The 576,716-nt window shown below is 43.8% G+C and overlaps 4 protein-coding genes and 1 pseudogene across 4 annotated transcripts; 2 read left to right on the top strand and 3 right to left on the bottom strand.

The window, feature by feature from the left end:
- The first annotated feature begins 74,174 nt into the window (after nt 1–74,174).
- Nucleotides 74,175–235,215, top strand: CTTNBP2 (cortactin binding protein 2). Its single transcript, XM_075558598.1, has 23 exons — nt 74,175–74,323; nt 88,443–88,550; nt 144,927–145,151; nt 157,599–159,261; nt 166,065–166,268; nt 168,051–168,150; nt 170,090–170,240; nt 172,851–173,105; nt 183,834–183,951; nt 187,896–188,171; nt 190,869–190,964; nt 192,668–192,747; nt 202,533–202,619; nt 202,701–202,800; nt 210,009–210,161; nt 210,332–210,519; nt 214,496–214,674; nt 219,903–220,108; nt 220,859–221,044; nt 223,764–223,827; nt 225,054–225,186; nt 226,152–226,253; nt 234,268–235,215. Exons 1-23 carry the CDS (start codon nt 74,243–74,245, stop codon nt 234,508–234,510), a joined length of 4,998 nt encoding a protein of 1,665 aa, XP_075414713.1. The 5' UTR covers nt 74,175–74,242; the 3' UTR covers nt 234,511–235,215.
- Nucleotides 235,216–235,903: 688 nt separating this feature from the next.
- LOC142456160 (KATNB1-like protein 1 pseudogene) lies at nt 235,904–263,165 on the bottom strand (annotated as a pseudogene).
- A 22,975-nt stretch (nt 263,166–286,140) lies between these two features.
- Nucleotides 286,141–463,315, bottom strand: CFTR (CF transmembrane conductance regulator). Its single transcript, XM_075557370.1, has 27 exons — nt 463,302–463,315; nt 433,886–433,996; nt 426,916–427,024; nt 407,411–407,626; nt 402,940–403,029; nt 401,779–401,942; nt 400,721–400,846; nt 394,686–394,932; nt 393,414–393,506; nt 390,785–390,967; nt 381,977–382,168; nt 359,538–359,632; nt 356,084–356,170; nt 352,226–352,952; nt 350,198–350,326; nt 343,245–343,282; nt 342,553–342,812; nt 336,713–336,792; nt 331,170–331,320; nt 329,113–329,340; nt 327,420–327,520; nt 309,995–310,246; nt 303,748–303,903; nt 294,952–295,041; nt 289,159–289,331; nt 288,456–288,561; nt 286,141–287,273 (listed from the first exon to the last, which is right to left on the bottom strand). The coding sequence occupies exons 1-27, from the start codon at nt 463,313–463,315 to the stop codon at nt 287,073–287,075; spliced, it is 4,419 nt and encodes a 1,472-aa protein (XP_075413485.1). The 3' UTR covers nt 286,141–287,072.
- A 41,044-nt stretch (nt 463,316–504,359) lies between these two features.
- Nucleotides 504,360–574,551, top strand: ASZ1 (ankyrin repeat, SAM and basic leucine zipper domain containing 1). The gene is made up of 13 exons (XM_075557687.1): nt 504,360–504,464; nt 505,189–505,288; nt 508,466–508,588; nt 510,573–510,684; nt 534,711–534,822; nt 535,567–535,701; nt 537,712–537,836; nt 538,559–538,634; nt 540,094–540,150; nt 541,245–541,354; nt 570,417–570,522; nt 571,253–571,366; nt 574,393–574,551. The coding sequence occupies exons 1-13, from the start codon at nt 504,360–504,362 to the stop codon at nt 574,549–574,551; spliced, it is 1,434 nt and encodes a 477-aa protein (XP_075413802.1).
- Nucleotides 507,048–507,412, bottom strand: LOC142456545 (small EDRK-rich factor 2-like). The gene has a single exon (XM_075557685.1). It carries the CDS (start codon nt 507,410–507,412, stop codon nt 507,236–507,238), a length of 177 nt encoding a protein of 58 aa, XP_075413800.1. The 3' UTR covers nt 507,048–507,235.
- Nucleotides 574,552–576,716: the final 2,165 nt, after the last annotated feature.

The following is a 576,716-nucleotide window of genomic DNA, read 5'->3' as shown; positions in this document are numbered from 1 at the left end:
CTGTTCCAGCCAGGCCCCTTTTCCCTGGTAATGCTGATAAGATTTGGGGAAAGAACGTACTGAGGTTTCTCATCCGTGGAACACTTTTGACTCTCTCGTAGAAAGGAGTCCTGGGGGAAGAGTGGGTTATGCATTAGGCTGCTGATCACAGGACCAGTGGTACCAACCCCCAGCTGCACTACTCCCTTCAATATTGACAGCCACGGAAACCCACAGAGGTGATTGTACTCCATCCCAGAGGTTTACTCTGAGTTAGAATCAACTTGATGGCAATGAGTTTTGAGGGTAGAACTATAACCCAGATTTGCAAATAATATATTAAATACCCTTTAATCTATTTCTATTATTGGCTTCCTATGATTTCTGTTTGAATGACAGGAACACAGAGGATAGGCACAGTTCGGAGCAGGGTTGTCAAGCATTAGCAATTTCACTACAACTTTCAGACTTGTGAATTAGCTAAAAGCTGATTAAGGGGTTTTATATTTGGGTCAAGGCTTTTTAATGGTCTTTAAAACAAATGAGACTATGGTTACCCACAACTGGAAAATAGGAATCTCATGCAGTTTATGGATCTGAACTGATAACTGAAGAGCTTTGGGAATTGAAACACCAGGCTGCTAAAGTTAAAATCCCTTCTCCAAAATGTACTGTGTGGCCAACTTTTGTGTTCCTCATCTATAAAATAAGGATCGATAGCATACCTACCTCAGAGTACCAGCAGTTCGAAGCCCCCAGGTGCTCAGAGGGAGGAAGTCTACTCTCACAAAAAGTACCTCTCTGAAATTCACAGGGCAGTCCTCCTCTGCTCTTCGAGGGCCTTCTGAGTCTGAATTGATCTAGGGGTTGTTGTGAGGCAAACAATGGTGAACGTACCATGCACTCCCACGGGGACAAAGAAATCCGTTTCAGAAGAAGCATGCACAGAGGCAAGGATGGCGGAACTTGTCTCACCTACTTTGGATGCGTTGTCACGAGAGACCAGTCCCTGGAGAAGGACATCATGCGTGGTAAAGTAGAAGGGCTGTGAAAAGGGGGGAGGACATCGACAAGATGGATGGACACAACGGCTGCAACAATGGCCTCAAACACAGGCACCGTTGTGAGGATGGTGCAGGACCAGGCAGGAACAATTTGGGTCAAAACCAACTCAAGGGCACAGAGCAGCAACATATGTAAACGTGTATATGTAAAATGTTGCCAATTTACCAATCATTTGCTTTAATTCAGTGCTTCTCAACCTTCCTAACACCACAACGCTTTCATACCGTTCCTCATGTTGTGGTGACCCCAACCATAAAATTCTTTTCGTTGCTACTTCTTCACTGTAATTTTGTTACTGTTAAGAATCAGGCAACCCTTGTGAAAGGTCGTTTGACCCCCAAAGGGGTCGCAACCCACAGGTTAAGAACTGCTGTTTTAATTGCTACTCATAGTGAACACATGTATATCCAAATAGAACTGTGCTCCAAATGGCTTTACTGGCTGAATTTTTGGAAGTTGATTTGCTTCCAAGGAACTTCTGGGTGGAATGCAAGTAGCAACCTCTCAGTTCACATCAGAAATATCCTAACCATTCACACTAAAGGAGAGGAAGCAGTGGGGGAAACAGGCAAGAGGGAGGCCAGGGGGGAGAAGGAAGCCATTGACTTCACTCAGAGGAAAATAAACATTCCTGGTGTGTAATCAGACAACTGGGTCTAAAGGGATCACTTTATTCTTTTACAATGAATGGGCTGCAAGTGTACTGCATTACTTGAATTATGTCCCCCGGGGCCAGCGTCAACCAAGTAATCGAAGCCACTGGAAGCAAACAGTTCAGAATACCTCCCGAAGCCACTGGGTTTCCTGTGTTTGCATTAGGTTAGTATTTCAATGACGAGCTGTTTCCCCATTAAAGTTTCAACTTAATTAGAAGTTTTGAAGGTTTTGGAGGAAAAGGAAGGAAGGACAGAAGGAAGGAAGGAAAGGTTTTGATTTTTTATGTCTTTTCCCTCTGAGCTCGAAGGAACAGAACACCTCCATTGTGCTCAAGGAAATGGTCAGGTGGGTGGAAGGGTTTTAACCCAGTCATAGGTGAGGAAATTTATCTTTTCTTGGATATTTCTGCTCATTTTTATATCAGCATTTGCTGGATTCCAACAGCAAGCATAGCTTTTATTAATATGGAACACGTCATTGCTCTTTCCTCCTTGAGGTTTTTAACTCACGTAAAATGAACAGGAAGTGGAAACAGCTTATTACAATGAAAACATAATTTCATTGTTCTTGTTCTTAACTTGGGTCATCTTTACCTAATTCATTTCTGGAGTCAGTGGGTGGCGGTTGTAGGCATCTGACGCATGTGAAGTTTAGGGTCCGAAATTAACAGTTTCATCCCAAGTGTTACTATGAATGTGGCCTTGTATCGTCCACTAAAGTTCTTGCAAATAATGATGTCTACCGCCTAGGATTATTGTGAAAATCAGTCAGCTGACTAGAGGAAATAATGAATTTGAAATTCGTGGAACATAATGAGCAGTCAGCAATTATCTCTGCCCAATTCCTGCCATTTCTTAAGAGACTGAGTTTTAATGAGGACACAATTTAATTTTTTTAGATAGACACGATTTACTGTATTCAATAGCAGTCAGACCACACATGGTCCAAGAATCGTCCAACAGTAGACCAAATGTTATCAGATATTAAAGACTGGTTCTCCAAGATCAGAGCCAATGATGGATACGACGCTTGCCTATGTTCTCGCCAATACAAAACTACATCCTTACCTCAGTGGCCACCAAGCCATTCGGCAGAGCTTCCTTAACCGTGAGTTGTTTGAAGAAAGAGTTGCCTGTTTTGACGTGCTTCCAATCCATGTACAGCTCTCTGCAGGGGTTGGCGGGACCGGCTCAATCCCAGGATGGAGGATGCAACTTAATTTTAATATGATACAGTCACTTCTTCCTAACCATTTCATTTGAAATCAAAAGCTGGCACAGAACTCAGTTTCCTTTTTAGGTGTTCAGTTTAGGAGAGAAGATGGTTTTTGTTAGGTGCCATCAAGCTGATGCCAACTTATAGCACTTGTACTCTATGTACAACAGAACAAACACCACGGGGCCTGTACCATTCTAGCAATTGTTGTGTTTGAGCCCATTGTTTCAGCCAGCGGCTCCATCCCTCTCGTTGAGAGTGCTTCTCTGCTTACCCAGCATGGGGTCTGTTTTGGTCTCCCCTGATAATATAGACAATGTCAGGGAGACAAAGTCTCTCCCTCCTTACTTGTAAGAACCAAACCGGCTATTCATCTTCCAAGACCGATTGTGTTGTTGTTGTTGTTGTTGTTGTTGTTCTAGCAGTCTCTGGCTCTTAAATATGTTTCACCAGCATCATAATTCAAAGGTATAGAGTCTTCTTTGGTCCAACTTGTACTGTGTACGAGGCAATTGAAAATACCATGATTTGGGGTCAGGTGCACTTCAGTTAGTCCTCAAAGTGACATCTCCTTTTGTTCCTCAAAATCTAGGCTTCTCTGACTTTCTCCGAGCTTCCATTGCTTGGAAAAATCCTTGTTTCTGACTTTAAAGGTCTCTATTTTCACTTTCAGTGGGACTTGCTATACCCACCTCATAGCACCTTGCCCATTGATGCCTCCTATGTCCATAAAGTTGGCTGGCCTGTGTGGTCCAAATAGTAGGCCATTGGCCTCTCCCAGCTGCAGAGCTCTGGACTGCTCCGAGACCCATTCACCTGATGTCTAAGTCAGAGAGTACTCCAGGGCTGATACTGCCTCTACCCTGAAGAGATTGTTAGGTTCCTCTGGTTAGAAATAATTCCTTGGTCCTTGGCGTCACACAAGATAGAATTCATTCCAAAGTCTGGTTTGTGATCCAAGTGAGTTTTTTATAAGGATAGAAGTTTCAGGTTTTACACAGGCCCCTCAGGGCACTTCACACCCACACGGGGAAACCTGAGACCAAGGAAACCCGCAACAGGCCTGCCTTTGGATTCTGGCTTTTTCAGGGCCTCCACTGGGAGGCATAGTCAACGGTACTGGTTGACCCCATTGGCTGGATTAAGCCCACCTGGCCCAGATTGGGGCCCACCCAGGTGTACTGGTCTTTCCTTGCTTGGAGCTGTATTTGGAGTATGGCCAGTAGACAGTCTGGTCCCTGTTTTGGCTACCTAACAAGATCAATAGGCACAGTACTTTATTTTCACATGAGGAAGGTAAAAGATAGAACCATTTCTGTTTCCTTTAGTGGGAATGTCTTATCCCACTGGACCTCCAAATAATCCCCAATATGTCAGCCCCTTGAATGTCTTTAGGGCTTATCTCCTACCTGCAGGGGCACATGGGTTTGATCAGAGGCTCCAGTACTCTTACCACACCTTGATTTTCTACTTCAATCAGATGATGTCCCCAACAGAATGAAGTAGTGTAGTATTCTGCAGGATGCTCAGATCATATAGGCCCTTTGGGATTTTATTATAACAGAGGACAGGAGAGTAATATATCCCTGGTATAAATAAAATGTAGATATTTTTGTTTGCAAGTTGAGATCTCCAGGAAGCAGACGCTGACAAAGAGATAAACACAAAGGACGCTTTGCCAGGGATGCTTTGCAGAAGGGTTGGAAAGCGAGCAGTTTTTGTGGAGATGAACCACAGCCAAGGCCGCAGCTGACCTAACCCCCACCCCACCCCCCACGGCCAGGGAACTCCAGAGTGGAGCTGACTCCTCCGACTCACTTGTCCTGACTCCCAAAGTCCCTTGTTCCAGTCTACCCCTGTTGAGTAGTTCTCTGATAAGGGTCTTATATCAAGACCCTTAGGAACATCCTTTCCATAGCTTTCATTGAGCTACAGAGGCAGATGTTTTGTTGTTGTTATTGTTGTTTTGTTGTTGCAATGCACTTACATCTATCTAAGGACTCCATGATGGCAAGGCAAACCCTATGTTATATACTTATATCTTTGTAAAGTTTTGCTCATTGCAAGGGAAATGAGCAAAGGCGAAGAGGAAGTCAGGGCTCAGACCTCGATTAATCATTGTGAGCGGAGTCAAGGTCTTCAGTTTTAGAATTCTCACACTTGACTACACCAATCAACATACATAATAATGTCTGATTTTTCTAGCACCACAAGTTTGTTAGGCTGGGTTCTCAAAGAAGCAAAACCAATGTAATTAATACGTGGATATACATAGATGCATATCAAGGAACTGGTAGTATAGGCTGGTATGTCTCAATTCCATGGTCAGATATCAGACTGGAGGCTTCTCCTGACTCAAGTGGCTGCAGAGATGGGCAAACTCACAATCAACAAATCTGACGGAGAACTGTAAGCTCACGGGCTACGGAAGTTGACAAGTGTGAAATCAGCAGACTGATGTGAGTTGGACAGATCACAGGCTGCAGAGGCTAATAAATTCCAGGATCAGCAGGTAATCAAGCAGGCCACTGGTTCAAGTCCCAAGAATCAGTGGTCAGATACTAAAAACTAGATGCAGGATCTAGAAAACAAAAATCTAAAATGCTGCCCGACCTTCATATATATTTGATGAAGACCGTGTCTATTAGGAAGTTTTCTTTAAACAGGTTGGCTTCTCATCAGGGAAGTCACAATTACACTCTATCTGCCGAACCAGAAAAGCATGGCCTAGTAAAGTTGACACAAAACCTTGATCACCACGTGAAGGGTCTGACAGAACAGAATGCAGGTTAGAGGGCTTTGTAAATCACCCAGGATGCCTATTAACAACCTGAGGAAATGAAGTGGACGCCATGTCTAACCTCCTCCTGCTTCACAAGGGGAGCGGAGACTCCTACTCCACACCAGGCTAAGGCAGATTCCTACGAGGCAGAGGTGAAATATTCCATCCTTCAACCTCTTTTATTCCATTCAGATTCCAGCCCTTCCTCCCATGGCGCTCCGTTTCTCTGCGAGATTCAATAATCTATTGCCATGCTCACAGAGAACCCACAGACAACACTCACGTTGTTGGAGTTCATCCGGGAATTTAACAGACTGCAAATGAGGATCAGAAAACAAAAGTCAGTTCTTTTGGCCGAAGCACCTCTTCTTAGACATTCTGACAGGCGTCTCTTGGCCTCTCAGCCACACAGCTCCCTGGCCTCTGCTCTGCTTGAGTCAGTGTTACAAAGTCATCCCTTCCACACTGATAAATGCCCAAAGGGCACCCCACTCCGCAATCCAGTCACCTACCCATGGGCTGGGTAGTCCATTGCTCAGTCTCAAACTTCCATGGGTGCTCTGGGGCTGATGTCACCATGGCAGCTTGACCTTCTCCATGCAGGGACCTCAGATACCCATCACAGCTGGTGTCTACCCTTACACCAACTCTTACCCTTTCTCAAGAAAACATGTTCAAGGAGCATTAATATGGCCCACGCACAGTTACACATGAGATTTCCTTGTGCTTGGATCTGCCATCAATGTTCATGGAAGCAGCAGTCAAGAGACTGAGTAAATCTACACGTGAGCTTTTCAAAATATCGTCTGAAAAGCAAGGATGCTACTTTGAGAACTAAAGTGCCCCTGGCCCAAACCATGGTATTTCCCATCACCTCGTAGGCACGTGAAAGTCAGACATTGAATAAAGGGGACAGAAAAATAATTAATGCATTTGAATGATCATGCTGACAAAGAATCTTGAGAGTACCATGGATTGCCCAAAGAACAAACTGATCTGTCTTGGGAGAAGTACAGCCAGAGTGCTCCTTAGAAGCAAGTATAGCAAGACTTCTCTCACGTACTTCAGACATGTCAGTAGAGACCAGTCTCTGGAGAAGGACAGCATGCTTGGTAAAGGAGAGGAAGAGGAAAAAGAGGGAGACCTTCAATAAGATGGATCGACATAGTAGCTGTATTGATGGGTCAAACATGAGAACAATTGTGAGGATGGCACAGGACCAGATGGAATTCGTTCTGTCGTACATAAGGTCACTATGAGTTGGAACCAACTTGATGGGACCTAACAACAACGTGCACAGTGACGTACCCTGCATTCAAGTTCACCCAGAGGTGCCGTGGAAGAAAAAGCACATGAAAACACCCACCTGTGACAACTGAAGGAGCCCAGTTCTACTTTGGCACCCACGTGGTCACCGTGAGTTGGAGTCAATGCCAATTGTTTGTTTATTGTTTTGTTTATTTGTTTGATGACACAGAGTCCCATGAAAATTTGATATTTAGAATACCAGTAAGGGACAGTTCAAACATGGCTCTGGTCCCTGGTGGAATTCCTGATGCTCCACCATGGAGGAGTAAAGTCTTTGAGGCTTTTTGGCCTTGTAGTAAGAGCAATGGAGTCATAGCATTGCCCAACTCCAGCCCATAGCCATTTGAGCTTCTAAATTGGGTTTTTGGGGGGTTATATGATGCGGCCCCCTCATTGATAAATAGCTGAGAGCAAGAAAGACCATTCTGTTTAGAGAGGAAAGTAGAATGGAACGAGGGACCTTGGGAGTCAGGACAATGACAAGAAGAATGGAAAGAGGACATGAGGGAAAGTATTTTACCTGCTTATTGAATTAAAATGTGACCCAGTTAAATCTGTTAGTCTACTATGCCTCCATCAGGACCATAACACCACCAGTAAGCACGGCCCAGGATCTCCATCAGTAGAGCTGTTTCCTCCCTGCTCTTCACCACTTTTCTTTCTCCTTCCTGTGCCTCCCTGCAAAATCATCAATGGGCCCTCCCAGTGAGGTTTGTGTGAGTCGCTCTTTTGACCTATGTATGAGAAGATGACACTCTTAATTATTAGATTATTTTAAGCCCCTTAAGTTGAGCCTTACAATTAAAACAACTTCCATTCTGACTGAGCATGGAAAATTAGAACATGACCCACTCTTGTCTAATTAAATCCCTCTTTTTTCGGGCCAGCATTTAATTCTGTGAGCCTTTTGAAATGAAGCATATCAGAAATAAAGTAATACAGTGCTCTGGGGGAAATTGAGATAAAGCATGTTTTTTAAAAAGCAGGAAGATAATGAAAGGAAACATCTCTGACATATGGAAATGAAACCATATTCTGTGGCAATGAGCTATTTGTGGTCACTCTGGCTGAATGGGAAGATCCTCCCTCCCCTTCCTTTTGAAGATTAGACTGAGCTAGCCACCCCTTGGGGTCTCTGGGGCCTCATTCCCTCTGACCCAAGGCATCTGCGTGGTTGTCATGTCCCTCCATTTCTGTCACTGAGCCTGCCTCCAATCCAACATCAGTTACTACTAGAACGCCAGACCCTGACCTACTTTCTAGATTCATAAATCAGGAAAGCTATTTGAATGCTCTCTTTTCCAAATGCCTGGATTCACTGACTTTTCTAACCTATCATTGCTAGCCACCCTGGGCCCAAGGCATCATTGCATGATCCCTTTGCAGTTTCTACTCTGACTGACCGTTTGCATAGAGAACGACAGTGGTGCTACTGCAGAGTATACCTCCTTGGCTCCAGACATTCACTCTGAAATGAGGTATGTGTACATGGGACCAGAATGCCATTATTAAGCCACCAATTGAAGGCAATGGCAAGATGCCAAGGAGCCAAGCCTGAGGCTTCTCTGTGCCAGGCCAAGTAGGTCAACTAGAAGTCTACTGGCAGGAGCATGCAGCATAATTTTTAGCAGAAAGACATCTTTAAAAGGGGGCCGGAGAGAGGGGGTCACAGTGATATGTCAGTAAAGCTCAGAAGTGAGGGGAGGCTGCATCCTGGTATTATAAGCACAGCGTATAATCACTTAGCTTTTGCCCAGATTCCATCTCCAAGGATTCACTGTCGGAAGCTAGTGACAAACACAGAGATCTGGCTGAATTCAAGCAACACCTGCCAGATATGTGTTACTCAGAGTTGTATGAGAATTTGAGAAGTCAACAAGACCATTTTGACACTGTTTAACTCCAAGGTCACGCCAGAAGAAAGAGGTAGGAGGCGCTGTCCAATGTTGATTGTGAGCACGATGAGTCTTCTGGACGTCCCACGAAACTGAGGTTACTTTTTCTAGGGTTGGTGCCCTGTATTAGCCAAGAGAGAAAGGATCAGAAACGCTCGACTTCTCCATACAGTATGTGTTGTGTACATTGGTCATGAATGACTTTCTAGTGTCTTTTGAATTCTCTATCATTCGTGGCTATTTCCCTTATGATATGTCACCTCCTTCGAGTTATTAAGTCAGATTCTTTTTCACAAGCTCTTTTGCAGTAAGATGCCAGGAGTCAGATATGCCAGCATGCAACTTCTAAATAGAAGGAAGTCAATGTGAAGAAGCCCCTTACAAGGAGAACCCTTTGTTTGACTAGGAAGACTACAGGCCGGTCTAGCTCGCAAGAGCACCAGTGATAGAGACCTGGTATTGAGCGTCAGGCAGCAGTGCTGTAACTTTGTGTTTGTACCAAGGAGGGGTAGCTTCACATTCTCTGCTGAACTGCCCTCTGAGTGTGCTTTGGGGAGTGTTCCGGCTTCTATTTTCTCCAAGGCTCCGTCTCTAGAGCTCCTAGGAAGTCTGTGACCTTCCGCCTGCTCTTTAATAAAGTCCCTCACTCTCGCTGTGAACTAGCCTGAAGAGGGTCAGTTGTTTTCCTAATGAGCCCAGCGGATTCAGCCTCTATTTTGTTCTTTATTTTCACCGTCATAACCAGCACCTCCCCAGCATTCCACCACCCTCCCCTTCCCTGGAGGGCTAACCTTTCAGGATTCTCATTTTGCGGATGATCCTCGGGCGTCAACTAGTGAAGAAAACATTCTCCCTGCTGTGTTCCTGTCAGGGTTCTACAGAGCCATGGAAGTAAATCCCTTCCTTAAGACCTCAAATTGGCAACATTTTAATATCTTTCAAGGGGCAACAGAGGAATGTTGTATAAAAATTAACATTATTCAGACATACCCTTATGGATCAGATAGTTATTTCTTCTCCTTAATAGAAAAAAGACCTGGGGTGGGAATTGTATGGTTCTCTTGTATAGCTGCAGAAGCCCAGGTGGCATAGTGTTACGTTACGAGTTGAGCCACTAACCTCAAGGTTGGCAGTTCAAACACCCTAAGGGAGAAAGATGGGGTTTTCTGCTCTCATAAAGAGTTACAGGCTTGGAAACTAATAGGAAATTAACTACCCTGTCTTGTAAGGATTTCTAGGGGTCAGAATTGATTCTGCAACAGTGAGTTTGGGGTGTGTGCGGGGGGGGGGGGGGGGGGGGGGCGGAATTGTAGAGCCAGGATGCCTGGTTAAAACACCCCCCTCCTGCCAAAACTACCTAGAACATTGGATGTTTAGTCATATAAAACGTAATGATTATTTTTATAATTCACAAAAAAGAGAACTGTTACAGAAATAGGAAGAAATCTAAAGCCTGCAGTGTATGGCTACGAAGGAATTTTGAACAATCAAGTAGCTGTACTGAAAGAAATGAGCAAGTTTATGATGTCCGTTAAAATGTTCCTCTCTTTGTAGAAATGCAAAGGGAGGTCTTGAAGCAGCAGGCTCTCCCTACAACATTTAAATTAAGTATATAATTGATAAGGGAATTCCTATGAGTATTAGGCATAATTTGGGGACAGAAATAATGTCACCGTGTAAGACTTCACCTCCTGGACATCCCCTGGAATTGTGTCTCTGTGATCCTTCCCCAGCTTGTGACTGTCTCTCTCCTCATCCCTTCCTCTCTCTTGTCCTGCCAGGAGAGGAAACTGTGCAGTCAGGCGTGGGCATACATGGTGACTGGTAATGAATGCTCACCCACTCCTTTTCTGAACCACGTGAGCATTTCGCCTTTAAAGCAGCAGGATGGGTTGATAGCAGACTGCCCATGGCTTTCTTGTCACGTCTGAATCTATCTTTCTGGTGAAGCTGCCAAGCATCCGCAGCCGGTATGTAAGAGGATAATATCAGCTGACCCTGCCTCTGGAGGTGGCTGTACATGTCCAGCTATTCTTCAGCAGAGCAGCTGGGATTCTCTTGAGTAAGAATGTGTATAAGACGTGCTAATGTTTTGTTAAATGAAAAAGCTTTGAAAAGTCACAGTGATGCTCATGTGACTGCCGTTCCTGAGAGCCAGGACCCACCAGTGGTGTGATGCTGACTCCTGTAAGTAGCGTGTTTGCCTTCCTCCATGATCTGTTAGGCAAGGCCTGAGGGGCACCTGGCGTGCACTAAGACTCGCCATCAGCCACCAGAGTACCGCCATGTGACTAGTCCTGAATCCACGCTTGGGGTTACCGTCACTTCATGTTTGGTATATCGCCTAATAGTTTACATAAACCTACTTTCATAGACAGCAACTTTGGAAAGGCAGCAGAAAAGGCACTGCGCCTACTTTGTGGATGAGTCTCAGATGTGTCTGGAGCGACTGTCAAGGAATGCTAAATTGGGAATCTAAATTGATTATAAGCCGAGTACACATCCCACTCTTTCTAATGCATCTCTCCTAGGAGACACACACACACACACACACACACTATAGAAGACTGAAGAATATTGAAATAGGCCTTGGACACGTATTATGTTTATAAGGATGTAAAGCATCATGATAGGAGGACTCAGTACTTCAGTCCAAGACATGTATTGGACACTGGATTAGAAACTGGGGAATAGCAGTATGGAGGGCATCCGGGTCCCTGTCCTACTGGAGCAAATCGACATATTAAGATAGTGAGAAGCACTGATAATTCGATCAATAGTTGGATCATTAGATCATCCAGCCTCTCAGCTTTCAGCTCCTGTTTGTTCAGGACTAGAGCTGACAATGAATGACCTTTGTTATTCATCCGTCACCCATCCCTTTTGCCTTATGTTCCAATTCTCTCGTTTCATGTCTCATATCTAATTGGAAAAATTCCTAGAGGGCAAAGTTTGTACATTTTTATACCCACCATGTCACAGGTCATAGGAGGAGGTGGGAGGAGAGTGTGTAAAGAATTCCGCGCATAGCTTCCTGTAAAGGGAGTGATGGCCACTGGATGCAGTGTTACCTTTGACCTCCTTCAATCACTCCAACAGCCTCACCCGGGTCATGGGTTATATTTAGGTTAAAAGGCTAAGGACAAACATTGTGGGACAATTGAATATTCAAACATGAATTTTTGTCTATCAAAACTATCGGAATAAAATATTGGAGGCACACATTTTAAATTGACAAGGACATAAATAGCTAGCAGCTACTACCTACAGGTGCTGTCTGCTTCACTGTGGCCAGACATGGCTTCAAGCCCCTCTGGGCAGTGTCCTTCTCTCCTTGAGCAGGTGGTACCGGCGTCCTGGTGCTCAGCAGCGAGGCACAGAGAGCTTCCCTCCTGCATCTTTATCTCTCCCCCAGCTTTGGCATCTACCACATTTATGCTTTATAACAAAAGACAATACAGTTTAGTATTTAAATCCAACAAATAGTTAAGCATATCTGTAACATGGCAGCCACTATGATACTGGACACTTTCCACGAGTTGCTTCTGGTCGGAAAGCGATCCACAGCTGCAAGGTCACTAACAAAGTCATTCAGAAGCTCGTAGAAAGAGGATGAGAAGGACTACCAGAGGCAACTCATTGAGCAATTAGTAGCTAAATGGTGGATTCATTTTTCCACCGAAATATATTTATCAATATGTTTTAGAAATTCTGAATGTCTGAAACATATTATAAATATATTTTGAGGTGCTGGGCATACTGAAGAATATTTTATCCTCGCCATGCTAGAACCTACATCCTCGGGGAGACATCGACAGTTAATGTGACACAGTATACATTAAGGCTTGTAATAAAGTAAATGTTGTCATGTTACACTTCATTTCCCAAGCAGCTCTCCTGTGCTTGCTATGCTAGATGATTAGAACTGCCCGTCATTCTACACAGAAAAACTTATTCCACATTTCTTTTACATGGCTTAGCTATTGTTTCCTTAGTTGGGAAAAAAAAAAAAAAAGGTCTACCACTTCAAGTCTGACTTATAAATCCATCTCATCCTTTGAAATTCAACTCAAAATTCATCTCTTCTTCTGAGCCTTTCCTGGTAAGTCAAGGCTCCCCCCTCCTCTATCAGTGGACCTTAATCTCCGCATGCACAGCAATGAGGCACAATGACTTGTTTGTACGCCTTTTCCCTCATTACGTGAAGAACTTCTCAAGAGCAGGAATCATGACTGATCTATGGTTCCCATGCCTTATGTCTAGGAGCCCAGCCAGCATAGGAGTCAGCCAACTGATATGATCCACAACAATAGCAACGGCATGGGCTAACAATGCCAGTAATATGCCAGGCACCCTGCTAAATGAGTGAATGAATTCCAAGAACTCATACATGTTATATAGTACTTTATTTTCATAAATAAGAAAACTGGGACTCATAGACATGTCATGATTTGCCCAACCAAGGTCAGGAGGTTGAAAAATACAACAAAAAATCAAACCCACTGCTAACTGAATCTATTCCAACTCTTCTTGTACTGGTCACATGGGGTTTCTGAGGCTGTAAGTCTCTATGGGTGAAGATAGCCTCCTCGTTCTACCTTTGAGTAGTTGCTGGGTTTGAACTGCTGACCTTGGGATTATCCTCCCAATGATGAATGAATGAACAAGTAAGTAAATAGGTGTTTTACTGCATTGCAGCAATGAATTCTGTTCACATGTGCTCATCATTAAAATTTAGCAATTCATAAATTATAAGCATGTGTTCCCAACTGTTTTAAAATTTTGAGATATTATTATCATCATTGTAGCTGCAAGGTCCAGTTAGATATCAAATTTCATGAGTCCCATCAATGGATTAATATATGAAGGAGCTCTGATATATATACAGATCCCAGAAAAGCAGCAGACCAAAGCCATTCTGTGGAGTTGATTCCAGTTCCTAGTGGTCCCGTAGGACAGAGAAGAACTGCCTCATTGGACAGTGCAACCTCACAGAGGCGGACGGCCTCCTCTTTCACCAGCAGAGCAGCTGCTAAATTCAAAGCACCAGTCTTTCAGCTCACAGTCACACACAAGCAGCACCGGGCCTCCTCAGTTTCCAGAAGAGCAATTGAGAATGCCGCTCTTCATTTGCTCCTGGACACACATTTTCTCCAACATGGAAGACAGCCATTAGAGGAAACTTTATCAGACTTAGAATAGCCAATTGCTTTTTTTTTCATCGTGCAATATCATTTTTCCTTCCCTAGCATAGTTTACTATGTATGGAACATATATAGGGTGCCAGTCCAGGGAGACTATAGAAACAAAACCAGGGAGACTCATATATGGATAAGAAAGATCTGTATATAAAAAGTAATTGAATATTGAGAAAACATCCCTTCCCAGTCCAGATCAAGTCCATAAATCCTATATGGCCCATATGTCTGATAGCAATCTACAAATTCCTCTTCAGACACACAAAACACATTCAATGACACCTAATGCAGGAAAATCACAGGCCAGTGGGTGGGAAGTCTTGTGGACCCAGTGGTGGTGGAAGCATCTCAGTTCTGCCAGAGTCTCCATGTGGCTTCTCCAGCTCCAGGACTCTAGCATAGCTCCATGTGTCTTATAGGCATGAATGTCTCACAGGGAGTGAGCCTATGTCCCACCCCTGCAAGCTGTTGATCTCCTTAGTGCCTCCAAATGAGGTCATCAAGCTGACAGGCTAAACTCCACCCTTTCACTCATATGTCTCAAATTGACAGCAGAGCATGCAACTAGCCCACATAGTATACCGAGTATGTTATGTATGGGACCATATAGCTGACATCTTTAGGACCTTGGATAATCATCAGAGACACAGAAATACATTTTCATAGTTAACACAGAAAAGCTGGATCCAAAATATTCATGTGTGGCAGACTTATTCAATGTTTTCTGTGTCACAAAAATCCCGGACTCCTCAGCTTCTTGTGCGTTTCTTTGCTTGATGAGCTGGAATGGGATCTATAAAAAAGAAGAAATTTGAGACCCTGACCAATGAAGAGACAGAGGACATGAGCACTTCTGTATTTTTTTTAGTAGGGTCTTTCTGACATACACTTCTTTGTAACAAATTATCTTTATTGATATAGAGATTAGGAATGAGGTGGATTTTAGTCATTCACTCTAGGGTCATTTTAATCAGCCCGCTGCCTTCAAATTCATGATGGCAACAATATTCATTTTAGAAAGATCCTTTCAGTCATACTAAATAAATGAACCGTTAGAAGCGCAATCACTGGTGATGAGCTTGTGTATGATAAGCAGTCATGCTTTGAATCCTGATTTTGAAAGTAGCTCTTTGCTTTGCTGCACACAAGCAAAGTACTGCTTATTAGCAATATTAAGCTGGTGATCATTTAAATTCTATATAATTCTACTTTTCAGATAAAAATATGTGTAAAAATACATAGGAACCCAGTCATCCCTGCTTCTGTTCAAGCTTCAAGAGAAGGGTGTTTGGTGAGAACCCCCCAATGTTCCTGTTTCTGGTCTCAGACAGACCCAGGAACTCTAAATCAAGGACTAAGACTCTTCAGATTTTGCAAGATGCTGGGAATGCTTGCAAAATCCCAGTGTTGGTGACACTTGTTATCCTGTTTGTATGTGTATTTGAGAGCTAAGTAAACGCTTAAAACTAGATGGAGGCAAAAAAGAAGGGAGGCGGCAAGTGGCAGCAGCTGCTAGGATGGGGAGGAAGGGAAGTGAAAGGCGGTAGAGGAAGCAAGAAGACAGGAGATGGTAATCACCCAGCAGGGGTTGAACAGCCATCAGGGATCCCCTGGTGTAATCATTCAGCAATGGGCCAGAATCTGCACAAAATAGTGAGCTCCTCAAACTAGACATGTGCCCAACACGCTGCATGCTCCCATTCATATGCCATTTGGAGTAAACCAAATCTGTGGAGACAGAACCTCAGTGAGTGGTTGTCAGGGGAGAGGATCATCCACAGGAGGCATCGGGTCTTCTGAAAAATAATAGACACCAGGCGAGTGTGGGGGGAATAACAACAATAATAATATTTAACACAATACCAAGGGGTTTTGAGGGACAGGATGGGGTAGGGCAGGGATAAAGGGGAGCGGATATCAAATAGTACAAGAAGAAAGAAAATGTTTTGAAAATGATGGTGGCAACAATTGTCTAATCGTGCTTGATCTAATTGAACTATGGATTGTTATGATAGCTGTAGAGCTCCCAATGAAAAGAGAGAGAGAAAGATAGATGTATGCTGAGCCAGAAGCTACATGTTAGCAAGATCCCTAAGCAGTTATTTTTTTAAAGTCATTTTATTGGGGACTCATACAACTCTTATCATAATCCATATATACATCCATTGCATCAAGCACATTTGTACATTTTTTTCCCTCGTCATTTCTCAAAATATTTGCTTTCCACTTGGGCTCTTGGAAACAGCTCCTCATATTTTCCCTACCTCCCCACTCCCCTTTCTCTCATGAGCCCTTGATAATTTATAAATTATTATTATTTTATCATATCTTACACTGCCTGAAGTCTCCCTTCACCCACTTAACTGTTGTCCATCCCCCAGGGAGGAGGTTTTATGTAGATACTAAAGATCCTCAGATCTATAAGATCTATAGAATATATACAGAATCAAAAAAAATGTAGATTCTGTTACAATAGTCCTGAATTGGAAATGCAAATTCTTGGCAGGGGCCAAACTAGAATGACTCTGTTGGAAGTCCTATTTATATTTAAATGTGATCAGAGTGGAAAATTAGAAAAAGAGATAGAATCTGTGAGCTAGAGTAGGTTTCCTGAAAGTGTGGGCCATATTAGAATCGTGTGTAGCGGGTATAGCATCTCCACATACCTCATTCCCAGCCCAGGCACAGTCAGATTCTAGTGGTGGGACAAGGTACATTTTGGATCAGCACCAGTCCTTATGATGCGCACTGCACTTGGAAGACTGCTGGTCGAGTGAGGAAGCAGATGCCATGGTGAACATTCGCTGCTTTTGACATCACAGAACTTCATAGAATAATTAAGGATTAAAAATAATATAACAGGTAGTTTTCAGCTCCATCACTTCTAAGGCATTTGTTGCGATCAATACAAATTTATACCATGCACTGGAGCGTCTTTACTTAGATTGTATTAGACAAGACCACGTTTGCCCTAGAGAAAGCTCATTCCTTTAGTCAGAGCATTTAAGAGGAACATGAGCATCATCTAGCCATGGTGGTGAAAGCAACTGATGGGTCCCAGCAAATTAATATATAAGAGTCACCATCCTTAGCCGCAACTTGGTCACCTGCCAGAGCAGCTTTTGTTCTGTGTCTTGGTTTGAAAAGAATCCAAGATTTCACTTACGTATCAATCAATCTCTCCAGGGAAGATTTTTCAAAATGATGGTAATTGGCCAAGTTCTAGAATCAGTAGAATCTGTTGCCTATCATATTTTCATAGGAGTCTGTTATCTTTTTTTTTAATAATCTCCATGACACTTCTTTTCCAAAATGCTACTGATCCATAACATTTTTAAATATTCAGACATTCCACACATTTATTTCTAGTGAAGAAAGCCTGTCCTGATTTAATATTATACTGCCCAATCAATGTATTACAATTTCTGATTATTGTTTAACAAAGGAATAAAAATAAATGTGAATAGCTGGTTGGTTAAACAGTGAGCTGTTAAGTGAATCTGGCATGCTCCGGCTCCTGACGTGCCAGCCCTGCCCACTGACCATAGGAAGCACAATCATTGGTGCTACAATCTATACTTAGATGTTCAGTTCATCCAAAAACGAATGTTCATATTTCCTATCTTCTTTAGCTAGGATAAGAATGCTTCACCTTCTTAGCACTTCTTGTCCTCCTTCTGTTTACGGCTGCCCCTCTTCCTTGAGAGAGTTCTTCCCGCTTCACTCTATTCGTAAGGCTGGATTGGGTAATGCCAACCACAGAACTCCACTTCCTATCCCAGATTATACCAATTACAGTGCCTTGACTCCTCCCCAATTCATCTGATATGTCTGGAAATAAGGGGATCAGATTTTTTCAACCCAAGTTGAGGTCATTCGGAAACCGCCGGTGGTTAATGGAAGTGGTAAAGCTGTCAGCACAAGAGTACAGGGAAGGGGGAGCCATGGGCCAGACATGGAAAGAAAGCAAATCAGATGACTGAGAAAGGAAAGCCGCCGTACAGAAGCAGAGTTGGTTGTCAAGTAACAACTTCAATTCTAAGAGCCCCTGTATTGCACTTTAATGCTGTGCTAGGAGTCAGTGTTATGGAAGGCACTGGCTGGCTTCATGTGGCCTCGTGTGACTTGAAATGCGGCTTGAATGAATTGTAAAGAATCCATACCCCAAAAGTAAAAGTATCTAATCAATCATTTGAGGAGTCATTGCTACATGTTGAAATGATAATATTTTGGACTTGTAAGGTTAAATTAAAACACTTAAAAATAAAAGTCACCGATTCCTATTCACTAAGGTGGTTTCTAGAAAATTTTAAATTACACAGGCATCTCAAGTTGCATTGCTGTCTTACTACACTCAGTACTGCTCTTCAGTACGGAGTCCTGGTGGCTTAGTGGTCATGTGCTGGCGTACTAACCGCGAGGCCAGCAGTTTGAAGCCACTGAAGGAAAGGGTGGCTTTCCACTCCAGAATAACTACAGTCTTGGAACCCCACAGGAGCAGCGTTGCCTTGTCCTTTGAAGTCACTATGGGCCAGAATTGACTCAATGACAGTGAGCTTTAAGGGTCTGGGTTCCTTAGTAAGCTTGTCTTCTTTTATGTCTGCCTTCGTTTCGCTGCCTTGGGTTGTGTTATGCAACTTGCAAGCTCCATTTGCTCCACGATTGGTAACGGGAGTCGGGGCACAGCAAGAAAAAGGCTTACAATGCGGAACAGGCTGGGGCCAGGTGCAAAATCACAGGGCCGTGCTGCGAATTCCGAGTAAGAAACCTCAGTGGCTATGGAGTGGATTCCAGTTCATGGCCAACCCCAGCAAGTTCATCGTTACAGGTTGTTTATCATTATTCAGATCACATGTCTATCCCCACTGAGATTAGGGCTTTACAAGAGGTAGTTTAAAAAAATCACCCGAAGTTAGTAGGTATTGGCAGCATGTTGCAGACTTCAATAAGATCAAGGGAAAGAAAGAAAAACGGAAGGAAGGAAGGACAGGACAGAAAAAGGACGCCATCTGAAAGTGGAGCAGCAGCAGCAGCGATGCTCAGCCTCAGGAACAAGTCAGTCTTCATCCCGAATGGAGAAGCTCTATCTCCCCCAATCCCGCCCCACCCCACCCCACCCCTGCAAAAGCAAAGAACAAAATCTTAATGCCACTGAGTCAATTGCATAGTGATCCTGTAGATCTCCCAGAGATCTCCAAATCACTCCCATCTGGCAGAGATAATTCTTAAGATTTCTATTAGGACTTCCTGGGGTCGAAGAAGACTAACTCCTGCCTTATCACTCACACTCACTGTGTAAAGACACCGATCAGAGCAAACTCAGAGAAGTCACAGGAAGACGGTTAGTGGCCCAGGACAGTCAACAGTCACAGCCTGTGCCAGGAGAGGTTTCAGACCCAAAGATTCTGATGTGACAAGAGGAGACGTGACTGGCATTAGTTATTAGCTAAAAGCGTTCCTAAAGACATCTATCTGACAGAGACATAGTTCACAAAAAGAATTTTGACAGAAATTCAGAAAAGGTATGTGTCAGGGTCATAGCCTTTTTGAAAGGAAGAAGATAGTTGACAGTCTATTAGGGTTTTAGAAATGTTCTACCATCCCCTAACCTCAAACAAAGAAATGAAACACAAAAACCAGCCTGATTTAAAAGGAATTGAATACTGCTCACTGCCCTTCAATACTACATAATAATAATCCTTTTTAAATGGAAGTGTGTGTGTGTGTGTGTAACCTTTTCTGTACATATAAAGCAACATAACAGCATAGAGCTCATGAAGCTTTATCAAGACATGACTGCGAACAAGTGATATTAGCCAACAACCATGGCCCAGGGATGGCTGCACTCACTGGGAAGAACTCATTGATATGTCCCACTAGGGAGAGGGAGAGTATGAACGAACTGGGAGGTGGGATCTTTAGAATGTGCCTAAAGAGGAAGGTTGGCCATTATTTATGGATGTAGAAGAGTATGTGGAGCTCATATGTACACGTAGTCCCAGTCCCTGGGACAGGACATCATGCGTGGTAAAGTCGAGGGCCCAGGAAAAAGAGGAAGGCCCTCGGCAAGCTGGATTGCCACCAGGGCTGCAACAGTGGGCTTCAACAGGAGAGGTTTGAGGCTGGTGCAGGACCGTGCAGTGTTTCAGTCTGTGCTACAGAGGGTCGCCATGAATCAGACCCAACTCTACGGCTCCAGTAAGCTACACAGAGTCCAATCTCAAGTAGCAGGGCTTGGGTCAAGATCCATGCAAATTTCTAGGTATCATTCAATAGCTAGACATATAGAAAACATGTAAAAGCTGATCAACGTTGAAAATGAATATTTTAACCAAATACCAATTTTTAATAGCCTGAGTGTAATATATGTATCAACACTATGGTATTGATACATCTGCCTTTCAGATGTCACAGTACCTGATAAATTCGTGCCCAGCAAAAAGTGTACCTGAACTGCTCCTCTCAAATTACTGTATTCCCCCTCTTTTTGTATAAAAATCACATCATTTAATTGTCAGGAGGAATCAATTTCTATCTATTTAATAAAACCATGTTTCCTTTGCTTTGGAATTAAATTAAAATTTAAAGAAAAGGGTAATATATCATTTCATTTAAAATAGGTTTTAACATAATTATCATCAGTGATAGTAGAAATCTATCTTCTGAAAAAATGAAAAGACTTAAGGGATGCAGATTTTAATTTGAACAAAACCTTCAAAAAAATTAAACCTTTCTTCTCTCTAAGCAAATCCAGTACCTTTCCCTGGTTGATGTTTAAGAATCAAAGCTGGTCTCTGTTTATCTAAGTCTGTTTTTCTCTAAGTCTTTGGTGTCTTGGATATAATTATCAAGAGTGATGAACCAAGGAACTCTTTTTTGAGAGAAATTGACCAAACAGAAAAGACAATACCTTTTTGAGGTCAAGCATCTCCAAAGCTTCTAAACTAAGATGTTCGACCGGCTTTAAAAAGGCATCAACACAAGTTACCAATGCCAGGAAATGCCAGTCTATCACCCTCAGCTTGACATCTCCAGATCTAGCCATCGGATGCAATTCCTCATGGTGATAGGTTGCTTTATTGTGCCAGCCTGGCCAAGAGAACATGTGGGAATAATCAGGACACAGTTTGATAGAAGGACAAAGAGATAAATGGCACAGAAAGGCCCGCCATTCACTCTCTTGCTCTCTCGTGATCAGACCAGAGTGTGGCAACTTTAGCTAGTTCTCTGCCTCAATTTGTGAGCTACAATACCTGTGGGACAGCCAACTGTGAATTGTGTTACTAGAGCTTGAGATTCCTTCGAGAACTGCTTCACCATGTTGCTGGTGGGTACATCGTTTGGGTTTGAAGCTGGTGGATCCTGTCGTCTTGTATTGCTTGAGTTTAATATCCCATCTGGGCCTGCTTTGCTAAGCTCCTGAGCTGCTGACTGCTGGTGACCTGCCCTGCTGTTTGCTGACTGTGTTTGGACTCTGTCTACATGGACAGAGGGAAGACTCAGCTGTCTGCTGACCTTGAACCCAGCAGCCCTCTCGTGAGTTGACGGACTTCCAGTATATTGATTGTTCTACAAAAGCGAGTTGAACTGAGCCCTCTGTACTGCTTTATGGACTAATGAGCTATTAAATTCCTTCATGCTGTATAAATCTTTCTAGATATAAATATATAAACTTAAGTGTCCTGCTTTTGTTTTTCTAGAAAACCCTGCCTAACGTACTCATTGACCATCCTGAATGCAACCTAGTAGAATAGCTCTGATCCTACCCTGAATAAGTTCACTAATTCTGTGAGCTCATCTCCTCTTTTCAGAAAATAATGAGTGTTTTACTCATTAAACTATTCAGTTGAGCTAGTTGCTCTATAAATGTGGAATCTCTTATAAGATAAAGGAAATTCTTTACATTTTACAATTTGATAATATATATATATATTATGAAAAACGCATTAAAACAGTTGGCAATACAACATGAAATAGAAACCACGGGCTCTGTTTCTGGCAATTTGAGAGAATAAGTGTCCTGCCAACCATCCTATTTAAGATAACTAAAATAATTCTGTATAAAATATAAACAATAAACATCTTTAAAATTCATTTTTTAGCTGGCAAAAAAGAAAAATTTTCAAAGAGAAAAACTGTAGTGGAAATTACTGCATTGACATGTTGTTGTTGTTGTTGAGTCAGTTCAGACTCATATCGACTGTAGGTACAACAGAGCTAAACACCGCCTGTGCCACTTCACCATTGCTTGGTTTCAGCCCAATGCTAAAGCCGCCATGTCAATCATCTTGTCAAGAGTCTCTCTCTTTGTTGCTATCCCTCTGCTTTAGGGAACATACTGCCCTTCTCTGAGGACTGGTCTCTCCTGATAACACGTGCTAGGTACTTGACACGAACTCTCGCCAACCTTGCCTTTAAGGAACATTCTGGCTATACTTCCTCCAAAACATATTTGTTTGGTCTTTTGGTATTCCATGGTACTTTCAATATTCTTTCCTGGCAACATAATTCAAATGCACCAATTCTTCTTTGGTCTTTCGTATTCAATGTCCAACTTTCACGTGCATACGTGATTGAAAACATCATGAAAACATCATTGAAAGCACCATGCACATGTGATTGAAAATACCAAGGCAATTGACAACACCATGCCTTGAGTCAGGAATGCCTTAGTCCTCAAAGTAAACCTCCTCGCTTTTCAGCATTTTAAAGAGGTCTTGTACAACACATTGACCCGGTGCAATGCATCATTCGATCTCTTCACCGCTGCTTCCATGAGAATTGATCGTGGATCCAAGCAAGATGATGTTCTCGACACTTCCATCTTCTTTGTTTATCCTGATGGTACCTATTGGTCCAGTTCTTGGGAATTTTGTTTGCTTTACATTGAGTTGTAATCCAAACTGATGGCCGAAATCTTTCATTTTTACCAGCAAGTGCTTCAAGTCCTCCTCACTTTCAGCAGGCAGGTATACTATATATAAATGGTTGAAACACACCAACTAAGAGACAGAGAATGCCTCAATGAATTTTTTTAAACCAACTATATATTGTTTACAAGACCTCTCCTTTAAATATAATTGATATGCATAAGTTAAAAATAAAATGGTAGAAAAAATGTACCCTATAGCACTTTAAAAATGAGAGGGGGGCTGAACTGGTTGTATTACTATCAAACAAAAGAGATATCAGAACAAGAACATTTCTAAGGAATAAAGTGGGGAATTACATCATGATTAAAAGACAAAGAAGCAACTATTTTAAATATGTATTCATTTAATAATAGAGTTGCTAAATATTGAAACAATGGAAAGGAGATCTAGGGACATATAAGGAGCTCTGTTGACAGAGTGGCTTATGCATTGAACTGCCAATCACAGGTCAGCAGGTTGACATCCCCAGCCACCGTGAGGAAGAAAGATGAGGTTTTCTACTCCAATAAAGATTTAACGCACAGTGGCCATTTTACCCTGTCCTATAGGGTCACTACGGGTCAGAATCAACTCAGTGACAGGGAGGTTTGTTTTTGCTTTTGCTTTAATAGGTAAATATGAAGGAATGCTGGGTGCACAGTGTACTGTGTTTTAGGCTGCTAACCACAAGATCGGCAGTTCGAAACCACCAGCTACACTGTGGGAAGAGGATGAAGCTTTTTGCTCCCATAAACATTTACAGCCTCAGAAACACAGAAAACCTGTTTTACTGTTCCCTATAGGGTTGCTCCAGGAGCCCTGGTTGCTTAGAGGTTACAAGTCGAGCTGCAACCCAAAAGGTTGGCAGTTTGAAATTACTGTGCATTCCTCTGGTAAGCAATCTCAGAAACTCCTAGACGCAGTTCTACCCTGTCCTACAGGGTCACTGTGAGTCAGCATTGACTCAATTGGTAGTGAGTTTTATGTGGTTGCTCTGAGTGAGAATTGATTCTATGACAGAGGTTTTGATTTGAATAGATAACAATACAACTGTATTTGTGAACTTCTACACTCATCTCTAAAAAATGATAGAACAGAAAACTATAAAGAATATAGAAGACCTGACCAGTATTATCAACCTACTTGACCTAATTGATATTTAAATAGCACTTGGGTCAAAAACAGCGAGTATGTTTTATTTTCAAATGCACGATAATACAACCTTGACAAATTTAAAATAATTAAGCTAAAATTAATTACACAGAGTTATTTGGGGGGAAAAAATCTTCAAACATGAGTTAACACAACTATAAATAGTCCATGGGTGAAAAAGGAAGTCATAGGGGAAAGTTAAAAAATATGTAAAATGTAATGAAAATGAATCACATCAAAATATGTTGTGGCAGTCACCTAATCTGGTGTCAATTTAAGGATTAAGAGTGTAGGGATGGAGTCTAGGCTGTCAATATGGAGATAGCCAATGAGACTTCTGTGTGGGCATGGCCTTCTCCAGAGAATTCTGGGAAATCTGGTACTTCCTCCTTGGAGGCGGAAAACACTTCTCTCTCTCTGCTACCCCTGGGGAGACATTGCAGAAGACAAGCCACATGCATGCAACCAGACCTCGGAAGCTGGAGAAGCCACAGAGAGACCCCTGCCAGCGCTGAGATGTTTCCAATGACACTGGATCCAAAGACTTTCTACCCACTGACCTGTGATCTTCTGCATTTGTCATCATTGCATGCGTTTTGTGAGTCTGAAGAGGATTTTATGGATTGGCATCGGACATGTGGGCTAGTATCAGACTTATGGACCTGATCTGGACTGGGCTGGGATGTTTTCTCAATGTTCAATTGTTCTTGTATATAAATCTTTTTCTCGTGCACATGTGTGTGCCCATGGATTTGTTTCTGTAGTCTACTCAGACTAACACATATGTGAATACAATTAAATTGGTATGTACAGGCATACTTTGGAAATAATCAAACAAAACAAACTCACTGCCATCAAGTGTTTGGTTGCTGATTCATCGAGACCTAAGACAGGGTAGAACTGCACCTGTAAGTTTCCAAGACACTTAACTCTTTACGGGAGGCGGGGGAGGGGGGGCAGGTAGATCTTTCTCCCACTGATAGGCTGGTGGCTACAAACAAATGACCTTGCAGTGGAGCACAATCCTAAACCATTAAGCCACCAGGGCCCCTAAGAAATGCTGTGGGTTTAAGTCCAGACCAACACAGTAAAGCAAGTCACACACATTTCTGGTTTCCCCGTGCATATAAATGTTAGTATGAGACAACACTGTAGTTTATTAAGTGTGAGACTTTGCGAAATTTCCCAGTATGTGACACGGAGACACAAAGTGAGCAAGTGCTGATGGGGTAAACAGCGCTGGAACACTTGTTCCTCTCGGGCTCGCCACAAACCTTCAGCTGGTACCACATAGGTGAAGTGCAATACAGCTAAGGATGATAAAACAAGGCGTGCTCCTCTCTCTTTGGACTTCCAATCACTCTCACTGACTGAACTCAACCAGAAACAGCCCAAGAAACAAGGAGATTAGATTGGGGTAGATGTGGCTAATAGAAAATAACAAATCCAATACCTATTATATTCCCCAGTCTATTTCTTGGGGGTGGGAGTGTGGTAGGAGAGGCCTTTTACTACCATGAAGAGTTACTCTCTCAGGAGACACCCGAGGGGAAGTTCTACCCTGTCCTTTATGGTCACTGTGAGTCGGAATCAAGTCAATGGCAGTGAATTTGGTAGGTTCTGTGTCTGGAACAATCCTTTCATATCCTGTAATCGCCAGTTAATGTAGTTGCTTAATTTTCAATCTCTCTCTCTCTCTCTCTCTCTCTCTGTCTGTCTTTCAACCTTATGGGATTTAGAGTTGAGTTGAGGTATAAAGGTTTGAGAACTTCTTCCTTCAGTCCTGAGGCAGAAACAAAGTGAGAAGGAGTGTTTGGGCCCTGGTACCGGTACGATGACATTGTCTTCTCCAGACAGGTCAGTAAAGTGGGTGGAGAGGACGGTCACCTTGATTCTCTTCATCCTTGCTTCTGCAGCGTCTCACACACGCCGGCACACACAAACAGGAAGGCACTACATTTCCTTTCGACAGATGTCAAATGCATACGGCATGGTGGTTTCCATGCAAGTCATTTTTTAATAATACCTAAAACCCTAAGGAAGGAATTTCACTTGCCATCTTAAAATAACACAGAACCAAGAAATTAAGACCTTACTGTGTAAGGTTTTCCTTGATTCTCATCTTTGTAGAGAGTCAAAAAAGGTAAATTTTCAAGTTCAACAACAAAATTGCTGTATATGCCCAATTGTGCCGCGTGGTTTCCTGGCAAAGACTTAAAGTGCCCATTGTTTATGTGACCTCTATTTAATTCTGAATCCACATCCTCCCAAGATTGAAGCTCCAAAGTGCATGATAACCCATCCCAACAGCTCTCTAAAGCTTGTCTAAGTCTCCACAGTTTGATGCCATGAATCGCCAGACAGCCTGTTTTTTGCAGCTAAATAGATCACTTGCTTTTGAACACTGAGAGATCATGAGGCTATGCCACAGAAAAATAACCTATCTAGAACTAAAATCCAAGCAGTCTTTCTTAGATCGTCTCCATCCTGCTAAACACCCAGGTGTTTCCAAACATCTGAATTGAAAACACAATGCAGGGAATCTACGTGGATGCTTTAAAGCAGAGGTCAGAATCTATGGTCCATTACAAAAAACAAATGATCCTTGGTCTCCACCAACCTGGTTTTGTAAATGAAGTTTAGAGGCACCCCGCCATCCCCACTCATTTACACAGTACCTAAGGCTGCACCAGGTTGCAACAACAGAGTTAAGTAGCTACAAGAGAGACTGGACGGCCCGAGTTGTGGATTTTTACTATCTGGTCTTTCAGGCGGAAACTCGGTGGTGCTGTGGGCAAGGCGTTGGACTGAGAAGCAGATGTAAGAGGCATTGTGTAAATAGTAGAATATGTGTCATTCTTGAGGCGCAAAGTGTGATGTGGGTCAAATGAGACTGGAATGATTTTTATCAAGACAATTCAAGTGTGTTTGAGATATGGTAGACCAGAAAGGGCAAAAGGCAAGAGTTTTCATTAAAATTTTGGTTCAGGCCCCAGCTGTATGGACTGGGGACAATTCCTTTTCTGTTGCATGGAGATAGTGACGATAGTATCTCTCTTATTGAGGGGGGAAGAGGATCCGGCTCTGTGGGAGAAAAGGCCTGGAGACAAGCTTCCGTGGGGATCTCAGGCTAAGGCCACGGGGCCGATACTCTACCTTCAGGATCCCTGGGAGTCAGAATGGATTCAAAGGCACACAGCAGCAACCGCCATGGAGTAAATGCCAACAGTGTGATCCAGTTCCTAGCATGGAGACTTTACAGAACCTACACTAGGAAACTAAGGCTGAAATTTTAACTACCGATCATTTTGATGTAGTCAATGAAAAAGGTGTGCTAATGCCAAGCCGGATGAAAACACAGATCTTCATATTGAAAAGAAGAATGCATATATTTAAAGATATTGTTTTTGAGCTTAATATTTCTGTTAGTTAATATCGACAACACCAGACACATTCTATTTGTCACTTCAAAAACAATTCACCAGAAATAATGGAATCTGCTTTTATTTTAAATCAAGGTGAATCAATATTTTCTAGCAACATGCTTTAAAATGTATCTTTATTCATGGGAGATTCAATAGAGCTTACGGAAAAAACTTCCAAATTGCCACCTACTTGATGTTGTACTTCATGAAAGGTTAAAATAAATTGTTACAGGAGGAAAAATAGAAAAATATCAACCAATGTCAAGAGCTGCTGCTTTGTTTTTAAGCCTGATGGGATTCTATTTTTAAAAATTGAATTCAAGGATATGATGAGACTATGGAAAATCTTTAGATGATATGGCTGGGTCCCAAGCAATATGAGAATCTAATTTATAGTCTGGTTGTATATTTTCATAGGGGATGACAGCATATATAATTTCAGAAACTAGAGATGCAGGAACAACAAAAATGACAACCCTGGTTTCTGTTTTTTTTAAAAAAAAATCATTTTATTGGGGGCTCACACAACTCTCAAGCACATATGTTGCCACCATCGTTTTCAAAGCATTTTCTTTCCACTTGAGCTCTTGCTATCAGCTCCTCATTTTTCCCCTCCCATCTTCTTCCTCCCTCATGAACTCTTGATAATTAAAAAAAAATTTTTCATGTCTTGCACTGTCTGATGTCTCCCCCAACCCCATTGTCTGTTGTCCACCCCCCTGGGAAGGGGTTATAGTAGGTCATTGTGATCAGTTCCCCCTTTCTCCCTCCACCTTCCCCTTACCCTCTTGGTATGGCTACTCTCAATATTGGTCCTGAGGCGTTTATCTGTCCTGGATTTCCTGTGTTTCCAGTTCTTATCTGTACCCATGTACATGCTCTGGTCTAGCCAGATTGGTAAGGTAGAATTAGGGTCATGATAGTGGGCGGGGGGGTGGAGGAAGCATTAAATAACCAGAGGAAAGCTGTATGTTTCATCGGTGCTACACTGCACCCTTACAGGCCCATCTTCTCCCCACAGCCCTACTATAAAGGGATGTCTAATTGCTTACAGATTGGCTTTGTACCTCCACTCCACACTCCCCACTTCATTCACATTAAGATTTTTTTTCTCTGGGTCTTTGATGCCTGATACCTGATCTCATTGACACCTCATGACCACCCAGGCTGGCGTGCTTCTTCCACGTGGACTTTGTTTCCACTTTGTGTCCTGAGATTAAGCTACTCTTAATCTTAGGGAAACGAATCTGCATTGTTCACATCTAGTTTTCTGAAAACATGGCCATATAACTTAAAAATGACCAAAGGTCTTTGCTACCTACTTCTGACCATTCCGTGCTGCTGCAATAAATCATATCATGAAAACATTGCTCTTATTCATACTCTGACGACTTGAGCATGTGGAGAAAATCACTGTAATTAATGAGAAAGCTCAGTGAGTCACAATTCTGTTAAGGGTAAAGATGTAGGTTACATATGCTTCTGTCTTTTTATGGATTTGCCAGGCGAACAAGGCAAAATGAAAAATATTCCATTAAGGCCGTGCAAAGCATTGTGATTCTCCCCAAAGGTCACTGAATCAATTTACAATGCCAGCATATCTGTTTGCCAGATTACGGTGGACATATTTCCACGATGTTAAACACGTTTCCTGTCCTCGCTTAGACAACTGGGAGTCTGTTGAATTACTGACTCTGATTGCCTCATTTTTTTTCTTGACATTATTGTTTGCTCTTTTCTCCAAACATGTCTGCATGAAACTCTCCCTCTGCATAACATGCCCTGGTGGCATGACGGTTACTCGTTGGGTTGTGATCTGCACGGTTGGCAGTTTGAAACCACTAGCAGCTCTGAGGGAAAAAGACCAGACTTTCTACTCCTGTAAAGAGTTAAAGTTTTAGAAACCCACAGGGAGTCGCTATGAGTCAGCATTTACTGTGTGGCAGCAAGTTTTGTTGGAGATTAGGATTTTTTTTTCTAAAACATATCCAACACATGTTTAATTATTGTTAAATTTGACAATAAAAATAGTCATTTATTTTTAAATTGACCTTATAATACAGGAACAAAAGTTTCTAGCCTTTTGGATTTTTCATTTGCTATGCAATTATACTATTTAAGCTAAATAGAGACATGGTTTGTTTTGTGTTGTTTTGAATTGAGGGCAGAGGGGTGAAAGGATATTTTTGAATGCCATATTTCCCTAATATTTTCTTCAAGCTAGGATTTTAAGAGCCAGGGTCTCAACCCTGATATACCTGATACACTGTCCACTTGACTAAATGCAATGAATTTCAAATATTTTATGGTCTTAGAAATACAAAGAGTTGAGAAGAGACCAAGAGAGTGAAGGAAGAAAGAAATGAGAAGATAGAAAAAGGTACATGCAGAAAGAAAACGTGGAGAGCAATGTCCACGTCGCAAAGCGAATATTGAAATAACGAAATGAACAGTCTGCAGACCTACAAGTATCATTGCACCACATAAAACATTTTAAAATGAGCTTATTACTCATGCCATGTGCCATATTTTGTGCTACAGTTCAATCTTGATTAGAATTACATGGTTGCCTTGTAATTCTAAGAACACTTAGCTTCAATTCGTTGTCAGAAAGGCCTCAGCTCAACCTTATTTGCCCATCTCCCTCAATCCAAAAAAAAAACACCATCATTTTAAAATCTCACATTTTTATAGCAGTTTCAAATAGGATTTCTCTAGATGCGGAGAACAAAGAAGTTAGATGGACACCTGGCAGTGCCTTGATTTTGGTTTTCCCATTATTAATATTGATTTCATGCATCTGTCTGTGAGATATGATCCATTAATAATGGCCCTTGGAGCCGTAATTCCATATATGATGTTTTATAATTGCGGACGCCATGCCTGTGGCTGTAACCCCACTTTGGAGAGAGTTCTCTGTTGTCAGATTAGGGTAGCTATACCTTTAAGACTACTTTACCACAGAGAGCGGCATAGGCAACACCGTCTTTCATTTTCTTCGGGGATGTGGCCAGCTAAAAACCAAAACCCACGCCTCCATCTAAGCCATTCCTCTGTGTATACCAGCCAGCTCAGACAGAAGAAATCCCAGGACCATTGGAAGTGCATGTTCCAAACCCTTCTCTGACTTGGTGGCGGCCAAGACCAGAGGCACGAGAGACGGAGACACGGACACTCAGAGCATGGGGCACCTCTCCTCTACTGGCCTGAGACGCACCTGGGAGACAAGCGACAGGCAAGCTGGGGGCACAGGGCTGAGGACCAGACGGACACTTGACTGCTGGCTGATCAGAGGTGTTGGGGACCGAGGACTGATCCTGACCTGGGGAAACTTAAGAACTCACTAAGAACCCCCCAGAATTATGAGTCTAGTCTGTGACTTCTGTGCCGCCATTGGAATGAATTCTTGAACCTGGCATTGAAGTAGAGTGCCTGCGGAGAATGATCGGGGTCAGCATCGGAAAAGAAGGATGGAGAGGGGAGGCATGCCTAACCATGCCCCATGGGAATTGAGATGCCAGAGTCGGTCAGAGATGGACTCCCTTGCCACTTCTTGCAGGAAAGCACCTTCCCCTGATAAAGGCTGCTCTCCCAGGTGCACAGCCGGTCAGAGAACCATGATGACATCCAGGTGTCTTCCGCATTTCTAGCTGGAGATACGGATTCATCATAAGGGATTGACTGAGTATCTTGAGATGGGGGGGGGCATGGTTTAATTCGGTTGTCTTTCAGCTTTCATGCAAGGCTCTTTTTTCTTGGCCTCTCCCAGTAGGGTCTGTGGCCCACTGGGCAGATCACTGAGGTGGCTCCCTGGCAACATGTTCCTGGAGAACTCGTCCTTGCCCATTCCTCCTTTCCCCGGCTGCTCACGCATGTGGTTCCTTGTTGGTGGGGCTGTGATCCCAAATACAAACGCCTGGGACAGGATGGGAAAGTGGGATGACATGATGTGCAAGGGAGCATCCCAAGGCAGGGCTGCAGTCCCCCTTTTCCCAGGATTCTATCACACAGGAGGTAGACATCTTTGTCCACCAATGTCCTGTCCCACTGGAGATAGACATCTTTCCCCCATGGCCTTATCACCTGTGAACAACGAGACTCCTTTTTGGAAACACCCTGACCCAGGCCGTGAGGACCTCCTTCCTCCACAGTGCCTGTGAAGCAACATCGGGGAGGTGGCGGAGGCCCAGCCTGGCAGAGCAGGGAGCTGGGCTACAGACCACCTTAAGGAAGATATGTTGTGATCTCTGAAAGGGCTCTGGTAGCATAGTGGTTATGCACTAGGCTATTCACACAAGGTCAGCAATTTGACGCCACCAGCCAGCTCTATGGGAGCGAGATGGGGCTTTCTACTTCTGTAAGGAGTTAGAGTCTTGGAAAGCCACCAAGACGGTTCTGTCCTGTCCTGTGGGGTCACTATGAGTCCTCCTTGATTTGTGAGAGTTGTTTTGTGGCTTCGACAGTTGTGTGTGTGCGTTATTTCTGCAGCTCCCTTGGAGGTACACACTCTGCTACACAGACAGTGCAAGTCCCTCGGGGAGGGAGCCGTGACTTCCCAGATGCAGCCATCGGGGCTCGTTTTTCCCCTTAATGCATATCATTTAACGTTTGTAATTTGACTCCTGTAAGGAGCTGCTTGGAAGTGGATTTTCAAAGCTGTGAGTGGGAGCTGTGAATCCCCGGATCCACAAAATCAAAGCACATACTTAACAATTCTCTTCTCAACAGCACAGAAGGCGTTTGGAAAAGAACACCTAGCTCTGCTTTGAAGCTGGCTGGCTTTCTATAAACACACAATTTTCTTAATTGTCCAAACGGCCAGACCATTCTAGCGACAATGCCCCCGCACTGTGTCTGACTCTCCCCTCGGAACACTCTGTCCTCCCTGGGCACTGGGCCCAAGGACTGAGCAGAAACGCTTCTCTGCGAATAAGGAGCCTACGGAAACCTTGTTCTCCCCCGGCATCGACCCTCAGCCACACAACAGGCAAAATTCCAAACCATCCCAAGACCGCTTCTTACTTCTTACCAGGGAGTGTGGCAAAACGGCTCAACTGGAGCACAGAGCTAATCTGCAGGTGCCACGTGGAGGAAGCACTTCCGATAAACTTGCTGGCACCCGCACACACCAGAGAAACAGGATTCTAAGAAAGCCAGCAGCATCTTCTGCTAATCCCTGGGTTTTCTACTGGCACAAAGAAAGCCCATTCTTCAGTATTCAAATGCATGCTCATCTGAATCACTTTGTCTTTCTCCCCCTCCCTTTTCAATAGCAAGGCACATTTGCAACTTTTGACTCCAATTTTACAGATAGTTGGCTGGAGAAGCAAACCACCTACCTGGTTTAACTTTAATCACCTCGTGGCTGTTACAGCCCTGAGCTTCATGGTCATGTAAATCCGTCGGAGGGAGCTGTTTGGCTATGCTCCTTGTGCTTGTATCCATGTGGCTTCTGAGTGACAATTTCCATGCCTCTCTTAAGGGCACTGGTGCCTTCTCCAGATTGGGGGCCCTTTGTTCACTTCTCAGATGAGAACTGTCAAATCTCACTCAATGGCCATTCTGCATGTTTCAGAACATGACGATGGTGTTTGACGGCTTTTGAATCTCACCCGCTGACTCCCATGGAAACTGTAGAGCCTTGAGCTGGTTATACCTCATGTTTCCGGGCCCTTCTTTCTGAAGCTTACTGCTACTCATGACCATCAAGTCAATTCTGACTCCATGAGATCCTATGAGGAAGGAGACCCAATAGAACTGCCTCTCTGGGTTTCAAGGCTGTCAATCTTCACGGGAGCAGAAAGCCTCCTCTTCTTCCCAATGGGACAGCTGGTGGGCTCAACCCACTGCTGACCTCTCAGTGAACAACCCAACAGTAACCTCCTTGAGCAGGTTATTGGATGAATTATCTAGAATTCTCTAACAGCAGCTTCACCATCAGCCTGGAAGTTTGCTTCAGTAAATTGTGGGAATAAGCATCCCTGGTTTGTAGAGCTGTCTGTGATTTTCTAAAGTGAAAGAAGACGAAAAAAATTCAATCTTTGATTGAGCTGGTTGGTGTGGTCCATACATGGTCTACTAGATCTTACAACATGCCCTGCTAACACTTTGATCTTTTCTCTCAGCATAACTCCTCCCTCCCACTCCAATCCTGCATATGAGTCTCTGGTGTTCCTTAAGTATGCCAACTCCCCTCCCACCACAGGGCCTGTGCACTTGCTGTTCTCTGTGTAGCCATCTTCTTCTGGTGCCTACATGGCTCTTACCACGCCTCCTTTGGGTCATGACTCAAATGTCATCTTACCAGACAATGGCCCCACAGACATAATTGCCAGATGGGTCTTGGCTCAAAGCAGAGAATATCAGAAAGATGTTTACTTGTGTTTCATTGACTATGCAAAGGCATCCGTCTGTGTGGATAACCTTGAGAAGAATGGGAATTCGGAAAACCTTCATTGTGCTCAATCAGTACTTGTACATAGATCACGAGGGAGCTGTGCAAACAGACCAAGGGACTGATGCCTGGTTTAAAATCAGGGAACGTGTACGTAGGGTTGCGTCCTCTCACCATACTTGGTTCCATCTGTATGCTAAACAAAGCATCTGAGTAGCTGGGTTGTATGAAGAGGAGAGGAGGAAGGCTTACCAACAACCTACCATATGCAGGTGCTTGCTGGAAGTGTAGAGGATATGAAACATTTGTTGATGAAGATCAATGATGGCAGCCTTCAATATGAACTACAACTCAATGTAAAGAAGACCCAAATCCTCACAACTGGACCAATAGGTCACATCATGATAAAAGGAGAAAATCTTGTAGTTGTGAAGGATTTTGTCTTACCAACCAATTCTCATTGAAGCAGCTGTCAGGAGATCAAAAGACACATTGCATTGGGTACATCTGCTGCTGAGGATCTCTTTAGAGTACTGAAAAGCAAGGGTGTTACTTTAAGGACTAAGGTGCGCCAGATCCAACCATGGTATTCTCAATTGCCTCATATGCATGTAAAAGTTGGCCATTAAGTAAGACCATAAAATGCTCAATGCATTTGAATTTTGGTGCTAGAGAAGAATATTGAAAGCACCATGGACTGTTGAAAAGAAAAACTGACCTAGATTTGAAGAAGTAAGGCCAGAGTGCTCCTTAGATGCAAGGATGGCACGACTTCATCTGACATACTTTGGATGTATTGTTAGGAGAGACCAGACCCCCGAGAAAGACATCATGTTTGGTAAAGTGGAAGGGAGGCGAAAAGGAGGAAGGCCCTCATGGAGAAGGATTGATACAGTGGCCGCATCGATAGGGTCAGGCATAGGAACAATCGTGAAGATGCAGTAGGACCGGGCACTGTTTTGTTGTGTTGTGCATGAGATGGCTGTGGGTGGGAAACAGCTTGCTGGCACACACCAAGAGCAACAACAGTCATTCCTGGGGCCTGTGGACCCTTACTCTGAGTAAACTTCACTTGGTGGCAATGAGTTGATCTTGCATTTTCCCCTTGTTTTAGGGGTCTTTTCTTTTAGCGAGTATCTTACCTTCCACAGCAAAAGGAACTTTGCAAATGCAGTTAAGTAAGGGACTGCGATGGGGAGATTTTCCTAGATTTTGCAGCCCTGTGGATTCAGTACAATCACAGAGTCCTTATGAAAAGGACAGAGAAGCGTCGGAGTAAGAGAAGTGGCGGGTGAGAGTTAAAGGTGCTGCGCTGGTGGCTCTGAGGGTGAAGAGGGTGGAGGGAGGGGCTACGACCACAGCAAAGGCAAAGAAATGGATCTCCCTTCCCCCCAGAGCCTCGGGGGGGATAAACCATTTTAGACTTTTGACTTTCATAACTGGAAGATAATACATGCTGGTTGTTTTGAGTCACTAGGTTTGTAGAAATTTGTTACAGCAGCGAGAAAAAGCGAATATGCCTTCTGTGACCTTCCTAGGTGTGGTAGTTACATAATCTTACAAAGGGGTGGAGTCTAGCCTGTCAATCAGGTCGCAGTTTGATGACCTCATGTGGAGGCACCACAGAGATCAATAGTTCACTGGAGGCCAGATACACCCAGACTCTCTGATTAACATTCCTGATGACAAGTCACATGGAGCTTCACTGATGCAGCCAGGGCCCTGAAGGAGCCACATGAAAACCCATGCCAGTGACAAGATGCTTCTACCACCACTGGATCCACAAGACTTTCTATCTGCTGGCCTGTGATCCTGCATTCAGCATCATGCATGGCTGCATGAATCTAAAGAGGAATTTATGGATGAGAATTGACATATAGGGTAATATCACACTTATGGACTTGATCTGGACTGGGCTGGGATGTTTTCTTAATGTACATTTGCTCTTTTATATAAAGTTCTTACACACATGTAAGTGGCTCTGGATTTGCTTTGCTAATCTACCCGGACTAACATATTGGGTAACATTGTCGACATCTCTACCACCAAAACCATCACTTTGTATTCTGCCTGCCCTGTCATATTCGTTAGCACAGCACTTTATTATCACTTGATGTTGCAATATTTGTTTACTTTCTGACATACCTTATTAGCATGTAACCCTCATGAGAGCGGTGTGGCGGGGGAGGCTTTGTTCTATTCACTGTTTTGATTCCTGCTTCGAGAAGTGTCTGGTACATACTAGTTGGTCAATAAACATTTCTTAAGTGCATAGAAAACTTAGCATACAATAAGCTCTCCATACATGTTGGAAATGTATCATGTTGCCAGTACACCTCTTCATGCAAAGCACCTTGATTAGATAGTGATTGCTAGCTGCAGGCTCGATGCTACATCTCAGAGGGTTACAGGCCTGCTTAGCATAGTGCCCTCTGCCCTCGAGTTGGCAGGTGGAGAAGCCGTGTCTATTTAGCCAAGGATATCGTGTGATTATTGTCCTTTCTACATGTGCCATAAAAGCTAAACCAAACAAAATCAAAGACCCAATTCTAACTCAGAAGAACCCATGTAAGCCAGAGTGGAAGTGGCTCATAGGCTGTAGAGTGGTGGCGTGGATTTGAATCGAAGACCTCTTGGTTAGCAGCGAGGTGCTTTAACCACTAGGACCACTAGGACTCACAAGTGGCACAGCGAGGGGGATAGTGTGTGAGAGAGAGTTCCTCGGGCATTTGAATGTCTAACTTACAAAAATCAAGACTGCTTTTGAGAGATCCCCTCGGCATTGCAGTTACACATCGGGCTGCTAACTTCAAGGTTACCAGTTCAAAACCACCAGGTGCACTGAGGGAGAAAGACAAGGCTTTTTACTACTGGAAAAGGTGGGTGTCTTGGACTCCCACAGGGTGTGGGGGCCAGTTCTATTCTAGGGTTGCTATCAGTTGCAAGTAACTTGATGGCAGTGAGTTTGCATTTGTTTTGTCTCTTCTCCTCCCACACCCAGTTGTCTGCTGAACATGAAACAGGTTTGAGACTTCAGGTGGTCCTTTCAGGGCTGGGGTGGTGGTGGTTGGACACCATCAGTCAATTCTGATGGAATAGAATTGTCCCAGGGGTCGTTCTTGGGTTTGCTCCTCTGGAGCTGGTTGAATTGACAAATTCCCAGCCAAATACTTCCTTGTTATGGCAACAAGCCTTCTAGGGAGATCAACAGTTACCACCATTCAAATCTGGAACGCCCCCTTTGGGTGGGAGACACATCTGAGAGCAGAGTGCCTAACTGACAATATTAGACAAACCAGAATGCTAGGATAGGCCTGTGGGTCCCCTTGTCCCTCAGTCGTGCCAAGGGCTCGTGGACTCAGCTGCTAACCAGATAGTTGCAGGTTTGAGTCCACCTAGAGGTTTCTTGGAAGAAAGCCTTTGACAGGCTTCACCAAATCAGCCATGGAAACCCCACTTCTTCCCAGACACACACAGGGTCACCATCTTTGGGAGCTGACTGGACGGGAGCTGGTGTTTTGTGTTCCGTTGCCTCAGGGGACTCATTCTATTACCTTAGATGGGGCTCCCCATTTCTGTTATCTCCTTACCAACTGCTCCCATTTCCTGGCTTATGAAGCCGTAGGTCCACGCGTATGTGTGCTATTTCAGATAGGCTCTGGAGCCTGTGAACGGTGTCACAAGGAGTCAGTGATGTATTGATGTATCGGTTTTCCCCTCTTTGATGCCTCTGATTTCAAGTGTTGGAGGATTACTGCCCATTAGTCACTTAATTCGTGCCTGCCTTGCTGCGTCTCCCGAAAGGTTGAGTGCTACTCGTTCCAAGAGTTTACTGAAGCAAACTTCTGTGCGGATGGTGGGTCTGTTATTAGAGAAATGGGACTCGTGAGATTCACACAGTTTAATGCGGGCCTTCTCTTTTGATTCACATAGTCATTTAGTCATCCACTGATTCAATAAACATTTATTAAGCACTTGTTACATGCTAGACAGAGTGAATAAATAGAGAACCAGAAAGGCACCATCTCTCCTCTGATGAATGTTACAGGCAAGTCAGACGTTGAACAAGTGACAGTGAGCATATGGCATCCAGAGAAAACCAGGATCCTAGAACATATAACCTCTCCACATAGCCAGCTGTCCTTCACATAGCCCACGAGGATATGGGCACCGTTCCGGGTGATCCAAATGATACGTGCTCAATGGCTAGCTGAGAGGTTACCTTGAAATGACAGGGCCGCCATCGATTTAAAATAGGTTTTCTGCACCGCCTGCAACTGCTTTTCATTTTCTCATTAACACTCTCTAAGAGTTTGCTGGGTTTCTTCATGCCCACACACTAATCCGAGTAATTCAACTTCTACAAAGATCCATAGGATACATCATTAAAAAAAAATTAACAGCTGTTAGACAAACGTGGGAAAGTTAATTCTGGAAAAATATTTAAGAATTAATTCTGGGTATGTGGGGGCTCAAATGAGATGCAAGATGGGAAATCTACTCTTGCCAAGTTCTTCTCATGCCCACTTATGGATAATACCTGGATTCTGGAACCATTCTTGAAAGTAGAGCATCCTGAGGAGTAAATGGTGGACTTGGGAGTGATCAAAGACGAGACATTTATTGAACACCTACTATGTGCATGGCTAGAGACTCTCACAGAAACCAAAACAAACACATCTCACTGCCATTGAGTCATTCTGGACACACAGTGATCCTGTAAGACATGCTAGATCTGCCCTTGTGAATGTCTAAGACTCTAACTCTTTAGGGGAGTAGAAAGCCCTATCTTTCTCCCTCAGAGAGACTGGTGGTTGCAAACCGCTGACCTTGCAATTAGCAGTCCAGCTCAGAACCACTACTCTATCTTGGTGATAGGCTAGGGAGTGATAAACTAAGACTAAGAGACGTTTTCTCCCATTGCTTTTTTCTGGTTTGGAATGCACACATAACCTACCATATATACTCGTGTATAAGCTGAGTTTTTCAGCACAAAAAAGTGCTGAAAACCAGGGGTTCACCTTATACACGGGTCAGTGGTACCCCAGTGAGGTGTAACACCTCGCTGCTCCCCCCTACCCCCTTGAGGTAACAGGCCGAGCGCCCATTATCTCGCAGGTGATTGCTGTTTCTCCACTGTTCATTCAAAGCCCCGCTGACACTGCAGGGTTTTGAATGTTTGTTTACTCACATCTAACCAATCAGAGCCATCCTATGATGTGTATCTTTGAATAAGCCTTTTAAAGACCCTGTGCAAAGGATATGGCATGAATGAATGTCATCTGGTCAAGTCCAACTAACAAAAGGAGGAAATTTCATGAAGCCTGACATAGAGTTAATAGCAAAGTGGGTTCGAGATGCATGGGAAGACATTCCAGAAGACATGGTGCAATGTGCCTTCCAGAAATGTAGCATTAGTAATGCTATGGATGGCAGGGAAGACTGCACTCTGTATGAAAATGACAGCAGTGATGGTGATGACGGCGATCTCAGTGAGGACAGGGTCTGTGATGACCTCACACCAGCTGAAGCTCTGCATTGGGAAACGGATGATGAGGAAACCAGTTTTGAAGGATTTTAACTCTTTACATTTTAGCTTGGTTGCTGATTGAGCTCAGGGAATAGTACTCTTAAGGTATCATTGTGGATACCATATTGTTTCTGTTTTATCTATTTTCCACTTACTGTGCTGGTTTACTTGTGTTAAATGACTTGTTGTCCTTTTATTTATGTTTTTAATTTAAAATAAATATTTAAATACATTACCCCCCTGATGTCTCAATTTTTAGTAATTTTATTTTCATTTGTTTTGATTATTGAAACTCACCAATAGCTCTACATTTTCCAGCCTAGGCTTATCCTCGAGTCAATCCGTTTTTCTGATTTCCCAGGTAATAATTAGGTACCTCGGCTTACACTCGGGTGGGCATATATTCGATTATATACGGTAATCCCCTCGGTTACTCCTAGCCACGCTCCTGACTTAAAATCAGATATACCAACTCTTACATATCCTCTTCTCTGATCTGGGCCTCCCCAACCAAAATAATACTAATTATTCCCTCTTGTGTGCTCAATTCCAGGATTGGAATTGTTGCTCTTACCAACAAGAATTATAACGATTTGAGTTCACATTTCTTTGAAGGGAGAAGCTGTGTTTTATTCATCTGTGATTCCCCAGGCCTGACCCAGTTCCCCAAACATCCCTGAAATAAGAATGATTTTTTAACATCCTGCTTAAAAGCTGGAGTATCCAACATCTCCTTGTAAATTCAGATTCTGTACTTTGGGATGGGGGTATTGAGGTCTGTGACTTTACTAAGCAACCCAGGGAACTTTGGGCACCCGGCAAGATTGGGCCATACCAGCCCAGCACACAGTGGCACAAGCCAACAAACCAGTGGTCATGGAGTCAGCTCCAACTCTCTGGGACCATAGAGAACGGAATAGAATTGCCCCAGAGGGGTTTCTACGGTTGTAATCATTACCAAACCTGACTGCCACAGGTTTCTCTGCCGAGAAGTTGATGAGTTCAAACCACCCGCCTTTTGGTTATCAGCCTATTGTTTCCATCATCAGAGTTCCACAGGAGCACCACTGAAGAAATGTAAGTGAATGAATTTTACAACTCCACCAGGGTCTCCGTGAGTCCGGGGCCCATGGCCAGCAGCTAGCCACAGGCACAGGACTTTCTTCTTCTTTAGATTAGATAGGAAATAAATAAAGCCCGATTTCCAAACATGTTTGTCAAGCCTAATTGCTGATGCAATCAGCAAACCGCAAATGTCAGGGATTGTTCCGCCCGTCTAGATACGAGTGCAATCAACTCAAAGAGAAGGACTCAGTTGACAGTTGCTGCCAATTCAGTGGGTGATTATCAGTGGTTCTCCGTGTGAGCTGTATGTTCGAGGAGTGGTTCTATTGCTCCCACGGAAATATTGGGCAATGTCTGGAGACAGCTGGCCCTCCCAACTGGGAAGGTGCAAATGACTTCGAGAAGGTAGAAACTAGAGATGCTGTTGAACATCCTACAATGCACAAGACAGCCCACAGCAAGCATTCTCTGCCCCCCATGTCGATAATGCTGAGATCGAAAACCCCAGCATTACAATCACCTGGAAGATGTCAGTACTCCCTATGCCCAAACCAGGCAGGCCCCAGACCAGTTAGGTCAGCTTCTCTTGGGATGGGGTGCAAGCATCAGCACTTTAAAAATTCTCTAGGTGACCCCAAAGTAAAATCCAGGGCTCCCAGCCCTTGTAAAGCAAGCTGAAAAGAGAACTCTAAGCTTGAGCGCCTGGTGTTAGCTCCCAGGTTTGTCACCTGTGAGCTGGGAAAACAGGCACATCACCTCCCAGTTTCTGTTTCTTCATCTGTAAAATAAGAATAACATCTACACCGGGCGTGGGGGGGTGGTTATTATAAGGATTAAAGTGATAATGCCACTTCAGAGCTTTGTAAGTACATACACAAAAGTAGGGTGTCATTATTGTTCCCCTTTGGGGCACCTGTCCAGGTAGCAGAACTGGGCAGGTTACTTGCTTGACACCATCAATGTGATCCTGTATGCAAATCCATTCTTTTGTTTTTACCTTTTTATTGTGAGTTGGGTGAAAGCTTACCAAGAAGTTTCATTTTCCATCCAATAATACACAACCCTTTTGTTACATTGCAATGCCACGTGGGGGTTCCTTTTGCAGTGTTCCATTTTCTCTCGGTGTTCCTACTGCTGTCCCTCTTCTTTCCCAACCCTCCTTCACTTTGTCCTTGGCTAAAGCCTTCATTTTCCAAAAATCTCAAATGGTGCTCATATTTCCTGAGTGCTTCCCTGTGGTTGTCAGAGTAGACTAGAGAAACAGATTCACGGACACACATAAGTGTATAAGAAAGACGTTGATATACGAGAGTAGTTGAATATTGAGAAAATATCCCAGCCCACTCCCGATCAAGTCCATAAGTCTGATATTAGCCCATATGTCTGATACAAGTCTATGAAGCGCTCTTCAGACTCACGGAACACACTCAGTGATGCTGAATGCAGGAAGATCACAAGCCAATGGGTGCAAAGCCAGTGGTGGTAGAGCATCTCAGAGCTGGCAGAAGTCTCCATGTGACTCCTCCAGTTCCCAGGGCTGCATCAGGGTAGGTCCATGTGGCTTCTCCTTAGGGATGTCCCCCAGGAAGTGAGCAAAGACAGTAGTGTCTCCCACCTCCAAGGAGGAAATACCAGAGTTCCCAGAATTCTTAGAAGACCATGCCCACACAGGGGCCTCATTGGCCATGATCCAATTGACAGATTAGACTCCACCCCTTCACTCTTAATCCTTTCAAGTCCCAAACTGACAAAAGATTATGTAACTACCACATCACCTTAGAGACATGTCTATTGTATGAAAATTGAGCCAGCAGGGTGAGTTCATGTTCAAATACAAAAGGTGACTAAAGGCCTTGTCCTCCAGGTCCCACCTGTCTCTCAAGGACCAGTAAGCTTGGTATTTTTTTATTTTTATGTACAAATCCATTCTGAATTGTTGCTTAAAGTATGTTCTATATATGCCAAGCCAAAACCAAACCAAACTCACCGCCATGGGGTCAGTTCTGACTCATAGTGACCTATAGGACAGGGTAGAACTGGCTCTGTCATTCCCAAGATTGTAACTGTTAGCACAAGTAGAAAGCTCCATCTTTCTCCCATCTATGCCCAAGATGTCAGAAAACTCGGGCTTAGGTGAAATATTTTATGTAATGAAAGTTTCTCAGTCTTTCTAGTTTTTCTGTTTGATGTACTTGAGTTGATAAGAAGTTTTATTATCTCTGAGTGGTGCAAATGGTTAGGCAAATAGCTATAACCCCAAAGGTTAACAGTTTGGTTCCCCCCAGAGGTGCCTTGAAAAAGTAAGGCCTGCCAATCTACTTCCAAAAAATCAGTCATCGAAAACCCCATGGAGCACAATTTCATCCTCACATATTGGTTTGCCAAAAAGCAGTCAGTTCAATGGTAATTGGTTTGGTTTGTGCTTTATGTGGTTTGGAAATACTTAACATTGCGTGTAAGCTGGTGACGGACCACACCTGGAAAGGCTACTACTAATTCCTTAAAGGACTAAGAATAGGAGAGGTAGTAGAAGTGGAGAGATTCCACAAGGAAAATAAGATCACAACATTGCTTTGGAACATAAGTAATGACTGATAGGTGAAAGCGAAGAATCCTGTTGCATCTTGTACTTCAGGCTGTGGTCCATAGATCAGTTGCATCAACACCAACTGAGGACTTGTTAGAAATCCAGAATGGCAAGACATTCAGACTTACCAAGTCAGGATCAGTATTTTACCAAGATCGCCACAGGGTATGTTGGCAGATTAAAGTTATAGAATCCTCGTACCAGCCAATCCTTCAAGCGAAATCAGACCGATACCTTGATTCTTGCAAACATTAAGTCTGTGTCAGTCCTCTGTGAAGTTATGTTTATTTTGGTTCCTCGCACACCCCACACAGAGTCAGATGGTCACTGACGGCACTCTTAGTTCAAAATGCTGTCACTTTGCTAATTCTGCAACCTATCCCATCGCTGTGCTTTTTAGCAGCCACTTGGGATTATTAGGGAATGATGATATTGTTCCCAGTGCAAGTTTAGCCTTAAGGTAGCCTACTGACTGTTGCCATCAATTCACATGAAGCCTGTAATTTCTGTGTTCTCCCTGTCCTATAAAACAGTTTACCTGGTAGTAGAAGGGTTAATTCATGAGCTGCAAAACTGGTTTCTTGTGTTCTGAGCAAGCTCATCCTTCTTGCTGAGAGGCAGTGAATCAGTACATAAAGGTCTGTGATTGATGTGCCTAACTTCAAAAGGCACAATGTTTATTTCTCAATGCCAGAGCCTATTCCCTGAGAAGCAGGCCACTGGAGGGCTAGGGCTGGGCTCTGTGAAGCTGGATCCTCTCATCTCTTCTGAAGGCTCTTCTGGTTCTTTGTAAGGGAAATCACCTGTACTTCTGCTTCGGCTTCTCAGTAGGCTTTGAAGAGCATGTTTGTATCAGTGTGACAGCGTGTTCTAAGATGACCCTGATATCCAGTACTTACAACCAGACCAGTTGCAGTCCATTCTGACTGGTGAGTCCCCCCATGGGTGGCAGAGTAGAACCGTGCTCCATAAATTTCCACAGCTGCTTGGTTAGAAATAGATCACCAGTCCTTTCCTTCAAAGTGCCTCTCTTTGGGTGCAGTCAAATTACTAGCCTGTCATTTTTCCAGCAGCCAAGGAGCACGGTTGCTATTTGCACCATGCAGGGCCTCCACCCAATACTTAATGCACATAAAATCAGCTAGAGATGCCTTTCATTAGTGCAGTAGCCTTTTTTAAAGGTGTCCCTATATTTCTTATCGCTCGAGTTACTGTAAATTATAGGCAGTTTTTGAATCTCCACCCAAGCAATGGCAATGATTGCCATGTTGTTTGGTTCCTGCTTGGATGAGTGAAAGACATACCTTTCACACGAAAAGGCGAATGTGAAAATGCTTGGTTCAGCAAAGAAAACTGAAAGCCAAAAAGAAGAGAGGAGAGAACATACTTTTTTTTGGAAGTGAGTGCTAAAAGCCAGAGAGAACTTTTCAAAACTAGTATTGGGGCCTGGAAAAGAGTTTTTAAAGAATATGCTTTTCCAAGCATATATATATATATATATGTGTGTGTGTGTGTGTGTGTATGTGTATATGTCTATTACATATATATATATATATCCCAACTGCTTGTGTTAATTATGAACCCAAGTTAATGCTTATTAATGAATTCATATTTACAGAAGATAACTGCTAATAGTAAGCTCCTACTCACACATGTGAATTCAGTGTTCTTGGCCAGACTTCTAAATAGTCAAATCAATTAATGCTCAATGTATTGTGTGAGTCCATTGCATTTAAAGGCCAATGTCTTCCCTTTTATGAACAATGGTAATTGTATCAGTGTGTACCAGGGAGCTCCCAAAAGTTCATGGGGAAACTCCCTTGTCTTTTAATTCCATTTGTATGCTCACTGCAAAAGCAGCGACCCTGAAGTTACACCCTGCTTCATTTTAGGGATCAATTTCAATCTAATAAAGTCAGAATGCATATAACAGAGATTTTTAAAAGTCGATGATCAATAAATTCAAGATGGTCCTTTAAAATGTGATTACTCTAAATGGTTAAATAAAAAGTTTATCGTTTCAAGATGACCTACTTTTATTTAAGAGAAGGCATCTTTTCTAAAAGACGCTGAAGGCGGCATTGCCATCAAAAACTGAAAGATCCTTAATTAGAAAGACAACAAACACACCTGCTATAATTAGGACATTGGTTGATTTCTTTTGTTAAAAACCTGCTATTGTCTGTGTGTGTGCATAAAAACATTCAAGGAAAAACAGATCATTGTGCGGGAAGTTTCTGGGCAAGTTCCATGAAGGAGAAATGTAAGCTTGTGGTATTTGTTTTTTAGAAGAGTTAGTACTAGACACTTCCAAGGAGTGTGGAGATTAAAGATATCCCAAATGCCCAAATCAAGTGGCTTCTTCGCAAGTTATTCCCAAGAACTCCGCCATTTGGGCAGAGTCTGGGTTTTTGCTGGATTTATTAACTAGCCTTTGTTGGTCATGTGAACCACCGCTGTTTCCAAATCTGCCCGAGCCTGTTCTTCTGTGTTTGATATTAACATAATATCATCAATGTAATGTATCACTATGCTTGAGATCTGCACCAAGTCCATGCCTCTTCTAAGCAAACTCTGCTGGAAAAGCTTGGAGAACTTAAAAAAACTGAGGTAATGTTCTTAAAGTAGGGTGTGAGCCGTGGAAGCAAACTGACTGACAGTTTTCTGCCATGAGGATGGAGAAAGGGGCGTGTTCAAGACAAATCCCTGAGTCTCCTTTAGTCCGCACTTAGTTCTGCACTGTTGACGTCATGTCTGGAACAGCTGTAGCCACAGGTGTGTGTGTGTGTGTGTGTGTGTGTGTGTGTATACCTCGAAAATCTGTCAATCTCCAGCAGCCATCTGTCTTTTTCATGAGCCATACTGGATTGTGATGCGGAGAATTTGTTGGCACCAACACTCCGGACTTTGGCAAATCTTTAATGAAAGTTGTAATTTTGTGTCCTCCAGGTAGCCTTATAGTGTTCCAGATTAACAATTTGAGTGGGTTCGTGCAATTGTATGCTTCCCATTTAGCATATCAAATCAGTACCTGCCTAAGAGCAGACTCGCACTCCTTCAGTTTTACAATATCTGGTAAAGGAAGTGTTCCCCAATTAGATACAGGATCCACACGAATAATACATTCAGGTAAGGGACAGGCAACGCCTTCATATAAGTTCTGTTTAAATCCTCCAATTTTCATCCAAAATTTCACCTTGGTCAGTTGTTGCATCTCTATATCCTCTAAAGGTAACCTTAGACCCCTTCGATATTTTGTTGGCAGGTTTATGGATCAAGTACATTGAGAGTTTGTGGTAGTCTCTTTTAGAAGAAGGTCTTTTCCCTATCCCCTATTACCCACATATCTGCATATGACAGGCCCTTTAGCAACTAGTTGAGTGCCTGCTTCATGTGGTCCCCAAAATTCCCATCATTAAACGCTTCCTGGCCGGGATGCATAGAACACACATGTTTAGGACTCCGTAACATTGAGGAGACCAGCAGAAGTTTCCATTGGTCCACCCCACTTCCTGCAGTGCTGTATTCAAACCTTTGTATCAACTCCATCAATGTCTGCTCAATTCATACTATTTCTTAGTCATATAAATATCTCTTGCCTACTGAGATAAGTTCTATCCCAATTGCCCCTCCCACTCTTCTGTTAATTACCATTATTTTCTTGCATCTGTAAACCCATGCAGGGAAGCTATGTCAACAACTATGACACTGTTTCTCAAAGTATTGTTTTGTTTCACAGTAGCAAAGTTACATGGGATGGCCATGTAGAACAGTGGTTCTCAACCTGTGGGTCATGACCCCTTTGGGAGTCAAACAACCCTTTCACAGGGTCACCCAATTCATAACAGTAGCAAAATTACAGTGATGAAGTAGTATCAAAAGTAATTTTATGGTTGGGGGTGGTCACCACAGCATGAGGAACTGTATTAAAGGGCTGAGACATTAGGAAGGTTGAGAACCACTGATGTGGAAGGAAATCCCTTGAGCAGCATATTTGTCATGACCTGTCTAAAGGGAAAACTCGTGGGATAAATATCCTGATTACCATATTGCCACTCTGGTGTTGCTTCTATAAGCAATACATCAGCAGCTTCTTCTGGAAGAAGGACGTGGCTCTCCACTTTGGAGGAAGTAGCTGCTGAAAACCTTAGGCGTAGCTGCAGAACATTGTCAGACGCTGAAGGCCGAATGAATGGCAGCTTGAATGGAAGCTAATGAATGGAAGCAAAACCTTGTCAGAGACGTTGCAGGAGGGTGGGCCCTCCAGTCCAGGGGCACTCAGAATGTGACTGAGGAGGAGCTGATTTCTCTGAGTGGAGTCTACCATGGTAATGGAAGTGGGTGAAACTTGTGGGCATGGTGTCCTCAGGGTCTTCATTTGCTGATGGGGTGTAAGGAGAAACACCCGCAAAAATCTACTAATGATCAGAATGTGGAACGTGCCATGTATGGGTCTAAAACATTGGAAGTGGTCAAAATGAAATGGAACCCATTTCATTGAAAAAATTGTAAGTGGTCAAAAATGAAATGGAACCATCCCTATCCTAGGCATTCATGAACTGAAATGGACCGGTACTGGCAAATCTGAATCAGAAAATCCTATGATTTACTATGCTGAGGATAAAGAAACCAAGTGGGATGGTGATGCATTCACTGTCCAAAAGGACATCGCAAAATCAATTGTGAAGGACAATGCTGTCTGTGGTAGTATTATATCTACGTGCCTTCAAAGAAATCCGATCAACACAGCTACTATTCACATTTGTGCTCCAGCCACAAAATCCAGCGATGAGGAAATTGAAGTATTCTACCAAGGACTTCAGTCTGAAATGGATAGAAATGCAATCAAGGTATATTTATAATTATCGATGATTGGAATGCAAAAGTTGGAAACAAAGAGGAAGGAACGGCAGTTGGAGAATAAGGCCTTGGTGATAGAAATGAAGCTGGAGATCACACGATGCCAACAGGCAACTGTGCACATTGATTTCTCCAGATGGAAATCAAATGGGCTAAATCTGTGGGAAGCGATGGTGGAGAAGCTCAATAGCAGCAGCTAAAATGAGACTGAGGAGAAGATCATCAATTGCTCATATGTACGTTCAGATTAAAGCTGAAGAAAATTAGAACAAGTCCATGAGAACAAAAATACATCCTTGAGCCTATCCCAGCTGAATTTCTAGAAATGTCAAGAACAGGTTTGACAGTGAGTTCTAGTGATGGAATACTTGATGAGCCATGTTGGAAGACATCAAGAACATCATTCCTAAAGAAAGCAGAAAGTCATTAAAAAGACAAGAAAGAAATAAAAGATCAAATAGATGTCCGAAGAGACTGAAAACTGCTCTAATCGAAGCATAGGTAAGAAGACAGAAGGAAGGGTGAAGTCAGAGGGAACAGAATAAAAAATTTCAAAGATGATGGCAAATATTATAATGATATGTGCAGACCTAGAGTTAGGAAACCAAAAGGAAAAAACATGCTCAGCATATCTTAAAATTTAAAAACTCAAGAAAAAATTCTAGCCTCAAATTGCAATATTGAAAGCTTCCATAGGCAAAATATTGCGTGATGCAGGAAAAATTAAAAGAAGATGGGGAAAAAAATATCTCGTCAACATTCCACTATTCCAGGAGGCAGCATATAATCAAGAACCAATGGTGTCAAAAGAAGAAGTTCAAGGTACACTGAAATCATTAGCCAAAAACAAGCTCCAGAAATTGATGGAATATGGATTGAAATGTTTCAACAAGCCGATGAAGCACCGGAAGCACTCACTTGTCTGTGCCAGGACATTTAGAAGGCAGCTACCTGGCCAACTGGATGGAAGAGACCATGTGTGTACCCATTCCAAAGAAAGGTGGCCCAAAGGAAGCTCAAACTATAGAACAATATCACTGATATCGCATGCCAGTAAAGTTTTGCTGAAGATCATCCAACAATGGTTGCAGCAATATATCGACGGGAGCTGCCAGAGGATCAGGCCAGATTCACGAGAGGATGTGGAACAAGGGTTGTCATTGTTGATGTCAGATGGACAGCGAGTAAAAGCAAAGAATACCAGAAAGATGCTTACTTGTGTCCATTGAATATGCCAAGGTCTTTCCCTGGGTGGATCATCACAATCTATGGATAACCTTGAGAAGAATGGGAATCCCAGAACACGTCAGAGGCAGTTATCTGAACAAAACAAGGGGATACTACATGGTTTAAAATCATGGTTTAAAAAAAAATCAGGAAATGTATGTGACAGATTTGTATCCTCTCACTACACTTATTCAATATATGTGCTGAGCAAATCATCAGAGAAGCTGGCCTATATGAAGAAAGATGTAGCATCAAGATTGGAAGAAGGTTTATTAATAACATGTAATATGCACATGCCACAATCTTCTTGCTGAGAGCAAGGAGGACTTGAAGCACTTGCCGATTAAAATCAAGGGCTGCAGCCTTCAGTCAGTATGAATTACAACACAATGTAAAGACCAAAATCCTCACAACCAGACCAACAGGTAACATCATGAGAAATCGAGAAAAGGTTGGAGTTGTCAAGAATTGTGTCTTGCTTAGCTCCACAATCATTGTTCATAGAAGCAACAGGCAAGACAAAAGACAAGCTGCAGTAGGTAAATCTGCTGTACAAGACCTCTTTAAAGGATTGACAAGCAAGGATGTTACTTCGAGGACAAAGGTATGCCTGACCCAAGCCATGGTATTTTTAATTGTCTCACGTACTTGTGCAAATTGGACATTGAATAAAGATGATCAAAGAAGAATGGATGCATTTGAATTGTGGTGCTGGAGAAGAGTATTGAAAGTACCAGGGACTGTTAAGAGGAGAAACCAATCTAGCTTGGACGAGGTAAGATCAGTGTGTTCCTTAGAGGCCATGATTGTAAGACTCCACCTTACATAGTTCAGACAAGTTGTCAGGAGAGACCAGTCTCCGAAGAAGGACATGGTGTTTGATAAAGTAGGAGGGCAGTGAAGAAGAGGCAGGCCCTTACACAGATGCAACAGTGAGCTCAGGTCCAGGGACAATTGTGAAGATGAAGTAGGACAAGTCAGTTGGCCAAGAAGCTGTCTTCCTGCTGTCGTTCCTATGAACCCTAGTAATGCTTACGCTTGTAGATCGAAGATAACCCTGATATACAGTCAAACAAACTAATCTTTTCAACTCTGCTTTAGACTTTGAGATGGCCAGACCAGGCATTTTGAGTATGATTTCTTATCCATTGCATGAGTCTGAAGTCATTGTGTTAACATGGAAATCGCACATAATTAAAAATACCACAGAAGTCTCTTTATTATCCCAAACCTAAAACTCCTTGCATTTTTAGTGTGGTCTCCCTTTTCCTACAGTGGAGGTCAACAAACATTTTCTGAAAATATATAGTTTAGGTTATTAGGGCAGTATAGTTTCTGTTGCAATTACTCAGGTCTGCTGTTATAAAGTAAAACCAGTCAATGACAATATGTGGATTAATGAGTGTACATTTTTTCCAATAAAGCTGATTTACAAAAACAGGGCAGAACCGATTTGACCCACAAATTATACCTGAAATTTCTAGTAGATTGGGATCTAAAATCTTCTTTGAAAATGGGAAGGATCATTACATGAATAAAGGATGCTGTCGTTAGGTGTTGCTGAGTCAGTTTCTACCCATAGTGACCTCATTTACAACATAGCGAAGCCGTGCCTCGTACTGCACCATCCTCACAATTGTCATATTGATACCATCACTGTAGCCATTGTCAGCGCATCTCTTTGGGGGTCTTTTCTTTCTCAATTGCATAATTTAAATATAAGTGAGGATCTCCCCTATGCTTATAATGCAAACATTTTTGTGTCCTCTGGAAATTTTAGGGTCTTACTGATGAATAAAATAAATTTCATCTAGCATCAGTAGCTATTTTTAAAACGCAAAGCCATAAATCTTAAGGATTCCTTACACTCAATTTCAAGTCCTAGAAATTTATTGGTTGGAAACTTTTCATGGAACACCATCATTGTGATTTTTCATGTGCCTTCAATTCATTCCCATAGGTAATATGTATCACAAAATGTCATTAAATAGCACTCTTTAGCATGTATTCTCCAATTCAAACTTTTATATATGAACTTTTGTTTTATAATTTTTCTGAGTAACTTAAGTATCATTGCAATGTATTTCTTTGGAATATCATTCTTCCCATTAGACAGGAGAGGCTAGGTGATGCCGTCGTAACACATCACTGCAAATTGTGGTGGCATCCCTCAATGACCTTGATGGGTTCTCCAGGTGCTGATTCAAAGATTCATCTTACAGCTATGCCATTGACATTTGGTGGATTCTAGGTCCCCCTGAGCAAGGGTCAAGAAATGAGGAGAAACATACAGCCATGCTTTTGTGACTTGACCTGGAAGTTACAGAAATCATTTCTGCCTACAGACTACTAGCCAGAACCCCAGTGATGCAAATAGTTAAGCTCTCAGCTGTTAACCAGAAGGTTGACGGTTCAAACTCATTCAGTCATTGTATGGCAAAAAGACCTGGAAATCTGTTTCCAAAGAGATTTCGATCAAGAGCATCTTGTGGGACACTTCTGTCACATGGGGAAGCCATAAGTTGGACTCCACTTCACCCCACCTAATAATAATCACAACTAGTCACTTGTCCTGAAAGGAGAGGAGGGCTGAGAAACACCCTCTTGCCGTGATCTCCAACAGGAGTTGTGAATGTGCAGTGCTGCCTCCCCCAGACGTCCACTGTGTTGTCTAAACAGCATTCACGGTGTGTCCGCTGGAGTTGAAATGTGATAGAGGGTAACCATCCAGCGCAATGGGTAGCCGTGCATGTAGGCAGAACACAACCTGCTGAACGGTTCCAAGAGGCCCTGGTTGATGCAAACAGTTAACACACTCAGCTGGTAACCAAAAACCTGAGGTTTGTGCTCACCCCGTGATGCTTTGGCCATTTACTTCCCAAAGCAGCCATTGGAGCACAGGTCTACACATATGTATGGTGGGGCCATAAGTCTGAGTCGAACCAACTCAACCACAGGGGGTGGTGGTGGTGGTGGTGGTGGTGGTGGTGGTGTGTGTTAGAAAGTCAGAGTATGGCCCAGTTTAATAACCCAGTGTAGAGAGCTATCATGCGAGGATGGCATATCCAAAGGACTAATTGAGAATTAGGGAACACTCAAAATGGAATGAGAATTCTATTCTGATATTATATTAATTGACAACCACAAATGATATTTGGTTGGGATCATGGTATTTGCTCTCCTATCCTAGCTGATGCCCTGTGAGGATTTCAGGGTCATCCCTAGCCAGGCACACTGAAGGCAATACCCTTTGTTGTGGGCTTTTGAGTTACCAGCTCCCCCCACCCCACCACAGCTCCTTGAATGCACTTTGAAATCACACATCGCCCTTGCTCTCACCCATCTGCCTTGTGCTGTTTCTTTCGATAAAAGCCAGGATTACTATTTGCTAGATGTTGGAAGTCTTGACACTGGGCATCAGCTGAAGTCACTTTAAGCATCAATTCTTTATCAGTAGGGGTGCTAAGGGCACTTTACCTCCCTCTGATGAAGTATGTAAAGTTGGCTGCCTGCTTTGTGTAAGACCCAGAAGTAGCAGGGTGTTACCATAACCTCCTCCATTCTTTCTCATCGAAACCTGCACTCCGGACATTTGCTCCGGTTAACTGCCAGGGTTGCAGCCACATTCACAGCCTGGGCGGGCAGTGATTCTCACTAGGGAAGCATGGATTTCTGCGCTTGGAAGTGCGAATTAGAATCTCTAAGGGTATATACAGTGTGTGTAGGCTGTTTGTAGTACGAAAAGGCAGATTCAGTATACTAATGCAAATGTATATTTTGTAATGCAGTTGCTTTTAGAATTCAAAATCCCGAAGGTAAAATTGAACCTACAGAAACATACACATTTGGAGATATTTGGCAGAGTTGGATGGATGCATTTCGGAATCAGTAAAGGGTAATTTTTTTAAGTTCATGAAAAGGGGAATTTAAATTGGAATGTGCAGAGTTTGTTGTTGTTTGCTTACTTGTTTAAAGAAAGAGCTGAGAAAAGATCCTGCACTGGACAGATTAATAATTGTTTTTAACATTTTATTAGGGGCTCATACAACTCATCACAATCCATACATATACATACATCAATTGTATAAAGCACATCCGCACATTCCCTGCCCCAATCATTCTCAAAGCATTTGCTCTCCACTTAAGCCCTTTGCATCAGGTCCTCTTTTTTTCCCCCTTCCTCCCCGCTCTCCCCTCCCTCATGTGCCCTTGGTAATTTATACATTGTTACTCTGTCATATCTAGCCCTATCCGGAGTCTCCCTTCCCCCCTTTCTCTGTCGTCCATCTCCCAGGGAGGAGGTCACTTGTGGATCCTTGTAATCAGTTCCCCATTTCCAACCCACTCACCCTCCACTCTCCCAGCATTGCCCTTGGTCCTGAAGGTATCATCCACCCTGGATTCTCTGTGCCTCCAGCCCCCGTATGCACCAGTGTACAACCTCTTCCCTATCCAGTCCTGCAAGGTAGAATTCGGATCATGGTAGTTGGGGGGAGGAAGCATCCAGGATCTGGGGGAAAGCTGTGTTCTTCATAGGTACTACCTCGCACCCTGACTGACCCATCTCCTCTCCTAAACCCTCTATGAGGGGATCTCCAGTGGCTGACACTTGAGCCTTGGATCTCCACTCTGCTCATCCCCCTTCATTCAATATGGTATATATATATATATATATATATATATATATATATATATATATATATATATATATGGTATATACAATATGGTACATATACAATATGGTATATATATATATACACACATATCTTTTTTTTTTGCATGATGCCTTATAACTGGTCCCTTTGGCACCTCGTGATCGCACTGGCTGGTGTGCTTCTTCCATGTGGGCTTTGTTGCTTCTGAGCTAGATGGCCGCTTGTTTATCTTCAAGCCTTTAAGACCCCAGTCACTATCTCTTTTGATAGCCGGGCACCATCAGCTTTCTTCACCGCATTTACTTGTTCACCCGCTTTGGCTTCAGCAGTGGTGTCGGGAGAGTGAGCATCATAGAGTGCCAATTTAATAAAAGAAAGTATTCATGCATTGAGGGAGTGCTTGGGTAGAGGCCCAAGGTCCTTCTGCCACCTTAATACTAAACCTATAAATGTAGACACTTAGATCTACTTCCCCCTCCTCATATATATGTTTGCATGTACATGTCTTTGTCTAGACCTCCATAAATGCCCCTAGACTCCCAGCTCCTTCCTCCATCTCCGTTGACTTTCCTCCTGCCCCACTACCATGCTCTGGCCCCACCTGGGCTACAGCTATACCTCTTCTCTACGCAACCTTACCCTTGATCATTCCCATGGGACCCAAAATGGTAGTGAGGGGGGAGTGGCAGGCCTGGTGGGGAAAGATTACTAATTTTAAGTGACACTTTGACCCACTTGCTGTGTCAATTCATCCCCTTTTCTGGTGGTGTTGTAGGTTACTTGTTGGGCGGCTCACCGAAAGGTCAGCAGTTTGAATTCACCAGGCCTCTGGGCAGGAAAAGGAGGATGCTTTCTGCTCTTGGAAAGATTTACAGTCCGAGAAACCCAATAAGGTGGTCCTATCAACTCTTGGGCAACAATTTTGGTTTTTATGAGTTGATCGTAATTGCCAAGGCCATTAAAATTACCATTTTATGCTGAAGAATAAAAGGGTGTCTGTGTTGTTAGGTCAGTGGGACCCAGGATATGTTACCCTGAAAGAAAAGGGGCTGGACTGATGGATTCCGTGTCCATCTTTCTATTTAACAGAGAGATAGTTATCTGCTCAATGTCAGGGTCCCTGTTAGACTGTGACTGACTAGCTGTGTGTCCCTTTTGGTTGTTGTTCTTATCTATACCAGATAGGCAGGATAACCAATCTTAATGCGACAGTGATGGACCAGTGATTCCTGCGGAACATGGGAGGGGCAGGGGCAGGGGCAGGGGAAGATGAGCAGTGAGCCAATTGAGACTGGTATGGGGGAACAGTAAGGGTTCTAAAATTAATGGCAAAGAAGGTGTGGCTTTTCTGGTCATGGTTGATCAACTGAATATCCTGAAGGAATTACTGAGAGGTGAACAATGGGAAAACATGTTAGTGGGGTTTTTGTTTCGAGTCTTCTGATGCCTGTTACTCAGTCCTGAGGACATCTCATGATCTCATAGTCTGGTGTGCTTCTTCCATGTGGACTTGTTGCTTCTCTGCTAGATGACCACTTGTTTAACTTCAAACCTTTAAGACTCTAGATGCTACATCTTGTGATAGCCGGGTAACATCCGCTTGCTTCGCCACATTTGCTTATGCACCCACTTTGTCTTCAGCGATTGTGCCAGAAGGGTGAGCATCACAGAATGCCAATTTGTTAGAACAAAGTGTTGTTGCATTGAGGGAAGGTAGGAGCAGAGGCCCGAAGTCCATCCACTACCTCAGTGTATTGCCATATAAATATATATACATAGGCCAGTACATCTATTTTTATGAATTAATGTGTTTACATATGTACTCAACTTGTACCTCTATCCATAGCTTTGCTTTCCAAATTGTTCCTCTGGTTCCTTTTAGCTTTCTCCATCTATTTGAAAACAAGAGGGTTCAGAGCAGAGACCCAAAACCCATCAGTAAGCAATAGGACGTCCCCTCACAGAGGGGTCACAGGAAAGGGATGAGTCAACCAGGGCATGGAAAAGCACCAATAAAACACACAATACCCCTCTGGTTCCTTAAGCGTTCCTCACCCCCCACTATCATGACCCCAGTGCTGCCTTTCACTACAGGCTAGACTGGAGCATGGACAGAGGTACAATAAAAGAGAAGAGCTCATGACACCTGGAATCCTTGAGCAGGAATGGGAATTATGATACCAGAAGGGGAGGGGGAAAGTGAGGAGAGGAGGAGAGGAAGGGGAACTGATGACTATGATGGACACATAGCCACACACACCCCTTCCAGGAGGCCAAACAACAGAAAACATGGGGTAAAGGAGACAGTGGTTCGTGTGAGATAAGAAAATAATAATATATTTATAATTTATCAAGGGGTCATGGGGTGGGAGGAGCTGATCCTAAGGGCTCAATAGAAAGTAAATGTCTAAAAATGAATGATGGCAACATATGTACAAATATGCTTGATATAATTGATGTATGGATTGTTATAAGAGTTGTGAGAATCCCCAATAAAATCATCTTTTAATTAAAAAAAACATGGTACTGGGGCAGGAGGTAAAAAAGAAGAAAAATGGGAAAGAAGAAGATAATTAAAAGCATATATATGTAAATATATAAGTATAAGTCTCATATATATATATATATATATATATATATATATATATATATGCAAATGCAGCAAGGAAGCATATGGACTTTTGGCCTCTACTTAAATCTTATCTCAGTACAAGAACAGTTTGTTCTAATAATGTGCCATCATATGATACCTTCCTGACGCAATCACTGAAGACAAAATGGGTGCACAAGTAAATGTGGCAAAGAAAGCTGATGATGCCCAGCTATCAAAAGATATAGCATCTGGGGTCTGAAGGGCTTGAATTTAAATGAACGGCCAATAAAGCAGGGAAGCAACAATGTCCACATGGGAGAAGCACACCAGCATGCGTGATCATGAGGTGTCAATTGGAATAGGCATCAGAAGTTCAAAAGCTAGCAACCAAACTATTGTGAAGGGGAGTGGATGTAGTGGAAACCCAAAACCCACCTGTAAGGTAATTGGACAGTCCCTCACAGAAGGACCACATGAAAGGGATGTAAATCCAGGGTGCAGTATAGCATTGATGAAACATATAACTATACTCTAATTCTTTCATATTTCCTTCCCTTACTATTATGGTTTTTATTTGTTTTACCTCATTAATCATGTTAGACTTATGTATGTCATTTGATACATGAAAAAACCCACATAGATAACCCTTTAGAAACAGTAACAAGAGGAACGGTGCCCTGAGAGCACGGGAAGAAAGTGGTAGGGAGCTGATAGCATCGATGACTGTAGAGATCATCCAACTGCAACAGAATTGTGTGCATCAATATAGTGGATGGTGTAAGCTATGGCAAAATAAACAAATAAGGGTTCCTGGGGTTGGGGGGTGGGAAGAAGGGAGAATAAAGGAGAGGCTGATATCAAGGAGCTCAAGAAGAAAGTAAATGTTGTGATAGGACTTGTGCAACACTGCTTGATGTAATTGAACTATGGAATGTTATGATACCTGTAAGAGCTCCCAATAAAATGATTTTTTAAATTATTATGCTATAACTAACACATTGTAAATCTGGATTTCCCCCCAGCTTTTGTTTGTTTGTTTGAGTAGTGTTGGTTGTTGCTTTTTAAAAAATTTCTGTCTAGAGTGGCCCATGCAACAAATGTATAAATGTGTTTGACACAATGGATGTATGTATGGATTGTGATACGAGTTGTACGAGCCCACAATAAAATGATTAAATAAAAAAGACCATTATCTTATTATAATGGATCATTATCCAAAAATTGTAACGAAATGAAAAAACCTAGAGTTAGAAAGCCAAAAGGAAAGAACACACTCAGCATATCTTAAATTGAGAGAACTCAAGAAAAAATTCAAGTCCCAAGTTGCAATATTGAAGATTCTGTAGGTAAAATATTGAATTATGCAGGAAACATCCAAAGAAGATGCAAATAATGTATAGAGTCACTGTACCCCCCCAAAAAAAACTACTCAGCATTCCACCATTTCAGGAGGCAGCATATAATCAAGAACCAATGGTGCCAAAGGAAGAAGTTCAAGGTTCACTGAAATCATTAGCCAAAAACAAGCTCCAGGAATTGATGGAATACGGATTGAAATGTTCCAACAAGCCGATGAAGCACCGGAAGCACTCACTTCTCTATGCCAGGACATTTAGAAGGCAGCTACCTGGCCAACTGGATGGAAGAGACCATGTGTGTACCCATTCCAAAGAAAGATGGCCCAATGAAAGCTCAAACTATAGAACAATATCACTGATATCGCATGCCAGTAAAGTTTTCCTGAAAATTATCCAAGAATGGTTGCAGCAATACATCAACAGAGAGCTGCCAGAGGTTCAGGCCAGATTCACAAGAGGGTATCATTGTTGATGTCAGATGGATAGCAAGTAAAAGCAAAGAATACCAGAAAGATGCTTACTTGTGTCCATTGAATATGCCAAGGTCTTTCCCTGGGTGGATCACAACAAACTATGAATAACTTTGAGAAGAATGGGAATTCCAGAACACTTCTTGGGCCCGTTGGGAACTTATACACGGATCAAGAGGCAGTTGTGCAAAGACAGCAAGGGAATACTGCATGGTTTAAAATCAGGAGAGGTGTGTGACAAGCTGTATCCTCTCCCCATACTTTTGCATTCTGTATGCTAGATTATATGAAGAGAAGCTGGCTTATATGAAGAAGAATGTGGTATCAGGATCAGAGGAAGGCTTCTCAACTACCTTCCATATACAAATGTTTGCTCAAAGAGTGGAGGACGTGAAGGACTTGCTGATGAAGACCAAATATTGCAGCTTTCAATATGAATTACAACTCTATGTAAGAAGACCCAAGTCCTCACAACTGGACCAATAGGTAACAGCATGATAAATGGGGGGCAAAGTCTTGTTCGGATCCATAGTCCATGCTCGTGGAAGCAGTAGTCAAGACATGAAGACATGCTGCGTCAGGTAAATCTGTTGCACGGACCTCTTCAGAGTTTGGCAAAGCAAGGATATTATTTCGAGGACCAAGGTGTGCCTGACCCAAGCCATGGTATTTTCCATTGCCTCATGTTCATGTGCTAGTTGGGCATTGAATAGGAAGACCAAAGAAGAATCAATGCATTTGAATTGTGATCCAAGGAAAGAATATTTAAAGTGCCACGGACTGGGAAAAGGACACACAGATCTGTCTTGGAAGAAGCCAGAGTGCTACTTAGAGGCAAGGATGAGGAGACTTCTTACATACTTGGTACATATTTTCAGGAGCGACCAGTCCCTGGAGAAGGACATTATACTTGGTAAAATAGAGGGGCAGCAAAAAAGAGGAGGGCCATCTAGGAGATGAACTGATCCAGTGGCTGCCACACTGGCCTCAGGCAAACCACAAAGCATGAGTATGGAGCCGGACTGAGCACCGTTTTGCTCTGCTGTGCAAAGGCTGCTGTAGTTGGGCACTGAGTCCATGGGAGCTGACGACAGCAACAACACTTTACCCTGGAGTCTGGGCTATAGGGCAACAACATTTCATTGCCAGAAGGACATTGAGCCGAATTGTCGTTGTTGAAAAGGGAGTAGTATGCTAAATAAGTTTGGAAACCTCTGCTGTTTGTCATTCAAAGTATTTAAAAAAACATGTTAAGGCACTGGGGGAAATATAAGTATGATTTACTTTACGTGGATGACAAAAGTGGTAAAACTATCAGAGGGGACCTGCGGACCTTGCCTGTGAAAGCTTTCAGGGGTCCCTGAAGCTGGGCACCCCCCCCCCCAAACAGAATGAGTATCAGCAAGTGAATCTATCATTTGTGAGAAACCGCTGACAACAATTACACTTTGCTCTTAGTGTGTTCCTGCGTTCTGTTTACCAGGCTCCCCTCAAAATAGCGTATGTGGAAATGTCCGATTCTTTTCAATATTGTTCACAATGTGGTTCCAAAATCCCCACTGATCCGTCTCCATCCTTTCACTCATAACGAAACAGGAATGATTGCTGCATAGATATTTTTAATAATTGAAGATACGTGATTCACTCTGAGGATAATTAGAAGAATATATGAATGCATTACAAGAGAAATTAAGATAGGATAATCTAAGCTGAAAATTCAATATTTATTATATTTCAATGGAGGGACTTCTAATGCTATTTGTCCTCATTTCATAAATGTATTTTATTAACCACAGTGATTTTGACAAATGAAAAGATTTGAAGGCAAACAACAATTATATTTTTCACTGTGTGAAGCTCTGGGGTTGTGTTGAAGCAGTAGTCTGTATTTTGGGTATCCTTACATGCTTGTCAGTGCCTGGGGCCCTAGAGAAACCACGAGGTCCCTCTTGGTAGGCTACTCACCCTGTTCTGTCCTCCCCCCAAATGCCCTGTGTTCCCCAATTTCCTTGCTCTTCTCCAAGGTTACTTTCCTGTATTTTCTTAATATCCTGCTAGCTGCTTGAAGACAATTTATGAAACGGGTTAATGAAACTTTTACTAAATAAAGGCTGCTGTTATGATCTAGCACTGAGATAAGGAGGTATTCAGTCACTCTTAACACATTCTATGCCTGATAATGGGCTGGGCCCAAGGGCAGGAGGATGGATGTCAGCTTGGGGGCGGCTGACTGTTTTCAACAGTGTGTCTTAACGGTGGTCCCTGAGCGACTGACATCAGACTCTCTTAGGTTGGTTATTAAATAACAGGTAACAGTTCAGCCTGGAGAGGGGCTGGGAAGTCACTTGGAATCTACATTTTTGAAAGCTTCTAGATATTTTTCTGTACATCAAAATAAGCTGAAAAGAAAAATCACAAAGCAGGTACATGAGGTTGTCTCCAATTCATGATGATTTCCTGTGCCGCAGAGCAGAGCTGTGCTCGGGGAACCTTTTCATGGCCAGGATCCTGTGGAGGGACATCGCTTTTCTGAGTCACCTCTGGGGGTTTGTCCATCTCTCACAACAGGAAAACCTAGTTGTCAGGTTGGTTCGGAGTCCTGGGTGTCCGAGCAGAACTGTGCTTTCCGGGGACTGCAAAGTTGTGACCTTCCAGAAGCAACCACCTTCCTTCCAAGCGCTCTGGGGGATGGGTGCAAACCATCAACCTTTGCCTCAGTAGTGAAGTGCTGAAGCATTTGTACGTCCGAGGACTTCACGAGATTCGAGATTTGGGAGTTATCTCCCTCAATCAGAAGTTGAAAACTGGCAGCCGTGATAAATTTTTATATGCACCTGTTTTTAAACCTGGGAAAATTTCCCACTCACATAACCTTTTCTTCCTTTTATTGAAAAATTAGAAGTTCTGTCAGCTCCACACCTGTGTTTCTCAATTCAAAAAGATAGTTTGCTTCCCTGAGGTTGAAATGGGACTTGTGGTTTCCTGTCAGCTCAATGGTTTCAATTTCCAATGGTCTTCAAGCCTTTCTGGAGATTCTACCTGCAGGCTCTTGTAACTATTGGTTTCACGACTAGATTCTAGATTCAAGTAGATAATCGCATTAAAATAAAAGGATTATTAAAATAAAAGCAAAATCACAAATGGAAGCAGCAACTCTGCTAATGTAACCAGGGCCTCCAGTAGTATTAGGCTGGGTCCTAATTTCATGCCTGACTTTTGAAAGATTTTAGGAGATGGAAGTTTTAGCTTCTGGGCAGGGAGTGATCCAGCTATTTTGGGCGGGGGTCGCTTTAAGTGTTCTGGTTTGTGTAGGTGTGCTTAGATTAGGCTGTTAGAATACAGAAAACAGAAAAATAGAATTGATATCACCTTTAAGTCTTTTCATACTAAATCTGGAATTTCTATAGCAATTGTCACCATGGTATCTTGATGTGTTCTGACAGGGGAAATTTTACTTTTAAAAAACGCCTGGCAATGAGGGGAAGAGACACTGCTTCCGTGCCTTAACTCCGGAGGCATTTGCTCAAGAATATCTGTGTCTACGCAGGACCGAAGCTGTAACTTAGTCTGACTGACTGGACTCAGGACTGTCAGTGACCCTTAACGATGAGGCTGATGATAGCCAACTGAAAGAATCCTCCCCTCTGAGTGCCAGAAGGCAATGCAGGTTCACAATACTATTTACATCACTCATTTTAGCTTTGCAAGCCCTGTGTATATTAATCCCATTTACTCCTCACAGCAAACCCGTGAGAGAAGTATTGAAATGATCATTTCTATTATATCAGGATGAAAGATGAGGGACTGGCTTCTGGTGTCAAGGAACTCTGGCTCCAATTTGAGTAGGTCTTTCCATACCACAGTCCCTGCACTTCAAACTACATCCCTGTTTTTAACTCTTGTGCCGCTCTTCTAACAGACAGCGGAGGATGCTCTTTTCATAGACCTCCAAGTGAGTTGTGCCCCCTGAAGTTGTGCCCTGTGGGTGGTCCTGGGCCCTCTTACCAATGGAAAATGTTCACCTGTGGGATATTCTATGGACATAAGATCTGTAGCAAGCTTTGTGCAAATCACAGTGGGCAAGTTAAAAAAAAAATCCCCTTTTCTCAAACTCATTATTAGCATATTCAAAGTCGAGTGAATGAGATGGTAGAGAAACGACCTTGAATCGGATCTCATTTTCAGTGTCAAGAAAGAAAACAGAGCATACTTTTTATTATTATTTTATTCTGATGATGATGCCAATTACTAGTGACAAATTGCCTTGGACAAACTTCAGAACTGATTAGAACAAACCACTATGCAGGATCGTTGAGAAGCAAAGCGCTGGTACACCCACCCCACCCCCCACACACTGCCTTGAATGATCTGTGACTTCTTTTTGCCCTCGAGAGATGAGCACTTGCCCTTGAGGTGAGCTGGTTGATCTACTAGTCAGCTGGTGAGCAGAGGAAGAATGAGCTCTTGGAGACCAGATGCGACGGCCCAGCAGTTGTTAGAGGATTGGGAAGTTGCTGGTGTGCATCTGGGAGTCTGGGTGGTGTAAATGGTTATGTGCTGAGTCGATAGCGGAAAGTTTGGAAATGAGTCTGCTCAGACGTAACTCCAGTGAAAGGGCTGGTTATCTACTTCTGGGAAAAGACCTGGAGATCCTACTGCCAAATGTCCAGGCATTGAACCTCCATGGCACGCACACGAGCTCCTGGGCTTCTATTTGAAGTCAGCTGTGTTTTCCACAGGTGCGATAATGAAGACCTAGGATTTGCTCAAGGTCACACAGCCAGAACCAGAGTCTTAATCATCCAACTGTCATTTAATTACTACTCTTCAGCATGCAAGCTCTTTTGTTTGCTTTGTTCTGGGGAGGAGGAGCATGCGGTGATCTTTCAATTCTCTCCTCAGGAAGACCTTAGTTACTCTAGAAAACCCAAATTTCAATTCCTAAAAATAAAAGATTATATATCTATATCACTTAATGCCTCAAATTGGTCACATAGTTCACATTAAGAAATATGGTCCCTCTCAACTAGCTATGGTGAGGTACTTAAACCATGAATTCTATGGTAGAGGGTTGGGAATATGTACATATGTATGCATGTATAAAGTCATGCACTGCATAGCAACATTTGGGCAACATCCTACCACATATACATCTACGGTCCCATAGGTGAGAACAGAGTTCAGAAATCTGGATCAGAGAAAGCGACATAGCCAGTACCACAGCTTCCCACATACTGCATGCAATCTCATGGACCTTGTATGCAAGGTGGTTGTACTCCCAGGCACATAATCCATAACACATATAATCTGTAATACATGTGTCTTGATGATGTTGTTGTTGTTACATGCCATTGAGTGGTTACGACTCATGGTAACTCTACGTACAACGGAACAAAGAACAGCCTAACCTTGTGCCATCCTCAAAATTGTTGTTAGGCTTGAGCCCATTATTGCAGCCGCTGTGTCAATCTGTCTTATGGAGGATCTTCCTCTCTTTCCCCGACCTTCTACTTTGCCATGCATGGTGTCCTTTCAAGGACGGGTCTCTGCTGACAGCAAGCTCAAAGTCGGAAATGAAGTCTCCCATCCTCGCTTCTAGGGGGCGCTCTGACGGGTCGCATTCCAAGGCAGCCTTGTTTGGTCTTCTGGCAGTCCCAGGGCTTGCAATATTCGCCAACACCAGAACTCAAATGAGGCGATTGGAAATACCTTGGTGGAGTCAGGGCGTCCTAATCCTCAACGTTCCCTGTTTGCTCTTCAGCAGGAAGTCTTGTGCGGCAGATCTAACCAGTGCAGCATGTTGCTTTACGTTGACTCCTCCTTCCCGGAGCATGCATTGTAGATACCAGCAAGATGTCCACCTCCCAACAGTTGGTTCCACTCCATTAATTTGAATAAATATGTATGGACTGTTTTTAGGTTCCGGGCATGGTGCCAAGTATTGCAGACTAGAATCAATGAGCTCATCGACCCACTATTCTACCCCAAGTCCAGAATTTCTGAAAGTTCTAGAATCTTTAGTACTAGTATCTTGGACCTCGAGATGCATTTGTTCATTGAAACATCTATTTAATCATCATTGACGTTTAACTGAGGGGAATTTAAGACACTTTCACTCTTCTCTCTTCCTTACTACAATCTCTAAATATTCTCTTTTTCTGAAACTTAAAAAGGCATGCTACTCTCTGAATATAAGAATAACTTTGCTGCATTCTGAACAGTTGGTAGGAGTGAAGGCTTCTATAGTGATCTCTTTTATTGCGATACAATAATTCATGTCTCACTATAGACTGGGTCTATAATTTGCATTGATAATGCTTAATCAATTCAGGAGGTAATATATGATCAAGAAGCAATGTTATTGGAGGAAGAAGTCCAAGCTACCCTACAGGCATTAGAGTAACAAACAAGGCTCCAGGGATTGACTGGAATTCCTACCAATGGAAATGTTTCCACAAGCTGAAGCAGCACTGGAAACACCGGGCCAAGAAATCTGGAAGCCCTAACTAACGGACCAGAAGGGATCCACATCTGTGCTCATGGCACATAAGGATGTGAGGTCTACAGAACAATAGCATTACAATCCCATGAAAGTGAAGTTTTGCTGAAGGTAATTACAGGAGGGCTGCAGAAACAGCCACACATTCCACCATTTGGATTCAGAAGAGGATGTGTGGCAAGGGATATCACTAATGATATCAAACAGATCTTGGACCAATGCAGAGAGTTCCACGAAGATGTTTGCTGGTGTTGTATTGACAATACAAAGGCATTCAACTGTGTGGGCCATAACAAATTATGGATAACATTGCAAAAAATAGGCATTCCAGAACAGTTCATTGTGCTCATGCAAAACCTGTACAGAGACCAAATCTGGAAACAGGGGGATGGTATGGTTTTATCAGGAAAGATGTATGCCAAGGTTGTATCCTTCTATCAGACTTATTCACCCTGTACATGGGGAAAACAATTTTTAAAACTGGACTATTTGAAGATGAACGCAGCATCAAAACCAGAGGAAGCGTCTGTGAAGTGTAGTGAGCACAACGTTGCTTCCTGAAAGTGGAGACGGCTTGAAGTACTTCCTGGTGAAGATCAACAACCACAGCCTTCAGTACAGACTTCAACTCCATGAAAACAAAAAGCCTCACTACAACTGGATCGAGAAGCGACACCAAACAAAACCAAAGTTTCACTGCCATCAAATCCCGCCCCCCCCCCATTCATCTAGCCCTCCTGGACAGGGCGGAAGTGCCCTGATGGGTGTCTGAGTCGGTAGATCTGTATGGGAGTACAAAAGCTCTTTCTCCCGAGGAGCTGCCAGCGGTTTCCAGCTGCTGTTCTTGCAGGTAGCAGCCCGGTGCTCAAGGAGCACCACCACAATAAACGGGAAGATGGAACTTGCCAAGGGCTTCCTTCTGCTTGGATCTAGTCCATGCCCATGGAATCAGCCGACAACAAAATCAAATGATATCTTATGCTGGAAAAAAAAAACCTTTAAAATCATTTTATTGGGGGCTCATACTACTCTTATCTTAAACCATCCATCCATCCATCCATGGTGTCATGCACATTTGAACATTTGTTGCCCTCATCATTCTCAAAACATTTTCTTTCTACTTGAGCCCTTGGCATCAGCTCGTTTCCCCCCCATCCCTCCCTCCCTCCCAAAGCCTTGATAATTTATACATTTTTTTCATGTCTTACACTGTCTGATGTCTACCTTCACCCATTTTCTGTTGTCCACCCCCCAGGGAGGGGATTATAGGTAGATCATTGTGATTGATTGCCGTCTTTCTACCCCCAACTTTCCCTTTCCCTCCTGGTATCACTACTCTCATTATTGGTCCCGAGGAGTTTATTTGTCCTGGATTCCATGTTTCCAGCTCTTATATTTACCAGTGTACATCCTCTGGTTCAGCCTGATTTGTAAGGTATAATTGGGGCCATGATAGTGGGGGTGGGGGGAAAGCATTAAAAAACTAGAGGAAAGTTGTATGTTTCATTGGTGCTATACTGCACTCTGACTGACTTGTGTCGTCCTCCCTGAGACCCTTCTGTAAGGGATGTCCAGTTGTCTACAATGGGCTTTGGATCTTCACTCTGAACCCCCCCATCATTCACAATGATAGGATTCCTTTTGTTCTTTGATGCCTGATAACTGATCCCATTGACATCTCATGATCGCACTGGCTGGTGTGTTTCTCCCATGTGGGCTTTGTTGCTCCTCAGCTAGATGGCCGCTTGTTTATCTTCAAGATTTTAAGACTCCAGATGCTATATTTTTTGATAGTTGGGCACCATCAACTTTCTTCACCACATTTGCTTATACACCCGCTTTGTTTTCAGCAATCATGTTGGGAAGGTGAGCTCATGGGATGCCAGGTTAATAGAACAAAGTGTTCTTGGATTAATGGAGTACTTTAATAGCGGCCCAATGTCCATCTGCTACCATAATACTAAACTGATAAATCTATGCACATAGATCTATTTCCACATCATCATATATAAATATATTTATATAGGTTCATGTCTGTACTTAGAGCTCTACAAATGCCCTTGACCTCCTAGTTCTGTCCTCTATTTCCTTTTACTTTCTTCTTGTCCCACTATCATGTTCAGCCTTCATTTGGGATTTAGTAATTCCTCTTGGTTACATTGTCTTTGATCAAGCCCTACCAGGCCGCCTATATGCTCCTTGCCATTGATTTTGGATCACTTGTTTTTCCCTTGTCCCTGGGTTTGTTAACAACCACAAAAACCTTCTTTGAGGTGTGAAAGATAATATGTTGAAGACTGAGGTTCACCTTCCTCAAGTGATAACATTTTCTATCGTGTCATAATCCGGACAATGAATGCTGTTGTTGTTGTTGTTGTTTTTAGGTGTCATCGAGTCAGTTCTCACCCATAGCAATGATTATACACAACAGGACAAAACACTGCCCAGACCTGTACCATTCTCACAATTGTTCCTTTGCTTAAGCTCATTGATAATGAGTAGGTAAGAGCAAAGAATTGATGTTGAATTACAGTGTTAACCTCTGGACAACCAAATAATAAACAAATTGGTCTTGAAATAATTAGAGTTGGAATGCTTCTTAGAAGCAAGGATGGTGATATTCCCACTTACCTACTTTGATGACGTTTTCAGGAATGACCGCTTTCTGAAGAATAACATCATGTTTGGTAAAGTACTGCAACAGCTCAAAATAGGAAGACACTCAAGATGGGCTGACGTAATGGATGTAAGAGTGGCCTCAGACACAGCAGGGACTGAGTGAATGGCTCAGGACCAGGTGTGTTGGCCTTAGTACCACGAAGGTAGTAAAGGACTAACAACACTAGGCACCAGTTAGTACTTGGTCCTACTAAGGTACTAACAACACACACTGATAGGTACATGTTCAGATCCTGGATTCTATTTGTCAATGGCAACTAAAGATTCCAAGTGGGGTTCACCCCTCCCCCAGGATAAAATAACACCATTCCTGACAGGACCGAACCAACCAAGGAGACATTAGGAAGTTCTGTTAGTTATAAACTCTTTCTCCAGAAATGCGGACACCGTGTTTCAGTCCCTAGTATTGCACCGACACTCCCACTGAAAAGAACAGAGACGGCGGAGCAACATATAATACAAAACAATGGTAGACGGCACGGCATTGGTAAGCTGCAGTCCCAGGCAGGTCTCCAGGGGCTCTGATTGGTGAGCAAAGGCCTGTGATGGGATAGAGGGTTAGCTGGGGCCTAGACACCAGCCTTACGGGGCTCGGGAGCTAGAGGTCAGATTGTGGGGAGTGGCAGAAGTGTCTGAGACTGGAAGGACAAAGCCCCAGAGAGGAAGAAACTGTAGAGATGGAGCCCAGAAAATCTGCAGACCATTTCTCCTCAAATCTTGGGCAAACTCCTAAGCTGGGTGCCTGTGAGATGAGACTCCAAGAAAGCTTGTCGAAAACAACATCTGGGAAGCAGAAGAGCAGAGCAAAGATGTCTTCAAGAGACACCCAAATCACAGACAACACAAGAAAAAGACCAAGACATCAGATGTCATTACAATTGAGGACTTATATTCTGATTTCTATGTTCATGAAGATATTGTCCTTTTAGAAACTAACAGGATATTTTAGCCCGGGATCTGTTTTTGGTTGCTTGGTTGGATTGCATAGCTCTCAAAAAATGGTTTCCTTTAAGAAATAACACCAGACAACGTGTATTTGGCAGTGGCATGGTTTCTACCACTGTGCTCTGATTCAGAAGGTCTTATGTAGATTCTGTTCAACTCCAGCACGATGCCCCTTTAATTTCCAGGAGCCAGGTTTCCACTCACCATCCCAGGGGACATCTGGGAGCCAGATGACATCATGCATTTTGGGCAGTCTATGGCAAGGATGTAAAGGGTCTTAGCAGATGTGGAAGAGAGAAAAATGCAGTGATAAAATACATACCAACCAAATTAATTCCTGACAAAAAAGATATTGGTGTTGAAAGTTATAAATGAAGTGCATTAAAGGATGATGTCATGGTAAAGGGCATGTTGATCCGTTTCATTTTTTCTATAGCTATGAAACATTGTATTGCTAGCATGAAACTGTTTCAGTGGGTATATGTCCCTTGAGTTGCCAGAGTAAAGTATTCTAGAATGAGGAAACTTCATGCTGATTTCTCAAAAATATTGCTCTTAATGTATTGTTCTACAAATGAGCTTACCATCTCAGGAAGGAAAAATTGCAGGCCCAGTGCTTTATTCCCTTTCAGTTCTTGAGTCATAAACACATAAAGCTTCCAAGTCCAAACATGGCATGCCTTTACAAATACTGCAAATAATATTTTATCTGCTTAATTCCTTCAATTACTGCTGTGATATATGCACACATTTATATACACACATATACGTATATCTGCATTATTTTCTCTCAAATACTAGCGTCATGTTTCCAGGAGATTTTAAATGGATTCACTGGATTTGAAGTAATGTAAAAGACTGTTTTGATGTGTCAGAAAAACACTATTGTCACAAAATGAGAGTTGGGGGCAGTGTAGTGTAAGGTAAAATGTAGGTCTCAAATATTCCCAACGTGTTTGAAACGTCACTAACTTGACATTTACGGTCGTCTGGGAAAGGTGGACATACTGGTTCATTTCACGATGGTATGTGGGAGAACTATGCGCTTATGGCTTTTTGAATCCTAAGTAAATCACAAGTGCCATCTGAATATTTATTAAACTTGAAGAGCTTCACCTTAAGTCCCCTTAAGAACTCTCTGCATTTCATTTTGTATTCAACAATGTATGTCCCATAGTGAAAGGAATTTCTCAGCTTTGTTTGGTAACCTCTCTCTCTTCTTTCTCTCCTCTCTCTCTTCTTCCTCTCTCCTCTCCCCTCTCCCATCTCCTCTCTCTCTCTCTCTCTGTCAAAGGCTGCAAGTCCTAATCTGGGGGCAAAGGGGGCCTGATCGCACAACCTATTTATATAGTTTTAAAACTTTCTAAGAAAAATCAAGCGCTGCTATAATTAATACCTAATGGGATAAATACCCTGTGTTAGTGGTTGCCTAGTAACTACACATGCAGGCTGTGGGGTTTTTAAAGAGGTGGAATAAAGGGAAATATTCAGATCTGTTTCCAGTTCAGGGGGATGAGGGGCAGCAGAAGGCCACATTCCTTTGTGAGAATTGTTTTTCCATCACCGGTTTGCACTAACGCCTCTTTGGGCACTTGAACTTCCTCCTGCAAATGACTTCTGCAGATAAGAGCCCAGTAAGGCACTCACTAGGATTGCACCAACATGGCTTCATCATTTGGTGTGAGCCCTCATTTGGGTTTAGCGTGACTGGGCTGGAGAAGACTGCCCTTTACTCGGTCTGTAACCCCTCCCCAAGATCTTGCCCATGGGCACAGCTCTCCCAAAGGAATGTGCAAACACAGTCCCTAGTTAAAAGTGGTATCAAAGGGGGCTGGGAGTGATTACCGTCATATATTTATGTTTCGCTTTGGCTTCCTTCCTACACGACAGGTTTAATTTCCTAATGATGTTTTGCTTTCGCGTCGGTAAAATTAGCTGGCATTCCCTTGGCACACACCAACCGCCGTTGGTGGAGGTGGCCTTCCCAAACCGTAGCTTGTTGACGAGAGTGACTAACTAGATGAGGATCAGGCCTACTGAGTACAAGCCATGAGTTGAGCTCACTTGCAAATTGTGAGAAGCTACGGGGGATGTAGTTAAGTCCTGTGACAACTCACTTCTGGCAATGTCGCGGTTTCAAAGCTACGCGAGAAGCTCTAGGACTCATCTACACTCTGCTGGCGGCAGTGATGCCAAGAGGTGAGGTCTCCGAGGTTGGTTGCCACAGTGTAGACAGGGAGAAGCCTGGTCTGGGATATTTAAATTGGATAAGTATAGCCTTGTGGATCTAGTCAGAAAAGATCGGATACACAGTAATTTTGTTATTTGGCAACACTAAGACACGGTAACATATGGCCGGCCTTTTGGACTGAACATGCGTGCTGTCATTTGACTGAAATAAAGGGTTCACTTATCCCACAAGAGCAACTGCCTTAGGCTGTATGTATGTTCCTTTGTCTTTTCTCATGGAAGGAAGTGCCCTAATGCATCATTAGCCATCTCTTTGGAGTTGGGGTTTAGTGGCTTGAAGGATGTGGCTGATGAGGTTAAGGCTATGGTTGAATCAGAAAACCACTTGGCTCCCCAACCACACACAGTCTGCGTTCCTGGCTCCAGCCACTCCTGCCGTGGTAGCTGGGCACAAACACCTCCATTCCAGGCTCAGGAGCGAATCCAAAGCTCAGCTGTTTCTATCCGTGGGGCATCAACATCATCATTTGATTCAAAGAAAAAGACAATGCAACTAACAGTTTCCTCTCTCTGCAATACATTCCAGTATCCCCCCTTCCATCGTAGTGTTAAAAGGGATCTGCTGATTCAGAAACATGATTCATTTTTGTTCCAAGCATTTCTGTTCTTCTTGACCGCATTGCCATCTCTCGTCTTTTACCCCATGGGTCACAAATTTTCCCTCTAGCCCTGGTTTCTCCCCCCTCCCTTATTTATTTAGTTGTTTAATGAAGCTTCAAAAGATTTAATTTCTGCAGCCATCAAGTCCATCCCCTTGCAGCTCTATTTGGTTTGACTCTAATAGAGCGTGTCTTTGTGCAAAGAGAGTCCTTCATAAAGAGTTAATTTGCAATCTCAACAAATGAATTCTCTGGAGGGAATTTAAACCAGGAGTGTCCTGGTGGAAAGGCAGCTTCCCAGAGTTAACTCTTTGTGTGCTGCTTCTAAGCAGCAGGGTGGACCTCTCATTAAACCTGCAGCAGTTCTGGATTTTTGCAGTTAGAAAATTTGCCACCCTGCATGTGTGTATATTTGTATGTGTCAATCTATTTATTTTTCATTTCACAATAACAGAAAATGGGGGAGAAAGAATCCACTTGGGAATCCACTCACTTGGGACTTGATTCAACTTTGATGATATTTAAAAGACTAATGTTATTGACGCACATTGGTCTGCCCCATTGAGCTTTCTAGACTGTAATCTTTGCTGTGGACCATCTCCAGGTCTAACCTCCTGCAGAGCAGCCAGTGGGTTCACACCATTGACCTTTCCTTTTGGGAACAGCCAAGTGTTTAACCATGTGCCCTCAAGACTCCTTTTGATTAGTCTCTGTACACACATACACATATAGGTGTGTGTGTGTGTGCGTGTCTATTGCAGCTGGGTTGTGTGTATCAGATAAATGGAATGTGCTTCCCAAATTTTGACCTACTCCTAGTGCTTAACCTCCACCCCAGTTTTAATTTATTCTTTTCTCCCCAGAAGTGAGCTACTAAAGATCTTAATGTAATACTAATATCCAGGAAACCCATTGCCTTGTGATCCAAAATTGCATTTTGTAAAGAACAAGGAATGCTTTGGGTTCCAGCTTTAAATGGTCACTTATGGATTCAGCAACTAACTTTGACTTTCAAGTGCTTATAAGCAGCCCAGTTATTCTAATACTGAGCAACAGGGAGACCAAAATATTAAAAAAAAAAAAAAAGGAGTAGGGGTGGGAGGATTTGCTGCCAGAATCAAGCCAAAGAAAATAAGTCAGTGAGCACCTTTGCTTACCAGACAACCCAGACGTGATTTCCAGACACCTCTCCCGCGCCTAAACCAAGGACCCTTGGCAATACAGTGATTAAGCACTCAGCAGCTTAACATGGGAAGTTCACTGGTTTGAAACCACTCCCAGGGAGCAAGATGTGGGACTCACCTTCTGTGAAGATTCAACTTTCTCTGTGCCATCGAGTCCATGCTGACTCAAAGGCATCCTATAGGACAGGGTAGGTTTTGAAGGAGACTGATTCTTTATGGAAATGGAAAGCCTCTTCTTTCTCAGGGGAGCAGCGGGTGGTTTCAGAGAACAGCCTTGTTCAGCTCTGTCCTAGGGGCTCACCTCACTGCTTAATGGCAATTGTTTGAACCCTTAACTCCAGGACGCTACATCAAAGTTCTCTCTTACTGTGGGCGTCTTCCAATCTGGAACTTTCTGCAATTGATTTAAATCAATTTATGCAATTGATTTAAAGGGAAGTTAGGTAGAGGTATGATATTTATCCTTATAACTGCTCTTTACCTAATGATTTGAAAAACACCCCTATGCAGGTCCTTTAATAGACAGATTTTTCTCTACCCTGATATGTGTCACATATAGATCTAGCTTGGAAAGTGAAGCAATTAAAGTGCCAAAACCTTTCAGTGGGATTTTTTTTTAATGAGCTCTTGTCTATAAAACTTGGATTGAACATCCCAAGCTATTTGTCTTTCAGAATTTCAAGACTATGGTTTGATTTTATATCTTTGAGACACAGCTTGGATGCCTCATTTATATTCTATGCCTTCAAGACAGTTTTAGGGATCTGGTGATTTGAGAGGGGCTGGGACCATATGGTCTTGATAAGGTGATAGATTTTCACATTCTGAGAATTGGCAGGAAGGAGGAGGAGCTGAATCAGATGTGGGAAAGGGAAAGACTTAGCGGCCAATTCATCTCATGAAGTCTCTAAACCCCAAAGACAACTTTTAGAGAGATGTGTGCACATATGTGTGCGCGCCTCCCCCTCCCCAACCTCTCATGCTATCTTCTATTTAATAATGATGCCCTTTAAAGCTTCTGGGTTAGCCCTTAGGGCAGAACTCACGCTTGGGGTCAAAGCAGTCAACCAGCGTCCTTGAAAGGAGAAGGTCCTGAGAGATGCAATCTAAAAGGCTGTAATGAAAGGCTGTAATGTACCTGCAGTGTAATGAAAGACAGGGCACATTCATTTGGATTTTGGAAGTCCTGGGTTTTCAGAGCTGGAAGGAGTAAAAACGCCCAGGCGGCAGGGTTGAAAAATCAAAAGAAAAAATAAAGACACCTCGAAATTTGACCACCAGAGAAATGATGTCTTCTAAACCTCCCCACGGCGCCAAGAACCAGGGTGGAGCGAAGGGTGTCCTCGAACTCATGGCATTCACATTCGCGGGTCCTGACGTTTCATGGGGTCTCGGCGGGCTGGGCCAGTTCCCACCTCCTGGGCCCTTTCTCCACCCCCCGCCCCTCTACCGCCGCCATCGTCGAAGGGGCCCCCCACCTGCGGGCGGGGCGGGTCCCCAGCCTGGGCCGGGCTCCCCGCTGGCAGCCGGCCGCGCCGGGCGTTGGCGGCGGCGCGGGCGCAGCGGCGGGCTCCGGGGGGCGGGGGGCGGGCGGGGCGCGGGCTCCGGCGCGCAGCGGGTTAAGGCGGCGGCGGGCGGGGGGCGGAGCGCGGCCGGGCCCCAGCGCCGGGCAGCCGCCGGGGAAGCGCCGCCCGCGCCGAGAGGGCTGAGCCGGGCGCCGCCGCCCCGAGCTCGCATTCGGATCCGCTAGCGCAGGAAGATGGCGACAGACGGCGCGAGCTGCGAGCCCGACTTCGCCCGCGCGCAGGAGGACGCCGCGGGGACCCCGGCGGAGGCGGCGGTAACCGAGCTCAGCGGGCGGGCGCGGGGCGAGTGGAAATGCGGGGCGTCTGGCAGCCCGGGCCCCTCAGGGTGCCCCCTACTCCCGCTGCCCCCGGGCTGGGGGCCGCCCCCTGCCCGCGCGGCAACACCCCCACCCCCACCCCCGAGAAGCGCTCTTGGGCCCCTCTCTCCCATGCCGGCGTCCTCCGCGAAACCCCGACGCCCACCCCGCGGCGGTCGGGTTGGCCCGGGGTGCGGGCGCGGGCTCCGGGCGGTGTTAGCAGGGGAACTTGACCCCCCATTGTTCGCCTCCTGCTGTGCGCTGGGCTGTGAGCGTGCGTCCCCGGGTGCTCGGCACCTCTCTAGAAACCAGGGGACAGCGGGGGCATAGTGAGCAGGTGTGGGGATGCCTATTGTGCGCGCTTGCTTGCGCCTTTGGGGACCCCTGGGGAGGAACCCCGTGTGCAAAGGTGTGTGCTGCTGCTACCCAGTGCCCCCACTTGGATCCTACCTGCTGGTTCAAGGAGTGGGAGTGAGGCGGGAGAGCTCGAGGGGGAGGGCTTCAGGGGTTGGCGCTTTCTCCAGAGGCAGTACAGGGCCATCACCTGATTTCCACGTTTGCCTTCGCTGGGTGCTCCCAACCCTCATCCCTTGCTAGCCTACACTTTAAGCCCCCGAATACCGAATACCTCCACACCAGGAGATCCGCTAGTGGGGATCCAGGCCTTGCTTGGGGGGAAGGCTTGTCCCCCATCATGGGTGGTAAAAGCCCTGTGGGTTTGAGAAGCAGCTTTGATGGAGCTAGGATCCGCCAAGAAAGGCGGTTTCCAGAGCGCCTCCCACGCTTGGCTCACCCGCTCCAAGGACCCTGGGGTGGGGGGTGGAGTGAGCCAGGCATGCACGCCCCTTCCTCAGCCCGGGTCAGGACCATAGCAGCGGAGTCTGAACTGAAGTAGCAGAGCGCAGGTCCAGGCGTCCACTGCCAGGGCGGCTCACTGACCTCCCCTCCTTCTAAGCCGGGGAGTGGAGGGTGGGTGGAGTTGGGCTTTTTGGAGAGCTAGAGGTGTGGAGGAAGGTATTTGGGGGTCCAGGGAGCTGAGGCTGGGAAGGAAAGAGAAAGGAGAGGGAGAGGAAAAGTGGAGGAGGAAGGCTGTCAGTTTCCACTTGTGAAACTGGCAAGTTTTGATATGCAACTTCCAGGAAAAATGTTCCTCCACCCACCCCCCCTCTCATTTCTTGCTTGGAAATGAGAACTTTCCTTAGGATTTCAAATGGAACCAGCTCAATCGCTCTGTCTTGCTGTGAATTCGTTCCCCTCCATAAGGTGGCTGGGAGGAAGCTGGCAAAGGCAGGTCTCTCTGGGAACTTTAAAACGCTGGTGTCTGCATCCCCAAGACATGGCGAGGGAGGGGCTTCCTGGGAGGAGAAATAAGAGGGGTGTGTATGTGTGTGTTTCTTGTTTCCCAAGCAGGTTACATCTGTACCTTTAATCTATTTACAATGGACTTTTCTTCTACCCACTGGACCTGGCATTGCAATCACCTCCAGACAATTGCACCAAGCACAAACATCTGATGTATAGTTTCATTGGGTTAGACTGTAAACAGAACATTGGTCATGGGCAGATCTTTGTGCGTACAATGTCAGATCCCTCTCTGCATGTTGAACATTTCAGAGGTCTCTTTTTCCCTGCTAGTGGGGTGTGGGCTGGGGCGGGGGATCATTTCCCCCATGGAGAGGGTCACGGGAATACTCATGGGGAATGTGAAAGTGGAGCTCCTTTGTTACTGCCCTCGGTTCCTTTAGGCTTTTACGAGGGAAAAAAGCATCCTTAATTTGATAACTTTTTTTATACATTTTGACTTTTCATTAAAATATGACTGTAGCCCCTGACACGTAGGTGCTTTATTTTACTTTTCCGGAGTTTGCTGACTTTGGTAGGTATGGTCTGTCAGCCACATGGAACTACAGACTGGTGATTATTATTTTTTTTAAAAAGTGAGGGGGAGGAATATTTGTTGACATAACTATTGCTCCTTTTACCTTATGATTGAAAAAGCAAAGGCATTTTTATGCACTTTGAGTTCTTGACAACTGAGGACCTGATACAATCTGGGGGTATTTTTAGTGCACGGTTCTTTTGGAGGGGATTGCAATGATTTTGATTCCTGTCAAGTCAGTATAAATAATTATTTTCACATATGCATTTGGCAATCATGCGACAGTAGAGCCTCCAGAGCAGTAGGCTATTTCTGAAAGTGAGTGTTTTCACTAAGTTTGGACTGTTTAGATTGTTGCTTAGGAACGGGTTTAATTTATAGTTTCAGTTTAATATGATTTTCTGTGGCGTGTTTTAAATTTCATTTGTGAGCCTCGATCTTAGCCGTTTAATCTCTGGGAGGCTCCCCAGTGTCAAGCTGGTAACAGCTCCCCTGTTCACTGGAATCGTGTCAGTCCTCTGGGCTGTGAGCCGTGCCGGGAGACCTGCGCTATTTCCAGCCCCTTCGCCGAGCGCGATGACTTTGATCGGCCATATTGCTGTTTCGACTCTGAAAATAGCTCCTGGTGGATACGGAAGGATGGAACACAGAACTCTTCCTGCTTTCTATCGTCACCAAGGAATTTTGGCGTTAAAGGAAGATGGAGGTGTTTTGAGAGCTGTGTTTGGGAAGCCAACCAACCATCTTGCCATCCTCGCTAGCTTTTCTGGAGCAGTTAATATGCAAAAAACAAACACACACACACACACACACAAAACCCCGAAGAAATATGTTGTCATGGTGATGGTGACAAGGAAAAACTTGGACAATGTGTTTGGTCAAAAATGCACAACCGTGAGGTTCAACACTATAACAGCTGGCACTTTGAATGGTGTTTTCCAGGTGCCTGTGTGGAATGCAAATGCAATGCAAAGGGAGGGTCTAGACTTAAGGGACATTTCGTGAGCACTCACTAGCTGGAGGCACAGAGAGTAACGTGGTTGCAGCCTTAAGTAGCACATGGCAGTAGTGGAAACTGATACCCAGGAGGAAATCAAATCAGAGGAGGAGAGAGTGTCAGGAGGGGCACGCATCTGAGTTGCATTAGGAGTCTTGGGGAGGGAGAGTTGTGCAGTTGGCATGAAAGTATCTGAAAACATCCCCAGAAGGGTAGCATATAGATCAGGCTTTGAGAGCTAAGCAGCATTTGGATAGGGAGATGGGCAAGTGTGGCTGTTTCCTAAGGCTGCCAGATGCTAGAGGACCTGGGGGTCCTGTAAAGGGATTTAGTAGCTGCGTCTGGAAGTGTCCATTTCAAGCTCACGTGTGTGCTTTAGAAGTTGGAGGAAATGGATTGAAACCATCCCCAAAGATTCCAGTGTAACTGTTTCACTGTTTGTTTCTCTTTTATTCTTGACCCTTTCTTCCTTAAATAGTATGTTTTCTAGTTTTCCGTGTCAAGGAGACCCTAGGTAGCATAAATGAAAGGATGCCTGGTGGGGTAAGAGATTATAGAGGTGCTTGAAACCAAGGTCAGCAGTTTGAAACCGCCAGCAGCTCCTTGGGAGAAAGATGAGGCTCTACTTCTCAGCCAACCCCAGGGGCGGTTCTACCTGGTCTTGGAGAGGTACTGTGAGTCCCTCAATGGCTGTGGACGTGAGAGGGTCATTGAAAGGTTGGTGAATAAAATGGCAAGAAAGGCTTGATAATCCAATTTTGCAAAATCAACCAGTAATTTTGGGGGGAGTTTTTCTTCATCAGTCTCAAACCCAGAGCTTTGCCTTTGGAATTTGTTGTTAGATGCCCTGTAGGAGCAGTTTTGTTTGGAGGAAATCATTTTGGCTTCTGTGATAGAAGCCACGCAAGGCTAGGTTGCCCATTTGTTCCATCCTAGTGTGTTTCACTTAGCTTTATGAGGTGAGAAACGATCTCACAGGCTCAGTCCCTCATCAGCTATTTGTAAGTATATGCTGGTGATCACGTGGACAGCAAGATTGTGACTAGGAGTAAAAACACCTTCTTCAAAAAGGTCTAGGAGCTCTGGAGGGGTCGTGGCTTACGTGCTGGGCGGGCTACCCATTAAGAGGGTGGTTCAAACCCACCCGCCACGCTGTGGGAGAAATAGGAGGCTTTCTGTTTCCGTAAAGATTCACAAGATAGGAAATCCACAGGGGCAGTTGAGCTGTGAGTCCTAATGACTCCATGGTAGTGAGTTCAATTCCTGGTCAAGAAGGGAAGTGTCCTTTCCGTTCTTAAGAGAAAGCCAAGGTTGGTTCTCCGGAGCCCAGGCCCACAGGAGGCAGTTCACAAATAATGAATGAGTGAATGAAAGTGAATGGCCACTGAGAACTTGTGTCCAAAGAAGGTTGATTGGCCAATGGAAAATTCCCTTTGTATGTGATGAGATTATAGTGATAAAATTGCCCTGTGGTTTGCAACAGGTAACATTGTAGGCACATCAGACCTTTTCTTACTTAGGAGGAAGATTCTGATTCTCAGCCCTGCCCCACACCCCCATTTTTAATATTCCCTTTGTGCCTGGCTTTCCACAGTATCTCATACTTTGTGGAGTTTTGTTGGTCTGTTTTTCTTTTTTTAAAACACAATTAGGCTCCACATTAGATTCTCTTCAAAACAGTGGTTGAGGCATCTCACATTCCTCATTAGTATGGGGGGTGGGAGAAGGAAGAAGGAATGGGAGAGAGATACCTGAACAGAAAGGAGGGAGGAGGGGAGGGAGGGAAGGAGGAAGAAATGGTGGACTGGAGGCTGGGCATGCAGAGAAGCGGGTTAGGCAAGACTTGGAAACATTCTGTCCTGTCCAGAAGGGTGGACATGGAATTTAGGAGGAGGTGGGGAAGACTTCAGGTTGCACATGTGGTCAAGTGCAAGCTGATAGGTTGGTGTTTGGAACTCACCTAGATGCTCCACAAAGAAAGAGGAGGCTTTCCACTCCCCTAAAGAGGTACAGACTTGGAAATCCACAGGGGCAGCTCTGCCCTGTCCCTGAGCAGGGAGGGGGCGGGGCTACGAGGAGGAGGAGTCTGAATTGACTCTGGCAAGGAATTTGGTTTTTAGGTCAGATGGTCTGACCATGAAAGGCCACAGCAGGGAACCCCCTGGGGTGCGGGTCAGCTGTTCACTGGGTGGCAGGTAACAGCAAGAAAGATGGTTTCTCTTCCCCACTGGAGCTTGAGTCTATCTCTGGAAGGAAACTTTCCTCATGCTGTGTGTTGTTCTCAGTCAGGGGCCCTGCCAGGCTTCTCTCACCTGGAGAAGGCGACTCCTCTTTTCCCTTCGGTGGTTTAGGGACAGAAATGGAGAGCCGTGGCTACGAGAGAAATGGCAATGTTGTTGAAGTGATTGCAAAGGATTTTACCATTCTGAAATAATCTACAAAATCCTTGGGATCGTGTTATTCATACTGTGCAGAGCATGATGTTATTGATAGAGAAATCATGATTTTTAGACATAAGAATCTCCTATAAATAAATGGATAGAAAACAATGCTTTAAGAGACCTTCGAAAAGATCGTTGGTCGTGTAGTACAGGCCCTCACTGTGCTGCAGGGAACAGATAGATAGATGCTTGCCGATGACTTGGTTCGGCGTGCTCATATGTTCAAAGGCAGCGAGAAGATGGCGAAGACTGGAGTTCTTCCACCAAAGGGCTTGTTAGCTCAAACACTGTCACCTAGCCCTCTTTGTGGCCGTCCCTTCTCATGACGTCTTTGCCCCCAAGAGAATTAAATCAAACTGATCATCCTGAAGACCCCTGGCCGCTCACGTGGTACATGGAGGAAGGGTTGGTCTAACCTTGAAAAGTTGAGTGCACCTGGAAGTGGGGTCCTTTAGTGAAGCGTGGGAGGAGATCTTAGAGGACGACAAGGAGATAGCAGGCTTCACTGTCAGAGGCCGCCTTCTGACCGAGCCATGTTTTTTCTACTTTCCATTTCCTCTGTCCCTTCATTAATATTAGGCCCTGTCCTCGGTTTCCTTCCTAGCATTTTGTTTCCTTGTCGATTTACCCTCCTAGTGCACTGAGTTGCCTGGCTGTCACCCGCATCAAGACTGGACTGGGATTGGTGTGGGCTTCACAGCCATGCAGAGCTGACACCAAGCAGACACCCAGCCCTCTCTGTGTGTGGTTTTACAGGCACGGCCCCATGCGTTCCTAGGTTGGACTGTCCGGTCACAGTGATGCTCCAAGCACTGGAGTGATTGGCTACTTCCTTGCCCTGGAGCAGGCTGAAACATTGTTGTACTTGAGACATCCTGTGAATGGTTTCTGAGTTAAATGGATACATTATATCAAAGGGTGAGGGCCAGGCACTTGTTAGATGAAACAAAGTGGAGTGGTAATAACCTTTGCTGCTCGGACAGTCTAGAGAGGTGAGAAAGGAAGTCTTGGGGGAGATGTTTGTTTACTCTTACGTAGAGACCCACCAGGCACCGGATAGGGTGAGTGTCAGGTGAAGGAACAGGACAGAACGCTCATACTGAAATGAGAGCTGGGGCGGCAGTGGAGTCTGGAAAGGCGGAGGAGTGGGATTTGAGCGCCCTGCTGCAGAAAGGGGAGCATCGTGTGAATGAGAAGAAAAAGGAGGACTCGAAGAGCAAACCAGTTCCCTCCTTGTAGAGACATCCAAGCAGTAAACGCAATCATTGCAAAGCAGGATGTCATTCAAGAGATTTGAAATCCTTTGTGGGGGTACGAATGGTAAATTCTTAGATTTTCCATGGACATTCTTGGTGAAAACCCTTTAACTTGGTGAAGTGTGCGTTTTCTTAATGTAGAAAAAATTCTAGCAACCGGGGAAGGTTGATTTAATTTTCTTAATGTCAATGGAAATTCGCTCTTATTTTTTTTTAATTCCAAGAGGTGCTCCATTGCTTTCCAGCCCTTCGGAGATCCCCGAAGCACAAACCTTGCTTCCATTGCCAGTCCTAAATGCATTAATGATTAGCCTGCACGACTGAACTCGAGGGGAATGAAGTTTCTGTTACTTCTGAGCAAAGAGCCTAAATCCATTTCCCTCAGGTATTTCTCAGAGGCTTTTAGGCTCCAGGAATGACCTACATTTTCCTCAGCCCTCTAATCTAGTTACTCTGATGGCAGAGGGAATCAGGACGCATGGGGATTTAGCGATCACTTGGTTCAGCATACTCATTTTACTGATGAGAAACTCGAGACCCCAAGAGCTGAAATGATTTTGCCCTACATGGCCGGTCTTTGGTCAACCGCACCCCTCCTGGGCTGGCCTCCCAGCCTGTGTGCTCTCCTAATGCCCCCCTTCCTCCCTCCCACGTGAAATACGTTCATCAAATGTAAACAGCCCACTGGATTTCAAACTAGAGATGTTTGGGGGAACAAATACTTTGAGAACCAGTCTGGCTCTACATTTAGTTACCCTGGGTTTACTGTGCAGCCATGGTAAACTTGAGCCTTTATCAAGCTAAGACAGGACACACTGCTGGCTCACACTGTCTTCAAAGGGCTTCTGACAGCCCTGGTGTGCTGACTCCATGGATTCTGAGGATCTACTGACCCTGTTTAGCTGTGATTGCCAATTCTCTCTCCCACAAACAATCCGGTGTTTTAGTTAGGTTTTTTTGTTTTGTTTTGTTTCCCAGGTAGAACAATACACTATTGGCCTGTGTTCCCTTCTGGCAATTAAAGAAGACTTAATTCAGCCAGCTTCTGTTTCCTCTGCTCTCTCACTGGACTTGTACGATAACAGCCTAAAGAACGCCCTTTTCACCCCCAAGCAATTCAAAACCCTAGGAAATGCCTGTGCTGAACGGTAATGGTTTCAGATTGTAGCTTGTCTTTCCTATACCTCGATTCCAACTCATAGCAGCCCTATAGGACATGGGAGAAGTGCCCCTTTGGGTTTCTAAGGCTCTGATGGTTTATAGGAGTAGGTTAAGCCAGAAAAACCGAACTCATAGCCATTGAGTCAAATCCTGCTGATGAGAGAACCACCTCATTGGTTTTCTAAGACTCATCTTTCTACCTCAGAACAATTGGTGGGTTCAAACTCCTGACCTTGTGGTTAGCAGCCCAATGCTGTAGCCCACTACACCACCAGGGCTCAGAAATAGATAACCTCATGTTTCTCCTGCAGAGCAGCTAGTGGTTTAGAACTGCTGACCTTTCAGTTAGCAGCGCAACCATACCACCATATCTGCCAGTGTCTCTACATATTGTTTATGATTGATGTTATCTTCCAAAGAAGGCGCTCTCTCCATTTAGTGATTAGACTGTAGATTCACTGGGTGGATTTTCAGAACAAGGTGCTTTTTAAAAAGTGCCTATTCATTGGGTACTTCTGGGTGTGTGAGAGGCTCATGCCATTAACGATCAAGCAGCTTGGGTTTTATTGTTTATTTTGTCTTTACTTTTTTATTCTTTATAATTGCCTTTCCATCACTGAAAATGAGATCTGGGGGTTTGTTTTTGTTTGTTTGTTTGGTGTGTGTGTGTGTGTGTGTGTGTGTGTATGTAATTAGGAAACCCAAGTACTATAATGATAAAGTTTAGTCTGAAAGTTTTTGCTGTGACTTTTTGTTTGACAAGAATTTGGGGAACCATGGATACCTTAATGGAAAATTTCATTTTCTTATGTGAATGGCACTGTTGTTACCTGGTCTTTTATCTTTGTTTTGAAAAGTAGAGTCCGAGTTAGTGTTTTTGAAACCTAGACTTAGAACAACTCTTTATGCTCTTAAACCGAGAAGCTAGAATGACTTTATGCCCTCCTGTATCTAAGTCCTTCCATGTGAGTGTTAAGATAATTTAGTCGGGTAGATGTGCACCTCATACAAAAATTTTAAAAACTATATTGTTTTGATTTGGATTATAAGGGTTTTTTGTTTTTGCTTCTGGGTTTGTTTATTTTTCCCAAAATACCCAGACCAGCTTTATTTATAAAGTACCTTTTAAAAGCCCAGCATGTTTTCCTGTGTGTTCTTTTTCATCCTGTTTTGTCAGAATTGGGCATGGGACTATGGAGGTATTAGAGAATGGCAATTTATACATACAAGTGTCGTCCCTGTGTCCTTGAAGACCAGGAACTGGTAGTGTTTGTCTGGAGGGTGGCGGAGGGATAAAGGAGAGAGACAGACCTATAGGCAGGTAGACACACTATGTTTTAAGAAGATGCATCACTTAATGTAAGGTGATGGGAAACTTTTCTTTCTCTGTCTTTCCTTTCCTTTTCTTTCTTTGTTTCAATGTGTTATGGAACAATCTGTGGCTGGGTGAGAACCCCTGAAACAATGATTTTTATTTTAGAGAATTTCCCTTTGTATGGATGGCATTAACAGGAACAACAAAAGAGTGGGTTGCAGGTCTCACTGTGTGTTGCTGATGGCAGTGGACCCAGAGCCAACTCTCTGGACTTCAATACAAATCAGGGGCCTGGCTGTGCCTTTCATAATTTATTACTTTTTAAAATGGAGTGCTTTGCTTATGAAGCTTCAGGGAAGCAGGTACAATAAAATACACGATTAATTAAAATATTTAGAGCAACCAGCAGCAACATTAATAAAGCATCACCGTCTACAGCATAGGAGTAGAATTTCAGCAGACTCTCCCATGTCAGTGGGAAACAGCAGGCTGAAAGGGTCTGTCTGCCTTTCATCATCATCACTGGACTTGGGCTGGTAGCTTCTCAAAGAAGCAGACTCATGGCCAACATCCCATTCCTCCCCACGTAAACATCTGGGTGCTCTCAGCTTTAATAAAAACAGACAGCTGCCTTTATTTAGCACTGGCTTCATCCCTGAGCCCTTGTTTAATCCTCACAAGAACTCTGCAGGGTAGACGTGAAGGTTTCCACTATGCAGGTGAGAAAATGGACTTGGATAGCTTATACCAGCGCTTCTCAAAGGCTAATAGATAGCGTCAGCATCGTTGGGGAAATTCAGATGGTCAATCTCAGGACAAACACAGGCGCTCCCTGAATTAGACCCAAAGGTGGGGGTCCCCGGCATTGATAATATAACATGATCTCCAGGTGATTGGCAAGACCCCTCAAGCTTGAGAACAGGTGGGTTGTAAGCATTTCCTGGGCACTGCTGCACAATATGGGGGTTAGAATTTGAAGAATCGTATATTGGACTTGGGTTATACATAAGGAGCTATGATAAAGTAACATGTTAAGGAGGGGTCCCCTAAGGCTATGCATCCTTTATGCTTGCTGTAGGTTCCCCACGCCCCTTCTATCATTAGCTCCTGTCTCTTCAAATAACTGCTTCAAAAACAACCCCCTCCCAAACACCAAACTCACTTCCATCCAGTTGATTCTGAGTGACCCAGTAACACAGTAGAATTTCCGTTGTTTCAAACGCTGTTCCTCTTCACACGAGCAGAAAGCCACCTCTGTTTCCCAGGGAGCAGCTGTGGGGTTAGCACCCCAACAGTATGCCCCAGAGATCCTAAGTAACTCTTTCAAGCAGGGGGTGGCAAACTGCAGCTCTCTGAGTACATTCATGTGGCTCTGGGGTAAAATTGAAGATGAAAATAAAACTATCATAGTTTGCTTTATAAAATTTTCAAAGGACATTGTGTTAGTCCAGGTTGACTAGAGAGGCAAACCCAGAGACACTCATGTGTACAAGAAAGAGCTTTATATCAAAAAGCAATTGTTTATTGAGAAAACATCCTATCCCAGCCCACATCAAGTCCTTAAGTCTGATATTAGCCCATATGTCCAATACTAGTCCATACATTCCTCTTCAGACTCACACAGCACATGCAATGATGCTAAATGCAGGAAGATCACAGGCTGGTGGGTGGATCACAGTCTTGTGGATCCACTGTTGATGGAAGCATTTCAGTGCTGGCTCCTCCAGCTCTCTGTAGCTCTTCAACTTGAAGGTGAAAACACATACATACACACACACACACAGAGAGAGAGAGACAGAGAGAGAGAGAGAGACAGAGAGAGAGAGAGTTCCCAGAATCCTCCTGAGAAGGCCTTGCCCCCACAAGGAGGCATCGTCAGGCTGTGACCTGATTGATAGGCTAGACTCCACCCCTGCCCTCTTATCCTCAAGTTGACATGAGATTATGTAACTATCACAGAACATGATTCTGAATGGTGATTTCCTTTGCTTGTAAAAATATATTTAAGGCTCGCAAATAATTTTTAAATTATTGGGAAGGACGGGATTGGCTCTTCCATCTAAACAATTTGCTGCCCCTAGTCTAGTGCATATGAAAATTTGTTTTACTAATTTCAGGATAATAACGCTTTCACAAACGTTGTTCAGAGATCCACCAAGCTGTAGTCCCCCTTTCCTTTTATGCCATTACTTTGAAACTGACAAATGACCAGTTCAGGAACCTGCTGTGTGAAAGCCCCAGGAGTCGGTTTTGGGCTTTGCTTTGTTGCCATCTGTATCTGCAGGGGGCAAAACACAGGTACTAAAGGAGCTCTTCCTCACTTCTTGATAGAACAGCGCCCTTTCCATCTCAGTTGAAGGAACTTCGATGGTCGATACAGTGCTGAGGAAGTGCGACAAATTAAAGCATGCAGTTCCTACCCTGGTTCTGCCACAAGCTTCCTGGTATGCTGTCTGGCTTCTCTGAATGTGCTTCTAGCTAAAACAGAGCCACAATGGTATTGATTAGATTAGAAGCGAAGCATTCAAAATACAGTGATACCTCAGTAGTGGAACTCAATTCATTCCAAATTCATGTTCAAACACCCACGGAAAAGTTTGAGAACCGACCATCGTATTCCCACAAATAAAAACAATCGAAAACCAAATAATTGGTCTGAGGCTCCAAAATTACGCTTTAAAATTTATATTCCCCAGATTTTAAATCAGTATGGAAGCATTTGGCCTTCTCCCATATCACTGTCTCAGATACTCATTCCATGGAGTTGTCTCTGATTTATCCAAATTAACAGTCCCTTTCAACCTCCCCGCTGGTCTGGGCACTTTGTTTCATGGTGAACGGTTCCACACCTTTCACCGCATTAGCTGCTTTAATCACATTGCCCTCCCCACGATGTGGATAATGTTTCTTACCATGTTACCGCTGCCAAATCAGACACACAGCGACCTAATTCAAATTTTGCAATGACTTCTTTCTTTAACACTATAATGCATCTCAGTTTTTCTCTTACCTTTACTGGGATATCACTGATTTTCTTTAGCGCGATGATTATGATATTTTACACAAGGAAATCGCAAAAATCCCAACAAGCATAATGACGAATGTTTTCATGCACTCCCACAAGCATTATATGTTGTCCAGGCAAGAACGGCTCTTACACCGAAGGCTCACCCTCTGCGTCTGTGGCGAGAGGCGGCACGTGACTCACTCTTGGCGGGGACAGACTTTCTCGTAGAGTTTTGGTTTGATTATACAGCAAAGGGACAAACAATTGATCATCTTTTTCTCAAAGTTTTTGCTGCTGAGTCGTGGAAAGTTCGAACTTGGACGCATTCAGTAACTGAGGTCTGACTGTGCAGACCATCGGGTGCTGCCCATACATCCTGTTCTAGACATCTGAGGTTGCGCGGTGGTCGTTGGGTGCCAGGGGTCGGTTCAGACGCGCAGTGACTGTGTGTACAGCCGAACAAAGCACTGCACCATCCTCACCATTGTTCTCAGGGTTGAGCGCATTGTCGCAGCCACTGCACCAGTCCACTGTGTGTACTCTTCCTCTTTGTCATTGCCCCTGTCGGCTCCCAAGCATGATGGATGACCTTTCCAGGCCTCCTCTCTCCAAAACACGTCCAAAGTACTTGAGGCCAAGTCTCACCATCCTTACTTTTAAGACGCTCTTGCTGTACCTCTTTTGTGACAAGACGTGTGGTGTGGAAGGAATCACCAGAGTCCAGGTTTAAACCCAATCACTCAGTGGTTCTCAACCGGTGGGTCGCGACCCCTTTGGGAGTAGTCCAATGACCCTTGCACAGGGTTCGCCCGATTCATAACAGGAGCAAAATGACAGTGAGGAAGTAGCAACGACAATAGTTTCATGGTTGGGGGGGCAGGGGGGAGTGTGTGAAAGGGTCGCAGCATTAGGAAGGTTGAGAACCACTGCCCTAACCAGCCCTCTTTCTGCTGTAAGGCAGGGGTCAGAAGACCTACTTGTACTGTGTATCAGGAAAGAGGTCAGGCTTGAAGCCAGAGGAGTTGAGAGTCAATGGCTTCTAAGCAGTGGCATTTGAAGCTGTGAGATTGGCCAAGGTCATCCTGGGAAGGGGTGTCAGGAGAAGAGGGTGAGGCAGGGGAACACTGGGTGAGCCCCAGGACCTCAAGTTCAGTGTCAACCTCATGCATTCTAGGCCTGGCTCCCTCTCTGTATAACAACCGCTGATAACCAGATAGTGGGCTTCCAAATTCCGCTCACCACAGGACTCAGCTGACGGGACATGGGTGGTGGTCCAGACGTGGGGGTGTGTGTCCATGTGTTTGGCGGGGGTGGCGGAGGGGTGGGGGCACACCTTGGCAGAATGAAAGGCCTATACCTTCTAAAGGGTGCAGCTGCTGCTTGACTCTTGGCTCTGCGGGGATGTGAATCTGGGGTTACGCAGCCATCAGGGTTTACACGAGAAATCAGGGACCTGGACTCTCTGTGTGATGTCTTCAGACTCTTTCCAAATGGCCAAGTTAAACAAACTGCATCGCGATGTGGCTCAGGCAACCCACATCTGTGGACCAGATTTTGGCCTGCGGGCTGCCAGCCCATGGCCTCTGCTGTCAATTGTTCTGTAAACATGACCTACTATTATTGCATGTCCTGGAATTCGTTCGTAATGACCTCCCAGGAGGCTGAGCGCTGGGGCCCTTCGAGGAACACATCGGGGTTTCCTTGGCCATCCTTGCAACGGTTCCCCAACATACACTGGGACTGCTTAGAGGTGGACACCCCTCTGTTGTGGAATTTGGTTAGATTTCAAATCTAGATGTACAAGCTGGGAAAACATCTCTCCGTCAATGAGTGAGTGATTTGGGAGACAGACTGTCAGGTCTTAGTCTTCCTTCCTAGAAGGTCAGATTGAACCTGACCTGTCCCCCAGGGTATCTTAGATTGAGCAACAGGGATAAAAAACCATCCCTCCGGGACCCGTAGGACCTGGCCCTGGTTCCTGGGAGTAGCTTTCAATATGGCTTTCTTTGTTTGTTTTACAGAGAAAAGAGTTTGATGTGGACACGCTCAGTAAGTCTGAGCTGCGCATGCTCCTCAGCGTGATGGAAGGAGAGCTGGAGGCCAGAGATCTCGTCATCGAGGCCCTGCGGGTAAGACGGGGTCTCACAAGGCGGGGACAGTGTTATTCAAACCCTCTGGATCAGTCTCTTTTTACAAAGGGTCAACAATGCAGATCCTTATCTATTGATGTTTAGTGTGGTATGTTTAAAATGCTAACCTCAAATGTGCTTTTCTCTCCACATCCCATACCAACCTCAACCCCTAACTTTATAACACTCCTGCCCCCCCCAAGAATCGGGAATTGGAAGATCATTGACACGGTAGGGACTGAGTCTGAAGTGTTTAATGTGGAGAAGTAAATGGAAAATGCTCACATATCCTGTTATACTTCATGTGTTTATTTGATTCAAGACGTGTTTCAGGATATTGGTAGGTTGGTATCGTACAAATATGTGATGATAGTGAGGAAAAATTAAGAGCATCATATCCATAAGTGATACTGCTGATGAAAGATCGCTTTTCTTCCAATATAGATTACGATTTATTATTTTTCAAATATCATAGTTAAAAATATATATCTGTGTACCTATGTGTCCATACATATATGTATGTAGGAGTGTTTTTAAATATGCTTTCATCTCATCTCACTGTAATTTTTGAAGCATTTCTATAAGAGGTTGCCAAGGATTATCATCCTGTGTATTAATTAAAATGCCTCACTACAGGTTTTTTGTTTTTAAATAACTGATTTAATTTCCGTGATACAGAGTATGCTCATTGGGAAAGTTTGCACTTATTCTGGTATGTGAATCAAATTAATATTTTGCCATCGACTTTAACATTTGTTTACATGTAATTGGGAATTTTCTGACTTTTAGCCATTTGAGCAAGTACCAGATATATACTATACATGACACGTGGGTTTAGCTTATTTTACCAGGTGGCACTACCTCAAAAATTTTAGAGGCCATTTATTGTGACTCATGAAAGAAATCTAAGAAATGACAAGAAAGCTCGTCTTGGAGCTCCTTGTCCCCATCGAGTCCTCTTCAATCCACAGTGCGCCCACAGGGCAGGCCAGAACTGCCTTCTTGGGTTTCCAAGACTTGAAACCCAATTTTACAAGCGCAGACAGCCTCATCTTTCTCTTGTAGAGCAGCTGCCGGATGCAAACCATTGACCTTGAGTCCAGGAGCTCCTAGGGTGCTGGAAATAGGCGATGATGGACAAGCTTAGACATGATGGAAAAGGTAGACTTGGTAAGAAGACAATTTGTGGGGTAGGGAGAGCTAATTCCTGAAATTAGGTCTTTGGGGGCATTTAATGTTGGAACAGAGGGAATACTGTCAGCCCCTGGATTTGAGGAGAAAGAACAATCGCAGCCACTCCGTGGGAGAGAGATGAGGCTTTCTGAGAGTTGCAGACTCAGAAATCCACAGGGCAGTTCTGCTCTGTCCTCTGAGGTCGCCACAAGTCGGAGCTGACCCCACAGCAGTGAGGCACAGCACCTGCAAGCCACTATTGTGGGGCAGACGTTTCCTTTTTAATGACAAGTTGTACTCAGGAGATTTTGCATTTTCGTTATGAGAGATGATCCTCTTGTTCCACATTTGGAGCATTTGCCTTGCTGGCTCATAGATATTTTCTGGGGTGAACTTTCTTGGAGAAATGCTAAGGCCAGATTGGCACCAACATATGTGACCGCCCACCTGAGGAGAGTACCAGGGCACAGCCACAGCTGAGGTCGCATTGTAGCCCTTTGAGATCACACCCAGGTGGAGGGCTGCAGCTCCACAGTAGGTGTTTTCTGGTCCCTCTCTGTTGACGTGTGAAAGGCATCGATGTGGTGGAATTTTCCATTGCTCAGTGTTTGTGTGTTTACTAAAGTGTGTGTGTTTCCACATATTTTCCTTAACAACTCTGTGTATTTCTCTTCTTCACTGAAATGTAGTGTTTTTAAATGCAAGAGTAAAAGTAAAGGCTTGCAAATGATCAAGGCTTGCCAACGGAAAGTTGTTCAGAGACTTGCAGAATGCTAGGATTACAAGGAGCCCTCTGTGGTACTCCAGTCCAGTGGTCAGGTCTAGAGCCCTCTGTGGTAGCCCAGTCCAGTGGTCAGGTCTAGAGCCCTCTGTGGTAGCCCAGTCCAGTGGTCAGGTCTAGAGCCCTCTGTGGTACTACAGTCCAGTGGTCAGGTCTAGAGCCCTCTGTGGTAGCCCAGTACAGTGGTCAGGTCTAGAGTCCTCTGTGGTAGCCCAGTCTAGTGGTCAGGTCTAGAGCCCTCTGTGGTAGCCCAGTCCAGTGGTCAGGTCTAGAGCCTTCTGTGGTAGCCCAGTCCAGTGGTCAGGTCTAGTGTTTTAGTTCATGAAAATATTCTGTGACCTTTTAAATAATCCTGTAATGAAGTATATAGATAGTTGCATGTGTATTTAAGTTATATTAAAATTAAAAAAAAATGCGTTACTCTCATTGTGATCTAATGGAGAAAGAGCAGGAACGCAATGACCCTATAATGAAACTTGTCTTTAATCAGTGATTCTCAACCTGTGGGTCGTGACCCCTAGGGGGTCAAACGACTTTTTCACAGGGGTTACCTGATTCAGAACAATAACAAAATGACAGTGATGAAGTAGCAATGAAAATAATGTTATGGTTGGGGGTCTCCACAACATGAGGAAATGTATGAAATGGTCACGACACTAGAAAGGTTGAGAACCACCAATTTAGATGAATAAATGCGTAGCGCTGACCATCCTGGAAGACGTGCTAAAGCAGTTGACTGTTGTACCTGTTGGAAGCATCACCGTAAATGCAATGGCAGCAGAAGTGTGCTGGCCCTGCCTGTGCCCTTGCAGACTCTACGGCGGGGAGTGGATTCGTCACGAAAGAGGTGGTTTTTGAAACGGCAAGTGCCCCTTACTAACGTCCCACACAGAAGTGGGTATTTTGGCGATAGTTGCAGCCTTGAGAAAAACCAGTGTGTGTGTTTGTTACCACTGACAAAAACACGTGCCTGTGTAACAAGGAGTTATAACCTAGGCTCAGGCAGTTGTAATGGAGGTTCTCATGAATGGAACGAACAGCAGAAAAAGTGGAAGTTGGATACAGCAGTTCTTGCGTGTGTGTGTGAACCCCCAGTCTCCGAGAAAGCTATTAACCTCCCATATTTCCCAAATGCCTCCTCAGGCACAGCTTCTGTGGAGATACAGTGGCCCACACTCAACTCCTTTGATGATGGGTTAAGAACACACAAACAAAAAGGAGACCCACAATAATTATGACTTATCTGAGACCCCAAAGATGGCTTCACCAGAGGGTTAGTGGAAACTCAGTCAACATTTCCCAATCCATGCCATCCTGCCTCCCAGGCGAAACAGTGTATTTGGGGATTCTTTTTTTTTCCCTTCCAGTATAGTTTCTTTCTTTCTTTCTTTCTTTCTTTCTTTCTTTCTTTCTTTCTTTCTTTCTTTCTTTCTTTCTTTCTTTCTTTAACATTTTATTAGGGGCTCATACAACTCTTATCACAATCCATACATATACATACATCAATTGTATAAAGCACATTTGCACATTCCCTGCCCCAATCATTCTCAAAGCATTTGCTCTCCACTTAAGCCCTTTGCATCAGGTCCTCTTTTTTTTTCCCCCTCCCTCATGTGCCCTTGGTAATTTATGCATTGTTATTTTGTCATATCTTGCCCTATCCGGAGTCTCCCTTCCCCCCTTCTCTGCTGTCCCTCTACCAGGGAAGAGGTCACATGTGGATCCTTGTAATCAGTTCCCCCCTTCCAACCCACTCACCCTCCACTCTCCCAGCATCGTCCCTCACACCCTTGGTCCTGAAGGTATCATCCACCCTGGATTCCCTGTGCCTCCAGCCCCCATATGTACCAGTGTACAACCTCTGCCCTATCCAGCTCTGCAAGGTAGAATTCGGATCATGGTAGTTGGGGGGAGTTGGAGATTCTTAAAGCTTTATGCTAACTTTATTATAAGTAGAGCATTGTGTTCATTTGCTTCTCTCTCTGATTATGTTTAAGAGTAGATAATAATATTCTTTTCAACACCTGTGGGAACCGGCAGTTAACAGTGTAGGGGTGGCCATACTGACCTCTGGCTTCTGTGTTGCCACAAGGCAAGGGTCAGACATGCCTCCACTCTCCATCCTTCTGTCCCTCCTCTGACACCAACCTTTCCTTCCACAGCAGACGACTTCTGTGCTGGGTTCACTGCTTGCTTGCGATGGCTCCACAGATCTCACAGACAGCACTCATGATGAAGGTGGAAGGGCGGTTACTTAGGAAGCTCACAGGCCCAGATCAGAAAATGTGAAGGACACAGCGGTTGGGTCACAGCAGCACCTCTCTGCAGCCAACAGCCAAGCCTTTCTCTCACCCTCAGCTGCTCAGCCATGTAGCCCCTAGACCCTCTCCATGGCCCAGGAAGCCCACCTATTGCTCCGTCTCACAGTCCTGTGGTCATGACAGGGCTCTTCTGTCTCATGGTTCTCTTGCCTCGGCCTCTGCTCTTAGCCTGGCACCCCTGCTCTGCCCATAGTCTCTGGTGCCTCTGCTCTCAGCTTCTCACATTTCAGACCGAGATCTCCAACTGGCTGCTCTTCCAGTGCTCCTGGACTCTCTCTGCCTGAGCTGTGTCTTAGGTGCAAGGGAAGGGCTTGGATGGAGGTGCAGCTTTTGTCTTTCAGCAGACCGTGTGCTCCGGTCCATTAGCCTAGCCCCCAGCATTATACATCACCTACGGAGTTATGGCTCAAAGGCCTGTATTAACTGACTGCATTCAGGAGCTGTCGTGAACTCACTGAAACCTCCCCTGTGGAAAATCCTGCTTTAAAGTAATCCAGGTCAAGGAAAAGTATGTTGACAAATTATCTGCTAAAATTAATATTTTGTTTATTATTCACATCCATTTAATTATACATAAAACATTTATGTAGACATTAGCATATCAATTATTGCATGCTATCGAGTTGATTCCAATAAGTAGCAAACTCGTGTTCACTCAGAGTAGACGCGCCCCTGAGGGATTCCTAGCTGACATCGTCACAGAAGTAGATCCCCGTCTTGCTCACGTAGACCCTGTGAGTTTGAACTGCCGACCTTTCAGGTAGCAGCCGAGTGCCTAACCCTTGTCCCATCAGGGCTCCTTTAACAACGGCTATAAGGACTCGGAGTACAATGGTTTTCTTAAGAAATATTGTCCCCACATCAGACTTCCAAATGGAAAATGTGCATTTCGAAGCAATTTTGTAATGCTTCGAAAATGCCCCACATGGTTCACTTTAAATCTGCATGCCAAGTTTTAGGCAGCATTTAGTTGCCTGGTTTTTTCGATGGAAAAAGACCTTCAGGGCTGTTCCACTCAGCGCTGGCATCTTTATGTAGAACAAAGGCAATTTCTCTTGATTGAAAATGCTTCCACTCTGGTTCTGGTGTACTAAGAGTACGGTAAGAGCTTTCCTCTATGACATGTCTGCTAAATAGTGATAAAGGGGTCATATCCTGGGTTTTCCCAAGTGAAACGGGCAGCCTTTCGTGTTTCAGAATCCACCCATGATTGCCGGCAGTTAATTGAGGAACACATGATTTTTTGTGTGTGTGCCGTTCATTTTAATGAATGAATGAATGAACTTGCTGAGCAGAGCTGAATCCATGAAAACAAATTAACTGAAGGTCCTTTCCTGACTGCCGAGATAATGCCTTTGTTCCCTGGATAGAGAAAGGACGGCAGCGGAGAGCAGGCATTGTATTGTTTCTGCAAGCAAATCATCATCTTCCAATGCAAACGGCCGCTGATTTTTAAAGAGCATTGCAGTTTGCCCAGCAAGGTTCTCGTTTCAACATGGGAAATAACCATTTTGATTCCACTTCACCTCTGAGCATTTTAATTTCCCTCGATGAACATTAACCATTAGGGAAGAAAGAGAAAAAGGATACCAGGCACAAGCGATGCTCTTGTACATACACGGATTCAGAAATGGAGGCGTTACTGCTGGGAAATGGCTGCGTTGATTGATGTGGTCGTAGGCTCATCTAATAAGCCGCTGAGGAGTCCCTGGACAGTGAATGGTTAAAAGTGCTTTCCTGTCAACTGAAAAGGTCAGCAGTTCAAGCCCCAGAGGTGCCTTAGAAGAAGGATCTGGTGATCTTCTTTTAAAAGTAGCCATTTGACAACTGGACATCCCCTTACAGAAGGGGCGCGGGGAGGAGACGAGCCCATCAGGGTGCAGTGTAGCAACGATGAAACATATAACTTGCCTCTAGTTCTTAAATGTTTCCTCCCCACCAACTATCATGATCCCAATTCTACCTTACAAATCTGGCTAGGCCAGAGGAAGTACACTGGTACGGATGGGAATTGGAAATCCAGGGAATCCAGGGAAGATGATCCCTTCAGGACCAGTGGTTAGAGTGGTGATACCGGGAGGGTGGAGGGAGGATGGGGTGGAAAGGGGGAACCGATTACAAGGATCTACATATAACCTCCTCCCTGGGGGACGGTCAACAGAAAAGTGGGTGAAGGGAGACATCATACAGTGTAAGATATGACAAAATAATTTTAAGTTATCAAGGGTTCATGAAGGGGGGTGGGAAGGGAGGGAGAAAAATAAGGAGCTGATGCCAGGGGCTTACGTGGAGAGCAATTGTTTTGAGAATGATGAGGGCAATGAATGTACACATATGCTTTATACTATTGATGTATGTATGGTTTGTGATAAGCATTGTATGAGCCCCCAGTAAAATGACTAAAAAAAAAGATAGGAATCGCCAGAAGGTAGAGAGCAGGGGAGAAAATGGCACAAGGTCAGATGCAGAAATGCAAAACCAGACAGACCGTGCTGGCTGGTGAAGTTCATGGTGAGGTTGGATGTCATATGACATCCAATGAGTGGCCATTGAAGTGTTTATGCTGGAGAACACCAGAAACCTGATGTGTGTTTCATTAAAAGATCTCTCGAATAACAATCATTTTATTTTTCATTAAAAGTTTTAATGTATCCAATGCAAACTTTTTCAAAGGAGTAAAATACCACAAAGACTCCCTAGCTGCTTGGTGGATGGTGGACAAGGGGATCGTAGGAGAGCGAGGTTGGAAGCCGAATGCCCTCAGTTGGTTATTGCATAGATGTGAGAACATTTCAGCTGCTCCTGGCTCTACCCTGCTACCCTGTCAGGAGACATCAACGCCGATGCTCTCTCATCGCTGTGTTACATTGAAGTGAATTGTGTTTGTCTTCAAACCATTGGGATTAGCTTGTTATAGTTTTTAGTTAAGGTGTCGGGTGATTAACATTGATAAAGTGAGAGTGGCGATACTGGGAGGGTAGAGGGAAGGTGTGGGAGAAAGGGGGAACAGATTACAAGGATCTACATATAACTTCCTCCCTGGGGGGATGGACAGCGGAGAAGTGGGTAAGCGGCGGCTCTGGATGGTACAAGATATGACAAAATAATAATTTATAAATTATCAAGGGTTCATGGAGGGGGGAGCAGGAAGGAGGGAAAAAATTAGGAGCTGATACCAAGGGCTCAAGTAGAAAGCCAATGTTTTGAGAATGAGGGAAACATGTACACAAGTGCTTGAAACAATGGCTGGATGGATGGATTGTGATGAGTTTTATGAGCCCCCAATAGAATGATTAAAAACAAACAAAAAAACATTGATAAGGTAAATTCTCTTCCTGATGTTTTTGGAAAGGCAAAAATCTACCTTCCATTGTTTCCACCCCCCTCCCTAGTTATTCTTAAAAGCCTTCTCCATTCAGATCTGAATGTTCCCATATATTTCTAAAAGCATTCATGCTATTAAGTTCCTTTTGAACTTTTGCTTAAAAAAAAAAATAAGTAGCAGAAGATTGCCTTCATGCTGAAAGTGACCTGGCAAGAAAGCCACATATATTTCAACACTGTCTGAATTGATTTTGCTCTAATACCACCATGTTCACTTCTTGTATAAGTGGACAATTTCAGTGCTTATGTTCACCCAGTTGCCCCGTAGAGCCCAAACAAAAATAAAATGCAAGTGCTGATAAGCATTTCAGCAGCCCTGATCCCTTTAGATCAGTGGTTCTCAATGTTCCTAATGCCGCAACCCTTTAATACAGTTCATGTGGTGACCCCCAACCATAAAATTATTTTTGCTGCTACTTCATAACTGTAATTTTGCTACTATTACAAATAGGACAGGCCTGGCATGGGTCTCAACATGGTTCCTGCAGCTCCAGGGCTCTGGCTCCATTGGTGTGTCTCCATGTGGCTGGTCAACAGGAAGGTCTCACAGGGAGATAAAGTAGAGAGAGTGTGTCTGGCTTCTCGTGAGCTATTGATCTCCTTCAGCACCTCCAAATGAGGTCATCAAGCTGCACCTGATTGACAGACTAGACTGTACCCCTTCATGCTTAATAGTCTCAAGTTGATATTAGATTATGTAACTACCTCAGCAAGTAGTTTACATATCATATAATTCAATGGTTTAATCCTATCATGAGAATTGGACAATCACCCCCACATCTACTTTAGAGCTTTCCCCCTATCGCATGGTTAAATTGCCTTTAAGATGATTTATACAATCATAATCCGTTCTAGTGCTCCTTCCCCCCTCTTGTCCTCATTAGTTACTCTTGAAACCTCCTTTCCTTCCCCATCTCTCACCCTGTTCCCCCTGCCCCCCACCCACCCCCGTTCCCTAGATCCCTTTGTATCCTTAATTATCATTATACATCCTTGTGGATTTCTGAGGCTGTAAATCTATGTAGGAGCAGAAAGCTTCCTCTGTTTCCCGAGGAGTGGATGGTGAGTTTGAACAGCTAACCTTGCAGTCATAGCCTAACTAAAAACCCATTATGCCACCAGGGCACCTACCTCCCCCCCCCCCATATTCTCTGAAAAATACCTAAAGCTCTTGATTATCTGGTGCCATTTGCTTCCCAGACTAGTCCCACCCCTTCCTGTTCTCCCTAGGTCCCCTCACCCTCCAGCTTCACAAGATTACTCACTCTGCCTGCGCCCCGGGCACACCCCCAAGCACCTGTGTAAGCCGCGCTGGTTTCAGTAAGTTAGGCAGGTAATTATCTCTCCTTAATGCCAGTCACAAGTGATTTTGTGTATCCCTGGCTGTGCCGTGAGGGTTATGGACAGAGAGTTATGAACTGAGGCTCACCCAGTCACTCTGTTCATGTGCTCCTGTCTGCTCAGTGAAGCCGTTCTGCCTTTAAGGTCACCGTTAAACCTCTAAGTAAATGAGGTTTTACTATCAAACAACTCTAGTCTTAATGAACGGCCATGGCTTTGTCTGTACTGGGCATTGACGTTGGGTGAATTCCGATTCATAGGAACCTGGTATAAGACTTCTAAGACTGTAAATCATTAGGGGAGCAGACAGCTTCAGCTGTTACTTGCAGTCACTGGTGGGCTTGACCTTCCGACTATGCTGTTAGCAGGTCAGTGCCTCTAAAGTACATTGGGAATAGAACAATATGAGGGTCAGTGAAAACGTCTGGCTCCGAAGGTTCCAGTTCATGCGTGCCCTGGCTCGTTCCACACATGTTCAAACCTGTCACTGGGATGAGCGGATGGTTGCAAAAATGTTCTGTAGGGAGCCCCCACCCCCCCCAAAAAAGATTCTACTCAAAGCTGCGCCTTCTGAGGGGTCTGCTGGGCCAGTTAAGGCAGAAAGGGGGCAGACAGCTATGTGGACAGGTTGACAAATTGTTCATCATGATAGATATTCTCAGAGGATGCAAGATCACTGTGGGTTTATGATGAAGGGGTTTTAAGAAAATAGAAAACTACATTGGTTGAGAAAAAAGGGCTGGAAAGTTGTACTAAGCATTTTTTCCCCATTATGAAAATGTACTCACTCTTTCTTGGAAGATAGAAAGAGCTGCCCTATGAGAGTTTCAATGGGGCATCTTGCTCCATTTGCTCGACACTCTGATCCTACCCCTCACACTTCATTCGTTTTACTACCTTGACCCAAAGAACATGGAAAGGGAACACAGTGTGAGTCACTACTGCCCATACAGACATTTTCACTGGGTCTAAATCAAAGCACCCAGAATTCTTCTGGGAAGGGTGAGTGAGATGGAGAGAGTGTGTAGCCCTACATGAAGGGTATGTTGAGAAACAATAGCTTCACATTTTGATATTTGTTTAATAGGGGTTTTTGTGATTTTGTAGCAGTTTTTGTTTGCTTGTTTGACTTTTGTAACTTTTTACTTTATAAAAGTGATTTTTTTTTAAATTATAGGAGTGGTCTGATGATAACAAGACCCACGGATCATTTAAAACAACGATGCCCCTCCTTAACCAGTCTGTCCCTCATGTGCCATGTCAGTATTTCGACAGTGCATCCTTTACGACGTTAAACCTTACTTCCTAGTTTCAGTGGTGGGATTTTGAGCTTTGCAGGGACAGTTCTGGTTCTGGCCCAGTCATGGAGAGCCATTGGAGTGGAAAAGCAGGTTAGTAGGCCTGTCCTTTGAAATGGAAGCGCTTTCTTTCTCGGCTCCCTCCTCCCTTCACCCATGATGGCAGGTGAGACAGGCAGCGAGCAAACTGAAATGGCTAGCAGGGGCTGTGGCATGTGGGTCCTTGTTCACAGGGTTTAGGGTTCCCTACTGTTAGCAGTAGGCTGGCGCCAGAGCAGGAGATGGACATGGAGATGGGGTGGTGGTTGGTGGTCAGCTGGTAATGCTGCGTTAGGCACTTCACGGGCAGCCTTTTCTGTCCACCCCCTGAAATCCTTGGAGGCCAGCGGCAGCTCCCCGACCACAGGAAGGGAGAACCTGGCCCAGGGAAGGAACAGCACCCCAGTGATTCACTTGACAGAGTTCCCTGTTGCACCCCTCACTCGCTTCCTTTCCATGGACTGCAGGTGATTACACACAGAAGCCGAGGCTCCCAGGCCTCAGGGTCGGAATGAATGTCAGTTACAATCACGGAGAAGAGCATCGCTGATTTTGATGTTTTTCATCTCACTAATTGCCCTACCAAAATGTGTACTTTTCTGTCCTGAGCCACTCTCGGTTCTGGATGAGAGCCTGCTGCTGCAGGACCTGCCCCTGATGCCCTGGCCTTGGCCGGACAGGTCCGTCGTTATTAGCTCAGCCTCCTGTAAGTTACAGTGCATGGAAATAGGTTCTTTTCCCTCCCTTTTCTTATTTGAACTTTTTAAAAATCTTTTTTTATGTACATATTAAGAGAAACGGATGGGGTCAATGGCGTCACGCAGCTCTGGTTCCCAGGGCAGGCTGTTATAACCACTCCCTTAGGTTGAGGCTCTCTTGTTTCTCCCAGTCGGGGAACATCGCTGTGAATCTGTGAGGGTGGCTTTGGTAGCGTGGGTAATGTAATGATAGATCCACTCCCAAAGAAACCTTCGATATTTTTAATAATTACCATCTTTGGATGCAGAGGTTGGAAAGCGCACATTTCCTTATTCCCAAGCTGCACTGACAAGGCCTAAAGACCCTGCGATTAGAAGGTTCGTCAAGGAGGAGTCATGGTCCATCAGCTCAGCTGTCTCAAGCCAGCCAAAGAGATGGGGGGTCTGAAGCCACTCGGTGGCTTTGCTGGAGGGAGACCCGGAGATCCAAGTCACTTAAAAACTACAGCCTGTAGCCCCACAGCGGGAAGCTCTATTCCTTGGAGTCAACCTAGCAGCTCCTGGTGACACAGTCAGCTTCATATGGCTCCTGAGCCTGTCAGGAGGAGATTTTAATACACCTCTGAATAACCCCTTATGGAGATGACAGTGGTGTCCTATGGAAGAGTCTATTTCCGTGGGCGACTGGGAAATCTATCTTGTGTGACATTCGCAGAAGTGTTCGGGCCTTCTCTCTGGAATGGCGTGGGCAAAATAATGAGGACTGGCTGATATCATGGAGAAGGAACCATGCATCACTCTGCTTTAGTCGATCTCGGGTGTCAAGAGTTTTTTTCTGACTATTCCGGGCTTAGTAAAGAAGCCGGTTACCAACTCCAAGGTCAGCAGTTCGAAATTACCAGCAGCTCCTTGGGAGAACGATGGGGCTTCCTATTCCCGTAAACAGTTGCAGTCTCAGAAACCCACAGGGGCAATTCTAGCCTGCCCTACAGGGTCACCGTGAGTCAGCATCGACTTTGATGGCATGCGTTTTTGAGTAACAAGATATGGGCTTGGACCGAGATGATCGTAGGTAGAGAAATTAATGCGAAGGGTGTGGGAAACTCACTAAGAGTTTAGATGTCAAAAATAGGGATTTTGCTGAAGGCTCTGAGGTAGGAAAAGGGGTGTATGATTAAAAACAGCCATTGAAGGAAATTACATTAACCGCACTTGGAAGGAAACGGACTGGGAATAGGAGGGAAGAGATCAGGGAAGCCGAGTTCACGGTTGTTGAAGTGTGGTCCAGTACAGCTGAGTCACAGGTGATGAGTCTGGATGCAGAGGGTGGGCTCTTGGAGGGCGTGGTTATCAACAGTACTTGACTGCCTGGAAGAGAGGTTGTTAATAACAATAACTCCTCTGTGCTAAAGGTACATTGCCCCCCTGCCCCTCCCAACCCCCTAACTTCTGCCAACAATCAGTGATTTCTAAAGCAATTTCAGTGTCAGAATAGACTTTTTAAAAAAGGACCTTGTGTTTATGTTCATGCAGTTCAGGCATCGGCTCCAGTTCTCTGGGAGTCCTTTCAGCTCTGCTCATTTAGCATTTGCCCAACAAATCCTTGCTGAATGTATTTGATAACGCCAGGTGTCCTGCTGGGCAAACACGCCCTATACGCAAAGGGCTCACTGTCTAGTAATGGAGACAGGCCATAATCCACCGATTCCATTCAAGGTAAGTTCAAAGGAAGGAAACCAGGAAGAAAGTGATGGTGCCTGGCTATCAAAAGATATAGCGTCTGGGGTCTTATGGGCTTGAAGTTAAACAAGCAGCCATCTAGCTGAGAAGCAACCAGCCCATATGGAAGAAGCACACCAGCCTGTGTGATCACCAGGTGATGGGATCGGGTTACAGGGATCAGAAGACCAAACAAAAACCATATTGTTGAGAACAGGTGGGTTGGAGCGGAAACCCCAAACCCATCTATAGACAATGGGACATCCCCTCACAGAACGGCCACAAAGAAAGGATGAGCCAACCAGGGTGCAGCATAGCACTGGTGAAACACAGAGTGCCTTTGGTTCACTGAGGTTTCCTCACCCCTCACTCTCATGACCCCATGCTGCCTTTCACTGCAGGTTAGACTGGAGCCTGTGCACAGGTACAGATAAGAGATAAGAAAGAGCTCACCAGACACACAGGCTCCAGGAATAGTGATACCAGAAGTGTCGGGGGAAGGTAGAGAGAGGAGGGGGAGGAAGGGGGAACAGATTGCAGTGATCTACACATAACCACCCAACACCCCAGAGATGCGAACAACAGAAACCATGGGGGAAGGGAGACAGTGGTTAGTGTAAGATATGAAAATAATAATATATAATTTATCAAGGGGCCATGGGAGGAGGAGGGATAAAAGAGGAATAATACCAAAAAAAACACCCCAAATCCAAAATATCTTCGTAGTATTGTACACCTACTGCTCCGCCTCCCTTACCTCTTGACACATGCAGACAGTTGCTTTGTGGATGTCTGGCTCGTTAGAGGGGATGGTCATTCTCCCTCTGTTCTCTCGCTCTCTCACTTGTAATTGCAAAGCAGCGGGGCTGTTTTTTTAATAACGGTTTTATTGGCATATAACTCACATCATACAATTTAGTAGTTCGGTGATATTAAGAGAGAGTTGTACAGTCATCACCGCCATTAATTTTAGAACATTTTCTTCACCGGTGCTGCTTTTGTACCAGTGATTTTATAGAGTATTTTTGGGGAGTGGGGGTGGGAGTCATAACAGTTCCGTCTTGCCTTAAAGTGATTTTTCTTGTAGGAATTTATGTGTTTACTGACAAAAATCCCCTGGAAGGCCCCTCGCTTAGAAAATGTCCGAACGCAGTGGAAAACACAGGTCAGGATCCTATCTGTTGTTGCCTGTGCTAGGGAGAAGAAAGCATGCAAAGAAAGATAGGACTTGCTATGTCATAAACCAGCCCCAGTTGTAATGGTTCCAAACATCAGCCATTTCTTCTGCTGCTGAAGCTGCAGTTTAAGCTGGGCTTGGAGCGGGCCGGTCCCCTCTGCTCAGCGTGGAGAAGAACTTTCAAGGTGGTTTTCTTCTTCGATCGGCTCTACCAGGAGCCCCTTGGGGGTTGTAGACTGGGCCTTGGGCTCCTCTCCCTGCGCTGCTCGCGATTCTTGTCTCAGGTGGCTGGGATCGAACTGAGTGTTCTAAGAGCCAGGAAGTAGAACGTGCTGGCTCATAAAGCCTGGGTTAGGAAACTGACCCCATGTCACTTTCCGCCGCATTCTATTTGTCAAGTCGTCACGGAGCTTGGATTCACAGGGACGAGGCGTGGTCCTGACCCTATGAGAGGATTGTCCAAGAATTGAGGGATTATATTTTAAAACCTCCAGAAAACTAATAACCATCTACTGAGTCTGTGGTATCAGTGGTTGCTGCTAACCAAAAGGTTGCTGGTGTGAGCATACCCCGAGGTGTGTCGGAATAAGGGAGAGAAAGGGGACTGGGTCGCAGGTTGGTGCATGCTGGAGTACAGGGAGCTGGTGGTAGGGTGCGGCTCTGTCTCCCCACCGAGGAACCAACCCGACTTGCTGCCCCGAGTGGGCTGACTCAGAGGCACCCTGCACAGCAGGGCAGAACTGCACCTGGGAGTTTCTGAGACTGTAATTCTTTAAAGGAGTAGAAAGCCTCTCCCCCCCCCCCCCAGCCCTTGGAGCAGCTGCTAGGGGGTTCGAACTGCTGACTTTGCGGTGAGCTGCCCGTGTGTAACCCACTATGGCAGCAGATCTCCTGCGTCTCTCGGATAATTTAAATGCTTAGCTGAAGCTTCTATACCCTTACTAGGATAGGCAAGGTGTGGCTGATTTGTTTTAATCATGAAGGTAGCATCATCTGAAGTAATGGTTCTCCAAGTGTGCTTTCCAGGCTGGGACTCTGTTAGCACAGGTTGGCAGTTCCCCCCACCCCCACCCCCACCCCCGTTTGCCCTCCTAACGGGCAGCTTCAGAAATGCTGTGGGCTGCCTGCATTCATACACCCTCCGGGTTTTGTTGCTGGGAGCTCGAATTTGGGCACCGCTGAAGGAAGGGCCATTCCTTTATTGCAAGGCTGGTATGGTTGATATAATGGACCTCAGGGCAAGCCAGAGGTCCTTGGTGCGGAGATGGTGTCAGGCCTGGAAAAGCTTGTACTCAGTAAACAGAATGACCAGCCAGTCGGTGCTGATGCTGCTTTGGGAGGGAAAGATCCTGCAGTGAGAAAAGGAGCCAAGCAAAGGGCTGTTCTTAGGGCTGCATCTCCATCACGTGTTTCTGAGGGACTCAGCCCAGATGTGGCCTCAGAGCAGCCAGGGAAATGGCACTAAAGGAGCATTCTCGACTTGCTGGCTTAAAATAAAACATGGACTTTTGAGGCATTAACTAAGTGCCGTAATCTGATACTCTTCCTACAGTTGATCATCGTTTATATTTGCTTCCTTACATACGGGATTGTTCCACAGAGGACTTGCAGTGGCTTACAGGAATTAATAAACAACACAATGGAAACGTATAAATATGTAAAATTCAAGACTAGGGACTGCAAGAGTGGCTTGTGATCTTCTTAGTCATGGGACCTTTATTTTAATAATAGAGCCAGGCGTGAGACGGAGGAGCTCCCAGGAACTGGACTTCTCAATTAAAGCTAGGTTGACAGTCTTGTAACATTGTATTTATTTTGCTGAGGATTTCCGCTAATCAACTTATTTCCGTTTGAAAGTTCATTCCTTTGAAAGCTTAGCAGATTTTGATGTGCTTGGTTTTGGACCATTCAACTCCCTTTATGGTTTTGTTTTTTTCTGTTTTCCCTTTTCACTGGTTTTAAAGCCAGTTTGGACTGCAGTCAGTCTCCCTGGTGTGTTAGTCTGGCATGACTAGAGAAACAAACTCATTGACACTTATACGTGTATAAGAAAGAGCTTTAGATAAAAGAGCAAGTGAATATAGAGAAAACAACCCAGCCCCGTCCAGATCAAGTCCCTAAGTCTGATATTTGCCCATATTCCAATGACAATCTATAAAGTCCTCATCAGACTCACGAAGCACATGCAATGGTGCGAATGCAGAAAGATCACAGGCCAATGGGTGGAAAGTCTTGTGAACCCAGTGACAGTAGAGGCATCTCAGCACTGGCACGGGTCTCTACATGGCGCCTCAGTTCCAGGGCTTTGGCGTAGCTCCATGTGTCCTTTTATCAGGAATACTAAATGACCTCCGGACGAGGTCATCAAGCAGCAACCTGATGGACAGGCCAAACTCCACCCCTAAAGTCTTAATATTCCCGAGTTGGCACCAGATTATGTAAGGACCACACTTGGTATATCTCAAGTCTCCTTTACTTTGGACATGTTCTCAGTAGAGACCTTGGAAACTGCTTGGCCAAGTGGAGGGTCATTGAAAGAGAAGAAGTCCCTCAATGAGATGGGTTGACACAGTGGCCGTGAACATGGGCTCACACACCACAGCGCTGGTGGGCTGGTGCAGGACCTGGCAGTGTTCCACCTTTGAACCTAGGGTCCCTATGAGTCAGAGGTAACTCAATGGCACCTAACAACAACAACAACAATAACAAGCATCTTGGTCAATCTATAACTTAAAATGTTGCTCTCCATCTCTTTCTTACTACCCATGAACAGTATCTTGATTTTTGTTTGGCTGTGGCTACTTTTTGGTGATTTAATTTTTAAATTCCAAACTGCGTATAACTGTTGGTGACCATTCACTACCATTTTTGCTTCTTAACAACCCAGCCACGCATTTGAAATGAATCTTTCTAGTTATGGTACAATATTAAGTTATGTAAATATCTGATTAAGAAAAATTGGCTCGGTGTTCGAAAACCCAACTTGTAAAGCACAATCCGTTAGCTAAGGGGTGACGATTATGAGCTAGCGATAATAACAGAGTGTTTTTCACATTTTTATTAGCAGAAGTAACAACTTCCGAGAATGAAAAGTTTACGAAAGCAGCTTTGTAACCTGAGCTAGCTTGCCCCGCGGTCTGTTTAAACGTTATTCATTATTACCTTTATTTAAATGTTACTCATTTTTATCTTGGTATTAGCTTGGTTACTGATGGCTGTGGGTTTGGTTTCTCCCTGGAACTGGGATTGCACTCTACTTAGTAATTAGTGCAGCCTGCTTGGTTTCTCCATAGATCGTGAATGTGTCTGTAGTTGTCTACTTACTGACCCCTGGCCATTCCGTAGGGAAGGGGATCGTCAGACCTCACGGTGTCTATCTTAGATCCCCTGAGCGCTTGTTTGAATTCTTCCCTTACCGGGACCCCTAAATCTGCATCCTCTCCATGTGTCCTCCCTCTGTAGTCAGAACTCTGATGATGGCAGAATTCATCTCTCTGTGTAGGTCCAACCTATACTCAGTGGCCACCATTGAGTCCATACCGACTCATCTGGATCCGATTGGACAGGCTAGAACTGCCCCTGTGAGTTTCTGAGACAGTTTTAACTGTCGACAGAAGGAGAAAGCCCCTTTTCTCCCAAGGAGTGGCAGGGTGATTTCATACTGCTCACCTTGAGGATTGCAGCCCCAAGCCCAACCACTATGCCACCAGAGCTCCCCAAGCTGGATGAAAAAGTGACTATGCTGATTGGCCTTTCTTTAAAGGGATGGCCTAGTTGCCCGTTGGCCCTTTGTGCTCCCTGGTTGTTGGACCACGTTCTCCCAGGGCTTTTACTCACTGGCTTGCCTGGATACCTTGGTACCTCTCTTTTCCCCAAACTTCAACCCCTCGTTCCTTTACTTCACTCTCAGCTGCTTTCAGTTGCACCGAGAGCCTGTCCAGAGGAACCAGAGACAACGTCCCTGCTCCTCTACCCTCCCACCAGCCTTCTCCTGGCACCTGCATCCACATCTTCTCACTGCTGGCGGTCTGTCCAGCTCAGGTTCGGGCTCATCTGGTACTCAGGTGCTTGGCTCTGCGCCCATTGCTATGTTCAGGGACATCGCTCCGGCAGTTATCCTGCCATCATGGGTCATCCTACCGCTACTGAGGCTAATGCCCCTTAGCTTTTCAACCTATTGTAGCAAACATTTGGAAATCATTGGCTGACTCCAATTCCCTTTCTTCTGTTGTCTCCTGACACCCTTTCCCCCTGTTAATTGCTATCGATTTGGTTCTGACCCATCGTGACCCTGTGCACACCAGAACAAAACCCCGCCCGGCCCTGTGCCGTCCTCACCGTTTTTTTAGGTTTGAGTCCAGTGTGGTAGCCACTGGCTCAGTCCATCCCATGAGGCCTTCATCTTTCCCGCTGCCCCTCTGCTGCTCCAGGGACCGGGGTCTCCTGACAACATGTCCAACGTATGTAAGACAAGTCTAGCTATCCGTGCCTCCAAGGAGCTCCCTGGCCGTGCTTGGAAGCCAGATTGGTTTGTCCTTTTGTCCGTCTGTGTTATCAGCCCCGCAGACCTCCCCTCACGTAACAGTGCTGCAGTCCTGCTGGTCTCTGCCTCTTCCAGCCGCCGAGCTTTTCCCCTTGTGTTTTTCTGCCTGGACAATTCTTCCAAATGCCTTTGTGGTTTATCTCTTTAGGTCTTTGCTGAAGTGTCATTTTAGTGAAAATTTCTATGTCACTTTAAACCACCTCCCCCCACCACCCATCAGCCCCCTCGTGCACTCCCCTCTCCCTTACTTCCTTTATTTAATTCTATTATACTAATCATGATCTATGATACTATATCTATTATTATACATTCCATACATTACTGTATAGCTTCAAGATCTGAAATACCATGTCTATTATTGTATTTGTACATACTCTGCTTATTTTTAGCTTCCCCTCCTAGAATGTCCACTCCAGAAGCCAGCGTTATGTTTTGTTCACTGTGACCTCACAACCGGGTCAGTAAATATTAGTTGAATAAATGGATTTAAGTTGACTAATTTTCCTGTTAGATACAGATGCATCTTTTAAAAATTGTTTTATTGGCACACATTTCACATATATACCATTCAATCATCCGATCGCATTAAGAAGAGTCGTACAGTCATCACCACAATCAATTTCAGAACATTGTCTTTTCCTACTCCTTGCTAGCACACCCTTCCCCCGGCCTCCCCTGCCGTGCCCCTCCGTGTCAGTGCCACTGATGGTACTCTGTGCCGTCCAGCCATGACTGACATCCTTTTCCAATTATTCTACCACCATTGACATGAACTCAATGGCCCATACAGACAACCCTTTCCCCTTCACCCTGGTAACCATTGGTCGAGTTTGGTTCTTTCCCCTTTTTTCTCTCCTGGTTTTCCTGACATAGTGTTCACATATTATATACTTCCGTGGTTAATTCACTTTAAAATGATTTGTGTAATCACAATTGGTTCTAATGCTTCCTCCCCAGTCCCACATCATTGTTGGCTCCTCCAGTTCCCTCAACCTCCCTATTTCCCACCCCGTAACCTCTCTCTCTCCTAAACCCTTACATCAGTTCTTATCTCTGTGCATCTCCTCCTTCTGTGATACACAAACTGGGAAACCCAACAGAAATCATAAAAAACAAAATAAAGTGGTAGGGATAAAATAATAATAATAATATAAAGATAAACATACAAATAATGAGTAAGAAAGAAAAAAGGCAGGGAAGAAATTTTTGTCATTGAACTATCTAGACATATTTGCATGGAGAAGAATTTCAGGTTGGGACAAAAAGGAGGTCAACTGACCAAGTTATCAAGTTCGATCCAGGATAATCAGGATTACAATAATCCCTATCTGATAGTAAAGCTGTTTCAGAGCCTTGCCTGTGGCTAGTGGGGATCTGCCAGCAGCTTAATCTGACTAGAAACTCTGAAGAATGCTACCCCCATAGCCTTCTACAAATTATATGTTCATAATTTTAGCTCTGATATTTTTCTCATCACCATATTTGAATTTTGTTATTGTCATCTTTGGATCACACAAGCTGGTGTGCTTCTTCCATGTGGACTTAGTTGACTCCTCCCTTAGATAGCTGCTTGTTTGAATACAAGCTTTGAAGCTCCCAGACACTATTCTGATTCATAGCCCGGCACCATCTGCTCTCTTCACCACACTTTGCTATAGCACCCTTATCTTCAGTGATCATTTAATGAAGGTCAGTATCGAGCAGGGCCATGTTATTAGAACTAAGTATTTTTGGATTGGGTCTAGAGTTAAGTGGGAACCCAGGATCCATCTGATTGTCCATGGAATATGCACAACTCAGGTTTACTTTGGCCGTATGATGACAAAATCAAAACCCCATTAGATCAACTACACCAACTACAGCAATAAACCAACCAGCAAACAAGCAAACTAGTGACAGGAAAGCAAAGGCCAATAGAAGCACAAAAGTAAAACATTGTCAGTCAGCCCCTGGGTTACAAGGCCATTGCCCTGATGACATCAGCCATTTTTCCGATGGCACGGCACTCCGGACCCTGTTGGTTTGAGGGGTCTATGCAAGTGATACCGGAGCATCTTTATGCAACATTAAAATTGTGTGCATGGCAATAATTTCCTCTTTTTTACTATTTTCGTGTTTCTCAGAAATGTTTATTTTCTCATTTTACATGAATCCATTTTCCCCTTTCTCTTTCATCTTCGCCTGTCCTCTTTGAGAACCATTGGGAGGACAGTTTTGATTTTTGTCGCCCTAGTTCAGTTGTACGATTGGAGTGTGCCCCTCTGTGAAGACGAGTGTGCTGTTCTATACTTTATCGAAACACTTTTCTCTAACTCTGCCACGCCGAGAGCGATTGCAGTGGTGTCTGGAGAAACTGGGGTATAACCCAGGCACCTCTTGGCTCCCCTGTCCTCCACCCGAGCTGGCGGACTGTCCGTCCTTCTTTCTTTGGGTTCTAGTGTTCTCTGCTAGCAGGTAGCCCTCCTGCTGTTGCTGTCTTGGTTATGGCTTCTAATGGCAACTACTTCAAGTGTTTCCTCTTACAGGCTTTGACTCACTGTTCGCTTCAGGACCCCATCATCTTCATTCAGCACAAGAAAAGAAAGTGTGACCCTTCAGCTGACGAGTGTCACTATCATGTGCATGTGGCAGTGTGGTACATCAGAATGTACCCAGGTGCTCATGATGCCTTCGCTTTTAGGGGGTGGTTTGTTGGCTGTTTGTATTCAGATGCATGCAAACTTGAAGGAGGGTTTCCACCAATGACCATAACTGTCCTGGAGACTTGCTTTGCTCCTGGAGAAAGCTGAGGCAGACTCTTCCTAGGACCCGAGGTTCCTACCACATCGACCACTTGATGCCTGGGGCTTGCTGTTCTCTCATTGACCTTCTGGCCTAAGCGTGTAAAGAAGTCTTCTTTTTTCTTTGTAGCAAAACTGATATAAGGCTGAAATGTTCCCAAAGACAGTGAAGGGGAGGGATGAAAGCAAAATACAGATGACGTACTAACTAGATCCGCTGGTCTCAGAAGGGGTGGCCCAGAGTCCCCAGAACACCCAGGAACCTTCTAACTAGTCTCTGAGGTCAAAGCAACAATGATCTCTCTTTCTCTCTCTCTCCTTCACCAGCTCCTCTTTATTAAGTAAAGCATCTTATAGACTTACAGCGCGTCACATCGCTGTGCGGCAACATGCCGTGGTATCTCAGCAACTGAGACTTCATGAATGTTCCATTGCCCCACCTGATCTTTACCCTTATACTTAAGCAACATTCTTCATTACAGTAAGCCATTATTTGCCCATTTCATTCTTATTTTGTTACTAGTGTACATTGGGGGTTTCAAGAGGCTGTGTGACATTTGATTTTGCAACAGATTAAATGAAAAAGCCATTATGAAAATCCTGTGGTCTCCTGTTAAATCAGACACTAAAGAAATTCAGAGAAATAGAAAACAGCGTTGTTGCTCTCACCATGTATATGTGTCTGTGTGTCTATATGCGGGTATAGTTATACACACATATCTTTATGTTGGGACTTAAAAATTTTATCTTTCATTCCATTTTAACCCAAACTTTAGCAATTCCTGTATATAATATATATGAATCCTTTTATTTATAAATTCAAAGAGTAGAATTATTTTAATTTTGTTGCCATAATCTTTATACCACCATAGAAAATATTTATATTTTTACCAGGAGAGTATGTAGCTGTTCTTTAATCCACGTCTCTACCAGCCATATGTGATATAATTATCTTTACATTGTGTGATTAAATTAACTTGAAAATCTTAGCTACTTGTGCGTTTAAAAAGGGGTCACCCTTATTAGATAATTGGATTTTCTCTTATGTAAATTGCATATTGATAGCCTTGTCCATTTTCTGCTAGGTTACTCATCTGTTTTTATCTGGTTTGTGTTGACATGTAATGTGTTTATAAGTTGTAAGAATGGCATGTGGCCATGTCTGACCTGTTCTGACTTCACAAAGGGAGAGGAGAATTAAACCCATCAGCTGAAAACCAGTTCCTTTGAGGTGAGGTTGGACATGCCTCCACCCTTCAACCTTTTTTTTTTTTAAAATAATTTTATTAGGGGCTCATACAACTCTTATCACAATCCATGCATACATCAATTATGTAAAGCACATTTTTACATTCATTGCCCTCATCATTCTCAAAACATTTGCTCTCCACTTATGCCCATGGCATCAGGTCTTCATTTTTCCCCTTCCTCCCTGCTCCACCCTCCCTCATGAACCCTTGATAATTTATAAATTATTATTTTGTCATATCTTGCCCTGTCCAACGCCTCCCTTCACCCCCTTTTCTGTTGTCTGTCCCCCAGAGGAGGTCATATGTAGATCCTTGTAGTCGGTTCCCCCTTTCCAACCCACCCTCCCTCTACATTCCCAGTATCGCCACTTACACCACTTGTCCTGAAGGGATCATCCGCCCTGGATTCCCTGTGTTTCTGCTTCCTATCTGTACCAGTGTACATCCTCTGGTCTAGGCAGACTTGCAAGGTAGAATTGGGATCATGATAGTGGTTGGAGGTGGGCAGCATTTAGGAACTAGAAGAAAGTTGTATTTTTCATCATTGCTACTTTGCACCCTGTCTGGCTCATCTCCTCCCTAAGACCCCTCTGCAAGGGGATCTCCAGTGGCCTACAAATGGGCTTTGGGTCTCTACTCCGCACTCCCCGCTCATTCACTATGGTAAGATTTTTGTTCTGATGATGCCTGATACCTGATCCCTTGACACCTTGTGATGGTAGCACAGGCTGGTGTGCTTCTTCCATGTGGGCTTTTTTGCTTCTGAGCCAGATGGCTGCTTGTTCACCTTCAAGCTTTTAAGACCCCAGACGCTATGTCTTTTGATAGCCAGGCACTGATAGCCGGGCACCATCAGCTTTCTTCAACACGTTTGCTTATGAACCCATTTGTCTTCAGCGATCATATCATGGAGGTGAGCACCCAATGATATGATTTTCTGTTCTTTGATGCCTGATAACTGATCCCTTTGGCACCTCGTGATCACACAAGCTGGTGTGCTTCTTCCATGTGAGCTTTGTTGCTTCTGAGCTAGATGGCCGCTTGTTTACCTCCAAGTCTTTAGGACCCCAGATGCTATATCTTTTGAGAGCAAGCACCATCAGTTTTCTTCACCACATTAGTTTATTCACCCGCTTTGTCTTCAGCGGTTGTGTCGGGAAGGTGAGTATCATAGAATGCCAATTTAATAGAAAAAAGTATTCTTGCATTGAGGGAGTACTTGAGTGGAGGCCCAATATCTTTCTGCTACCTTAATATTAAACCTATAAATATATGCACATAGATCTACTTCCCCATCCTCATATATAAATATGTTTGCCTATGTACATGTCTTTATCTAGACCTCTATAAACGCCCTTTGCCTCCCAGCTCTTTTCTCTATTTCCCTTGACTTTCCTCCTGTCCCACTATCATGCTCAGTCCCCACCTGGGTTTCAGCCATTTCTCTTTGTTATTAATTCTGTCACCAACCATCAGTCCCATCATTGCAGTGGCCACATAGAATATTCATGCGTATGAGGCTTATTGGAGATTAACAGGTTACAAGCCAGGATCAGAAATGCTCAGGACACAGTTATTCTGTCAGGACAGCCTCTTTCCATCCATACCTGCAGACAGCCTCTTCCTGGTCCTCAGCCTCTCCGCCAGATGTCCACTTGGTCTCTGCCCTGCTCAGGCAATGTTACAAAGTCCATTTAGTCCTGCTTATAAATCCCAAAAAGGCAATGCCACTTTGCTCTGAGCCTCAGCTGCAAGGCACTTGACTCTAGGCCCCTTGGGTCAGCAACTCCAGTTTTCCCATGAAGTGCCTGGGACACCCTATTTCACCAGTGAGCTGCTGCCCAATGGTACTGAGCTGTGCTTGCTCATTGCCCGGGAGCTCCCCTCTCTGTCTCCTGCTCTGGGTTCTGCTGCGGCTTCTCCGCTGTCACAGCTTTCTGTCCCTGGATTGAAGCGGTTCAATGCCCAGTGATCTCAAGGCACAAAGAGAATGTCCCACTCCTGCTTCTTCATGCAAAGATCCTGTTGTCCAGCTTCCGGCCATGGCTTATTGCATATCTAGCAGGAAGGCCAAACTGGCCAAATTCTGTGTTAAGACTTCTAAGTTTTCACAACCATAATTGACCCTGTGAACAGTCACTCACAGCTGAACCATATGATCCTATCAGCATATGTCCCCACCTTGTCTTACCCCCGACCCATCCAGGAGAGAAGCAGCACACCCAATCAGCTTGATTCTACACAGTCGTTCTGTTGAGAGTGAAAGGGTGTAAATCTTTGTCCGCCATGCTTCAGAGTGGTCAGTATTAAAAGTGGTCAGATGGAGTAAATCGCTCCAATCTTGTATACTATTTTATTCATAACTTCTGTGCACATTTTAAAAATAATGTATAATCAACATACTTATTTTTTCTGTAAATTCTAGGGGCTTGCTCAGCTATTCTTGATTTGGAAAATACAGAGACTGACTTCATTTTTTCCACGAAAACCAGTTTGGGTTGACATGTCGTGGACTTAGCTATTCTAAAATAATCAGTTTTAAATTTTATCAACTTTTATGTTTAATAACATAAATAATAACAACTAGATGCCATTGAATTAGAAACTCTTTGAGGTCATTGAGTGGATGCTGATGCATAACCCCCCTAGACAGGCTGTCTGACACTGTCAGCCTCATCCTTTTACAAGCCAAGCAGCTGGTGAGTTTGAGCCTCAGATACTGCAGTTTAGCAGGGTAACCAGGCCTCCTCTTCTGCAGTGTGCCAGACCAGACTCACTGCCACAGCCCAATAGAGCGGTTCCGAGGCTGTGCACGTTCACGGGAGGCAATAGCCTGGTGGGTTTGAGTCTCGGACTTTGTATTGGTAGGCCAGTCCTTACTTCACAGTGCCACGAGAGCACCTCCACTTTTAATCCACAGGGGCAGAATGTTGAAGAGCCACAGGTCTCAAGCATGCGGCTTCCTCATATTCAGCTGGGTCCCACCTCCTAGTCCCAGTCGGCTTACAGAGCCCACGCTGGGCTATTTCAGTCCCTCAGTGAGGAGGTGAGCAGCCCAGCCCCTCCTGATGACTCTGGGCTTGTCCTCACGGTCCCGGTTTCCTGCCTGAGCACATACCATCGGATGATACTAGAAATAATCGCCCATGGGAGAGACTCAGCCCCCTTTCCAAAGAGAGCAGCAGCCTGTTTGCAGCTCCGGGAAACTGTGGAAGAGCACAGCGCAGCGCCCCCAGCGGGGGCCTGTCGCTGACATCCCTGTGTGGCAGTGGTGTGCACGTGCATCTTGTGGCGTGGCTGACACCACCTTGGTGCTGGAGAGGCTGATGGGACTCAGCAACCTCTCCTGCCTCTTGGCCCTTTTCCGACGGCGGGCTTGGCGGTTGCAGCCTACCGCAAACGTTTCTCCCCAGCGATCAGAGTATTTTCTTCTTGTAGCTGTCTCTGGGACTCACAGCAGCCCCAGGGCAATCGGCAGCGTCAGCAAAGCCGTGATGTGTATAGTTTCCTCCTTTCAACTCTGTCGCGCTTTCACCTGTCCCCTAAGTACTCACGGATTGTATTAGGAGCGTGAATATTTGTGTGTGCATATGTAGACAAGTCCCTATGTAAGTGTTTGCGTCTAGGCCTGTGCATTCAGTTTTATAGCTCCAAGTAAATTTGAAGTAGCGAATCTTTCAAAGCCTGGAAACAATCTAATTCGAGGTATCGCCTTTGGGTCGTCGTTCGTCATATTTATTTATCTGGTGTATGATCATCGTCCTCTTACAACTACCGCATCTGCTACCACCGCCAGCACTACGGGTACCGTGGAAGAGAGGCGCTAATGCTCATAGATCACTTGGCAGGCAAGGCCTCGCTTGAAAAGCATTTTAGGGAAATATTGTAGAAGTAAAGAGACTATTTCCAGGGACCCTGAGGTCATTAAGACAGGTGGCAGCTGAAGAGTAGGCTCGGGAAGCACTGTGGGCCAGCATCACATGGAACCACGCTCCTGCCTCTCTCCTGGGGGGTCCCGGAGGCAGATATCTCAACCTGTTTTCTCTTTCAACGGAATTGGCATTTTAATTAAATTAACCACATCATTAACGTGTTCAGAAACACACAGAAATAAGAATAAAGAGCGTGGGTCCCACTGGAAGGAATCATCTGCTAGCATATAACTGACGGATCTGAGTAACCTGCTAGCAAATATAGTGGTGTGTTGTGGCAGGGACCTGCAGTGAACTTTCCCACTTACTGTGACCCCTTCAGCCAGTAGCAGGGAGTTTCATGAACTAGATGCACCGGAGACCCTGGGTGGTGCCAATCGGTACGTGTTGAGCTGCTAACTGCAAGGTGGGCAATGTGGGTCCACCCAGAGGAAACTTGGTCTTGGCAATGGCCTTGTGAAAAATCACCCGTTGAAAACCCGACAGAGCCCAGTTCTGCTGTGCCACAGCGGTGCCATCCAGAGTTGGAATCAACTTGATGGCAACTCTTGACCCACCTCCTCCACCCCCACCCCCGTTTAGTTTTTGTTGTTTTTCACTAGATGAACAATTAAAGACACTCCTTTGAATTTTATTGTAGGACTCAGGACTAAACTCTGCCTTGTTTCTTATGAGTGGTGTGACGTTAGTCAGGTCTGTTTCCATTCCTTACATTTCACTTTGCTTCTCTGGTCAGTGGGGATCTAAATAGGGAACTTGATTGTTAGGTTTCCATGAGACCATGGCTAAACTTTGAGGGTCATAGCTCGTACCTACCCAGTGCTTATGAAGTGCCCCCCGGGGGGGAGGGGGGAGTAAGAGAGAGCGAAAGTGGAGATCGATTTTGACAAGAATTGGAACTATGAGAATAACAAGAAGGCCCCTGTTTTAACAGGTGGTTAACGAAGACCTTACCATGCGTATGAATGCATTCATGTGGGAAATGACAGTCAACCCATGGAAATGACATCTTGGGAGGTTTTTTAAAAGCTCCCACTTGGAACGCTTATGTACATTATGAAGCAAAAAGGTGGAAAGCACTTTACAAAAGGAAGAAATTCTAAATAATAAAGAAGTGCAAGGATGCCCAGCTGCTACGTAGATTCCAACTATAAAAACCATTTATAAGTAGAAACTCAGGTAGGCCGCAGTAAATCTTGCGATCGTTATTCTAGTGTGGTTGTTAGGTGCCATCAGGTGGGTTCCAACTCCTGACCCTCTGAACAACAGACCCAAGCGCTGCCTGGCCCTGTGCCTCCGCACCAGTGCTGTGGAGCCACTGTTTCAGTCACGGTGTGAGTGCATCTCCTCAAGGGGCTTCCTCTTGCTCACGGACCCTCATCTTCCGCCCAGTGTGGGTTTCTTTAAGCATCTTCTGTGCGGGTTGATGTCACTAACATTTCTTCATAGATATATAAAAATTGAACCCCGTACGTGAAATAATAGGTTTTGTGATATTTCTTTCTCAATTCCTTTAAGCTGGATAAATAATTGATCACTTTTTAGAGGCTGACTTTGGTCTATAAATATTTTAAATTTGTGTGATGGTTTTCAAAGATGGAGCTTATGATTAAAGGTGACACTTCTCTTAATGAATCATTAATTCTTTCTGTAGTGGTTGAACCATACCTGAAGAGAAGAATTGTCTGTTGTTTTTCTAAACCATGCCTCTAAACAATTGCTAGCTAGTCACTTCTGATTCGTGGTGACCCTATCAGACAGAATAGTACTACTCCCCAGAGTGTCCGAGGCTGCACATTTTTATAGGCGGACACGATCTCATCTTTCTCCAGGGGAGTGACTGCTGGAGTCAAACTGTTGACCTTGTGTATAGCAAGGATCACAGTGGACTCTTCAACAACAGTAGCATGCATTGTTTGTCCTGATTTCACTACGTAGAGACCGATGGCTGTGCTTTGTGCTATGTTGTATTTCAAAAGGCCCTAAGTTGCTCCATGGAACCTATAGCTCAGTACAGTATAGGATAGGGTTGCAAAAAGTGGGGCTAACAAGATGAGCAGAGGCCAGATAATGAAGCACCTCACAGACCAGAGCTTTCAAGTGCTTGTACCTTTCTCAGCCTCCCAGGTTACCCTTGAGATATCAGGTATGTGGTATTTTCTCAAGTGGGAAAGTGTGTTTGAGAACAAATGACAGGTCAAGTTTTAGAGCAGAGAAGTGTATAGAGCAAGGACAACTAAAGGGGATGCTGTCCAAAGGTTAATGTTGGTGAGCAAAGCAGTTAACGTTTATTAGACTCATAGGTGCTGATATTATAAAAGTTGTGGAATTCAGTGCCTTATTATTAAGAATCCTTTGGCTTGCAAATGAAAGAAACCAAACACCTGAAAGAATATATTGGCTGATGTAGCCAAGCTAACTTTCAGCTTTCAGTTTCACTCTGTCACATGGAAAGGAGCCCTGTTGGTGTAGTGGTTACAAATTGGGCTGCCATCTTCCTGGTTAGCAGTTCAAAAACCACCAGCAGCTCCATGGGGAAAAGACTGGGCTTGCTACTCCCCTGAACAGTTTCAGTCTCAGAAACCCCAGGGGGCTGCTATGAGTCAGGTTGACTTGATGGCAGTGAGAACTCAGTCTCCCCTTCTCCATCTAGCAAGTCTTACTTCTGCAGCTGATCGCTCCTCACCAAACGTTGCCCCAGGTTTCTCTGAAAGGTACAACATCGATAGAACTGGAGGCTTGGGGCGGGGGTTGCTTCCACAACAATGATGTGTGCATTAACCCTCTCAATCAGTATTCCACTCTTTGTAATGAAGCTCCATATAACCTTCCAGCTCGGACCTAGTCTGAGTAGTGTATAAGCGGTCTGTTAACTGTCCTATCCTCTCTTCCTGAGAGAGACCCGCTACACATCCTTCATGGTGCCAGGCAAACATGAGAGGAAACGGACAGTAATGCTCTCTTTAAGTTCTACAGCAACTCTTTATCTATGGTATTATGAGAAACTGAGACTTACCCTGGTGAACAATTTGGTGAAGCTTGTAGAGCTAATAAACTACAGGTAGACCTTCAATCGGGGCAGCTGCAAACGAGAACCTCCATTCTGTACCTAAGTCCCCCATCCAGTCTCTTTCCATACCCTCTAGTTCAGGGGTGCTCAGTACACCGATCGCAAATGTAGTGTGGGTAGATCGCATGGCATTAAAAAAAATAGATGTAAGCCTATCATCAATCCTGTCACTTAATTGATAAACAGCGCAGCCAATCAGATGCGATCTTAGGTGTTACACGCACGCACAAACAACTGCGCTAAGGGCGGCAAAACTGACAAGCTGAGTTATCGCCAATTGTTTAGACCTTGTTTTTTTTTCTCTTAAACGAAAGAAAGGGTATTAAATGAGTGGGGAACTGGACCAAGTAAGAAGACAAAAACGTATCACTTTCATACAGAATGGGAAATTTTGAACACTACAAGCCAACATTCAACTGAAGTCCAGAGCCATGAACAGTTCTGGAACTTACTCTCAGAGGGAAAGTACCCAAACATGAGAAAACATGCTGTCTCCTTGACTGTATGATTCAGCTCTACTTATTCATGTGAGTCAGCCAGCCTTTTCCCACATAAAGATCATAAAGTCCAAGTGCCGTTCCACCATGACTGATGATCATTTGGAAGTGTGCTTGAGGCTGGCTGTCAGCAGCTACTGTCCGGACTATGCATCCCTGGCTCATTCCATTCCGTGCAAGTCATCAGAGTAAACTCAGGCAATGACAAAAAATGTACATAGTTAATTGTGTTGCGTTGTGCAATATGGACTCATGCGGCTATGCAAGGTACATAAACATGCATTGTAAAGACTTGAAGGTAAACAAGCGGCCATCTAGCTCAGAAGCAACAAAGCCCACATGGATGAAGCACACCAGCCTGTGCGATCACGAGGTGTTGAAGGCATCATCAGAACAAAAAAATCTTACCATAGTGAATGAAGGGGGAAGTGCAGAGTGTAGACCCAAAGCCCATTTGTCGGCAACTGGAGATCCCCTCACAGAGGGGACTAGGAGAGGAGATGAGTCAGTCAGGGTGCAATGTAGCACCGATGAAGAATACAGCTTTCCTCTAGTTCCTAAATGCTTCCTCCTACCCCCCACCTGCCACTATCATGATCCAATTTCTACCTTGCAAGTCTGGATAGAGCAGAGGATGTACACTGGTTCAGGTAGGAGCTGGAGACACAGGGAATCCAGGGCAGATTATACCTTCAGGACCAGGGGTGTGAGTGGTGATACTGGGCGCGTAGAGGGAGAGTGGGTTGGAACGAGGGAACCGATTATAAGGATCTACATGTGACCTCCTCCCTGGGGGACGGACAACAGAAAAGTGGGTGAAGGGAGACGTCGAAGAGGTCAAGATATGACAAAATAATAATTTAGAAATTATCAAGGGTTCATGAGGGAGGGTGGAGAGGGGATGGAGGGGGAAAAATGAGGTGCTGAAGCCAGGGGCTTAGGTGGAGAGCAAATATTTTGAGAATGATGAGGGCAGAGAATGTACAGATGTGCTTTACACAATTGATGTATGTATGGATTGTGGTAAGAGTTGTATGAGCCCCTAATAAAACGTTTTTTAAAAATTCTCATGCATTTATGAATAAATGTAATAAATAAAAGTCTGTGTTTTGCATTTTGAGTTGGTAGATCATTTGACTTGATCGTTTTATAAGAAGCCCGCATGCTGCCCCAGCTCTCAGAGAGACCCACTTTGGAGTTAATGTGCGCCAGACGCAGCGGTTATGCAATCTGCTGCTCTTAGTGCCTAGAGAGAGTCTCATCCTGCCAACGCTTTAGAGATGCTTATTCAGCCTGTCCCGAGGGGAGGCTGGGTGACCTGCCCGACAGCTGACCTGTTCAGGTTAGGATGGAACAAAGGTTGTGAATGTTGTGAGCTATTTTTCTTTCTATCGATGCCGGTGATTCTCTGCAGAGAAAAAGAAACTTGCAACATTACCTTGAGTATGTATTTCTTTTCCTCAAACTATGTATTTAGCTAGAATTCTAAGAACTTACTATGAAGTCTTAAACTTGCTATTTCAGTCTTTCGTGTGAGAGAGAAGAGAGAGACCTGCCTGTACAGATCTGGGTATAGATTATTTGGATGCATGTCATATCTAGAGATGTGGAGACCAAGCAGGAGACCGCTACTTAAAGAAACAAACAAACAAACAAACAAACAAGCAAACAGCTTATGGAAGACTTGCTAAGGGTGGGCAGGATGGAGAAGAGGGCACAGGTGTGAACTTTATTGACGACGTGGCATTGCTAGCCTTGACTGGTAACTGTGGCCAAAAGAGGAGTGAAGGTGGTCAGGTTTCCAACCTCTGTGAGTTATTGGGCAGGGGTCCCACAGCCAGGGCGGGGATACAGGAAGAAAGGGGGTTTGGTGAGGCAGATTAAGAAGTTAACCTTGTACAGGAGTTTTAGAGGTTTATGGAAGCATCCAGGGCAAGATGTTGAGTGAACAATCAAATGCAAGGGTCTGGAGGAAATAGTTTTGGACACAGAGTACTGTGTCTGGACCACTGTTTCTAGAAATTTATGAGGTCAAAAGACGTGCCAGAGGGTGTCAAAAATCTAGAGTAGAGTATTTCCACAAACTATTTGAAGCCTGCTCGTTGAAAAGGAAGGCACATTGGAGGGTTGAACCATCCACATGGAAACCGGGGACACACCGGAGGGTAGGCCCCCTAGCCAGTACCATTCTTCGGTCCTTTTGTTCTTGTTGCTTGGGCGCAAGTGAGTTTGGAGACCTAACTGTGTGTTGGCATCACCGTGTTTGCGTTAGGACGGTGCAGCATCGTGAATGAGCATCCGCGGCAGATTCCGGAAGTACTCAGGTTTTTGAGAAATAATGGCTTGAAGAAACTGACATCTAGAGAAACATGACGGAGTCTGTCCTCTACTGGTTGGAGAGGCAATGAAAGATTTGAGGTCTTGCAGTGGTCTTGATGAGTCTCTGGACATAACAGATGTTGAGGTAGCGCCCGAGTGAAGGTGGTTGGAGGCACAGATATCAGGACGGTCTACGTTCTATTTCATTTGCTTATCTGCGTGCTTCAGGGCCTCCTGGATAATAACACGGGTCTTAGTGAATCCCCAGGAATTCTGTCGCCGTTCAGTTCTTTCCACTCCTGTGCCCACTCATGGGTGTGTCAGAGTGGAACTCTGTTCCAGAGAGTTTTGAAGGTTTTAGAGTTCTCTGTGTGTGTTTACATTGTACATATAAGAACCAATAAATGTTCTGTCCACAGTGAGAATGAAACCGTTCTTCACCCTGAGATTCTTTGACTAAAAACAAAGGAACAAAAACTTACACTGGCATTTTCTTAAGCAGTAAGTGCTCTTTGGCCATTTATGGGTGCTTTTGGTTGTTTGCTTGTTTTTAACTATTCGTTCCCAAAGGGTGGTTTGAATATGCATTCCTGTATGACTTGGGGAACAAACCAGTCATTACTTGAATTAACTTGGAATGAGAGGTGTTTATTTCCTGTGAGGAGCTGTGGCCTCAGAGCCAGAGCAGAGTGGTGTTCATTCCACTGGGGAGGCATAGAGGTGCACACGCTGCTACAAATCCATCAGCTAGTTACTGATTTTCATGCCCTCCCGGGCTCGTTCATCTTGCAAATAGCAGCTTTGAGAACATTTCTGGCCAAACCTAGTCTCTCCATTTCTGACTTTCATATTCTTCCCTCCGATTTCCAAATCTAGTTTTTGGAATCAAAGGGAGCGAGTAGAAAAGGCGGGTACATAATATGTTCCAATATGGCCCTGCTGGGTTTTACTCGGATGAGAGCTAATGTGTTTATGAATCCTGGACTAGAGTCTTAAATGTTTTTATGGTGCCAGTGAGTGTCTGGACCTTAGAGAATCACCATGAGTCCTTGCCTTTGGCTCTGCAGTGTGACCTGTGTTCAGTAAGATGGGAACCAAAGCCCTGTCCCACAGTTAGCCTTTCGAGGTCTGGTTCTGCCACTAATGTCCTCTTAGACTTAAAAGGAATTTGATTGCTTCTGAAACATTGTAAAAATGTCCATGCATGTAGGTTACAAGTCTGTTGTCTGCATCATTAAGACTCACACATAGTAATAAAATTAAGACTGTTACTAATCAATTTAAGGATGATTTTCTCGGAAAAGGATCTATTAATTTTTGCATGCTTTTTAATGTCACTTTGGTGGACTCCTCGGTTGAGACTGCTCATGCGCTGGGGTGGAGTGGGAATAGTTGCTTTATGTGCCAGCTACCTTCTCAACTACCCACGAGCCTTCACTTCTGAAGCACAGCTGCAGGTCTCGGGTGCCTGGTGCCAGTGGTTAGCCATATCGCACAATGGCAAAACGATAGGTGCAGTCGCTGGCAAGTGTGATAATACTTGAGAAGGATAATCTGAGTTCCGACCGTGGCCAGGACTCTTGATTTGTGTCCAAGAGCTCTTCTTTCGTGCATTCTGATGTCCACTCTGGCCAGTCAGTTTGGGCATGGGTCTTTGTAACCAGGCCTGTGGTTGATTGCGCTGGGACCGTTTATACCAAACAGCACCAAACCAGAACCCAGCTGCCCTTGAGTACAGAGTGGCTCATAACAGCCACATGTGTATCAGAGTGGAACTATGCTGTTACCACAGAATTGACATGTAAGCTAATAGAACTTGATGGACGTTCATTTAATATATGTGTGTAAATCGTGGGAGCGTTTTCACTGTTGTTGCTGCTGCTGCTCGCTGCTGACAAGTTGCCTCCAACTCAGAGAGACATGAGCAAGGCGCAGCAGAGTGACACACTGCTCACCTTTACTATCAGGACTGTGGGTGAGCCCCTGTGACAGCCAGTCTCACTGAGGGTCAGCCACCATCCAAGCCTGATATCCTTTTACAAAGATCAAAGAACTTCCGAAAGAGCACACTAGCCTGTGTGATCACATGGTGTTGACAGGATCAGGCATCAGAAAACCCCAAAGAAATAATTATACCGATGTGAATGAGTGGGTGCAGAGGGGAGACCTAAAGCCCGCCTGTAGACAGTTGAACATCCCCTCACAGAAGGGTCACAAGGAAGGGAAGAGCCAGCCAGTGTGCACTATAGGACCAACGCAACATACAACATTCCTCTAGTTTTTTAATGCTTCCCCCGCCCCCGCTATCATGACCCCAGTTCTACCTTAGAAATCCGGCTAGACAAGAGCATGTACACTGGTAAAGATAAGAGCTCTTGACACACAGAATCCAGGAAAGATAACCCCTCAGGAACTCTAGTGGGAGTAGCGATACCATGAGAGTGGGGGGAAAGCATGGGAAGAAAAGGGGAACCGATTGTATTGATCGACATATAAGCCCTCCCGCCCTCCCCACACCCCCCCCCCCCCAGGGTGACAAACAACAGAAACGTGGGTAAAGGGAGACAGTGGATGGTGTAAGATATGAAGATAATAATAATTTATAATTTATCAGGGGTTCATGAGGGTGGGAGAATGGGGGAATTGGAGGGGGGGGGGCGGAGTGAGAAAATGAACTGATACCAAGTAGAAAGAACATGTACTGCAAAGGATGATGGCGACATCTGTATAAATGTGGTTGACCCAGTGGATGTGTGGATTGTGATAAGAGTTGTAAGAGCCCCCAATAAAATGATTTTTTAAAGGACTTATGAAAGACCCACGGAGATGGGCCAGAAGAGTGTCTTTAGCATAATAGTTTACCCTAAAATATAGCTTTGACTCTGACCTTGACCCTTTTGTTCCTCAAAACTAACTATATAGAGAACATTCTTTAAAAGGGCCCAATGCCCAAGGCAAAATGGTCTTATTAATCTACTTTCTAGGCAACCGTTTGACTTCAAGGTGACTTCAAGTCACCTTGAAGAAACTCAGTTCAGAGGATCTCAGGGCAGTGGCCGGAGTGGGCCAAGCCAGTTCCATGAACCCAGAAATCTGGACTAGGAGGCTTAAACTCCATTCAGCAGTGTACCTTAGGAATTTCAAGGGCTTACTATTATTTTTTGGAGGTAAATCACCAAGCCTTTCTCCCAATGTGCCTCTAGCTGGATTTAAACTTTCAGTCTTTCAGTAAAAAGACAGATCGTTAACTGTGTGCTCCACTCAGGGAGAGCCAAGTGCTGGTTCAGTTATCCGTGTGTCCTTTCCCACTGGCGAGTGAGCCGAGGAGACAGTCATTAGCAGGACTGGAGGAAGGAGCAAGTGTGGATGCATGCCTGATCGCGAGACCCTTTGCTCCCAGCGATGTGCCATCTTCCACTCTACAGAGCAGAAGGGTTCAGAAGAGAAGGAGGTAATTGCCATTAGTCTCAAGTGTTAGTGTTGGCTTCTTTGTCAGAGGGACTGTGACCAAGCTTTCTGTTCCACTCAGTGACACTTCTATAGAACTGACTGCAGTCTTAAGAATGAGGGGTTTTCAGCTGAGCGTGAGGACCTGAGTCCCAGCCTGAGTAACCTTGCTATTTTTACTGTCTCTGCATTCTCCAAAAATATTAATAGGAGACTAAAGATATAAAAGGACAGAAACAGATGTCCTCAGTGACTGCTCCTGGAGAGAGGGGGTGGGAGTGGCAGAGCTTGATCTCCTTCCTGGAGCAAATTCCAGCCAGCCCTGTCATGACTGTGCCTCCCACACAAGGCTCGTGTCATCTGGTCTGAGGCCACCAAGATGCTCAGGCTCGTGTTCCACTTTCAGATAGAGAGTGGGTGGCACTGCCTGGAAAAGAGAAAACAGATTCTTATAAGAATAGACTTTCAAAATAGAGTTCAGGGTTAGTCTCTTTAGAAATTGATCCCAGCCAGTCATAAATCACGTAGGAGACTCAGGAAATGATTACCATTCATCTTATTCTAAACTCCTTTGGAGGAGAGGCCCGATTTAACTGTTTCATAATGTGTAGCATATGTTTCTAGTCTTCTATAATTTATTCTATATTCTAGCACTATTTAAAACATCTACCAACTCCCCATCCTGACCACAACTCCCCATCCTGGCACGGAATAAGGGAAGGATGAGGGAAGGCGGCATTGAGTGAATGGTTTAATGTCGAATGAAACGACTAATACTTGAGCATTTTTCACCCATGTTAGCCAATCCGAATAGGGCATGGCCAAATGGCCTATTCAGTATTTTTATATTAACAATACCAACTACCCTGTGCGTTTGCATTTGAATTATGGTGCTGGTAAAGAACATTGGAAGAACCAAGGGCAAACGCATGTGTATTAGAAGGACAGTGAGTGTGCTCCCTAGAGGCTGGAATGACAAGACTTTGTCATACCGCCTTTGGACATGTTGTCAGGGGAGACCAGTCCCCGGAGAAGGACCTCTTGCTTGGCGATGTAGGGGAAGGCCCTCAAAGAGATGGATTGCCTCGGTGGCTACAACCAGGGGTGAGGATGTGAGGATGGCATGGGGCCAAGCAGTGTTTTTCCTATTGTGCCCAGGGTCACTGTGGATCAGACCTGACGCGATGGCACCTAACAACAACAACAACAACAATGTATTTGGTCTCCTTGATTGATTTCGTGAAGCATTGCTTTCCACACCTGTGAGTTGCTTCGAAGGCCATGAGATGCTTACTTACCGCTAGTTCCGCCAAGAGACACTCGTCTTCCCTTCCCATGAGCATGGGCTCTTTCTCTGTCTCTTGCTTACAACCCTGTGCCCACAGGGCAGCCAGAGCAGTCCCTGACTCCTCCTCCATAGCTTGTACATTTGCCACCGATCCCAGGGGCAAACCCCTTCATTCCAGACTCAGGATGACCTGATCACCGAAGGCTCTGCTTTCTCCCAGGGTTACCCCGTGGCGCATGCTCACTCCTGGCAGAGGTTTTCTGACTCGCCCTAGTGAGGAGCAGGAGGGATGCAGTCTTTCAAGGCCTGGGGACCATGTCCTGGCGGTGAAATTACTGGCAGGGTTTGAATAAAGGCTGCTTTGAAGCCGTTAGTGTTCCTTTCCCCGCGATTGTGTTTGATATGGAGCGAGTCGGCTTCAGCTGGTAGGTGGGGAGACTGTGAAGATCTTGCTGTTGAGTTTTTCCAGATGCACAGCCGCCTTGCACTGCGTGAGCCCCCCTTAGTGGCCCCGTCAGACTGTTTCAGCAGGGAGCCGGGGGGCTGCAAGCCCCGCAGCGCCGTCTGTACCCCACGCTCTTTATCTCCCGGAGAATTTCATTTTTAACTGGGCCAACTTCTATGCTATATAAAAGGCTACAGGCTGTACATTTTTAGTCACAACTTCTGCCCACAGAAGTGATCTGCTGTATGATCTCTCCCCAGTGGACCAGACACTGCCATAATTTCTTCGTTTCCCACTTTTCAATGTGTAGAGAGATGCTTATGTGAACATTGTTTCCCACACCCACGGCTATTTCCACATTTCTCCCCTCACATCACAAATAAGTGGGCACTTCCCAGATTATTCTATGAAATGACCTGATCCCCCCAGTTCTAGAACATGTCAAGGAAGCCGCCTTAATGCTCTTTAGTGGGTTTGTGGTTGTTTTGTTTTGTGCTTTATTTGGCTACCTGCTTTTATGTTCATTTGAGCCAAAACAGTTTCATGCTGTTTTTTTTTTCCTTTTTCTGCCATGAGTCAAATGGTGTTCTAGAAGGTAAACACGTGATTAAAGCCAGATTAGAAGCGCTGCTATGTCGTTGTGATGATATGAACAACAGGCCAATTGGGGTACAGACTGGGAATTTTCCAGACAGGGACTTGGTCCAAGAGACACAAATGGTTATTTGCCAACTCCCATCCTAGCGCCTGGTGCAGGAGACAGCCTCACCACGTGTCTATTGTGACAGCTTTGGGCAATACCAAACCACTCCCAAAGCTCTTTTTCCAAACACTAAAAAAAAAAAAAAATCAATGGGCAAATAAAAATTTAACTTTTTTTTTAATTGGAGGCTCTGATGTTTATTTTTAAATGAATGTTTTAAGTCATCTCTTTCCCGGGAGCAATTATGTTGCTGTTTCATTATTATTCAACAAACTTTGAGGAATCTTATCATTAGTTGATCTGTTTGTTAGGAAGCTTGCCAGCTGAAATATCTAGACATGGCAGAAGGCTTGATATAAAGAATATAACTTGGAACTTAAGTGGGTGACTCTTGTCCCTCTATTATTTTAGGACAACAAACAGAATTGAATTCTTAAAAATTATTTCACTTCCAAATTAACACTAAGGTTAAAAAAAATCTATTAACTAAATGAAGGCCCGGCTTATCAAGTTAATGACATACGAGTATTACCTCTCTCTAATGGCTGCCATACTTTGAAATATCATTTGACATACATTCCACAGTTTCATATGTACAAAGGAGGTACTGGTCAGGGTTGTGTTGTACTTTGCTTTAAGCCAGCAGTTCTCAACCTGTGGGTCGCGACCCCCTTGGGGATCAAACGACCCTTTCATAGTGGTCGTCCAATTTCATAACAGTAGCAAAACGATAGTGATGAAGTAGCAAGGAAAATAATTTTCTGATTTTGGGGGTCACCACCACATGAACTATATTAAAAGGGTCGTGGCATTAGGAAGGTTGAGAACCACTGCTCCAAGTCTTTGTTTGCTTTTGCTCTGTAATTCTTTAAAATCATCTTTAAAAATAAAGCCCTATGTTCATTTTCTCTCTGCATGGCATATCATTTTTCCCTGTTTGTGGGTGTGCCCACAGTCTTGGACGTGGATGAGTTCGTGTCCGAGCACAGGTGTGCTGCTGCTTCTACCTGACTTCGTGTGCATTGTTTCATGCGTGTCCCTTCAGTCCTGAGACTCTCACACACACTGAGGTGGCTGCAGACTGATGGACAGTGAGGAAGGAGGACTTCACTGGGAAAAGAGTAGAACCTGGTGGAAGAGGCAGAGAGTTGTAGATCTGTGCACACATGAAACCCCAGCACCTAGCAGAGCAGATGATGTTTCTGCGGAGAGTCCTAAATGATGTGGAGACCTTGACTGTGTCATCTGACGCTCAACCTCCCCTATTATTAGTCTAAGGGTATAAAAGTAGAGGGGAAACCCCACACGAACAATGGAAATGAGTGTCATCCTGATGGTAATGGTAGCTGCTATTGCGTGCATGCTTCCCCAGACACCCTGCGATTGCTTTATATGTATTATTATTTGGAGCCTAAAAATATTTTAAAACATCTATCCTGGGATGAGGTACTGTATTATATTATCCTCTTTTAGCGGATGAAGACCTAGGTGAGTGGAGTAACCGGCCCATGGCTACATCACTTGTACGTTTGTTAGGCGCTTAGAATGGTTCCCAATGTACAGCAGCCCTGTGGGCAGCAGAGGGGACTGCGACCAGATCCTGCGCTATCTGCTGACTGGTCTGCGAGAGCCCATTGGTACAGCCGCCTGCTAGTCTAGCTCCTGGCGGCCTTCCTCTTCCTTCACTGACCTGCTTTACCAAGCACGATGACGGTTTCCAGGAGCCAGTGTCTCCTGACAGCATAGTCAAAGCATGTGAGACAAAGCCTCTACCGCCCCACTTCTAAGGAGCATTCGGGCGGTACGTCTTCCAGGACAGACGTGTTTGTCCTTCTGGGAGCACGAGGCACTTTCCATATGCTTTTGCAGCACCGTAATCTGAGGACCCTTCCACTTCGTTGGTCTGTCTTATTCCGTGTCCTGGCTTGAGACTGTTGCACCTCAGTCCTCGAAGGGTTAGCCTTTCTCGTCATTATTTTAAAGTGGTCTTGGGCAGCAGATTTGCCCAATGCAATACATTGTTCGATTTCTTAACTGTCGCTTCAGTGAGCATTGAATGTGGTTCCAAACAAGATGAAGTCCTTGACAATTTCCCTCTTCTCTCCATTGATCATGATCTTGTCCATTCGTCCAGTTCTGAGCATTTTTTTGTTTTCGCATTGTGTTGCAATCCATCCTGAAGGCGGTCCTCTTTGATCTTCATTAGCCAGGACTCTGTGCCCACCTTACTTTCAGCAAACTAAGCTGTGAAAGTAGTAGTAGAGTCGAATTCCAAGCCAGTTGGCCTAGTTTCTGAGCCCACTATCCGATGCCCTAGAGAAAGAAAGGAAAACCTAGATGCAGTGTGATGTCCCTTTGCCCAGAAGAGGGAAGTAACACCTCAATTCCCTGTGGTGCTCTCAGGAGGGGTACCTTTAACAAGAAAGGAAAGCCCCTGGAATACAGCATTACAAGGACCACATGACTGGCAGAAGCTACAACTGCCACAGAGCTATCTGGCCATCCGGGACATTCCCGGGTAATCTGTAGCATCTACTCTCATGTCCCTCCAGAGCCCTATCTATCCCTGCCTCTAGCTCCCTCCCAATCTTCTCTGTTGGATTAACTGGCACTTGGCTGTTGATACTGGAAAGGGCTCACGGTGTACCTGTCTAATAGGGCTACAAGGTCAATAGTTCAAATCCATGAAATGTTCCTTGGGAGAAAGATGTGGCTATCAGGTCTCCTAAGACTCACAGTGTCAGGGACCTTCGGGAGAAGTCCTACTCTGTGATTTCAGTTCTCTTTCTTTAAACAGAGTCAATGACAGAAAAAGAAATTGCTATCAAGTCTATTCTGAATCACAGAGATGCTATAAGACTGTGAAACGTAGGTTTTTTTGGTGCCAACATGGCACCTGTAAGGAGATATGAGTGGAGTTCAGCCTGTCAAACAGTTTGTAGCTTGATGACCTTCTTTGGAAGCATGGCCCAGATAAATGACTCTGGGGAGGCTCGCCCCTCTCTCGCTGCCTTCACCTTACTGCTATTAAGTCATTTGGAGATCTTCCAGAGCCACTGCCATTGGATCTGCAGGAGTTTGCACTACCACCTGCCGATAATGTTCCCGCATTCTGCTTCGCGAATCTGAAGAGGGACGTATGGGACAGTGGTGGACTGATGGACTTAAGTTGGACTGGGCTGGGATGTTTACTTCTTGAGACTAAGCTCTTTCTTACACATGTGAGTGTCACTGGATTTGTTTCTCTAGTTGAACCGGCCTTACAGAAGGACACAGTAGAACTTTCCCTATGGGTGTCCAAGACAGTAAATCTTGACAGGAGTGGAAAGCCTCATCTTGCTCCCACAGAGTGCCCGTGAGTTTAGACTTCTGGTCTTGCAGTTAGCCGCTCAACTCCTATAACCCGCTCTCCTGCCGGGGCTCCTTAGACTTAATGATGATGGGTTTTCACTGAGGTTAGAGAAACATTCTAAGGGCAGCCAGGTGGCAAGTCAAGATACTCACGGTAAGTGTCTGCCCGGCGTCTGGCCGAACAGTCAGTGTCATCATTTAGGAGGAGCTGGCTCGATACCTCCTGGTCCGAGGATGGAGTAAACAGGGGGGGAAAGATGGAAACATAGACCTATGGGAGCTTTTGTAGCAGCAAACAGGGAAGAGACTATAGGACTTCAAATGCAAAGGAGCAGCCCGTTTCTGAGACAGTCTTAAAGAGACAAGTCCATTTCAGAAGGTATGCTTTAGAGAGCATCTGCTTTGTGTCTTGGAACTCAAGGAAGGATAGGCTTGGAAGCGAGAATGATGGAGTGAGGTGAAGCCAACTCTGAAGAGCAGGCCCTGGCTGATGAGCTGGAGAGGGAAACACAGAGAGAGAGTTGGACTCTGGAGGCAAATTGAAGGAGTAAGTCCTGACGCCATCACTTTCAGCCACCGTGGACCCCACTGCTGGCCCACTTGGTGCTTCCCTACCTGTAAAATGAGAAATATGGTAACTAACTGTATGAGACAGCTGGTGGATTCAAACCACCAACCTTGTGATTAGCAGCTCAGTACGTAGCCCATTACACCCAGGGCCCCTTCCAACTCAGAGTGACTCTGGGTAGGGTTTGTCAGACTCTGTATGTCTTTACTAGAACAGACAGCCTCATCTTTCTCCCGAGCACTTGTTGGTGGATTTGAACTTCTAACCTTTGGATTAGTTGTGTAACCCTTACCAGACAGTGTCTTTTTAGGGGACATAAGTCAACCTATACGTAACCTTACCTCATGTGGTTATTCATGAGAAATTAAGATATTTTGGCAGAATTGAAGCTTATATTAAGATAACAGAAACAATCAACACTATAAAAAATTAAATCGACATAGGACAAGGTTAAGAGCACCACAGAAAGGTATCAACATGGAAAGGAAAATACATCCTGGGGAGGGAGGAATAAAGCCCAGCAGGGAAAACAGCGGCAGCATTTCTCTGAAGTGAAATTTAGGTGTGGATTCCAAAAGCCTTAAAGATAAGCTTATTTTCTAATCTAGTTATTAGATTAGAAAATTCTGCTATTTTGTCCCAATAAATAAAAATTCCCACAGGTTGCTGTTCATTATAGAGAACACTTTAAAACAAACTAAATGTACATAGAATTTTAAAATGTTAGTTTTCATGTGTCGAGTACTATTGAAACTGTTGAAATCTGAAACACAGAGCTACTTCAGCTGTGAAACTCAACTCATTCCAAATTCGTGTTCGAATACCCACCAAAAAGTTTGAGAACTGAACGTATTTTTCCCATAGAAATAATAGAGAACCAAATAATCGGTTCTGAGGCTCAAAGATTATTCTTATAAATTCCTTTTTCCAGGTCTTTAATTCACTGTGGAGACCTTTAGCCTTTTTTGCATATCACTATCTTGGATACTCCTTAGAGTTGTTTCTGATTTATCTAAATTAGCAGTAACTTTCAACCTCTTTGATGCTTTGGATTCTTTGTTTCATGCTTAACGATTTTACCCCTTTGGCTACATTAGTCTCTTTAATTACTTGTTTTTTGTTTTTCCTTTGAAACATGTTGACAGTGTCAACCTAGGTGTGTTGTAATCAGCTGCCAAACCAGATAAGCAGCGACCCCATTCAAATTTCCCAGTGATTCCTTTCTTTACCTCTATGGTGGTTCTCAAGGGTTTTCTCTTTGCTGCTGGCCCCACTCATGCTCCTTGGAACCGTGGATAGGAGAGTTCACACAGATACAAGGCTAAAGAGCGCAGAGGGCTGCAGTCTCGGTGCACTGACACAGGCACTGAGCAGGGTGGTGCTTAGTGCCACCCCTTTGTGTCCTCAGCAGGTGACTCACTCGTGGCTTGGGCAGGTTGGTTCAGGTTGGATTTTCGGTTCGACTGTCGAGCAAAGTGACAAACACTGAGCAGATTTCTTTCCCCCAAACGCTGCTATTTTGAGTTGGAGCCATTCCACCACCGAGGTATCTCAGCCCTCAGTCAGTCACATGGGAAAACCCACGGTCACAGATTTCCATGGAGCCTTGATAGCGGTGAGAGTGGCGACACTGGGAGGGAAGGGGGTGTAGAAAGGGGGAATCGATCTCGGGGATCTACATGTAACCTCCTCTCTGGGGGAGGGGCAACAGGAAAGTTGGTGAGGGGAGACACCGGGCAGTGTAAGATCACATAAAATAATAATTTATAAATTATTAAGGGTTCATGAGGGAGGGGGAGCGAGGAGGGAGGGGGAGGGAAAAAGGAAAATGAGCTGATTCCAGGAACCCAAGTGGAAGGCGAATTTTGAGAATGATGAGGGCAACGAATGTATAAGGGTGCTTTACTCAATTGATGCATATATGGATTGTCATAAGAGTTGTATGAGCTCCAATAAAATGATTTATTAAAAAAAGAAAGTAAAAAATAAAGAAAGAAAAAGGAAGTAACATGAGGAATACATGTGAAGCTTGATACTGTCTGCATCCTGGTGATTGAATTATGGAATTTTTGCTTCTCGTCATTTCCTCATGTTGAGTAGTGAATGTGTGTTATTTTGAATAAAAACAACAATTTAACTGGTGGGAAATGATCAAGGGTAAGGTTGCTTAGAGAAGAGGTATACTCTAGCCCAGGTGGCGATGAAGCATGGTAGTAGGGCAGGAGGAAAGTCAAGGGAGATGGAGGAAAGAGCTAGGAGTCAAAGGGCATTCATGGAGGTCTAGACAAAGACTTGTACATGCAAATATATATAGGAGGATGGGGAAATAGATCTATGTGTCTATATTTATAGGTCAAGTATTAAGGTGGCGGAAGGACCTTGGGCCTCTACTCAAACACTCCCTCAATGCATGAATACCTTCTTTTATTAAATTGGAACTCTATGATGCTCACTCTCCCGACACAACGGCTGGAGCCAAAGTGGGTGAACAAGTAAATGTGGTGAAGAAAGCTGATGGTGCCCGGCTATCAAAAGAGATAGTGACTGGGGTCTTAAAGGCTTGAAGATAAACAAGCGGCCATCTAGCTCAGAAGCAACAAAGTCCACATGGAAGAACACACCAGCCTGTGTGATCGAGTGGTCCCAAAGGGATCAGTTACCAGGCATCAAAGAACAAAAAATCATATCATTGACTGCACACCTCCATGATAGGATCGCTGAAGACAAATGGGTGCATAAGCAAATGTGGTGAAGAAAGCTGATGGTGCCCGGCTATCAAAAGATAGTGTCTGGGGTCTTAAAGGCTTGAAGGTGAACAAGCGGCCATCTAGCTCAGAAGCAAATAAGCCCACATGGAAGAAGCACACCGGCCAGTGCGATCACGAGGTACCCAAGGGACCAGGTATAAGGCATCATGCAAAAAAAAAAAGATATAAGTGTGTGTATGTATGCGTATATATGTGTATATGTATATATGTATGTGTATATATGTATATATATATATCATATTAAATGAAGGGGGAAGTGCAGAGTGGAGACCCAAGGCCCAAGTGTCGGCCAATGGAGATCCCCTCATAGAAGGGTTTAGGAGAGGAGATGGGTTAATTAGGATGTGAGGTAGTATCGATGAAGAACACAGCTTTCCCCCAGATCCTGGATGCTCCCTCCCCCCAACTACCATGATCCGAATTCTACCTTGCAGGGCTGGATAGGACAGAGGCTGTACACTGGTACATATGAGGGTTGGAGGTACAGGGAATCCAGGGTGGATGATACCTTCAGGACCAGGGGTGTGAGGGACGATGCTGGGAGAGTGGAGGGTGAGTGGGTTGGAAAGGGGGAACTGATTACAAGGATCCACATGTGACCTCTTCCCTGGGAGAGGGACAGCAGAGAAGGGGGGAAGGGAGACTCCGGATAGGGCAAGATATGACAAAATAACGATGTATAAATTACCAAGGGCATATGAGGGAGGGGGGAATGGGGAGGGAGGGGGAAAAAAAAGAGGACCTGATGCAAGGGGCTTAAGTGGAGAGCAAATGCCTTGAGAATGATTGGGGCAGGGAATGTATGGATGTGCTTTATACAATTGATGTATGTATATGCATGGATTGAGGTAAGAGTTGTATGAGTCCCTAATAAAATGTAAAAGAAGAAAAGAGAAAAAAATGATTAGGGCAAAGACTGTACAGATGTGCTTTATACAAATGATGTATGTATATGTATGAACTGTGAAAAGAATTGTATCAGCCCCAATAAATTGTTAAAATAAAAAAAAACAATTTAAATTAAGCTAATAGATTTAATATTTTACTAATATGGGATAATATGACCTTTATGAAATTTAACGTTATTTTGGTCTTTAATATGAAATGTTCATTTATTCATAATTCATGTCAGGAGGAATGAATAATCTCAGTAGTGGAAAGCTTCTACCAACCCTAAGGTCACTCAGTAGCTCTGCAAGTCACAAAGATGAAAGCATGGCTTGAACTGCCTACTAGAGGATGCTCTCAGAACTCATAGTAGCAGAGGGAGGGAGGGGCAGGTAAATGTCCTGTGTATTACACTGCTGGCCCTCTAGAGTGATGGATGTATTAAGACAAGTTTTGGGGCTGCTACTGGTTTTCGCCTTTAAATGCTCTGATCATCGTATGTACTCTGGACAGGAGAGTGGAACCTTGTGGGACTTGCGTGCCACTTTTAACTTAGTTGGGGGAATAAAAGTAATCTTCTTTTCACAGATGAGCCTGAGCTTACTTTGCTTGCCGAGATGAGCTCTGATGGATGGATCGGTGACATACAAGGTCAGCCTCCAGTGCTAGGAGATTCCAGCGAGGAGCACAATTACTATTGGCTCCGACTTCTGGGAAAGCAAGTCGTTTCATCAGCTGTGTTACAGTGGTCTACGTTTCTGGGAGAAAATGCAGGGCTTATTGAAGTATGACTTCCAGATTTAGCCCCACAGACCAAATACATCCTAGTCTTCATCCATGATTCAGACTGTTCGTATATATTCCCAGCATAACAATTTCGACATATCCAGACTCATAGGTCTACAAGGCATTGAGAGCGGCAGACTGGTGAGGCCACTAAAGTGGGAGGGGAGAATTTGCCGACATGCTGCTCCATTACTGCATGGCGACCTTGTGGCACTGTGACCACTAGGCCAGAGGATTGATTCAAGTTTCATGTGGGCCGTGTAGACCCGTCTACATGCTTTCTGTCCCTCTGAGTGTTGAATCGTGGCATTTCAGGGTTGGAAGGAGGCGTGACAGCCGAGCCCCATCTTCATTTCTGCATGTGCTTTCTTCAGCACACGTTTGGAACACAAGGCAGAGCCAGAGACTCCCTTGCAACCCGAAGCAGCCCGTTCGTGGTAGCTGTGGAGCAGCGTTGGCCCCTACGTACCCATGTAATAGTCCTAACTTTGGGAGTTATGTCAAATTCCCAAATAGCTCTTCCACAAGCAATGCCTTCCCGCACTCAAAGAGCAGACGAGACGTGGCCCCTCTGAGTACTCCTTCGTTCCTTCTGTGCTTTCTCGTCGGTCCTGCCTTCAGATCTCTTTTAATTAATCATTCTTTAAATACTTCTCTCAAAAGGGAGCCCCATAATTCTGGATTCTCTACTCCTGGCACCTCATTTCAGTTAATGAAGTCAAGAGTTGAGTTATTGGGGGAAGGATGTTGGGAGGTGGCAATTTCTATTACATTGTTCGCTTTTTGAGTCTATTACCTATTGGAGCCCAAACGGTTTGCTGTACTTGCTTATGTAATTGTCCACAAGAACGGACTGATGTTTATTCCTGTGAAAGTCTGTCAGATTGAACTCATCCTTTGATCCCAAATTTGCCTTCCCTTGTGGCTTGTGTGTCATTGGCATTCTAGACAGTGACAGCTGTGTTGAGGAGGGGAGCGCGAAGGGCAGACTTCCCCAGCGGCCTTGCCAATGCCCCAGACCAGCAAGGCTCTCTGTGGGAATGCCCTTCCAGCGTTCTGAATGTTTAAAGTATCAGGAGTTTGAAAGAAGCATACGTGGAAACTTTTTAAAAGCGGAGCTTTATTGGCACTGGAATGTTAAAAGCCTCTGGAAAAGATTGAGCCTAAAGCCTATTTAAGCCCGATGAAACTCTATCAGTGTATAGGTAATGATGGAATGACAAGGAGGACGTATGGAAAATTAACCTTTTTGTCTTTCTTTTGAACATAATTTCTTTCTTCTGATCCTGGCTAATGTGAAAGAAATATTTATTTTTGAAGCTTTGCCTTATGTGCCAAAAAGCTCTAGTTATAGTTGGTAGAAATAGTTTAAAACTGTAGGCTTTGGAGTAAGGCTGCCTGGGAAGACTTTTTAAAAATGTTGCCCTGAGACCAGATCAAATCCTGGGATGCACATGGTAGACAACTCGGGAGGAGGTGGGGAAAGGAAAAAAAAAAAAAAGGAAAAAATGTTGCCTTTGGAATAAGCCTGTTCAGGTGAACTTTCTGCTCCTGTTGAAGTAGCTTTGAGGAAGTACCTGGATCATTCTAAGTCTCAATCTACTTTTGAATTAAAATAATGACTCTCCCTTTGGCTTATTAGTAGGAGAAAGTGAATCTCAGGTACCTAGCAATAAATAATAAGCTCTCCATAAGGTTTTTTTTACTAGTATTATTTTTTAAATGTTACCGACGTACTCCATATTTTTATGATTTAAAATTAGTTTAGCTATAAGTTTTCAATACATTTTTAAAGGATTGGCATTATATTTGATATGTGATTAAAATTGGACCAACTAACATCAGTCCACAATGTCACGAGCCCCTCCCCTTTTCTTTCTTTCTCTCCTCCCACCATCATTAGCTTGACTCCAACTCACAGTGCTGCTATTCAGGGTTTCTGCGACTGTCATATTTATAGAAGTAGATGGCCTCATTTTCCTCCTCTAGGGAGTCTAGTGGGTTTGAACCGTTGACCTTGTAGTTAGCAGTCTAATACCTGTCTGATGGTGCCACGAGGGCGCCTTTTGGAGTCCGTGGATTGTACAAAGCAGGAAGCCCTGGTGGTGTCGTGGTCCCCGCAAGGTTCGTCGCTGTAGCCTATGGAGTCATAATAACTTGACATAATATTATGACTTGTGTCATAATAACTTGACACAAGAGGTATGGCAGGCATTCTGTGTAATGTTCTTGATCGTGTTCAAGCTACCTGTGTTGAGTTTCTCAAGCAGTGGAAACCAAAGGCGGACGCTCTGTCAGCTCTCCTAAATGATGCTGCATTTCACGCCTTGCCTTGGACTCGGTAAGATTGACGATGCTGATGAAATTCTGTTTTTACTTATCAGGGTGCTTAGTTTTGAAAAGCCAGTTAGTACCAGTCTGGTTTTATAATTATCATCTGTGTCTTCATAATGATTCATTTCCCTGAAATGCATCTCATGTTGAAGTCACTGTGCTCCGTGACATAGGACTTCATCTGCACACGCAGGCCTTCCTTCTGTAGGGCAAGGCCCCTTTCCACCGAGGATCAGAACCAGCTCACCCACGTTTTGTTCCATGGTCCTCTTATGTACGTAAGCATAGCTGAGTTGTTTATCTACCCTTATTAAAAGTAACATACAGGCAGCCCCCAGGATGGGAACATCTGAAGTATGTAACCCATACATGACTTGTAATGCCTGTTTAACTACAAGTTTATAAAAATTCAAGGCACCTAAAATGTCCCGTAGTAACAAATGTGTGATATATTGTAACACATATCAAAACATTATTTTTATCCTATGACTTTGTTAAGTATGTGTAGGTGCATCTGGAAGTGTTTCTTTAATGTATCATATGCATTGAAAGGGTTCAACAAACTATAAGCTAAGACAAGCACTGGACTAATGAACCAGCCCTACCCATTCCAATGTACATACAAATTCCACCTAAAAGCCACGCTTAGAAATGGGACTCATTCCTCATAGGTGAGCTACCTGTCCATTGAAAGCGAGTGCTCCATCCCAGAGGAGTTCCCGGGTAGATCAAAGGGTTAAGGTCTCAACTATGAGCTGAAGAGGCTGGGACTTCCAATGTACCCAGGAGGAACTCTGAAGATAGTGCCAGCAGCCAGCTCAGAAAGTCCCAAGCTGGACCCCTGCGGAGCACAATTCCAATCTGCTCACGCGTCGCCCTGAGTTAGAATGCACGGCCCAGCAACTAACAACACTGTGACAAAGGAAGACGGCACATCAGAGCGGCTTTCTTTCACCAGGGAAATGACAAGTGATCCTGAGATGTTGACAGAATTGGGTATCAGACATCCAAAGACCCAAAACAATCATACCGATGCAAATAAGTAGAGACCCAAAACCCATCTGTCAACTCGGATGTCCATTCACAGAAAGGTCGCAAGGAAGGGACAAGTCAGCCAGAGTGCAGTATAGCACCGATGAAATGCAATATTGCTCTCGTTCTTTAATGCTTCCTCCCCGCCCGCCCTCTCATGACCCCAGTTCTACCTTACAAACCCAGCTAGACCAGAGCATGCGCTCTGCTCCAGATAAGAGCTCTCAGTACATGGAATCCAGGTCAGATACCTGTCTCCCAGGAATGTCAATGGGAGTGGCGATACCATGAGGGTAGGGAAGAAGGTGGGAAAGAAAGGAGGAGCCGATTGCAATGATTGACATAGATCACCCCCACCTTTACCCCAAGGGGGATGAACAACAGAAACATGGGTGAAGGGAGACAATGGATGGTGTGAGATATAAAACAATAGTAATTTCTTATTTATCAAGGGGTCATGAGGGGGTTGGGAGAGGGAAACAAGTGGAGTGGGCACCAAGGGCTTAAGTAGAAAGAAAAGATTTTGACAATGATGACAACCTAGGTACAAACGTGCTTGACACAATGGATGTATAGATTGTTCTAAGGGCTGTAAGAGCCCCCACTAAAATGATTTATATTAAAAACAAAAGCAGTGAAATGACAAGGAATAAACATCTTGTCGGTTTAAAGTAGATACACTAAGGGACAGCTCCGACATGTGTTCACTTACGGATGCGATCCTGAATCCCAATGAAGCAAAATCATCAGCCTTAAGAGGAGGTAGTGGTAGTGAGGGCTGGTTATCAGTCCACATTTGAGGTACCCAGAACAATTTCAGTTCCAAGAATCCGAAATATTCACCATTGCCACCACCTTGGACAACTGACTGGCCCTACCCCAGTACCATCATCTGCATGGCCCCCTAAGGGCTTCCTGACTCCAGATTGGGGAACTAAACCCGAGACCTTTCTGGGATCCCCTTAGTCTCTCTTGATCTTCTTGCCTTCTAGAATTAGCTCTGCGTAAATGAGTCTGGCATCGGCCTACTTTCTTCCTTCCTCAGGTTCCTGATGAGATTGTCCCCTGGTAAATAGACTTTGCTTCCTCCAACAAGGAACTGTGGCCTGCGCTTGTTCCTTAGGGATCTCTGGGCTCCATGGTTTATTTTCTCACGGCTGTTACATGTTACATCCACTCACTCACGCTCACCCCCCCCCCACCTCCTGTGTCTCCTGTGAAAGGACGCCAGCTAGTGCAAGTGTCCCCCTGCGTGAAAGGCGCTCTGTGCTGCATGGGGTCCAGGTGAATAGGAACCAACTGGGTGACCCCTAACAACAACAACACCTATGCTGGCCCCTGTCGGCATTTGAAGGAACCCTGGTGGCACTGTGGGCCAAGCATTGGGTCTGACCACAAGATCGGAAGGTCAAACCAACTAGCTGCTCCATAGGAGTAAGTGTTCCATAAAGCAGCAGTTCGCAACCTGTTGCCCAAGTCATAGCAGTAGCAAAATGACAGTGATGAAGTAGCAATGAAAATCATTTTATGGTTGGGGAGTCACCACCACATGAGGAACGGTACTAAAGGGTCACGGCATTAGGAAGGTTGAGGACACTGCCGTAAGGTTTAATCTCAAAACCCACAGGAGCAGCCCTACTCTGTCTTCTATGGGGTCAGTATGAGTCAAAATCTACTCCAGGGCCTTGCATCTTGGTGTTTAGCATAGGTATTTGAGGGTGTCCTATTACCAAGCATCCTAATGATTGAGAGACTGGTTATTGGATCATAGACTTTCCATGTTGCTTTAAGTTCCCAGTTTTATACTTAAATCTGCTATGTTCTCGCCCCGCACCCCCAACTGGGAAATCTCATTCACTACGCACCCCCAACTGGGAAATCTCATTCACTAGAGAGGGAGGCATTTGAACATAGGGAAATTATTTTTTATTTTTCTCTGGTAAGGATCAATGAACAACTAGACGGGCATGTTTTATTCTAATACTAAATATATAAAGACATTAAGAGCCAGACGTTAGATCATTTGTCTTTTCTCATGTCTGAATGCTGTGAGTTCACTTTATGACATCTTTCTTCATGTCGTAATTCTTATTTACAATGTGATTTTTTTAAAACCAAAGAGTCAAAAGGGAAAATTGAATTTGTATTTATAAGCCTGAGAGAAATGCTATAAAGTAGAACCTATTTGAAGCCTTGGTATTGCCCACTTCTAGAATGCTGTGTGTAGGACTATAACGAATTCACTTCGACTGTCCACAAAGCACAAATTCCTATGTGGTCATAGAGCAAAATTATGACGTAGGGCCATGATCACTAAAGTAAACATGGCTTCAGCATTCACTTTCATGTTTTAACTGCATGCATGTCACTTCTGATATCCTTTTACTTGGGGCTTTCTGTGCTTTTATGATTTAAGAGAAATCAGATTTGCTAACGAACATAAAGCATTTTAGGCAACAAATGAGTCTAATTTTTTCTCTTGTTTCAAAACTGAAAAATGCCAGGGACAGACTCACTTAGATGGTAAACAGCAGAGATAGAGCCATCATTTCTACACAGAAAAAAAGGATTTTAGCTGCTTACTGGAAAGCTGACGTGTGAACTCACCCAGAGGATAGATGAGACAAGACCTGCCAGTCATCTCTTGTAAAGATTCCGCCCAGCAAACCCTCTCCTCTGGGGCCAGGTCTCCTCCGTCAGTGAGACCACTGTCAGTTGGAATCCACTCAGCAGCACCCAAGGACGACCACAGTGACAATGTGTGTGTCTTTGACTTCATGCTAAAAATGAATTATAACTTTTAGGCTAAATGGCAGTTTCATGGTTATGATCCTGTGCACATGTAAGAATGAAAATATTTTTAACAACAACAAAATGCCCTCCTCGGTCTTACAATGTCCAGTGTGTACAGTTCAAGTTAGTACTTAAACGTCTGCCAACAAAACACACAGCTTTCCTCTGGTTCATTCATGCTTCCACCACCCTCCCCACTCCTCCGACTATCATGACCCCAGTTCTACCTTAAAAATCCAGTTAGACCAGAGCACATACACTGGTGCAGATCAGAGCTTGAAACACAGGGAATCCAGGACAGATAAACCCTTCAGGACCAATAATGGAAGTAGCAATACCAGGAGGGTAGGGAAAGGGTAGGCAGTGGGGTGAGGGTGGGGGGATCTACATATACCCCCCTGCCAGGGGGATGGACAACAGAATGGGGTAAAGGAAGATAGTTGTTAGTGCAGACATGAAGAAAATTTATAAATTACCAAGGGTTCATGAAGGAGGGAGGGTGGGAGAGGGGGGAAATGAGCTGATACCAACGGCTCAAGTAGAAAGAAAATGTTTTGAAAATGATGGCAACATGTATACAAAGGTGCTTGACACAATGGATGGATATTTATGTATGACACAATGGATTGTGATAAGAGCTCTAAGAGCCCCCAATAAAATGATTTTTTAAAAAGCCAAATACAATACAAAGAAATACACACAAGTGTTTCACACTGGTAAAGGAAGTATATGGCATTAAAGAATCTCAGACCCTAAAACCAATTTGGGCAAAGCTGGATACAGGTCCGCGATTTAGGTACTTTTAAATTTTGCCTAAAATGAATTTTCACCCACTTCTCAAAAGTTCATTCTGCCTTAACAATAAATCTGTGTGGCTTTAGTTAGTGTTACAAGTATTAACGAGACATGAAAGATGTTGGTTAGGTGAGTCAACACCAGGTAGCTACAATGGGTTGTTAAAATGGGAGTTTCGGCAAGGAGTCCCTGATGGTAAATACCAGATACTAAAGTTAGGACCAAGATGCAAATTTTCAGAAGAAACACTTGAAAACCAGTGTTAAGACTTTGAAACTCTTTAACCACATTTAGGATATAAAAGACTCCAGTTGTTGGAAATTAAAGAATAAGGTTTCCTATTCCTGCCCTGTTGCTCCATTCTCTAGCCCAGAGAGGACTGCAAGGGAATGAATTGGTGACTTATAATGGGTTTCTTCTGCAGGTCTTGCTGGTCTGAGGGGAGATGGGATCGAGGCCAGGCAGCCCTTCTGTGCAGGTGTAGGGAGAAGTGACTGCAGTGGTCATTTTTGGAGACATATGCTTTGCTTGAGTCAGGGCCATGGACATCAAAAGTAGCAATAGAGATGTCTAGAGAGAAGTAGAGTCTCAGGTGACACATTCTGGATTCTAGTACTTACATAGAAATCCAAGTCGCTATCAAGTCAATCATAACACATACAACGTAGGAAACAGTAAGAAAGCATGCATCACTCACAGCCGTTGAGTGGATGCCAACTCATAGTCGTGACCCTATAGGACAGGGTAGAACTGCCCCTTTGAGTTTCCAAGACTGTAAGTCTTTATGGGAGTCGAAAGCCCATCTTTTCCCCAGTGTATGCATAGGACAAGCTAAAGGGGCATGCATCCCGTGCACTGAAGGGGGCGCTCTTGCTATCCTGAAGTGCTTGACCTTCTTTTGAACAGGGGCCCACATTTCTATTTTGTAGTGGACCTTGCAGATTGTGTGGGCTGCCCTAAAGCATGGCCTACTTGGAGACGGTAGCTGGAAAGACCTCATCCTGGGGGTAAGAGGGCTTCTCTGAAGGAGTGACAAACACTCAAGGAACCAGTTCCGCAGAATGGTCCTGCTCCCCTTACCTCTAGTTCACCATCCGTTTTTGGTGACTTCTAACCCAGAGGGGGGATAAAGCACCTTAAGAAGAGTACAGATGATCGGCTGACGAGAGAGCCTGTCACGCCTGTTCCCTTGCCGTGATGGATGTCAACCTGCCGCACATCCTAGCCGGGAACAGGAAACTGCTGGCCTACTGAATGACGTTGGACACTCTCCTTGCAAACTGAGACTGGTTTTCGACTTACAACTACCGTAGGACTTATATTAACAAAAAGCAGGAAGAAAACAAAATAACACCCTGAACTGCTCAAGTTTCATCCAGAGGGAGAAGAACCACAGCACTGCATATGCTATGAGAGAAAACTGAGGACAAAAGGAAGTGACTTTTGTAATTTTATTCCTCAAGTGATAATTCAGTGCATTGATAACATTGAATTTGAAGACTCTAGAGAGGCTTCTGAATTTTATTTACTCTCTTTTAAGTTTAGAATGAGCTCTAAAAGCAAGAGTGAAATGAACCCCTTTTACAGTGCTTATTTCTTAATCCAATGTGGTAAAAAGGAAAAGAGCTGTTAGCTTTTCCCATTTGTCATCTTAACCCGTGTTTATCTACGTGCTGGCTTGTCGACAGCAGTCTAAAAATGGAAAAGTTTACTTATTCAGGGCAATTGCTTATAAAGTGAGAAGCCATATGCAATATAGCATTAGAAAACATGTGTAACATTTTGGACAATTAAGCGTAATTTAGTTTTTCTATTGGCAGTAACATTGATTTTTTTTTCCCTAGTGGTTTTCCAGAATGACCTCAGTTAGGAAAATGCTGCTGCTTTTCAATATGTGTCTCCTGTTTCCCATCTTAATGCAGACTGTTGTGGCTAATTATAGAATATCACATTGGGCGTTTAAGGCTGTGGAATTAACTTTGACGTGGTTGACATTTGTAGTAAAATGAGGTTGCGTTCTTTAGTGAGATCCTGTGAAGTATACCTGCCTGGAAATGTTGAAAAATACTTGCTTTGTCTTAAATATTCTGAAGGTTTTTATAATTGACCAAACGCCACAAAATCTGATTATTGTGATTTCCCCCCCCTTATAATACATCAGAAAGTGTTTTCTTTTGTAGCAAACATCTTTGTAATTTCTTTTCGGTTACACACAACTTACAGACGCCTTTATTTGGAGGGATCCTTACCTGATAATTACTTGTGATTTGAAATATGATAATGCCCACAATTATAGGGGTAATTTTTTTGTTTTTGAATGTGTGTTGTAAGCTGTAGTCATTGTTGGCGTTTCAACACTTATCGTAAGTTTGAAAAGCATGCACCTATAAGTCAGCTCCTAAAGGAAGAGGGGCATTGTGGGGAAAATATATTTATCATTTGTGATTGAAAAGCCAGGTGTCCTTGCATGGTTCAAACAGCTAATGTACAAGCCTGCTTGGGGACAGTTCCAGTCCATCAAGAAGCACTTGGGGAACAGGCCTAGAGAGCCTCCCCAGCCTGGCCGTTGGAAACTCCACGGGCACCGTGCCACTCTGCTATGCGTTGGGTCCTCATGAGTTGGCACCTAGTAGTGGTGGTGGCTTTGGAAGGAAGAGCATTTGGAAGTAGACAGAATGGCCTGCCAGGCTGGCTACGGCTAGGGTCCCATTTCCCTCTTCTTGGCCTGACTGCTTAGGCCATTGCACCACACAGTTGCATTTTCCATATGGAAACATGATCACAAAACACTATTATCAATGTCTTTGCGTGTAATTTCAGGCCTTTCTCCAATGCATTCCTCTGATTTTGTCCTAGGCTCGTCGGAAGGAGGTATTTATCCAGGAACGATATGGGAGATTTAACTTAAACGACCCATTCCTGGCACTCCAGAGAGACTATGAAGCAGGTGCCGGGGATAAAGAGAAGAAGCCAGTTTGTACCAACCCGCTCTCCATCCTGGAAGCCGTCATGGCCCACTGCAGGAAGATGCAGGAGCGGATGTCCACACAGCTGGCTGCCGCTGAGAGCAGGCAGAAGAAGGTAATGCACCTTTTAGACCATCCTTGCCCTGTAACCCTGCGCAGGATGAGGAAGCTGAACTCATCGCTGTTCTGAAAGATTTTCAGGAAGTGTAGGGTTAGAATTTCAGGAATGTATAATGCCGACACGATTCTGGTATCCATAAGATGTAATTAGTAATAAAAATAATGTTCTTCCCTCAAGGAAATATTATGAAGGCTTTTTTTATTTTCCTGGAAGGATTACTCTGATGCTTTCTTTCAAATATGGATTTCCCCCTTGGCCGGCACGAGCATCTGCTTGGCCGCTTGATGAGAATCCAGCAGTTGAGTCAGGACATTCTGATCATGTGGCAGCTACTGGACCCAGCTGCTGGCTACACTACCTCTTTGCAATTCGCCATCATTTTACTCTGCTTGATTGGTGCGCTTCACTTGTTCATTTCCTTTCTTGGGAGATGAGCAATCGCAGTGGGAGAGGAGGATGGAAATCGCTATGGTCTATCCATCTCACAGCCTGTCTGCCGCCAGCCCTGGTTCATCTCAAACGTGCCCCTGGGATCTGCCTGGTGCCAGTCGCCGACCTCCAGGCTCCTGTTTACATGTTTTCCTCCAAACCAACACATATTCGTTGACTTGAGTACATGATTCAAAGATCACAAAGCCTGATAAACACGTATTGTGATCAGCCATAATAGACCATAGAAGAGTCATTTTTGTCCTTCTGAGACGGGCCTGGGACTATGATTTGAAAAGGGCATGAGGAAGGCAGAGAAGTGAATGCTGTCTAGTCTTCCTAGAATTCAAATGAACATGCTCTCCCATGTAGTAAAGCATGAATTAAAATGCTCCTGGTATTTGTTCTTTCCAGAGAGCCCTTTCTGTATCTCCCCCAGCACCTGGCTGACGATTAACCCGGATGCGCTGCATAATGAGTGTTTATAATATGGTGACTTCACGTGTTTCTCGTCCCTATAATTTTATCTTTGCATAAACACACGCGCGGGCGCACACACACTAACAGTCAGTCCTCCGTCTGTCTGTCATGCGGTCTAAAGCAGAAAGCTGTGGAGAAGATGGAAAGGGCACGGACGGCCTGTCGTGGATGTGGGCTTGGCTCCCGACACTTCCTCTGAAGGCTTGTACAAAAGCGCAGCGGTCTCTGCAGGTTTGCCAGTGTCCCCGCAAACCACGCCACCGGGAGCCAGTGGGTCTCCGCTGATGGCACTGAAAAGCATTTCTTTTTCTTGGATAGGGTGCATTTCAATTATGTTCTTAACATGTCAAAGGAGCTATTTCATAATGAAGTTTTTATGCTGTGTTATCAAAAACCAAGGCAATGTTTCTGTTTTCATTCACCCCTTGGCAAAGCGCATCCTTCATTCTGTGTGTGTGTGTGTGTGTGTGTGTGTGTGCGCGCGCGCGCGCGCGCGCCTCCGTTCTCCATACCAGATGCATCTTTCACTAGCTTTTGCTTCAATTCTCCATTTTATTTACATTTCTCTTTTAGGGGAAAAGAAAGAAGAAGAGTCATCTCTAATTAAATGAAAGGTTTCATTGTCTTTTTAAAAAGATCAATTTGCATCCTGTTTGTTTTTAAATGTCTGGGCCTATTCCAACCTGGCTGAGAATAACAGGAAATAAAGTGTCTGTCCTATGAATCCTGGACGCATCCTGTGCCATGAGCCAGTGGCCTGTCTCCATCATATTCGAGGTCCACAGGGGCCCTTTATGGCAAATTCATCAGCTGTGGGGTCCCACTGGCAGGAAGTTCTTAAGGACATTCTGTACGGAAGCATTCGACAATTTGAGCTTTTGCCTTGTCTGTGACTTAGAGAGAAAATACCACATCTACTGAAGGGACCAGAAATACCAAAGCTGTCATCATCATCACCACCACCACCACCACCACCACCATCATCATCATCTTTTTTTATTTGAAGAATAAAATTACCTGTTACTTTTAGTTCTGCAAGTAAATATTTGATCCAAATGTCTTCAGTTCCCTTGTAGCCAGATTAAGTGTCAGCTCTAAAACCTAAAAGGGGTAAGGAGACAAATAATCCACTTTTTATAAATGCGCCTGGTTATTTAAGTCACTATCAGACCAGAAGTCTGGGGAGGGAAACGACCATCATCTTCAGCGCAAGGATTTATTCTCCAACCCTGGGCTTATCTCTTTGGTAATTGTAAGGCATTTGGCCTGAGGACTGCTCTGATTGGCCTCCTGAAAAGATACCCTGCTCACTCATGCATAGGTTCCCGCAGGGACTCGCCCCGCGGGTTAACTGTGTGGTCCTTTGTGTGCCAGGGACATTTGGGAGAGGGCCCGCTTGGCAAATGGATGAGTCAGTAAAGGCACAGTGAACAAGCTCATGGGGAACTCTGCAGGGGTGGGGGGGGCAGCTATTTCTCTCCTTGAGCCAGTAATGTGGGAGGATTGAAGGATATTTAGATTGAAAAACTATGCATTTTTACCTTGTACATCATCTGTTAATAGAATTGCAATTGTAATTTATTTGAAATGAGAGAGGAAGTAAATCCCCCCCCCCAGGCGTTGTATCAACAGTGCTTTAAAAAGCATAATTTCTAGGCATGGGATAAGAAAAGGTTTTTTAATCCAAGCAAACCTTTTAAAAATAAGACGCCAAAAATAATGACTAGGCACTTCCAATTCAAAGGGGAGAAGTCCTTTTCACCATTGAAAAAGCTTGAGACTCCCTCTGAGTGTTAGACAGTGCTTCTGCTGGGTGTCAGCTCCTGATCGCTTAGCCCAGTTTCCTGGCAGTCTACTACTTGGCTTGTGGGGTCCTGGTTTACAACTGCCAGCACCAGCACCATGACAGGCTGTATAAAACCAAAGTCTGGGGCAGGGGTAAGCTCTAATTTCAGATTCCTGGACACCGAGGTAATTCTGTCAGAGAAGGCATTACCTGAGAAGACACCAGTAGGGAGCAGCGACCACCCCCGCCAATTGACAGTCGAGAATATGCGCGGAACTACTCACCAACCACCACTGGACAACGCTGATGCCAGAAGTTTTCTCCAATAAGTTTAAAGAACAGCAACACTGGACTGCCTCCGGTCCCTAGCCCCTTAAAAGCCCAGGGAACAAAGAATGCGGGGCTGATCCCCTTTGGACGCTGGGTCCCCGCTGCGCCGGGCAGTGGAGGGAGGGAAGCCCTAGCTCGAGCTAGAAAAATAAACTCCTTTGGCCGCTTTTGCATCTCAACTGGTCGTAATTCTTCCGTGCGCCCAAGGTGAACTCGCATTCCATTCCCGAATCTAACAGGCTGTTCCCTGCTAAGGGGGCTGTGCAAGGCTAGGATGCGGGCAACTATGCCTGGGTGTCTGAAACACCAGCCAGGTGGACAGATTCCACTGGAGCTTCCAATGAAGATAGATGAGGAAGAAAACCCTGGCAATCTACTTATACAAATTAGTGGGTTCTTGAGGATGGCAACAAACGTATAAATATGCTTGATACAATTGATGTATGGAATGTTGTAGGAGCCCCCAACAAACTGATTTTTTCCTTGTTTCATATTTTACTGGGGGCTCTTACATCTCTTATCACATCCATATATTCATCCAGGGTATCAAGCTCATTTGCACATACGCCGCCATCATCAAAATGCTTTCCTTTTGAATGAGCTCATCCAAGCCATGTGGAGTACAGTAGAATAGTGTCCACTAGAGGGGTAGGAAATGAACCCTCCAGGTTGGACCAGAACCGAACCCAACCGACTGCCACCAAGTCCATTTCTGTTGGTCTCATAGCCATCATCCCGTAGGAACGGGTGGAGGTGTGCTATAGAGTTGTCAAGTCTTTCAGGGATCAGACAGCCACTTCTTTTCCCATGGAGCAGTGTGTTCGTACCACCGACCTCGCAGTTAGCAGTCAAGCTCTTTAAGCACTGCACCACCCAGGCTCCGAGGGTAGACGAGACTAAAATCCCAGAGGACTTTAGGAGGCGTTGAGGAGAGCAATGGCCGACGAGATAGCAGACCTGGGCAGTTTGGTGCTGTTGCACGTGGAGTCGGCGTGAGTCATGGCAGCCTGGCATCAATTTGGAGTGAAACCATTGGCTCTTGATGTAGCAGGAAGGAAGTTTATTGACTATTACAAAGTAATCATTGGCTTATAGATTCGCAAAGCCATACTGGGAAAGTTGGGGGCCTGCTATTACCAACTAGCATCTTAGCTGAATACTCACTACAGGTCCAGTCTGTAACCGGTGATGCTTTCGCTGAAGAACTTCCTAGACCTAGAGCTTGTTGCCTCCACCTTGCTGGCCCCAGGCAGCACCATGGCCTGACTGCAATCACGGCTCTGGGTCCCCAGTGGTACCTCGGTGGCCCTGCTTCTTTGCATCGCTCACTGCCAACTGGAAGCCTAGGACACTTGCATCTGATTGGCCAGGCTTCGGCCACTTGTCTTCTGCTTAGCTACAAGGAAGACCAGGGAAGCAGATATTGAGCCTCTGTCCTTCTTTCTGGTAGTCCGTGTCACTTATTCTTCATCAACATAATATTCAGAGGCCAGAATGTTTCCTTTCAGTGAGAGAAGTGCGACTTCCTCTTACATACTCTGGACATGCATTATGAGGTAGCAATACCTGGAAAGAGGCACCTGATTGGTAGCGGAAGACCCGCCATCGGATGAATCGGCACAGTGGCTGCAATAACGGGCTCCCACGCGGCAAGGACTGCGAGCGAGCCGCAGCCCGAGGGAATGTTTTATTCTGTGCCATACCCGAGGTCACTCGCAGTTGGAACCAGCGCGATGGCTTCTAACATGACAGCGTCGCCTCTCTAAGGAGCCTTGGTGGCACAACAGTTAAACGCTGAGCTGCTCATTGGAAAGTTGATCTGCTCCCACGGAGAAGCTCTGTGAGGATGAGACTTAGCAATCTGTTCTCGTAAAGATCACAGCCCGGAAACCCCTATGGGGTGGTTCCACTCTGGCACACGGAGTAAACTAGGAGTCGAAATCAGCTTAGAGGTGCCTGGTAGCCTGTCTGTAGGAGAGGAGCCCTGGTGGTGTAGTGGTTATGCATTGGGCTGTGTTCCACGTGGTCAGCAGTTTGAGACCACCAGCAGCTCCGTGGGAGCAACACTGGGCTTTCTATGCTTGTAAAGTTTCACTCTTGGAAACCCAGCAGGGGTCATTAGGAGTCAGCATTGACTCGATGGCAGTGGGAGCTGTAACGGAGAAGCATCGAGTGGAACATTCCCGTGACACAGGCAGGATTTGGGTGTTAGGCAAAGAGTGAAGTGAGAAATGGTCGAGAAAAGCAGCAGCAATGCCATCCTTTGTTTTGTTCTTGTAATGTCTCGCTTTGTTTTGGTCTTCCTATCATAAATAACAGCACTCTATTCTACCTTTTGTTTTCCGTCTTCTCTATTTCATTTTATGACAGCCACATTCTAACAGAATACGAGCATCTTTTAAATAGTTTTTTGTTTTTGTTTTTTTTACTTTTTAGTGAGGACATGGCAGGGCTACATCTGCAGGAACATTTTTAGGAACCATATTTTGGACCTGTTGCATAGAAGTGATTGGGGCCCATCCCATAGGCCCTGTCATATTTCAGAATGCATTCTGACTCCCCAGGAGCTTTGCGGAGTGATGGGGAGGGAGTGGAGTGGATTAAGCTCCGTGACTCCAAGGAATGATTTAAAGGAGAATACCGTGTTCACTTCTACTTACACCTCCCTTCACTCGACACTGCAGGCCAGCGGTTCTGAACCTGTGGGTTGTCAGGGAAGCCAGCCCCTAACACATCATTATGGGTCCGGTAGGCACAATTGTACAGCGATAATAAGTAAAGATCATAGTAAAGTCATAGCATGAGAGATAGAAGAAATGTATTGAAATAAATGGAGTCAGACCCAATTTATGGTGGCATGCTCACCTCAGCCCCCGCTTGGTGGACCACGTGGAAGGAGAGAGCATTTAATGCTAGCCCAGGCTTTTTATCTTCTCTGGGGACATGCAAGCCCCTAATTCCAGGTGAGGACAAACCTCACAGGAAGGGGTTGTGCTATAGGTAATACAGTAATGAGAGGGGGTGGTCTAGGGAAATATACACAATAGGAAGAGGAGAGATTGGGGGTATACATATGGCAAGATGGGCGGATCTGAGATTTAGGATGGCAACTTAACCTTGGATGTCACAGAGCCAGTTTTGCCTGTTACCTGGCTCAACTGATAGAGACCATTATTGGTAGGGTGTGAACGCTTGGTCGCAAGCCTGGGGAGAAACAGTTTATTGTCCCCAGCAGCAGGGAGTGAGGCCTACCCTGTAGTCTGGTGACTAACTGCCCTCAGGGAGGATGTCTGTAAGCCTCCGACCTCCCCCCACAGTGGATCATGACCCCTCTGGGGGCGAAACAACCCTTTCACAGGGGTCACCCGATTCATAACAGTAGCAAAATGACAGTGATGAAGTAGCAACACAAATAATTTTATGGCTGGGAGGGTCACCACAACACGAGGCGCAGTCTAGAAGCGTTGCGGCATTAGGAAGGTTGAGAACCACTGCTCTAGACCTTAGGTTCCCAAGCTTACATGGTTTATCTTTTCAGAAAATAAATTACTTAGACCCCCCCCCCAGCAATTAAACATTTGTGTACAGTAGTCCATAATCCAGGATAAAGTGTAGGCATCTGCTTTTGCAGCCTCCTGCGTCATACCAGCAGCCCCCAGTGGGGGCAGCATCACCCACTTTGCGAACACTGCTGTCAGCTAAGGAGAAGGGGCACAGGAGAGCTGCAGAGCCTAAAGTGCTGGCTGGCAGCTCCAGACCCATGAGGACACAGCACAAAACAAACGTACATCTGTATGTTGCTGTGCACTCATTTGCATGCATCTGCTCAGACAATGCTCTCATTCCCTGTTGTACAGATAAGGATGGGGCAGGTGGGTGGCAGGAACAACTAAAGGAGACAAGGGTGCACTGAGTAGCAGGAGCTTGCAAGAGCAAGAAGAAATAGAGCTAAGTGGCCTCAGAATATTTGGTGGCTGTAACAAACATGCTTTCTGTGTTCCTGTCTTGTAAGTAACCATATCTGCACACCCCTGCCTTTTCCACGGAATTAGCGCGAGGTGCCTTTACATTGCTGTTCTGCTCCCACCCACGGGGTTTCCCCTCTCCTGTGGAAACATGCTAGGTGACTCTTCATTCAGGACTCCTCATCTGGGTGCTATTCATGGTGAGCCACCTACTTTCTCACTACCAGTGAGGCTGCATCAGTCCATCCACACTCTTCCCCACGTTCTACTCTGCCCTACCAAAGCGTTGGATGATCCAGCTCCCTGAGCAGTTTCTCACAGCCCTTCCTTAAAAGCGGGCGTGAGAAATAGAAATTGCCATGTCCTTAGCATGGTGGAGGCTACTGGAAGACTTCAGTCAGTGCATACTGGAGGCTGGGGATCTTTTCATCATCCTGTTGGACGGTCTCGTCACAAAGACTAAAAGGAATGGTAGTTGCCAGGTAGCACAGCACCTTGTAGACCCCAGGCGGTTTGCCAGAAGGTGTGAATATGACGGACGGTCTGCTTGTGCACCTTTAAGCACACTTAAACCCCTGGTATCCTGCCCCAACAAGCTATTTAAAAGCTGTTTTTATAATATTGGGATAAATTTACCTGATTGATCAGGGGAAAAGTAAAAAAGTATAAGACAGAAGCAAAGCCGTTTGGAAGGGACTGGAGACCATTTGTCTCAAGGCCACATGATCAAATCCAGAGCAATTGATGGACTCCCTGAGACAATAATATGCTCGGAGATGATTTCATGTATGCCTGCTCTGGAAAGGACTCATTGATCTTTCGAATGTTCTGTAGCAGGGACTGTTACTTCTTCCACTCTAGACATCACACAAGATAGCAGAGGGTGCGAACTGTGCTATGTGCGTGTGTTTTCCAAACTAATAAAGTGGAAGAGCCTGTATTTGAACACAGAGCTGCCTCGAGAGTCCAACACTTAGGGCTGTTCTGCGGGTCTTTTCAAGGCTATGTGGCTACCCGATGGCGGAGTTCAGTGCTCTTTATGTTTATTAGTCCTTCATCGTTTGCTCTCCGAATTATGCCGTTCCTTCAGCTTGTTTATTTAAGATGGAGGGACACCTACCTCACACTCGTCTTTAGTTGCTCTCTAGGGCCTTCAAATAGTTATTCTTTTATATTTTCTCAAGGATTTAGAATTATTATCTACAGGGCCATTCATCTAACAGTTACTCCACTATTACTGGTTGTAGCATTTCCTCGGATGTACTTCACAGTTGTTTAATTATATCGCTGTCTCTCATGTACTAGTATTATACACGTTATATAAAAATGCCATTTCCATACAGATTTGAAGGAACTGGTAGAGAGGGGGTTATTAAACTATTTATAAAGAATGAGAGCCAACGGATGAAGCGAGTCTCAATGAGGACAGGAGGGAAGATGGCGAATCGCTGAAGTAAAGTCAGACCTTCGGTAGGCGGTATAACACTTGCTCTCAGATTATCAGGAGGAGCCCTGGTGGAGTAGTGGTTATATGTTGGGCTTCCATCCACAAAGTCTATGGTTCAAAACCGTTAAGTGCTCCTCGGGAGAAAAGCGGGACTCTCTACTCCTGTAAAGAGTCTTTGAAACCCAGAGGGCCAGTTCTACCCTGCACATACGGTCAATATGACTCAGAATTGATTTCACAGCAGTGAGTTTAGTTTTGGGAGGGGATAAACTTCCAAGAGGAGCAGGATGTAGAAGGGGTTGGTTTGAATTATCTAGATGGAAGCATCAAAAGATTCGTAGAAAATTGGAATGAACAGATACCAGAATTTTTCCACAAACTTTCTGAAGCCCCTTGTATTGAAAAAGGCACCTACTAGTCTGACACGTGGGTTCCTGAGGGAGGCACGGTGAAACAAGGACGGAGGAGTAAGGAATCGCGGAGACTTGTACAGTCGCTCCGGAGCCCTGGGAGCGTAGCGGTTACACATTTGGCTGCTAACCATAGGTGCCCCTCCATTTGAAATCACCAACTTTCTGTTCCCATAAAGAATTAAAGTCTTGGAAATTGACAGGGGCCATTCTACCTGAGTTTGTGTTTTGTTTGGTGTAGTCTGTGCATACTAAACATCTGGGAATAGACGAGCTGATCTTCTGTTGGGAGACTTCAATTTGATTCTAAAGCGTCAGGTGAATGTTGGCCTTTGAACAAGTGTGTGATGGGTTGTAATGCAGAAAGATACGAGCAGGATGCGTGATGTGGCAAGAAAGCTTGGGACCAGAAGACCCCGCGTAATTGCTGCAGTTCCAATACCAGCCAGCCAGTTGACACCAGGAAGCCCTAGCTTCTTTAGTTATTTCGTAAAATTAAAAAATTCCACCCCACATCTTTTCCTCATCAAAGGGAAATTACAAAACATACATTTTAAAAAGTAAGCTGAAAATGGATTTAGCTTCTGCTTGGCCTTCCACTGTGGTGTGGATTTTAGTTTATTAGTTGTGATGACAAGGAGCCCGGTGGGGAAGTGGCTACACCTTTGACTGCCAACTACTAGGTCAACTGTTGCAACCCCAGCTGCTCCTTAGGAGACAGACTGGGCTTTCTACTCCCGTAGACAGTTACAGTCCCAGAACCCACAGGCACAGTTCTGCCCTGTCTTACAGGGTCACTGAGAGTCGACCTTGACTCAATGGCAGGGGGTGATGTAAATTGAGTGAAGATTTTTAATAACGGTTGTTCTCATAGCCACCTCTTATTTGATAACATTTAGAAGAGTTCTTTAATTATTTACAAAGTTAATTTTCTGTAAGGGGCTCATGTGAATAAAATGCATGTATAAACGTAATAGGCGATAATACTCTTGTTCTCTCAATTTCATATGGTAGGATAGAATTTACATAGTAAGCAGTTACCCTTAATTGTTACTGGGAAATTATTCATTTTCCTGGTCACCTGTGCATGGGCCCGACCCAGTGTAATCAGCAGTGGCTCTCTGAAGCAGGACAGAGTCCAAAGTAAATGACTTATTCTTTCTGACCCCCTGGTTCAGCAGTGAGCCACATTCTCCTGGGGGTGCTATGACAATGAAGGGAACAAGGTCATGGATTTCCCCCACGGGGTCAAACGTATCCCCCGACAACTAACAGAGCCTGGGAGCCCCTGGTCACTGTTCATGACGGGGGCGGGGGGGGATGCATGTAGATAGATATTGACTCTCTGGAGACTATATTTGTATTTGGCATCTAGGGGTTGAACATCCTTTCGACTTCTTTCATCAGCGGGTCCACTCTCTCGTGGCCCATGTGCACCAGCAATGGACCGTCTCTAACCGAGAAGACGAGGCTATGGGTCCACCGACTGCTGCGTCCCAGCTGAGGGCATGCCTTCCATGGTGGAGGTTCCTTGGAGAGACAGAGAAACTGCTCAGACACGCCAGGGTGCCGTGTCTCTAGAGCTGTCTCCGGTGAACGCCCCTCTCTGCTAGGACATTGGTCCTCTCCATTGACCTGTAGCCGTTGTGTTTCTTCAAGCACCCTTTGGGAAGCACCCTGGGCAGCAGACACCGGCCGAGGTCTTGGGAACACGGCAGCAAGTAAAATCCTCCACCTGCCTCATGGTCGCCTGCTCGTGGAGGAAGCAAGTACCAAGCAGACGTGATTAGCACAAGGGTAGCTAGATAGCTGCTTCAGTTCAGCTCCAACTCAGGGCGTCCGCATGCACGACACCATGAAACGTTTGCTGCCCGACTCATGCCATCCTGACAGCCACCAGCAAGCTCGAGTCCATCACGCCAGCTGTGTTGTGCCAATCCACCTCCCTGAGGCCCTTCCTTGCCCTCAAGGGCCCTCTGCGTCACCAAACATTATGTCCTTCTCTAGTAACTGATTTGTCCTGGTAACAACGTACGCAGCGCACGTAAGTCAGACTCGTCAGGCTAAGGTAGTTTTGATCCACAAGGCTAATTTTGGAACGAGAACATCAGGATTTGGGAATTTCTTTCTCTGACTCCAGAAGCTCTGCTGAAACCTGTCGACTGAGAGCGAGTTGGCTGGGATTTGAAACACTGGCGGTGTCACCTTCAGTGGCCCAGCCACCACGGAGTGACAGGTGGGGGAAGTCCAGGTGGTCAGGGAAGCTTCTTTCCAACAGGACTCCTTGAAAGGCTCATCGAAAAGCTGACAGTGGAGCAGAGGCCTGCGGGAAATCAGAGAGCCCACCTGTCACAACATGACGCAGCAATGACGGAGATCACATCAGCTTTTAAAAGTCCACTCTCCAGACTGGAAAGTTAGACACGTTTCCTGTCTAGAAAGCCCCAGCCTCAGGGCCCCACTGGGACCTGGTGAGCAGGCAGCGCTTCTGGGGAAGAAAACCATATATGCAGGTCTGCCTGTGTCCTGGCAGGTGCGGCCTGTGCCTGGGCACACAGCTCAGCCAGTTGGGCAGGGCTGGCGTTTGGCTCCACGCACCCCTCCTGCAGCCACTCTGTGCAGTGCACAGGCCACTGAACACCGGAGTCTCCTGCTTACAAGTGCGTGGTGAAAGGAATTCTAGCCAGAGACAAGGAAGGCCAGAGACCCTGCGTGAGAACCATGTTCCGGGGTGTTTGGGAAGCAGCAGAGACGCTGGCTACATCACGATGTAATGTAGGCAAGTAAACAAAGGGGCTGGAAAGAGAAAATGACATCAGACGCTGGGCTCACTGATGCGGATTATAGTTATAATAGCTGTTTCTATTGATTTATCTCCTTGGTTTTGAAAGAACTGTCGTATATGGTTTCCCCGGCAGTTACTAAATCACTTTGCTAAGTAATACAATAAGCGGGATCGGGGGCATAGGCTTTATCTGCAGCTCTCTGTTGTCCACAGTTTACATCAGACTGTCCCTCAAAGATGAGTTAGTAATTCTAAAGCTTATTGCCTGCCCCGCCCCACCACACACACACACACACACACACACACACACACACACACACACACAACTATTCACTTCCTTGCAGAGCGCTGGGTTTGCAAAAGCAGCCCCTTCTGAATCGCACGTTACGATGTGAAGCGTCAGAGTTGAGTTTGGTGCTACTTCTCTGTAGTTCATTTTAACAGACTGAGAAAACTATCTCTTGATGGAGCTTCGGCATTTTCCATAAAACTGTTTATGCCACTTCCTCCCATCTCATGAGCCTTTCAAGTCGTCGCCTCTCTCATCACAGCACATTTTGAAAACATGTTATTCCAGGTACACAGTACATCACCATTAGAAACGATGAAGAAAACTCCGCGTCTTTAAAATAGTATCTCTCGTCGCCTAGTGCCTTTTGGAAACGTGTCCTTTTAGCTAACCCAGGTCATCGTTCGCAAATGTCTAAGAATCTCACACACACAAAATGTACATGTTCCGGTCTGTTTTGTTTTGCTTCGTCGTCCCTGTTGGTGCATTAACCAGAGTGGTTTTGTGCATGTCTTTTCAGCTGGAAATGGAGAAGCTGCAACTTCAGACCCTGGAGCAGGAGCACAAGAAGTTGGCTGCGCGGCTGGAGGAGGAGCGGGCCAAGAACAAGCACGTGGTGCTGATGCTGGTCAAGGAGTGCAAGCAGCTCTCGGGCAAAGTCCTCGAGGAGGCGCAGAAGGTGGAAGAAGCCCTGGCCCAGCTGGAGGAGGAGAAGAAACGGGCCAGTGGGCTGGAGGAGGAACTCTCCGGAGAGAAGCGAAAAAGCACGGAGATGGAAGCTCAAATGGAAAAACAGCTCTCCGAGTTTGATACCGAGCGGGAGCAGCTTCGCGCCAAGCTGAGCCGCGAGGAAGCACACACGACGGACCTCAAAGAGGAGATCGACAAGATGAAGAAGATGACGGAGCAGCTGAAAAGGGGAAACGACAGCAAGCCCGGCCTCTCTCTTCCCCGGAAGGCGAAAGATAGGCGTTTGGTTTCCGTATCAGTGGGCACCGAAGGCCCGGGGACACGGTCTGTTGCTTGTCAGACGGACCTGGCGGTGGAAAGCACCGACCACGTGAAGAAGTTGCCTCTGACGGTGCCTGCCAAGCCTGCTGCGGGGAGCCCCCTCATATCTGCAAGTGCAAAGGGGAGTGGGGGCACCAGCGCCCCACTGGCCAAACCCGGGGTTGACAGACAGGCTTCCCAGGGCGACTTGATTGTGTCCACTCCACCCACCATCCCGCCTCCAAGTACTAACAAGATTGAGGAAAATGGACCGAGTACCAGCTCCGCGCCAGATACACCAAGTAGCACAGCCCCTCTTCCCAGTAACGCCGCCCCTCCCGCCATCCACACACCAAACGCAGCGGCCCAGAACCACCCGGCACAGCCTCCTCTTACGCACACTGTCCATTCACCATGTGCCAATGCGGCTTTGCATCCAGGGCTAACCCCACGGGTCCAAGCAGTGAGGTTTAGATTCCAGGGCAATGCTAACCATGACCAGGACCAAAACGGAAATCACACCCAAAGTCCCCCTTCCCGAGATGTGTCTCCCACGAATCGTGACAACCTAGTGGCCAAACAGCTCGCGCGGAACACCGTGACCCAAGCGCTCTCAAGATTCACAAGCCCCCAAGCGGGCGCTCCCCCCAGGCCGGGGGCACCCCCCACGGGGGAGGGCAGCACCCACCCTCCAGTCGGTCGGACGAGTTTAAAGAGTCCTGGTGCAGCGCGCGTTGACAGAGGACACCCGCCCCCCATCCCTCCAAAAAAGCCAGGGCTCTCCCAGACTCCTTCTCCACCACACCCCCAACTCAAAGTTCTCCTGGATAGCAGCCGGGCCTCGAACGCAGGCCCCAAAGTCGATAGTAAAACTGTGGCTTCGCCTCCCACCAGCTTGCCACAAGGGAACAGGGTCATAAATGAGGAGAGCCTCCCTAAGTCATCCTCCCCTCAGCTGCCACCAAAACCATCCATAGATTTAACTGTGGCACCTGCAGGCTGTGCCGTTTCAGCCCTGGCCACGTCTCAGGTGGGTGCCTGGCGTGCTGAAACCCCCGGACTGAAACCACCTGCATGTTCAGACCGACCCCTTGTCATTCCCACCACCATTGCCTTCCGCTGTCCCATAAACCCTGTTAGTGCCTCATCCTGTAGACCAGGTGCCTCAGACAGCCTCCTGGTAACAGCATCAGGTAAAGGGATTGAAATATTGTACCTTCTCTAAGAATGCGGCCTGTCCTCTCACGTGCCTTGATTCCCTTCACCGTGACCTGAAACCTTTTGCTTTTCCTTTTTTAAAAAATTTTATTTATTGTTTTGGTATTTTAAATCCCCCCCCCACCCTCTCTCCTTTTTAATGTTTCTGATAGTCTCCGGGGTATGGTGATTCATCTTGCTACATGAATTGGGATTTTGTTAGGCTACATGCTCCTCCTCTTTTCAAACAACCTGAACGCAAGGCTCTGGAGCACACGGAGAACATTCCTTTCAAGGGATTAAACATTTCCCGGAGAGGAAAGGTGTCCCTTCTGCTGAAATACCTCTCCCAAGACCTCAGTCGTAGTGGGCCGGCACTAGGCAGCATGTGTGATGGATCTCGCCCGAGGTGACACCAGGAAGAATATTGTCAACAAGTTAATTAAACTACAGGCAACCCTGCATTATCTAACTGATTAGATTTATTCTAGAATTGGCATACTCTGGATTTTTAATATCAGATTGGGATTGTGTTGTTTTGTGGGGTTTTTTGTTGTTGGGGAGAGGCTGGGGACTGTGAGTTACTGTTTTTGTCCCTCTTGGCTTTTTTACTTCAAAAGTAGTGTATATATTTCTGAATCTGTCTGAAGCTCTGGTTCTTTCTGAGGCTGTTTGCTGTCTGTAGAGCTGCCGCCTGCTGCACTTGAACCGGATGCATAGCTCACCTGGGGACTGTAGTAGAGAAGGCGTCTACATCAGATGCATGTTGCACAGCAAGGGAATCTGGGTCTCTTGAACAAAGAAGCCAGTAAAGACCTGAATCCCCACCCCCACCCCCACTGTGTTAATCCAGTACAAGAGGAAGCGTTGCTCTTTATTTACATGGACTGGGTGCAGTTTCCACTGACTAAGCATGAGTCTTAATATGGGAATGCTCCCCTTCTTTTTACGTTCTGGAGAAGTTGAGCCTATCATGGTATCTTACTGGTTTGCAGAAACCATTGGTTCTAGTGAGAGGGAACTTTTAGAAAGAACGGATGATCTTACTAGGTTATTTTGGAAATTTGGACACCCGCCCCCATGCCCAACCAGATGTTAGAGTGTGTGACTACCAAATCAATGTTGGGGATTCGAATCCACCCAGGAGTACCGGCAGTCTACCTCCAAGACAGCAGCCAGTGAAAACCTCATGCAGTGCCCTGTTCTCCCCACTGTCGGGGCAACTGAATGGTATCTGGCTTTTTGATTAATTAATTATTTAAAAAAATATTTCAAACATGATTGGAGAAAAGCAGGCAGCTCTCTTTGCTTATTAATCAGCCAATGAGAGGCATACCCCGTGCTTCGGCATCCAATTATTAATTGTCTCTGAAGTTAAGTTGGTGGAGACACTGTGGGCTTTGATGCTGCCAGATCTGTGTTAGAATTCAGGCTCTGCCGTTCACAGCTGGCTGGCTCATGTTTGTTTTCTCTCTTGAACCAAGCAAGTTTTCATCCTTAATATGGAGTGTAGGCAAGTGGCCGTTAGGAAGAGGGCTGGTCACTGTGGAGGTGACGTAAGGGACGAATAGGGGGAGATGATGATCCTTCCGTGACATTGCTGTTGAACACATTTGGAGAATTCTGCTTCAAAGTGGACGTTGGTCTTACTCACTGGTGCCTTTATCAGCCGTGAGCCTGCCCGAAGCTCGGCCCAGAATGGTATTTCTCAGCGGGCAATCCTTCTCATGGCCCAAAATGGCAATTGGCCGCCTCCCAAATCTCCAGTCTCTTCTCTGAGGAAGAGTTTTTGCTACCATTCAGAGACTGGGCTGCAACAGTTCAAAGCAGTTGCCAAGCCCCGCTTCCAGAACGGTTTGGAGCAGGGCAGGGCTGCTGGCATCGATGGAAAGGCTGTAAAACAGGCACTCTGGGATGGGAGGCCCTGTCTGCCTTTGACAACACCGAGCCATGAGTGCTTTGATGCTTCGACCCTTTGCCAATGTTTCCTCAGCCATTAGCGTGGTCTGGGGTCCGGCTCCCCATCCCCTCATCCAATCCTGTAAGTAAGTAAGTATGAGGCAGCTGCCAAAATGTTCATGGGGAAATGCCACTATCTTTCAATTCCATTTTCTCACCAACTTTTTGAAGCCGCCTAGTAAACGGAGGACCACTGTGTCAGCAAGATTGCAGGTCGACCTTTCAGGAGAGGGAGCTCTCAGCCCTTTATCTGTTCCCAAGGGTGACCTGCCCAGAGCACAGTGGGGGTGTTGATCAAGGAGTGGGACTGTAGAGCAAGAACCCCTCCCCACCCCTGGAAAAATGCCATTTGCCTATGTCCTGGGTCAAGAGAGTATAAATCGGAGAGCCAAAGAAATAGCAATCGTGGAAGGTAACATTTTCTATTCTCTGATTTTGCAATTAGGCCAAAATATTCCTAGAACTTCAGGACTACCTTTCTCTGCATAATAGCTCTCCATGCCTCTCATTTCTAAGATGCAAAGTATTAAAATGGAAAGGGGAATGTGGGGCTTCCAGGCATTTAGCACTTACTGTGTTCCTGGGTGGCACAAACACTTGAGCACAGAGCAACTAACTGAAAGGTTGATGGTTTGAATCCCCCCAGAAGCACCTCATTGAAAGGCCTGGTGCTTTCTCCCCCAAAAGGCCACAAAAATCCTTTGGAGCTCAGTTCTGTCTCGATGCTCACAGAGCTGGCCTGAAGCCCACTTGGCGTGACAATACCAGGGAGCCTTTTCAAGAAGAAGCACCATCCAGTTGCACGATGGGGGCATGTAACCCCCCTTTGGGGGCAGGTGAGCCTGAACTTGCCTCATGAGAGGAAGGGCTCCAGCTCCGTGCCCATTTAGAGCATCGCTGCTTTTGCTCTGTAACTGCGAAAGGGAGTGGCAGCGTCCCTCACCACTTCTCACCTGGGGTGTGTCGGCTCGAGTTCGTGTCCCCCTTTGGGTCATCAGCCCATTGAAGGGCACTGACCTCCTTCTACATAGCCACTAGCCTTCTAGAGTGGAGCGGGCCAGCCTGTCTGCCAAATGCCTGTAGTGCGTGGGTCTGCTCCAAGCTCCTTGATGAAGGGAGAACACACTGGGCTGAGAGGACAGAAGTAGGGCTAGTGTATTTCTGGTCCTTCTCGGTCTCTCCATCAACTGTAGAGTTTCTCTGAGCTTTTAGGTTTTCCACCTAAAAATGAGACATTACACACACACAATCACACACACACACACACACACACACACCAAAAGGGTTGAGTAAGCTTGCCAGGTGATTTTTTGCTGATAGCAACGTTTCTCTCTCCTTAGAGGAATACTACACTCCCTGAATCTTCATGCAGTCCCATTCAACTCTACAGTTCTGTCTTTCTAAGTCACTTTATACAAGAGGCTTCAGAAAGTTCTTGGGAAAATGACATTATCTTTTCATTCCACTTTTACACGAACCTTGTGAAGCCCCCTTGGACATTTATTAACTCCCCAAACCACCCTTGGCTGTAGAGTTGATTCCCACGAGGCGGCTTTGTCAGCCCGAGCAGAGCTACCTCGTTGGGTTTCCAGGCTGGATGAAAGATGACCACGTCTTACTGGTGGGTTCCAGCTGACAGCTGAGTGTTTTCTGAGCTGAGTGCTTAATACACTGTGTCACTAGGGCGCATGACAAACTGAGGAGAACTGGGAGGACAGCAGATACCATTTTGGTGAATTGTGTGCTAATTATACTTCAATTAGCCGCTTTTAAGACCTGGAATTTTAAATTCCCAAATAAATTTTAAAATCTCAAATGCATTGTAATTCTGTCTCTTGAACTTGCCAAAGGAGGGCAGATCAAATACTGGGAGACTAGAGGCTTAACACCCCCGGCAACTGAGTTTCCATACCCTTGGGCAACTTTTTGCTTTTCATTTTTTTAATTTGCAACACTGATTTGTTTTTATTTAGCCCTCTCCCCACTCCCTCCCCCTACCCCCAGTTGAAAATACGTTTTTATTTGTTCTTCTCCATGTATGATTGGCTTAAAGGCTAAATTAGGAAACGAGATTGATCGGGGCTGTGACATTAACCACACTCTGAAGCTGATGCCGGAAGCTGTTCTCAATGGCCCTCCCCTGTCATCGCACGCTCTGTTTGTTCTGTTCACTGTCGTGCGCTCCCCATAGTCCCCTCCTCACTGCACGTTCTGCAAGCTTCTCACCCTACTAATGTTTGCACAGGACGCTGCGAAGCTGCACGAGACCGTTTTCTAACATGATGCGGTAGCTGTATGCGAACGGTCTATTCTGTTACTACTTAACCACTGACTAGTCTACTAATTTTGACTGCTCTTATTCTTGTTGGGAATGTGAAATGAAGTACCACTGTGAAATGTGATTTTATTTTTCTGCGTTTATAATAGGACGTCTCAAAAGCAAGTAAGTTTGTTAGTGCTAGACAAAATTGATAGTGAAGTTAGAAAATCCATTTAAAGTTTATTCATCAAGCACTGTCATTTAGTAAGAGATTTTAAGACTGTACTGCAGTCATCTAAGAAACAAGGATATTGATACCTATTTTTTCCCATAGTCTTATGTTACAGGGATCTCGTAAGTCTAACTGATCTAACAGTCGACAAAAGTTTTTAGTAAGATAGTTTTTCCTTCAGATAATTTAATATTGAGCATACAATTCTGATGAAACATTATCTATAAGTGAATGTTACCATAACAATCAGTTGCAAAACTGATTTAAAGTATCTCCGCCCAAACCTAGGATGGTGATGAAAAATAAAACATGAAAGCAAAGCCCCAAAGACTTGCACACCATTTAATATATACATCTATAGATATTCTTACCAGGTCAAAAATCACAGTGGCTTGGATGCGCTCTAAACACAGAATGAGAAGAGCGGAGAGAGATAGGCGGACAGACACCGTGAGCCATGCACCCCCTGTCCCACAGAGGCCTGGCATGCAATGCCTTCATCTATACCTTGGTGTTTGCTTTGTGACCAAGGCGTTCTGCCTTGGTGTGTATAACTTCTCTGTTGTTGAGCGATGTCATATAAGTACTGATTTAATTTTTGTGGGCTTGTTTTTGTTTGTTTTTAAGAAAATACAAAAGGTAAAATGTACCAGAGAGGAGCCTGCTTGTAAGTATGAAGTCAAAAATACTACTTTTGTAAGGAGAGCTAATGAATATCAATGGGAAAAATATCATAAAGTTTGGATAAATATTTAATTCTTATGAGCACTTGCATTTTGTTTGTCACTGCAGTCTAGTAGGATAAAATAATAACTTATTCATGAGTTCAAATAAGTGATTATAAAGCTATAATATCTAGCTTTTAATAAGCAGCAGAGTTACTTTTTCACAAACTGCTCTGGTTTTGTATTTGTACAGAAACTTTACAAATACTGGACTTTTTCATCCATGTGTGTCCTTTTAATATTGAGGCTGGGAATTTAAAGGTTTAACGATAAGAATTGACTACTAGTTACATATTAGTATACTACTCATTCATGAATATTATCCTGACATCATTGTGCAGGAGATATGAAACCTGCCTCTATTGTATCTTCTTACCGGAGATGTATGACGCATATCAGATGAATGAACATAGACACCCACACCTACATATGCACTTGTGTTACTAAGAGGTACTGGGGGCACAATCAGGGACAAAAGTAAGAGGGCTTAATTTGAAAATTAACCGTAGCTAAGCCTAAAGTACACAAATACTATGTATCACATTAAATAAATATTTTTACTTTACTATTTTTTGCAGCCTTTTGATCAAGGAAGAATGCAGAAAATTTTCCATGCTCTATGCAGTGACCTTCACACACTTACAGATTCTCTCCTAAAGCTGCTAAGCACTGATGAGAAAGCTCTAACTGATAACTCTTATGATTTTTAGTAAAACTATATGGTAGAGTGTCCTCTTTTGTTGGCTGGTTAAAAGGTTCTGTTAGACATGTGGTCAAGATGGCCAGATAGTCCTGTTTGCACTTTATGTAGCGGAGATCTGTGCTGAGATCTGTCCTGGCAACCGGCCAGATTCAGTTTCCATTTATAAGTTCTTGATTCCTTATAGCAGCCAGTCCCTATTATTTTTATACCCAACTGGAGAATTTCTAAGAATGTAAAAGGACTCCCTCTTGGTATTTGCTCCGTCTGAAGAGTGTGTGTAAAATGCGTAAGCAAATACTTTAGAAACATTGTTGCAAAATGAAAATCTCAGTTTCTTGCAACTATTTGTATTTTATACCTAAGCATATGGGTTCCCTTTTTCTGGTTGATACTGTGCTGGAGGTGCCTTAGTGGTACAAGAGTTAGCTCCTGGCCTGCAGTTCAAACCAACCAGAGGATCCAGGGGGGAAAAGATTTGGTGAGCCGTTCCCCTAAAGATTAGAGCTCCGAAAACCCCCGTGGCGATTGTTCAGCTGAGTCTATGGCATCTGACAGCCACACGTGAGATTTTAAAATCCATGGTGCTGTGAAGTTTTGAAAAGGAAGTGGAACTTTCACAATGAGATGGCCCTCTTATTTTCCTTAAACCAGCGACCACCTTAACATTTCTCTGTGCCAGACTGACGACCAAAAATCATCTGTCATCACGTAAATTTTATTAGCAACAGGTATAAAACCTGAAATAGCAGTTCAGATCTGTGCTAAGTCAATAGTAACAGATGGATAATGTTAGAAACCACGTAATCCTTTGGGAACACTTGTTTCTGTGTAAGTGTGTGTGTGTGTACAGAAAGAGGTAGGATAATCTCTGTTGCTTGTATCTGCTCACACTCTCTAACTAGGGTCGCTTTAACCCACAGGCTGGTCACCCTCCCTAACCCCTTTGCTAATGAGTGGTGGTCCTGCCCCCCTGGCTGGCAGGCCCACCCTTCTTCAGCAAGCTGCTGCCCAGGGAAATGTCACTTTACTGTCAATGCTGCTTAATGAAGAAGGACTAGACATTAATCACTCCTGCGAAGATGGCCATTCTGCCTTGTATTCTGCTGCTAAGAATGGACATACAGGTAATGACAGTGACTTCGCCTCTCAAGGTACTCACACTTGCAAACGGATGAAGAGTCAAATGTGATCAGAGCCATTGCTATGGTTCTTTTTATTTACTTATTGTTTTACCTTTATTGAACTATCACATGTGCAAGTCAGTAGCTCAGCCATATCACGAAGGGTTGTGCAGCCATCCCCTCAATCAGCTTTGGAACCTTTTCTCCCTGCTTGTACCCATTGAAGGATCCCTGTTATGGGGTGGGGGTGGGGATTACGCATTGAGCTGAGATTGCAAGGTCACCAGTTCGAGCCCCCTAGCAGCGCTGCAGGAGAAAGCCTGGGTTTTCTGCTCCCGTAAAGAGTTACAGTCTCTGAAACCCACGGGGCAGGGGGCTAAAGGGTGCCATCACTATGAGTCAGCAGTGACTCAGCAGTTCTTTGTTTTGCACCCATTGATAGGGAAGAGCAAAAGGTTCTGTTTTGTTTCAGGTTTTCTCTTACAGGGAGGGGTGGGTAGTTTTTGTGCATGGCCTTTGATGTCTTTGTAAACATGAGGAAATCTGAGTGGTACAGTCTTTAATCATGGGAAGAGTTGACCGAGGCTAGTAAACAGTGTCTCTGTTTTGGGCCCAGTGGAGTGGATCGTACTGGTAGAACCTGTGGGTCTAGGGCTGTGAAACACCTTGTAGAAACACATTGTTCTGTGCTTTGGTCAGAACAAAGTGGTTAGGAGTACTCGCGCTTGGGGTTAAAGTTGAGCATCGTGACTGGCTCTGCTGCAGCTGGGGCGGTTTTAGTCGTTAGGAAAGGCCCTGTGCCTGAACATCATTCTGTCATTGGAACGATGGATAGTTATGTGGATTTTTCTAAGCGAACAGAAATGTTGCATACCTCTAAAGGCAAGTCTGGGAATTATCCTTGTTCCTTAAAATGCAAATTCTGTAGTCAAATGTATTCAAACATATGGTAGTATGGGGGAAAAAAAGACATGATTTGACTGCAGACGCCAAGTCAAGAGGCATTACCCACTCGAGCCACGTGATGGTAGATTCATTCGGTAACAAGGCTTCTGTAAAATTTTGCATTGCTTCACTGGGTGAGGGTGGACAGAACGGAGGCATCTAAGGTGCTAGGAAGATGGCTCATTGTTTTGAAGTACTCTGGCATTTGCCTATACCTCGCAAGCACTAAAGACACCGCCTTTCACACAGAGACACCGAGCCATGCCGGAAGCACAGGGAACGTGCGTTCTAGATGGCATTAATGCCCGAGTTGGGGAACTCTCTAAATGTACTCTTTCTTCTCACTCATGGAGTCAAGCCCAGGAGGGCCACCACATAAAGTTGCTTTAAATACAAAAATTAAATATGCTAAAGTTAAAAGTTAACGATTTAACCGTGAAGAATATTTCAATTGGATGAATGAATTTGGTTGTACATCCCAAAGCACTCTATTCTGGGGGAAGTGGATGGAAAGGTCTGGTAGAGCATTTTTCTGACACTTAGTAATTCCTTTCATGCTAATCTGCCTCTCTCTCCACCCCCACTCTTTTTCTCCCCCTCCCCTTTCTATCACACACTCACGCACACACGTGCTTTGGTGAATCTTGGGTAATATACTCGTTGGGGAAGGAGGCGGCCTTTCTCTGGAAAATTACAGAGTCCCACACCCTCAGAGCTGTTAGATGTTCTGTGCCAGGCAGAATTCCCAGGGGTTCAGAATCTCTCTATAGCTGCTTTAGAATTTGGCTCGGGCTGGATACAAGCGGGGGAATTAAAAGTGCTTTCTATTAAAATCCATAGACTGTGTGAGATTGCTGCTGAATGCAGAAGCCCAAGTCAATGCTGCTGATAAAAATGGCTTCACACCCTTGTGTGCTGCAGCTGCTCAGGGACATGTCAAGTAAGTGATGCTCTTCTGTTTCTCTCCTATGCAGAGAACTGCGCTCTGCCCTGGGCACATGCGTTTTTGATCTGGCTGAGTGTAGACCGGTGCTTATCCCCCTTGGGCAAGAGTTTTACTAAACACAGAGGAGGATTGAAGTTCACAGTAGGCCCCTGAACCTGCTCTTCTTCGCGATCCATGGTGGGGTCCAGAGAAACACTGTGTGTCTAAACCTCGCAAGAATGAGCGCGCTTCTGAAGAAGCTCATCAAATTCTCACTTTCCGCATCAAATAGAGTGGCACCAGGGGGCATGACAGTTTGGGCCGTCACTGTTTCCCACCACTGCCACACCTCCCCGGAATGTAAGTGTGTGCAGTCTAGGGCACTGGCACTAAAATAATTACATTATTTGTGACCATCTCAACTTCGTAGGCCAACCACACCAAAACCCAACCCCCACCCATGTAGGGTTGCTAGGCTGTAAATGTTTACTGGAGCAGACAGCCTCAGCTTTCTTCTCGAAGAGCGGCTGTGGGCTTGAACCGCCTCCCACGCTTACCTCAAAGCACCACCAGGCTCCCCAGGGATGCATCTTGCTCCCTTTAAAACAATGAAGCAGGATATTTATAGATGAGCTCTGAAAATCCCCAACCCAAAAGAGCCTTCTCATTGAAATGCACAGAAGTTTAGCAGTTATATTTTCCTCTGCTTGCTGAGCCAGTTGAAGCCAGGCATTGCTTTAAAGATCCTGAACGACATGCGAATAGTACAGTGTAGGTGTCCGCTCCCTCCGGTTATGGAAGGCCCGTATGTGTCAGTGTGCCACTGCACTCCCCGGGCTCTCTCAGTGGCTCTCCTCTCAGAAGTAGACCTGAGGGGCCCCTAGGTGGACTGGCACATCCGAGCATTGGCCACCTGCTGAGATGCAGAGCTGTTTGCCCACCCAGGACCCCCAGAGTCACAGATAACTTTGTGAAAGGGGGCAGCCTGGGAAAATCCAGAGGCCAACGAGCAAGAATCAACACGGACATTGTTTTTTATATATATAAAACACACACACACATAAATTCACCCAACACTGTCAAGAAAACCCAAGGAAGTACATAAAATCCATGCAAAATAAATAAACCAGTGAGTTGTGAATTGCTTCCCAGTTCCCTGCTGATTGCATGCTAAGTTTACTGTCACCTGATTTTACAGCTTAAACTGGTGATGTTTCCCAGGTGACCAGGAATGCTGGGAAATCAGGAAATTACCGTGTTCTTTCCTCCTGGACTCTCTAGCAGGGAGGGTCCGCCTGCCCGTGTCCTTGTCCTCGTCCACTACCCCGCCTCATGGCCTTTCCTCCATGAGCCCTGAGCTCTGCCGTGCATTGCCGGTTACAGGCTGCCCAGAGTCGACACTGTTTGTGATTCTTTCTCAAGTCCATGTCTCGGAATAGCGCTGCACCAGGCCTTGTTATTTCCAGCTACAAGTCACACAGATGTCAAGCACAGTTCAACCCTTGATTCCATTAAGTCAACAGTGGACCCCGGTTTCACAGGTTGGTTACAGGGAAAAGTCATAAAGTTGGTTTAAACCTGCTATTTTAAATTTTCACAAGAGGGTGTAAATGTTGTGACTGAAGTCTCATCTTTGGGCCTTGTTAAAATACCAAAACCAGATTCAGTTGTCAGCGAGTTGAGCCAATCACGGTCAGCCGGTCCTGTCAAAATGCAGGATCTGCCTGAGACCCACACGCAAGGGGCTTTGACGCTTCTTGGGAAGAGTCCGCCACCTTTTCGTTTCATTTTTGCCCCGTGAATGTTTTCTGTAGATGTACAAACACAAGCACCGCGTACATACGAACCTGAAGAATTTCCTCTGCCTTTCTCCATACTGAAGATCCTGAGCAGGTGGCATTTCAAAGGCCGCTCTCTCCTTTTGTGTGTAATTAATTGCATCCTGTGTTTTCAGATGTGTAGAATTATTCATTGCATACCATGCTAACATTAATCATGCTGCTGCTGAAGGACAGACCCCTCTATACCTGGCCTGTAAAAATGGAAATAAAGAATGTATTAAACTCTTGTTGGAAGCTGGAACAGACCGAAGTGTACAAACCAGAGTGAGTACCAGTTTCGTAGGGTTGTTTTGCTTTGCTTTTTCTATACATGTACTTCAGAGCTGTTTTCAGAATTCTAAAACTAAAAGGCAACAACAACAAAATGTTTGTGTTTGTCTGGGTTGACTAGAGAAACAAATCCATGGGCAATCATATGTGTATAAGAAAGGGATCTATATTCAAGAGGAATTGAACATTGAGAAAACATCCTCACCCACCCAGTCCAGTCCAAGGCCATAAGTCTCATATTAGCCCACATGTCCGATACCAATCTTTAAGGTCCTCTTCAGACTCACGAAACACATGCAACAAAGCCAAATGCAGGATGATTACAGGCCAGTGGGTAGAAAGTCTTTGGGTCCAGTGGTGGTGTAAGCATCTCAGCGCTGGCAGGGGTCTCTCTGTGGCTTCTCCGGCTTCCGAGGTCTGGTTGCGTCCATGTGGCTTGTCTTCTGCAATGTCTCCCAGGGAGTAGCAGAGAGAAAGAGGTGCCTTTCGCCTCCAAGGAGGAAGTACCAGATTTCCCAGAATTCTCAGGAGAAGGCCATGCCCACACAGAAGTCTCATTGGCTATCTCTAGATTGACAGCTTAGACTCCACCTCTATATCCTTAATCCTTAAAATTGACACTACATTAGGAAACCATCACAATGTTAAAAGAGAATATTCTGTGTTCAGCTTTGCATTTTGGGATATTGGATTTGAAAAATGTGTGTCTGCTGATTGCATCTCCTCCCTGTTGATTAAAGCCTCACCCATTCCTCAGACTGAGCTTCAACTGGAGTCATCTGTTTCCTGTTTGTCTTATTTTTAGAATTAGGAGAGATGATTCAGGCATGCGTTTTTACTCATTGAATATTACTGAGTGTACCTGGATATAGACTCGAAATATGTATTTTTAAATACTGTATAGCAGATGAATGTTGATACAGTTCATTACATTCCCACTGAACCAGTTCTCATGGTTTCCATTCTGCTGCTTCTGTTGCCCTTAGGCGAACTTCTGTGTCCTCAGCTCTGTGTCTCTGTGTTGGAGTCAATGGCCTCATATAGTTGATTACTTTAAGGAACATCCTACTCACTGTTGATACTGTTCATTTTATAAGGCAATCTATTATGTGGATGAAAGGTGACCTTCAGGACTGGCATCAAATCCAAGTTCATTAGGTATCTTAGGGTCCCAGAGGTTTCTTGTCTTTAGCCGTCCAGTAAGTCTGACTTTCCAGGGGAATTTGAATTTTGTTCTACATGTTTCTCCCGTTCTATGTGGGACCCACCCTCTCTTCTATGCCTGGTCAGAACTGTCAGTTATGGCAGCCAGGCACTATCTAGTTCTTCTGACCTCAGGCTGGGTGAGGGTGTAGGGCTTAGTTACATGAACATCCTCTTCTCAGCACCTTTAGTCTCCTGCTTTCTCTCTTATTCTTGACTCGTAAAGACCAACTCAGTGGCCCTTCACAAACTTTTAAGAGTTCAGAAGGTACTCAGCAAGTAACACAAGTAGGGCATCACCTTCTTATTTGTCGTATCTATGGACTGAATTGTCTTCTGAAACTGTGATCATAAGTCTTTCATTCGAGTACCCCAATCCTACGAGGTGTTCCGATGTACCTAGTATAGGATATTACCTCTGCTCGTGTGCAGCACCCACAAACGTAGGTGTGCCTGTACATACCCATTCAAACATGCTGCATGCATTTGCATGCATGTATCTACATATGCCTTCCTATGCACTCACACCTATCATACGTGTTTTTTGGTTGTTGTTATTGTCATCGCAAAAAAATGTGGGTTGTTATAGCCATTACCAAAATTGTCCCTTTTTCTTATGTGCGTCTTGTTGCCTTCTTTTGACTTGGCCTAGTTAACTCTTCCTGGGTGCTGCCTGTCGCATCACTAAAGATAGCCTGTGACCACTATCTAGCAGGTGTCCCGCCTCCCCTCCCTCACCCCCCCCCCCCGTAGCCAACAGAGATTGATGCTTTCAGTACCCGTTCCCGCTCGTGGCTGGCAGCAGGGAGACCATGCAGCATCGGGTCTTCTGTGCTTGACTTGTCTCGTGCAGCAGCACGCCCTGCAGAGGCCTTCCTCTCACAGGAGCTGACTCCCAGACCCGTCATCGTTTTTGTGTACACTCTGCCTTTGAATATGATGCCATCGTTAGTTCGCCCCATGCAAGGATGGGCACTTAGATTATTTCCCTCTTTTGCTATTGTGGCTAGTGCTTTGCTCGGGGACTGTAGGTGTATCCCTATCTAGGGGTGTTAAAAAAAAAGATCTCTTCATGCTAAAATTTTATTCTGCTTGGTATCAAATGGAGGTTCTAGCTGACTGGATACAATGTTGAGTTGGGGTCTTGAGCAATGTCTGCTCACATAAAATGGTTAGTGTTTAGTTTAGGTGGCCGAGGTCACAGCATAGCACACCCCAGTCACAAAAATGGAAACAGAGCAATTGAGAGAAGTGAAGGAACTTCATTCAGCTCATGAGCTGTGTTCAGGATCAGGATGCCTGCTTTTCTCAGCTCAGTGATCAAGCCCAAGAACAGTTAGAGGTGAACCTTCAACAGCATGGTGCTCAGCTGTAATCTGGTAATCGTCACTTTGTTTTCAGGATGGCTGGACCCCAGTTCACGCCGCTGCGGACACTGGTAATGTGGACAGTCTCAAGCTCCTCCTGTACTACAGAGCGCCGCCTTGTGGGGAAGGGCGGAACAAGGAGGTGTCCAAATCAGGTGTCTTTGATTTGGATGGAGGAGAAGCAAAGCCTGAAGGAGCAACCTCACCCGTTGTTCCTGCAGACCTCATCAACCATGCCAACAGGGAGGGCTGGACGGCCGCCCACATGGCTGCTTCAAAAGGTTTTAAGGTGAGCGTGCTAGCAGCTGGCCACACCGGCTACTGTAACTTGAGGAGTGTCCGAGTTGTCTGCTATTGACTGAGTGCATGTAAATGGAGTAATTGGCATGGAAACTGAGTGGTACCATTGCGGGAGATGATGAGCTACTGGGGTGAGTTGACCTTTTTCCTGTCCAGTAGATACTTATAGACGAGGGAATAATCGAGTTTCCAGAAACATCATTGTCTTCAGAGTTTGTCAGTAAGGGATGTGAGGACCACTTCAAGTATTTTGAATGACAGCGAAAAGTTTGCCATTGAGTCCATCCATTGGGTGGTGTGTTAGGCCGGGATGTCTAGAGAAACAAACCAGTGAATCTCATCTCTGTACAAGAGGGAGCTTTCTATAGAGAAGTAATTCCATAGCAAGAAGGCATCCTGGTCCAGTCCAACTCAAGCTCGTAAGTCTGCTGCTAGCCGGTACCCTCTTCAGACTCACATAGCTGCAGGCCAGTGGCACAGGAAGGAGAGGTGGGCAGCAGGGAGCTCACAGGCCAGTGGGTGCTGAGTCCCAATGATCCAAGGTCGGTGGAAACATGGCCAGGCATGGACAGCTCTTGGGGCCAGGTCGGGCTGCCCACAGGAGGTTGTCCCTGGAGGCAGGAAGAGTTTCAGAGAGGGGGAAGTTCCCAAGGAAGTGACCTGATTGACAGGTAGACTCCATCCACGTACTTCCATTCAAATTCAAGTGGACACCAAGTCAGTCAGCTCCCACAGGTCGTGCTGGTAGACTGCCGGTAAGAGACAGGGCCAGAGCGCTGGACTTCACCTTTTCCCCACCCTGAGCAGCTCAGCTCCACCTGCCCGTGCTCACTCACAGATGCATGCATAAGAGAGGCATTTTTTTTACTCACCAGTTAAAACAAACAAAAAAATTCTAATTCCTAAAGAAATGGCATGGCAGAGTAGGCCATTCCCGCATGCCTCTTTTTCTGTTTGATCATTTTAGCAATTATAAACCTCTTGTAATAAGACTCTCTTAGAAAGCTATTGGTGAAAGTTAAGGTTCCTGGGGAGTACAAATGGCTTGTACTGGACCACTAACCCAAAGGCACAGTTCCACCCACCCAGCGGTGCTGTGGAAGGAGGGTTAGTGGTCTGCACCAAACCCCGCCGCTAGAAGCCCTATGGAGGAGTGCACTTCTGCTCTGAGCTATGTGGGGTCCCTGGGAGGCCGAATTGTCTCGTGGAAGCAAGCATCCAAGGCTCGGTGGATGCAGAGACATGTAAGTGGTTGCTGCCCGCCATTCGATAACATCTGGCTTAATGGCAGGCCTGAGAATGACACGGCCAGGGCAGCTTTAGGGCCGCACAGAGAACGAACACTAACCACCTGTGGCTGACACAGAAAGAAACTGCTGTGCGCACAGTCCGGCAGCCCGTGGGCGGAGTTGTGGGCATGGGAAGGTGGGCAGTGGCTCCTTTGAGGAGATGGCACTGATGCGGGGCCTCCCATGGTGATGTAAATGTCCCAGTCCTGGCAAGAACAGCCGGGCAGGTGAAAGGAGCGGTGGGAACTCGGGTGTAGGCGCGGGAGGTAGAGCGCGGTGCCCGTTGAACGGATTAAGAGTGGTGCCAACTAAGGCCAGACTGGGAGAGTCGTGGGGCGCAGGAGAGGTGGGGCCTTCCCTACCCTCTTAAGAGATTCATTCACAGTGAATTGACACAGTGGATGGATGGATTGTTCTAAGAGCTGTGAGAGCCCCCCATAAGATGATTTGTTAACGTTTTTGAAAAGTGAAGAAAGAAACGAATTCAGTAGGCAGTGTCACTGGAAACTGGCAGGATGGTGATAGGTTGTTGGGACCGTTGTTCAGATAAATAATTTTACGTAGAAGATTTAAGATTGAAAATCTTGGTGGCTGAAGCGCTCGACGGGGGAAAGAAGACAGCGGTGAAAGTGAGGAGAGCACCTGTGGACTAGACGCGCCCCCGGCTTGCACGCTGACACAGGTGGGAATGAGGGGCCGGGTCGAAATAACAGGGACGTTGTCAGGGAGAGGATGGAGCAGCGCTGCTGTGATCGGGAAGGTAGAATGGGGTTTGAGACGTGCAGATTTCCTGTGCTGTGATTTAGTCATCAGGTGGGAATACCTGGGGATGATTTTTTTCTCAGAGATCCAAGTTGGATAATTTCCTGTTATGATCAATAGTAGAGCTATTCATTTAGACTCAGATTTGTTTAAATGAAAAGTGAGAACAAGGATTCAATGTAGGTATATTGTTTGTCAGCGGTAGGTTTTGTGTCCTTTCTACCTTTAGCAATAACTTGAAAAAATAAAAACCCCAAGCTAGTAAATGCATTTGACATCAAAGTTTGGGGCAGGAAAAGGTGGGAAATATGAGAAGTTTACATGTGAGGATGCTGTCGGCGTACAGTGGTGAAACACACGGGATGGCAGAGAGGTGCGTAGAAATGGGAGGGAGGGTAGAGTTGGCAACCAACCTTCCCTCCACCCCAGACTGAGTGTAACGGGAGACGTTGGTTACCGAGAGGCGTGGTTGTGTGTGCACTTGGCCGGGAGGCAAGATAATGATAATTTCCACAAGCACCCCACCCCTCGCCCCTAGTTTTACCGCTCCTACACGTTCAGCCACTGAGTCTCTGGTTCAAGGTTGAATGAAGGAGCCACTTCCCAGGGCTGAGTTTCTCTGCAATGCAGAGTCAAATGGCCATTCTGTGGCTTAATTAGGAACTCCTGTGAGTCTCGGGGGTTTTTTGTTTTGTTTTGTTTTGTTTTTATGCTCCAGGGCTGTGTCATCCTGAATGCAGAGCATCATTGCCTTGGAAGGGGAAATCAAGAGATTTGTTTCTCATGGAATAGGAATCTCTCATAGTCACTTTAAGAAGTGTTGGATGGATTTTGGACAAGAATAGAGATTTTAAAAAGAAAAGCATGATTGACAACATTCTCACACTGCTAAGCTATTAAAATAACAGATATTTTATCCCTAGAGTGCACATTTCATCTTCCAGTCTAATCTAATCATTTTGTGATTAGGGCATTTAAGCCCTAGAGGTTTGAATCGCCAACCTAGATAGATGGAGCTTGGGAAAGGAGCCCAGCCTGTCTGAATCTATTGCTCTCTGCACCCAGCTAGCTGCCCGTCTGCGGCTCTGAGCAAAGGTACAGGAAAATGGCTGTGTTATTTGCTTTCCATATTGATATACTGGCTGAGCTTGTTCTCAAGAAAGACAATCCACTTCACTAAATTCTAAGGCCGGCTTTCTGAACAATTAAATTATGAATCTGAGTTAACCACTGTATTTGGTGAGAAAGATTATATACTAACCACTAGTAGGACTGTCAAAACTACTTTCTTCCTGTTAACAAGAACTTGTGTGTAATGAGTTGTCATGAGATGGCAGCACCTCACTGCCCAAGAAGAAGGTGACTTGTTTCCCGTGGCTTTCAGACACAGGTGTGGCATGTCCGAGACCCCTGGGGCATTTCAGCTCATCCCTCGTGTCAGAGTGGAAGAAATTAAGGCTTGGGAATTGGTGTGATTAATGTTACACGTGAGTCATAGAAGACCAGATCCCCAAATCAGTGCTTAAAAAAAAAAAAATTTTAGCTCCGGGCTTTTCCCCAATGTTTGAGACATTTATGCAAACCATTACCTAGTATTTGAAACTCAAAGCCCCTCCCGCTAAAGTGGATCTGTAACTGCTCCAGAGAAGGTAGTGCCTTGTTTCAGTCACCAGTGTGACTAGAAAGGATTTCCTAGTGAACCGCTCTGCTCTGCCGTGAGACTGGGCACGCCAAGAGCTTGCTACGGAAACAATTCGGGAAAGGCCGTCTGACCCTCTCTGCTGTGCTCATCCCAGGACCCTTTTGTCTGATGGACCACGTGTGCTTTGTGAGCACAAGAGCGGATCCTCATTCTAGATGAGACTGCAAGCCAGGTTTTTGTGACAGTTTTTCTTCAAAACCTAGGTCCGTTTTAAAGCTCTTTCTCAGCAAATCCTTGGACACCAGCGAATGGTCTCTGCCATCTGGGTGACCTGTTTTTGCACTTAACCTTGTCCTTGTCCCATTGAAGACTTACAAATATCCTCTGGAAATAGATTTTAAAATTCTGGTTTACACATTGCCAAGGAAGTCGCTACCCACCCCTCCTGGCTCCCTTGGTCTCTGGGTGATTTGTCCTGCTGGTTGTTAATGCAGCCCGTCCCGTAGCTTCTAGAACACTGCCACTTCCTCAATGCCCTCTGCTTCATTCACCAGGATTTGTTGCGTTTCTACTTTTTTTCCCTGAACTGTTTTTTCGCTTTGGCATTTTCACTCTCAGTGACTCTAATGAACTCGGACTTCGTTATTAGCCCACTGCTACTATTTTTAAAAGCATTTATCCAGTCTCTTTGCTTTCAGCAACGCCTTCTCGAGCTACAAAGACTTACTCCCATATCTCCGATCTGGAAGATTTCCCTGTTTTCCAGACATTTATTTCCAGCACCTTAGACATCATTCCTAGGCGAGGCACTATCTCCTGGCCAGGCAGTGGCCCCCTTGTCACCGTCTGTAGGTCATTATGTATTAACATTGTGTTGTGTTAAGTACTCAGCTGCTGAAAGAAGGTTGGCAGTTCTAACCGCCCTCTCCCCACCACCAGCCACCCCCAGGAGGCAGACGTGTCACTCTGCTTCCATGGAGATTTACAGCCTCGGAAACCCTTCCTGGGAGTGCTCCTCAGCCTTCTGAGTCACTTTGAGTTGGCATCCACCCCTGGTACTACTTACTCCCTGTGGTGGGCCTGAGGTGCCTAAGCCTCGACCATCTTTCTGATGCTTCGTCTCTCATGCTTTTGCCATCACCCAGTCTTACTAGCAGCCTCCGTGAGGTTTCTCTCTCGCAGGACCAAGATCCGCATGTTAGGTGTTGGTTCCAGCTCACAGCGAGCTTATGCACAACAGAGCCAAACACCGCCCGGGTCAGCATCCTCCTCACAACTGTTGGTATGTTTGAGCCCATGTTGCGGCCACTGTGTCCGCCCATCTTGTGGAGGCTCTTCCTCTTTTGGGCTGCACTTCTGCTTTAGCAAGCATGATGCCCTGCTCCTGGGACTGGTCGCTCCTGCCAACAGGAGCAAAGCAGTCGAGATGAAGTCTCACCATTCTTGTCTCTAAGGAGCATTCCGGCTGCACACCTTCCAAGACTGACTCCCTTATTCTTTGCTAGTCCACGGTACTAGCAGTATTCTTGCCGGCACCATAATTCAAATGCATCAATTTTGTTTGTTTTCTTTATTCATTGTCCAACTTTTGCATGCATATAAAGTGATTGAAAACACCATGGCTTGGATCAGATGCACCTTTGTCCTCAAAGTGACATCCTTGATTTTTAATATTTTAAAGAGGTCTTGTATAGTAGATTTACCCAATGAAGGATGGCATTTGGTCTCTTGATTGCTATCGCATGAGCATTGTTAGATTATAAGGCCAAGCAAGGGGACAATCCTCGACAACGTCACTCGTTTCTCCGGTTTTGTTTACGATGATGTCACCGGTGAGTCCAGTTGTGAGGATTTGGAGTTCTTTACATGAGGTTGTAATCCATCCGAAGACTACCATCCTTGACCTTCATCAACAGGTGCTTCAACTCCTTACTTTCAGCGAGCACCAAATAGAGGATCACCACACAGTACTGGACATCATGGCTTAGTTGAGGTGACACCTATTTGGGGTGACACAGCTTGCCCCTTAACCAGTGAGCGGATCCCTTGTTTTACTGCTCAGTCTCATCACCTCACCTGGTGTGCATGTGTACTTGCTCCACCTCCCTAACGGAAGGCATTTAAGGGATCCACACGACTCTCGATTTGACGCCTTTGACGACGTACATTGCCTGCTCTGTGGCCTCCTGGGGCCTGCCCATGAGAAGCCCCCCCTCTGCTATTTCATTGCCTGCATGGCAGTGCTCCTGGTCTTGGCGCCCAGCCCATCACGCTTTCAACCCGTCACCGGCCTTTCTCACCATTGGGATATTGTTTCCCTGGTGAACGTTTTCCAAGGCTCTGTCGTCTTGGAGGGAAGTGTCAGACGCTTAGCACAGCAGTTGTGCTTTCTCCTAATCTGGTCTCGGTCTGCCTCTGAGGGCTGCTCCTTTCTCTTTCCCAAAGCATTCTGTGCTCTGACCATACACTCCCGCCGCTGAGCGAACATCCTGTGTTCTCTCCTCCAGAGTGTCTTTGCATTTACTCTTCCCAGTGCCTCAACGGGCCTTTTTCTGCCCTGACCTTTCTTTGCCTGGAAACGTCGTGGCTTAAGTGTTGGCTTCCAGTTGATAGGTGTTCCCAAGCCACCTCGCCACCCCTCCCGTAGAGAGCTTGCACTTGATTGCAGTGGGCATGTCTGCCCTTTTCTCCCGCTTTAAAACCGTTCTCCCATCTTTGTGTCGACCATGCCCTTTGGAGTCTTTGTGCTGAAAGGACTAAATGCTTGTTGAATCAGTGCATTGTGGACAATAACACCTCGTCTCCAGGGGCTCTTCCTTCTGCATCAGTCACTTCTAGAACAGAGTTCTGAAGTCACGGTACTCGGCTCCTCATACACCGTCCCCGTGGCTCTGGGAGGGCATCAGAACTCTGCAGCACTTAGTTCTTCACAGTGTTGACTTCATCTTTGTCCACGCACATTTAAATACTCCTCTTTGCTTAGGTCACTATTTCCCATTATAATGGCTTCCATCTCCCACACCCTCCCCTTTGTCCCACCCATGGGCGGGGGGGGCGGGGAGGGAAGGTGGGGGAACAGTGAGTACACATACCCTCTACCTGTTTGTACTAGCCATAGAGCCACTGGGGATTCTTAGTGAAATAGCACTCTGACCTCAGCCACCATCACAACCCCCGACAGAGGTGCCTAGCCGAAATTTCAGAAAATGATTATAAGGTTTAATGCAGTTCTTGTTAAATGTTAAAACTGTGCCTGGAATTTAGGATGTGCTCCATTGTTGCCGTCACTTTAACAACCTCATTGTTCAATTGAGTTAAAATTTTCATATTCTTTGTGTTTGGTCCTCTGGGGGCCCAGTAAGCATGGTGACACATGGTGTCCCGCTTGGGGATGGCCATTTCATGGTTCCTGAACATGAAAGTCACCACTGATGATATTACCCACTGTCCTACCTGAGTGTAATAAAAATGAGAAGTAACCACTCTGAAGGTGAGAAATGAAAGACTCTCTATGCAGGAAAATCGCAGGCATCTGCTGTGGGTTTTTGAGCCATTTATACCCACAGTTTGAAATCACATCACCTAGAAGTCTCTTGAGAGAGAGATCGGTGGTAAGTCTCTTGAGAGAGGGAGATCGGTGGTGTTCGTTGAGAGACTGTCAGAATGCTTCACTTAGCTGAATCGTTGGGTTATTTCCTAATGATGTTGATTACAATAATTACTGCAGCTAATAAATATTGAGAGTTCAGCGAATGCCACGAATAAGGTTTGTGTGCATCTTTTGAGTGGAACAGCCAACTCTACGGACATGGCAGCCATAAATAAAAATGCTCCGTGGTTTACCCAAGGTCATATAATGATTTGTATCAGCAGGATTTTAAATCTGTTTGGTGATTACTCACTTTTGCTACAAGTGCTAGCCTGCCTAATAGGTTGTTATTTTTCTCTCTTGGCATTTGGGGAATTCACAAGTTTAATGCAGTCTGTTCAATTGCCGTCTACTTAGTCCTATTATTGATGTTAAATTCTCAATCAACATTGTCTGAGTTTCTCATTAGCCATCTTACTCATTTACTGGTTTCATTTAAATCAGGAACAACAACTGCTAGAGAACAACTGTTATTTATATATTTGGCTTTGTTTCCAGCTAACTCCTTAGGTTAATGATTTCTTGCATCGGAACCCCAGGACCAGGGAAGGCAGACTGGGATTGCTTTTCAAAGGAGATCCCTCCAACCTAAGCAGGCCGATGAGGAACAGGTGTCTCAGTGACCCCTTTTGTCAGTGGGCAGCTCGTCTCTACGTCCCCTGGCTTTAGTCAGAGCCCCCAGGTTCAGCTCCCCCATTTTGTCAGCCTCGCTCTCCCCACCATGTAATTTAATACATGGGCTCTGTTTCCTCTTTGCCTTCAAACCAGCCCCGTCTTCCTGGTTCCAGAGTACTCATTGTTTTCCTTTCTAGCCCCTGGGCATTTCTGCTTCTTTCTAGTGAACTCATGCTTGCATGTAAAAGTATGTTTGGGTGGCTGTATGGCTGTGTGTGTGTATGTGTGTTTGTCGGCGGAGGGGGTGTGGAGGGGAGGGGCGGGAGCGGTCAACATGCAGCAACTGAAACCTATATACTGCAGATAGGGGGGCGGGGTGGAAATTGGTATAACCACTTCAGAAAATGCTTTCCAGGTTTATTAACATAGACCATATGTGTACCCTGCAGCCCAGCAGCCCAGCAGCCCAGCTCTGGTGCATATGCCCGACAGGAATGCAGACAAACGAGTGTCCGAGGACGTTTCCTAGAATCCGTCAGCAGGAGAATGGATTATAAATTGTAGTGCCTGCCAAAGAGAACACATGGATAAATGTTATAGACAGTGCTGAAGGAAAGAAATCCTGTAGAAAGAAATGCCCACAGTGGGATTCCTCTTATGTAGTAATACATGTGCCTTATAGAGAGTTCCTAAAGGCGAAGCCCCCCGCTGATCATAGGAGTGGGAAGTAGTTCCCTATGGGGCAGAAAGGAAATCTGGTGATTGAGAGGATGTGTAAAAAGGGGCCCCTGATGTGCTTCTCACACAAGTTTGTTCACTTTGTAATTTTTCTTCAAGTGGCTCACTTATTTGTACGTTCTTATATCTATATATTATATTTCAGTAAAATATCATATACAAAAGAAAATGTACTTCTGATCATTTATGCAGCATCAGGGTGTTTTATAGCAAGAGTTAGATGTCTCTGGATTTCCTGTCTTGTCAGATGGTGGGCGTGTGTGTGTGTGTGTGTGTGTGTGTATTTATGGTTTCCTGTCTTGTCTGACTGTGTGTGTGTGTGTGTGTGTGTATTTTTGGTTTCCTGCCTTATCTGACCATGTGTGGTGGATAGGGGTAGGCATGTAAGGCTTCCTAGACTGCCAGGTTTCCTGTCTTGTCTGATCGTGTGTGTGTGTGTGTGTGTGTGTGTGTCTTTCCTTTCCTGCAATACCTGGCTCTGTGCTTGTGTGTGTGTGCGCATGTGTGTAAGATGCCTGGGCTCCTCTCGCATCAGACTGCATGCGCATGTGTGTCTAAGCACACTGTGCCATGGTTAACAGTGGCATCTCAGAGTTCTTTGGTAAATGTCCTGATTGGGATCCCGCTACATAATTATTCCTTAGAATAGTATGCATTTTAATCTGTCTGCTGCTTTGCATTTGTGATTTGTGGGGGGAAAAGGAGAACTAAGACTTCCTGGCCCCAGATCACTGATATATATATATATATATATATATATATATATATATATATTAATGGAGACTTTGTTAAGGAACACAGAAGAGAAAAAAGTTGGAAAAGAGAAGGACCAGTTTTCCACACCTGTTGGGAATGTTTTTTCTAAAAGCACTTTCAGTATGGCATTCATGTTTTTCCAGTAACAAACTGGACAGTGTGCAAACGAACTATCCATGTGCTCAGCAGGCCTCTGGGACATCCTTATTGATGTGGAGTCCAGCACTGACCCCACAAGGTGCTGACAACTCTGATCTTGAAGACAGCAGGAAGCATCAGCTGTAGGAGGAGTCTTTTTGGCTTCTATTGCCAAGCGACCAAGAAAGGATCTTGCAATGTTTTCCTTATTTTCCCTTCCAAAACTGAGTAAAATCGAGTCACCTAACAAGTTTAGGGGAAGGTGAACCTCAGAGTTCTGTGGAACACAGTATTTCTTATCCTAAGGCTCCGTTTTAAGTGCAGTGTTCTTTGCTTTTCATTTCTAGACATTGTTTGTCGGGGTGGGAGGGTGGTCCCCAACACTTGAACAGGTCCTCAGGAGTGACTTTGAGATTGTAGAAAATACTAAAGACAGACAGACAGCAGGGCCCAAGGGCCCTTCGTCCCATGTCAGGACTGAGAGAGAGAATGCATTTTCCAATGGGTCAGTGTGATGGGGCTAACAGATCTTTCATGAGACATGCACGTCATCCAGCTAACACGCTACCAAGTCAATGGTGGATATCATAAATGAATAACATAACTGACAAGCAATGAAGGGAGTCAGCATCGTGACCTAGTGCTAGTTGACCTTGAACCCCGCTGAGCCCTCCCCAGGGAGTTGCTACATTTATGGTGGGTTGGCTATCGAACCTGATTGCGTTTATCGACAAATAACCTTTAGGCATTTTTGAAGTAGCCAGACGCAGAAATGATTCATCTTCTATGGTAGCTCCTTTTTGACAGTTCCTTTATGGGGGTTATTGGAGGGCCTGTGTCCACTCATGAGAATGTTTATTAAGATTTGTTTCTATCTCTTCATCGTGAGAGTCTTCCCACCCCCCTTCCCAGTCAGCGTTCCTGACCTGGAATCATGAGCATGGATGATTTGGTTGAATGACATTCTCATCCGGTCCGTCTGTTGCCCAAAATTGTTTAGATTAATTTGTCCATTGGGATGAATGACATTGCAATACCTCTTGAGCTGTGAGGTCCTGATTGGCTTGGATGTCTGGAGCCGGGTAATTCATGGGGTGCAGTAAAGTGACAGAGCTCTTGCCTTCACAGAACTGCCTAGAAGTCCTGTGTCGGCATGGAGGGCTGGAGCCTGAAAGGAAAGATAAGTGCAATCGGACTGTGCATGACGTCGCCACAGATGACTGCAAACACCTGCTGGAGAATTGGAGTGAGTGGGCTTTCCTGTTCTATCGGTCATCCTTGCTGGGGAGGGTGGCTGGAGGCGCTGTGAGCAATGAGAAGGGTTGGGGGCAGCTGTGATTTTCTCCTTGGTTCGATAGCTTTCTGTGAACCCATGCTAAGGCAAAAACACTTGAGTGATCATAAATGGGTAAATTTCCATTTTTCACGTCGAATGGCTTTTTGCAGAATCACCAGCAGTTGCCATCAAGTCCATGAGAATTCATTATTTGAAGGTGGATCCTCAACCTCTGAGTGAACTTGAACCTCTACACTTTCACTTAGCAGCCAAGCACATTCGGTGCTCACGCCACATAACACAGGCTGCAGGATTAATTGCTAATCGGACAATGCTAGGTCCTCCTTGCATTTTACTGAGCTGCAAGCACTATGAGTTATTTTTACTCTTTCTTTCTGGCTTAGATCACCTGTGCAGGTATCAGACGAACAGGACTGCACCCTCGGCCATCAGCTGATCCTATCAATCTAGGCATTGGGTTGCCCTCCCAAGGTCTAGTTGTCAGGCTGTATCTGAAAAAGAATTGACAGTCTCTTAGCTTAATGGTTACACATTGGACTGCTAACCACAAAGTCAGCAGTTTGAAATCACTAGCTGCTTCAAGGGAGTAAGACGAGGCTTTCTACTCCTGTAAAGAGCTATAGCCTCGTAAACTCACAGGGGCAGTTCTACCTTGCCCTTTAGGGTTGCTAGGAGTCAGAATTGACTCATGGTTAGTTGGGGGTTTTGTTGATGTTTGTTTTGTTTTTAGGTTCCTTCCAGCTCAAAGAGTGCATTTATGAAAGGGTTCCCTGTGGGTCTGTGAACACTGTGTGTAATACTGATATTGTAATGGCCAATAAAGATGATCCCTAGTCTGTCCCATCAGCCACTGTATCACTAATGTTACTTTAAGATAGACTTTTTAAAATGGAGCTGTTTATATATCTATATCTATAATTTTACTGGGGGCTCTTACAGTTCCTATAACAATCAATGCATCACTTGTATCAAGCATATTTGTATCAAGCTTACTTGTCGCCATCATCATTTTCAAAACATCTTTCTACTTGAGCCCTTGGTATCAGCTCCTCTTTTTCCACCCCCTCTCCCACCCTCCCACCCTCATGAACCCTTGATAGATAATAAATTACTATTTTCATATCTTACACTGTTGTCTCCTTTCACCCATGTTTCTGTTGTTCACCCCCCTCCAGTTTGGGGGGTTTGTTATACATTGATCATTGTGATTTGTTCCCCTTTCTCCTACTTCTCTTCCTAACCCCCCCCCCCATACTACCCCTACCTTCATGGTATTGCTACTCCCATCATTATTCCTGAGGGATTTATCTGTCCTGGATTCTGTGCATCGAGAGCTCTTATCTGTACCAGTGTGTATGGTATGGTCTAGTCTTGATTTGTACAATAGAACTGGGGTCATGATAGTGGTGGGAAGGAAGCATTAGAGAACTAGAGGAATGTTGTGTGTTTCATTGGTGCTATACTGAACCCTGGCTGGCTCTTCCCTTCCTTGTGACCTTTCTGTGAGGGGATGTCCAATTGTCTCCAGATGGGCTTTGGGTTTCTGACCCTCCTCGTTTGCATTGATATGATTATTTGTTTTGGGTCTTCTGATGCCTGATCCCTGATCCTGTTGACACCTCGTGATCACACAGGCTAGTGTGCTTTATCCACGTGGGCTTTGTTGCTTCCCTGCTAGATAGCCTCTGTTTAACTTCAGACCTTTCAGACCCCAGAAGCTGTATGTTCTATAAGCCGGTCACCATCAGCTCTCTTCACCACATTTGCTTACGTATAAAAAGCAGCTGTTTTAATCTTCAACTAAGTAATTCTAATATTGAAACTTGTGAATAACAGAGGGAAAAAGTCAGTGCATTAAAAATAGAGTCAAGGAGACCTATGAAGGACTCCTTGCCATGGAACCCCAGATGAGAGGTATTGACGGTAGTTCAGTGCATGCTCTCAGCAGCGGAGGCCATGGGAAGTGCCTGCGGTCTGAATATAGTCGAAGCCATAGAGTCACTGGATTCCTGGCTTGACCATGATGTAGAAGCGATTAGGAGCGCATAGGTTCTCTGACGCCTTCACCTGCACCAATTGCAGGAGAGAGTTGCCATTAGCTGTTGGGAAAAACTATGGGGAAAGCAGATTCTTTAAAAGTGAAAATCATACAAACACAGGGAATCCGCGACAGATAAACCCCTCAGGACCAATAATGAGAATAGCAATACCAGGAGGGTAAGGGAAAGGCAGGGGGAGAAAGAGAGAACCGATCACAAGGATGTATATTTAATCCCCTCCCTCGGGGACTGACAACAGAAAAGTGGGTGAAGGGTGAAGTGTAAGACATGAAAAATAAATAAATAATTTCTAAATGATCCAGGGTTCATGAGGGAGGGAGGGGGAAAATGAGGAGCTGATACTAAGAGGTCAAGTGGAAAGCAAATGTTTTGAGAATGATGGTGGCAACAAATGTGCAACTGTGCTTGACACAATGGATGGATGGGTGGATTGTGGTAAGTATTGTCCGAGCTCCCCATAAAATGATTTATAAAAACTAAGTAAGTACATAAAAATGAAAATTGGGCATTCCACTTTGGATGTCTGAATCTGAGATGGCTGTTAGGATGCTTACGTGGAGAAGCAACGTAGCAGGAGTTCAGGTGAGTATGAGCTGGGCATGTAAATGTGAGAGCCATTCTTCCATGGATGGTCCTGACGCGTGAACTTGAGATCTCTAGAGGAGTGAGTCAACATTAAAATGAGGGAGAGAAATGAGCCGCGGGCTGGTTGCCTTACGCAGTCTAGAAAAGGCAACAAGAACTGAGAAAGGAGTAGCTGTCACAGTGAGGGGCCCTGATCCCTGTCACACCGACCCAAACCAGCGTATTTCCAATAGCCTCCGATGCCTGTGGAAGTTGGACATCGAATAAGGAAGACCAAAGAAGACCTGATGCTTTCTGATTGTGTGCTGGTGAGGGATATTGAAAGTACTGTGGCCTCCCAGAACAAACACGTCCATCTTGGATGAAATAGAGCCGGATGCTCCTTTGAGGCAGCCTGGTGAGACTTTGTGGCACATACTATGGACCAGTTCCTAGCCTCTCCTGGTAACATGTCCAAAGTATGTGGACCACATGCAGCAGCCAAGTAAGGAGCTCGGCGGTGCCACCTAACAGGTTGGCCGTTAAACCCACACCTGCGGACCTGAGGGCGCTAACCCTAGAGATCCACTTGCATAAAGATGATGGCTAAGAAAACCACACGGGGCAGGTTTTCTCTATCACATGGGGCCCCTATGCGTTAGAATGGACTCAACAACGGCCAACACGAGTGTGGCAAACCCATTGCAAACGTGAGTTGATGCGCCATTCATAACAACGTGATACACACTCCTATTTAATGAGGGAAGAAATGAAGGGATGTACAGATTGAGACTGTTTGTCATGAAGCACAGTCCGTGCTCCATCCTGCCTGAGGCTGGCGCTGCTATGTTAAGCCTCCTGAGCTGTCCAACCAGAGACGTCCTCGGCCAGGGGATGTAGTTTCTGAAGGTGAAGAGAAATGCTACAACCAGGGGTTTGGGGTCAAGGGGGCTCCCTGGTTTTCTCCGATTTAAAAAAAATAACTTGAGTATCTTGTTGAAGGGGAGAGTCAATGACATTGAAGAGGTTGAACGCAAAACGCAAAGGACTGCCGTGGACATGGCAACAGACACTGGGAAGGGCTGGGGGGCCCACAGATTAGGCCAGCACGAGCGCCTTCAGTTCCTGAGACTGAAGAAACAGCAGGGCAGTGCTCTGGTTTCTTTAAACAGTGCTCACCCCTGTTTATTTTATAACCGGTTCTCTTTCCATTAGGGTTTGGGTGGGTCCGCCCCCCTTCTTAAATTCTGCTTCTTTTCTTTTCAATAGATGCTCTTAAAATACCCTTAAGGATCTCAGTGGGGGAGCCTCAAGGAGACAACTCCAGCCCCGAGGAGTTTGAAAGTGAAAACACAATATGCGCTTTAAATATCCGCAAACCAACGTCATGGGATGATTTTTCGAAAGCAGTGAGTCAAGCTCTGACCAGTCATTTCCAAGTGATCTCTTCTGATGGATGGTGGAATCTGGAAGATGTGACGCTCGACAACCCCGCCGAAGCCAGCATCGGCCTCAGTGCCACCAGCGTCCTGTCCATCACACTAGGTATCCCCCGTGGTGCAGTGAAAACAGTTGAAGGTGCTGGGTTTATTTATGGTGCTTGTGGGCGGCATAACATGAACTCGGTTCACTGAGTAAGTGCATTGAAAGCCCGCCCGTGGCAGCTGCCGGTGTTGAGAGCTTGAGTATTCAGAGAGCAGCCATTCCCTAATGTCGGCTGTTGATATAAAATCTACTGTGATACCTCCAATCGCAGGCAGAGCAGGAAGAACATGAAAGCCCTTGATGAGGATTTGTGATTGGGCTTGCTATTCCAGATAAAAGCCCAACATGAGCCACACTGCAGCTGCTTTCCAATGCACGTGTTCACAGTGCAGTTCCAAACTTGGCCTTGGGCCGTACTGGGTGCCACAGGCCATGGGCACCTCCGCTCCAGGGCAGACGCCCTCTGAGCGTTGGAAGAAGCATGTCAGTGAAGACACATTGGCAGCTGCCACGTGACCCAAGCCCAGGTGGCAGCTGGTTCTTTCTCTTGGGTAGATAGCAGAGAACAGACCCCAAAGAACTGCTAAAGAGAAGATGTGCTCTGGGCCAAGCAGAGTGAGTGCTCTGAATGTTCAGTGTCCGGGGTTATTTGCTCCCCTCTGCACTGGGAAAATGAACATCTGTGGGCCCACTACAGCTATGCCAAGACCGCTGCGCACTTCATAAATGGTACCTCAGTGAGTCCCTACAACAGCCTCATTGTGAAATGACGAGGCAGGTTGTAAGATGATTTGCCTGAGGCCCACACTAACCAGCGGAGCAGCCAGGATTGAGACCGCAGGCTGTGTGACCGGAAATCCTGTGTACCTTCCAATGCCTCCTTGCTGCAAATGATCAGCCAAGTGGGAGAAAGGCAAATTGTTATCTTGCTATGAATGCATCTGTTTATTACAAGAGGAAGTGGTTTCTGCTGTTTATTCACGTGTGCTGATGTCACCTATCTCGTTTTAGAGCAAATTATGACAACCTGATCCCATGGACTTTTGGTGTGATCATGAAAATGATTTGACAGGAGCATTATTATCTAGCTGAATGCATTAAAAATGAATTAGAATGATTCTGATAACCCTCCCCCCCTCCCAAACACAGCAGTTATTCAATGCATGCTGCTGCAGGGGTGCCTCGCTGAGGCAGCACAGTCACGTGCATCAGCCTCGCCTAGCTAATTGGAAACTGATGAGGTCAAGTGCACCATCACCGTGATTGGATACACTGACCCTTTGAGTCGTGGATGCTAAGACTTGAATGCTCCCAAACCCATACTCCTCACAGAAGTCAGAGCTATGCAACCATATATGGGAACCTAGCAGGATTTTAGATCCAAAATGTATTTAACTGTGTGAGGGAAAGATTTAGTCTCGGGCTTGACTGTAGCTGCTTACAGTAATCGCTAACGATAGTATTGCTATCAACACATACCTAGATATGAGTGTGCTGGTTCAGTAGCCTAAGCCACATTCAAAGATAAGCAGGTTGTGTTAGCCTGGGTTGACTAGAGAAACCAATTCAGAGATACTCATATGTGTGTACGAGAGAACTTTATATCAAAGAGCAATTTTACCTTAAGAAAACATTCCAGCCCAGTCCAGATCAAGTTCATAATAAGTCCAGTATTACCCCATATGTCCAATACTAGTCCATAAATTCCTCTTTGAGTGAACGATACCGAATGTAGGGAGATGATAGGCTGGTGGGCGGAAAGTCCTGTGGATCCAATGGAAGTGGCAGTGGATACCTCTCCAGGGCGCTGGCTGCCTTCAGCATGGCTCCATGTGGCTCTTTAATAGGAACGCGATGCAGAGAGAGAGAGTGTAGCCCTCCTCCAGGGAGAAAAAGGAAGTTCCCAGAATCCTCATGAGAAAGCCATGCCTACATAGAGGCATTGTTGACTGTGACTTGATTGACAGGCTAGACTCCACCCCTTTACTCATAAGATCCTCAAGTTGACACTTGATTATGTAACTATCACACAGGTATACATGTGTGTTATAGGGGGCATCTTGGCATTCCGAATTTATGAATTGATCTGGAGAAGAGATTGGACTGAATACATAATATTCTCTCTTCCTAGGGAAAAAGGAGCCATGGTGTCGCAAAGGTGAAGCAGTCAACTGCTGACCAAGCAATGGCCAGTTCAATGTGATCAGTTTCCATCGAGATCACAACCGCGAACACTCACTGGGGACAGTTCTACTCTGTCACGTGGGGGTGGCTTGGGTCAGAATAGACTTGATGGTACCCAACAACCACCACCACGAACCAAACATCCCTGTCATGAGGCCCATTCTGAGCAAGGCAGTCCCCAGTCCTATGCTGTGAGAAAGCATGCCTTGGGCTAAGCTTCTGAAGTTCACCTAGTGTTTCTGGAATTGAAAGACGTGTTTCCCGTGAAGCTAAGATAGGAGGCAAGGAGGGACCAGATCACAAGGCACCTGAGCACTTGACTTCAGCAATGTTTGCTTGTATGGTGGCATCTCTCTGTCTCCCTAGTAAATGTGCCTTTGGAGACGTCTGTAGAAAGGAGGCCTTCCTCTCCACCTTCAACAACAGTGTCAGCAGGGAACCACTCTCCTGGGGGACCTGTGTGTCTCTGACAGCTTGAGCCCCGCACTCCGTAGGGCCCTCCGTGAAGAGCTCATCTATGGCTTAAAAATTACTAAACCATCGTTTGTCATTTTTATTTATTCATTGGAACAGGAAATGTGCCGTGGTCAGTCGGGCAGAGCTTCACCCAGTCCCCGTGGGACTTCCTGAGGAAGAATAAGGCTGAGCAGGTCACCGTGCTCTTGTCAGGTAAAGATGGGGCAAACCTCGGCCACGTGTAAAGAAGGTTTGCTCCAGCAGGGCCCCTGGTGCACGGTCTGTGCCCCTTGACTTGCTGTAAGGAATGAGATGGCTTTTGATACACTTAGTTATGGAAGTGAGAGTTGAAAGCTGGTACCTGACACCCGTAGCAGTGTTTGTACGTGCTATGTATATGTGTGTGTGTGTGTGTGTGTGTAATATATAGTACCTAATCTATAAAATATATAGTACCTAACCTATAATATTATACGTAACCATGTATGTGTGTGTGTATAATCTGGCTTTTGACACTTCAGCCTATTTTCCAATTAACTTTGGTGACACTGTTAGATGAATCATGTGGGAGCCCCTCCTGTGCCTGTCTGCTATGATGCTGGAATGTCCTCGTCCTCTGTTAGGAACAAACCAGGGACTTCTCTGACATGCTGGTAAGAGAGTGACAAAGACCAGGATAAGAGAGACATATTATTTTATTACCATCGTGTGTGTGACTTATATGCACATATGGTGATTTTCATGCGGCAGGCTAACATTTAGTGAACACTTACTTAGTTTGCTGTGGGTTAAACAGACTACAAGTTCAACAGACCAAACAACAAGGTCAACAGACCAAACCCATGGACCACTTTGTGGGAAGAAGATGAGGCTGTCTGCACCTGTGTAGATTCACAGTCTGTACAAGAAATGCCCTGAGGAGCATTTCTACCCTGCCCTGTAGCTTCGATACGAGTCAGAATTGACTCTATAAGCAGTGGGTTTGTGTGTCATTTACACATTACAACTGTAATCCTTTTAAGCATCACAACAACCCAGCAAGGTATGCATCACTGTGTATCTTCATTTCATAGACAAGAAATAGAGACCTGGAGAGATTCATTTTCTTGCTTAAAATTAAATCCTCTCTCTTGAGGAGGTGGGGTAGAGGGAGGGAAGAAAGAGGAGCTGAAACTAAGGGCTCAACAGAAAGTAAGTGTTTAGAAAATAATGATGGCAACATATGTACAAATATGCTGATACAATTGGTGTATGGATTGTTATAAGATCTTTAAGAGCTCCCAATAAAATTATCTTTTAATTTTAAAAATTCCTATCTCTAGAAAGTGGTCCACGAAGTCTCAGCTTCCCAGCCCTTAATCCAAGTGTCATCTGAGAGTTTTGTTGTATGGCTTAAGCTGTCTTATTAAATTTTTTGTTTTAAGTGTGAGGTCTTCCCCCTCAAAAAAAAAAAAAAAGGCGCCTCTGGTCTCCGTGTATTGAGAGTGACTGCCTTGGTGACAAAAGAGCGGGGCGCCTGCGGGGAGACCCAGGCCCGTGAATTCATGCTGGTCCAGGCTAGACCTTCCCCAGCCTAGGCTTATCTGAGCTATTAAACCCAGAAATCAGAGCAGAGACCAGCTGCAGAGTGGAGCCCAGAGCTGGAAGCCCCTGGCTGAGATTGACTGGAGGTCAGTTGGCTTCCCAGGGCAGAGGACGGGACAGCTGGAGGAGTCTTGGGAGGCCAGGGAGCAGACTGTACAAAGCGTTTTGATATTTTCAAAGCAGTAAAAACCAACCGGGGTTTCCTGACCAAATGTTAGCGTGGCTATGATCAGGCAAACGTAGTATGTCTTTTATGAGGGGCTACTGGTTTTGGGTCATTTGCAGGTAGCAAAGAAGAGCCCACGTTGCTTCTCTGTGTTCATTTCTTCTAGGTCCTCAAGAAGGCTGCCTCAGTAGTGTGACTTATGCGTCTATGATCCCTCTTCCCGTGCTACAGAACTACCTAAGGCTGGTAAGCCACGCTGCGGGGTTCAGTCCCATGGTTCTCATCCCTGACCCTGGTATTCCTGGCCAGTTACTATATTGAGAAGATGGTGGGCCCCACCCACACGGTGCCCTGCACCCTGGCACCCTTGCCTTCCCCAGCAGCCCCCTCCCCGGAAAGCTGTTCATTGCGCAGTTCCGGAATGGGTGACTGTCACACCCAGATGGAAATTGCCTGGCCCCGGATACCACCTGTGACTTGTAGAACATTATAATTTAAGCAGGAGGGGGCTGTCTTCCAAAAATAAAGGCTTGGCATCAAGGACATGATCATCAGTGTGGAAGGGAACAGACGTTAAGTTGAGGTGCAGTGCTGCAAACGTAAAACAAACCGAAACTCCAAACTCACTGCCTTCACATCGGTTCCAACTCCGTGGCCCAATAAATATGGCACTTAATAATTAAATAAAAAAATAAAACTGAAGCATTCATTAGGGTATTGACTTGGCCATTTAATAGAAGACAACTTAAAAGGATAGAAAAGTTGATGTCTCATACATGAAACCCCTAGTGGATGTGAGGTTTAAGGCTAGGGGGTGAGGGTAGGCAGGTGCCTTCCCTAGTGGGAGGGCTAGGGACCCAGCACCCTCTTTCCTATGGAAAGATCTGCAGTCCCTCGGGATGTTGTGGCCTCTTGGTCAGACAACGTTCCCCCTCTCACAGCCCACTCCAGCCTGAGTGCAGAGACTGCGTGCTAAGTTCCTGCGCTAGTTGCACCTGTCCCTCCTGCCCACATCCCACTGGCAGGATTGAACATGTCACCTCCTAGCCCAGATGCATGTTATGTTGCTGCCAACCAGGTGTCCCGCTGAAAATTGGCGCTTCTCTTCCTAAAAGGAAGAAGGGAAGTCTGATTACTTGGGGAAAGTTGCCCGTTCTAGAGATAGAGAAAATGCGGTATTTTCTCCCGCAGGGCAGCTGTTGGGCTGTAAGGAGCAGGGCCAGTGGCCAGTGGCTCTGAGAGAGAAAGATGGGACTCCCGTGAAGATTTACAGCCTAGGACGCAAGCCCCCGAGAGGATTTCTCTGAGTCCAAATCGACTCAGTAGCAATGAGTTTGTTTTCTTGTTTTTATGAGTCAAAATTGACTCAATGGCAATGAGTTTGGGTTGGTTTTGCTTTATTGAGCACTTATTGTATTCCGGGTACTTGTTTCAGTGTGCTTTCATGCATTATTTTGTTTATTCTTCAAAGCACCTGTGTGAAGCAAGTATTGTCATCCGTCTTCTCAGCTCAGTTCACTGTCAGGCAGTGGATTCTGACTCCCAGCCACCCTGTAGGACAGGGTGGAACTGCCTGTGTGGTTTCCAAGACTGTAACTCTCTATAGGAGTAAGGAGCCCCATATTTCTCCTTCGAAACAACTGGTAGTTTTAAACTTTGGGTAGCAGCCCCAGGCGTAAGCATTACACTCTTAGGGCTCTTACAGACGAGGATACTGAAGCCAAAGGAAGTGCTATAACTTGTTCAAAGCCATAGGACCGTAAGTGATGAGGCCAGGCTGATGTAAATTCCTGATGTTATGCGTTTGTGTGCATGCGTGTTTCTAAAGTGAGTCTTAATGGTGCAGAACATTAAACATTGTTGCTTGCCACCTTGACATGGAAAGTCTTTAAAAATAAAGCTGAATGGCTGTACTTAGACCCTTTACAAACACTGTTTCCATCAATTCTGAATTGATGTCTTTGCCTTCTTTCCTGTTGAAAGGACGTATTCAAAACCATCCGCTCATCTTCTGACCGGGCACAAAGTTGGGATTGATCTTGGTGACAGCAGCCACATTACCGTTTGAGAGAGCTGGGGGCGTGAATCTGGTATTTCCCCTTTCATGTCTTTGCTTTTTCCTCCCGTTCTTCCCAATGCATCAAAGGGACCTTGAGGGTCAAGTTTGAAAGGGCAGTAGATCAGCCCATTCCTTTGCTTCACTGAAGGCTGAAGGTGTGGCCAACTGATTTTCAGGATTGTGACCTTCAGGCCCAGAATTGGACCACCTGGGATAGCTCCTGCCTTCTTCCCCTTCTCACTCCTCAGCTTCTTGGAGGAAACAAGGTGCTACATCCAAGACACCGGGCCCTCCATTCACCTGTGCAACTGATAGAATCAATAGCGAGCCCATGGCAGTGAGGTGCAGCTGTAAAGTAGCCTTGACCGGGCAGGTGTGTGGAAGGAAAGGTTCCTAGTCATGCTTCATGGAGACTGTTCCAGGTGCACATCCATGTGTGCCTCTGTAGGTGCTGGACAGGTCTAGAGACCAAATGAATGCTGTTCATTCTGTTCCCAAGGTAGTGAACACACATTGAAAGTTTGTTGTTTGTTGAGCCACAGAATTCACTTTGGGATGAAAATGAGGGGACTCCAGAAAGTTCATGGAACTCCTGGATTAAAAGATAGTGAACTTTTCCCGGGCACTTGTTGAAGCCTTCTCATTCAAAAACAGTGTACCACTCACCATATAGACTCAAGTATAAACCGAGGAACCTAATTTTAGCACAAAAACCGCATTAAAAATGTGCTGAAAAACTCAGCTTCTGCACGAGTATATACAGGATTTTAGCAAGCAAGCCAGAATTTCAAACGACGGAGGCAATCAGATTTTACAGTAGTTACATATGATTTGTTTTCCTCCCTCACGAGATCATAAATCCTTAAAGGATTTCATTCTTGAATCCAGTTGTGGGACAGTTCTTTATTGAGAGCCTCTTAAATGCCCTCCTGGAGCTTGCATTCCCGGGAGAAAGAAAGAAAGCAAATGACCCAGGACACTTGTCAGGCTCCTGGCTGCATGGAGCTGATTCTGGCTCTGAGTGAGCCCACCTGAGAGAGCAGGGCCGCCCTAGGGTTTGCTTGCCTGAGTCCACTTGGAAGCCCATCTCCTGGTCTTCTCCCTGCAGAGCAGGTGGTGGGTGAGTGTGCACAAAAAGTCTTGCAGTCGGTAGCAAGGCACTTAACCATAGGTGTCACCAGGATTCCAGCCTTTTCGTGCATGGCTGTTGTGGGCCACTGAGTCGATTCAGGTGCACAGCAACCTGTTAGCACCTAGTAGAATGGCCCCTCGTGTGTCCTCCACTTTTGTCTGTGCAGGAGCAGATGGTTGGCCCTTTTCTCCCCGGAGACTCTGGGTGGGTTCAATCCGCTGACCTATTCGGTAGCAGCTCATCACCTAACCATTGCACCCCAAGTCTCCTTACCTGTAATGTAGTGATCAATCCTAATTAAAACGATAAAGAAGGAAGATAAGGGGATAAGGGGGAGAGGCGATGGAAGCTGCTTGTAGAGGGCGTGGTCAGGAAGGACCTCGCTGATGCAGGGACCTTGGAATAGAAAAGCCAAATGAAGTGCCGGCAGTTGCCATACAGAAGGCGTTTGAGGCAGAGTGTTAGTCTGGGTAGACTAGAGAAACAAATTCATAGACACTAATGTGTGCATAAGAAAGAGCTTTATATTACAAGAGCAATTGAATATTGAGAAAACATCCCAGCCCAGTCCAGATCAATTAGCCCATATGTCCGATACCAATCTATAAACCCCTCTTCAGACTCACAAAACACATACAATGATGCCGAATGCAGGAAGATCACAGGCCAGTGGGTGGGAAGTCTTGTGGATCCAGCGACGGTGTAAGCATCTCAGTGCTGGCAGCGGTCTCTATGTGGTTCTTTCAGCTCAGGGCACTAACATAGTTCCATGTATCTTGTCTGCTGCAATGTTTCCTGGAGAGTGAGCCGAGAGAGTGTGTGTCTCCCACCTCCAAAGAGGAATTTATCTCTTGAGCACCTCCAAATGAGGTCATCAAACCATGACCTGATTGGCAGGCTAGACTCCACCCCTTCACTCTGAATCCTCAACTTGGCACTAGATTACCTAACTACCACACAAAGGGAGTGGTGGGGACAAGTGAAGGCTGAGAAACCGGATCATGTAGGAACCGGCAGCTGTGGCAGACTTGGAATTTTCTCCCAGGTACAATAGGGATTCAAGTTGTCATGAAGTCAGTTTCAACTCAGGTGGTGACCTCATCTCTGTGAGACTGGAAGTGCATTCAGGAGGATTTTGACCAGCTCCTCTGGAAGGAGATGGCCAGGCCTCTTGAGGAAATGGCCTGGGAGCGCCCTCTGACTTCCTTTGGCAACACAAGGGAGGAGACGCCAGCTCCACAGCAGCCACAAGGCAGAGATCAGGCTTGCCTCCACCTTTGATACTCGCTTCTGCCACCAGCCCTCCCTCTCACAGGCCTCTCCTCAGGCTCTGGGTTCAATTCGGTTCATTACAATGGCTGCGCAGAGCTCACAGACAACACTCACAATTATGTGCTTTACGAAGGAAACTAATAGTTTCCAAATGCTGCCTGTACCTCGTTTCAACTATTTTGGCAAGCAGGTCCTTCTCTCGGCCTTGGCCTGTCCACCTTGTGGTCCCTGGGCCTCTGCCTTGTTCTGTGGGCTGAGACCCCTGCCCCTCTGCCTCATGATCTCGGTGTTGCTCCTCTGCTCTGTCTCATGGTCTCAGTAACAAGACCTCTGCCACTGCAGACAGGGATCTCGCACTTGATCTGGTGGCCCTTCTGTCTTGATGACCACACAGTGCTCTCCCCCTGCTTCACAGATGACTCATTCCTATAGATCCAGTGGAATGGCCAAACCAGTCAATCCCCTCCATTCGTGTTTCACCTACCCCTTTTCCTGTTCCCACCCAGTCATCTGATGGGAGTTAGAAAGAAGTGGGCAGATGTACCGTGCCAAGTAATTTCACTTCACCACATCTTTCTTCCAAGACACCTTCAGGTGGTCTTGAACTTCCAGTCTTGTGGTTAGCAGCCAGCCCAGGGCATTAACCATTCTTTTCCTAGGAGAAAAAGGGCCAAAGCTAGTAAGGATTTAGTTGAAAGAAGAAGACAGTCCCCTGGTATGAGAAAGAAGTGGCTGTGTAGTGACAAGAAGACAATGAATTGCCTTGGCTTCCATCGCAATCCTGCAAGAAGATGCTGGGAAGTAGGGCTGATGTCGGCCCGGAGGAGAGCTGGAGCAAGAAGAGTCTATTAGTGAGGTGGCTGACAGAGAGCAGAGCTGTAGCTAAAAGTTTTATCTTAGAGTTTTGACATATTTAACACTAAATTGATGTCTGTGTTGGTAAAAGAGTACCCAAGTTGCCGCAAGTGCCCAGGTACCCTGGCTTTTATGGTTCTAGTAAGCTCATTTAAAATACATACAACATTCATCTATACAGAGACACAACATACCAAGGCAGCCTGATAGTACTGTGGTTAAACTCTTGGTTGCTAACTACAATCTTGGAATATTAAACCCACCCAGAAGCTCTGTGGGAGAAAGGCCTGACACTTTGCTCCTGTGAAGACTCTGACCTAACAAATCCTGCAAGCTTTTTCTATGGCCATGTAGAATCACTGTGTGTGAAAAATTAACTCAATGATACCTCGCGGCACATCTATACATCTCTATATATGTATGAGTATGTATATGTATACACACACACAAGGGAGCTTCAAAGAGAACTTGTTGGAACCCCTTTATAAAATATACGTGTGTGTGTGTGTGTGTGTGTGTGTTGCAATTTCTCTTGAATTCTCATTCCTCTCTCCCCCTCCCCTATAAAGAAAGGATCTCTGTGGATGGTACCAGCCCTGTCTTAACAAAGGGCTTCCGGCTTGTTTTGTATCTTAAATGATGGCTATGCCAATGTTGTTTGGAAGTGGTGGTGGTGGTGATTTTATATGCTAGATCAGTTGATAGTAGCCATGTGGGTTATGACTCTGAAGTCCCAAATAAATGTTCTTTAAAACCGTGTCAGCAAATGTTGGAATGGGAATCTTACCCGGAAAACACGAGACTGGGAGCTGCAGTCATCCACTTGTGTTGGCTCCATGAAGCCCTTTCATTTCCATCCAGGGTTTGAGCTCCACGTCTCAACACAGCTTGACCTAAGCTCTCAGGACAGTGGAAACTTTTCCTCAGACTCTGATGAGGGAAGTTCAAAACACAGGTTGAGGTTTTAAAATATCACAAGTCTGAAAGCACGTGGAACATAGTGGGAAGCCCAGCTTCTCCAGTAAATTCCAGTCTTAAAAAAAAAAGGACAGAAGAAAATTAAATAGTAAAGGAGTAAACTGGTCCATTGTTGAGGTCACGTGTTTCCATTTCATCCAGTAGTATTCCCCTTACAAAGCACTAGTGGAGAGGTTTAAGGATTTCTTGAATCAGCTGGGAAACCCCAAGAATAAAAGGGTCCGTACCAATTGTGAGTATGAGAACAGGACCCTTCATAGAAATACCAGACGAGATACACCGTACCTGGGATTTAGGCATAATTCTGGTGAATACGGTTCTACCCTTACCAAGTTAAGTTAGTTTTCTTTTTCACAGATCTGTTTTCAATACAGTTGAAATTGTTACTATGCATGTAATGTAAGATAGATCTATAAGTATAAAAGACATGCTGCTGCCTATATTCCTGAAGACCTACAATCTGAGAAGATGCGTATGTGTGGCGTTGAACTTGTCCACTGGGAAGATGGTGAGGGTGGTGCAGGACCAGGCAGTATGTCATTCTGTCCGCAGGGTCACTGTGAGTCAGAAGCATCTGGACAGCCCCTAACATGGGATAGAGACCATCCCACAGTCACGCTCATCTCTGTAGAGCCCTCTGCTGGAAGCAAGGTGCATACATGCTTACTGTGCCCAAGGTTTGGCTCTTTGGGACAATGTAACATAGTAATTAATGCTCAATCCAAAATCACGCTCCCTGCCATCAAGTTGGTCAACTCATAGCAACCCTAGGACAGGACAGAACTGCCCCCATCGTTTCCGGGAGTAGAAAGCTTCATCTTGGTGCCCACAGAGTGATGGCAACTTCTAACTGCTGAGTGTGTGGTTAGCAACCCAACGTGTACCTACTGCCCAGATCAATACATATATTCCTTGGCAAAGGCCTGCGTGTTCTCATCCGTCTCCAGGGAGTAAGCGGCTACTGATCATTAAGTAAATAGTTTTGTGGTTGTGTGGCTTTGATGGCATCATGAGTAGGCGTCCGGCTGCTAACTGCAGGACACACAGTTTGAAAGGACCGCCCACTCCAAAGGAGAGCATAATCCCAGCCACGGTTTCCGTGTTGGAAACTCACAGGGGCAGCTCCACTTGTCCTACAGGGCCTCTGTCGGTCAGCATCAACTCGCTGGCCGTGAGTTTCATTTCCTGGGTTTAGCAAAACTGTCCTTTGAGTAGAAAGAACAAAAGACCATTAACTAAAAAATAGCTGACATCTGAAATGAGAAATCTATCCATGGAATATGTCCTTGGAATGTAAGAACCACCTGGAAGTCTGCTCATTTGTTTATCCCTTCACTGACATCATTTGCTTATTGATTTATATTGTACTGCGTTCCATAGCAGGTATTAGGCTATGTAAACACCAGGGCTTCCACGAATGAATGACCTTTTCAGTGAAATTCTTAATTAAATGCTTGCTGTCTGTTTCCTGAGAACCTACAATCTGAGAATCAGCGAGGTGTTGAAAGGGGAGACAGCTTATCTGTGAAGTTGGGTTTCTTGCTGTGATATCATTTTCGAAATTAATCTTAACCTTGTGCAGGCAGTTTGACAGGCTAGCTATAACAAACACAGCGCTCTCGTTTTCCGAAATGAGACAAGCTTAAATAACGCTCTTAGTTGAAAATCTCAGGCGTAGACTAGTCGGTAAATCCTGAAAGTCCTTACCCTTTGTCACTGGTGTGAAGCAGTTCGTTCCAAGTGAGAGAATTTCTCCACAGTAAAGCAAGGGCCACTTGGGGTTAGTTTAATGAGCTCGAAGTTCTATTAAAAATGGCACCTGGTTAGTGCCTGCGCTGAGGCGAAGGCAGTGGCTTTGGGTTTGGTTTTCTGTGTGTTTTTTATGGCCTGACATCAGATTTCTCACTAATGTGCTTCTGAAAAGTACTCTTAACCGGTCTGTGTTCGTCTGGGTACATTAGAGAAACAAATCTACAGAAACTCATTTGTATGAGAGAGAGTTTTATATAAAGTGCACATCAAGAAAACATCCCAACCCAGTGCTGCCCAAGCCCACAAGCCCAACATTAACCCATATGTCCGACACCAACCCACAAAGTCCTCCTCCGTCTCACAAAACACATGCAAGGAAAGCTGAGTCAGTAAACATGTAAGCATCTCAGCGCTGGCAGGGGTCTCCAAATGGCTACTCCAGCACCCAGGGCTGCATCTGGGTAGGGCGTATGACTTCTCCTTAGGGATGTCTTGCAGGAAGTGAGCCTTGCCAGCTGTAGCAGGGAATTGGATAAGGCAGCTGCACTCTGGTCCAACCCTCAGAGAGCAAGAGACAAAAGAACTAGAAAGGCAAGGCTCACCGAGCCATTTATCTCTCCACCCTTTAATTAACCCAACATGTGTTTATCAGCCAGGTTGGTACAATAAGCCTTAACTATTTCACCTTCCAAAAACCAGGAAAATTAGGACTGAGGTCTCCCTTTGAGAAGAATCTAAGAAAGCGTTTCAGTACTTTGTGGGGCAGGAGAGTGTTGCACCCACTTGTTTAATGCTCACCCGAAGGCTGCTGGGAAAGCTCCTGCTCAGCCATTTCCTACCACCTTTCTGATGATTCAAGGTTTTTTTTAAAAAAAGTAAGGTCTATTCCAGGTGGACAAGGAGGCCTGTGCACCATTGAGTTAACTCCAGTTTACAACAAGAGGGAGTGGTTTCTTGAGAATCTCAAAGAAACAAGCTTATCAGAGCCCCACCTATCCGCAGTGGCACAAAGAGAAACCTGCATGTCCTACTTTGGCCTACTTTGTCCTGCTCCCAATTAGAAGGAAGAAGAGCAGGCCTTTTCACTTTGAGCACTCACGGTGAGTGCCGTAGTGTATGCAGAGGGCAGACCTCAATCAGCAGCCACTCCCCGCCAAGGGTTACCTCAGAACCCTTGGGGCAGTGTTCCCTGTCCGGGTGGGTCTCTGTCTGCCCGGGCTGGAAGGCAGGCAGTGACTTTGACTTTTGAGGGGCTTGGATGTTCCGTTCTTCCCACATGAGCAACATCAGGTCCCAGCGTCACTTCGCCGGCTCCTTTGCTACAAGAGCCTTCCAAGAAGAAGCTTTCTCCCACACACGCAGCTTGGGAGTGGAGATTGGGCCCTGGCATAATGGAAGTGGGCTGGTCACTCTGCCCCTCCTACACTTGCTCCAGACTCCACTGCCTCTGTCTTCTGTAGATGGGGCTGACTTTCCACCGGAGTCCATGCTAACTTTTCCCATCGTCTCAGACAAGGTCTGAAGTTAAAGATTGCGAAAAAATAAAGACTGTAGACACAGTGGCAGGATTCTTGCCTTTTTAACCAAGTAAATATCATTAGCCTGGATCTAGATTCTCTTGACACACAAAATTCTGGACTGGAACGATAGCTACCGTGGATGCTGAGAACTGTGTGTCTACCAAGTTGTCCTCCTAAGAAGTCAACGGAAAGATATTATCCGATATCAGCTCAGCTTCCCAGACAGCATACTGAGTCTTCCTGTAGAAAACACACAGAACACGCCAGCCCTTTCTATATACCATATTCTGCAACGGTTTCTACTTACATGGAAAGATACTCAGTAAATACAGCCAATCCCTAAAAGATTATTTTGAATATTTGGGACAATTAAAGGCAATCAAAAAAGGAAAACTCCACACACACACCCCTCCTCTTCTCAACTTAGCATGTCCCCTAAGTTCCCCTCTCGGTCTCTCCATAGGTTGAGCAATATCACAATGTCATTTTCCACGGCCCAGAAGGAAGCTTGCAAGGCTACATAGCACTCCAGCTTGCGCTCTGCATGAAGGTATTAATTACTTGCATTCCCACCCCTTTTCTGTGAAATTCTGAGAGATGGAGGACTAACCGGCCTATTTTCTTATTGCAGCACAGACAGACGGCCGTGGGGTTCGCCTGTGATATAGTGAGAGCTGACGTTGATGCTGGTTTCTCCAAAGAACAGCTGGCCGACCTGTTCATCAAGAGCGGTAAGACCATTTCAGTGGGCTGCTCTCTGGTAGCCAGAAGGGAAAGCTTCTATGACGCCATTAGAAAACAAACAAACAAACACTTTGTGACTTGAGGATACATTTAAGTCAACTTTTCAGCTATTCGTCTATCCGTTCACAGGGTAACCATTGGCAACTCGCATGAGCAAGTGCAAAGCAGTATCACCAAGTGTGTATCATGGCATCCGTTGAGCAACGTTCGCTCTCTTTACGTGTGCCTTTCCTTTTGCTTGATGTCAGGGTCCACTGTGAGCCTGCTAGTCAAAATTGATCCTAGTCATATACCTAGTTGTGTCTCCTCCACTCCGTAGGATGAAATATTGTGTCATCACTGCTGTTGAGAATGGCAGGAATAAAAAGCAGAGCAAGTTTATAGTCAGTTTCATTACTGTTTTGTAATTTCTCTACAAACAGCATGCCCCTTTATGCCCTTCATGACCTACTCAACATGGCTAAGCCCAAGTTTAGCATCACACAGCTCCTCTTCCAATCGCCCGATTGGGTGAAGGATGCAAATCTCTTGGCCACCCAAATGTAAAACTTGAGTTTTATTGGCCGGCTTCTAAAACTAAATGCCCAGCATGCCCAGCACGCCATAATAAGGGCTGAAGCTACTGTAGCTCAGTGCTGGCAGACGGGAGAACCGGTGTTGTGAATACTTGTGACTTTTAGGGGGAGAACTAGAACTGCAGGGTGTTACATAGAAGCTCTTGCTTTCCCCCCGTGTCATCAACCATTTTCATATTTTTCAAACCAGTAAGAGGACCCCTGAGAACTCCCAAGTCCTCTCGTTCATGGGATCCTCAGGCTTGTCCTCACCGCCTGGCTGCCAGTCCACCATCAGGCCCTGCCACCTCTGTGTTGGCGTGCCTGCATTGTACATCTCCACTGGCGTTGTCTTACCTTGTGGTCCTGTGTCCTGTGGTGCCTGTGTAAGGGAAGCGGTTAAGGATGTAGCTACAACTGGACGTCTGGTAGCTTGAGTCCATTGAGAGGCACCTTGGAAGAAAGTCCTGATGACTGTCTTCCAAACACTCGCAGCCAATGAAAACCTCCCAGAGCACTGTTCTGCTCGGAAACATGTGGGGCTGTCATGAATCGGAATGGAACCGAGGGCACCTGGTTGGTTGATATCTACACCTCATCTGCTTCCCTTCGAGTGGCTTCTGTGCCCAAGGCTGATGCTCTCTGCATGTTCTTCACTGGCCCCCAACCCCTCATTTTGAAGCTCCCTCTGAGTCTCCCCCAAACCTCCCAGCCATCTGCTGCCTGCTGAATTCAGTCAAGGTCTTCCATTGGGGTTATTGGTCCACCTAAATGACTTATCTGGCTTTGTTTTTCTTTTTAAATAACTAAGAGTGCTCCAGCTATTTCATGCATCAGAATAGTTGCCATTCATTTATACACTCATTTCCATCCAGACACTTCCCTACCTGTCCTTGACATTCTTGCTTGCCACAGGTTGGCTCATTCTGCATCTGGAATGACAAAATAAACACACCCACATACACATTATCATTGTCCCTAGCAGGAACCAGCCAGAGTATACTGCATGGGACAGTAGTGATTAAGGCAGACACCAGCTCTGTGCTGGCGAGAACGACAGGAAAGCCCCTGGTGAAAAGCTTCCAGGCCATCTCAAAGGGAAGGTCCGGGTTACGGCGCAGTGTGGCCGCTGAGTGCCTGGCAGTAGACTGTGTTAAGATCCACGTGCTCCACTGAACTCCAGGTCAAGGCGGTGAGAGTGTGATTTGTTCTCCTGTCTTACGTCTGTGTGATGAATACCTGGGAGTAGTGTAGTGTAGGAGTGTGTTCTATTTAGCCAGACTTACTTACCGATTCCCATGAACTATTTGTCAAATGAATGAGTGAATCTCCTAATGCAAAAATAGCCCGGACAAAAACCAAAGGGAATTCTTAGATACGTTCAGATATCAGCAAGCAGAAGGTAGTCAAGGTGGATTGGATTTGAAATGTGAGGTTCTTGAGTGAAAGACTGGGCCCAAAAAACTCTCCATGATGACTAATGTTTTGTGTAGGCAGGGTCTCCACGTGGCTCCTCCAGCTCAGGGCACTAGGGTAGCTACATGTGGTTTCTCAGCTGGAATGTCTCCCAGGGAGTCAGCCCTGGGAATTATTCATCTCCTTAGCGCCTCCAAATGAGATCATCAAGCTGTAACCTGATTGACAGGCAACCCCCCCCCTTCACTCTTAATCCTCTCAAATTGAGAACAGATTGTATAACTACCACAATGTCCCTGCTGCTGTCCATCTTCAGCCCCCAAAACGCCAGTACCTCCACCACCAGGTCCTCAGTGGGCCTCACAGCTTTGTCCTGGTGCAATGAGGAGACCGGGGAGAATAATATATGCCGAGCAGAGCAGGCGAAGGCATGAGAGGCTGCTGAGCAGTGACCCGGAAGAAGGGCTCCACCAGGGGGGTGGGGAGGGCGGGTTAATTGCTGTCCATGCTGAGAGCATATGGCAGCGGAGGCGTCCTTTTCCTTTGAAGGATAAAAAGTCAGGAGGTGATGGGAAAGGAAGGTAGAGAAGGCAGAGATCTGGGAAAGAATAGGCTCTTGGACTGCTCCAGTCAGATTCCTGGAATTTGGAGGGTACAGGGGGAAAAAATGTCGATAAGCTATCCTCGAGGTATTTATTGATTTGTTGGTTTTGTCTCTTAACCAATAAACTAATTGGTTAAGAGTGGATTGCTACAAGTAAGGAATATGCCGATTCATAAGCTCTTAGTATTACTGCTTATTCGCCTTCTCTTAAAAAAGCAAAAAAAAAAAAAAAGGCTCTTAAGCAATTTGGATCAGGCCGGAATAGAAATCACTGTCCCTGGCAGCACCTTGACCGCAGAGGCGTGACCTTGTCTATTCCTCCCAGCCTCCGTGGAGAAGACAGCTCGCCAAGAGGGGCGCAGATAAGGAAGGGAAGGGTGTCCACAAGCAGCAGGATTAGCGAATGTCCTTTAAGTCGTTTTAAAATGAGAAAACTTAAATATGGAGATTAAAAATGGTGACAGTGGAGCGAAGCATGTCAAACAAAAAACCACTGACAGCAGTTGCACTGACAGCAGTTAGCTTTGCTTTGCGGATGTGTGAGCTGACGGAGAATGGCATCTTGCTTCTCAGGTTGCCTTTCGTGAGAGACAGTCCCAGCACACGGCTCTCGTGTTTTTGCCAGAAGGGGGTGAATGCATGTTAGACTCGGGTTGAATTTCTCCTTCTCCTCTCTGTAAGGGATGGGATGGGATTGGCATCATACACACACACACACACATACACACACATAATTGTACCAGACAGTTGATGGTAAAACAAAGAAAGACGCAGTAGACCTTTATTTTAAAGTCCCGTTTGGAATCCCTGAGAGCACTTTCCTTTTGAGACTTAATGAGCGCGGTGACTGTCGCCCTGCTCAGGAAGCAAGGTGCTGACTGATCCCTAGGCAGGTGACTTCATTTCCTTGAGTCCTGCATCACGGCTGGGGGCTCTTAAGGGGGTGTCCTTTAGTCTCCCCTGGCTTAGAGCTGTCTCTACAGAGCCTTGTCTTAAGGCGGTATTGTAAGGGCTGCCTGTTATCCCCAAAGTGGGGACTATGGATTTTGGCTCTCCTTCGGCACAAAGGAGTTAGGAGCTAGCTGTTAAATGCAGTAGGTTGATTGTTTTGAACCCAACAAGTATTGCTATAGAACTCAGTGTAGCACACCTCTTGAAGTGTTCATCAATTTTGAAGTACCATAAAATCTGCCGGAGGCTCTACTTCATTTGAGGATATTGAACTTAGGTCAAGAAGCGTGTATTGTTGAAAAAAATAAGGAAAGGAGGCCAGGAACTTTGAAGACAAAGCTTTTCACCAAAGAGGCCCACACAATTTGACCCCTCAGTGGTCACCTCTGAGGAGGTCACACGCCTCTTCCGGGTCACTTAACCAGGAAGAGGCAAGCACCATTGACAATGAACATCTTTGTGTTTAGGGCACATGACTGTGGGCTTAGGTCAGCAATGGGGCCCTTGCTTGTGGGCCCAAAAGAGGAATGCACTGTCTCCTTTTGAGAGATAACCTCTACTTCTGTCAACTGGGGTGTGGGTATCACCGATTCTCGATCCTCCCTCCTTACTCCCCACCACCTGCTGGAAATCTTCAATCTTATCACAAGTACACTGATCTTATCACAAGTACACTCCTGCTCCTGTGCTGCCTGCTGCCGTCCGTGGCCCTCACCCTCTTCCTGGACTGAAGGTGGAAACTTTAGAATTGACTGAGAGTTGCTCTCTGCCTCTCTCCTTGCAGTACACCCCTCAGAAGCTTTGACCCCAGCATGTCTTTCCATTCTCTGTGTGGGCCTGCCAGAGACTCCCCCTACCTCATCTACTAGCCCCAGCAGTAGGACCCTAGAAAGGATGTCCAGAGTGAGGATCCCAATCCCCCTTGGTCAGAGTCCAATCGTGTTTCTCTCCTCCTTCAAGTGTCCCTGGCTGACAGGTTCTGCGACCTCGCATGGCTTTCTGGGTCTACTTTTCATTTTGGATGAGTTCTAAGGTTTGCTTTCATCGGCTGCTGACCTAAAGGTTAATGGCTTGAATCCACCCCGTGGCTCCACAGACAGTCCTTGCATGACGATCACAGCCCAGGAAAGATACCAGGTCACCGTGAGTCGGGATTGACTGGATGGCTGTGCGTTTGGGTTTTCTTTCGTTTGAATGTGAGGAGAAAGAATGAGTTGGTGGGGAATGGAAGGATGACTTGATAAAAACAAAAGGTCTTGTTATCAGCAAGCTGCCTCCTGGCTGCCCATTACCATCTTCAGGGAGCATTTTCCAAATGCTAAGGCCTGGAAAAGCACAGATTCCGTACGTAAGCGTGTCTGGGGATTCACCCCTGGAGGAAGATGCTGCCTGCTGCCTACCCCTTACTTACAGCAGGGCTGGCTTGATTCCTACCCAACCTGGCTCCACTTAGTCACCAGCCTAATCTCCGTCACTCTTGAGTATCCCATCATGCCAGTCTTTGGTTTGATGCCCTATCACTCCGAGGACTGATCCTTGCCAGTTTTCCAGCTTCCACCCTTCTGCCTGTGTCCGTTTAGAAACTGGGAAAACCTTTCCCCTGTTGAAATGCCACCTCTTCAAACGCCACCTCCCTCAGTTAGCGTCGGCCACCTCCACCATTCAGCGGCACTCCCCTGGACCCAGAGCAAGGCGGTCAACAGTTGAGTGGACATTCCTACAGATCCATTCGAGCCAGATGCAGCACTAGCCAGGAATACTCACACCAGGCCGATATTCACGAGACATTAAGGGAAAACTGGAGACCTTCAGTCCCGAAGTACAGACCTGGGCTTTAAACAAACCATCCAAACAGACCAGTGGTTCATCACACAGTAGAAAAGGCTTGTTAGCTTACGATTGCGATTGCTTTGACCAGTTCTCTCGATAGTTGGGGTTTACATATTACATGTGTATGAAACATTGGCCCCCCGAGAAGCACAGGATGTGAGCACTCCTCTCAGCGTAGCTGTGAGGAAGGAGGCCACACACACCAGGCACCAGCATAAGGGCCCCCAGGAGGAGGCGGTGGTTATTGTTTCTGGTCTCTAACGGCCCCAGAGCATCCCAGAAAAGAGCTGTTTCCGTCTCCACGGCTCTTCATTCCCAAAGCTCCAGGACTTCTTCTAGAAGAGGAGAGAACACTGTGTCTATAGCCACAAGCAGAGGGAAGAGAATGCACCACCCTAAGCCCCAGTGAGAAGTGGGATGCTGGACTATGAGTGACCCCTGGATTCTAAATTGGTTTCTGAGTCTTTCGAGATCATGTTGGCTAAGATGGTGACATCTGAGAACCTTCTACAGCCCCAATCCAAACTCACTGCCAGCGAATCGATGCCAACTCAGTGCCACCCTAGAGGACAGGGTCGAACTGCCCCTATGAATTTGCGACACTGATTATGTTGCAGGAGCAGAAAGTCCCGTCTTTCTCCTGGAGCATCTTCTAAAGCACTAAAATTCAATTTAGACTATTTTGTTAGTTCATTGGTATGAAAGAATGTGGTAAACACATGAACTCAGGGGTTAACTGAAAGGCTGGAGGTTCAAGACTACCTACAAGCAGCTCTGAAGAAAGGCCTGGTAATCTACTTTAAAAAACCAAATCAGCCCTGAGAATCCCCGTGGAGTAGAGTTTCTTCTACCTTTGACACACACATGGGATCGCCAGGAGTCAAGGTGCGCTCAAAGACACCTTTTTATTTTTTTTAATACAGCAGTGCTAGATAAGTTTTCACTAAACAATCAATAGTGTGTGAGTTCTTCATACATCTCAGACAGTACTTTAATAATCGCCTCTGTACCAACTTTATTTGTTTCTTATAAATAATATCTAAATGATGTTTACTTTCTATCTTTCATTTTGAGTTGGGATGCCATCTGTCTCGGTCTCCCTCCCTTGTTTAGAGGGAGGAACAATAACATCCCCAAAGCCACTGCCATTGGGCCAATTCCAACGCATGACATCCCTCTAGGACGGGACTGAACGGCATCTGTGGGTTTCTAAGACTGGAACTCTTTACAGCAGTAGAGCGCTTCATCTTTGTCCCCTGGAACAGCTGTTGGTTTTGAACTGCTGACCTTGAAGCTAGCAACCCAAAGCGTAACCAACCACGACACTGCCAGACCTCCTAATGATAAGACTCACACATTCTAGATTTCAGTTCTTCCCCTACTATGGAGTGGCAAACCTTGGGCACATGCCTTAAACCTGTCTGAGATTTGGTTTGCTTTTTTGTAAGTCAGGACAAGAATCTGATTTCTCTCTGAGTTTCCTTACCCATAATCCTAAGGATGTTTTGCACGTGTCTAATGGCAAGGTCATGTAAAGGTTCAAACCTTTTGTAGTATGAGCTATGTATCTTTAAAAATACATCATACACCCGCTTTTCGCTGGAGCTCATGGTCATGGTCGTGAATGCTTTTCTCCCAGGAGCCGTGTCAGCACTCTCCGGTAAGTGTGGACACTACTAAGCCACCAGTCATTCAAACCCATCCGCCGTTCCGCTAACGAAGGAGGAGGCTGTCTGATAGGTTCACCGTGAGCCGCCTCGATGGCAGTGGGTTTGGCTGGGGTTGGTTAGTGCGGATGTTCGTAAAAGCTTTCATACCTGCATTTCCTTCTCCACCACAGCCTGTCTGATCCCAGTGAAACAAGCACCGGGTAACAAGAAAGTCATCATCATCTTGGAGAATTTGGAGAAAGCGTCATTGTCCGAACTCTTGGGGGACTTTCTGGCACCTCTTGAAAATCGCAGCCCTGAAAGCCCCTACACATTTCAAAAAGGTAAAGAGGTACAGAGCTTCCCAGGCGGATAATCAGGGGAGATCATGCTTAGCTGTGTTCCTCAATATACAAGCCATGCTTCACGTCCCCCCTTTCTCTAACTTATTTAATGTGCGCTCGACCCATTCATGACTTGCTGAGGCTGGACTGTAGCATGCGATCTGTTTCAGGAAATGGAGCAGCCGAGTGTTACTACTTCCACGAGAACTGCTTTCTGATGGGAACCATCGCCAAGGCCTGTCTCCAGGGCCCCGACCTGCTGGTGCAGCAGCACTTCCGCTGGGTCCAGTTGCGGTGGGACGGCGAGCCCATGCAGGGTCTGCTGCAGAGGTTCTTAAGAAGGAAGACTGTGAATAAGGTAACAACCAGCAGGGCAGGCTCCTTGGGCCACGAGGCAAGGCCCTGTCTCCTGGTACCAAGAGAGCTTGACTTGAGTTCCAAGCCTGTTCGGCGCATTAGCGACACAAGCTCAGTGAAGGTGCTGCCTGAGGTGCATTGATGGATGTGGGGGGACAAGTGGGAGGAGTACCTGCCACTGGTGATTTGAATGAATACCCGACATGCCCAGTTTAATCAGGTCTCTGACCCCCAGTTATGTTCAAGTCAGTTGCCTGGTCATAAATGGATGCTTTTGATCCAAGAACAACAGCCAAAATATGCATGACTCCAACAAGTAAGTAGAAAGACAAGGTAAAGGCAGTCTGAGGCCCGTAGCTTTTCACATTACCAATGGGACTATTTCACATCATCATTGTTAATGTCTGAATCTCATTACCAAAAATACTTTTATGCATAATCACCAGAGATACCAATTTTTTAAAATCATTTTATCAGGGGCTCTTCACAATCCATACATCCATCCAGTGTGTCAAGCACATTTGTACATACGGTGCCATCATCCTTCTCGAAACATTTGCTTTCTACCCGGGCCCTTTCATCTTGTAGAATTGTCACCCTTCAAGTACAGTGTGCTCCCCAGCTCTCTGGAAGAAGGGCAAATTGGTTTTACTGATGCTGAAAGTTCCAAGCTTTCTCTCTTTTCCCCTGTGTTGGGGAATGGGAGTGTGGGGTACAGTGAGAAGAACAGAGATGGGGAAGAAAGGCTAATTCCTTCCATTGACCAGGAACCATTTCCAGCAGGCTGCTGAATAGGGTCCTGATGAGCACAACCATTGGAAATAAATGACTGACAGCTTCAGAAACCTTAGACCTGCAGAACAGAGCCAATGCTCCGGGGCATGTAAAGGCACACAGGCACCTGGCCTCAATCTGTCCTTCCAATTTCTTACTGGGATATAAGAAAATAGACCTTCCCAGACAATCACTGTTCTAGTAGTATTTAATAAGCATAATTATACTTAGATTTGTAGTGAGTTAATACTCAGCCATCACTACTTATAGTACATGATCTCAGAATTTTTGCTGGAAGAGTATTAGAGCAAAGGAGAATTAGGAGTGCCAAAGTGTTCCTCTTTTTTTTCCGAGAAATGATATTTTATTGCCTTTTCTGTGAAGGTTTCACAGCAGGGTTTCATTCGACAATTTCCACACAAACACTCAGTGACATCAGTTACATCCCCACAACACACGAGCAGCCTCAGCATTTCCGTTCTCGTGGCTCTTCCATGAGTCTAGTTTCCTTCCCTCCCTGCGTGTGCACCCCCCTCCCCAGCCTGACATTCTCAGGATGGTTTTACAGTAATGGGGCTTGGTCTATAAGGTGTTTAAAGGAGCGCCGTACTTATGGGTGATCATCTTTATTTTGTGAACCGTGTTAAACATCTAAGAGGTGACCCCGGAGCTAGTTGTTCAGTTCAAGGTTTAAAGAGTACACGGGGCAGCAGTCTGAGGGGATTGTCCAGTCTCATCCATGCCCATCAGTCTTGGTGTCTGTGCTTTTTGAAAAGGTTGAGGTTCTGTTCCCTATTCTTCTCCTCTTCGACCATGGTCCATCTATGGTGGTCCTGTCTGGAACGGTCTTGGTGGTGGGAGACAGACACCATCTGATGCTTCTGGGCTCAGGGCCGAGGAGGCCACTGCCCGTACACATTGTCAGTCTGGCATGCTCCTTGCGGCCTTGAGTCTAAGAGTAGTTGCTCCTCTGTTGACGAGAAGGACAATTATAGCAGACCCCACAGGCACGTAAGAATCTTGGAGTCAGGACAGCAGCGCTTGGCCTGTGGGGAGACAGAGGTCTCCCGGGTGGCCTTGTACTCATGGGCTTCACACTCATGTATTCATGGTTTTGGCATGTCAGGCAAGAACAGTTGGTCTAGTCCTGCGCCCTGGATTAGTAACCGTTGCATGGAAGGGTTTTCTGTACACCTGGTCGTTTCTTCACCTGTTTGGTAATTTGCTGACACCAGCATCCATCTTCATGCCCCTCTATGTTTTCGTCCCTGCTCCATATCTGGGCAGCTCTCCCCGATGTCTACTCGCCAGACAAGTGTCTCTCTGAAGCCTTTCTGATCTACCTGAAGTCCCTCCTCATCTCCACCTTTCCTGACCCTGCAGAAGCTAGCCACAGCGCCAAGCAGCTTACTTAGGATTTCCAGTCTGGAAGGGACTTTGGGGATATGAGTCTGCCTCGCCACCTTCATGTGACACATGTTACAACCTTCAAAAAGAAAACGTGAGGGACCCAACATAATTGGCCTCTGCCCTCGCTCTCCTGCCTCCCAGCTCACCCTCCCGTGACCCCTTGCTGGCCATTGTCTTTGGACACACCTGCTGTTAGTTTGGCCCCTGTTGGTTTGCCAATCACAAATTACCTTTTTTTTTTTTTTTAATCTTTTCTTCTTGGAAGTGATAATTACCAGGCGTGTAATGACTGTACTCTTCTCTATGTTTTTGAATGGTTTGTGTGTTGATAATGTACACAGCAGATGATATACCGTCTTGGCAAGTTCCCCACGTACGATTCAGTGACTCGGACTACTTTCTGCAAGATGGGCAACTCTTTCCCACCCCCCGCCTTTCAGAATTGTTCCTCCCCATGAACAAAACTCACTGCCCGGGTGAGTGCTCTCTCGTCGTTGGCGTTGCCACCCTCAGCTTGATCCCATGTAGGAGATATGTCTTATTAGTTATGCTACACCCTTGGTTGGTGTTTAAGATGCCCTGGACTGTTTGGGGTTTGAGGTTGAGGGCCAGGATCTCAGATTTCCATCCAGCTGTTGGAGCTTCGGAAACTGGATTCCATGGACACTTTCTCCCTGCTGATCAGGATGCTTTCTTTGATTGGAGCATTTAGCAGCGGCCGCTGGGCCTCACCGAGTGATGCTGGATGTGTGGCAAAGAAGGCAATTGCTCATGGAGGCAATTAATGAATAATGGCGAAGGGTTGTCTAGGTGACTAATGTACTTGACGTCAATAAGTTACACACTTATAAAAAGTTGAATTGGCCGGTGGTGTGTGTGTGTTTACCACAAGAGCAATGACGAGCAGCTGCCGAGACTGCTCATGGACAGTTTCGTGGGATTTGGTTTCTTGGTTTAGAGACCTAGGCTCCTGGCTTTGTGGGACACCTGGCTAATCAGCCTTATCCTGTGTTTGGTGCCTCTTCTCCACATCCGAGTGTGTTGCCTATCAGTGGGGGTATTAAAAGCTTACACGCGATTCATCCCAGGTGTACCAATGGGGCTCTGTTCGCCGGGAGCAACCGAGGAAGGGGGACTCCAGATGGGGAGGAGAAGGGTGTCGAAATCAATTAGTTTTTAAAACTCAGACCCCAAAGCATCTTCACAAAATCGCCTCCACTTTAAGGGACTATATATTAAAGACAGGGACTGAAAAACAAACAAAACCAGTGATAACTGGAATTTCTCTGTATTGGATAACCCTGTATGAAGGAGACACCAGTTTTGAATGTATTATCAAAGAACACTATTGCCCATACTTGCAAGATGAGAAATTCCACAGAAATGGCATCTGTACTGTCGAGAAAGGGCCCCCCCCCCAGTTCCTCATTATAAAATCGACCTCTCTCCCGGCACCCCGAAACAGGTGGGTCTCCAAAAGTCATTCATTAGACAGCTATTAAGAGGACTTTGTACCTCAACTTCCTGATACGTAAAGGTGATCTAACTGCCTTGTTCAAGCTTGTGCTGAGAACTCAATGAAAGAAATGCTTATCACCAGAGCACCCTTACAGCAGTGCGTTATCAGCTGGCCCTCCGCACCCACCTCCAGGGAAGGTGCAGGCTGATGCAGCTCCGTCCTCAATGGTTCCATTGTCATCAGTGTTCGGTGTGTTCATTTCGAACTTTTAAGAACAAAAGGGCAAGAAGCCCCGCTCTGAGCCAGGCCCTGTATTCTGCCCCTGTCTCCCTAGTTCCGAGGAAAGCTCCCCTCGCCTGGCGAACCCGTGTGCAAGATGGTCGACTGGGCCCTGTCCGTCTGGCGCCAGCTCAACTCCTGCCTCTCGCGCCTGGGCACCCCCGAAGCACTTCTGGGACCAAAGTACTTCCTGTCTTGTCCAGTAGTCCCCGGACATGCACAAGCAACGGTGAAGTAAGTGTCGTGGCTCCCGACGTGACTGCGGAAAGGGGGCCCAGGGCGCCCGGGGGATGTTGGTGAGTTAGAACGCTGGCCCCCGGCCCCCTCCTGTCATCCCGATGGAGCAAGCTGTACGGTGGGTTTCTCCCTACTTACAAAGTCCTCATCAAAGCAATGTTCAGCGTTGACATGCTCGAAGACACATTTTTTTGTCTTTCGGGCAAGATCTGACATGAGAAATTTTGTCAAGTATTTTATCGGGGAGGCGGGCACTAAAAAGTCCACGTGATTGACCAAGTGGACATCTTCCTGCAGGCATACTTCCCATGTTCTCCGGACAGCAGTCTAAGCAGACAGACACACAGGCAGTAAGGTTTAGGGAAGAGAAAATCACGAGCCAATTGAAAGGAAAGAGAAATTTGTCACCGTGCAGACAGCGGGGGGTTTGTCATTGGTGATCAGATGTGATTTAGCTCTTCTGGCTGCAGTCTCTATAGGAAGGTGTGTTAGTCCCAGTTGACTCACGAAACAAATTCATAGACACTTCTCTGTATATAAGGAAGAGCTTGATATACAAGCACAATTGAATATTGAGAAAACAACCCGGCCCAGTCCAGGTCAAGTGCATGAGTCTGATATTAGCCCATGTGTCCGATATCAATCTATAAAGTCCTCTCCAGACTCACACAACACATGCAATGACACTGAATGCAGGAAGATCACAGGCCAGTGGGTGGAAATCCGTGTAGGTCCAATGGTGATGGAAGCTTCTTGGTGCTGGCCTGGGTCTCCACGTGACTCCTCAGTTCCAGGGCTCTGGCTCCATCAGCCTCTCTCCATGTGGCTTGTCAACAGTAGTCTCCCAAGGAGTGAGTGTGTGACTGGCCTCCGCGAGCTATTTCTCTCCTTAGCGCCTCCAAATATGGTCATCAAGCTACGACCTGATTGACAGGCTGGACTCCACCCCCTTCACTCTTAAGCCTCAAATTGACCACAGACTATGTAACTACCACAGAAGGCACGGGGTAAATCATCTATCTTTATAATATAATATCTCTTTACAATAACACAGACCATGTTTAGGATCGGCTCGTTGGAGGCGGACAGAGGCGTGCTGCGTTAAATCCTATCATTCACAGTCCTCAACTCATGTAACCCCACACGCAATGACCGGAAATGCTGCCCAGTCCAGCTGCTTGCTGTTTGGACCATTGCAATTCCAAGGATTTTCGATGGCTCGTTTGGGGTTGTACATGGTCAGACCTTTCTTCCTAGTCACCCTCAGCCTGGAAGCTCTGCTGAACCCTGTTAAGCATCATTGCAACATGCAGGCCTGACAGTCAGATGTAGTGGCACAGGAGGACACATGGCCAAGAACTGTACTTGGATCTCCTGTAAGGAGGCAAGAATTATACGCCCAAACTGCCATTTCCCCCATTAACTCTGATTAAATATAGCTAAAATCAGAAATACACAATTGCCCCTTCATCAGTATCACAGGTAGGTCTTTTCTGAATCGGCTTTCAAGAGCCTTTGGAACCACGTCTGCCTTTCCTAGGTGAGCACAGTCTTTGTCGAGGACGGCAGAGGCAGGACGTTCCTTTGTTTGCCAGCTGATCGGTTAGCCTGCCACAGGTTCATGAGCACCACCCTCAGATAACGAATTCACAGTATGACTCAGGCAGCAGCAGTGTGTGCTTCATAAGCTCCCCAGCTCAGCCCAGCGAGGTGCTGGGCTCGGGGATCTTTCCGTCTTAGGGACTGGTGGCAGATCTTCCAACCCTTTGCCCTGGGATAAAACACAAAACGAAACACATCATCCTTATCCTGGTCAGGAAACAGCTGCCAATGCTGCAGGAGACACAGGCTCTGTTTGCTATTGAGGTAGTCCTTGACTTACACCCTATTTGAATTACAACAAAATACACTTATAACCCTTTCTCCCTCCTCTCCTCTCCTCCCCTTCCCTCCCCTCTCCTCCCCTCTCCTCTCTGTATATCAGTGTTAGTGTTATCATTTGCAGATGTTGACTTTTATGTCTTACTGTTCAAACTGCTGCCAGGTTTATAAAAGTACTACGAATATAGGGGAACAATCATGAACACTAAAAGAACAATGCAGCATTCTATTTACATCAGAACCAGCTGTGGCAGTCATTGGACAAGAACCCTGTCAGAAGTCCGAGACTGCATGTGTTCATCTCCGAAGAGATGCTGACACAAAACGTACAGGGCACGGCTGTCTCCCACCAGCCCCAGTGATTCATGACCAAATGAGTCATCCACACCCCTTCGCACCTTTAAGAATAATGCCTTTTGATTCCTGTCGTAGAAAAGGATCTCGGGGAATGCAGTGGATTAAGCAAAAGGTTGGCCATTCAAACCACCAGCCATTCTTGGGGAGAAGCTATGGTGGTGCGAGTCCAGAGAGATAGCAGCCTGTGGTGGACTGGGTTCTCCAGAGAGACAAAACCAGATTGCTAGTAATTATAGGTAAATGTACTTATAAAGATAGATATATAACACAAGAAATGAACTGTTAAATTATATACAGATAGATAATACAAGAAATCAACAGTTAAATTATAAAGCAGTGAGACACTAGCAGTCCTTTAAGTCTTGAGAGCCACCAGTTGCCAGTCCCCTTCTGTAGAGTGAGCTGGGCTATATATACCCAGGCAGCAAACAGCAAGGCAGGTCACCAACTGTCACCAACTGTCGGGCCCCAGCTCCAGACACGAACATTCCAATTGTGTGGGCTTAAAGGGACCTTAACTTACAGCGACATAGTCCACAGGCTAGGCATCCCACAGGTAGTATACCCTTTAAATTGAGGCACAGAACAAGCAAGGCAGCCACACGCAGGTCCGATGATTAAAGAACGAGAGACAAGCAAGGCAAGGCTCACCGAGCCATTTATTTCTCTGCCCTTCAATTAATCCCACTTGTGTTTATTGGCCAGGCTGGCACAATAAACTATCGCAATCTACCAACCTGGCACCTGTACACAATTCTTTACCCATACATACTTACATAATTTCCAGACATTAATGAAATCATCCTTATACTTATCATCAATTATCTATCATACATATAAATGAAAACACACTGAGGCAAATTATATCTGCTATATCATACCTAAACAAAGGAAATATATGCAATAATCACACACAAAGAAAATATATTGACAATTACAAACCTTGCTTTTGCAGTTGATCACGTGGTCGTAATTGATAGGTAGAACTACCTTCTACTGCTACCCATTCCGTATTACCTTTGCCCTCAGCAAGCACCTCAGCTGGCTGTGGTTTTTGGCCTGGCGGGGTGACCCAGACCTTCATTCCTGAGGGGTCTGGGTCATTATAAGTCCTGTCAGGATTGGGTTGCTGTAACTTAGCATTTACTTAAATCACAAGACATGGTAGCACTCAGAGAAAGCCCTTGGAAACCCAATGGGGCAGGTTGACTTTGTCCTTTAGGGTGACAGTGTGTCAGAATCAACTCAGCAGTAGGGTTTTGTTGTAGTTGTTGGCTTCATGTTGTGGAATATCAGAATTGTGTCTGAATTCCTTAATGTCGTTTCTCTTTTTCTTGAGTTACATTCTGAATTAGATATCACCAGAAATTAAACTGAGAAACATACAACCGATGGTGTTTGATTCCTGAGTTATAATTTTAACCATACCTGCATGACTTGTGCTTTGAACCCTTTCCTATTTGGGAAGATTTGGTTTTATTTCTACAACATTTAATCATATACGTACTTTGTGTCAGAATTTGCCTTTCAATTCTGAAACAAATTATAATCTTCTGGAAGGAATTTTCATTGGCATTGGTTGGCTCAAAGCTACGTTAAGATGGTTTAATTTAATAGCTGCTTCTAGCTCTTAATGTGGAACTCCATTGAAGGGATGGTTGGTCTACAACATCCCCTTACTGACGGACTAGCCCACCTACACGCAGACACAGCCCTTGACCTGGGCTTACCAGCAATAGTAAGATGCATCCGACTTCATGAATCCTCGCATGTAAAACAGGAGTGTCTCGGTAGTAAGGATACACAGCAGATGTGTGTATAAACTAGCTAGACAGACTCACAAAGTCTTACTTCTGCTCAGTTCTCTTCATCTACAAAGTTACCTTTACCCCATCTATTCATTTATCCGTGTATTCGTTCATTGAACAAGCCCGCAAGCTTTGATTCCTGCTCCCGAGGATGGCGAGACTACCTGGGAAACAGAGCAAATCTATAGAAATGCTTAAGCTTTTCCAGGCTTGCAGGAGTGGAGGCCAACCGAGTAGTTGGAGGGAACAGTCCCACGATAGACTTCTCAACTCGGATACCAACTGCAAGCTGGGGGCGACCCAGGTCCCTAGTGCTATGGAGCCAGTATGCCCCACGGGTGGGGGGGGGCTTTAAAGAGGAGGGGTTTATTTTCTCACAGCTCTGGAGGCTAATGGTCTGAATCGCGGTCTCACTGGTGGCTCTGTGTGTTTCTTGGTTCTCGGCCATCCTCACATGTCTACCTCTGCTTATCATCTGCTCCTTTGATCACTCAGAAGTGACTACGTTTGAGGACACACCCTATCATGATACAGGATTATTAGTGTAACACAGAGAGCGCTACTTCTACATAGAATGACATCCACAGGTACAGGGCTTAGGATTCCAAGACTGATGTTGGGGTGACGCATGTATCCATCACAGGACAGAAGGATCCTCAACCCCAACTCAGGTTCTGTGATGTGCTGGAAGGATTCAGAGCTCACTGCGAGCTGTTCAATCCAAGATGGCAGTGTATGACAGAGAAGGATACAGATTAAAATCAGCAGAGAGAGGGACCTCATGATGTGGAGCTCCATTCACTCCCCATGCCCGGGGAGGGAGGCTGTAGCTCCCTCCTGGTATCCCAGTATTGCCAACTAGGGATCTGGGAGCTTCAGTGCCTGGTTTTTATTGGGGTCCATTACATCTGCATGATTGGTTCTTTGTGTCAGTTGTCAGGTTAGCTGAACCCCGCCCTCCCCCCAGCCCTCCCTTATATCATAGCATTATCTTGCCCCAGGCCTCGCACAAAGATGACCTCCCCAGAGCCAAGGGCAAAGGTCAGACCTCCTTTTGGACAAAGTGGAATTCCTTGCTCTCCAACAGCCTTACCAACTGTCCTTTTTGCAGTTGCATGTAAGTCATGAGGGCTCTGTCTGCTCTTGACTTTGACGCAATCTCTGATCCTCTCTTGCCAGGTGGATGTCCAAGCTGTGGAATGCGGTCATTGCACCCAGAGTGCAAGGGGCCATATTGTCAAGAGCCTCTGTGAGAAGACAACCTGGCCTTGGATCAGCAGCTGCTAGGAAACACCCCAGCCCCGGGCAGCAGGCTGTGGTGAAAGCCGCTCTCAGCATCTTGCTTCACAAAGCTGTGCTACACGGCTGCCCCCTCCCACGAGCAGGTACGTAGCTCATGCTGGGAGGACGGCGGCTTCACCCTCTGATGTAATACTTCTTTGAATCTGTTCCCGAGGAAGCTCTGTTTTTTCTTGGCAACTAGAGAAATTATCTTCCTGTTAATGTCATAACACTGCTCTAGAACTGTTCGCTGCTTTTAATTGTTGACTTGTATTTGAATTCCCTACCTCCAAGTCAGCATCACAGAGCACTGGTGGTGATGTAGTTATGTACCGGGCTGTGATCTGGAAGGTCAGCCATAGGAAACCACTTATCACTCCATAGGAAAAAGAGGGATTTCTACTCCCATAGAGACTTAGTTCCACCCTGTCCTACAGGATCACTGTGAGTGGGCATCAGCTCATTGGCAAGAAAGTCACGTTTGGCTGGGTTACAAACCCCCTGCTTGGGTAGTATGCAGGCCCAAGGGTTTCCAAGAGTCTGTTTACTTGAGAGTTGGAAATGATGGATTTTACATAGCCAGCTAAAACTGGAGTCCTGGGGGCATCTAGCTTGTGCTTTGGCTGTTAAGTGCAAGGTCAGCAGTTCAAAACCACCAGCTGTTCCTTTGCAGAAAGATGAGGCTGTCTGCTCCCATAAGGGCCTCAGAAACACCCAAGAGGCAGCTCTCCCCGGGCCCAGCAGATTGCTGTGAGCCAGAATTGACTTGATGGTAGTGTGTTCCCAGCTTTCATCGACCACTGTGCTCGTACATTCCCCTGCCTCGTGACAATGTGTGATCTGTGTTTTTTCAGAGCTAGACCAGTCTATTGCCGATTTCAAAGGAGGAAGTTTCCCCTTGTCCCTCGTGTCAAGTTACAGCAATTGTGGCAAAAAGAAAGGGGAGAATGGCGCGTGGAGAAAAGTGAGCACCAGTCCCCGCAAGAAGTCTGGCCGTTTCTCTTCACCGACGTGGAGTAAGCCGGACCTGAGCGGTGAAGGTACGGTCCGGGAGCACCAGGAGGTGGGGTCCGCCTGCCTGGGTTCCTGGTCTGGCTTCTGGATGACAGTGTACTTGTACTTTTATGATATGCATATAACAAAGCAAATTCTAAAGCCTTCCATGCCTGTTCGCGTGGAATAAGCTGACTGGTGGTTGCTGGAGTCGGCTCCCACTCACAGTGAACGTGTGTATAGCAGAGACAGATGTTGACCATCCCCGCACGCTCTTCACGATGACTGGTGTGTCTGAAGGAGCCCTGGTGGCTTCGTTGGGTAAATGTTGGACTATGGACTGTCAGGTTGGCAGTTCAAGTCCATCAGCTTCTCGATGGGAGAAAGATGAGACCATCAGCCCCTTGAAAGATTGACAGCCTCAAACCCCCAAGATCGGGTCCCCAGGAGTCAGAATTGACTCCATGACAAAATATCCTAGAAATATGACTCATATGCAAACTCTGAAATAAAATTTATTTTACATGGCATCAGTTATTACATCTTTGTAATAAAATTACATGAATTACCTATAGCTTATTTCTCTCCCTTTTGCATCTCATTCAGAAGCCAGCGTTACCTTTTCATGGCCTGTAAAAAATTTAAGAACTCGGTAAAGCATTCATTTTGCTTCTTTTTCATGTAAGACCCCATTGTAGTTGTTTAGTTATTGGGATTTAAATTCCACGTGGGCCGAACCATCTGCTGTTTTTAGTGCTTTATTTTCATTGCCTGGGAGCACAGTAGACATTCAGTAATGGGCTGCACGGATCCATTATCAGAGAGAAGGTTACTTCTTAGCACCCTGTAGTTTGACTACAGTGAATGGCAATGGAGACTTTCAGGTTCACAGGATGGGGAGTCTCGAAGTAATGTTTCGAGTTTCCTTCCAGCAAAGAAAGGACCACACATCCACTGCCAGTGGGAGTCCTCCTCGACGTGGCTTGGGCTGAAGCCTGATCAACAATGATGTGAACTGTAACTATATCGTCTCTGAATGAAATCTACGTTTGCGTGGAAATGAAAAGACTTTTCCGTGAAGCAAACCCCTGTGAATTGGGGATTTCTGACATATATAATTAATTTAGATCTTCAAGACCTGATTCTATTGGGTTGATGTTGTTCTTTGACACGAGTGTTGAAAAACGTACCAAAACAGAAACCCAATTGCACCCTGTGCCAGTCATTGTGCTGATAAAGTTTGCTTGAGACACAAACCGTTTCTTGCCTAGAACAGAAGTCGGTCATGGAGGGTGGGCCGGGCACCTGTGAACCGAACAGCATCTGACAGCATCCTCCTCCCTGCTTCCCCACAACGACGGCAGGAACTGATACAAACGTCTTCTCTGCCGATCTTCTTTTCATGAGGACATATGCCGTCCGTTTTCTCAGAAACACTCTGTAGAGAAATTCTACTCGACGATATTCATGCACCTTCATAAACCCTGGGAAGCAAATAACTGCTTAAATGAGCTTATCAAATTTGGAGTGTGATAGAAAGTTATTTTTTTAAGAGTCTAAAACCGTTTATAACAGCTTGTCTCGAAGCTTTCTCGCCAAAAGCCACAGTGGGGAATGTCATTCCCATCATAAGCCAGGCACAGAAGCCTAGTCATTTGCGTGTATCAGGCTTGTATAATTGATATGAGCCATCTATTTGCTTCCTATGTTACGGTCTCCTAGTTGGGGTTTCTGCTTTTCCTGATGAGCTGTGGTCGACAGTTTAAGAAACATTGCTGTGGTCTGCAGTTCTGTTGATAACATCCCACGCCCCTTTGTGGATTGTTCGTGTTTTCTAAATAATGCAAAGCTATGAACAGTTAACTTTCTACTGGAACACACATACACACTAACTTTTGCCACTGAGTCCAGGCCTCTCCATGGTCGCCCTATGTGTTTCAGGGGAGAACTGCACCCCATAGGACCAACAGTGGCCGGGATCGTTGAGAAAGAGCTCTCCAGACATTTCCTCCACAGCACTGGGGAGACTAGTAACCACCCATCTGGGTTCATACTGGAGCTCAAGTTGTACCAGGCCATGTTAAATGTTGTCCATGACAGGTCCCACAGATCAGAATCCACATCCGGCCTCAACAGTCAGTGAGCCTTCCGGGCAAACAGAAGTAGAGAAACAGAATAATACCATGATCCAAAGGCAGGTATTAAACTCAGCTTTGGGAACTTTGCCAATAAGAACCGAGTTGAAAGAGAGACTTGACGTGTGTGAAGAAGGCAGTTGATGTAAGCAAGGTTTAGGATTCCTGAACGGATCTCTGGGTGGTCTCCAAACCACACCCCTGGTCATCCATTCTGACTCAGGCTGACCCTCGAGGACAAAGCAGGACCTCCCCTGGCGTTTCCGAGGAAGCAGACTGGTCCCTCTTTCTCCTGCAGAGCAGCTGGTGGGCTCAGGGTGTCCACCTTTCATTTAGCAGCCGAGTGCTTTATCACTGCACCACTAGGGTTCCTTCAGGTGGTCCGAGCTGCAGTGAGTTCAGTGACAGATCTAATTGAGATGGCGCGTTCTCTCCTGCCCTCCCCGCTGCTTGTACAAGAGGCTGTGCTCAGGGCCACTCCCTGGGAGCCTCCTGGGTAGATGGATGTCAGCTCACGGACAGCATCGAGGAGCTGCTGAGCTCGGTGGCTGTGCCAGCCGTAGTGAAGTTCAAGAGACACAGGGACAAAGATCCATTTTGCTGAAAGTGATTCCAATTCTTGTTTAAACAGGTGTAAAAAATAAGACGATATCACAACCGAACTGTAACCAAAATGCCTCTCTGTCGAGACAAAAGTAAGTTCCTCCCCTTTGAGATTTAACTTCTTGCAAACAGGTAACTGAATTCACTCTTGTATAACACGTGTCTTCTCGTTATTAGTCGGTGCAGCTGTCAAGCTGTGAATGTGATATTATTAGAGGCAGGCGGGCCATTCACATGCTCATATTCTTAACTGCATCTGAAAATTGCTCACTATAACTGCCTGCTTTGTTTACGAGTCAGAAATATTTTTTAAATTCTTTAATCAAGATTAATTCTTAATGCTGTTGGTAAAAATACATGGTAAAATCATGCATTCAAGAGTGCTTTTTAAATAAAGATCTTTTAGACAGGTTTTTAGATACCTGTTTGGGTTTTTTTAATGCTAGATTGACAGAAATATAGCATGGTTTATGTGCTTTTAAAGCTAAACATTTACAGTGGTAGATTTTATTTATCTTCTCATATGCTAGGTCTTGGGTCATTGTTGATTATTTCAGCCTAGACACTTAAGGTACAAAGGATGATTGGATTAGGATGCAGAAGTTGGAGCACTTTGTAAATACATCCTCTGTATTTATGATACATTGTGTGCTCTCCCTGGGACCAGAATACACATAGGACCCTGTGCCCTCGTTCTCTGCTTCAGAGAAGGGGAGGAGTGTGAAGAAGCTGCACATCCCACAGAGACTCTCTGCCAGGGCCAGTGTGAGTTGTGTTATCTCAAATGTCCTGCCTAGAAATTGTCACAATGCCCTGTGACCTAGGCTTCCGGCTCGCTTACAGAAAAAGGGACAGGAAGTCGATTATGTATGTACACACACACACCTTTCCCGATATCCAGATTGCTAGTTGAGCCAAGTGGAAATTCCTGTTTGCTCCAGCATCTCCTACTGCTCCGTTCAACACAGCGTTTGGGGTCTTCCTTTCTGAACTCTGCAAAGCAAAGGCAGGAGAACATGGAGTGTGTTGAGTTGGAGTGGGTTTCTGTGGAATAAAACTGTCCCACAGCGGAAACTTGTGAGTGGGTGTGATCATTTGAGACCCTGCATTCTGAGCTCTCAGGGTTTAGGAGTGGGTTGTTGCGTTAAATGGCATTTATGACATGCCTTAAAGCATATTTTAAAATTCTTCCCCCCGCTGAAAACCCAGTCTCGAAGAGAGGTGCCGTGTCTATTTCCATATTAGGTGTTGGATTGTTGCTGTCAGCTTTAAAAATAAGAAAGAAAAAAAAAAACCCTTTTCTGAACTTTGCGATTAGGTGTTTGGAGAATGACCTGTCGTTGGCGTTGACTCTGGACCACAGGCTCTCCCTGGGCTCCGACGACGAAGCAGACCTCGTTAAGGAACTGCAGAGCATGTGTTCCAGCAAATCCGAGTCTGACATAAGCAAGGTGCGTCCTCCCCCGCAGTGGGCAGGGACAGCAGGTATGCCCAGCCAGCCGTGCAGGGACTTTTGGACTCACCTCGTTAACATCGTTCCTCAGAGAAAATTCTTCTCGAGCAGCGGGGTTAATGCTTAGAATGGAGCCCCCATCCCTTTGCTTTGACTAGCCATTTCTTCCGAAACACCTTCTGTCTAGAAAGGCAGCCCAATTGGTAGAGCTTGTTGTACCATCCCCCCCACAGAGACCTCAGCCTTACCCTGCAGATGCAATTGGATTCGCACAAAACAAACACATTTGGGAGCCTTCCCTTTGAGCTTCCCTAAGCTCCTGCCCCCGCTGCGTGTTCCTAGCTTTGGGCACCGGGAGTCCTTTCCCAGTAAGAGATCCTTCGGACAAGCGTCACAGCAAACTGGGGGGTGTGAGAGGCAGAGCGGCAGCAAGATCTTTCTTTGCCTAGACGAGGAATTGGCTTGTGATAAATGCACACCATCATAGTCTGTGAGCTATGAAACCCGAGAGCCGTCGCTCACAACAGTGACCCGCAATCTCAAAGAAAGCATTAGCTGCTCAAGTTCAACCTGTTTGGACACTCTGATATGGGACAAAGCAGAATGGGCACTCTGATTTGATCTTCTTGGAAAGGCCCTGAAATAATTAGCCATTGGAAAGTAAGATGATGATTAAAATCTTGCACTCTTCCTCTGGCAAGTGATTCTTATTTCGTTTTCTCCCCATAAAGCTGTGCTGATCTTCTTCTGGCCATTTCCACGGACTCTTTCCCCCAAGACAGCATCTTCCGTGCGTTTGCTGTGAGAGTCTTGCATTCGCAGCCAGGCTCTCAGTGGACAGGACGGGGTGGAGGGTGGTTCTGCTGCGCTCCTCAAGGATGACAGGTTCCCCCAGTGACACTCAGTCCTCAGTGGCTTCCAGCTTAATCGAAAGCCTGACTTGATGATGTGTGTATTTTCCAGATTGCTGATACCAGGGATGATTTAAGGAGGCTTGAGAGTTCCAGAAACCGCCCTGCACTCTCAGCAACTGTTACTGATCCAAGTATGCCAGGGTCACAAAAGGTAAGTGTCTCTTTTCCTTCCAAAACGAGGCAAAGAAAGACTACCGTGGAATTCACTTCCTGAGTCTTGTGATGGGAAGAATCATGGTGACTGCAAAACCCGAAGAATAAGTTCTGCTTACCCTTGCCCTTAAGCATCAAACCGTTCAGGAGCTAAGCAAGATGCAAGGATTGCGATTTGACATATCTCGACAGCATGGCATTGTAGAAAGCATGCCTTTCTCTCTCTGTTCGATAGCTGGCGTTTGGCACTAGCGCTGGGGCTGTCTGCCAAGAGCACCGCCGTTTGTCTTCACGGGAGCCGGCCCCAGTGAGGAGCCGTGAAAGTTCTGTCCTCTGGGTGTTCCGTTTTCAAAGGCCTTGCTTTTCTTAGCGAGGAGCCTGAAAACCAAGATGTACATTTTTGGAAAATCGGAGTCCATTACAGCAAACATGAGGCAGGATGAGTTGACAACATGACACGAGTGGGCACAGAGAAAATCGTCAAGTGTTTGCACTTCTTTCCCGACTTGCCACAACACGCACTGTATCCGGCAAGTGGCCGTCTTGACACGCAAGACAAGTGGCCCGTACACAAGCCAGACTGCCCGGAGGCGTCATGAACCTGCCGTGCACTGCTGGGCCTTTCCTGATCGGTTAATAAGTGGCAAGAGATGGCACAGCCCGGCCCTCCTGAGTGGACGGAAGCCAGAACACGACCTGTTTCTCATGAATTCTTTTGTGAAGATGCGGATTTTGGAGGGACAGCTAGCAGCAATATGTGGTGTGCTCACCAAGCCGTAGCCATCCTGTTCCCACCCATCCCCTCTCTTGATGGCTCACAAAGATCTGTGTGGGAAAGGGCACACAGCAGGCTCCCCAAGGGGCACAGGGAGACTATTAAATTATTCAGCCTTGTCTGGTCAGGGGGTGGCCTGGCCTCCGCAGCCGCTGCTGCCTCACGCATGCCTGGGTGGTTCCGTGTGAGACGTGTGCTGTGTGTGAGATGTTGTGTGCTGTGTGTGTTGGAGGAAGCAGGTAGATCTGTCGTGCCTGATAAAATGCAGGTGACAGGGTGACCTATGCTGACCGCTGCTATCTGTAAACCCTTTGTCCGTGACTGACGTCCCACGATGAGCTTCCTGCAGCTCCAGATGGCGTTGCTTTAAAAGTGACCCTGGTGGGGTGGGGGTTTCTTGTGGGACTGCCATCACATGGTCGGCAGTTTGAAACCACTAGCCGATCCTCAGGAGAAAGACAGGGCTTTCCACTCCCCAAATAGTTACAGTCTTGGAAACCCACAGGGTCACTATGAGTCCCCATGGACTCAATCAATGGCCGTGAGTTTGGTTTGGGGTTTTTCTTATATAAAATGTCTGGTATGTTTATAAGGTTCTTACGAAAGGACTCTATCTATATTTCAATATGAAATTTACTAGGACAACATGAATAAAAACAGGCATTCATTAAATACCGGCTCCCACCCTTCCTCCATGCACAAGGAAGGCACTTCCCTGATGACTAGATGTTTTTCTCCAGATCAGCAGCAGAGGGCGACGGAGCACTCATTTGGCCACCTCCTAAAGCATGGTGGGCTCCATCCTCCCCTCCCTTGGGGGAACATAGTCTCACCTCTGACTCAACGGGCATTTCATGGTTAGATGCCCAGCTTCTGCTGCTGTCAAGAATAACCCCGTCCAGAGCTAAGAACTCGCTTGGTTTCCTGAAGTCACTTTCTCCGGGGTGGCCAGAGGCTGGCTGTCTCACCAGAGGGGGGTGGGTCTTAGAGCCCCACTGTTGATTGGAAGGCAAGGCTGAGTGATTTGTCCACCTTACTCGCCCCAATGTAACAAGAGTGGAATTTAGAAGTTAATCAGTCAAATGGCAGTATAGCTAAGTTAAAAACGCATACTCTTTTTTATCTTTTTGCTATAAAGAAAAAACATACCAAAAGCCTCACTGCCATCAAGTTGATCCTAACTGCCCCTGTGGCTGCCTGAGACTGTATATCTTTATGGAGGAGAAAGCCACATCTGTCTCTCTCCGACCAGCTGGTGGTTTCAAACTGCCAACCTGAGGGTTTGAAATCCAGTGTGCTCCCAGGCTCGGTACAAAGAGCAGAGAATACTAGCAAACTAATCCCCCTGAAGCAAAAGTTCTCATCTTTTTTGTTACAGTGAAATCCATCTGAGGAATTTTTTTCCTAACAAGTTTGTTGTTGAGGAGAATGGAGAGCCCTGTTGCCGATGTAGCCTTTTCACTGGTACAATTCAGTGAAACCAGTACATGTGGTCTGTAACCGTCAGCAACGACCATTGGCATGTTCTCCGTCCCTGTAAATAAAACTCAGTGATGGCTAAAAGGAAATGCCCCTTTCTCCTTCTCTCCCACCCAATAGCCACTAACACACGAATCTCTATACTGCTGCTGCTGCAGTAGTTACTCCGAGTTGGTTCTGACGCACAGTGACCCTGTATACAGAAGGACAAAACACTGCCCAGCTCACCATCCCTGTCGCTGTTAAGCTTGAGCCCTCTGTCGCAACCAATTTGTCAGTCCATCTCATTGAGAGTCTTCCTCTGCAAGGTTGTCCCTCGACTTTGCCAAGCATGATGTCCCCCAGGGACTGGTCCCCTGATAGATAACACATCCACAGGGTGTGTGACCAAGTCTCCGCATCCTTGCTGCTAAGTAGCATTCTGGGCAGACAGCTTCCAGATCCGATGCCTTCCGTCTAGCAGCTCATACACTCTGCACCCACAGCATCACCCAAACGCCTCCTTCTCCGGCTTCCTCATTCCTTGTCCAGCTTCCGCAGGAGTGGAGGTCCCTGAAAATGCTGTGGCTTGCGACCGGAGCTTAGAATCTAGACCACTGTTGCACCTGGGGACTTATTCCAGGCCAGGGATTCCACACCCCACTCCCCTGCGGGTCTAGCACAGTGGTGTGGGGTTCGTAATGACATCCAAGTTTTAGACCAGCTCCCTGTTGATTCTCGTGGCAAACCAGGGCAGAGACGCCTGCTTTCAAACACAGCTCTTGCGTTGCCACCCCCCCTTCTATGCTCTCCGCCCCATTTCTTTGTTTGGAAATGTGTTTTCAGAAGCCGATAAATCTTCCGGGTCTCACTGTGCACTTGTCACCTTGACCCGGGAGTTCCTTTGTACAGGTTCCCGCAGCATGTCTCTCAGGGTGCTTTTCCTTTGGAGCCTGCCCGCTCCTCGCCATCTCTCACAGGCCTCTAGCTGCCTCACGCATCACCTGCACAGTACGGCCTTCTTCCTCCTGCTTTGCAATTGAGCGAGCCAGGCCGCCGCCGTCCTTTGGGCTTCAAGCACACGTGCAGAATTGAAGGAATGGATGAGGGTCACGTCCTGATTTACCGATAAGCTAGAACCTTTACTCTCCGGGCAGCCACACCGGTCTATACACATTTCAGCTTGCTTTGGGAATCCAATGGGGATCGCGTCTTTGACAGTAACCTTCCGTATTTAATACGAGGACCTTTGGGCTTGGGCCCCGGAGGCACCCTTCACACTCATAGGTCCCTCCTAGCTTTGGGGAAAACATCCAGACTCCTGTGTGGCTGCTGCAATGGAATGGCTGGAGCATCACCCTCCCATGCCCATAGAGGGCAATGCCCTCCAGTCGCTTGTTCCATGCTCGCCTTCCAGGCCATCACGAAGCTCATGGGCTCCTCCTTGTGGTCAGCACTCTTCCTGGAGCCTGACTGCCCCATCCATGTCGGAACAGCCGGCATCACAGGAGCCTCCACCTTCAGGCCTTCTCCTCCGACCCCAGCCTCCCACAGCACTCTCTACATCTCTTCTGCATTCAGTGACTCCGTTCAGCGGCCACACAGAAAATTCACAGACAAGACTCACGAGAATGTTAAGAGGTTACAATTCAGGACCAGAGATGTTGAGAAGAGGGTGCCTTCGTCAGGAGAGCCTCTTTGCTCTGTCTAAAAGCAGGCCTCTCTCTGAACCTCAGGGCCATGGCCAGGCCTCTGCCCTTCTTGGGCAATGCTGCAAAGCTCTTTCAGTATTGCCAATATAGGCCTAAAGGGTCCTCTCTTCTACCATCTGCCTCACCCCAGAGCCACTCAGCTCTAGCTCTGTGGCTCCTCTAGCTGAATACCTGAAGCAAACCTCTGTTGGAAGCACTCACCTTTACCTTCTCCACAAGCCTGTCCACTGCTTGGCTTTGTGCTCTGGCTTTTGGTTTTGCTGCTTCTGTGGTCCCACGGTTCCCTGTGCCTGGACCAAGAGGGTTCCAAAGGGCATATTCCAATCATAGCTCTTCTTTCTGGATGATGGAGAGATCCCTTTCCTGGTAATGAGATAGCTCCTCTTATACCCAGCAGGGCAGCAGGAAGACTTGTTGAGAGTCTGCCTCTGTAAGTTTGTCCCTCTACTTTACCAAGCATTGACAACTCCACCCCCACCCCCACCCCAGTCTTAGGGTTCCAGGTTTTCGCAATCCCCATTAACTTGGTTAGCAATCACTCCCAACTGAATTCATAATTCTGTAAGCATTTGCTTCCACTTTCTCTGATTTAAACCCATCAGGGAAGAAACTCCATTTGGCGGGGGGAGTATTACCAAGCCTAGGGCTAGAAGAGCCACATCGAATGAGTCACTGCACCACACACCCCCGTGGATGCTCCATTCTACCCCACTGAGTACAGCGCCATTGTCTCAGAATGCTTCCCTGGAGAATCTCGGTGCTGCTCATACAACGGCCTCAGTTCTATAAGGAAGCGCCCTCCTTTCTAAAGCAAGCATTTCCAGTGTAGCCCATCCCTCTCAACTCCCCCCACCCCAAGTACAGGTACCCTAAACCCCATACTTGCCCTAACTTTGTTCTTCATGACATACTTGAGATTGGGGAAAAGTCAAACCAATGAAACTTCTGGCCACAGGTATATCAGAATCACACAGCCCTTTTAAATGGCTTTTGTCTGAAGATCTGGCACCAGTAGATTTCACTTTCGTGATTTAGGGATTTATGAAGGTGTTGTGCTGAGCTTTAAGGAATAATTAGAATTTTAGTAGGTGGAAATGTCTGGCTAATTGTTTTAATAGCGAGGTGATGGGAGCTAAATTTCAAAAGGGATTTCGTGACATGCTTAGGAATTTGGTACTCAGTCTGCAGTTAGTGGGGCCGGAAGCATCCCCTTCCTTTCCGCTTGTGCTTGCTGTGTTGATAGTCGGGCTCCACAAGTCCATCCGGACTCAAAGCAAGCCTGTGCCCAACAAGAAACCTTGCCGGGGCCTGTGCCTCCACACAGTGGTCACTGCTCCGGGCCCTGGTGGCAGCCACTCTGTCGATCCATCTCTTTGTTCTTTCTCTTTTGCGTGAACTCTCTACTCTTCCAAGCAGGATGCCTTTTCCCTGAGCTTGTCCAAAGGACGTAAGACGATCCTCACTTGCCTCACTTCCAAGGAGCATTCCGTCGGCACCTTTTCCAACATAGATGTGGTCATTCTTCTGGCAGCCTATGGTACTAGTGTCCACCAACACTATATTTGAGACGTGTTGATTTTCCCCTTCCGTATCCACTGTCCAGCATTTGCATGCAAGTGAGGCGATTGAAAATATGGGTTCTGGGGTCACGAACACCATGGTACCCAAAGTGCTATCTTTCCGGTGGCATCTATTCAAGAAGTCTTTTGTGGCAGATTTGCCTAATGCTATAAGTGCTCAGATCCACACAGCCCGACGTCCCTCTTCTCGAGTAGCGTTGGACTGAGTAGGGAGGGGTCAAGAAGTCAGTCGTCATTGAGGGCTCGAGGGTAGTTAGCGAGCAACACAAACCAGGAGTAAACCAAGGCTTCAGAAACGAGTGAAGTTGTAGAAATATAAGTTTGCCTTTAGGAAAATTGAGTTTGAAGGGCAGTCTGGACATCAAGATGGACGATGTTCATTACTGGTCAGAAATGCAGTTCTGAAACTCGGTGCCTAAAGGAGGGCCAGGGATCCAGCCTGGGGAGCTCAGTCACGAGAGACCGTGATTGAGACACACCGTGTGGGCAGGGGAGGGGGGGGAGCAGGTGATGGAGTCAGAGCCGTGTGGGATGAACTGAGAACAGCTCCACCGTGGAGGAGGGAGCCGAGCAAAGCAGCTGGAGCGGTGTGCATATTAGAATCGTGCCGAGCTGTTCGGAACCCACATCCCCGCACACCCAGGGCTGACGCTCTAGAGGTGGGGCCCAGGCATCCGTGTTCCGCGAAGGTCTCCAGGCGATTCCAAGGTTGCAGCCAAGACTGCGAGTCCCAGATTTCAGGGGTGACGTAGGGGAGCAAAGAGGTGAGTTAGAGAAAGCTTGAAGGAGGGAGTAACCGATGTCAACTGCTTCCCAGCCCTCAGGGCAATAGGCTTCCGGGCCTGGTTGTCGCTTGCAGCAGTCAATGCAGTACAGAGGAAGAGACTGCGGGCAAGCTGTTGAGAGGCCTCTTTTGTCTCAGCTTGGCCATAATCCGAACAAATTATTTTAACTTCCCAGCTCTGTTTCCTAGGGGCCAAAATGAGAGGCAGGGTCCAGATTAGGGTGGGAAAGTTCTGGAATACTTACACAGACAAAGAATGAAAGCTTACCGTTACCAGTTTTAAAAGATGTTGAGTTGCCCCATCATGGGCTGTCTCAGCAGGAGCCTTCATTCATTTGAATGTGAGCCCCACCAGGAGAAATGTTTCTCTTTTGTGCCCCCTGCTGTACACCCTGCTCCTAGAGCAGCTAATGGCCAAGTGATTATGATCGGCTGCCTAATCTTCATCTCACAGATCTGAAAATAGAAGACCAAAAGGGTGAATTACACAGAGCATCACAGATTACTTTTAGAACTATCTATAAATATTTAGTTGGACTTGTGCTTTTTGATGACTTCTTTGAGCCTAACATTTTGTGAGATCCCTTGTTTGGTGCAAATGGATTGCATTCAACTACTAACCTAAAGGTTGCTGATTCGAATCTACCCAGTCATACTCTGAAAGAAAGGGTTGGTATATGCTTCCGTTAAGACTATGTCAAGATAAACCTTATTGGGGAGGGGGTGGAGGGGCTTCTGCTCTGTAGCACATGCGGTTATCATGAGATAGGATCCCGAAACTACCATTGATTTAGGATTTGATGAAGCTTCCGTGGGTGAGGCTAGCTCCAGGTTCATTAGCACACATTCCAGTGACTATCTTACCTGACACCAGGAAAGGCATACTGAAAATAAGGCGGTAATCCAAAGCCCACCTGTAGACAATTAGACATCCCCTCACAGAGGGTCACAGGAAGGGACGAGCCAGCCAGGATGCAGTATAGCACCGGCGAAACATACAACATTCCTCTAGTTCTTTAATGCTTCTGCCCCACCACTATCATAACCCCAGTTAGCCCTTCCAAATCTGGCTACACCAGAGCAGTACCCTGGTGCAGATCGAGCTCTCGACACATGGAATCCAGGACAGATAAACTCCATGGGAACAGGAATGGGAGTCATGATACCATGAGAGTAGGGAGAAGGTGGGGAGAGAAAGGGGAGAAAGGGGGAACTCATTGCAATGATTGACATACAACCCCGTGACCCCTACCCAGGGGGACAGACAACAGAAACGTGGGTGAAGGGAGACAGTGGATGATGTAAATAAAAGTAACTTATAATTATCAAGACTTCACAAGAGTGGGAGGGTGGGGTACAGAGGGGAAAAAAGAGGAGCTGATACCAAGGGCTCAAGTAAGAAAAAATGTTTTGGAAAAGATGATGGCAACATATGTACAAATTAATATATCGATTATTCTAAGAGAACTCCCCCAATCAAATGATTTATTAAAAAGAAAACAAGGCAGCAAGACTAGAAGAAATGAATCATTTGTCTTGATTCACATTTGCTTGGTATTTCATGGGGAAGCTGGGTTTAGGGAGAAACTTGTATGTCTTTGTTCAGAGAAAGGTAGGAGAAAGCATCCAGCCTGGTTGATGAGGGAGGAAGCTGGTAGCACCGGCCAATGTGACAACCTTGTTCTGTGTTTCTTCTCTCGCAGGAGGTCAGTCCTCTCAGCAGCCACCAAACTACAGAATGCAGCAACAGTAAGCTAAAGACCGAGTTGGGTGTTTCAAGAGTTAAATCCTTTCTTCCTGTTCCTAGAAGTAAAATCGCCCAGTGTCCCCAGAACACCAGACGAAGCAGCAGCAGTAATACAAGGCAAATAGAAATCAATAACAACTCAAAAGACGAGATTTGGAACTTACGCAAAAACGAACATGTAGAAAAACCTAACCAATAGGCCTGCCTACAATCTTCTCACGATTAACTTCTGTATATGTCACACCAGGACCAAGGCCAACACTATGTAAATAACTTCCAACACATCATTTTCTCTGTAACATAAGGTGTGATTGCGGGACCACTATTCAATTTCTTGTAAAGAATGTATTTATTACCCACATTTTCTCCCACCCCCTTCTTTTTTTAAGTCTGTAAAGTTGAACCCCGTGCCATGATGTTCTGCCAGCTTTTCAAGTAGTTTTATAATAGAAAAAAATTTACAATAGTTTTAATTAAAATGCCCAGGGGTATCAAAACAGAGTTGTCTCTGTACTGTACATCTATATATATTTGTACATATATATGTATGTATATTAAAGAAAATCCCTAAGTTGTATTGCAAACTACAAGTTATAAAGTGTGTACAGCATTGGCTTAGAATACTTGTACCATTTTAAATGGAGACCATAATTTGATGTTCACTTGATGAGAATTAATTAGAATGGGGCAATAATAAATCATTACACTTTCTTTTCATTACAAGCCATATTAAGTATGTTGCCTGTTAAATTCTAGTTTTACATTCTAAATCTTCTAAAGGTTACATTGTTGTTTGGTTGGGTCTTGTATATTTATGCTTATAACTTTGCATTCTAGCTCTTGTAAGATGAAATTATAATGCAATAAAAGTGTTATCTTTCTTATAAAAGTTTTTTACCTAAATGGATATAAAAATAACTACATTCCTAAATACTTCAAAAAATTAATTTAGAATTAACTCTTTCTTCAATTTTAGTTCTAGTGGCACAACTGATAATAAAAATGATCATATTTTCTAGAACTCTTTCTTCAAAAATTGCTGATAAAATCACTTTTACTTATGCAACCCAGTTAAGATACTTTGACAACAAATAAAATATTGACTTAGTGACATAATCTTGTTGCTGTTTCAATCTGTAGTTCTTCATTTATTCATACAATAGATATTAATGTTCAATTCCAGGGACATTCATAAAACTTGTCTATGATGTTCATCTATCTGTCTGTCTGTCTGTCTATCTATCTATCTATCTATCTATCTATCTATCTATCTATCTAGATATTAGCTGGTCACAGAAAGGCTCACCATTGCAAAGTAATGTTAGATAGTTGGTTTGAATAAAAATAAAACATTTAAGTTGAGCTTCAGGGATTACGTGCTCACTGAACCTAAGAGAAGTCCCTTCCCAACCCTTTTTCCCATAATACATTTTTAAAGGGTATAATTTTTATACCAAGAATAATTTTTGGCTTTCAAGTGTATCGAGCCACTTTTTGGCCCAAACAAGGTTTACACTTGGGTTGATACAGGATTAAACTTTACAAAACTGAGCGTTCCCTGAACAATAGAACAAAATGTGGCGCATGCCGCCTCACGGATCTCGGGCTGTGGGGTACAAGCGGGCGGCTTTAGCAAACCAGTCGGATTCCTCATAATTTAGGAAGCTGTAGCTCCCTATGGGGGCACTAGCTAGCGGGGGAAATCTTTCTGTAAGGTACTCGTCCTGGGGGCGGAGAGGAGAAGGCCTCGTCTCATGGCAGCTTCTGTTCTGCCCTCCCTGGAGATTTCATGTGGCCTCTGGTTTCTGTCTTCCCCTAACTCTGCTTCTCTCTCAAAAGACACTGGCTTAAAGCGCACCCGACACTAATTGCCACGGTAGTTTGAAGAAAGCAAACCCATTTCCGAGGGGCATTATGATTGGGAATGAGCGGACACTGCAGTTCAATTCCTACCAAGAGGTGAAACAGAGCAACTCTCTTTTTTAATCATTTTATTGGGGCCTCGGACAATTCTTCTCACAATCCATACATACATCCATGGTGTCAAGCACATTTGTACATTTGTTGCCATCATCATTCTCAAAACATTTGCCCTTGGTATCAGCTTATTCTTTCCTCTCCCTCTCTTACCACCCTCATGAACCCTTGATAGTTTATAAATTATTATTTTGTTATGTCTTACACTGTCTGACATCGCCCCTCGCCCCCTTCTCTGTTGTCCATCCCCCAGGGAGGAGGTTATACATACATTCTTGCAATCGGTTCCCCCTTTCTACCCCACATTCCTTCTATCTTCCAGTATCGCCACTCTCACCATTGGTCCTGAAAGGATCATCCGTCCTGGATTCCCTGTTTCCAGTTCCTGTCTATACCAGTGTACATCCTCTGGGCTAGCCAGATGTTAGGTAGAACTGGGATCATGAGGGGGGTCGGGGGGACAGTAGGAAACATTTAGGAACTAGAGGAAAGTTGTATGTTTCATCGTTGCTACACTTCCGCCTGACTGGCTTGTCTCCCCCCACAACCCGTCTGTAAGGGGGTGTTCAGTTGTGTACAGATGGGCTTTGGGTCCCCACTCGAATGATACGATTTTTTCCCCCTTTGATGCCTGATACCAGGGCAACTCTTTAGTAGAGAAAAACTAGCTCTAACGCAGGTTAGCATGTTTCCTGAACTGTGAATCTTAAGAACATACAGCTCCCATCTTGTGCATAAGGAAATGTGCACAAGTTGGAGAGGCAGAGGGCAGAGGGTAGACAGGAGTGAGGACCTGAAGAAAGCCCTTGCCCTGAACACAATGGCTTGATTCAGCTGGCCTCACATTCTGGGGACCTGGGTGGTATTTGATATCCACAGTAGCTTCGAAAGAAGCCACTAATCTTGGGGACACAATGGAAGCCTCTCAAGGTCATAGACCAGCCTCCCGTGTCTCAGGTGACTCAAGTGTCTTTTTTCTCTTGCTTTCCTCACCTGCTTAAGTTATATGCAGCTGGCTCTCCTAGTGATCTTAAGGTGTCGTGTCTTATATTAGCAGATTTTCTGTAAACACTTATTAGTGTACTCAAGGATGAGAGGAGAGGAAAACAAGACCAAATTTGCAATAAATTATCAAGCTGGGTGATCGTGACCAATCCATGGATTTGTTTTTAGAAGCTATGGTTTGTTTCTAAATGAACGTGTGTCCTTAAATAATGGACTGCCAGGTTGCAACAGGACTAGAGAGAACATTTGGATCAGAGATCTTTTAAATGCAGGTAGAGACCCATTCCGGGGCCCTGATAACAATAGAATGAGTCAGCGGGGAATGTTTTTTTATTGTGGTAAGACAGACAAAACCTTGGCCAATTTCACAGTCTTTACATGCATGCTTCTTTGACAACACAGTGATTATGCTGCGCAACACGTATCCGTGTCTCTATTGACAAATGTTCCCCCAGCAGTATCGGTGACCAAGTTCGTCATCACCAGAAACTTACACTCTGGCTTCCTAAGCAAAGACTTTGCTTCCCTCTCCCACCGAGCTCTGCTAACCAACAGTAACCGTGGTCTGTATACATGTGCCTCTCCTATTTTATACAACATGATGATGTGCAAGGTTGCTGCTTGGAACTGCCTCGATGGCAGTAACTTTATTGTTTTGTTTTATTTTAATGCATCACTGCTTTTGAATCTCGATTTCAAACCTAGGAGCAGAATTGCTAGATCACATGATGAATCATGATCGATTTTTTTTTCTGAAGAACAACCAAACGGCTCCAATGTCTGTACCATTTTGAATTCCTCTCAGCTGTGGATGAGGGTTCCAATTTCTCCACATCTTCAGCAACATTTATTTTTCATACTTTTTATCTTAGCCAGTGTCTTTGGCTGGGTTCTCTACAGAAAAAAGCAAAACCAGGGACGCATGCATACATAGAGAAAGTTATATCAGGAAAATGCCTCGCAGGTGTGTAAGCAGGCAAGTCCAAATCAGGCAGGTTCCAAGTCTGTGTGTCAGATGTTAGGATGGAGGCTTCTCCTCCTGAGTTCCTGAGCTGCAGGGGCTGACCAGACCAAGACCAGCAGGAAGATGACAGGCTGGGGGCTGCAGACGAAAATAGAGCTGAGGATGACAGAGCAGATGGCAGACCGAAGATGACTCCCAGGATTGTCAGGCAGCCTGGTAAGCCATTGACTCAAGTCCAAAGAACCCCAGGGCAATGAGCAAGATGCAGAATCCAGACGCTGCAAAAGGCGAGCAAGTTTTCCAGGCTGCTGCTTCTATTGGAAGCAGCTCACACCCTGAAGGGAACTTCCTTTCAGACAATTCCATTCGGGCTTTGACCTGAAGAAGGGTGTTGGGTCCTACCCTAACCTTTAATGGATGAACTACTCCCATTTTGGAGCTGATGATATTATGGGAGGTCCAATAAAGGGGCATTATCAGGTTTTAACTATGTAACCACTGAGAATTCTGGCCCAACCAAGTCGAAACAAAACTTTATCACAACCATTGTCGTTAGGGTGCATCAGAAATGTTAGCACGCAGGTAAGCAAAAGCCAGAAGTGTTGGTGAATCCTTTGGCTCAGTTATGAAGATGTCTGACTATGTCCTGAGTGGTGGTGTATAACTCTTTCTGTATATCATAGTAAAAGTATCTTTGAAAAGTCAATACCATAAACGAGACCTGGTTGGGGGAGGGAGTCATAGAGTCTTTTTCTGGGTAGGTGTGTGTGAATTTTTCAGTGCTACCTATTGGTCACATGGCCTGGAGTCAAGTTGCCTAATCTCATCGATGATTTCAGTAAAATAGGCATGCCAGTCCTCCAGGAGGCTTAACCAGTGGCTTCCTTCATTCCCAGAGTGAGTAGCAGATCTTGATTCCAGAGCTTTCTAATTGCATTCAAGCATCATGTCAACTCCACTATAAGTACAAGCAGCTCTGATGGGCATCTGTGGGTAAACCACAGGCAAATAATAGCAAACAGAAATGGTCTAATTGGAACGGCGGACTCCATAGAACACATTAGCAATTTCATTTTCCATATATTTTAGCTTGAAGATTAGTCGCTCCAAAATAGCCTACCACATTTGCAGCTGTGTCTGTAAAAGAGATGACAAGAAGCGTCTCCATAAAAGCTGACAAGTAATCGAAGAAAATGAACCCATTTTGATAGTCGATTTTTCCTCACAGTTACGCATGAAAATTAGCTTTACTCCACTACCCTTGCTCTAGCCTTTAGTAAGACATCAATTCACAATAACGATGACCTATAGTAGGAAGATCACTCTCTGCAATTAGGATGGTTTCTGAATTCTTTTGCGCAACCTCTGCAAGATCTTTTTTTCCCCCCATTATTTTCCTCAGAACATCCTGCATGAGTCAAAGGCATGAAGGGTGCATAACTATCCTCGGGCAGCTTCAGCTTGGCTGCGGCCCTAGTTACTTTGAGAGGGCGTGGGGGCTACAGAAACGGGCGGGGAAGGTTACGCACACCTGTCACACCTGTCCACTCATTACTGGTGATTGGGGACACGGATGAGCTTTGAGTTCTGGCCCCACAGCTCTTCAACCGACACATTTAAAGCCACGACAACCCCGGTACGCCACCGCATCAGGACTCCACATAAGCGGAGTTTGGCGCGAAATGTGGAGAAGATTTTGCATCAGAGCTCAAACAAAACATCGGAATCTGACCCAACACACGTGATTCTTGTCAACCAAAGCAGTTCATGTTTCGGTCACTCGGCTTTAATTGGCGTTGTTAGTATGCGTTAACACTTTTTCAGCTGTGTTCCAAGCATTTTACTATAATTTTCTTAGTTTTTGTGGCTTTTGTACTGTTTTTAGATAACGTGTACTAAGAACAAGTTTTTTTAAAAGAATCATCATGATAAGGAACTGGTTAACCATGTTATCGATTTTGTTGATGATAATTTAGTAAACCCTTTTAGAAAACAATGAAGGAAACGCCAACAGCTGACCACATTAGGCAGACTTTTTTTTTTTTAAGAGAAAGCCAGCCACTTCCTAGTGAAAAAAAGTAAAGAAGGGGAAAAACTCCTGAAAAGCAGCTCCCAGTTGATTTTATGGAAGGGACTCCCCTTCCAAACAACGACTCGCTCTCCATCCCTCCTCTCCACATCCGTGTCCACAGACCCAGAGCCTCATCAAGCTCAAGGTACGGGCCATAGTGTTATTGCTAAAACTTTTTTAATGTTGTGTTTCTTATTTAACTTATTTAAATCTGAACTTATTTACTTTGAAATTTCTGTGTCCTGTCTCTTATACAAAGGCAAGGTTAGGGTAAAAACTTGGTGGTTGAGAATGGATTAATCTGTTTTCCATTACTTCTTATGAGAAAAGCTGATGTGGAACTCAACTGCATCGCATCTCGATGCTCGTTCTAGAACGGATTAGCGTCGAGGTCCGGGGTTCTACTGTACACAGTTCCAATAGGCATTGATTTCCTAAATCAATAATGTCATTATCCATATAACGTCTTTGTTCGCCCAGAAGTTTCTGGTGTTATTTGCTTGCCCTCTTGGACTGGAAACAGCACCCACATGTTCATGTCACTATGACTTAGAGCTAAATGCCTTCTCTGGTGACTCAATGCTGATTTGGGGCATTTCACTCTCTTTAGGAAATAAAAACAGATGAGCCCAGTTCATTTGGTTTCCAGGCCTGCATGCCAACGGGTCCAAACACTCACTGTTCTATTTTTGCCCGGACAAAGCTGTCAGGTGGTGTTTAAGTCCAAATAGAACAATATTTTCACAATATCAGAGCAAAAGCAGCACAAGCTGATTTTCCGGACCAGTTGGTTGCTCAGACCGTTCTGACGATTCATTTGCTTGATCCTAAAATGGTCCAGGCGGGTCTTGTGAGTCATAGAAGATTTGTGAGGCAAGCAAGAGATGTCTCTGCCTTGCTTTCCCACTCCTCCTCCTCTCTGAATTGCTCTCTGAAAAGGTGCTACACTGTGGTCTTTCATGTGAAGACGGAGCCCAGGAAATGAAGGAATTAAACTTCCTCTTCTGCCCTTGAGGGGAGCTGTGTGTCATTGATCACATGACCCTTAAATTTGAGACAAGCCTGCCCGCTCATGCCAGAGACGTTTGCTTCTACTATTTATTAAGCATTTCCATCTCAGATTGCCTTCAGCATCTTGCAGCTAATACCTGAGGACACGGAAAGGAGATCCCTACGTTTCACAAGGAGAAGGAAACACAGAAGAACGGCAATGGAAGCAGGTCACTAACATGTTCTGTGCACATGCCAGTCGTGGGAGAGGGCACAGGAGCAGAGTGTCTTGTAGAGTCAGACTCTGTTGGATGGTTGGCTGCCAACTGCTTTCATGCCCTCCCATGTCCCCTTCTCTCTGTCCACAACTAACAAAGCCCTGCGCTCCCTCTCTTGGTCCTGGCCCAAATTTCAAACCATATAAGCATTGGCCCACAAGAGGGAACCCTCTCCCCAAACCCAATAAAAATGCAAGCTACTCACTCCGCCCTTATCTCTCAAGCCATTTTTATTTAACTTGCCTGTGAGCCTGCCCTGCCCATCCCAGAAACCCGCATTATGTGAGTGAAAACGTAGCTTCTTATCTGTCTGGCATCATCAGTCTCAGCTGGGGTGTGGGGGAGGGGCCCACGGTCCCTACAAGAAGACCCAGCACCATCTTCAGTCCCTTCCTTTCAGGTTGCTAAATACGAAATGATACCTCACTTAATCCTTTAAATACGCTTACATTAAGTCCTTGTGGCCCTTAAACCTAATATTTGTCCAAGTACTTGAAGAGCAATGTTGTAACAACTCATTCTTTGTCCAATGTTCACAACCGGACCATCACGTCAGTCATGGCGGTCCTGTGGGTTTCTGTTATTTATCTTTTCCCCCCCCCAGACTAAGCCTACACCCGCTGCTCTCCACCGCCACGTTTCCTGTTCACGGGAGCGTGTGTCCGCACGGCCAAGACCGAGCGCTCTTTGGCTCTTTCTCGTGACTCCCTGATGGGTCAATAATAGTTTGCAATAATAGTTTGCAAATGATCAGACGGGTCAGTGATGCTGGCAGCCTGACTCTGAGTCTTTCTAAGTAACTGCACAGTGGTTAGTACAACCAGAAAGAGAGGCCAGGGAACCATTTAGCATCCAACCACCCCCAACCCCCCCAAATCAGATCCCTGCTCATTGAGTTCATTCAGGTGACGCTACGGGACAGAGGAGAACTGCTCCAGAGGCCATCCAGGGCTGCCATCTCTATGGAAGCAAACTGCCCCATCTTTTTCCTGCCGATCAGCTGGTGGCCTTGAACCAGCAGTTGTTATCAGACAAGTGCTTTAACTACTGCGCCACCAGGGCTCAACTGGACATCCAGCATTGCTCTTTCTTGAAGCGAAGAGTTCAAATGTGTCTGCATGAACTAATTTTTAAAATGAGCTAGATGCTTTGAAATGCCCAGTAGGAAAGGCAGCCCACAACCTCCTGACTCAGGTCAGAACCGCATTTGCTGTGTGGCCGATTGCGCTCCGATGAAAGTCCCTGAACTGATTTGATCAAAGAAAACTGGGCTTAGTCATACCTACTTAAAAGCAAAATAGCTGGCCAATATATCACTGATATCGCATTCAAAAATAGCAGAGACCTTTGAGGGCATCTTAAGCAAGTCTATAATTTAAAGAACTGGAAGCCAAACCCTGGGGAGATTAAGGGACTTGCTAAGGTAAGACAACTACTTAGCGACAATACTAAAGTCCAAATTGTATGACTCACACTGTGGCACTCTTTAATTGCAGTCTGTTGTTTTTGCCTGCCCCGAATCCATGCCCCAAGCCCCTTCTTTTGGTAACACACTCCCTTCTTCTTTGTGAAATAATGCCTTCTCTTCTCAGTCCATTGGGCTGATTAAACCTGACTCCTTCCTCCTCTCTGGAAGTTCAGGTCAGTTCAGTGTCGGACACTGTATTCCGGGACTATGTTTGAGGTCGACAGAAAAACACTCTCTTTCCTCTCTGCTGACGGCATAGACCATGAGTTGGGTGCTGCTGGCAGCCATCTTGCCCAGGAAGGGGCAGCTATCACCAACCTCTCTGCATGAGAGAGAGATGAGATGGTTTGTCTCCACAAAGATTTACACGCAGAACCCCCGTATAGCAATTCTACTCTGCCCTATGATGAGTCAGCATCAACTTGATGGCAGTGGGTTTGGGTTTTTTGTTCACTTTATTTTGTTTATTACCTGAAAGGTTGGTGGTTCAAACCCACCCCAAAGCACCCAACAATAAAAGCCTGGTACTCTACTTCCCAAGGTGACAGGCTAGAAAGCCTATCGAGCATAGCGTTTTGCCACGCGTGGGGTTGCCGTGAGTCCGTATTCACTCAACAGCAGCCTCTTTGGTTGTCCAGCTTCAAAGAGGGCACATCCAACCCAGACTACACGTGAACCTGTCCTGTACTCCCCCTTCCTGTCTCTGCTTCTGGAAGCCCAAAGTGATATGCTCGCTCATCCTATTTGACCTACTATGTGAAGAAGAAAGAACCCCGTCCAAAACCATGGGCATGCTTCAACCCTTTTCCATTTTTAAGCCTTTGCTTGGATATAAAGTCTTCGGAAATCCTATGACTTTCTGCCTTTATTCAGAAGAAAATGGTGAATTTAGTTACGAATGTTGGACAATTGTAGAGCAGACACCAGGACTCGCAGCTATTTCTCCACATCAATATATAGGAGTAGTGGGAAATTCAAACAAGAGAATATCATAGAAAAAAATTTTAATTCCAAAGAACATTATAAATGTCTCTTAAAAATAACTTATCTAAAGACAAGTAGTGGTTGCTTAGGCACAGGGTCTAGAGAAGATTGGACAGTGATAGCTAAAAAGTACTGTGGCATTCTTTTTAAAATTTATATTAGGGGCTCATACAACACTTATCACAATCCATACATACACCAATTGTGTAAAGCACATCAGTTCAATCATTGCCCTCATCATTCTGTGGAGTGTTTTTTGAGGTGAAGAGAATGTCCTCAGATGGATCCTGGTGATGGTCCCACCAGTCTATAAATATACTAAAAACCACCCAAGTGCACACTCTAAGTATGTAAATTGTATGCTATGTAAATTATCTCTCAATAATTACCAAAAATCAACCAACCAACAACAAAAATTCCCAACCTAGGGATTGTGCTTGATCTTCCATAGGCTGCACACAATGGTTATCCTCAATAGGACAATGGCTTTATAAAATTGTCTACAGAAAACGAAGATAATTCAGTTGGCTTCTAACAGTTGCTCACAAGTTATTTTGACTATTGATAGTTTAGGAGACTTCATGGATTCGTGGCCAGCTGTCTTCTGCAAGGTCAACAGTTCCAGACTGCCAGCTGCTTGTCAAGAGAAAAACCGGCTTTCTACTCCTCTAAAGAGTTATTAGACTCAAACTCACAGGGGCGGTTTATCATGTCCCTTAGGGTTACTATGACTCAAAATTGCCTCTATGGCCATGAGTTTGCTTGTTTTTTTTTAATTTGGCTTGATGGTTTAGATGACTTTTCTTTGTAACTTCATTAGTAATGTCATTGCTGTAAGTACTTTTGCTAAGGTGACATTTCTGACTATGGACAAAACCCCCCAAAAATGAAGTTCACTGCCATCAAGTGGATTCCAACTCATAGTGACCCTATAGAACAGGGTAGAATTTCCCCTGTGAGTTTCCAAGTCTATAACGATTTACAGAAATTTAAAACCTCATCTTTCTTCCCCAGAGTGGCTGGTGGTTTCGAACTACTGACATGGCAGATAACCTACTACACCACTAGGGCTTTGGACAGGGGGAGCCAAATGGGCATAGAATGAGTCACTGTGACCTGGACCAGAGATAATGTGTAGCATTGAATCCAGCTCCTTCTCTTTGGTGCTAACCATAGGGTTTGGTGCTGAGTGAGATCTACCAGGGCCAGACTGTGGAGATGTGGGGGAAGAGTTGATCTAATTATATCATCAGAGTTTCTAAGTACTCTTTATGTTAGGCACAGGCCTGGGACTACTTTATGATCCTAGACTTATGAAGAGAATTTTGAAGTCTTGTTAGGGACTAGTACAAATAAATTTCAGCTACCACAAATTTGTGCTTCACTGGCTTCATGATAAATTCCCCTGGCAGCTACCTAATACTTGACCTGAATTGGCCATTTTTCTTGGTTATCTACGAGGATCTCCAAGAGTGAGTCAGAGAAGAAAGGGTTAAGAAAAACTCCCAGTTGTCAAGCCTTGTGTTGTGAGAAAGTTCAGAGCTGAACTTGGGCATCAGGAATTGTGCTTCGGTTGTCTCTACCTAATAGAACTCACTGCCGTGGCATCTGTTCTGACTCATATCAGCTCTACAGGACAGAGCAGAACTGCCGCTGTGAGTTTCTGAGACCGGAGAGCTCTCCGGGAACAGAAAGCCTCATCTTTCTCCCTTGGAGCAGCTGGTGGTTTTGAGATTTGGACCTTGAGGTTAACTGCTCAACAGGTAACCCCTACACCACCAGGCTCCACAGCCTGGTCATTGTTAGATAGCAATCAAGACAATCTTTCATCAAAATTTATACATGAGAACAAGAAAAATCTAAAGGTGGGTGTCAATCCAATGTTTCTGGGGACGTAGAAGTTCACAAGAAACTTTGAGAGGTGGTTGAAGATTGTTACACGAATTCCCTAAAGCCACAGATTGATCAAATACCCATGTCTCTGACACATCCTCACCAAGGCATCATGGAAAGTGTTTGGCCGTGTTTATTTACTTAGCACTTAACCTAGTTGAAACGGATGGTTCTGAACACTGTTTGGAAAAGAATGGGGTAAGGGCTGACAAATCTTTGTTCTGGAGGATTATAGGCTTAAAGATGCAAAGGCTGGTGGAAATGGAGCCCTGAATGGCCTCTCTGTGCAGACCCAGCCATGTAGAGGCTCTGAGATTTTTAATCTTAAAAGGGGAGAACTTTAAATCAAAGGAAGGCCAGCTCCCCTACAAGTCCTCACCTACAAATCAAATCACGTGGAAAGAAAGGGCTTAATGTTCAAGTCCAGAGACTTAAAAAAACATACTAAAAAAACTTCTCAGCATGGAATATATTCTCACATAGAAGTTTCTACCATACCTGAGAGGACCATGAATCTGCCTCAGAGGCCTTTCCTTTCCTGCTCTAAGGAACCACACCTTTACATCTTCCTATTCTTTATGATATTACGTTTGTAGCCTCTTCTCCCACTCCAGTGTTCCACCAACTCCACTGCCGCCCGCCTCCCGCCCCAACACACACACACACACACACACACACACACACACACACACACACACGGCAACAATCCAATTGCTGCAAGAAGGAAAAAATAAATCTTCATAATCCTTAAAGCAAATACTGTTAACACAAAAGGATTATTTTAAAAAAAAGTTCACTCTGTATTCTCTTGACCTTCACAAAGTTTCCAAAAAGAAGATGCCTCTGAAGAGAAGGAATCTCTGCAGGCCGGCGGTATCAGCAGTGGTCACTGTTAAATCCAGGCAGAAGCTGGAGCGGAGACCCCTGCCCTGTGAGTTAATGCCTAAAAGGAAAACACTGTATTAGCCTGCAGAAAGGGTATCCGATCATGAAGCACGAAGCATCCAAGTGCTGGTTGTGTGGCAGGGCACCAGCAGAGTGTCCTGGAAGGGCTTGGGCTGGACAACGTTTCCGTGACTTGAACTTCACTCGTCTTTACTTGCTGATACTTCTGTGTGACATTAGAGAGCCTGGGGTGCATCAGTCAAGTGTGAGAGGTCTCAAACAGGCTTTCTCTTTAGCACCAAAATGAAGATCATGAAGAGCCCCAGGTTGGGTGATGAGCCCTCTAAAGCTTCATCTGAAGATTTTCGCATAGCTACACTCTCTACGCTACGTGGTAGTTAGATTTCATGTCAACTTGCGCTTGTAGAAGGGTGGAGTCCAATCTGTCATTCAAGCCACAGCCTGATAATGTCCCTACAAGGTGCAGCCTTTCTGTAAGAAAGACTCTGGAGACCCCCTACCTTCTCTCTCTCTTCACCTTTCTGCTTGCTGGGATGCTGGGCCTGCTTCCGGGGATAGCCCGTATGGGCCACCCAAGACTGAGAGCTACTGGTTCCCTGTCATGTTTCCATGGTCTTTGGACCCCTGCAACTGTGCATCTACTGACCTATGGTTTCCCTGCGTCCCGCTTCACCTTTCTACATGCTGGGCCTGCAGCTATGTGAGTGGGAAGAGGGCCCTGGCTGGCGTCAGCCCCTGGACGGAAGTTGGACGGGCTTGGAGGCCTTTTTGGCAGAAGGTTACTTCTAATGTTAGTGCTGTTTCTTATACACAGAGGAGTGTCACTGGTGTGTTTTCCTAGACAGCCCAGCCTAACACACCTATGATAGGTGAATGTACCAGAACAATGAACAAACCATTTTTACAAGATGGATTACTGTTTGCCTTGCTAGCTTGCGTTGAATCAGCACCAACTCATGACTACCTCACCTACAACAAAAGGAAATGCTGCTCAGTCCTACATCATCTGCATGACAATGGTCCTTTATGGATCTCTAAGTATAATAAGATCGTGCTTAAGATACAAGTGCAACTGCTATAGTGTCCCTTATCCTGGGATAAGGCTTCGTGGACCCTAAATTACCTTCCTGTTTGGGGGTAATGAGCGCTTAAGGGGGTCTATCTTTAAAGTGACTGCCTGAGCGATGAGTGATCTAGGCATGAGGTGGGGGTCAGGCCAGAACAAGTCCTCGATAGAACTAAAAGGAGAGAGCAGGGTACCTGGTATAAGATGAGACATCAAAGATGATAAACCTGTCCGATTGCGTCCACTCTGAGATCCAGCACAACGCCATCTCCACAAAACTTTCCCTGACCCCTTCCACCGGCCGCCCGAGTGTGTGAGATCGCTTGCAAACTCGCATAGACGTCATTTGAGCGTCTCATACCATTTACTATCGTCTGCTTTGCATCACAGTTATTAGGATCACTCAGTTATTAGGATGGTACATTCCTTCAGGGCAGAAACCCATTGTTGGATCTCCCTTCATGCCAGCGGTTCTCAAGCTGTGGGTGGAGACCCCTTTGGGGTCAAATGACCTTTTCACGGGGGTCACCTAAACCATTGGAAAACACAAATATTTCACAATATATAATTATATATTGTTTTGTAATTGATCACTATGCTGTAATTATGTTCAATTTGTAACAATGAAAATATATCCTGCATATCAGATATTTACATTATGATTCATAACAGTAGTAAAATTACAGTTATGAAGTAGCAATGAAAATAATCTATGGTTGGGGTGTTACCACCACATGAGGAACTGTATTAAAGGGTCGTGGCATGAGGAAGGTTGAGAGCCACTGCTCTATGCTTTACACATGGTAAGTACTCAATGTAGATATATACGTTTTATTTAATTAAAATGAAGGAATTTTAATGGATAATCTCAATTATTCATTTAACTAAATGTACCTCATTAAGTAACTTTTAGTGGACAGTGTCCATTATGCAAATAATGCAGATAAGCATACTAAAGTCACCAATCCATCAAACAAGAGCTTTCCCATCTTTCTCCCCACAATAAATAATAATTACATGTACTGATATTCACCCCAAATATTTACCTAGTTTAACTCCTTTTCATGGCGTGTGATTCTTCTATGAACATCGTTAGGTTTACAACTCCCTCTGCTGTTGCGTTTTGTTTTTCTTATGAGGGTGTTGAGTATGCTGCTGTTTGGTGTCATTTTGGAACTGGGCATCATGTTTCTGGAGACCAAGAGGTCCTGAGCTCTTTGTGTGGTTGGAAGGAGACTTTTCGTGGACTCCCTGTGGCCTACCATGATGGTGGGTTGGACAGCCACATAGGCAGCAACTCAATGGCCATCGTACTCCTTAGACAATAAATGCATATCTTCACATTAAGATAATTTAACTGGACAGGGGCTTGAGATTTCCTCTCCAAATCCATCCCTTACATGATTACTATTCATATTTTTCTTTCTTGGATATACAAATCTTCTTTAAAAAAAGACAGATTCAGTTGATGTTGGTCGGTGTCTTTGCTTGGGTTGTTATTCAGTGACCCTCTGTCCAACAGAAAGAACCCCTGTCCAGTCCTCCACCATCCTCACCATTGTTAGGTCTGAGGCCAGTGTCACAGCCAAAGACTCCTCTGCCCTCCTCCTAGAGGATCCTCCTCTTTTCCATTGACCCTCTATCAACTATGATATTCTTTCCAGGGAGTGATCTCTCCTGATTATATGTCCAAAGTAGGTGAGACAGCGTCTCGACTCTCAAATCCTCAGTGATCCAATCCACAAGTTCTAAGGAGCAATGTAGCAGTGCTTATCCAACACAGATTTGTCTGTTCAGCCAGTAGCCCCTGGAACGCTCCGTATTCTTTGCTACACTATCATTCAGGTGCATCCGTTTTTGTGTGCTCTTCATGGTGCACTGCCCAGCTGTCATATGCGTATGAGGGAATCAGAAATGCCAGGGCTCGGGTCAGGAACGCCTTAATCCTCCAAGTTCCATTGTAGCTCTTCAACACTTTAAAAGAGTCTTGTGCAGGAGAAAGATAAGGCTCTCTACTCCCATGAAAAGGGAACAGGGGCTGTTGCACCCTGTCCTATTGGGTCACTATGAGTCACAATCAGAGTCAATTTCTACTCCTAGGGACTCGGTATAATAGGATAGAACTGCCCATGTGAGTTTCTGAGACTATCTCTTTTGGGGAGTAGAAAGCCCCCCCTCCCCGAATGGCTGGTGGTTTCAAACTGCTAACCTTCAGGTTAGAGCCCAATGTGTAATCACTATGTATCACACCAGGGCTCCAAAGACTAATTTCTTGGCTACTGCTTCCATGAACATCATTTGCTGAAGTAAAATGAAATAACTTCAATCTTTTCTCTATTTATTATGATGCTATTAGTCCAGTTGTAAGGATTTTAATAAATACTCTTAGGTGTAGAATAGTTGTTACCAACTTTATGAGAAACAATTGGTAAGCCATTAACTACATTCATTAAAAGTGCCAACTCCTTGAATTTAGACAGGTTTACCCTCTTGTATGAAACCACCACCACAGTCATGTGGTAACACAGAACATGTCATAACCTCACTATAAGTTTTTCATTTTAAAATCATTGTATCTGTTACTATATTTTACATAATAATTAGTTTTGTATTCGAGTCTGGTGCTCAGAATATTGTAAAATTTGTCTAAGTCAACACAGATTTAATTGATTCCTTCGGTAGCTATATAAAAATGTCATATGTATGGTTACCATAATTTATCCAACACTTTCCTCATTGACGGGTATTTTTCAGCCTGTTTCAGTTTTTGCTAACACATTGGTTGACACGGCAAAGGCTATGTAGTCTATATTTATGTCATTTTGTCTCTGTAGAATAGATTCTTAGAAATGGTTTCGCAAGGCCATCAGACACAAGCATTTTAAATGAAGAGCTGTAGATCTTTGCAGAGGAATATGCTATAATGGAGTGCTTTGTGCAAGGTGGTCACTGCCCCGCCTCTAGTTCACACTGGGGAACCAGTCGCTGTGCCAACCATTGCAGTGGGAGTGAGCATGGCACAAATAGAAACTACGGTAGCTCTGGGAGCGTTTCCCACTCTTTGTAGACAGTTGCAGAGCCTCCATTCCTTGTCACTGTTATGAGGGGCTGTCCAGTGGTTCTGACTCACAGCGATATCATGAGCAAGAGAATGAAATACTGCCCAGCTCTGTGTCATTGTTGCTGCCACTTGAGTCAACCCATCCTCTGGGAGCTCGTCTTCATTTTTGCAGCCTTTCTACTTCACTAAGCACCGTGTCCTTTTACAGGGTCTGTTCCCTCCAAATAACCAATACAAAATATGAGATGAAGTCTTACCAGTCTTGTTTCGAAGGAACATTCAGACTCCACCTCTCAGACAGATCGGTTTACTCTTCTCTAAGTCCATGGTACTTTCAATGCTCTTCGCCAGCTCCATGATTCAAATGCATTGTTCAATGTCCACCTTTCCCTACATGAGACCGTTCAAAATACCATGGCTTTGGATCAGATGCACCTCAGTCCTCAACGCAGCTCTTTGCTCTTCCACGCTTTAGAGAGGTTGTATGCATCGGTTTACTCAGCGCAATGCATGATTTGATTTCCTGACTGCTGTTTCCATGAGCACTGATTTCTGATCCAAGAAAGATGAAACCTTTGATGTCTCCAGTCTTTCTTTGTTATCCTGACGTTACCCAGTGGTCCAGTTGTGAGGATTTTGATTTTCTTTACATTGAGTGACAATCCTTCACCTTCATCAGCAGGTATTTTAGGTCCTTCTCACTTTCAGCAAGCAAGGCGTGTCATCTGCATGTCACAGGTTGTTAATAAGCCCTCCTCCAATCCTGACTGCATTCTTCTTCATAAAATCTGATTTATCTGATGGTGTGCTCAGTATTCAGACTGGGTGCCTATGGTGAGAGGACACAGCCTTCAAGTACACTTTTCCCGCTTTCAAACCAGGCAGTATCCCCTTGTTCTGTTCACACAACGGCCTCTTGATCCACATACAGGTTCCTGCTGAACACATGAAACGTCTGAAATTTCATTCTTTTCAAGGCTGCTCATAGTGTGTTTGGGTTCATGCAGTCAGATGCTTTTGCATACTCAATAAAACACAAGTAAATATTTTTATGTTATTTTCTGCTTTGGTTCAAAATCCATCTGCCAGCAGCAGTGGTATCCCATGACCTCTTCTGAGTCTGCCTGAATTTCTGGCAGCTCCTGCTCGATGTACCACTGCAACATTGTTGGATTATTGTCAGCAGAATGTTACTTGCCTATGATATTAAGGATACTGTTCCGGATTTGAACATTCTGTTGGGTCACTTTCCTTTGGAATGGGTCCACATCAGTTGGCCAAGAAGCTGTCTTATCAATTTCTTGGCATAGGTAAGTGAGTGTTTCCAGTGCCTTATCAGCTTGTTGAGACATTTCAATTGGTCTTCCCTCAATTCCTAATGCAGCGAGGACTTCTTGCTTCTTGCCTTTTGAGCAGATGCTACCTCTAAATGTTGAATGTTGACAAGCTCATTTTAGTACAGTGACCTGTGTATTGCTTTCATTTTCTTTTTTAATCGTTCTATTAGGGGCTCATACAACTCCTATCACAATCCATACATACATCAACTGTGTAAAGCACATTTGTACATTCATTGCCTTCATCATTCTCAAAACCTTTGCTCTCCACCTAAGCCCCTGGCATCGGCTCCTCATTTCCCCTCTCCCTTCCTGCTCCCCCTCCCTCATGAACCCTTAATAATTTATAAATTATTATTTTGTCATATCTTGCCCTGTCCGATGTCTCCCTTCACCCACTTTTCTGTTGTCCGTCCCCCAGGGAGAAGGTCACATGTAGATCCTTGTAATCAGTTCCCCACTTCCAACCCACTCTCCCTCTACCCTCCCAGTATCGCCACTCACACCACTGGTCCTGAAGGATGCTTCCTACATCATTCAATATTTCACCATAAAATCCTTCCAATACTGTAACCTGAGGCTTGAATTTTTCATCAGTTTGTTCAGCTTAAGATATATTGAACATATCCTTTATTTTTTATTTCCTTTCTCGAGGTCTCCAGAGTTGATTATAACCCTTTACTTTGCCTTCTGGGGCTGCTCTTTACATTTTCTGCTCAGCTCTTTCACTTGATCATTTCTTATATTTTCTTTATTCTATGACCCAAAGAAAGTTTCAAAGTCTCTTCTGACACCCATGGCCATTTCCTTCCTTCATGTTTGATGTTCTTGATGTCAACCCGTGGCACATTGAATCTTCTATCATTAATGTTCAAGGCGTCCAATCTATTCCTGAGATAGTTTCACAATTCAGGTGGGATGTACTCAGCTCATACTTTGGCTCTTTGGGATTTGTTTTAATTTTCTGCAACCTTAACTTGGATGTTAGCTTACACACAAGCCATTGATTGTCTGTCCCATGAGCCCCCTGACCTCATTTTGGCTGTTGATATTGAACTTCTCCATTTTCTCTTTCCACTAAACTCACTGACATCAAGCCAATGCAGATTCATTGGGACCCTGTAGGACAGAGTAGAACTTTAACTCTTCACAAGAGTAGAGGCTCATCTTTCCCTCCCATGGGGCAGCCACTGGGTTCAAGCCACTAATCTTGTGGTTAACAGTTCGGTGAGTAACCCACTACGCTACCCCGAACTCTCCTTCTACAGATGTAGTCAACTTGATCTCTGTTTATCAGAAATCCATGTGTACTGTTGCCATTTATGTTGTTGAAAAAATTATATTTGCCACGAAGAAGTCCTTGGTCTTGCAAAATCCTATCATGCTGTCTCCACAAAGGTCGTGCTTTCCAACTACTGTTATTTCCTCTTCAGCTCCAACTTTAGAATTCCAATCACCAATAATTATGTATTCCAATCACCAAAAATTGTATATTTCATCAAGTTCATACTGAAGAAGTTGGTAGAATACTTCAACTGTGAATGGCCTTTGACATTTCTGGCATAGTAAACCATAGAATGGTCTGATTCAAAATGGTCAGTATCAGTCAGCTCACTACTGCCTAGGAGATCAATTTTTAGGTGTTCCATTTCATTTATTTGTTTTTTTTTTGGTTTGTTTTTTTAGGAACATTCTTCCCTTTATTTTTTTTAAACATTTTATTAGGGGCTCATACAACTCTTATCACAATCCATACATATACATACATCAATTGTATAAAGCACATCTGCACATTCCCTGCCCCAATCATTCTCAAAGCATTTGCTCTCCACTTAAGCCCTTTGCATCAGGTCCTCTTTTTTACCCCTCCCTCCCCGCTCCTCCCTCCCTCATGTGCCCTTGGTAATTTATACATTGTTATTTTGTCATATCTTGCCCTATCCAGAGTCTACCTTCCCCCCCTTCTCTGCTGTCCATCTCCCAGGGAGGAGGTCACATGTGGATCCTTGTAATCAGTTCCTCCTTTCCGACCCACTCACCCGCCACTCTCCCAGCATCGCCCCTCACACCCTTGGTCCTGAAGGTATCATTTCATTTATTAAGACTTCTTATTTTCCTAGATTCGTACTTCATACATTCTAAGTCCCAGTTACTATGAGATGTTTTTATCTGTCCGTAGTTGGAGTCATACTCCGCCCACAATGAAGGCTTTGAGAGCTTCACTTCATCCAAATCATTATGTTCTCCTCAACTTTGAGAAGGCAGTTTGTCCTCAGTCATATTCTGAGTGCCTTCCATCCAGAGGGGATCATCTTCCAGCGCTCTATCTGACAAAGCTGTGACGCTAACCACCAGGCGTTCAGTATCTGACAATGTTCCGCTGCTGTGCACAAGGCTGTCAGTGGCTCATCCCCCTGAAGTGGACAGATGACTCCTTCTTCGTGGTCTGTGCTTAGTCGGGAAGCTCTGCTGAAAGCTCTTACCCTTGGGTGACGCTGCTGCTATTTGAGTGACCGGTGACGTAGTTCCCAACATCACAACAACACCCACACACGCTACCACAGGGCGACAAACCAATGGACAGGTGACAGACACCATACTTAGGGCTTTCCAATGACTGTTCCCTACACATGATAGGACTGACAATCTTCAGTCATGCAGGTATGAGTGACAGTGTCCCCTTCCTAGGGAAGCTTTTCCTGGCTCCCTGGCTACCTCCCCTCACATACCTTGCTCTTTACCTTTTTGTTCTTACTTCGCAGCACTTACACTTTTGAGATTCCAATCTCTCTGTGTCCAAACCCACCCCATGTGCTAACGGCTTTTTTTTCTTATTTTTTGTCACCCTTTCCTGAGCTCATCTCTCCCTTGATGGTTGCAATAGTCTCTTGGCAAACTCACCCGCAAGCCAGGGGGGTGAGGTGGGCTGCTTTTTACATGCATAGAAATCCTTGCTACTTCCCTGCTCCAAATGCTCCACTTGCTTTGTCGGCATGCAGTGTTTTCACCCAGACTCGGGTTTGCCAGGCTTTCCTGGAGGCGCAGGGTGTTTATTGCTCAAGCCTAGATGTCCCATTCCTTGCTGGTTCACTCTATGAAGCCACGCTGGCCTCTCTGTTGTTCACACAAAAAAAGGGACATTCTTTCTTCAGGGTTTTTGTAACTGTGGTTCCTCCTACTGGGAACAAAACCCCAGGCCAATGTTCCTACTTCTATGACTCCCTGCTGGATGTGCTGCTCTGTTTCCCACTCTTCTATGGCCTGAAGAGTAACCACAGGGCCCTTCCAGCCAGAGAAGGTATGTAGCACACATGTCAGTATCTTTCTACTGACTGGGACCAGGAATCCCTGCTTAGGACTCTATTGTCTACCCACTTTCCTGCCCAGACCCATTTAGAATGGAGGGATGCACCTGGAGAACATAGAACCCGACTCCACAGCTGGACCTCCTTTTATGGACAGGGACTGGCTGGGAAGAGGGCAAAGGCTGGTGAGAAGAAGGTCGAATCTTGTAAGTCTAAGGAGCTAAAAAGCACAGGTCTCCTAATTTGGGGAGCATATGGTATATTGGTCATGACACTTCACCCTGCCCTTTGTTTACAGGGGGAATGACATTCCTTGCTGTTTCACTTGGGTCCAGTGCCTGTGTTATTTCAATTGGCCAAGAGAGGAGAGCAAAGATCCAGAGGTGGATCCACAACCAGAACAGTAAGTCCAGATGTTCTCAAAACGTACGGTTGCTCCAGCTTCTCTCAGAGTTCAGAACCAAAGATATGTGACCTCTCATGCTGTGCTCTTCTGCCCTGCTTTACGTTCTTTCAAAGAAATGACCATTAGCCAGCAGCTTGATTTTCTTACGTCTGTATGCACTGCCTTTAACTAATGGGTATATAATCTACAATGCCGTGGTTGTGAGTGCTTTTTCCCCTACTCACTTCTTCAGTGAAGGAGCCCAGATGGGTTGCAATTTGGGCTGCTAACTGCAAAGTCAGGGTATCGCAACTCCCAGTCGCTGCAAAGGAGAAAGATAAGGCCTTCTAGTCCCATAACGATGAACCACCTCGGACTAAGGATGGCAGTGGAAGCCACATGGGTCCCCACATGGATTAAGGCTTTGTTGAATTCCTTCATGTCATTAAACAGGGATGTGAAAGCCCTGTTCATAGAAAGAGTGAATTGGAAAGAAGATTACTGCAGATAACAACGTGGTAAAATTTAACCTCATGTCCTCCCTCAATACAAGAATGCTTTGTTCTATTAAATGGACATCCCATGATACGCACCTTTCCAACATGATCGCTGAAGACAAATGTGTGCATATGCAAGTGTGGTGAATAGAGCTGATGGTGCCTGGCTATCAAAAGATATAGTGCCTGGGGTTTTAAAGGCTCGAAGGTAAACAAGCCATCATCTATCTCAGAAGCAACAAAGCCCATATAGAAGAAGCACACCTGCCTGTGTGATCATGAGGTATTGAAGGGATCAGGTATCAGGCATCAAAGAACAAAAAAATCATGTCATTATGAACACGGGGGAATGCATATTGGGAACCCAAAACTCATCTGTAAGCAACTGGACATCCCTTTGCAGAGGAGTCGAGGGGAGGAGATGAGCCAGCCAGGGTGCAGTGTAACATTGATGAAACACGCAACTTTCCTCTAGTTCTTAAATACTTCCTCCCCCTCCCTACCATCATGATCCCACTTCTGCCTTACAAATCTGGCTAGACCAGAGGATGTGCACTGGTACAGATAGGAACTGGAAACACAGAGAATCCAGGATGGATGATCCCTTTAGGACCAGTGGTGAGAGTGGGGATACCGGGAGGGTGGTGGGTAGGTGTGGTAGAAAGGGGGAACTGATTACAATGATCTACATATAACCTACTCCCTGTAAGATGGACAACAGAAAAGTGGGTGAAGGGAGATGAAGGACAGTGTCAGATATGATAAAATAATAATTTATAAATTATCAAGATGTTCATGAAGGAGGGGAGAATAGGGAGAGGGGAAAAATGAGGAACTGATAGCAAGGGCTCAAGTAGAAAGCAAATGTTTTGAGAACGATGAGGACAACAAATGTACAAATGTGCTTGACACATGGATGTATGTATGGATTGTGATAAGAGTAGTATGAACCCCCCAATAAAATGATTTTTTTGAAAACTTAACATCTTACCATTTGTTTTCCCTTTCAACCCATTTTTAAAGTCTTCTTAGTTTTATTGCTTCTTTCTAGTTCCTTTTGAAGTGAGATTTTTCGGTCTTAATATATTGTGGCTCCGGGGTTTGTTTGCTTGTTTCTTTTTCTTATTGTATGATTTTTTATATGAAATCCAGGATAGGTAAGCTATAGAGACAGCACCTGGATCGATGGTTTCTTGTGGTTATGCCAGGAGGTTGGGGGGACAGAAGGTGCTAATTACAATGGGTGCAAGAAGGAAGAAAATGTTCCACAATTGATTGTGGCAATAAGTGCACACACTTTTGAGGTGCTTGGACCATTGATCCAAGTACCTTGAAAGGCTTAGGCTAAGCACTATTTCCTTCCTAAAAATTTTTCCTATTTTCATATTATTTCAGACCATCATGGGCCACAAAATATGATCTCAGGGACTGCACATGGCCTGCAGACTGCCAGTTTGACACCCCTGATCTATATGATATGTGAATTAAAAAAACATTTTATTAGGGACTCATACAACTCTTATCACAATCCATACATACATCAATTGTATAAAGCACATCTGTACATTCTTTGCCCTCATCGTTTTCAAAGCATTTGCTTTCCACTTAAGCCCTTTGCATCAAGTCCTCTTTTTTCCCCTCCCTCCCCGCTCCCACCTCCATCATGTGCCCTTTATAATTTATAAATTATTATATTGTCATATTTTTCCCTGTCCGGCATCTCCCTTCACCCCCTTTTCTGTTGTCCATCCCCCAGGGAGGAGGTCACATGTAGATCCTTGTAATTGGTTCCCTCTTTCCAACCCACTCACCATCTACCCTCCGGGTATCACCCCTCACACCCCTGGGATATGTGAATTATATAGAAATAAAAATTTGTATGTTTTGAAAAAAATGAACTGTTTTGGATACCCACAGGGGCTATTCTCTTTACCCGATAGGGTCTCAATGAGTCGTCAGGAGCATACTTGGTTCTCAGTAAATATTTCTGAGTAAACACTGAAAGCATACTTATTTTACACCTCTCTCAGCTAAAATGTAAGCTTCCAGAGAGCAGGGACCTCATTTCTCTCCTTCACAATTGTGTCTCCAGAGGCCAGTGACCAGCACTGTCCTTGGCTTGCGGTAAAACTTCAGGAACTATTTGTTAAATGACCAGCGCAATCTGAATAAACATTAAGCTGGCCGTGTGCAGGACTCAGTGAGCAGTGGCTAGTTATATGCTCTTTTGGAGGCAGATTATGTTTTGTTTAGATGAATTTTGAATGTGTCAGGGTTGGGGAAGTCTGTAAGACGATCTCTAAGAAATTGCTGATAATCAAAAGATGAAGAGTTGATAGTGATCCGGAAGTGCCTCCTTTATGAATGCTGGAGAGTCTATAAAAAAGAAGTTTGTTCAAGGTGAGCGATTAACTGTGAACTGGTCTGGCCTGTTGGACCTGTGTGTGAAGAAATGGAAGCTATTTCCCTGTGCCAGGCAGAGCCAGCTAGGAGTGTGTGAGTTTGGATCAACAGCCGGTGAGCAAAGTGGACCCCCACTGCTCTGACGTACGCAGACAGGCAGCCACAGGGTGGACCAGGGCTGTGACCATGTCTGGAGCTGGGTTTCACACGCAGATAAAATACCTACACTGTTTTACTAGAGCCCCAGTGATTCTTGTAGATTCTCCTAGATCATAAATCATAGTTGTAAAAACCTCACGGGGATCTTGCTGAAATGTAGATTTTATATATATATGATATCCGAGGCAGAGAGGCAAAATGGGTGTCCACAATGTACGGTCTGATATTGTTCCTGCTTTCAAATGTGGAATTTATTATTCAAAATCCTTGGATCGCACAGGCTGGTATGCTTCTTCCACATTAACTTAGCGGATACCTCACTTAGATGGCCACTTGTTTGAAGACAAGCCTTTAAGACCCCAGGCAAGACTCTTTCTGCTAACCAAGCACCATCTGGTTCCTTCACACTGTTTGCTATTGCACAATGACGGAAGGGAGATGCAGTTTTTTATGTCTTCATGCCAAGAAGTTTTGAAACGAATAACTCACTGGACCTCCAGAAGAAACAGGCACCTTTCCTGGACTCAGAGACCGTGATGGACTCAACTCCCACTGCCATCAAGTCAGCCACGACTCCTCCCGCCCTATGGGACAGAGGAGGACTGCCCTTGAGATCTCCACATGAGAAGAGAGCCTCACCTTTCTCCTGCAGAGCAGCCGGTGGCTTCAAACCATTGACCTGTGGTTTGCAGCTCACCGTGTAATGCACTACTCACCACCAATGCTCATGTAATGCACAGAGTGGGGAGTGACAGGAATGAAACACCATCCCAGCACTACCTGCTGAAGAGTCGTTCCTCTCCCAGTTAGCGAGGGCATCCTCAGTCCCCGAGTTGGAGATTACTCAGTCCCTGGGTTCCCGCCACTTTCTTTCCATGCCTGTTTCCAAGCCCAGCGTGCCCACCATGATCACCTCTGGAAAAGCCAATCTGCTTGCTTTCTCCTTGTTGCTAGTCTGAAGACAAAGGGCTCATGGAACCAGGCAACGATGTTTTCAGAAGATCCAGCAGACATTTCTTCGCCTGCCTGCCATGGTTTCTTACAGCCCAAACAGCCAGAGCATGAAAGGCCCTTTGGTGGGAGCTGACAAGGTAATTTAATAGACGTTCAACCAACAAATAGGATGTGTGTTCAAGGAAGACAAAAAGAACCGAGATGCTCTAAGAACCAAATGAACAATAATAGGAAACGCCGGAAGCAAGAGCCAAAATCCATTCTCACAGTAAAGAAATGCTGAGATCAGCATGATGTCAGCTGCTTCGGTCGCCCTGTCTTCCTTCGGAGGGGCTGCAGCCTTTTCCAGTTTCAAATGACACGCTGTGCCAGCCCCTTCCATTCGAAAGGGCAAATCCGCCTGCCTGCCTTCTGTGCCTTTCCTGCAGCCAGGTACTCACTAGATGCTTCCAAACGATCCTGGAGACACGCAATGAAAAGATAATGAGTTTCCCCAAGGACTTTGTAGATCCCTCGTGATAATATGAGGACTTCAGTCAAGGCTTACCTAAGCCATGTTTTTAAATATTACTTTTGAAAAACCTCATCTGATAGAATATAAAAGAGCTAATATTGATAAAGACATGTAAATCTTTTCAAAATAAATACAGAAAGTATGTGTACAAACACTGAATACCCTGCCAATTGGAATGAGTTTTCCTTCCCCTTTTAAAGAGTTCGGCTTTCTCCAAGGATGAAAATTAAAGGTAATCTCTTACAACATGGTGATCCTGGGGGATGGAAGGGAAGACAGAGGAGCTGATACCAAGGACTCAAGTAGAAAGAAATTGTTTTGGAAACGGTGATGGCAGGATATGTACAAGTGTGCTTAATGCCACTGAATGATGGATTGTTAGAAAATTTGTAAGAGCCCCGAGTAAAATGATTTAAAAAACAGCAACAGGAAAGTCCTCCATAATTAGTGATGACCCTTGAAGCCGATGGTATTTACGTGAATGCTGGCCACTCCTTTTCCCTGCATGTGTGTCTTCAAAAACTTGTAGAACCCTTATCTAGTCTTAGAGTCTCTGAACTCTCTCAGTAAATGGAAACCTTACACCAGGGGAACAAATCTGGTGCTGACATGTTAGCATTAGTAGGTGGAGCTAATTAATTCGGCCACAGAGTTATGGGATGAAGATGAATTTGAGTCACATACTTCAGTGCCCCCAAACCAAACAGCATTCTAACCTCCCTGCCATTACCTCAACACTGTGCTCAGAGATCCAGAAAACTTCTGGCCATCGGAGGTATCGGATGTTTGAGTGATTTTGACTTAGAAAAAGCCACGAGGAAAGCAACACAAGATCACACGTACTATGTCATTCCTTTTTAAAGAGGAAAAATAGAAGGATTTGGTGAATTTACTCCAATGAGAGACACTTAAATGATACAAAACTAAAGATATTAAAAATCTGTACGCAATAAAAAGTGAACATAGATAGGTAGCACCAACATTTCCAGTTAAGCAGTCATATTAGCACATATAAGACATACATACATACCAGGATACTCCGATAAAATACAAAACCCAAAACAGAAATACTAAAAATATTCTCCGGTGTTTGTAATGGTGTGAAATAGGGTTTGACAACATTCTACATGAAGGTAAACCTGTGCTCTAATTCCATGATGTATCATGTCAGAAGCAGGGCTGGTTTTCTTTTTAAGAGATTTTGGTATTTTAACACATTGACTTATTAATAATTAAGGCATTTTTCATGCACAGTAGTCTCTCAGTGAATGAAAACAATATTATTTGCTGTGATCTTTACAATTTTCATTCTTTTCAACATGCAAAAACTGCTGCACATATTTAACTGTTTCCTTTTAAAACATCCTTTTTTTTTAATCCATGATGATTGGTCATTGTGGTTCCTAGTAATAAGTCCTGTGTTATTTTATCACATATTATAAATTGTATTATGCAATAGGCAGGAGGGTATTAGGTTCCAGTAGTCTTTAAACATATAAATCCCAGATGTAGCAATGGCCAACGATCTTTGTAGTGCACTTTCATCTCATTGAAGTTGATGCTGCTCCTTTGGTATATTTTTTCTACTTCAATGTGAAGTAGATAGTTAGGATTTTATTATGTGACTTTTCAACAGAACATGCATATATATATATATATATATATATATATTGTTTCCGATTTCTTCCACAGCTCAGAGTTGTCTGAAGAGACATTTTCTGGAGCTCATATAGTTCAGGGCTAATTTGAATAACTAAACATTCTTTAGCAGATGACACTTCCCAATGCAATTGTAATAAACAAGCATCTGCATCCTTAGCTAAATCAATAGTGTTTCCCTGAACCAAAGTAGGATGGTTTTCCTGTTCCCCAATCCCACTTAACTATTGTTTTAAAATCTGAATATGTCTATCATTTATAATTTCTGTTTGTGACTGCTTGCGGCTAGTTTTAACCAACCATTACCTGTTCTTCAAATTTTCTTTTAAGTAGTGATTTTACTAGAGGCAACAAGTCTACAGAGCAGTCAAGTGAGATGTATTGTTTTTCTTCCTGGAAACGATTGGTATGCACAGGAAGGCCATCCACCACAACACCGAGATCTACCCTCACCAAATAGGCTTCAAGTTCACTTGTCTTTTTCCTGAAGGTTAAAGCTACGTTCAACCTCATATTTCTGCTTAACAAAACTTGTGCAATTGTTCCTTGGTCCTGAGAAATGTCAGGGGGATGGGGAGCCCATTCTTTTGATGATGAGCCTGCTGTCTGTGAAGCACTAGAACCATTGGCGTCAATCAAGTGTGTTCAACAATCAAGGTGTCACTCTTCAAGCAGGTGGCCTGCCCAAGCCAATTCATTTTCATCCTTTGCCATGACACAGCCCCCACTTCTAGGGGGATGTTTTTCTCTGTAACAAGGATTTGGGAAAGGACACTAAAGTTACTTTAGGTAATAGATCACCTTATGTAATTTATCTGGGCTCTTCACAGCTGGTCCAACTGTTCTATTTATGGGAGCAGCCAATGGTTTGGGAGATTTCTTAACCTCCTTTATGTTCTCATTGATGAAATTAGAGTTCTCTTTTCTAGGAAGACCCACAGACTGATCCTCAGTATTATTACACTTTTTTTTAACCATAATGGGTTTCCATACCTCTTAAACACCGGTGCTTCATGGTACATCAGTGCACCAGCCCAGCCCTGGCACTGAGGAACTGCTCTAGCTCTCCTAGAGTGTACCCGGGCTCCCAGGCACACCCCACTGATAGCCATTCAGACGGGGCCTGGCACACCCCCACTGACAGTCATTCAGACAGGGCAGGCATGTGGCCTGCCCAACTTGTGTCATCTTTCTGGTTGGAAACCAGCATTTGACTTTCTTCTCAGACTTGGTGTTCTTTCGTTTTGGCACTACTGTTGATTGTGTCTGAGTCGATACTGGAAATATGAATCCTGAAAATCCGCTCAGAGATGTGTTAAAAATGTCTTCCTCTGCACAGAACCATGGACCAGGTAGATTTGTGGGACTGCCTAAACTTCAAATTCTGACATACCATAGTTGTAGAATTTTTGCAACCTAAGTGTGAAAGAACTATCTGCTTTTTTAAAAACAATTTATTAGGGGCTCATACAGCTCTTATCACAGTCCATACATATACATACATCAATTGTAAAAAGCACATCTGTACATTCTTTGCCCTAATCATTTTCTCTTTTTTCCTCCTCTTTTCTTTTTTTACATTTTATTAGGGACTCATACAACTCTTATCACAATCCATACATATACATACATCAATTGTATAAATCACATCCATACATTCCCTGCCCCAATCATTCTCAAAGCATTTGCTCTCCACTTAAGCCCCTTGCATCAGGTCCTCTTTTTTTCCCCCTCTCTCCCCGCTCCCCCCTCCCTCATGTGCCCTTGGTAATTTATACATTGTTATTTTGTCATATCTTGCCCTATCCGGAGTCTTTTAATGAAAGTAAGACTCCTGGAACACTTTCCCTTATCCAACCTGGAGCACTTATAAGAAAAATGGAGCTGAGTGTAGCACTGTGGAAACTGTTGCCAGGGTCACTTGATTAGCAGGAAAAAAACTTATTTAGGCAATGAATCATTGGCTCAATGAGCCAGACTGGTTTCTATATCCTGTCACAGTATTGGGGGAAGAGGAGAATTTCTGAGAAGGACCCAAGGGAGGTCTCAGAAGTCCGTTTTGGAGAATGAGAGGTTGTCTCAGAAGCAACCAGATATTGTCTGGGGTCGCAGGTTGAATCCCCCTCCGCACCACCTGCCAAAATATGGGTTGGAATCCGAACTCTTACCCCGATGGGGGTGAGCAGAAGGTTTTCCGGGTTGGATTAATGGGGCCCTGACAGAGGAGGGTGTGAGCTAAACGGAACCACTTCTCAGTTATAGAGGGAGCGGTACTGAAACACAGACAAGCAAAAAAAAAAAAAAACAAACACCAAGGGAGAAAAATTATTCTCAGAAGACAAAGGAGGCAGAGATCCACAAGTCCAAGGGCTCACGTCAAGCATTGCAAGCTAACAGAAGGTGAAGTAACCAAGAGTCTCCCCATAACATGCTGAATTCAGACTTCTAGTCTCCAGAATTGTGAGAACATACATGTCTCTCATTTAAAGCTACCTGCTGTGATCTGTCAGTTTGAGCAGCACTAGCAAGCTGAGACATCAGAATGTCAGAATCAGCTAGATGTCTGGATGCCCCTCCAAAGCTGCCTCACCTATCCCTTCTACCAGAGACCCGGAGGGCTCATCCTAGCACTTCCTCAGGGGATAATGAGGTACACAAGGTGCATAAGTCATGGATTAGGAGACCTGGCATTGTGCTGGAATAAGGACCAATCATAATAGAAGATTGGGGGCTAACTGGGAAAGCAGAATAGGGGCTAAGGCGGGCTAATGGAGTCCCACCACCCGGCCCCTCAAAAATCTAATGTTGTACTCATAGATTGGGTCATCTTCAAATCATGAGACAATCTGCTGCATGATTGAAACCTACTTGGCTTATTCAATCTTTTCTCTGCTTACTCACCGTGCCATCCTGTCTTCATGTCCTCCATGTGCTGTTCCCGCTGTCCAGGTGGCAAACTTCAGGAGAACTTTGCTAGCTCTCCTAGAAAGAAAAGCCTGGAGACATAGGCTTTCGGCCCCTCAGAAGGACAGGGGCCCACGTGAAGACGTCATGGACTCTTCCTGCTAAATCATGGTTCCAGTAAAACTCAAATCTGTTCACACGAGCCAGCTGCAGTTAATTGGGCCAAAGATTGATGTCCTTTGGGATATATGATTACAACCTCTCCCAAGAAAATGCACTTAAAGGCATATCCTCATCTTGATCATATAATTCCAGGGAACCAATATTTTCCCCACCCTCCAGCTTAAAAAATCCTGAAGAGGGACGGTGAATCTTGGTTAGCTGTTTCCAGCAGGGGAGCCCTTTAGTAAGAAGCAGATACTGGACTTGACCAAACACTGTCCCTTGGGCAGGAGAACAAAGGGAAGCCAGGTCACCTCTCCATCCTTTGATGACAGTTAATGCGATTGCTTTGCAGCCCTAAGACCAAAAGGAATTCGGCAGCTGATGAAGTTTCACATCCCACCCCAAAGTTTCGTATGTTGTGATAATAAACTCGCTCCCGTTTCTGAGAGTGGTCTTGAATCGGGTCACCACGAGCTGATCACCTCAAGATCTGAGGAAGCCGACCCTTATCGCATGGAAGGACCCAACACAGTCAGTGGTTGGGATGCGAAAGAAGACACTCCGTAGAAGATGCTCAACAGCCTCCCCTGGTTTCCATGACACCAAGGCCGTGAGGGGCGTCACTGAGCACGGAAAAGAGAGATTTACTAACCTAGCTAACAAAAAGGTTGCCCTATAAAAATCTAGGAGGGTGGGAATTGTCATCTCAGTTATTTGGATGTTCATCTTAATTAGGCAGGTTCTTGGAATGCTCAAGCTGCCTCTCAAAGGGCAGCATTTTTGACCAGGTGAATCAGTCTGGGTCACACAGTTCACTGGAAATAGAAAGACCGCGCAAATCCATAAAGTCTAGGCCTAACACTCATTCCAGACACTCCCTGCTGTGCACGCGCTCACACCCACACGCAAACATACGCATGAACACTGGATAGACCTACTTTCACACCAAGTCTGTTCCTACTCAGCAACCCAGTGCACAACAGAACAGCCCCTGCCAGCCCTGCCCCATCCTCCTGAGTGTCCTTACGTGGGGCCATCGGGGCAGGGACTGTGTCCGCCCATCCCATGCAGCAGTTCCTCCATTTTGCTGCCCTTCCACTTTACTACACCTGATGTCCTTCTCCAGGGACTGATCTCTCCGGACAACATATCCAAACTGTGTGAGACAAAATCTCACCAGCCTTGCCTCGAAGGAGCATTCTGGATGCACTTCTTCCTTTTTTTTCTTTCTTTTTTTTTTTTTTGCTTTGTTTCAATGGTTTTATTTGTTCCTGGAAATGCCTTCGCCCACAAGGACCTTGATACAAATGTTAGATGTCAATACTAGACAGTCAGAGCTTTGCCCTCCGTTTCCTCTTCAGATTGCATTTCCAGCTGAACAGCATTGTTTGTAATTCCATTCTGCTTGACTCTATGACCATCTCTGGCAGCTTCGTGCACTCAAGAATGCTGAGCTTTCAGATTATTCATATGTGTGTTTCCTGAAGTTTGACTTTTATTTCTTTTTTATCTTTATTGAATTGGGGGGTTGTACAACTCATCACAATCCATACTTCCATCCATTGTGTCAAGCACATTTGTTGACATCATCATTCTCAAAACATTTGCTTTCTACTTGAGCCCTTGATATCAGCTCCTCATTTTCCCCCTTCCCTAATGAACCCTTGTCAGCCCCCTTTTCTGTGGCCCGCCCCCCAGGGAGGAGGTTATATGTAGATCCCTGTAATCAGTTCCCCATCTCTACCCCATCTTCCCTCCACCCTCCAGGTATCGCCACTCCCACCACTGGTCCTGAAGGGATCATCTGTCCTGTATTCCCTGTTTCCAGTTCCTATCTGTACCAGTGGACATCCTCTGGTCTAGCCATATTTGTAAGGTAGAATTGGGGTCATGATTGTGGGGGAGAAGAAGCATTTAAGAACTAGGGGAAAGCTGTATGTTTCATCATTGCTACCCTGTACCCAGATTGGCTTGTCTCCTCCCTGCTACCCTTCTGTAAGGGGGTGTCCAGTTGCCTACAGATAGGCTTTGGGTCTCCACTCTGCACTCACCCTAATTTAGAATGATATGATGTTTTTGTTCTTTGATGCCTGATTCCTTCGACACCTTGTGGTCACACAGGCTGGTGTGCTTCTTCCATGTGGGCTTTGTTACTTCTGAGCTAGATGGCCACTTGTTTATCTTTAAGCCCTTAAGACCCCAGATGCTATATCTTTTGATAGCCAGGCACCATCAGCTTCCTTCACCACATTTGCTTATGTACACATGTGTCTTCACAGGAAGGTGTGCATCATGGAGTGCCAATTTAATACAACAAAGTGTTCTTGCATTGAGGGAGTACTTGGGTGGAGGTCCAATGTCCATCTGCTGACTTAATATTAAGCCTATAAAATTATGTACATAGATCTATTTCTCCACCATCCTATATAAATATATTTACATATGTACATGCCTGTATTGAGACCTCTATAAATGCCCTTTGCCTCCTAGCTCTTTCCTCTATTTCCATTTACTTTCCTCTTGTACCACTAGCATTCTCAGCCTTCATTGGAGTTTCAATAATTCCTCTCAGTTACATTGCCCTTGATCAATCCCTACCAGGCCTCCTACACCCTCCTCACCACTGATTTTGAATAACTTTTTGCTCCCTTGTCCCTGGGTGTGTTAACACCATTTCCTCCCCACCCACCCACACCTCTCCTCTGTGCCCCTGGAACCATTGGGCCTGTTGTTTTCTCCTCCAGATTGTCTATCCCACCTATCTTATCTAGCTAGACCTGCAGAGATAATAATATGCACAGAAACAAGACAGAGCAAAACAAAGATATAAAAGATAACAAGACAATAACAATAAACCAATGGGGGGAGGGGGAAAGAAAAGCCTGTAAATAGTTCAAGGTCTGTGTGTTGACCTTTAGGAGTGTTTTCCAGTTGAGTCTGATGGGGTGCCACACCCTAGCCCCAAATTCTACATTTAGTATGCTCTGCTCCCCTTGATGCTCTATTGCACATCCTTAGTGTTTTGCCTTGGTGTGGTGGCATCAAATCAGGCACAGTTCCCACACTGTGTCTCCAGTGTTGTCCCCCAGTAGGGCTATGGGTCAGTGAGGGATGTTGTGTCTGATAGTGGGGCTGGCCATATGGTCTTCTGTGCATTGGCTGGTCTGAGCCAGGATATCGTCCTCAAGGCTTGGTGGGCCAGGATGTGCTCCACTCTCTCTTCCTCCCCTTTCATTTGTTCCCATGTGCTCTGATCAGACATGTCCCTCTCTCTGACCTGGAGCTTCAGTGTTGTCCTCTGAAGTAAATTCTTCTAGGGGGAAGGGTGGCTGTCCAAGAAGTTGGGATTGGGGCCAGCCCTTCAGACCTCTACTGGTTCCCTGTTTCATGCCAGTATGTTGCATTCACATCTTGGAGCACCAGGTTGAAGTCTGGTCCCTCTTTCCCTGTGGAGATATAAACAATACCCTTTCCTTGGGTGGGTTAGTGCCCTGTCTCCCCACTACCCGTTTCTTTCCCCCCCCTCCTTTTTAGTTGGCTACCATAAGTATCCCTGAATTTAGTCTGTCCTCCTTTTTTCTGTGACCTTCTACTTTACCCAGCATGATGTCCTTGTCCCTCCTGATAACATGTCCCAAAGTATAGGAGATGAAATCTTACCATCATCGCTTCTAAGAAGCATTCTGGCTGTACCTCCCACAAGACAGACTGGTCAGTCCATGTTGCTCTCACCATTCTTTGTCAGGCCTACAATCTAAATGCACCACTTCTTCCGTCTCCCTTGTTCATGGTCCAAACATTACAAGCGTAGGAGGCCAGTGCAAACACCATGCCTTGGTTCAGGGGTCCTGCAGGCCTCAGAGTGACAGCTATGCCCTTTAGCTCTTTAAATAGAACCTGTGCAGCAGACTTGTCCTCTGCAATAATCTATAATTTGATTGATTTCAATATTTCATATGGTAAGTAAATAGATAAACAAGGGAGACATTTAGGGGGATTGTCTTCTCCACAGTAGAGAGAAATGTTGTTTACATCTGGAATCTGGATTCCTGTGGTCTATGGAGTTGAGGTGACCACCTAAGGCAATGCTCTGAGATCTTCTTTTGAATTTTGAGTCTCAGAAAACAAGTTTCATAAAGTTCCACTTAACTAACCCAATAATCCAACAAGTAGCTTAGTAAGACTATGCCCAAGGCATTGGACTCTTTAGAAATTTATGTGTGCCATCAGTTGTAAGAGACAGAAACTTCAAGGTCAGCATGGAAGCTGTGTTTTAGAGTAAACTGTTACCATAGAAACACTGTCCCCATTTCCATAGCAATAGCTGTAACATGGAGTATAAGAAGACATCTCTAGAAGGTCTTTGATATTTAGAATATTTTTTTTATTCCTCCTGTCTTGTAATGTTACCCAGATTTGAAAATCACATATTAAATAAACCAATCCACTCCTGTGATTGGCCTAATTTGATTTTTGTGTTAACGGTATTCAAAGTAAGTAAGCAAGGTGACAGTTGAGTAGTCATGAAGGAAGTGAGGAAGCAACCAGGTGGGGATCTGGAAGAAAAGCATTTGCTCTAAAGGGGGCAGCAAATGCAAAGGCAAGTGTTGGAGGGAGAGTATGGTGCCCACCGTGTTTCGATGGAAGAAACATAGGGACCCAGTAGAGGGGGGATGCTGTGGATCTGTCAGGACACTGGCTTTTGTCCAAATGATATGGGAATGCCTTGGACAGTTTGGAGCAGAGGCGTGCAGGACATTGTTCTAGAACTCTCACTCTGTAGCTGCGTTGAGACCAGACTGAAAGGGAAACCAGGGAGACCTATTAGAAGTCTTATAATTTGCAGTAGAGCTTGAATTCTGAGTACTAGGTTTGCAGAGGGCTGCGGTGTACTGAGAGCCCTAAATCCATTTTTGAATCGCCACTTACCATTTACACGCCTGTATATGCCGAGTTTTTCAGCACATTTTTAATGCAGTTTTTGTGGTAAAATTAAGTGACTCGGCTGAGATTCAGGTGGGCTTATACTTGAGTATATATGGCAGATTCAGCCTCCATGGGATTCTTGCTGACCATTGATCAGCAATGCTAAAAGCTTGGATCTCTGGGAGAGTATATCTGAAAAGGGATTGCTACCACTCTCCTAGCCAACTCAGAGAGAGGCAGCCCGGCCCTAGGGACTTGCTGAGTGTGCCTCTGGTGGGATTTTGGGTGCTAGGGCCCTCACAGTCATGGGCCATACCCTGATTGCCTTGCTTGGCAGGCCCACAACATTCTTGTAAACGTTTCTATCTGCAATCGAGCACGTATCCCAATCAGGGTCCCGTTCCCACCTGCAACTGTGATATCTGCCACCAGGTAAGATTGCCTGACAGTTTCCTTTGTCCTACTTAAGTGACATGTTTCTGTGAATCCTTGGAGACCGTATGGCCTCGTGCCGATGGCCTCTCTCACATGGATGATTTGCCTTTGTGGTTTTTAAGGCTTCATAAGTGAATGTTTCTCTAGATATTGTATTTGGATGGAACATCAATTTTCTCCTCTGGAACACATTGCAATGGTCTCAGTGAGAGATGCAGACAGCTGGAACAACGCAGCAGCAAGAGACAGCTGAAAGATGATTGGTCTCTGCATGCCTTTTGAGGCTTGAAGGAATAAGATTTACTGACAGAGTGGACAGAGGAGAGGAAAGAAGGAGAGAACTTAAGAGTGGTGCAAATGTTTGGGGCTGATGAACTAAAAGAATAAAAGTGCCAGTAATGAAAATCAAAAACCGGAAGGAGAAGCTGGTAATAGTGGGAATTCAGGACATGGTTTAGGCACCTAAGTGGCTATGTGCAGTGACGTCTGTCAGGGGGTTACTTCCCAGAATGCCCTATTCCTACATGGGCACAGGCATGGGGTTGGCCTATTAATTTCTAGGGAAAAGCCTGTCATCAACCCTACTACCTATTACCATTGCTCCGCCAGTTGACCAGAAATCACCCAATTGTGACCTCGGAGTCTCAGAAGAACTCCAACTAGACTGTGACTTCGCAGTAAGGTTGGTGAGGTGTAAATTCACTTACTTTGGACACATCATCAAGAAAGACCAACTGCCAGGAAAGAAGTTGAGATGGAGTGACACAACAGCCACCACAGTGGATTCAAACACACCAGAGATTGTGACGATGGCGCTGGGAAAGGCAGCCTTCTCTTGATATGCACCAGGTCACGATGCGTCTCAGTTGACTTGGTAACAGTTGACAACATATTCCTTAGGATCCAACAGAACCTCTCAATCATTTCGGGGCTCCTACTTAAGTAGGCAGCCCACCTGTAATTAGTCTGTCTGGGCTAGCAGGCTGGCAGCTTACCTACAGATAGTAATTTGGGGTTAGGCCAGGTGGGGCTTTGTTAGCAACACTGGATTCTGAGTTTGTTTCTCAGGAGTTTCTATTTAAGGACCCCTGTTGACACAGCGGTTAAATGGTTGGCTACTAACCAAAATGTTGGCCTGGCCTGTTCAAATCCACCCCTGGGATATGCTTCTCTGAAGATTAAATCCCAGGGAGCACTAGGGGCAGTTCTACGTTGTAGCAGGGAGTTACTCAAACAACCACATCACGGGTTTATTAACTGTTGGGGCCTGAGCCAGTATTGCCAGGGAAGAGGGTTTTTATAGTTGTCGAGGAGCCGATGAAATACCATTGGGTGGACCCTGGACACAGCCCGGCCTCCTTGGACTTGCTAACTGATCATGCGGCATGTGCCCACTCCGATATCCTAGGTGACAGAGACGCTTTGGCCTGGACTAGCATCTGCTATTAGCAGTAGCAGGTGGCCTGGCACACCCCGAGGTCACCGGATAAACCTTGTGGCACGAGGACTTCTCCTTTCCTAGTCTCCCCCTTTTACTTTTCCCTGGCAACACTTTGCAGGTGAGTATTGACCAAGCAGAGGGGGACAGGTCACACTCATAGTGAGCCTTAATGCTTTTTTCTCTAGGAAATTTCCATCTCTGTTCCCATCCCCTCCTTCTCAGGGCTAGTCCCGTGTCCCCCTGTCCTCGAAGGCAGTTGAAGTCCTAACTCCTGAAACCAAACCCACTGCCATCTAAACATTTCCAATGCAGAGGGAGACTAAGGACAGCGAAGAATTGCCCATAGGTTTTTCATGGCTGTTAACCTTCTGGAAGTAGACTTGAGTACTTAACCACAGCCCCACCAGGGATGCTATTTCAAATCCAGCTTAGCGTCACAGCAGTGCACTGGCATAGAAGGTGGGAGCCGTGCATAAAGCGCACGAGGCTGAATTCAAACCCAGCTCCCTCCGTAGACAGTGAGGATACTGCCACAGAGCCCAAAAGAGCGTCCCTCTCCTCTCAGCACATTTATAGGATGGTGTTTGTTTTACTCTCTCCCTGAATGCGTTCCATCCTGCTTTGTATGCTCTTTACATAGAGAGCTATATGTGCCAAGCTGATGCTTCTATGTCTGTCCATTTTCATGGAAAATGTCTTAGAGAAATCAAGAGCCCTACTGGCACAGTGGTGAAGCGCTCGGCTACTAATGGAAAAGTCAATGGCTCGAAACCCCCAGCTAGGGGAAGATGCCACCGTCTGTTTCCATAAAGATCCATATAGCCTTGGGAACCCTATGGGACAGGTCCACTCTGTCCACTGAGTTGCTTGATTTAGAATCAACTCAGTAGCTGTGGGTTCTTTTGCTGTTAGTCAGAGGAAATCATGCCTTGCCCATACATGTACACTGCAGAGTCGATCAGTGCTCTGAAGAAGATATCTGCCGTGGCCAACACACTCTGATCATCTGATATTATAGCCAAGGTGGCCCTACTGCTACACCTACTGGAGCGCCAGTTGCCTAAAAGATCCAACATCCACACAAAAGCAAGAAGATAGAAACCAGTTAAATGTCCATCAGTGGAAGAAGAGATAAAGAAATTCCTGTACATATACACAAAGAAATACTAATCATTCCTAAAATAAAAAAAAGTAAAGAGACAAGGAAGCACTTCATGAGGTGGATGTTCCTGGATAACATCCTGCCGAGTGAAATCAGTCAATCACAAAAGTACAAATATGATGAGACCACTGTTTAAAGGGGAAATGTATAAATAAATAAACAAGATAAAGACATTCACATCTAAGGGCCCAGACTTTGGAAACCACCAAGGGGAGAGGAAGGTCAATGAGTCAGAATCTACTCGATGAGTCTGGAGTATTTTGGAATCTGTGGATGGATGGGAAACTAGGTGTAAGAGAAAACAGTAGTTCACACGAGGGAGGAGAGACATCAAGGTATGCGTGAAAAATAAGCTCTCTGGGGGGTTGATTTTCAGTTTAAACTGATGGATATAAAGTTGATGATACCAAATGTAAATCCCAATCTAATTTACAATAAAAAATTGAAATAAAATAAAATAACTTACATCCAGTACCAAACATTTAAATGTCCACTCAGTGAAATCATTAGCAATTGAGAGGGAACAGTTTTATTAGAAGCCCATTATTATCACAGGGGAAATTTTTCTAACTGGTAGAACTCAAAAGAGTCAATTTGGAGAAAGATCAGAGGTGAAACAATTCTTTTGTTATTGATATCAAACTCAAGTTGCCAAATACAAGTGGACAACCACGTAGCCAGAAATAAGACTAAGGCACTCTGAGCAATCAGTCTGCCAAGATAATAACTGCTACTTAAACACTCCAACAAAGACAGTGTCCAGGCCTGCTGAGTCTTTCTTTCAATGACAATCAGGGGCTCTGCCAGCCTCTCCCAGGCCTTTCAATGACTTCAAGGTCAAGACATTCCCGTTCCTGGGATCATAAATACAGAAGGAAGATTCTGCCTTGGACCCAGGTCACTTCAGGTCAAAGGCACCTTCCAGATATAGGGTCCAATTTGGCCAGGTTAAGGGAGGCGAGCATGTACAGCAGGAGGCTGGAATTAACTGCTCCTCTGGCCGCGTGACTAATGAAAATAATCAGTAGGATCAGGGCCACTCAGCCCAGTAGAGTATTAGAGTGTAGATTCTGAGCACTTGGTGGATGGAAGGCTATCGTTTACAATAGGAGTCTTAAAGGCACTTGAATCTTGTCATTAATCCACTGAGTTCTTTCTGACCATTAGCTAGCAACGGAAGAAATCTTTTCTTTCGGGCAGTGTATTTGAAAATGGGTATGACAACTATCCTAGCAAGCCAAAGGAGGGAGGACATGTCTGGGCATATCCTTAATGTAAATCAGGGTAGCAGGGACACAGGTCAGGAATTTGACCCTGAGCAGAGTGGCTGGAGAGCCCCAGAGCCAATCCCATTCACTTTTCTAATCTGAAATAGTGTAAATCTCTCAAACATGGTCTCTAAATCCTGGTCTTTTCCCTGAGTCCATAGTCCCATTTATGACAATGATTAATTGAGTTGTAAGTGCTTTATGATTTTGTGGCTTTTCTTCCAAGGTTTCATATAATTGGTCACATGGCTGTGAAACCTTTGGACGCGACGATGGCCTCATGCTGATGGCCTCCCTCATCTGGATGATTTGTCTTTGTTCTGTTTAAGACTCAAACAACGGTCTCTAAAAAGTGCCTTAAGTTGGGGTTCCCTTTCCCCTAGAACAGTAATCCGGGGGTTATGCAGTAGTGTAAACAGAATAAAAAGCTACGAAGGTGCTAAGCACACACATACATAACAGAGAGAAGTAGACCAATGAGGAGGGGAGACTTAGGGTCTGCTACACAAAGTAGGGTCCCCAGATCAGGACTCTATCAACTGGGAATTTGCAGGGCCTGCATTTTAACAAAAGCACACCGGGAATTCCTCTGCACATCACAGTTTGAGGAACATTGTTTTGAGCATGACTCAAAACCCAAACCAAACTCACTGCCTCATAGTGATCCTATAGGACAGGGCAGAATGGACAGGTCACTGTCTACAGGATAAAGGGGGGTCGTCTTCCTGAATGCCTACAGTAAACAACAATTAGCTGTCCATGCCACAATACAGGGGTTGGGAAGAAATCAGGCACACTAATTAGACACCTGTGAAAAATCCAAACTGAACATGCTCAGACCCAAGGCACTTAGGTCAAGGTGGGAGGTCCACGTGGACCACAAATGAGTCACCAGCAACATGACATCATACAGGTGAGCCTAATTTCAGCCAGTAACATTGGCCAATACCCTCAACCACGTTTCCCCAGACAGTGGGGATAGAAAGGGATAAATAACAGGCTGAGAGCAGGGCTGGCTCTCTCTTGTTCAGGTGAATCGCAGGGTGAGATTTCTCTCACAGGCTGGTGTGCACACACCTGCGCGCCCCTCGCAGCCCACTCCCTCTCTTGATTCCTGCTCTTGGTTAGGCACGCTGGTTCCACACTCCCGTTCCAGTATTCCTTCCACGTGTTTTCCCTGCACTCCCCCAAAATGGCCTTTCTCAGTCACGAACTTTCCCACGACCACTTTGCACACTTCCCAGGGATAGTGTATACTTTCAGAGACTGTACTACCTGAGACTTTCCTTTCCCTCATAAAAGTTACTTGGATTTACAAAAGTGCTTCTGCCATGGGAATTCTTTCAGCGTTGAGAAGCAAGAACTGAGGTAAACCACCCCAAAACCTAACAGAACTGCCCCTATGCGTTCTGAAGTCTGTGACTCTACAGGAGTAGAAAGCCCTCTCTTTCTCCTGAAGAGCCGCTGACCATTGGAACTGCTGACCTTGCGATCAGCAGCTCAACTCATGGCCACTAAGCCACCAGCGCTCCTCGACGGTGGGTGTCCATCTGGTCGAGAAGCCAATTCCTGCGCACGTGGCCCAGAAGTTGACCTCCTCTCATCCAGGCTCGCTTTGTTGCTGGTCCTTGTGCCTCACCTCAAACCCACGTGGAGGAAAGTCGAACCGTTCTAGAGGGCTTCAAGCTGACTGTTTCAAAGCAGTAGTTTTAGGCGTTGCTAGGTAAGTTCTGACTCAGCACCTCTATGGACGACAGACCAAAATACTGCTCGATCCCGCATCATCTTCGCCATTGTTAGTATGTTTAAGCCCATGTTACAGCCACTGAGTTAATCTGCTTGTTGGGTGGGGTAGGCCGGGTTGACTAGAGAAACAAATCCATGGACACCCAAATATGTATAAGAGAGAGCTTTATATCAAGAAGTGCTTCGATATCAGGAAAACATCCCAGCCCAGTACAGATCACATCCATAGATCTGGTAATAGTCCATAAGTCTGATACTAGTCATAAATCCGTCTTTGAACTCACACAGCTATATACAATGATGCACAATGCGGGAAGATCACAGGCCAGAGGGGGCACAGTCTTGTGGATCCAGTGGTGGTGGAAGCACCACCAGGGCTCTGGCTGTCTTCAGTGTGGCTTGAAGGGGAAACAGAGAGAGGGATTCCCGCAGGTCTCCACAAGTCTCGCATGGCTTGTTGAGGTAGTTAGTTTATTGGGCCAACCTGGCCGATAAACACATGTGGGGTTAATTGAAGGGCAGAGGGATAAATGGCTCAGTGAGTCTCGACTTTTGAGCTCTCGGGTCTCTTGCTTTCTGATGGCCAGACCAGGGTGCAGCTGCCTTAGCCAGTTCCTGATTCAGCTGGCACGGCTCACTACCTGCAAGACATGCCTGAGGAGAAGCCACATGGACCTACCCCAATGCAGCCCTGGGTGTGGAAGTAGCTATGTGGAGACCCCTGCCAGCACATTCACTGAGATGCTTACACATTCACTGATTCAGCTTTCCTTCTGCAGTCTGCATCATAGTGTGTGTCTTGTAAGATGGAGGACTTTGTGGATTGGTATTGGACATATGGGTTTATGTTAGACTTATGGGCTTGGGCAGCACTGGGTTGGGATGTTTTTTTGATGTGCACTTACTCTTTATATAAAACTCTCTCATATATATGAGTTTCTGTGGATTTGTTTCTCCAAAGTACCCAGACTAACACACTTGTTAACAGGAAGACGAAGTGAGAGAGAGTGTGTCCCACTTCCAGAGAGGAAGAGAGGAATTTCCCAGAATCCTCATGAGAAGGGCACACACAGAAGGAGGCATCAGCAGACTGTGGCCTGATTGACAGGCTAGACTCCACTCCTAAACTTATTTCTCAAGTTGACGTGAAATTATGTAGCCACCGCCTTGAGTGTCTGTAAAATGTTACCCTGGTGGCACTGTGAGCTAGGCCCTATGCGTCATGTTCAGGTGGTCTAGGCATTGAGTTCAAGCCTACCAGAGAGAGAAAGACGAGGCTGTCGATAAAGGTTACTGTGTCAGCACTGACTCAATGACAGTGGGGTTGGTATTTGGGGACTTTAATTGGACTGTTGTGTGAATCGACTGCACCAGGGCTTGTGTTGTGCACCATGAGTGGTAATAGACCATCAGTAAATGCTCCAAAATGACATCACTGCCAACAGAAGTCACAGGGCAAGAGGCCTGGCACACACATACGTGCAGTGGTTGCATGAGGGGCTCAGGTAAGGGTGAGTACCCCCACACTGGGTGTAGCAAGCTCAGCTACAATTAGAGCGGATAACGAGCTATTTCAAAAGTCCTTTATGAAACACCTGGGCTACAACTGAAGCCAAAGTAAGACAAATCCAGAGCACAGCAAAGAGAAAAACTATTAAGCACCAAAGTCAAATACATAAACAAACAACATGCGGAAGTTACACAATCTCGTGTCAACATGATAGAGTGAAGGGGTGGAGTCCATCCTGTCTACCAGACCACAGTCTGATGATGCTTCCTTGTGGGTGTGGTCTTCTCAGGAGGCTTCTGGGAACTTCCTCTCTTCCTCCCTGGAGGCCGGATGAACTGTCTCTGCTTCACATTCCTGTTGACAAGCCACATGGAACCATGCAGATGGCAGCCAGAGCCCTGGAAATGCATCCACTGCCATTAGATCCACACAACTTTGTGACACTGGCCTGTGATCTCTCTATATTTTACATCATTGCATTTGACAGCACGAGTCTGAAGAGTGATTTATGGACTAGTATTGCATTATGGGCTAATATTGGACTTAGGGACTTGATCTGAGCTGGGCTGGGCTCTTTTCTTAATATACAATTGCTCTTTAATATAAAGTTCTCTCTTATCCATACATTCGTGTCTCTGGATTTGTTTCTCTAGTCAACCCAGTCTAACACACAATAGTAAAGTAAAACAAAAGTAAGCAGAAGGATGGAAACGATAAAGAAGACCAAATTAAATCAGCTACAAAACCGAAACAAAAAGTAGAATAAATGAATCCAAATAGTGGTTCTTTGAATTATCAAAAAAGGCTTCCCTATCATGACAAAAGGTACAACCTTGCAAAACTAGAAAGAACCGAGGGGACATAGCATTATATGGAGGACATTTTAAAAAATCATTATACTAATTACACAACCCTCTGAAACCAAATTTGAAAACCCAAATGAAATGTGTGTGTGTGTGTGTATATAAAAGGGGCATATATATTATATATAAGTATATATATAATATATATACTTTAAAATTTTTGCAGGCTTATGTTTTTCTTTAACACAAGTTAAATAATATTGCATTCCAAGTGTTACTCTCCAATAGATCTTTCTTACTGGCATATAACTTATACATCATACTATTTAATAGTTCAAGCACACCAAGAAGATTTATACAATAATCACCACAATCAATTTTAGAACATTTTCTTCTTTTGCTGTTACCTTCCAATTCCTTCCTGTCCAACTCTCTTGTGATATCCCTACATAATGATTAATAAGTTACTGGCTCTATAGATTTAACTATTCTGGATTTTATATGTAGAAAAAACAAAGCAAAACAAAATTGAGAGAAAAAATGACAAAATGAAAGAGAGAGAAACCTCAATTGTAAAGAAAGCATAAAACACTGAGGAGTGGAACAAATTTAAAATGGATGAAAAGGGTGATCAAATGTTAAGGTGTTACAGTTTAGCCTAGCTGCGTCTGCTACCATCCACGCTCTAAAGCTCTCATCTGGTAGCAGGGCTGTCGCATCACTGGACTGTAGTCGGAGGCTCAGTCCTCTTGGAAGTGCTGCACATGGATTTTGAACTTCTAGTGCCACTCACAGCTTTCTGCAAATGGAGTATTCAGAACCTAAGCTCTGATACTATTCCCTCCTCCAGATCTGGATTTTACTTACAATCCTTGGATCACACAGGTTGGTTTGTGGACTCGGTTGATACCTCACTTAGATGTTTGCTTGTCTTGAGGCAAACTTTGAAGACCCCCAAAACCACTGTTCTTTGTGACAGATAGGGACCCTTGGATTTCTTCACTGTACTCGGCTAACCTTCTAATATTCAGCAATCTCTTCATGAGAGTGGCTATTGAGTAAGGCCATGTCATGAGAATTAATTGTTCTTAGATTAAGACAAGGATTGAATATGACCCCAAAGTTCACTCCTATAGCTAGCTATAGTTTACATTTGTCCCTGATTACACTTCTGTTGGTGGGTAAATTGCCACTGGGAAAACTACTCAATATTACTTACATTGATCCCCGGAGGAGAATACACCTGATATCATGTTTCTAATTGGACACTTTTGACTTAGTTTCTATCCAGACCCATGCTGAAGGTTATAGACAATGGGGTCTTTAGATTCTGCTCTTTTGAGGTTCATGACACCCTCCAAAGGCCACACCAGAAGGATCTGATTTTGAAATCTGTTTAAGAGAACTAGACTCTACCTTAAACTCACCGGTAGTGAATGTAAGGAACTGAAATACTCCCTGGAAACGCCTTAGGGAAAGAAAAAGCTGATGGCCATTACCCCAGGGTTACAGCATTGGTGATCATTGGGTTTGGCTCAGATCTCTTCCTTTGCCTCATGTATGGTGACCATGTGTATGGTAACCATGTGTATGGTGACCATGTGTACAGTGATGATATATTAATATTTTCATGCTCGTTGCATATTTTATTACATGCCTTCATCTAGCAGAATGCGTTTGTGAATGAGTGTTACAGAAACTTTTGCCCAACCCCAATCCTCACGGTTTGTGGACATTGTGTCCTGTCACTTAAAACTTTTCATCTGCACAAGTCAACATTTCATATACTGTGGCTTAAAAGCCTGGTCTGACTGACTGGGGAATAACAAGGACAGAGCAGCCTGACCTGTCTAACTCACGACATACCAGAAATGGGGAGGCCAGAGGTCATGAACATGACCTCCCAGGACCTGGTCAAACAAGGACATAGTTGGGATCCAGCCAACCAGGGACAACCGCTCATTTTTGAGAAACCCCGGTCTCAAGCTCAATGCCTCTGCCAGACATATAAAGAGAGTCTGCCAGCTCTGGGCAGCATCTCACTACTGCCCCCCCCCCCCTTCAGTAATGTAGACCCACTAGGGGTCTGTCCCAGTGTATTGTACCTTAACATCTTAATAAACCTGCTGTGCTGCCTCCTCCTAAAAAACCACCTAGCCTAAACCTGTCTAGTTTCCTTTTCTCAACAATGCACTAAATTCTAAACCGCTGGCTAAACTGCTGATACTATCAGTAGAATTACCTTATGCCCTATGGGGATGATATATCATGTTCTCCAATAAAATCACAATGCCGTCTCTAATGGGCTGTCTCTAATGTCTCTGAATGGGCACTTACTTCAGAGAACTGGTTTTGCTGGACCATGGAACTTAAGGTGAATGCCTTTAGGTTGGGCCTTGTAGCAGACTGGTATGTCCTCTGGGCGTTTATTAGATTTGATAGAACTTTGTAACATGTCCTGATAACTCAAGTTTGAGCATTTCTCTCTGGCATTTCAACTTGTCGACTTTCTTAATAAACCCTTGAATCATGAAAAAAAACGTAAAAAAAGAAAATGAACCAGGGAAATTGATATCTTAAAAATAATAAAAATGGACTCTGGTGGAGAAAATCTATAAGACCAATGATTATAGAAGAAAATTAATTATTATAGAAGAAAATTAAAGAGACTGCCCCTTTAAGAACCAAAATTAGCAAAAACACAGGGCTCAAAGAGTTTTACAGGAAAGCTTAATGATACTTAAACTATTCCAATACATAGAAAGCAGGAAAACGGCTAGACATCCACTCTGTATCCACTTTGGATAAATATTTTAAATATCCCCAAATGCTTTTTCTGTAATGATCAGGAAAATAGAAGAGACTGCAACAGTCATTCCAACCTTACTGTGAGGGCTTCGCTTCATGACTGCGGTTCCCATCTTGCAGCAAGCTTGCTCCACTGACGTGCTCAAGACCGGTGTGCCTTTCCAAGAAGCAAAGAAGGTGTGTGCTTGTGGTTTGGGTCATCACAGACTGGGTTTCATCCAATTGGGAGATAGAAAGACATAAATAACTTAAAAAAAAAAACTCTCCCTCACAAAAGGATTCTCTCTGGTCACACACATGCTGACACAATCGTTCCTTTTGGCTCTGTGCGAAGAAGAGGTGGCGGCCCGTTTCTGTTCAGATCCCAGCCTTGTGGGGAGGTTCAAATGCACCCAGCAGTAGCATAAAAGAAAATCCTGGAGATCGGCTTCCATAACACAACCTCCAATCACTCCTACCTGAATTTCGAGACCATCTCAGAAACAGAGTTGACGCATTGAACACTGATGACAAGACCTGATGAGCGAGCGATGGGAGGGCATCATTCAAGAAGAAGGCAAAGGGTCGTTAAAAGAACAGGAAAGAAAGAAAAGGTCAAAGTGATGTCAGAAGAGACTGAAACTTGCTCTTCATCACAGAGCAGCTGAAGCACAAAAAGAAATGACGACAATCAAGGATTGTAGCCTTCAGTACAATTACAACTCACAATCCTCCCAACTAGACCAACAGCTAACATCGTGATAAATGGAGAAAAGATGGACGATGTCAAGGATTGTATCTTGCTTGGATCTACAGTCCGTGCTCATGGAAGCAGAAGTCAAGAGATCGAATGATGTATTGCAGTAGGTAAATCTGCTGCAGCAGATCTCTTTAGAGTATTGAAGAGCAAGGACATTACTTTGAGGACTAAGGTGTGCCTGACCCATTGTATCACATGCATGTGAAAGTTGGCCACTGAATAAGGAACCATAGAAGAATTGATGCATTTGAATTGTGGTGCTGGAGAAAAAACATTGAAAATACCATGGATTGCTAATTGGACAAATCCATCTCAATTGGAAGAAGTACAGTCAGAACATGCTTTGGGCATGTTGTCAGGAGAAATCAATTCCCGGAGAAGGATGTCATGTTTGGGAAAATGGAAGGGCAACAATAAGAGGGGAAGACGCTGGAGGAGATGGATTGGATGAAGGGGCTCAGGCATAGAACAATTTTGAGTGGAGGACGGTGCAGTGTTTTGTTCGGTTGTGGACAGGATCACTAGGACCAGAGTGGACTGGATGACACCTAACAACAATACCACAGTCCTTGAACCCCTGTTGGCACACGGCTCTACCAGAAACACGTGGGGGTGAAGTCTCTGAAACTCCCACCAAACGATTGGCTGGGGACTAAGCACACAAGGCATCCTTTTGTCACCACCCCCTGGCTCTCAGGATTAGCCATCTTTGAAGCCAGAGCAAAGAGGAGGGAGACCTTGAGGCCCTTGGAAGAGCATGTTTGAGATCTCTGCCAGAAGTGGCGGAAGCTGCCAGGAACAGATGCCTCACCAACAGTGGCTCAGAGACTCGGAGGAGCAACATGGAGACTACAGGGTACCTTCCCCTGTATGGCCTGAGACTCCGGGACTGTGGGACAGTGACAGGTGGGCTGGCTTCCTGCTCAGCCTGTAACTGAGGGACCAGCTACCTGAGAGAGACTTGGCTGCTGGCTGAGGAGACCAATGAGTGTGTCCTTCGTGTTTATTAATCCTGATTTGTAATCTATTAACTTCTCCAATAAGCCCCCATAATTGCTAAAAACAGAACAAAATGCACAAGTTCTCAATATTATTTCCAATCAATTAGAAGGCAAAGGATGTCTTTTTTTTTTGGATTTTTTTGCTTTAGAGAGATGGTTGTTTTGTAAAAATAGTCTTGATTTTGCTTATTTTGACAAAAACTTTGGTCAAATAATCGAATATGGTCCAACGCATTGCTACGTTCTTTGAATAAAACAGAGAAAACTTACTTCTTTATATTATATATTTTAATTATAACTTTACTTATGCAATTGCAAAATTAATTGGAAAAATTTTATAAACCCGTTTTAAATTAATTTATCAGTCTATCAGCCACTGCTGATTGATTACTAGTCTCAGTGCCCAAAGTGAATGGAAGAAAATATGAAGAGCTGTTTACACCCCGTTCCCACCAAACTTAATTTCCAATGATCACAAATGGCTTAAAGAGATAATGTGTCATCGATTTCATTTACATTTTTGCATGAGGTTCTGTGCTCATTTTGGTCTTTGTCATCCGTGTTCTGGGAAGTTGGTGATCTTAACAATGAACTAGGTCTTTCCATGAATCAAGCCAGTTCTTGAAGGTTAATCTGCAATTTATTTATTTATTTTTGTTGAAGGTTAGCTCTTGGCTGAATGGAAGATGAATTCCTAATTGTGTCCTGATTCGGTAGCTATTTCAAATTAGTGCTGCATTAGTTCATCCTGTCATAGGAGATTAAAGACCCGTTTCAGCATATTCACCTAGACACATACATATATCCGGCCCCTTTTTACAAAGCACTATGCCATTTTATAACTAGAGAAACTGAGTTATCAGAAGGCAAGTATTTCCCCCATAGGAAATAATGAACCAATCCCAAACTCTTGCCAGGAATTTCCCCTCCGCTGAGAAAGTACATGGTTTTCAGCGTCCAGTTCCTTCTTAAATGACAAGTTGTCTTTAAGATCCTTGTGGATCTGCACACAGGGGGCAGCTTTTAATTCTTAACCTATTGGAGTTCTCATACCCTCACGTGTTAGCATGTATAAGAGTTTTTATTTTTCACTGTATTTTTAGTAGCAAGTTGAAATTGTCCATTCCTGTTTTAACAGGAAAAACAGGTTTTCTTTTATATATTGAGGTCTTTAAATGCCATTCTAAATTGTCTTCTACCTAATATTTGAGGCTAGCTCTTTAGCAAACTACAAAAATGTTTACTTTGGGGTTTTATGGGCCTTTGACTCTAATAGGCGGCAACTTCCCAGCCCTGGAAGGTCCCAGTTACTGGAAGGAATGTCTTTGGTTCATACATTTTGCTTTTTTTTCTCACTATGAGGAAGGACATCATGTAAAATGAAAGAGGAAAGTGTATCTCAGGTGGGAATGGGTGTAGACTGAGACAAGCAAAATCCAAAAACAAACAGAAGAAGAAGAAAAAGGGAAGTCTGGGGCAATATCGTGTCTGATTGTTATTTTTAGCAGGGCAAAGAGGGAAGAGAGCTGGTATGAGAAAAAGGCAACTCTTGGGAAGAACCATCAATGACGCTTCCTTATTTCACTGTTGGTTTGTCTGATGTGGGGTTCAGAAGGAGAGCTCCTTTTCTTGCATTCTGTTCTCAGTGGCCCGTCCTGTTCCGTGTGCCCCTCCTTGCTGGACCTGAAATGAACTGGAAGAGAGAGTGCTCAGACTGCCCTCCGCGGTCACGTGTGACAACAGATCTCTCCAATCAAGAGTCCATGGGGTGGGAGGGTCTGCCATTCAAAAGGAATCTCGTCCCTGGAGAGTGTAAACGGTTGGCCCTGCAGCCGGTGCAATGGTTACGGATTCAGCAACAACAGCACCAAACACCACCGGCAATGGGCTCTGTAAAGATTCCCGTCTGAGGTAACCCTATGGGGCAGTTTTACTCTGTCATCTAGGGTCACGTCTGAGTTAGAATCGCCTCAGCAGGACATCGCAGCAACAACAATAAGAAAACCAAAGGTGGGTGGTTCAAAACCAGCCAACGGTAGCACAGAGAGAAGCCTGGTATCTGTTAGCCCTCTCGCCACACCTGCACGGGGCGGCTATGGGTCCAAAGGGATCCGATGTTCACAGGTGTTTGGGTCCATCTACCACATGCCAGGCCTGTACCTTTCGCCGGGGGCTCTGGTGGCAGAGCGGCTTATGCCCTGAGCTGCTAACCATGGCGTCGGTGGTTTGAGCCCACCAGCCTCTCTGGGAGAGAGGAGAGAAGAACGTCTCCCAGCCACAAAGGAGCAGCCCCGGCCTGCCCTGCAGGGTTGCTGTGTGTGCCATCGACTCAGTGACAATGAGTCTGGTTCGGGCACCTTTCACCATGAAGCGTCTGCGAAAGACCCGGAGGACAAAGGAGCCTCGCCCATCACAAAGGGGGCTTGAGAAAGGGCAGCCCTCCGGGTCCGGGTGGAAAACCAGTCCCTCACGTTCCAGAAGCTAGAAGAACAAGCTCACGGATCAATACGTGGGCCATGGCAGAACCGAGCACCTTTACAACAAAGAAGCCTCATGCAGGTCCTGACCCGGGGGGAGCCTTGGGGAGGGCATCTACAGGAGTCAGGGTTGTGTTCCATGAACCACGGAGCCCGAGGCGAGAGACAGAAAGGACGCCACGCTGAACAAACACACCGGAACCACGGGCTATCGTCCCACAAACACATGGATGTTTATTGACAAGGGTTCTCCTGACAGTAATAAATAGCATGGAATGTTCTTCAGGGCTGGTTTGGAAGCTGCGAGGCCATGGCGGCCCTCACAGCAACCACGCTGTGGGAGCAGCTTCCCTAGAAGCGCATCTCAGCGGGAAGCTGCTCCTGGCCTGTGTAGCGCCGGCATCATGCCCGGGCTTCTGGTCACCTCAGAAAGGCAATTCCGGGCCCTTGGCCAAGAGCACCCCTTAGATCCCCCCCACCCCTCCCCTAGTTTCAACAGAAGATATTGTATCAGAAAATAAACCTAGCGCCATAAAATGTCAACATTTCAAAATATAAAAATTCTCTTATACAAATATAATCCATAAAATGATCATTCTTCAAATACAGAATTGTTGCAGGTGAGTCTGAAACATTATTAAAATAAATAACATTTCCTAGAGAAAATTTCATTTGTAGCATAAAAAATCCCTTACGGGAGCATAGAAAACACATGTATTCCGTATGGACTCTTCCTGAAGGATGTCTTCTCTCTCCCATTCAGCATAGACAGGTTGGGGCTTCCCCAGGGAGCCTGAACACAAGAACTCCCTGCAGACTGCGACCCTGTTGGTTGGTTGGTTTGCTCGTTTTATCCTGTCTCCTGCATGGGACGGTAACAGCCCCTGCAAGGGGTGTGGCTTGATTAGCTGTAGGTCCTGATCCCAATTTCCCGAGTCTGAAGATTCCCTTTCCCTACTAGAGGCAGAGTAAGGCATGCTTCGGCGAACTCTCTTGTAACGCTTACAGTATTCCAACACTGGCTTACCACACGCCTTGGTTGTGCTTCTGAAGATCTTGGGGCTGCAAGTTCCTGGCTGCAAATATCTTGGTGGGAGAGGAGATAAGTGGGACTATAAATGGAAATACACTGCTAAAGCTTCCATTTACCGTCATTTAAACGTCTAAGTCATATGGTTTCCGTTTGTCTCCAATCATACAAATGATTACATTTCCCCACACAATTAAACTGCTTGATGACGTGTGTAGCCACCTTCTGACTACGACACCAATGGGTTCATGTAACATGAATGGGAAACCTCCAAGAGCTTGAGGTACCTGTCCCACAAGCGGACCACTGTCAGGAAGCCATGAATCCAGACCCTGATGAACGCCCTTACTTCCTCCTAATTTTCCCTTCTCTGAAACAACATTTTTGATCCTTGTTTTGTGAGGCATAAGCCATTGTTCTGGCCTTGGACTCCGTAAGGGACGTGCCCCAGGCCAACAGTGGTCCGTTCTCTAGAGCCTCGTTTCCTGCACCTCTTCCTCCGTCTCCTCCGTGAGAGCGGCGATTTTGGACCGAGACTTGTATTTGCTGGAGTTTCTGTGTGGGAAGAGCTTCACACGGTCCGAGGGGCTGATGGCCTGCCGGAAGAGGCTCTTCTCGCTCAGCAGCTTCTGGATGGACTCGTATTGCCGCACTTTGTTCTCCTCTATGACCTAGGGAAGTGGCCTCGTTAGTAAGATGTCGGACATAAGGCAGGTTATTACATCAGAACAGGGGCACGAATAGGCTCAAAGGGAAGCAAGCACAGAAAGACAGCAGGGTCCAAAGGCTTGCCTTGTGAACAGTCAAGCGTTTTACATCTCATTGCTATGTCCCCACGCTCCAGAAAGAGTCTGCCACATGGTAAGTGCCTTGGTGGTGCAGATGGTTAAATGTGCTTGGCTGTTAACAGAAAAGCTGGAAGGTCAAGTCTACCCAGCTCTTCCCCCAAAGAAGGGTCTTCCAGAAACTCAGTGAGAGCCCAGGGGAACACGGGTCTCCTCTGACAGGCACAGAGTCAAGGTCAACTGGAGGACGGGCTGCTTAAGCCATGTGTGCAAAAGTTTCATATGCTACCTCCACAGGTGCAAATGGAGCAAAGCCACGTGGCCAGAGGACAGACGGGCTTTGGCCAACCCTTCTGAACCTGCCTGTGGCCGGGCAAGAGGTTGTGAGCCAGTCCCCTAATTGGTCCCGTGAGGTTCAGCAACAATGATGGGAACAGTAATCCCTCAATGAGGAAGACATTTACTTCCAGGAGGCTCAAAAGACTTAGCAGAAATGACGGGATGGAGCAGCCTGAGAACGTTGTGACTAAGCCTGAGGGAATGTGTAAACAGCACGGGAAGGGATTTGCCACAGTTTCTTACAGACAACGAGAAGGTGCTTGAGAGAGGCACGAACTTGAGCTCCTGATGATGAATAGAGGAAATAATGTGGATCTTTCAACCACTGCCTCTAACCCCATCTTCAGGACACAGGAAAGCCCCTGCCTGTCCTAGACGCCACCCACACAAAAGGGATTTAGCTACGGGACTTGCTATTTGTTTTAAGTAGCAACATCTTTCTTTCTTCTAACATGGTATCGATACCCAAATAAAAGGCTCAAAAGTACAGATGTTCCCATGGATTAATGTTGTACATTGCCATTTATTTGAGTCACTTCATTCTACTCTAAACCCACGGCTCACAGCAAATCAAGATCTTGCATGGCGATGCTGAGTAAGCCGGGAGGCTGTAGGATGCGGGACTTAAGGACGCGCGTTACAGGACAACCGTTTGCAGGAGTGGGGTCAGAGTTGATACTGTTGAGAAGAGTCAAGGAGACAATCCGATTTTAAGTGAATTACACTCACCAGAAAGCGCTGGCATTCCAGCATGGCTTCTATCCTGTGCTCACAGAGGATGACGGTGCAATCAGCAAATGCTCGTTTCAGGGTTCTCCGGATGATCTGGTACGTTCTAGGAAAGGAAGTTCCCGGAAAACATGAGGCAGCATCAACGACCTGCCTTTCGCACTGGATACCTGCCCATCCTTCGGTCAGTTCCGTTCTTTACCTTGCTCTCCCTCTTCATGTACTTGTATCATAATGGTGACAGGGGAGCCCCTGTTAACCCTCCAATCTGGGGTACACTCTAAGTTTCCATAATTGTACAGAACAACGGTTTTGAAGAAAACTGGGCAGCTGAGTACATTATTTTCCATTATCAGGAAGTGCTTGACAATCTTTACTTTATGCTGTAAATATTCCATAGGATCCAATGGAATACCATGGAAAATCCTAAATATCCAATTACAGCCCTGGACTCCACGTCGACAAGAGGTTAGGTGTCTGTGTGTGATTCTAAAGTGATGCTCGTCAGAGAAGCCAGGGCTTTTAGTCTAGGATATAAGCCCTTGTGTAGACATCAATAGGGACCCCTTTCTTGGCAATTATTTCATACCTAGGGGGGGCTCCTCCGCTTACAGACAACCTAATGGGAATAAATGTCCATCGAGAGTAGGCCCCACTGTCCCGCTCCCACTGGGTGGTTAACTAGCCACAATCTGAAACTCACATTGGATCCAAATGAGCACTTGGTTCATCAAGCAGCAAGATCTTTGCCTTACTGAGAACAGATCTGGCCAAGCACATCAGCTGCTTGTGGCCGTGGCTTAAGACACAGCCTCCGTCCACAAGGACAAAATCAAGCTTCCCAGGAAACTGCTCTATCACGGATCTGAGTCCAACCTGCAGAAAAGAAAAGAGGAAGCACTGTGCTTAGAGCCAGGAGTTTAAGGACATGAAGTTAAGGATACCCAATTGGTGTGTGTGGGGCAGGGAGTCAAAAACATCAGTGTTCTGAGACTGTACATTTCATATCAGCCCCATCCCCCCTTATTTGGGCTCAGTTGGACAAAAATCTGTTTATCATCTAGGTAGCACCCAAGGACACATCTCCAGCTTGTTTCAGTTCTGTACTTCTTTCGTTCTGGAATGTTCAGGGAGGGCCTATCAGGTGCTTTAATAGGTACAGAAAGCAGCTAATCCCATGAGGCTCAAAGTCTGGCTGGGAAGGAAATAATAAGCAGGAAATTACTGTTTATTCTGAGGTGCTATGACTGGGTGCCAGGGTGGGGAGAGATTAAAATGGACATCTTTACAGAGATCATCAAATTTAGTGATCTTTACCAGCAGAATCATTTATTTAAATGATATAATATTCATATAAGAATATGTGTAACACACACAAGTATACATCACCCATCCCAATATAATATTCCTTATAGTATATCATCACAACCCATTTTACCAACAGTTTAAAAACAAGCGCTAACTTTACATCTGCCCTGTCCAAAGGAAGACGAATTCAAGTTGTTGGGATCCTCGCCTCTCACTCTCACCCACCAACACCATGTTCTTCTTTTACGGCAATGCACCGGCAGTTTGTGACTATAAAGAGTTGCTTTTGTGACCAAAGAAATGCCTAGCTTTAGCCTGCCCACTTCACACTATTGAACGTTCCTATGGACCAAGCAGGAATCTTGGTTTGCGGTGGATCAGACGGAATGTTGAGAGCGGTTTTCAAAGAACCAGGCAGTTTTCTTCAAAATGTTGACTTTAGCTATTGCTGCATTTTGAAAGGTTACTATGGAACAAGTTTGCGCTTATGACAGGGAAATGTGAAAAAGACAAAAGCAGGAAGGCAGGGAGGCAGGGAGGCAGGAAGGAAGAGATCAGAAGGGGGAACCATGGCTGGACTGGAGGGTCCATTAGTGGCCGGTTGTAAAAATAAACACGTCGACGACTTGTACTCCTTCGGCCACCTTGAAGGTGTTCCCGGGAAACTCTTCAACTTCAAAAGCCCTTCCTTTGCTGTTGAGCTTGCCCTCTAGCCCAGCGTACCTGGCTGTCGGTGGCTGTGTGTGGGAGGGTGGAAACTATGCTAGAAGACGTCGTCTGAAAAGCAAACAATGACCCCAAAAGCCTGTGTCTAAATCCAATAGATAGGGTGCTTTGATTCTGGGTCACACTGCACCTGCCCACACTGAGGCAGTCACCTGTGACCAGGAAGCCAGGTACGCTGCCCTGTTCCAGCATCTACTAGCAGCAAGTGGATTCTCGAGGCTCTGAGTCCTCCTCCCAAAAGAGAGAGGGGATGTCTGTCGTGTTCCAGCCACAGGGTTGTTTGGATGATGGAATGCCCTTGACCAATGTTTTGTCCATGAAAGGAGCATTTACTTATTCTTTCATTCAATCAGCATTGAACACTACGGGTGCCCCACACTACTTGGTGGTGGAGATTGCATGCTATTGCGTTGATTCGAACTACTAGGAGACCCCATAGGACTTCCTAGTCTTGAATCTTTCGGGGAGGGCGCCCTACTAATGTCGCAGTTGAGTCCCCAGCTGTTACATGAAAGCGTAGTGGTTGACCCCCACCAGCTGGTCTGTAGGGGCATACACAACAGAATAAGCTCTGTAAACCCTAGGGGGCAGGCCTACTGTGAGTGGGACCTGATTTGGCAGCAACAAGTTTGGTTAGTTTTGGAAGAACCAGATTGTCATGCCTCTTCTCCTGCTGAGCCACTGGTGGGTTCCAGCCAGGGAAAGACCTTCAGGTTGGGAGCCAATCACTTAACCACTGTCCCCGCAGGACCCCTTAACACTATTCGAGGCAGTGGAAATACAACTGTGAGTAGGACATGATCCCTGCCCTCAAGGAACTTAAAATCCAGGGGTGAGGGGACACCCATCAGTCATGAATTTCTATCCCATGCTATAAAAGGTTGGAAGTATAGGGACCACTGAGGAAGGGTCCTTCCCTTCCTGGACATCAGAGTAGGTTTCCTGGAAGAAGGATGACCAAAGGGAAGTTTGGATGATGAGCAGGACCAGTTGGTGTGTGGCTGATGGAAGTGGTCTAGGTCCAGGTGAAAATACCTCGGGATCAAACAAAACAAACGCCATGTGATCAGATGATGGGAAGCTGGACAGGGTTGAAGGATGCATGGAGCGCTTTGGGCAGAGCCCAAATGGTGAAGAAGTTTGTAATTCCCTTTAAGGAGTGTGGTCTTGGTCCAGAGGGCAACACGGAGTTAAGAAACAAGCTATTGGGGTTACCATCAAGGAAGAGCAACAGAGTGCCCGTCAAGGAGCCGATGAGAAGGCGACCAGCTGGTTCAGGCTGTTTCGGGAGAGGAACAAGGAAGAGTCTGCACGGTCTAGGCATTTGTGAGAGGTGAAAGGCAGGAATGGATCATGTGAGTGCCGACGGGGAATTTGAGACGTAACGATGAGAGCCAGGTCTCTGCTCTGGGTAACTGTAGGCTGATGAAGCCTTTCACTGAGATAAGGAACACAGGGCAGGTGGGTGAGTGAGGCAGATAAGAACCGCTTGCTTATCCACACGGAAATGTCTATCAGACCGGGGAACAGGTGTGGAGCTCTGGGGCCAGGCAAACTTGGGCGTCACCAACATAGACATCTCTACAGAGCCACAGAGATGTCTGAAAATTTCCAGGAAGAGTTAGTAAAAGGAGGCAAGAATCAGAGTTCTGTGGAATAACTTTTAAGACATGCCCAAATAAGGTCCAGAGAGAAGGCTGATCACAATAGCTAACATTTACTTAGCATCTGTTATGTGGCAGTCACTACACTGTGCTATTGTACATAAAAGGCCTGAAGCTTACAGTAACTCTATGACATTATTAGGCCGTGGTGCTCAGGGTCCGTTTTTATGTTTTCCACGGATTTCCATCTCTTTGGGATTCTCTAAAGTGTAAGCACTTCATAAAGTCAGGTTCGCACTGTTCCTAGGGCAGAGTTCTCTAAAGGTGGGTAATTTGGGGATGAGGAAGTAAGCACAAGACTCAGGCCTTTCCCACCCTTGCACTTGCATAATTCATCCACAATGTGATGAGGCCCAGGGAGCCACGATGCAGGTATGTGTGATGCAGGCATGCCTAAGGAAAGGAGAATGCTATGGCTGGAGTCTGTTGCGAGGCACAAGGCCTCGTGGCTTTGTGATATTTAGTCCAGGTCAACTCCCAAGGGGAGTTGGGGCCAAAGTTTAAGCAAAGAATAGTGTTTCTTGGCTTGGCATTTTTGCTTTCTATTTCCATTTGGGGAGAGGGGGACTCATGCAGGAGGTGTGCAGGGGGAGAATTCAGGTGTTAGGTTTTCTACCTCTCCTCAGTTTCATCTCACCCTAGAGACCTGATTCACACTAAAGTTACATAGAGGATGAGGCTAAGATCACAGTCATCCTAGTTTGTCCTGGACAGTACTGATTTACACCTTTTGTCCCAGAAACCTTTTAAATTTAGAGTCTACACACTTAACAGTCTTCTAGTTTGGAAAATAAATGAGGTGATTGGTAATAAAAGTATAAAATGTAAGCCCATGGATCCCTGGGGGGGGCCTAAGGTTAAACAGTCGGCTGCTAACTTCAAGGTCAGTAGTTTAAATCCACTAGTCTCTCTGTGGGAGGAAGAAGAGGCTGTCTGCTCTCCTGTTAAGAGTTACGGCCTGTGTAGTGTCACTTAAGTTGGAATTTACTCAATGGCAGTGGGGATACAAATTCCAAGCCTAGGGAATTTTAAGCCCACATCTTTTCTGCTTCTCTAGGAAGTTTGTTGGTTGGATGGTGGGTGGGCCTGGTACTCTGGGTTTTCTTCAACAAAAACTGATCACTACTGTTCAAAGTACATAGCGATATATTAGGACAGTACCCCGCCTCCACATGAGGGGAAATTACTAACGAGGATCAGTAAAAAGACATACCTACTACTGAAATGATCAAACAAAAATCCAAACAGATACAATTTTTACATTATACTGGTTTTTAAAATCTTAAGTATGTCTTGTCAGAATATCCGCATGTCCCCGTTTTCCTGGACCCAAGCTGTGGCTTGGCAATACTTCAAGATTTTATAAAGTTTAATGTGTTTTCCCATCCCAGGTTCTCTCTCCCACTATTGTGTCTCCTAGGACATTCCCTACTGTCCCACCAAAGGTCTGCGCATGTGTTCCCTGCAATGTAGTTAATGTTTTCTGTAAAGCTCCTGTGCTGGTTGGGCAACGGGACACTTTGGTAATGACCACAGTTAATGGGCGGGCATTTTATTAGAGGCACGTTAGGGTTGAGCACTCAACAGGTAAGTGTTTAACACTCACAGGTATTTTAAAGCTGCCAAGGCCCTTTCTGAAAGGATGCAGAAAATGAAGGAGCATTGGGGATCAATGGAATTGCACCCAAACAAGGACCCCAAAGTATAGAAAACTGTGGAATAAAATTGTTCTCTACAAAGACCTTTGAATTACAATGATCTGAGGTCCCACAATTCTAGCCCGCTACCATCCAGAGCTTAGGATTAAAACCCCATGTTTGATGAATCAGAAGAATTTAGTTTCCATTTTGCTTTAATATAAACCTACTCATCAAGAATTAATATTTTACAGGTGGGATGTTATTAAAGGAACTACGAATATCTCTTATATTCTTCTTACCCCCAAATTCCTCTGTATAAACTCTTGAAATAGAATAAACTGCCTTTGGGGTAACCATAGGTGTTCCTTACTAATTTCTATTCCATTTTAGTTTGTCTATTTCTTGTATGGTGTCCCAGTGACCTCAAAAGGTGAAGTGTACCCCATCCAGGTCGTATGGTCCGTTGCCTGGGTGTAATCTTTGCCACAAACCCAAAAGTCAGCTGATTCCTTGGTCCCAGAGAAGACCATCTGGGTCTGAGGAGTTCTAGAATAATCATCCTTCTGATTACAACCCATGCTTCTCAAAGGACTAGATCATTTCAAACCCAAACCTATTCTTTGTGTGGGGATGTCTTAGAACCCAGGGAGGAAATAGACAAGACAGTGTAGGGCAATGGTTCTCAACCTGTGGGTCGCGACCCCTTTGGGGGCCAAATGACATTTTCACAGGGGTTGTCTGATTCATAACGGTAGCAAAATAACAGTTATGAAGATAATTTTATGGGTGGGGGGTCCCCACCACATGAGGAACTGTATGAAAGGGTCAAGGCATTAGGAAGGTTGAGAACCACTGGTTTCGAGAGATGGTTCCTCCTACCAAAGCTAATCCAGGTCTACAGTTGGCCCCTTTGGCCACGCTGGTTTATGTGTCAGTGATGCACCTCCGTTGGGGAAGTGATCTCTAGGACTTAACAGATGGAGCATTCCCACTGGAGAGGTAGCTCTCTCCAAAGTTCTGGACATATAGGAAGTTAGGAGTATTCCATTTAAAAGTCGTACACACACACACACGTACACAAAGATATGCATGTGCAATTCTCTCCGCTCTGTGTAAAAGGATGTCATCTTTCCAAGTCATTTTCCTTAGGATCCTTACCTCATCTGCAACTTTCCATATTTCTTCATCACTCCACTGCTCATAGGGATCCAAGTTTTTTCTAAACGTTCCGGAAAAGATGAATACTTTCTATAGTGATAAGGAAAATAATAAGAAAAAATATGCATAACTTAAATAGCACTTTGCTTTTTCATGTATTTTACTATGGAATATTGCAACCAAATAAAAAGATATGGCAACACCCATGGACTTGCCATTCAGATTTGTGAATTTTTTATCTTTTATCAAATTTGCTTTGCCCCAGTTTTTAAGAAATATGCATTTTGATTCCTCAGCCCTTTAGGATAAAGAAGCACTAATAAGTAAACTCAGTGGTGACAGCAACAACACCTGTGTGTGTTCCAAGGAAGTTGCTGGAACACATTACTATTTACTGACGCGTTCCCTCTAATTTACTGTGAAAGTTTAGCTTCCTGAGTGCGGTTGAGGTTGTTTTCATGCACGTTTCATCACGCTTGTCCACTTGGTCTACAAGTGAAAGCACACCGCCACTTCTGTGAGCAGACAGGCACAGGAGAGGGGCATGACTCTGACATTTGGGAGAGACTTGAAATCAAGACTGTTGAACAACTAAGTTACGAAACTCGTTGGGTCCATAGCCCCATCTTCAGTGTGCGTGTCTGTGTGTGTGTGTGTATTACTCAGCATCCAGGATACAGCATAGGAATCTGCTTTTTCAGCCCCCCTTGATCGTTCCAGCATGCCCCCTGCCCCCGCAGTCGGTCTCAGCCTGGTTTAGCTGAATGCATTTCACAGAGCACGGAAGCGCAGGGTACCCTGCTGACAGGACAAAAGGACATACTCCTTTCCTGAGAGGAGAAGTGACACACAGGACTTGCCACATCGCTGTCCCCTTGGATGTGTCCATAGAGTTAAAGTCTTTTAAAGCCACTGTCTCATGGGTAAACGCTGCTGCAACAATAATATTGTGCTTATGGGTGCCCCGAAAGGATTTCTTATGCTACTGTTTCAAGTAATTTATCTTTGCCCTTTGGGAATTCAGGAGTATATTTCTTAAACCACTGAGGTTTCACCAATCACCTTCGACGGAGAAAGCATGCTCATGTGGTTCACCGGGACTGGGAGCAATTGCACCAGGCAAGCCTGCTCCAGGGCAGTGGTGCTCTGTACCCTCAGGCTCCACCAGAGCCCCTCACACTGCCGCCAAGGTCAAGAAGTTTCCCCTCAGAGACCACGTCCTCTTCTCACTCCACAGCACTGGCTTTCATGTCCTCCCACTTAGCGTGCTGTTTCTTTATACCACTCTCCCCTCTGCCGGCAAGCTCCTCTGCTTGATTCTTCCACTGGCCAGCTACTCCATCCTTCAGCTCCCTCATTCATGCCACTTCCTCAGGGACATCTTTGCTGACCCTTAAAGCTGACCCATTTCTGGTCTCACACCTGTGCTTTGTGTTCATAGATTATTTGTTCACTACCATCGTCCATTCGGACTCACAGTGCGAGCATCTGCCGTCAATGTGAGGATCTATCGTCTAGATCTCTACAGTGGTCAGCCCTGTAGTTTCAACATCCAGGTCTCCTACTAGACTCTGACTTAGTTTTCTGTGTATTCGGTCCTTAGCACAAGCCTTGCACACTGTCTGTGTTCAATTTTTGCCCGAATGAATGGGCTGATATAAAGATAAAAAATTTAAAAATCATAAAGCTATGCATGTTATTTTTCTTCCCTCTGGAACAGCAACTACTACAAACCATAGTCTTTAGAGGAATTATATTAACAATCTATCAAATGATCCTTTCTTTATAGTTGCTTGAAAAATTGAATGCTCATTTTTCCCTCATAATAGCCAAGTAATACACATACAGTGTTTAATGCATGCTTGTCAATGTATATTAATGAATGTATTAAAAATAAATGTATATTCACGATTACAAAAGGTAGAAGACCATTTTCTGAACATAAATACCCATGAGTTTGAAATATCTGATTTAATTCAATGAAAAATCTTTGTAGGTCTTTTGTCTAGCATTCGCTGTCTAATATTAAAGTTAAAAAAAAACAAGCATCCTTTCATTTTAGAGGAAATGCATGGAATGAACTGGATCCCATAGAATTCAAATTCATGAAGTTAATCAGACATTCCATTCCTGTCTGACAAATCATAGCAAGCACCCTTGCTTCCAGTGATACCATGAAGCCTCTCAGTTCTGTTCTCTAAACTCTTTGAACTTGTTCAAAAACTTATCTCTAAAGCCGGAAGGTCATTGGAAGTCATCTAGATTCTCTTTCCTGGTTTACAAGTGAACCAGACTGGAGAAGGCCTCTGGCTTGGCTATGGGGTGCACAGACCCACCCCATGTTTGTGGAGCAAAAAGCACGTCTGAAACCCTAAACCCCAGTGACGTTCTCGCTCAGTTTTAACGTGTAGGAGAGTCAGCGTGGGCAAACATTTGATAATTAGTGTATGTCATGTCCAGTGTAAAGAGTGGTTTTCGGGAATCAAGGAAGGCTGAAGAGCGAGAGTACTGTTGTTCACAGCAGGACTAATCTCTTTCCTGAAGCTGACTCCTCAACTCAGTGGAGGAGGGGTGCTCAGGGGCCTTGGGCTTTGGCACTGGGCAGCAAATAAAAACAGAAAGGCCACTTGGCTACTGTGGTGACTGCTTACAGTAGCAATTAAAGAAGCAGAGAAGCGATTCTTCATTCATAAGCATACATGCTGTTGCCTTTGGCCTCAGCGGGGAAATAAGCATACCCAGCAGAGTTTTATTCCAAAGGCTTATAGGCAACACGGCCGACTGGACTCTTCCTTTGGCAATGAATGCCATGCTTTCTTGTCAATCAAATCTACACAATAACGTTCCACCCTCTAAAAACAGAGCAAGAGCCTACCGCTGTATGCACTTACTTACCATGCACTCAAGTGTGCTAGAAACACTCTCCAGGTCTTAATTCATTTAATACAACAGCCCAATGGAAGAGTGACTACCAAAATCCTATTTTAGAGATAAGGAAACGGGCCCAGAGAAATCAATCACTTTCCTATTAAAAACCAGGCGCATTGTAAAAAGAGTTCATTTCGTGGTTCTGCACAAAATATTAAGTCTTGAATTACTATCATACAAGGTATTGAATTCTGTGGTAAATAAAAGACAGAAACAACTAGTAAGACATGTAAAAATATGTATATACATATTTAACTTAGCATTTCTATTATATTATTCTGACTAGCCTTCTTTGATTCTTGATAGTGTGGTGCTTAAGTTGGCTTCCTGAACTCAGATGTGTACCAACCAACCATTTCCAATAAGCCCAAACCCATTGCAGGTGAAAGCGATTCTGCCTCATGGCAATCCTCTGGGTGAGAGTCGAACTGCCCCCAAGAGCCCCACGGCGGTAATCTTTGCCCAGAGCTTTCTCTCACGGGACAGCTGGTACATTTGAATCACTGGCCCTCAGCAGTTGAGTGCTTAGCAGTGCGCATTGTGAAGGGGGGGAGGGGTCGCTAAGTATGTACAGGACTGAGGGGAAATGAAACAAAGTGATAGATCATTCTAATGGCTCAGGTTCTAGAATGCATGTGAGGCTGGAATGTGAGAGTTGGGTTCAAATAAGGGTCCACGAGGTGGAGGGAGTCCGAAAAGCCAAACAGGCAGAGTTTGGCATTGAGGTGTCAGTGTCTGATGAAGGAGATCATCTCAGGCTGAGGCAAACGTGAACAGAAAATTGCCGTTTCAAGGAGCACTAAACCCAGCTTGATTTGAGGCACCTAGGTGAGAGAGGAAAGGAAGGTGATCCAACAGAATGAGAAGATTATAGAATACTATCATTAATTCCACATGCAAATCCAATTTGGCTGAAGGTCATCCAGTAACGGGTGCAGCAGTACATTGACAGAGAGCTTCCGGAGGCTCCGGCTGGAGTCAGAAGAGAACATGGAACAAGGGTTATCTCTGTTGATGTCAGATAGATATAGACTGAAAGCAGAGAAGACCAGAAGATGTTTACTTGTGTATTATTGAATGCCAAGGCATTTGACTGAGTGGATCATAGCAAACTATGGACAGCCTTGAGAAGAAAATAGAAATTCCAGAATACTTCATTGTGCTCATGTCGAATTTGGACATGGATCAAGAGGCAACTGTGCCAAGAGAACGAGGGAATGATGCATGGTTTAAAACTCAAAATAAGGTATGCGTCAGGGTTGTAAACTCTCACCATATGTATCCAATATGTATAAAAAAACTCAATGCCACTGAGTCAATGCTGACTCACAGTGACCCTATAGAACAGGACAGAACTTCCCCTCTGGGTTTCTGAGACTGTCACCCTTTATGGGAATAGAAATCCCTGCCTTCCTCCCATGAAGTGACTGGTGCTTTCAAACTGCTGACCTTATGGTTATCAGCCCAACACACAACCACGATGCCATCAGGGCTCCTTTGTATGCTGAGCAAATGATCACAGAGGCTAGATTGTATGGAGCAGAATATGGCATCAGGTTTGGAAGGTTTGATAACCTGGAAGATACAGATGACACAAATTTATATGTTGTGAGATGTTTGATATGCTAACGAAGATTGATTGCAACCTTCAGTGTGGATGACAATTCAATGTAAAAAGAAACCCAAAATCCTCACAACTGGACCAACAGGTAATATCATGATAAACTGAGAAAAGATTAAAGTTGTCGAGGATTTCTCCTTGCTTGGATCCACAATCTATGCTCATGGAAGCAGCAGTCAAGAGATCAAATGATGTGTTGCATTGGGTATATCAGCAACAAAAGGCCTCCTTAAAGTGCTGAAAAGCAAGGAGGTTACTTTGAGGACTAAAGTGCATCTGACACAAGCCATAGTATTTTTAATGGCTTCATATGCGTGTGAAAATTGGACACTGAATATAGAAGACTGCAGAAGAATTGGTGCATTTGAAATGCGGTGCTGGTGAAGAATATTGACGGTCCCATGGAACGCCAACTAAAACCACACCAAACTCCCTGCCATGAGTGAATTCTGACTTATGGCAACCCTGAGGGACAGGGTAGAGCTGCCCCTGTGAGTTTCTGAGACAGAAAGCTTTATGGGATTATAAAGTCTCTTCTTTCATCAGTGGTGCAACAGGTGATTTAGAACTGCCAACCTCATGGTTAGCATCCCAACATGTAACCATTACACCAACAGGGCTCCGAGTGGAGTGTTAAAAGTACAACTGCATTGGTCTTAGAAGAAGTACAGTCTGAGCACTCCTTAGCAGCAAGGATGGCTAGACTTCTCCTGTCCTTGGAACATGCTATCAGGAGAAAGCAGTCCCTGGAAATGAACTTGATACTTGATCAAGTAGAGGGGCCGCAAAAGAGAAGCAGGGTCTCAACAAGGATGACTGACACGGTAGTTGCAAAAATGAGTTCAAACACGAACAATTGTGAGGATGACACAAGGCCAGGAGGTGTCTCCTTCTGTTGTGTATGGGGTTGCTATGAATCAGAACGAACTCGATGGCACCCAATAACAACAACAACAACAACAGGTAAGAGAGTAGCGGATCACATGGGAAATGCTGGCTTGAGATCTGATTGCCAAGCGGAAGAATCTAGACTTTATAGTGTGAAGAAGGTGGTGTATTCTAGAAGGTTTTTGATGGGGCAAATTACAAAATTCTACACTTACCTTGATAATTTAAATTTGTGTGCAGGATATGATAGCTCCAATCTCCTGGCAACCCCATGCACCAAAAAAACTACCTGGTCCTGAGTCATCTGGTGATATGCTACCAATCAGGCCATTGTGATCGATAGGGTCTTCACTGACTGACTCTTAGAAGTAAATGCTCACTTCTAACTCCCTAATCTGGGAGTTTTAGCCTGGAAGGTCCATTGAACCTTGTTCCACATGATAGCAACATACTAACCTTCACTGACTGACAGGTGGTGCACTGGCCCCAAAATGAACCCATGTTTCCTATATGTACATAAGTGATTAATAATTGATCACAGTATGAAATCTAATGTGAGTTACTGCATCTCTAATTTCATTGTTCAGAGCTACGGATAGATACTTTGGCCTTCTCTGCTAGTCTTCATGGAAGAAGATAGAAGTCACCTCTGTCATGGAAAGTCATGTGTTGACACGGTATTTGAGGATCATAAGGAAGTTCTCATAGCAAGCACAGGTAGGACTCGTTCTTTATTAAGAACAGCTGGACGTCTTACAAATTTTTATACAAGTTAAAATTATGTGCCCTCAAATATTCGTCGATTGTTTATTTTAATGGTTGAGTCTTAAGTCTTGGTAATCAAATTACTTACACCCATGGGGCTGACCATAGGCTTCACTACTGCTTACCTGCCCAGACAGGGGAGTAGAGAAAACTGAAAGTGCTTTCACCATGAAATATACACAATACCCCATCTATCAGGCAGCACACTCTCTATGACTGTGTTCTAGCTACAGGAGGGAAAATATTTTTTAAAAAGAACAATAGAAGATTTTTTAAAAACCCTGCAAGAACTTGCCAAAACCAATGATAGCTTGTAATTCAACAGCTGAAGACTGAAACCATTGTAAGAGCAATGGGGAAGCTGCTTGGTCAAAACTCCTGTTTCATGTCCCTGAGACATCAGAGAGCCCCCTGATGGCACTGCAATAGTTTATTGTGCCAGCCTGGCTGATAAACAGAAGTAGGATTAACTGAAGGGCAGAGGGATAAATGGCTCGGTGAGCCTCACCTTGCTTGTTCTGTGCCTCAGTTTAAAGGGGTACACTACCTGTGGGATGCCTACCATGTGGACTGTGTCGCTGTAAGTTGAGGTCCCTTTAAGCCCACACGATTGGAATGTTCATCTCTGGAGCTGGGGACCGACAGTTGATGACAGTTGGGGATGTGCCTTGCTGTTTGCTGCCTGGATATATATAGCCCACCTCTCTCTATAGAAGGGGACTGGCAACTGGCGGCTCTCAAGCCTTAAAGGACTGCTAGTGTCTCACTGCTTTATAATTTAACTGTTAATTTCTTGTATTATCTATCTGTATATAATTTAACGGTTCATTTCTTGTATTATTTATCTATCTTTATAAATATATTTATATATAATTACTAGCAATCTGGTTTGTCTCTCTAGAGAACCCTGTCCAATGCAGGCGCCATGTCAGACAGAGCTCTTGAGAGACTATATACCCTTGCAAGGTCAGGAAGATAGGAGGAAACAAAAGATAGAAAAGTAAATAAAAATAGCTCTCTCTGTTTTATTCTGTGAAGAACAAAGTTTAGGACCAGAAAATTTAATTTCAAATTCCATAAAAAGGTTAAGAAAATGAAAGCATCTCTTGGTTTGGTGTCAAAAATATGGATTTGCCCTTGCTCTCAGAATGAGATTAAAATGAGTCATGCGACCCATTCTCTCGCTCTTCACCATTTCTACGGAGCCTGGTGCAATCTCCTCCGGATACTTGGATTCCCAGTGATTCTTTGTCTTTAAGTCATCGGACAACCCTCCCCCCTTCTTTTTTTTTCCTTTCAGAAAAACAATACTGTTTTTCAAAACCCCAGCCAAGAGCAAGCTTCTGGCCACATGGTGAAGTCCAGGCAAAGGAATCCAAAGCATCAGTCTGGCAATTAAGATATGGAGTGTCTCATTTACTGAAAGGAGCAAATGTGCTGGAAGCACCGGCTTTCTTTCTCGAGCGAGATTGTAGTCTCTCTACCTGGAGATGCTCTTGGCATGTGACTGTGGGGTGAGCCTAGAGCACTGTTCAAAGGGCATCGTAGTGAGCCGCAATCTGTACTTACTGTAAACGCAAGAACACGTCCTTAAACAGTGACTGTGCCCAGAGAGGAAAGAAAGCCTCAGGGGAGATGTGCTACATGCCTTTCCGCTTGTGTCCCAGGAAGCAGATTCCTGGCTTTCCATTGGAGTCACTTCCAATCTGGAACCATGCCTACTTTTCACAGACACGAGACGCCCTCTTGCACAACGACACGGGGACCCTGATACTAAGGCGAGTAGAGATCCCTCTCTTGTGACCCAAATCCAAGAGTGGTATTTAGCAAAACAGAAAAGCTGCAGATTAATCTGACATGGTTCATGCTACCCAAAAAACCAAAAAACAACCGTGACACTTGCGACTTTCACTCCCACTACTTCATGCTTCCCAGTGTTTGCTGTTTCAGCAGCATCTTTTATGTCTTGGGAAGCATTTCTCACTCCGCTGTGATTGCTAACATGGGGCTCAGACCACTGAAGCAGGAAAAGAAAAAAGAGGGAGAAGGACGGAGAGAGGGAGGCAGAAAGGCAGTGAAAGCAAAGCCACCGTGCCCTGGCGGAGGACCCCGCCTTCTGAGAAATGCTATCACAACTGTTAGCATTTTAATGCGGTGTGTCTCAGGGGATTTCAGATTCTTAGAGGCAATTTTTCTCTACCTTCCCCCCTTTTCCCTTTTAAAAAATGTTTCTCCCTATTAAAAAACTAGAGCAGAGGGTGGTGGTAGGTGGGGGGAGACGGGAGCATGCCCTAAATGCAGTTCCCAGAGAAATGTGAATTTACTGGGTAGAAACCTCATTGTTTCCAGTGAGCTCCCACTCAAAATGACCCCATGGGATAGTCAGAGTACCCTATAGGGTTTCCATGGCTGTAAATCTCTGTGGAAATCATCTATCTCCAGGGAGTGGGTGGTGGGCTCAAATCCCTGGCCTTTCTGTTTGCAGCCACATGCTTAACCACTGCTCCACCAGGGCTCCGCCTTGAGTACAAGTGTCAAATTGGGGTCAAAAGCCACGTAGCCACGTTTGGTGGTTGCTGCCACTGTTGACTCACCTGTGGGATCACCCCAAAGGCTTTCCTCCACTGCTGCAAGGTGATGGAGTCCCAGGACACACCATCGATCTGGATTTCTCCGGCAGTGTTCAGCAGCCTCAGGAAAGCCAGCAACAGCGTGCTTTTCCCTGATCCGGTTCTTCCCAACAGCCCCACCTGTAAGACGAAAGTGGCGGAATTACTACTGTCACACATAGGGACCAGGCCATCGGTGCATTGAGTATTGCACATCAGTAGAATGGTTTTTTCAGCCACAAGGGGAAGGTTTTCACTTGTTGACCCAAGTGAGTGAGCCCTCTCATCCGCTTCCAATATTCCAGGGCAGAGTAACCCTGGAACAAAGTCCAGACACTGGCCCAACGGAAGTGGCCCCATGACGCTGGCTCCACTCATCTCCAACCTGTGTGGATGATTAAAGACTAGTTGAACGTGTCCAGTTTGTGTTGAGGAAAAGCAAAAATGCAGCAGTTGTTATGCAAACCATTTCCAAGAATGGGTTTAACCAGAAACAGACAGCTCACCCTACCTCCAAACATGAATTTGACTTGAAAAGTAGATCTCATATTAAGACACACTCCTTAATTAAGCAAGAGTCCAATGAGTAAGAGCTAAGTGTAAGCAACAACCACACCACCAGTTGCCGTGGGGTGGACGCTGACTCGCGGCAGTGCTGGGTGCTGTAGGAGAGAACCGCACCGGCAGGGTTTCCACGGCTATGACCTTGGGTAGCAGATTAGCAAGCGTTTCTTCAGAGATGTTCTAGGTAAATTTAAAGAGCCAACCAATTAACAGTCAAGCACTTAACTGTAGGTACCAGTCAAAGAGACCTAGAATAAACTTAAAACGAACAAACAAAAAATAACCCCACTCCCACAGAGTCGAGTTCTACTCCTATCAACGCCATGAAGGGTTTCGGAGGGTATACACCGAATACACTCAAGTATAAGCTGACCCCCACATCAGCCGAGGCACCTAGTTTTACCACAAAAACTGCATTTAAAGTGTGCTGGGAAACGCGGCTTATACATGAGTACATACGGTATGTTAGTGGGAGCAGGCAGTCTCATCTTTCCTCCACAGAGCCACTGGTGGATTTGAGCTCTTGACATTTTGCATAACAATCCAACGTGTAACCAACTATACAACCAATTATATATTCGCCCAGAAAACACCTGGCGGAGAAGCCTCAGCTCAATACTTGGTCGGCTATCAAATTATATTTTTATATGCTTGGCAAGAGGGGCATTCTGAGAAGCAGAAAAATTATTAAAAGAAAAAAATCTGTACTTGTAACTTAAGGACAGTATGAACATAGTATGAGGTTAGCGTGCCATGTGCCACCCAGATGCCCTCAGAGAGCCCCCCCTGCATGTCGTGGAGGGAGGTGCAATGAGAGGGATCGACTCTTCGTGCCACCAGGAACTGAACACAGAATGGACTGCGGAGCACGGAGCCACAATGAAACAACCATTCACGGTCTTTTTTACAGCATCCCTTGTTCTTTGTATTTCGTGGCCTCTTTGCTTTGTACCTGAGAGCAACTGGTCTTGTAGAGTGGGGCTTTGCCCACTCTCTGTGGTGAATGACGACTTTGGATTGTGTTGTTTTAAAATTTCCAATCCACTTCAAATCCGTACTTTTAAAAACATGGTGACTCCCAATTTAAGTAATAATTGGTAAACCAAGGCCAATCCATGGACCACAGTACATTGTTTAGAATGTGTACCAAACGGTTGTTAATGAGTGAGGGCCGTCAAGTCAGTTCTGACTCAGAGTGACTGTATGTACCACAGAACAAAAGGCTCCCTGAGCCTACGCCCTCCTCCCAGTGTTACGTTTGAGGCCACGTTTGCAGCCATGGTGTCAATCCATCATGGGCTGGCATGACAACCTATAGTATTAATAATCTCATTGAACACTTATTGTACCTGGTAGCATACTGCACCTTTAGGATAAGTTAATAAGATAAGAAGATAATTATCTATCATAAAAGCTCTACAATATGATTTTCACAGATAGTTGTTCTCTGAGACACTAGACAAGCCCAGATCAACCAACTCTTATTCAGGACTCCCTGCTGAGTTTCTCTAAGCAACTAATCAGTCCATAATTATTTCATTCATTTTTTTCCCTTGTTCATTGCTTGTGTTCACACCCAAAAAACACATGCACAACAAGGAAAGACTCATCTCTTTTGTTTTCTCCTGGATTCCTGGCACCTGACACGGTGATTGGGTTATAAAGGGTGCTCCTCAATGTCTGTAAGACTTTAGGGACAGTCAGGTGTATGTATAGATAGATGGGTGGATGGATGGGCAGGTGAATGAACAGCCTTACTGAGATGATCTTAAAAAAAATCTATTCAGTTACATTTTGACAATGACCATATAACTTTTACTTTAAAAAGTTTTCCGAAATTTCATGTGCACACTTCCCTTTATAAAACTGACATTGCAGAAACATAGGATCTGTATGTTATGGTTTCTCAAACATAAACTCTGTAAAGCTATATCCACGACATTTTAATATATCTGGGCAGTAAGGCACATGGGAAGAGAGGAAATGACAAGTCCAGCAGGAGGACTTTTTGAGAAACTAGGGTTAAAAAAATGCTCTGAGGCTCAGATTCCTAAACAATTAGCCAGGAGTCCAATGACTAAGATAAATGCACACACCCCCGTCTTTCCGAAGCAAACAGTGCCATTTTTAGAAAATATAACTTTTCTACTGAGCTAAGCGTGGCTGAAGAGGCCACTTGAGCAATCTCTGTGAGCTTTGGCACTTCGGCCACTGCCCCGGCTTCCTTGGCATGCTGGGCTGCAAGTGATGCACCGAGTCTGACTGCGTTCCCAACACCGAGTCTTACTGGCTCAGCCCCAACAAAGTCTTGCTGCTGATGTAGTAATCACCACATACCAACCCTTTCCGGGATTTGTTTGTCCAGGGCTCTCATTGCTCTGTTGAACAGGGCTACAGTACTTCCTGTAAGTCAGCTTTTAAGACATATCCTAACTCCAAGACACTGTTTTCTAGTAACTTCAGTGGACCTCCTCTCTGAGAATTTTGGATCAGGATAAATCAAAACATCATTTGAAGAGTTAAACAGTGTTGAGTTTGGTGCTCATTGTAATTGCACTGTACCATGAATGATGGAACAGTCTCGGGACATTCCATTTGGAATGTCTTATTTACCATTTTAATAATTCAACAGATGCTGGTCCCAAGAAATCAAGATCTCAAATCTAACGAAATTCAATCTCCAAGGTCATTAAACCTGTACCCCTATTTATTATAAAATAGAATCATATGCTCAGTATCAAAGATTGAATGATTCAACTACTTCCCACAAAATTTCACTGGGACAGACAATGCTACCCACATGTGTTCAACAAGTCAAAGAGGCATTTGGATACATCTGTTGTCTGATCTGAATTCTTGGGGTGGCAGCGAATGGTTTATGGCATTTCTTCAGTAAATGGAGAAGGCAGCTAAACTCATTCAAAACAGTAGACCTTGGAAAACTCTTCATTATCTGTTTAATCAGACATTTAATGCCCAGTACTGTGGCGTATGACAGTATGAAGAGGCTCCAAAAAGTTTTGTGAAAAAAATTCCATTATCTTTTAGTTCCATTATTCTTGGAACATTTTGGAATATCTTCATATACCATCTGATTCACTTTGACAAATCCAGGTTTATCATGAAGGCCCTGGGCCCACATTAAAATCCTAGTGTGTGTTTTGAGAAGGAAAAGTGGAGACACAAAAAAACTCAGGCAAAAAAAGTCTGTCTTTTTTTCAATGCCATTTGAGATTTAAAAGGCAAATAAGTTTAAAAGTAAAAGTGAAAGAGTTGCTACTTTTTCATGCATTGACAATAAATCTAAAGCAAAGGTTCTGTGAACTGAAGGTCTCAACTAATTACTAAAGTAAATGCTATAACAGAATGTTTTAATATGCAGGCTGAATAATTTTATACTATAGTATTGACCTTTTCCATCTTTACCCTATTAACAGAGAAAATGGAAAGCTATTAAAAAATTAAATGCGAGATGTTTTAGACCGTGTAAGCATATTTTAGTGGCTTCTTTTTCCCCAAGAAGAATTGAGCTGCAGTGTTTTTGAATATGCAAATATTCATAAAAATGAATTCTTAATTCAACAGGATAAAATGATTAGGGTATCTCACTAAGGGTTTGCAAGATGTTATTATAAGTTCTAAGGGCAAGGCAGTAGAAATGGCATTCTTAAGAAAGCCCTTCAGCACATTTTAAGAACCAGCTTTTATTTTAAGGAAGCATATGACCCAGAAGTATATATAAGCCATTAATCCATCCATCCATCCATCCATCCATCCATCCTTCTCTCAACATATACTATACTAGGTGTGGTAGTTACATGGTTACACGTCAACTTCATAAATAAGAATGAAGGGGTGGAGCCTAGCCTGTCAATCAGGTCAAAGTCTGATGCCTCCTTATGGGCATGACCTTCTCATGAGGATTCGGGGAACTCTCTTTTTCTTGATTCTACCATCAAAAGAGGCGGGTCTCTCTCTCTCTCTCTCTCTCTCTCTCTCTCTCTCTCTCTCTCTCTCTCTCTCTCTCTCTCTCTCTCTCTCCCTCTCTCTCTCTCTCTCTCTGACACCTTCCTGTTGACAACCCACATGGAGCCACACTGATGGCAGCTTGAGCCCTGGAGATGTGTCCACTGTCATTTGAGCCACGCGACTTTCCACCCTGTGATGCCTGTGATCTTCCTGCATTCAGCAGCATGGCATATGCTGCCTGAGTCTGAAGAGGAAGTCATGGGCTAATATTGAACTTATGGATTTGATAGGGACTGGGCTGGGGTATTTTATTGATGCATATTCTTGATATAAAGTTGTCTCTTACACATACATGAGTGACAATGCATTTGTTTCTCTAGTCAACCCGGGCTAAAACGCTAGGCCACATGTTACTCAAAGAGATGAAAAACACAGTCGTTCCTCTCCTTCATTGTTGGGGCCGTTCTGAGTCCAGTGGACTCCGCACGTGCAGCGTAGAACCGCCCACAGCTTTGGGGCCCTTTGGAAACAGGCCACCAGGCTATTTACAGATCACCAGGCTACTTTCCAAGGCACCTCCGGGAGGGCTCACCACTCACCTGCTAGCTCACAAGTGACGCCACCCAGGCACCGTCTTTCTCCGTACTGTTCAAAGTTAGGTGAGAGAAAACAGCGCTTCAAGGTATCCAGAAACAAACACCAAAGTTGAATAGTAAGGCAAATGCAAATTTCATTCATATGATATATATGGCTCCACAGCCGTCTGGAAGGAGCCTTTTTCTTTTCATTCAACCCGAGTCCTTTCATTAACAGAGCCATCAGAGAGGGAAACCCTATTTTACTTGTGGAGTCCAAGGTAGCCTTGCGGAAGAGACTCTAATAAAGACACACACACACACACACACACACACACACACACACACAGGAGAAGCCTAGCTTACACACTCATTCTATACACACCAAACACTATGTTAAAAGTCCTTGAGGTCTTAGCTTCTTTCCCGCTCCCCTTGTCAACGTTCAAGTGCATGAATCATGTGGAACATGTGCATTCTTCTCTAGGGATCCATCTTTGAACTGATAGATATTGAGGACCTTCCTTGTGTCCAGCTCAGTTCTGGGATCGCTAAGACCTAAAAATAATCCACAGCTATTTCTGCTTAGTAAGTAAGTCTTCAATAGAGTCTCAAGACTTTCGGAGAAAAACATAAGCAATTCCTATCTTGGAGAAAAACTGTAATCAAACAACTGAAATCTACTAAGGAAAAAAGCAGCACTAGTTTGAGAGAGTGTAAATTGGGTTAAAATTTGAAAAGCACGCATACAGTCAACAACAAAACATTTCTCTTATCTAAAATGGAAGATAGTCTCAAGAAGTGATATCTAAAACATTTCATAATCTTGGTTGATGTAACGACTTCAGTTAATAATTTAGTAATGCATTAGATATTCTGTCAAGCTGAATCACATGTAAAATTGACCTGTTATACTTATTCAGGGCTCTGCAAATTAAATTTCATATGAAAAATATCAACCCATTTATATAGTTATAGATATAATTTGAGATAGGTACGTTTACTATTGGTCCTTATCCATAATAGTAGTATCATAAATAGATTCCACTCATCCAATGCTTTAAGCGAGTGTGATTCATTTGCTGAACATACATCTAACAAAACAGGGAATGATTAATGCTCACCCTCTGACCAGGGCTGATTGAGAAGGAAATATTTTCTAAGATGGCATTGCCACCATCTGTATATCTTGCTGTGAGGTCTTTAACGGTCATTTGACCCCCTGAAGGCCAGGTGTCCTCTTTCTTCACGTGCTGATTCTCAATAACCATCACTTTGGAGAGCTGGCCATCCTTCAACGGCTTGATTGGCTTGGCAGGTTTACGTTCCTCGGTTGGCATGTCGATAAACCTAAAGACTCGGCTTACAGATCGCATCTGAAATCAAAAGAATAATATTTTATTATTGTTTGTTTAAAATGGCAGGCAGTGGCCTAATAATTTTGATGTTTACTAAATAATAATTTGTAATCCCCTAAAGTCTTCTTTAGACCAACGTTGTTAGATGTCTAGAGTAGGCTTCAACTCATGCGGCGGACCCTGTGTACAACAGAACCAAACACTGCTCGCTCATGCACCATCCCCCTGATTGTTATGTTTGCATCCATTTGTGGAGCCACTGTGCCAATCCATTTTTTTTTTTGCGGAGGGAGGGGGGTCTTTCAATTTTTTCACTGACCTTCTACTTTACAAAAAAATCCCTGGTGGCATAGTGGTTTATGTATTGGACTGCCAACCACAAGGTTGGGAGTTCGAAATGGGCAGCTGCTCTGTGGGAGAAAGATGAGGCTTTCTACTGACGTAAAGAGTTACAGTCTCAGAAACCACAGGGGCGGTTTTACCCCGCCCTATGGAGTCACGCTGAGTCAACGCTGACTCGATGACAGTGAGCTTCGGGGTGGGGGGAGAGGTTTGGTTCTACTTTAACAAGCAGGTTCTTTTTGATAGCGTGTCCAAACCAAACGATGTATTTAGCTTCATTGGTAAAGAACAACTTCCTTGAGCAATGTGCTCTTTTAAGAGATACCTATTTGGGATCAAAGTGACACTAGCAATGCAAACACGAGACAGAAATGTATGGCACCATATGTTTATATTAATGACAATGGAACGATTCAGAAAAGGAGGTTGAGCGTGATTTCCCAACTTGAAAATGTAATCAACGTCACGGAATGGTATAAGCAGACATTGTTGAATTGTTGTACATTCTGTCGTGTAGAGCTTCAGCAGCAAAATAAACTAAATTTACAGATAACTTGTGAGGTTTCAGGCTGGCTCTTCCTCACCAGGTTGGGGTTGTCATGTTTTCAATGAATTAACAGGAAATCATTGCTATAATTAAAAGCTTAACCAAAGTAAATTAACTGTGACTTATCTAAATAGGCTCTGAATAGACCTGTTTATTTTTGGTGATCACTCAGTTACATAAGCCGTACATAAACTGCTGAACTAGTCTTGACACAATAGAGGATGCCAGAGGAACTTTTCCCTATTATGAGCAGTTGTGTACAATGGAGTACAACCAGATTACCATCAAATGTACCATACCTCAAGACTATTATTAAAGATTCTTACCTTTATCTTGGACTACCTTAATAACCAACTATAATTCCAAATGTCCGCTAGGTGGTAAGGAGACTCTTGATGAGTAGTCAATTCTAAATGACTTCACAATAATCTTCAAGCAAATCTAGGTCACTGGTATATGTTTATAATAAAATAGCTACATTTTTCCACCTAACTTACAAAAAAATCAATTTACATAGCTGAACACAATGTGATACACACAGTGTTTACAATAAAATGTATACCTGTTTTACAACTCTATTCATGTAACACTTAACAAAGCAGGTCTTCACTGTGCACAGAAATAAAAAAGGAAGTTTATCTACTTTATAAAATAGTTTAAATCCTTTAATAAGACCGTATGTCAATGGAAAATTGTGATTTATTGGAATCTTAAGTGTGGCTGTTAAAATGTCTAGCCCATAATAGCTGTTCAATAAGTATTTGAAAAATTAATACATGATGCCATTTGAGCATTACTGTCAATGAATATGGTCCTTCTAGCCATGGTTCCTTAGGTGATATATTATGAACCTGCACTTCATATGCCCGTGACTCTGATCCCACCTAGAGGGCACTGCCTCCTGTGCTGATGGACAGGAGTGGGACGGGATTGAGACCTGGCCTCAGTGGAGGGTGTGGGCTGAGCCACGGCCTTGGTTTCCTTGAGGGCTTCTTTAGCTCCTACCTTAGTAACAGGTGTGAACCAAGCCACACACTTCGTTTCCCCGGGAGTATGTTTGGTTTTATCTTGGTGGAGGGAGCGACCTGAGACACCATCTCTTGTGAAGTATACATAAATGCTAGTCCTAGCACACATGGCCTTACCTGTTAATGATGGGTTCTCCATTTGATATCATATAGCTATTTTTTTAAGGAGCGTGATGTTCAAGGTGAACTCCTTTGACTTAATGAGGCCAATTGTTTCAAGATGACTTTATGGTATAGTGCTGGCTCGAGGCTTATGTTATAAAGTCCTTCATGTTTTGATACTTCTAAACATCCAATAAAACATCCAACAGCTCAAGATCCTATGTTGTGCCTTTAGGAAATAGGAACTTTCCAAATATGATATTGGCTGCGTTGAAGAGCAGGGCACGTTTGCTTTTTTCAGTCTGTGGCTGGGCGGCGGAGCCGTGCGCAGGACATTCTGCACGAGTGAGGCTCACGTCGGAGGGAAGCCAGCCTGATGGCACGAAGCATGACATCTCGCACACTTAGAAAATGAAACTTTCCAGCGCACCAGCTTTCGGAGGGTCTGGCTGCTTAAAAAGACTGAGACTGTCTTGCTTACCCACGGTATGGCCAAGCATCCTTGACCAAGAACATGCTATTTCCTATGACCAGTCACCACCGCTCCACAGCTGAGGCGCAACCATGCATTCAGTCCAATGGGTTAGAACATTTTCTAAAGGAAAAAGTAGGTGTCTAAACAAACACTTTCATTGTGGTTAGTTTTGCCAGCGCCGAAATGCCATAGATGATGTGGGCAGATAACATTGGGGCTTACTAGCCCATTTCTATGTCTCTGGGTGATCCAGGTGTAGTCAGCCTAGACACTGTACCTTCACTGCCTCTGGGAAAAGCCCCTTAAAAGCTAGAGCTGAGAAAACTACTTCTCATCTCTTACTTTTTAAAAACTGCTCTTCGATTGTGAGCTCCAGAGAGTAATAGTTTTAAGGATTTGGAACACAAGAAGATTGGCTTCTTTCTGTACAGAGCTTGAAGGATGTAAGGCACAAAGACCATGCAGACTGACGGCCAAGCACAGCCTGGTGGGTGTGGAACTCCCCTTCCTCCCCATGATGTGACTGCCCGTGGACGGAGTGAACGGAGAGGTTAAATCTGAGCTCTTCCCAAACCGAAGCCTGCCGTGCAATGGAACACTGGCCCCGGCTGGGCAGAGCTGGAGAATTCTCGAGCACTAGGAGCCCTGGTGGCACCCGTGGTTCAAACGTTCCGCTGATGATCAGAAAAGCTCAAGTTTCCAACCTGCCAGATGCTCCCCGGGAGCAAGGCAGGGCAGTCTGCTGTCCCAACATCTTACAGCCTAGCTTGAGGCTCCTCCTTTAGGCTCTCCAGAAGTGGGGAGGGCGTGGCTCAATGGCAATGGGCTCTAGGGCACAAGAGGGAGTCTCCAGATGGGGCAAAAAGATCACGTGCTTGGTTGCTAATGGAAAGGTTGGCTCTTCGAGTCCACGCAGCAGTACCTTGGAAGAAAGGTACCCTGACGATTTTTTGAAAAGTCAGCACTGGAAAAGTCAACCGAGTACAGTTCTACTCTGGCACATGCAGGTCACCAGGAGCCAGAATTGACAGCAAGTGGAGAGAAGGGCCAAAGAGAACACAAAGAAGTGTGTGCCCGGAGTGGAAACCAGGGAAGAAGGACACCTTGATACAGCAGCAGCAGCAGAGTGTGAACAAGATGCTTCCGCGGGTCCAGGCACTGCGGCATGACATCGCCTCAGGCTTCCCTGCCTTTCCAGAGCGGTGCTCAGACAAAGTTGCACAGTGCCTTCAGGAACTGGGAAGAAGCTGAGAAAGCTCATCCCGGGAGGGAGAGCTCATAGTCTTGAAGACAAGGACAAAGACACAATTTACATGATCCACACACCCCTAGGCTAGATAGAAGCTCCCATGTCTCTTGTCATGTCTCACAGACAAGAGACAACCACCTAACTCCCCTGCCCCCCCTCCCCCGCCCCATATCTTGCCCTTCCATGAAAGTCACTCAAAATTCAGGTCCACTTTCAGCAAGACCCCTGACTTCATTGAGATTAAGTTTGCTTCACACAGTGGAAGTTGTATGCAAAAAGACATTAAATTTAACTACAGCAAAGTCGAATGTGGCGCAAGACCAGGCAACATTCTCTTCCATCATACATAAGATCACGATGAGCCACGGCCAACTTGAAGGCAACTAGCAACTCTATGTCAAAAGTAAAGTCGTATTTCTCACACAGCGAGTCATCCCTGTCAGTCACAAGAATGAATCCAGGTTTTGTGGGTCCTGAGGCTGAAGTAATTTGAGCGGTCCTACTTTAAAAAAATAACGCAAATTATAAAGAATTAAAGATAGGAACTTAAGAGGGGTCTACATAAATACATTGCCTTGGCTTCCAGTTAAACTCCCTGTCTGTTATAGTGGCTTTGTTTGAAGCATTCCTTGTATCGCACCATCTTGAGTTTACCACCATGCAGTCACTTGTTAAATCTTTGTTCACAATGAATGTCTTCATTGTTCGACCTCAGGAAACAGTGCGGACAGTTCTGTGACTGTGTTAACAGTTAACCCGGGATGCAATTTTATCCCTCAATTACTCAGCCTGAAAATATATGTTGCTATTTGAATTGGAAAAAGATTACACCATACCAAACTATTTTTAGTCTGATCTATTTGTTTTCTTTGAGCTTTTTCACCTCTCTTAATCCTCTTTCTAAGGTAGACTGCTGAGTGGATTCTTACATGATGTCTCAGAACTACTGTACCTGTGTCCCCCTAGATGGAGCTGGAGGAAGGAAAAGTCAGGTCTGGGAATGATCAGTCTCTGCAGAGATTAGGACAAAGATGAGACTCTCTACTCCTCCAAAGAGTTATGACTTCAGAAACCCACCTGGACGGCGCTACCCTCTCCGGAAGGGTTGCTATGAGTCAGAATTGACTCAAAGGCAGAGAGTGTTTCTTTGTTGGTTTGTGAGTTTTTACTGCACACACTGGAAAGCTCATGTACCTCAAATGGTTGCTTCTTCTGGGTAAAAAAAGGCTGTTGAATGAGGTGGAGAGGGCCACACCATCTAGGGCAGCAAGCCTGCGCCGCCACAAGGAAAGTTTCCTCTCTGCGATCGCCCGACTTGGGGGGAACACTTCTCTAACTTTGAAGAGTTGATGAAGTCAAATGAGACCCAGGTACTGAACCACTAAGCTTACGCTGCATTTGTAGAGAAGCATATTTGATTTCATGTGTATAGAGCTGTATAAGGTTAAAGTTAGTCCAAACGAGGCCATGTGGTTCTTTAAGAGCCAACTCCTTTAAATTCATAAGTCCATCATTTAAGTTTATTCTGCCTCTGAAATCCCCCAAGCACTTTAAGAAGCAATCAATCCTGAAAATTGAATCTCATCTTGTTAATAAAGTTTAAAGACATGAAACTAAACCTCAGGAGAGCTGAGTACTGGGAACGTAATGGCCATAACAGAATGCCTCATAGCCTCCTGTCAACCTTCTCACCCACGGGCTGCCATTAAATCACAAGGAAAAGGCCTCTTGACGCTTCTGTGGAGCAAAAGCAAAGGCTTCAAGGCCTTTTCTACAGTAAGTCAGAGAGCCAGGCTCTTCTCCCAAGTATGTGCTCTATTTTCCTTCATCCTTCTGTTGTTTAGAATCATGGAAGCAAAAGACCGCAGTAACATCCCAACTGTATATCTTAATATCTCAAAAGCCATGTCACTAGCAAAGACATTTCAAAACCTTGAGATATGGTCGACAAGACCTGCGAGGAGACACAGGTTTAATACCTGGTGATTAAGAGTATAAGAACTAATATTGTGAAAGAAATCATCTGGGTCTCACACAGTAACAAAAAAGCTAACTGGACTGAAAAAGGAGCTTTCAAAATGTGAAGCACATAACAAGAGAGTTCAAGTCATTTTGATCGTAAACCCTCTCAGGAGGCTCAAAGTAAGTGTTTCTCAGCAATAAGTAACAGAGACCTGTGAGACATTTGAGACACAAGACCACACTAGAAACATGGGCCTCATCTTCAGGTCATGTGCATATTTGTAGATGGAAGAGAGAATGGTTATCAGGAAACAGACTTTCAGGCCAGGATGCGTTCTTCAAACTGTGGACCATCATTCTGCTTCTATTACACATGATCCTAGAGCACATTAAAAATCAGTGACGTTCTATAATGCTATAACTAATTAGCAGAGTTTAAGTGAGTTACCATATATCAGCCGAGCTTTTCAGCACTCTTATATGCAGCTTTTGTGGTAAAATTAAGTGTCTCGATTGATATTCGGGTCGGCTTATACTCAAGTACACACGGTAGTTACACTGCTGTTGTGACTTGCCATCAATTCGGCTCCTGTACAACAGAACGGAACACTGCCTGGTCTTTCACCATCCTTGCAGCCACTATGTCAAATCACCTCTGTGAGGGTTTTTCTCTGTTTTGCTCATCGTTATTTACGCAATCCACAGCCATTGAGCCAATTTCAACTCCCAGGGACCCAATTTCAATACAGGCAGGGTCTCTGATGCTTTGTAACTCTTTACAGCCGCAGGCCAACTAATCACTCTCTCTCAGAGCAGTGGTGTGTTTGAACTGCCGACCTGGCTGTTCGCAGCCCAACAACGCTTCCCCAACAGCTCCACCTTATTGTGTTCCAAAAACTGACCGGCTAGTAGATGATGGTGGCTTGCTTCCTGTACTCAGAGCTCCCGTACTTTGCCCTCTGGCAAATCATATGACAAAATCAGGGTCACTTTTTTCTGACTGGAAATTGTGGTCTAGATGGTGATCTTGACACAAAAGAAAAATCCATCCTACCTATGACCAAAGACACAGCCTATGTAAGCAAAATCCAAACCAGTCACCGCGGTGTTGACTGAGTCCTGTTGGCCTCATACATGTCACAGGAGACGCGTGCTCTGCGGGGTGGACAATGGTTGATTTTTCAGAAGCCGATCACCACCCCTTCCTGCTTAGCTGCCTCTCTGTGGACGCCAACTTCGAACCTCAGTGTAGAGTGTCAACTCTTTGCACACCCAGAGCAGAACACACAGAGGTGTCCAATGTGTCTGTGTCCGTTTTCAGTAGGTCCGCGCCATATCAATCATTGCAGCAACACATGCACAGGAAGACTCTTGCCATCGTGCCCCCGAATGAAAGCCCGACACCACTCACTCTCTCGGCTGCCGCTCAGGCTGGAGTACGTCTACTTGGTCTCTGGCATTATCATTTTCTAAAGCCCATGGCAGACCACCACAAGGGCGTGTGGAATGTAACACGGTCTGTGTGCTTGCCACTATAAATCTTCCAAAGGACAGCTCAAAAATATGTGTCTAAAACAGTGGTTCTCAACCGGTGGGTCATGACCCCTTTGGGGGTTGAACTACCCTTTCACAGGGGCCGCCCAATTCATAACAGTAGCAAAATCACAGTTATGAAGTAGCAGTGAAAATAATTTTATGGTTGTGGGGGGTCCCCACAACATGAAGAACTGTATGAAAGGGTTCCGGCATTAGGAAGGTTGAGAACCACTGGTCTAAAACAGCAAATCAAGAATATTTTCTTCGGATTTGAACTATTTTGTTATGGTTTTCTCTAAGCACTTTTATTCTGAAATCGCGTGGCAACATCTTGTAACTAGCTTGTAAACAGTTGGTAAATCTGCTTCCCAAGACCTCTTTAAAGTATTGAGAAGCCAGGGTGTCACCTGAAGGAAGAAGGTGGGCCTGTCCCAAGCCGGGCATTTTCAGTTGCCTCATGTGCATGAGGAAATTGGACATTGAGTAAGGAAGACTGCGGAAGAACCCATGCGTCTGCAACGCGGTGCTGGCTAAGAAGAGTGGAAGTACCAGGGACTGCCAAAAGAACGAACAGCGCTGTCTTGGAAGCAGTACAGCCAGAATGCGCCTTTGAAACGAAGATGGCAAGATCTGGTCTCATGTACTTTGGACATGTTACCAGGGTATCAGTCCCCAGAGAAGGACATCAGGCTTGGTAAAGTAGTAGAAGTACACCAACACAGGGGGAAGGCCCCGCGCACAAGTATGGACACAGATGCTGCAACGATGGGTTCAAACATAGGAGCAGATGGGAGGAAGGCACAGGACCGGTCATGTTTGATTCTGTTGTTTCTAGAGTCTCTAGAGTCAGCAACAAGTTGACACCACCTGATAACACCAGCATATATGTGAGCTGTACAGGAACAGAAGGCATGACTCAAAATTGTCTTAATGGTAATGGTAGTGAGTCTGATGAGTCTGGCCCTTCTCAAAAATGTGTGCTGACCCCTGCCCCATTCTCACTCACGTGACAGCATAAAACTGCCCCGGAAGGTTTTCTTGCTTGCAGTCTTTACTGAAGCAGCTCGCCGCGTCATTCTTCTGCAATGCCCATGTGAGTTCAAACTGCCTGCGACTGGGCGCTGGCCAGCCTAACAGGAACTAATAATCCAGGAGGATTAGCACTCAAGCAGAGTGACAGATATGTGATTCAGGTGAGGGTCTGGGGCACTCACTGGCTGCATGCATGCTAGTAAAGAAGTAGGATCACTCAAAAGAAAAGGGCCCACAAGAGAAAGGATGGCAGAAACCTTAGAAATCTTCTGACCCGAGGGTACTATGACTCACTGAAGACCATGCAACTCCTTGGCGGCAAGGTCAGAGCTTCAACAAGGAGTTCTTCTTACAGCAGTTGCTCTGTTGAATGGAATGGCATCTTAGGATGGTGTCCTGGGTTGAACTGGATCCTGCACAAATGCATGATGTAAATCCTAAGGCCTATGGAGGTTATAATTGCACTTGGGAATGTGTTTTCTCCGTTCACAAGGCAGTATTTGTATACAATGTGCTTCAAGTAAGACATTTTTTGAGATATAAACGAAGATTAAGCGGCAATTGAGGAAGACATATGTCATGCTCCAGGAAACTCCTCAAGGAGCCAGTGAGCAGAAGCCCCAAAGAGATGAGCGCCTTCGGCAGAGCCAACAGTGACAGAAAGCCCTTTCTTGAGCCAGTGCCTATTTGGGCCGCTGGCCTTTTAAAGAGTGTATTTTTTAAGGCTACTCACTTATGGTATTTTCTGTTACAGCCGCACTAAGATACACCACAACCACCCATTGAAAAGAATACAAATAAAGGACCCTTACAGATTGGATTCAGTTCCCCTCAAATATTATGTTTAAATCCTAACCCCTGCTGCCTTTGAATATGGCCTTGCTTGGAAATTGGGTCTTTAAAGTTGTTATCAATTAACAGAATGTTGGACTGGAAATACGGTGGGTTCTTCTCCAAGCTCAGTGATGTCCGAGAAAACACAACAGAAACAGGGGACAGATCGAAGACAGTCATATGAAGACAGACACACTGCAGTTGGCCAAGTCAAGAAATGCCTAGGCTACAAGAAGCTGAGAGGCCAGAGAGACTCTCTCCTGAGCACTTTGGAAAGAACATAGCCCAGCCAAGACCCTGAATTTGGGGCCGCTAGTTCCCAGAAGTATGAGACAATAAATTTCTGTCCCTTTAAAAGCCATTCAATTTGTCATACATTGTTACAAATCTCCAGAAAACGAATACCAAACAACAACAACAAAGTGCCCCTTGCCATCCTGTTCAGGGGAACCTAGAGGACACAGCAGATCTGCCCCACGGGGTTTCCAAGGCTACAATCTTTATGGGGGCAAACCACCATGCCTTCTCCCATGCTGCTGCTTCTGGGTTTGAACTGCCAACCTTTTGGGTGGCAGATCAATACTGAACCACTGTGACTACAGGGCTCCTTGGAAACTAATACAGGACACGTACACACACACAAACACACAGATTCTGAGAGAGGAAAGGGCTTTTACTACAATGAGGTAGAAGGAGCAAAGACATGTGACTGCCAAGTTTCCCTTTTCTCCTCCCAGGTTTCTGATTGGTTGTTGTGTAGCACTGCGGTGAAATGAAATTGCTTGGTCCTTCTATCCATAGTCTTTATAACTCCCACTCCAGACTGGCTCAAAATCATTGCCATTTCCTTCATTCTGATTCACAGGCATCCTCTAGGACAAACAAGAACTGCCCACTTTGGCTTAGCACGGGTGCTAATTTTTATCAGAGCAGAAAGCCTCATGTTTCTCTAGAGGAGCAGCGGGTAGTTTCAAACTGCCGACCCTGTGGTTAGCAGCTCAAAATGTAACCTACTACACCTCCAGGGTTTCCAGTGACTGTGTGAGATCATGTAAGTAAGGTGTAGAAGACTCAGGGATGGGTCAGAGTTGCTACCCCACTGGTTAAAAAAAAATACAGTGAGGCTCTGAGAAGCACCGAGACACCGAGACAGAGACTGAGTGGTGAGTTTCCCGGACTACAAAAGGAGAAAGGTTGGGGGCCTTTGCACAAGAGGCTTGCTTTCTTTTTTTCCCCCAAACATTTTATTAGGGGCTCATACAACTCTTATCGCAATCCATACATACATTAATTGTGTAAAGCACATCTGTACATTCATTGCCCTCATCATTTTCAAAGCATTTGCTCTCCACTTAAGCCCTTTGCATCAGGTCCTCTTTTTTCCCCCTCCCTCCCCGCTCACCCCTCCTTCATGAGCCCTTGATAATTTATAAATTATTATTTTGTCATATCTTGCCCTGTCCAATGTCTCCCTTCACCTACTTTTCTGTTGTCTGTCCCCCAGGAAGGAGGCCACATGTAGATCCTTGTAATCGGTTCCCTCTTTCCAACCCACTCTCCCTCTACCCTCCCGGTATCGTCACTCACACCGCTGATCCTGAAGGTATCATCTGCCCTGGATTCCCTGTGTTTCCAGCTCCTATCTGTACCAGTGTACATCCTCTGGTCTAGCCAGATTTGCAAGGTAGAATTTGGATCATGATAGTTGGTGGGGCGGAAGCATTTAGGAACTGGAGGAAAGCTGTGTTCTTCATCGGTGCTACATTGCACCCTGACTGACTCATCTCCTCCCCTAGACCCCTCTGTAAGGGGATCTCCAGTGGCCGACAAATGGGCTTTGGGTCTCCACTCTGCACTTCCCTTTCATTCACTATGGTAAGATTTTTTTTTCTGATGATGATGCCTTATGCCTGATCCCTTCGACACCTCGTGATCGCACGGGCTGGTGTGCTTCTTCCATGTGGGCTTTGTTGCTTCTGAGCTAGCTGGCTGCTCTTTGAACAAAGGAACTGCATCCTTACCATTGTGTGACCCGTTACCATCTCTAATAAACTCCCTTAATCATGAGTTTTGTTGGTGAGCGCTATGGGGTCACTGCAACAGTTTATCAAACCCGACAGAGAAGTTGAGTGCCCTGGGAGGAAGGGTGGCATCAGAATCGGCTAAGGCAGGATGGAGAGTGGGCCTATGGGACCTCTCCTCACAAGTAGCACCCTCAGGCAGACATGCAGTAGGGGGAGCTCAGCAGTGGCTTCAGTGCCATTTATTCAGTCAGTCACTTGCTGAACCCAAAATAAACACAGGCAGTAAAAGACAAAGGAGAAACAGAGGGAGTGTCTATTAACAGAAAACTATTCTCAGATTGCATCAAACTTGCAAGAACTTTCTGGAGCCTCATTCACTGGAATCAAAGCTGGTGCTCTGCAGATGCACTCCCTTCCCTGATCACCTTGGTGATGTCTTTCCTCTTGCATCATTAGAAGCCATGGCACCCTGGGGAGGACACCTGGGCAAAGGCAGTGGCTCATTGACTGCTCTAGCTGGGGAGCTAGAGGTGCAAGGTCACTCTCAAGGGCTCAGACATTTTAGTTGTGCTCACTCTGAGGAAACCGCTGGTGTAACACCGAGACTCTCGGGACTACCGAATTCAACCTATGTGTTTGTAAGTGTGGGCAATTCATCCATCGACGGATGCTTTGATCTCACAATGTTTGAAATAGCTTTGGTACCCTTGCCACCTCTGGTTAATTTATTCCATCTTCGTTCATTGAGAGGAAAACTAGTAAGGTATGCGTGTCTCTGTTTATGCTAAATGTAAGTGTAACAGAAGAAGACAGAGAGGTTTGGCTATACGACAACAAGAAATGGCAAGTGTCTTGTGAATTCAAACAGAGTAAATCGATATTCTCCTCTGTTAATTAACGAAGCAAAAAACATAGGGTAATAAGTCTAGGGCGGGACACCAATGGTTTATTTGCTCTGGCAAGATGTTGACTGTTCTGGGCTGTTAGAAATGACATGAAGTAGGTTGTGGGAAGACTAGGAAGGGTGAAAACCAAGACAGACATTCTTTCAAAAAGTCCTGCCGTAAATTGATCAAAGAAAAGGGATGGTCATTGAGATTGAGGGATGTTGTGTCTACACTGCTGAGAAGTGAGGCGGTTCCGCAGAGAGGAGGCACTGCGTTGGTGAAGGAATGGGCCGTCCATAGAACATCCACACAAAGGAGCTCTGCTGTAAACGGTGAGGGAGAAAGAGGAAAGTCCTTCTGGTGCATCTGTGTTCTCTGTGAAGTGGGCCGGGCAGTCGTTAACTGGTGGTGGGCAGTGCTGAGCTGGGCATGCAGGCAATGGGATTACCGGTCTATCCAAGAAGGAACAAGCAGGGAGGAAATAGCTGCCCTGTGGTGTGAACTAAGGAGTGAGTAAGGGAAACATAATAAAGGATTGTTGGGCATGTTGAGTGCTGATGTTTGAGGTCAATTGTTATAAATCAGCGACTCAAGTGGTGGATGAGTGTTACTATCCAAATATTCTTTTTAATCATTGAAGCTAAAGAAAGGGAAGCACCGGCATGTAAGGAAGAGTTAAGAAGGAAAAGAAACACCACATGATGATTTTTTAAAATAACTTCATAATTCTGTCAACCTTTGACTCTGTCTTGAGCTTCAGATGGGCAAGTGGAATAATTTTTCCAAGTGCCAAGGTCTTTCCCCACCTTGCCCTGCCCCCGAGGACCCTGCAGTCAAAACTCTAAACTGCTTGCCCAAACGGAAAATCCACTAATCCAACTACCTTCATTTTAAACTCAACTCAGAATGCAGTAGACCACGCAAAAAATATATACAAAATACATTGAGTTTTTACTTCAGGGTCACAAAGATCTTTAGTGTGAATATCATCTAAACTCAAAATCTGAGGCCACAGTTGTATTGATCACCCCTCGTGTGCTCCACATACATTAATTCAAATCTAAAAGCCCATTGCCTTGAGCTCATTCCAACCCTGCTCCCTGGCAGAGCAGAGCTGCCCCACACTCTTTGTTTACAGGCCGCCGGCCTGCAAAGCTTTATGGACGATGACTGCCTCCTCTTTCTCCCAGGGCTTCAACCCAGTCTATCAGCTAGTTGAGCACTTCAAGCCTCTGGGACACCAGGGCGCCTCTCAACATATCTGCCGAGGTGAAAGGAAAACGTCTACTGGAGGATCATTTCAGCATTACAGTGGAGTGGGAAAGACATGAGAGAAATACCCACAAAGCCAGGAAAGAAAACTTGTCCCCTAAGCAGGGAAATTAAAAAAACAACACATGCACTTTGACAATCAAACAAAAGAACACGACTTTTCAAACCGGGACGCAATGCAAATATTGATCCTTCTCATCGACTGTATTATAACATAATGGTTCTTTTGCAATGATCCTTTCATGTTTTGAGATGAAAGCTACAATGTCAGGCAGGTCACAAAGCTCAGAGGGCTACTGTGGAAAACCAGAGGAATGGAACCCCTTAAAGAAACGCCCATGGAGATGAGACATGCAGAGGGCAAATGAACCCCAAAGAGCTTTTGATGTCACCAATTAGGGGCTGTTACACAAATCAAGAAACTTAAGAAGATGATGTGAAAGAATTGAACACATACAAGGTGGAAGACCTTTTTTAAATCCACATGCAAAGTGTATGTGATTTCATATGTAAAGTCAAAGTTCTAGAAAGTTTGAACAAATAAAAGCAAGCACAATATTTACTCCCCTATTACCTTCCAGCAGAAACATTGAAGCTGAGATTTTAAGGCCCAGCTCCCAAAGCAAATTGGAATAAAGCTTGGTTAGGAGAAGAACAAAGATGCTAAAAATATCTGTTCAAATAACAACAGAAAAAGCTATAGGAAGAGATAAATCTGACTTTAAATCACATTACGTTTATATGACATTTCAGGGAGATCTCAAAATCTCTGATTAAATAAAATATTATTTAAGGCATGTGGAAAAGATGAGAACATCAAAAGGGTCCCCCCTTCCACTAGAGACAATGCTTTTATAATGACATTTTCTCTCCTGGGACATAGTTCGATAAGTTTCATAACTCACTGACGGCGTGCCGCTTGAGAGCATGGGAACCGGCCGGAGAATGGAAAGGGAACTTAAAGTGTCAGTAGAGTGTGCTACGTTCCACTTCAACTTGGGCTTATGGCCCTTCTACAACAGCAATAAGCGGATTCTCAGCCATACTGGGCTCATCACAGAAATGCAACCATGGTTTGACATGAGGAGATATTGACAGATCAATCTAATAACTTTCTTAAAAATAAAAGCTATGTTTTTATAATCAAATTTTTAGCAAACTAGGCTACATGAGCGCTTCCTCATTGGTAATATCAATGGCTTTAAAGGGTCTCTGCTGAAAAGCCATAGAAGAAACTCCACACTGTGATAATCTTTTCAAAGTCTGTCTTCAGATTTAGGGAACATAGGAGGGTCACTAGTGTCCCGGCCTGTTCTGAATATCAAAGATGATGTCCTAGTTACCACAAAATTATTAGGAAAAAAGAATAATATACAAAGGATTGAATGAAAGACAACAAGCAAGTGTTCACAAATTATATGATGCCATACAAAGAGAATACACAGAATCAACAAAAATTTTAAAAATCAAGACCATTAGACTAGAAGAGCAATAAACAAAATCCAGGTATTCCTGTGGATTAACAATCATTAGAAAACCTATGTATATTTTTATTTTAGAAAATCTATTTTTAAAAGATAGCATTTATAATCTTATCTAAAAAGTAATAGAGGGATGTTGTGATCTATAAAAAGGATTATTTCTATATTCTGGTAGAAAGAAATAAAAGGAAAAAAAAGAAAGAAAAGAAACCTAATTGGGCACATTCATAAATGAGAAGATTCGGTAACATAGAAAATGTCAATTCTCCACAATGAATCCATAATATCATTAAAAGTCTAAATCAAATCTCAGTACTTGGTGAAGAAATCTTGCAAGCAAAGAAGAAAAGTAAAGGGGCAAGAATAGCCAAAAACAACTTTTAAAAAAAGAGAAAAAAAGGTGGAAGGCTTGCACTACTAGGTTAAAAGAAAATAATTAATAAAGGCAGGATAGTATTAAGATTGTAAGTACTACCAGTAGGGGAAAGGGAAGGTGGGGGAGGAAGGGGGAACCGATCACGATGATCTACATATCACCCCCTCCCGGGGGTCAGACAACAGAAAAGTGGGTCGAGGGAGACATCGCACAGTGATTTGACATTAAAAAATAATAATAATTTATAAATTATCAAGGGTGAAGGAGGGAGGGGAAAGGGGGGAAATGAGGAGCTGATACCAAGGGCTCAAGTAGAATATAAATGTTTTGAGAATGATGATGGCAACAAATGTACAAATGTGCTCGACACAATGGATGGATGTATGGATTGTGATCAGAGTTGTATGAGCCCCCAAATATAATTATTTATTTTTTAAAAAGATTGTAAGTACTAATTTTGTTGTTCCACAAGGACACAACAAAATCAATGTTCTTACGTATGTATAAAAAGAAACTGCTGATGGAAAATTCCTTGACGTGAAGTGGTTTTCACAACTTTAGAAAGAAACACAAGGTGCTAGTTTTACGAACTTACAATAGGAAAGATGCCAAAAACTCAGCATAAAAATTAAACCCACTGCCATCAAGAGGATTCGGGCTCCTCCTGACCCTTCAGGGCAGGGTAGAACTGCCCCTGTGAGGGCCTGAGACCGTAACTCTCTGGAGTAGAAAGGCCCATCTTTCGCCCACAGAGCAGCTGGTGGTCTCGAACTGCTGACCCTACCTACCATGTGTATATAACGTGAAGGGATAGGAAAGGGTGAATAAATTCAAAGCCATAAAATTTAAATGTTCATTTTCATCAAACAAAAAAGGAAAAAACTGCCATTATTGAGTTGATTGTGACGTGTAGCAATCCATAGGGTTTGCAAGGCTCAAGGGTCGAACCTCCAGGCCCTTCAGTCAGCAACTGAGTACCTTAACCACCGCACCACCAGGGCTCCTTATTCCACCAAATGATACCACAACCAAGTCACTGGCAAGGAGGCTACGTTTGAAATGCATACACTTGACAATTGATCTAGAATTCACAAATGCCTATAAATCATTTTTTAATAGGACAGCTTAGTTGAAATAGCTGACAACGAGCAGAATAGCAATTAACAAAAGAAACCCAAATAATCGATAAAACTTGACATAAGGCGACCAATTTCCTTAGTAATCATTTCACACCCATCCTATTGCCAAAATTAAAAAAGCATGCCAATATCATGAGCTGCTGAGGATGTGTGCCTATGGGAATTCTTGTTCTCCTGGGAGCACACACTTGTACACGACTGGAGCCCTTTCACAGCATCTAGTAAAGCCAAACAAGGGGGTTCTCTATGACCGACCAGTCATACTTGTAGGTGTGTGCCCCAGAAAACTCATGGGTAAGCCCCCCTGGGCATGAGCGCTCGCCATAGCACTGATTTTTGCCAGTGGTGATGGGTAGAAAAAGGAGCTGTGATGGCTGAGTGCTCACCTGAAAAGGGAAAGGTGGGTAGTCCCAACCCACACAGAAGCTCTTCAAGAGAAAGGCTTGATATTCTGACTCCACAAAGATTCCACAAAAGCAAGCTCATGGCCACGGAGTCATTTCCAGACAGAGTAGAACTGCCCCTACGGGCTTCCACGACTGTAGCTCTTCACGAAAACAGAAAGTCTCATCTTTCTCCCTGTGTGGGGCTGATGCTTCCAAAATGCTGAACTGACAGGTATCAGCTCAACAGGCAGCCCACCTCGCCACCAAGACACCTCCCAAAGACTGCTGCCTTGTCAAACCCGTGGGACATTTCTTTCACACGGCGCGGAGTCAAAGATCAATGTAACAGCAAAAGAGAGAGAGAGATTGGGAGCCATGGGTTTAAAGAGATAAACAATTCCATTTCTTAGGCTGAGGGTTGGGAATATGAGGGTTTAAAAAATATATTATTATCTATACGTTTTGGTTTGCCTGATATTTCCCGCAAACAGTGAAGCAATAGCAAGAAAAAAGACTTACCAGACTGTCCACATCTATGCTGGAGTTTACAGCCCACTGCAGTGTGCTCATGATATTCATGGCTAGTGTTAGAACGATTCCAACTGTCCCTTGTCCTTCCCCTGTAGGTGGGAAAATGTTTTAGGAGCCTTGATTTTCCAAAGGAAAAATAAAGCAACCTCATGCTATGTCTCTCTTCTGGGAGCCACTTCCGGCACGCCTCTCCTCTAGTACGGATCCCATGCAAGTCACAGTTCCATTGTACTTCAGCCTTCCTTTCGTCTCAGCTCATCATGCTGTCAGCCGCTTGCATTGATGCTCTGTGCCTAGCAAGTGTTCACCAATGTTTTAAATAAACAATGATCAAATATTAGGAACGGGTTGGCCTTAACCATAGGCTTGAGGTATGAAAGAGGGCTGTTGGTATTAAGTAGATACCATCTTTGTAGATGCCACCAAAGCCCAGAATGGGCAATGGAAAACCACACAAAATCCTGCCTCCTGACCCGTAGGAGAAAGGTGTGTTCGAACAGCATCCACAGATGTTGGAATGTGCTTCCCACCTTTGCAAGTAGCACTTTCCCCGCTAATCAGCTCCTTCCAGGAGAACGGACTTAAAGTCACATGGAAAATAGAGAAGATCATCCTTTAGGGGGGGTTGTTTGGTTTTAAATGACTCGTTATTCTGGAAAGAACAGGAGTTAGCCAGAGCAGGTGGGTTTCAGGATGGAAGGGAGCCAATCATTAAAATGTTCAGTGCTAAGGGCTGTCAAAAATTTCAGTTGACATGATCTTAAGTTTATTATAAAAGTAGGTTACAAAATCCCAGTTGAGAAGCATTCTGAGATCTTTAGTGTATGAAGCTGTCGTGGGGTTCTAACATTGGGAGAAGTAGTTGGCATTAATCTCTGAAACGTTGTGTGTGCGCCATTCCTCCAGCAAAAGACTAGCTAGAGACAACTACGGTTTGCTTTCAGGAACATTTACCCCAAACATGGACGGTTTAGCCAGGCCCCCATATACTACTCATTCTAGAGGTTAATATTAGAATAAGATGATGTTTTAATAATACTAATATGAGCATGACAACACGTATGTGTACATAACTATGGCCCAGGCGTCCTAATAATGTGGAGGTAACAAGTTGGGCAGCTAGCTCAAGGTCAGCAGCTCGAAACCACCAGATGTTCCACTGGAGAAAGACGGAGCTTTCTACTCCCGCTAAGAGTTACAGCTTTGGAACCTCACAGTGGCCCTTCTACTCTGTCTGCCAGGTTCGCTATGAGTCGGCATCCACTTGATGGCAGTGATTTTGGTTTGGTTCTGGGAACTATGGCCCAGGCACTATCCTAAGGACCTCACACACATCACCATATTTAATATTCCTCACAAAACTATGAATCCTATAAGTACTGAGAAAACTGAGGGACAAAGAGTGTGCAGGTCAATTATACTGAAAAACTCGAATAAAGAGACCTACTGTTTTGAAGGTTGGCATTTCTACCAGTGTGATATGAAAGGATTGCTTTTTTTCTTTTAATTGTAAATTCGTAATCTAACACTGTCCGTGTCTCAGGTGTTTTCCCCCTGACAGTAAATTTAAGGGCTAATACTAGATATACCCCCATTCAATGAAATCACACGTTCAGCATTACACCAACAAAAACTCCAAGAAATCATTACCTGGAGGTAAAGATTGATCGATTGGCAGTACCTGTTGTCAAAATGGAAATGAAGGTCACAGCAATGAAGAAGATGACGAAAACCATCTCGATCCTCATTTGGAACCAGCGAAGCGTTGACAGGTACAAGAACCAGTTAGCAGTGTGCAAATTCAGAGCTTTATGGAACAAGGTTTCGAAGTAAGGCTGGCGTCCAAAGGCACGGAGTGTCCATAGTCCTTTTAAGCTTGTAACAAGATGAGTGAAAATTGGACTCCTGGCTGTGAACGATCCCCATAGAAAACAATACAAATGATGTAAGTACAGACTGCAAATTCATACGGAAAAGACGAACAGAGCAGCCACACAGCCAATGCCAGTGGCTATAGGTTGTTGACTCTGTGTTGTTAGGTGCCATGGAGTCATTTCCAACTCGTCACCATGCTGTGCACACCGCAATGAAACACAGCCCAGTCCTGTGCCACCCTCACTATTGGTCTGTTGGAGCCCATTTTTGCAGCCACTATTTCGATCCATCTCTGTAAGGGACTTCTTTTTCGCTGTGCTTCCACTTTGAACGTGTTCTATTTTTAAATGAGCTCCTCTCTGTTTGACTTGGTTACCATGGATGGGAACCGTCACTCGCTCGAAGGCTTGCCATTATTTCTTCGTTAGACAACCATTGGGCATGCATGCATTAATGCATTTTCTGGCTAATCCTACTTTAATCACTGATGAAAGAAAAATGTTTTTGGTTGGAAGACAATTTATTCAGATGTCCAAAGTGAGAACAATTTCTATGCCTTAATCCAATTACTCATCTTTAAAGCCAAGCACACGAGAAAGGTATCCCTTGAAAAGGTGCCTTCCCCAAAGCTGTTACCAAGAAGAGGTGCTTCCAGGTAGCCCAAGCAGTACCTGGGAGCACACACCGTGGTCTCAGAAACCTAAAGCTAGGCTGTCTGAGACAAAAAAAAAAAAAAAAAACCCAGAGGGCAGGCATCTGTCCAGCATTGTTTAGAACCCCAGAAAAATCCTTAGAGAAGCACTATTGTTTTTAAAACATAATTTAGGAAAGTAAAGGACAGATGAATACCCTATATCTCTTAGATTTTGGTTGTTTCACTTCAAATCTAAAGGTTGGCAGTTCTCACAGCGTGTGTACACATAAAAGGAAATAGCAAATACCAAAATTACCAATCATTTTCACTAATTTAGACCATGATGTCTTCATTTTGGTTTTAAAACAAGTGTATAGAGCAAGGGTGGGGAATCTTTTTTTCTGCCAGACACCATTTAGATATTTATAACATCATTTGAGCCTGAAATTATCAACCTCTAAATTCGCCTGCTTTATTTGGTCAAAGATTTCATGAACTCACCCCTAATGCGACGGCTGGCACTGTTTCTCTTTGTTGGGGTGTGCAACGTTAGCGGAGGTGGATGGTTTTTCAGGTCTCATACGGCCCTCAGGCTAGACGTTCCCCAGCCCTGATGTAGCGTGTATCAGGGTACAGTCCAAACCCAAACCAAATCCCCCGACAAGCCCATTCGTGTTAAATCCATCCCAACACTGTCCAACATTGAGGAAACATGGCCACCGTGCAACTACACAAGATCCCAAAGTTACTGGTCTCTGAATAAGCTCCTCCCAGACCGTTCTGTCCTTAACAAGGTCTAGGAGGTTTCACTAGAGAGCCAGACATCCCAAGGTATGTTTTCGCCAGTTTTATCAATAGTGCGATGGAAGAAAAGTCTGGCACTCTGCTTCCACCACGATCGCAGCTGAGAAAACTGTCGGGGCAGTTCTGCTCAAACACGTGGGGTCACTGTGAGTCGGAATGGACTCACTAGCAATGGGCTTGGTTTCAATTTCTCCTCTGCCCGCGAAATCACATGGACATTCGTAACCAACACCATGGGTGATTTTGTAGTTCACTCTTTCCTTTGACCTACACGCACATCATCAGGGTTGCAGAGGATGGGAGTGCAAACCCAGGAAGAGAAATCTCGGGGAGAAGTGGGTTGATAGAGGCATCCAGCTCTGAAGGGGCACTATTCCTGGTAGAGAGGGTGCGGGTGGAGGAGCGCGCTCCTGCCCTCAGCCTACCTTCAGACTCCAGTTGCTTGAGCTGCTGAGAGGTGTGCAGGAAGTAGGCTCTCAGTAAGACAAACGCCACGACCACGGGCACCGTTGCCAGTAAGATGTACGGCAGCAACACGGACACAACTGTCACGGCACCGATCACGATCAGTAGCAACTGCAGGAGCAAAGAGATGGCTGGTGAGGGAACAGAGGCACCTTAAAAAATACACTGGGCACATCCGTGTCCGTGACCGATCGCTAAACCGACTCCTCTGTTCTCAGCAAGGGGCAGGAAGTTTCGGCTAGGGAGCTCACAGGGTTTGTTAGCACTCAGAAAAGTCTGTCAGGCTCCAGATAACAACTTTATGATGTTAGAAAACAGAGTAACAACACACTGCTGTTCCAGCTAAAGAGATTCTCATTCGCCAGACACTTCTAAAGTGCTATAAGACAAACACATTTTTAAATGATGGTAAATAAAGATTTTGGAGCTGGTCTGCGTGAAGATCTTTTTATTTTTCTTCTTTCTGAAATCTCGTTAGGATAAGTGACACTTTAAAGATTTTTTGTCAGATGGTTTTCAAGGAATCAGCCATGAGCCTGGGGCCCTTTGATTTAACTAACAGTTGAACACGTCAGCTACTTGTTTGACCAATAAAGATTGGGGGGGGGATCATACTTCATAAATTTGATTCCTATTTCCAACTCCTCTGCTCACCTGCTTTGAGATAAGCGCAGATCCTCTTGAGTTTGGCGTTGACTTTAGAAAGTGTTTCTGCCTCATTCTCTCTCTGCCCCTCACCCCCTCTCTGTCTCCCTTCCTCTCCCCTGACCTCCTTTTCCCTCCTCAGTTTTTAATTTCAGTGGAGTTCATCTCTTTACATTCTCCACACAAAAGCTAGAGCCGGATTGGAATCTCAGAAATAAACCACCAAAACGATGTTCTTGAGTATCAAGTTGAAGGCTTAAATTCTGTGTTTCTGAAGAACATGAAATCGGTATATTTTATAAAGGAAACAAAAATTCATAAGTTAGTAAGTAGGATTAAAAATAAACCTATTCTTGAAGATAAACAAGCAGCCATCCAGCTGAGAAGCAACAAAGCCCACATGGAAGAAGCACACCAGCCTGTGTGATCACTAGGTGTCGATGGGATTAGGTATCAGGCATAAAAGAACAAATAATCATATCATTGTGAATGATGGGGGGTGTGGAGTGGAGACCCAAAGCCCACCTGTAGACAACTGGACATCCCCTTATAGAAGGCTCGTGGGGAGGAGACCAGCCAGTCAGGGTGCAGTATAGTACTGATGAAGCATACAGCTTTCCTCTAGTTCTTTATTGCTTCCCCCCCCCCCACTATCATGATCCTAATTCTACCTTACAAATCCGGCTAGACCAGGGTATGTACTCTGGTACAGATCAGAGCTGGAAACAAAGGGAGTCCAAGACAGATAAACCTCTCAGGACGAATAATGAGAGTACAAATACCAGGAGGGAAGGGGAAGGTGGGGGAAAACAGGGACCGATCACGATGATCTACATATAACCCCCTCCCTGGGGGATGGACAATAGAAAAGTGGGTGAAGAGAGACACTGGACAGTGTAAGACATAAATAATAATAATGTATAAATTATCAAGGGTTCATGAGGAAGGGAGGGTGGGGGAGGAAGGGGGGAAATGAGGAACTAATACCAAGGGCTCAGAGAAAAAAATGTTTAGAGACTGATGATGGCAACAAATGTACAAATGTGCTTGACACAATTATGGATTTTGGTAAGAGTTGTATGAGCCCCCAATAAAATGATTTTACAAAAGAAAAAGAAGTCTTTTATAGCATCCACTTGCTAAGCAGTGAGCTAATTCTCTACCAGCTTCCACGGGTGGCAAGTGCCTTCTAGCAGGGAGTGGGATGCATACCATTTTTGATAGATGGGCCATCTGATGAGTCTAGTTCAGAAATCATATTTAAATGGGTTGCTTTTTTTTTTCTATTTTCATCTAAGACCTCAGAGAATCACGTCTTAGTAATTTATAGATTTTCTAAGAGAAAACCCCTCTGGTCCACCAGCCTTCAAAATCTGTAATTCCAGATCCTCAACTCATTCAAGAAATACATAAAATTTCACTAGGAGTACCGATGGTATCATGTGTGCGTACTGGGCTGCTAACACCAAGGTCGGCCATTCAAACACGCCAGCCACTCTATGAGAGAAAGGTGAGGTTTTCTCCTCCTGTGAAGAGGTGCTGTCTCAGAAACCCACAGGAGCAGGCCCACCTTGTCCCAGAGCAGTGGGTCTCCACCTTCCTCATGCCGTGACCCTTTCACACAGCTCCTCATGTGGTGGTGACCCCCCCAACCATGAAATTATTTTTGTTGCTACTTCATCACTGTCATTTTGCTACTATTATGAATTGGGCGACTCCTGTGAAAGGGTCATTTGACCCCCAAAGGGGTCGAGGGCCACAGGTTGAGAACCGCTAACCCGGAGGGCTGCTATGAGTGGGACTTGACTCGATGGCAGTTGTTTGGTTTGGGTTCGGAAGCATTAGACTAGGTACATATGATGAAGCACCATCCGAAGGAAAATCTTCCACAATCCAATATTGCCCTAAAACTAACAACACGAGAAAGTCCCCAAAGCCCCACTTAGACCAAACCCAACCCAGTGTCACTGAGGCCATCCTGACACACAGTGACTCTGTGGATAGTCTAGTGCAGCACCGTTGACTCCCCTAGCCTAGCCTGTCATCCTATGGAAGCAGACTGCCTTGTCCATCTGCTGCAGAGAGGCTAGTGGGTTTGAACTGCCAACTTTTCATTTAGCAGCTGAGTGCTGAATAACTGTGCCATAAAGCTCATGCCCTAGTTACTCCATGTTAAAGTGCTCCATCAACTAGGAACTAGCTTTTTAAAAAATCTAGGCCAATTATTTCTCAGTAATAGGACCTTTGGGGAAATTAAAAGGAAAAAATAAGTTTCAAATCTGGTGAACACATAAATGTGATTGAAATAGGCTATTACATGAAATACCACCACCTCTAAAGGATGGAAACCATTGAATTGTCGGGACTATAGTCAGTTCTTCAGTTAAGATCACATGATCTTCTGTTTGCAAACGTTCTGTGCTAATTTGGGCATCCTATTTTTAGCGTCCAACACTTGTCCATCAGTCTGTCTTACTGCGGTGCCTTGGGTTTTGCTATGATGCTGGCAGTTATGTCACTGGTCCTTCCAATGCCGGCAGGACCAACCAGAGTGAACAGGTTTCAGCGGAGCTTCCTGATGAACAACAGACAACAGAGAAGGATGTGGCTCCCCATTTTGAAGGAAGTAGCCACAGAGAACCGTACGCCCAGCTTGGACACATTGGTAGAGACGGAAGGCCTAACGAATGGAAGCAGAATATTGCTGGAAAGTGCTGGAAGGTGGGTCCCAGGGCCAGGAGGTACTTGAGATGTGACGGGGGAGGAGAGGATCTGCTTTCCCAAAGGAGAGTTGACCATGGTGGCGTGAACAGAGTAAGGCTCTGGGAGCAAGTCTCTGCTATCTTCATTTGCTGATAAGGCAAGGCTCAAGGTAAGAAGAAACAGCTGTAAAGGTCTAATACTGGGAATTTGAAATGTATGAAGTATGAATCTAAAAAAATTGGAAGTAATTAAAAATGAAATGAAACACATCAAGATGAATAGTCTAGGCCTTAGTGAACTGAAACGGATGGTAGTGGCCATTTTTAATTAGAAAACCACATCTCTTACTATGCTGGAAATGGCACAATCAAGAATAGAATTGTATTGATCGTCACAAAGGACATTTCGAGATCTATTTTGAAACACAGCGCAGTCTGCGATAGTCATATCTATCTGCCCTCAAGAAAATCCAATCGATACCACTATTCTCCAGATTTATGTACCAACCAGCAAAGATAGTGATGGAGAAATTGAAGAATTCTACCAATCAATGCTCATGGAAGCAGCAGTCAGGAACCCAAAAGATGGATTGCATTAGGTAAAGGACCTCTTGGGGGGACTGTAAAGCAAGGACAGTACTTTGAGAACTAAGGTGCACCAGACCCAAGCCACTATATTTTCAGCTTTATACGTGCTCTCAGACACAGTGTGACGAATGTGGAGTTTGGAGGAGAGGGTGGCATGACTCATTCCATGACAGGCAGCATCTTGCTTCAACCTTTTTTCCAAGGAGTCTATTGAGGCTGGCATTTGCTCGCTGGAGTTCCCCCGAGACAAGCAGCTCGGTTCAAACCTGAAGGCCAAGGTTATCCACTCATAGCACTCTTTAAGGCCTGTCACTTACAGAGTCCTAAGGCAGTAACTCTTTTCCTGCCCCTCACGCTTTAAGGTGATTTGGGTGAGTGTTTACAGAGCAAATTGGTTTCCCATTCAAAACTTCACGTGCCTTCCTGACGTTGATTGGCACCCCACAATGTAACAGCACTTTTCCCATTTCTTCCCTGGGTTTGTCATTTCAATTTGTCCTTCTCTCTTCACCCTTCTTACCTTCTGAGCTTCATCCCTGGGCAAATGCTGCCCACAGATCTCCGCTGGTCGGTTCGAGGGAGTATGGGCATGCCTGATGTTACTGTTCACCTTAGGGGCCTGCCAGTGCTCCGCTGTTTGGCTGAAAGCAGCAGGATGGAGGCACAATCTCCTTTTTGTAACTTTGTGCCTCCATGTCTACCCGGGAGCGATTTGAGCACAGAAGGCCACCCTTCCCAAGTGACGAACCGCAAAGCATGCCTGTTTGGGTATTGGTATAAGTATCATTGTTCCTCCCTCTCTGCCCCGTCAGTCACCCTCCCCAGAGGTCTTCATCCTCAGATCCAGCCTCTCTGGAGGCTTAGTCAGATCTACTAGCTCAGGGTAACTCTCGCAAGGCCCTGACTTTCCCTTCCCTTCTAAATACCCGATCTGTGTTTCTAGCTACTCATCACCGTCCTTACTACAAGACAACTGGCTAGCTCGTCTGTGCCAACGTGCCAGTGGGTGCAGCTGCATTAATGGGGTGGAGTCGGTGAATCATGTTTTTCATTTTACATGGCCCTTTGGTGTGTAGTGGGCATTTATCAAGTGGTATCTTCAATGAAATTCGAGACCCCAGGTGTGTGAGGGTCGAACTGGGCTGCATAGGATTATCTGTGGTTGATTCTTTTTCAGAAGTAGGTCCTGAAAACTGTTTTCTGTGGACCTGAACCACTGTCACTCAGGTAGCAGCTGAGCACATGTGTTGGGAATCTAGGGATTCACAGACAGTGATCCCAAGGTCAAACAGGGATGCCTTATAGCTTGTCATTTGGAGGAGGGTGGTTTTCTGTACTTCTTAAATCATTCCCAAGTAGATAGTTGGAGGCAAGAAAACCAGTAACAACTTATTACTAAATATATCCCTATTATGAAGAGTTTTGATATTTATAAAATTCATACAATAGGTAAAACTTCAATTCCCAAATGAAAAGTGAGCAAAACCTCATTTAATTCTTTTCATCATTATTTTCAAATCAGCATGATCAGTACCATGACACTTAATAATAGCTACTTTTTTACAAACCTGGATGAAGTCAAACATGGTGAGAGGCAGAAGATCATCCAAAATGGCTATATCTTTGGAGAATCTATTAAGAATCCCACCTACAATGGAAAGAAAAAAAATTCTTGAAACATCGGTATTGTAAGAAAGATATAGCAATACATTTAATACGAAACTCAAAAGGTAGCCAAAGTATTCAAAATGCAAATAAGAATTCACATGTAAAAGGGCCTTATATGAGCGTTAGACAAAGGTTCTAAATAATTCCATGTTCACAATAGTCTTTCCTATTTTTAAATTATAAAATACGCATTCCTGTTAAGTTCAGGTTCAAACCAGGGCCTTGAATAGAGAAATGAAAGGGGTTGCCCCTGGATCGACTCCTACCCATAGAACCCCTATAGGATACAGTAGTGCTGCCCCACAGGAATTCACAGACGCAGACAGCCTCATCTGCCTTTTGCCAAGCTGGTAAATCCGAATCGCCAACCTTTAGTGCACACTGCCACAGCCTTCCATCTGTAGCCTGATTGCAATGACAAGGTACTGGATATACTGTTACATCTAGACATTACAACAGCCTCCCTGCGCCTCAAATCTCCTTATGTTTTAACACGTCTCTGTGAGATCGGTCGCTGCCCCCTCCCCTTGTCCAGTCACCATGCCATGTCTCCCTCTCTCTACCATGTTCACTGGCAGCCTAAGCTTCAACCCATCTTCTACCTTCTAGACTCAAATCGCATGATCATTCATGCTTTCAATGAACGAAGTTGTACACGCAGCGTCTACCTTGTGCCGGGCACAGAGCCAGGCACAGAGATGACTCAGAAGTATGGGTTGTGCTCTTTGTTCTTTAATAATTCTTGGTCTTTGGGTGGAGGTGGGGAGTTGTTAAGTATATCATTAGATAACATGTAACCTAATATACTACAAAGAGATATCGGATCTTATCACACGTCTCACATTAACTATAGGGTAAAGTCTAACATTTCTAGCTTAATATTTAATGTTTTCTATGATTTGGCCCGAAGCCACTAGCCAATTCAAGCTTTTTCTACTTAAAGATTTTCTTTGGGCCCAACTCGTTTTTTCTTTAAGCACACCCTGCACTTTCTCCCTCACTGCCTTCCCTCATTCGGTTCCCTCCACCTGAAAACCTTTCCCCTTGGCTCTATTTGTGGAAACTTACAGCTCAGTCCTGTCAGCACAAATGTCCCCCTGCAAGAATGCGTTGCTACCAGCTGGAATGAACCCCTTCCTCCTGTGAGCCCACTTAATGCATTTAGTGCCTGTTAAAAGACATTTCTATTACCTAATGCACATATCATACAACAGTTCCGTCCTTCCATCACATCCGTAGACTTGTCCAATCATAACCTCAATCACTTTCTAACAACCCTCCGTTGCTGAATCACCTTTCAAACAAGCTGTGCAATCGCAAGCAGTCTGGTCCTAGTGCCCCCCCGCACCCCCAACTTACTGCATCTTTTCCAGCGCCTCTGTGTTTTCGTGAAAGATCTTCAGTGAACTGCGATCTGCAAGGTCAGCAGTTTGAAACCACTAGCCTCTCTGTGGGGGAAAGATGGGGCTTTCTACTCCCACAGACAGTTACAGTAATAGAAACTCACAAGGGCAGTTCTACCCTGTCCTACAGGGTCACTATGAGTCAGCCTCTCCCATATTCAATTAATATATCTAAATAAGCCAAAACCTGATAAAAATAGTTCCTGTTACTTAAATAAGGATGTTTAAAAACTGAAAGTTGGCTTTGGTAAAATACATAGAGATATCTGTGTGTGTGTGTGCGTGCGTGCGTGCGTGCGTGCGTGTGTGTGTGTTCCCAATCCTTTGCTACTGAGTCAATTCAGACTCTTAGCAATCCTGTAGGACAGACTAGAGCTGCCCTGTGAGTTTCTGAAGCTGGAAATCTCTAGGGAGCAGACAGTCTCCTCCTTGTCTCTCACAGTGCGGGTGGGTTCGAACTGCAGACTTTGTGGTTAGCAGACCAGTGTGTAAGGCGCAGCACCGATACGACACCTTATCTGTACATACACACACACAGACATGTATCCATCCATGGCTATACACACACATGTACATATGTGCATGTAAAGTTGAACGTGTGTGTGTACACAGATGAAACGGTTTCAAAAAGTCCATGGAAAAATGAATTGAAAAGAAAATGAGATTTTTTTCATGAAAGTTTTGAGGCCCTCTAGTGTTTAAACACTAGCACACACGCCTGAACCAAAAAACCAAATGCACTGCCATCACGTCAGTTCTGACTCTTTGTGACATATATATACTTAATATAAAATTTGATACATTTCAAATTACATCTGGTCTTCATTCGTTTAACACAGCGGTTCTCAACCTGTGGGTCACAACCCTTTTGGGGTTGAACAACCCTTTCACAGGGGTCGCCCAATTCATCGCTGTAGCAAAATGACAGTGATGAAGCAATGAAAATAATGTTATGGTTGGGGGTTCCCCAACACCTGAGGAACTGTATGAAAGCATCGCGGCATGAGGAAGGTGGAGAACCACTGGTTTAACACATTCCATTGAGCACATACGAGGCACCTGTGTGGTTTCACAGTGACAAAAAATCAGGTGCGAGTCAGAAAGCATGGCCAGCACCCACTTCCTCTGGGCACAGCTGGGGGAGGTGTCCACGGCGGACAGCAGGCGGAGCAGAGGACATCCAGTGGCACAGTGAGAGCAAATGATGCTCGAACCAGTAACAGGATGGTATTTCAAGAAAGCCCAGGGCTGGAATATTGAAACAAGGGCGGGGATGGAGAAGGGCAGCTGAAGGGTATATAGCTAGAGCACCCGCGTTGTAAGATCGTCTTGCTATTTTAATTCTTGGCGATACACACAGGCCTGCAAAAACTAGAGTTGTTCAAGAATCGTCTTACCGAGTCGGTTAAGCTATTGGCAAGTGCAACAAGGGATGGGAAAAGAAATGAATAGCAGTCATTGAGGGCTGAAGTAGAGTGCGTTTGGAGCTGACGCTGAGCAGGGCTCCAGGGAATGCGAAGCTGTGAGAAGCAGAGCGAGAGGCTGGAAAGTGTGAGCACCCCATGGGAGTGCCGAAGAGAACACAGGCAGAAACACTTGACTTTTACTGACAACCTAAGAGGCGAGCAGAGTGTCCCGCCTGGCCCTCACTCCCTTCCCCTGAGACGAGGGAGACTTTTTTTGTCTGCATTTGACAGATGAAAGACCCAAAGCTCTGCAGGAAAACCCTGGCTATCCCCGCATGGGGCCGACCTGGATCTCCTGCAAAGTCCAAGCTTGGCCATCTTGCCATCGCTTCTCATCGCCCGCCTTTGACTCTGTGAGCAACTGGGGCAAGCACTTCTCTGGGTCTCGGGGACTCCATGAAAAATGAAATCTTGGATCAAATGGCTTTTCTCCAGAGCAGGTTGGTGGTGGCTACGCCCCATGGGGACCCAGCTTTGGGGACAGTCAGGGATTTGGACTAACTATAAGAAAGAGATTCCTGATTATTGCTGGTATTCGGTGCCATTAAGTCAATTCTGACTTATAGCAACTCTATGGGACAGATTAGAATTGTGTCATGGGGCTTTGTAGGTTTTAATCGTTATAGCAATAACCCAGGTGCTGCAGTGATTAAACACCTGGCTGCTAACCACCATCTGCTCCACAGGAAGATGTGCCACTGGGCACATCACCAACCTAGGCGGTCAATCTTTACGGGAGCTGGAAGCCTCCTCTTTCTCTGGGTGTGGGTTGCTGACTGTGAGCTGACAGCCCAATGCTTACCTGACAGCTTGGGGACCCCGCAGTGCTCTGTCCTGTCAGGGCCCAGAGAGTCAGAGCGGAATCTACAGCAATGGGTTGGGTTCAGTTTGCATTTGTGTGCTTTCCTTTCTGTTCTGTATTAAAATGGTCTGCCGGCTCCTTCCCTCATGGTGCTGCTGGGTGGAGGAAAACTGCTGAACTTTCCATGACCAGCCAATGGATGACCATTGTGATACCAGGGTGCCTTTTCTGGATACTAAGTAGCAACAAATGCTAATTAAGAAATCTGGTCACCCAGAATAATAAAAAAAACAAAACATGGATTTTCTTCTCGAGATGTTTTTGACATAATCACTCTCTCCAAATCTCTATGATCAAACTTATCTTTTAACTTAGAATATTTATTTTTTTAATCATTTTATTGGGGGCTCAAACAACTCATTATAATCCATCCATTGTGTCAAGCACATTTGTACATTTGTTGCCATCACCATTTTCAAAACATTTTCTTTCTCCTTGAGCCCTGGTGTCAGCTCCTCATTTTCACCCCTCCCTCCCAAGCCCTTCCTCCACCCCCCACGAACCCTTGATAAATTATAAAAAAAAAAAAATTCATGTCTTACACTGACCAATGTCTCCCTTAACCCACTTTTCTGTTTCTGTCCCCCAGAGAGGGAGTTATATGTAGATCACTGTGATCGGTTCCCCCTATCTCCCCCGACCTTCCCTTTACCCTCCTGGTATGGCTACTCTCATTATTGATCCAGAGGGGTTTATCTGTCCTGAATTCCCTGTTTTTCCAGCTCTTGGCTACCAGCATCCCCTCACCTGTGAGTTTGTGCAGAGCAAGGGCCATGTATACCCCGGGCTCTCAGTGCTACACACGGTGGTCTCCTAACTACCGGCCTCTCCATGGGGGAAAAGAAGAGTCTCTCTCTTTTTCTCCCTCTCTTTTTCTCTCTCTCTCTTTCTCCCTCTCTTTCATTAATGTTTTCTATTCTCATGAAAAGTTACAGCCTTAGAAACACATAAGAGCCAGTTCTACCTTGTTCTATAGTGTCGTTATGCGTCGGAATTAACTAAATGATAGCAAGTTTGGCTTTGAGTTTAAACTCAGTGCCCAGGTGGTAAGTGGTCATCAGGAGGCTAAAATAATAAAACTTGGAGATGAGGGGTCTTTATTAACCTTCCAAACTCAAAATCAAACTCACTGCCATCGAATCAATTCCAATGTTACCTTGGGGGTGTAGTGCTTATGCGATGGACTATAAACCACAAAGTCTGCAGTTTGCAACTACCAGGTGTTTCTCAGAAGAAAGACAATGCTCTCTAACGCCACAAAAAGCTACAGACCCAGAAACGTGCAGGAGCGGGTCTCCGTGTCCTATAAAGTCCTATGAGTTATTAAATTATTCAAATGTGAATCTGTCCAAAGAAGAACCAATGGTATTGATTCCTTTTCTGAGCGTCTTCCTGCCCTTCAAACTCGCCCCCCCCCCTTCTAAGCAATTCACTGTCATGCAAAGCCAACTCCTATCCGTCACTGGAAGCCTGTGTTTTGAACCTATTTCAAGGGAGCTTCCAGACTAAGAAGAACTAGGAGTAAGCCTTGGTGAGCTGGTTGTGAATGAAATGAAAACCCCGTGGCTTACAGTAGTCTGATATACCACCAGCCATGGAAATAGTCCAGGAGGGGGCCAGGCATCATCCTCCTGTACACGAGGTCAACCCAAGTCAGGGGCTGACTCCGTGGGGGCCAATAATAGCACTATATTGACAACGGAATCCTAGAATGGGACTAGACCAAACATCAGAACAGAGAAGGAAAACTAAATCAGAAGAGTCTGCTTCCGTTGACACAGCCCCACCAGCATCACGTTTTCACAAGGCGGGCGACTGCGCGCCTGGCGGGACAATGTCAGGAGCAACAGTGCCTGCCAGCATCCTCTCTGAGAAGCGCAGAAGGCCAACCCCAAAGGGAAGAGGCCTCTGTGAAAAACACCAACACGCAACCAGAAAAGCCACGAAGCCACGGGCACCACCTTGGGTGGCGGGTGAGCAGCTTCACGTTGTGCACCGAATCAAAGTACCTGCTTTCAGCGTGTTGAAGGTTGACATCGGTGCGTGGAGAACAGAATGTAGCATCTTGCCGTGTAAAATGTTCGACACTTTGATGAGCGCATGCACCAGTGGCAGACCTCTAGCGAACCCCAGGGCCAGCAGAGTGTCGGCTACTCCCACATAAATGTAGAAAACGTAAAATGAGCTGGTGCCAGTGACGATGACGCCATAGCTGCTACTGATAGTGGCATTTGCAGTAGTGCTGTTCCCTGTGTCTTGAAGAGAGCGGCTGCAAGACGAAAGGAGAATGGTTATCAGTTTCAGATCGTGCGAGTGAAACCCAAAGGCACACCATATCCGTCATTAGACGAGCTGGTGCCTTTAATCTCAAAGACTTTGACTACTGCAAACAAATCAAGCTTTCTCACCACCAAGATCGAGGAGGCTGGCCTTCGTAAACACATTTCAAGAAACTCTTCGAGGTATAATGTTGTTTCAAATATTTTCATTGTTTTATGGGGGAAAGCCCATCATGAATTCCGTTAGACATTGCAAGGGCTGTGGAAACTGCATGAAACTGCCTGCAGTTTTAACCCCAATAGCTAGACTCTCTCTGGTGATGCTCCTTGAGGGACATGAAGCCGACTGGATACTGCACTATTTAGTGTGACCAAAATGGGCAATGGAAACAAACACTCGCAGTAAGACACGGAATACTCACCTTCGAAGTAGCCACAAGACAACCAAAGAAAGAGCCACCTGGAAGAGAATCATACACAATGGATTGTTTGGGCTGCTTTCCCCCCAAATGTCTTAGCCATTTCTCCCACACCCATTTCTAATTCTCCAATGACCAGCATCCAAACACACACCATTTCATTTTCTTTGGCTTTGTTCTCCTGGACCCACAGCTACAATGATTGTTCTAAGCACAATTATTTGCGGTGAGGACATGTTATGTTAGTGGAAATCAAATTTCACTGAAGTAAATACTTGGTCATTTTTCTCCTGCATTCAACAGGAACTATTCGTTGAACTTCACAGGAGAGCTAAAGTTTCAGTTAAAAGTTTTAAATAAATAAACTTGCATTTTTAAAAAATAACTAGGCCACTATCATCTTGCAAAAGATCAGCCATGGTTACGGAGATGAGCATGCACAGACAGTCTCTGGATATGAAGTCTGGCTAAAATGTGCCAATGGTGGATTGATTTGGAGGGAAGCTTACGGCCAGACACGTTGACAAGGGGTGCAGTAAGGTCCTGGATAGACTGAACACCACCCAACCTTGCTGCCAGAAAATTCATCGGGCTGGTTGCTGCAAAGGATTTCCTTCGTCCCGCAATTAGTATCGCAGGGGACTAGTATCTGTGAGAACCACTGATTAATGGAAAAGGTGAAATTAAAATGGATGAGCCATTCTGGTTGACTTTTTAAATTTCTCTCCTCGCTCGTTAAGTTCTGTAGTTAGATGTGTGTTATCTTTCTTCTCTGCCCGGTTGCGCTGCCCGAGAGCAGCAGGGAGCAGTCTTTGTTCTCTTTTTCCCTGTGATATTCCCAGGCCTTTACCTGATCAACATTGGGATTCAAGGTCATTTTGTTTAGTAAACAAAATCATAGATGGATGAAGTGAGACAGAAGTAAACGGCAACTTATTAATGCCATTAGAGAGAAAATTATCGAATGATGATATAGACCAATGGCTCTCAACCTTCCTAATGCCGCGACCCTTTAATACAGCTCCTCATGTTGTGGTGACCCCCAACCATAAAAGTATTTGTGTTGCTACTTCACAACTGTAGTTTTGCGGGCAACTCCTATGAAAGGGCCGTTCACCCCCCCAAAGGGGTCACGGCCCGCAGGTTGAGAACCGCCGATATAGAGGATCCACTTGGAAAAGGAGGTGGCCTGTTAAATTATGGAGAGAAAATGTAAAGCAAAGCTAGTTCTTCCTAGCAGGCTTTGCACACATACAAAGTGCAGTGTGAACCTCCAAGCCACCACGATGTCCTTAAAACACTACTAACCGTGCACTGTTTTCCCTGGCAGAGTGCAGCAGTAATTCTGGTGGGGTTTGCTTTAAGCACAGGCTTGTTGGTGCATTCCCACTTTCCCTCCTGTCAGGCTCTTCACTGGACACACAGCACAGAGCGTTGTGCCGGGTTCATTGTGGGGACATAATAAGTGTGTGCTGAATGAGTAAATAGGTACAGAAATGACAGCGAGTAATAACCAAGTGACACCTTGACAAGGCAGAAGACACAGACTTGGATGCCTCAGAGGACAAACCCTTGTCCTACGACACAGAACCATGTTTGTAGGAAAGCTGCCGTGTGAAATGACAACCTTTAATATCAACAATAGTATCATGGGAGTGCACCACATTTCCTTGTGGTACTTACATAATCTGGGGTCAATTTGAGACTATTCAGAGTGAAAGGGTGGAGCTTATTTAGCTTGTCAATCAGGTAGCAGCTTGATGACCTCATATGGAGGCACAGTGGAGAGAAATAGCTCACTGGAGGTGGGACACACACTCTCTCTGCTAGACATTCCTGATGACAAGCCACATAGAAGCTACAGTGAGCTAGCCAGTGCCCTGGAGCTGAAGGAGACACATAGAGAACCACACCAGGGCTGAGATGTCTCCACCGCCACTGGATCCACAAGAACTTCCACCCAATGGCCTGTGATCTTCCTGCATTTGGCATCATTGTATTTTTGTGTGAGTCTGAAGAAGAATTTATAGCCTGGAACCAGACATAAGGGCTAATATCACACGTATGGACTTGATCTGGACTGGGATAGGATGTCTTCATAATATGCAATTACTCTTTGATTTATAAAACTCTCTCTTAAACATAGATGAGTCTCTCTGGATTTGTTTCTCTAGTCCACCCAGACTAACATAAAGGTAAAGCTGCCCAGGGAGACCTCATGAATAAATCGATCGGAAGTCATGAAGAAAGGATGAGGACATAGCTGTTCTCTGATGCACCACTTTTTAAAAACAATCACAAAACAGAAGCACTACACAGGATTTTTAGATAGTCCAGTCAACGACAACATTCTCTGGTCCATAAGTGGTAATAATAAAATAACACAGACAATTGCCTCTTAATTTATCATCTGCTTTCTTTCTATGTCTAGTTGATGATATACTGCCAACCTAAACCTCTAGAAAGGCCAAAATTAATTAGACTTTTGTGACCTGGTTAAAATTCAGCCAAACCCACAGCCACTAGGTACATTCTGACTCATCGCATCACTATCAAATTCAGTAGAACTGCCCCCATTGGATTGCCACGGCTCTGAAGTTTGATGGAAGTGGACTGCCACATATTTTTACCACAGAGCGCCGGTGGCTTCAAACTGCCAACCCTTCGTGAGTCAGGCACTTGATCTGGGATGCCACCAGGACATAGAATCATATACGGCAGCACGCTAACATTGAAGAACTTACAGAAGAGATTGCCCTGGAGTGGGGTAAACGGATCAAAAATACAAAGGTCAACGCTTTTTTCCAAAATGACATATTAATTACAGGCACCAACACCCTGAATAAAACAAATTATTTTTAAGGTTAACATCTCAGAAGAAATGTTTCAAAGGATAGATATGTCATCAACTAATAATGAGTAGTTTAAAAAAACACTCATATCCTCTGTCATAAGTAAGTTTCTTGTCCCAAGACAAAGGACCATTGTATTCTTAATGAAGTGAGGTAGTGAAAGTATACACATGTATAGAAGTTCAATGGTCATTAATTAGGTATACAACATTTTGCAAAGTTAAGCTCTAAGAAGCTATATGGGCCAAAGGTCTTGTCAATTAGCATAAATCACCACATTGAAATATGACAATTTTTTATGTAACTCTATGAATTGCAGATAATGAGTGTGTCCTTTCAACGCAGACATTCAAATCATTACTAATGATAGCGGACTCATTTGAGATTAAGTGGGGCACTGGACTAGGTTTTTCTACACATTAATGCTGGCCATTTGGTACGAGTGGCAGAGATTAGTAAGAAAAATTACACTCTGATGCAATCCTTATGACTTAGGTGAGTGTGTCAAAGAAGATAACTTCTGTCACCCACCCTTACCTAACCCTGTACTTTTGTTAAAGTATAAAAAGAATTGATCAAACTCTCATCAATAACACTCTTGAGAACTTGACCACCTCACATTGTGCTGAACTTCCTAATAGGGATGTTGGCCTCAGGAACAGTGACAATCGCATGAGCTAGCTTTACTCACGGTGTGCCAAACGCTACACGAAGTTTTTAACAGGGACCATGTCTTTTAATCCATACGCTGCCCTATACAGCCCAGACTTCTGGAATCTCTATTTTATACACGCGGCAGCCGAGGTTCCAAAAGGTTCAATAATTTTCTCCATTTCACAGTGTGAGACAAACTTAGAACGACCCCTCTGCCGGCCTGGTTCTAAACAGCACCCCACATCCACCTCCGTTCTGTCTGTTAAGAAACTGAGGGACAAAAGAAGAGACATCACCCAAACCCAGAGACGGGGTGGAAACCCATGTTGTACAGCAGTGCGTTCAACTTTTGAATACATACTTTAAAAGGCACTAGCACTCTCTTGTTGGATCAGGGAGGAAGAATCATGCATAGACTCCTTTTGGACTGCAATCAGAAACACTATCAATAGGACAAATGCACCCATGCCAGTTGGGGTTTCCGTGATTTACACACTGATACATTATGAGTGGTGTGCGCAAGCTGAACAATGAATCGGGAAGATCAAAAACTGACTCACTTGATTTACCGCGCTGGCAAAGAATATTGAACAAACCACAGATTGACAGGAGAAGGAACAAAGCTGTCATGAAAGAAACCAGCCAGGTGGTCCTTAGAAATGAGGCTGGAATGACGTTGTCTCACATCTTTGGGACATGTTATCAGGAGAGCCCAGGCCCTCCCTGAAGGACGCCATGCCTGGCAAAGCAGAAAGTTGACGAAACCCAAGTCGATCCTTGATGAGACTGATTGACACAGTGGCTGCAAAGACGGGCTCCCACGTAACTATGCTGAGTCACCACTGACCTGACGGCACCTAACAACTGCAGCAACAACAACGATCACTTCACCCCTGAGGCCAAAACACAAGAAGAGCTGGCGCTCTGTGGTTTCAACGCCTCCAAACTTGTTCAGCTCTGCGTGTGCACCCTGGAATCTTTAATAGTTTGTAAATAAGCAATGATAATACAATGATTTTGGAATGCTATTGTATTCAAGTACGCTAGAGGAGGGGTAAATTATTTGAAAAGGCAAGGGTTTCATATAAAACCGAAATGTGAAATAAAATGAAGCCGTCTGTGAGACTGTTGAGGTCTGTAAACAGGAGCATAGGTGTATATGTGATGCTTATATCAGTGTGTGTGAGAGAGTTGTATGTTCTAAAATCATTTAAAATAAAAATAAAGCATGATGACAAGAAACTGAAACCTATAAATACCAAGAGATCCTTAGTGAGAAAGTATAAATATCCATGAGTTATTATCTATTTATTTGTGAATAGTAAATTAAGAGCAAAATATGAAGATTTAATCTACATTCAGGATCCAGGTCTATCAATAAACTCCAAACGTGTTTGAATTTAACTTTTTCCAATGTGTCACCAATGCGACAAACAGGAAGAACACCGTAGCAAGAGGCCATATCTGTAGATCTTGAATTTTAAAAAATAAAATCAAATACATATGAATATTAAAAGAGTAGTCAATTGGGTAAATCTTTTACTAACAGTGTGATTAATTTGCTCCAGTCCAATGAAAGAACCGAGATGTTCCAAGTGACCCAACGTGAAATAAACTGCCCAACAGTCAACTTGTGGCATTCACTCAGGCACCTATATGCTCCAACTCATTCTTATTCGTCTACGAGCATCTACTGTGAGATGATGTGCGTGAGGCTCTTGGCTAAGGATTAGCAAAAACAAAGGGAAGCAGAAAGGGCGAGAAAGAAGGAGAAAGGCAGCACATTTCTGTCTTCATCCACATCCCCAACCAGGGAGATAAAAGACACGGGACCCACAAACTCTATGGTGGAGTTGGTGAAGAATACTGAACATACCACAGGCAGCCACAAGAACAAACAAACCAGTCTTAGAAGAAAGACAACCAGAATGAGCCTTAGAAGTGAGGACACTGTCTTGTTTCCTAGGGACGCGTCATCAGATATGTCCACTTCATAGAAAAGGACACCCTGCTTGACAAGACAGACGGTCAGCAGAAGCCAGGGGAACTCTCAGTGAGAACGGTCGTCAACAATGGGCTCAAACATACCAGTGATCATGTGCGATAGACAGCACGGGACCAGGCAACATGCAGACTGGCCGGCAGCCAACGACAGCAAACCATAAGCATTGGTGAGCGCTGAGAAGAACTCCGGCAGAGGCAAGGAGGAGGCACCAGAGTAGTCCTGGCCTTGCAGGATCTGCCTTCACCTGGCTGCCCTCTTTGCCAGAACTCCTGGCCCACTCGCTTCCTCCAGCCAGCCTGGCCTTCCTTCTGGACTGTGTTTGCACATCAGCACACATCAGCATGTCCTCCGGAGGAAAGATCTAGAGCCTTGACTCAGGTCAACTCCGTGCCGCTGGTGGGTTTTGTTGTACGCATTTAAGTATTTGTTTTATTTAATCAGCTGTCCACATTTGAAACCAGCAAAGCAAATTCACAGGGAACCCAGCCTTTGGGCTTCTTGTAGTAAGTCAGAAGACTGGCAAAATTGGTCCTAAATTTCCTATGGCATGCACTGGTGGTTCTGAGTGGCAGTGGCCCCTGTCAGGGCAAATGTCCCCCAACCAGTCTCAAGGCCGATTCATGACTTGCTGAACTAAGCATCTCTGACACCGATGTGGCTGTTCCAGAGTCTCATCCTACCCCAGCTTTAAGAACCGCATGTGTAGGCTGCTGTGCTTGCTCACACGCGTGCTCACACTCTCTGTCCCACTCAACTCGGTGATGGGAAGGTTAGTGGGGAGATGTCACGCCATGATGGTAACATTGAAGCCAAAAAATTATGTGAGCAAACAGATGCTCTGAATCTTTAGGTTTGTTGGAAATTATTACTAAGCTACGCTTATAACTTACATACTCGTGTATATGCCGAGTTTTTCAGCACATTTTTAGTGCAGTTTTTGTGGTGAAATTAGGTGCCTTGGCTGATAATCGAGGCGGCTTATACTTGTGTATATACGGTATACTTATTTTGTGAAGGGACAGTCATTTAAAAGTGGCACGTTGTCACATGACTAGTGAATAATGCATCATCTAGAGTTGACTGATTTTACATTTTTTTTGCAAAAATATTTTCAGTGTCTAATTTCAGTCCATCTCTGGGCCTTCTACTTTGTGCTTTCAAATGTCTCTCTGTAAAAAAAAACTCTCAGTATATTTATGTTTGAGCATGTGTTCCATGTGATGTCTCAAATCGTACAGTACCCATAGCAATTCTATGTGTGACATTACAGAACTTAAGATCTAAGTAGAACTGTAGCTCAGTGATTATTTCAGAATTACATATACATAGAGATGTAGAAATAGGTATACACATACTTCTACACATGTGTATATCAACATATCTTTTCAAGCTGGTCTCAATGTGACTTTCAATCACAGGATTATTTTGCCACGGAAGATTCTTACCTCAGCCAGAAAAATAGCAACACACCAAATGAGCACAGCAATTAAGCTCTTGTGAACGGTAATGTAGCGAAGGTACGTGTTCCATGTGGTCACTGCTGGTATGCTCTCCACGTCGTCAACAAAGCATTCCTGGGAGAAACAACATCACGGCAATGACAATGAAGCGTTACTATCTCACACACCAGTTTTATTTTGCGTATGTAGAAACAAAAGTATGACTTGATGCTAAGTAAATTATAGCAAACATAAACCGTGCCAGAAACGTGTGGTGTGCCGTTCATGTAGGTGAGCTAACGGGGATTTCTGAAAAACACAGAACGTTGCAAAGATGCAAGATTCTGCACTGACAGCACTGATTGAGCAGCCGTGTTACTGGAGAAAACAGCTGCCATGCAAAGGCTTGACGGTGTTGCAACTTTTACAGACTGAATGACACCCCCAAACACAAGCTTCCTGGAATTCTCCTGACTTTGTTTGTTTGTTTTTCAGCAGTACATAGACAAGAACAATTCGGGATGGTGTAGGTTCTAAAAGTCTTCAGCGAGGTCTGAAGGCTAACTGATGAATATTGACTTCTTGGGAGATGTAGATGATCTCTGCTTCTACCTCTGACTTCAGTTACAGTATTTGAATCCCCAGAAATCCTTGCCTTTTGGTAGATGTACTTCACACAGTTTTAAAAGACAGACCCACGGAGTCTAAAGGGAAAGGATCGCTCTGTTCCTCATGAAGTTAGCAAATCCAAAGAGGGGGATCCTGCGTAATTGGATACAACATCCTGGTTCAAAAGACCAAACTCATGGCCATAAAGTTGATGCTGATTCATAGGGACCCGATGTGACAGGGTAGAGCTGGTGTCTGAGACCATAACTCTTTTACTCTGCACAGGCATGAGAGTAGAAGAGGGAAACACCTTAGTGTCGGCGTGGAGCTGCACAATTTCTCAGAAGTAGGATGGCCGGGTCTTTCTTGCGAGGCACCCCTGAATGACTTAACCTATTAACAATCCCACTGGCAGCCAAGTGTGTCAACTGACTGCCCCAACCAGGGTGTGCATATTTTTGGCACCAGCCCATTCACTTTCTGGAAGTTGTTTGAATTCCGGCGAGTTGTTCAACATCTATGAATTCTAGTTTCCTTATTTATAATTGAGAATCATGATAAGTGCCTCAAAGAGGTGGGACTAGTATTTGCTATCTGGCACTAGCAGCGAGTAACAAATACTGACTGCTACTAGTGAAAGAAACGATTCTTCTCAACTAAAATCATGAGGTACAGTTTGAAAAATTCATGGAGACTGATGTGAAACCATGTAGATGAAATATCCTTTAGGAAGCCTTTTAAATGAGAGAAATATTGAAAGTAAAGACTTTAGAGGTCATCCGTGTTGTTTCTTTGGTTTGGAAAGGAGGAAAGTTTAGGCTAGCAGTGTTAAAAAAAACACTTGGGCACTGCCAAGTGCACTATTCTGAAAGACCTATCCTGTCCAACAATCAGTTCATCACCTCTCTGGCCATTTTTCAATGCATCCAAGACTCTTAAGGAAGTTTACAAATACCTTTTAATAAGACCCCTTTTATATTGCTGCATATCTTCAATATAAAAGTCTTTTGGTCTATAAAACAGCATCATGGACTGGCTGCCTGGAGGTTATGCTTAATAGCACTACTTAGGATGAGTAACATTTCATTTTGTTGCTAGCTACCCTGGAGTCAGCTCCCAACCCAGGACAACTCCATGCACTGGATGAGGGTCAGCCCACTGGGCTCTGATGGGCTGACTTTTCCCAAGTAGATCTCTAAGTCTTTCCTCTTCGTGTGCCTTGGCTTGGAAGCTCCACCAAACCTGCTCAGCATCACGGCAACATACAAGCTTCCCCTAAAGACAAGTGGTGGTGGTGGTAGTTAGGAGTTTTACTGCATTGGCTGGAAACGGAAACCCACATTTCCTGTACAAAAGGTTCAAATGCTCCCACAGAAGAACCAATGCCCCCACATTTCATACATACCTGTACTATTTCCCACATACCTTTAGATCCTCTTCATTAATTTCTTCACTTAATTCTAAGCCGCTGTCTTGAGAGAGTCTTCTTGAATAGATGTCCGTCTCCATCAAGCTGGCTTGCGGGGCCAGCGACATTTTTCGTGAGGATGCTGCTGTCTTGCGGTGAATGCTTTGACCTTGGTGGATGGAGGAGCGGGTCATCAGGTTCAGGACAGACTGCCTCCTCCGCCTCTGAAACGTGGGGCCCGTGTTGATCACATTACTTCGAGGCAAGATGACCTCTCCTTGCTCAGAGTCTGGCACTAAGGACAGCCTTCTCTCAAGGGGCTCGGCAGAATCCTCCTCGATGCCGTTCATTGGGAGCGGAGCCTTCTGGACAATGGAAAACTTTCTCATGGAGTTGATGGAATTGAGAATAGAGTTCTTCCTTTTTTCACTGATGTCTGCAGTCTGTTTAAAAGACTGTTTTCTGTTGTCAGTCCAGGAGACAGCCGCCTCTCCTTCTAGAGAGAAGCGCCGCAAGGTCTCGGTGATGATGGAGTTTCTTCTGTCTGCACTAAAGTGGTCGAAAGAATCGTAGCCCATGAGCTTCGAGCTGAAGTCTGGCCGCAGGTTTTGTAGTTCAGCAAACGTCCCATAGAAGTAACTGCTACCTTCATGCAAAATTAGTATTTTGTCAGCTTTCTTCAAATGTTCCATTTTAGAAGTGACCAAAATCCTAGTTTTGTTTGCCATCAATTTACAGACACAGCTTTAAGAATAGAAAAAGATATAAATAAAAAATGTATCCACTTTATAGACTCTTGATTACAATAATGTACGTGTATGTTCTATCATTTTATTAATGTTGCATCATATCAAACCTCCATGATACCATTTTATTATTATGTGTAAATAAATGACCTGTATTCAGTCATTTGAAATCTCTTAAAGCATTATGGTATGAAACTACACACTCAAGGTGTCAGTGCCAAGAGACTTAGAATGAAATTACATTTCTTCTATTAAATAAAAATAAATAAAATATTAAATAAAAATAAATAAAAATATTAAATAAAAAAGGCACTAGTGGTACAATCAGTAAGTGCTCAGCTCCTAACTAAAGAGTCAGTGGTTCAAAACCACCCGCCTCTCTAAGGGGGAAAGATGAGGCAGCCAGCTACTGTAGAGAGCACAGAGTTGGAAACCCAAGGGGCAGTTCTAACTGGTCGTATGGGGCCGCTGTAATTTGGAACTGACTTATGGCAATGGTATTTGCCAAATAGTGGTTTGACTTTGAACAATTTTTTTATCTTTTGGACCTGACTTTACTCATCAGTGACCTTTAAGGTCCTTAGAAGTCTATATTGCTGCATTCAGCTTTTTGTGGCATAAGGATTCTGTTTGTTTCCTTTGGCATTTTAGTTGGATTTCGTTCTAAAGAATATAAAGTAAGGCTCATTTGGCTTGTTTTAAAAGATAGCAACTGAAAATTTGATAAACGTGAGTCTCTAATAAAGTAATCCTCTTGCTAAAAAGAAAATGCGGACTAGAACCAACTAAGGCAGAACAATTTACTTCAGGCATTAAAACCTCTCTCTCTCTGTCTCTCGCTCTCTCTCGCTCACACACACACACACACACACACACACACACACACACACACACACACAGAGGACCCTTGGTGCTACCATAGTTGAAGCACTCAGTTGCTAACTGGAAGGTCGGAGGTTCAAAACTACCAGCTATGCTAAGGGGGAACATGTCATAGTGTGTGTTCATAAATATTTACAACCTTGGAAATATTATGGCGAGTTCTATTCTGTCCTGCAGGGTCACTATGAGTCAGAATCAACTTTATGTACATTACATACTACGTAGATATACATTACATATGGTGTACATGCTTATATAAGGAGGCGTTATTCTAAAATATAAATTAGATACAATCACAACTGTCAACATTTATATTGACTGGCAGTTCATTGTCATAGTAACAGGATTGTAAAAGTAGCCTCTTAAGCATTACATTTAACTAACTTCCAGGTGCATCTAGAACCAGCACAGGTTTTTTTATTAAACACATGGCATATATCCTATTTAAATCTTATTTTCAAAAGAAAATCATAACTATTCTTTTATTTTTTATAATAGTTTCATTGACATATCTTATACATCCCAGTATATCTATTTAAATACTATTCTATTGTTCAATTCCATTAGGCGGGGTTATTCAATCATCAATGCTATCCATTCCCCTTTCCCCACCACTTAGCGCCCCTTCTTCCCATCCACTCAGGGAATCACCACTCCTATCACTGACTCTGAGGGGTCATCCATTTGACCTTCATGTACCACATTATCCTAAATACACAAATTTGCAAATCTAATGTGGTCAGTGGGGTAAAACCCATAAAGCCCTTACTCGTAAGAGGAAACGTTAAGAACTAGGGGATCGTTATGTGGTCCATCAGTGCCATGCCACACCCTGGCTCTATCATCCATTCTGTGTGGCCCTTCTGAGAAGGATCAATCATCTTGTAGCGGGATTTTGGGTCTCCATTGCATCCACACCCCTTAACATTGAGCTGGTTGCATGTTTTTGAACTTTTGATACCTCTTCCCATCAACACCTCATGATCACACAGGCTGGTGTGCTTTTTTTTATGTGGGCTTTGTTGCTTCCCTGCCAGATGACTGCTTGTTTAATTATAAGCCTTTTAGAGTCCAGACACTATATCTTTTGATAGCTGGGCACCATCAGCTTTCTTTACCACATTTGCTTATGTACCCATTTTGTCTTTAGTCATCAGGTCAGGAAGGTGAATACCATACAATGACGCATTATTAGGACAAGCCATTCTTGTACTGAAAAATGATTTAAGTAGAGGCCCAAAGTCCATCTGCTTCCTTATTTCATGTGTTACATATGTGTGTACATGTTTGTACGTATATACAAATACATATGTATTTATACTCCTCCCCTCCTATTTCACTCTTATGTTTACACATCATTCACCTTACAGTAATTCTTCTCAGATACAATTCAATTGTTCAAACAAGGTAGGTAAGCTACACACTCTTCACTGTCAATTTTAGAACACATACTGTTCTCTTGTACCATCATTATTGACTCCCCTCCCATGCTCCCCAGTCGCTGTGACTAGTCTTTTAGTAAACTACTCTATAGTCCATGAGATCATTTTGAAATTTGGAAATCATTACACAACTTAACTCTGCCTTTTAGGGATGCCACAAACATTGAGTCCCAAGGAGAGCTCCGGTTAAATGTACACCTTGAATCCCATGGGAGTGAGGAGGAGGGTGGAAGGCGTTATGGAGGTAGATGAACCATCTGAGCACTCAAAATCAAAACCAATCTCTCTGCCATCAAGTTGATTCCAACTCACAGGAACCCTGGAGGACAGGGCAGAGCTGCCCCAGTGGCTCTCTGAGACAAACTCTTGACAGGAGTGGAAAATCTTGTCTTTCTCCCATGGAGCACCTGGTGGCTTTAAACTGCTGGCCCTGTTAGCAGCCCAGCATGGAACCACCATGCCACCGGGGCTTCCTTGTCTGAGAACCGCTCAACCTCAAACCTCTCAGCCTATCAAAGAGGCACTACACGGGAGTATGGCCATGCAGATTGTCCAGAGAGTAATTTCACTAATAGTTTACAGGTGACAGAATGGTTGAATGTGTGGTGCTCATGGGAGATGATAATGGATAGTGAATCTGAACCACAAAGGAAAGAGCCGAGGGAGTGAGTGCCATGGCGCATCCTACCATATTGAGGAAAGACAATGTTGGAAATTATTTCTCAAGAGGCCAGAGCCATCTGTGATGAAACAGGTCGTCCTTTCTTCAGCATCAACATTACAGTAAGTCATTTGAAGAACATACCTTTCAAAAATTTCTTTTTCTGTTAACACATCTAAGTATCCAAAAGGCGAGTCTAGTAGGTATAAGTCCGCATCTTTGTATACTGCTCTGAAAAGAAAATGGAAATCCAATTAGACTTCCTTAGTATTTTCCCTTGTTATTTCATATTCTTGTCTGGTACTGCCATGTCATCTCTGACTCATAGCAACCTAGTGTGGCGGGTGGAACCGCCCAAACAGGCCTGTTGGAAGGAATATTCACGGGTGAGATCTCCAGGTCTTTCTGCTGTGGAGCCCCTGATTGGGTTTGACTCATCAGCCTTTTGATTGGCAGCATTTAATTATCAATCACTGATAATTTTCAAGGAAGAATAAAAGTAGAAGTCATGGAGGATGGTTAGGAATTTTTGCAGCATTTTAATAACAATAGAAATGCTTTGGCTAGCTGCATATAACATGCAACAAGCAACAGTTACCAAGCAAATCTCACTATACAATTTAAAATATAGCCTTAAACTTATTTTTTTAAAGAACTGGTTTCAAACACAATGGTACCTATCAAGACTCAGACACCAAGCTGTGCCCTGGGTCTGTAATGGCCAACAGTACACAGCCCCAGCCCTCAATGATCTGACGTGCTAGGGAAACCAAAAAGAAGCTCCTTTGTACCCAAGAAAAGGTCAGAGAACAAACCTCAATGACACCACGTCTGTGACACTTTTCTATTTTAGTTTCTCAAAGTGTAGATGCTTATCAACAAACCGAACTGCTTCGTGGCCCAGGTTAAATAATGAATCGGTAGCCAGGCAGCTTTGGCTGTATTAAGCGATGCTGCAGTGGGCTTTGCACAGTTCCACATTCATAAAATTCCCCCAAACGCAAACCCACTCACTGCCAAACTTCCATTCTGCCAATGATTCTTAGTGCCTCAGACTACTGATCCATGACGTTTCCAAGAAGGCAAGTCTTTCCAGGAGCAAGCAGCCTCGTCCTTCTCTGATGGAGCCACTGGTGAGACCGAACCCCTGACCTTGTGGGTAGTGGCCATCTACTTAACGCACTATGCTCCCTGGGAACCTTCCAAATAAGAATGGATCATTCACAGTAGAAAATATATCCACATTTTTCCCTTTTTAAGTAAAATAAAATTGGACTTTACTCATGTAAAAACTCTGCTGGATTGCTCTTAAAATAGTCATAAGATGTCGTTCCATATTAACGGAAAGGAGAGAATTTTCTCCTAACATTTTAAGCCCCTCTCCCAACCACACTGGATTCAGCGTTTGTGTGTAATTCTTGGCATTTGGGGTAAGAAGATTGTGTTCAATCAGCATATAATTAAGAGAAGGAAGGATGAGAAATGGGGGGTATCAAAGGAAAATCTGAGCTCAGAGGATCTTGGTTGTGTAAATTATGTTAGAGGACAACAGAAAAGGGTTAGATCAGGGACCCTGCATCCAAATGGAGCATCAAGAGATTTCTTCCCTACTCAGCTACTTTCCTTTTCCTCGCACTTAGGACTGTGTTTTCTCAAAAGACTAGAAATGACACACACACACACATACACACACACACACACACATACACACACACATACACACACACATATACACACACACACACACTCTCTCTCTCTCTATCACACACACATATATGTCACCAAATATCACCCCAAGCTGGACAAATTATACATTCTGATGAGATAACAATAAATGATTGTTTTCTGTTGGCGCTCAAACTGTCTATGTCTTACAGTAAAACCAAATCTCAAACTAGCATGAAGGTAACTCCATTTTATGTTGAGTGTCTGAAAAAACTCCCTGCCATTGAGTCAGTGCTGACTCACAGTGACTCTGTGGGTTGCCAAGACCATAGCTGCTTGTGGGAGTAGAAAGCCCAGTCTTTCCACTACGGAGCTGTTGGTGGTTTTGAACTGTCGACCATGCGATGGCAGCCCAAACTGTAACCACAACACCACCAGAGCCTTATATATGTCTTACCTAAATTTGAGTCAAATATTTAAGACAAGTCTTACTTTGGTTCATGGATACTCACCTTATATTCATTTAGAAACCATTATGTGATCTGCGAGATAGCATTACCTGTTGATTTATCATTTCATTCATGGTCAAGCATCTAGAGGACCTGGTTCTAATTCTGAAAACACCGTTTTCTGTGAAGTCCTTGACAAGTTAATGTCTAACAGCCTCAATGATCTCAAGATATCTTGCATGAAATAGAAAAAAACAGAGTTTTCTTGGCAGATTGTGTGGAATTAAAGGAGTGCGCTCACTCGCGCTCTCTCTCTCTCTCTCTCTCTCTCTCTCTCTCTCTCTCTCTCTCTCTCTCTCTCTCTCTCTCTCTCTCTCTCTCATTAGAATAGTACCAGGCAACTGAAATGCTTCTTGCATGCTGGGTCTCACCCTGGCCCTGCGCAGGAAATAGGAGGAAGTTAGAGAAAGGGTTGAAACACCAGTGAGTCAGCTCTGGTTAACATTTAGCGAGACAGTGTGAATTTTGTTCAAAGAAAACTTGAGGAACATTTGACAACCCATATCACCGATCTTTATTTTTACTGCAAGTTATAGTTTAACCATAACTTTTTCTTCCTAACACAAATTAACTATATGTCCTTCTCTTTGACAGCTTCCAAATGCCCGGGCCAAGAGACAAACTCATTCCCACAATAGGAGAGAAGTTTGTCTTATTTGGTTTACTTTAAAGAGGACAGACCTTAAGCCAAGTGGTATAATTGTCTTTGTTGTTTCTCTTAGGAGATTTATAAATTATGTGGAGAAATTGAAAAAGTAGGTGCACCTAAACCTAGACACAGAAACAGAGGTTGAAAGCAAAGACGGTGTGTGTGTGTGTGTGTGTGTGTGTGTGTATTAGTAACAACCATGAGCCGTGATGAAACTAACAGAGACAGGTAGCTTTTCTTTCCTTATGCTCTGCGGAATCCCAGTCTGCCACTTTCCCTTTGGGGGCCCACACTACCCATCAAACAAACTCACTGTCTTGGGGTTGATTTCCACACACAGCAACTCATTAGGACAGGGTGGAACTGTCCTGTGGGGGTTTCCGAGGCTGTAAATCTTTACAGGAGCAGAAAGCCTCATCTTTCTCCAGGTGAATTCCAGTTGCTGGCGAACTGGAATTCCAGAAGTTGGTGAATGCCAATAGCTGACCCTACAGCTAGCAGGCCAGCATGGCATCCACTACCCTACCAGGGCTCCTTCGAGCAAATATACACATCAAAATATGCGCAGCACCTTTAAGAAGCTATCTTCATGTTGAGCTCTGCCTATCATTTTACTCACTGTTCTGAAAGCTCATTCTTATACTATCAGCTATTAAATCCCAGGCATTTTTCTCAGGGCCAGAAACAGAATATAAAGCTGTAGAGAGTGCTTGCACACAGAGACATGTGTGGAAATCACAACAAAAGCCAGTGAAGCTCTTATCCAGACACTCACCTGGCCAAAGAGATTCGGGCACGCTGGCCTCCGCTCAAGGTGACTCCACCCTCTCCAAGAACTATATTGTCTTTCTCAGCAAACTTGGAAATGTCCTGTCACCGAAAATAGAAAATTGGAGCGGTCTAGTTAGTGCACTGGATCAGAATTTAAAGAGGCCACCTCCCTTCAAATGTAGTCATGTATCAGATTCTTACTTTACCTACACTGGACGCTCTGAACACCTTAACTCAGTGATTTCAAATGTGAGTCATTTTGTTGGCCAAAATAAGATGGCTAAAAATTTTGCTAGTAAGCTTTAATGTTATTTTGAGGATGTCACTCATGATCATTAAGTGAAAATTGGAAACATTTTAAAAGTGAACTATGTGTCTATGTAAGTGTATGCAAATTATTATGTAGATTATCCATCAGCCCAGGACACACACCACCAATGCTATTAACATACGAAAGGACAGTCCAGGCCATCTCAGTGCAGGTTGACAAGGAGCTCGGGATGGAGAGTGGGTTTTGTGTGAGGCTGATAACCCCAAAGTTAGGTTTGCGAACCCACTGGCTGCTTCCAGGGAGTGAGATGAGTCTGTCTGCTCCTGTAATGATGTACAGTTTGGGGGAATCCAACGGTGGCCATTCTACTCTTGTCTCTGGGGTCTTTCTGAGTCAAAAGTCATTCGTGGGAAATGGGTTCGGTTTGGGGATTCAAAACACTGGCCCGTTGGAGGAAACACTGTGAAATTCAGTGATGACTCTCACTCAGGCATGGGAGAAGCATACCAGGGAGGTCGTGTGGAGCCACACTGGTCCTCCATATGAGACGCACAGCCCCGAATGCAGCATCTCTTTCCGCTAGGACCAAGTTTTCACCCTTGTGTCCAAATGCATCAGAGCCTGTGAGAGCGAGAACTCAACAAGGCGACCTTAATCTCTAAGGTTGCCAGTTCTCCAGCCTTAACAGGAGGCAGTCGTGCCACTTTCCCATCTTTCCTTTTTAAGGAAATATCTGCATTTTCTGTCTCTGACAAGCTTCCACCTTCCACAGGTTCCAGCTTTCACAGGTTGTACTGGCACAAAGAAAGCAACTACATTTACACCCGGTGTCACATCTCTAGCCTCATGAAAAAGTGCCTCCACGGCCGACTGGCCCTTGGAGACTACCGCGCCGCTCTGTGCTGGCCGTTCCTGCACCTTCTTGAGCACTCAGCAAGAGAGTGCAAAGGTAGATTTCTTCCCCCCTGCACATATCTTCCATCTCCAAGACCCCAAGCAAAAGAAGCAAGGTTAACATAGCCAGGGAAGCAATGGGATTCCTCAGTGTGGAACCTTCTTCCACACTTGGAGTACCCCAGGACAATGCCCGGGAGAACTGCATCCAAGTCTCCTTCTCCCTGAGTCTCTAAATGAGGTGAAATGTAAATTGTTTGGGATACCCATTTTGAGAGCTTTGGTTATCAGAATAGCTCAGCATGTTGCAGGTCTCCATAAGTAATGAAGCTGGAATGCAGAACAGAATAATATGAGGCTCGGAATTTGAACCCTGGGCTGTCAGGCTTATAGTGAAATCTTAGACAGTCACTTAACAGGTAGCTGTGTGACTCAATGCCTCTACCAGACCTGGGGGTACCCATAGTTCTTGTTTCATAAAGGGTGTTAAATATGAGAATTAAGGAAATAGCACTTGCAAGGCAATTCAATCAATACAAAACAATGAAATGTAATGTGGCAATCCAAGCATGAATTTTTTATTCTAGAATAAAGCTTAAGCAAAACAGAAAACATGACAGGAAACACTGGTCAGAAAGCAAAGCACCTTGTTTTCTAGCTTTCTTTGCACTACCGACTGAATAACAGATGGAAAGAGATTCCTCTTGCTGGCGTCTCATAGTGAAAGAATGTGGAGGGAAATCAGTCAGGAAAACAATAAATCTTGATGAAGATGTGGCAAGATTAAAACCCCATTCATTATTGATGGGCATGCAAAATGGTACAGTCTCTATAGAAAATGGTTTAGCAAGTGCTGAGAAAGTTAGAAAAGAACTACCACATTCCCTAGCATTTCCACTCTTAGGCATGTGCCTAAGAGACTTGAAAGCAGAGATACAAACAGACGCATGTACACCAATGTGCGCTGCAGCACCAGACACAATAGCCAAATATCCATCAACAGATGGATGAATAAACCACCAGGGAACAAACACTGTATAGCTCACACATATGAAATCATAAGGATATTTATAGAAACTGAGTGAGTTACTTTATTGTGCTAATCTGGCCGATAAACACATGTGGGGTTAATGGAAGGGCAGAGAGATAAATGGCTCACTAGCCTCGCCTTTAGAGTTCTCAGGTCTCTTGCTTTCTGATGGTCGGACCAGAGTAGCTGCCTTAGCCAGTTCCCTGCTTCAGCTGGCAAGGCTCACTTCCTGCGAGACATCCCAGAGAAGAAGCCACATAGACCTACCCTGATGCAGCCCTGGGTGCTGGAGTAGCCGTATGGAGACCCCTGCCGGCGCGGAGATGTTTACACACTCACTGACTCAGCTTTCCACCTGCAGTCAGCATCATTGCATCTGTTTTGTGAGATGGAGGAGGACTTTGTGGATTGGTGTTGGACATGGATTAATGTTGGACTTGTGGGCTTTGGCAGCACTGGGTCGGGATGTTTTCTTGATGCACACTTAACCTTTTATATAAAACTCTCTCTCTTATACATGAGTTTCTGTGGATTTGTTTCTCTAAAGTACCCAGGCTATTACAGAAACCAACATGGATGTACAGGAGTCAACATCGACTGGTGGGTGGTTGCCAGGGGAGAACATGAGAGGGGCATGGAGAGTCACGGTTTGGAAAGCAGTGGGATTTAGTTTAGCTGATGACAAAGTTGCCAGCAATAGAAGATGGTTGCACAACATGGTTAGCATAACTCTGTTGACGAGCTGTACACCAGAAACATGTCGGACCGACAAACGCTGTGTCACATACCTTTCTTACAACAATAAAAATTCTATGACGAAATACTCAAGATGTGCGAACTTTAAAAAATATAATAAGAGGGTAATTTGGCCACATCTTATAAATCTGAAAATGTGCATATGTGTCATACGCTGAGTAAATAAAAGGTTATAAGGACACTGGGCCCCTGGGTGGTGCGAATGGTTTATGGACTCAGCTGCTAAGTTAAAGGATGGAGGCTTGACTCTACCCAGAGGCACCTCAGAAGAAAGGCCTGGAAATCCACTGCCAAACAATAATCAGCCACTGCAAACCTTGGGGAGCAAGTCTGCTTGGATGTCTATGGGGTCACAATGGGTTGAATTGATGGCAGCAGGTTATGAATGGGGAACAATCAACAACTGAAAAGAATGAAATAGATTTCTACATTCTTTTTACCAGAAAATGAGCTAGATCTCAACAATGCAACAGAATGAGAAAGCAAGTGAACCATACCACTTAAATCGATTGGAAAGTTGTGCAAATTACCAAATACTATTCAAAGACTGGGTTTGAAAATTATGTATTCATTATTGTGCTAGGCTAGAAAATCCTACCCAAGTCAATGATAATGCTTTTTGTGGGGAACCAGGATACTCCTCTTATTAAAAAGTAAAGCTCAGAACAAAATATGTAGAGATTGTTGAATGGGGAACTCATTTTCTCCCAAATCACCAAAAAATGGTCAACAAAGGAAAAGTGAAGCAGTCTCCCTGGGAAGCTGGGTGCTGCCCTCCAGGCTGAGGGTCCTGGGAAGCTGGGTGCTGCCCTCCAGGCTGAGGGCCCTGGGAAGCTGGGTGTGGCCCTCCAGGCTGAGGGTCCGGCAGAGCAAAGGCCAGAGGGGAACCCTAGTATTTACGTGCTTTGAAGGCAGGGGTGAAAGAAAACAAGTAGGATAGTAAGAAATAATTAAGATTATTCACAGTATACTAAACCGTGTAACTATCTCTTGTATCCTGTCCTTTCCTGGAGTTGGCACTCTGGCCAGCACTTGTGCGGCCGAATCCTCTAAGCCCAAAGCCTGTTCCTCTGTGGCCAGGGAGTTAAAGATGGTATTTAAGGATGAGCATTGGCAATCCATTTTGATGATAGGGAAGGGTGGCTTTGAACTCTAATTATGCAGAGCTCTCTTCCCTCCCTGTCCTCCAGGATTCCATTCTTCTCATTTGTTTTTGTTGTTGTTAGTTGCCATTGAGTTGGTGTTGACTCAAAGGACCTCATGTAAAAGAGATGGAAACAGTGCCCAGGCCTATGCTATCTCCAAGGTCGTTTGGTATATATGAGTTCACTCTCAGTTATTCTGGTGGTGTAGTGGTTATGCGTTGGACTGCAATCCGAAAGGTCAACAGTTCAGAACCACTAGCCACTCTGGGACTCTACTCCCATAAACAGTTACAGTCTTGGAAACTCACAGGGGTAGGTCTACTCTGGCCTATAGAGTTGCCAGGAGTCAGAATCAACTTGAGGACAGTGAGTTTTTGAATTGTGGTTATTGGGCTAGTCCACCTCACTGAAGGTATCCCTCAGTTTCACAGATCCATGCTACTTTATGAATCCTAGATCCACATCACAAAAAATGGCACTCAATTATGATTGAATACTGAACCCCACCAATTACAATGTATATACATTTGATAAGAAAGTAAAACATATGTGGAATATAAGGACTTCCTAAGAAGTTACTCCACTTTATAAATAATTCTACCCTTCAGCCCTATGACAGGACAATTGACCCATAAGAATATTTATAATAGGCTATTACCATACAATAGAAGAAGCCTGGTGGTATTGTGAGTTACAAATGGAGCTATTAGTCCAAGGTCAGCAGTTTGAACCCACCAGCCATTTCAATGGAGAAAGATGAGATTTTCAGATCTGGTAAACAATTATAGCCTCACACATCTGTAGAGGCAGTTCTATTCAGTCAATAGGGTTGCTATGAGACGAAAATGATTCGATGACAGTGAATTTAGGACCATAAAATTTTAAAAAGCCAATAATAGAAGAGCCTGGACAACAACTGGTTTGAACAATAGCGAATTGCTTCCTATAGATGTTCTCACTGCCATCAAGTCGATTCTGACTCACAGTGACCCAAAGAAGAGGGCAGCACTTCCCCTTGTGGGTTTCTGAGAGTGATGCTTTATGGGAACAGAATGCTTTGCCTTTCTCCTGTAGAGCAGCTGATCAGATCAGCAATTGCTGATCGCATGGTTATCAGCCTGAGGCTTAGCCACTACACCACCAGGGTTCCATACATAGATATACATACCAGTATATCTATCCATCTATACATTTATTTACATCATATCTATAACAATACTGATGTATAGGTATGTGTATCTAGATACATACCAGTATCAATATAGATATGTGATGCAAATGAATGGATAGAGTTATTGCCAATTTGGTACAGATTCATTTAAATGGGCAGAAAATGCATACATCACATTCATGACAGTGATCTCCGGAAATACAAGTCTTGCAGAAGAATGGTGCTAAGATAGATATATTGCTGAAAACTCAAGATGCCTATATCTGAAGAGATTCGATGTTTTGAGCCAATGTATTTGGCTTCCTTTGCTGGACTGAAGCCATTTATAAAAAGAAATGAGTATACTTGGATAATTTTAATTTAATAAGTACCTTAGACATCATAATTAGCATGAAGCTGCCGAGACTGAAATGAAACAAAATAGCAGGGGTAGACAGCAGAGAATGTTGAACAAGCCATTATTTTTAAACCAAAAACATTAGTAATCCTGATATCCTGCTGCCGATGTGAGTGCCTGGTCTGATTTCTCAGTTTATTGCTCATCTGTAAATTTCTTTATTAGTGTTTGACTTTCTCTATCAGCTCTATCATAAAACACTTCGTTGTATGTGCTCTGTTAAACTTTTATCCTTGCCGATGACTAAGGACTCTCAACTCTGGAAATAGATCTGTTTAAACCGTGCTGGCATTGAGCCTTCACAGCAAATGTCCCCATCTAGGTACGTTATCGTCCCAAACAGCATCTGATGACTTGGTGCTCCGAGGAGCAAGTGCTACTGAAGGGCCCCTCACCCCACTCCCATTTCCCTTGACTTATACTGTAATTTCTCTGAGTTCCCTTGGAGTTACTCATCAAAATTGTTGGGGAAGTCATCGATTGAAATTAGGATGCTAGAGATAATAAGATCACATGTAAAATAAGCTACTGAAATTAGGAGAACACAAAGTCTTTGTACAGGCTTGAGTAATAGCTCCCTAAAATTCAGATCCTTCAGAACCAAACCAACCATGGCCAACTCACAGTGACCCTGCACATTACAGAGTAAAACTGCTGTAGTCTTTTTGGAAGCAGATCACCAGGTACTTCTGCAAAGCCGCTGGATGGGTTTGAACTGCCAACCTTTAGGTTAGTAACCAAACAGAGAGTTTGCACCACCCAGGCACTTAGAGTTTTCTCAGAAGTTCAGCCTATGAGCTTACTTGGAAATAGCACCATTGCAGATGTAATCAGTTAAGATTCGGACCAACTAGAGTAGGGTAATGGGCCCTTAGTGCAATCTGACCAGCATCCACATAAAATGAAGAGAAGAGGCAGAGATGCTGACACACAGCAGGAATAGCTTGTGGTGACTGAGACAGAGATCAAAGGGTTAAGTCTACCCGCCAGGGAACAGTGAGGGATGCAGGATGAAGTGAGCATCTAAGCCCTCCTCATTCATTGGACCTACAAAAGTCACGAGGGAAGCTTCCGGGGGAGAGAAATGGGTGCAGGGGTAGCTGGAGGGCACACACTAACACCAGTAGGGGGTGTGGGGGGGCTAACCAGGGACGCTAAGCGAAAGGCCCGGAACAGATTCACCTGCAGGGTCTGCAGAGAGATCAGGGCCCTGCCAACACTTCCATTTATGTACTCAAACTTATTGTTCCCGGTGGTCCTCTTTTCAGAAAACAATTAAAATTACTCAGCAACACCCTGGCAGTTAAAAACATTTGTACTGTAGCCCACAACCCAGGTTAAAAGGTAGGTGTTTGCTTTTGTGTCCCACCTGCCCCTCCCCACCTGCCACGTACCCTGATCGTTCTAGTGCCCCTGAAGACATGGCATCACCCACGTTAGGAAACACTGAGTTAGAAATCCCAGCTTCCAGAACACGGGGAGAGAATACATTTCTGGCCTTTTCGGGAACCCAGCTGTGGTCAAACGTTACATTGGACTTTCAGAATAGAGCCTTAAATAAAACATGACCATGTTTGACACGGCCGTCAGTTAATTTTTCTCAACCATCTTACACAGCCATTTCAATTTTCACTGCATGTCTCAGGAATGCCCACCTACAGAGACAACAGAACAAAATAAAACAAAGAAACTGCGGCCACTACTGTTTCTCGGAAGAACTGAGGCAGGACCCAGCATCTGCATCAGAGCCGGTGGGGACTGTGTGCACAACGTGTGAGCTACTAATCTGGATTCTAGTTCGTTTGGCTAACTTCCTTTCCAACCTGCTGGTCAGAAAGACAAACACCTACCTCAAAGGACTCTGCACACCCCACACATTGAGTCTGTTTGCAATTGTCAAGCACTTGAAAATACTTAGATAAAGAGCACTAGAGAGGGTCAAAGTAGTATTATCATTGTGCAATAAAGATTAACTTATTTTAGTACTAAGAGGTGTATAACATGCCCAGTGTTGGGTACGCGCTTTTCACTTAAATGTTTGCCTCTTCAAGTTTAATAAAAAGCAAGTCAACTTCAAGGCCTTAATATTAGTCAACTGGGCAAAACAAGCCAGATCTTGTTAAAGAGGAATTGCTAGTAGAAAGTTCATTAGCTCTGACTTGGAAGTATGACAGAGCAAAGGTACCAGGTACTATTATCCTAGGGTGTAAAAAACGAGAGGGGGAACTTTAAAGAAAGGGTGGAGAATTACATTTAAAGGTGCTGGGTAATTTTGCAATATTTACTGAGCACATTTAAGCTTCCTGTGATTTTGCAGCTAGGGAAAGCCCATAAACCTTGTTTTATGGTTGGCTAATCACTCCTTAGTACAACCATGACAATGTAGCTGCTTGTGGCAAGGGAAGTTGGGGAACATGACCTTTAGAGCTAAACCTAGTCAATAGCTAGTGCCGTTGTTATGAATAGTTAATACATGCAACGTACCTAATTTGTGCTTTATACACCAAGAAGGTGGGCACGAAGGGAGAAGAAACTGTAAGGAAGCAGATGGCGGACGCTGCGAGAAGGAAAACAAACAGGGTGGGTGAGAGAATGGCAAGAGCCCAAGATGTGGAGCGCGCGAGAGAGAACAGCAATGGGACTAGTGATGCCATGAGGGTAGGGGGAAGGTGAGGGGAGAAGGGGGAGGAAGGGGGAACCAATCGCAAGGATCAACGTGTAACACCACCGCCGCCACCGCCACCCCACACCCACGGGACAAACAACTGAAACATTGGTGAGGGGAAATAGGATACCAAGGGCTCAAGTAGAGAGAAAATGTTTTGAAAATGATGATGGCGACATATGTACAATTGTGCTTGATACAGTTGGTTTATGGATTGTTATAAGATTATAAGAGCTGTTCCCCTCATTGGTCCTGAGGAGTTTATCGGTCCTGGATTCCCTACGTTGTGAGCACTTATCTGTACCAGTGTACATGTTCTGGTCTAGCCAGATTTGTAAGCTAGAACTGGGGTCATGATAGTGGGGGGGGAGAGCATTAGAGAACTAGAGGAAGGTTGCGTGTTTCATCGGTGCTCTACTGCACCCTGACTGGCTCTTCTCTTCCTTGTGTCTGTTTTGACAGGGGGTGTCCAATTGACTACTAGTAGCTTTGGCTCTCCTCTCGGACTTCCCGTCACTCCAATTGACCTGCTTTTTGTTTGTTTGTTTGGGTAAGGGGTGGGGAGTAAGAGAGAACCAAACACAACAATCGACATATGGCCCCCATCCCAAGGGGGCAGATAGCAGAAAAGTGGGTGAAATGAGATGGCAGTCGGTGCAAGAAATTGGAGAGAGAAAAAAAAGAAGAATTTATAAATTATCAAGGGGGCAGGTGGGAGGTAGGGTTGGGGAGGGAGGGGGAAAATGAGGAACTGGTGCCAGAGGCTCAAGTAGAAAGAAATGTTTTTGAAAAAGATGATGGCAACATATGTACAGATGTGTTTGACAAAATGGATATATGTTTGGATTGTGATAAGAGTTATACGAGCCCCCAATAAAATTTTTTTTAATTTTAAAGACTATACGAGCTGTAAGAGCCCCCCAAAAAAGTATTTATGAAAAAAAGACTACCCTACGCCGCATGTGAGACAGTAATTTCCTACCACACAAAACATCTTGTTCTTATCCTTCCTAATACCACATCCCTGGTTTCCATTCCTCCTCCTCTGTCTCCTTCCTGGTATCTCTCCCAGGCACCCTGTTCTCTGAGCACGTCCTAAGCATTAATATTCCTCAGGGATTCTGTTCTCAGCCCAACCACTGTGCTCGCCCCGCCCTTCCGTGGTGACACCTTCTACGTCCGTGGCCTCCGTGACAATCTGTAGGCCGAGGATTCTCCTCTCTGATGCCAGAGCTGGACCCTTCCTCGGTTCTGGACCCAAGCAACTCCTCCCAGTGCGTCCACGCTAGAACTCATTCTTTCTGTCCTATAAACTATCCCTTCCTGTCCCCCCTCAGCCAACAATACCTCGATCCCCTCAACGGACCAAGACAGAGGATCAACCCTGCCTCCTCCCTTGCCCTCAAACACCCATATCGAATGAGGATTGTCCTCCAAGTCTGCCTCCTAACTATCCCCCAACCCAATTTCCCCCATTTACTAATTTAACCAAAACCAATTTACCCTATTTGCTAATTAACTCTTCCCTACTGCTTGTTACCCAAGCCACATCAGCATCACTGACAGCCTCCTGAAACACCTGCGACCGCCGCACAGGCTCCCTGCCTCCAACCTTGACCCTTCTCCCAAAATCCATTCTCCGTGTTGCAGTCAGAGGCATATTTAAAAATGCAAACCTTGGTCACACAATTCCCATATTCCAAATCCTTTAGTGAGTCCAACGGCCCTCAAGGTAAAGTTTACTATCTGTAACGAAGCTGTCCTCTCCCCATTTGGCCTTCACCCTACGCCTCTTCCTTTCCAGACCCGTTTTTCTGCACTACCTTTAGCTCGCCAGATGTACAGTGCTCTCGCTGGGCTCTAAGCCAATTTCATTCTACACCCTCCCCAATCCACCTGCACGGACCCAACCTATAACTCTCCTCGTGTACTATGTTCTCTCTAGGCCCCAGGTCTTGTACATTCTGTTCTCTTTCTGGAAAGATCACCTAGTTCTTTTGCACTCGAATGAGGCAACCGCATCCATCACCTCTCAGCTGAGATGTCACTATTTCCAGGAAACCTTCTCTGACTTTCTAAGAGCAGATTATGGATTCTGTCTTCCCTGATAGTCCCAATACCAGTCAATATCACAGATTTTACCCCACTACACTGGTATTTATTTATTCATCTTTTCCACTAGATTGAAGGTCCTTTGAGAAGAGGGATGAACTGTTCTCCTCCTAGTCCCAGACTCCAGTGCAGTCACAATTCAATAGTTGCACTCATAATTATTTACTAAATAAAATAATAGCTATACCTTGTCCCTAAAAAACACCTGTCAATCAAAGACTCCCTGACGAGAGAGGCCCATGTGGGACTCACAGGTGGCGTGTAGTGCCTAACACGGTGCTCTGTCCATAAACGAAATGTTTGTTGAAATGAAGGTCATGACAAGTCAAGGTTAACTAAACCTTGATATAAAAATCAACTCTTAGATGGTTCTGAAAGCTATGATTGGCGAAACCATTGTTGTTTCAAGACTGTTTTGACTTGAGAGACTTGTTCCAAGAATTTTAGAAACACTTCGTTCCCTTCCTAGGAAGGTTGTATGAACATTTCTCCACCTGATATAGAGATTTAAGATGAGCTTGACAGCCAGGAACCAGCTCTAGGTGGTAAAGATGAAACACACAGAATTCTGAGGTCACTTTTGATTCGAAGGTTCTGCTAAAGAGAAGTATGGTATGCTCTCTTTAACTCCTTAAATTAGACATCCCTTCAGAAAGAAATTCTTTGAGTCCAGAATCCCAATTCTTCAAGAACAAAACACCAAACATATGTAGTGGTTTGGGATGGATTTTATCTTTTGGAATGTAATGACTTTCACTTTGTGTTTTAAATATGAAAGCCTGGCTTAAATTTAAAAGTCTTAAATATCATTCTCTCTTCATGGATAGCTTTGTCCCTGAAGGTCATAATTCAGTTTTATTCTACTCTCCCCTTGCCTTGCAGAAATCTTACTAGGAAGGGCAGTCCTGGGGGCTATTTTGGCTTTTATCAATCTAAGAAGTCCCATTTGCTAAGCTAATAATTAGTTGAAGAATCATAAATCTAAACCCAAACGCCTACTTCACACCATTGAAATTCAGTGCCTTTTTCATTCTGACACTAGCTCTAGGCAAAGTTGTCACCAGAATACTGGAGAGCGAAGATTCCATGGTGTTCAGCACAGTAGGGTAGGTGTTTGTGTTTTCTTAACAGAAACCAAGCCCTGTGTCATCAAGCGCTCACAGACTCACAGGGTTTCCAAGACTGTACATCTTTATTAGAGCCCAGAGCCTCATCATTCTCCCATGAACCAGCTGGTGGGTTTGAACTGCTAACCTTGTGTTTGGCAACCCAATGCTCACCCCACGTTGCCACCAATGATCCTTTGTTCTCTCAGTAGCACTTCACAGTTGTTTGTTTTTAAGTTCCAGGGCTCCAATGAAGTGAAAATCAGCAGTTTGGTTCAGGAAAGTTTATGGTTCTTCTATTGGACTCTGGGTCAATCGTTTCGTTAAACACACGTGCTTGCGGTGCTTTCAGCCCTCGTTAGTTATACTGCAGGGGACAGTGATGAGTGGCTCACAGCACAGGCAGGTCCTGCAGTGTATTCTGGTGTAGAGGACATCGTTCAGGGTGTTACAGCTATCTGGTCTAGCTGTCCGTTATGATGTGGCTAGTGTAGAATGAATGCCAAGGTTAATGTCTATGGCACATGTTTTATCTACAGATCTCCCAACTGAGCATTTGTGAATTCCTCTCCATGAGTGGCCCAGCCTCAAATTCAATGCAGGTTAGGTTTGGCCAATCGTGAAGATTGAGAGGTCAAATCCAAGTGTAATTAGACCTGTGATATTTTCAGGGTGCAATTTATTTTCCATTTAGTTGTTGTTCCTCTTCTTCTTCTTCTGTTTTTGCTTTCTTCCCACCCAAGTTTTTTTTTAAAACTTTTGCCAATTTTCCTCCTAGGGTTTTTTTTTCCCCTGAGTAACTTCTTGCCAACTTCCCACCCAATTTTTACCCCCGCTGATGACTAAAATATGAAAACTGTCAAGTAATAAGTAAATAGGAAATACTAGCAGATTTTTTTCTTCCTCAATTTGCACAGTACAGGTTTTATTAGAAAGCAAATGTAGCTAAGCTGAAAAAGAATTCCTGAGGATCGCCTTAAACTTTGTTCTAAAGACATTGCAACCTCTTTGTGGGAACCAAATGCATCCGTATGCCCCAACCACCCACTCTCTCACTCCCTGGCCTGGCCCCGTCATGGATTGCCACATCAACTCCAAACTCGGGGATTTTTCAAGTTCGAAGTGGGTCCCTGAGTAAAGATGGCCCAACTCTTTGGATTACAAACAACAGCTGAGGGAGAATTCACTGGGGGCCGATTGCAGGACCACAGCATTGACGAAGGGCAGGCACCCAGTGTCCTGGAAATAAAAAACGGAACAAGGCCACCAGAGCTTGTCCTCCTCTCAATACCAACGTGGATTAGGAAGGGGGGGGGCCAAGGTCAAATCATCCCCGTGCTCCTGCTGTTAGACCAGAAAATCAAGAGGTAAGGAGGCTAGTACTGGAAGGCTGGGTGCTAAAAATGGAGTCAGTGTACTAGGGTCTGGTTCCGTTCTCCCCCTGTGATTTTCACCCACGAAGTGATTTGAGAACTCACTGAAATCCTCTAAATTCAGTCTGCCTGTGGGCTCCACTAATCCCTCACCAGATCCAGGGGGACAGAGTCCACCACCCCTTCCTGTGCCCAAGATATGAGACCTGCAACGAGCAGAAATTTCCCAAGATTGCTATCTAAAAGTGGTTATAATCCCAGGCTCACAGAGAGCCTCCGAGAACTAGGCACAAGAGCTCACACCAGAGTTCCCCTCTCTGCTATCCACCTGGGCCTGCAGTGTAGGGCTTTGCAATCCCCCTGCTCAGCCAGGAAAGGGGTGACTACATCGGCTATCCCCTTTCCACATCTCGCCAGCTCCACACCAGCCAGTGTGAATAACAGCAGATAATTAAACAATAATTTGCAGCATTTGAAGAGCTGCCGGGATATTTACCTGTGGCAGAATACAGTTCACCAGAGCACAACTGGCAGAGCTGGCAGGACAGAGCCGGGAGTGACACAGGCGTGTAGCTGGGGGTGACCCTAACCCACTCTGCTAATCTGGTCCCCCTTCCCTGGGGGACAGCACGGCACAGTCCGATAGCACAGTACCATACAAGCCCATTATAAAAAGGAAAAAAATTGTTTTAATGTTTAAATCACTTTCAATTCCTGGCTATGGTCCTTTGTGTAACTTTGAATGTAAACTGCAAGAACTCTGTCCCTTAGCATATCGTGAACATAACAAGATAACCAGAACTCTAAGCTGCAAAGCACAGCCCAAGGAGCCCCCAAAATAGATGTCAGGCTAGGACGAGCAGTTCCATGAGCCTCCCCCAGAACCAGTGGGGAGATAGTCATAAAGGTCAGCAGGCAGACCTAGAATTATGTATGCTTCGGAGTGGTGTTATTTTTTGGTTTTCTGCTAGTTATTGTTTTTCTTTTTTTCTCTCTTTATTCAGTCTTTTGTTTTCTTTTTGTTTTATCGCCATTATTCCATTATTGATGGCTTGCCTACCTTTAGAAGATAAGCATGAGAAGCAAGCTGGAAGAGAAAGTAATGGTACTGAAGGTTCCAGAGGGCCTTCAGGGAGGTGGCGGTGGGAGAAGGGAGCGGTGAGCAAAGAATGCCATAGGCAGGGGAACAACTAGTGAACTAAAATCAACAACGAGGAGGACATAGGTGTCCTGAGGGTGTTGGAGCAACAGCAATCTAGCTGAGAGGAATTATTAAGAGGCAGGAGAAGGGTGAGCAGGATAGTGGGGCAGGAGGAAAATAAAAGGTAACAGAGGAAAGATCTAGGAAACAAAGCTAGGGATAGAGGTATAAACCTAGGTGTGTATATATGTAAATACATCAATTCATAGGTACTGGCCTATGTACATATATTTATATGGCAATACTTTGAGGTAGTGGACAAACATTGGGTCTCTGTTCAAGTCCTGCCTCAACACAAAAACCTGGCATTCTGTGATGTTCACCTTCCCAACACGAACGCTGAAGAAAAAATGGGTGCACAAGCAAATGCTGTAAAGAAAGATGATGGTGCCCAACTATCAAAAAATATAGCAACTTGAGTCTTAAAAGCTTAAAGTTACACAGAGAAGTTAACAAGCCCACATGGAAGAAGTACATCAGCCTGTGCAATTATGAGGTATCAACGGGATTGGGTTACAGGCATCAGAAGACCCAAAACAAGCAAACAAAAACTTATTGTTGAGAATGAGAGGGATGGGAGCAGAGATTCCAAACCCATCTGTAGACAATGGGAGATCCCCTGACAGAGGGTCACAAGTAAGGAATGAGTCCACCAGGGCACAGTATAGCACCAATGAAACAATATTCCTCTGGTTCCTCAAGGCTTTCTCACCCCCCCCCTATCATGACCCCAGTCATGCCTTTCACAGTGTGCTAGACCAGAGCATGTACATAGGTACAGATAAGAGCTCAAGTCATAAGGAATCCAGGTCAGAAAAACCCTTCAGGAACAGAAAAAGGAGGAGTGATACCAGGAGGGGATGGGGGAGGGAGGTAGAGCAGGGGAGGAAGGGGGCACCAGTTGCAATAATAGACACGTAACCCCCCCCACACACACACCCAGGGGGATGAACAACAGAAACTGTGGAAGAAGGGAGACAGCGGTCAGTGTAAGATATGAAAAAATAATAATTTATAATTGATCATGGGGTCACTAGGGGGAGGAGCTGATACCAACGCTCAAATAGAAAGTAAATGTTTATTAAAATAATGATGGCAACCTATGTGTAAATATGCTTGAAACGATTGATGTTTGGATTGTTATGAGTCCCCAGTAAAACGATCTTGAAATAAACAAACAGAGTCTTAAAACCCCCAGGTGCTGTCAAGTCCATTCAGAGTCCTGGAGGCCCCAGGAGTGTCTGGGAAGAAGGGTGTTCTGTGGGATTTTCCACAGCTGATTTCCCAGCAGTCCATCTCCGGGCTCTTCTTCCAAATGCTTCTGGATGGACACAAACCTCCAACCTTTCGGTCAGCTGGCAAGCACCTGAGCTGGTTCCACCACTCTGGGATACCAGGTCACCTAAACCTGGCCCAGTTATATAGATTCTTGCCCCAATGCTAGTGAAGTCTCCAATCACGGCAGTTATAGATACCGTGTCTACATCATGCTTTGGAAAGTAGAGGAGCGGCAACAAAAGAGGGAGGCCCTCACGGAGAGAGACCGGCTGTCACAGTGGGCTTCAGCACAGGAACAATTGTACGGATGGAGCAGGAACGGCGGTGTTTTGTTGTTGTGCCTAAGGTCGATAGGGTCAGAACTGACTCAGTATCTAACAACAAGAACAATCTACATCAAATATTAGGTAGTGGGGTATGTACAGGGCTGCTAACCACAAGGTCAGCAGTTTGAAACCACAAGCCCCTCCTTAGAAGAAAAATTGAGCTTTCTACTCCCTTAAAGAGTTATAGTTTAGAAACCTGTCCAATAGAGTCCCTACTGACAGGTAGCTATTGTGTCCGTTCATATGGACCTTCTACCTGCAATTCTTTATGTCGTGTATTATAATTCTGGGCACTCTGCCTGTGGATAGAATCCCACTTTGGAGGTCTTTCTCGACTATAGTCACGGACAGGATTAGGGTGGGATTGAGACTTGACTGTAGTAGTGGGTGAGAACCAAGTTACACCTTTGGTGGGGATCAAAGTCTATTTAGACTCTGTCTTAATAGAGGGTGTGAGGCAAGCCACACCCTTTGTTTCCTGGAGGGAATCTTTAAGGCAACTTTACTAGAAAATGTGACTTCAGACACCCTCCTTTGTTTTCCTTCAGTGAGGTATTGGTCCCATTGTGCAGCTCTTTCTCTACCCACCTCACCTGGACAGCAGGGCCTCTCTTTTCTGACTGAGCTTTGGGAGAAGCAAGAACTCCTGAGATGTTTGCACATTTGGGGCTCTGGCCCTGAACCCTGCTCAGCTCTGCCCGACCTTCAGATTTGGGACCAGACAGCACCCACCAGCATGAACCATTTCTTGGAAGTTCTGTGAGTTTCTGTGGGGTGTTACAGCAAATCACAGAACCCAGGAACATGCAGGCACATATTCAAGGAAGGAATGGGACGGGGTGGGCATCTGGAGCAGAATAGCATCTTAGGAGAGTTCGACACTTGGGACATCATTAAGCTCCATCTCCTTTGGTATTAATTCCGGTATGAATTCATCCTGAAGACACTTTTACCACAACTAGCTGTGAGTCAGAAATGACTCAATGGCCATAGATATATATTGAGTAGGGCCCACAGTGTATTTTAGGGCCCAGGAAGGAAAATGAAAGTTTATGGGGGTAGAAATGCAAGAGAGAGAGAGAGAAACTCACTGCCCTTGAGTCAATTTTGTACAACAGGAGAGAACTGGCCCCATGGGTTTCCTAGACTATAATTCTTTACAGGAGTAGAAAGCCTCATCTTTTTCTCAATGAGTGGCTGGTAGTTTTGAACTGCTAACCTTGTAGTTAGCAGTCCATCATGTAACCACCATGCCATCAAGGCTCCATATGTATTGATATCATATTCAACCTATCAATTTGCCGAAGAATTCATTCCACTGCCATCTTGATTTCAAAATAAGATGTAGAAAGCAGACATGGAGATATTCCTGAAAGAGTAAGGGTAAAGCTGATACCTCTGGATAGGAATGCCTCATTCGTGGCTACACATCGCAATTCATTCTTTCACCACATTACTATCTCCCTGTCCCTCCCTGTGATAAAGCCTTTAAGGTATCCCACTGGGTGTGTAATTCTCAACAACAGCCTGGAGTCAGAAAACTATGTGAACTATGTTTTGCGTGCCTTGTCCCATCCAAGCAGATTAATTCCGACCTGCCCACTCCTACGACACTAAGATCACTGCATACGCAAATAGGGCAATTTCTTTACAGATATTAAAGCTGAACAAAGACACAAAAATGAGGAAGAGAATATTTCATTCTCCTCTCCCATTCCAAGCCTCCGTGTAGTTCATTAAGAAGCAGATCAACGTTGGCAGTCAAAACGAAAACATACTGACTCATGAATGTTTGTGTTCGGTTGACAGGGGCTGCCCAGAGGACAGATTGTGGGATTCTTCTGCTGACACCTGTTGTTTAGCCATCAAGGGTTCTAAAGGCATCTTGTGTTCCTATGATCAGAACTCCCCTACACCCCACTAAGTCACACCTGCGTTTCAGCACGCACGCATTGAAGGGGAGTGAGGGGCTCACTGGTCTTTCTCAAACGAGAGATGTCTTGCTTATCAATCAGCAAAAATGGACACCTTTGAGTCACTGAAAAGAGGGGGAAATTCCACTCTGACCATCAAAGAGTCCATCACTCTTACTTTCTTTGTCCCTCCCCGCAGTGACTTACTGCCATGTAACCTTCCCAAACTCAGGGCTGGTGAGGCTGAGAGAAGAGCACATATTCTGAGAAACATTCTTACAACTGACATGCCCACTTCAAAACACAGCTGAGACGGTCATCCAGCAGGAATTTATCATTCTGTCAACCAACGTGCTAGGTGGAGTACACACACACACACACACACACACACACACACACACACACACACCCTCTCTCTCTTTTTTTTTTTTTAAGTTGCTGTTCTCAAGAAATTTACCCAGCTGCCTGGGTGTTTCCACCTGTCCTAAGATGACTTGGATGCCTGTCGGTTGCAAAACTCGAAAGGGCAGAAAGGGGTAGTAATTCAGGCAGGGCTTGTTTTCCAGAACAAGCCTCAATTCAGGGCCCGTTGTAGCTGACATGTTAGGCAAAGAGGAACATGAGTTAATTGCACATTCAGCGATACACTGGAGGCCATGGTCATTAACAAGGCTCTATTAAATTCCCAGGGAGTGGCATCCTCCGTGAGTACCAGCAAGACCTGTGATCTCTCTGTGTGGCCAGATGGGGCCATTGTGAATGGGTCGCCTCCAAGTCCTAGTTTCTAAACCCACAGCATTTCTCCCCAACCCTCCTGATTCCTATTGTATGGGAAATCCTAAATCCCAAGCCAATGTCTCTCCTCTCCTAATTTCTTTAGGAAAATAAAACCTCTCTTCTCTGAAGGCATGATATTTCCTGATACATGGGTGCAAATGGTGCAAAAAGTAGACATGCCCGAACTGTGCAGTTTCTCCAGTGAACTTGTCTTCGTCTCGTCCATCATGAGCATTGCCTAGTGAAAGAACCCACTGGTCTACTCCTCCTAGGCAGAATAAGGAAGTCTACCACTAATAATACAAACGAAAACACAAAGGTCACTGCCATTGAGTTGATTCCAACTCACAGTGACCCTATTGGACAGGGTGGAACTGCCCCTGTGGGTTTTTCAACTCTTTAGGGGACCAGAAACCTCGCCTTTCTTCTCCTATGCAGTCACTATGAGTTGGGGTTCACTAGATGGCACTGGATGAGTCCTGGGCACCAGAGAAATGCACAAAACTCTATGGTATAGGTAACGCCAACCCCGGATGGCAAAGGAGAAAGCCCAACTGATAGCAAAACTACCTTGAGTAACCTGGTTCTTTCAGATTTCCAAACCAATGTTCCTTCTGGTATCCCACAAACCTCCTAAGCTTGCCTCAATACTGCTACTCCCATCCTAACCAAATTGATTGATACACACATGTGCACACACTACAAAGCTGATTGTATCATTCCAGGATTAAGGATCTCCAAGAACACACTCCAAGACGCGTATTCAGAAGATGCCTCTCCAGCGTCATGCTCCCTTCCTCCCCACTCCCTGTCCCAATTCCTCTCTGGTTCCATCAACATGCTTCTGGCTCGTGTTTCCCTGTTTCTGCTGGTTCACACAGTCTCCTCTGTCCACAACACGTTATCCATGTTTTACTCAGTTGTCAAGGTTTTCCCTCCCACGGAAAGCCATGCCTCGGTAGTCATATAGTACCCTCAAGAGTACCTTCACCCCAACATGGTCTCTTTATGTCGCCTTCTCTCCTACCAGCCTGTTGTGCTCTCCTAGGGGACGGATGATGAGTGCACCTTTTGTGTCTGGCTTCCCCCTCACATGTGCCTTCTATAAGGTAATAACACAATGAACACGTGAGGATCGGAAAGGAAATCAGAAACTGAGACCCCCTCCCACACCCCAGGTCATTTCTGGAGCCTGGGCCCAGCGAGCGCACACTCCTCACCTTTGTAAATCTCCTGTCACCTCTTTTTGTTCCACCGAACCATCCAATATTTATTGGTTCTGTCATGAAGACTGACTGCCATTCTGACAGAGGGCAACCACCGTTTAGACGGATGCCTTTCCAGATCCTGTTTTCATGCGTCCTCGTTCTCCTGAGTTCCTTCACCCCCAGCTTGCTGCTAGAGTAGCCACTCCTAACAAACCCTGACACTCGCGAGCATGTTTCTTACCCCATGCTTTCGAGCAATATTCCCCGCTCCAAAAGGAAGCGGACAGAAGCTAATCTTGACTAGCTGGCTACTTTGCACCAGATGTGGCGTGAGTCATCTTACATATAGTCCATTCAATCTTCTCAGCGATTCAGTGATCATTTACTCATCAATCTCTGACTTCCTCGCGTCCATTGAACCTCTGCTCTACTTTAGCGGAAGCCCTAATCTTAAGCAAAGGAGCTCTGGTAGGGCAGTGGGCAAGTGCCTGCCTGCAAACTGAAAGATCAGTGGTTCAAAGACACCGGCCACGGTGTGGAAGAAGCAGCAGTCTGTTTCCATCATGCTTACAACTTGGGGGACCCTGTGAGCAGTTCTTCTCTGTTCTACAGGGTCCTTCTGATTCAGTCGACTTGACAGCAATGGGTAAACTTAATCAAAAAAATCTCTCCGGAGGCTTTACGTTTTATTATTGCCTCTCTTGGAAATCAGGTGGCCATTGATTTTCATTTTGCTTTCCGCGTGTGCGAAAAACAAGAGACGAGTTATTTTAAGAAAGTAAAGTGCAGAGCCACTTGGACACGTGCGGGGCCCTCTTTTTTAAGGGCCACACATTCTAATTCATCATTAGCCTCTTTCCATTTGCTCATGCACGGTACTTGCGCAGTTGCTATGAGTTAGAACGGATTCAGTGTTAGTGACTTGGATAGTTGAAGCTCCATTTTAGCCCAACAACGTCCCCCCACCCACCCAGAAGGTTAAGAAAGTCCATCAATGCAGATGCTGTCCATTGAAGAGAATGATTTTAAATTCGGGTCACTCATTCAAGAAATATTACTGACAAACTTCTAAATAACATCTGCCTTAGCGTTTACATCCGTAAAGTATTCTACCAGATCTTATTCCCAGGACCTAGCAGTGTACAGATCTTAGTAAATGCTCAGACTATGAATGAGGAACCCACAACTCTTTATGTTAGCAATTAATGCTCCTTAGAAATCAGGGTGGTGTGGTTTCATTTCTTGTGCTTTGGACATATTGTCCGAAGAGCCAGTTTCCTGGAAAAGGACATCATGTTTGCTAAAGCAGAAGGGCAGTGGGTTCACACCTAGCAATTCTGAGGATGGAGCCTGGCAGACAACAGTCCATGGATCGGAACCAACTCGATGGCACCTAACAGCAACTGCTGTTTTGTATTTGAGTTAAATATAATTTTATAGGTTAACTCAGGGAAACCAGCTCAGAAGTTATATTTAAAATAAGCATCAAGTCCACAAATGCAAAATGTAATCTTCCAATAATAATAATCAGCATCTTCCAAGACCTGACTGCTAGTATGACCTATTCCCGCCCAATACAAATATTTGTCTAGAATCACTCAGATTTGTTGGTAGCAAATTCCCCAGCTGTTCCAACCTCCCGGTTGTGAAATCCTATTCCTGGAAGCACAGGGGAGGAATGACAGGATCTTCTACAAAGTCAATCCAGTATTTTTCAGGTGAACATTTATTTCCACTTTGCTTTCAGTGTGTGTGAAAAACAAGAGACGCGTGGGGCAGAGCCACTTGGACACACGCGGGGCCCTCTTTTTTGAGGGCCACACATTCTAATTCACCTTTAGCCCCTTTCCATTTGCTCATGCACGGTACTTGCGCAGTTGCTATGAGTTAGAACGGATTCAGTGTTAGTGACTTGGATAGTTGAAGCTCCATTTTAGCCCAACAATGTCCCCCCACCCACCCAGAAGGTTAAGAAAGTCCATCAATGCAGATGCTGTCCATTGAAGAGAATGATTTTAAATTTAGGTCACTCATTCAAGAAATATTACTGACAAACTTCCAAATAACATCTGCCTTAGCGTTTATATCAGTAAAGTATTCAAAACATGTATCAGGCAATTTATGTACTAATTGCCACAAGATCAATATTAAAAGATGATAGAATGCAAGTAAATAATTAAATAACCATACTGCCTTCATTTGAAATCCCTTACGTAATTTCAGGATAATTAGCCCAGTTCCCCAATAGTGTTATGAAACGAGTCAATGGAATCATCTTCACTTTGCTTCAGAGAATTATGGTCGCTAGGGGGTTATAAGCTCAAGGACAAAGGATAAGATACAATCACATTTTAACTCTGCGTCTAGACTGACGGGACAAACAAAGCAAGGTTCACGTGTCAGGCTGGGGTGCTATTAAAATGATTAAATTCCCTTATAGGATTTTCAAAGCATCTTTTAAAATGCCTGGCATTTAAATATGCATCATGGGCACCTATCTCGTGCATGTGTGAACAAAAGCCCTATCATGTTCACACAGGTTCTGCTGTAGCCAAACCAGCCAACCGACTGAAAAATAAAACGCATCTGCATTATGGTGTTTCCAGCTCCTGGGCAGTTGGGGCCACGTGGCTTATCCTCTGATTAAGCACAGGAGTTTGCCCAGGGGGTGACGTGACTATTATCTGCAGGCGGCCGGCGGATGGGGTAGTGACAATTATCTGCGGGCTAGCCGGCGGATGAGGTGGGGACTTGAACAGGAGGTGGAGAGGCTTTCTCGGTGTCGCAGGCATAATTAGCGACGTTCACGTAATCGCTCACCTCTTCGAGTTGACAGGCTTTGATGACACTCCTGTATCGGTACTCGTCGTAGGAAACACCAAAGACGATGTTCTCCTTAATGGTGCCGGGCATGATCCAGGAGAACTGAGAGCAGAAGGAGATTCTCCCACTGTGCCTAATTTTACCTTCAGAGGGCTCCAGCTCGCCCATCATCATCATCAGAAGTGACGTCTGCAAAGAAAGGAAACATCTTGTTACGAAACCATCTCATCAAATCACGAGAGAGTCCCTGGTCGCCAGTAGTCATCCTAAACACAAGCATCCTGACTTTAAAGGCGCCGCTAACCCAGCTGATCCAAAAATTACTAGCCATTTCCTGTTCCGGATACTCAGCTATGCACTAGACACAAAGGGGACTCAAATTCACTGCCATGCAGACAATGCAGACTCATAGCAATCCTGAAGGGCAGAGTCGAACTGCCTCTGTGGGTTTCCATGAGAGGCAGTAGGAAGTCTCATCTTTCTCCTGAGGAGCAGTTGGTGGTCTCAAACTGCTGACCTGGCCGTTAGCAGCCTGAGTGACCCCTACACCACTAGGTTCCTCAAAGGGAGCAAAAGAGAGCATTACAACAGAATGTGTTAAGGACTAGGATAGAGGTTGACAGAGAAGGGGCACCTAATTGAGATCCTTGGGTAGCTTTGGAGGAGATTGGAATCACATTAGTAACAGTTCATGTTTGTTGAGTGCTTACTCTGTGCCGGGCCCTATTCAGGTTGCTTTTACCATATCAACTGATTTCATCCTCACGATGGTCCTGTGAGGTTAATTCAATATTGTCCTGACCTTATAAATATGTTACATTAAAAATAGATGACTATTATGCTCTAAGGAGCCTGGCGGGGCAAGTGTCAGGCTGCTAAGAGAAATGTCAATCATTGGAACTATGGGGAAAAAGATGGACGTGGTTGCCAAGCCTACGGAGCAGCTCACCGATGTTCCACACGGCCCCTCTGAGTTGGAATCAACTCGATGGCAGTGGATTTGTTGTTAGGGAGTACTCTCATGGATGTGACATCATGGGTTACTTGGGCTGCTCCTGGAAAGGTCCATGGTCTGAAACCACCCATACCTCTGAGGGAGGCACAGAGAAGAGGCTTTCTATTCCCATAAAGCGTTCTGGGCTCAGAACCCCCCAGGAGCAGTTCTGTGCTGCTCTGTCGAGTCACTGCGAATTGAATTCAAGCCCAGGGCAGTGAGTCGGTGGTGGGTTTTGGGTTTCATAGATGCAGCGGAACTGGACCCGGGGGTGGATGTCAAGGGAGATGACAGCGAGAGTCCTCCCCCCATGGAGCACTAAGGACTGAGCTGAGGGAAGTGAAAGGATAAAGGGGATTCCAGAGCATGCGGGGAAGCAGGGGGCAGTTATATCTGGGAAGGCAAGAAAGAGAGTATCTAGCCATTTCTAGGTCAGATTCAAATAGGATAAAAGGAGAATAAATGCCCTTGTCGACTGCATGAAGAAGTTACTGATAACACTGCAAAGGAGGGTGTGGTAGAATTCTGGGAACGGAAATCATTTGGGAAGTTGAGAAGGAAATAAAGTGAAAAATGAGTAGACTGCTCATTTAGAAAGCACGGCTAAGAAGGAATTTTAAAATATGGACTTCCTTATTCATTAATTTTAGCAAATTTTATTCTAAATGTTCTTAGTGTTCTCTTAGGAAATCAACTATGTAAGTCATCATCTGTCCCCTTTGTTTCTGGAAATCCTTTCACATTGGAAAAAAATCAAGAGAGAAAATATAAATTCTCTTTTCACTGAAAGTTTAAAAAGATATTGCCTACAAACTCTGAAACAGCTAGCAGTCCTTTGAGGCAGAATATGACCGTTGCATGGGCTTTTCAAGGCTGCAGTCTTCATGGGAGCAGTTGTCACATCTCTGGTCTCTGGAGTTACGAGTGAGTTCAGATCCATGTTGTGAAAAGCAGATGGACTGCCGAGAAGGTAAACAGTGGATGAAAGACGGTCCAGCAAGTATAGATTCCTGTATTAGTGGCCATTTCTCTGACAGTGAGAGAGTCACTCCTGAGATCAAGAAGGGGCCCAAGCACACAGGTGAGATGAGCAGGTCACAGAAACCCTTCTGAACAGAAAGTGGGTCAGAGCACCAACCGAAGTGCCGTGCAAATAATCCCGCAGATGATCCAGTCTGGCAGAAGCAGACTGTCTCTGGGAGAGAGTCACGATGCTAAGTGTGGAAGGTCTCCTTTGGTCCGACTTGTCACGGAATCTGTACGTCGCTAGCCCACGGCGATCTAATAATACTTAACTCATCAAAATATATATAATAAGAGTTGGGTACGACCAAAATAAAGATAGAAAAATGGAAAAGAAAGTCCCCCAAACCATGACACAGGATTCACTAAAGAAATGACACAAAATAAAACAGGAAAAGTTTACACACGACTGGACAGAACTCAAGTCAGTTGGTAAAAACAATAAAACAGAAACGAAGACAACATTAGGGGATCCATGAAAGGGAATTCTGCGGCTTACTAGGTGCCACTGATTCTGACGCACAGAAACTCCATGTGGCTGCCCCAGGGGGTTAGGGGGGTCCTTTTTATTCTGCTATGTTTTATGTGGTAATTTACACTGGGAATTAGGCTCCTGTTCAATAGTGTTTATGCAGATTGTTTCAGGCACTGGTTACAATTTCCACCATGTGCCAGCAGCCCCATCCTCCCTTCTCTTTGTTCTGTCCCGGTAGATCTAGCTTCCCACTCCCTCTGTGCATTCTCCTCCTCGCTTTCCGGTAAATGTTGACCATGCGGTCTCACACAGTTGGTTGTTTAAGGGTGTACATTACTCACTGTTTATTTTATAAGCCAATATATTATTTGGCTCAATGGTGACCTTCAGGAGTAACTCCAGGGCCAAATCCAAAGTATAAAACTTAGATAATAAGTTTCAGAGGTTCCTGGAGTTTCCATTGGTTCGGTAAGCCTGTCCTGTCCTGTCAACCTTGTCCTACATTTTTCTCTCACTTTTTCTAAGGCCATCCCTTGCGCCCGCCCCACTCCTTAGGGTTATCTAGGCCGTAAGCTTTGTGGACCAAATTTGGTGGCAAAGTTGGACATGCTGGTGCCCTGAGTGTGTACTTTTCGGCTTCTGAACTGTGAGAAGAGTCTCCTCAGTGGCACGAAGGGTTAAGCACTTGACTCCCAGACAACCCTGCTGATCTGCTTCCCAAACCTCACACCTCGAAGTCCCTAGCGGGTAGCTCTACTCTGCACACATAGGGCCCCACGCATCAGAATGCACTTGCTAACAAACGGGAGGGAAACAGTGAAAAATAACTTTCTGTCCTATAAAATCTCCCTCTTGTGGTATTTCTGTTACAGGAGCCCTGAGAAAGATCTGGCCCCATTGACTTCTCTGATAATTCTCTTTCTGGCGTCTCCCTGATCACTCTGGGCCCGCCCCCATGGTCAGCACCTCCTTCTTTAAACAGTCATGCCCAGTCCCACTGAGGGCTTTACCCCTTCTGCACCCTCTGCCTGAAGGGCTCTCCCTCCCAGCGCCCCAGGGCTTCATCACTCACCTCTTTCCTGTCTGTACCGGGAGGTTACCTTTCAGAAAGCCCTTCATGATCACCCTGGTGTAAGATCTGGTGTAAAATCACACTAGTCATTCTTCTCTGCTATTTTTGTCTTCAAGTGACATCCTCTATTTTTTCAATGTATTATCTGCCATCCCCTCTAGAATGCCTGCTCCTTGGAGTGGGTGGGGGGAGACATGTGCTGGGTTTTGATAGCCTTGGATTCTAGAATCATGGCTGGCACAACGTAGTCCTCAAAAAATATTTGCTAAATGAAGAGTAAATACAACCACTCTTCATTTATGAGTATATTATCTTTTATTTATGCATTTATATTTATAGAAGCATATACATTTATAAATTATATTATATAAATATAATTACTCAATAATGGAATAATACTATGAGGCATCTTAAAGTATCTTATGAGGCTCACTAACTTTTTTAAAGTATAGCATCTTGAAAATGATTAGGGCAAAGAACGTACAGTTGTGCTTTATACAACTGAAGTATGTATGTGTATGGATTATGATAAGAGTTGTATGAGTCCCTAAAAAAATGTTAAATAAATAAATAGCATCAATACATAATTAGCATTAGGTAGCATCTAAGCATCGGGGGTGGGGTGTCAATAAGTGGTGTTGGACGATGGGACAGCCATCTGGAAAGCCACCTGTATCTCATATCACATGCGTGAAGAATCCAAACAGGGCAGAAAAGTAAGCACATAAAAATGAAACCAAAGACGACACTGAAGGATGTCTGAAAGCAAGCAAACAGCAGTGAGGAAGGCCTTCTAATTCTGAGCTAAGTGCCATAAAATAAGAGAGAGATGAAAGGAGGAACGGACTTCTGTCTGGAGAACAATAGCACACTGAAGTATAAAAATTCAAAACTTATATCACAAAACAGGGTAATTTTCTTCTTGTTGCAAAACAAGAAATTGCTGCTTTACTAGCACGGGGACAAGAAAAAACTGAACCCCCCTGTCCTAGGGGAGACCCAGATGACAAGCCTGTCATCTGCCCTCATGGACTCCCAGTGGTCGCTCTTCATTAGACCATGCTTGCTCCGGTAGGCTTGCTCCAGGATGATGCATGAGTGCAAGATAATGAACCAAGTAGAGAACAAAAGGCAGAGCAGTTGTGCAAACTTAGTTAACATGGTGTTTGTAAAGCATCCATCTGTCATGTGTCTGGCCCTCTGGCAGTCCTTAGAGTCTAAAGATGGAAATGACCCGGTGCTCATACAGTTTAGTACTATTGATTAGAATGACAAAATCAATAAGACGTTATTGTTTTATCAATAAAATAATATATCCTAATTGTTGAACATCCAGAGATAGGCAACATACACGTCTGAGATACCACTATGAAACACAAGTCCTTATAGACACACAAATGGACAGGCTCTCCCCAAAACGTGAATCCGAATGTACACCCTCTTTCATGATGTGTTTGTCTTCACTTAACAGTATAGCACACACAGTCTTCAGGGTCAGCCTGCAACCTCCCTTTCACTGACTAAAGAGGAGCCAGAGCCATGATGGTGTAGTGGGTGCAGCACTGGGCTTTAACTGCAAAGTCAACAGTTCTAATCCATGAGCTGTTCTGTGGAAATAACATCTGTAGACAGTGGGACATCCCCTCACAGGAAGGGATGAGTCAACCAGGGAGCAGTAAAGCACCAGTGAAACACACACTATTCCTCTGGTTCCTTGAGGCTTCCTCACCCCCCACTATCATGACCCCAGTTCTGTCATTCATTGCGTGCCAGACCAAAGCATGTGCACAGGTACAGAGGAGAGATAAGAGCTCACGGCACATGGAATCCAGGAGCAGGAATGGGAGTAGCGATATCAAGAGGGGTGGGGAAAGGTGGGGAGGGGAGAGGAGGAAGGGGAAACCAAGGAACCAATCAAAATGATCGACACATAACCACACGCACACACACATCCAGGGAGACGAACAACAGAAACCGCGGGGAAGGGAGACGACGGTCAGTGTAAGACATGAAAACAACAATAATTTATCATTTATCAAGGGGTCACAAGAGTAGGAAGGGGGGAAGAGGAGCTGATACGAAGGGCTCAATAGAAAGAAACATATATACAAATATGTTTGATGCAATTGATGTATGGATTGTTATAAGAGCAAAAAGAGCACCCAATAAAATGATCTTTTAATTTAAAAAAAATTTTTTTAATGTAGGTCTGTCCTAGGGGCTCGCTATGAGTTGGAATTGATTCAATGGAAAGTTGTTTCTTTTTTCCTTTCTCGCTCTCTTTTCATCTTTACCAACAGAACAATATTGTTGTTAATGTTAGTAGAGGCCACCCAAACCCTGTAAGGCTCAGTAGAACTGCCCTGTAGGGTTTCCCAGGATAGAATCTTTTAAAAAGGCACTCTGATGGCACAATGGCTTGAGAGCTGGGCTGCTAAGCACAAAGTTCGCAGTTCAAATCCATCGGCTGCTCTTCAAAAGAAAGATGAGGCCAATTCTCAGATCAGGACTTACAACCTGAAAAACCCAATGTCGGTCACTATGCGCCAGAATCAGGGGGACAGCAGTGGGTCGGGGATATAGAGGCAGACCCCCCATCCGGCTCCAGGAGCCACTGCTGGGTTTGAACCGCCGAGCACTTAACCACTGCGCCACCAGCCCTCCTTCTGTAACTACATCCAAATTTACGGACCCAACCCTACTATTAGACAGTTAGGGTTTCCCCCAACTTTTGGCTACTGTGAACAGAGCAGTGGCAACTACCCATATATCCAACTTATGTGTGCATTATTTAGTATACAAAATATGAAAGTACAAAATATGAAGTAAGGACACTTATCAGGATACAAGTCAGCAAACTGAGTGGGGTGAAGTTCAACTGAAAACATTGCTGTATCATCTAAGCCCCGAGCGCGCACGGAAAGGTTGCTGAGGATAAGCAGCATTGACTTTACCACGGGGCAAGCATTTTTCAAATTGCTGTCTTCAAGTGTAAATCGACTCTTCAGCAGAAGAAGTTCTATTCACGAGTAAACCAAACAACAAGCAAGAGTGAGTCCCTGTGAGCCAAGATGGACGGCATGCTCCTGAAGGACCGGCTGAGCCAGTGTCTGCACTGGCCGTGGCCAGGGGCAGCTCACGGTGAAAGCCTATCGCATCCAGCGTCCTGCGGCACTATGGGATCATAAGTTTGCTTTAAACCTTATTTAGGTGTGCTGTTTTCACTATTCCAGTTGTATCAGGTGCAATCTCTTGACCAAACCTACTTCTAAACTCGGGCACAGCACTGTTGTGTACATGTCTCAGCTGCAGAATTACTTATCGCGTACTCTAGCAAGAGAATGCTTCCATGGAGAGATTAATCGCACTGACTAGCTTTCTAATGTTTTGCGCTTTTGAAATGTTTGTTTTTTTATATTTAAAGCTGTAGAAAATACCGAAATAAAACTACAAGGGCCAGTTGCCTACTTAAAAAAAATTCATGTGTTTTTAATCCCGATTATACTTTGGCTAGATTTAATGTGAAATAATATTATACAATGCCCATTCCCAATACTAAGAAAAGGGACTCAACTAGACAGTCTTGGCAATTCCATTGCTCAGAAGGAACTAATTATTCCAATGGAGCCACTGTCTTCCTCTGACTCTGTCTTCAAAGCTGCTTCCATAAAATGCGATGACAACTCCAACCGGCAATTAGCTGATCATCAATTCCTTCATAGAACTGCCAGGGATTTAATTGCTGGTAAGTCGTGTAAATTTCTAAAGCTATTCTGTTTCTGTTTTGTTTTGTTTTGTTTTGTTTTGTTTGCACAGCTCTGTTGTGCCTACCTCCCGGGGAATCCATTGTAGTAAACACATCAACCCAAAGTGAACGTTGAAAGTTCCAGGAAACACAGTGACTACCCTCTTGCTCCTTTCACAAGTCAGTATCTTCATTTAGATGACCTATAACTTCTTCCTACATACCTTGGACATGTTGTCAGGAGAGACCAGTGATGGAGAAGGGCATTATGCTTGGTTACGTAGATGGGCAGTGAAGGAGGGGAAGCCCCGCCACCAGATGGATGGGCACAGCGGCTCCATCAATAGGCTCAGGCATAGGAACGGTTATCAGGAAGGCACAGGACTGACTGTACAGTCTTTTGTTGTGTGGTACTTTGCTTCCCCAGTCTAACACGAAATTCTTTAAAACATGGTTCCCCATCTTAGTTATTAGGCTTTCAGGAAGGAGCCTCTCTTATTTTCTATTTGCATTTCTAGCTTCATCGTATCCTAGCACTGCTTTTGTCTTTGTCCCTTTATTTTGTCCTGGGCTTGAATTCTAGACTATCTCCTGAAAAATGCCAAGAAACTTTTTCTCCTATTTCTAGAAAGCCCAACCACTAAAATAACAGTCAAATGGGAACAAGGATCTATTTTCATAGACAAAGCAAATACCTGCCAACCTTAGTAACTCATGCCATTCCATATCATTTAGTTCCTTTATACCCTTTAAATTCATTTAGTTAAAGAGAGCAAGTGTTTATTATCTGAATGGTAGCTCCTACGCTCGTAAAATTATTATAAAGTCACCGACTTCTTAGTCATCTTGTCTCTTGATAGCGAAGATTGACTGGTCATTTTTGCTTTCTAACCTTTTAAGTTTTATCTGCTCTATCTCCAACAATCCTTGGGTTTTGAGGAATAGAGAGAGGAGGCTGACCAAAACTCATCCTTTTCTGAGTAAATTGATATTTCTCTACACTTCCTTCAAAAAAGCTATTCTACTCAATCACTTCCCTGCATGATGTCTCATAAGCAAGTGTCAGTCCATTCTCCAAAGTTCTAATGCCAACAAAATGAGCAACTTCTGTCCACGTGGTTCCTGAGATAAACATCTAGGTAATGGTTTGCCTGGACCAGGCCTGAGATGGTATCCGTGTCAATGACTAGAGAAAATGAAGAGCCCACTTTTTCAATGAAGTGTCTACATGTTCGCCATGTGCACGCCCTGTCTAAGGTTGGGTACGACACAAAGCCTAAAGATGTCAAAGAAAAGTCACTGAGAATAACAGGAGGAAACAAAGACCAGAGGAAATTAACAGCAGAACAGTTTACATTATTACCCTCCTGCATCCAAACATCCCCCGGTACTGCTGCCATGATTGCTTTAAAATAGCTTCTTCTAAAACAAAGGCGCTAGAAAGGAGGCATAGGGATAAAATTGAGTGCTTAATAACAAGAAATAAAATAGACAACCTTGCCTGCTCCAGTAGACCCAGCAACTGCCAGGAGCTGTCCTTTTTCGATCTTGAAATTGATGCCCTTGAGGACGGGAGTGCCAAGCAGTGAGAAGTTACTGAAGAAGAGGCTGTTGTCACCATTGGGAACTTCACTGTTGTTGTTATTTTGTTTTGCTTTCTCAAATAATTCCCCAAATCCCTGTGGGGGAAAATGCATAGGAAAAGAAAAGATGGGTTTCTCAAGTATTGTTGGTATTTATGTTATCGATAATTTGTTTGAAACGTGGCATGTGAACCAACACACACATAATTACATAGTAGGTGATTTCTAGGGCACACAATTCCAAGTCATTTGACATTCACATCATAGCACTTGATGGAGACACAATTTCCCTTTTTCTCAGATATGTTCCAACCATCAAATTCAATTAGAGGTGTAATGAGTATATGTAGTAAACGTTTCCTAAATGCTCAGTAAACAAATAATTACTAGTTAATTCTCCAAAATATATGAAGCAGATGACCTCACCTCTAATCCTAATCAGTAGGATTACAATGGAACATCTTGGACAGAGTGGGGAAATGTAGGAAAAATTTCATAAGCACAAAAAAGATCAGAGTTAGTGGTTTGATAGAGACTGTTGGAACCCAAGATCACACCCTTAGACACCCTTCAAATCTGAAAGCAAAGCCACCCCCTTGCAGCCCCACAGCAAACATGCCAAGAGCGACTGGTGAAGGAAGGGGAATGGTAAAGGGAATTGATTAAGGACAAATGAACAAGTTTCTAAGAAAGTCAACCAGCCCAACCGTTATTCAGACTAAGCGCCTCCAACGAGCACCGAGACGCTTGACAACTGACTTCAGAAAGGCTGGAGGAGAGGGGCATGGCCACGGCCAATGAGCTGTCTCTAGAATGTAACATTTGGGTCAAAATCCAGTTTCAACCCTTGCCAACTGTGTGGCTTGCACCAAGTCCCTTAACCTTTACAAGCCTCTTTTCCTTATTGGTAAAATAGAATTATTACTGTTACCAAGGTATGCTGAGAGAACTAAATCAGGGAAAGTGTTCATCCGACTGTCTGCCGTGCCGCAATGGCTTCAAGCCGGGACGAGATGGTGTGGCAGAGAAAAGGCAGATGTCTGCACCAGGTTTGGAAAACAGATGTGTGAAAGGAGGAATGAAATGGTCTAACGTTGTGTGCCTTCATGACTGGAAGGGTGTTGAAATTCCTAAAAATTAGAAAATAAATCTGATCTGCACACTTGCCCACAAAAGAATTTTGGTAGGTAGAGAGAGAATTATTCTCTTAGTGACATAATTAGTAACATATTATGAAGTGTCAGGGGTCAGGTTACTTCTAGAAATGAAGCCAGTTTAAGAGAAGGTGGAGGCTGTAGAAAGAGGACATTGGCTTTGACGTTGCTCCAAAGCCTAAGCGATAGGGGAACAGGCATTTTACAGGTGTTGCTTTCCTTAGAGGCTAGGAACTGTTGGCAATATTTACCCTCTGACATTAAGGAACATGAGAACATATTTAACTGTGAATGAAAATACTTAAAATGAGGAGAAAACATCATATGGGTATATCTCTCTGACATCTTTGGATTGAGTATTGCACGTTGATCTGAAACTTGAGCTCAGGGAAGATGGCATTTACTGGATGGCTGCTGAAGCACATGTGGCTTTGTGGGACACTTTCCATAAATCAACCTACTGAATTCTCACAGTAAATTTGCAGTGCATATTAATATCACTTATCTTCTAGATAGGGCCCAGAGATTCCACAAAGCTAAGTAGTATGATGTATTTACACCGAAACTAAAAGGCAGAGCTAAGATTCAAACCCAGATCTATCTGATTCCAAATCTATATTTGATGTAACTATTTTTTTTATAAACTTATGGGACACTCAGGATAAGCCTTAGAATAAAAACTAGGAGACGTCTATTTTGTACTAAATATCCCTTGCCTGGGCATCTGCTTCATAGTCTATAAAAAACATAGTTCCCTTTGCAATTCTCCCAGATGCACCCTAACCCTCCATTTACTGCCTGTGGGAGTCACCTGGTGTCAATTTAAAGATTAAGAGTGTAGGGGTGAGATAGCCAGTGAGACTTCTGAGGGCATGGCCTTCTGAGAATTCTGGGAAACCTGGTACTTCCTTCTTGGAGGCGAAAGACACTTCTCTCTCTCTCTGCTATTTCCTGGGAAACATTGCAGAAGACAAGTCACATGGATGCAACCAGTCCTCAGAAGCCAGGGAAGTCACAGAGAGACCCCTGCCAGGGCTGAAATGTTTCCAGTGACACTGGATCCAAAGACTTTCTACCCACTGGCCTGTGATCATCTTGCACTCGGCATTATTGCATGTGTTTTGTGAGTCTGAAGAGGACTTTATAGATTGATATCAGAAATATGGGCTAATATCGAATTTATGGACTTGATCTGGACTGGGCTGGGATATTTTCTCAATGCTCAATTGCTCTTGTATATAAATCTCTTTCTTATACACATATGTGTATACACGGATTTGTTTCTCTAGTCTACCCAGACTCACACACTTCCCTTTATTATGAATGCCAGATTCACCAAGAACAAAATGTTTCCATATCTAGAGCAAAGCACTGATACAAAGTCTGACCTCCTCCCAGAAGGCTGTTACATTCTCCATCACAACATCTGTCGTTGTCAAGTTGTATTCCAAGGTCTGATACTCTTGCTTTTGTAAAAAATCCTATTTATAAAAGAGAGAGAACCACATGGTGAAAGAATGTTATTGCGTCGTTACATTTATCTAATGCTTCATTGGATTTTGTGAATTAAATTGAAAAATTATATAACAATGTTTTGAAATCAATTTACCAAGGACTACAAGGTATCATATATGAAATGCATTCATTAAACAGGTGAAGCCTTACAAAGCTGTTTCCACACATTAGATTATAACATACAATTCAGTCTTTTTTGCATGATAACATCTTAACTTTAATGGTAACTCTGGAAAGCATCTTTGAATCATCCATTAATAGGTCACAATTGAACATTAGGACAGAGAGAAAGCTAATGTCTTCATTTCTACAGTGCCTCTCTGTGGCATCAGTTCTCTGGGTTTAAATCAGTGTCTGAACATCAGATTTAACTGGTTTAAAAGTCACCAAACCATGATTCTGAGGGAAAGAGCCCTATCAGAATTCCTGACTCCCAGGTATATTTTGCTAAAGGAAGTGGAAACAGAAGGAGGAATTAAGTCCATGCTCACTAAAGTATTCACCGTACGGGTCATAAAAAAAAGACCTAGCCCTTGCCTCATGGGTTTTCCCTTCTCTGCTCCTCACTCTTCCTCTTGTGTTTGCTTTCTCTCACACTTTAGTTTGAGATCTGCTTCTCTGTCTCTCTGTTCCTGTTCAGCCACTCTGTGGTCTCAGGGCTGCTCTGTCTCCAGTCTGCTTCCTGTTTCCTACCTCTCTCTCCCCCCTCTTCCCCACAGAGCTGGGAGACGGCTCACAGAGGGCATGAGATTGTTCTAAGGGTTACTATGGCTCTGAGCTACATTTACCAATTTGTCTAAATCACAGATCTGAATCTCTTATATTTTCAGGAGCCAAGGAGGTCACATAATTGAGGAGAGGGACTGGGTGAGCTGAAGGGAAAATCCCTCTGAAGGGCAATTCTTGAACAGAATTATCTGTAGTACAATGACACTATTTTCTTCCATTGACTCAAGGAGCCTTCATTGTTGTCTCACTACACCACAACTAGATACGTATCGAGGGAGGAATTCTGTGTTTTCTGAAACAGGCCTGGGACCCAGATCCGTCTCTAGAGAGTTCGCCCACTAAAGCTACCTCTGCTGTTATAAAAGTTCAAGCTGGTATAAAACCCAACCATAAAATGCACCTTTATGCTACCTTACCTGTATTTTATTTATTGCTGCAAATGAATCATACCAGGTTTGCACAGCCCAGGGGAACTGGCGAGTGACGGACATACGCAGAACGATGCAGAATGAAATAGTGGTGAATATTTTTCGAAGGATGATTCCCTTGAGCAGTGCGTAAGGTAGCACAGATAAAAACACCACAAAGAACCCTGAGAAGAAGAAGGCTGAGCTGTTGAAGTATCTCACATAGGCTGCCTTCCGGGTCAGTTTCAGCTCTGTTCTATGGAGAAACAAGCAAATCAGGTTGGGATGCTCTGGTACTATTCAATGAACAAGCAACTTGGCATGTAGAAGATGAGTGGGGGCCGCAGAGCCAGTCTTTCTTTGTTCTGCTCCTGGCTCCTCCATGCGCTGTGCGCCCTGGGAGGACAGCTAAACCCTTCTGGGTCTCAGTTTATTTGACAGGGATGTCGCCATGAGTCCACTAGTCTCTGCAAGTTGTATGTTTGAATCATTATGAATATTCCAGTTACCAGTAGCATTATTTTTTTAATAGTAGCATACACTTAAGTACTGTACTATTGATTTTTGAGATTTCTGAGAGACTAATCATTTATGTTGGTGGATTGATGCTTGAATTAAATGAGAAAATGAATCATAGGCTGCAAAGCTGACCTAGGCGATACTTCGTGATTAACCTAATGGATTCTTCAGACTTTAGAAACTCTAGTTCAACGGTGAGGAGCACTGAAAGTAACATATGAACCAAGAAACAACAACAACAACAAAAACCCTCATTGTCATGCAGTCAGCTCCAACTCTTAACAGCCCTGCAGGACAGAGTGGGACTGTCCCTGTGAGTTTTCATGACAGCAAATCTTAACCGAAGTAGAAAGCCTCATCTTTCTCCCTTGGAGCGACTGATGGTTTCGAACTTCTGACCCTTCAGTTAAGAGTCCAACTCTAATCCACTGTGCCAGCAGGGCACCTATTTTATAAACATGGCTGAGTGCTTATCACCAGAATCTGCTGCTGTTGAATCTACTCCAGTTGGTGGCGACTCGTCCTGTTGTCCATACATCTATCGTGGAGTTTTCTTGGCTGCAATCTTTACTGAAGCAGAGTTCCAGGCTGTCTTCCACGGGGCCACAGGGTAAGTTAAAACCGAACATCTTCATGACAGAAGCCAAGAGCAAACGGTTTGCACCATCGAAGGACCCCAAACCTTAGCAATCACCTGAGAAAGGTGCTAAAATGACAGCACCTCAGATCCGTCTCCAGAGATACTGACTGTGAGAGTCTGCTGGGAGTTCCAGGAGCTGGCTTTGCATGAAGAACCCACGTACTCCTTTAGCAGGTGATTCCAGAAGAGTCAGGACAACAGATACTGTGCCCTCTAGCTCTCATTTCCATATAGCTGTTTCAATAATTTACATTTACCCATCTGCTGCACAATCCCTGCCTAGAGTATAGAAAAGCAGTGATGTTACTTTGAGGACTACCGTGCACCTGACCCAAGCCACGGCATTTTCCTTTGCCTCCTATGCATGTGAAAGCTGGACCCTGAATAAGGAAGACTGGAGAAGAATGGACACATGAATTCAGGTGCTGGAGAAGAAGACTGGAAGTCCCATGGGCTGCTAGAAAGACAAAAGTGGCTGGGAATGAACATGGCCAGAGTGCTCCTTAGAGGGAAGGAGGGCAAGACTTTGCCTTACAGACTTTGGACATGTTGTCAGGACAGACCAGCCCCTGGAGGAGGACATCCTGCTTGGAGGGGCAGGAAAAACAGAGGAAGGCCTTAGACAAGAGGGATTAACACAGCGGCCGCAATGATGAACTCAAAGCTACGGGCAATTGTGCGTATGGTGCAGGACCAGGCAGTGTTTCACTCTGCTCTGTCTAGGGTCCTTATGAGTCGCAACTGACTCGCTGGCCTTAACAACAACAATATTATATTTTCAATCATCTAGTCTGAACTGCAAATATAAATTTTCTCTTCTTTTTTTTAACAGAAATGGTATTGCTAGGTAGCATCAAGTCATTTGGAGTCATGTGAGGGGGCTTCAGAAAGTTCATGGAGGAACTGAATTGAATTGAAACACAAGGGGGGTTTTCTACGAACTTTCTGGACCCACATGACAGAACAGAACTTCCCCCATTGGATTTCATAGCCTGTAATCTTTGTGGAAGCAGCTCACCAGGTTTTTTCCTCACTCAGAGCTACTGGGTGGGTTTGAACTGCTGACCTTTCTATTAGCAGCCAAAAAAGGTTTAAATGGTCCAACAGGAAGTGCAAAGAGGACGGTGCAAACAGAAGACAGTGTTGCCTTCCACCTTCACTCTTCCAGAATCCACAAAGGTTGGGTGTGTGCGTGGGACGCTGCCCACGCAGTCCTTGTGTTCAGACAGAGGACTCAGGTGGGCGGGGGCAAGGGCTGTGCCTGGGCCTCGTGCAGGGGGCTCCCAGGAAACACCTATATACTTTAGAAAGCAATTCTCCTACTCAAGTGCAGATCTCAGCGGAAACCTTGCTGTCTTCCCCTAGAGTCTAAAGGAAAAGAAAGGTAGTCCGGAGCTGGTGACTCACAGACTCACATACGCCTCCCTCAGTGATGTGCTACCACAGGGGAACGAGGATTTCAGAGTCCAAGCTGGGTTTGCATCCCAGGTCAGTCAGTTGCTGGCAAGCCTTCTTCAGCAACTTGGTCTTCCCCTGCTGTTAGAGAGTGGGCGTCTACAGAAGGACTCAGCACCTCTCCTGAAGAGTAACTGCCAAGATGAAGCGACAGCACAGCAGAGGGTCCAGTTCTCCATCAATCACCTACTTCCTTTCCCCTCAATGGGAAGGAAAAAAAGGAATGGTGTGGATTCAGTTTCCAAAATCTTTACAAAAACGGTTGCCAAATTTATCAGAAATGTCATCAAGATTGTCGTTGAAGTGAAATGTATTTTAAAATAGCCACACACACAAGTAGAAGTTCTACTACAAGACAGGAATAGAACAACCGCATGGTGACACCTGGGGAGAGCGCAAGACCAGGTCTAGGAATCACCCAGAACACAGTTGGCCCCACAATCAAGTCACCAACATTTTATGAGTCATAAAAAATAAGTTTCTCCAGTGACTTTATTACAAAAGGACAATAAAAAAGGAGAGACGCAGGGAGTTTTGCAGAGCCTTTTGTCCCCATGCCACAGTGGCCCCGGCCAAGGAAATCACGCTTTTGAAGTTCACCACGCCAATCTCTCTGAGAACATTATATTTGTTCTCTTAAGTAGACACAATTCCTACTTTCCCATATTTACGTCAGCACTTTTCAGCCTCTTCTGGTAACAATTTCATGCCAGATTAAGAAAGCGGCTTAGACCAGGCACAGCTAAGCATTTGCCATGAGAATTGGCCATACAGAAATGCACAGTAGCAAGAATGGGTTTCCCGTTTTGAGAGAGAGAGAGACAGCCTCAGATCGCCAAGTCAGCACCAAGAATGACTTCTTGCAAGGTCTGAAAACCATGAATTGTCTGCTATTCTCTGGGACTCTTTGTCCACAGGGAGAAGAGTGGCCCAGGAGACACCTGAGACTGGACACTCCCTGTTAACGGCAACAACAATTTCTACCAACTAAACATTTCCCCAAGAGCTTTATGGATGTTTCTGGAAAGAAAACTCCATTCCTTTCCTGGATTAGCCATGGAAGGCATAACAAAAACAGATGACCAGTAAGTGTGTTGGGGAAATAAACACTCTTTTACTCTTTCTATTTACGTGCCAAAGGACTTAACTTTTCAGCATTGCCTTTGTTGTTCCCATCACACACCTGCAGTGCAGGTACATTGTCTACTGGAACTAGAAGTCTGAGATCCTGATAGCCCATAGTCACACCATCCTAAGGGACTCTTCCTTTGTTTGTATTTTTTTCCCTCTGTCTCGTAGACTACATCTACTGAAGTAATTTGTCCCTTTAACAAACAGGCTTCCTCGAAACGGGATGTCTACCTGCTCTAGGTCTCCTAGAATTTTGTCTGACTATTATGTGTAAAACACTGAGTTTAACTAAAGAAAAATGTGGTCTCATGGCCTTAAATTCAACCCAACATTAGTTTTATAACCACATCTCAATCGGTACTGTACTGCACTTAAAAAAATTTTCTTTAACTGAATGTGAGCTATACTAATCAGTGAAAGCAAAAGGTTATCTGAAGTGAAACAAGGCTAGAGCCAGGTGCCAAATGCTGATTCTATTTTATAAAGTGGCTTTGATGAATCCACAGAGCCTTAAGTGAAGGATTTCTAAGTGTACAGTTTATGGATTATTTTTAACTTAAGGAAGAATAAACACATTTTCATCAAATGGAGGAGGTGGTGGCTCTAATCTGTCAAGATTGATAACATGAATGAAATGCAGTCATAGAGAATCATATACTTCTCTATTCTAGTTGACTCATTGAAGGTCTAGTTCTTCTTATTTTATTGGGAGCTCTTAGAGATATTATAACAATCCATAATTCATTTAGATCAAGCATAATTGTACAACTGCTAAAACCATCAGTTTCAAAACATTTTCTTTCTTTTTGGACTCTTTTATAACAGCTCTCCTTTATTGCCTCCCTCCTCCACGTCCCCTTCCGGGAGCCATTGTTATTTTAATTATTAATTATTATTATTTGCCATATCGTCACCATCCGATGTATTCATACACCTACAATTCTGTTATTTGTTCCCCTCACATGGGGTTATACAGTCATCATTGCTATCAGTTCCCCCTTTCCCCTCCTTCCCTCCCTCTATTCCCGTACCCTCAGGGAATCATTACTCTTGTTTCTCTTTCTGAAGGGTTGTCTATTTTGGATTTCATGCATCAACCGATCTTAAATTATAAAAATGAACATACGGAGGTCTAACAAGATCAATGAGGTCAAACAAAGACCATAATGGTGAGGGGAGGAAATTTTAAACAACTAAAGGATGCATGTGTATCTCATCTGCGTGATACTGCAGCCCAGTACATCATCCCTTCCGCCCCATTCCTGACTGCAGGGAGAGCAATGGGGACTTGCAGGAGGTGTGCCTTTGGGTCACAAATGCTGAGGACTGAAAGGGCCTAAGTGCTGTTAGGTAAGCGGGTACCAGGATAGGGAACCCTGAAGAAATGGGGACTGGACCAATGGGTTATACCGCGTCACGGTCTCTATTTAACAAAAAGAGATACTCATCTACTCTGCATCAGGATAACAGGTAGACTTGAAACTATCTGTATGGCCTTTCTTTTGTTGTGTTGTTTTTCTTTTGGTATCTACCTATATAAGAGAGGCAGGATAAGCAATCCCAAGGAGACAGGGAAGGGACTGATGGTTTGGGGGGCCTGGAAGGGAGGGGAGGCAGGGGAAGGGGAGTGGTGAGCCAGTAATGATGGACAGGGGAGCGCAAGGGTTCTAAAATTGATGGTGAGGAGGGTGTAGTTCCTGGTTATGTTTGATCAATTGAAACCTATCTGAGAGGAATTACTGAGAGCTAAATGGCAAGTAAATATGATAGTGGGGCAGGAGAAAAGAAAAAGAGGAAATAAGAAAATAATATATAGGTATATAGATATGTATATACATAAATATATAAAATGTGTATGTCTCTGTATACACACACACACATACAGCAAGGAAGCAAATGGACTTTTGACCTCTAAATCTTACCTCATTACAAGAAGAGTTTGTTCTAATAATGTGGCATTATATGATATGCACCTTCCCAACATGACCACTTAAGGTTACAATCCATCTCCACCATCATGATCATGATTTCAATCAAATAAAGTATATTAAGTGGCTATAGATACATTTAAGAAATATTCATAATGAAAAAGTATAGACATTTGTGTAATGCAAAGTAGCACTATTAACTGTACCTAAAGAAAATAATGACTATTTTTATTCTAAAGCATGGAGATTGACCTCAGTAAATACAATTGTTTTATTCTCAGGAAACCCTGTATGAGACTCAGATATCCAGTATGACATCCCCATTTTTAAAAGACCTTTCCATAGATACTGAAATTAGCAAAATGACTTACTGTTTTAGGTTTTCAATCATTTTTTCCATAGCTTCCTCCCAGCAGTATGCCTTCACAGATTGGATATTTTCAATCATTTCAGAAGTGATCACCAGTCTCTCGTTGATCTTGCCAGCTCTCTTATCCCTGGCAATGAATGAATAGTGAATGAAGGAATCTAAAATTTAGTAAAGGCAAGTTATATGATTCCCTAAGAAATGGTCCCCCTTTTAGAAAAAAAAGCATGTTTTACAATGAGCTATAGGAGTATGCATTTAGTGATCAAGTACATGGTAACAAAAACAATAGCTATCACTCAGCAAACACCTCCCATATACCTGACACTGCATTAGACTAAGTCTATGCCCTGTCTCTAAATCCATGGCAGATTCATGAGTGGCATACGCTAGCTCCATTTCAAAGGTAACAACAACAACAAAAAAAAAACTAGAGATTCAGTGTGGTAGAGTCACTTGATGAAAGTCACATAGTAGGAAGCTACGCAGCCATGAAGTCTGCACACTTGTGTCATACTCTAACGATTAGACGCTAGAAGTCTCCCGTGTAAGCAGTGACTAGTCTCACCGCTTCTCTCATAATCAAAAGTAAAACTCTGATGACCTAGGAAACGGAGTAAGAACATTTCCAGGCCTGTGATCTCTTCGGAAGCACATCTTCCTCCCACGGAGTAACTGGTGACTTGAAACCACTGACCTTTCGGTTAACAGCGCTTAACCACTGTCCTACCCGGAAGCCTCTTCATTGATATAAACTCACTGCCATCGAGTCGATGTCAACCGATAGCGACCCTACAGTGCAGAGTAGAACTGCCCGTGTGAGTTTCTGAGACTGCGAAATCTTTCAGGGAGTTAAATGCCTCTTCTTCCTCCTGAGGGGCCTCTGGTTCTTGCTAACTGCTGACCCCACTGAGAGAGGAGCTGTTATTTACACCATTACAATTATGTGTTAGTGCCACCCAGTACAGTATGGCTCGGCGCACACAGTTGTTCTGGTTTCACAGTGTGGGCTTTTAGAAAAGCTGGCCGACGACCCTTTCCAGCATGGAGAGAAATTATTACCTGTATTTCATCATCATTCTCCCCAGCCCCGCTTGGAAAAGGGCCAGGACCACCAGGAAGGCAAGTCCACAGAAGGCCGAGGCCTGGAGCAGCTCCCAGAGCAGTCCCATCAAGAGCGTCACCTGCAAGGGGGCGATCCACACGAAATGTGCCAGCGCAAGTCCCTGGAAAAGAAAAGCGCAGCGGAAGCCAGGGTGGGTGAGCCTCCGTCCCACCAAGGCCACAAACACATATGAAAGAACTGCAAGAGCAGAGCGAGGTTTCCCACCAGAGTTTAGACCACGTGAAAGTCCTATGGAGGACTCTGGCCTCCGTATCCACAGCTGCATTCCAAGTTCACAGTTGTTGGGATGCAAGTGGTCACAGAAAATAAATATTCAATAAACCAGCACCTCAATAAACAGGTGGTCACATTTTTCCTTCTAGATGAACAACTTGGGAAACCCTGTGGGTGGCTCTACTTTGTCCAATAATATTGATATTAGTCAGAGTCTACTCGAAGGCAGTGGATGGCCCTCTCTCAATATCTCTCTCTCTCTCTCTCAATTTTGATCAGTGTGTGTGTGTGTGTGTGTGTGTGTGTGTGTGTGTGTGTGTGTGTGTGTGTGTACCTCCTTGTGGGAAGGAGAGACTCTTTCTATCTCTGCTCACTCCATGAGAGACTCTCTACTGACAAGACACATGATTCTAAGCTGATGGACGTGAGAGCCTTGGACCTGGAGGAGCCACATGGAGATCCACGCCAGTGCTGAGATGCTTCCACTGTCATGGATCCATAGACTATCCACCCACTGGTCTGTGGTCATCCTGCATTTTGCATCATTGCACGTGTTTTGTGAGTCTGAAGAGGACTTTACAGATTGATATTGGATGTGTATGTACTAATATCAGACTTATGGACTTGACCTGGACTGGGCTGGGATATTTCCTCAATATTCAACTGCTCTTGTATATAGGTTTGTCTATGAATTTGTTTCTCTAGTCTACCCAAACTAACACACCACTCTGCTAGACAATCTGACTTTTTCCATGCTCAGAAACAGGGAAGGTAGAGATGGACATAGCTTAAACATCTCTAGCTGTTAACTGATCAAGAAGAGCCCATATGGATTGATGATTAATGAAAGTGGTGAGTAAAAGATTAAATCGGTAGATACATACCTCATCAAATTTGTTCAGGTTGTTGGAAAGAAGACTAACAAGTTGTCCAATGCTTATTTTATCTAGAACCCGGCTCGACAGTTTTAAAGTCTAAAAGAGAAATGGGCAGTTAGAGGATGTCAACAAAGACAAGTGTATTTTAAGTAACATTGTGATACAGCCAAGGAGTTAGGTGATTGTGCATATATTTTCAAATAAAGGTAATGAAAATTACTTTTGCTATCTTAAGGAATAGCTTCTCAGATTACTAAATACTCTTCGTTAAAGCACGCCTCACGCCTGTTTTATTTTCCAGCATCTAGAAAGTCATAAACATTTTCTCTCCTTTACAAGAGCAACAACATTGTACATACATGTCATTTATGTAGCTAGGGTTTTTGTTCTTTAAATGCGTGGTAGAACAAAAGAAATATGAAATTAAAACTCAATGCACTACTATCAGGTCGACTCTGGTTCATACTGACTCTATAGGACACAGGAGAACTGTCCCTGTAGGTTTCAGAGAATGTAACTCATCACAGGAGTAGAAAGCCTCATCTTTCTCCAACAGAGTGGCTGGTGGTTTTGAACTGCTGACCCTGTGGTTAGCAGCCCAAAACATAACACTAAGCCATTAAGGCTCCTTAAATTAAAACACTTGTCTTAACATTTTCATACAATCCTATACAAACTCTATTGAATAAAATTATTTTTGTAAAATATTATGATTGACTCATTAAAAATTTGTGAAAATTTATATTAGTGAAACAAGATTTTAAGGTTTGTTTTTGTTTTCGTTTTTATCATTTTGGGGGGGCTCATGCAATTCTTATCACAATCCATACATACATACATCATGTCAAGAACATATGTACATTTTTTGCCATCATCATTCTCAAAATATTTGCTTTCTATCTGAGCCCTTAATGTCTGCTGCTCATTTTCCCCCTCCCTCCCCACTCCCCCCCTACCTCATGAACCCTTCATCACTCATAAATTATTATTATTTCATCATATATTACACTGTCTGACGTCTCCCCCTCCCCTCTTCTCTGCTGTCCCTCCCCCAGGGAGGAGGCTATATGCAGATTCCTGTAATCAGTTCCCGCTTTTCTACCCCACATTCTCTCCACCCTCCAGGCATCGCCACTCTCACCACTGGTCCTGGAGGAGTCATCTGTCCTGGATTCCCTGTGTTTCCACTTGCTATCTGTGCCTATGTACATCCTCTGCTCTAGCCAGATTTGTAAGGCAGTATTGGGATCATGATAGTGGGGGGGAGGAAGCATTTAAGAACTAGAGGAAAGTTATATGTTTCATCGTTGCTACCCTGCACCCTGACTGATTCATCTCCTCCCCACAACCTTTCAGTAAGGGGTGTCCAGTTGGCTACCATTGAGCTTTGAGTCTTCACTCTGCACTCACCCACATTTTCAATGATATGATTTTCTGTTCCTTGATGCTTGATACCTGATCCCTTTGACAGCTCATGGTCACAAAGGCTGGTGTGTTTTTTCCATGTGGGCTTTATTGACTCTGAGCTAGATGGCCCCTTGTTTATCTTCGAGCCTTTAAGACCCCAGATGCTATATCTTTTGATAGCTGGGCACCATCAGCTTTCTTCAACACATTTGCTTATGCACACGTTTGTCTTCAGTGATCATATCAGGGAGGTGGGCACTCATTGATATGATTTTTAATTCTTTGATGTCTGATAACTGGTGCCCACCTTCCTGATATGATCACTGAAGATGAACATGTCCATAAGCAAATGTGGCGAAGAAAGCTAATGGGTCTTTGGCTATCAAAAGCTATAGCATCTGGGGTCTTAAAGGCTTGAAGATAAACAATGGGCCATCTAGCCGAGAAGCATCAAAGCCCATATGGAAGAAGCAAACCAGCCTGCCTGACCACAAGGTGCAGAAGGGACAAGATCTTTAAGTTTTATAAGGAAAACTATAACTGATTGTACAGAATATGATTAATTGCTAAGTCAACAATTTAACCATGATTATGAAAGATCAAATTGATACCTTGGACTATATAAGAAGAATTGATTTGCCACTAGATGACTTTAAATGGAAAGTATCCATTTAACAGTTGTTTAAATTCAATCCCTCCCCTATGTCCTTAGCACAACACTGTGCCTAAGGTTTTACGAATTGTTATTAATATTTATGAAAACATGATTCTTGACTTCAGGCAACCTAGGACATAAAAATTGTGATATGACGACCTAGAACAAAAATAATTATATGGATGTTAATAGGAAGATTAGTCATCTGGTTAGAAAATCTAAGAAGAGTTCCCTGAAGATGGAGAACTTGAGAAGAGGTCTGGAACAGAGTTTAGCTGTGCAAACCTAAAGAAGGCGCAAAGCAGTTCATCTCAAAATATTACCCAAGCAATGTGAGGTCTGGGGCAGTGGGCGAAGATCCAATGCATTGACTTGCAGCTGCTTTAGCAGCGTGGGCTCTGGGTGGCTGAGCCTCCACGGGCTTCATATAGAGCTGTGTGCACGGCAACCACGCTGTGATTATTTGCTGGTTTCCGTTATCTCCGGGCTGTTGAGAGTCACAGCTCCAGCTCCATTTGGCTAGTGTGAAGCTTCACTGTTTAAAGTGTACCTTAAGTTAATCATACTTTTTCAGAAGGGGGGAAATTTAAAAGGTGCTCTATTAAAAGAACTTTGACTATCCTTGGAAGGGTCGGAGACGCCTTATCATGGTAATGAAGCTGGTCAGAGCTGAAGAAGAGCAAGATTGGAGAAGAGCCAAGAAAGGTTCAATGTGGAGAATCAAACCGTGTCGCGTGGAGATGCCCCTGGAATTCTTTGGCAGAGAAGGAAAACAAGATAGGTACAAAAAATACTCAAAGTTCAGAATAAAGGGCAGATACAATGGTGTCTAACTTTTCCATTAATGCGTTCTGGGTCTTAAAGTACATATGTTGCTGTGTTTGTACTAAATGTTACCTATGGATTTATGTACAAACTAACCTGCTCTTTGTTCTCCTCTCCCCTTTAATCCAAAATGCTTCCTACCTTTCTCTTCCTCGTTAAAAATCTATCTTACTACTGTTCAGTATTCTTTTTTTTTTTTTTTTTTAACCAAACTCCAAACTAAACGCACTGCCATCTGATGCTGACTCATAGCGGGCCGATAGGACAGGTTAGAACTGCCCCTGTGAGTTTCTCAGACTGTAAACTCTTCACCGGAGTCGAAAGCCCCTGTTTCTCCCATGAAGTGATTTCAAACTGAGTTCATAACTGCGCTACCCCCCAGGACTCCTTATCGGGGAGAGCAATTTGCATCACCTGGCGTTCGGGGGATGATCGAGTGAGACAATAAACCTGAATCGCCTGGATAGATACTGCCACATGAGGGGCGTTATTCTTAGTGTGCACTTTTAAACAGTATCCAAATGAGGCCTAACAGTTTCATACAACTGTTTTTTTAATTTCAGGATAGAATGCAAATTTTTGTTTATTCATCACCCATGTTTCCTGACTTCTATCTGTAAAACTGCAGCCGAGTTGATGTGACTCCAATTTCTAAGCAGCCTCCATAAACACTTAAAACAATGCAATAAGGCTATCAGAGTTTTACAACACAATTGCCCTTGCATGTACTTCGTAGAAGTTCTCTGCGTTATGTGCTAGAGGTGAATTTCAGATTCACTGTCCTTTGGAACTGTAGATATAAAGTTTTTACATTGGGGGAATTAAAAATAAGCATAAAATACAATCCAAATGATTCTATAGAACAGCTCTGTACAGTGACTTTAAAAGAGCCAAGCAATTGTGCTTGCTTTGGCGGCACATGCACTCAAAAGATCCCAGAAATCACATATAGAACTGAACCAGGTTGGTGGAAGCAGGCACCACTGAAATGGCTTCACATCCATCCTGGTTGTAAGGCAACTGAGTCTTAGGCCGAATTCCCCTATGTCAGACTTTGGTCACTTGGATCTTTTTTGTCAGGACAACATATACACAATGAGGCACAGGTGTAGCTGCAATAAGTATGCAACGGAATGCCAAAAGCCTAAGCCCAAATAGGGCACTCGATATTACCACTGTGTCACTGTACCACAACTAGTCAATAGGTAAAACTCTTATTGCTTGAGTTATCATGCAAATTTACACATAACCTTTCGGCCACTGAACAGAGCAATTTGCTGTAAGATAGTATTTTGTCCTTTACTTTTACAAAAACTCTGAAAGTCATTCCAAAGGGGGATGATGGATACAAAAATGTAACAACATAGCATTGAGACAGAAATTAAATCTATAATTTAAGGCATTTATAAGAAGTGCTCGGTAATTATTAAGGTGAATTTTTTTTATCAAGGAAAATTGGAAATACTAATTCGTCCTTCCAGCATCAGTTACCAAATCCATTCCAGCACTTCGTCCTTCCTCATACCAGCCTCGTCGCTTTATTCATGGTGTTTAAAACATGTAACACTGAAGACAAGGAAGCATCATTACCTTCTTATAAATCAAACTGAACATAGCTATTCTCATCTGCATTCCAATATGATGGAGGCCAAAAATGGCTGGGTGCAGGAGCAGCGTCCTCACAATGAAGAGAAGGCACAAGCCTGCAGCCAGGTACAAGGCAATGGAGCGTTCTGCCTGGTTATCTGGATCATAGGAAGCTATAATTCTTCCCAGTAGGAGTGGCTGGACTGCTTTGGTGACCTCCTGCAGAAGAGAAGCAAACAGAGAATGTAAATTTAATTTCCCATTCATAAGATGACCTAACCATTTCAGCATGAGCAGTTTCATCTTTCGTTGTGGTTGTTAGTTGTCAAGCTGATGCTCACTCGTGGCAGCCCCACATGGCCAGGGTAGCTGATGGGCTTCATGGGCTTTCAAGTCTGTAACTTTTCAGAAGCGGGTGGCTCGTCTTTAGAGTGGGACTTAAGACTAGAGTGACCCCAAAGGCCATACCATCCATGAACCTCCCGGTGTTGTTTTTAACATCTTGATAACTCGAGGACCTGGTAGTGCTATGGGTTGGTCACCGGGCTGCTAGCCACAAGGTCTTCCTTAAAAACTTACCAGTGTGCTCTTGAGGAGAGGTTGTCTGCTCCTGCTAAATGCTCAGAATTTAAGATTTAATACAGTTCCATTCTCTGGTCTTGGGTTTTATGGTTTGCACTGCTTGGATCACACACACTGGTGTGGTTTTGTTTTTTCTGCGTATACTTAATTGCCACCTCGCTTGAGTGGCTGCTTGTTTTAGCACGAGTGTTGCTGACCTCAGACACATTTCTTTCTGATGGCTACACACCGTCTGATTTCTTCACCACACTTTTCTATAGTGTCCATGTCTTTAGTGATCTCTTCCTGAGAACAAGTGTAGAACAGAGCCACATCCCAAGAACCAACTGTTCTGAAATAGAGTTTATGATTAAGTGCAAATCGAAATCCATCCCTTTATGTAGAGTTTATGTCACCGGTCCACTTTGGAGACATCGTAATCATTTTATTGGGGAATTTAATAAATAACCCCCATGTGGTGTATGGTAAGTTTATTGATAGAAACAATTTCCTGAGTTGTTTTGTTTTGTTTTTTTAACTAAAAAGTGAATATCAGCTACAAAACAAAAATTTTGTCTGAGGAATGATTTATAACTATAACCATCTGCATTGCACTTGACCATGTATATAAGACCGTAGCTTTTGATTTTCTTTTTAAACATTTTATTAGGGGCTCATACAACTCTTATCACAATCCATACATACATCAATTGTGTAAAGCACATCTGTACGTTCTTTGCCCTCATTTTCAAAACATTTGCTCTCCACTTAAGCCCTTGGCATCAGGTCCTCTTTTTTTCCCCTTTCTCCCCGCTACCCCCTCCCTCATGAGCCTTTGATAATTTATAAATCATTATTTTGTCATATCTTGCCCTGTTCGACGTCTCCTTTTACCCCCTTTTCTGTTGTCCATCCCCCAGGGAGGAGGTCACGCGTAGATCCTTGTAATCGGTTCCCTCTTTCCAACCCCCTCTCCCTCTACCCTCCCAGTATCACCCCTCACACCCCTGGTCCTGAAGGTATCATCCACCCTGGGTTCCCTGTGCCTCCAGCTCCCATCTGCACCAGTGTACATCCTCTGCTCTATACAGACTTGCAAGGTAGAATTCAACTCATGATAGTTGGGGGGGGGGAGAGAAAGCATTTAGGAACTGGAGGACAACTGTATTCGTCATCGGTGCTACATCGCACGCTGACTGACTCATCTCCTCCCCTAGATCCCTCTGTGAGGGGATCTCCAGTGGCCAACAAATGCACTTCCCCCTTCATTCACTATGGTAAGATTTTTTTTGTTCTGATGATGCCTTATACCTGATCCCTTCGACACCTCTCATGACAACTCTAAGAATTAAAGTGATTACTACCTTAACTCTTGCAGATCCAAAATCAAAGGCTAAATAGACCAAGTGAGTTGATGTTGTTTCAAAGTAGGACTTGCAAAATCACTTCTAGCAATGGCATTGTTTCCAGAACGAATGTAGCTTCCGAAAGCAGGAGGAGCTAGCAACAAGAAGGGAGTACCCACACTGGTAGCATGGAAAGATAATCACTTCTATTACTATCTTTTGAGCCTGAACGAGGCACAGACTTCAAAGAAGGAGACTGCCAACTGACTTCAATCTCAGGCCAGTCTCCAATGACTCATCAACTCTTCAATGCCTTAGTCGGGAAGGAAGGGCCAGAGGGGTGTGTTTCCCGAAGTCACCTGTAAGTGTACTGAACTGACTTCCTACCCGTATTTCCCATCCAAGAAGCTGTGGGGGGGTGGGGGGTGGGGGGGGAATGTTTGTGGAAAATTCTATTACCTTTCTACTTTAATTTCCCATGAACTTTCTGAAGCAACACACACCCACTACCATTTCTCCGAAAAACATAGGGATACCTATGTGAGAAAATCAGATGAAGGAATCACAGGAAGACTGAACGCAGGGATTTGTACCCAGCGGTCTAACTCTGACCCATTTAAATTGCCTTCAAAAAGAAAACGCGAGAGAAGGATCTAATGCTAAACCCTAAAGGGAAATGATGTTATGCCTATGGGCTTATTCCAAATTTATATTTACAAGCTTGGCTAGTCTCCCCAGAATTGCTCAACCATACCCTCCTTTATCTCTTGATCTGCTTTTCTCCTTCCCTATCATGTCATATTATAGATCTCTCTGTGCTGAGTGGCATCATGCTTACTAAGGGGCTGCGAGCCACATGGTTGGCAGTTTGAAATCAGCCGCAGCAGCTCCACAGGAGAAAGACTAGCGTTTCTACTGCAAATAGTAAGTCTCGGAAACCCACAGCACATCACTAGGAGTCAGCATTGTCTCCATGACATCAAGTTCAAGTGTCCAGTGACACTAGCCGCCTCCTGACGTTTTCATAGATCAGCTTTATCTCTTCACATCCTGACCAGGAATCCTAGCCTACACACAGCCTAAATGTGCCTATACAATAACAGTGCCGGTTCTTGGCCAGCCAATTTTGGACTCCTGACAGCCCCCTGTGTGTCAGCCTGATTGTGTTCCACAGAGTTTTCAATGGCTGATCCTTGATGAAGAGATCACCAGGCACCTCTGGGTGTCAAACTGCAAATCTATCAAATCTAGCCTAGCGTGTTGACGTCTGCATCACTGGGGTCTCCGTAACCCAGAGATAGCTCTCAGTATTGAGCCCTCATGGTGGGTAGCTGCTTCTTCTGTGCTTTAAATGTAGTGCTTCGTTTCAAATTAACCGTGCAGACCAAGGGTCTCACATCATGAAAGAAGAATCAACTCTTTAAAAAATGTCCAAACCTATCACAAACATGGATATAATATTCGCTCATCTCACTGTGACCATATTTTAAATATATTTGAAATATATAAAATATATGCACAAGGGCTGAAAATAAAATGACTTGCCTCCTACCCAGCTATACCATGTTAATAGCTTCCCTTATATGCTGCTCAGAAATAAGTCCATAAAGTACCACACAAAAGCATGTATCAACGCATGCATGGTTCGTACTTTTATCACCCGTGCAAGCAACCTTAGAATAGATATGAAATGTTATTTCTGAGATTTCAAATTTTGCATAAGTAGTATCCTACTATATTTTTTTCATCTTCATATTTTAAAAGGAGCCTCTGCATTGCATTATTGACATTCGTCTGCCTGATACCTCTGCTGCGGTCTCATTGATTCTAGAACTGCTCAACGATTCTATCAGGAATAAAGTAGGTTGGATAGTTTCCACAGTTACTGAATTGTTGATTCGCTGTAGGCAATAACAAGTTCATGGTAAAACTTGCATTAGCCTCACTATGGTACTTGTTCTAGATTCCGTCCTTGCTGAATTAATTATCGTCTTGTTCAAACCAAAAGAGGACGTCATTTCTAGCCTTTGGACAGCAATGGCCGTTTGACAAGGATGTTGGCAATTACTGTGCAAGGGCATGGATTCGGGTGGAAAACATCAAGTTTAATTTTGGGAGAAAAAGAGTCCAACCAATAATAGAAGCACCTGCAAACAGCAAACCCCTATCAACCGCCCCACAATGTAGCACTGGTCACATCCAAGGACGCCATCAACACGTCAACAAGTCCCTCTTGTGTAGTGTTCACTAATCCGTTTTAAGAAACCTGTTCTCTGATATTTACAATGGAACCATTTATAGGTATCACCTGATTATTTGTTTGGAGTAAAGGAAACAATGGTAACTGGTACCACGGTTCATTCATGCAGTACCGTTCTTTATAAAAATCTCCGCCCTGCAGTAATGGGGAGAAGCATCGTCCTCAATTCGTGAGCTGTGAAGGCCTTCTGAATGCGAATGCTTTCATTGCTGGTACCATGGCCAGAGCCTGAAACTCCTCGCTTTGCCGCCACATGAAATCAAACAAGCACATTGAAGTTTGAATGTAATGATGAGGAGCCTGCTTTTATTTAGCTGTTTGGCCAAATGGTTGTGTTTTTATCAGCCACCGTTCAAGATGGAACTCGCCTGATAATTCTATCATAGTTAGAAGAAGCCTGATACCATCTTTTAAGCCAATGTGGCAATGAAGTGAATGCTGAATTCAGAGAACTCATTAAACTTTAGTTCTTATCCCAGCAAATAACTTCTGCTGGGTACTGCACTGCTCTGGAAAAATTTCCTCACTAATAAACTGGGGCATGATAGGATTTGAGTGTGGGGATCCCCATGTCAGAAGCCAAGGAAATCCTGGCCATTGTGCTGGCCCACATCTACCCAGGACTAAGGATGTTTCCGCACGGTCTGAACAGTGGAAATTCAGAAGACCGTCTGGGCAAGGGCGCCAGTTTAAACAGCTCAGGTAATCACATTCCTAGTGGGAATCATCGTGGGTCTCAGTTTAGATCCATTTCCCAAAGAAAAAGTTACAGGCCCCAAACTACTTCCGTAGATGAATCTCCTGGGGTACTCTGGCCCAGAGCTTAATATCACTGAAGATGTGGGTAAATATTTATCCAGACCTAGGACAGGGTTAGATTTTTCAGAGCACACAGAGCTTGCTTTTGCTGAATATTCAGACTAAGAAGAAAAGTTAAGGCCAAAATTGAAAAAAAATTAAAACTCAACTCAGAGTTATAATTGCAATAAGTGAATAAATCTCTAGATAACTTTTTAAAAATAAAATTACAATGTGAACCCTAAAGCATAGCTGTTTTAACATAAAGAGAGCGATTAGATGAGGAACTTCCTTAGTTAGGTTGTTTCCTAATGTTTGCAGTCACCTAAATAGAGCTTTAATTTCTGGTAACTCGGTTGCACTGTTGCACTGCTACTGCTAAATCAACATCGTTACGGGTTCAAATACACTTTACGTGTGTTGAAGGAGCCTAGAAGGAGCTATGGATTAAATGTTATGGTTAGTAGATTGGGCAACTAACTCCAAAGTCAGCAGTTCAAACCCAGCAGTCTTTCCCTGGAAGAAAGATGAAGCTGTCTGTTCCTGTAACCATCTCACAGTCGTGGAAACACCATAAACGACTGTTTTGAGTGGGATTCGACTCAATGGCAGTGGGTTTGGATTGTGATTGGGTCTTACGTGTCTTTATCCCAGGGACACTATATCAATTAATATGGAGAAATTAATTAATAGATTATCAAAAGACATTAATTAATAGATTATCAAAAAGCAGAAAACCTCTAACTACCTTAACTACCAAAAAAACTTGATAAAACTCATCAGTCTCTGATAAATGTTCCTAATAAATTTGAGCATAAGAATATTTTATTAACCTGGGCAGGATTTTATCCCTAAAAACAGCCATGAGCATTCCAATTAATAAAACTTTAACAGCAGTATCTTTAGTGTCTGGAAAATAACAGTAAGAAGATTTTTCTGGAAAAAGTAATTAATTAATTAATGTTTTCTGGAATAATTAATTAATTAAAAGATTTTTCTGGAACTCTCTGCTAATATAACTGCTAATAATGAACTCTCTACTAATATAAACTAAGCATTAAAACTGCACAAGAGAACTTAAAGTATTACCATCAGCAGAGTATGTGGCTGTTTGGATAAAAACCTAAATGAAATCAGGGTTCAATAAGTGGAAGGTTTAAAATTTCGCTCAAAATATAATTCCTATATACCAAGCAGAAATTCAATAAATACGTATCTCACTCATGAAAACAATATAAAAGATACATTATAATACAACAGTTCTATAAAGAGGCATATAACCCCTAAAATATATTTTTTCTAAAAATGAATTAGACATACTTTGAAGGTCTCAAATAAATGTAGACTTAAAAACTTTCTATTCTATTCTAAAAGTATCTTATAAGATTGATGCAGTCACCTGATGCAAAGGGCTTACGTGGAGAGCAAATGCTTTGAGAATGATTGGGGCAGGGAATGTGCAGATGTGCTTTATACAACTGATGTATGTATATGTATGGATTGTGATAAGAGTTGTATGAGCCCCTAATAAAATGTAAAAAAAGAAAATGATTAGGGCAAAGAATGTACAGATGTGCTTTATACAATTGATGTATGTATATGTATGGACTGTGATAAGAGCTGTATGAGCCCCTAATAAATTGTTTAAAAAAAAAAAAGATTGATGCAGTCCTCATCAAACCCCAAGTGGATTTGTTGGACGTGATTTTTCTGCACCAGGATAGTAAGAAGTGCGGCTCAAGCTTTCTTCTTTTTGTCATCATTTTATTGGGTGTCTTACAGATCTTCTCACAATCTACTCATCCATCATGTCAAGCACATTTGTTGCCATCATCCTTTTCAAAACATTTTCTTTCTACTTGAGCCCTTGGTATCAGCTCTTCATTTGTTTCCTCTCTTCCCCACCCTCCCTCCCTCATGGACCCCTGATAAATTATAAATTATTTTCATATTTTACACTAACCACTGTCTCCTTTCACCCACATTTCTGTTGTTCGTCCCCCTGGGAGCGGGGAGGCGGTTATGCATCAATCATTGCGATCGGTTCCCCCTTCCTCCCCCTACCCTGATAGTATCGCTACTCCCATTATTGTTCCTGAGGGGTTTCTCTGTCCTGGATTCTGTGTGTCCAGAGCTCTTCCCTGTACCGGTGTACATGCCCTGTTCTAGCCAAATTTTTAAGGTAGAATTGGGGTCATGATGGGGGGGGGGCAGGGGAAGAAGCATTAAAGAACTAGAATAGAGGAACGTTGTGTGTTTCATCAGTGCAACACTGCACTCGGGCTGCCTCACCCCTTCCTTGTGACCCTTCTGGGAGGGGATGTCCAATTGTCTACAGATGGGCTTTGGGTCTCCATTCCTCCCGCCCCCAACCTCCCCTCGTTCGCATGTATATGATTGTTTGTTCTGAGACTTCTGATGTCTGATACTTGATCTCATTGACAGCGTATGCTCACACAGGCTGGTGTGCTCTCCCATGTGGCTTTGTTGCTTCCCAGCTAGATGCTGTGGCTCAGGTTTTGCATCGTTCTCAACACCACACACAACACCAGCAGAGAGTACCCGCTCAGCAAATATTTGTTGAATTAATGGACAAAACTATTCAAATTTTCATTTGAAAAAAAACTAATTAAAAACGTGTGATGAATAAGAATAAAATGTGAGATGATTTGCATTACTGGATCTTAAATCATATTATAAAATTAGAATGGTATCTGGCATGACAAAGAAATAGACTGATCTGAAAAGTCCAAGAATGCACAATAATTTAATATATAATAAGATGTGCCATTTCAATTCAGTGGAGAAAGGGGATATTTTGCAATAAATAATGTTGAGGAAACTAGATATTCATTTTGTAAAACTGTATTTCTATTTCATATATACACAACCATACATGGCAAGTAGACTAGATTTTTAAGTATAAAATATAAAATAATAAAAAATACTTATAAAATATTTGCCACGGACAAATATATGATGCAAAAACACAAAGAAAAAGATGAATAGAATTCAAAGCAAATTTTTTAAATAAAAACTTTTGATTATTAGAAAGTTAACACAAACAAGACAAAGCAAAATTCAAAAGCAAAGGGTGGACTGGAGGAAGCATGGTCTTGTGTATCAGTTGAAGGAGAAGACAAGCACACCCAAAGACAAAAGGAAAAGAGTACAAGAAGGGAGTTCACAAAAACACACCGTTTGGATGTGGATGTTTGTCCAGGTATAGATAGATGAGTAGGTTGATAGATGGACAGACAAGACAGATAGATGCACAACCCTTATATAAAACTGCTTACGTGTCCTCGAAATCAAGAGTAATGTTCATGAAAACAATGTGCCTCATTCACTTAGGAATTTGGAAGCACTTTAAAAGTGAAACTACCTAGTGTGGTGAGGACTGATTCATACCTTAACACCAAGACAATACGTAGATTCCTACATCTTTCCTGGAAAATATAAGATTACATTTGTAAATGGTTCTACACTGATGAAGGTTTAGAACAGGGACAAATTGCTGCAAAATATTTTATCTAAATATGGAAGAATGATGAACTAATTAAATACGTTATGGCACAGCCATAAGTTTAATAACTTTTAAAAATAAATAAGTAGAAACATCCAATAACTTGAAGAGGTAGTCCCAATACTCAAAAGTAACAGAAGTAGCAGAATCATAACATATTACATAAAAATCTCCTCCTATTAAATATATATTCCCATGGCCTGGGGAACTGGATTAACATCAAATCTTCAGTGACTATCTGATGATTTTCATGATCAGAAAATGCACTTCAAAGACTAACAAAAATTTTAATAGAAAATTTCACATACCATATGATAGGTAAGAAAACACTCATACAAAAAAAGTGGGGGAAGATAAACACCGAGGTATATGCCCAGAACTTACCGGCAGATCCAAAGAGTACTGGCTAGGCATAAAGGCAAAGGCTTAAGATAGAGCTTCTGACAGAGCAAACATGAGTGTCAAATTTTGTTTATCTTGACACGCTAGATTTGGTTTAATATTAAATGTTGGAGGGGAATTTTTTTCTATAGCCAGTGTGGAAAATCATTCTTAATTAGTATTTAGTACATTGAAGAATAGTTTAACATTTTTATTTTGAAATATTTCTTCTATTTTGCCACACTTGTTTATAGTTTTTGTAATGCAGATACACACATATCAGGAACAGAATCTTAACAGTCTTATCATAATATCTTCTGCCTTTGAATCATGTTTTCAGATTTTATGCCTACTGTTTGCTTGGGGTATTTACCTTCTCCTATTTGCTGATTCATTAAGTATTACTTGGGAAGCCTTCACTAGAAATCTAAGTGATAGTCTCCATGTTTCCTAAAATAGAGTTCTCAGATTTTCTGAGATAGTAACAATAATAGGCTTGCTCCAGAAAAATACAATAATACAAGCTACGGTGAAATATTAGTTTTAGTTTCTGAAGTAAAGCTCAGAATTTTTTTTTGCTGAATAGTTTTAAACAGTTTTATTGACTGTTGCTATTATTTTTAAACATTGGTGAAATGTTTTCCTGTGCCCTGTCACAATCAAGCGGATGCTGTTAGCTTACGACTTGCTTACATCACATGTAGACAGAGAAGTAAATGCAAATAATGAGTATTTGTACACTTATGTAGAGACCCTGTTTAAAGAAGAGAATTGCTAACATTTATGCAGCATGGGCACCATAAATTGCGATGTGGCTGTGTTCCAGAATGTGCTTAACTCATTTAATTCTCACAAAAATTCTACAGAAATATGCTCTAATCATGCCCATTTTACAATAAGGAAATGGGTAAAGACAGGTTAAAAATGCTCAAAGTTACACAAATAGTAAGTGGTAAAACCAAGATTTGAACAAGGCAATCCAACTCACCTGCTTACTCAAAATTCAAAATCAAAATAAACATAACCCAGTTCTTTTTTTTCACTTGGCCACCAATTCAAACATCAGGAACAACGCAACACTAACCTAGCAATTTAAGTTATAATTTAATATCATTGACATTTACGATAAATACGATTTCGCTAGATACCATGTAATGAGCCTTTTGGTTCTCCTCACTTAAGCACATGGCCATTAACAAGAAGGCGCAAATCCACCCAACTACTCTGTGGGAGAAAGATGTGGAGATCCAGTCCCATAAACACTTTTGTTGTTATTGTTGTTGTTAGGTGCCATTGAGTCGATGCCAATTCATAAGCCTCTGTCCAACAGAGGAGACAGCTCATTCCCACACGATCTTCACACATGTTGGTATGTTTGAGCTCATTGTTGCAGCCACTATGCCAGTCTTTCTTAACAAGAGTCTTCCTCATTTTTCATGTCCCTCCACTTTACAAGAACCATGTCTCTTTCAAGGGACTGGTCTCTTTAGAACATGTCCAAAGTATGCAAGACTAAGTCTGCCGAGCTTCACTTCTACGGAGCATCTGGCAGTACTTCATCCATGAAAAATATGTTCATTCTTTCACTATTCATCACCAACACTGTGATTCAAAGGTATCAATTCTTCTGAGGTCTTAAACCCTACAAAGAAGCTCTACTCTGTGATAGGGCTTGGGGGTTGCTATGAAGTAGAATCAACTCAACAGCACCCAAGTACAGGGAAACTGTAGATTCTCCCTTCCTCTAGTAACCTTGGTATCAAGACCAGAGAGGCCTTTGTAGTTATAGTTCATCCCTTTCCCCTGTCATCTTCCCCTTCCTGGGGGGGGTGAAGGTAGTAGAAAAAGAAGTCTAAAGTTAGTTCAAATCTGGGCTTTCTGCTATATAAACTTGAGAGCTTAGAACTCTGGCAAAATGAGTACCGGCATTTCTCTTTCATGCCCTTAAAGGTCTTGAGGTTTCATGAACAATGATAGTTCATCCCTAGTTTCACAACCAGTACCTCAATTTGATGGCGGTAACAAGCCCAGAGCTCCTAGCTCTTTCCTCCATCTACCATGATCTGAATTCTACCTTGCAGGGTTGGATAGGGAGGTTGTACACTGGTACATATGGGGGCTGGAGGCACAGGGAATCCAGGGTGGACGATACCTTCAGGACCAAGGGTGTGAGGGGTGATGCTGGGAGAGTGGAGGGTGAGTGGGTTGGAAAGGGGGAACTGATTACAAGGATCCACATGTGACCTCCTCCCTGGGAGATGGACGGCAGAGAAGGGGGGAAGGGAGACTCCGGATAGGGCAAGATATGACAAAATAACAATGTATAAATTACCAAGGGCACAGGAGGGAGGGGGTAGCGGGGAGGAAGGGGAAAAAAAGAGGACCTGATGCAAAGGGCTTAAGTGGAGAGCAAATGCTTTGAGAATGATTGGGGCAGGGAATGTGCGGATGTGCTTTATACAATTGATGTATGTATATGTATGGATTGTGATCAGAGTTGTATGAGCCCCTAATAAAATGTTTTTAAAAAAACAAGCCCAGAGCTGCCTAGAAATCAAGAATATTTTTGAGCCAATACTTGTGAATTTCTTAAGATAATAAATGTAATGTGGTAATCATCTTCACTCGGTAATCTCCTTATAGGATTTCGCCACTTGGCTTCCCTCAGACTATCCTGAATTGACACTCAAGATCAGTTTTCCTGCAATCAGTCTTTCTTCCACACCTGGAGTCTTAAATGGTAAAGACCATGTTGTATCTGGCTACTGAGTAAGTTGAAGAAAAAACAAGGTTTAACTCACTGTGAGCCATAGCTAATATGATTTCAAATTGCATCAGTATACACAGAGAGAGAAGTGCCTTCATTGTGACACGTAACCTTTCATGGTCACAAGCAACTGTTATAGCATCCCCACCCCCACCCCAAACATCAATGTTCGAGCCAACTAAATAGTGCTTAGGACTAGGTACCAGAGCTATATTTGCTTCAACAAATGGGTATGATAATATAATGTCCATTTGTATGGTATGCAATAGTTCATGTATGGTTCATGTTAACTTTTCTCTAAATGCTTAGTAGAATTACCTGGTTGAAGATCTGTTCCTGGATTTTTTGGTGATTTTTTGGTGTGTGTTTAAAATGAGCAGATCTATTTCTGCTTGTGTTATAGGGTTGTTGCTATTTTCTACATGAGTTTGTGTTATTTTAAGTAGGTGATGTTTTTGTAAAATTTATCCATAGCTCCTAGATTTTCAAATTTGTTGGAATATGTTTTTCATAATACTGTGTGGTCTTTTTTTTTTACAATAATTTTATTGGGGGCTCGTAGAACTCATCACAATCCAGCCATTGTGTCAAGCACATTTGTACATTTGTTGCCTTCATCATTCTCAAAACATGTTCCTTCTACTTGAGCCCTTGGTATCAGCTCTTTATCCCTCCATCCCCCAACCTCCCTCCCTCATGAACCCTTGAAAATTTATAATTATTATTATTTTTCCATGTCTTATACTGACCGATGTCTTCCTTCACCCACTTTTGTTGTCTGTCCCTCAGGGAGAGGTTATATGTAGATCATTGTGATCAGTTCCCCCTTTCTCCCCCAAACTTTTCCTTACCTTCTTGTTTTTGCTACTCTCATTATGAGGGGTTTATCTGTCTTGGATTCCCCGTGTTTCCAGCTCTTATCTGTACAAGTGTAACAGCCTCAGGTCTAGCCAGATTTGTAAGGTAGATTTGGGATTATGATAGTGGGGAGGAGAAAGCACTAAAGAACTAGAGGAAAGTTGTTTTTCATCAGTGCTATACTGCACTCTAACTGGCTCATCTCCTCCCCGCGACCCTTCTGTAAGGGGATGTCCAGTTGCCTACAGATGGGCTTTGGGTCTCCACTCCACACACACCCATTCACAATGATATAATTTTTTGTTCTTTGATGCCTGCTACCTGATCCCTTTGACACCTCATGATCATACAGGCTGTGGTGCTTCCTCCAAATGGGCTTTGTTGCTTCTCAGTTAGATGACCACTTGTTTATCTTCAACCCTTTAAGACCCCAGACACTATATCTTTTGATAGCCGGGCACCATCAGCTTTCTTCACCACATTTGCTTATGCACCTGCTTTGTCTTCAGCGATCGTTTTGGGAAGGTGAGCATCATGGAATGCCAGTTTAATAGAACAGTGTTCTTGCATTGAGGGAGTACTTGAGTAGAGACCCAATGTCCATCTGCTACCTTGATACTAAACCTATAAATATATGCACATAGATCTATTTCCCCATCATCATATATATATTATATTTTCATATGTACATGACTGTATTTAGACCTCTATAAATGCCCTTTGCCTCCTAGTCCTTTGCTCTATTTCCTTTTACTTTCTTCTTATCCCACTATCATGTTCAGCCTTCATTTGGGTTTCAGTAATTCCTCTCAGTTACATCAAGCCCTACCAGGCCTCCTGCAACCTCCTCACCCTCGATTTTGTATCACCAGATGTTCCCTTGGCCCTGGGTTTGTTAACACTCACTACCTTCCCCTGCCTCTCCCACATGCCCCTGGAACCCTGGGCCCTATTGTTTCCTCCTCCGGATTGTTTATCCCACCTATCTGTAGTCTTTTTTAAAGCAGTAGGTTCTGTTGTATTGTCATCCATTTCATTTCTTGCTCATAATAATTGTATTTTCTCTTTCTTTTGGTTTGTTTGCCAGTAGTTTATCAATTTTGGTCATCTTTCTGATCAACTGATTTCTTGTCTTGCTGATTTTTTCTATGGTTTTATTTCTTCTGATTCATTTATTTCTGCTTTAATCTTTATTATTTGTTTTTTTCTACTGTCTATCTTTTTTATGAGACTTATTGCGATAAACTGTCCTCTGTGTACTGTTTTTTTTTTTTGCTATATCCGAGATTTGGGTATGTTGTATTTTCATTCTCATTTGTTTTAAGGAATTTTTTTCTTGTGTTCTTTATTTCTTCAATTAACTAGTAGTTTTTAAGTGACGTGTATTTGACTTTGGGGGATGACCCTCCTCTGGTTGCTATCTGATTTTATGGCATTGTGGACTGAAAAAAATAATGGTTTATAGTCTCAATATTTTTTAATATTCTGATGCTTGCTTTATGGTCTAAAATGTGATCTATTCTGGAGAAGATCCCAAGTACATTAGGAAAATGTACAATGTGTTTTTGTTGGGTGATATATTCTATATATGTCCAAGAGATCAAATTGTTTGATTTTGTTGTTTAGTTCTTCTGTCTCTTTGTTGATTTTGTTTCTAGTTAAGCTATCTTTTCTCAAATGTGTTGAAATCTCCTAGTACTGTCATATTATAGTCTATTTATTTCTCCAGGTCTATACAATGTAGATTAATGTATGCTGGACGTCTTTTATTTGGTTGCATACATACGAATTATGATTATAGTTTCTTGTTCAATTGAAGCTTTCAGATTAGCTAATAAGCTTCTTTGTCTCATTATGGCTTTTACTTTGATGTCTATTTTATCAGAGATTAATATTGCTGCTCCTGCTTTCTCTTGACTACCCTTAGTTTGATATATTGATAATGAAACAAGATCTCCAATCCAAACTCACTGCCTTTGAATAGAATCTGACTCATAGAAATCATATTATAATGTCATAGGATGTCTGTAGGCTTTGAAGCTGCAGAAACCTGGGTATTGTATTAGATCTTAAATTCTAAGCACTTGGTTTTTAGAAGGCTACATTTGACCATGAGCACCTACTCCATTTTCAGCCATAAGATAAACTCAGCCCCCTGTTGAACAATCTCTGACCTTAAGTAGACCATGTAAAACGCTTTGTCCTTAGGCAGTTGTGTTTCTAAGTGGATTATTATGACTCCCCTAAGAAAGTGGATTGATATGATTCCCCAGGGAGAAGCAGTCTCCCTCTCTCCACCCCTTCCTTCAGGGCCTTGTGTGGCTGTGTTCTTAATGAACACTGAGTTACTAACACTCAGGGTCTTGAGTCAAATCACAACTAAAATGGTCAGAGGACCTCTGAACAAATCCTGTAAAACCTTCCTAATCCTGTAAAACTGTACGGATCCCAATCAAGGGCTCAGTGTTTAACCTTGAATATAATGTAGTTGGTAGGGGCCATACAGTCAGCTATAACGCATAATGAATCTTTGGGAAGGAAACACCGCCCGGTCCTGTGCCATCCTCACAACTGTGGCTACATTTAACCCAGCATTGAGTCATCTTGCCGTGCATCTTTCTCTTTGTTGCATGCTTGCCTTCCCCAGGAACATGTTATCTCACTAAGTGAGTTTCATAAAACTCACTTCAAAGGAACATTCTGGCTGTACTTCTTCCAAGAAAGATTTGTTTATTCTTCTGGTCATCTATGGTATATTCAATATAGCATGAGAGAGAGAGACAGCTAACCATTATCATATCAAAAGCCAGAATAATTCTGCCAGGAGATTATCAAGAACATTGTAAAGCATTCTGAATCTCATAGCAGTCACATTGAACAGTATACATTTTTTAATGTGTTTTTCCCTTGGTATACATGAATTACTGTTCTTAAAGCAATGCTGAGTCAACCAGGGCTCAGTATAACACTTATGAAACACACAATATTCCTCCGGTTCCTTGAGGCTTCCTCACCCACCCCACCCACCCCCATCATGATCCCAGTCCTGCCTTCCACTTCAGGCTAGACCAGAACCTGTACACTAGTACAGATAAGAGCTCATGGCACACAAAATCCAGGTCATGTAAACTCTTTATGGACAGAAATGGGAGTGGTGATACGAGGAGGTGGGGGTAAGGGGCGGGGGAAAGGAGGAGAGGAAGGAGAAAACGATTGCCATGATCAATACATAACCCCCACACCCCTGAGGGGGATAAACAACAGAAACCATGGGGGAAGGGAGGCAGTGGTCAGTGTAAGATATGAAAATAATGACTTATAATTTATCAAGGGGTCACAAGAATGGGAGGGGAAGAGCTGATACCAATGGTTCAAATAGAAAGTGTTTAGAAAATAATGATGGCAACATATACAAATATGCCTGATAAAACTGATGTGTGGATTGTTATAAGAGCCCCTGATAAAATTATCTTTAAAACGGAAGAAAACCTGAAATATTAAAATGGAAAGAAAAGAAAGCAATGCCATGCGTATGGCATTTCTGCCCGAGGCAGTGTGGCACCACCAGCTCCCAGGGGCACCACTAAAGAATCTACAGAGTGCTTGACCTCCCGAAGCAAAAGATGTGCACAGTCTTCTTTGAACCCTGTATAAACTTTCAAATTGTTACTTTTCTTTAAAATATTTAAAACCAAGGATTCAAAATTAGACTCTGATATTTTAGACACATCAAGATCACTTTTAACAACAGCTGGGGCAAGACCTGCAGTGTACTTAAACACCATAAAGTCTGAAGTTTTCAACCAGGGAACTCTTTTCGCAGTGACCTAGCCTCGGGAGACAGGAAAAGATATTGCTAGAATACCTCTCCTTCACATTTTAAATGCCTGCCATTTTTCCTTCAAATGACTCAGCATCAGGCGATAACTTTAAAAATATTACAAACATTCATATTTGTAATTGGGCAGATTTCACTTAATTTAGCTTCTGATATTGCCTCCTGTCATCCTCTTGTTGAATGCAGAAAAATAAAGGCATTGGTAATCTCATGTACTAGTAAGATAATGCAATTTGGAATCATAACAGAAATTAAGGTTTTTAAACAAACAATTAATTTTACTGAAGCACATTGCCACCTGTGACCCAGGCCATCCTAGTCCCAGAGAATTTTCACATTACTAGACTAGAGTTTTAGATGGTTTCTTAATGTTCAGAATTAAATTCATCCTTTATATCTAGAACTGTAATACACTGCTGTTGTTGTAAGTCATCAAACGGATGCCAAATGTCCATTTTAAAATCTCTATAAAAATGTACCTTAACCAATAAGGCCAATGCAAACCACTGTGTTATAACTCCAAAATTTACATTCAGTTCTTTTAGAGTGGACCAAATGCACTCTCATGACCTGTGCATTGCACTGCAAACCATGGTTCAAATCTACCAACCTCTCCTAGAGAGAAAAGGATAAGGGAAAACTCAATTCTCACATTAAGATTTTCAGCCAGGAAAACCCACTGTGCAGTTTTACTTTCTCCTATGTCAGTGGTTCTCAACCTTCCTAATGCCGCAACCCTTTAATTCAGTTCATGTGGTAGTGACCCCAACTATAAAATTATTTTCGTTGCTACTTCATCACTGTCATTTTGCTGCTGTTATGAATTGTAATGTAAGTATCTGATATGCAGGATGTATTTTTATTGTTACAAATTGAACATAATTAAAGCATAGTGATTAATCACAAAAGCAATATGTAAGTATATAGTGTGAAATATTTATTTCTAATGACACATAAAAGAAATGTTGTCTTGAAGCATGGTGTAACATGGGTAACAGTCTTCACAGTACTCATATTTGGGCACAGCTGCATGTGGGCAGACCTGCCTGGAAACGGATAGAGAAGCGGTGTCTCGGTTACTAAGACCAAGGGAAATATGTGTTTTCTTAGGCGACCCCTGTGAAAGGGTCGTTCGTCCCCCACCCCCATAGGGGGTCACGACCCACAGCTTGAGAACCACTGTCCTTGATGTGGGTTGGAATGGACTCAATGGTGTGCTGAGTGAGCGAGAGCAGGGCCCGTGTGATCACAATCTGCTGTTGCTCCGCCATGCGCAGAGCTGCAAGTGGGCCCTGATGAGCTTGTGGTTAATAACTGGGCTGCAAGCCTTAAAATGTGCAGTTCAAAGCCACTTGCTGCTGCTCCCCAAGAAAACATGGGGTTTGCTACTCCCATAAATAGTTACAGTCTCGGCAACTCACAGGGGCATCCTACTCTGTCCTACAGGGTCACTGTGAGTCAGCATCGACTCAGTGGCAGTCAGTTTGGTTTTTGTTCTGTTTTTTTTCCCATTTTGGGAGGGCTTATAGCCTTCATCACAATCCATACATATATCCATCATGTCAAACACATCTGTACATACGTTGTCATCATCTTTTTCAAAACATTTTCTTTACACTTGAGCCCCTGGCATCAGCTCCTCATTTTTCCTCCTCCCTCTCCTCTCTCCCCTCCCGCATGTCCCCTTGATAATTATTTTTTTCTTCTCTCACACCAACTGCTGTCTCATTTCACCCACTTTTCTGCTGTCCATACATCAATCATTATGATCGGTTCCCCCTTGCCCTCCTATTATTGCTGCTCCCCTTATTGGTCCTGAAGGGTTTATCTGTCCTGGATTCCTTGTGTTGGGAGCTCTTATTTGTACCAGTGTACATGTTCCGGTACATGTTCCGGTACCAGTGTACATGTAAGATAGAACTAGGTCATGGTAGTGGGGGGGTGGGAAGATGGGAAGAGAAGAACCATTAAAGAATTAGAGGAAGGTTGTATGTTTCGTTGATGCCATACTGAACCCTGCCTGGCTCTTCTCTTCCTTGTGGCCCTTCTGACAGGGGGTGTCCAATTGACTACTGATGGGCTTTGAGTCTCCACTCTGCCCTCCCCCTCGTTCCCATTAATATGCTTTTTGTTTGTTTGTTTTGTTTTGGGTCTTTGATGCCTGATATCTGATCCCATCGACACCTCATTTTCAGAATAATTTCATGTAGAACTAAGTACATGGTATAGACAAGATGTGGTAAGCCAAAAGTTTAATTATTTTAGGCCTATGTCTGAAAGCATGATAAGATTTAGCTATAATTAGAATCATAGGTTGATAAAAACTCTGGTGGAGGGCTGCCTCGTCTTAAGTCATCAATGAAGCTTACCTGAGGCAACACTGAGAAGGAAAATCTAGAAAAACCAATATTTCCCATTTACCCTCATATCTTCCCTTTTCTACTTTTATTCTCCATTGGCCAAATCCAAAGGAAAGCCAATAAGCAAGTAAACTAGTTGGTACACTCCCATAGGCCATTATTCTGGAGCACACAGAAGGGTGGGCAGAGAAATAGTGGATTCGGGTGCTAATCGAAGATACATATCTATTAAAATTTCTTTGTGACTCTCACGGAAGCTATGTTCACTTGAGGTCTTGTATAATCCTCTGTGGTTCCGTGGTTTTATTCCCCCTCCTAAGCAAATTATCCAACATTTCCTCTCCACGAATGTTTAAACCTGACCCTGCATGTTATACCTGTGATAACTAAAACTTCCCTTGCCCTCATAAAAGTTACTTGGATTTACAACAACAACCAAAAAATACTCCAAACTCATTGTCATCTAGTCAATTCCAACCCACAGTCAACTCCAACCCTAAAGGACTAGGTAGAACTGCCTCTGTGGACTTCTGTGACTGTACTGCTTTACAGGAACAGAAAGCCTCATCTTTCTCCCCCGACTCTCCAGAGGACAGTCACACTGCTCCATAGCTTTTCCATGGCTGTAATCTTAACCACAGCCTATCACCAGGACTTTCCTCCTACGGAATGGCTGGTGGGGTTGAATAACGGACATTTTGGTTAGCAGCACCACCAAGGCTCCTCCGAGATGCCTCTACAACTTCTAGACACATAAAAATATATGTCAATATAGTCACTAAATCCATACCCATTAATAAACAAGATCCTTACCCCTAAATAGAGCAAGATTCCATAGAACATAAATCTTCCGAAAAAACATCGCCGAAGGGCATTAATGAGCGTGGGATTTTTCTTTGAAGCCAGCTCTCTGTCCCATTCTCTGCAAAAGAATAAAAAATGAGACCAATAAGTTGCTTGTGCAAATATCTGAGTTGTTCTGCTTCCCTTACTATACCGCTCAGGTTAATTCAAGGAAATGAACCCGGGTGATGGAAGAACCAGAAGCTTCTAGAGACCCTGCAACACCAGTGACTGAGGCACATATTTGGCAGAATGTCATGCCCAGCCATAGAATGGGGTACCCCCCAAAATGGAATTATATTTTTATTTATCCCTCCCCCAAAACTATTTATATAATTTTATTTTTACAAAACAACCTTGTCACCTTCAAAGTACTCTTCATGATACTTCATAGATTTGTCAAATCTGCAATTCCATTCTTGGAAACATTTTTCAAACCTATCTGTTTGTATAGTTGACAGCACCTTCCTCATTTTTTCCTTCACTTCTTCTATATCATCAAACCGCTGTCCTTTCATGTCTTCCTTCATTCTCAGAAACAAAAATAAGTTGCATAGAGCCAGGTCATGTGAGTCAGGTGTGTGGAGCAAGAGAGGCATGCTGGCTTGGTTTCTTTGTTTGTTTTGCTTTGTTTTTACCAAAAATGGGCACACTGAAATGGCTGCATAAGCAGGTGCATTGTCATGGTGGCAAAACCAGTCCCCTGTCTGCCACTAATCAGGCCTTTTCTATCACACACTAACACACAATCTTCAGAACCTCTAAAGAGAAAGCTTGATTAGCAGTCTGACCTGGTGGAAGGAACTCCAAATGCACTATCCCCCTCACATTAAAAAAAAACGCACAAAAATGAGCATCATGTTGATATTTGATATCATTTGACCAGCTTTTGGGGGGCAAGGCAACGATAGTGTCTTCCACTGGCTCGATGTTTGTTTTGGGGGTTGTAAGAAGGCCACCATGTCTCGTCACCACTAATGACCTTGGAAAGAGTCTGGGTCACTTCAAAGTTGTTCTTTCAAAGCATGGCATGTTTGTAGTTGATGCTCTTTATCCTGATGAGTCAGAACAGGAGGCACAAATTTCTCAGTGACTCTTCCCATTCCCAAATCTTCAATTAAAACTCACTGAACTGAGCTCCAAGATAGCCCAGATAACTTCCCCATCTCTTCAATGGTCCTTTGTCATCATTGGTCTTCGAGCCCAGGTGCTTGAATTTTGTCGACATTTGCATCCATTTGACAGACATCCAGAACAAGGTTTGTCATCCAACAACATTTCACCTTTTTGAAATGAGAAAAACACTCATACACTTGAGTTTTCCCCATAGTGCTGTCCTTGTAAGCTGTGTTCAACATCACAAGAGTTTTTTGTGGCACTTTTCCCTGAGCAGGAAACAAAATTTCACAGCTGTGCACTATTCTCTTAAATTGGCCATCACAAAAAACGAGGTTCCAGTGAAACGGCTTTCACAAAAAAACTCACTGTGTCCAGAGAGAACCTTCCCAGGCAACGCCAAAGGATGCACTAACTCCGAGACTTTTGCTTGATGCTTGCCTGGCAGGAAAAATGTGAACTCCTACTATGAAAGCGCTGCCAATCAGAGCTTTCTCCTGCGTTTTTTGGGGTACCCCTCAGATATCTGTGGAGGGTTGACTTCATGGAAAGGCTACGCTGGATGCTTTTAAAGTGCCTGGCTTCTTAAGAACAATGAAAAGAGTTACCAATTAACCTATGGTTCTTACAAATACACATTGCTGTATTTGGAACAAAGGAAAAAATGAACTCAAACTCAAGCTTCACCACTTGTCTGTCAGGTTGTCATACTGTGGTACCTTGTATGTTGCTGTGATTCTAGAATTTATGTTGCTGCTATTTCAAATACCAGCACGGTCACCCAAGATGAGCAGATTTCATCAGAGCTTGCAGACGAAGAACAGATTTCAAAGAAGGACTGGTGAATTATAGTCTATTAATAGAGCCCTTCTGGCCATACTTCCTTACGTGGTATATTACAATTCTGGACTCTGTGCTATTGGCTAGGATCCCCTTTTAGAGGCAGGTCTCTCCCAAATGTGAAGTTAAGGAGGGGTTAAATCTTTACCGAAGTAGAGGATGTGAATCAAGTCATACCCTTTGTTTCCATGTGGACATCTGTAAGACTGCTTTACTAGAGGATGGGACAGAAGACACTGTCCTTTGGGGTTTTTTTCTGGGATGTCGTCAGCAAACAGACAAAAACAACATGTCCATCAAAGCCTCCTCAGCGGATGAGAGCCACATGGGACACAGGGAGAAATCTCACGACCATTTGGAAGGGCATGTCTAAGACCCTGGTCTGAACGGACAAAGACCACTGAGACCAGATACACCGGAGTCTGTGGATCAGAGAGTCATAGGGGCAGGACCAAGACTACAGAGAACCTTTTCCCAGGTAGCCTCAAGCTATGGAACTGTGGGACAGAGCAACAAGGCGACTGGCTTCCTGGCCCACTGATGCAGAAGCCAAGGAAGCACATGGCTGGGAGGCTGAGCACCAAGGAGAACCTTGGCTGCTAGCTGAGGTGAGGTACTATTGTGTACCAGTGGCTGTATCCTTACTGTTTACTGATCCTGACTTGGAGTAACCTATTGACTTCCCTAGTAAACACCCTCATCATGAATATTCCCTGGAGTTCTAGGTGGCTCTTGCAACCAAGCATTGAAGTAGCGTGCCATGAGAGGAATGATTGGTGTCAGGATAGGGTAAAAATGATGGAGGATGAAGACATGTTTGACCCCGCCTTATGGCAATAGAGAAGATCAGATGTGTCCACATCCATGCAATTTGTCGCAGTTAAACTGTCCACTCCTGCGGAATTAGCGACTTGAACCCTTCATGAATGGGAGTGGAATATTGTCAGATGCTAACAAACTTAGGAACAGCAGCCTGACATCGTCAGACTTGGGCCAGAAGATGAGGGAGGCATTCAGGTCAGAAGGCACTCAAAGCATGATGGCATTCTCAAAGTCAAGAAACCAACTCACAGTGCCATCAAGTCCATTCTGAATCCAGTGACCCTGTAAGACAGGGTAGAGTGGCTCCTGGAGGTCTCCAGGCCTGTGACTGTCTATGGGAACAGAAAGCCTCGTCTTTCTCCCCACTCTCAAAGCAGAGGCAACCGTACAACTTGGCTGGAGTAAAGCTTTCTGGAAATGCATCCACTAAAGGAACAGGACTCAAATTGAGAAGAGGGAGCTGAAAACATTTATTAGCAAGTAGCACTTGGGATGTATGAAGTATCAATTGAGAAAACTTGGAAGTCATCAAAAAATGAAATGAATCACCTGAAGATCAAGGTCCTAAGCAATGGTGAGAAGAAATGGATACTCATATGGTTTCCTATGCCAGTAATGACAAGTTCAAGAGGAATGGTGGTGCATGTGTTGTCCAAAAGGACATCGCAAGATCTATCTTGAAGGACAAGGCTGTCTGTGGTAGATAACATCTATTTATACACACACACCAAAAAAACCAAGCAAAGTAAATACAGCGATTATTCAAATCAGCATACCAACCACTAAGGTTAGTGATGAAGAAATTGAAGCATTCTACTAACTTCTCCAGTCTGAAATGGATCAAATATCGTCAAGATGTGTTGATAATTATGGGTGATTAGAATGCAAAAGTGAAAAATCCAAGAAGAAAGAGTATTTGGAAAATACGGACCTGATGATAGACAGGAAGCTGGAGAGCACATGCTAAAATTTTGCAAGACCAGTGACTTCTTGACAAATACCTTTTTCAACAACACAAAAGGCTATTATTCATGTAAACTTCTCCAGAGAGGATGTGTGATGAGAAACTCACTATCAGAGCCAAGGCCAGGAGCTGATTATGGAAGAGACCATTAATTGCTCACATATAAGTTCAGATTGACATTGAAGAAACTCTCAAAAGGTCCAAAAGAGGCAAGACACAACCTTAAGTATATCCCACCTGGATTTTAAGAATATATCAAGAATAAATGTGAGGCCTTGAACATAATAACAGAAGGCCTGGTGAGTTGTGGTGTGACATCAAAAACAGCACCCGGGAAGAAAGCAAAAGCCGTTAAAAGGACGGGAAAGAAAGAAAAGATTCAAGTGGATGTCAGAAGGCTTGGACACTTGCTCTTAGTCATAGAGTCGGTAAGGCAAATGGAAGTAATCATGGAGTCAAAAAGCTGAACAGAAAATTTCAAAAGGCAGCTCAAGAAGACAAAGTGAAATGTTATGATGAGAATTGCAAGGGTCTACAGTTAGGAAACCAAAGCAGAAGAACACACTGAGCGTATTTTAAACTGAAGAAAAGGAGAAAAAGAAAATTCAAGTCTCAAGCTGCAATATGGAAACATTCTATAGAAAAATATCAAACAATGCAGAAAGCATCAAAAGAAGATGAAACAATACACAAAGTCACTGCACCAAAGAGAACTGGTCGACAGTCAGTCATTTCAAGAGACAGCACGTGAGCAAGAAGCGATAGTACTAAAGGAAGAAGTTCAAGATGCATGGAAGGAATTAGCTACGAATGAGGGCCCAGAAATTGGTGGAATACCGACTGAATGATGGAGCACTAGAACACTCACTTGTCTATGACCAGAAATTTGGAAGTCAGTTATCCGGATAACTGACTGGAAGAGACACATATTTGTGCCCATCCTAAAGAATGTGCAAATTATCAAACAATATCATTAATGCCACATGAAGGAAAGGTTGTAGCAGTATATCAATAGGAAATTGCAAGAAATTCAAATTTGGAATAAGTCGATGCATGAGGGATATCACTGCTGATGTCAGTTGCACCTTGGATTAAATCAGAGAACACCAGAAAAACAATGTTTACTTGTATTGACTATGCAATGTTCAAAAATACTGTATACGTGGATTATAACAAGCTATAGACAGCACTGAGTAGAAGGGGAATTCCCCAACATTTCACTGTGCTCGTGTGGAAGCTGAACAGCGATCAAGGGACGTCATTCAAGCATAACAAGAGATATAGAATGGTCAAAAATTAGGAAAGATGTGGGTTAAAGTAGTGTCTTCTCACTATTGATTTAATCTGTATATTTTTGAGCACATAATCTGAGTAGCTGGACTATATAAAGAACACTCCCTCTACCAGGATTGGCAGAAAGCTTATTAACAACTTATGATATGCTGGGGACACAAGTTTGCTGGTGAAAGTGAGAAGGACTTGAGGCACTTGTTGATGAAGCTCAAGGACTGCAGCCTGTAATATGGATTACAACCAAAGGTTGTAGGTTTGACTCTACCCCACGTACCTCAGAACAAAAATACCTACCGACCTCCCTCTAAAATACCAGCCATTGCAAAGCTCTGGAGCACAGTTCTGTTCTGACACACCTTCTCACTCACTGCCATCAAGTGAACGTGTATTCAACGTGACTCTATAAGACAGGGTAAAACTGCCCCTGTGAGTTCCTGAGACTGGAACTCTTTATGGGTGTAGAAAGCCTCACAGCTGGTGGTTTTGAACTATTGACCTTATGGTTAGCAGCCAAATGCATACTCACAATGTCACTAGGTAAGTCGGAATCTATTATAATGCCTAATCATCTACCCCAACTCTCTACTTATCTTCTACCTTGCCCACTAATCCCACTCCCCATGGTAATAAGCTTGCCTCCCATCCATGCCATTCTGCTGACTTACCATAGAGTAAAAAGCTAAGTATGGAGTCTGATATAACTTATTTTAAAGAAGATTTAGCATATGGGTAAATCAGGAATAGGAGATGATACATAAACCAAAAACATTATTTCACCATGGGGAGAAAGTTGTCAACATGGAAGCCAAGTCAAAAGATATCATTTTACTTGATAATATTTTTAAAATCTGTGAAAACTCCGGCCAATGTAGAACAGCTAAGGTTCTCAGGGACCAGTTAAATAAATGAAAGGTGAACAAGCAGCAAGACCAGCAGAAAAGTGTTGGCTATGAATTTTAAAAATGAAAGAATGAGGTAGTGGTCTGAGAGGGAGGCAAGACTAGGTTTTCTTTTGTTTTATCTGTGGGACACAATATGTAGCCTGGAGGAAGGCATTAGCCTCAAGAGTAGGTGTTGTGTTCCAGGTGCAGTGTATCAGGTGCAATGGGCATTCTAAACGCCAAAGCTGATGCAAAAGGCAAGAAACTGTGTATTATGACATTGTTGTCTACGCTATAATTACGAAGTGGGCGTGTGACCGGCACAATAGCGTATGTGGGCGAATCAGCTCTACTGCTGCAAAGTACACTAGATGCACCGACATACTTCAGCCAGGAGGTAACCTCCTGGGGGCCTTTGGGACACGGTGGTTACAAAATTGGAAGCCAGGGGGCATTTCCCAAGGTTAGGGCCATGGCTCTCTAATTCATTATTGTTCTTGTCATCGGATGCCGTCTCGTGGGGACACTGTGTACAGTAGAAGGCAACACAGCCCACTCTTGCAGCAGACTCACACTCGTTTCTGTATTTGAATTCAATGTGGCAGCCACTGTGTCCATCCATTAACCGGAAAAGTACGTCATTTCTCGAAGCCTCAATGTCCTCTTTGGTAAGACACAGATAACAGTGCTTTCCTGCCTGAATGGTTAGGAGCAGATACTGCCTATTAAAGTGGCATTGCAACCCATTCTGGCTTATGGTGACCTGGTGGTGTGGTGAGTATGCATTGTGCACTTGAATAGGTTTTCAAAATAATGAGATTTCTACTTGTCACCGGTATCCAGTAGTCACTACCAAAAGATTTCTCAAGAAGTACATTTACATTCATGTTAGCATTTTGGAAGCAAAAAGAAAAGATGTTCTTGTTTTTAAATATCCCATACTGAGAAGTAAGTCCTCTGATGTTAGTTTTCTAAAGAATTTAAGTTTCTCTGTGCAGTGAATCACCAATAGGTCTGGACATACCTTTCCAATTTTTCAGAGAGATTGTCAGCCGAATCCACAGATGGAATTTGGTATATGTCTGATAATTCCAGGCGCTTCCTGTACCCTTTGCGCAAAATTGGTCTGGTCCAGCTGAAATCAAGAGAAGAGAGACAAAATTAAACATTCACTTGACTTGGTTCCCATTTCCAATCTTTCTGCCTTTTGGGAAGTGATGGGTCCATAAATAGGGAAATAAAGTAAGTCACTTACATCAATACTGGCTCGATATCTCACAGGACACACCTGCACAAAACAGCAACAACGCTAAACAAACTTGACTCCAACCTTGTCAAAAGGATCAAGAATGGGGGCACCATCCCTCCCAGGATGAATAAAAAATGAGTTTAAACATATATTAGTTATAAATCTCCAAACCAAACTCATTACCATCTAGTCGATCCTGACTCACAGCAACCCTATTGGACCGAGTGGAACTGCCCACCACCTATTTCAGAGACTCTAACCCTTGACAGGAGCAGACAGCCTCATCTTTTACACACGTAGAAAGGGGTGGTTTTGAACTACCGACCTTGCAGTTAGCAGCCCAAGGTGTAACCACAGCAGCACCAGGGCTACGTATTAGCTACGGTATGTTTTGTAAAAAGAGAGAAAGAAACCGCCCAAAGGTAACCAGATACTATGAGCTCATGGCGCATTGCTGACACCCAGCTTTATTATTTCAACATTATCTGTGAAGACAGATACTTATCAAGCCCTTACATAATTCCATTAACTACTTACTGTATGTAGCAAAAGTATGCAGCAATAAGCTGCAACTTGACTGCACCTGGAGTGTGATGGCTAATTTGCCCTGTGTTGATTCATCACTGTGTCAGAACCAGTTATTTGGGGGCGAGGGCCACCCTCTTTTAGATTTTGTGTCCTCGCCCAGCAGCAGACCCACCTGCCTCTTCACTCACTGCCATCAAGTCAACGCTCACCATAGCGACACTTGGTGGCTTTCTGAGATGGTAACTGTTTACAGACGTAGCAAGCCCAGTCTTTCTCCGGTGGAGCTGCTGGTGGTTTTGAACTGCTGATCATGAGGCTTGCAGCCCAACGCGTAACCACTACCCCACCAGGGCTTCATTTAAGCTTCAAAAGCGTAGCAATTTATGGTGAGAACTACTGAAAATGGAACGGAAAATAATTAAGCAAGCTATCCTGGTTATTTTCAAACCCATAAAACCCTGACAGATAAGATACAATGATCGTCGTGAATGTAAGAGAATCTAAAGAACAAGAAGCAGAGAATGAAATTATGCACCGAGAGAAATATCTAAATTAAATCTAAGACAATAAGAGTCTTCTCAGGTAAAATTTCTGGTATTTATTTTAAAAGGAAATGCATCGGGACTTTGTGGTTACACAACTTCAGCTTTTTCCCGTAGCGGCTTTTTGGCTGAGACCATTTTAAAGTTGGGTGTCATCAAGATACGTGCATCAAAATGCACCTGAAACCACCAAAAATCAAAAGGGAGTCATTTCATGGTGTCTGAGAGTCAGGATCAACTCATCATATGAAAAATACTCTAGCAAGCCATTCAGGAAAGAAAGGCGAGACGCTATGCCAAATCTACATATTTGGACATTATTGCAGAAGGCGGCATAGGGTCCTGGATTATAGGCACTATTCCTCTATCCCCCAGCTTCCCCTGCGTTTCAAACTCATGGTATCTGTGCAGTACAAAGATGACAGCGGCTGTTCCCCTATAGCAGTGGTTCTCAACCTTCCTAATGCCAAGACCATTTAATATAGTTCCTCGTGTTGTGGTGATCCCATATGTGGGCATATCTGCATGTGGGCAGACCCTCCTGGAGACGGATAGAAGAATGGTGTCTCGGTTCCTAAAACCATCGGAAATATGGTCTTAAGCGACCCCTGTAGAAGGGTCATTCAGCCCCTAAAGGGGTCACGACCCACAAGTGGAGAACCACTGCCCTAAAGGTTTGCAATTCCTTTGTTTCCAGCTTTTCCAGAGGGCCCCTGACATGTGCTCCTGATGTCTCCACAAGTTATCCCTCACTAAAGAAATCCCAGTGGCATAGTGGGTTAAGCCTTGGTCTGCTAGCTGAAAGGTCAATAGTTCAAACCCACCAACTGCTGGGTAAGACCAAGATGAGACTATCCAGTCCCATAAAGATTTACAGTCACAGAATCCCCAAGGAGCAATTCTACTCTGTCCTATAGTGTTGCTATGAGTTGGAATCTGCTCAATGGCAGTGGCTTTTGTTTGGGGGGAGGTGGTAATTTGTCACATTTTTCTATTAACATTGTGCTTTCTTTGTATTATAACAAAGCCCTTCAACCTTGACAAAAGGGTGAATATTAGGATTCCTCTTCATTGCCAAGTGTGGACTATTGAAAATTTCCCTGGAGAACAATAATGAAAAGACGTGAGACCAGTGTGGCCCAGTAGAAAAGCGGCCTGATTGGGCACTGTCCACAGGGGGCATCACCTGGGATGATCTCCTAATGCTCCCCATCCTAGTACCCAGCATGACAACTGGAAGGTAAAATTGGGGAAATAGGAGATGGCCGGGAATAGGCAACAACGCCTACGCCTCGCTGACAAGCCATGCTGTGCACGAGGACCACTGGCTGGGAATCGCAGCTGGTTTTCCAACACGGAGAAGAGCATGCTACCGGGGATCCAGTAACGCCTCCACTCCCTTTGCAAAGGCCAGTAACATTAAATGGAACATGGTCCTCACTCAGGTCTCAGGTCAGTATTAGGAATAAAAAGAAAGAAAAAGAGACTCTCTATACCGTGACACTTTGTGAACTATGCATGCCTACAGCTGCCGCATTCGCAGGCAGGTAATAGACCCCTATATAGAATAGACCCCTAGGGCATATAAAGAGCTTCAAAACGTGGACAGGATTTAAAATGAAAGCAAAAGATAATGGAATTTTTCAATGAACTTTTAGAAGTCCCCTCTTACGGACACACGAAACCAAATTAATTCACTTTTTAGCACAAACGTCCTTATTTTGTCTGGAGTGGTTTGTAATTCCTTAGAGTGAAATCAGTTTGCCAATTATAGCCTCTAGCAAGGCTTTGATTTCTTTTGTCAGAAAAACATCCTCCTAACAACCACACAATTAAAGCTGATGATTTTTGCATTTGACATTTGGTGTTTTATTAATCTGACAGAGACATCTGAAATTTTCATCTGCTGGAATGGAACGTGAAGGTCAAGTATCAGATCTATTTAGTTCAAAATAATTTTGTTTCATCAAGAAAGCATGCTTCCAACTATATTTAACAATAATTTTTCTTTAGCTAGGCAAATGAAATGAAGTAACAAATTGAACCCACAGGCTTCATTAAACATCTCCCAAATACTTCCTAATAATACAATCAAAGAATAATAATATTTTTCCTTTTTGCATGAAAAAATTAATACTCGAAGAGCTCAGTGAATATGAGGGGATAACCCCCCCAAAAAAAAACCCCCAGAATGTTTTTTCAAAGCTGTCTTTAAATTCTTTTACAAAACAATCTTGTCACCTTCAAAGTACTCTCCATTACACTTAATACATTTGTCAAATCGGCGATCCCATTCTTGGAAACATTTTTCAAACTCATCTGTTTGGTTGGTTGACAAAACCTCTCTTGTTTTTTTCTTTCTCTCTTCTACATCACCAAATCACTGACCTTTCATGTCCCTCTGCATTTGTGGAAACAAATGGGGTGTTGAATGGAGCCAGGTCAGGTGAGTCAGGTGGGTAGCGCAAGAAAAGCATGCTTTTTTTTTTTTTTGCCAAAAACGGACTCATTGAGATGGCTGTGTGAGCAGGTGCATTGTTGTAATGACAAAACCAGTCCCCTGTCTCCCAAACACCAGGCCTTTTTTGTTGCACACTGTTACACATTCTTGAAAACCTCTAAATAGAAAGCTTGATTAACAGTCTGACCTAGTGGAACGAACTCCAAATGCACTACATTAGGAATCTACATTTTCATCCATTTGGGAAACTGACGGGCGTCCAGAATGATGTTTGTCATCCATTGACATTTCCTCATTTTTGAAATGAGAAAAACACAAGTACACTTGTACTTGAGTTTTTCCCATAGTGCTTTCCTTGTAAACTGTGTTCAACATCACAACAGTTTCTGTGGCATTTTTCCCTGAGCAGGACACAAGATTTCTCAGATTTTATATATATTACTCTAGACTATTTTGTGTACAGAATTGCAAATACACTAAAGATTTTCTCGCCATCCATTATGTTATGGCTACCAGTTGTCAAAGGAGCTCTGACGACTCCAAAAGGTTGGTGTGTGAGACCCATCAGCCACCCCACAGGAAAGAGATGTGGCAGTCTGCCTCTGAAGAAGGTATGGAAAAAAATAAATCAATCATTGTTTTTTAAGTTACAGAATTATAAACCCCATGGGAAAGTTCTACTCTGCCTAAAGGGTCTCTGTGAGTTGGAACTTAACTCCACAGCAATGAACGTAGCTGGTTAGTTGTCCGACTCAGCTCCAACTCATGGCGATTACAGGTTGACAGCACAAACCATGGCCCTATCCTTCAGTGTTATCCACTATATTTACCATGATTTTCAGTAGCTTTCATACTGGATAGTCTCAGGAAAATGTTGTGGGCAAGGCTGAGGGAAAAAAGGGAGGAATCATGTGGACAGATTGTAATAACATATTCCAACTTCCTGATCATATTTCTATATGATGATTTAGTTATTTTCAGAAATGGCTGTGATGAGGCGGATGGACATGGTAAGACCAGAAATATCTAGTCTCCATAATGAATAAAAAATACTCGTATAAATAAAATTTGAAAGTTAATGCTTTAGCAACTTAGTTTTGATGTTATCCTACATTCAGATTATTTTTCTCAATAAATTTTAGTCAAAATAATACTTTAAAAAGAAGTCATCTCTGGCCCTCAAAAGTCCCACATAAAGTTATAGTCTTCAAAAATGGAACCCAAGCCCCAGCGTCAAGATCAGAGTAAGATGGGAGGTCCCCGCTTCTCTGAGTTCACACAGTATTTAGCTGAGTGTTTGCTGCATCTTTGCAAAGTGGTGAAGTTATGTGGAATAACCATTTCTGTCACAGGGTCAATTTTGAGATTTACATGTTTTTATATAAAGACTCGCCACTTGAGTTGCTGTTCTTGAGGCTCTAATTTTCCCAACCAAAATGTAGAAGTTCTTTTTCTTTCTCTAAATTAGTAAGCATCAGTGAGTGGTCACTAAGTTACAAAAGGTCAATTATCTGATGTCCACCTACTGGCCCGTGATCTTCCTGCATTGGGTGTTATTGCATGTGTTGAGTGAGTCTGAAGAGGACTTTATAGATTGGTGTTGGGCATATGGGATAATATTGGACTTATGGACTTGATCTTGACTGGGCTGGGATGTTTTCTCAATATTCAATTCTTTGATATAAAACTCTCTCTTACATATATACGAGTGTCCTGGATTTGTTTCTCTAGTCAACCCAGACTAAAATATTTGGCAAAACCAAAATTCTCATTCTGGTGACTCAAACATGCTGATGTCTGTGTGCGCGGCTGGCTGCTGGACATGAACAAGCATGACTGCATGGTTGATGGGAGGAACAAAGGACAAGTGACCTACAACATGAATTGTGCAGTCCATTCCCGGTCATCCGGAAGCAAAGCATTTAACTTCCGGAAGTACTGTGAATGCAGACCAGGCCATCATGGTGACAGTATTGTAAAGAAAGTGGGAATCTGTTAGCATTGCCACGACTTGGATTTTAGGGACTAAAGCAATTGGAGAGGCAACAAATCCTATCCACGTTGAACGATGCCAGAGAATTTGGGGTAGGGGAAGACACCACTGTGATTCTAGGTCGTGCCACGTACTTCCAAGAGGGGAGCGGCCTTAGAGTGGTTTCCCATGGTTTGGGTTTGCTTTTCATTCCATCTGGGCATGAAGTCACTAACAAACGCTATAAAGAACCACCCCGTAAAATCGCTGCATCCGGGATGAGTTCCCCCTTAGGAACTCTACTGACCCAGCAAGACCAGCAGCATGATTGCTTTCCAATTGCCGACGTTTATTTCCATTGGCAATCAGAAATCTATTTGAAACCAAGAAAATAAGGAAGAGGGAAAATGGATTAGCCTTCCGATTTTACGGTAGAAAGGCCACTGGGTCGCTGGCTGGCATTTTTAAAAGCTTACAGAGAGAAGCTTGGGGACTGTCAGAACCTCGCCACCAGCATTGTGATTTCAGCAAGGAGAGACGCTTCAAGCCTGCCCAGCGAAGCTCACACAGAAAGAACGAAAACGAGCTCCCCCTCTTCTACTGTGGAAGGGAACCACAAAATGTCTTTCCCATGAGTGACAGAGGACTACCTCCCACATGACAGCTTTATTTAACTTTGCTGGTGTTTGCTTTGTAGCGATCACACGGAGCCTGTATCGCCTCTTTCTAGATCCCAAGATCCCTCAGTGAGGTTCTTTGTTCACTTTGTTTATTGGGGTCTCATCACCCAGACCCAAAGTAGACACTCTCCAATGGACTGTCTTCTACAGAGCTATGTCCACCTTTGGAAGCCATGGTTGCCACCCTAGAAATAACTCCACATCTGAAAGCAAGACAACTTTGTTTTTCTCTACGAAGGTCTTTCTGATGGTGTGGACCTAGTACTCCTCTCTGGGAGGCAAACATTTTCTGGAAAGTTCTGTAGAGTCGGGTATCTGTTTGGTACAGGCAATGGCTTTCAACATCCAAGTGACTCAATGACTCCTCGCTATGTACATACTCACACACATGCGCGACATATACGCACAAATTGCTTTACTAAATTCACTTTGAGATTTGCTTGCCAGTTACTGTCTAGAAGATACTTTTCTTCAAATGAATGCATTTTTAAAATGTAGGCTAGCATGTTTTTCTGTAGGATGTTTGCTTGGTTGGTTCCTGTGCTTGCTTGATGGGATAGTAACATGGAGACTGCAGACCACCTCAAACCTGTTTTCTGCTAAAGATGATCAAAATCATGATGAGGATAGACGTTTCAAATCATCTAACCTGATAAATGATTAGTCGGCTTCTAGAATAATCCTCATTTGGCTTAGCCCTCTCGTCAGCCTAATGTACTTCAGCATTTCTCCCTGTTACAGCTGCCCCAACAGTGCTCCTCATGGTAATCCCTCACCAGGAGTCCAAGAGCCTCCATGACACTGGGCTCAGACTTCCCAGCTACAGCTGATGTCCCATCTGCAAATGACATGGGAGTTTACCTGTATTGACTATTGGTGGCATTTGTGTTCCTTTTGATCTTCCACGGCTTTTATATCAACCTCTAGGAAGCAAATGGTAGCATTTAAAAGTAAATTTAGCATCCTCTTTATTTGCCCCCATTTTGACCGGGGGTGGGGTGAGTGAAGAGTGTCTAGCCACGTTGGATTTCACTCAGGAATTAAGTTTCGTATCTGATAACTAAATTCATGGAGCAATGCCATTGTGACTTTGGGCTTCCATCCTTCCTTCATTTCTTTTTCGAGCCTTGATGTTACTGAGCAGGACGCGGATAGTACAGTTCTTGGGAAATAAGAGAGTAGTGATCATTTACCCCTCACTCATCCCCACTGTGAACTCAGACAAAAGGAGCGTGGCAGAGGCCAGGCATGAATCAGCAATTGCTTCAAGGTTCAAGGTTCACCAAGGCCATCAGACTGGACTTCAAGAGCCCTACTTCCAATCCCCCTTTTTCCTTAAATCTAAACAATGTATAGTTAAGTAAAAAATAGCAACTATAGTCTCAGTTGCTTCCTTTACCGCCCCCCCCCCCCAGCAAAACATGCAAGAATGGGAGATTGTGGACAACTGACTCACTAACTGATTCTAATAACCAATACAAGTTCAAAATGGTGGCCTTCACAGTTAGTCATTAAAAAACACAAGCCGTACAGCACACATCACGATAGTCTGCCTGAAACAACCTTGCTTGGCTTTTAAGGATGACCGTGACCGCAAAACTGTCATGGACCCCTTTGCTTCTATGCAGGCTGGAGGAAAGTGCACCTCATGGGAAACATCAGCAGGCCAGATGCTCCCCCTTGAGAACTCAGCAGGGCTCCCTCTGGAGGAAACTCTGAGTAAGAAAGCGGCTCTTCAGTTTTAAGCAGATTCTCCTACTCCCATCACTGGGCACAGCAGCAATCTGTGGGTTTTATCGGAACCAACAACGTGCCAGGTTAAACTAGGAAAAATCACTCATAACTGCTTTGAAACAAAACTTGCCCTCTATTTCTAAGAAATCCAAAATATATGGAAATCATTTCATATAAACTATGTGTGGGTGAGTTTCTCCCCTCTAGGCTTAACTCACCTCTCATGGGCTCTCTACACCTTCTTTGCTTGAGAAATATCCACAACTAACCTGTAAGCCCCTTGAGGGGGGCACCTCCTAGCTCAGTGGTTCTCAACTTTCCTAATGCCGAGGCCCTTGAATACAGTTCCACATGTTGTGGTGAACTCCCAACCATAAAATCATTTTCGTTGCTACTTCACAACTGTAATTTTGCTACTGTTATGAATAGGTCAACCCCTGTGGAAGGGCCGTTTGACCCTCAAAGAGGTCACGACCCACGGGTTGAGAACCGCTGTTCTAGCTCCGGCTTGTATCCTCAGCAATTCCCCCTGAGCACAGCCCATGGCTGTCAGTCATAAGACATTTGGTAAACTCACGTGACCACATTGCATTGTCTTCAGAGTTTATTTTACCTCCTGAAAGTAACTCCTTGAGGACAAGGTGGATGTGATATTTATCTTGGCACCTCCATTATCTTGCTGAGTGGGACAGAGTCAAAAATAAATAAATGAATGAATGCACTAATTAATTTCACCAACAGTGTATGCAGATAGCACATAGGAGAACACGGATCTAATTGCAAAAGAGCTGATACTCAGCCATTTGTTCTGGTCTACTGTATTTAAAAACAACAGCAAGGTAAGCATTTACATTAAATGCAATGCAAATGTGCCCATACTTATTCAGGGCCGTTTCTATGAAAACTTGCTGCTCTCTTTCTGAGTCTTTATTCAAAGCTGATGATCCTTAAACTTCCCCTCAATAAAACGTGTTTGTATACAAGCGCCTTTCACTGCCAAACATGCTTCCCTAATGACTGGCCTTGATTGGGGTCAACTGCAGACAAACCACAAAGTTCAAAAATGAAAAGCCATTCTTCAGTCTTCTCAAGCGCAAAAGGTCACTTTGACTTCGACTCTCCGTGACAAATCCCAAATCACGTCAGTTCATGATGACCTCTACCTACACAGCAGTTTCTATGTACCATTGTACGGGAGGTGCACACCACGCCTTTGAGAAGCTTCATGAATGACTCTAACATCCTATAGGCATTATGCTCCACAATTCTCCTCCTGCTCCGGAAGACAGCTGTTTGCCCGTGCCATGGGAATCCCACGGGAGGACAACCCACACGGGAGAAGGGAGAAAGCACAGACACGATGCTGAGCATGGCAAGAAGTTTAAAAGTGGGGCATGAAAGCCAGTGGTGAAGCGAACACTGCACCTGTGCAAGTGGGCCCAGGTGTGTGTGGAAGCATGCGCCCCATAAGCCAGAGAAGATCCACAGTCTAATTCACTAGCGAGAAGGGCAGAGTTGGAAGAAGAGAGAGATTCTGTGTAGCCTGGAGGTGGAGGCAGTGATTAAAAAATATATATACTACTAATCATGCCAGGGACAATGACGACTGAGTCTAGTACCATCTGTTGGCACTTAATCCAGGGGAAGTACCTACTCTGTTCCATGTAACACTTAAAAACTTCCTGATATAATACTGAGCCAAATAACTCACATGAGCCAAACCCATTCTACAGATCAGGGTAAGAGAAGTTCGAGGAAGTTAAGTAACCTACCCAGGTGAACGCTGTGAATAAACCCCAGTCTGAGGGTTCCAGATCAGGTCTGCCTGATTCTGGAGACATGCTACTTTCACCAAAGATGGCTACCTGCTGAGCGGTGCCATGGGGTCCGTTTCAACCCCTAGTGGTCCGAGGTGATGGAGCAGAACTGCCCCATGGTCTGTAAGTTCATTTATTTAGCTGTAATCTTTGCTGCCAGACTGGATCGGTTCCAGTCACCAACCTTTCAGTTAGCGGCTGAGCATTTGTTCAAACATGACCCACCGCCAGTGCTCCTTGACCAGTCGCTCGCCACTCACAGTGAGGGCGCAGATGAAGTGAAATGCAAGATCGCTTTCTAGGGTGCACGACGGTGTGCAATGACCAATATGGAAATGGAATGGAAAATCAGTTCAGTGGTTTTCAGATTGTGGGCCCCCAAACCCTAGAGACTCCAGAGATACTTGGGAATCTACCAAGCTTTGAGTTGAGATGCCAGTCATTTAAACACCACTTCTTATTTCCACAATTTGGAATGAAAGACGTCACACACTCTCGAATGTGTGCTATGTAAACTTTAGCATTCGGGATCCATCTTGACATTACCATGGAGCAGCCTCATTCATTGAGTGTCCATTATGTCCACCCGCATCTCTTTGCAGATATTTTTTAATCATTTTAGGGGTTCATCAACTCTTATCACAATCCATTCATGCATCAGTTATGTAAAGCACATTTGTCCATTCATTGCCCTCATTGTTCTCAAAACATTTGCTCTCCACTTATCTTTGCAGATACTTGAACACATTATCATCTGTCATCGCCCTCTGCACTGAGCGAGTGAGCATGTCCCTCCAGCACACCTGGACCCAGCTCATATCTCCGGCATACCTGCTCTGCACGAGGTCTCATCACAGGGAAGCAGACAGTGTGCAATGAAAACATCGGGGAAGGATAACACACTGCACACAATATTACCGTGGTCTATAATGCATCACCTGGCTTATTCAACTCGATGGCTGCATTGTCTGTAAGTCCCATTTCTTGCTTTAACCGTCATTTTTGCCCAAAAAAATACTGTGTTAAATATACACACCTTGAAAAAGTGAACAGTTTCATAGATGCATTCACACTATTATCTACCATTTTTCTCCTCCGTATCCTAAGAAAAACTTTAGTCTAAGTCTTCATCAACAAACCAAAAAGCAAACAAATGAATCAAACCTACTGCCGCCACATGAGTGATTGCTGACTCACAATGGCCCATAATAGGGTTTTTGAAACCTTTAAAATCTTTTCTCCCAGTGAGGAATGGCTGGGTTTGAACCACTGACTCTGTGGTGAGCAGCCCAGTGTCTACCCCACAGCACACCAGGCCTTCTTCCCATTCAACTCAAGAAGATTATTATGAAGCATTCTTGGCTCTTCACAGCTATGAATAGTGTTACCGTGTCAGAGTGTGTTCCTATTTCTTTCACCTGGAACACAGGTGGAATAATTTCTGAGCAGATTAAAATGCTGAGATGTGAAAATGGACAGAGACATTTTAATGGAGTGTGATCCAACTTCCACTATCTCTAATTACAGTGCTTTGTATGCCAGACAAACTTCAAACTAAACATTAACATTTTCAAAGCTGTATCACAGAGTAATGTTTATCCAGATATGTCAAGGAAGACAAGCAGATGTATTCAAGCCCCAATCCAAGAACAGTTAGTTCTTATAACACGGCCCTGCTCGATACTCGCCTCCATGAAGAGATCCCTGAAAATATAAGTGTACCAGCAAAGCATGGTGAAAAAAGCAGATGGTGCCAGGCTATCAGTTGGAATAGTGTCGAGAGTCTTAAAGGCATTTATTCTAACAAGCAGCAGTGTAAGTGATGTGCCAACTAAGTCCACATGGAAGAAGCACACCAGCCTGTGTGATCCAAGGATAACAATAACAAAATCCAAATATGACGAAGGGAAAAATATCAAGAGCTTCAGTTGTAAGCACACAATTTGTAGAAGGAGTGTGGGAAACAAACAGAACTGGGAAGAGAGTGTATACAGACAAACTCTCAACGCTAAGGCGCTAAGGACTCTGGGGCGCCAGGACTCTGGGGAGAGGACACCTTCACATTTATAAGTTGGAGATGCATCCCACTCACATTCTCCTATGTAAAAGCCATTCCCCAAAATGTCCCCCATAATAATGCCAGATTTAAGGTACTGTTTGCAAACACATGCTCACTATGCTCTTGAAGGTCAACTGCTTGAAGGCTATCTTCCTGAAGGTTGTCTGCCATCAAGAGCAATCAGACCCTATTGTCTGTCCCACCTCAAGTAAGGCACACTTCCTCCTGTTAAGGCTCATCGATTGGCTGTACAGAGACAATAACTGATGCAAGGGTTTATTGGGATGAGGGGAAGGAGGAAAAGAACAGGGGGGTCAAATAATAAATGCGGAGGAGGTAGGGAACACCAGACCCGATTGTGATGATGTATAAAAGCAATTAACTGTGGAAGTGTACGATATGTGAATTTTATATCAATGAAACTGTATTTAAAAAAGAGGTGTCAAGAAAGAAACCGAGTCTAAGTTATACTGTCAATCTCACGCAAATAATTCGATGAAGACCACAGAAATCTAATCCTTTTAGTTGCTGCTAAGCCCCCGTGGTACAAAGTCATTTCTTCTACCTCAATTGTTACAGGGATTGATTGGAAGATCAGTTTCAGAAACAGGATGCTATGAAGCATATAAGCATGTAAGATAAGAAAACAGGACATATGTGTTATATAACCGTATGTTAAGTGCAGCCCTGCGAAGCCACCAGCCACTCTGAGAGAACGATGAGGATTTCTATGCCTATAAAGATTTACCATCTCGGAAACCCACAGGGGCAGTTTTGTAGAGTCCTGTCCTGTAGGGTTACTATGAGTCAGTGCCGACTCCTTGGCAGTGAGCTTGAGCCCTTGTTTTGGGGTGGAGGTTAATGGTATCTTTATATTTATTAAAGTATTATTGTCAGTATCATTTTTATGTGTTATAGTTCTGTGAAACATTGCAATTGAAAATTGGGCTATACTGCTAAAAGATAAGCATCAAGCTTCAAATGGAAGAACTGTCTGACAGGTAATCTGGCTCTTCGGTCAGCACCTATCACCCTCAAAACTAGAACGGAATTAGAAAAATACTAAATTTCATATCATTTTGTATGTAGCCTTTTCTTAATTTTATGAAATATATTGTTTTTAACGTGAATATCATAAATAATACTATGTGAAAAGTGACCATATAGGCCGTGGGACCGGGAAAAAAACAAACCAGAATTGCGCTGGGTGGAATGCATCTTTTGTAGTACCCATTTTTCCCACTAGGTGAGCATCAAGCAACTTGCTCTGAGTTAGGGCACTCAGTGGCTTCACCTGGGAAGGTTCTCTCTGGTCACAGTGAATTTTTCATAAAAGCAGTTTCCTTGGAACGTCGTCTTTTTGTGATGGTTGATTTAAGAGAACAGCATGCAGCTGAGAAATTTGTTTCCTGCTCAGGAAAAATACCACAGAAACTGTTGTGATGTTAAACACAGCTTGCAAGGACAGCACTATGGGTGAAACTCAAGTGTACGAGTGGTTTCCTCATTTCAAAAGAGGTGAAACGTCAATTGATGACAAACCTCATTCTGGACATCCATCATCTTCCCAAACGGACAAAAAATGTCAACAAAATTCATCCACTTGTATACAAAGACCAACGTCAGACCACTGAAGAAATGGGGCATTATCTGGACTATCTTAGAGCTCTGATCAGCGAATGTTAACAGAAGATTTGGGGATGAGAGGGGTCACTGAAAAACTTGTGTCTCGGGTTCTGGATGACCAGCAAAAAGAGCATCAAGTAGAAACATGCCGCGCTGCCAGAGCAACCCAGATGTTTTCCCCAAGGTCATTACTGGTGATGAGACACAGTGCTCTCCTTACAATCCCGAAACAAACATCGAGCCAGTGGAAGACGCCATCATCGCCTCACACAAAAAAAGCAGGTCAAGTGAAATCAAGTATCAAGATGATGCCCATGTGTTTTTTTGATGTGAGAGACATAATGTATTTGGAGTTCATTCCACCAGGTCAAACCAGTTATCAAGTTTTCTATTTAGAGGTTCCAAAAAGTGTGAGACAAAACAAACCTGATTTGTGGCAGACGGGGGACTGGTTTTGCCACCACACCAATGCACCTGCTCATGCAGCCATCTCAGTGCACTAGTTTTTGGCAAAAAACAAACAAACAGCAGGCCTCTCTTTCCCCATGCACCTTACTCACCTGACCTGGCTCCATGCAACTTCTTTTGCTTCTGGGAATGAAGACAGACATGAAAGGACAGCAATTCGATGATACAGAAGAGGTGAAGAAAAAATGAGGGAAGTTGCTGTTACCCATCCAAATGGATGGGTTTGAAAAATGTTTCCAAGAATGGAACTGCAGATTTGACAAATATATTTATTGTCCTGGAGAGTGCTTTGAAGGTGACAAGGTTGTTTTGTAAAAAAAAAAAAAAAAGTTAAATACACAGTTCCAAGAAAAAAATTATGTTTTGGGGGGGTGCCCCCACATATGTGTGTAAGCCTCCATTATCTTCTAATTCCATTTTTCAACCAACTTTTTGAAGCCCCCTCACACACACACACATGAGCCCTTGTGTGTTGCTCATCTGCTAACTGAAAATTTGGAGGTTCTGGTCCACAAGCACCTTGGGAGAAAGGCCTGAATCTATGTCCTAGAATTCATCTATTGAAAAGCACATTTCTACTCTAGTAAACATGGAGTTGCATGATTCAGGGCCAATCCTACAGCAACTGGCTATAATATTTAATTAATTAAATTAATAAACTAGACCACAAATATGGTATCTGTTCTAAAGAATGAGACATGGCATGAACATATGTATGCATACTCATGTTCATTGAAATATAACTCACAGTAACAAATGACGGAAATAACTTTCCATCAATGGTTGAATGGATAAACCAAATGTAGTGCATTCATGCAGTGAAATGCTATGCAGCACTGAAGAATAACAAAGACTAAGCAAAACATTTCACAACAGATATAATCCTGGAAGACATTATGCTGAGTGAATTAAGTTGGTCACAAAAAGACACATATTGCGCAAGACCCCTATGGTACTAGCCAAGAAAAGATTTTCAGAAAAAAAGAAACATTTTTTGATTACCAGAAAAAGGAAGGGGCTGAGGGAAAACCATTTAACTAGATGGGAAACTTGTATTTACTTTGGTGAAGGAAAAGACAATACGCAAAATGAGGCTGTCAGCACAACTTGAGACCAGGAAAGACAGACACTGAGAGAGTCCCACGAACACAGGGCAGCAATGATAAACACATACACAATCTTGCAAAAACAGTAATAAATGATAGCAATTTACAAGTGGATACAAAAGTAGATCATGTAAACGACACACGTGTGAGATGGTGTATGGAAGTATACACAACACATTTAGATCTATTTCAACCTTCCTAATGCCACAACCCTTTAATACAGTTCCTCCTGTTGTGGTGACCTCCAACCATAAAATTATTTTCATTGTTACTTCATAACTGTGATTCTGCTACTGTTATGAATTGGATGACCCATGTGAAAGGGTTGTTCGACGCCCCCCCAAAGGGGTTGTGACCCACAGGTTGAGAAGCACTGTATTAGTGGATCTTTCTACATACATACTTGCATCTGCTACGTATACAGCCATTTTTGTAGTGAAACAGACCGGAAGAACCCTCAAGAACTTGTCTTCATAACCAAATACCTACAGGAATAAGTGACTGGGCTTGAGGGCTAGGGAGTACAGTCTTGGGGACATCTAGGTCAATAGGTACAACATAATCCATGTAAAGAAAACGGAAATCCTCTCAACCAATAGGCAGCATCATGCAAATGGAGAAAAGATTGAGGTTGTCAAGGGTTCTATCTTGTTTGTATCCACAATCGCTGTTCATGGAAGCAGCAGTCAGTAGATCCAAAGGTGCGCTGCCTTTGGTCAATCTGCTGCACAAGATCTCTTCAAAGTGTTCAAAAGCAAAGATGTTCCTTTGAAGACTCAAGTGTGCCTGACTCGGGCCATGGAATTTTCAGTGTCCTCATAGGCATGTGAAAGTTGGACATTGAATAAGGGAAACCAAAGGTGGATCGAAACAGTTGAATTCTGGGGCTGAAGAATAATGTTGAGAAAGTAAGACAGACTGCCAAAATAAGCAATAAATCTGTCTCGGAAGAAGTACACCAGAATGCTCCCTCAAGGGGAGAATGGTGAGACATCATCACACCTGCTTTGGTCATGTTGTCAGGAGAGACCCGTGCCTGGAAAGCGGCATCGTCCTTGGTAAAGTAGCAGAACAAAAAAGAGGAAGATCTTCAAAAAGATGGATTGACACAGTAGCTGCATCGATTGGCGCAAGCATAAGAACAATCGAAAGGGTGGCATTGTTTCATTGTGTTGCACACCAGGTTGCTACGAGTTGAAACCTGCTCGATGGCGCCTAATAACAGTCCATAAAAATAATGTTCTACATTTGACTTTGGTGAGTAGCATCCAAGGTCTTGAAAGACCACCTATGATACCATGATTGGTCTCTTTCATTCCTGAGCAAAGAATACCAAAAACTAAAGCCTCAATGAAATAACTACTCCAAAGGCTTAATGAATCACATGCAGCACAGCTTCCGGAAGACTGAAAGCAGAAGAACTACAGAACAAAACTGAAATTCATAAAAATGTCCAGACTTACGGATCTGACCGAGACTGGTGGGTCCCCCAAGACTATGGCCCTTCAACAGTCTTCGAATGTAAAGCTGATCACACTCTGGGAGATGACCCCATGAATAACATGCGCCTCAGAACATTCAACTACGCAAGACCAAAAAGGCGGTTTTTACCCAAAAGTCAACTTTGGAAGTAAGAAAGGGACAGGAAAACCAGGCAAAGGGAACAGCGAATCCAGAGTGGCGGTGCTGACGTTATTGACTGGGAAATTAATGTCTTTGTAAGGGTTCTCCTATGCCAGCCACGGACACCTATGGAGAAGGGCCCGGTGAGCTACTTCTGCGAGATGAGTCATTGGAGTCCCTGTGGATTTTAATGCTCCTCTGACAAAGGTGAGTCACCCTGAGTCAGAATTGGCTCAACAACTGGTTCTGGTACTAGTTGGGCATGTAAGTGAACTAGATGCTAGTTATCAAAAATTAGGCGGAGTTTTCTACTAAAATGAGAACTCTAAAATCATACATATGATTACTAAATGGCTGGGTCAACTTACAGTGCGGGTCCTTAGACCAGGGCTGGCCAACCACAAATAAACTACTGAAACTGGGAGTTAGTGTTGAGAATTGTTTATAGCACATACACAATGCTGTGTCACCCAAGATCATCAGTCAGAGATCTGCCTTTGTGAACAAGGTACTGACCAGTGGAGCTGTGGATCAAGTTACAAGAGTTGTCTGTGATGTAAGCTGCATGCTAGTTAGTGTTTAAATATTTCCTTCTTTTTAATCTGAGGTATAGATTTGGGATGGGCTAGAAATTCATTTAAAAATCAGTTCCTTCAAGGAGCTGATACCAAAGGCTCAAGTAGAAAGCAAATGTTTTAAGAATGATGATGGCAACAAATGTACAAATGTGCTTGACACAATGGATGAATGGATGGTGATAAGAGTTGTACGAGCCCCCCAAAAAATGATTTTTAAAAACTCAGTTCCTTCCCACTTTATGAAGCACCATTCTGTATCGTGAGTACATAATAAATAATTCATATTGATATTTAAATAGTCTGTATATGAGTGTATCCAATGTAGGGGGTGGAGAGGAAAGCACCTCTCATAGCGGAGGCATTAGCACAGGTCTGTGAAGCCTCGACGAAATGTCTGGCCCTAGACGGTTCTGCAGTTTGTCTCCCTCACCCATGGTTCTGACAAGAATGTCCAAGACAGAATGTTTTTATACTGGAGATCCCAGCAAACCATCCCGTCTGGGCAACCAATTATGTGATCACACTATGAACATTCACTTAAATAGGGTCTGCCTATTTTTTAAGATCCTCATTATCCTGTCAGGTGTATTGAACATTATTTTTCCATTTAAATAATTTCGCCTTATCCTTTTAGACATAGGAAAACTGGGAATCATAAAGCCAACTCACAGAGGAACCCTAGGATGCTAGTCTAGGCAGAATTTTGAAGCACGTGGAGTCGCAGTGGCATAGCGGATAAATTAGGCTGATAGCCATGAGATCAGCAGTTTGAATCCAAGTGCTGCTTCATGAGAAAAGGGTGAGGCTTTCTGCTGTGGTGAAGAGTTACAGCCTTGGATGGGTTTACTCTGTCCCACAGGCCGCTATGAGTGCAAACTGGCTCAGTGACGGTGAGCTTGGAGTTTGGGAAGGTGAAGGTTTGCCACTTGTCTTTCTGGTCCCAGATTTCCACCCACACCACTTGTTCTCTTGCCAAGACCTTCTCTCGGGTGAAGGACCAGCTCACTCTCTCCAGAAAGTAGAACTCGCCAAACTACAGCCCCTGATCCATTCGGGCCACCATACTTTTTTTTTGTATTGTCTGTGAGCTAAAAGTAACTTACATATTTCATATTTTAAAAACTCAAAGATAAAATCAGCTTGTGTGACATGTGAAATTTAAATTTCTGTTTCCATAATCAGGTTCTATGGGCCCACTGCCATGTTGGCCTATAGCTGTTCACCCACAATGACAGAGACCATGTAAGCTACAAAGCAGAAGGTATTTAGGACCTAGACTTTTACAAAGACAAAGTTTTCTAGCCTCTGCTCTAAAGCCTAGCAATGAATTTTGGTAGAAAGGCAATGACCTTGCACTGTTGTTCCTATCTTACTGCCCAGGGTTCCTAGTACCTGTCACTCCCAAAACCAGTACTGGGTTCCAAGATCAGGCCCCTCCAGGACCTCTAGAATTCTGCCTGTTACACTCCATTTCAACATCTTGGTCTTCCTGGTATACAGGAACGACGTATTCCCTCTCTGAGGTGCGTGGTCTTCACCCAGGCTTTGGAGAGAGGTATGGCATTTGGTAGGGGAGCTGTACCATGGGAAGTGATGCTGGGGACGAGAGGGGCCTATGTTTTTACATGGCTCAAAGTTGTCACCTAAGCAATGTACACAACCTTTCAAGAGGACAAAAGGAATCTCTAACACACACCATTTTGTGGTAGTAGGCGTGCTCTTCTTTATCCACTCACCGTAGACAAAAGCAAGGACCCCTGATGTCACCCTTGGATACATGCAAGGGTAGTGGTTCCAAACCCAGGAGCAAGAGGAGGCGTTCTACCCCCATAAAGGTTTACAGTCTCTGAAACCCAAGGGGCAGCTCTACTCTGTCCAAGAGGGTCGGTCAATTGACTTGATGTTAGGTGAGTGAGCAAGAGAGTGAACCATAATCCCTTATGTGATGTATTAGAAATTCTAGTCTCTCTGCCTCTGGTTACAATCCCATTTGGGAACAAGTTTCTGCTCTGCTAATGGATGGGATTAAGGTGGGATGTATTGCATCTCCACCTTACTGGAGGGTGTGAACAAAGTCACCACCCTTTGTTTCCTTGGGAATATAATCTGCTGAAAGACAGAACCACGCAACCATCAAAGCCATACCAGTGCAGTCCAAGGCCATGAGTCCAAAATTAGCCCATATGTCCGATACCAATCTATAAAGTGCTCTTCAGACACACGAAACACATGTAATGAAGCCAAATTCAGAGTGATCACAAGCCACTGGGTAGAAAGTCTTTGGTTCCAGTGGTGTTGTAAGCATCGCAGCGCTGGCAGGGGTCTCACTGTGGCTTTTCCGGCTTCCAAGATCTGAATGTGTCCCTGTGGCTTGTCTTCTGCAATGTCTCCCAGGAAATAGCAGAGAGAGACTGAGGTGTCTTCTGCCTCCAAGGAAGAAGTACCAGATTTCCCAGAATTCTCAGGAAAAGGCCATGCCCACACAGAAGTCCCATTGGCTGTGTCCAGATTGACAGCCTAGACTCCACCCCTACACTCTGAATCCTTAAATTGACACCAGATTAGGTGACTGCCACACATGGGGACCATAGGATAGCACAATGGAGCCAGGCTGACACCAGAGGCAGAGGCAAAGAGATCAGGGGGCAGAACAGAGTAACAGCACCAAAACTGTGGGATTGTGAGGCAAAGTAGGGGACTGGTTTCCTGGCCCATGGAGGCAGAGGCCAGGGAAGCACGTGGCCGAGAAGCTGACAACCAGAGATACTGGGCTGAGGAGAGGGGTTGCCGCAGACCAGTTAGTTATTAGATCCTGACTACTTTCTGATTTGAGGTGGTGGGAACCTGCTACCTTCCCTAATCGCCCCCCTTTCTCAAGCGTATTGGCTGTGAGTCCTGTAAGGCCACTGCAATGCAATATCGAACCGACTGGAACATTATGTGTTGTGGGAAGAATGATTGGTGCCAGAATGGAGTCTAAGAAGGTACAAGACACTTCAGATACTTCGACCCTGGGATTAGAAGGAGTTGGATTCTCCCTCTCTGAGTGGAGCAGAGAATGTCAGAGATGGCCACGGTGCCATGTTCTCGGCAGGGAAGAAGAAAGCCATTCCCATCACACCATCTAAGAGGCAGGCGACTGACTCATCAGCAACTCCCATTTATTTTTTATAGATAAAACCTGAAGTCCGAGTTTGTACTGCATCCCCTTTGTGAATTCTCAGCTGTGTGGTGGCCCAGGATGTGAAAGCCACTGCTGAAAAGAGTGACGTAACAGTAGGAGAGAAGAGCTTCCAATTGCAATTGATGGAGGTAATCTTGTATCTGGGTTGTGTTCTGGGGTCATTTTGTTTTGTTTGGGGGAGGGGTTTGGTGAGAAGTAGGTGGGCTCTCAGTAGAATTTCGAAGTGGAATTTAACTAGTGGCATACCTGGAGTACAGCTGTCCGTTCCTGATACCCTCTCAGGTCATACTGCGCCACAATAAAGTCAAACAGAGGATGCTTCGGATATGTCCACCCCGGATATGACTGAGAGTGTATGCGGGAAACATTTAAAAGTCTGGTTGTCACCTAAGACAGCTCAACATCTCCTACCTTGCCTTTCTTAGGTTAATGAGGAGGGGAGGGTCTGCATAAGGAGCACTGGTGGCAGAAGGTAGTGCCAACCCCTTGGTAGCTTCACAGGAGCAGCAACCTGCTCCTATCAGGATTCCAGCCTGGGACACCCCCCTGCAGCCATTCTCATCTGTCATCCAGAGTTGCTCTGCATTGGCAATGACTGGACAGGGCACAAGAGATGCTCTCTCAAATTTTCCTCTCCAGGTGAATTGCCTCACTCACCAAGTGGCACCACCAAACCCCTTGGTACCCTCGGCAGCAAGTCGAAATATTATTCTTGATTCTTCCCTCTTCTTTACCAGCTACATCTGGTTAAATACCATGACCTGTTCATTTTACGCCTATGTGTTTTTCAAACCCATCTCTTTTGGTCCATCCTCACTGGCCCTCTTTCAATTCTTCACTTCTTTTGTAAAATTGTAGCAGCCTCTGAACAGAAGTTACTCTCATGCACCAGTGACTTACTCTCCTTGCACCAGTGATAATGCCCAAACAAAACTCCTAATCTGGCTCCTACTAGAGGTTTCACGCCTGGGTCCTATAAATTGCTGTCACACATTGAATGCTCTAATTACAGGAAACTTCTCTTAATGCTTTGAAGGCACTGTTTACTCTTGCTACGAGTCTACACATAACCTGCCTTATGTGTAAAATTTTCCAAATCCACCCACACCCTCTTTTTCTGGATAACCCCTACTAGATCATTTCCTTAAGGTGTCAACATAAGAGTCATTTCCCCCAGGAAGCCTTCCTTGGCTGCTCTTAAACCTATGCAGGTGAACCTGGTGAGTGCTTTCCTAAGGCCTCCCCTTAGACCTGGAGAATCTGTCTCAGAGGATTCACTCCATTAAAGGCAGAAAAGTGTCCTTTCATGTCCACATCACCATTAATGTCCTCCATTGGATACAGACGGTGGAGAGTGAATGAGGGCATCCTCCAAGCTGCCGCAGATCATGACCTGCAACAGAATACCCACTCTATCCTAGCTCCCGGGGACCATCTGTAGGAACCCCCCCCCCCGGGCTCTATCAAAATAATGCCCAGGTTATAGGGCTGAGAATTCCTCGAATCATTTCTTTCCACTGTGGCAAAATACAGCAGGCAGAATGACCCACAAAGGCTCAAGTCTCCATAAGAAGATCCAACAGAAGGTGATGGATAATGGGTCTAAGTATTCAAATCTGCCCACAGTCCCAATTGCTTTGACACCTTCATATATGAACAATGCTGCATGTTGAACTGCTGAACTTCATCAATCTACAACATCTATGGCTCTCTAGGGTGGGCTGCGATCCAATCATTATCATAAAGCAATATTTAATAATCCATCAAACACAGGAGTCTGCAAGTGGTCTGAATATCGTACAAAACAAGTCAGAAAGGGCCCCTGACACCCAGGGCTTTACAGTCTGAAATAGCCATTGAAGTTGACAAGCTAACGGAGCTGTACAGAGAACGGTACACTTGACAAGCCCCACGACTTAGGTACAGCGGTGAACCCCAGATCTTTCAGAGCACTGAAGGAATGGAGTCCATCTCCAATCAAATAACCTAATACTATCAAACTGACTATTTACTGTATTCTTCCTGGAAGAAACGCACAGTTGGCTTACATAAAGCTCCATCGTAAAGGAGCCTCGTGATGCTATTTCCCATGGAAACCACCACCTGCGAAATAGCCTCCTTGATTCTTAGATGCTGGGGGGGGGGGGGGGAATGAATAGTCAGTATTGTTTCGATCGGTGATACAGAGAAAACTGTGAGAGTAGGGAACTCAACAGCAGTGCCTGCTTCCAGGGCCCACATGTTTTCTGACATTGATAGTGCGTGGTCTTACTATCACTCGTTTTAGTGGGATATACTTGAGGAGCCCCGGTGGCATAGCGGTTATGCACGGGGCTGCTAAGCACAAGGTCAGCAGTTCAAAACCGCCAGGCACTCTGGGATGAAGAGTTACAGTCTCAGAAACCCCTAAGGGCCGTTCTACCCGGTCACTAGGAGTTGGAGTCCTTCCTTGCCTGTGCGTTTGGCCTTTGGCTCACTTGAGTTTTCCTTCTCTTACAGTTTCACAGGTTCTGGCTTTCCCTGTCGGGATCCTCACACACCCAGGCCCCTATTTCAGCCTGCTTCCCCTTCTGACTTCCTTCCATTTGGGAATTTGGTTCCAGGGGAATTTTCTAGGCAGAGACATCAGGAATCAGTGGAATTAAAATTGCCAAAATGGCTGCTGAGTCAGAGGTGTTTTTGAAGTTCTGACAAACATCTACACGCTCCTTGGTTAACACCTTCCCCTACCAATGTTGCAATCGTGCTTAAATTGTAGCTCAAACGCATGGAAATTACAGGTTCTTGTGAAATGACACTTGCAATCATAATCCATTTCATAGCGATGTTCACCCGAGGACTTTTTAAAACAAGTTACAGCATTTGTGCCTTGAATATTGCCACGCTAAGTCCCACGTCCTTCCACGTGGCATACAATGGAAAGCTGGGGTTCCCGGGGGTGTCTGTAGGATCTGAGGATATTTTCATTGCCACATCAAGCATAAAATATTGATGAAACAGTTCAGGGAAAACAGATTCCACTCTTCTTCTTAGCCAGGGACCGAATATCAAAGCGATACCATATGCTGTGTTTTAGAAGGGCATAGGAGTAGTCCTAGAGGGACAAGTGGGGGATACTTTGATCTAGAATATAAGGATGACTGGCATGCATTTCAAAACCTTGAAGGAACTTAAAAACTGGCCAAATTAGTAAAAAGGAATTTAAATACATACAAGGGGGCTTTGAAAGTTCATGGAGAAATTCCCATTATTTTGTTCATACCATTTTTCCAGGAACTTATTGAAGCCCTCTGATACACACACATACATACACATGGTCATATGACATAAAAGATATGGTTATGGAATTTAGTTTAGAGAGCTAAAAAAATCACAATGAACACGCATCCCGGACTGAACATTTTAAATTCTATCACAAAGAGCATGATCAACCAATGAATGGTGGCTAGGGAGGAAGACTGGGAATGTGGTGTAGAGTCAACATTTTCCAGTGTTCACAAACTCAGAGGGCCACCAGAGGGGTCTGAAACTCGGGACTGACCTCACTGGAAGGCATGTGCCCAGGGACTGAAAGCCATGAAGGTTCTCAAGGCATTCAGGCACCCTGGGCAAGTATGCCTCTCACTGCAGGGTCATACACTGGCCATCTAGATTATGCATCATTTCTTTGGATTTAGCTAGCCTCCCCTTTGTCGGAGTGACAAGTTTGGGTTTCCTCAAGGGCAGGACCAGGGGGACTTTTGTTTGAGAGGCCATGAAGGCTCCCTTAGCAACATTTTTATGAACACCATCAACAAATAGCAAAAAGAAAACATTGTTGCCGCCCCAATTTTAGACTTCCCCATGCATGGCACAGATGTATGTTAAGGGTAAATATAAAATACAGAAAATGATTATTTTCTTTTTTACGATATACCACAATTTGTGCATCCAAGTAAATGTGGTTCTCATGAAAATAATCCCCTTGGTGGCTGTTTTTCACTGGGTGTGTGCTCTAATTACACTTGCAGTGCTCAGCGCGCTGATCCTCAAAGCACTCTTGCTTCCCTCAGCCTTTCAAGCTGCCAGTGTGCTCGTTGGAATGAAATACATGAACTTAGGTAGCGCTTGACTGTGGAAAGTGTATCATGAACGAAGGAGGAAAGAAAACTATCTTTTCGGAATGGATTTGATTTTAAGATATAATCCAAAGTCAGTTAAAAGCAAGTCCAAATGAGCAGGCTGGGCCATATAATTTTTTTTAATCTAAAGGGAATGATGTCTATAAAACAATGACTATAAAGCAATGAAGGAGTCCCATTGGCACAATAGTAGGGACTTGGCTGCCAACCAAAAGGTCAACGGTTTGAACCCAACCCATGGTTCTATGAAAGAAAAGACCAAGCAATCTGCTCCTAGGAGGATTGTCCTCGGTGGGATAGTTCTCTCTGGCCTCTCGGGTCACTGTGCATCGGAATCAGCTCAACGGCACCCAATAACATCATGCCATAATGAGGTTACATATCGAAGCTAGCGTACACTGGTGTACATTTAGCACCCATGATCTGTCGGGTGGAATAGGGTAGTCAAGGAAGCCCACTCCCAGTCACCCTTGTTGCCACGCTTGCTGTTACAGCTGGAGCTGCGGGTGGAGGTCGGAGGAATAAGTGTCGGTGGCTACGGATGACATTGAGAGCTTAGTGAGAGGAAGGCAGCAGGGAGGAAAAGGAGAGCACGCAGCTCCACCTGCCCTTGCACTCACCTGAGCATCCAGAGGAGACCATGCCCTGCAGCCCCTGCTACTACTGACCACCTGCCCACTGGACAATGCTTGAAAGCCTGTGCACAGAGCTATGTCCCCTGCCTCACCTCCCTGTATCTTATCGTGGGTTAGTGCTGCAAGACTCAGGGCCGGGGCCTTTGAAACTACTAGAGAGAAATAATAACAAAAAAGAAATCTGTTGTCTCTTAAAACACAAACAAACAAACAAATTAAACACGTTGGGGACCAGGGCTGTGTATGCAGCTGGATATTGCCTGAATAGACATTAAATGATGCATTCCTGCATTTCTGAAAAGAAATTACCAAACCATTTTTAAAAGAAATTAGAAAAACAAAAACAATATCGATTCAAAACACCTTAGTCAAAGGGATGATATTTGCATTAACATCATTTTTTATTTGTATTGGCAACTATATTGAACTACTGTTGTATACACATTCTGTTGTATACACTCTAGTATATTCATTTCTAAATCTCTCAGTACACAGTGTTAGATAGTTACAAACGTATCCTAGATAACCTTATGCTGAGACTTAGAATATGCCATTCTGTTCTGAATTTCCACCTTGTGTCTTAACATTCTTTCTTCATTGGCCCTAAAACTGCCTCATCCTTTTTCCAGGGAATGACTCAAGTACAACTCAAGCATTTAACCACTGTGCCACCAGTGTCCCTTAGCCATTGGTACACATATGCAAATGCATCCCAATGGGATATGAGTCATAAATCCTATGCAAATGCATCACCTCAATTGTAAAAAACTTCCTGTTACATAAATATTGCTTTCATAAGATCTTCAACCAAACACACTTGTTTTCCATGGTATTCATAAACTACTTAAGATAATTGTGGTGACATTCTTTTAGGTTATTTTATATAAAAAAACCGACTCATGTGTTAGCATTATGACAATTCAGAGTCATTCAAAATCTGCGCTTAACATAAATTCCATGCAAGATTAAGAAAACACTTTGTTGTTGTTTTTCCCCCTAAACTGTATTCCTACAGCAACAAAATGTAGACAATGGGAAAGACATGTAATGTCAGCACAGAACACAACAAATTCACTCCTTGCATGTTCAGAAAGTTTACTACTAAGTCATTCAACAGCATCCACGAAACCATATGATTTCTTTCCTGTATCGCTCGTAAGGCCATGTGAGAGATCTTGTCCAAATTAAATTCTCACATAACTACTGCCATCGAGTCAATTCTGACTCATAGCAACCCTATAGTGGCGGGTCTGAACCATCAACCTTGTGGTGAGCAGTTCAGTGCCTAACCCACAGTGTCACCAAACACTCCCCACGCACCGCCATGAAACAGATTCTCACTCAAAACGACCACAGAGGGCCCTGTGGGTTTCCCAAACTGTAACTCTTCACAGGAATAGAAAGCCTCATCTTTCTTCTGTGGAGCAACTGGTGGTTTCAAACTGTAGACCTTGCAGTTAGCAGCCCCACACATACCCCGCGGCACCAGGTCTCCTCACAGTGCTACCAAAACCAAAACCAAATTCACTGTCACTGGGTCAATTTAGACTCATTGAGGCCCTTATTAGAGGCGAGAACTGTCCCTGTGTGCTTCTGAGATGGCAACAACTCTTTACAGGAGTAGAAAGCCTCGCCTTTGTCCCGAGGAGTGGCTGGTGGTCTCAATCTGCTAAATTTGGGCTGAGCAGCTCAACAGGTAACCACTCTCCCACCAGGGGACCCAGGTCTCTTTAAATTCTCATCTGAAATTCTTTCACTGCCCGGAAGTCAATTCCTATTCAGATGGACCCTACAGGACAAGAGTACAATGGTTCCTATGGGATTCCAAAATTGTAACTCTCTGTGGGAGTAGAGCCTCCTCTTTCTCCCAACAGCGGCTGAACTGCTGATCTTGTGCTTAGCAGCCTGACCAAATAACTCACTACCCCACCAGGTCTCCTAAGTTCTCACCTAGGCCCGTTAATTTCATGTATAGACTGATAATCACAAAACTGAATTCACCAAAGATGAATCAAGATATACCAAAGGGGTGTATGGTAACGAATTTTAAAACAGGGTAAATAAGAATAATAGGTTAACATTTACCGGGCTAGAGCAATAACAAGCACATTCCCAGCTGATTAGCCCCTATGACTGGATCGTATGAGACACCAAGTCTTAGAGGTCAAGTCACAGACACTCAGAGAGGTTAAAGAGCTTGCCTTGTGTCACACAGCTACTAAGCAGCAGCTCTGGAATTATGGATCAAAACAGTGTAAACTCAAAGCTTCCTGCCACTTAGGAGAACAAAGCCATATGGGCTTACCCAGGAGGAAGTTGATAATCACCAGAACTTGAGATGATCTTCAGTTCCTATTTATAGTATGAACTTAAGTTTTTTGAAAGCACACACCTATTCTTAGAGCAACTTGTTATGAAATAGTTTGGAGAACTTGTTGTGAATGAGTATGCTCTTAACAAATTTAAGTCACCATTGTAATATCTTTATTTCCCCATCACGCCGAAGGCATTTTTGATCTACACGAAAATGTCTCAGTGATGAGATAAAGGGAGGGAAAACTTACTTCGATAGATCATCAATCATGTACTTTAGTTGTTCTTTGTACTTCAAACTCACAAGCACCCGTGTAAGTTCATTCTTTTGAAAAGTGTATTTCCACACAGATCAGCATTTAGAGTTCTCAAAATGTTCTACTGAAGAGTCTACGTACTCATCTGCATTCTGATTGGGGAAATAGAAACCAGCTGCCCTCTGGTCAATTTTGATGCAGTGAACCTGTAGGACACAGGAGATCTCTCCCATGGGGTTTCCAAGGCTACAATCTTTATGGAAGCCAACTTTCTCATCTTTCTTCTTCTGCTGGTGGCTTCGAACTACCGACCTTTGTGTTAGCAGCCAATGCAGCACTTAACCACTTTGCTAAGAGGGCAACAGTGATTTGGTGAAGAGGTAGAATAATAGATCTCTAGGAAAGCCCCTTTTATTGATGGAGTAACCACAGACACACACACACACACACACACACACACACACACGGAGTGATTCCAAAGAACAAAGTCCTTCTCTCCCATCCACAGGGAGGAGCTCTTGTTCAAGGCCAAGTGGCCACTCTTTTAGTACCTGCCTCCCAGGCTTCTCTGCACTGGCAGAGACTAGGACATGAGAGAGAAGTAAAAGCCAGTCGCCCTCCCCACACACACACAGCTATGTGCATTTTGGTAATAGATTTGTCTTTTCTGATACTTCAGTGTGCTGATTCACAGGAGAAGAGTGAGTCAGGCCATATCCCATGAGAGAGCAGTAGCTATTCATTGATATGAGTGTACTGAAAGGATCCAAAGGGATTCAGTCTTCAAAGAACACTTCAGACTTGAAATGCTCCATCTAATTATGCTTTGCCTAAGACTCTGAACTCTATTTTTAAAAGTCTCATTAACGGAAGTTTGCAAGCTTTGATAGCTCTTGACATGCAAAGTTGGATGAAAGTACCATTTGTTAAATGTGAGCTGGATAGATCTTTAGTATCTATCCTCGTGGCTGAACATCTGATCCTTCTGACTCCCTATTAAAATGAATAGCCCACCAAAGTGGCTTTTTCGAAAAGAAAAACGATTTCAAAGGATGTGCCTCCATTCATAACAGGAAGAATAAGGGAATTGTGGCCAATAGTGTTATGAGATTGACTCTCGGTATCCCAACAATCAAAAACTTTAAAGCCCATGCCGCCGCTGCCACCCCAAAGAAAGAAAGAAAAACGCAAGCAACCAATGCTGTCTGCGCGCCTCCTACGCGCCAGTGGGTCGTGGAGGATACACTTGCAAGACAGGGACAAGTTTGCAAAACAGTGGGCCGAAGTTAAAAATGTGTTATGGACACTTCACAATTCATAGTTTCTAGAAAATCAAACAGAATCATTGCACAAGAGCCCATGTGAATCTCGAAGACTGACTTTGCCTTGCCAGGAGACCACCCTCCTGGTGCTCGCTAGCCCAGCAATTCTTTGGGTCATCCCAGCATCCCTTCCTCCATGCTTTCTAGTACATTCCAGGGAATCACCTTTTCATAAGCATGGTGCGCTAGCGCATCTCTCCTCCGCGCGCCCCCTAGCCCCCCAAATGACTCCTCTTTCCCCCAACCCAGCCCGTGCACACGCCCCCACGCCCGTCTGGGCACGTGTCCTCCCTCAACGCGGCGAGCCAGCCCTCACCTGAAGAAAAGTTTGGAGATGACGCTGGCCTTTTCCAGGGGCGACCTCTGCATGGTCCCGCGGGGCGCCCGAGTCCCTGCCGGGCTGGCCGGGCTCGCGCTCCTAGTGGCCAAACTCGCCCTACTCCGCGCCGCGCCGGCCGCTCGCCCCTTTTTCTCCGACCAGCCCAGAGGTCACGTGCTCCCGGCTCCCCCCACCCCCACCCCCACCCCGTACCCCGCACACCTCCCTCTCCCCGCCTCCACCGGCCGGGTTAAAAGGCGAGCGCGGCGGGGGCCGGCCCCAAAGGTGCCGCCGCCGCGCTACACCCCCCCCCTCCCGCCCCTGCGCGCAGCGCCCCAGCCGCTCCTTCCTTCCCGCCCCCCGCCGCCCTGCGCTCCCCGCCCGCCTCCACCTGCCAGCCCGCCGCCCTGCCCCGCGCGCCTCCGGGCCCCTCCGCCCAGCCTTACCAGCAGCTGGGGGCCCGGAGGAGGGGAGCCGCCCCCGGGAGGCCCCCGGACCCCCCGACGAGCCAGGTGCCTCCGGACTCCGGCCCCCCACCCCCCGCCACCTCCACCTGCCCGGAGCCTCCCTCCCCCGCGCTCCAAGAGCGTCACTAGCCACGTCGGTGGGGACGGTCGCAAGGTGCATTTGCAAAGCGGGTGCCGCGGGGGCTGCGGGCTCTCCAAACGCAGCCTTGGCGAGCCGGCCGGGTGCCCCTGGGCGCTTCCCGGGCGCCCAGCGAAGAGCCCCGGGGTGCCGGTGTCGTGTGGGGGGGAACGGGACGCCGAGGGGGCGGCACTTGTTTCCCCACCACCACCCGTGTGCCCTGCGGTGCCCCGCTGTCTGTCCGGCTGGCATTTTTTGAACCAAGGGTTGGTGTGCCCTCAGGCTACGCACCCCAGGCGTCCAAGGCGCCCAGGGTTTGTGTGTGCGTTCTCGGGGCGCCAACAACGACAAGTAAACTGTGAGAACGCGCCAGTCCTGCGCTGGATCTCTAACCTCCGCAGGGGATCTGGAGGAAGAATGCAAACCACCAGCGAAGGCTCCAGGTTCACGCCCAGAAACACCGCCTTCAACAGACTGCGAGCACCAGGGCTTTCCTTCCAGGGCATGGGAGCCTGGTACTCTTGGGGGTGCTGCGTGGATTGAGTGCTCGCCTGGCCCGTTTTCAAGGAGCCAAGCTGTTAATTCATGGACCCTACTGGGTTGGAGCATTTGCGCACTGAGTTTGAATTGGAAAGAAAAAAAATGAAAGTTTAAAACATTTCAGTCTGATTACCTTATTGCCTCCCCATCTCAGGCGAGAGTGTTTACTTGCGCATTAACTTCTTATTGACTTACGGTCACTCAAATGAAGTACAAGTAAAATGTGCATTTCGAAATGACAGGCGGGACTATATATTTCAATTCATGAATGCATTCCACGGGCTTTTAAGTTCTGCTTTGCAGTTCAATACCACTTCTATCTGAAAGTAGTTTTTTTAAACCTTTACATTTGATTATTAAATTTTGACATTGAGGGGGGAAAATAAGAAAAGAAACCAGCAAAGAGGTAAACCAACAAGATCACTTCCAAGAAAGAATGGCAGCATTTCGCGGCCCCTCGCTTGCAATCTCATACCGTGTAATTTCCTTTCTCTTTACAGTGACTAGAAAACTGGGTTCTATCTTTACTGTTGACTTTTCCCAGGTCTGTCACTTGACATCACTCCGTCCAAGTCCCCACCCCCATCCTGTGGTTTGCTTTATAACTGTTCATATGACCTGTCAAATGGAATACACACATTTTGAAACGAATTAGTTGTCAGTTCCTCTTTGATATCAAAGGGCAAATGGCAACATGGGGATTAAGATCATTAATGTTAAGTCATTTGGTTCCAGAAGCCCCTCAGTATTTGCCAATCAATATCTTTCCTCTGGAAAGAATAAACAAAACAATGCCCTCTCTGGAGTTATTATAGGCCAGCCATCCCTGCATGCAAATCTTACAACAAAGATGTCTACAGATGTCACTGTCCTCATTCTGGAGTGAAGGAAACAGATAAGAGAGTCGAAGTCAATGGCTGCAAACAATTTAGCAAGGATTCAAACGGGTGTAATTCCAAATCATGGATCTCCCATCACTGCATGCTACTGCTTCCTATCAAATGATCTTTTAAGTATTTATATACTGTCACTACGCAAGACTTCAGTCGTTCTCCTCATATTAAACCAAAACAAACAAGCACTGCCATCTTAGGGTAGTTTCCACTCAGTGCTAAACTCCTGTGTTACAGAGTAGAACTTCTCCATAGGGTTTTCTTCTCTCTAATTGTTATGGGGCAGATCACCAGGCCTTTCTCCTGCGGTGCCTGGTGGAAACTGTTTCCACCCACTAGAGACCTTGTTTCATGAAACTCTAACTGTTAGGCCTGATCAAGAAGGACACGGGAAGCCAGAAAGGGGAGAACCAAGTCATTACTGAAGTTATATGTTTTTAATAACCAATAAGAGAATTCTTCTCACAAAACACTACGGCCAAAGCTCCTGTTGTCCTAAATAGGACTGTGTTTTTCAGAACTTGACCACTTCTACTCAACCAAGCAGATGCATCCAAATGCTATTCAAGATTTGCATTGGCATGCGTACCTAATGTGAGATGCACACTTACCCTCATGGGGAGTGTTCAAAATATGCTGAAGGCCCTGGCTGACGTCTTAAATGCGGCTCTGAGATGTCAGACGTAAGCAAGAGACTGGTGGACTGTGGCAAGGATGGCAAACGTGCCCGGAAGCAGGGACTCTTCTCACCTCACCAGAGTTCAGTGTGATTATTGGCTAAGTGCTGAACACGGTAATCGATTAGCTTGTCGGGGAATTAGGTGAGCCGGCATAGAGCAGCCTGCTATAGTCATGGGGCTAAGCATAATGATTTCTTCAGTTTCAATTTACAGCTTCAACCTAGAGAATTGTAATCACACTGAATCCTTTGATAACAGCTTCCCTTTATCCCCTCTCTCTTCCCTCCTACCCCCAGGAACCCTTATTATTTTATTATATTTTATTATTTGCTGTATCTTTTTTAAACGTTTTATTAGGGGCTCATACTACTTTTCTCACAATCCATACATGCATCAATTGTGTAAAGCACATCTATACATTCATTGCCCTCATCATTTTCAAAGCATTTTCTCTCCACGTAAGCCCTTTGCATCAAGTCCTTTTTTCCTCCTCCCTCCCCGCTCCCCCCTTACTCATGAGCCCTCCAATGTATCTGTTGAGGCTGTAACTCTTTATGGGAGTAAAAGTCCCCTCTTTGTCCCAGGGATACAGAATTAAACAGTATGTTCGCCCTTCACACTCAGAGCCTACTGAGGGCCAGAACAAGTTTTCTAGGGAAAGCTCCAGAGTGTGGTGGAAAGCGCCTGGGCTTCGAGGAAACGAAAAGCTAGGTTTCAATGCTGTCACCTCCCCGCCACTTCCTCAGCGATGCAATCTGGAATAGGTGACTTAACCTTTCTGTATCGCAGCACCCTGTTCTGAAAGTGAGGTTAATAATATCTGCCTCAGAGGATTGTGTCAAGGGTCTCTACTTGGGCACTGGTGATAGATGATGCTAAATTCCCTTTCATTTGAGAGGTTGTTTTGTGCAATGGTGGGTTGTTTTGAGGAATCCCCACCTCCCTCTTTCATACCCCCACCCCCAGTTGTGACCCCAAAGTGTCTCCAGGTAAAGCCAATGTCCCCTGAGGAACAGAACTATCCCTGGTTGAGAACCGCTGAATGACATAAAGTACATGTGCTACATACAATGACATAAAGAACTCAGAACATTATAAGCACTCTATTGGAAACGGTCCTTGCCCATTGGTGATAAAGTGGAAATTAGTGTGTAATTGCAAAAAAAAGGCATGCTGGGAAAACCATCTTTGGAAAAGCTGTCAGAATTCTCTTGGGAACATGGGACTTTCTCATTCTCTCTGAAGTTGTTTGCTTGGATCTGGACCTGAGGACAACAGGAGATAATTAGATATGCTTCCACTGTGCAGTCATTCTGATCTGGAGACAGAATTATATATAATTTAATGAGAGAAATCTCCTTGTTCCTTTTACACTGAAATGGTGATTGAAAGATCTGGGGTTTTGTTGTGGCTGATGCTTTGGTTTCAGCTTATGGATGTCAGACAAGACTCTGAAACTTGCTCTTGAACCTCCAAAACTCTCCAAAGAGCTGGGCTTCAAATGGATGCCATTAAATCAATGCCAATTCATAGCAAGTGCTTCGTGTCCTCTTTGCTTCCAGCAGGCAAGTTTGGGTCATTTGCATAGCCCAGGTCATTAGTGACTTGTTCTCCAATCTTGGTGCTGCATTCTTCTTCCCCATAGAACTTCCCCCAAAGGGCAGGGAGGAACTGCCCTTGTGAGTTTCTGAGAATGTTACTCTTGATGGGAGTAGCTAGCCCCATCTTTCTCCCATGGAGTGGCATGCAGTTTTGAACTGCTGATCTTGCAGTTAGCAGCCCAATGCATAAGCACTACACCGCTAAGCCTAAGGTGGAAGGCAGAAATAATGAAGTAAGACTTGAACCGAAGGGTGACTTTAGAAGACATAGTACTATAATGAAACAGGAAAAGAGCCAGCATTGGAAAATCAAACAAGAATCCTCAGCCATTCGCAAGCTGAAGAAGAAGCCCAAGTCTTAAATTGCAATATGGAAAGATTCTGTGGACAACATATTGGGCAGCACAAGAAGTATCAAAAGAAGACAGGGTGAACTAGAAGATAGAAGGAATACACAGAGTTACAAGGACAATAAGAGTTGGTTGATCTGCAGCCATCGGTGAAAAGCAAGTCTACAAGACTTGATGGAATAGCAGCTGAAATGTTTTAACAAATAGTTGGAAGTATATGCCTGGTTTATGCCCCCAAAAATTGGAAGGCAGCTACATGGCCAACTGACAGAGAAAGGTGATCCAACAGAATACAGAAGTTATCCAACAATATCATTAATACCATGGACAAGAAAAATTGGGATCAATATAACTTAAAGTACTTGTAACCGTTCATAGACATGGAACTACTAGAAATTCAAGCCAGATTCAAAAGAGGGCGGACGTGGGACCAGAGATATTGTTGCTGGTATCAGGTGAATCTTGACTGCAAGCAGAGAAGAGTAGAATGCTTGCCTGTCTTTTATGGTTTAGGCCAAGCTATCAGACTGTGTAGATCAAACAAGATTGTGGGTAGCATTGCAAAAGAGAAAAAAAGGTGGGAAATTCCGGAACACTTAATTCTACTTATACAGAATCTGTATATAGGCCAAGAAGTGGTCATTCAAACAGAGCAGGGGATAATAGACCATTTAAAATCAGTACATATATGTGCCAGGGTTGTATCCATTAACTGTACGTATTCAATCTGTATGTTGTGCACATATTTCAAGGAGGTGGAATACATGAAGAAGAATGCAGCACTAAGATTGGAGGACAAGTCACTAACGACCTGGGATATGCAAATGACCGAACCTTGCCTGCTGGAAGCAAAGAGGACACGAAGCACTTGCTGATGAAATAAAAAACTACAACCCTCAGCATGAATTACACGCAAGATAAAGTGTTTGCTTAAAAGACACTCGCCCAACTGGCCCACTAGGCTTCGTGATGGTAAAAGACAGAAGGTAGTGAAGCTAATAAGGATGTCGCTTTACTTGGATCTACTGTCACCATTCATGGAAGCAGCAATCAAGAAATCAAAGGTGTATTGCGCTGGGCAAATTACTGCATTAGACGTCTCTAATTATTAAAAGGTAAAGACGTCACGCTGAGGACTAAGGTGCACCTGATCATATCCAATAACCTTCAAAATGCCAAAGCTGAACAGGATCAAAAAGACAAAACTAAATAAGAATCGATAGATATGAATGACGGTGTTTACAAAGACAATTAAGGCATTCCACACACTGTCGACAGAATTATTAAAAAAAATAATAATCTGTCTGGAAAGAAATACCAAGAAAAGAAAGAAAGAAAGAAAGACAGCCAGAAGTGAGGACAGCGAGACTGCATCTCACATGCGTTTGACCTCGCACTTGGTAAAACCGAGTCGGCAGAGAGGAGGCGTTCCTTCAGCAAAAGGGATTCCTCCAGTGACATGGACGACGGGTTTCAACAGAGCTCATGAGGAAAGGGCAGGGCTGGGCAGTGGTTTTCTTCTGTTGCACAGGGCAGCTCAGTGGGTTGGAGCTGATCCATCACACTAGAAAACAATGCAATGTCAGCTCATCACCCGTGGTATATTCTTAACAATGGTGTCTGGATGGGATTTGAGTCTTCTGCATTGTAAAAATTGTATTCCCGTAAACCATTTCAGTCTCAGAAACCCACAGAAGCAGTGAACTAAAAAGTGTTTAAAAGAAAGAAAAAAAAGAAAGAAAGAAAGAAAACAAGTTCTTCCTGTGAGAAAAAAACGTGACTTTCTTCTGAATCCAACCCACAAATGTTTTGTAAGAAGCGGAAAGTAAAAAGTAATAATAATAATTTAAAAATCGACATTGGGCTAAGGATACAGTAAGCTAGACGGAATTCTACTACAACTCCCAGAGGCCTCTTGGTCCTTGTTGTAGCCAAAGCTCTGACAAAGCAAAGCTTTAGGTTCTCAAGCCCGAAGACAGTTACCAACATCAGTGTCTCCTCTATTTGTGACAGGTCCTCTTTGACCCCGCCAAACCCCAGCAATGCCCTATGCCCCCTCCCGCTCACTCTCACTTCTGTGGACGTTCTGCACAGTCTAGGTTTTAGGACTGAAAACCCCTTCTCAACACGCCATTCCGGCAAGAATTAAAATTAGACCCCCATGCAAATAAGGTCATTCCATAGTCACCAAATTGCCAGGTTGGGAATAGAAGAAATGACTTCTATCAGGTAACTTTTAAAATATTTGAATCATAAGCAGATTCCAGGACTACTGCTTCCTAATTTTTGTTTTTGTGTTTGTTGTTGCTGCTGTTAAGTGCCGTCGATTCAGTTAGGACTCATATCGACAGAACGAAAGACGGCCTGTCCTGTGCCATATTCAAGATAGCTCATTTGTGCAGTCATTGCGTCAATCCATGTTGCTGAGGGTCTTCCTCTTCGTCACTGCCCCTGATGTTACGAAGATTGATGTCCTTTTCCAGGGACGGGTCTCTCCTGACAGCATGTTCAAAGCACATGAGATGAAGTCTCGCTATCCTTGCTTCTAATGAGCATCCCACTGAACTTGTTCCAAAATACAGTTTTTATTCTCTTGGTAGTCAATGATACTTTGAATACTCTTCAATAGCACTGTCATTCTAATGCGTTGATTCTTCTTCAGTCTTCCTTAGTCCCTATCCAATGTTCACAGGCATATGAGGTGATTGAAAACACCACGGCTTGAGTCAGGCTTTTCAACACTAAAGAATCTTGTGCAGCAGATTTCCCCCATGCAATGTGTCCTTTGATTTCTTGACTGCTGCTTGGATGAGCAATGGCTGCGAATCCAAGCAAGATTAAATCCTTGACAATTTCAGTCTTTTCTCCTCTTGTCATAATGTTAGCTACTGGCCCAGTGGTCCAGGATTTGGGTCTTCTTTGCATTGAGGTGTGGTCCATCCTGAAGGCTGCCATCCTTGATCTTCATCAGCAAGGGCTTCAAGTTCTCCTCACTTTCACCAAGCAAGATCGTGTCATCTGCATATCACAGGCTGTTAATAAGACTTCCTCTGATCCTGGTGCCGAATTCTTCATATAATCCAGGTTCTCTGATTATTTGCACAGCACAGATTGACTACATATAGTAAGAGGACACATGTGCACACCCCTTCCTTGATTTTAAACCATGGAATGAATATTCACTTGTTCTGTTCACCCAACTGCCTCTTGATCCATGTACTGAGAATGTATAAAGATCAATGTCCTATATGTTAATGAGAAGATACGTACTGGTGTTAAATCAGGCAATCATATGGCTTACTATGCCAGGAATTACAGATGGAAGAGGGATGTGGAGGAAAGGACATCACAAGATCTATCTTGAAATACAACGCTGTCTGTGATATTATCTGTAGACAAGAAAATCCAATCAGTACAACTATTATTCAAATGTATGCACTAACCACTAAAGCTAGTGAGGAAGAAACTGAAGAATTTCACCAACATCTTCAGTCTGAAATGGATCCAACATCCGATCTAGATCACTGTTGTTAGTTTCCATGAAGTCAGCCACAAACTCATGGTGACACCATACCCAACTGAACACAACCCTGCCCAGTCCTACACCGTCTCCATGGTTGTTTGGGGTCAGTTGACTGAATTTCAGAAATCAAGCTCCAGACCTTTCCTCCTCACCTGTTTGCCAAAATGGTCCTGCTTGACATCCTCCAGCTCCACTAGGGGGGAGAAGAATCCAGCTCTACATCTGCTCCAAGATGATTCCTGAGGCAGAGGCCAGCTATGCCTCCACCCTCCAACCTTCTTTATCCGATTCTAACACCAGCCTTCCTTCCCACAGCACCTTATAGCTCTGCTGAGTCCAATCATCCATTGCAAACGGCTGCACAGAACTCACAGATGCACTCGTGATTATCGGGCTTATTAGAGATGTTCACAGGTGACTACACAGCATCAGAGATGTTAAGAACGCAATTCTTTAGTTCCTACGGGCATCGCTTCTCAAACTGCCTGCCGACACTTCTCTCTCATCTGCAACCTCTGCCCCAGCAAGTGGTAAAAAGACCCTTTCGCGATGATAAATATGCAAAGGACCCTCCCCACTCTTCCAGCTTTACTTGCTCAAACATGGTAGCTTTCCTTGCTCCCAGAAGCACACTGCTCTGTCTAGTGCTCATCAGGACACTGCCCCTGCTCCTGCCCCTGCTGCCTCTCTGTGCAGGGATCTTGGGGTTGAAAAGACACACTCTACTTGGAGCTCTGCTTTCTTGAGGGGCATAAGCTTTCCTATTCCTACTTATGAGCTGGCTCACTGTATACACACCAGAATGGCAAACCTGACCAATCCCCTCATTTGGTGGGCATTACAAAGTCTAGGGATAGAGGAGCCATACCAAGTAATTTCACATCAATGAACTGTCTTAGCTAAGAGGTCTTCTGTAGTCTGTGTACCGTCAAAGGAGCATGCAAGCCTCCTATGACTTGACCAAGAATTGAACCAGGTCTTCTGCAATAATTCTGCCACTGAATCACCCATTTTCACTAGTTCATTAGAAGTTGGAATTCCTATAAACCCTGGGTTTCAAATATTGTATGTGAATGCCTTGATTATACTGCATTTCTTATTTTGCTTATTAAAAGCATTATTTGTAAGTGAAAATGTATAATAGAGCACAATTCAAGAACCCTGAATAGGTTCTTCTTTTTTCCCTAAAGCAATCTGGAAGCCAGAGGGCAGGAAGTAGCTCAATCTTCTCTCTTTTTCCAAGAGAGCCCCTTCGTCCGCAAGGCCAGGCTCAGGCATATGCGGTGCAGCCGTCAGGTCCAGCACCCCGTCAATGCAGACTCTTCACCCAAAACAAGGCACACTCCGCTCCCTGTGCCCTGAGAGCCCACGGGCGGGTGACTTGTCTTCCGTTTCCTGTCAACTGATTGGTATGCCTTGAATACTAATGGGGAACAGAAACCTTGAACCTCCCTGCACCTGAGTAGTGCTTAGCACTGTGGGAACGGAGTGACTGACAGCCCCCTGGAGGAGAGCCAGGCATGGTGGAACACCCAGTTCCAGGCTATGGTCCTCGTGGCCAGGCTCAGAGCCAGACACCAGCTGCGAGTGCACTACGATGTCTTTCAAGACCCAGTTTTGTTCATGATTGTAATTGTCTTTTGGAATTTTTAAAAATTAATCACCTATCAAAGAAGGAAACAAACGACTCTTTGGAAATGATTTATCTGATCCAAAATGGGGTGGGAAAGAAGAGCCACTGGATTGTAAAATTCTCTTATGTTGCTTACGAAAGTAAGGTTGTTATATGTTTGTCTGTTTGTTAACAGAAGCAAAATCAGTTCAGATCTAAGTATCCGGGAGGGGGGGGAGGGGGGTGGTATGTTGGCATCTATCCAATCCCCCTCCACTGCGTAAGAGGAAGGTGAAGCTGTTTTCCCCTGGAAGGATTTGCTGCTAGAGAGCCTGATTGAAGGTGCTCAGAGTCCCGAATCAACCTGATGGCAGTTGGTTTGGCTTTTCCAGTTTATTCAGTCACCTAAATGGGGCCTCCTGCAAACCCAAGTAAAAACTGAAGGCATGTATGTCTGCATAATTCAAGATAAATGAAATCGCTTCGGTCATCTGTCTCTGCAGTCTCTCATAATGAAATTTAAAAGATACTTTCCGTAGCGGTGTAAGAAAACAAGCCTTAGATGATCTCATTTAAGAATATTCTATCGATCAGCCAGGATGGTGTAGAGGTTAGGAGCTTCTCCTCTGAGTGTAATTTGGGGGTTTCTCATTTGTAAAATGGAGAAATCAAGAGTGTATGGGTTGTTCTGATAATTTAATGAGCTGGTGTAATTAAAGAGTGATTTTTGCCTTACACAAGATAAGTGCTTAATAAATGGTGTGGGTGTGAGGGTGTGTGTTTGAAATGTCATATCCCAATGTTAGTGGTTTACTAAATGCTGAACTGCCTCTTAGTTGATTTATTTTACATGGATCAGTAAAAGTGTATAGGAGAGTTCTTTATGATGACTTAAATGTCTGTCTTTTCTATCAGTTCTACATTTTGTTTTTGTACTGAAGTGAGATGACTTACTTACGCCTCTTCTATCTACCCACCAAATGATTGGGTAGTAGTACCATGTGAGACGTGTAGAGGACTCTAAGTTAGGGTTTAGTCAGTTTACCATTCCCATGGCTATAAGAGATCCTTATCAGAAGCAGGAGGAAGACAGAGTCCTAGGACCATCAAGAAAGAACAGCCACCAGCTGGGCAGACTGAACAAGGCAGAAACCAAGAGACCACATGGCTCAGAGCCTGAGGACCCAAGAGAGATTTCGCTGCTCTCTGAGAAGAGCCATTGGTTTGGACTCATGGCTGTATCCTTATTTTTTTCTGATCCTAACTTATGGTAGCGTGTATCTTCTCTAATCATCACGAGTGTGGTCTTGGAGTTCAGAGTGGCCATTGTAATGAATTATTGAACCCAGCCAGAGAAGTGGAGTGTTGTGGAAGGAAAGATTGGTGTCAGAATAGGGAAAGGAAGGGTGGAGGGTGGAGCCATGTCTGACCTCTGTCTTGTGGCAATAGACCTCGGGCTGATGTGGAGTTGGACTCTCCTCCCTGCCTAAGCTGAAGGTCAGTCATGGCCCCCATGCCATTCCCTCAGTTTACTGATTCCCTACCAAAATAAGGGAGAACAAAGCCCCATTACAGATGCGCAAAAGATCTGGACAGATACCATACAAAAGGAGCCATACAGATGACAAATAAGCAAAAGGGGGGAGAATGCTCATCTTCATCTGTTAGAAAACTAATCACCATTCAAATGATGAGATGGGGATACTTATCTTTTAGAATAACTAAATTCAAAACTCTGACAATATCAATTGACGGGAATCTTTCAAAAGCAGACAAGAGTCGGATCAAAGAATCTCCAAGTGCCCAAACTGAAACACTTTAAGCCACAGAACAAATCAAATTGTATTGAATTTTAACCCAACGAGTAAAATCTATATCCAAGAATCGATTCTGACCAAAATATATGACTGGCTAGAGTTGACTCGACCAGGCTCCTGTGAAGAAGAATTCTAAACAATGTGCGGGCTGCACTTGGTGACTTTCTTTCAATGAGAACAGTATGCAAAGGGGCAGCGGGAAGTAAATGGACAGAGGGGAAACCTACGAACACCAGCTCAGCCAGGAGATGAAGGTCAACGCCAAGAGGGAGAGAACGCCGACCGTGGATATGATGTAATAAGAATGATGATTTACCTCTGGAGTCTTCCTCCTAAAAAGTCATAACCACAGTCCAATGATGAGAAGAATATCAGGGAAAAATCCCAAAGAAGGCGCTCTGGAGGACGGCTGACAAATACTCCCCCTTGGACTTAGAGCTGTCTGCGCAATGCTCACTCCGCGGAGTCCATTCCGATGCGCACCGGCTCTGCAGCACTAAGGAGAACTCGCTGTGTGGGTTTCTGAGACGGGAACTCTTTATAGGAGTAGGAAGTCTCATCTTGCCTCTTTGGGGCACCTGGCAGTTTTGAACCGCTGACCTTGTCGTTAGCAGCCCAATGTGTGACCCACTACCCGACCTGGGGCTCCTTGCAAAAGAAATAAATGTCTGAGAAGTTCACAGCTGGAAGAAAACGAAGGAGACCCAACAACTAGATGCACTATGGTACCTGGATGAGATCTTGGTAATGAAAACAGACACTGGCTACAGAGTCAGCAGATCCAAATAAAGCATGGAGTTCATTTATTGGGTGAAATGTTCCATTCCAATGTGAACTGTGACTCACAGGGGAAGCTGGGTGGCGGAGTGCTTTCTGTACTAGCTTCTCAGTAGTTCTAAAATTCTAAAATTATGAGCTTGCTTCACAATAAGTAAAAGCACCTTTTCTTTACTAATCTGTGACACATTTTCCATGCAGTGATCTATTAGAAATAATTCAAAGTTTTAGTCATCTTTAATATTTAATAATATTATCTCAAGCCCAATGTGATCCTTGTATCTGATTTTCAGCATTTTCAAAATTAATACTCTTCATTGTTGTCTGAATTATTTCCCCTGCAAGGGTGACCGTAGGATCTAGGGCTTAGAGCATAAACTGCGTAAGTCTGAAAAACTGGCTTCAAACTGGGTTACTCTGTGACCTTAAAAATCTCCTTGCCCCCAGTGGGAAAAAGATCATTTTTATAAGTATATTATTTTTAAAATTTAAAAAAACAACTAAGAAGAAGAAGGACACTTAATCTCTTGACTCTCAAAAAGTTCACAAGAAAGACAAAATATTCATGTCCCCTTGCCAATCCAATCCTACCAGACTGGTGTGATTATTGAATAATCTGCAGCCATTATTGAGATGATGAAATTCATCACCCATGCCAAATGCCACTGTTCACTATGAGACTTGTATGACTCAAAAATAAAATGGGTTTGGCCATGCAGTGATGACAAATAAATTTCCACTCCCATTGTATTAAAAAAAAGTATTTGGAGTCCAGAAAAATACTGGATTTCAAAAAGACTCAACTTTAAGTTTCCATTGGTCCCTTTCCCGGGGAAAATTCTTTACTTAAATCATTATAGTCATATAGGGTGGCTTTCTATCTTTCCACTCACTCTGCTGTCTCATTTTTCCACATTTCCTATCTCAGACTTTGGGCTTTCGATGTTTAAGTAAGACTGTTATGGACCAACAAAAAGAGCTGTTATAATTCACTTAAACCAAGTAGTTTGGTAGAAGTTCGGCTTGTCCAGTTTTTGCTTTCACACTCCTATTCCAGAATATTTCTTAAAATATGTCTTGAAAATAAAATATTTCTCTTTGTAGGAGTAATATTTTAAGTTTTAGGCATAAATTATATATCTTTGTTTCTCATTTAATTGCTCCTGTCTTGCTTTTCAATCAGAATCAAATGCACTGTGTATCCAGGAAAAAATTAAACACAGAGAATTCGTTTTATTGGGTCTCTAAGTGACCAAAAGGAGCCCTGGTGGTGTATCCATTATGCACTGGGCTGCGATCCACGTGGTGGGCAGTTGGAAACCAGCACAAGCTCTAAAGGAGAAAATGAGGCTTTCTACTCTGAACAGTTACAGCCTCGGAAACCCCCATGGTGGAGACAGCGTGGCCCAGTGGCACTGAGTTTGGTTTCGAGACTATGCAAGACCTTTTATGTGGTTTTTCTCCAATTTAAATGTCTCAATACCCTTGGGAGAAAATTACTATATTATCTTACTCTGGAGAGAAATAAGTTTCAAAAGAAGCTTTCGCACACATTTCCATAGCCTTCCCGTATCTGGAACAGGTTGTCGTGAATTAGGTCTCACCAATCCCAACATGACTTTCTTGCCTCCTCTTGCATTTCATTCAGTGAAATAAAATCATTCAGAATAATTTTTTAAAAGTAGGATTCATTTCCTTTAAAATTTTTACAAGACTCTCTAAATGGCGTGAAAGCATTTTTCCTCCCTTTGACGAAATAATTTGTACTGGAAAATGCAACTGGCTGCCTAACATGCACAGGTTTTTGGCATTTAGCCGGGGAGCCTCTGTGTGGTGCTACTGAGTCCCAAGAGGTGCGCATTACAGAGCAAAGGGTAAGGAAGGAGAGAATTTAAAAGCATGACTCTCTTCTCATTTCCACTCTGGGGAAAAATCTACTGGGTTTGGTATCTCTTATCCAAAAGTTCAGGCTGGAGCCCAGAGCACTGCCCAGGGCCTGCAGTTGGCAGAAAGAGGACAGACTAATCTATGGGTGTGCAGGGTTATTGGAAAGGCACCCTGTTGGCGCAGTGCTTAGGCCCTTGACTGATAACTGAAACATTCATCATTTGAATCCACCAGCAGTTCTGAGAGAGAAAAAAGCTGACAATCTGCTCCTCTAGGATGATAGCCTAAGAAACTGTGGGGCTGTCCTACTCTGCCCAATAATGTGGCTGTAAGCCAGGATCAACTCGCTAGCAACAGTTTTTGAGTATTTGGAGAATATTGTTGAGCCTAAGCAAGGAATTCCATATGGTTATCTATAAATAAGTATCCATACTAGATTTTGCTTTGTAATTTTTTCTTTTGTTTAGTAACTGTGGCAATTACATAATCTGTTGTCAACTTGAGGAAGGGGTGGCATCTAGTCTGTCAATCAGGTCACAGATTAATGACCTCATTTGGAGATATGACAGAGATAAATACCTCACTGGAGGTCAGACACACTCCCTCTCTGCTTCCTCTTCAACATCCCTGTTGACAAGCCACATGGAGCTACACTGATGGAGCCAGAGCCCTGGAGCTGGAGGAGGCACGTGGAGACCCATGCCAGTGCTGAGATGTTTCCACCACCACTGGATCCACAAGACTTTCCACCCACTGGCCTGTGATCTTCCCGCATTCTACGTCATTGCATGAGTCTCGTTTCATGAGACTGCAGAGGAATTTATAGACTGGTATCAGACATATGAGCAAATATTGGACTCATAGACTTAATCTGGACTGGGCTGGGATGTTTTATCAATATACAATTGCTCTTTGATATACAGTTCTTTCTTGTACACATATGAATGTCTCTGGATATGCTTATCTAGTCAACCTGGACTAACACAATAACAAAAATATTGGAATTTGCACTCTTGTAAACTAAAACAAATTTTAAATTCTTGTTGGAATTTTTAAAGGATTGAGAGTTTGTTTCATGTTTCAGAAGTATATAATTAACTGGGTTTTATAGATATGATATAATTAAATGTATAATTATACATGTATCTTCAGTCTTCTCAGCTGGAAAATGCTACTCAGTGTGAGAAACATCCACACAGACAGGCAAACTGTCCTACTGGTTCAGAGAGGCAAACTGTCCTACTGGTTCAGATAGGCAAACTGTCCTACTGGTTGGTCTTTGTCTTTTGGTTTTACAAAACTTCCCTCACTTTTTCCTGTAAAATTCCACATTGGTTATATTGGCACATTGATACTTCACTTTCTTAAGTTTATTTTGGATTTGGATTTGTTTAAAAGAAATTAATGTACTCTACTCTAGCTCCTTTGGGTAGAATAGAACATCCAACTTTTTCATTTAACAGCTGAATACTTAACTGTTTTCACCATCCAGGGTAACTATATCAAATCCCTCTCTTGAATGGAAATATTTTAAAAGATTGATCTCTAATGTTTCCATAACCAAATTTTTCTCTTTATTGCTTGATTACATGGGACACTGAATCCTCTTTGTTTCTTATTGTGCTTTTAATTACATAATAGTTTTATTGGGAAGGGTGGATTCATGTTAAGGTAAAAAGTGAGGTTTGAAACACATCATTCTAATCAGGCTAAGTGAATAAGATTCTTTCAGAAAGACTAAGAAAATATATTTTTAAGTAAACAATGGCAACTACAGTGATACTTCAAATATGGTGGCAGCCATATATAGACAGGGATGGCGAGAGATTCAAACCAGGTTCAGAAGAGAACGCGGCATGTGGGGAGACAGCACAGATGGCAAATGAACCTTGGCTGAAAGCCAAGAATACCAGGACTACTTTAACTTGTGTTGTGTTGAATACAACAAAGACATTCAATGGTGCAGATCCTAAAAGACTACAACGAACATTGTAAAGACTGGGAATGCCAGAACACATGGACCAAAAGCAGAGTTCAAACAGAACAAAAGAATACTGCATGATTTAAAAGCAGGAGAGGTGTGTATCAAAATTGTACCCTTTCACCTTATTTATCAGTTGGTAGAACACCACTGCCATGAAATCAATTCTGATGCATAGCCATCCCATAAACAATTTTGGAGGCCCTACATCTTTATAAGAGGAAAAAGCTTCATTTTTCTCCCTTGGACCAGGTACTGGGTTTGAACTCGCAACTTTGCAGTTGGCAGTCCAGTTAGCAGCTTACTCCACTACTAGGGTATATGATCCTGTGGCACCGTGTAGCGGGTTGCTCATTGAGTTAGTAAGCAAAAGGCCAGCAGTTCAAAAACACCACATGTTCCTCAGGAGAAAGAGGGTGATTTCTGCTCCCATAAAGAAGTACAGTCTCAAAAGCAGGGACTGTTCTACCCTGTCCTGTAGGTCTCTATGAGTCCAAGTTGACTTGATGAAATAAGGGAGGGTATATGAAGAAGAACGCTGCATCAGGATTGGGGTCAGGCGCAGATAACACAGATTTGCTTGTTGAAAGTGAGGAGGATTTGAAGTCCTGATATTGTCCTGGTTACGCTCAGCCCCTATGAGTTGTATCGACTCAGTAGCAGAGAAAGAGAGAGAGAGAGAGAGAGAGAGAGAGAGAGAGAGAGAGAGAGAGAGAGAGATATGAATTAACTCAGTGTAAATACAGCACAATCCTCACAACTCGACCAGTAGTCAGCATCATGATAAATGGAGAAAGATTGAAGTTGTCAAAGATTTCATCTTACTTGCATCCACAATTAATGTTCATGGAAACAGCAGTCAAGAAACCAAAGGATGCATTGAATCGGGCACATCTATTTCTAATGACTTCTTCTAAATGTTAAAAAACAGAATGTATCTTGTAGCACTAAAGACACCAGACTTAAACAATAATAATTTATCAAGGGATCATTGGGGGGTGGGGGAGGTGGGGAAAAAAGGAGCTGATACCAAGGGCTCAAATAGAAAGCAAATGTTAGGAAACAATGATGGCATCATATGTACAAATATGCTTGATACAACTGACATTTATAGAATGTCATAAGAGCTGTAAGAGCCCCAAATAAAATTATTCTTTTTATGAGTACACCGGACTCAACCTGGGTATTTTCAATTGTCTCATGTGCATATGAAAATTGGACAATGCATAAGTAAGCATGCAGAAGAATCAATGCATGAAAATTATGGTGTTGCCAAAGAATGCCGAAAGTACCCTGGATTTCCAGAAGAACAGATAAATCTGTCTTGGAAGAAGTCCAACCAGAATGCTCCTCAGAAGTGAGGATGGCAGGACATCATCGCACATACTTTAGATGTGAAATCAGGAGAGACCAGTGCCTGGAAAAGGACATCATGCTGGTTAAGTAAGTAAGTAAATAAACAAACAAACAAATAATGAGGGCAGTGGAAAAGCTTCCATCCTCAGCAAGGTGGATCCAATGGGCTCAAACATAAGAACAGTTCTGAGGATGGTGCAGGACGGAGTGGTGTTTGCTTCTGCTATAGGATCATTCTGCATCTGAGTCAACGGGACCGCACTTGGCAACTAATAACAATTCTCATGGAGCATTCAGCCTCCTTGTGAGATCAGAAGGCGTTATGAGAGACACCATCATCTCTGTGCTGCACAAATGGTTTGTGCTCATCTGCTCACCTAAAAATTGATGATTGTTAACCCCCCTCCGCCTCCATTGACACCAAAGAAGAAGGGCTTGGTGATTGGATTTCATAAAGATTACAACCAAGAAATCCCTGTGAAGCAGGTCTTCTCTATCACACATGGGGCCACTATGAGTCAGAATTAGCTCATTGGCAACAAGTTCGATTTTGGTTTTATGTTTAGTACATGGAAATACGTCATTCTTACTTCAATTAGAATAAGTACTTTGTCCCTTCTTCTGTTCTAGTTTCTTAACCAGACAAAATTAACACAATAAAATTGGAACTCTAGACATTAAATTATAAGTGAATTCTTTTTTCATTTATTATTATTTGGGAGTTAATACATATATCATATCATTCCCAAGTTCAATTACACCAAGCAGTACTGTACAATTGCTACTACTTATGAATAATATTCTGACCAATTTTTCCAATAGGAATCCATAACTAAGACATAGATGCAGCACTTAACTCCAGCAGATATTTACTAGGTGTTCCCTTGTTCAAAAACTCAATGCAAAGAAAACAAAAATCCTCATGACTGGGCCTATAAGTAACATCATGAAAGCCAGAGGAAATATTGAAGTTGTCAAGGGTTTAGTTTTGCTTGGCCCCACAATCAATGCTCATGGAAACTGCAGACAAGAAATCAAAGAATGCATCACATTGGGGAAATCTTCACAAGACCCCTCTTTAAAGTGTCAAAGAGCAAGGCGGTCACTTTGAGGACTAAGGTGCACATGACTGAGCCCCCCCCCAGGTATTCTCAATCACCTCATAAGCATGTGAAGTTGGACATTGGAAAAGGAAGACTGAAGAAGAATCAGTGCTTCTGAATTAGGGTGTTAGCGAAAAATATTGCTTGTCCACGCACTGCCAATAGAATAAACAGGCTTGTGTGGGAAGAAGTCTAGTCAGAATTCTCCATAGGAGTGAAGGTGCAAGCTCTTATGTGTACCACTGTACATGCTCTGGTCTAGCCAGATCGGTAAGGTAGAACTGGGGTCATGATAGTGGGCGGGGGAGGAAGCACTAAAGAAATAGTGGAGCATTGTATGTTTCATCAGTGCTATCAAGACAAACCTTTGTTTGGGGTCGTTTGTGCCTGATACCTGATCCCATCGACACCTCATGATCACACAGGCTGGTGTGCTTCTGCCATGTGGGTTTTATTGCTTCTCAGCTAGATGGTGGCTTGCTTATCTTGAAGCCTTTAATACCCCAAATGCTATATCTTTTGAAAGCCGGGCACCAACAGTTTTCTTCACCACATTTTCTTATGCACCCGTTTTGCCTTCAATGATCCTGTCACGGAAGATGAGCATCACAGAATGCCAGGTTACTAGAACCAAGAGTTCTTGCATTGAAGGAGTACTTGACCAGAAATGAGAGTACCAATACCAGGAGGGTAAGGGTAAGCTGGGGTGAGAAAGGGGGAAACGATCACAATGATTGACATATAGCTCCCTCCCAGTGGAATGGAGAACAGAAAAAGTGGGTGAAGGGAGACAACAGTCCACGTAAGACAAGAAAAAAATAATACTTTATAAATTATCAAGGGATCCTGAGGGAGGGAGGGCAGAGGAGGGCGGGAAATGCGCTCATACCAAGGGCTCAAGTAGAAAGAAAATGTTTTGAGAATGATGATGACAACATCTGTACAAATGTGCTTGACACAATGGATGGATGTATGGAATGTGATAAGAGCTGTAAGAGTCCCCAATAAAATGAAGGGGGCGGGGGGAGAAGAGAAGGTGGAGAGGGTTTATCTCATGTCATTTGGATATGTTATCAGGAAAGAGTCACTGCCATTGAGTCAATTCTGACTCAAAGTGACCCTGTAAGAGAGGGTAGAACTGGCCCTGTGGGTTTAAAAACTATAACTAGTAAACGGGAGTAGAAAGCCTCGTCTTGCTTCCAGGAGTGGCAGGCAGTTAAGGACATTGTGCTTGGCTAAGAAAACGGGCCGGGGGAAAGATGGATTGACACCGTGGCCGCAACAATGGGCTCAGGCATGGTACCACTTGTGAGGTTCTTCACTATGTGTGAGGGTCCCCCAGACAGTCTGGAGGGTCCTTGGGCCCAGACCTCGGGCAATGACAAGTCACAGGATACACCAATAAGACTGGAAGAAGACAGTCACCACATGATGGGGGCTTCCAAAAATCCCAGGGGAAAATGACATTTTATTTTAGTTCCATTATTTCTGTGAACTTTTTTAACCCCCTCGGACCATGTTCAATTGTGTCCAATAACAGATGACACCAACTCAATAATATTGAGTGTTATAATTTTTTAGAAAGCCTGTGATTATTTCGGAGGCTCTGGTGGCACAGCAGTCAAGTGCTTGGCTGCCAGCCCACCAGCTGTTCTGTGGGAGAAAGCGACACTAGTCCGCTTCCCTAAAGGTGTCCCATGGAAACGCTGCCACTCCGTTCTCCCGACGCTCTGTCGCAGAGTAGCATGGGGAGTTGGAGTTTGTACTATGACAATGGGTCTCTTTTTGAGGCCCCGTTTGGGTATTATAATTGCCTCCAGGCTCTTGGTGGTAAGAGATAGTTAACACACTTGGCTGCTAACCAAAAAGCTGGCGGTTCAAATCTTCCCAGAAGTGCTTTGGACGAAAGATCTGATAAAGCACTTCTGAAAAAAAAAATCAGCCATTGAAAAACCTGTGAGGCACAGTTCTACCCTGGAACATGCGTGGCTTTGTCAGGAGGGGAAACTGACTTGAGCGCACCCGGTTTTATGACTACCTGGAAAATAATATAAATACAATGGAGATCAGTGTGTGTGTGTCTTTAACAGGTGTGTTGGTTTCATATAATGTGCCCAGCCAAAGGGCATCACACTAACGGCTGAGAAAAACAAGGTACAGTTCCTGGTCTCAAGGATCTTCAAATAAACAGAGAAAAAAATGCTAATACATAAATGCCCATGATGAAGACAGAATCGGATGGGGCCCATGCAGAGAGGCAAATCCTCTTGAGTCCAGAAGACACCGAAGATGATTCGCAGTCAAGACTTAGAATGTCCTGAAGAGGAGATGCCACTAGCAGGAATGGGGGAGGGAGGTGGGGGAACTTGGGGGAGAGGCAAATGGTGAATGCCTGAGGAAGGAAGATGCATTGGCACTGTGATGGTGTATGTACACCTCTTCTGACAGATGACTGAACTATGGAAGTGTGTGATCTGTGAATTTTATCGCAATAAAACTATTAGGCAGGGGGAGGAGATGTCACTGAGTGATGTTTTGAATGACAAGTAGCTCTTAAGAGGATGAAATAGTGGAAAAGATATGAGCAGAGGTGTCTTTTTCGGGAACAGCACCATTTAATTCACCTACGAAAAGCAGAGGCGGAAGTGAATGTGGCAAATCAGATCGGGAGGGACCGTGTTGTGCAGAACCACAGACAGAGCGTAAGACCTCTCGCAGCTCCTTATCTCTGTGGGCAAAAAGAAATCAGCATGGAGCTTGGAGACAGAAGATATCTCAGCGCTACATTTCAGCACGATCACACTGGCATGAATATGCATCAGAACTAGTGGGTTGGGAGAGAATCCTTCAGGAAGCTAGAAGGGAGATGGCCACGCTGCTCCAGGCCTGAAGAGTCATCACTGTTTGTTTAGCTGGGAACATTTCCTTTGTGCCTTGTACTGAAGATCCCATTCTCAGGGGTTCCCATCCGCTAGTTCCTAAATTGTAAGCTTAGCTTCACTGGCTGATCAGAGGAAGTCGGTTTTGGTGCACTGTTTTTTGGAAATAGTCTTTATTCAGACCAAGTGGATGCTTCATTAAAGGTAAAACCGTCCTTCCTCGTTCAGCTTGGCTTCTTTAAAAGAAGGTCTTGTTCAACCACCTATTCATAATAGCAGGAAGCATTTACTAACTATATGTGAATGACATGTTATTATTCCTATTTGCTCAATCAACTGCTAAAAGTCACCCCAAGCTGAGGACACTTTTTCATGGAATAAATCAAGACTAGAATTAGCACTTCTGAGAATGAGATCATTTCTCTAGTTTTTCCTTTTATTAAAGAATCTATTTTTTAACTTTTTCCATGAGATTGGTCCAATAATTGTGCTAAATCAGTGTGGTGAAGAAAGCTGATGGTGCCTGGCTATTATAAGAGATAGCATCTGGAGTCATAAAGGCTGGAAGGTAAACAAGCAGCCATCTAGCAGGGAAGAAACAAAGCCCACATGGAAAAAGCACATCAGCCTATGTGATCACAAGGTGTCGACAGGATCAGGTATCAGGCATCAGAAGACCCAAAACAAACAACCATTTTAATGTGAATGAGGGGTGTCAGGATGGAGACCCCAAACCCATCTGTAGACAACTGGACATCTCCTCACAGAAGGGTCACAAAGAAGAGATGAGCCAGACTGGGTGCAGGATAGCACAGATGAAACACACAACATTCCTCTAGTTCTTTAATGCTTCTTCCCCGCCCACCCCACCCCTCACTATCATGATCCCAGTTCTATCTTACAAATCTGGTCAGACCAGAGCATGTACACTAGTATAGATAAGAGCTCTCAACACACAGAATCCAGGACAGATAAACCACTCAGAAACAGCAAATGGGAGTAGTGATACCATGAGGGTAGGGGGAAGGTGGGAGAGAAAAGGGGAACTGATCACAATAATTGACATACAACACTCCCTCCCCCCCCACACACACACACCAGGGAGATGAACAACAGAAATGTGGGTGAAGGGACCTGGTGAATGGTATAAAATATGAAAATAGAAATAATTTATAAATTATCAAGGGTTTACAAGGGCAGGGGAGTGGGAGAGGGAGGGAAAAAAGAGAAGCTGATACCAAGGGCCCAGTAGAAAGAAAATATTTTGGAAATGATGATGGGAACATATGTACAAATGGGCTTGATACAATTAATGTATGGTTTGTTATAAGAGCTATAAGATTCTTCAATAAAATGATTTTTAAAATAATAATTGTGTTAAAATTAAAATAGGTATATGGATTTATATTAATAGCCAGCACATACCATGTGCCAGTAGAGTTGAAGCAATATATAATCTTGACAGACAGTTACAAATAATTTTTTTTAATCTTAAAGTTGAGGTTTATAGGAAGAGGCCAAGGAAAGAAGGAATCCTGGTACTTGGAGTAGGCAGTATGCAGGTGAATCTTCCCAATGATAACGTGTATTCAGTTCTCCATGCTCGTGTACTCCCAGAACAATGACACTAGTCAACCTGAAAAGGCAAAATTCCAGATTGCTGCTTCAACATTAAACAAAGGTTGCATGCAAGCTGTCCTTAGCTGTTGAAATATATAGTTTATCACAAAAACACCTGTTTTGAAAAGGATCTTTGATTATTGATAAACATATTTAAAATCGCAAGAAAAAACAATCTTGATATATCCACTTAAACTGTATTTAAATATTCCTGTGTTTAGAAAAAGGAGGCCTAGTGGCATTGGTAGGTAAGTGTTGAACTGCTAACGACAGAGTTCTTGGTTCAAACCCATCAGGCACTCCTTGGGAGAAAGATGAGGCTTCCTGCTCCCATAAAGATTCACAACCTTGGAAATCCTATATAGGGATGCTGTGAGTCGGAACACATTGGCAGTACGTTTGTTGTTGTTTTCTTCTTTTGTGTTTTAAACTATGCACTGCTTGATTAATAAAACTGGAAATTATGCTTAACAACTATGCATATCAAAGCATTGCACAAATGGCTGTTCTTAAAAGGTATGTGGAAAACAATATAATCACATCTATAATTAAAAGAGAAAATCAATATAAAGACTCTAATTAATTGCTATTACTCAAAATACGAGGGCACATGTTAAACAAATCACTTCAAAATATAAGTAATAATTAAATGTTTCAATATACTACTGGTTTATGACCTTAATTAAAACTCAGAGTACTAATGTTATTAGAAAGTCATTAATTAAGACAAATATATTTATAAGACATTGGAATTTGCACTTAGGTACATTAGTCTTACAATTTTTTTAATTAAAGAAAAAACCCAGAATAAGTCTCTAACTATTTCAAAGAAGTATTCAAAATTCTCATCAAGATCAAGAAGCTATCTTTATTGGCTTCTCTCTTCCTCACCTGTCCTCACAAAGTGAAGAATGACGTTTCAGACAAGACTAGACTGAAATGGCACATTTAAAAACAAATCATCGTATATGGCTTTGGAATTTGAGGGAGAAAGTTGAATATGTATCCATACGAGTATGAAGGACTTTTTGACAAGGGGCCAAAGAGCAAATATTTTAGACTGCATGGACCAAATAATTTGATCACTGCAGTGTGAAAGTAGAGAGCAATATGTCATTGAAAGGGTGTGGGTTTGTTGCAATAAAACTTTATAAAAACAGTTCCACTGACTGGATTTGGTCACTAACTCTAATTTACCTGTTGTATAAGCGTAACTTTCTAGGGTTATATTGAATTTCCTCGAGACACCCGCCCCAAACATTGAATTTGTTTACAGTTTCTTTAATTTGGAGCAGGATATGGATGTGTGAGGAAGAGCAGGTACCCCATTCACACTTTTTTAAGATTGCTAGAGTTCATGCGTACTCTGAAAAGTTTTGTATAGATTTGGGATATATTTTTTAATGAGGAAAGGAAGAAAAATATTATTGCTGACCAAGGGTAGGTGATGTGTGAGCATAAAAATTAAAAACGATTTGAATAAAAATAAAATTTGAAAGAAGAAAAATATAAAATAAAAACACAACATTGAACATCAAGCCAATTCTGCCAAGATCATAAAATGGTATTGCTACACAGGTCCAAGTATAAAAGCAGGCATCCCTCACTACATGGGTCGAAAACATAAAAAAACTAGTGCATAGTAAGGTTTCATAGTGGCGCCATTGGTGAAGGCAACTTTGTGGCTTCAGTTATCCCAAGCTCACTCCCCTCTGGCAGATTCCAACTCAAAGGGACCCTTATATAGGATTCCTGAGGCTGTAACTCTTTACAAGAGCAGATGGCATCTTCTTTCTCCTCCAGGGAGGCTCATGGGTTTGAACTGCCATACTTTCAGAATAATTCTGTTTGCTGTTAGGTGCCATTGAGTTGGTTCATACTCATGGCAACCCTCTGTAAAACAGGGTACAATATATATACCCTCCGCACAATTGTTGCTGTGACAATCTTTCTCGTTGAAGGACATCCCCTTGCGATGCCCCTCTGCCAAGCAAGATGCCCTTCTTCAGTGATTGGTCCTCTCTAATAACATGTCCAAAGGATATGAGACAAAATCTCCCCATTCTCCTTCTAAGGAGCATTCTGACTACTTCCTCCAAAAGAATGTAAGTGTCAAAAAGGGGGGGAAGAGGGTTAATAATAACGATAACTTTATTTAAATTGAATAAATAATTTTATTAGGGGCTCTTATGCATATTATAATAACCATGCATCCGTTATGTTACCTCAAGTGGACATGTACAATTACGGGCACCGACAATTTCTAAACATTATCTTTCTTCTTGAGCCCTTTGAGATCAGCTCCTTTCCCCCCTCCCTCCCCCACCCTGCCATTTCCACGAACCCTTAATATATTATGTATTGTTATTATTATTTATACGTATCTTACATTGCCAGTTATACCCCTTCACCTATAATAACTTTTAATCATGTGCTTAATGTGGACTAGAGCTACACTGGACACTCAGTATATATTATAAATCCCAAGAATAATACAAATTTGGATTGGTGAGTGGCTAATGAGTTGCCCTGTCCTATTCTCGAGCAGAGGTCCCGGTTTGTGCATCAGGGTGGGGATATGGCATGGGAATTAAGAATAAGCAGCCTCTTGATATTTTAGATTTTCTCAATACAAGCTTTAATGTCATATACAGATTCTTTACCGTTGGCCTTCCTGTGGAAACACAGACTCATTGCCTTCATAGCACATGGTAGCCCAGCATTTTTATATACTTAGAAATTTCTGGAAATAGTGGCCTTTCACGAGTTAGCTTTTGTTTTAATACACTATACATTCTGAACAGCACACAATTCACACGTTTATAGCTTAATGAAGTTGTACTTGTGAATATCCCAAGTCAAACTATAAAGTACAGAGACGACCGACAGGTCTCTTTCATACACTTCCCCAGAATTACCTCCCCCTAAAACAAGTCAGCACTCTGGCCCCTATCATCAGAGATCTATTTTTGCCTGGGTTGGAGCCACATAGAAGCAGAATCTTACATACAGATCCTTTAATACATAGACCCTTTAATGTTTTGTTCCCTCAGGTTTTGTGAGATTCATTTGTGTTGTATATAAATGCTCATTTCTCTCTTACTCTCTCTTTTTATTGTAAATTGAATGAAGGTTTACCAAGCAGGCCAGCACTTTACCATTGAATAAATCATGCACGTTTGCATTCACCTCATTCCTGACAGCCCCTTCCCTGTGACTTCCCATTAATCCTACTCACCGCCTCTGCTGCCTTTTTCGATTCCTCCTTCTCTCCTAGCCCTTTGGAACATTGTCCTTGGGGAAAAGCTACCCTTTTGATCTCAAATTGTTGTTTAGTCTAAGGTGTATGTACCACAGTAGTGTCACTGCTCCCTTTGTGGACCTGGCGATGGTTTGGCTGACAACTGGACCATGGTATATTTTTTAAAAAGAAACTTGGTTTTTTCTATAATTTTGAGTTTCGCTCCACGTTTTCCTTCCATTCTATCCATGGAGTTCTAGTGTGATCCCGTTGAGAGCAGTTGGTATGATAGCCGGACACCATCTAGTTCTTCACGGATCAGGGCTATGGAGACTGATGTTTGCTGGGCCCATTAGACCACGAGACTAATTGTTCCTTTGTGTCTTTTTTGCTCCCTGTTCATCGCTATTCTTTGCTCTGCACAGGGAGGGACCAATAGTTCCACTTTCCATGGCTGCTTGCCCACCAGCTTTTTAAGGTCCCGGTCACTACTCACCAAAGTAGAATGTAGGACATTGTCTTTGTGCACTCTGTCATGCCAATTGACCTTGGTGACCCCCAAACCTATGGCCTTGAATCCCCAGGCCCAGAACTCATTGCCTCAAGGTATCTGGTTATGTCTAAATTTTCATAACTTTTCCCCCTGTATGTTCCACCAAGTGTATATATTTGCAGTACATGCATACATATTCTCTGTGAAATCCAGGTATGTTTATGGGTAGAGTCTTACTCTTCCTCCCTGAGTGTATATCCATTCATCTCCTTATAGATTATCATTATTGCAGGATAATGTCTGTAACACTATTTACCTCTGTCATCCTAAGCTGTCCTCCCGGCATCCATCATTTTTGCCAACTTCCTTCTTCCTTCTTCCCTCATTGCTCATTGGCTCAGCATGACTCACTGGCCTTTCCTGGGCCATCTTCATGATGATTGGTATGTTCAATCCATCGTTGCACCTATTGCGTCACGATATCCTGCATACTCACTGGCCTTCTGTCCAATGTGTTTGTTTCCATTCGAAATAACATTGATTTGATGTGATTGTGAACTCAGAGATTTCAGTATGTGTGCCTTTATCCATATATTTTTATCTAAAATGTCTTAATGAGGGAGTCAGCTGCCAAACTTTTCAAATAAGTAATTCTTCCAACTCTTTGTTAATGCTCTCAGAGTGTGTGTGTGTGTGTGTGTGTGTGTGTGTGTGTGTGTGTGTGTGCTGAAATGTGTGTAGGAGATAGTGGAGCACAGCAAGGTGATGGGAGACTTTGTCACAAGCATTTTTTCCCTAACGTTAATAAGTTACATCCACTAGTTCCTCTTTTTCCAGATAGCTATTTATCATTACATTGAACTCAGCATGATTTCCCATTACGTAAACTGTACTTTTCATTCCCAAATAGATGATGTTTGCTCAACTGTTCAACAGCTACATCATTCATCGCAAATTCTTCCAGCTTCCCTGACCTTGATATGGAAGTAAGCAATCTGAAACTAACAGGAGGCCCCCCACTGGAATGCTTGGTGTGGATCAATTATACAGAAGTTATTTATAATGATAAGATACACATTCTAGTCAGTCAGCGGTAGTACATTAATCTGTGCTTGGAAAAATGAAATCCTTCCTAAGCACCACCTATGCAAATGATTTTGTTTCTTACTCAACTTTAAAATTTCCCGGTCCTGATCAGATTTTCTATAGCCTGTCAAAACCCACACCCACTGCCTTTGAATCCATTCTGACTCACCCCACTACCATCAAGTCCCTTCTGACTCTGAGTGACCCTAGATGGGGGTTCCGGGTCTGGGAACCTTGATGGGAGAAGACACTATCACCATTCTCCCTCAGAGTAGCTGATGGGCTGAACGGTCAACCTTGGGGGTTAGCAGCCCAATGCCTAGCAATTGTTTCTCCTTCTCCCTTGGGATTTTCAATACATCTTTGTCACTGTTTTTCTTGTAATCCTGGGTTTGCTTCCCAGAAGCTACCTAGTTTGCCCAGTACTTGGGGAGGACTTGAGAAGGTGGAAGCGGAAAGCCATGATACTCATGATGTTCTTCCCATAGAACTCCCTTTTCTGTTAACAGAAAATATTGAAAATGTGACTGTAGTGATCTAGTTAGCATTATCAGGAAAAAAATGTATGAAATATGAATCCCAATCTTATCCAGAGAAATACATTCCTAAATGTATACCGGACCTCGTTGGGCCAGGACGCCCATGGCTAATTGCAACAATCCATCTATGTTCAGCTTCAAAATACTCTTAATAAAAGGCATATAGTGTGAGAGAACCTGAGTCTGATCCTGAGACGCATTCCTCACAAAGAGTCTTTCTTTTAGCCTACCCACTTCCAGGAGCAGTTGAGGAACCTTCTGGGAGAGCATGTACACGGAGGACAAAAGAACCGAGTGGACTTTCTTGGTTCAATTTTAAAAAGAAGGCAGTGTATAGTGGGTTTAGAAAACAGGATCAGAGATCTGATTTAGGTCAAATTTGCTGGAAGAATTGCTGACGATCATTTTTCTTATCCAAGTGATTTATGAGAGGAGTGGTCGAGGGCGGCAAAGATGTCTAAACGAGAGGCAAGCTTCGCTTTCATTTCCTGGGAAAGCCCTGGAGCACAAATGGCACCCCAGAATCACTTCCCTCATGTGAAAATGGTCATCTTTTGGTAACCTGCATCAGTCAGGTGACATGGTGGTTAAGGGTTTGGCTGCTAGCCAAAAGGCCCATGGTTGGAACTCAGCAGCTGCTCCTTAGGAGAAAGATGTTAACAGATTGCTTCCATCATGATCAAAGCTTAGGAAACTCTACGAGGTAGCTCTCCTCTGTCCTACGGGGCTACAGAGAAGTGGAATGGACTGGACAGCAATGGGATGATGATGAAGATGATTGGTCAGTCAGGGTCCCTCAGGATGCAAATGGTTAATGCACTCAAGTACTAATCAGTAGAGATTTAACTCTGAAAAGATCAGTCATTCAAATCCTACTGAGCCTACTTCTCCATGAGGGAGAGTTGACTCAACAGTAACTCTTTTTTTTTTTTTAATCAGCTAATCATTGGTGAAGGTCTCATGTCAGAGAGAGAAATTGTGGCCTCCCAAGAGAGCAATTTCTGAGTTATCAGTCCACAACTGTATCCTCCCATGGATGGAATCACCAGCCAGGAAAATAGATCTGGTTGTGATATCCACAGTATTAACTAGGCCAAGTTGATCTGACTTTTAATGTTACTTCTGCCATATAACTAATAATTAAGGGGCCCTTGGCAAGTATTTAAGTCTCATGACCCTAATTAATAAAACTGTGGAAAATGGTATTCACCTTTTGAGGTTGTTTTAAGAGTTGAAACAATAATGAGTACCATGCTCAGTAAATGAGCACTTCCTGTGTTAAAAAATGAGAAATGGCTCAGAGACAGGAGTGACGAAAGGTATAGTATAAATCCTTTTCCTAAGACATCATGATTGGCAAAATTTCACAAGTAAGGAACTCGGTTTTTTTAGGGTCCCCTTCCGGTAGTACGTTGTAAAAGCATTCATGCCCATATTTACAGAGGGCTATGTAATCACTAGGTCTCCAGCAACTAGTGGTTCTCAGTGAAATAGACTTGGCTTCTCAGGAGAGAAGCAGGGATGTCCAGAAGATAAGAAAGCGCCCGCACTAGGGAACTAGATTAGAAAGAGGAAATGACTGAGCCCACATAGTAACTAATCAAACTCATTTGTGAAGACATAGGAGACCCTGTAGAACAACTTTGCATCTCAGAATCAGGTCTTATAATAGCAATGGTACAAGGAATAAAGAAGGTTGACAAGAGATCCTAGGAATGACTCTTTTGTCATTGGTACTGGTGTTGGGTGTGTCTGACTAGTTTAAAGGTACAAGTACATGAGGGGGTCCCCACCCGCGAAATGGGGAAAAAAACCTCTGCTGGCCGGAGCCTTCATGGTATGCGTTTTTCCTGCTACGTGAGCATCAAACAACTCCGCTGGCTTAGTGCACCCGGGGGTGTCACCTGAGAAGGCGCTCTCTGATCACAGTGAATGCTTTTCATAACAGCAGTTTTACTCAAACTTCATTTTCCTGTGTGATGGCTCATTTAAGAGAATAGTATGCTGCTGCGAGATTTTTTTCTGCTCTGGAAAACTGCCGCAGAAACTGGTGTGATGTTGAACACGGCTTACAAGGACAGTGCTATGGGAAAAATCCAAGTACGTAAGTGGCTTTCTCTTTTCAAAAAGGGTGAAATGTTGATTGATGACAAACCTCCTTCTGGACATCTGTCAACTTCCCGAACAGACAAAAATATGGACTTGAAGTGCATTTGGAGTTTGTTCAACCAGACTGTTAATCATGCTTTCTATTTAGAGGTTCTGAAAAGATTGCCTAACAGTGTGCGACCCAAAAAAGGCCTAATTTGTGGCAAATGTGGGACTGGCTGTGCTAGCCTCCATGACAAAGCACCTGCTCACGCAGTCATCTCAGAGTGCCAGTGTTGGGCAAAAAAACCCAGCATGCCTCTCTTTCCCCATGCACCCGACTCACCTCACTTGGGCCCATGTAGCTCCTTCTTGTTTCTGTAATTCAGAGCGACATGAAAGGACAGCAATTTGACAAAGTAGAAGAGGTGAAGGAAAAAAAATGAGGGAGATGCTGTCAGTCATCCAAATGGATGAGTTTGGAAAATGTTTCCAAGAATGGAATCACAGATTTAAGAAGTGTATTAAGTGTAATAGAGTGTATTTTGAAGGTGATAAGGTTGATATATATATATATATATATATATATATATATATATATATATATATATATATATATATATATATAAAATACGTAGCTTTGAAAAAAATCCAGGTTGGGGGCACCCCCCTCATTGGCTTCATGGTGGCATTTGTGATTACCATCAACTTCGACACTGTTCTGGGGTCTTATGATAGGAGGGTAGGAAACAAAGGTCTCTCCTATCAAGGAACTCATACTCTAGCATGGGTTACAGAGAATAAGTAAGCAAATAAGATGCCATCGTATTCTAGAAGGTAGTAACTATTCAAAACTCAAACTCACTGCTACCGTGTCAACTCTAATTCATAGTAACCGTGTGAGACAGTAGAACTTCCTGAAGTTGTAATTCCTCACAGGAAAGGAATGCTGATGGGCTCAAACTGCCAACCTTAAGGATAGCAGCCCAATGCATCACCCACTGTACCACCAAGGAGTAACTACTACTGAATAAAAAGATTGCCTTCTTCTTCTACCTGTCTCACCAGGCTACTGAGCAGACTCTGCAGTCTGGCCCTCCTTAAGAAAGAAATGAGTTACCCGTGGTTCTAATGTGTGCTTCTAACCAGCACACAGAAGTTCGCCTTTGCTTTCTGAAAAAGAATGACTGTAATCTGACAGATGTAGATTGTTTAAAGGTTAGTGAAGACATTTTTAGCATAATAGTAAATAGTCCTCCTTTTTCTCATGGCCTAAGTAAGTGTCAGGCAGTACTTGTTGGGCTGCTTTGGAACAAAACAGACCTGGGTTCAAGTCCAAGTTAAATATACAAAGCGGTACAGCAGGGGAATTAAACTTTCAAGACTTCAGTTTTCTCCAATGTCATGTGCTGACACATAATTCAATGGGTGAATCAAGGTCTGTGAATGAGAACATGAAAAATTAGTAAGGAAGATAATCGTGTAATTTTATTACAAGAAATAAAACAAAGGATTGATTCCACTAGAATTAAATATCGGTGAGTTTTTAATTTCTCTTGATACTACAACCAAGATTATAATTCATTTCCTGCAGAGAATTTATTATTTCTCAGGGAAATACAATTAAAAAATAGAGCCGTAAAGTGTGTCAAAATTTCAAGTAACCAATCAATCTAGTTTTCATAAAACATGATATTTGAGAGGCTATTGTTAAGAAACTTTTAAATACTCTGTTTTGAAGTTTTAAATCTTTGCTTTATGTACAAAATTTGTAATGCAACATTGATTTAAATTCTCTGTAAATTTAATAAAAATGTATCCTGTGAAGTAAAACCATCTGATACGTCCAATGACATAAGACTAGCCTGCCTCCATATAGATCTATCCTTTGGTCAATATCTTTTTGACACAACCTTAATAGAAAAGTCCCATTTATCCAATGAAATAATTATACCTACCTTTGCTTTGTCTATCTGTCCCAAGACACATAAATAAATAACAAGTATAAAAATATCTAAGAAGATAGTATTTTTGGAAAGAGAAGCTTTAGACATTTGTTATTGACCACCTTCTTAATTACACAGGCCAATACACATTTTGGTGCTTCAAAGGTTAGACTTGTTTCTGGGGATATTTGACTTGCTGATTCAAAAAAAATGGCACCCATTTACCCCTATCAACTCTAGTTTTTGAGATATGGAACATATGCCGCTCTTCATTTTGTTCACCTATCCAAAAAATCGGACTGTTTTAATGTGGTGTTAGCTAGCCTGCATGCTGGCTTTGTTTTTTATTTATTTGTGTTGCACGGAATAGTTAGGTCAACTTATGTTATACTTTTATCCAAAGATACATTTGAACAGTGCAAAAAATATGTATCTCCAAGGATCATTTCACCTTTATTAGGAGCTGAATAGCAGGTGGTTCCAATTTGTTATATTAAAAATGGGCCAGAAATCAGAGTTACGATACCATAAATCAGGAGCCCTGATGGCATCAGGGGTTATATGTTTGACTTCTAACCACAGAGTCAGCAAGTCGAGTCCCCTGGAAGCTGTAGAAAAGAAAGCTGAGACTTTCTACTCCCATGAAGATTTACAGCACCAGAAACCCACAGGAGAAGGTCCACTCTGTCCTACAGGGTCACTCTGAGCCACAATCCATTCATAGTAAGTTTTGTACAAGAAATAGAGATGCAAATGCTCCGAAACCCAAAATGGTTCCGTCAGAATTCAAATTCTTTTGTTAAGATTAAAATGCTCCAGCCTTGTGATAAGATAGCACAACTTTCACCTGCGCACAGAAACGTGAAAACGAAAAATCTGAATTTTTCTTATAAAGAAGCTTGGCGTCAACCTCACCTCGGTGGTCTACAGTTAACATGAGTTCTCCATTGACTTCTATATATTAAAATGTGCTCTGAATTGTTTACTGCATATTTTGAAGAAGACAATTGGAGATCTTCAACATGTTTGTGAAAATTTCTGGGAAGCCTTACGTCTTTGCCGCTAAATTGCCCTCAGATGATCCATGCAGGTGCCTTTTCAGGTTTCTTGTTTACTTTCCACTCTTCTCAAGGTGTGCTCTGGCGTGGCAGCATCCAACTTGCAGTCTTTAGATGTCGTGCATGGCCTCCCACACCGAATAGAAAACCCCACTGCTCTCTTATCAATTCTAACTCATAGTGACCCTTTAGGACAGAGAAGAACTGCCCTTTTGGGCTTCCAGACTTACAGATCTTTTTTAAAGGCTGCAGAGTGATTGGTGGGTTGGAACCACTGACCCTACGATTGGCAGCTTAATACTTAATTATTTTCTTTTTTTTATCTTATCCTGTAATTTGGGGGTCTGAAACCGTCTCATATTTACAACTGGAATGATAAATTAACATACCTTAATAGCTGAAAACATAGTGGAACATCATAGCACAGAATCTAGAGCTGACGTGGTCTAGCCAATGCAGTTTTCCAAATCAACACCCCAAATAGCCCCAGGAACAGAGACACTAAGAAAACAATTTGCAGGTGGAGGTGCAGGTGGGGAGGGGGAGTTGGACTGCGTTCTTATTTATTAAATATTAGTTCATAAAAGCAAGAGGTAAACATTTATTTGGGTTCACCATTAGGTAATAATGGACCTATTGTAAATAATGAGAAACTTAGAAAGTTAGATGGGAAAAAACTACCACAAGAAAGCATAATTCCACATACCTATGGCTTTATTTCCAGTAAACACTGGAGTGACTAAAAAGAAGAGGGACTCTGGGGGCAGCCCACCCAAGTTGATGCATCCCGCTTCACCATCTCTTTAGTTGTGCGGGATTGGTCAACTTTCCTAACTTCTCTGTCTCAGTCCCTCCTTTGTAAAACACTGATCAATAATAGTACCAACAGGTACTTTTTCAAGTTATGCAAAGTGATGTCCCCATGAGATTATAAATTATGATCAAAAACTATAAAAATGCGATTGTGTGACATTTAAAACATGTTCCCTGCAAAAAGAAGCCTCATAATTCTGTAAAGGTAAAATGAATGATATTACCTAATCATCTTTAATGTCCGAGTCAAAGCTTGAAAATTGAAAAACAAATGAAAAAAAACCAAACAGGAAATACATGTGAGCAATAATCATTTCTCGGATCCAGCTGGTTTCTTGGCCTCTTTGTGTTCCTGGTCTCCTGTCATCAGCAGACCAAACAGAACACAGCAATCTTTAAAACAGTGAGTGGGTGGCTTTCTGGTCTACCCCAGGATGTCGCCATGGGGGAATTCTCATATTTCTCCAGACAAAACCAAATTGCTGATTTCTTATCGGGCCAGGAATCAAGTTTGTGATTACTTGGAAAGGAATCATGGCTTATGCTGAGTATACTTTACTAGTCAGGAGATAAAATCTACCTAATGTTGTGGGAAGAAAACATAGGAAGAAATCAGAATCCTTCCAGGGAGACATGAATTTCGTGGATCTCTGACTGTCCAAGTTACACCTGCGACTAGAGAGCCAAATCAATGCCTTAGCTAGACTATACTCCCTCTGCAGTCTCTAGAGGCAGATTGCTCTTCTCTCTCCCAAGCATCTCTTGGCTTTTCAAGCTATCTTTCCTTGGTCATCTCCCTCTGTGTCTGGTCTCTTTTATTAAGATGCCATTCAGATGGGATTAAGACCCATTCCGCTCCAGTATGAGTTCATGTTAACTTAATTAATTAAATCATCAAAGACCTATTTCCAAACAAGGTCATGCTGTTCACAAGTACCAAGGGTTTCAACATATTTGTGCAAGGTGGAGGGAGAACAGATCCTAGTGACCGGGAGTGCTTTCTCTGTTCGAATCACAGCTCTGGCACTTCCTGACCCTGAACAAGTGCCTTCACTCTTGGGACTAAGTTTCTTATCCAAAATTAGGATATTAGGTTGCATTATGTTGGCACTGACTCAATGACAACGGGTTCAGTCTTGTGTGAGCACTGGGTGTGAAAGCCCTTAGACTGGCGCACAGGAAACATGGCACACGAGTTTTATTTTATCATTATTGTTGTTATTATCATTGTCAGATGACACTCCAATACCAGTTTTTTGAGGTGAGAGCTTTACTTTTCATGGAATCTAGATTCCTGGGTTCCAGGGAGGTTGTGATAATCCAAACAAACTATTCTCCACAGATTATCTTTGAACCTTGTGCCTTGAGAAAAGTTGCTTCTTAAAAGTCACCTTTAAGTCAAAAAAAGGTCTGGTGTTGGCTTTGTGCTCCTTTAACATGATTATCCCTGTCCAGTGTCAAGATAATCCTGAAAGTCATAATTGGGGCTAAGTTTTAGGTTAATTCAGTAATTATTTTCATTATTCTCAAAGACAATATTATATGATCCTTTTTTACTACCATTTGCTTTAGTAATTCTATTGTAACCCCTTATCCCTACAACAAATATAATATATAGGTAGTCCCTGATTTACGACATATTCAAGTTACTACCATCTGTCATAAATCAGAGACTAGCTATATTTATCTATTGCAAGGAAAGGGAGCTGGAATAGACTTGATAGAACAATTGGTGGAGAAAGATGAGGCTTTCTACTCCTGTAAAGATTTGCAGTCTTTGAAATCCACATGGGCAGTTCTACCCTCTCCTACAAGGTCACTATGAGTCAAAAGTGACTGAATGGCAATGAATTTGGGCTTGTCTTGTGTTTGGTTTTTGTTGGCACATTTTTCTTCCTTGCATCTTATCTTGCAATACTACAAGGCTTCAAAAAGTTCATTGACAAATTCCGTTACATTTTAATTTAATTTTTCCATAAATTTTTGAAGCTCCCTCATACGTGCTATATATAATATTGCAGTGAATAACTTGTTGATACTATCACTCTCCATTCTCATGCCAACTCCCAAAGACGAATAAAGGTAGAATTTATAACAATACTGATGATGAAAGGCGAATATAACATTTTTTAATGAAGTATTCAACTTATACCAGAACCAATGTGGAGTCCTCAAAACAGAATGCCAACAGAACCGAGCCATGAGACAGGGTGTTAGAATCTTTGGAAGTTCTTTCTTCTTTGGAACATTTTTGACTCCTGAAGGGAAAAGTTAGGAGTCCTGGTAGCACAGTGAATCAAAAGATCAATGGTTCAAACCCACCAGTGGATCCATTGGAGAAAAGCCCCACTTATCTGCTCAGCTAAAAACACAGGCTAAGAAACCCTGTGGGACCACTCTACTCTGTCATACAGGCTCTCGGAGTCAGAATCAATTCTACAGGACATCACAAATGCGACCTCAATATGCAAATCACACATTCAATAAACTACCATCAATGTCTACTATTGTCTTATTATGACTTCTGTTTTGCCAGAGGCATTGATCTGACTTGGTTTCTCCTGCTTGTTGCGTCACATTTATCAGGTTCCTCTGTTGGCCCTTTCGCAGGTGGCTGGCTTCCTCCATGAACAGCTGTTCCTTAGGGATGTGTTCTTAGTATTCTTATCTCATCCTACCCATTCTCCCTTAGCAATACCCCCACTTTTACATGGTCATCATTATCCCTCAGAAAGCTAATTTCTAAAGCTTCACCAACAGCCCAAGACTCTCCAGGAAGTCCCATCCCGTCTGTTGACCTCGGCATTCCTCAGTCATTCCAGTCTCTATTTGCAGAGCAGAATTGATCTCCATTTCCTTAAACCCTCTTCCTCTACCTAATGTTTTCCTTGTCACATCAACTTTGACTCATCTCTCCCTGTCGTCATTCATAGTAATCACCAAATCCATTTAATTAGAACTCATAATAAAGTTTAAATGCCTGCAATCCTCTACAGTTTCTCTACAACTTCCCTGATCCACAATTAAAGTGACTTTATAAGAGCCCCTGCCACTTCCTAAAATCACACCCAAAATCAATACTGCACATCACTAAGGACACCAGGCAATAAAGGACTGACACTTGCCACATTGAAAACATGTTTAGTGATATACAATTGACCCTTGTACAATGTGAGGGTTTAGGGCTCTGAGCTCCATCTCACTGCCATCGAATCAATTCGGACTCATTGAGACCCTGTATGACAGGATAGAACTGCCCCTTTGGGTTTCCACGCCTGTAACTTTTTATGGAAGCAGAAAGACTCACCTTTCTGCCCGAAGAGTGGCTGGTGATTTCAAACTGCTGGCCTGGGGGTTAGCAGTCCAACACATAACCATTATACCACTAGGGCTCCAATCTCCATAGCAGTTGAAAATCTCAGTATAGTTTACAGATGACCCCTGAACAACGTGTGTTTGAACTTTCTAATGTATTGTGGAGACCTTGGGTGTGATGCACACCCAGGCTACACAGCACTATTCACAATAACAAAAAGGTGGTAACATTCTAAATGTTTTCCAACAGAAGAATGGATAAACAAATTATGCTACACACACACAATGGAATAGTAAGAAGAACAATGTATCTGAGAAACACCTCATTACGTAAATGAACCTGGAGGACACTGTGCTGAGTGAAGGCCTCTCTCAAAAGGACAAATGTTGTATGAGACCACTTTTGTGAACGGTCAAGAAAAAATGTGTACACTAAAAGAAAGATTTCTTGATGGTTCCCAGAGGGAGAGAGGAAAGAAGGGGAAGTTACTGGCTAGAGGGTAGACATGTGTTAACTTGGATGAAGGGAAGGCAATATGGAATGATGAGGAAACAATGAGGGAAGTAGGGAGATATGCAAGAAGGAAAAGAAACAGAGGTTAAAAAAAACAACATTATATAAGCAACCCTGCTGTAATGATGATCTACACAGAGAAGCAGGGATAGCACTTAGGCTGAATGGGTGTGGGAGGGAGAATGGGAGGATGCCCATGGATGTGTGTGTGTGTGTGTGTGTGTGTGCGCGCGCGCGCGCACATGTGCGTGCGGATGTGTTTGACAGAGGCTATCTGTACTTGTGCATTTACCTTCAAATATATCCATGAATGTGATGGAGCATTCAAGGAGCAGAGTAACAAACTCTTCTTAGTCAGGCAGTAGCACTAGTCGGCATAACAAGGGGTACAGTGACCGTATTCTACATCCTAATTTGGTGACTAGCAATTGGGCTCTAAAAAGTGTTGAAGTAGACCCTTGACGAGATGGAATTGGCACCGTGGCTGCAACAGTGGGCTCAAACAGGATGTGAGAGGAGCCAAGTTGGCATAGTGGATTACGAGTTGGGTTGCTAACAGCATCAAAACCCCATAGGAGCACTACCCTGTCCCATAGAGTTGCTATGAGTCAGAACTGAGTTTGGCTTGGGTAGGGCAGGCGTGGGAGGAGATAAAGGGGAGCTGATACCAATGAGTTCAAGAAGAAAGAGTTTTGAAACTGAAATTTTAAAAAAAAAGGATCGCGAGGATAGCATAGGACCACGTGGGGTTCTTCCCTGTTGAACATGGGGCCATTATGAGGTGGAACAGACTTGTTGGCACCTTACAACAACAAGCCACCTAAAGCACAACTATGGGCCTCTCCCTGTCCGGAGGAAAGGAGAGTGATGAAAATCTAAGAAAAGTGGAAACAATTTGTTCAGGGGAGTCCTAGATCTGGAGAACATCAGCTTCCATGAAACCTGAAGTACAAGATATGCCCAGCTACCCCTACCACCTGCTCTGCTGCCAGGGGCCACATTAGGAAGTCCTGGTTAGAGTGGGGGAAAACTGCGGAACAACACTCAAAATCATAAAGAAGAACAGGCGCATTGGTCTGACAGAGGCTGGTTGTACTGAAACTGTGGCCCCTGGTCACCCTCCAGGTCTGGAAATGACTCATCCTAGGTGCTCAATCTTCAGCCAAACAACAGGGGAACATAGCACTTACTAAGGACGTATGCATTCCTTAGATAATAAATGATTTCCGATCAAAGGGCAACTCTCACCCAAGGACAGAGTTAGGAAAAAAGAAGGCATGAGAAAGGAAGTCTAGGGAGGAAGTGGGGTAAGGGATGTTACATTGTGCAAGTGACAATAACGGATAAACCACCAGATGTATGACTTCTTGAATGGAACGCTAATGTGCTCTGTGACCCTTCCCCCAATTCACAAAAATCACACAATGCCGTGGGATTTCCTCTTTGGCATCGTGGTGACGTGGTGGCTTGTGATCCTAAAGGTTGGAAATTGGAAACCACTAGCCTCTCCTGGGGAGAAAGCCCGTACTTTCCAATCCCTTGAACAGTTATAGTCTCAGAAACTCAGTCTGACCCTGTTTGATAGGGTTGCTATGAGTCAGCACGGACTTGATGGCCATGAGTTTTCTGAGTGCGATGCTAATCATCCCTGCAGGAGCGGTTGTCGCTCCAGGATAGAGTTGATGAGCTTCACCTGCGGTTAAGTGGTGACTCGCATCTTGGGCTCATCACAATAGCAAAGGGAATCTATATAAATAAATAAATAAATAAATAAATAATCACACGTAGGTGGGCCCGCCCTGTTCAAAGACCAGTTGTTGAAGGGCCACCTGTATATGGTACGGATACACCACATTATGGTTATCCGCTCATCAGTTGCTACACAGCTGAATTGTTTCCACTTTTCGGCTGTTAATGTTGCCATGAACATTGGAGTATACTTATGACTCATTTTTACCCTTTCGTTCTTTTTTCTCTCTCCCTCACAGCTACACTTACTTGATCGAAGGAACGTGCTTTTTGGATGGCCGGGTGTTTCTAAATCTAAACTAGGAACCGAGAGCACGGTTGTTTTCTCAGTGCTCATATTCTGCACGAATTCCCTGGCACTTTTGTTGCTTCTTTCATCTAAAGACTTCTTTGAATGTGTCCGTGGTGCTCGTTGGAGTTGTATTCTGGCCAAAAGCAGTCAGTCCTTCAAGGTGAAATATGTTTGGGACTTAGGAAGGGCAAGATAGGAGTCAGTCATATACAGACATCAAATTCGATTCTGTTCCAGCTACAATACTATTCTGCTCTACATTCCTTGTAGAGCAAAACCTTCACGCAGCAAATACTCGGAAAAGTAGAAGTCCCTGAAAGGATTTGGAAAGGCTGGCCTCAAAGCGGAAAGCCGTAGGAACAAACGTGCTTCCAGCCACGCCCCCAGTTTCCAGCGTGTGACCTGCGTAGGCTGCGCGCACGCGCAGGAGGAACCCAGGGCCCGGCTTGCACTTCGCGCCTTCAGCGGGGCCCAGACGCGGCCCTTTGCGCAGGCGCGAGGAGCCGGCGTCGTGCGGCGCGAGGACGACGCTCACGACGCTGCGTGGTCCCGAGCGGCGTGGGGTTATGGCGGCGAGCAGCCTGTGGGGCCCGGCGGTGGCCGGCGGAGGGGAGAGCAGTGAGAGCGAGGACGACGGCTGGGAAATCGGGTATCTGGACCGCGCATCTCAGGTAGGACCGCACGCCACCCCTGCGCCCTGCCCCTTTGCTGTGTTGGTGGAGGGACGCGGAGCTGGCCTTTCCAGGCCTCACCTGCATGGAGAAGGTGGGGGCGGGGGGGGGGTGTCGCTCTGTCTCTGGCCTTTCCTTTCCAGGGGGGGGGGTGTCTGTGTGTCTGTCTTTGTCTCTCTCGCTCTGTCTCCGGCCTTTCCTTCCAGGTGTGTGTGTGTGTGTCTGTCTGTCTTTGTCTCTCTCGCTCTGTCTCTGGCCTTTCCTTTCCAGGTGTGTGTGTTTGTGTGTCTGTCTGTCTTTGTCTCTCTCGCTATGTCTCTGGCGTCTCTCTCTCTCTCTGGCATTTCCAGGCCTCACCTGCATGGAGAAGGTGGGGGCTGTGTGTGTGTGTGTGTGTGTGTGTGTGTGTGTGTGTCTCTCTCTCTCTCACTCTCTCTCTCTCTCTCTCTAGCATTTCCAGGCGTCACCTGCATGGAGAAGGCGGGGGCATGGGTGTGTGCGCGTATATGTCTCCGTGTCTCCAGGCCTCACCTGCATGGAGAAGGGGGAGGGGTCTCCCCTGGAATGGGGTTTGTGCCCAAAGACCACTTCAAGTGGGAACTCATTTACAAAACCTGGCCTATTCACAAAAGATCGTGTCCCCAACCAAATGTTCGTTCCCTAGAGCAGTGAACGTGTAAATATCTGTAACAAAGATGCCTTTTTCAACTTTCTGCTTCTTTAGAAATTCACGGCACCGTTACCTGCTGAAGAGAAGAATGAACTGTTTAAGAAAGCATTGAGCACAGGAGATACTTCTTTGGTGGAAGAGCTCCTCGCAGCTGGTGAGAGAGCCGGGAGGGACAACAGTTAAAGCAACGACTTCGTTCTCTAAAGTCCACAGGGGTTCTTCATTTTCATGGGTTCCGGTTGCTTTTTAAGGGAAGCATATGTCGGGTGGCCCCGGACTAAGCCGAGTGCCAGGAAAGCGATTCCGAGTCACAGTTACCCCGTAGAACTGCCCCACAGGTGTCCGAGAAAGGAAGCCGGCAGCCTCATCCCGGCCCCGCTAAGAAAGCAGTAGACGGGTTAAATTGCCATCCTTGTTGTTAGCAGCCCAACGCTTAGCCCGCTGAGCCACCAGGGACCCTTAGAAGCCCCATCTGTCTCATGTATTCTTGGCTCTGAATTCTTGTCTGCTTCACTGTCCCCTTTACTGTCAGATTAAGAATGCTACCGGATGGCCTTTCTTCAGTTCTTCCTCCTTCAGAAGCTTTATTCTGACAAATCGAGTAAATATGACCTTGGCTTCATGATTCGTACTCGTTTTTACAGCAGTTACTTGGCTAAGATATTGCCCGATTAAATGCTTGACTGATAGAAAGAGTCACCCACCCGGAGGTACCTTGTAAGAAAGGCCTAGAAACTTGTCCCAGGAAATCCACAACTTAAAAAAGCCAATAGAGTGCAGCTGGCCTCCTCAACGCCCTTAATCACCGTGAAATGTGAGGCGCCTCGGCTTGCTCTTTATGCGATAATCCATGGTATTTTAAGAGTTGATTCCTTGTTACCGGTTGCTGTTTTAACACGTGGGAAGGATCTATATGACTTGGTGAGCAATGGAATTTGAGCTTGTAATCGAAGAGTAAAATGTGGAGAGCCCCGAATGCCTACTCTGAGTGAGCATGTGCAAGAATGGTCATATGCTGGATGGGGTGGAAGAGCTAGATCATGTGTTGTGGCGAAAGGGTTATGTTGGGACTAGAGAAATCGCTGCAAAGTAGGTATATAGTCAGTCTTTTCAATTTCATTTGTAATTTAAAAAAAAAAGCTTAGAACTTATTTTTAAGAAACCATTAAAAAATGGGTAAGGATAAATATATCTTACCTGTGTTCCCACTTGTAAGTGGTCTCTTTACTTTTGTGTCCTAGTCTCAGCAATGATACCTTGTAATATGAGAGGGCATGAAAAAGCTCATGGAAACATTCTATTATCTTTTAGTTTCATTTTCCCTCGAACTTTTAAAAGCCAACCTGTAAGGTAATCGCACTGCACTTTATCACAATCTTCATTTCTTAACAGTTTTCCTAATCTCATTCTAACCTATCTGTTTAGCGTCCTGTTGTGCCAGAACCCCGAGTCAGTTTTGTGTAAGAAAGGTAATTAAGGTAAACTTCCCTCAACTGGGTGCTAGGCCATGGACCGCCAATGAACTTGATGGCAGTGGGTTTCGTTTTAGCTTGGCTCCTCATGCATAAGAAGCCCTGGTTAGGTGTTGAGCTATCTGCCAGCTGCCAGGTTTGTAGTTCAAACCTTCCATTCCTTCTGCTAGAGAGCGAAGAGACTGTCAGCTGACGTGAAGTTTTACGGCCTTGGATACCCACCAGAAAGTCAGAATGAACTCAGTGTCGGTGGGTTTGGTTGGTTTTGCTTCCTCAAATATGTGATATTTGTAGCCATAGACAAATATGTGATATTGCCAAGCTTAATATTCTAATTAAAATATATATATTTTTTGCAATTACAAAGCTACGTTTAATACTTTGGGGTGAGCCCCACAGGAATAAAAAACACTGGGAAGTGGTAACCCCCTCACTCCCCAGGTGTGGCCCAGGGGGCGAGGGGCTACCTGAGGGGAAGGGAGCACAACAGGGACCCGCTGCAGACTCAGGGCAAAGGGAATGCCATCGGTGCTGGGACCTGTGAGCACTACAGGAGGAACGCGAGCGTGGTAGGACTGGCTCCAGGCACACAGGCGGAGGGCAAGAGGGTTGGACACGAAGCTACAGAGCTACTTGGGTTCCTCCTTCTCGTTTGCCTTTTTCTGCTTCTGCTGCATGATCTCCGAGTCCCTCTGCTTGCGGGCAGCAGCAGAAAGCCCGTCATCTCGGCGCTTTCCCTTAACCGAGTCGCTCTGCTTTTTCATATTCTTCTGGCGGGCAAGCTCGCGTTGGTTACCGCGGGTCATGCGGCTCCGGCCTGCCTAGGTTGTGTCCCCTCGTTCTGGCTCTAAACATGTATTTTATCTCTGAAACCTAACCCAAATTTCGAAAGATACACAGGGTAGCATTTAAAGACATGTAATAATACAGATACTTGTACCTTTGATGTGAAGGGCCAGTGGTTAGGTCAGGTCTTTGGGGACATGCCTCTCTAGGATTAGTACATGTGATATGTTTATCTTAGTCTCCTGGGACTGCCATAATAAAGTGGCTTCATTTAAATAACAACTTTATTGTCTCACTGTGCTGCAGGCCACTCTCCTCCTTTGTGGTGGCTGCTGGCAATCCTTGGCATTATGCATAAGAGGGGACTTTCAAAAGTTTGAGGAAAAATGGAATTAGGAGGTAATGGAGTTTTACAACAAAGGTTTTGAAGCGCCCTGGTATCCCTCTCTCCACGGTCACATGGCACCATCAAGAAGATACTGGTCCCTGGTGGGGGGGAGGGGCTAAATGATGAAGCACGTGAACAGTAACCTCAAGATTGCTCCAGCTCACTGCACATTCTGCAGGAGTGTCTGCTTCTGTACAGACTAAAGCCGCGCAAGCCCTATGGAATAGTTCTAACCCTCTGAGGCAGAATCCATTTGACAAGAACAGGTCAGTTAACCCAAAGGTCATTGATTTGCGCCTATCCAGTGATGCATCTGCAGAAGAAAGGCCTGGCGATCTGTTTTTGTTAAGTTACAGTTAAAACCCTATGGGGCAGTTCTACACTGTAGCATATGGGGTTGCCACGAGTTGGAATAGACTCAATGAGTTAATTTGGGGTTTTTTGAAGGGATTAGAATTAAGACTTATACTAAACTCTTAGGACGGCCTTCAATTTAACTGGTAAAAGAAAAACAAAAAACCCTATTTTGCCAAGCAAGCCCAAGGTAACAGGTTTCGGGCTTCAGCATATCTTTGTGGAGGGACGTAATTCAGTCCATACCTATTGCTATGCACGTGCTTTAAGCATGCGATGGTAACGGAGACGGGGACGCGTGGAGGTTGAAAGCTTGTCTTACTGTCGTCAGGCGTTAGTGTGGACTCCAGCCTCCGCTTCGGATGGACTCCCCTGATGTTTGCTGCGAGCGTTGCCAACGTCAACCTGGTCCGGGTCCTTTTGAACAGGGGAGCTAACGCAAGCTTTGAAAAGGGTAAGATCGTGGCGACTGAACTGACTGTGCGCAGTATGGCATTACCTTCTTGGTTTCCAAGCAGCTGTTGTACAAAGTGAAGAAAATCCAAGCAGTTTAAAACATCGTCCTGCTAGTTGCTTGTTTGGCTTTGTTTCACTTTTGTAAGGAGCACACTAAGTCAAACTCGAAGCCGTAAGTAGAACTCGTTCCTTCTAAAGGAATAAGGGTGTACTCCAGCTGTGTTCTGATTATGTTATTGTGTACCTTTAACTTTTATGCTCAGTTACTGTCCAAAAGGTAGACAGTTTGAATACACCCAGAACACAGGGCTGACGATCTTCCGAAAGGCCACAACCTGGCCAAGCCTGTGAGCAGTTCAGCTCTGCACCCTGGGCTTGCCAGGAGTCGTAGTCTGCACAATGGCGACAGCTAACAATGGTTTCTATGCTAGAGAATTGTGATTATTTTAAAGGAAAAATGCATTAAAAGAAAACATCAAAAATGCTACATTTGCAGAAAATTACTTGTGGATCAGTTTTTGGAATATAGACCTGTTTCAGAGATAGTTGTTAAGTTCATATGTTTTTGTCTTTGTTATTAAAAATCTCTTCTTAGTAATACTTTTGAAGAACAAGAGCATATATGTAAGTCCTTTTGAGCTATCGATTATTTTTAATATGCCTAACAGGCAATTTGTTTCATATTTCATGTGTAGGTTTTATTTTTATTGCTTCCCACATTAATTTTACCTTATATGTACTTAACATTTTTATAAAACCATTTCTCTTTTGTCATTCTCATTTATCTAGTAACATAAATTTCTGTCTTACTAACAGATGCTTGTGAAATCTGCTATGCTATTGTGTCATTCTGCATATTTAAGAATTAAATTATTGAAAACAAGATACTGTGTTCAAAGTACTATCTTTATGAATTTTACTAATCTTCCTAATCAGTTTTAATTATAAAATATTTTTCTACAGCACATTCAGATAAAGTATTTTATGCGTATGATAATAGCCTCATTATGTAAGGAGAGCAGGTCTTAGCTTTGTACCTGTAATTAGGGCTGATAGATTTATAGACATCACTGGAGTAACATTCTGCTAGGTGCAGAATGTGTAGTATCTCTTATCTTTTTTGTTCCATCTCTATTGAGCCGTGTTGGGAGCCATGGTGAATTTCCCAAGTCCTATTTGAGAAGTTTTTGTTTTTGAAATCTGCCATGACCTGATAGAAGCCAAGAGAAGGGTTTCAGGGAACAGGGAATATACCGTTCAGAGAGATCAAGTACGGAATGGATTGTAAAGAAGCCAGCCGGGTTGGCTGTCAGAGATCTGTTCTAGTGGAGTCAGTTAGGCATGACCAGATTTCCATGCATTGTGGAATAAGTGGAAAAGAAAGATGGGAACTAGGGAATGTAGAGCATTGTTTTCTAAGCATGAGCTCAGTGAGCTAAAGTTTAATCAACCAGACACTGCAGTAAACGCATCTGACCATGGCAGCATACTCCCCCAATCCCTTGCTCTGCCACTCTCCTGTTCTCTTGAAGAAACGGGGTGAGGGGCCCACATAAGTGGTAAAAATGAGCCCTGGACACAAATTTATGAAAGGAATTGTATATATTTTTTTAAAATCCATTCGAAATAAGAGTGTCATATCTGATGTGCATGACCTTTGGGTCTGGTTACATCTGGGAATTAGGACCTAAGTCTAGTTGAGATGAGCTTGAGTTGCTGAGATGTAGATTTGGACCTAAGTTTCCTTCATGTGTGGCACAGTGCAGATGAAGGAGAAGCAAGCTGAACTGTCCATTCTTGATCTCAGCTTCTTTGGAAATGACCAAGAGGGCCGTGTGAAATCATCTGTGAGGAGTGAGCGCTTCGGTAACAGGCTGCAGCGTTCAGAAGTGCACTGAGGACACGGAATGCAGAGAAAGCCAGTTTGATGCTCTCTCTAATGTGTGTGGGTTTTCTTTCCCCCGCCATTCTCTTCACCATAGACAAGCAAACTGTTTTGGTGACTGCGTGCTCTGCTCGGGGCTCACAGGAACAGATCGTGAAGTGTGTAGAGCTACTGCTCTCCCGAAATGCTGACCCAAATGTGGCTTGCAGGTAAGAACTTCAGTGTCGGTTCAGAAGTTTGAAGGATCCTTTCTTATTATTTATTACCCAGTGAACAAAGCATGGCACATTTCTGGGTTTTGGTTTGTTTTTTATTCTTTTTTCAGTCATGAAGAATATGTGTTTATTTGGCCAAGTAGTTGATTGATTAATGTAAATAGGTCATAGGATCATAGTTCAAAGTATGTAGACTTTCAACCCCACAGCCATTAAGTCGATCCCAACTCTTGAAGAAACAGGGTGAGGGGCCTACACAAGTGGTATGCAGGACAAGCAGACTTGTTCCATGAGGTTTCAGAGGCTGTACATCCTCCTGGAGGACAGACTGCCTCTTGTTTCCCATGGAGCAACTGGTGGGTTTCAGTAGCTGTCCTTTTGATTTGCAGTCCAATACTTAAGCTTATCAAAGGAAAGATACACGGATGCTCTCTTACCTTCTACTTTCTAGAGGAATGTCCTAAAGTTTGGAATGAAAGGAAAAGAGGAGAATCTTTCACTGTGATTTTATTTTAAATAGAGAAATAGCTTAAGAATTTAGAATGAGAGGGTAAAGGGAACAGTAACCTTGTCTTGTTTCCTGTGCGTCATAGCCGAGACACCTTAACAACAGCAGCAGCAGCTTCTTGCTGTGTCCTCTCTGATGGCGCTTACCAGTACATAGTTTCACATAAACACCGAGTTCCAAAACAGCAAAAAGAAGGCTCTCCATTTTCCTAAGACTTCATCAATTAACTCGGTGATACCAAATGGTTCCTCTGAGTCATAGTCTACTCAATGATAGTGAGTTTGTTTTTTTATTTTGGAGGGTGGAGTGGGGAGTGTATTTGTAATTATAGCTCAGTACATAGGAAGCATGAAGCAAATGTATCTTAGTAGTTCTATTGAAATATCAGTAATAATTAAAATCAGACTACTTAAACTTACAGTCGACTCTGATTCCATCTTCCTATTAAATCTATATTTAATCATCAAGTTGAAATAGCTCCTTCATTAGAAAGAAGTCTAACATGAGTATACCTACTATAATTCATGTAGTGAAATAATATCGAACCACCTGATATGCTTGCTACCAGAGGTGATTCTAATTTGGTTTTGTTGTTAACAGCACCTGGACAGTAGCTTTGGAAGTTACTGGACAGGTTTAGATGATTCTCAAATTTTTTTGAGATACCAAGATTTTCATCGAGTTAATTGGTTCTCAACCAGGGTGTATTTTGCCTCCCAGGGGATCCATGGCTGGAGGGATTTTTTTGGTTGTTAGCGGGGGAATGGGTAGGGAGTGTGCTACTGTCATCTGGTGGTTAGAGGCCAGGTATGTTGCTGAATAGCCTATAATGTACTACAGGTCAGTCCTCCCAGCAAAGATTTTTGCATCTCAGCATGCCAATTCTGCCAGTGTTGAGAAATTTGATTTAGTGGGGAAATGTCTCATGATTCAAAGAGTAGCTACTCAGAATTAACAAATAAAGGAAAAAGAATAGTAAAGAACTACCTCCACACTTCTTTAAAAATCCACTCATGAGAACTTTTGTTCTGTGGTATCTGATGTGTTTGCACAGCCAGTCTCAAGAGTTCCACCAGTAGGCCAACCAGTCTGGTCTTTTCTATGGTTCTGTTCTACATTTTTCTCCTGCTTGGCCCAAGACATTGGCACAGTGGCTTAAGCGCTGGGCCGTGAACTGAACTGTTGATGGTTCAAACCCCCCAGCTGCTCCCTGGGAGAAAGGTGCGGCAGTCTGAGTCCATGAAAACGGAGAGCCTCTGTCACCGTCTGGAGCACTTTACACTGACAGGCCCTTGTGAACTGGACATTGTGTGTGCGACTTTGTTTTGGCCCAGGACCTTCCATTGCGATTCTCATCAGAGCACTTGGTGTTGGTAGCTGGCATTACTGTAGTTTGCTAAGGTTATTTATAACAGTTTAATCTGAACAGAATCCACCATTGAAGTAGATTTGCATTCCCATCTTTGCTAACTCTATTGACAGATTTTTTAACACAAGCCAGTTCAAACAGAATGGCTTTCTTTTTTTTCTCCTGTTACTATGAATGAATTCAGAGCAAGTGAGGTTTTAGTCAACAATTTTGGTTTGTCTTCCCACTTCCACCCTGTGCTTCCTATTTCCATTGGCCCTTCTTTCCTGTCTGTGCTTGCCTTCTGAGCTTCCTCCCTGGGGAAATGCTGCCTTTCCGAGCCCCGAGAGCCCATCATCCTCAGGAGTGATGCCTGTGTGACTGTCCAGCTCAGGGACTTCCCTGTTGCGTGACTGAAAGTTGAGCCACAGGGATGGGATTAGTTTCAGGCATCGGGGGTGGCTGAGGACCTCAGTCTCAGGGGTTCCACTAGTCTCTATCCAACCAGTAAGCCGGTTCTTTTTAAGATAATGAGTTTCAGTCCATGTTTTTATCCCGCTGTTTCCGGTCCTTCTATTAAGATTCCTTTCAGACGGGTTGGTAGTGGTAGCCAGGCATCATCCAATTGCTTTTGGCTTCTGGGGCGCAGTTGGTGAGGCACCCACGGTCCATTAGCCCTTAGCCCAGTTGGTTTCCACATGCCTTTGACTTTCCTCACTCTCCTTTGCTTCAGACAGGAGGGGACCATGGTTGTGTCTTGGCAGGCCCCTTGCTAGCTCGTAAGACTAGGCATTATACACCCCGGTCAGTAGAGAGGACTGTCTTGGTGAACTTCCTTAGGCCAAATGACTTCGATAAAAGAATATGACTGCTGCAGGTTCTGATATCTTTGGGGTATTAACCCCTCTCCTTTCCCTAAAGTATATCAGTTAGTGGAGTTTTTGGACCTAGAATATCCACACGCTGCAGAGGAGAGGCATATTTTCTTAATGTTTGGTGCTGTTGAATGCTTGGAGGTTGATTCAGACTCTTAGCAGAAGTCCTGGGTGGGTTCCCACCGCCAGCCTATCAGTTTGCTGCTAAGTGCTTCACCATTGCGCTCACTGCCTGGGCTTGTTTGCTTTACATGTAAACGGCAGCAATCCTGGGAGAGGAACTTGTATTTAGATTGCTCCATCATGAAAGATTTTATAAAATGATGTGGCATTTTCATTTCAACAAATGTTTTATTACCATTGATAAGACAGCACACATTAACTAATGTTTGAGGCTTTGACGTAATCATATGTAATTGTTAACTTCCTGAATGTTACTACATGTATTAATAAACAAGATAGGATGGGAAAATGTTGCTTTATTTTCAGAATATAAATTTAGTTGTGAATACCATTGTAGCAGCCTGGTAGACTGAAGTGCTGTTTGGGATGATAATGCTAACTAGCTTTCTACTTGTTTATTTGTGATTTATCATTAAAAAGCGGTTGAAGTGAAATTTTCAAAAAGAATTTGTTAGAATAACTTCATTTTTAAGATATTACTAGAAATTGTCATTTACTTTATAATATTTCTAATTTGACTTTGAACTTATAAAATAATTAGTATATTTTATCATAAAATATAGTAAATCATGAGTATAAGAATTCCTAAGTATCCCTGCCTCAGAAATAACCAATTTTAGTAGTTTGGGATTTGTTCTCCCAATTTTTGAAGTAAGTTTATATACAAACACACACATACACAGAGTTTTTATTTTTAACAAAAGTAGGCTCATTGTAGACATATTGTTCTGTGACTTGTCTTCTCACAAATTTCGTTGGGATCTTTCCTCATGAATACACAATAGGTTTGTCCCAGTTTAACAATACTTTACATAGTCTCTCTAATAAAGTTATGTCAAGTTGCTAAAGAATTGCTATCAAGAGTTAAGAATTTTTCTCTTCTCCAGTATGATTAATCTTCTTAAGTATTAGCAATTGGTGGCAAAAAACAGAAATGATCCAACTTTAATACATTGGTTCCCAACAATATAGTGATAACCAGAAGTTCCCAATGAGGATTTTTTAAAAGATTTTTTCCCCCAGAGGCTTGAAGTAAACGATTGTTCCTTTATCTTTTTTCTATAACATTGTTTTCCCTGTGTTCTATTTTGGTAAAATTGGATTAGGTTGGTCAAAGGAGCTTTAATTTTCACTTGTGTTCAAGTTAACTATACATACTTGTGTATAAGCCAAGTTTTTCACATTTTTATGCAGTTTTTGTGGTAAAAATAGGTGCCTCGGCAGATATTCAGGTCAGTTTATACTCAAGTATATACGGTAAGCAAAAAGTGTAATTTGGGTAACTAGTTTCTTTGGGTTTTTTTTAATGATTAATAAAGAACTGAAAATGTTTTCATTGTGAATTATCTTGGAATAAGAGTTACATACCTCAGTTTCTGCTGCTACTAGTCTTAACCTTCTGACCTTGACCAAATCTCTAAATCTGTTTGAGCTATGTTTCTCATTTCTGGGATAAAACAAAGAAACTTGTTCTACCTAGTTACTAAGTTCTTATGACAGTCAGCTAATATATCATGTAATTATCAAATTGTTATAAACTAATAGTATTTTTAAACATGTATGAATATGAATATGAGTGATTTTATTGTCACCACTACTGAAAAACGTATACTTTATTTCCTAGTGTATGAAGGTTAATACTAAGTAGTTAATCAGGAGTGTCTATTGATTAGCAATGAGAAGTTTTCAAGGAAATAGTGAAAATCAATCATTTACCTACGAGACTTAATTATCATATAAAAAATAATTGAAAATAACATTTGTATTATAAATGTGTTAAAGAAAATGTCACAGCTCCTAATGGAGCAGCAGTTTGGTTCATATCGAAGATGCATAAATGTATTTCTGATGACCTAGAACAATGTATAAATTATCAAACGGTATCAGATACTGGGTGCTATCAAAATTGCCTTGAATATAATTCAACTACAATTGTACATCAACAAGAAATTGCCAGTAGTTCAAGTCATATTTGGAAGAGGACATGGAAACGGGTATTATTGCTGATGTCACCTTCTATTGACTATAAGCAAAAAATACCAGAAATACGTACACCTGTACTTTATTGGCTTGCTAAGGAATTCAGCTGTATAGATCACAACAAATCCTGGGTAGCAATGTGAAGAATGGGAATCCTAACACATTTATTTGTGCTCATGTGGAATCTGCATGGATCAAGATACAGAACAAAGGGATAGTGCTTGGTTTAAAATTTGAAAGGATATGTGGTAAGATTGTATCCTTTTACTTTATTGACTCAATCTGTATTCTGAGCAAGTCTTTGAGAAGCTGGACTGTGAATAAGAACAAGGCATCTGGGTTGGAGGATGACCCTGTAGCACTCTCACATTGAGGGCTGAGGGTGAAGAAAACGTGAAGCATTATGATGAAGATCAAAGACTAGAACTTTCCGTGTTGATGATACTCAACATTTTATTTTAAAAAGCCATCACAATTGGACCAGTAAGTAAAATCATGATAAGTGAATGAAACAGTTGTAGTTGCCGAGGGTTTACCTTTACGTAGGGCCACAATCAGCATGGAAGTGGCATCCACCAGTTCCCAGGCTGCCTGACGGCACCGGGCAGGGCTGCGAACCAAAGCAAGCTCCGTGTCGTCCAGTGGAGGGCGGCCATAGTGACCCTGTGGATGTCTGAGATGTTTCCAAGTGTACTTGTGGGTTTTTCAGCGTATGGCACATAGAACTTAAATCTTTTGATGCCTTTCATTAATTTGCAGAATTTTGCAGCCAGTAGGTGTTCAGCTGTTGTTTTTGCCTCATTTTTTCATATTGTATGTCTTTTTCCTTTATTTTCTTTTTTTCTGTGCCTCTGGATTTGTCTTTTTTCCTATTTTCCAGGTCAGTATGTAATTCTCTTCTGTTTCTTAAGTTACTGTTAAACTCATCTAGCAAATGCTAGTCTCACTAGTTCCATGTTTAAGTTCTAGAACTTCTGTTTGATTCCTTCTTGTGAAATCTAGGTCTCGGAAATTTTCTGCTTGCGTTGCATTTTCCAAAACATCCTAACACTTTGAACATGTGCTTTTGATAACATCTGTGAGTCTTTTTTTTTTTATTGTTGACTTTCTCTCATCTTGTGGTCACTTGCTTTGTCTCCTTGAATGCCTTGTAATTTTGAGTTTTAGGCACTATATCTGAAACTTAGTCTTTTTACTTCTAGAAAATACTTTTTTTTTTTTTGGACTGATAGCGGGGCCTAAGCACCTTGATGTAATCAGAGCTTAAGATGATCAAGCCTGAAGTTCAGGGTTAGTATATTTCCCATATAACCCTTCACATATTTCATTCAAAGTCTGTGATAGTTACCTAAGCTGTTGTCCCTTATAGAAATTAGAATGCCATTTTTTTTCTCCTAAGCTTTATGGAAATACTGTGAGTCCTCATTAACATCTGCTGCTCAGGGCTGTCTTGAGCTTAGCTTGCAGTCCTCAGCCAGTGCTGCTTTTCTAAGACCTTGTCCTATCGCCTTTGTTGCCTTGGTTTTTCTGCAGTACTTGCAGATGCATTCTCTGTATTTGATCCGCGTTGGCAGTTTCTTAATGGGAGACGTAGTCTAATAGAATAACTGACAGTTGGCGTTGACAACCTTGTCACCTTGCCAATTCTTCTACATCAGTGGTTGCTGCCTTCACCTCCCAGTTAAAAGCTCGTCATTCTGATTCCACTCCGTCCATAACAACAGCCAGTAGTCTACAAGTGCTTACACAGGCACGGTGAACAGATAATACTAAGGGAAAGGGCCTACCCTCATCAAGCATAGGATTGGCAAATGATGGTTCTACAAATGTGCTTAAGAATATCCATGTTTATAATAGTACAAACAAGAGGCCATCATGTAGACTTCTTATTCATAACCAAACACTTAAAGAAATCTTTGCTTCTGGAGGCTTGAGACCATAGGGATGGGGAGAGAGGTAGCAGCAAAGTAATTGGGCACAACAGAAATCTACAAAGACAACGTTCTACATTCTACTTGAGTGGGTGGCAGTAGGGGGTTTTAAAGCTTAAGGGCAGCCATATAAGGTGCAGTTGTGGGTCTGTCCATCTGGAGCAATGAGGAGTGCATAAAATCGAAGAGCTATGGAAACAATCCAAAGGAATAATGGACCTAAGGACTTCAAACCATGACCCAGAAACTCGAAAAACAAATGGTGCCCGGCTACCACAATAGAAAACCCTGGGTAGAAAAAGAGGAAAATGTAGAACAAAACTCAAAATCATAAAAAAGACCGTACATTATTGTGTTGGAGACTGATGGAGCCCCTAAGGAGCCTAGTGGGTGAAATAATAGCAGAGAGTTGCTCACTCCTTAAAACGATCAACTTTATGATCAAAAGGGCAGTATTTACCCAGTGATAAAGGCTCAGCAAGGGCTAGGGAAGGAAGGATTCATGGAAATGGAATGAGTGTTTTTACATTGTGGGGACTGCAATCAATGTCATGAAACAAAGTATACATTATTGAGTGGAAAACCAATTTGTTCCCTAAACTTCTACTCACATCACAGTAAATTAAAAACACCAATTGGCTTAAGTGTATTAAATACAGAGTAGATAAGCAGATTACTCTAAATGGATAGTAAAATGAAGAAAGACAGCCCAATGAACCTTAGTACACCACTGTCATAGATAATATCACTTAGAACTATATCATGTCCATTGAGGAACCCTCTAGCTCATAGTCCAAAAGGTTATAATAGAGCTCATCTCAATTGGAGAATGGTATGTAACAAACACAACTTCTCTGACATCCAACCTACCCTGTGCCTTGCGTTCAAAGTAACACCGCTAGACACAGTGTAGCACATAGATAACTCACATGAGGCTTTAGGGCCATAGTCACTTGTATTGCTGGCTTATGTAAATACTGTCCTTTCTGTCTAAAAGGTTTACTGTGAACAGTGTGTGCTTCACCTTGTATGCAGAAGCATCTAATCGTGTTGTTCAGGCAGCAAAGTGGTGTAGCATTCTCTCTCTATTTCTCGTTAGAATACATTATCATGAGGTGCACCATGGCCCCGAAACAACAAGTGCAGTGCTAGTGATAGCAACAGCAAGAGGCAAAGAAGAGGTGTTTATTTGAACATCAAAAGCTTATTAGGCAGCACAAAGGTGGGAAATTAGTGAATTTCATTGCTTGTGACCTAGACATGTCTCACTGACAGCCATCATGATCTTCAAAAACAAAACAATTCTCCAGGCTGTTAATGATTTGGCTCCATTGACAGGTGCAAGGCTAATGAAAATGCAAGAGGGGCCTATGTCAGATAAAGAGAAGTTGGGAATGATGTAGTTTGAGGACCACACACAAACGTGATTCCTTATTAGCCGGTCCCTGTTCCTTGTACAAGATACTTACAGAAGAAGCGGGCCCAGAAGGATGGTGATTGCCCAAGGTTAAAATTACATAATGGCCTATTTCACAGAATGTATTCTGGACATTAAACAGTGCATGCTTGTATATTGTTTCCATGTAAAATTCATGAACCAGGGTTTCATTTCTGCTTTTCCTTGTATGCCCTCTAGTGGAGGTTTTGTTGAAGTGAACTAATCAGGAAAAAAGTGGAATCAAGGCTGTACAATGTACATAGACTTTATTCATTCTAATCCACTCTTATTGTTAACAGTATAGAGGAAGCTTGATAAAAAGATAGTATCGTTATTTCAGTTGGTAGTTAGGAGATATTTAATTGATGCTAAACAGTAAGAGCTCTAAGAACCAGTTCCTGTCTCAAGAATTTGAAAATAGAGTAGAAGAGATTACAGGACTATGGTCAGTCACAACACACTTACCCCAGGGGGATGCACAACAGAAATTTCGGCAAATGGAGACAGTGGACGGTGTAAGGTTTGAAAATAATTATATATATATAGACAATCTCAACATACTATGAGTAGAGGTAATAGAGGGTTCCAGGAAATGAAAGTAAGACAATTTAGATGGAGATGGCAAGTGAAAGCCTCTTGGATATAAATCTTTCAAACTGCGTTTTGAGAATGTATCGAAGTTAAACAACTGGCAGTGGGAATGAAAAACAAAAAGAATATGCAGTGTAAAGGCTGGTGCCCCTGCAGCCACAGAAGGATAAGAAGAGCATGTTTCATTCACGCAATTGTGGCTGGTGTAACCAGTTTGTGTGATCCTACAGTTGAAAATGAATTAAAAGTACCAAGCTCCACAGTAACCTGCATAGGATATACTAGACAATGTGAACTTTATCCTTAAAACTGGTAAACACTTTTAAGAGTAAGAAACATCCAAGTATGTGTAGACTACATAGAAATCTGTGGTCCTATGAAGGGTGTGTGTGGTGGGGAGGGGGGGAGGGGTTAGGGGGAAGCAGCTCTCCTTTTGTGTGTCATCTCACCGAGGTGATTTTAAAGATCCCAAGCCCATTCTTACAGCACAGGACCACAGGGGGCTACAGGCAGGAGAGCCAGAGAACATAGCTCTAGGTGTGGCCTGCCAGAATTCATCCGGTGGTCAGGGAGCAGAGGCAGCTGAGCAGGACACACTTGACTACTTGCTACTTAGCTATTCTAATCAAGCTGCTGCTGCTGCTGCTGCTGCCAGGTCCTCCGACTCCACTAGCAGCTGCAGCAGCAGCAGCAGCAGCAAGGACGCCTGGAAGTGGGTCCCCATAAAGCTTTAAGGTGGTGTTCGCACAGCATCTAAACCCTTTCATGTCCTGCTTCACAGAATGTATCACACAAAGCAGCACTTGAAGCCAATAATAATAATAAATGGCTGTGTACCTTAATGACATTCAGATTCTCTCTCTCAAAACCCAAAACAAACCACTGCCATCAAATTGATTCCACTCATAGTGACCCTATCGGACAAGGTAGATCTTCCCCTGTGGGTTTCTAAGACTGTAACTCTTTACGGGATTAGAAAACCTTATCTTTCTCTCCCGGATTTCCTACTCCATAACAAATTATTATATATTCTTAGATAATATATCATCACTTAGGTAATATGTCATCACTCTTCTGACTTTGTTGGTGTTTTTAAATTAGAATTTTCTTATACACGAAAACCTGGCAGTTATAGAATGTACTATGTGCATTTATAAGAATTATTTTCTATTAACATTTTTTAAATGTGTACATCCACAGATGGTGGAGAGACTTAACATCACAGTGTGTATGACTTAAGAGTCCAGTTGGTTTGCCTCTCAGGAGACTGCACTTGTCTTCATAGTAAATTGCTAAGCTAGATCATACCCTGCGCAAGTCCTCATTTTACCATGTTAGGAAACCCCCTAGCTGATAAAGCAGGCATTAACAGAGGATTTTATTTCTAAGGGCTCTAGACTATACCAGTCACTCATAAGCATCATCCAAGACTAATATTCAGAACTAGTTAAGTGCAGCTATATTTGGTTTTGTGGTTAGTCGCATAACTAGGTAGATTTTTTTTTCTCCACAGAGAAACCAATACTCGAGATCTTTTCCTTACGGAGTTTGTACTAAGAACGTTTCTGGTACATAAACAGTGTTTCCTGACAGCTATTGTCATCCCACCACTTATCTACCACTTTGCTGTACTGTGGTGCTTACTCATTGCTGTAGCGCTGGAAACTGTCACTGATATCTCACTGATATCTCAGATCTAGTAGGGGAACCTATGGTGGGCAGGTTGTGAGGACGCTTCTGGACTCAGACTGTTTAAAAAAGGATTTAGTGACCTACCTCTTCAAACAGTAGACCAGTGCCGGAAGAGGCGCTGCCACCTCAACCTAGAATCCACCTTGCTGCTATGAATGGAGTAAAGCTCTCAGCCTTCCTTTGTTGTGGCGTGACTCAGACTAAGAAAGCAGGGGCTGCGAACATTAACAATCCTACGTGTAAATCTGGGAAAGTTAGGAGTCAAACTGAAATGGAATGCATAAAGATCAATATTCCAGGCATGAGTGAGCTGAAATAGACTGAAGTTGGCTGTTTTTAATTTGACAATGATGTGTACTATGCCACATAGAATAACAAATTGAAGAAGAATGAGGTTATATTAATTATTTAAAGATACCTCAACATTTATTCTGAAATACAATGCAGTAAGTGATAAGATAAAATCCATATGCCTTTAATTAATTTGGCTATTGTTCAAGTTTACATGCAATTAATACTAATGATGGAAAATGGAAAGTTTTGCAAACTGCGGTCTAAACTTGATTAAACCTACAATTCAGGTACATAGATAATTATGAGTGATGAGAATGCAATAATAAGAAACAAGGATCTGTAACTGCAGTTGGGGCCTTGGGTGTAGAAACAATTCTTGAGATTGGATGATAGAATTTTGCAAGACAACTTAATAATTTGAATTTTTTCCAACATGAACCTAGTCCATGCACACATGGACCGCACCAGATGAAATACGGAGGAATCAAATGAACTATTGTCTGTGGAAAGAGACCACGGAGAAGCTCCAGACCATCCATCAGAACTAACACAAGGGTTGACTGTGGAATAGACCATCAGTCGCCCCTGTGTAAATTCAAGTCGAAGCCAAAGAAAATTAAAAACAAGTCCACTAGAGCCAGAATACAACCCTGAGTATGTTGTTCAGTGTCCTTCATGTCGGTTTTCACTCAGAAACACTTCCCAGTCCTGCTCCAGCACCACAACTCCTGTTATGTCTGAGCCTGTTGTTGCAGCCACTATGTCCGTTCATTCTGAACGCGATCCTTTTCCTTTGAGCTTGTGCTTTAGCAAGCCTGATGTCTTCTTCCATGGACTGAGCTCTCCTGATAACGGAACCTGGACTCTCTCCCCCCTGAATGTAAGTGCTCATCTCAAGAATAGATCTGGCCGATTGAACACTAAAGACTGAAGACAAGGCAAGCCTTGGGATCATCAAGGACATTAAGTGTGAAGAAAGCAAAATATCATTTAAAAGACATAAACCAAAGACAAGACCAAACGACGTCAGAAGACACTCTGAAACTTACTTTGAAACATTGAGTAGCTGGAGCACATGGAAGAAATGATGAAGTAAGAAAGCTAAACAAGATTTCAGAGAGGCTTCAGAAAACAAAGTCAATTAGTATAATGAAATGCGCAGAAACCTGGATTTAGAGAACCGTAAGAGAAGAGCACATCTCAGCATTTCTCAAGCTGAAAGAACTAAGGAAACTTCAAGCCTCAAATTGCCACAGGTTTCTGATTGACTTGTAGGAAGCATCAGAAGAAGATAGAAGGAATACACAGTATACCAACAAGAATTCATCAGGAACCAGTGAAGGGGCAAATCCAAGCTACATGGAAAGGATTGGTGAGAAACAAGGCTTCAGGAATTGACAGAATACCAATTAAAATGTTTTAGCAAATTGACGCTATGCTGGAAACTCTCACTGTCTACACCAAGAAATTGGGGAACTTGCTAAATAAATGGTCAGCTGACCAGTAACTCCCTGTCTAACTTTAAATTACCTTCAGCTAAATTTTACTAGCATGTGATAATAACAAGTGTTTGACAGTTTCTACATCTTGTTGGGTTAATGATAGTGTTTGATAATTTCACCGTATATTGGGGTCAGGCACAAATACGGATCGCTTCTAGGAGCTTTCCTTTATAGACATTTTTATTAAAATATAAATTTTATAAATATACATCTGAAAACCCAGATTTCTTGGCATAGACCAGGGGTTCTCAAACTACGGCCTGCGGGCCACATGCAGACATTTATCCGGCCTGCCAGGTGTTTTTGCCCTGTTTGGTTTTTTACTTCAAAATAAGATAGGTGCAGTGTGCATAGGAATTTGTTCATGTTTTTTTTTAAACAATCGTCGGGCCCTCCAACAAGTCTGAGAGACAGTGAACCGGCCCCCTGTTTTAAAAGTTTGAGGACCCCTGGAATATGAACTAATGAATGCTTCCAGCACTGCATCAGTATTTTGAAGAAATCTTCTGTCTATTCTTGAAGCCGTGTTTATTGCCAGTGCCTCCCGGGCAGCTTGGGTGTCTCTCCGCGCCGTGGGTTCGTGCTCATGTGCTGTCTCCTGACGTCGTTAGCAATGTGGCTAGCACTGACCGTCCCAGTGGTCGGGTACCGGGGCTCGTGGGGCTTCCTTCCACCTTCGTTTGATGCCTCTTGCATCATTCAGTGTTTTGCCCATTGATTTTTTTCAATTTTGCGACTTAGGACTTGAATTGTTTTATTCTTTCATCTTAAATGCTGAGCACAGCATGGTTATAATAATACTTTATCAGTAGAAAGCATATTATGGACTAGCATAGTAGAAGGCTAGCAAAAGGAGAAAATTTTTCAATGCGATGATTGACAGCGCTACAACAGTGAGCTCAAACGAACCAATTTTAAAGGGGTTAGAAGACCAGTAATGTTTCAATGTGTTGTACATAGGATTGTATATGGTTCTTGTGTATCAACAGCAACTAATAACACTAATGTGAGAAGAAAACCCTTTTTATAAAGCATTTATAGCACTAATACTGAAATCTGATTAAAATGGTCGATGCAAAAATCCTATAGTCTCAGTTATAAATATGGATATAAAAATTCTAAATTTTCAGCTAGTTGAATATTATATTAAATGAGTAATATAAAATGACCAAATGAGATTTAATTTAGCTATGTAAAAGTAGTTTAATATTAGGGAAATAAATTTTAAAGGCTTTGTTATAATAGATGCCAGGATACTTTATAAAAATTTAAAAATCTGTCTGATTTTTTTATAACTTTAGTAAAATTGAACTAGATTAACAGTTCTTTATTTTATAAATGTACATCTGAAACCCAAACAATTTGCATGTTCTGTGGAGATACGCTCCCAAATAAGTTGCTTATTATAAGCACTTTGTTAACCACTGTCTTACAAAATCTAAAGCAATTTCATTATATAGGCAAAGATAACTAGAGACCAAATAATAACAACAGTAACTTGGAATGATAGAGCATCTGTTTCCTTGTTAGCAGTGTTTGAATTACTCAACAGATTATCTCATTATCAAACATTATGATAACATCACAGTTATGGTGTTCAGTCAGTTCTGACTCACTAGGTACTACATGACAGAGCACTGCCCGTAGGGCTTAGTTACTAGATAGTGAACCTAGTGGGAGCCGATCATGGGTTTTCTTTCAATGGAACTGCTTGCTGGTGGGTTTGAACCGCACTCCTTTCACGTAGCAACCAAGAGTTTAACCATTATGCCACTAGTGTACAACAAAGGTACAAGTTATTACTATGTACTTAGAAAGTTGTGGTAACTGAGACTACGGTTGCAGAGCCAATAGATGCTGAAGACCAGGTTTCAGCCAAGAAGCCTGACTAGCTAGCACTCTTAAGCCAGAGGTCAGTAAACCTAAACCTTAGCCATCTCCTTCCTGTATGCATTCTCTATGGCTTCTTTCATGCAGGTTTGAATGGTTGCAGCAAGGTTTGTATGGCCCGTAAGTCTAAGATAGTGACTATCTCAATCATTACAGGGGAAAAGTGCTGATCTTCCCTTTACGTCATTGAACTAGACTGCCTGTTTAATTAAGAAAACCAAACCAAACCCACTGTGACTCATAGAGGCCCTATAGGCAAAGTAGAACTGCACCTTCAGAGTTGCTGCTACTACAAATCTTCAAGGAAGAAGACAGCTCACCCTGTTCTTGTGGAGTTGCTCTTCGGTTTGAACCACCAGCCTTCTATTAGCAGCCCCAACCTAGCCCATGGTGCCACGGGGTGCCTTCTTATCAGGACACCCGAGTGGTATTTGAGTTGATTTTGCCTCAGTGACCCCAAGCACTCCTTTTATTGGGGGGCAGGGGGGAAGAATGGACAAAAACTCACCGCCATCGAGTCTGTGCTAACTCATAGCAACCCCCTTTTGATTTCTGAAACTAACTTTACGAGAGTAGAGAGCCAAGTTTTTCCCCCCAAGGAGCTGCTGGTGGTTTGGGGCTTCAGCCTGTTGTGTAACCATTATGCCACCAGGGCTCCTTTAGGAGGAAAGAGAGGATCAAATTTTAATTGTCTAGATTATACATGAGAGGATGATACAAGGCTGTCAGTGTTTTCATCATTTTGTTACTGTGCATCGGATTGCTATAAATCAAAACTGACTCAATAGTACCCAATAAGAACAGCAGGTGGTTAAGAAAAATGTGCTTGGTAAGCCCATATTACTAGAAATAATAATCATAAAGTTAAATATTTTTCAATAATTATGTCCAAAATTCAATTGATTGCCAGTCAGTTTGAGAATACACTGAGGTAGTAGAACCCATTTTTCAGAATAAAATGCATAAATATCTAGTGGTAAACTTGAGGAGTGAGAAAAAGACTAGGGTGAGAGTGAGATGAAAATTGAATATCATATGGCTAAGATGACTCAGCACTTCAGAAGTAATTTGTTATCTAAATTAATATTTAAAATTAAATACCTCCTCAAAATGCCAAGGATATTTTAATTTAATGAAATGATTCTGAAAATCCTGACAGAAAAACATGGCCATCCGCTGTCCCCAGAAAAGGGCCATAAGTCCTTTGAACGGTAGGCTTATGGCTTCAAGATGTTGAACGAAGCTTATGCCGAAGTCTGGCCCTCCCACGCCAAAGGCAGGTAGCAGGCATATTAAAATAGCCGCGTTCACCTGAAGGAAGAGAGAAATTGTCTTTGGAGTGGGCAGAGTCCCCTCCATAAAGAGAGGGCGGGCTGTCCCGTATGGGAAAGCCATAGTCTAAGAACTGTTTCCGAGAAGGGCAACGGCCCAGCGTCGGCCATGCTGTGGAGATTTGACGGGCCCAAGATGAGTGCTCAAGTCACAGAAATGCAGAAACTGCAAGCATCATGGAACAGGGACAGCACATTCAAGAGAGCAACTTACATTCGAGAAAGTAGAGAAAAATAAATGAATATAAACAGGACTTTAAGTGTCTTTTCCTCTGAGAAGTCAAGGTTCGTCACTCTTGACTGCTCATAGTTCATCCTCTGCTCAAGACATGCTGGCTTGTTTAAAATACTATATTATGGTTTTGTGACAGTTTACACCACGAGTTCGGTTGCCATTTGACCATTTCTATACAAACTGCTTAGTGACATTGCTTACATTTTTACAGTAAGTCAACACTTGCTTTAAGTGCATTCAGGGTCTCCTGTTCCTAGGGCAGTCGTTTCCCTGCCCCATTTCTCCTCGGGTTTGGAATAATTGGCCTTTCTTGGTTTGGGTTCCGTTCTTTTCTCAAGTGGTTTCCTTAAATGGAATACGTGGGTAATAGTGTTTTTTTAAATCTTGGATTTCTCTAAGCCCCCCTTTTCCCATCCTGAGAGCTCATCCTAGAAAGAGAATTTCAGGTGCATCCCTTTTTCCCATCTGAGCTTCAGCATTTGCAGATGAGAAGTCCATTCTACTGTCATCTTTGTCATTTATTTTTAGTCTGTGTTCTGAATCGATATATGTTGTTTTCATTTGGATTTAATATGATAAAGGCTTTTGTAAAATATAAAGAGCTCCATCAGTTTCGTCTTTAAATTCTGTGCAATGTGGCTTATCCTGAATTTGAGAAGTTGAAATAATAACTGTGAACTTTGTGTTTGGTGAGAAACTCCCTCTATAAGTCCAGTCTGGATCATTCTGATTCCATTGGATCAAGGTGGCATCCCACTTAGGGTGGTGTAGTATTCTGAGTGCTTAGCAATACATCAGTGAAGTGGAAGGTTATGCTAAACCTACTCTGTGCTATAAGCAGAAAAAACTATTTAAACTGAAAATAGGTTGTGATATGAAAACATACAAGTTTTACATCCTTCGAATAGAAAATTTTACAAACCTCATTGATGTGTTTTAGGGTTGCAACAGAACTTGTGAAACTTGTAAGTTTTATTAAAAATCTTCATGTCCACATTGAGCCGTCATGGGTTCTCTAGTTGGATCAGCAGTAGCAACAGCCTGCCTGAACCAGAGCTGCCCCTTGTGGTCAGTGACGTGGTCTGTATGTTCCACGGTCTCCATCTCTTAGAGTGTGATCTAGCTCAACATGTAGGGTCTCACCAAGCTTTGTAAATGAATGATAAGGAACAATTGTGTGCCAAGTACTTCATGTATATTACATCATTTAATTCCCTAGACAACTCCTTGAAATCCTCAGTTTGCAGATGGGGAAACTGGGACGTAAACAATACTATGTTTAGTGACAGCTTGTAAGTAGTGGAGCTAAGGTATAAAATCAAGCATTGTGATTTCAGGACCTTGCGCCTCTAGTCAGTATATGGGATTTACCTTTTGTAACCAACATCTATAGGCCTGTGTTTGGGCTGGAGAATTCTGGATGCAAACTGCTAGTACATTACATAGATGCAAATATGTGTGTGTGTGCTGACACTAGTATTTTTATGAACAAATTCTCTTATTTATTATAAATGGCATATTGGTTTATGAATTTCCATTTTGGGTCATTCTTTGCTAATGTATAGAAATCTATTGATCTCGTATATGGTAACCTTTCTCAATTCATTAATTGTGCGTTTTCTTGATGAGTATTTCAGGTTTTCTATATAGATCATACCATCTGCTAATAAAGGTTTTACTTCTTTCATCTTGATACCTCTTGTTCTTTTTTTAAATTTGTTTTCCTTTGTTTAAATTTGTTTTCCTTTGTTTGATCACACTGGCCAGAACTTACACTACAAGGATAAATATATAGCATGAGAGGAAGCATTGTTTTCTTGTTTGTGTTAGGAAAAGCATGCCGTCTCTGACTACGAAGTAAAGACGGTGTTGGCTGTGCATTGATCAGAGATGTTCGTTTGCATGTTGCAAAAGCTCCCTTTATGTCTCTGTATTGATGAGAGTTTTTTTTTTTTTGCTTTGTCTTTAATATCAAATTGATGTTTGATTTTGGCAAGTGTTCTGCATGGATTGAGAAAAATCATATGGCTTTTCGCTTTTAGTTCTTAAGTGATTTTTAAAATTAATTAAAATCACTGCAACTGGACAGATATCTTCTCTCAAATTGCTGGCTTCTATTTTCTGAAGTTTCTTTACAACTTTTACAATCATGAAGATTATTGGTCTATATTTTGTTTTTATTTTGATAATTGTTTTTCCCCCTTTATAGCCTCTTTTTCTGGTTTTTGGTATTAGAGTAATTCTGGTTCATAGAATGAATTGGAAAGCATTTCTTCTTAATTTTTTGGAAGGATTTGTGCATCATTGGTTGTTGCTTTTTAATTAATTGCCTTAATAGAGTACAGCAGTGAAGGCGTCTGGCCCAGTTGGTTTCTTAATGGGAAGGTTTTGAGTTGCTGATTGACAATTTCTTTAATAAATATAAGGATACTCGTGTCACTTACTTAGTCTTAGAAGACCTTTGGTAGTTTGTGTCTTTAAGAAGTTTATTTACTTGTAATATTTATTGGCATAAACGTATTCATAATATTCCTTTTACATTTGAAATCTGAAGACTCTATAAATGTACCACTTTACTTTTTCCTGATACTAGTGATTTGCATCTTTTCTATTTTTCCCCCGAGTCTGGCTAGAGATTTATCAAGACTGTTGATCTTTAGCTCTTGCTAAGGATTGAGTGAAATGAAGTAATGAGTGATCTAAAGGTCTCAGAAAGGGAGGAGAAAGAATGGTGCTTGCACAGTACCTGAGAGTACAAGAACTTGGCATTTATAAAGAGAATCAATTACAAGGGGCATTGAGTGGAAACAGGAGGACAGTTGTAATAACAGGAGAGAAAGAGAATGATGACTTGGACTGTTTCAGTGGTTTTGGAGGTAATGAGAGGTATCAAATTCAAAAGTGTAAAATGAAGGTAGAGCCAGAAGGACATGCTGATGAGTGTTTTAATAGTGTTATAATAATGTTGCATAAAGAATGATAACGAAGATAATCATGAATGATGATTAGGCCTGAGCAGTGTGGAAAATGGTGTCTTCATGACATATATTGGGAGTAGATGTGAGCTGTGGGAAGAATTGGGATGGAGGGAGACATCAGGGGTTGATTTAGATGTTAACAATCTGAATGGTTAGTTTACTTAGATACTGTTTTATTTTGTTTGTTGGTGTATATTAGCCAGGCTTTTCATTCTTTGTAAAGATTATGTAATAAAATGACTGTGTAGGAAATATTCAAGGTAAAAGAGGCAGTGTTTTACACCTACTTAAATATATTTCAGATCAACTATTGGAATTGTAATATACTAAGAAATAGTCGATATTATTAAATTGTACAATGTAGCATTGGCTGAATTTGGCATATGTTTTGCCAATTTGTATATATTGTGTATATTCTCACCAACAACAAAATAAAAAACATTGAAATATACAAGTAATAGGAAATAGAAGAAACAGATAATTGCATGGACCTTCCTGTGCTAAAGATGATGTAGCAGAATTTATTTCAGAGGATGGCACTGAATCTGCAGCTCTGGGAGAGGAACACATCTGATCGGAGCACACGGGAGCAGATGAAGGGGAGGAGGAGAAAGTGGAGCACAGCATGGCCCACCAGGTCTTGAGCATGATGTTCCTGCTCAGAGGAGCCAGTCCACAGAGAAGACCACATGGCTGGCCCCACTATGCAGCACGACGTCCCTCACTGACCCATAGCCCTACAGGGCACAACACCAGAGACTGTGGGAACTGTGCCCATTCTGATCCTACCACATTGAGGCAAAACACTAAAGGGGTGCAAGAGAACAGCAAGGGAACCCGTGCATTGAGGTCCCCAGGGAATGCTGAAGGTGGACTTTGGGGCCAGGACTTGGTGCCCCAACAAACTGGACTGGAAAACACTCCTAAAGGCCAGCAAACAGTCCTTCAACTAACTACAAACTTTTCTTTCTTGGGTTTTGTTTTGTTTTTTGTCATTGGTTGGTTGTTGTTGTTGTTTTGTTGTGTATTGTTGCTTGGTTTTGCTCTGTCTTGTTTTTGTGCATGTTATTATCTCCGCAGGTCTGTCTAAATAAGATAGACTGGATAAACAATCTGGAGGAGAAAACAAAGGACCAATAGTTCTGGGGGGACATGGGAGAGGGAGAGATGGGAATAAAGGTAGTGGTGTTAACAAACCCAGGGACAAGGGAACAACAAGTGATCCAAATTGGTGGTGAGGAGGGTGTAGGAGGCCTGGTAGGGCGTGATCAAGGGTAATGTAACCAAGAGGATTTACTGAAACCCAAATGAAGACTGAGCATGATAGTGGGACAAGAGGAAAGTCAAAGGGAAAAAATGAAAGAGCTAGGAGATAAAGGGCATTTATAGAAGTCTAAAAGCCATGTACATATATAAATATATTTGTATATGAGGATGGGGAAATAGATCTATGTGCCTATATTTACAGGTTTAATATTAAGATAGAAGATGGGCATTGGGCCTCCACTCAAGTATTCACTCGATGCAAGAATACTTTGTTCTATTAAACTGGCATTCCATGATGCTCACCTTCCCGACACAATTGCTGAAGACAAAGCGGGTGAATAAGCAAATGTGATGAAGAAAGCTGATGGTGCCCGGCTATCAAAAGATATAGCATCTGGGGTCTTAAAGGCTTGAAGATAAACAAGTGCTCATCTAGCTCAGAAGCAATAAAGCCCACATGCAAGAAGCACACCAGCCTGTGTGATCATGAGGTGTCGAAGAGATCAGTTATCAGACATCAAAGAGAAAAAAAAACATCATTGTGAATGAGGGGGGCAGTATGGAGTGGAGACCCAAAGCCTATTTGTAGGCCACTGAATATCCCCTCACAGAAGGGTCTCAGGGAATTGATGAGCCAGTCAGGGTGCTATGTAGCAACGATGAAACATACAACTTTCCTCTAGTTCCTAAATGCTCCCCCTCCCCCACTATCATGATCCCAATTCTACCTTACAAATCTGGCTAAATCAGAGGATGTACACTGGTACAGATAGGAACTGGAAACACAGGGAATCCAGGAGGGATGATCCCCTCAGGACCAGTGGTGTGAGTGGCGATACTGGGAGGGTGGGTTGGAAAGGGGGGACGGATTTCAAGGATCTACATATAACCTCCTCCCTGGGGGCCAAACAACAGAAAAGAGGGCGAAGAGAGACGTTAGACAGTGCAAAATATGACAAAATAATAATTTGTAAATTATCAAGGATTCATGAGGGAGGGGCCTTGGGGGGAGAGGGGGGAATGAGCTGATGCCAGGGGCTTAAGTGGAGAGCAAATGTTTTGAGAATGATGAGGACAATGAATGTACAAATGTGCTTTACACGGTTGATGTATGTATGGATTGTGAAGAGTTGTATGAGCCCCTAATAAAATGATTTTTTTAAATGATGGCAACAAATGTGCAAATGTGCTTGACACAATGGATAAGAGTTGCATGAGATGATTTGTTTAAAAAGTAGAGTGTTCAGGTTGAGAATATAACTTATGCTAATAAATCTTATAGAGAAATCATCTATTTATAGGTAATGTTATATGATGTAACATGTTTTTCCTAATAAGGTAACTCAGATTTTTAAAAAAATATTTAATTTGTTGTGTTTTTTTTTTATGTTCTTTGACTATAAATCAGTTACCGGGTTTGGATGACTCAAGAATTTGGGGCCCAGAATCTAGACCAGGATCAGCCACAGTAGAAAGAATAGAATCTTTTTGGTGTTGTAGAGTGTTATATTTAAGGTTGTGTTTCAACTTGGCTAAGCCAGGATTCTCAGTGTTATGGCAGCTATTATGTAATCATCAATTTTGTGATCTGATGTGAGAAGTTGAAAGGGGAACTTCCTTGGGGATGTGACACGTATCCAATACAAGGGAGATTCTAAAAGTTCATGGGCAACATAGAATCAAAAGATAATGGGAAAGCTGACAAAGCTCTCCCTCTCAATTCTTCATCTAATTTCTCATCCTCTGACCTCTGGTTCTTGGATGCCCTCTCACCTAGTAACGTGTTCATCAACCCCTGCAGCCATGGGAGTCAGAAGTAGCCTGCAGCCTCATTCCTAGACCATGGATTTGGGACTTGCCAGCCTCCACACTGCATGAGCCATGTCCTTGAAATATGTACTTCAATAGTTTTGCTCCTTAGAGGACCCAGCCTAAGACATTGAGAATAGCTGTAGAAGCTGACAGACTTACAGGAGTAAAGGGGTTGAATCCTATGGCTAAGGATTCACTGGAGAAAATCACTACGCTCTTCCAGAAAACGCCTTCATAGGCATGCTGAGAAAATCAAGTCAAACTGTTGGGCTACTTGTTTCTTCATGCGGAAAACCTTTCTACTCCTAGTAAAAACAGTCAGTCCCAAGGTAGACTCATAATAGACTACATGAAGAAACAAGGAAGCTTTGTATCTACTTATTTTTCTATTTCAGAGTTTGTACAAAATGTAATAAGGTTTTAGTATGATTATATCTTGGAGACGTTCTTTTGTGTTTTTCATTATTCCTGGTTGGTATTCTGATGTTGTCTATGAAATGTAAATGACACTTTATCTGGATCACTTCTCTTTTTTTAATCGTTTTATTAGGGGCTCATACAACTCTGATCACAATCCATACATACATCAATTGTGTAAAGCACATTTGTACATTCATTGCCCTCATCATTCTCAAAACATTTGCTCTCCACTTGACATCAGCTCCTCATTCCGCCCCCTCTCACCAATCCCCTCTCCCTCGAGAGCCCTTGATAATTTATGAATTATTATTTTGTCATAACTTGCCCTGTCTGACATCTTCCTTCACCCACATTTCTGTTGTCCGTCCCCCAGGGAGGAGGTCACATGTAGATCCTTGTAATCGGTTCCCTCTTTCCAACCACTCTCCCTCTACCCTCTCAGTATCGCCACTCACCCCCCTGTTCCTGAAGGGATCATCCACCCTGGATTCCCTGTGTTTCCAGTTCATATCTGTACCAGTGTATATCCTCTGGTCTAGCTAGACTTTCAAGGGAGAATTCGGATCATGATAGTGGTGGCGGGGGGAAGCATTTAGGAACTAGAGGAAAGTTGTATTTTTCATCGGTGCTATATTGCACGTTGACTGGCTCGTCTCCTCCCCTAGACCCCTCTGCAAGGGGATCTCCAGTGGCTGACAAATGGGCTTTGGGTCTCCACTCTGCACTTCCCCCCTCATTCACTATGGTAAGATTTATTTTGTTCTGATGATGCCTTATACCTGATCCCTTCAACACCTCGTGATTGCACAAGCTGGTGTGCTTCCATGTGAGCTTTGTTGATTCTGAGCTAGATAGCTGCTTGTTTACCTTCAAGTCTTTAAGACCCCAGGCACTATCTCTTTTGATAGGCGGGCACCATCAGTTTTCTTCCCCACGTTTGCTTATGCACCCATTTATCCTCAGCGATCGTATCATGGAGGTGTGCACCCAATGATGTGATTTTTTGTTCTTTGGTACCTGATAACTGTTTCCTTCGGCACCTCGTGATCACACAGGCTGGTATGTTTTTCCATGTGGGTTTTGCTGCTTCTGAGCTAAATGGCTGCTTGTTTATCTTCAAGCCTTTAAGACCACAGATGCTATATCTTTTGATAGCCAGGCACCATCAGCTTTCTTCACCACAGTTGCTTATTCACTTGCTTTGTCTTCAGCGGTTGTGTCGGGAAGATGAGCATCATAGATTGCCAATTTAATAGAAGAAAGTATTCTTGCATTGAGGGAGTACTTGAGTGGAGGCAATGTCCTTCTGCTACCTTAATACTAAACCTATAAATATAGGCACATAGATCTATTTCCCCATCCTCATATATAAATATATTTGCATATGTACATGTCTTTATCTAGACCTCTATAAATGCCCTTTGCCTCCCAGCTCTTTCCTCTGTTTCCCTTGACTTCCCTCCTGTCCCACTATCATGCTCCGTCCCCACCTAGGTGTCAGCAATACCTCTTCATACCTTAGTGATTTTTATTTTGTTTTCCCAGTTTCTTCGCTAGAGGGTGCTGTGTAAACATTTAATCGTTAAAGTGTCATCTTTCCTGTTTTCTTGTTGAGCAATTGGGTTTTTACATCACGCGACTTGCTGTGAAAGGAAAACTGGTGGTAATATGAATGATTAAATCAGTGAAATGAGCGACTGATATTGGTGGCATTAACCCAAATGTTTCTTCCTTCATCCTCCATAGGAGACAAATGACCCCAATCATGTATGCTGCCCGAGGTGGTCACCCGCAGGTTGTCGCTCTCCTTGTTGCGCATGGAGCAGAGGTTAATGCCCAGGATGAGAATGGTTACACTGTGAGCATCACTTTTACCTTATTCCTTTTTTATTTCGAAGGCAGTTAGAGCTTATTATTGGCGATCTACAAAATGAGTTTCAAATAGTGATAACTACAGAAAGACTGGGACATAAATGCTCTCTGGTGAAGAAAAAGCCCAGCGGAAGTAAAAGAAAATAGTTGATTCCTTTGGACCTTTCTCCTGACAAAAGAAGCCCACGCAGAAAGACTGGGTTATGAGAAAGGGGGCCTGGTGGCGGGTGACGCGTGGGGCTGCTGAGCCAGGTCTGCACTTTCAAACCCACAGGTGCTCCCTGGGAGAAAGAAGACTTTCTACCCCCATAGAGGTTTACAGCCTTGGAAACTGGCAGGGGCAGTTCTACCCTGTCTTACAAGGTTGCCTTGGTCAGAATGTACTTCATGGCAGTGAATTTGGGGTTTGATTTGGGGCACTTAAGTTAGTTTTGTGTGTGGTGTGGTTTTATTTGGTTTGATTTGATAGAAAGCGCCTAAACAGTTAGGTAACATCATTTGACTACGTGAAACAGTTATTTTTTTTATTGAAATTAGCACTAGCAGACTACATTACAGTCAAACTTTGGAAATATGTTTATTGTTAAATGAAGGGGTTACATCATTGCATTAATTAGCCATGCATATGGTACTTTTTTATTGTGTCATAGATAGAGTGAAAACTCTTATTCTCTATACCCTACATGCTCCGTCTCTTTCAGCAGTATTTCCCCCCTCCCCCCAATTGCAGGCTTTAACGTGGGCAGCATATCAGGGTCATAAAAATGTTATTTTGAAGTTGCTTGAACTTGGAGCTAATAAAATGCTACAAACCAAAGATGGAAAGACACCAAGTGAGATTGCAAATAGAAATAAACATCCAGAGGTATCCTTCTATGTATTTTTATATTACATGTTGCACTGTTGTTTGTAGAACTTTTGTGTTATTTTGTTAGAACTCACAAGTAAAATAAGGCATCTGGCTATTATTAAATGCTTTTATATGTTCAATATTTTTTCTCCAGCCAGGTAATGAAACTTTATTTTTTATTCATCTTTTATTAACTAGGCAGGTACCAGTATTTATAATGTGATATAAAGGTTATATAAAGGAATAATAAATTTTTGGTTCTGCCCCTAGAAATAAAATTGTTGAATGCTATTTAATTAACCATTTGAAACTGGTCCCAACTTTTAAATATTAGTGTATTGAGAAAGTAGTAAAATGTCAAGGTTTGAACATATAATTGAAGCACTGTTTTGCTATTTTAATTCATGGACACTAGTCAAGTTAAAAAGTAAACTCTTATCTGACATGGACAAAAGGGAGGACTTTATCTTCAGCAAAGTTAGTCTCATAAAAATAAATATTTCATGACACCATTATTAATAAAAGGACGAAAGGGGAAAAAGATGAAAATGGGAGAAATGGATTTCTCACCGAAGAAAAAGAGTTTGAAGACTCTGATGGGGCCAGAGATTGGGAGCGGAGACATAGAAAAGAGGGGGAGAAACTGCAAGGCGGTAAGGAGAGAGGGTTGGTTGGAAAGGGGGAAAGGTAGGAGAAAGAACCACATGCACAGAGCCTTACTGGGATACTGCCACTACTTTGATGAGATGACTGTACAATTATATATCATGTTTTTCTTTTTGTTATATCCCACACATAGAATGGGGGAAATAATACTGAATACAACTTTTTTAAAAAGAGAAGGGTCACAGCCTTCAAAATCTCCCAGATTCCTTGCTAAACAGACCTAACACTAGTCTGAATGGCTGCAAAAGGAAAACGGAAGCACATGAGCTCGTGTGACACAAGATAGTTTCAAACAAAATGAAAACAAAAATTAAAGCAATGTTATATGCGACAAGGCAGATGATTAATGCTAATACATGTGGTTAGATGGACTGTTATTTGGATGCTAACATTAATGGTAAGTGTTTTCCATAAATAAGATTATTGGGGGGGAAAGATGATTGATAGAAACCTTGGATCTGAGCTTTCCCCCAAACGATGACTAGGAGGGGAAAGGTACCTCAAGGGTGCCTGAAACTGAGTCTCCGTCTTGGAAACGGTTTTCCAAAGCGGTCCCACGCAATCGTTAGGCACCGCGACTTAGAACTGCACATGAAAACATTCTTAAGCAATCTGAGTCCTACCATTTTCCAAGTCATACTTACATTTTCAAAATTACAGAGTAATGTTAATCACTAAAGGTCTGTGATACTTCCAAAAGAAATTTACAGCGTTTCTCCTAATTTAAAAAAACTTGAAAAGTTATAATTGACATACTAAACCTACATTATTAGATCTAGAGGAGGTAATATCAAATCTGACCAAAAAACAGTGTGTGAATATCAGAGGTTATGTGTTGCAAGTCATTAGTTATTTGGTAAAGTGGCATTTGATCTTGTGTTTTAGCTGATGACATTTCATTTGATGTGAATTTAGATGTTTAAGAATTGTTACTGTCTGTCTCTTTGAGGTGAATTTGTGGACATTTAGTCATACATATTACTTTTCGCCTTCTCAATAGTGTACATGTGTTCTAAGAATAGACTTAGTATTTCATATTTATGAGTTGCTTATCAAAAGGAGCTTTTTATTCTATATCTTATTGGAAATACAGTTAATTATTATCATCTTATATATTTTTTACTATTATCAATTAGCTACCCTTTTTTCTTTACTGACTATTCTTTTAGATCAAGGAAATATACTTGAGTTTATAAATGTTCTCAGAATATTAAGGTGTAAAGGTGTTTATTGTTTCTCTCACATTGCTAAAATTTCCTTTCTAAGCAATGCTCTCCATATAAAATCATCGATCGTATGTTTGGTTTATTTTAAGTGGCCGTGATGTTAACCATTTGAATGGCTTGTTCACTTTTTCAGATCTTCAGCTTACTTTCTTTGACATTAAATCCATTGGAAGGAAAGACTCAACAGCTAACTAAGGAAGAGACTATTTGTAAACTGTTAGCAACAGACTGTGATAAAGAAAAAGATAATTTATTTAGGTAACGTGACATGTTTTCATTCAAGCAAATAACTTCTAAATGAGGAAGAGCTGCATGTTTTTGTTACTTGTGATAAATGTGGTGATTTATTTTAAAACATTTTATAAACTTTTACAGCCATTTTTAATACTGCTTGGAAATATCAGTACTCTATTCTTCAGAGTGTCAGAAGAATTACATTGATTTGTACCAACACTAAACATAACTTTAAATGTAAAATTTCAAAGTAAATTGACTTTAAATGTAAACTTTAATAGACTACATTAATAAAATTTATTTCTAAAAGATTCTAGGATTGTTTTTGTTAATGTTCAAAGTACTGTATCGCTCTCATTCTTTTTAGTACACTTCTGATTTTATAAGTCAAAATTAAAGATGTGTATCTTTTCCTGAATACAGTTGTGTATTATATGGCCATAGGCATATTCTATACCCACATTTTAAAATTACCACTTAATTTTCATTTTTTGCAATTAAAGACATTTTGTGTGCCAGTAATGGTGGCAAAGATTATCATTCTCAGGAAAGATAAGCTACATTTTATCAATATTTTCTCATATCTTCATTCAAGAAACCTTGCTCATTTGATAAAGCATAGGGCTACTATGTAAATTCACAAATGAATTCTGCATGGATTCATGCTTAATCTCCCTCTGAAATCTATCTGAATGTGTGCATGTATTGTTCTGTGCTCAAGTTGACATTGCTATAAATATTCTTAGTTCATACGCAGCATTTGGAGAGTTGGACTTATTTTTACATGGTCTTGGACTTGAACATATGACAGATTTATTAAAGGTAATATTCCATATGTTAATTTACAGTTAACTGTGTACATGTTTGTTATTTAAATAACATTATGTTTTCATTCATAAGCATGCCGATAGGTGTCAGTTGTATTGACACTTTCCTCTCATTTGTATTAGTCACTATTGCAACTGCCATCGAGTTGATGCCAAATCCTAGCGGGCCGACAGGACACGGTGGAACTGACTGCCCAGTGAGCTTCCAAGCCTCTGCCTGGTCAATAGGGTAGGAAGACAGAGCTGTCTTCCTCGGAATGACTGGGGTCCGAACTACTGACCTTTTAGAACACAGCCCACCTTATAACCATGACAGCACATCTAAGATTTGTATTACACCCTATTTTAAATGAGTGGTACAGTGATTGAGCCCTCAGGTGATACCTTCAAAGTTAGCAGTTCAAACCCATCAGCCTCTCTGGGGGAGAAAAATGTGGCAGTGTGTTCCCATAAAGATGTACAGCCTTAGAAACTAAGGAGCAGGTGTACTCTGCCCTGTAGGATTGTTATGGGTCGGGGTTGACAAGACCGCAATGGGTTTTTAGATAATTTTACCCACTGTATTCACAGAATTTCTCTTAATAGGTCTGAGCCCATCGTTGCTTATTCCAGCCCCTGAACTTCCTGCAGAGAATATTCACAGAAACCTGATTTTAAACCAGACAAATCACCTTGTGATCACAAATCACAGTAATTTATTCCAATCATTATTAACTGAAATACATTAGATCATCTTTTCCATTTCTTTTTTTATTTTCCCATAAGACAATAATGCCCAGAGCGGAGGTCTTGGAAAGGGTAAATTAGGTTAGAGCCCAAGCATTGTCGTCATGTGATTTGACAGTCATCAGCAAAGTAGAAATCCTGAAGCACTGCACAGCACACGCACAGATGGCGACGATGGGCTCACACCTAGACAGACGCTTGTGAGGATGGGGCAGGACCGGCAGTGTTGTGTTCTGCTACCCGGAGGGTTGTTATGAGTCAGAACTGACTCAATTACACCAAAGAGTAAAGTACCATTAACTTGCCTCAGGGTATGAGGAGTCCGTACACTCTATTTGTGTACTTCCCAGTGGGGCCGTGTTGTACATCTTGTATCGTCTTCCTTTTGGGGAAGTATTCAATAAAGTCTTACTGATGGTTTGATACAATTAGACATACAACATATTCATAAGACATAATATATAGCAATTTTGTACTTTTCGTGTATGCAAATAACTATTATATTTTGTTTGCATCTAAAAAACTAGATATGTTCATACTCTTAAGCGAAGCTGGGTATTGTGACATTAATTACTAATTTCCCAGGAGTATTGTTCTGCATTTGCATGTCCTAACCCTTTTAGAGAGGGGAAGGTGGAAGTGGATCTTACAACTAACTTACAATATCTTGATCAACTTCCCCTTAAGCTACTTTATACTGAACAATGGTATATTTTCCTTTTCTGTAGGAAAGGGATATATCTTTAAGACACCTTATGACTATGAAAAACGATGAATTTTTAAAGGTTAGTATCCATTTCAGAAACTTTAGACAGTCTTTCATGCTTTAATCATATATCCTGCTTTCTCTTTTAAAAGACCCTTGAACCACACACTGGTTAATCCTTTATTAGTCTTTATTCAGAATCGACTCAATGGCAGTGATTTGGTTTTGATTTTGAGAGAATTTGTTGTTTAGGTTTCAAATAAACCCTATTGTCGTTAAGTCTATTTCAACTTCTAGTGACTCTTACAGGACAGAAACAAACAGTTTATAGATTTGGAAAAGGCTGTAAATCTCTACTGAAGCAAACAGCCTCATCTGTCTCTTGCAGCGAAACGCAGACCTTTTGCTTCGTAGCTGAGTGCTCTGACTGCTGCACCACCAGGGCTCCAACTGTGGATCGCCATAACGCAGTTCTGCTGCTAAAGTGCTTACTTTAAGAACGTTCGGGACTTAGAGTTCTTAAAAAGGTTTTATTTTTAGCTTTTATTCAGCTTGTCTTCACATTGTAACTAGAATGTGAAATTGATTTGTAAGACAGTAGACAACTTGGAATTAAGAGGTGTTTTTATGGATGTGGATCCCCAAAACTCGGGAAACTCATTATTTTACTTAATAAGTAACCAGAGTAACTGTGAAAAGTAGAGATACTTTCATAAACATCATACCAAATATGTTAAGATGTTGCTACAGAAGTACAGTCAAAGCATAAATAAAAACTACATTACTTGAATAAATAAGTTAGAAATTTTTATTTACTATTAAAATTTGAGTCAAAGATTCTCAGTTTAGCGCTCATTTAAGGAGGAAGAAAACATTTTTTGTGGGCATGTGAAGGATTTGTATATTAAAATATAGGATTTAGTTTTTATAGTACAGAGTTACTAGTATTTATTTCAAATAATTGTAGTCACTATATGGTTATTATTTTAATTATATAACTAACCTTGCCCATCACAGCAAGCCCTAGACCTTTTCGTACTTGTTACTATTCCAGTATGTATCTGTTTTTCCAAGATGTAAATTTTAACCAAACAGAAACATTCTTTAGTAATTTTAAATATTAAGTGATTCAAGTAAAACTTTGTTAATTTACTTTTCCTTTTTAATGTATAGAATGGAATTTCAAGTAAAGATCAGCAGAAAATTCTGTCTGCTCTTAAAGAATTAATGGTAGAAGAGATAAAATTTGGAGAGCTACCTGAAGTAGCAAAGTTGGAAATCAGGTAAAGTTACTGATTTACATTAATACCAGTTATTTTTGTTTTAATTTAATTTTAATTATTAACATCATTTTGATTGATTCATTTCCCCAAGACCATCCATAGAGGATACTTTTTTTTAATCATTTTATTGGGGGCTCATACAACTTTTATCACAATCCATACATATATCCATTGTGTCAAACACACTTGTACATTTGTTACACTCATCTTCAAAACATTTGCTTTCTATTTGAGCCTTTGGTATCAGCTCCTCATTTTTCCCCTCCCTCCCTGCCCTCCCTCATGAACCCTTGATAATTTAGAAATTATTATTTTGTCATATCTTATACTGTCCAACATCTCCCTTCACTTACTTTTCTGTTGCCGGTCCCCCAGGGAGAAGGTTATATGTAGATCCTTGTAATCAGTTCCCCCTTTCTACCCCACCTTCCCTCCACCCTCTCTGTATCACCACTCTCACCATTGGTCCTGAAGAAGGTTCATCTGTCCTGGGTTCCCTGTGTTTCCAGTTCCTATCTCTACCAGTGTACATCCCTGGTTTAGCTGGATTTATAAGGTAGAATTGGGATCATGATAGTAGGCTGGGGGAGTAAGCATTTAAGAACTAGAGTAGTTTTATGTTTCATCATTGCTACCCTGCACCCTCACTGGCTCATCTCCCCACAATCCTTCTGTAAGGAAATATCCAGTTGTCCACACATGGGCTTTGGGGCCCCTCCCCGCACTGCCTCTCATATACAATGATATGATTTTTTTTTTTCTGTGATGCCTGATACCTCATCCCTTCAACACCTTGTGAGCAGACAGGCTGGTGTGCTTCCTCCATGTGGGCTTTGTTACTTCCCTGCCAGAGGGCCGCTTGTTTACCTTCAAGCTTTTGAGAACCCAGACGCTTTATCTTTTGATAGCCAGGCACCATCAGCTTTCTTCACCACATTTGCTTATGCACCCACTTTGTCTTCAGTGATGGTGTCAGGAAGGTGAGCATCATGGAATGCCAGTTTAATAGAACAACGTGTTCTTGCATCGAGTGAGTACTTGAGTGGATGCACAGTGTCCATCTGCAACCTTAATACTAAACCTATAAATATATGCACATAGATTTATTTCCCCATCATCATATGTAAATATATTTACATATGTACATGCCTGGATTTAGGCCTCTATAAATGCTATTTGCCTCCTAGTTCTTTCCTCTAATTCCTTTTACTTTCCTCTTGCCCACTATCATGTTCAGCCTTCATTTTGTTTCAGTAATTTCTCAGCCTTCTTTTTGTTTCAGTAATTGGCCTTGATCAAGCCCTTCCGGGCCTCTTACACCCTCCTTGCCACTGATTTTGGATCACTTGTTGTTTCCATGTCCCTGGGTTTGTTAACCCCACTTCCTTTCCTCCACCTGTCCCCCTGAAAGTATTGGTCCCATTGTTTTCTCCTCCAGATTGTTTATCCAGCCTATCTTATCTAGATAGACCTGCAGAGATAACAATATGCACAAAAACAAGACAGAGCAAAACAAAGCCACAAAACAATGACGAAAAAAGAAAAGCCTGTAAATAATTCAAGGTCTGTTTCTTGACCTTCAGGAGTGTTTTCCGGTCGAATCTGATGGGGTTCAACGCCCTGGCCCCAAAGCCTGTTTTTGGTATTCCCTTGGAGCTTCCTTGCTCTGCTCCCTTTGTTGTTCTCTTGCACACGCTTAGTGTTTTCCCACACTGTGTCTCCAGTTTTGTCCCCTGTATGGCTATGGGTGAGTGAGGGATGTTGTGTGTCATAGTGGGGCAGACCACATGGTCCTCTCTGTGCATTGGCTGTTCTGAGCAGGGATATCATCCTCAAGGCTTGGTGGCCCAGGATGTGTTCCACTCTCTCCTTCCCCCTTCATTTGCTCCCATGTGCTCTGATCAGACATGCCCCTCTGCCCTAGCTGCAGCGTCAGTGCAGTCCTCTGAAGTAACTTCTTCTTGGGGAAGGGGCTGCCCACATAGTGGGGATTGGGCCCGCCACTGAGACCTCTCTACTGGTTCCTTGCTTCATGCTGGCATGTTGCATTCATATCTTGAATCACCGGGTTGAAGTCTGGTCCCCCTTTCCCTATGGAGATACTAACGATACCCTCCCTTTGGGTGGGTTAGTGCCCTGTTCCCCCGCTACCCATTTCTTCTTTTTTTTTCTTTTTTGCCCCTCCTTTTTAGTTGACCACCATATGTATCCCTGGATTTGGTCTGGCCCCTGTCATATTACCTGGTCTTCACCCCAGGAATATTTGTATACAGTAGCTTTTTCCCTGTGCCCCTTTTGCATTTTTTTAAAGCTTACCTCAGCAGATTCATGTTGTACTCGCCCTTTTGTTCTTGCCTTACTTCGCTTAGCACAATTTCCTCCAGTTCCTCCCGTGCAGCGATGTGCTTCATGCATTCATCTCTGCTTTTGAGGGACGTGTAATACTCCATTGTATGTGTGTACCACCATTTTTTAATCCATTCGTCTGTTGATGGAACTTTTGGTTGTTTCCAACTCCTTGCAGTTGTGAACTGTGCCTCGATGAACATTGGTCTGGCCATGGTTTGTTTCTTGCCTCTTCTGGGTATACTCCCAGTAGGGACATTGCTGGGTCATAAGGTAGCTCAATTTCCACCTGTTTTAGATATCACCAAATTGATTCCTATAGTAGCTGTATGTGCCTATAAGTCCACCAGCAGTGGATGAGAGTTCCTATCTCACAACAGCCCCTCCAACACTTGTTGCTTTCAGATTTTTAAAATTTGGCTATCTTTCAGGGTGTTAGGTGGTACCTCATTGTTTTAATTTGCATTTCTCTTATGGCTAATGATCAGGAACATTTTCTCATATGTTTGTTGGCCATTCGGATTTCTGCCCTTGTGAAACTTGTATTCAGGTCCTTGACCCACCTCCTCAGTGGGAAATTATTTTTTTCTTTTTGGAAGCTAGCAGAGTATTGTAGATTTTAGTAATAAGGCTTTTTTTGGATGTATCATTGCTAAAGAGGCTTTCCCAGTCTGTGGGCTTTCTTAATACTCTCTCGGTGAATTTTTTCTATGCACACAAGTATTTTATCTTGTGTATATCCCACTTTTCAATTTGTGACTCCTGTATTTGTGTCCTTCCTTATTTATGATAGCCTATGTATTCCCTGTGCTAAAGTTCTCAGGTTGGTCCCAATTCCCTCATTGATGGACCTAGTAGTTTGGGATTTTACCTTGAGGTCTCTGATCCATCTTGAGTTTATTCTTGTGCCTGGAGTGAGGTAAGGGTCTTGCTTCATTTTTCTGCAGGTAGATGTCCAAATGGAGTGTGCTTTATAAAGTCCATCTTTGGGGGATGCAGTATTTTGAATGAAATTGCCTCTTTTGTGAACTCACAGACATTTTGGTTTTAATTTTATACTTCCATCTTGCTAAATTGAGCAATGGTAAGAGAGAACATTTTCAGAGTGCAGCATTGCTTTATTTTTCCGAACTTAAATCATACTGTATTTTCAATAAGGTTTCCCAGCTGTTTAAGTTCCCTTTCAACAATTTCTACATAATGCAGGCACCTAGTTCTCTTTAATTCATTGTATTTTTATATAAGAAAATAAATCATTTATTTATTTCTTTTTTTAATTGTTTTATTAGGGGCTCATACAACCCTTATCACAATCCATACATATATCAATTGTGTACAGAACATTTCTACATTCATTGCCCTCATCATTCTCAAAACATTTGCTCTCCACCTAAGCCCTTAGCATCAGGTCCTCATTTTCCCCTCCCTCCCAACACCCCCTTTCCTCATGAACCCTTGATAATTTATAAATTATTATTTTGTCATATCTTGCCCTGTCCCACGTCTCTCTTCACCCACTTTTCTGTTGTCTGTCCCCCAGGGAGGAGGTCACATGTAGATCCTTGTAATCGGTTCCCTCCTTCCAACCCACTCTCCCTCTACCCTCCCATTATCGCCACTCACACCACTGGTCCTGAGGGGATCGTCTGCCCTGGATTCCCTGTGTTTCCAGCTCCTATCTGTACCAGTGTACATCCTCTGGTCTAGCCAGACTTTCAAGGGAGAATTCAGATCATGATAGTGGGAGGGGCAGGGGGGGAGGAAGCATTTAGGAACTAGAGGAAAGATGTATTTTTCATCGGTGCTACAACACACCTTGACGGGCTGGCTCCTCCCCTAGACCCTTCTGCAAGGGGAACTCCAGTGGCTGACAAATGGGCTTTTGGTCTCCACCCTGCACTTCCCCCTTCATTCACTATGATAAGATTTTCTTTTTTGTTCTGATGATGCCTTATACCTGATCCCTTCAACACCTTGTGATCACACAGGCTGGTGTGCTTCTTCCATGTGGGCTTTGTTGCTTCTGAGCTAGATGGCTGCTTGTTTACCTTCAAGCCTTTAAGACCCCAGATGCTATCTATACCTTTTGATAGGCGGGCACCATCAGCTTTCTTCCCCACGTTTGCTTATGCACCCATTTGTCCTCGGCGATCATATCATGGAGGTGTGCACCCCATGATAGGATTTTTTGTTCTTTGAGGCCTGATAACTGATCCCTTCTAGCACCGCGTGATCACACAGGCTGGTGTGTTCTCCTATGTGGGCTTTGTGACTTTTGAGCTAGATGGCCGCTTGTTTACCCTCAAGCTTTTAAGACCCCAGACGCTTTATCTTTTGATAGCCTGGCACCATCAGCTAAGAAAGCATTTCTAACGTGGCTCAGTTCTCTATTTTTTGCATTATTGCATGAAATTATGTTTTGTCTAAATAGGTAATTACATTTCTAATATAAACTTGTCTTGTACAAATATAAGTAATTAGAAATTAATTTTGAAAATAATTTATTTTATGACTGTATCATGGAACTCTAGGTGATTTTATTAACTTTTTCTTTTGAAATAATTATAGGTCCACAGGTAATTCCAAAGAGACGTACAGGGAGATCCCATGCACCAATCCTCTCCCAGTATTAATATCTTGTGTAACTGTGAATACATACCCAAACCAGAATATTGGCATTGCTATGATCTATTGAAGTCACTCATGTTTCACTAGTTACAGTATACTCTTTAACGTTTGTTAGAAGTATGTGTAGCCATGACTATGCAATTCTATCCTACATGGAGATTTAAGCCACTACCATCTTCAGTTTCTTTATTTATTTATACACAGGTTCATGTGCCCCCTCTATCTCTAACCCCTGAGGACCACTAAGGTGTTAGCCATCTCTATAATGATGTTATAAATTAATAAAGCAACCTGTGTCCTTTTTTGATTGACGTTTTTCACTCAGTGCTGCTCTTCAGCTCTGTCTCGTGGTCTCCTTAACTCAGCCTCTGGTCTCATGGTGGCATGTGGTGTGCTGCCGCTGCTACTTGAGACAGAGATTTGAAACATTTTAAACTGGTGGCCCTTCTTCCTTGGGAGTTCAGGGAATTCTCTCTCCTGCATCTGTGATGCCTCATTCTTATCGTCATGAATCCCCTCTGTTTGTGTTTCACACATCCTGTTTGCATTGTCCCCACCCAATCGTTTGGTGGGAGTTACAAAGACTTAAATAAACACCATTTCAAGAAATTTCATTTCACCACAGTATTACTAATTAATTCATTTTTATTGCTTCATAGTATTCCATGACGTCTATGTCTCAGTGTGTTTAGTCACTTAGCCACGAAAGGACATTTGAGTTTACTTTAGTTTGGAGTTATTTCAAATAAAGCTACTTTGGACAAAATGTATAAGACACTGCATGAAAATAAATTTTCATTTCCAGGAGAAAAATGTCCAGAAGATCATTGGACTAGGTCCTGTAATAATTCCATATTTTAAAAAATGTTTAGCTTTTCCCCACAGTGGCAGTACCATTTTGTATTGCACCAGCAGTGCATGCATGATCCAGGTTTGGTTTTGTTGTGTACCTTTGTCAGCATTTGGTGTGTGCTTCTGTTGTGAGGAAGTTGCTGGGTGCAACAGAAGGAAACACTGCCCAGCCTGTGCCATCCCGGCAGTTGTTCTTAAGTTTGAGCTTATCGTGGCCAGTGTCAATCCAGCTTGTCGGGGGCCTTTCGCTTATTCACTGCCCTTCAGCTTTACCATGGAGGATGTCATTCTCCAGGGACTGGTCTCTCCTGACAACAGGTTCGAAGTCTCCCCGTCCTTGCTCCTAAAGAGCATCATGACTACTTTTTCCAAGACAGATGCTTATTCTGTTGGTGTTCCATGGCACTGTCAATATCCTTTCCCAGCACCATAATTCAAATGCGTCAACTCTGATCTGGTCTTCCTTACTCAGTGTCCAACTTTCATGTGCATATGATGCAGTGGAATAGAGCATGGCTTGGGTCACGTGCACCTTAGTTCTCAGTGTAACATCTTGTTTTTCAGTACTCTAAAAGGGTGCTTGTACAGTACTTTTGCCTAAGGCAGCTTGTGTTTTGATCTCTTGACTGCTGCTTCCATGAGCATTGATTGTAGATCCAAGCAAGAAAAAAATCCTTTTAGCAACTTGCATCTTTTCTCCATTTATCATTATGTGACCTATTGGTTCAGTTGTAAGGATTTCTTTACATTGAGTTGTAATCCACACTGAAGGCTGCAGTCTTTGATCTTCATCAACAGGTGCTTCAAATCCACCTCACTTTCAGCAAGTGACATTGTGTCATCTGCACATCACAAGTTGCTTTTAAATTTTCCTCCAATCCTGATGCAATATTCTTTGTCAAATAATCCAACTTCCTTGATTATTTGCTCAGCATACAGATTAAATAAATACAGTGTGAGCCTACAACCTTAATGCACCCCTTCCCTGATTTTGAACCATGCAGAATGTCCATGTTCTGCTTGCACAACTGCCTCTTGATCTGTGTACAAGTTCTACATGAGCACAATGTGATGTTCGGAAGACTTTTCATAGTTTGTTAGGATCCACACAGTGAATGCCTTGGTATTGTAATTAAAACACAAGTAAATATCTTTCGGGAGTTCTGTGCTTTCAGCTGACATCCGTCTGACATCAGCATTGATATGCCTAGTTCCACGTCCTTTTCTGAATCTGGTGTGAACCTAACAATGTACTGCTACAACCGTTGTTGGATGACCTTCAGCAAATTTTGCTTGCATGTGGTATTAATCATTGTTGTGTTTTAATTTGACCATTCTGTTGAGTCACCTTTCTTAGGAATGGGTACAAATATCAGATCTCTTCCAGTCAATTGGTCAAATGACTGTTTTCCAAATTTCCTGGCAGAGAGGAGTGAGTGCTTCCAGTGCTTCATCAGCTTGTTGAAACATTTCAGTTAGTATCCCATCAATTCCCAGAGCCTTCTTTTTAGCTAATCTTCAGTTCAACTGGAACTTCTTCCTTCATTACCATTGGCTCTTTCTCATGTGCTGCCTCCTGGAGTGGTTAAACGTTGACTAGTTCTTCTTGGCGGAGGGCCTTTGTGTTGACTAGTCCCTCTTGGCGGAGGGCCTTTGTGTTGACTAGTCCCTCTTGGCGGAGGGCCTTTGTGTTGACTAGTTCTTCTTGGCGGAGGGCCTTTGTGTTGACTAGTCCCTCTTGGCGGAGGGCCTTTGTGTTGACTAGTCCCTCTTGGCGGAGGGCCTTTGTGTTGACTAGTCCCTCTTGGCGGAGGGCCTTTGTGTTGACTAGTTCTTCTTGGCGGAGGGCCTTTGTGTTGACTAGTCCCTCTTGGCGGAGGGCCTTTGTGTTGACTAGTCCCTCTTGGCGGAGGGCCTTTGTGTTGACTAGTTCCTCTTGGCGGAGGGCCTTTGTGTTGACTAGTCCCTCTTGGCGGAGGGCCTTTGTGTTGACTAGTCCCTCTTGGCGGAGGGACTTTGTGTTGACTAGTCCCTCTTGGCGGAGGGACTTTGTGTTGACTAGTCCCTCTTGGCGGAGGGCCTGTGTGTTGACTAGTCCCTCTTGGCGGAGGGCCTTTGTGTTGACTAGTCCCTCTTGGCGGAGGGCCTTTGTGTTGACTAGTTCTTCTTGGCGGAGGGCCTTTGTGTTGACTAGTCCCTCTTGGCGGAGGGCCTTTGTGTTGACTAGTCCCTCTTGGCGGAGGGCCTTTGTGTTGACTAGTCCCTCTTGGCGGAGGGCCTTTGTGTTGACTAGTTCTTCTTGGCGGAGGGCCTTTGTGTTGACTAGTCCCTCTTGGCGGAGGGCCTTTGTGTTGACTAGTCCCTCTTGGCGGAGGGCCTTTGTGTTGACTAGTTCCTCTTGGCGGAGGGCCTTTGTGTTGACTAGTCCCTCTTGGCGGAGGGCCTTTGTGTTGACTAGTCCCTCTTGGCGGAGGGACTTTGTGTTGACTAGTCCCTCTTGGCGGAGGGACTTTGTGTTGACTAGTCCCTCTTGGCGGAGGGCCTGTGTGTTGACTAGTCCCTCTTGGCGGAGGGCCTTTGTGTTGACTAGTCCCTCTTGGCGGAGGGCCTTTGTGTTGACTAGTCCCTCTTGGCGGAGGGCCTGTGTGTTGACTAGTTCTTCTTGGCGGAGGGCATCTGTGCGGTGACTCTTCCCGTCTTCTTCTGATGCTTCCTATCTCATTCAGTGTTTGCTCGTAAAACAAACAAAACACCCTCACTGACAGTGACTTAATGGCAGCTCATAGCGACCCTTTAGGACGGACTAGAACTGGCCCTGTGGGTTTTCTGAGACTTTTCGGGAATAGAAAGTCCTGCCTTTCTCCCTCGAAGTGACTGGTGGTTTCAAATGTCTGACTGTGCATCACAGCCAAATGTGTCACCAATTTTGCCTGTATTATCTTTCGGTGTTGCAACTTGAGGCTTGAATTTTTCAGTTCCTTCTGTTTAAGATACATTAAACCTGTGATTCCTTTTTGGTTTTCATTTTTTCTTCTCTATTTATATTTTAAAAATCATTTTATTAGGGACTCATACAACTCCTATCACAATCCATACATACATCAACTGTGTAAAGCACATTTGTACATTCATTGCCCTCATCATTCTCAAAACATTTGCTCTCCACTTAAGCCCCTGGCATCAGCTCCTCCTTTTTCCCCTCCCTCCCTGCTCCTGCCCTCATGAACCCTTGATAATTTATAAATCATTATTTTGCCATATCTTGACCTGTCTGACATCTCCCTTCATCCACTTTTCTGTTGTCTGTCCCCCCAGGGAAGAGGTCACATGTAGATCCTTGTAATCGGTTCCCCCTTTCCAACCCGCTCACCCTCTACCCTCCCAGTATCGCCCCTCACACCCCTGGTCCTGAAGGTATCATCCACCCTGGATTCCCTGTGTTTCCAGTTCCTATCTGTATCAGTGTACACCTTCTGGTCCTAGCCAGACTTGCAAGGTAGAAATGGGATCATGATAGTTGGGGGAGGGGAGAGGAGGAGGAAGCATACAGGGACTAGAGGAAAGTTATGTTTCATCATTGCTACATCACACCCTGACTGGCATCTCCTCCCCACAGCCCTTCTGTAATGGGATGTCCAGTTGCCTACAGATGGGCTTTGGGTCTCCAGTCCGCACTCCCCCTCATTCACAATGACACGATTTTTTTATTCTGATGATGCCTGAGGACCTGATCCCTTTGACACCTCATGATCACAGGCTGGTGTGTTTCTTCCATGTGGGCTTTGTTTCTCCTGTGCTACATGGGCACGTGTTTACCTTCAAGCCTTTAAGACCCCAGATGTTATATCTTTTGATAGCCAGGCACCATCAGCTTTCTTCACCACATTTGCTTATTCACCCGCTTTGTCTTCAGCAATTGTGTCAGAAAGGTGAGCATCATGGAATGCCAATTTGATAGAACAAAGTATTCTTGCATGGAGGGAGTACTTGAGTGGAGGTCCAATGTCCATCTGCTACCTTAATCCTAAACTGAAAATATAGGCGCATAGATCTATTTCCCAATCCTCATATATAAATATATTTACATATGTACATGGCTTTATTTAGACTTCTATAATTGCCCTTGGCCTCCTAGCTCTTTCCGTTTTTTCCTTTGACTTTCCTCTTGTCCCGCTATCATGCTCACCCTTCATTTGGGTTTCAGTAATTCCTCTTGGTTACATTACCCTTGATCATGCCCTACCAGGCCTCCTACACCCTCCTCACCACTGATTTGGATCACTTGTTCCCTTGTCCCTGGGTTTGTTAACACCACTACCTGTCCCCCCCACCTCCCTCTCTCCTATGTCCCCCCAAAACTGCCAGTCCTGTTGTTTTCTCCTCCAGGTTGTTCATCCAGCCTATCTTATTTAGACAGACCTGCAGAGATAATAACAAACAAAAACAAGACAGAGCAAAACCAAGCAACAATATAAAACAAAACAACAAACCAATGACAAAAACAAAACCCAATAAGAAAGTAATGCTTGTAGTTAGTTCAAGGACTGTTTGTTGGCCTTTAGAAGTGTTTCCCAGTCCAGTGTGTTGGGGCACCAAGCCCTGACCCCAAAGTCTACCTTCAGCATTCCCAGGGAACTCGCCGCTTTGTTCCCTAGCGTTCTGTTGCACCCCTTAAGTGTTTGGCTCAGTGTGGTGGGATCAGATCGGTTGCAATTCCACACTGTCCCCTGTAGGGCGATGGGTCAGTGAGGGACGTCTTGTCTCATACTGGGGCCGGCCATGCGGTCCTCCTTGTGGACTGGCTGCTCTGAGTGGGAACATCGTCCTCAAGACCTGGTGGGCCAGGATGTGCTCCATGCTCTCCTCCTCCCCCTTCATCTGTTCCTGTGTGCTCCAATCAGGGAGCTGCAGATTCAATGCCATCTTCTGAAATAAATTCTTCTTGGGGGAGGGGCAGGTGTCCACGTAGGTGGGATTGGGACCGGCCCCTCAGACCTCTCCACTGGTTCCTTTGTGCTTTTCTGACGCTAGGGTTTTGCACATTTCATTATAATATTTGGCTTTGCCTTCTCAAACCACTCTTTGAAATTTTCTGTTCAGCTATTTTACTTCATTTCTTCCATGTCCCTTAACTACTCTACAATTAGAGCAACTTTCTGAGTCTCTTCTGATATCCATTTTGATCTTTTGTTTTTTAAAAATTCATTTTATTGGGGCTCATACAACTCTTACCACAATCCATACATACAAACATTGTGTCAAGCACATTTGTACATTTGTTGCCAGCATCATTCTCAAAACATTTGCTTTCTACTTGAGCCCTTAATGTCAGCTCCTCATTTTTCCCTCTCCTCCCTCTCCTGAACCCTTTCCACTCCTCCCCCTCATGAACCCTTGATAATTTATAAATTATTACTATTTTGTCATATCTTAACTGTCTGAAGTCTCCCTTCGCTCACTTTTCTGTTGCCCATCCCCCAAGGAGGAGTTTATATGTAAGTCCTTGTAATCGGTCCCCCCCTTTTACCCCACCTTCCCTCCACCCTCCAGGTATGGCCACTCTCACCACTGGTCCTGAAGGGATCATGCACCCTGGATTCCCTGTGTTTCCAGTTCCTATCTGTACCAGTGTACATCCTCTGGCCTAGCCACAGCTTTTCTTTCTTTCATTTCTTTCTTGTCTTTTTTGTGACTTGGCTTTCATCATTTTTTTATATTCTTGATGTCCTCCTATCAGGTCTTCTGTCAGTCGTGTTCAGTGCAGCAATTCTGCTCTTGAGATGTTCTCAACATTCAGGTGAGATAGACTCAGGGACATTTTTGGCGCGTGTGGCCCTGCAGTCTCTAAGGGCACCAGACGGCTCCGCCTTTATTTCAGGAAGAATGATTCCTCTCATTTCATTACTTTTCAAAGTCGTTTTGGCTCTGCCACAACATTCCCCTTCTTTTTAAAAGAAACTTGCCTATGTCAACCAAAACTTTTCCAAGATTTTGCACTACTGTACATTAATCTTCTTGATTAATTTAAGAGAAATTTACCTCTTTATTACATTGAGTCCTCTAATCCATAATCACAGTTTCTATGAATTTTAAATCTTGAATTCTTCTATCTGCATTTCTAAATTTTCATTACACAGGTCCTTTATATGTTTTGTTAGGTTTGTGCACAGATAATTCCTTTCTTTGGAGCAATTTACAATGATAATTGAGTTTTTTTGTGATTTTTGTGCGTGGTTATGTGCCTTGTGAACTTACTGAATTCCCTTTTTAGCATTAAGATTTTGGTGGATTTATGATTTTTTTATAAGCACTCCTGTAACCTGCAGTAAGACAGATGTATTCCTTTCTAACCGACCTTCTTTTTCTTGCGTATTATAGTGGGTACAACGTCCACCGTTGAGAAATCAGAGTAATGATAGCTTACCTAGCCTTGCCTTAGTCTTGATCTCAGTTGGAAAGCAGTCACTCCGTGCTTACGGTAAGGATGTGTCTCCATGAGACTGAGTAAGCTCTGTTCCTGTTTTTCAGAGAACTTTTATCATGATTGTAGTTGAATTTCATTACATGGTTGTATTGGAAACTCAGACCGGTCTAATATTACATTTCGTGCACCAGTATCCCACACCCTTAGTAACCATTCCCAGGGATATTCTCCAGGCTTTTGCTTGTACGTATTTGAGAACTCGAGCAGGTCTTTATGTGTGTAGCGCACTTCTTCTTGGATAATCATCTCAACCTCACCTTTAGGAGGTTTCTGTGACTTCATTTTAGTGACAGGTCTAACGGAAATAATGGGTGGTGAGGGTGTTTCCTGGGTGCTCTCAGCAATATCTTGCGAGGCATCTTCCTCAGGTAATGCTACTGATGCAGCCCCACCTGGCATATCAACTTGAATCGTTTGGCTAATCTGCTCAGGTATTTCTAAGGGCTCAGTATCCTCTTCTTCTGGATCATCAGCCCATATGTTCCCATCCCATGTTTCAGGGTCCCAACTTTTCCCAATTAATTCCCTTACTTTGGTTTCAGACACTACTCTAGATCTGCAATTCAGCTGCCGTTGTCATTCAGCCACTCGTATAATGAGACTCTGGACCTGGTTCTCAGCAATGTCAGCTCTTTTACTAGAGGAGAGAAGGCTCTCCTTTGTAGCACAGATGGAAGTTTTCAAATCTGTTAGTCTGCACCTGAGGTGTGCTTTTGAGGCTCTGAGATCATCCCTTTCCTTAACAACACTTTCCATTGTATGAAGGACCAGCCAACCAGCTTCGCTATACTTGTCATTATCACAAAACTCCTGGAAAATATCAAATATACGATTGCCTAGAGTATCTCCTTTATCCAGCACGTCATCTACTTTAGGTGCTACTTTAGATATTATCTTTGCTATTTCACACCATGGATTAGTACGGGTAGTAGACGTATCCCCGTCAAGACTAAATAGGTTGGAAAACCAATTTAAGAAATCCATATTTATAGTTTATTTCTCTAGAAGCACTCCTGGTACCAAAATGTATTGGACAAGGTTCTCTAGAGAGACAAACCAGATTGCTAGTAATTATATATAAATATATTTATAAAGATAGATATATAATTTGAGAAATAAACCGTTAAATAATATACAGATAATACAAGAAATTAACAGTTAAATTATAAAGCAGTGAGACACTAGCAGTCCTTCAAGTTTTGAGAGCTGCCAGGTGCCAGTCCCCTCCTGTAGAGAGAGCTGGGCTATATATACCCAGGCAGCAAACAGCAAGGCAGGTCCCCAACTGTCATCAACTGTCAGTCCCTAGCTCCAGAGATGAACATTCCAATCGTGTGGGCTTAAAGGGACCTCAACTTACAGCGACACAGTCCACAGGCTAGGCATCCCACAGGTAGTGTACCCCTTTAAATTGAGGCACAGAACAACCAAGGCGAGGCTCACCGAGCCATTTATCCCTCTGCCCTTCAGTTAATCCTACTTGTGTTTATCAGCCAGACTGGCACAATAAACTATAGCAATGGTTTTTTTGTCATTTGAGATAGTCATGGTTTTTCTTCATTAATACAGTGGATTATATTGTTTGATTAAGTCCCACTTAATCATAGTATTATCATCAAGGCCTTGAGATTTTTCTTCAGGTAGTGCTTAATTATAAATTCTGTGTCTTTCAATAGATTTCTTTCATACCATTTCATCTTGAGTTTTGATGATTTGAGTAATACCTTTTTTTCTCCGTGGCCATATTTAAGAATATCACGTTGTGCCTAGTGTTGTTTAAACCTTTTGCCACCTGCAGAATCTGCTGAGATAGCCAAGTTTATGCCTGGTGCTACTGGTTTTCTTCTGTTTTTTTCTTAGTCTTGCTAGAAAGAAGTTTATCAGTTTTAGGCTTTTTTTTTAAGTACTAGCTTTTTATTTCACTACTTTCTCTGTTTTCTAAGTTCATCGATGTCGGGTGTTATATTTGTTCCTTCCTCTAGCTTCATTTATTCTGATTTGCTTCTTAGAGATTCTTGAGTTGGATGCTTATTTATTTGATTTTTTTCTTTTCATGTATTTGTTTCACATAGCTATAAATTTCTAACTAGCACTGTTTTGTGTTGCATCCTACAAATTGTAATTTTATATGAATGTTATCCTTTTCATTCAGTTATATGTATATTTTTATTTCCCTTGAGATGTACTCTTATGTCCTCTTTGACAAAGAGATTATTCAGAGCTTCAGTGCTTAATTTCCAAATATTTAGAGATTTCGCCATCACTTGTCAGTTTACCATACTGTTGTGGCTTGTGTGTTGTTTTGATGCTGGCAGCTTTGTCACTGGTATCTGAAATGCCAGCAGGGTCACCCAAAGTGAACAGGTTTCACTGGATTTCCAGCCTAAGAACATTACCAAGAAGAAATCATCGCCTACCTCCAAGGAAGTATCCATGGAAAACCTTATGCATAGAATTGAATCACTATCGGACACCGAAGGCCTGATGAATTGGAAGCAGAACACTGTCAGTAGTAGTGCTGGAACACACTGGAAATGTGACTGTCAGGGTGTACGACAAGCTCTTGAGATAGTTAACTTTCTTGTGCCAACCTGGCCGATAAACACATGTGGGGTTAAGTGATGGGAAGAGAGATAAATGGCTCAGTGAGCCTTATCTTTCTGGTTCTCGGGTCTCTTGCTCGCTGATGGTTGGACTAAGGTGCAGCTGCCTTAGCCAGTTTCCCTGCTTTAGCTGGCAAGGCTCACTTCCTGTGAGACATTTCCTGAGGAGAAGCCACATGGACCTACCCCAGTGCAGCCCTGGGTGCTGGAGCAGCTGCTTGGAGACCCCTGCCAGTCGCTTTGGAGGCCTTATGCTTGTATGCTCGCTGATTCAGCTTTCCTCCTGCAGTCCGCGTCACTGTGTGTGTTTTGTGCGATTGAGGACTTTGTAGATTGGTGTCAGGCATACGGGCTAATGTTGGACTTATGGGCTTGGACAGCACTGGGTTGGGATGATTTCTTAATGTACAGTTACTCTCAGTTACTCTTTATATAAAACTCTTATGCATATGAGTTTCTGTGGATTTGTTCCTCCAGTCTCCCCAGACTAGCACATCTCTCAAAGGAGAGTGGACCATGGGGATGTGAATGCAGTAAACCCGGCATCTTCATTTGCTGGGGGAGCATGACTCAAGGTCGGAACACAGCTTCAAAAAATCTACTTAACAGAGTTTTGCATGTACGAAGTATGAATCTAGGAAAAATGGAACACATAGAGATCACTATCCTAGGCATCAGTGAGCTGAACTGGACTGGTATTGTCCAGAATAAACCAGAAAATCATGGTCCCTGTTCTAGGAATGGCATAGTGTAGAGGAATGACTTTTCATTGTTTATCTGAAAAGACATTTCAAGACTCATTCTGATGAAATACAGTGCTCTCTGTGAAAAGATTGTATCTATCTGCCTTCAAAGAAATCGCATCAGGACAGCTATTATTCAGATTTATGCACCAACCACAAAAGCTAGTCATGAAGAAATTGAAGAACTCTACCAATGCCTTCAATCTAAAATTGGGCAAACATGCCATCAAGATGCATTGATACTCATTGGCATTTAGAATGCAAAAGTTGGAAACAGGAACAGTAGTTGGGAAATCTGGTCTTAATGATAGAAATGAAGCTCGAGATCATATGATAGAATTTTGAAAGACCAATGACTTGTTCAGAGCAAAGACCTTTCTCATGAAAAGGCGACCGACTATACACACGGACTTCTCCAGATGGAATACACAGAAATCAAATTGACTACATCTGAGGCCAGGGAAGGTGCTACCATTGAAACCAGACCAGAAGCCGACTGTGGAACATGTCAATTGCTAATAAGTAAGTACAGGGTAAAACTACAGAAAATGAAAGCAAGTCCAGAGAACCAAAATATGACCTTCAGTGTATCCCACCTGAATTTTGAGAACATCTCAAGAATAGATTTGCCAGATTGGACACCAGTGTCAGGAGAGACCTGGTGAGCTATGAGAGGACATCGGGAACATCATTCATGAAGAATGCAAAGGTCACTTAAAAGGAGAAAGAAAAGATCCAAGTGGATGTCAGAAGATACTGAAACTTGATCTTCATCACAGTGTTACTTATGTTTTATTTTTTACTGCCATTAAGTCGATGCCAATTCATAGAGACCCTCTAGGACAGGGTAGAACTGCCCCTGTGAGTTTCTGAGACTGTGTACCAGAATAGAAACTCTGTCATTCTCCTGAGGGAGTGGCTGGTGTTTTAGAACTGCAGACCGTATGGGTCACAGCCCAGTGCATAACCACAGTGCCATCAAGGCTAAAGTCATTAAGTAGCTAAAGTAAATGGAAGAAATGATTCAAAGAGCTGAATAGAAAATGTTACAGGGCAGCTTGGGAAGACAAAGTATTATAGTACATTTGCAAACACCTCAGGTTTGAAAATCAAACAGGAAGAACATGCTTTGCATATCTTCAACTGAAAAACTGAAGAAAACATTCAAGCTTTGAGATGCAATATTGAAATATTCTACAGGAAAAGTATTGAATGATTCAGGACACATCAGAAGAAGATGGAAAGACTATACAGAGTCACTGTAACAAAAAGAACTAGCCCACATACAAGTATTTCAAGAGGCAGCATACGAGTAAAGAGCCAGTAAGATTGAAGGAAGAAGTCTTAAGTTGCACTGAACACATTAGCCAAAAAATAAGGCTCCAAGAACTGTTGGAATAGTAATTGAAATATTTCAACAGGCTGATGAACACTGAACACACTCGTGTATGCCAGCAAATTTGGAACGCAGCTACTTAAGAAATCCATATTTGTAACCATTCCAAAGAAAAGTGACCCTTCAAAATGTTCAAATTATGGAACATTATCATTTATAACACATGCAGGTGAAATTTTGCTGAAGGTCATTCAACAATGGTTGTGGCAGTACATTGCCAGGGGGCTGCCAGAGGTTCAAGCCAGATTCAGAACAGAATGTGGGACAAGGGATATCATTGCTGGTGTCAGATAGAGCTTGGCTGAAAGCAGACGATACCAGAAAGATAAACATTTTAGTTACTATGCCAAGGCATTCACTGTGTGGATCATAACAAACTAGGTAGCCTCGAGAAGAATTAGGATCCCAGAACACTACATTTGCTCACGTGGAACTTGTACATACCGTATATACTCGTGTATAAGCCGAGTTTTTCAGCACAAAAAATGTGCTGAAAAACTGGGGTTAGGCTTATGCACGAGTCAGTGGTACCCCAGCGAGGTGTAACATCTCGCTGCCCCCCTACCACCCAGGTAATGTGATGAGTGCTCGTTATCTTGCGGGTGATTGCCGTTTCTCCACTGTTCAATCAAAGCCCTGCTGACACTGCAGGGCTTTGAATGTTTCTTTACTCACATCTAGCCAATCAGAGCCGTCCTATGACATGTATCTTTGAATAAGCCTTTTAAAGACCGTGTGCGAAGGATGTGGCATGAATGGATGTCATCTGGTCAAGCCCGACTAACAAAAGGAGGAAATCTCATGAAGCCTGACATAGAGTTAATAGCAAAGTGGGTTCGAGATGCATGGGAAGACATTTCAGAAGACGTGGTGCGACGTGCCTTCCAGAAATGTGGTATTAGTAATGCTATGGATGGCAGTGAAGACTGCGCTTTGTATGAAAATGACAGCAGTGATGGTGATGACGGCGATCTCAGTGAGGACAGCGTCTATGAAGACCTCGCACCAGCTGAGGCTCTGCATTGGGATACGGATGATGATGAGGAAGAATCCAGTTTGGAAGGATTTTTAACTCTTTACATTTTAGCTTGGTTGCTGATTGAGCTCAGGGAATAGTACTCTCAAGGTATCATTGTTGAACATTGTTGTCCTTTTATTTATGTTTTTATTTAAAATAAATATTTAAATACATTACCCCCACTGATGTCTCAATTTTTAGTAATTTTATTTTCATTTGTTTTGATTATTGAAACTCACCGAAAGCTTCTGCATTTTCCACCCTAGGCTTATACTCGAGTCAATCAGTTTTTCTGGTTTCCCAGGTAATAATTAGGTTCCTCGGCTTATACTCAGGTTGGCTTATATTCAAGTATATACGATAGGTCAAGAGGCAGTTGTGCCCACAGAACAAGGGAATACTGCGTGCTTTAACATCAGAAAGGATGTGTGCCTGGTTTGAATCCTCTGACCATTCTTATTCAGTCTGTTTATGGAGCAAATAATCAGAGAATGTGGGTCCTATAAAGAATAGATTGGAGGATGATTTACTAACAGCTTGTGATAGTCAGATAGCACAGCCTTACTTGATAAAAGTAAGGACTTGAGACACTTGATGAAGATCAAGGACTGCAGCCTTGAGTATGGATTATAGCTCACTGGAAGAAGACCAAATCCTCACAACTGGACCAATAGGTAACTTGATAAATGGAGAAAAGGTAGACGTTGTCAAGGATTTTGCCCTGCTTGGATTCACAATATGCTCATGGAAGCAGCGGTCTAGAGATCAAAAGACATGTTTCATTGGGTAAGTCTGCTATGCAAGCTCTTTAAAGAGCAAGGATGTCACTTTAGAGACTAAGGTGCACCCTCCCTTCTACTCTTCCTGCCCCTTCACTCTTCCCCACTTCCTGTCCCTGGCTTCCAAACCAAAAACTTTTCCTGTGGTTGGAAACCCATTTGTTTCTATAAAACGATGGTGTCCTGAAATATTTTTCTTTATGAAATTAACTCACTTTGCTGAGCATCATGCCATCCTAATTTTGTCCATGTCATAAGGCAGTGGTTCTCAACCTGTGGGTCATGACCCCACTGGGGGCCGGGTCAAACGACCTTTTCACAGAGGTCGCCTGAGACCAAAGGAAAACACATACTTCTATCCGTCTCCAGGCAGGTCTGCCCACATGCAGATACACCCACATACGAGTACCTGGCATGAAGACTGTTACCCATGCTACACCATGCTTCAAGACAAAATTTCATTTATTTATCATTATAAATACTTCACAATATATAAATTACATATTGTTTTGTGATTAATCACTATGCTTTAATTATGTTCAATTTGTAACAATGAAAATACATCCTGCATATCGGGTATTTGCATTACGATTCATAATAATAGCAAAGTTACAGTTATGAAGTAGCAATGACAATACTCTTAGGGTTGGGGGGTCACCACAACATGAGGAACTGTGTGAAAGGGTCACGCCATTAGGAAGGTGGAGAACCACTGTCATAAGGTATTGGACAGACTTGTCTTTCCAGGATTCCACATTGTCCATTTTTTGCACATACCAGAGTTTATCCACCAAGTGTTTTATTGTGTTTTCATCCACTTGCGGTTTTAGGAATTGCTGCCACATGGGGATGCATATTTATGTTCGTGCTTTGTTCATTTCCTTAGGGTATAGACCAAGTAGAGAGAGAGTAGGAGTATATAGTATTTCGGTGTGCATTTCTTTAAAGAAGGGCCATAGTGTTTTCCACTTCTTTTACTTTAGGATTATGCACTCACATGGTTTCAAAAGACTTTGAGGGTGAGAAAAGTTGAATTCTGGAAACACCTGTTGATATTTTGGATATGAATCCCCAGTCCAATTTTCACTAAGAACAAATCATGAGGAAACTGATGAACATAGCGAGAGTAGATTGTGGGACTCGTGTGTTATAACTTTTAACAAAGTCCCTAATACCTTTTGAATAGGAAGGAAAAAATGTTCATTGGCCAGGATTTGCAGGTAGTCACATACTTTCCCACGAAACAGGTTGAGGAATTAGCATAGTTCGCTTGCCACGTGCTCGTTGTTTCCAGCTCTGGCTTGTTCAAAATGCTTAATGACGAGTGGAGACAAGTACTTTTCAAATATCAAAGATGAAAGGACGTCAGTGGCATGAAAGCGTTAGCTGGAGCTGTGCTGTTCACTAAGAAGAAGCACGCCATGAATGCGATTTAAAACTGTCTGGTTGCTACTGCTTAAAAGCAAAAAGAAATAGAAGATTTACTTTGGTAATACAGTAATATTTCATCATGTGATCTTTTAAACAATGACTTGTTGTACCTGAGGTTTATAACAGCACTACTTACAGTATCCAAAAAATGACAACAGTCCGAGTGTCCATTAGCAAATGAATGGATACGTAAAATGTGCATGTCCTTTAAAGAAGGAGCCCTGGTGGCATGGTGGGCTATGCATCATGCATGCTAGTCACAAGGTCAACTGTTTGAAACCTCACGTCCTCTATGGGACCAAGTTGAAACCTCCTAATCCTATAAAGGGTGAGTCTCGGAAACCCACAAAGCCAATGGGTTCTGCCCTGCCCCGCCTCCTAAGGTCGTTATGAGTTGGAATCAACTCCATCTGTAGCAGTGAGGTTATTTTGGATATACTGACAATGGAGTACTACTCTGCCATGGAAGGAATTGGCATTCTGAGACAGCTATGACATGAATGAGCTCTACAAAGATGATGGATAATGAAATAAGCCAGCCACAAGAGGACATGTATGACCTCACTTATGTGAAATACCTAAAATAGTTCAGTGTGGACAGAGAGAAAGTAGATTCGTGTTCTGGGAGGATAGAAAATGGGAGTTATTTAAAGGATGTAGTGCTCTTTTTGGAAGATGAAAAGTATTGGGAATAAATAGTGATGATGTTTCAAAAAATAATGCTCATGTATCTTACTTTTTGATCTAAATATTTTAAATTTGCCAGGTACTTTAAACTCACAGCAGATCTCAGTTCAGACAGATCATTTTTCAAGTGACCAATAACCACAAGTGGCTAGATGCAGTTCTCTAGAGACTCAAGATTTTCAAGATCCCTGGTAGGTTAAAGCAAACTTCCCAAAACTTAATAGGATCAAATTGAATAAGGATAATTTAAGAATCAAAATTAGCAATATTAATACAGAATGGGTGAAACCTAGAACACCTGAAAAAGGTTTTTAGTTGATTATCATCTGGGTTAATATTGCCATTTGACTAGCCACAAATTTTAACACTCCTAGAATACATTAATAGTACTACATTGTCCAGAATTAAGAATCTAATACATCCACTCCTCACTTATCAACGTGATTCGGTTGCAAAGACCAGGTTGTTATATGAAAGTGGGAGATTGCAGGTCACCACATGCAGGATGACTGAATCAGTATAACTGCCAAACTACATGATGCAGCATGTTGACACACAACCTTATCCATCACAGCCACTGTTGATTCAAGCACCTCAATATTCTTACCTCAGTCTTCATTACTGCTAGATATTTGTTGTTGGATAGACTTTTGACAGTTGCATATGATAATGAAATGATCAATACTTCAAGGAGTCAACATAGTTTCAATATAATAATACATCTGAAGTTTTCAGATTACAGTAGAAATTTAAGTTTAGCACAGAAACATGTTCAGGATCTCTTCTACTTCTAAGATGATATAATTGTCAAGGTTTATGTTCAATCATTTTGTTAAATTATTTTTAAATATAATCATTTCCTAGGTTAAAGATAATTGAAATTTTGGAATCAAATAATTGATCTTGCTTTAATTCTCCCTCCCACACAACTAGGCAGTTGCTCTGTCATTAAACAGCACCACTGGATAACCCGCCTGTGGTATTTTCTCTCTTACGTTTTAAACAATGGCGTTCTTCACTTTGGGGGATTGGTGCGCCAAGTACCGTGTGTACTCGTGTATAAGCTGACTTTTTCGGCACATTTTTATGCAGTTTTGTGGTAAAATTAGGTGCCTCAGCTGATATTCAGGGTGGCGTATACTCGAGTATATACAGTAAATTTTCCTTCTTCCTCACATTTTACCTGGTCTTGCTCATTATCTTTTATTCAATTTACTTTGCTTATGTAATCTCTTCGTTTCTCTTTCTGTTTGCTCTTTCAATGCTTAGGAAGTTTACTTCCTCCTCCTTTTAGTTTCATGTATGTAAAAAATAACGGAATAATTATTATAGAAGAAAAGTTCCTGTTCACCTGGCAAAGAAGCGTGTTTGCCTTTAGTGCTCTTAAAAGTACATACAAGTTCTTTGTTAGAAGTCCCATAAACATGCTTATACTTCCTCCATTTCCTTTAATCTTCCTTCTAATAACAGATTAGTAGTATTTTATACTTCTTATTACTAATGTGGCAGTTTATTTTCCACTGAGGCTTTTTATTTATGACATTCCAGTTTAAATGTTTCCTCTTCGAAGGAATATAGAATTACCCCCTTCACTCCACCCCCACCATCCCCCCAAAAAAGGAACATAAATGAGAAGGTATATACCTGACCAAGCCAAATATGTATCAGAAGAGACTGCGTCTTGTATATACTTCAGAACATACTGAGAATTATAGTTCCTTACCTTGCTGTATTATTAGGATCTTCTGGGGAGTTTAATCTCTGTCTTAACCTTAGTATCCAGTGCTTGTGATACAACTGAATAAAAACTTGATGGAATGAGTAAATAAATGTATCCAAGGATTACAGTACCTAATAACATGCACTATAAAAACATCTTTACATGAGTAGCCTGTCTGAGACAAACATTACAACTATGACAAACATTTATTAAAGGTGCAAGTAATATTATCACACTATTTTATAATTCATAAAAGTTCCATGGAATGATTTAGATGGTTCATATTTCTTTAAAATATTGTAAAGTTGAAATTATATATTAATATACATTAATATATCTTATAAAAAGTAAATTCACACTAATTCCATGTCATTGTTTAAAAATTAATGTGTCTTCAATATTTAAGTGCATTCAGTTATGAAGACAACATTCCTGAGCTTTGAGCCTCTGTTCATTTCCCTTTTTTCACCATTGCTTCTATGCAGGGATACTCTAAGTTCTACATGACTGACTTGTAAGTTAAATTTTGGAACTTATTTGTAAGATGGCATGGTTACCTTATGAATTTACTTTGTGGTATTTAATAGATGCAAAGAATGTGCAGATTTTAAATGGTTCACTTATTAAAACTGCTGAATTTTTCAAAATATAAAACCAGCAGACATACATCCCAGGAATTTGACCTTGTTATTAAATCACAGACTTTGTTTACATGCTGTTATGGAAAAGGTTTTACTTCCCATTTGCTCAAAGTCATTCTTTAAAGAAGAAATTAGTCATTAAGTCATAAGAAAACTAACAGCAGGAAAAGTTGAACTGATTGATTATAATCTCGTGGTAATGTGACTTCAACAATTTAGCTACTGATTTATTTTAAGATCCTTTGCTTCTATGTGTTAAATTTTCTAAAGTACTCTGTTACAAGAACATATTCGCCTTCCTATGTTTTAAGAATTAGAGAATGCAATTTCAAATGTCAAGAACCATGCCATTATCACTGGGAAATACAGAAATAATGCATAGTTACCTGTGTATTGAAATGTTTAATTTTGCCTAGGCCTTTCTCAGTCTACGTAACATCCACTTCAATGAGTTAAGTGTGCGTCTCAAAATTCTGACCATTCCTGCTCGTCACACATACAAAAAGAAACATCTGTGCAGAGTTCAGTTTTATAGATAAAGATATTATTCAAGCGATTATTTATAGCATTGTAAAACTGGAAACAATCTAAATATTTAACACTAGAAATGGCTTAGCTAACATATTACATAAAATTACCTGTTATTAAAATTATTCTGACGTAATGCTTTGGGAAATGTTCATAATATAAAAAGCACAACACCAAATGGCATGTGAAGTGTGATGCCAGTGTATATGTTCATAGGCAAATACTAACAGAAGAAGATATATACTTTAAGAAAATATTTTATAGTACTTGCAATTCTGCTTAGGTTACAATAAAATTGTTGATTTTTAATTTTGCATATAATCTAAAATGAGCATGTAGTGCCTCTATTTGGAAATGTAAAGTTTATCTTAATAATAGAAAAGTTTTAAGTATGTGATTTCACTGAGCTTACACTAAGTTACACTAGAGTAACAACTTCTAAATCCCCATGGTGTGTAATGGCAGTTTCTCTCCTGTGAGTGGACTGAAGGGCCTCTGCTCCTGTGGTTATTCTCAGAGCAGACTGGAGGGAGAGCTCCTCTCTGGGATGCCCTCGGCTTCTGGTGTTGGGAAACGAGGCAGGATGGCACAGTTGTTCTCGCTTAGGGCTTCTGCTCAGACTTTCGGTCGTATTTTATTTGTGAAAGTAGTCACGTGGCCTGGTCTTTTGTCATTGAGACACAAAAGAGAATCCTCTGGTAGCAAGGAACAGTTAAGCTCCGTACAAGAAACATCATAATTTTAACAAAGAAGGCAGTCTACTCAATCTCCATCATACCTTCTTGTCTGAATTCCTTAAGGATAAAATACTGACTGCCCAGTAGAGCTGTGCGGGTTCTCTTGGCTTTGTCCAGCCACAGCTTAGGCGGCAGAATGACTTCTTTGCTTTTGAAAACATGAACGAGGCTCTTCATAAGGCAGATCTGCCCTATGAAATGTGTCGTTTGATTTTTTGACTCTCACTTGTTTCGATAGTGATTGTTGATCAAGTAGAATGAAGTTATTGACTTCAGTTTTTCTCCATGTATTGCAATACTGCTTATTCTTGAGTTACAATCGTCTTCATTTTCTGTATGCTCAGACTTAATCCATGCTGAAAGGTGTGTGGATTACACTCTCCAGCATATGCATGCGTGTCATCCGTCGATGCTTCAAGCTAGACTTCTTCAGCAGTTCTTTCAGGTGTCATCACTTCCAGTGAATCTCAGCAAAGTCTGTCATCTGCCCGTGGCCGGTGCTCAATGGGTCTCCTCTTTAGATACTGCTAAATACCTTCCGATGGACCGTCCCACATGCCTTCCAGGTCTTGATATGTAGACCGTCCCCTTACTTTTTGCCATTTTGCTATAAGGTGTTCCTTACGGTATTATCATTTGCATAGCCTTTCTCTGACTTGCCTGCTTACCTTCTGTTGGGTTATATGTAAGTTTCTGTGGAGCTGCCAGTATTCACTGGTTTCTGTCTTCAGAACCACCTCCGCATTGCCAGAATCCATGAACTTACCTTTGTCTTAGGTCTGACGTTTTCCCTCTTCTTGAATCCATCCTCTTCAGGGCCTTTCATGACTCTTGGTTCTGACTTTCCTCCACTTCTGCCCACCCTTCCCCAGCGCATGCATGCTTTCTCTCTTTCTTCTCCGGGACCGACCATCTTGACTTCTGTTGGTGACTCAACCACAGAGACTGCTAATACCATTGTGGTGTATACTTATGGTCAAAAAGGAAGGAGATACTGAGTTAGTGAAAATAAAGATGTTGTTTTTCCCACCTACATTGATGGACTGTCTGAAGTCTACCTACACTCAGGGTCTGAGGACCTCAGCTGAAAGCAGTGGTTCTCAGCCTTCCTGGTGCCACGACCCTTTCATACAGTTCCTTGTGTTGTGGTGACCACCCCCCAACCATAACAGTATTTTCTTTGCTACTTCATAACTAATTTTGCTACTGTTATGAATTGGGTGACCCCTGGGAAAGGGTCATTCGACCCCAAAGGGCTCACAACTCGCAGGTTGAGAACCGCTGGCTTAAGTCCTCCTATAAAGACCTACATTTTCTTTTTATAAAAAAAATTAAGTTAGAATTTTAATAAATTGTCATAAAGGGGGAAAAGCTTGCCATAAAAATATATAATAAGAAATGTACAATCCAGTCTCTAATCTTAAAAAATAGGGCCTAAAATAAGACAATGGTGGTGGGGGGAGGCAATCTCCTAAATTTCCAAGTAAGATTATCTACACCCCCTATTTACTAGTAAGTAAATATTTTAAAAATAATTTTAACATAAGTATCCATTCGTTAATGAATTTTTTACCATGCCCACCATATATACAATGTCCCCGGTGCCATAAGACTTTTTTGATTTGTTTTAACTTTTTGTGAATTATGTGAAGGTTTATGGAGAAAAATCATCAGTCAGCAATTCATACACATTTTGTTTCAACTCATCCATTTAAATCATCTCAATTGTCATCACTTAATCCCATTTATCCTTGTGTTTCCTGTTGCCAGTCCTCCTCTCTCCTAACTCTCTGAACTTTGTGGCTGTGTAAATTTTTTCAACTTAAATGGTTGTTTATTCCATTACAGAAGTGAGTTCAACTCCACTCCTGCACAGTGACAAAGGGCTGTATTCTCAGGGATCCCACCTACCTCTATCCAACCAGTACGCCTGGTGTCTTTTACGGTTTTTGAGTTGTGTCCTGCATTTGTTTTTCTTGCTCTGCCCAGGCCCTTGTAATGGGTTCTTTTTCAGAGCAATTGGTGGTGATAGCCAGGCGCCATCTAGTTCGCCTAGGTTTGTGGACACTAATGATTAGATGCCCAGTTGGTTGGGTCAAGTGTTTCTATATATTTCCATTTTTTATCCTTATCTTCCACACTAAGAACAATAGTTGAACCTTAGATGGCTGCTCAGAAGCTAATAAGACCCCAATCAATACTCCCCTAAGTAGTATGTAGAACATTGTCTTCATGAGCTATGTTAAGTCTAGCCCTATATTTTCCATTGGTTACTGTCATTTCCACCTGCATGTCTAACCATGTTGCAGTGGTCATCATTTAAATGTGCTTGGGTGTTAGCAGTGCTCCAGGCACAGTGCTAGGTGCCTCCCATCCGTGATTGTAGTGCTCCTGAAAAGTGCCCTTGTCTTTGTGCTTCCCGAGTCACAGTGTCCTCACGTGTAGAAGAATAAAGTCATGCAGAAGCTGTGGAAACCTCAACCTCCAAATAGTAAAGCTAGTAGGTGTGACAGCTTCAGTTCACGTCACCGTGATCCCAGAGCCTGTGCTTCTACTTGGGAGGCCATACTGGTTTCTCTTCATGCTGGCCTTTGCCCACCCCTCACCCCTAAGTACTCATAACGGTTGTGGGCTGACACCACCTTCCACTGCAGTGAGAAACGGGATGCACTGTAGAATTCCATGCTTCTACACGTAGTTTATCACCAACTTTCTTTGGTGTCTTCTCCAAAATGTTTCTTTAAGACTGCTTTACCTGCTCCCAATCTAACCAAGTGACACTGTGGTCAGTTGCCATCTAGCCAGCTCCATGTCCTGGAGTGACCCCAACAGAGTGAAACACTGCCCAGTCCTGTGCCATCCTTGTAATTGTTGCTGTGCGTCAGCCCCCTGTTGCCAGCCCGTGTCAGTCGGCTTTGCTGAGGGCCTTCATCTAGTTTGCTGAGCTTTACTTCAAGAATGGTGTTCCTCCTCCAGGGGCTCACTGCTCGTAACAAGTCCTAAGTGTGCCAGATGACCGCTCACACACTCACTTCTAAGGAGCATTCTGGCTGTACTTCATCCAAACGGATGTGTTTGTTCTTCTCATTTAGTATTTCTTGCCAACGCCACCATATTGCAGTTCTAATACTGCCTTCCTCGTAGAATCCAGCTTCTGGGATTATGTGCGCAAGATCCACATTGATTAAGGATGGGAAAGGATATAACGCTGACATAACACCTTTCCTGATTTTAAAATGCTGCATCCCCTTTGTCCTGTTAAAAGACATTTTCTGATTTTAAACCACACACAATCCCCTTTTTCTGTTCCTCCGCTATTTCATACAGTTTTCACTACCTGGTTTGTTTGTTTGTTTGTTTTCCAGAAGTAGTTCACCAGGCCCTGCTTTCCGATCTTAACAGTCTGGAAGTTCCACCAGACCCCCCCCTTCACGGTAGCCTGCTGGTGTGGGCAGTTTGGGTTACTTTGCTTTGGGCCTCCCAGCCGTCCACAAGGCCCCACAGTCCGACAAAGCAGCGAGTGATGTCCCTGTCTTAGCAGGTCCTCCACTGAAGCATTCTTTCCCATTTCCTACATGGATGTTTAAAATCCTACTTGTACCACGTCTCAAGTAAACTTTCTAATACAAAAGTATGATTTCCTCTTTGTTAAAATCCTGTAGTAGCTTGACATTATCAGAAAGATACAACCTAGTGCCTTAGCATGCACATACTTCCTTTAAAAGTCCGCTCAAAGTAGCTTCCCTGGTTTTCTGTACCTCTTGCTTTCCTTGTAGTGTGGCCACCTTCTAGTCCTGTACTAGTCACTTCATCTGGAATCACGACCTTTCATTTTTAAACTGGCAAACTTATCGTTGAAACTCAACATTCAACTCAAGTATTCTTATCCCTCTAAAGCCTTTCTGATTTCCTCATCCCACCACACTGTGCATTTGTTGGTGTCTTACTAGAAATCGATGTTGTAACATCTAGCTCCCCCTAAAAGCCCAGTGCCATCTGACTGTCAGCAGCTTCATATGGTGTTTCCAGGACTCTATTCTTGAGGAGGGCAGGCAGCTTCATCTCTCTCCCAAGGATCTGCTGAGAGGTTTGGCTAGCTGTCCAATGCTTCCTGACAGCACCAGGGCTCCATCTAGCTCACAGATGTGGTTGCTTCACAGGAAACTTTATACAGTGCCAAGTTCAGTGTCTGTACATAGTAAATCCTCAAGTTTTGCATCTTTCACTTCTGCGTCTCTGAGTAGCTGCTATGGTTGTATTTACAAGCCTCATCTTGATCCTTGATCCTCAAGATGAGAGACTTGGTTTCCTTTGTATACTTATTATTTATATGTGTCTTTCTCATATATTGCCTATTCCATAAATATTTTTGAAAGAATCTAGTTTTGTGAATAGGTTTTGAGTAACTACCCCATAGAGTGAATAACCTGCCTCTATTGGTGATTTTTGTTGTTTTTTCCTTCCTTTAGTGGTGATGAGTTCCTGAATTTCCTTCTGAAATTAAACAAACAGTGTGGCCATTTAATAACAGCCGTACAGAATATCATAACGGAGTTGCCTGTAAACTCTCACAAGGTATTCTGTGAAATTTACTAAGGGGAAAAAGAAGCATGACTATTGGGGAACCTTTCCAACAATTTCATAAATATTCAAAACCAGTACTGATCTGGTTAAATTGTATCCATTCTTCCACAAAATTATGTAAAATCTAAAGTCACTAAGTTTAATACTGTGACTTTACATACTAATTACTTGAAAACTTTGTTTCATAGCACTCAAAAAGAAAACGAATCAGATTAAAAATTAAATTGTTCAGTGTATTAAATTTAATACTTGTTCTTAAATAAGAGAACCACATGAAAGCTGAAACAAAGCTTTAAAGATGCTAAAAAAGCAGATCACTGTCAGATATTGTAATGAACAATATTTTGAAATAAAGTGTAAGTGACCTATAAAAGTAAAATTATTTTATAGTTTTCATGTCAGTTAAATTTAACTACTTGCCTATAGTAAAAGATTTTAAAGTAGCTTGTTTTCCTATAATTTGTATATAGCATTTATGTGAGAAACTTGTCATTTGTGAACCTTCATGAATTGATTTATCCAATAAAAACATATAAGTACTTTCAGCAAATTGACTTGATTATTGGTTTAAAATTACTCATTTTCTTTTGCCATCAAGATTTATCTTGAAAAATGTTTTAAATTACAAGTTAATGCTGAAAATGCTTTCTACTCTGTGTGGCTCTTAATTTGTGAAACATTTTTCCATTCTCTGAAATATGACTTCTGGAAATATTCACAGATAGTGCTAGAATGGGCTTCTCCCCGGAATTTTACTGCTGTTTGTGAAGAGCTGGTTGCTCATGTCGACGGTCTGAGGGAGGAGGTCTGCACACTGAAAGACTTGATTCACAAGGTATTGATGCAACGTAAAGAAGTAAAACTCTAAGAATCATGTAGAGCAATATCTTAATCAATGAAACTACTCTGATAAGAGAAACGTAAGCGCCCATTAGACAGCTAGGGCAACAAGGGTCATTATTGTTTGAAAGAATGTGGGCTTTGGTTTTATACTCATAAAAAAGTGCCCATCTGGATTTTAAAATAGTGGCATATTCTCTCTCTCTCTTTCGCTTTCTCTCTCTCTCTCTCTCTCTCTTTCTCTCTCAAAAGGGCAGAAAACAAAATCTAAGTTCCTGAAATGGGAGACTTTGTTGAAGATGGGTAATAAAAAAAGGAAATCTCTTTCTGTCAGCGAAACAACTCATTTCTGAGTTCTCCAAGTTTGCTTAATTAAACTTGGTATCTGTAAAGCTTGGGATAAATAAATGGATGTGAGATTAGTTTATGCATTAAATTTTAATAGCTCTATTTTTATAACCCTCAACTCACTTAAATTAGCATTGTATCCACAAAGTTATTCCCCTGAAAACAAACTGTGCATGTTCTGGCTAATCTGTTATAATTGCTGTTATTATATATATAATTAAAAGAGTCTTAAAGTGAGAAGAAAATTGAGACATAACTTCTACAAAATAGCAGGGTAAAAAAGCATTATAAATGAAGCAACTGAACAAAACACTCATGGTTTCTGTAGAACTCTTTTTTCCAGAGAAAGAGGCATTTAGAAGCTGTATTATCTCTGATATCTATTCATTCAACAAGCATTAAGGCAGTCGCTTGCTACCCTCAGGAAAGCTAGCAGCTGAGCTTACTGCCAGCCCAGGATCTATAGCCACAGGCATCCTCACCCACCTCGTCTGGAGACACTGATAGACTGCACTATCGATTTACTTGACCTGGTGCTTTTTCAATAGCCATCCAAGGAAATGGGAGTATTCCATATGAACACATTTTCTGCATCACGAAGACACCTTATGGAACTATTTGGTTTCTTCAAGATGAGTTAAACAGGCAGGGGGAGGGGAGACTTAGAGAGTTAATATAAAATTAATTTCAGGGAGAGAAATAGATTTTTCTTAAAGTAAGGAACACTAGGGTCTGTCTTTGACTCTAAAACATAATCCTATTTGATATAATATTTTAATGCTTAGTTGTAAAAGAAAATGTTTCATTTAGCTAAATGGAAGACCTTTCTGTAACTTTCCTTTTCTTACATTTCCTTGCAAGGACTAACCTTGAAAACATGGTTACTGGTCTGTAATTATGGCAGGCCTTGATTTTGGAGTCAGTTAGTGGATTAATTTTCTGGATTCCTTAACAAGTGGTAATCAACTTAATTGGATTTGATTTAGGGAAATTTAGAGCTTCCAGGTTTGGGGATGGGCTGCAATGCCTATTAACTTTATATATTTAAAAGTTTACTAGTAGTGGGTGATGGTGAATTTTTGTAAAATAAAAAAAGAAGAAAGACACCTATGAGTTATCACAGACAAGTGTATGGAGGTGACAAAGAGAGAGGGTGGGAGAGGTCAAGGCTAGACTTTAACACCACATCACTCTCTTTCAAACCAACACACTGACAGGCTCTTGTCAGAAAGGGTCATTCTCAGTAATTGGTTAATAAAAGGAATGACTGTCTCAGGATTCAGTAAATGGAGCATCAGTGTCAGAAAGGAATCTGTTGCTGAATGAAGCCATTTGGAAGTTAAACTAAGATTACAGTTAATAAGATTGGCATTGGAGTCCTTTTTCTGCTTTAAATTTCAAATTAATGTTGCAAGCTTTATCAATTAAATATTTACCCTGTAGATTTTAGAAGTGCCTGTTCCTACATTGGTGAAAGTATTTATAGCACCACTCCAGCACAGGATGTTTTCAGTAAATAGCACTCAATAAATATGCCTAACTCTCTCAATCTAAGATCTTTTGGTTTCTGTTCATTTTCCCTTTCCTACCTTCCCAACAGCCATATTGTTCTCGTTCATTCTCTCTCTCTCTCTCTCTCTCTCTCTCTCTCTCTCTCTCTCTCTCTCTCTCTCTCTCTCTCTCTCTCTCTCTCTCTCTCACACACACACACACACACACACACACACACACACGCCATGCAAACGCAGTTTAGGGGTATAGAGGGACTTTTTAGCAAAAAAAATCTGTTGTGTCATATTTAGAAACTCAGTCATGTACTTTCATTGCTATAAAAGTGCTGAAGTGTCATTTAAATGTCTGTTGACCTTCATTCCAACTGTTTTTAAGAAAAAAGATTCGGTTTCTAGCATTAGAATCTCATCATCTAGTTTTTGCCAAATTTCATGTATTACAAGTTTGCTTTAAAGTTGATTCATTTTTTTTTCAATTCTTTTTTTTTTATTTTAACAATTTATTGGGGCTCATACAATTCTTTTCACAGTTCATACATATACATACATCAATTGTATAAAGCACATCTGTACAGCCTTTGCCCTAATCATTTTTTTCTCTTTTCTTCTTTTACATTTTATTAGGGACTCATACAACTCTTACCACAATCCATACATATACATACATCCATTGTATAAAGCACATCCATACATTCCCTGCCCCAATCATTCTCAAGGCATTTGCTCTCCACTTAAGCCCCTTGCATCAGGTCCTCTTTTAAATTACCAAGGGCATATGAGGGAGGGGGGAATGGGGAGGGAGGGGGAAAAAAAAAGAGAACCGGATTCATTTTTATAAGATCAATTAATAAAATATATATCAACTGTCCCTTCCCATATGTAGAAATAGAAATGTAAGACTAACATTAAAGGAACTTTATCATTATATAAAACACTGTTTTAGAATGTGATCATGTATAAGCACATTTGCCGTAATGCTAACGTGAAACAAAAATTTGACATATTGGGATCCTGGTGAAAGATAAGGCTGTCTTTTAAAACCATGTGTTCACTGTACATCTTCTCTGGGAATCTTGAGGTGTCTTTTCTCTCAATTAATGAATTAACATTACTGTATTCTTAACAGTAAAGGCTTTTAATTTTTTTCTCTACTAAATATTAGCTACAAAATGAACGGGAAAGTGATCCTACTCATATACCCTTGGTGGAAGAAGTGTCGCCATGGAAGAGTAGAATTTTGAAGAGGACAGCCATGACAGTATGTGGATTTGGGGTTCTTCTTGGCATTTTCAAGCTGACTTTCCAGAGAAAATTACTGTAATTTTTTAAAGCAATACATGTAAATATTTTAAATTTATCTTACTCAAACTATTAAACAAAAATTGCTTTTATCCATTTGTGCCACAATAGAACTTTACACTCTTTGCCAGTACTTCAGCCAAAAAAATTATGGTAGCATAAATAAGAATATTTTTCTTTAGAAAATGGTTTTGCAGTTTTCATTATATATATTTTGTTGTATTTATGTTGATTTTGATCAAGCAATAACTTGTAAGTAATTCTTTAGTTTGATCTTACTGTAAATCACATCTGAAATAAGTGGTTAATATTCTTTGCAATCCGAAGAGTATGTTCCAAATAAAGATATAACCAAACACTTATTCACATTTGTTTTCTGGGTTTGAATGCTTAGAGCCATAGGTTCATAGGACAACTCAATCAATCAGCATAACATAGTTCATACCCAAAAAATCCTAGTTAGGTGAATAGCTCCTACATTTTTTAAGCTTTTAAGCAGCCATCTCTAAGACACAACCACAGGCCTCTCCTCACCTGGTACAAAACAATGGGAAGGTAATCAAAAGAACAAAAATGAGACAGTTTGACACAAGCCCCAAACCACCTCGCTCCTGAGTTCAGGGGAACTAGATGGTACTGGGCTACCACCAGAGACTGTTCTGACCCAGTCGGGAGTTCGTTCCTAATGAAATGGGAGGAAATTACAGAGCAAAAATCAAAGTCTTAGTTCAATAGGGGGAGTGAGGCTGACAAAGTAGAGAACATAGGACTCCTTGAGACACACTAAGCCTAGAACCAGCCAAACCCCAAGAGGACAGTTTAGCACACTAAAGTGACGCATGCCATACGAGACTGCACCTGGCCACAGCACCCGCACGGTTGTCAGACTGCTACCTCTTTCGAGAGTCTCTGGGTAGTGGTGCCTGGTCATTCTTAGTTGGTGGAGCGATTTATCGAGTTCATCATGAGACTTGGGGGCTAACTAGGTAAGCTGCCCTGGAGTGGTGGGGGGTAGGGGTTCGGCTCCCCAGTACCAGATCTGGGATGCCCTTTGATGTCCAGGACTCTATGCTGACTGGCTCTGTGTGTGCCTACTTACCATTGTTGGTAGAGTAGGAATTTAGAATTACCTCTGCCATTTTACTTTTTGCTTTCTATGTCTCATTCATTTTTGTGTCTCTTGGGGCTCAATGATTAAAGCAGGGGTCCTCAAACTTTTTAAACGGGGCCACTTCACTGTCCCTCAGACCCATTGGAGGGCCGGACTGTAGTTTTAAAAAAGAAAACTAAACAAATTCCTTTGCACACTGCACATACCTCATTTAAAACATATCTTACTAAAAACAAAATGGGGCAAAAACACCCGGCCGGCCGGATAAATGTCCTCAGCGGGCCGCATGTGGCCTGCGGGCCATAGATTGAGGACGCCTAGATTAAAGCATTGGTCTGCTAAAGGCATGGCCCGAAGCCCACCAGATGTTCTGTGGGAGAAAACTGAGGCTGTGTGCTCTCCTAAAGATGTACAGCCTTGGAGACTGCAGAGCAGTTCTGTCCTGCAGGGTTCCTAAGAGTATCGGTTACATGCACTGGGCATTCTTTTTCAGCTTGCGTTTGTATTAAGTGAATAATTTCTAATGTAACATTTTAATCCCTTTAGGGGTCTTTTTTTACTACATATCTTAGTTATTTTCTAGTTGCCTTTGGGCGCATGACATTGTAATGTATCAGAATCTGCATCAAATGTATACTAAGTTCATTCCAATGAGTATAAAAACAACTCCTATATCTTTCTGTATTTCTTCCTCCCATTTGCCTGCTATTGTGCATGCTGCATCTATATACAAAATCCTGAATTTTTTTCAGAGGTATATGTATTCAAATTGTTTTACAAAACAACCTTATCACCTTCAAAGTACTCTTACACTTAAGACATGTCAAATCTGTGATTCCATTCTTGGAAACATTTTTCATGCTCAACTGTTTGGATGCTGACAGCACCGCCCTCATTTTTCTTTTCCCCTCTTCTATGTCATCAAATCACTGTCCTTTCATGTCCCTCTTCATTCGCAGAAGCAAAAAGAAGTCACAGAGCAAAGTCAGGTGAGTAAGGTCCATGGAGCAAGAGAGGCATACTGGTTTTTGCCACAAACTGGTGCACTGAGATGGCTGCGTGAGCAGGTTCATTAT

This window comes from Tenrec ecaudatus, chromosome 9, assembly GCF_050624435.1.
Source record: "Tenrec ecaudatus isolate mTenEca1 chromosome 9, mTenEca1.hap1, whole genome shotgun sequence".
Lineage (NCBI taxonomy): Eukaryota > Metazoa > Chordata > Mammalia > Afrosoricida > Tenrecidae > Tenrec > Tenrec ecaudatus.
This window is presented reverse-complemented; position numbering and strand designations above follow the sequence as displayed.

Excerpts from the sequence above, each read along its gene's own strand:
- CFTR (XM_075557370.1), bottom strand. Across the intron at positions 331,321-336,712 it reads CCATGTTTGACTTCATCCAG|TTGCTACTGATCGTGATCGG; the intron begins GTTTGTAAAAAA and ends TTGCTCCTGCAG. Across the intron at positions 303,904-309,994 it reads CAATCAGCCCTGGTCAGAGG|GTGGGGCTGTTGGGAAGAAC; the intron begins GTGAGCATTAAT and ends TTCGTCTTACAG.
- LOC142456545 (XM_075557685.1), bottom strand. The coding sequence starts at position 507,412 with ATGACCCGCGGTAACCAACGCGAGCTTGCCCGCCAGAAGAATATGAAA.
- CTTNBP2 (XM_075558598.1), top strand. The coding sequence starts at position 74,243 with ATGGCGACAGACGGCGCGAGCTGCGAGCCCGACTTCGCCCGCGCGCAG. Across the intron at positions 74,324-88,442 it reads GGACCCCGGCGGAGGCGGCG|AGAAAAGAGTTTGATGTGGA; the intron begins GTAACCGAGCTC and ends TTTGTTTTACAG. Across the intron at positions 202,801-210,008 it reads CGACCTGTTCATCAAGAGCG|CCTGTCTGATCCCAGTGAAA; the intron begins GTAAGACCATTT and ends TCTCCACCACAG.
- ASZ1 (XM_075557687.1), top strand. The coding sequence starts at position 504,360 with ATGGCGGCGAGCAGCCTGTGGGGCCCGGCGGTGGCCGGCGGAGGGGAG. Across the intron at positions 504,465-505,188 it reads ATCTGGACCGCGCATCTCAG|AAATTCACGGCACCGTTACC; the intron begins GTAGGACCGCAC and ends CTGCTTCTTTAG. Across the intron at positions 535,702-537,711 it reads ATAGAAATAAACATCCAGAG|ATCTTCAGCTTACTTTCTTT; the intron begins GTATCCTTCTAT and ends TCACTTTTTCAG.